This window comes from Rhinatrema bivittatum, chromosome 1, assembly GCF_901001135.1.
Source record: "Rhinatrema bivittatum chromosome 1, aRhiBiv1.1, whole genome shotgun sequence".
Classification (NCBI taxonomy): Eukaryota; Metazoa; Chordata; class Amphibia; order Gymnophiona; family Rhinatrematidae; genus Rhinatrema; species Rhinatrema bivittatum.
In genome coordinates, this window is record NC_042615.1 from 617,412,693 (window position 1) to 617,989,408 (window position 576,716).

General features: G+C 45.4%; 1 protein-coding gene across 3 annotated transcripts; it reads left to right on the top strand.

The window, feature by feature from the left end:
• The first annotated feature begins 43,182 nt into the window (after positions 1-43,182).
• On the top strand, positions 43,183-387,309 carry TRIM36 (tripartite motif containing 36). Of its 3 annotated transcripts, none has more exons than XM_029571457.1 (10): positions 43,183-43,451; positions 136,708-136,954; positions 174,487-174,812; positions 206,561-206,707; positions 214,189-214,284; positions 233,404-233,657; positions 283,010-283,131; positions 299,106-299,396; positions 368,973-369,270; positions 385,168-387,309. In XM_029571457.1, the coding sequence occupies exons 1-10, from the start codon at positions 43,389-43,391 to the stop codon at positions 385,520-385,522; spliced, it is 2,199 nt and encodes a 732-aa protein (XP_029427317.1). In that variant the 5' UTR covers positions 43,183-43,388; the 3' UTR covers positions 385,523-387,309. The 3 variants fall into 3 exon arrangements, with proteins under 3 accessions (XP_029427317.1, XP_029427326.1, XP_029427336.1); XM_029571466.1 differs by lacking the exon at positions 43,183-43,451 and adding an exon at positions 43,540-43,617; XM_029571476.1 differs by lacking the exon at positions 43,183-43,451 and adding an exon at positions 100,844-101,122.
• Positions 387,310-576,716: the final 189,407 nt, after the last annotated feature.

Here is a 576,716-nt window from a genome sequence, read left to right on the forward strand (position 1 = left end):
GCCTCCCCCTAGGCTTCAGATCTGTAGTGGTGTTTTTTTTCCAAAATGACGCTGGCCAGCCAATATCTTGCATTTGTTCCTTAGGGTGGACACTGGGGAAGTCAATTTGGACAGATTGGCCCCTTTAATTGGTGGCAGCTCCTCAGTCCAGGACCACAATTGCATTTACTGATATGTACTGTGTTTTTCATATCTCTGACTGTGCATGTACAACTGGCCCCCTAACCCTAGACCACTACGAAAACTTCACCTAGAGTTACTAGTTAACCCTCCTACAGTGGCATAAATAGTTGACTAATATGAGAGCCTTATAGAGAGTCTCTCTCTCTCTCTCAAAATGTGAGCAGACTACCACAGCCACATAATTTGTACTCTGGTATAGCACTATCCCATTTGTTATCTCTTTCCACCTTGTTCCTGAGATACAATCTAATTCTCCCTTCTGGACTCTTGTCTTACTATTGGAATCTCTCTGTTAGAATGCCCTCTCTCTAATGATTCATTAGTGTCCTTCAAAGATACCTCCTTCTAAACCATGTGCTGCTGAGCACTGTCAGCTTTCCCCTTTGATTTAGTTTAAAAGCTGCTCTATCTCCTTTTTAAAGGTTAGCACCAGCAGCCTGGTTCCACCCTGGTTAAGGTGGAGTCCATCCCTTCGGAAAAGACTCCCCCTTCCCCAAAAAGTTCCCCAGTTCCTTACAAAACCGAATCCCTCTTCCTTGCACCATTGTCTCATCCATGCATTGAAACTGCAGAGATCTGCCTGCCTCTGGGGGCATGCCCCCAGAGGGAATGAAACAACTCCCCTATGAGGAAAGACTAAAGAGGTTAGGACTTTTCAGCTTGGAGAAGAGACGACTGAGGGGGGATATGATAGAGGTGTTTAAAATCATGAGAGGTCTAGAACGGGTAGATGTGAATCGGTTATTTACTCTTTCGGATAGTAGAAAGACTAGGGGGCACTCCATGAAGTTAGCATGGGGCACATTTAAAACTAATCGGAGAAAGTTCTTTTTTACTCAACGCACAATTAAACTCTGGAATTTGTTGCCAGAGGATGTGGTTAGTGCAGTTAGTATAGCTGTGTTTAAAAAAGGATTGGATAGGTTCTTGGAGGAGAGAAGTCCATTACCTGCTATTAAGTTCACTTAGAGAATAGCCACTGGCATTAGCAATGGTAACATGGAATAGACTTAGTTTTTGGGTACTTGCCAGGTTCTTATGGCCTGGATTGGCCACTGTTGGAAACAGGATGCTGGGCTTGATGGACCCTTGGTCTGACCCAGTATGGCATTTTCTTATGTTCTTATGTGCATAGAACAGGGAGCATTTCAGAAAATGCTATCCTGGAAGTTCTGGATTTCAGATTTCTACCTAACAGCCTAAATTTGGCTCCCAGAAAGTCCCTCCCACATTTTCCTATGTCGTTGGTGCCCACATGTACCACGACAGCTGGCTCCTCCCTAGCATTGTCTAAAATCCTATCTAAGTGACTCGTGAGATCCGCCACTTTCGCACCAGGTAGGCATGTTACCAGGCGATCCTCACACCCACCAGCCATCCAGCTGTCTACATTTCATATAATTAAATCACCAACTATGATGGCTGATCTAATCCTTCCCTCCTGGGCAGTAGCCCTGGGAGACATATTCTCAGTGCGAGAGGACAATGCACCACCTGGAGAGCAGGTCCTTGCTACAGGATCATTTCCTGCTGTACCAGGTTGATTATATCTAATCATGAGACCTTCCTCCTCCAAGGCAGCACCAGGGCTGCCAGTCTGGAGTTGGGACTTGGCTATGATGTCCCTGAAGGCCTCATCTATATATCTCTCTGTCTGCCTCATCTCCTCCAGATGTGCCACTCTAGCCTCCAGAGATCGGACTCGTTCTCTGAGAGACAGGAGCTCCTTACATCGATGCACATGTATAATTTCTCACTGGCAGGTAAAGAAAATCATACATGTGACCCTTGATGCAGAAGACTGGGAGACTCCCCTCTTGCAGCTGAACTGCTGCCTTCATCTTAAATTTGTTCAGTTCCTAGTAAAATTTTAGGTTGCTATGGGAGTAGGACTATGTACAGTTAGGGTCCTTTAAATGTATTAATGTATACACTATATATCTGATAGTGGCCTACAAGGAATGATTAAGGTGCAGGGAATTTCTGAATTGAAGTTAAAAGGCTGATTCATTTTTTAATTTAATTTTCTTTTTTTAGTGTGAAAGTGTCACCTGCCTATAAATTAAAGGATGAGCTAGGGGTGGTTGGGAGAAGGATGGGAGGGTTGGGAAATACAAACACAAACTTCTGTTTATTGCCTGCCTTTCTGACTACCTATTTAATACAAACACATAAAACTCCTGGTTTTTGCCTGCCCTTTGACTGCAGACACACAAACACACTAAATAATAATATACCCCAATAGTTTTACTTCTCCCCAATACTTTTAAGTTTTAAAAATTTCCCCAAGCACTACTTAATGATTCTTTTCAGTCAGCAGCATGGTGATCCTCTCCTCTCAGTGCTCCCACTGGATTGTGGGTTACTGAGCTCTTCCCTTGCAATATATCTTGTGCTTCTAAGGTTTAAATAGGTAGTGAGAAAGGCAGGCAATAAACAGAAGTGTGTTTGTATTAAATAGGTAGTCAGAAAGGGGTAGATTTTTAAAAAATGCACGTTCGCGTACTTTTGTTGGCGCACCAGTCGCAAACAAAAGTACGCTGGATTTTAGTAGATACGCGCGTAGCTGCTAAAATCCAGGATCGGCGCACGCAAGGCTGCCGATTTTGGGCAGCCGGCGCGCGCCGAGCCGCGCAGCCTGCCTCCGTTCCCTCCGAGGCCGCTCCGAAATCGGAGCGACCTCGGAGGGAACTCTCTTTCGCCCTCCCCTCAACTTCCCCTCCCTTCCTCTACCTAACCCACCCCCCGGCCCTATCTAAACCCCCCCCCCTACCTTTGTCCAGGGATTTACGCCTCCCGGAGGGAGATGTAAATCCACGCGCGCCAGCGGGCCGCTGGCACGCCGAGACGCAACCCGGGGACGGTTCCGGAGGGCGCGGCCATGTCCCCGCCCCCGGACCGCCCCGGGCCAAAACCACGCCCCCGGGCCCGCCCCAAAACGCTGCGTCGATCGGCCCCGACACACCCCCGACAAAAACATGTGCCAGCATATGCGCGTTCATGTACACCTGTGCAGCTGTTTTAAAGTTACCGTCCTTCTGTATATTACTATAAGATATTACCGTCCTTCTGTATATTACTATAAGATAATAAAGACAAGGTAGGATTCCAAGATGCCAAAAAACACCAAGCGTCATTCTAAATTTAAAGCCTGTGGTATAATCAAAAGTGCATATTTGCGCAATCTGTAATTAATATAATGTCAGCTGGTTACAAAAAGGTTTGACATTCAGTTTCCTTATTAAGAGCCGGAAGATGTAAAGGCTGCTCATCAGGCCTGGATTTGCAAAGAGGCACACTAGGCCTGTGCCTAGGGTGGCAAAAATGGCGCTGGCCGGTCAATGGCACTGGTAGCCCCTGTCACATGGTAAGGGCTAAAGGCCACCGGTGCCCTTTTGGTTAGTGGCAGCCGACGGCCCGGGAGTGGTAGTTCACTCCCGGGCCCCCTGCTGGACCACCAGGTGTTTTCGTGAATCTTGGGGGAGTCGAGAGGGTGAAGGGGTTATTTTATTTAAATTTGAGGGGGCAGGGGAGCGGCAGAATTTGGTCCCCAACCCTGGAGGTAGGAGTCGGGGCTGTGACCGGGGTGAGGGGCGGTGTCGGCGCGACTGGGGGGTACAAGGCAGAATGTGCCTAAGGTACCTACTCCCCTTGCACTGGTCCTGGGTGTATGTGTGCTAGATTGAGCGGTTAGAAAGGAGATGCAAGGCGAAGCAGGACCAGAGCACAGTAGGAAAATCTGCCACCTGTTCAATCCTGCCTTTTCCTCCCCCTCCCTTCCCCCCTGCTTTCCATGTTCTCTCTCCTTTGGGCTTGGATCCTGTCTCCAAGATCCTGGAACCTTCCTTCCTTCCTCTCCCTTCTCTTCACATCCTGAATATATCCTACTCCCTCCTTCCTTTCTGAATTCCAGAACCTCCTTCCTTCCTTTTCTCCCATTCCAGATTCCTGATTTTCCACCTTTCCTTGATCTTTCCCCTCATCACCCATTCTCTCCATCCTCAGTTCTTTCTACCTCTTCTCCCCCATCCCCAGTTCTCTTTTCTTCTCATATTCCTCCCTCTTCACCCCTATTCCTAGTCCTCCTCCTTTTTTCTCTCCATCCCTGGCCCTCTCACCCTCTCATTCTCCTCTGCCCATCCCCACAATCTTGTCCATGTATTGATACTTAACATTCTTTTTCCTCATCTAATAAAAAAATAAATTATAGAGACACAAGTAAGATTGTAAATTTACTTAATTTTTATGACAATGTAAAAGGTGGAAATGTTTGTTAATGTGCTTCAAAATGTTGCCACAGAATCTACCCCAGAGCTGCAGCAGCAGCAATCTGTGGGGCTGTGTCTTAGACCTCCTGCTCTCTGTTTCTGATCTTATCAAGGGAAGGGGGGAGGCACCAGTGCCTAGAGGTGGTAAAATACATTAAATGTAAAACACTTTATTCAGTCCTTCACTGTCTACCAACTGGTCCCTCCATTGTCACATGCAGTGAAAGGAACAGTCCCATTTCAGAAGGCTGTCCTTTCAGAATTCTAAAAGGGGATTGGTCCTTTCACTAACATGTGACAGTGGAGGTACTAATTGGCTGTCAGTGAGGAAACAGCCCTGCTGGAGGCGGTAAGGTCTTCTCTGGCAGGGATTCCAGGTTGGTGGATTTGGAGGGCTGAGGAGTTCTGCCATGTCTTCTTTATAAATGAGAGGGAGGGAGTTCAGCATATTTAGGAGGGAGGACTTGCTGAGCCAACCCAGTCATGCCAAGCAGGAAGGAGGAAGCTCTACTCAGAGTGGATGGGAACCAGTTTTTTTTGGCATGGATTGGCATGCAAATGGACCATGAAATCAATAAAAGTGCTTTTTTTTGTTTTTTCAGTTTAGTGGACTTTTTTTTTTTACTCCTGGTCTATTTGCATGTCATTAACTTCCTGCGTCCCATGGGGACCACAGTTTTGAATACACATCTAACTGCGATTTTAGCGTGGGTTTTATTTCATCAGCCTAACTGATGTAATAAAATCTTAAAATAACAGAAACCCGTAATCTTCACCCCCCTCAATCCCCGTTCACCTACAGAAGAGCTTGCTCTTCTGATGACCTCAGATTCCACCTGGCTAAAGAACTTACACACTTAAACCTTTCAGATCCCAACTCAGCCTTATCATCCTGGAACAATATCACAGAGGAAATAGCAAATAAATTATGTCCTCTTTCAACAAAAATACTCAACCCAAACTCCCCAAAGAGACAACCATGGTTCACAAATGACTTACGGAAACTCAAACAAATCCTCAGAAGAAAGGAAAACCTATGGCGCAAAACCCCTTGCCCCAGCACACCCTCCACCTACAAATCTGCCCTCCTCCACTACAGGAACTCTACCCTAAAGGCAAAAAGAGATTTCCACGCTCACAAGATTCACGACCTTACCTTTGACACAAGAGCCCTCTTCTCCTACGTTTCAGAACTAACACAACCTAACACCCCATCTATCCCCAATGAACAAGCACAATCCAAAGCCAACGAACTAGCCCTATTCTTCCAAAGTAAAATCACCAACCTCTTAACCATCTTGCCACCCAGTCCCACCCCCTGACTAGCTCCTACCAACTACTCAACAAAAGAATCTCACTGGATGCATTTGAACCTACCTCCGCCTTAGAGATCCAATCCCTGTTAAAGAAAATGAAACCGTCCTCCCATCCCTTTGACCTAATACCGTCAAAACTACTTCTACTAATACCAGAAACTATCTCCAAACCACTAGAGGACATTGTAAATTGTTCCTTAACACAGGGAATCTTCCCTGATGCCCTAAAAACTGCCTCTCTGAAACCACTACTAAAGAAGCCAGACTTGGATCCCAAGAATCCAAACAACTTCCGCCCAATCTCCAACCTGCCTTTTGTAGCAAAGATTTTGGAAAAACTGGTCAATTCACAACTCTCTAACTACCTCGAAGATCACGAAATACTTCACCCCACACAATACGGGTTTTGCAAGGCTTTAAGCACTGAAACCCTATTCCTATCGCTAACAGAGCACCTCATCATGGGCTTGGACAAAGGACAATCTTTCCTACTAATTCTACTGGACCTGTCGGCAGCTTTCGATACTGTCAACCATGCCACCCTCCTCAACCATCTCTCAGATATCGGAATAACAGGCTCAGCTAACACATGGTTCAAAACATTCCTTAGTAACAGAGGTTACAAAGTTAAAATCAATAATAATGAATCCCCCTGCTACAATTCCTCACAAGGAGTCCCTCAAGGCTCCTCACTATCCCCAACGCTATTCAACATCTACCTTCTTCCCCTATGCCAACTGTTAACTAACCTACAACTAAAACATTTCTTATACGCTGACGACGATCAAATTCTGATACCCATCAAAGAATCTATCACAAAAACTCTTAAACACTGGGAATACTGCCTCCAAGAGATCAACATACTCCTCGCAAACCTAAATTTGATTCTAAACTCGGCCAAAATGGAACTCCTCCTCATCACACCTGAAAACAGCAACTCCCCACAAATTGCTCCAATGAGCACCATTGTTACACAAGCAAGAGACCTAGGGGTAGTAATGGACAAACACTTGAATCTAAAACCATTTATCAACAATACAACCAAGAACTGCTTCTACAAGCTGCAGGTAATCAAAAGAATGAAACCACTCCTACACTTTTAGGACTTCAGAACAGTCCTACAATCCGTAATATTCTCCAAGATAGATTATTGCAACTCTATCTTACTAGGCCTCCCATCCTCTTCCATTAAACCACTTCAGATGCTCCAGAATGCGGCAGCCAGAATCCTGACAAATTCCAGAAGAAGAGACCACATCTCTCCCATTCTAATAAATCTACACTGGCTGCCAGTACACTACAGAATCCTACACAAGTCCTTCACCATCATCCATAAATCCATCCACTCCCTAGCCCCTCTCAACCTCCAAATCCCCCTCAGACTACACACATCATCCAGACCCATCAGAGAAGCCTACAAAGGATCACTGACTGTTCCCCCAATTAAATCTATTCACCATATTATACTCAGAGACCGGGCCTTCTCTACAGCGGGCCCCGCTCTTTGGAATACCTTACCATCTGATCTCAGACTTGAACCTTGCCTATTAACATTCAGAAAAACGCTTAAGACTTGGCTATTTAAACAAGCCTTTCCCGAAACTAATATTCAAGGAGAGATCCTACAGCAATCAAGCACTCCAGAGTCTATTATCCATTGAGAGACCTTACTGCACAATGTAAATAATATCCATAAAGAGACATTACTGCACAATGTAAATAATCTACCTCTGTAAAGATTTATATTTATTCTTGTCTATTCTTATCTTCTTCCTCCCCCAGTTTCAACAACCTTGTTATATTGTAACTTTTTGCTTCCTCTGCACTGGTTAAAAAGAACAAAGTTATTGCACCCCCTGTTATTTGTAAACCGGCATGATATGATTGTATCATGAATGCCGGTATAGAAAAGCTTTAAATAAATAAATAAATAAATAAATAAATAAATAACTAACTGACAGATAGCTTAGTGCTTCTAATTTACTTATTATTATTATGTATTACTAGGATCCAGGACAAATTTTAACAGTATTTGAATGACTTGGAACTGAAGTAGAAGAGCTAGAGGCAACCTGATACAAACAAGCCTTTCACCCTGAAGGTCTTGCTCAGTGTCTGCTTGCTGGAAAGGAGGTCAGCTCAGTGTCTGGGCTATTAAAGGTGGAATTTCAAGAAACTCAGGAGGCAGGAAATGTTCTCAAGGTCAAGAAAGGACAAGTTATTCCTTTGTAAACTGTGGAATCTTAAAAACAAAAAAGGAATACACTTATGGATGTTTAGAAATTGATGTCATAAGAAAAGAGAGGAAATGATACTGGTCATACCACATGCCCAGATACTGACAGGAAATGGAATTATGCATTTCACGTGTTTTGTTGCATTATAGAGGAAGTAGAAGGGTTGCTAAAATGGCCACCAGTATGAAGCTGAAGTAAATTTGATGCATGAAGGAAACATCTGATACTGTTCAGCTGATTTGCAAGCCCTGGCTTCGTTTACATGGTAATCTTAGATTTCCCCTCAGTCTCTCTTACTATTTGCATATTGTACTTGTCAGACAGTGTATATGTACATGGCTTGAAGTCAGATAGAGGAAAGTGAAACTAAAATTAGTTTCTGTTGCTATCCATTACTGCTTATATGTTCTAAATGCTAATACTGGGTACAGCAAATGAGGAAATCAAGTTTGGCTCTTGGTTACAGTGGGCAAACCTCAAGTGAAAGTACCGTCATTAAGCAATTTCATGAAGTTCAAATAGTAACATTAATGTCGGGTGTGCAGTTATTTCTGTTTGCTACCCGAATTTTGGTTCAGCATGCCCATAATTGAAGAATGTGAGCGTTAAAGTATTTGAGTTGTAGTTTTCAGTGCCTTAAGCATTTAACAGAAGAAAATGCATTTGCTGATAATCACAAAATATTCCCATTTCTATAGATGAAAGCATATAATAGTTATGGAGGTTGGTACAATACTGAAATATGCAGAAATCTCAGAAGGACAATATCTTGTGATTTAAAAAAATTATTCCCTCCAGAAATCTGGGACTTGCTGTGGAGTGGCATGGAAATGGAACGGGACCTCTGGAGTGGGGGAAGACACATATCCGAATACACACATCACACTCTTCCTCCTACTTACCCCAGTGATCCTCCATCACCAGCCCCTAGCAGTGCTCAGCCTCCTGCTGTTTTTCACCCACCGGAACTGACTTGCACCATGGGCTCTGCTCCACTTGCTCAGGTCCTGGGAAACAGGTGGCAGAACACTGATCCAGGTCATGCCTCCAGAAATCAAGGATAACAGACACAAAAAGGGGCTGAATCAGTACAAATTTAGTGTAGTAGCCAGGGTTAAAGTCTCGTTGGTTGGCACTAGTGCTCAAAAGTTTCAGAGTCATGCTAATTTAACCCTTTTTGTGTCTGTACTTTGCAGCTGCAGTATCTGCTTCAGGATCAGACGTCCCACCCCCTCCTGTCCCCTGCAACAGAGGGAGGGGAAGAAGTGGAGCTGAAAGGGAAGGGCTGAATTAGGGACTAGGATGACTGTTCTGTGCTCTATCTGCGCCAGGCTCAACCCCTCCTCTCCTCTTCCCTGCAACCTCCCTGGAGGGGAAGGGCTGGAGCAGAACATCGCTGCAGGTCTACCTCATAAATCTGAAAAGAAGTGGTGGAACTGTGATCCAGACCGTTCCCCCACAAATTAAGCCCTGCTCTCCCAATACCTTCTGGAACAGCAGGAGTGTGCCAGCAAATTGACAAGCGCTGCAGGGATTCAGGGCACCGTCGGGCAGAGGGCAGTATATTCTTGCCATGTGCCAAGGACTGAATTACAAAGAAAATAGCTTCCATTTGTTCCTTTTAATGGTATACACACTAAATTCAGTCTAGGGACCGTGAATTGATGAGGTTGAAATGCTTCCTTCAAGATCTCTCTCTTTCTCTCCATATATACATACACCCTATGGGGATAATTTTCAGTAGCCCATCTAGGTCCAAAATTCAATGAGTATTTTTCTACCCATATATGTTAAAGGCAATTTTAGAAAAACTTCCATGTAATTTTTCTTTGAAAATTAATTTCTGCAGGTACATGGGCATAAAAGTCCCTGTGTGTTTTGCACTTCCTTTTTCTGAAGATAGAGACATGGGGGGTGGGGGGGGGGTATGCACACATACAGATTTAAAAATTCAATTACGAGTGCATTCTTTACTCCCCAACCGAAGCACACCCCTTTATAATGTGGCTAAAAATAAGTATGCAAGTTGTGAACCCCACACATATTTTAGCCACTCTGCGCTGGGCAGTTTTGAACAAGGGCAGTCTACCTAAGTGTATATCTATCTATATATATGTATGTATCCAGCTAAATGCCTTTTAAAACTGTCCACAGTAAGTTAAATTTGGATAAAAGGGGTGAAGGGGTGACTTTCATATTTTTTAAAATATTTTAAAATATTTAGGGGCGGATTTTAAAAGTGTTACGCACGCATGTCTCGGGACTTGAAAAAAGGGGTGGGGAGTGGGCGGGGCAGAGCCTGAGGCCTCCAGCACAGCGTCCGTGCCGGGAGATTACGTGCCGGCACGCGCAACTTATGAAATAAAGGTGGGGAGGGGGATGATTCAGGTAGGGCTGGGGGGGCGGGTTAGGGAGGGGAAGGGGAAGGAAAGATTCCTCCTGAGGCCGCTCCGATTTCGGAGCGGCCTCAGGGAACAGGGAAAGCCATCGGGGCTCAGCATGCACAAGTGTGCACCCCCTTGTGTGCACCGACTCCAGATTTTATAACATGCGCGCGGCTGCGCACGCATGTTATAAATTGGGTGTAGATTTGTGCGCGCCGGGTTGCCCGCACAAAACTACACCCGCACATACCTACTAAAATCTGGCCCTTAGGGTTCACTTTTCAGTTCTTTATGCTATATTTATGCATGATGAGGCCAAAATTCAGAAAAGCAGAGAACAGATAATTTATCCAACTAAAGTTAGCTGGATAAATTATTAAATATATTCAGCAGGATAAATATCTCACTGAATATACATGAATACAATTATCTGAGTAATATTTCCTGGATAACTTTCAAACTTAACCCGCTATGTTTGAATAAAACTGATTAGGTTCAGTTATCCAGATATGTATGCGCAGATAACATTTACCTTAATTATCTATATTCAAATGATATAGCCAGTTAGGTGCCGAAAAAGAAATTTAAAAAAATTAGCTGGCCTGTAGGCCCAATTGCGCTGCCTCACCCCACAAAATGCTATTTATTTATATTCCACTTTTCAGCACTTCAAATAGATTACATTCAGGTGCTGCAGTTATTTTTATGTCCCCAGAGGGCTTACAATCTAAGGCCTGGATTTATCAAAATGCACTAAATATCGCAGGCGATAGGAAAAGGGGCGTGTTTGATGGTAATAGCGCACTTTGTGATAAACAGCGCTCCGCACAGGTATTAGCACAAACTGCGATACGGACCACTTGGCCAGAAATCCCGCCCCAAACTCCTCCCCTTTTCCTAATTTGCATCGCACCATGCATTATGGTGTTTTCACATGCGAAAACGCCGTATAGCACTTTGATAAATCCAGGCCTAAGTTTGCACCTGAGGCAATGGAGGGTAAAGTGACTTGCCCAAGGTCACAAGGAATGGCAGTGGGATTTGAACGCTGGTCTCCCCGGTTCAAAGCCCATTCCTCTAACGACTTGGCTACTCCTCCACTAGGCTGATCAATATTCAAACCTAAACATCTATATAAGTTACCCAGATAAGACTGATTTGGCTAGCTCACATGGAATATCCCCATCAAAATCGTTACTTAGCTAGATACCTGTTATCCAGCTAAGTTTAGACTTATAGCAGGTCTAACGTATCTGTTTAACTTCATCAGATAAATACGAATATCGCTACTTATTCAAATAAGCTACCTGGATAAGTAGCGCCGTCCTCAACTTATCTGGCTATCTATAGCTGGATAAATGACTTATGCAGCTAAGTGGCGACCACTGAGTGTAGCCAGATATTCAGCGGCCGCCATTTAGCCAGCTAAGTCTCTACTTATCTGGCTAAGTAGCTTTGAATATTGGCCTCTTTGAAATAAATGCAGGCTGGCACCCAGCTGACCCCAAATCAGGGGAGTAGGGTGATTGCTGAAGTTGGTGGTACATCAGAAAATGTGCTGCTGCCATGTGATCAGCTCTCTAAGCCACCTCCCCAGTCTGACGTCCCAGGCTGTGGGAGGCGGTTCAGAGTGTGGGCAGCCCAGAGCAGGAGCAGAGCTTTACTTTATTGGTAACTGATGCCAGCAGTTAAGAGCAGCTCATGGCAATCTGCTGCCCGAGGCAAGGGATAGGATAGCATGAGATGCCCTGCCGCCCCTGCTAAGGTACCCAAAAGGGATGCACTCTCCAAGAAACAGCCCACATCAACTCACCATACAAAAGAAAATGAGGTGATACCACAATTTTGAATTAACAGCCAAACACCTTTCACTGCCAGAAACATTTGGAAGTAACACCTGGGAACTTTTGATTTTCACTCACACTGAGATTGTTGTGGATTAGTGGAGAAGAGATGGAGGGGAGCAGGGAACACACAAACTTCCTCCTCTCTCACAAAACCCTTCTATCCTCTCTTCTTCTTATTCCTCTCTTCCACTTTCTCATTCCCTCTCCCCCCCCCCTCTCTCAGGCACTTTCTCCTCCCTCTCACTCCTTCCCTCTCTCACATACACACACACACAGGCTCCTTCCCTTCATTATCAGTCACTTACCCCCTCCCTTCCCTCTCAAGACTCACCCCTCCCTGCCTCTCACCTCATACTTTCCCTCTCAGTCACTCAACCCATCCCTCCTACTTGCTACCATGCAGGGTCTCTTCTCACTGGGGAGGGATAGAAACCTCTCCAGAGCATCACCACAGAGCATTGTTGCGCAGGGCCAGTGCTAGCTTTTTTGCTGCCCTGTGTGAACAATTGCTTATGCTGGCCCCTCCTCTTCCTGTTTTTTTATGTTTAATTTGTATTCTTTTTCTAATCAGGGCCAGTGCAAGGGTATTAGGCATCTTAAGTAAATCTTACAGCTTTGTACCCAGGTCTTCTCCCAACTCAGCCCTCTCCACATACAATTTCAAATTATGCTTTTATAATACAAGATTTTACATGATAAAGGACACTCAAATTCAGTCTTTTGACATAAAAATATCACAACATATATATTATATTTATATGCACTGCTGTGGTGTCAACCAGAGAACCCTGCATAAAAACCAAAAAAACATTCGGAACCTATGATATTAGGAGTTAGGACTATTGTAATGCATATTGGGTGTAGGCTTGGTCTTCAGAAAGTCATGAGAAAGCTAAAAATACAATTACAATATAATAAATCTCCCACTCCAAAATAACACTGACTGCCAGCACTCAAACAGTAACAGCCCTACCTATGAAAAGGCAGTACTGTAAATATTACATCAGGCCTTAAAACACAAAATATATCACTTTTCAGGAAAAGAGAACAAACCAAGCTGCTATAGATACACAAAAACTACACGCTAGCAGAATATCTCACCTCATTCACCCATGCAGAACCCAGACAGACCCTCACTAAATAGAAGTATGCAGACAAAAACGTAACTGGAAATCGCAACAAGTACAAAGGACACAATAGAAAAACAAAAACATCACCATTCCTCAGAAAACATAAAGCAATAAATTCAAGAAATCTAAAGCATCAGTTATAATGGTAAAACCATACTAATGACAAAATTTGAATGGCTAACATCCTCCCTTCATTTCCATACTCCCTCAAGAAATACTAGATCAACGGGTACAGGAATGTTACCCATTCCTTCCCCTAAAATTGCTCATCTAAATGGTGTCTATTGCTGGGTCCCAACTATGGAAATCTATACCAAAAGAACTACGATGGGAACCTGACATCAAATTATTTAAAAAGGGCATCAAAACCTGGCTTTTCAAATCTTGCATAGGCTCGGCGGTGCGCGCGAGCCCCGGGACGTGCGTATGTCCTGGGATTTTGAAAAAGGCCTCCTTCGTTGCGGCTGTGCTGGGGAATGTCGCGCTGGCAGCTGGCCGGCGCGCGCAAGCTATGCCTGCCCAGAGGCAGGCGTAACTTCTGCAACAAAGGTCAGGATGGGGGTTTAGGTAGGGCTGGTGGGCGGGTTAGGTAGGGGAAGGGAGGGGAAGGTGGGGGTGGTGGAAGGAAAGTTCCCTCCGAGGCCGCTCTGATTTCGGAGCGGCCTCGGAGGGAACTGGGAAAGCCATCAGGGCACCCCCTTGCGCGCGCCAACCCCGGATTTTATAACACGCTTGCGGCAGCGTGCGCATGTTATAAAATCAGGCATAGATTTGTTCGCGCTGGGTTGCGTGAACAAATCTACGCCCGCGTGTATCTTTTAAGATCTGGCCCTTAATGTTTTAAGAATACTGGACATAAGGTAATGTATACTTTTAAATTTATTATCTCTGCATTCACTATCCTGCCTCTCTAATAACTTAAACTTTATTAACAATTAGTTTACTATGCTAATTAGTTAGTATTTTAGTCTATTTAATTATATTATGAAACCATGTATTTACTTCCTTTTCCTTTTGGAAATGCAAATATTATTAAATGAATATTTGTTACCTACTGTAAACCAGTTTGATATGTTCGCATGAAAAATTCGGCATATAAAAAATTATAAATAAATAAATAATAAAAATAATTATTTCAAAACAACTGATGAACAGAACATCCAATAATTAAAAATGCATTTTTTTTTACATTTCCCAAATACCAATACAATATTTGATAACATCATGTGGATCAAATAACACCCAATTAATTAAAATCAATAAGAATTAGAAAAATCAATCATTCTCCATACACGGGAACATTTGACTTCCGGTTGCCCTGAGATTGTCATGGATTAGTGGAAGGGGATGGAGGTGCACAAACTTTCTCCTCGCTCATATAAATATGTTCATTCTCATGCTCACACAGACATTCATAAACACGCTTTCAAAACTCACAGATACACACATACATGCGGGGTCCCTCTCTTTTAGAAACACACTGGATTCCTCTCTCAGACACACACACACAGGCTGACTCCCTCTCTCCCAGGCACACAGACGCACACTGGCTCCCTCCATCTTTCTCAGGCACACACATACATGTTGGTTCCCTCTCTCTCAGGCACACACACGCACACAGAAGGCTCCCTCTCTGTCAAGCATGCACGCACACACACACACACACTTTCACTTAGGTCCCCAGGTGAGATAGGATCCCCTGGCATCCATGTTGGAGGTTGGTGGTGCCTGTGCACTCCTGTGCACTCCTGTGCACAATGGATGCTACATCCCAGCCCCCCCTGCCCGTGCCTCCAAATCCCATAACCCAATAAATTTTATTTTAAAAGAAGTGGTCCTAGTGCCTCATAGCAGGGTCCCAGTGCAGGGGTTGGAGAGTGGTGGGTGGAGCATGGGGCAGGAGGGGGCTCATTGATTTCTAGTAAAATGTTGTGGAACGGGAGGATCCCTGCCTCGGACCTACGATGACTACTTCTTTTTTTCTTTTACTTTTGGTAGGGCAGAGGACAGATTGGGCCCTAGCCCACACTTATTTCAAAGTGTTTTGTGGGGTCGGGGGATTAGCAGAACTGGGCCTGTGGATCAGCAAACTATTTTTTTTTTTAATTTACGGCCGCTTCTCCAGCTATAAGTTGAATATAGATTGTTAAGGCTAAAGTTATCCAAATATACATACATGGATAAACTTTAGATCTGCTTTAAACACAATTAGACTTGCTCAGCTAAATTTAGCTAGATTAATGAAAAATGAAGTGGGGAAAAACAGGCAGGGGCTTGATTTTAGAAATGTTTTCCAAGTTAAGCCATGCCTCAGTATAGTAATAAATTGATTGTATGAGAGAAGTAGCGGGATTGTAGAATGACACCCCCCCCCCCCCCCGCCCTCTCCCCAGCCCCATGTCCTGTGGTGGACAGCAAGCCATGAGATAGGGGAAGTAGAGAGAGCAAGAGAGTGTGAGTGTGTATGAGTGTGTGAGTGGGTCTGTATCCATGTTGGGGGGGGGGGGGCGGCTGGACTGGAATCAACATTACAAGAGCACTAACTGCCAGCTCAACCTTCTAGAAATCTATGTTTCAAAGTTTTCCCAAAGTCAAGCCTTTTCATGCTTTCCCTGCTTGTTTCTTTGGTTTTTTTTTTTAATTCTTTCTATATTTATTTATTTATTTATTTATGTTGTGCTTTTCTATACCGGCATTCGCGAAAGGTTTCACATCATGCCGGTTTACAATTAACAAAAGGGGGTGTACGAAGAATAAACAATAACAAACAGGTGTGTAACGAAGAACATTTCAGTTACAATAAATATTGCAGTTACAATAAAACAGGGAGATACACAACTTTCTATACAATCTTTCTATAAAGATTAAAGATAAAGATACAATCTTTCTATAAAGGATGGTATTTGATTAAGTGAATCCTAAGGAAATATGGGTTCTGTAAACCAACCCTCTCCCCTCTAAAAACACATATCAATACATTTTTAGCACAAGAAAAAAAATGTACTTAAATAATAATCCTACTGAAAGACACAACTCATGGCAGAGGATGTTTTTCTGTTTGAAATTCAAGAGTTATGTTTAATGAAGAAAGGGCTAATCTATCAGAGAAGCAGAGAGGTGGCAAAAAAAACCCAAAACACAAACTGAATTTCATCAAGGCAAGGCTATCTACTTCTTATGAATAACCTTCTTCTTTCAATGGACTTCTTACTTTGCATATTTAAATGTGTTGTAAATACACCTGCTAATATTTTCATATTAGAGTTTCTTGGTTCAGCTCATGAAAATTGGCAGCTTTGCATTATTTTGAGCTGCTGGCCAAAACTGCAGCATTAGATTTCAATTTGTTCTGCTAATCTGAGCATAATCTTATCATAATACTAGTGAATCAATTGGTGGGTAGGTTATAAAAGTGGGAAGAATGTGCATCAAACAGCAAATCAGAAAAGTTTTCTAACCTTTTTTTCTAATAAAATTACTCTTCTCCAAGAGGCATTGGATGCTGATCCTGTGTTAGGTAATAGATCCTCAGTGGAATGCATTTGAACCTGTTTCTGGGGAAGAGCTGAGGACTATTTTATTTCACATGAGGCTAAGTTTGTATGTGTCTGACTCATATCTACCCTGGCTACTTAAGTCATCTGGGACTGAGTTGACTAGACCTCTTAATTATTATTATCTCATCCTTAACTCAGGAACATTGCCCAAGAGTCTTTAAGGAGGTGATAGTTAAACCTCTGTTGAAGAAGCCTTCATTGGACTGTAATAATTTGGTAAACTTTTTCCCAGTTTCTAATCTCCCAGCATCTAAATTGTTGGAAAAGTAGTTGCTGGTAAATGCAACTCTTTTTTGGATAAAAATTTGAGTTTGGATAAGTCCCAATATGGGTTTCACAAACCATCATCACAGTACTAGGCACTTTGGGGTACATTTTAAAAAACAGCGCTCGCGCGTACTTTTGTTCGCGCAACCGGTGCGAACAAAAGTACGCTGGATTTTAAAAGATACGCACGTAGCCGCGTGTATCTTTTAAAATCCGGGGTCAGCGCGCGCCAAGCCGCGCAGCCTGCCTCGGAGGGAACTTTTATTTTTGTCCACCCCCACCTTTCCCCACCTTTCCCTCCCTTCCCCTATCTAACCCATCCCCCCTTACCTTGTTCGAGAGAGTTACGCCTGCCGCTGGCAGGCATAACTTGCGCGCGCCAGCTGGCCAGGCCCCGACACAAGCTGCTGTGTCGGGGCACTCGGCCACGCCCCCGGACCACCCATTTTAGCAAGCCCCGGGACTTATGCGCGTCCCGGAGCTTTGCGGGCGCCGGCAGCCTATGCAAAATAGGCGCGCCAGTGCAGGGCTTTTAAAATCTACCCCTTTATTTGTACTATTTGATTCCCAAAATGAAAAAATACCCTTGAAGCAGAGCAAGATGGAGGATGTGCCCTGCTGAGTATCTGATTTACCTGGGTTATTAATTACTTGAGTGTTTTCGCGATGGGGAAAAGGAAGGGTAGCACCTGAACCTTTCCAGCAATTTGTGGCAGAGTTACTCTGCTCAGATCGCTTGAGTGTTTTGTCTCATGGGGAATGGTGACACAACTGACCTCCAGAGAGGTTGAGCAGGAACAGGGATGCCACAAACCTACCTGGCTATGGAGGTATCCTTCAGTCTGGAGGATAGGAGGACACCTGAAGACACAGCTGCTCGAATGCAGAGCTGCAAGATGTTGGAGTGATTGTTGAAACAGCCATAGTGCTTTCTAGCAGAGTATTGCAGGGTTTTATTGTTTCCCTGCAGTCATTGATTCTGGAGCCCAAGTGCAAATTCAGCCATCAGCAATACCAGGAATGGAGGAATTGGACTCTTGGAAATATGTAATGCCTACCAGCGATATTTACTTTAGAGTCTTTATAGTTGGCTATAAAGTGTGTGGGTAATTCCTTGTCTGGGTAGTTCTTACATCTGATTATTCAGATAAATCTTGCTGAAAAGGTTTCCACACAAGAACCTACATTAATAGATTATATTAAGAGATTCGAGACTGTTGAGAAGTGTGTATAAAAACTGTAGTCGGATGAATCCTTTTTGGTAAAAGACAGTACATTCCTACATAATAAGTTTGAGATTATGGAGAACATTATGAAGTGTCAGAATTTACTTCTGATAAATTTTTCTCAGATGGAAAAAAAAAAATCACTCCATGCTAGATATTTTGAAAGTTAGTCCAGAGGCCTTACCTCTAGTCTTTAGAGCTTTCTATCTACTACTGTCTAGGAGAGATTGTAATGCTGTGGATAAAATTGCATTGTCTCCAATCTCCTCAGATAAAGAGGAATTTTAAAAGCGCTATGCCCGCCAAAGCCAGGAGATATGCGAGTATCTTGGGCCGGCAAGTGCCGCGCAGATTTTAAGAAGCGCCTGAGTGTGTGCGTATCTCCCAGTATGCACACAAATGGGAAAGACATCAAATAAATAATTTTTAAAAACCATTAAATTGAGATACATTCCTATTCCTTAATCAGCTTTTAAAACTTCAGCAACTCAATAAAATGAAGATGCAGACAGAAGTCCAGCAGCAAATTGTTCTATCCAGTCTTTTGCACCAAGTGCCACATTTATGAATATCTACCTGATGGTGAGAAGTTGGAAGTGTGCACCCAGTGAGAAGAGCTCCTGGCTCTCAGAGGAAAATGTCTGAACTCTGGAAGCCAGAGTGGAGGGCCTGGAGTAACTGAGGCAGACAGAGAGGTATATAGAGGAGACCATCAGGGATATATATAGTAGAACAGTCCCAACTCCAGTCAGGCAGCTCCCAGAGATAGCCATAGCTTTCCTTCGTCTACCTGGCTAATAATGTGTTATGGACTTTTCCTCTTGAACTTGTCCAAACCTCTTTTAAACCCCACATTGATAGTCACTTTGATCTTGCCCTCTGGCAACAGATTCCACAGCTTGATAGTGTACAGAGTGAAAAAGTACATTCTACGATCTGTTTTGAATCTGCTGGTTTTTCATTTCATGGAGTGTCCCCTTGTTTTAGTATTATTTGAAAGGGTTAATAACCATTCTTTATTTATCCATTCCACCCCACTCAAGTTTATAAAAATATATGTCCTCTCTCAGCCATCTCTTTGTGCAACCGTCTCTTCCCGACGGCTTCACTCCGCCTACCTTTCTTTCTTTGCACCTCCTCTCGCTATGGATGGATGCCTGGCTGCCGCGGCGTCTGCCTGCCGTCCTCTCCGGTGTCCCCGGACCGGCTTGGGCACTGCCTCCCGCCAAGCTCCGCTGGTACCTTAGGGTGCATGCGCCACGCGGCCCTCACTCTTATTTTCTACTTGGTGTGAACCTCAGGGGCATCCCCCTGTGATGATGTCATGCTGCCTGGATATTTAAAGCCTACAATGTTTGCTAGCCTTTGAGTTAGCAAGGGGGAATCTACGGATGGGATTCACTTTCCGTACCCAGCTACTCTGCCTCTCCAATCTTCCATTGGACTCTTAAAGCTAACGGGGTACCCGCTCCTCGGGGGCCTCACATGCTTTTCAGGTCGCTATCAGGAAACCGGTACTCGCTGCTCGAGGGCCCATATTCCCTGACTCACTGCCTGCTCCTACCTTCTCTCCTGCCTGGAAGAATTCGCTATCTTCAACACCAGTGAGCACTACCATCTTCACCTCAGAGCTGTTCCCTGGTACCAGATACTCGCTCCTCGAGGGCCTGCCTCCGTTCCAGCCCTAGTGCCATCTCCTACGTGGAACCGCTGTGTGAGCACATTACCTTCAAGACTCTCAGCTCTCAGGTACTCGCTCCTCGAGGGCCTGCTCTCCCTATCCTGGGGTTCTCCATACTGGGGCTTTGTGCATATTCCACTGTACTCGCTATTCTCAGTTCTTTCCACTACAGCACTGCTACCGGAGGAGTCGCTGTTCCAGCGCCTGAGGGACACTAACCCAGCCGGGCTACTTCTGCTGCGCACCACTGCCATCTCTTGTGGCTTCACCACATTGTCTACTAAAAGATCAATCTCTGTGTTTGTGTGTCCTAAGCAGAGCCTGACCTGTGGCCCCTCACGGGACTTCTCCCTGTGGGCGTGGTCAGCTGCCACAGTGTCCAAGGGTCCACCCAAACCTCACTAATTATAACACTCTTTTCCAAGCTGAAGAACCCTAGCCTGCTTAGCCTTTCATTATAGAGAGATGTTCCATCCCCTTTATCATTTTTGCCACCCTCCTTTGCACCTTTTCTAGTTCTGCTATGACAGTTTCTCAGACTCTCCACCATTAAAGAATGTTTCAGGTGTGGGAATGTTCCCAACATCCTCCTCTGTAAAGGCCAAGGCAAAGAATTCATTCAGTTTTTTTCCTATTTCCTTGTCCTCCCTGAGCATCCCTTTTGCTCCTTGATCATTTAGTGATCCAACTGACTCCCTCACAGGCTTCTTGCTTTGAATATTCTTTAAAAGGTTTTTATTATTAGTTTTTGCCTCACTGGCAAACTTTTTCTCAAACTCTCTCTTGGCCTGCCTAACTACTGTTTTACATCTAACTTGCCAGTACTTATTCTCTTGCCCATTTTTTTAATGATGCTTTTTTTAGCTTTAACTGAATCCTTTACCTCACCATTAAACCATGCTGGCAGTCATTTGTTCTTCCTTTGACCTTTTTAATGCAAGCAATACATTTTATTGAGTGGAGGAGTAGCCTAGTGGTTACAGCAGTGGGCCATGAACCAGGAGACCCCAGGGTTTGATCCCACAGTACCTGAATGTAATCCACTTTGAAGTGCTGAAAAAAGTGCTAACAGCAGAATAGAAATCTAAATAAAAAAAAAATTGGGGTTTCCAAAATGGTATTTTTAAATAATATCCACATCACAGGCAAAGGTTTAATGCTTGCAACCACTCTTTTTTGTTTCTTTCTAATTTCCTCAATCTATCAGTCTTCCTTTTTAAAGTTATATGCTACTCTAGTAGTTTTACTCACAGTAATGTCCCCCTCCAGTGATTATGTCAAATTTTATTGCATTATGCCTGCTATTGCTTAGCAGTCCTACTACAGTAACTCCTTGTACAAGGTCATGCACTGCACTGACAACCGGATCTAAAGTAGCTTCCCCTCTCATCAGTTCTAGGACCAGCTGCTCCATGAAGCAATCATTTATGGCATCTAGAAACTTAGCCCAATGAGACATTGACCCAATCAATACCGGTGTAATTGAAATCTCCCATTATTATTGTTTGGACAAATTTATTAGTTTTTTTTTTTTTTTTTTTAAATCTTTTTATTGTGAAGCAATAAAAATACATGAGAAAACCGTACGATCACAACTGACATTGAACACATGGAAACCAGCGTACATTAAACCACTCATGCGAAGAATAAACTAGTGAGGAAATTGTACATTCAGAGAAAAAACTTCACAGTCTTTTGTTTTTATGCGTCGTAAAGCCCCCCAACCCCCCATAATCAACCTTATATCCCCAGTCTACCCCTCCCATATCCCTCCCCCCCTCCCTTTTATTAGTTTTTTAAATTCCAGCAAGTATTTCACAATCTGTTTCTTCATTTTGACCAGGTGATCAATATACTCTTACCCATCATCACACGTGGGATTTCTATCCATAAGGATTCCAGAGTGCATTTTGTTTCCCGGCACGATTTTTAACATTGGTACTGGGACCTGGAATGTTTAACATATTAATAAATGATCTGGATAAGGGATTGACAAGTGAGGTGATCACATTTACAGATAACACAAAATTATTCAAAGTTGTTAAAACAGAAGCGGATTGTGAGGAAATGCAGAAGCACTTCGTGAGACTAAAAGACTGGGCGACTGAATGGGAGGTGAAATATACAGGCCAACGCAATGTCATGCACGATAAAACAGGCGCTCGTATTGAGAGCCTGTTTTCCTAATGCGTGCAAGTCCACCTCTCCTGGGTGCTCACTGCTGTATTTAAATGAGCAGCCGCGTTGAAAAGGACTTGCTAGGTAGAAATTGTGCATCCCTGGCGCTTAAATCATCAGGCGCCCAGGAGCTGTGGACGTGCACTTGTCTGGAAAACAGGCGCTCAATATGAGTATCGGGTTTTTTGCACCGCAGTTGATTTACATGCACAATATACACACACAATAGTATTGGCCTGGAGCATGTATATTGTGTATGTACATTGTGTGCCCAGAAATCTTTTTTTTTTTTTTTTGTTATTAGCCTATTACATTTTCCTTTAATTTTCATCACTGCAAGCAGTAGATCTTGGTATCGCAACAATACTAAGTAGGAGGAACCAAAGAAAACAATAATTTTGTTTCTTTTCATGTGCCCTTGGCTTGCGGTATGACGATGCTAGCTCCAGGGCAGGCATTAAATTTGCTGCATTAAAAAGGGTGCATTGAGCGACCGGCATTTTTCTTCATCGGAGGCTAATAGCTAATAGCCTCATGTGATGAGAGCTATTAGCTATGTGTTTGTTTGAATGCATCGGGTTTTAGTCTAGTGTATCCAAAACATGAGTTCGACCACATGAGTTTGACCACGCGGCGGCGCGCATCCCGGGGCTTGTGCGCGCCGCTGAGCCTATGCAAAATAGGCTCGGCGCGCGCAGGGGCCTTTTAAGAGGGTTACGCGCATAACTTATGCGCGTAACCCTTTTAAAATCCGGCCCAGAGGGTGAGAGGAGAGTGAAAGGTGTATGCTCAGCAGAGTGAGAGAGAGGGATACTGTGCTAGAGCTCTCACCAATGAGCAGGTGCGCAAGGAAAGAGTGCAAGATTAATAAAGATTTAGCTAGGGCGCCAAATAGCCTTGCCCCAGTCCTGGCCAATTTGGTCTTTAGCTGCCATCATTTACTATGGAACTAGGTCTCTTTAACTTGACTGATATAGGACATCCAGCAGCAGTGTTATATAAAATGCCTCTTTTTCTGAAAGATTGAAACTCTTCCTACAATATTACATAGACCCTGAAAGAAATATTAGGAAAGGCAGCCTGAATAAGAAATAATACAACTATGCCATGAACGTCGGTATAAAAAAGAACTTAATGTTGTACTTCCGAGTGTGAACCCTTGGTCCAGCGAAGAACGGATGTTCAGACGCTGGAAGGCGAGGCCCCGTCAAGGTCTTATGCTGAAACAGAAGAAGAAGATCTGGATGCAGGCGCCTCCTGCAGGTCGTGTAGTCCAGATAGCTGGCGCCTCCAGCAGGTCGTGAGAAGTAGAAGAATACGAGCAGTCCAAAACAAGTGGAATTTCGGAAACGCCGCAGCCAGTCCAGTAGTCGGAAGCCAGAGAACACACCTCAGCCGGTCCAGGGGTCGAGAGCCAGAATACACCTCAGCCGGTCCAGGAGTCGGAGCCAGAGAACACACCTCAGCCGGTCCAGGGGTGGAGAGCCAGAATATACCTCAGCCGGTCCAGGAGTCGGAGCCAGAGAACACACCTCAGCCGGTCCAGGGGTCGAGAGCCAGAATACACCTCAGCCGGTCCAGGAGTCGAGAGCCAGAAAGATACGCCAAAGCCAGTCCAGGAGTCAAGAGCCAGATACCACACCAAAACCAGTCCAAGAGTCGATCACAGGAGAACAGGAAACAAGTACAGGAACCACTGGGAGCCAAGAAGCCAAGGCAAGGTCTGAGGTGCAGACCTTGCCTTACAGGAAGGAGCCACTCAATTTCCTGTAGTGGCTCCTTTAAGAATTCTTCAGCCGCGCGCGCGCGGCTCTAGAGAAACCAGCAGGGGGCGGAGTCAGGCGCACGTTGGAGAGCCGCTGACGCCGCGGCCATGTTGGGGCAGGAGCAAGAACGCCGCGGGACCACAAGGCAAGCGACGGTGGTTACCGCGAGCAGTGCGGTCCACCGCCCCGGTGAGTGGCCGGCCCTGGCCGCGGCTCGCCGCTGTCGGGAAGCATAACACTTAAATAAATAAATAAATAAATAAATAAATATTATATACAAATATGCAAAGTTTCTGCTTAACCACCCCCTACTTTTAAGAGATTGCTGAGCGAGCAGATCTGAGCTTGGGCCACAATACATTTTACTCTTTGCTAAACACAATAAATGTCCTATTTTATTTCTGGTTTTGAACTGACCCTTGTGCATTTCAATTTCATCAGTCATCCTTGGACTCACAGATAAGTCAATCATCCTTGACTGCGAGGCACTGCTGACAAAGATCACTGGTGCTAGTTTATGATGACAGCAATGGCTGCTGTGTTGCAGGCCTCTGGCCCTGCCCCGCCCCCGCCCTGCCCCTTTTGTAAAGCCCCGGGATTTATACGCGTCCCGGGGCTTTACGTGCGTCGCCGGGCCTTTTGAAAATAGGCCTGACGCACGTAACCTTTTGAAAATCCGGCCCATAGAATTTAGCAGTAACTTTTTTTTTTTAATTACAAGCTCTGTAACATGTCCACAGTGCAAAATATATCCTTAAATTGCCTTCTTAATAGTGAAAAACTCATAGTGCTGGCCCAATGGCTCAGCAGCAGTGCTTCAGGCTGCCACGAGGGAGATCTGGCCATTTCTTAATCCTGGCTTCAGCTTCCTGGGTGGACCACAAATATATGGGGCGGAGGGGGTGTGCCTTAGTGAGACCTAGAGGCCAGCCAGTGTGCGGTTCTGTGGAGGCCAATGGTGCATGGCTCCTCACTAAGGACTATTGCTGCAATGCCAGGGTTAGGAATAAGAGGTTGAGGAAGGGATTAAAAATGGGGGAAAGTCCCCAGATAATTGTGTATGGCACACAGTCCCAGAACAGGCCAGTTTCAATTGAACTGGAAGTGGAAAGGAGCAGGAGAATACTGCTGGGAGAGAAAATAAAACACTGCATATGGAATTAAAATGTAATGCTTTTACTCAAGATTGAAGCTGCTTAATTATCGACAGGTTACATAGCCAAACCTCATTGGATTGGCTTTACATGCTATCCTTGTTTTGCTGGTGATGAGGAAAAGTTGGCTAATCTGCTATTTAAAGCAAATGCCCAATAAAAGCAGACTGTCCTGACCTGTTCACATTTATTCAGTTTTAAAAGTTTGGTACCGAAGTTCAACATACATTAAAGAGTGGTCATTCATGGCGTACTGTCTTCAAAGCAGTTAGTTTTATGTATATCATGACACAAATGCATTTGAATTCTTGCATTGTAATATGTACATATCAAGGTGCACATGAAAATTCTTTTTAATCAGGCCAGTGGTGCCCCATTCAATTTGGGACTCTTTCTGTATATTTCTGCCACATTTTCTTAGATTCTGATTGTATCTGTTGGTACCTGAGGATCTTCTCTCTCTCCATAGGTAGTACAGAACAGTCACTTGTGACTGACACTTCTATTAACAATGCCATTCTTGTCCTTTTCTCTTTAATCACAATGTCCAGTTTTCTTGCATCAAGCTTTTCATCTGTTGGGAGGTCAACATAAGTATTCCCAAACTCCCAAAAGCAGTGCAAGTTCATCAAACTCCAGTTGTGAGACAAGAATGAAAGGGAGCCGGCCCTGCGTTTCTTTCATTCAGCAATTGGCAGATAGTCATTGCCTTTCAAATTGCATTCTGGACTGCTTTTGTGTCTATACTACTACTAATATTTATCATTTTTAAATGCTATTAAACATGTGTATTATTGAACAGATACACATGAGACAGCCCTGTTCCATAAAGCTATTAATCAAGTTGACTTAAAAAAATAAGTCACTGCTATTACTGGCATCAGTAGCATGGGATAGACTTAGTTTTTGGGTACTTGCCAGCTTCTTATAGCCTGGATTGGCCACTGTTGGAAACAGGTTGCTGGGCTTCATGGACCCTTGGTCTGACCCAGTATGACATGTTCTTAAGCTTACAATCTAGTCAAGACAGAATACATGTCAAGCAGAAATCTGTAAAAGCAATTTAAAAGGAGTGAGTTATTAAACTGGATTTGAATACAGCCAGAGAGGGAGCTTGGAGGCTGTGAAGACTGAACGCTGAGAGGCATGCGGACAGAGTCAAAATTATGGCATGCATTGATGTGGCTAATTGAATCCCCTTTTCTGTGGGATCTCACTACAAAATTTCACTAGATACTCATCAGATACTTTTGTTCTTACAAATGATGATGTTTTTCAGTCAGAATGAAAAGAATTACAGATGCTCCCTTATAAAGTTAAATTATGTATAGCTGACTGGATAGTTTTTTTTTTAATTGTATTGGACTGATAATAATTCTTTTCCTCACACATTGTTCATTCCGGTGGAAATAAATATCATTAAGCAAATGCTTCCACCAATATTGAAAATGTAAGTGTACCTGGTTGTTGAGATAAATCATTAACAACGGAATAAGTTATAAGATACCTGATATGGTTATATGGTATCTGGTAGCAAACCGGCAGGATATCAGTTCATATGCTCCATTTCCTGACAAAGAGATAGTATGTCACCGTATAACTCCTAAGAAAGAGCTTCAAATACTGCCAGGATAATGTTACTGCAATCTGCGTTACCTGAAAACACACAGCACAACTTGGGGAAGCAGAGAGCAGGCATGTTCCTAAGAAAATACTTTTATTTATTTGTTTTGGTGCAAACAAGGTAGGCTGGTCCAGTGACCCTTTTACTGCTTTCAATCTTACAGGCGTTCAGCACCAGTTTCCTTTTTTTAGTCTGGAATGCTGCTGCCTTACGCAGTGCTGCTGCTGCTGCTACTATTCTAGCAAGAGCATTGGAAACCGGGGCACTTTCTTTGCCATTACTGGGTGGACACATGGTTCCCAGGCTTTGGGCCTGCCACTGGAATCCCTAACGGGCGTGCTGCTGCAGCTGATATGCACGCATGTCACAAGATGAAGCACTGTTCATTATCTTGAGCTACCACAAGAAGGAAAAAAGAGAAAAGCAGATTTTAAACCTAGAGCATTAGCCCTGAGAAACAACCTACACTTTTTGATTTAAGATGATTCTTTTTGTTACCTAGCTCAGGGTGTGGCCAGCTCCTGTCCTTGAGAGGCACACACAGGCCAGGTTTTCAGGATATCCACGATAAATATGCTTGAGATAGATTTGCGTACAAAGGAAGCAGTGCATGCAAATCTATTTCATGCATATTTATCATGAATATCCTGAAAACCGGGCCTGTTTGTGGCCCTCGAGGACTGGACTTGGCCACCCCTGTTCTAGACTGTATTTTTGGCAGGGTGACAATGTATTCTTTTATCTACCTGGTTGAATATTTTGATTTGACTTCTAGAGTGCTCTTAGTTATCTTGGATCCCATTATTATGTTTAATTCTATTGACTGGGAACAGGATGGGGACTAGTAGAGCAAACTGTTAAAAGATATAAGCAGAATATTAAATTCTATGTTTTGGTATTATGCTGCAGAGTTTTCATATCTTAGGCAGGTTTTCCTATCCCTGTCCTAGTTGCACAGTGAGCTACAATAACATGTGTTAGGTCTGTCTTAGAATAAACATGAAAAGCTTCTTTTCCTAAGAGCAGAACCTGAGCTGGTGACTCTCAAAGCCAGATAGTAAGTTAGAATATAGAAACCGGTGCTGCACACAAAAGTCTGCAGCAAATACTCAGAAGGAATAGAGAATGATATTAAGAACTTGTGTTGCTAGAGTACTACAAATATGACCTGACAACATTTTTACAGTGAAAAATGACATCCTTTTTCCTTGTTTCCTCCCCTTCCCCCACTTATTACATACTAATATGTATTTAGTATTGATTGCTGCATCTTGGCTTCCTACACTCATTTCCAATTAATGCATTAAGAGGCCCATTTCTTTTGTCCAGCCAGTATCATTAGAAACTGCACTCTAAGTGTCCTGTACTTACCTACACTTTTACCCAACTATATTATCCTATACTTGTCCGCATTAAATCTCATCACCTACTTCTCTGCCATTGGTATGGGTTGTATTAAAACCAGGGAACAATGATGTTACATGCAAAAATGCAATTTTACTGCTTACTGCTTCTTCCAGATCATTAACAAATATATTAAATAACAGTATATTACTAACAGAATAAATATAAACTATATATGATTTTTTTTTTTAAAAGCAGTAATCCAAGAACCAAATAACCTTTCAGAGGTGAAGAACTAGTAGAGCAGAGGTGAAGAACTAGTAGAGCACTTTCTTCCTGAGGTGTTTAGGCACGATGGTCTTACCAGTGGGCACAGAATGTGTAGTCGCCAAGATGACTTTCTTCGGGTCAATTATGTGCTGAGGTTCTTCAGGCACATCCTCCAAGAGAAAGGAGTGTGATAGGGCATCAGCTTTGGTATGTCTGTCTCCGGGGCGATATTTGAGCACAAAGTCAAAACGATTGAAGAATAAGGACCATCTAACTTGTCTGTGGTTAAGACGTTGTGGATGGCGGAGATACTCTAGATTTTTGTGGTCCGTGAATATGGTTATTTGATGTTGAGCACCTTTGAGCCAAGGCCACCATTCTTCGAATGCAAGCTTTATTGCCAAGAGCTCTTTATCGCTGATCCCATAGTTCTTCTCTGCCGGGGAGAAACGTCGTGAGAAGAAGGAGCAGGGGCGTAAGGCTTTAGAGTCTCCAGTCTGGCTCAATACAGCCCCACCCTGACATCTGAAGCGTCAACTTCTACAATAAAGGGCTAGTTGGGGTCAGGATGCCGCAAGCATGGTTCCGTGGAAAAGGCAGTCTTTAGTTTCTCAAATGCAGAAATGGCCTCCGCAGACCATTTTGAAGCGTTGGCACCCTTGCAGGTCATTGCGGTCAAGGGTACTGTTAAAGAAGAGTACCGTTTTTTCCGGCGTATAAGATGAGTTTTTAACCCCTGAAAATCTTCTCAAAAGTTGGGGGTCTTCTTATACGCCGGATGTCGTCTTATAGGGTGAATAATTACCGTATTTTTCGCTCCATAAGACACACTTTTTTTCCCCCACCCTCCTGACCCCCCCTCAGCCCTGCCAAATTAACTTACTACAACCCCCCACCTCCTGACCCCCCCAAGACCTGCCAAAAGTCCCTGGTGGTCCAGCAGGGGTCCAGGAGCCGTCCGGGAGTGATCTTCTGGACTTGGCCGTCGGCTGCCAGCAATCAAAATGGCGCCGACGGCCCTTTGCCCTTACTATGTCACTGGGATCGACCAATAGCAGCGGTAGCTCCTGTGACATAGTAAGGGCAAAGGGCCGTCGGTGCCATTTTGATTCCTGGCACCCGATGGCACGAGTGCAGAAGATCACTCCCGGACCCCCGCTGGACCCCCAGGGACTTTTGGCCAGCTTGGGGGGGCCTCCTGACCCCCACAAGACTTGCCAAAAGTCCAGCGGGGGTCCGGGAGCGATCTCCTGCACTCGTGCCATCGGGTGCCAGGAATCAAAATGGCGCCGACGGTCTTCCCTTCAGAAAGGGGTAAGTCTACTACAAAGTCCATGGTAAGGTGTGTCCAGGGTTCCACGAGAATTGGTAGAGGTTGGAGGACTGATTTTCAAAGATGGCCCACTTTATTGCCCTGCCCAAACTACCTATGGCTCCAGAAGTGGCTCAGCTCTTCTTGCAACACATCTTCCGAGCCCATGGCCTACTTTCACATATCGTTTCAGATAGCGGTCCACAATTCACCGCAAGATATTGGAGAGCTTTATGCAAGAAGTTCAGGGTCCAGTTAGATCTCACCATGGCGTTTCACCCACAGAGCAATGGACAGGCGGAACGCACTAACCGCTCACTGAAAACCTTCTTATGAACCTTCGCCAATGAGACTCAAAATAACTGGGCGACTCTGCTACCTTGGGCTGAGTTCTCTTATAACAGCCATACTCATTGTGCCACAGGGCAATCTCCATTTATGCAGGTGAATGGGAAACAACCCAAGATATCTTTGCCACTACCAGTAACAGTTCCCTCATCAGCCACCCAAATGACAGCTCAACAACTTCACAAACTCTGGAACATGATCCAGAGGAAACTTCGGCACTCAGCAACAACAGCAAAGCGGTTTGCCGATCGCCATCATCGACCAGCTCCAGTTTTCCTGCCAGGAGACAAGGTTTGGCTAAGCACCAAAAATATTTACTTTCGCTTGCCTTCCAGGTGCCTAGCACCCAAGTACTTCGGACCGTTCAGAATAGTGGAGAGAGTGGGTGCAGTATCTTACCGTCTTCTGTTGCCTTCTACATTAAGGATTCATAATGTATTCCATGTTTCCCTTCACAAACTATTGATTCTCTCCAAGTTTCATTATAACCCACCTGAGTCCTCGGAGATGCCCTCTACGACTGACACGATCTATCAGGTTCGTGAAGTATTGGATGTTCGCTTCTATCATCATAGATGGGAATATCTTCTATCATGGGAAGGATGCAGTCCTGAGGACAATACCTGGGAACCTGCCCGCAACATCCTGGACAAGACACTTCTTTTTCAATTCCATCAGGAGCACCCTGGGAAGCCTGGTCCTCCAAGGAGGGGGCGTAAGAGGGGAGGGGGTACTGTTGCAATCCCGGTCGTGGCTCCCGCGACTGGGTCCTTACCTGCTCCACCAGCCCCGATGGTCTGCCGGTCCCCCCAACGCGATTCTAGGCCGGCACAGGCCTCTCAAAGCTGCAGCGTCTCCACGAGGGAGACGCCGTCGAGTTCCCGGACATGGCTCCGCCCACTGCATACGCACAAAGAGGCAGCTTTTAAGCTGCAGGCTTGGGAAACCTCGGCCAGCCCCCAGAGTGACGTCAGATGCCAGCAGGGTATATATACCCAGGCCCTGCACCAGGAAACTGCCTTGCAACGAGGTTCACTCCTATGTGAGTATCTAGTTGCTGTTCCATTCCTGTTCCAGCCTTGATCCTGCTTCAGTTCCTGCTCCAGCCTTGATCCAGCTTCCATTCCTGATCCAGCTTCCGTTCCTGATCCAGTCTCCGCTCCTGCTCCAGCCTTGATCCAGCCTCCGTTCCAGTTCCAGCCTTGCCTTGCCCTCGGACTGTCTTCCTGGTTCCTGACTCTGGTTCGTCTATTGGTTTCCCTTGTCTGCCGCCAGCCCTGAACTTGGACCGTCCTTCAGGCTGCTGATCCTTCGTTCCAGGAGACCTCTCCTAAGTCCCAGCGGTCCGGGTCCTCACGGGCTCCTCCCGGGGGGACCTTGGGCTTCCAGGGCGAAGCTCCAGTTTGGTCTCCCGGCTCCGTGCTGCCTCCCAGCCATTCCATCTCTGCGGAGTCTCCTTCACACTCCGCCATCACTCCACACGGTCAGCCCAAGGGTCCACTACCCCAGTCATAACAGTTAGTGCAGTTAGTATAACTGTGTAAAGAAGGATTGGATAAGTTCTTGGAGGAGAAGTCCATTACCTGCTATTAATTAAGTTGACTTAGAAAATAGCCACTGCTATTACTAGCAACGGTAACATGGAATAGATTTAGTTTTTGGGTACTTGCCAGGTTCTTATGGCCTGGATTGGCCACTGTTGGAAACAGGATGCTGGGCTTGATGGACCCTTGGTTTGACCCAGTATGGCATGTTCTTATGTAAGTTGATCTCTGACTTTCCTCTCACTTCTTTTGAATCTCTCTACTTGTTCCAAGCTTTCTTGAACTGTTACTGTTTTACCCTTTATCACCTCCACTGGTAGGTCATTCCATACATCCACCACCCTTTCTGTGAATAAATATTTTCTGATGTTATTCCTGAGTCTACCTCTTTTGGAGCCTAATATTTTGATCACTAGTTCTTGAACTTCTTCACTCTGAAAAAGGTTTGTTTTTATCAGTCCAGGGGCTAAGCTATTTTGTAAATGTATTAGGTCTGATTAAATTGTGGACTGAAGTCTATGCATTGAATACTGGAAAGACATAGACAGGCCGATGCAATATCACACATGTAAAAATGGGCATCCAAACTGGGTGCCCATTTTTTCAATGCACGCACATCCACCTCTCTTGGGTGCAAAATGCTATATTTTAATGAGCTGCCACATTAAAAAGGACACACAGCTAAAATTGTGCATCCCTAGCACTCAAAAGCATCAGGCGCCCAGGAGACAGGCTGTGCTTGGGCCAGGAAAAGGGGCGCTCAATGAGAGTGTCTGATTATCCCACCACAGATAATTTACACGTTCAAAATACACGCAGCTAAATCGGCCTGGAGCGTGTAGATTGTGTGTATATATTGTGCTGCCCCCAATTTTTTTTTTTTCAAGCCCTTACTTTTTTCTCACATTTTAATCACTGCAAGTATTGCAAGGATACTAAGTAAGAGGAACCATAGAAGAGAGCAGTATTTTTTGTTTTTTCACGTGCCCTTGACTTGTATGACTTAACGTCTGCCCTGGAACTGGCGTTAAATTTTCTGGGTTAAAAAGGGTGAGTTGGGCGGCCAGTGATTTTTTGCATCACAGGGTAATAGCTAATAGCCTCATCTACATAGAATTTACATGCTAAGCGCTATTAGCTACATGTTTGTTTGGGCGTGCATTTTGGACACGCCAATCCCCTTATTGCACCGGGTGTTCTTTAGTGCATCCAAACGCGTGTCCAACTGAGGGTAAGCCTGTGTGCTAGGCTGGACGCACTTTATTGCGTCGGCCCCCGAGATAGGGTTCAGCTCCTTTTCTTCACTCAGCCTACAGAAGGTAGTAGGGAGGGGGCTTGTGAAGGAGCAAGGCAATTGTTTGCTTTTTTGTTGTGTGCTGTCTAGTTTCACTCTCTCTCCTCATGTTTCCACAGACCCATATCAACACCAACCAGTTTCCTGAATCTGAAGTGGGAGGAAACAAGAGATGAGGGACTGGAGAAGGCAGCCTGAGTGTGTGTGTGGGAGGGTGAGAATGAGGCTGCAGCAGGAAGTTCTGTGATCTCAGGACTGAGGGCAGAGTGGGGAAGGTGGAAGAGCAATGGGATGAGTAGGCCAGTAAGACCAGGCACACGGTAGCAGAAAGATTTACTGGCAGTAGTGCTCACAGAAGCCTAGCAGAGGCTATAGAACAGAAAAATCTCTTCCATTCTTGCTGAGCCAGCACAAATTCTGGCCTACTATCAGGGCAGAGGCAGCTGCCCTGGCACAGAAAGACAGGTCATTCCTGCCACTTCCATTCTGTTCCTATGGTTGGCTGCTGCCAGGTGCTGCTCTTTTAAGTTTGCAATTGACTGCACAGAGACCACAGGGGAAGCCAGCTCCTGTCCTTTGCTCTGCTACCTGTACAGAGGTAGCAGAGTAAACCCCCTCACACTCAGCTCAGGCTCAACTGCTTTATGCTGGGCATATTAAAAATGCAGAGCTAAAATATATCCTGGCTAGGATTGCTCTATTCTGTTTGTTAACATCCTTTACTTTTGCAGATTTGACATGTAAACTGTGGTATATGGCAGTGGATTGTCTGAGAAAGTGTTTTGTAGTGGACAGATTATAAAGGCAGATAGAACTAGAAACCTCAAATTGCACTTCCTGGTATCTAAATGCTTGCTACCTGTGAAATTGAGCAACTATCAAAGCCTTGTTTCTTCTAAATTATTCTGCTCTATTAATAACAACCTTTCCTTTTGCAGGTTTGTCATATAAGCTGTAGATCATTTTATAGGGCAATAGATTGTTTGAGCTTGTATGAGAAAGTTGTTAATAGTTGAAAAAGCTCTTTGAAATTCAAACGTGATCTTTTCTTTCTTTCTTCCTTCCCTCCCCTCACCCATATACCCTATTATTTTACTGTGTCTTATCTGTCTGTCTTGAATAGACTGTAAGTTCCAAAGAGTAGGGACTGTCCATTGTGTGTCTCTGAACAGTGCATTTGATATGTGCTTCTATAAATGACTAATAATAATGAATGGTGAGTCACTTGCAAATGAAGGAAAATAATGGGGTGATATAAAGATGTTAAAAGCAGAATGTTTGTTTCTATAACTCAGAATCACTACTTGGGGAAGCCACAACTCGATGGTTAAGCACCTCACTTCAGGCTGTAAGGAACAGCTGAACCAGTCCTGGTTTTTCAAAGACTTGTTTCAAAGCAAAGCAATCTGCAGAATTCGGCCTGGAGTCGACAGATCAGGGCTCTCTGGGCTATTGAGGATCTGGAGCTGCAAGTGAAAATAAAATGCAGTGCTGCCAGTTCCTGCAAGGAGTTGTTCTGGATTTATAACTTGCATCTTAATGTATTCTGGTTGTTGTAGTCTCTGCTTCTACTATTTTAATTCAGCACTGCAGGTACCAGGATGCATCAGGATAAGGTTTGTCAAAACCAGCACTGGCCTTCTATCTCACTCCAGGAATTGGGTGACTTGGCAGCTATTAACATTCTCTTTCTGTGCATAAAAAATAAAATAAATGATGGCAGATAAGGTCAATTGCCCCATTCACTTTTTGCAGGGGCTGAAGTCAGGGGTGAGGCCAGGACAGTACCAGAAAGAATTAAAATCTCCTTGAATCCCTGCCAGTGCATGCTGAATGTAGGATAGCTATCAAAGCACACACTATATTATATAATTACAGGGGAGGCTTGGATGATAACCTGCAACTGGAGGGCTAAAATCAGGATATTTCCGAACATTTGAGCTTTTCTTCAGTACAGCACTTCAAAAATCTGTCCAGAAAAAAAGATCAGGACAGTTGGCAACCCTTCATGTTGGGATTGAGGAATGTTGATTGTCTTGGGGGTTCTATGAACTTTGGTTGATATATAATGGATTAGTAGTGGGGCAGTTGAGTGGTAGGGGGCTCTTAATATTTGTTTTTTGCTGAGGAGAGGAAGCAAAGGAATGGGTTGTGCTCAGATGCTAATATTTTATGGGGTTATTCAGGCCCCGAGCAATTGGGTATGCAAACCGTGCAATTGCACAGGGCGGCACACTCCAGGGGGAGCGTTGGGAAAAGGGAGAGGCTTGTGCTGCTGCCGGTGGACCCAATCCCTCCGGTGGCGGAAGAAGCAGGAGGCCCATGGTACCGCTGGCGAACCCAATCCCCCTGGCAGCAAAAGAAGCAGGAGACCCTTGGTGCTGCCAGTGACCCAATCCCACATGTGACAGTAGAAGCTGGAAGCCACAGCAGAAGAGGAAGCCCAGCTGACAGCTCCTCCTCATGTGCTGGCCCCATGGTATTCAACATGCACGGTGCTAGCACTTCCCGTAGTCTCATCTCGCGATGCACAATATGAGAATACAAGAAGTGCTAGCACCGAGGGTGTTGAATTACCTCGAGGCCAGCACATGAAGAGGAGCCACAGCACAGCTGCTCTCCACAAAGTAGAAGGTACAGGCTGGCAGCAGCAGCAGAGGAGCAATGACCCGTGGACCCTGGCTGCCTGGTCTGCGTGTGTGCGAGAATGGGAGCCTGCCTGGGATATGTGTGTATGCTTGCATGGATATGCATGGGAGTCTTCCTGGGATGGGCAGGTGTGTGTGTGTGTGTGGGTGTGAGAGAGAGAGAGAATGGGAACTGCCTGGGTTTTGAGAGAGAAAGAAAGAATGGGAGCTGCAGGTGGATTCCAATCTGCCAGCAGCTGAAATGAAGATGAGGGCCTGGCACTGCTGGTAGATCCCAAGCAAAGAAGAGCTGGAGACGCCTGTGGGTTTGTCTGAGAGGGAGCATATGTATGTGTGTGTGTGTGTGTGTGTATATATATATATTTATTTTTTTCTGGACAGATTTTTGAAGTGCTGTACTGAAGAAAAGCTCAAATGTTCGGAAACATCCTGATTTTAGCCCTCCAGTTGCAGGTTATCATCCAAGCCTCCCCTATATATATATATATATATGAGGAGAGAGTTTGTGCATCCCACTCCTACTAATCCATGACAATCTGAGGGTGATTGGAAATCAAAAGTTCCCAGCCATGGAGAGCGAAAATTTTTAAAATCCTTTTTAGTTTTATTTTTCAGGGGTTATTTGATGTGTCTGCTGTTTTGAAATATTTTATTGATGTTTGGTGTTGCGGAAGTGGAGTTGGTGTAACCCACAGGTTGGTGTAACCCACAGAGCTGGCTGGAGCAGAGACCCAATTCAGGCAATGGTCAGAGGCAGGCGGAGGTCAAGCAGCATTGCGGTCCAATCCGAGGACAAGCCAGAAGTCCAATCTGATGAGACGAGGAACGAAGAGGAGGAGGGAGAACTAGGAACCACAGGAGCAAGCTGAGACGCTGAAAACAGATGTAGGGAGAATGACCATGAAGCCAAGAATTCTGACAACAAACCAGACTGCCAAGGAACTAGGAAATAAGGATCAGGAACGTATGGGTGGGGGGGGAGGGGCAGCACAGTAATTGTTTGCTCAGGGCAACAAAAAAACTAGACTGGCCCTGGGGTTATCGATGTATTGTTTTTATTCTGTGAGGAGTGTGGGGCGTTAGGGAAAATTAGGGTAAGGTATTGTTATGATTATTGCAAGCCACACTGAGGTCTCCATTAAAGAGCAGGGACTCAAGTGTAACAAATAAATAATTATTAATAATTTTATATACTTTTCCTTTGCAGTATATGTACTTTTAAGTATTTTTAGGATGGGCAATTTTCAAAAAGTCCTTTCATACAGCTAGATTGGTATTTAACCTCATAAATAGCTTTTAAAAGTTGTCTTCCCTATCTTCAATTATGTCTTTTTCCAGAATTGTTTTTGGAGGGGTGCTGGTGGAGTGATGATGATTGAGTGCTGCTCTGTGCTGTGAGACAAATCATCTCCTCTCTCTCAGGTTCTGCTACTCAGCAATATCTGTGTGAAAGTCATATTACTCCTACTACCTGTCCGAAACTTACACACAGATTAGAAATTAGGGATGTGAATCGTTTTAGGACGATTAAAATTATCGTCCGATAATTTTAATATCGTCTTAAACCGTTATGGAACACAATACAATACAGATTCTAACGATTTATCGTTATAAATCGTTAGAATCGTGAGCCGGCACACTAAAACCCCCTAAAACCCACCCCCGACCCTTTAAATTAAATCCCCCACCCCCAAATAACTTAAATAACCTGCGGGTCCAGCGGCGGTCCGGAACGGCAGCGGTCCGGAACGGGCTCCTGCTCCTGCATCTTGTCGTCTTCGGCCGGCGCCATTTTCCAAAATGGCGCCGAAAAATGGCGGCGGCCATAGACGAAAAAGATTGGACGGCAGGAGGTCCTTCCGGACCCCCGCTGGACTTTTGGCAAGTCTCGTGGGGGTCAGGAGGCCCCCCACAAGCTGGCCAAAAGTTCCTGGAGGTCCAGCGGGGGTCAGGGAGCGATTTCCCGCCGCAAATCGTTTTCGTACGGAAAATGGCGCCGGCAGGAGATCGACTGCAGGAGGTCGTTCAGCGAGGGTTCCGGCGCCTCGCTGAACGACCCTCCTGCAGTCGATCTCCTGCCGGCGCCATTTTCCGTACGAAAACGATTCGCGGCGGGAAATCGCTCCCTGACCCCCGCTGGACCTCCAGGAACTTTTGGCCAGCTTGTGGGGGGCCTCCTGACCCCCACGAGACTTGCCAAAAGTCCAGCGGGGTCCGGAAGGACCTCCTGCCGTCCAATCTTTTTCGTCTATGGCCGCCGCCATTTTTCGGCGCCATTTTGGAAAATGGCGCCGGCCGAAGACGACAAGATGCAGGAGCAGGAGCCCGTTCCGGACCGCTGCCGTTCCGGACCGCCGCTGGACCCGCAGGTTATTTAAGTTATTTGGGGGTGGGGGATTTAATTTAAAGGGTCGGGGGTGGGTTTTAGGGGGTTTTAATGTGCCGGTTTTTTCGATTTTTTTCGATTTTTTAACGATTTTTTCACGATTTTTCACGATATTTTTACCCCCCCCCCAAACGGCAACAATACGATTCCCTCCCCCTCCCAGCCGAAATCGATCGTTAAGACGATCGAGGACACGATTCACATCCCTATTAGAAATGCAAATGCTGGAATATTTCTGACCTGTTTGTAAATAAATAAAATTAGTATTATTAATAGGTCTACACCTTAAAAATCCAGAGCAACATTCGCCAAGGTCTGCCATTGAAACAGGAGAGCAGAACTTTATAAGTTACACTGGGCAACAATGAAAGTGTTACTGACCTAAAAAGGTCCTACTCTGTAGTATCTTGATGTGCTGAACACGAATATGACCATGAAAAGTTTTTATTGGCTCTCGTTTTGAAGATATTTAATATAGTTCACTTTCTATGCTTAGTCATGTAAATTTATCCAGGACTGTAAATAAGCCTAGAATGATGTAATATTGCATCATATTGCATAATACCATCATGCACACATCATCCAGAGTTTATTACATCATTTTCTGATGCAATGCAGTTCTACTGCCATGCTGCTGCTGAGTAAGCTGACATCAGCAGTGTACTATATGAAGCCCAGTCAGAAAGGGTGAGCAATTGAAATATTCATGCTGGCTGACTACTGCTGGACACTCCGCAGAGATGCTCCCGAACAGGTGTACAAGAGACAAGCAAAGAAATCTAAGACGTAGTCTATGACTTCATTTTTCAAACGGTATTAACCGTAGGTCTCCTACTATTGGCATACAATTCAAGATATAATTATATTATTGCATATTACAAAAAAACTAGAGCCAATTTTGCATTTTCACAGTCACATTCATGTTTAGCACATGGAAATGTATAAGAATTGACTAATTTCATTTCCGTAACATGATTTTTGTGAAAATGTGTTGCCCAATGTTATTAGGCCAGGAGTGAGCAAACTATGACCCGTGAGCCACATTCAACCCGAGGGTACTTTTCTTTCAGCCTGGGGTGGCCCCGTGTGTTCTGGTCCACAGCAGTGACATCACTTCCAAGTGTCCCACTGCTTTGACACAGTGCATGGTCTCAGACAGCCTCTTCATGTTTCTCAGCTGACCCTGCAATCTTACATTTCTTTTAATTGCTGTGGGCCCAACTTCTGCGTTCACTGTCATTGTCCCTTTAAGATGAGCACGTGAGCGATTGATCAAACATTTTGGAGCATCGCTCACAGGTTTTACATGGTCACTCACATACATTTTTCTTTGTACTATATACAGAAATGCAATGCTAATACTGGCGCTCAAAAATAGTTGGTTAAAAAAAAAAATTATTGCTCACACGGAAAAAGAATTTGCACACACCTACTCAATCCTAGGAGAGAACATTTGAACCCAGCTGAGGGGGGATTATAATAGGGAGCTATTTATTTATTTATTTAGTGATTCTTATATACCGCGGCACGTAAAAATATACATCACCTCGGTTTACAGTAAACAATAAATTAGCAACAGGCTTTACATACAACAGGCTTTACAGGAAGTAAACAGATGACAGCAACAGGCTTTACATAAATAACGGAACTCCGGAGTGCCTAATATAACTCCTTTAACTATAAAATCACGAGAGGACTAAAACGGGTAAATATGAATCAGTTATTTACTCTTTCAGATAATAGAAGGACTGGGGCACGCCCTGAAGTTGGCAAGTAGCACATTTAAAACAAATCTTAAAACCATTACCCCCCAGGTGTCCTGTGATAAATTCCAGTTCTCTGGCTCCTCACAAAGGAGGAAATGACTTACGTATAAGGGATCCTTTTCTTTATTATTTGGGAATTGGCATGCTAAAACAACATTGCAGAAAATATATATTTTAAATGTAAAGCTATTTTCTTCTTTTAAAGTGTCTGCGTGTACATATGTGATATTAAAAAAAAATGTAGCACACATGATCTGCAGTCCTTGGTGGGGAATATAATTATATATAGATACATAAATAATAAAAAAAAAACCAAACCAAATTATACAACCATCCCAAACTCTAATTTGCCAGAGAATCACAAACCATATATTCTCTTGGGCAATAGTTTTTGAGACAGCTAGGCTGAGGTGACCCTTTAAAGGGCCTCCCCTACCCTCCCTGCCGTTTGAGACTCCCAGCACTGTGTTGAGGCACCTGGAAGAGGAGCTGCAAGTGTGGCTTTGTGAGCAACAGTCTCCCCCAACCCCTCGCTTCCGGCCCCTAGACAGATGGCCACTGCTATGGCCATCTGTCCATTAAAAAAAAAAAAAAAGTTTGCCCACCCCCGTATAAGGCTGAATATGATTCTGTCGGAACCTTCCTGTACTCTGAACATTATGCTGAGCAAAAGGAAGAAGCTGTAGATCACGGGGAGAAAAAAATAATAAGGAAAGACCTGGAAAACCCCACCATAACTTGATTATCACTAGAGCAAGAATCCTTATTTCCTAAAACCGAAAGTGAATGTCTCTGCGGGCAATCATACTTACAAATTAATCTAAATAAGATGCATGTTTACATATCACTATGCCGACCCGCTGTGCCTGTCTTTGGCCTCTGTTCCTCCCGCTGTTAATGCATTGTTGATTCACTTTCCTTTGCATATTCTGTAGCCTTTTTATGTTTGTTTAGCATACGAGATGTGTGCCTTTTATTATGACCACACCCTTGGGTTTTGCATGTCTTCTATGCCCTGGTAATACAATACTTTAAATGTATGAAGGGAAACCAAGCACTGGATCCTAGGAAGGGAAAGAATTGCAATACCGATTCACTTACATTTCTAATTGTGATGCTAGTAAGTAGGAAGAACATTTACAAACGCCTGATATTTCCTTTTTACAAACGCAATTTAAAAAACAAAGGATAGAAAAAGCACTGTGGTTTTTCTTTTCACTAGTTGTTAAATGAAGTAATAAAACGGTGGCTGGGTCTTACCGTTAGTAATATTGTAACTAATCTGGCTAAAAAGCCAAATTTAGAATAAGAATAAGACGAATGAGGTTTAGTTTAGATAACACTTAACTGCCTTTCTAGTAAAAAAATCAAAGCGGTGAACAATAAAGCCACACACAATTTAAAAAAATAAAGCTGACATTGAAATCTCGAAATAAGACAAACATTATGCAATTGATTACTTTTCAATTTTCCCAGTTTTCGTGGTCACCTGCCGATGTTTCACAGCGTGGGCGAGGTGAAGCAGGCATTTGACCTAAAGAAACTGTCTAGCTAGGTGCCAACAGCCGGTGTTTGGTATTATAGCTCTCTGCAGTTTCATTGTGACTTCTCTTGCACGTTTGTGTAAACACCTACCAGCACTGGGTAGGTGTCAACAATTACTTTTAATAAGATTTAAGCGTAAGACTATTTTAACAAATTGTGAATGTATTAACTATTTCACTTCACGATTCAGATTCATTTTCAACTGTCAGGAAAAAAAACAAAAACGAGTCGGAGCGCTGAGATATTGATCCGAAAAGGAGTATGTTTGGCAGTCTGTCGATGACTTTTTCTCCTCTTCACTACTCGTTCCTGCGCTCAAAGGCGTCTCTGCCGCACCTGCACAACTGGCTTCTGATGCAAGAGGCTGCTGTGGACGCCTGCCAAGCCGGCAAACATGTTTGTTTTCTCATAAAGCAACACTTTAACAATCCAGTCAACGCAGCTTCTTTAGTTTATCAACGCAGCTTCTTTAGTTTATCAAGATAAACTAAAGAAGTAAAAAAAATAAAACAAAAAACAAAAAACCCACCGCAACTTAAGTAGCATTAACAGTTGCTTAGAGTTGTAATACATAAAGCAAAACGTAAGTACTTGAGCACTGTTCATGTTTTTTTTTTTCAGTCATGGCTTTAAAACACATACTCCCTTCTTTAAGTTCTATTTTATATTTAGTTCCTGAGGGGATAAGAGTGGTTACACATTTTGAAAGCTCCGGTGTCCTAATCCGTATCAGGAGCTGCTGATGTTATTTACATAACACGGATGCATGTAAAAAAAAAAAAATCCATTCTGAATTAAACCGTAGACCTGGGAAAGCATATTTAAGAAAACCCCAGTGATTTCTGCCAACGTGTCCAATATGGCAAAAAACAAAAACAAACCCGACAGCGTTAAGAAACCAGCGAGTTGAAAATGTGGAGAATCTAGTTGGTACTGTTGCTTTAATATTAAGCAGGTGGCTACAATGTATGTTACGTGAACTCTTACATCCTTGAATATTGAAATTGCACAAAAAGCGCTTTAAACGAGCTTTATTTTAGTGAGCCTCCAAGGGAATCAGAAGCTTACTCTCTGCCTGTATTCCCACCATTTCTGGAGCACGTGTGTGCTGAGCTCCCGGACCCCAAGCGTAGTCAACGTGAGCTGCCTACTGGTGATGGGTGGCAGAACTGTTTTCCAGCAGTTGCACCTTCTACTACTTTGAATTTAGCGACACTTCTTTTCAGCTTGGGAAAATGTGTTAAATACATGGATTGATATCTTGCCCCCTCCTTAGAACATTTCCTCTCTCTCACGACAGGTCACCTTCCAGCCCAAGTTTTCATTCCCGTGCTGGTCCCCCTGCCTTTAGTCCTTTCTTACAGTATAAGTGCTCTCTCCCGCTTCCTCCCCATCTATAAACTCCTGTTAAACATTCATTTCTTCGGGGAAGTTTCCCACCCTTCTAGCCTGAAACGTAGCGCCTGTCTGTGATTGCCCAGTGGGCAAATCTCGCTTTCTTTCCATTCAGACTGCAAGCTCGTAGAAGAAAAAGGAACCCTCCCCCCTTTTTTTTTTTTGCCTGTTGTACCTGGGATTTGTATAAGCATTAATTTCATTTAGATAAACTAATGTACTGGGTAAAGACGCTATCTTATCCTCTGTCTTTGTACATTGCTACTTCTCAGTGCCGATAAAATAATCATCAATTAAATTTGTCCCACAGACACTTCATCCCTTCCCGTTGACAGCAAAAGTCACCGCCCGCCGGCATCGGGCGGTCTTCCCGCAGACGGAGGAGGAGGAGGAGGTCTTCCCGGCGGGAGCGGAGGCCACGCCCCCGGCAGAGCTCTCCGTCCCAGCCATTGGCTGCCATCGCTGAAACGTTCCCCTCCTGGTTTTTGTTTTTTTTTCCCTCCGACAGTCAATCCCTGGGATCAGCTCGCAAGCCCCCGGCAATAAGGATCCAGCGACGCCCCTCTCTCTTTCTCCTTCAGTCCCATTAGCTCCAGGCTGCTCTCTCGCTGAGGTTACAGACTCTGCATAAGAAACGTAGAAGGCAGCTTGGCTGCCTGGGTGTTTTTGATTTTTAAACGGGGATTTTTTTTTTTGTTTTACTTTGAAAAGAATAATCATGAGTGGATCAGACGAAATACACGAATTTGGCTTTATAGTGGAAGCAATCGGAAAGCGTCAGGTAAGAGAGAGAAAGTTCAGGCGCACGTTAATGAGCAGCGGGGAAAGCGTTCTGCCTTGGCGGGCTGGTTCCGAGCATGGACTTCTCGACAGCATGATTTGTGGTTTAATGGTTGGAGTAATTTATGGAAAGTGGCTTTAGAAAGACCGGCGGAGCTGCAGCTCCGGTAATGGTGTCTTTTGCTTTACCAGCTGAACTGATCTTCGCGTCGGAGGCTTTTTCAGCTGACAAGAAGCATAGCTATTAACTAGGGCTATAACATCTGCTGGGCAGAATCTGCGACTGGGGTTAATTCCTTAAGAGGACACGAAGAAGGCTTATAGTTAAGCGTGGGTCAGATCTTTGAAGGGAGCACCATAATAAGTCTATAATGTGCTACAGAATTTTTTTTTTTTTTTGGTAGGAAACAATTATATAGATTACTAATGACTTGCAGCGCGGAACCTGATACTTTTTGATGATATATATAATTTTTTTTCTGTGTGCAAAGTCCGTACGTCCATTTCCATACAACGTTTTGTATGGAAAACACTTAACTTCTGTGCAGAAGTTAATTTGTAATTTATGTGTTGCACGCTATGCTATTGGTCATTTATGCTTGAAACAAAATAAATAAGCAAAAGTATCTTTTGAGAACTAATAGTTAATATTTTAAGAGAGAGCACGGTTGACCCAGATGCATTTTCATGTGGGGTTTCTTCTTGCTGACATATTTGGGGAAAGTTTGGGTCGCATGGTTTGAAGATCTGTGGACTTAATCATCCAATAAGATATGTGATGATGGTGCTATATTTAACAGACATGTTTTTTTCTCTTTTAATCTATTGCAGCATTATATATTATAGTTTTCATTAGCAGTCTAGTAAAATACCTGGGAATGTACCGCACTCACAGATAACAGACATAAAAATGGCTTGAGTTAGCACAAATTTCAGAATGCTTTATTCTGCAAGTGTGAATTGTTTTCTGCTTCAGTGCTCTGTGGCCAATAAATCTTAATCTCTTTGCAACCATGAAAAAGGAAACATCTACAAATATAAGTCATATGACATGAAGTCAAAGATCCTATAATAGTTACCTGAGATAAGTCAGTACAATTCTTTCAGTCCAGTCTGTCCTTCCCATCAGAGTTGCTGTTCATTGTGTTTAGTGTGTGGGTGTCTGGGAATGAAAGGAAGGGATTAGAAAGGCCAGAAGTTCTGAAAGCATTACTTTTTGGAAGTCCAGAGTAATTAATTTCTAAAATGAAATAAAGCTGGGGCTAGGCAGCAAAGCTTGGTTCATTATGAGGACACATTTCAGATAGCCCGCATAGTTTACACTGACTTGCAAAGAAAACGCTCAGGGATGTTCTCTTTGAAAATTATCAAAAAGCAAGAATAATAAAAACAGTTGCATGCATTGCACTTGCTGTTTTATGCAGGCAACCATGAGGGCTAAAATAGCATGCATGCTTGTGAAAATGACCATGTATGCAAGCTATTTATAAACATTTAATATTCTGCTTCTAAGAATGCACTCAAGGTGGATTACAATCACACTTTTAAATTAAATTTACAGGTACACTGGCATTAATTGCAGGGTCACTTGCCATCATAATTGAATCAAAGTGTACAGCTGCAGTAGCATTACAAGTTGTTTTTTTTTCCTCAACCTAGCAATCTATGGAAAGGCCTGGTTGAACAGCCAAGCCTTATTTTTTTTTCCAAAAAGTGAATGTTGCGTGGCTAGAGGTGAATTGGTACCTCATTCCAGATTTGTTGTGCATACTATAGCAGTTGAAAGCAGAAGCCAGAGGAAAAAAGGTCAGTTTGGGGAGGCTTGGTGTTCTCTTTCGGGCTGATACAGTAAAAATCACGGGAGAGCGAGCAAGCGCCCGGCGAGCGCACAGGACACTCTCCTGCGATACAGTAAATTAATTTATTTAAATTAGGGTCCATGGCAAAAAGAGGCGCTAGGAACCCTAGCACGTCCCTAGCGCCTCTTTTTGGACAGGAGCGGCGAATGTCAGCGAGTTTGACAGCCGCTGCTCAATTTTGCCGGCGTCGGTTCTCAAACCTGCTGACAGTCATTGGTTCGGAAACCGGACGCCGGCAAAATTGAGTATCCTGTTTTCAAGCCGCGGGCCCATTTTACCTTTTTTTTTTTTTTTTTTTACTTTTTATAACTTTTGGAGCCTCCGACTTAATATCGCCATGATATTAAGTCAGAGGGTGCACAGAAAAGCAGTTTTTACTGCTTTTCTGTGCACTTCCCTGGCGCCGGCAGAAATTAATACCTACCTTTTGGGTAGGCGCTAATTTCTTAAAGTAAAATGTGCGGCTTGGCTGCACATTTTACTTACTGGATTGCGTGGGAATACCTAATAGCGCCCTCAACATGCATTTGCATGTTGAGGGCGCTATTAGGGGGGGGGTTTGGATGCACATTTTGGATGCGCTATTACCCCTTACTGAATAAGGGGTAAAGCTAGCATGTCAAAAACGTGCGTCCAATCGCCAGAGAACACTGTACTGTATCGGCCTGTTTGAAAGGAGAGATACTTTCATCCCCTGACCTAATTGTGTTTCAAGGACTGCCTCCTCACAGTCTAGCGAGAAATGTGCCTGTTATGGAAACCAGTGTTTAATTGTAGCCAGTCGGAGTAGTACAATTTGCAGCCAAGTCGTTTTACCCAGGTAAATAGTTTTGAACATTGTCCTGCCTGGGGGGAATTCTACAGATTTAAGGTTACCGGAAACCTAAAATTTTCAGGTTTTTTTTTTTTAATTTTTTTCTTCTTTACACCTTAGTATAAGTCATCTCTTGAGGAAGGTAGTTCTAAAAATGGTGGAAGCTACCAGTTTTGATGACTTATTTATAATGTCCCATAACTCGGATGGTAGCACTGATGCTTTTGGTTTGTAAGGACTCAGATTTCAATCATGCCTGTTTGATCCTGATGATCTCATAACTGGTTTTTAAGATAGATTTGCATATAAGGGGGCTCTAATATATGAACATTTGATTTCTAATGCATAATCATCAGGGGCAGCTCAAAGCAATTTGCTGCCTGTGGTGAGGGATGAGATGATGCTCCCCTCCCCCTTCCCCAAGCATGGCAGAGGTCAAATAACAGAGATGGCCGGGGAGGGGGGGGGGGGTGTGCCCCTCTTGGAGTCTGACCCTTTCAATGATTTGAAATGCTGGGGAAGTGGGCAGGCAGGGTTCCCTGGAGGTGTGGCAGATAAGTTTGTCAGTGATGATATTTCTAGAAAGCTGGCAACCCTGCTACCCTTGTGGGAACCCTACCATCTGATTCCCAACCTTCCCCAATATTTACTCCCTGGGGAAGTGGGAGATGGGTGAATGGTGAGGGTCTGTGCATAGCGCACTCTCTCTCAGTGCCAGTGCAAGGATATTAGATGCTCAGTGAAACTTAAAGCCTTGCACCACTACTCTGCCCCCCCAGCTCTTACCACACACAATTAAATATTATGCTTTATTAACTGATTTTACTTTTAAAAAAATGACAATGAATGTACCAAATTGCCATACTGGGTCAGACTAAAAGTTCATCAAGCCTAGCATCCTGTTTCCAACAGTGGCCAATCCAGGCTACAAGTAACTGGCAAGTACCCAAAATATTAAGTAGATCCCATGCTACTAATGTCAGTAATAGCAGTGGCTATTCCCTAAGTCAACTTGATTAATGGCAATTTAATGGACTTCTCCAAGAACTTATCCAAACCTTTTTTTTAAAACTCAGCTAGACTAACTGCACTAACCACATCCTCTGGCAACAAATTCCAGAGCTTAATTGTACGTTGAGTGTGAGAATTTTCTCCAATTAGCTTTAAAAGTGCTACTTGCTAACTTCGTGGAGTGCCCCCTAGCCATTCTATTATCCGAAAGAGTAAATAACCAATTCACATTTACCCATTCTAGACCTCTCATGATTTTAAAGACCTCTATTATTTATTTATTTATTTATTTATTTAAGCATTTTATATATCGTCATTCCAGTAAAGGTCACATTGATTCACAATATACATACATTCATAGATCAAGGATACGCGACTGCTTGAGGAGACTGTCATCATTCAGGGCTGCACATACATACGTTAGTTTCAGTACATTCATAAAACATGTCAACACTTGAAAGGACAATAGTAGAAAAGTCAATGTAATACATTTATAATACAGGTCGATACTAGAAAGATTGATAGTGCACAATATGGGGGGGGGGGGAGCATGAGTAAATGTTCAACACTTTGTTGAGATGATTTGTTAGGGAATTTCTATTCAAGCATTATTTAATCAGTTTTGTTTCGTTTATAGGCTCTTTTTTTTTTTTTTTTTTCTTTCTTATAGAGGTTAGATTAGGTTGTATGTGTTTTTTGAAGAGCCATGTCTTTAGCTATTTTTTAAATTTCTTTTTGTCAGGAATCAATCATAGCCTTCCGGGCAGAAAGTTCTACAGATTTGGTCTGGTAATGGAAAAAGCACGATCCCTTACCTATGTCAGATGTGAGCTTCGTATGTTGCAGATGGACAGTAATCCCTTATTTTGGGATCTTAATGATGGCCTGGGAGTGTAGGGTTGTAATGATATGCCTATCCTATCTGAGTTACTTGAGTGAATGATGTTTAAAAATTAAAGTTAGTACTTTAAATTGGATTCGGTAGTGAACTGGTAACCAGTGTAATGAGATTAGCGATGTAGAAATGTGATCGAATTTCTTGGATCAAAGTAACAGTCTTGCTGAGGCGTTTTGCAGTATTTGTAATGGTTTTAAGAGGTATGCAGGTAGACCTAGAAATAGGGAATTACAATAGTCTAGGTTCGAGAAAATTAAGGTTGCAACACAGTCCGGAAATCTTTAAAGGTCAGTAGGGACTTCAGGCACTGAAGAATCCTTAGCTTTTTGTATCCAAATGTGATTAGCTTGTTGATGTGTTTCTTCATTGTGAGGTTCTCATCCAGTTGTAAGCCTAGATCACGTACTTGTTCAGAGAGCATAATTTTGAAATTACCTAGGTTAAGTGCTGGAGGTTTAATGATCGGGAAGTTTCTGCTTAGTCAGATAATTTCAGTTTTTGTAGGGTTTAGAGAGAGTTTTAGATGTTAGCTCCTGCTGAATTGCTTTCATATGGGTTGACAAAGTTGATTCAGTGTTTTCAAGAGATTTGGAGAATGGGATGTAGAACTGGTTGTCATCCGCATACATATCCCCCGTAGTTGTCTGTCCTCCAAGATGAAAGCCCTAAACGTTTTAGCCTTTCCTCAAGGGGAGCTGATCCATCCCCTTTATCATTTTGGTTGCCCTTCTCTCTACCTTCTCCAGTGCAACTATATCTTTTTTGAGATGTGGTGACTATAGAATTGTACACAGTAGTCAAAGTGTAGTCTAACCATGGAGCGATACAGAGGCATTAAGACATTTTCCGTTTTATTCACCATTCCTTTCCTAATATTCTGTTTGCTTTTTTGACTGCCACAGCACACTGAGCCAATGATTTCAATGTATTATCCACTATGATTCCTAGGTGGTAGCTCCCAATATGGAACCTAACATCGTATAACAATAGCATGAGTTATTTTTCCCTATATGCATCACCTTGCACATGTCCACATTACATTTCTTCTGCCATTTGGATGCCTAATCTTCCAGTCTCGCAAGGTCCTTGTTATGGTTAAGCGGTGTTTGGGTGGATTCTTGGGTACTGTGGCAGATGACCACGCCCACGGGGAGGAGCCACAGTACTGGGCTAGATGCAAGACGCACAAAGTGTTAGTTCTTTTATGGTACAGCTTGAAGTATACCACCAGAGGTGGCAGTAGTGAGGTAGCCTGGCTGTAGCAGTCTCAGGACTCTGGGCAGAGGGGATCCTTCTCACCCTGTCGGTATAGGGGAATTCCGGTGTAGGTCTCCCAACAAAGCAGTACTGTGGATGAGATAGATTACTCACTAGATGGTTGCTGTAGGTATGCGATTCCACCAGGTTGAAGAAGATGGTACAGGCACTGAGGTAGGGAGAGCAGGCCCTCGAGGTGCGAGTACCCAATCCCTGTAAGGCACCTGAAATAAAGCAGAGGGCCCCCGAGGAGCAGGTACCCAGGTTAGCAATTACCCCGAAGGGCAGAGAAAGAGCTTCCAGCGGCAGAGTAGCTTAGACCGGCCGAGACCAATCTGTTGCTAACTCAACGAGCTAGCAAATTAGAACAGGCTATATACCCAGATGGCGTGATGTCAGTAGAGGGGATCGCCCCCGAGGTTCATACTAATGCTGGAATAAAGACATGGGTGGCATGCGCACCCTAGTAGGCCCTAGGGAGGAGCATGGTGGGAGGCAGCACCATAGCCATTCCGGGGACGCCGGAGAGGTCGGCTTGTAGACGCGGCGGTAGCCATTTTCCCAAGGTAAGCGGGAGGAGCTGTGAACAAGGTGAGGCAAACGGGGTGAAGCCGTCTAGCACAGATGGACGCAACAGTCCACCCGCAATTTATCACAATCTGCCTGTGATTTTAACTACTCTGAATAATTTTGTATCATCTGCAAATTTGATTACATCACTTGTCGCTTTCCAGATCATTTATAAATATATTGAAAAAGCACCAGTCCAAGTACAGATCCCTGAGGCACTCCACTGTTTACCCTTTTCCACTGAGAAAATTGACCATTTAATCCTACTCTGTTTCCTGTCTTTTTTTTTTTTTAATATTTTTATTGAAAACAAGAATCATAGAATACAGGTACTGTTTAAACATTAACAGTCAATATGTTATAGCTTTTCATCTTTTCACCCCCCCCCCCCCCCCGCTGCCGCTCCCAAATAAAGATAAGTTCTTGACAAAGTAAAAGGTTGTGTCATTCTGAACCATTAATTAGCCAGAAAGGAGTAGAATGATAGAGTATCAGAAACCTTCATATCAAAACAATTTAGTGGTTAGCACAGTCTCTCCATTGTAGATATGGATTCCAATTAGAGTGGAAAACAGTAGGTCTGTGACATCTTAGCACTGTTAATTTGTACATAGTACAGATTGTGTCCAGTCAGGCCAAGACTCTGGAAAGTGGTGGAGTACAGTCCATTCTCCAGGAATGTGCTGTCTCCATCCTGGTTGCCACACAGATATGATGAATCAAGGGCTGAGAAGATCGCCCCTCATATCCAATCGATGATTTAGGAGTGCTAATTCTTTTGTCAGTTTGATGTTTGCAAGTATTCTGTCCAGAATCTATAATGCTATCTGCTGCCAAAGATGTTGCACTGTTGTACAGTACCACCACATGTGTAAAAATGTACCTTTTAGAAGAAAAACCCCCTCCAGCAGTATTCACTTATTTTACAGTTAAATTTATGTAATTTTGCCATGGTGACATACCACTTTATAACTGTTCTCTATCAACAGTGATGAGAGAGAGATTTTCCTTATTGCCTGAAAGACCCTTAACCAGGTGTCTTCTCCAGGAGGATGACCTAAATCATGTTCCCAGGCTTTTAAGTGGGAGGGTTTGTTCTTCACTTTTCCATTTAACAGTTTGTAAATTTTAGAGATCACCTTTTTCATGAGATGTGCTTGTGAACAGAATACTTCAAATAAAGCTATCTCACTTTGAAATCCATCTTTGTCTTTAATGTTAGATATATAAAATGTTGAATTTCCATATAAGCAAGAAATTCAGAGCTTGGTAAATTATATTTATCCTTCAAAGTTTCAAAAGACATTAATTTCCCATTTTACACATACATCACCTACCAATAAGTATACCCTTTTCTTTCCAATTTTTAAAAGAATGTAATGGAGAGCAGGGAGAGAATGATGTATTGTGAAAAAGATGAGACAAATGAAAGTAGGGCTTCGAGCCCACCAGGCATCTTTTCCAAACCTCCCATATCTTAAGAATTTGTCTTGTGGTGGGTGCCATATCTGGGCACACTCGCCATGTGCATCGAGGTTGCCAAATTATTGCTGTTAAGGGCATGTCCTTTAGCCAAGATTGCTCTATTTGGACCCACTGTTTGCATGTATTTACATTATGCCAGTCAATAAGGGCTTGAAGTTGGGCTACAGCATACTTCAGCATTATGTTAAGGACTCCCAGACCTTCATTTTCTTTGGGTTGGTAAAGGGACCATATGGCCACTCTAGGAGGTCGCCTTCTCCATATAAAGCGGAAAAGTTTTGTTTGCCACTGTTTTAAGCAGGATGCTAGGTATGTGAATTGGTAAAGTTTTAAACAGGTAAAGGAACCGAGGTAGGACATTCATCTTAATTGTGGAAATCCTCCCAAGCCAGGAGAGAAGAATTCCCATTTTGCCAGGTCTAGGCCAATTTTTCTCACTAAAGGGGTGTAATTCAATGTAAAAAGGTCCTTAAGGGATCTACCTATGTACACTCCTAGGTATTTAATTTTTTGATGTAACCATTTGAATGGGTGGTGACTTTTTAAAAAATGTTCCAATTGGAGGTCACATGATACATTTAGAATCTTAGATTTTTCCTAGTTAACTTTAAATCCTGCGACCTTGCTGAACTGAGCCAGGTCAGATTCGATAACCTGTAGGGACGCATGAGGGTTGGTAATCATGAATATAATGTCATCTGCAAACAGACAATTTAAAGGATTGGTCACCTATTTGAAAACCTGTGAATGTATTATTCCTGAAACCTCTGGCCATAACCAAAGAGCAATGGCGAGAGAGGATATCCCTGTCTTGTGCCTCTCTATATGACAAAGGAATCGGAGTAACCTCCATTAATTTTGAGACATGCTTTTGGGGTATCATACAGAGCACGCACCCAATTTTAAGAATTTAGGATCAAAACCCATCTTTTCTAGTGTGGTAAAGAGATATGTCCAGTGGACCATATCAAATGCTTTTTCCGCATCTATAGCCAGGAGAAGAGTGGCTGTATTTTCCTTATCGGCTGCCCAAATTATATTAAGGATTTTCCGGATGTTATCACTTGCCATTCTGTCCGGGATAAAGCCAGCTTGGTCTGAAGAGATAAACTGGCTTATGAAACTATTGAGCCAATCAGATAGTATTTTGGCCAGTAACTTCAAGTCTAAATTAATTAAGGATATGAGTCGGTAGGAACCGCAGAACGTGGGGTCTCTTCCTGGCTTGGGGATGATGGTAATTCCTGTCAAATTAGAGTTAGGAAGTAATGAGCCTCCTGTTTTGTAAATAATTGTAAATTTTCTGCAAGTGAGATACCAGGTAGGGGGCAAATTGTTTGTTTGTAAAATTTAGCAGAAAGTCCATCTGGGCCTGGTGCTTTCCCAGTTTTGAGATTTTTAATAGCTAGTAAAATTTCAGGGCTAGTAATTTCCTTGTCTAGAGTATCCCACATCCCATCAGTTAGGTGGGGGAGAGAGATTTTGTCTAGGTACTCATTGATGGTGACTGAAATGATGGATGTATCTGTGTAGAACTGAAGAAAGCGATGTCAAATATCTTGATTGGTGGATCATATATTACCCTGAAAGTCTTTAATTTTTAGGATAAAGTTTTGAACTGTTAACTTTTTTCAATTTGTGAGCAAGCATTTTGCCAGCTTTATCACCTCCTTCAAAATATTCCTGTTTTGTTAGATCTAGGAGGTGGAACATCATAGAAGATTTCAATCATTTTAGATCTTCTCTAGCTTTCGAAAGAAGGGATAATGTATCTCTTGCTGTGTTCATTTGATGTTTCTGGGATAGAAGTGCGATGGTCTGGCAAAGCTTTAGGCAAGCTTCCTCTCTTTGGTGTTTGAGGAATGTACTCCTGGAGATGAAGATGCCCCTGATAAAGGCCTTAAAGCAGTCCCTTATTACGGGTGATATGACTGAGTTTTTATTGTCTAAAAAGAAATTCTGAATGATCTTAGCGATAGATTTGTTATAATCAGGGTCTTGTAGTAAGGACTCGTTGAGTCTACAAAATCTTATACCTGGGTCATCTTGATCTAATATTATATCTATCTATACTGGGGTGTGGTCTGAGTAATTGATTGCCCCTATATCAGCTGTTCATATATTATTTATAATTGTCTTATCCACCAGGAGGTAGTCCAACCTGGAGAGGGCATTGTGAGGTGTAGATTAATACATGTATACTTTAGAGGTTGGAAAAAGTGACCTCTAGACATAAGATGGAGAGCCTCCATCAATGCCAGAACAGCATTAAGATATGTTTCCACAATCGAAGAGAACCCTTTAGAGGTATCTAAATTGGGTGAGATAGATACATTAAAGTCGCCACCCAGGATTAAATTACCTGACATGGAAGAAAGCAATGTCTTGTGCAATTGTGTATAGAACCTTCCATGCTCTTTATTTGGAGGCTTTACTACAGGGGGAGAAGAATATTTGGGAGAGTTTCTTAGGGCTATGGAGATATGAATATCTTCTAGTTAAGTGCGTTTCTTGAACAAAGATAATGTCAGCCTTTAATATTTCCAGCTCCTGGAAAAGGATCTTTCTTTTATAAGGGGAGTTAAGACCTTTCGCATTGATAGAAAGTATTCTAAAAGGAGGCATCTTAATTATAAGTTTGTATTGCGTAGTAAGAGCCTATAGGTTTAAAACAAACTCACAGGGGGAGAAACAGCATGGTAAGATTCCCCAGATAACCAGCGTGAGGGGAGAGAGTGTCCTAGTAGACCATAGTATATCATCCATTTTACACATATGTTCATAATGGTTCTTTTTCTGACAATATCAATATATATAAGAAAAAAGAGAGGAGAGCAGCTACCCCTACATATATTGCATCCCATCCAAGGCTGACCTGCAATAACCACCTGGCAGGTCATTTCCACTATCAACATTAAGGAGTACTATTGTCAGCAGCGAGATGGTGTCCAATCACCATCCAGCCATGGAATACAGCTTAATTAGCGTGATACATTTTAACATCTCTTAAATCTTTGTCGGCATATTATGTATTTCAGAGAGACATTGACACAATAATAAGACAGAAAAACTGTCAGCATCGGAAGGCTTAATGGTTAACTGAGATTTTGTGGTTGTCCACCAAAATTTGCAGTTCAATAACAGTCAGGTGGTCTCTTTGTCAAGCATGGGTCCTCCTGAGTGACACCGGAGTCTGCTGTTTTGCTTCCCAACTCTTTTTGCCAAGTAAGGAGAGCAGATCTTGTGGTGTTGGATTTTGTAATTTTGGCTGAGTGTGATGAAGAGGTAAACCCTCGAGAGGCTAAGATGGCAATAGCTTCCTCCGTTGCACGTATCATGTGTGTTGTGCCTTCTAGAAAAAAAGAGAGGCCAAATGGGTGTAGCCATCTATATTTAATAATGTCTTTTCTTAAAAAGGGGGTTACTTTCAGCTCTTGCTGGTTTTGAAAAGTGGCCTGGGAGAGATCTGCAAAATCTGAAATGTCTTGGCCCTTCCATTACCATGAAGCTTGTTTACTCGCGGCCTGTGCTACTCTCTCTTTAATGCTATAATTCTGGAAGCAGACCACTACTTTTCTGCTGCGGTTTGGCATAGGAGCTCTTAAAGCACGATGAGCTCTATCAAGATTAATATCGGGTAACTCTGAGCTAGCAATTTCCTCGGACTGAGAGAGCACGTACTTACAGAATCGGGAGACCAAGGCACTGCAATTTTGATTCTCCGGCGATTCTATAAATCCTCTAAATCTGAGGTTGCTTTTTCTCACTCTATTTCCTAGGTCTGCTAGTTTTTCTTTTATGATCATGTTCTCATCTTGTAGTTCAGTGCATGTTTTTTTTACACAATTGGCCATTTCGATCTGTTGGTCGAGTCATGTGTCTAGATCATCTACTCGGTGGCCTAGTGATGCGATGTCTTCTCTTCTCTTATTTCCTGGCGATGGGATTTAATGTCTTTCCTTAGCCCTTGGAACCATTTCCGAAACTCTGCCAGAGTCAGGAGGGCTTTGTCTTGCGTTTGCAGAGTTTCGGAAGTCACAGATTCCTCCTTGGGGCCTGGTTTGTCATCGCCATTTTCTTTGGGTTACAAGTTCTCGTTGTCTTCCTCCATTATAGAGGTTCCCTCTTTTTGGAAAGAGAAGTGCTGAAAGTCAAAATTATTTCATTTGGCCACCATGCTAGTGTTCCAATGTCTCTTCGGTATCGTTCAGAACCCTGATATTTGTAGCTCAAGGCAGCGATGCATTTAGATTAGCTGGATGATGAGGGGTGCGCCGGAGTTAAAACAACATCTTTGCTGGTGACGTCACTCCCCCTCCCCCCCCGGGTTTCCTTTCTTTTAGCCAGTTTGTAATCCACAAAAGGACATCACCTCCTATCCCATGATGTTTTAGTTTTCTTAGAAGCCTCTCATTAGGGACTTTGCCAAACACCTTCTGGAAATCCATATCACATCTACCAGTTCACCTTTATCCACATGTTTATTAACCCCTTCAAAAAAAAGTGTAGCAGGTTTGTGAGGCAAGACTTCCCTTGGGTAGATCCATGCTGACTGTGTTCCATTAAACCATGTCTTTCTATATCCACTGTGATTTTGATCTTTAGAATAGTTTCCACTATTTTTCCTGGCACTGAAGTCAAGCTCACTGGTCTATAGTTTCCTGGATAACCCCGGAGCCCTTTTAAAGTATTGGGGTTACATTGGCCACCCTCCATTCTTCAGGTACAACAGATGATTTTAATGATAGGTTACAAATTTTAGCTAAAAGATCAGAAATTTCACATTTGACTTCCTTCAGAATCCTGGGGTGCATACAAATAGCACTTACAACAACCTGGATATTTTGTTTATATGTACTTCTGTGGTGCCAGGGAGAACATCCTGTGAGAAAGATCCTTGGAGCCCATATGGTATTAGGTCTATTGTAAAGTGTGTTGGATTGCAAACTGGCTAAAAGGAAACAGAGAGTAGGATTAAATGGACAATTTTCTCAGTGGAAGGGAGTGGGCAGTGGAGTGCCTCAGGGATCTGTATTGGGCCCCTTACTTTTCAATATATTTATAAATGATCTGGAAAGAAATACGACGAGTGAGATAATCAAATTTGCAGATGATACAAAATTGTTCAGAGTAGTTAAATCACAAGCAGATTGTGATAAATTGCAGGAAGGCCTTGTGAGACTGGAAAATTGGGCTTCAAAATGGCAGATGAAATTTAATGTGGATAAGTGCAAGGTGATGCATATAGGGAAAAATAACCTATGCTTTAGTTAAACAATGTTAGGTTCTATATTAGGTGCTACAACCCAAGAAAGAGATCTAGGCGTCATAGTGGATAACACATTGAAATTGTCGGTTCAGTGTGCTGCAGCAGTCAAAAAAGCAAACAGAATGTTGGGAATTATTAGGAAGGGAATGGTGAATAAAACGGAAAATGTGATAATGCCTCTGTATCACTCCATGGTGAGACCGCACCTTGAATACTGTGTACAATTCTGGTTGCCGCATCTCAAAAAAGATATAATTGCGATGGAGAAGGTACAGAGAAGGGCTACCAAAATGATAAGGGGAATGGAACAGCTCCCCTATGAGGAAAGACTAAAGAGGTTAGGACTTTTCAGCTTGGAGAAGAGACAGCTGAGGGGGGATATGATAGAGGTGTTTAAAATCATGAGAGGTCTAGAACAGGTAGATGTGAATCAGTTATTTACTCTTTTAGATAATAGATTAGGGGGCACTCCATGAAGTTAGCATGTGGCACATTTAAAACTAATTGGAGAAAGTTCTTTTTCACTCAAAACACAATTCAACTTTTGAAAGAGCCACTAGGCTTTGAAGCCTGATAAAAATGTTCATGTGAAAATATTCCAAGCACTCTACAAATCTGCCCTATATGGTAGGCTGGCAGGAAGAAAGCCATTGCTTAAAAAGAGCCCATCTTGAATTCCGTTTGAATTATGGAAAGGAACACTTAAGGGATACTGTGGCCATATGGTAAAAAGGTTTGTAGTCTAATGCCACTAAACTAGAACGTTTTGCCCTGAATGTAAAGCATTACGTTTGTCACAAACCCAACACAGCCCTTCACATAGAGAACACCATCCCTGCTGTGAAGCATGGTGGTGACCTCTTCCTGTTTTGGGGATGCTTCTCATTGGCAGGGATTGAGGCACTTGTCAGGAGAGAAGGGACAATGAATGAAGAAAAGTAAAGAAATGTCCTTGAGAAAAACCTGCTGCCCTCTTCATGAAAGCCTGAACTGGGACAGGCGTTCTCCTTTCAGCATGTCAACAAACTGAAGCATGCAGCCAAAGCTGACTGGAATGGCTAAGGAGCAAAAGGGCAAATGTCCTAGAGTGGCCCAATCGAAGCCCTGATCTCAATCCAATCAAACATCTGTGGCATGACTTGGAAATTGTAGTTCATCAACACTCCCCAAGGAACGTGATAGAACTAAACAGTTGTGTAAAAAAGAATGGTCTAATATTGATAAATCTATATGTGAAAAGCTGATAGAGACCCTTCCCAACAGACTCGCAGCTGTAATTGCTGTCATATGTGCTTCCACCAAGAACTGACTTGGGAGAGGGGTGGAGACTTATTCAGTTGGATTTCAGTTTAGTTTTTTTGATACATACATACTTTGTCCACCAGTTAAGCATTTTTGGCCCTGAAAGGTGTAGTGTATGCTATGTTGAGTGGGGAAAAAATATCCTCCATATAAATGCATGCAAATTGGGTAAGGAGAAGAAAGTTTGTGTTTGCATATTCTGGGAACTCGTCCCATAAAGCCTGTAGTTTCTTGCTTTGTGTATACATTACTTGTACTGTACTATTGCAATCTGTTTATTTTCTTTATTTAATCAGTTTATTGTATTATGATCCATGGTCCTTTTTTACTCACATTTACTGTTTGGGATATTGGGGTTGAGTCATGTTGTTATGCTTCTCTTTTTGAATAAAAACAATTTTGAAAAAAAAATGCATGCATGTCTGCTGCACTGACCAAAAAAAAAAAAAGATCCACTACAGATATTATACATGAAGGAAGGGTAATTCAAATAGCTTGCAAACTGGATCAGATTCTTATACCGAAAATTTTCTATCATTTTGCCGTTAAGTGAAAAGCATAGTAAAGATCTCCTTTTAATAAATTGTATCTTCTGTGCAAATTAAACCCTTATTTATCCCCTTCTGATTTCCATAGTCCTTGATTCTGTCAGGGTTTAAATTACTGTAACACTGTTTTACAATGGGATCCATGATACTGCCGTTTGAGCCATGCAGCTGCTCGTGTGCTTACGCTGGTCTTGGAATCCCTATATTGGCTCCCAATCTCATGACAGATAAAATTTAAGGTCATTACTATTATATTTAAGGTTCGAAACGATTAAGCACTTCAGTTAGAGTTTACTTGATATACTTGTTTAGTTGAAGCTCAGGTTACAGCCTTTTTTGTGTCTGGCCTTGATTTTTGGAATACACTACTGTAACAATTACTTTACACTCTGTGCTTTAAAACATTTAAGAAACAACTGAAAGCTTACTTTTTTTAAAACAGGCATTCAAATCATATTTGAAGAGAACATGCTACTATTAATCTAATTGATGTTTTTTCTTTATGATATTTTTTTTAATGTATGTTATATAACTTACCTCAAATGGTGGAGAGCACAAGTAATAAAGTTTAATTACAGTATATTTCAGAAATCATGTTATAATGTCTTATTTGTGAATTTTTTTTTTTGGAGGGGCGTGGACTGTAAAAAAGAGGAAAAAAAAGAAATACATAAAACTTTTATAAATTAAAGAAATCTATTCTGCATTCGCTGAAGGCAATCTCTGAAATGGTTAGCTGGGCTAACCTAGTATTTTTCCCTTTCTACTTAACATACAATAAAAATTCAAGATTCTTTTGTCCCCTCAATAACAGTGAAACAGACTCCATCCATTACTAAACACATTGTGAAGCAACACAAAACTCTTTAAAAAAAAAAAAAAAAAAAAAAAAAAAAAAAAAAGATAGTCAGACCCTAGCTATATGGAAAACCTGCCATACTAAAAAAGCACTAATCTTGGAACTTTGCAGCTTTACTATCCATAAAAAGCAATGGAAATATTACATTGGGCCTTAGAACATAGAAACATGGTGGCAGAAAAAGATCATTGTGGCCTATCCAGTTTGCCGCCATCCGTGTTAACTATTCAGTTTTACTATCACTTACAACTCCCTCAGAGATCCTGTGTCTATCCCATGACTTCTTGAACAGCATTACAAGTCTTCCCAGCAGGGAAAAGGAGTGGCCTACTGGTTAAAGCAAGGGGCTAAGAACCAGGGTTCAAATACACCTCCCCCCAATGACACTCCTTGTTACCTGTTGTTTCAGATACTCATTTATATTATAAACTCTTTTGGAAAGAGACAAATTGTACCTGACCACCTTAAGCATCCTTTGAAAAAGCAGGCTGAAAACACACCCTTATTAGCAATACATATCCTTTTGGGAAAACATAAGCTAAACTACACATTAGCAGAATAGCTCAAATTGGTCATACACATATATACAACACAGAAGAACTCTTGCCAAATACAGAATAAATTATCACAAATTTATAAATAGAAATATGAACTCTTATTCACTCCAGTCTCAAACCCTTAGGACACAAGGGGAAGTGATAAACAGGAAAGGAGGGGCTGAATTTTGAAGCAGAGTGGCTATTGGGCAACAACCTGGCCTACAAAAAGGTAGCAATGCAAAGAGAACTGTCCTAGAACACCAATAAACCTCCTATTGGAAGATGCAGATTGGAAAACAGCAAGTGAACTACTACAGATACCTGCATACAAACTACATGCTAGTAGAACACCTTACTTCTGTCACACGTGCAGAACACACAGATCCTCACCAAATATGGAATAAGTGACAACAAATTAGAAATATGCAGAAAAGCTGAACTGGAAACCCCCAAGAAGCCAGACTCTATAAGAACATAAGAACATAAGAAATATATTTATATTTATATTTAAATATATTTATATTTAATATAAAAGCAGAGAAATAGAAACAGAAATGCATTTCCTCATGTACAAGACAAAATACAAAGATCTTTCCAAAAACTGAAAGTCAGACTTCCCACAAAAGAATGAGCAAGCAAAATTCTGTATAATGCGGGGGAAAAATAGGAGAAACAGCAGCAAAATATTGATATCCTATCATCAGGCCAGAAACTTAATCTGATTAGAGAAACGTGGACCAGCATGAGAACCTGGGGCTTGTCCTTGCTATTGTTCCTATAATTTTATCTTGCTGTTATCACTATTTTGTAAATGTTTCCCTTTTATTTTAACCACTTTATTTATTTGGCAACATAAAGAAAGAGATGGCTGAGGGGGGGATATGATAGAGGTGTTTAAAATAATGAGAGGTCTAGAACAGGTAGATGTGAATCTGTTCTTTACTATTTCAGATAATAGACTAGGGGGCACTCCATGAAGTTAGCATGTGGCACATTTAAAACGAATCGGAGAAAGTTATTTTTCACTCAACGCACAATTAAACTCTGGAATTTGTTGCCAGAGGATGTGGTTAGTGCAGTTAGTTTAGCTGTGTTTAAAAAAGGATTGGATAAGTTCTTGGTGGAGAAGTCCATTACCTGCTATTAATTAAGTTGACTTAGAAAATAGCCACTGCTATTACTAGCAACAGTAGCATGGAACAGACTTAGTTTTGGGGTACTTGCAGGTTCTTATGGCCTGGATTGGCCACTGTTGGAAACAGGATGCTGGGCTTGATGGACCCTTGGTCTGACCCAGTATAGCATGTTCTTACAATAATGTAATCTGTATATGCTCTGTCCATTCTAGCTTCACCCCTCCCCTGCTGTTCTTTACACACTCAAAGGGAGAAGGAGGGGAAACAGGAATGGAGTAGTGTGTCTTGCTCTTGTTTTGCATTATCTACTCTAGCCCCACTCCATTCCCCTTCTGTTTCTTGCACAGTACCTCGGGAGGGGTAGGGCTGGAGCCCAAACCAGAGGCCTGTTATCTGCTACCTGAGATTAACTGGGTTTTCATTTTTTATTTCATTTTCCCTGGGAATTTCAATGTTATAACAAAAATTGGTTGAAAATACATTTTTTTCTCTTAATATTATGTCATTTTTCCACTAATTTTATTTTTATTTATAACATTGAAATTCCCAAAGAAAATAAAATACTAACTGAAAACCAAGGTCCCTACCAATAGAGTATTTGTTTTCTTTCTGCTAGACCAGCCTGAACTAGAGGAAATTCCTGTTCCCCAGTTGCTGGAGACAGAGGACACATCTATTTTTCCCTTGTGATCTCATCACGGACTATAAGGAAGGTGTGATGTTAGATAGTGGCTCTGTCTCCAGCAGTTGCGGATATGTTAGGGCTACTACAACAATAAATAAAAATTCTCCCATTGCTAGGGATATGCCCCATCTGGTTGAGCAGTCTGTATGAGATCTATTAGTAAACATTTGTAACCTATCATTACAATCATCCATTGTACCTGAAAACTGGAGGGTGGCCAATGTAACCCCAATATTTAAAAAGGGTTCTAGGGATGATCTGGGAAACTATAGACCGGCGAGCCTGACTTCAGTGCTGGTAAAATAGTGGAAACTATTCTAAAGACCAAAATCACAGAACATACAGAAAGACATGGTTTAATGGAAAACATCTGCATGGATTTACCCAAGGGAAGTCTTGCCTCACAAATATGCTACATTTTTTTGAAGGGGGTTAATAAACGTGGATAAATGTTGCGTCCGGAGTGGTGGACCCCTGGCCCGGCCGTGCGGAGGAATGGATGAAGAGCACGAGAACTCCGCAGGAACGAGAAGGCCAGCAGGTGGCACAGAGCTGAGAGACCGAGACGAGGCTTCACCCTGGAAGCCTGAGGTTCACCTGGGAGGAGTCTGTGAGAACCCGGACCGCTGGGACTTAGGAGGAGGTCTCCCGGAGCAGCAGGATAGTGGCGGCAGCGGATCCAAGTTCAAGGCTGGCGGCGGTCAGGAATTACCAGAACACGGACCGGGGTCAGGAACCAAAGGACAATCTGAAGAAGAGACTGGGACAGGAGAGGAAGACTGAGCAGGAGCGGAGGCTGGGAGCTGGAATCAGAGACAGAAATGGCAACTCGATACTACCCCCCCCCCTCCCCCCAAGGAGTCAGCCTCATTGCAAGGCGAGGTTTCCTAGTCAAAACGCCGGGTTTAAATACTCACCGGCGTCTGACGTCAGCTCCGGGGCCTGGCTGCAATTTCGCGCCAAGGCCCCTTTAAATGGCTCCCCCTCGAGCGTGCGTGTCTAAGAGGGGTGGAGCCAAGATTTGCAGCTCTGTGGCATCTCCCTCGTGGAGAGGCCGAGTAGGCCCAACCAGACGCCGGAGCCCATTGCCTGACTCCGGGGTACCGCAAAGGTAAGGACCCGGTCGCAAACCCTGCGACCAGATAAAGGTGAACCAGTAAATGTAGTGTATTTGACAAAGTCCCTCATGAGAGGCTTCTAAGAAAACTAAAAAGTCATGGGATAGGAGGCGAGGTCCTTTTGTGTTAAAAAGACAGGAAACAGAGAGCAGGATTAAATAGTCAATTTTCTTAATGGAAGAAGATAAATAATGGAGTGCCTCAGAGATCTGTACTTGGACCGGTGCTTTTCAATATATTTTTAAATGATCTGGAAAGGGATATGAGTGAGGTGATCAAATCTGCAGATGACAAAATTATTCAGAGTAGTTAAATCACTTGCAAATTGTGATAAATTACAGGAGGACCTTGTGAGACTGGAAGATTAAATATCATCTGCCATTTGGACACATAATGTGGACAAGTGCAAGGTGATGCATATAGGGAAAAATAACCCATGCTGTAGTTACACGATGCCAGGTTCCATATTAGAAGCTACCACCCGGAACAAAGTTCTAGGGATCAAGGTGGATTGAAATCGTTGGCTCAGTGAGCTGTGGCGATCAAAAAAGCAAACAATGTTAGGAATTATTAGGAAGGGAATGGCAAATAAAATGGAAAATGTCATCATGCCTCTGTATAGCTCCATGATGAGACTGCACCTTGAATACTGTGTGCAGTTCTAGTCACCACATCTCAAAGATATAGTTGCACTGGAGAAGGTACAGAGAAGGGCGACCAAAATGATAAAGAGGCTGGAAAGACTCTCCTATGAGGAAAGGCTAAAGAGGCTACTGCTGTTCAGCTTGGAGAAGAGACGGCTGAGGTGGGATATGTTAAAGGACTAGAATGAGTAAATGTTACTTTTGGATAATAGTACTGGGGGGCACTCCATGAAATTAGCAAGTTAAAACAAATCATAAAAAAAATATTTTTCACTCAATGCACAATAAAGCTCTGGTATTTGTTGCCAGAGGATGTGGTTAGGGCAGTTAGTATAGCTGTGATTTAAAAAAGGTTTGGATAAGTTCCTGGAGGAGAGGTACATATTAACTGCTATTAATCAAGTTGACTTAGGGAATAGCCACTGCTATTACAGGCATTAGCAGCATGGGATCTACTTAGTGTTTGTGTTGCCAGGTGCTTGTAACCTGGATTGGCCACTGTTGTACACAGGAATCTGGGCCTGGTGGACTCTTGGTCTGTCACAGTATGGCAACTTCTTACCTTATTACTCCTGGGACAACAGCCTTGTGGGGCTGATTTCCCCAGTACAGCAGGTCTCAAAGGGCTTTATCCCAGTACTCCAAGCGATCTGGTTGATCATACTTTAGAGGTGGGTTTCCCAGTGGTGCTCAGGCTATTTAGCAGGCACCTTCCGTTACTCCAGGAGGTACTGGAATCTCCCTGAATCCTGCCTTCCCTCTTTTCTACTTCTCTCCTTCCCTCCTGTCTCTTAAAAAAAAATAAAAATAAAAATCGCAAACTGACAAGAGAAGCAACAGCAGCAGGGGCTGGATGCCAAGGCAAAGTGAACTGTGCTTCTAGTTCCAGAGATCGTGAGTATCAGTGGGAGCTTGTTGAAGGAGAGAAGGGAGCCGCAACATTACCTTTTATAGCAGTGCTGAGAGCATAGGCTTCTCCAGGGAAACAGAGGTACACATTTGTGATTTAAAAAAACCAGAAGAGACTAGTTGAATCGGGGCTGCAGGTGTGCAGCCTGTGGAAGCAAAACATCTCCCCAATGCTGTGGGCTCATTTTGCCCAACTTGTGATAGGGAAATGGAGTGAACATCTCTAGGAGCCTCCCCCCTTCTGGAACACTCAGAAGGCCCCGCAATTCAAGGCCCAGGTAAGGCAGGAGCAGCCAGCTCCAAGTCAATATAGGTGCTTCAACCCCTCCTCTAGAGCCTTCTCCTGCCAGGAAACAGGGCACAAAGCCTCTTCCATTAGGGGTCGTGGCTCCAGAGCCACATAAAGCTAGGCCGCTGTGGGCTTGCGGTTTTTCTTCTGATCTCATGCTAATAATGCATCAAGCTTTCTGTACATTGAGGTGCTGGGGAATAGGGAGTTCTCCCCTGATTCCCTGGCCAGGTTACCCCTTGGATTACAGGTAGTTGGCTAAGTGCCTGAGGGCTGGTTTATGGGCTTCAGGCTCCTCTGTTATTGCTACCATTCCAGACTCTAGGGAGAACTCTGAGTCAGGAGAAGATTCTCCCCATGTGTCCACTGGGGACTCCAAGGAGGGAAGGGCCAGATTTGTTTGAGGATGAAGAGTCCAAATTCATAAGGCTGTTTTTGAAGAGAAGAGCTTTCAGTCATGGGATAGGAGGTGATGTCCTTTCGTGGATTACAAACTGGTTAAAAGACAGGAAACAGAGAGTAGGATTAAATGGTCAATTTTCTCAGTGGAAAAGGGTAAACAGTGGAGTGCCTCAGGGATCTGTATTGAGACCCTTACTTTTCAATATATATATAAATGATCTGGAAAGGAATATGATGAGTGAGGTTATCAAATTTGCAGATGATACAAAATTATTCAGAGTAGTTAAATCACAAGCGGATTGTGATTCATTACAGGAGGACCTTGCAAGACTGGAAGATTGGGCATCCAAATGGCAGATGAAATGTAATGTGGACCAAGTGCAAGGTGTTGCATATAGGGAAAAATAACCCTTGCTGTAGTTACACAATGTTAGGCTCCATATTAGGAGCTACCACCCAGGAAAAAAGATCTAGGCATCATAGTGGATAATACTTTAAAATCGTTGGCTTAGTGTGCTGCAGCAGTCAAAAAAGCAAACAGAATGTTAGGAATTATTAGGAAGGGAATGGTTAATAAAACGGAAAATGTAATAATGCCTCTATATCGCTCCACCTGGAATACGGTGTACAATTCTGGTCGCTGCATCTCAAAAAAGATATAGTTGCGATGGAGAAGATACAGTGAAGGGCAACCAAAATGATAAAGGGGATGGAACAGCTCCCCTATGAGGAAAGGCTGAAGAGCTTGGAGAAGAGACAGCTGAGGGGGGGATATGATAACGGTAAGATCAGGAGAGGTCTTGAATGGGTAGATGTGAATCTGTTATTTACACTTTCAAATAATAGAAGGACTAGGGTGCATTCCATGATGTTAGCAAGTAGCACATTTAAGACTAATCGGAGAAAGTTCTTTTTTACTCAACGCACAATTAAACTCTGGAATTTGTTGCCAGAGGATGTGGTTAGTGCAGTTAGTATATCTGTGTTTAAAAAAGGATTGGATAAGTTCTTGGAGGAGAAGTCCATTACCTGCTATTAAGTTCACTTAGAGAATAGCCACTGCCATTAGCAATGATAACATGGAATAGACTTAGTTTTTGGGTACTTGCCAGGTTCTTATGGCTTGGATTGGCCACTGTTGGAAACAGGATGCTGGGCTTGATGGACCCTTGGTCTGACCCAGTATGGCATTTTCTTATGTTCTTATGTTCTAAGTAAGATTAGAGAAGTTCTGGTAGTTCTGCTGAAGGACTTGATTAATAGATCATTGGAGACAGGTATAGTTCCATGGATTGGAAAAGCGCTTGGATTTTAGCAAAGCTTTTGATAATGTCTCACCTAGGAGGCTCATGAATAAACTGACCAGCTTTGGGGTCAGTTCCAAGGTGGTGGACTGGATTAGTACCAGAACAGCTGGAAAGCTATGTGCACAAATGCTCGTAGTTTGAGCAATAAAATCCCAGACCTGCAAGCCCTAATGGTGGAGGTGGACTTGGACATTGCTGCTATCATGGAGACGTGGTTCACGGATTCACATGACTGGGATACTACCATACTGGGATATAACTTAAGAGAGGACAGAAAAGGGGGCAGAGTGGCTCTTTAAATCAAAAACCATATCCAAGCATCCAAGCTGCAGGGAAGATTGGGCAAAGAAGAAGCCTTATGGGCCACCCTAAAAAAAAGGTGATGGGACATCTGTTTTTATTGGTGTGGGTTTACAGGCCTCCAAATCAAATGGAAGTACTAGACAGTGACCTCATTGAAGACATCCAAAAGATGAGTAAGAAGGGAGAAGTGGTGAATGTTGGAGATTTTAATCTACCGGATGTAAACTGGAGAATCCCTTCTGCGGAATCTAACAGTAATAGAGAGATAGTGGATGCTCTGCAATTGGCTCTGTTCAAACAAATGGTAATGGAGCCTACGAGGGAGGGAGCTACCCTTGATTTAGTGCTCACTAATGGAGATAATGTCTCTAATGTCCGGGTGGGTGCCCACCTCAGCACCAGTGATCATCAAACGGTATAGTTTCACATCTCTAATACGATATGGAGAAGTCACACAGACCAGGGTTTTGTGTTTCAAAAACACGGATTTTGTTGAAATGGGGAAGTACCTGGAGGAAGAACTAGAAGGATGGGAGAAAACGAGAGATGTGGAACAGTGGGCCAAACTAAAAGGAGCAATTACTGAAGCGACTAATATATATGTTAGAAAAGTAAAGAAAAGCAAGAAAAGAATGAAATCTATCTGGTTTACAAAGGAGGTGGCTGATAAAATAAAAGAACAGCGTTTTAAGAAATATAAAAGAATCCAAAGGGAGGATCACAAGGAAGAATATCTGGTAAAACTGAGGGAGACAAAGAAAGTAATCAAGAAAGCGAAAAGTCAGGTGGAAGAAAGGATTGCCAAAGAGGTAAAGCGAGGTGACAAAACATTTTTCAGATATATCAGTGAAAGGAGAAAAGTCCACAGTGGTATAGTGAAAATAAAAGGTGAAAAGGATCAATGGGTGGACACAGATGAAGAAATGGCAGAAATATTAAACAAATACTTACTTCAGTTCGGTATTCACTATAGAAGACCCCGGAGAAGGACCGATGCTAGTTAACAAGAAACTAGAGGGGAGTGGAATGGATGAAACTCCATTTATGGAAGAGAATGTATGGGAAGAGCTAGGAAAACTGAAAGTAGACAAAGCCATGGGGCCTGATGAGGTTCATCCCAGGATACTGAAAGAGCTCAGAGATGTGCTGGCGGCTCCGCTGAGTGTCCTGTTCAATAGATCCTGGAAACGGGAGTGGTGCCGAGTGATTGGAGAAGAGCGGTGGTGGTCCCTCTTCACAAGAGTGGGAACAGAGAGGAGGCTGGAAACGACAGGCCGGTTAGCCTCACCTCGGTGGTGGGAAAAGTATTGGAGTCGCTGCTGAAGGAAAGAATAGTGAACTATCTACAAACAGCAGAATTGCTGGACCAGAGGCAGCATGATTTCACCAAGGGAAGGTCCTGTCAGACGAATCTGATATACTTTTTTGATTGGGTGACTAAGGAATTGAATTGTGGAAGAGCGCTAGATGTCATCTACTTGGATTTTAGCAAAGCTTTTGATACGGTCCCGCACAGGAGTCTAGTGAATAAAACGAGGAGCTTGGGAGTTAGTGTCTTCTGTCCTTCAACCAGTTTGCTATCCAGGTCACCACCTTGGCAATGTGTGATGGTAAATGGAACTTACTCGGAAGAGAGAGCGGTGATGAGCGGAGTGCCGCAAGGATCAGTGTTGGGACCGGTCCTGTTCAATATCTTTGTGAGGGACCTAGTGGATGGGATAGAAGGTAAGGTTTGTCTGTTTGCAGATGATACTAAGATCTGCAACAGAGTGGACACGTTGGAAGGAGTGGAGAGAATGAGACGGGATTTAAGGAAGCTGGAAGACTGGTCAAAGATATGGCAGCTGAGATTCAATGCCAAGAAGTGCATAGTCATGCATATGGGGTGTGGAAATCAAAAAGAAATGTATTCAATGGATGGTGAAGGGCTGATGTGCACGGAGCAGGAGAGATACCTTGGGGTGATAGTGTCTAATGATCTGAAGTCGGCGAAACAATGTGACAAGGTGATAGCTAAAGCCAGAAGAATGTTGGGCTGCAAAGAGAGAGGAATATTGAGTAAGAAAAGGGAAGTGATTATCCCCTTGTACAGATCCTTGGTGAGGCCTCACCTGGAGTATTTTGCTCAGTTCTGGAGACCGTATCTCCGAAGGGGACAGACACAGGATGGAGGGCGACCAAAAAGGTGTATGGTCTTCATCGAATGCCTTATGAAGAGAGATTGAAGAATCTAAATATGTGTACCCTGGAGGAAAGGAGGAGCAGGGGGGATATGATACAGACCTTCAGATACTTGAAAGGTTTTAATGATCCAAAGACGACGACAAACCTTTTCTGTTGCAAAAAAATTAGCAGAACCAGGGGTCACAATTTAAAACTCCAGGGAGGAAGACTCAGAACTAATGTCAGGAAGTATTTCTTCACAGAGAGGATGGTGGATACGTGGAATGCCCTTCCGCAGGAAGTGGTGAAGACTAAAACGGTGAAGGATTTCAAAGGGGCATGGGATAAACACTGTGGATCCATAAAGTCTAGAGGATGTGAATGAAGAGAAGAGGCATGGGGTGGCTTGCGGGAATGACTGCTACTACCTGGAGATAATACCTTTATTCAATAAACATACACACTGTTAATGCGACTCCAACATTGCTCTATGCTTCAACGGCAAGAGGAAATGTGGAAAATAGGATTTGCATTCACAAAAAAGCGGGGAGTAGCTTGCTTGTTATGGCGGTTACTACCCCAAACCAAATAATGGTTTGGTTTGGGGAATGAAGAAAAGATGATTTATATTCAGACAAGGACTGAATTGCACAGGCTGGGTAAACAGATAAGCGTGGGAGTAGCTTGCTTATTGCAGCAGTTACTACCCCTAACCAATTAAGCTAGATACTTCACTTAGATGCAGCTCCAGCACTACTCTCTACAGCAATGGCGGGGCGGGGGGGGGTGGAAGTGAAAATAGAACCAAAAAGTTACTAAGGGCCAAGAGTATCAGATAAGTATGAGAAAAAAAAAGTGTGAAAGCTTGCTGGGCAGACTGGATGGGCCGTTTGGTCTTCTGCCGTCATTTCTATGTTTCTATGAAACTGGCTGAGTGATAGATGACAGAAGGTGATGGTAAATGGAATTCACTTAGGGGGGAGAGAGGTGATTAGTGGGGTGTATCAGGGATCAATCCTGGGACCAATTTTTCTTCAGTATTTTTTTGTGAGCAATATTGCAGAAGGGTTAGAAGGAAAAGTTTTTTTGTTTGTCTTTTTGCAATTGACATACAGATATGCAACAGAGTGGACATGCCTGAGGGAGTAGTCAGAATGAGAATTGACCTAAAAAAGCTGGAGGAATGGTCAAAGGCTTTGCAGTTAAAATTTAATGCAAAAAGATGCAGGGTCATGCATTTGGAATGCAAAAATCTAAAGGAGCTGTGCACAGTATGGGGGAGTTGCTGATGTGCACTGATCAGGAGAGAGACCACAGAGTGATAATGTCTGATAATCTCATGATGGTGAAACAGTTTGATAAGGCAGTAGCTAGAGCCAGAGGGATGCTAGGCTGCATAGAGGCATAACAAATATAAAAAAAAAGGAGTTATTAATACCCTGTACAGGTCATTGGTGAGGTCTCACTTAAAGTAATGTATTAAATTCTGGAGGCTGTTTCGAAAAAAGGATAAAGATAGGCTAGAGATGGTCCAGAGAAAAGCAATCAAAATGGCATGGGTACTGCACCAAAAGACAAATGATATGAGACTTGAGGATCTGAACATGTATACCTTAGAAGCGAGGAGAAATGGGGGGGGATATGATACACACACTTAAATCCCTGAAATAGAATGCACAATTAAATCTTTTCCAAAGGAAATGAAACTGTAAAACTAGAGATCACAGTTTGAAGCTACAAGGAGGAAGACTCAGGAACAACATCACAAAATACATTTTAAAGAGATGGTGGCGGATGTATGGCGTGCCCTCCTAGAGGAGGTAGTGAAATCAAAGGCAATAGCACACACAGAGGCTCCCTTATTGCTAAGAAGATGGAAACAAAATACTAAGGTAATATGCATAGAGCAGTACTTAACCCAATTTTTAATAATGAAACCACAATGCCAAGCAGTCACTTTTCATATGGTATATTATGTTGCAGATCATAGTGTCATCTGCAAATACACACATTTTTCCTCTAAATGCCTCCAACATTGCTCACAAAGACATTGAACAAAAACACCCCAGGACTGGCCCTTGAGGTGCTCTATTCATCATATGCCTTTCTTCAGCGTGAATGCAATTTACTGCCATGCTTTGTCTTCTGTCTCACTCAACCAGTTTACAATTCAGTCCATAACCTTAGGTCCTACCCCTAAACTGCTCAGTTTATTTATGAATCTCCTGTACAGGACAATATTAAAAGCTTTGTTGAAATTCAAGTATACCATATTCATTGCCCACTATCAATCTAGTTCTCTGGTCACCCAATTGAAGAAACTGTCTTGCCCTGGCAAAACAATGCTGCCTTGGATTCCACAACCTGATAGATTCAAGATTCTTCACTATCCTTTCTTTTAGAGTCTCCATTAATTTTTCCATCTCAGAAGCCAAACTCAACTGATCTGTAATCTCCAAACTCAACCCTATTACCTATAGACAGTGGAATGAGACGGGCCACTGAGGCCAACCAACTTTTTGTCCCACGTGGCATCAGGAACGATGGAGCTGGGGGCGAGGGGCACTGCAGGAGCAGAGAATGCATTGTTTGGCCCTGCAACCAAAACAGTCTTCCGCTGCCCATGATATTACCACTTTTATTAAAAAAAAAAAAAAAAGACATTTGCCCTTCTTTTCTCACAGAGAAACCTTCCTGTCTCCAAAGATCTATCGAACAAGTTCTTCAGTGGACCCATCTGAAACTGTTTCCATATTATCCAAGGGTGTATCATGTCCAGCTCCATGCCTTTGTCCACTTTCACTTTTTCTAGTTCTCTTACATAAATGGCAAGGCATCTACCTCGCTACCATGCATACTTCCAATGACACACAGGCCATGGCAGTTCACCTCTGATGATGCACTACCTGGGCTGCAGCTGCTTCTTTTGGCATCAAAAGGTGATCTTATTGGGATGTATCCTGCTGCTCCTACTTATGCCATATGATCATGGATGACTTTCTCAGTGAAGGTAGGTGAGCCATAGTTTGGGGGATCCCTGATCTAAAGAGACCATATGGGAAAATGAGAGAGGCGGTTAGAAAATAGATAAAATGATTTAAAAGTAAGTATTAGGATTTAAAATTGAGGATGCCATTGAATAGGAAGCCAGTGCACTCCCTTTTAATTTGGGAGTGATGTGCCCACAGTACCATCATCCTGATTTAATCCGTGCTGCTGAATTTTCGATCAATTCAGTGGTAAACAAACACACAGGGGCAGATTTTAAAAGCCCTGCTTGCGTAAATCCGCCCGGATTTACGCGAGCAGGGCCTTGCGCGCTGGCGGGCGCAGAGCCCCGGGACTCGCGTAAGTCCCGGGGTTTTTCGAGGGGGCGTGTTGGGGGCGGGGCCGATCGGCGCGGCGTTTCGGGGGTGGGCCCGGGGGCGTGGTTTCGGGCCGGGGCGGTCCGGGGGCATGGCCGCGCCCTCCGGAACCGCCCCCGGATCACGTCTCCGCGTGCCAGCAGCCCGCTGGCGCGTGTGGATTTACGTCTCCCTCTGGGAGGCGTAAATCCAGGGATAAAGGTAGGGGGGGGGGGGGTTTAGATAGGGCCGGGGGGGGTGGATTAGGTAGAGGAAGGGAGGGGAAGGTGAGGGGAGGCTGCCCAAAATCGGCAGCCTTGCGCGCGCCAATCCAGGATTTTAGCTGATATGCGCGGCTACGCGCATATCTACTAAAATCTAGCGTACTTTTGTTTGCGCCTGGTGCGCCAACAAAAGTACACGAAGGCGCACTTTTTTAAAATCTACCCCACAGGCTGTACAAAGTGGGCTGTAATAGGTGCTTGTTATCGCCAGCTCTGCCATGTCCAGGTAAGGACATAGATGATATTACAGGAAAGAGAAAAGCTTCTAATCATGTTTGAGGTACCTTTTAAGACTTAACTTATTGTCCAGGTTCTGGACATAATTTTTAACGGGGATGGTTACTCCATCCAAACACAATGAGATCTCTAGATTCATTAAAGGGACCTTGTCCACATAAAGAAACTCAGTCTTAGAAGAGTTCAAAGATAACTTATTAGTCACCATTCATTGATGAGTCTCCCTTAAAACTTAATTCACTATTTTTGTCTTTTCTGCTCTATTTACTGTAAGTCTCAGGTAGTTTGAATTGGAACGTAATTTGCATAGGAAGTTTTTTTAAATCTTGGTTTCTAATTAAATCAGTCAGGGGCTTCAAACAGATGTTAAATAAGAGTGGCAACAAAATTTAATCTTATTGAATCCTGAATTTTAATGGGCATGGGGAGGAATGGCAATTGTGTAAATGTCTGGTGCCACCATTTGTTTAGCATTTCTGTTTTCCTTATTCCCCTTTACACATTTCTCACAATTTTAGAAATCCACCTCTGCCCTGTCATTCATTGACTTATCTGAAAAGCCTTGCCACCTCTTTAACTATCTTTTTTTTTTTTCATTTGTGCCCTTTCCATCCTACTTTCCTCAACTCTTTCAGCTTTAGTAGATATTTTCCCTGTGCCCTCTTTCTGAGATACTTTATTTTGGATGCTAATCTTTTTGTCCTAATTTCTAGAGCCGCCTCTTTTTTTTTTTTTTTTTTTTTTTTTTTAATCATGTCTTCTTTTTTTTTTTTTTTTTAATTCTTTTAGTTAGAGCAACAAATCTTTAAGTTTCAGTAGCTCCTTTCAGTTTGGCCCACTGTTCTTTCAGCACCCCTTTTAAGATACTTCTCCATTTTACCAAAGTTGGCATTTTTAAAACCCAGGACAGGGACTTTTGTGCGACTCCTCCTGTGCCATGGCTGTTATATGAAAGTACAGGATCTAGAGCATGGGTACTCGGGTCACCACCTATCTGAACATCAGAAGCACTTTTTTTTTTTTTTCATTTGCAAGTACCAGGTCCAGTCCAGTATTAATCCTTCCCTCGTTTGCTCCATTACCATTTATCTGAGAGCCCCTTAAAAAAAAAAAAGTCCAGGATCTCTCTGTTTCCATGATAGGATAATCCAATCCATATCTGGCAGGTTAAAATCTCTCAACATCACTTCCACTCCTCCCCCGAACCCTCTCCCTCTGCTTTGTTCCCACCTTTTGGTTGTCTTAAACCGTATCTCTGTCCAGTTCTTCTTCCAAAGCCAGAGGTCTATGAACCTCACCAGTATAGATGGAAGTGTCATTGCTCCTTTCCAAGATGGCCCACAGTGTCTCCTTTTCCCCATAACTCTTGCATTTCAGTTGCTCTGGCATTTTTTGTAGAAAATGCTATTTCTCGTGCTGTTCCGCTGTCTCTGTCATTCCTAAACAGATTATAGTCTGGTTTGACTGTATTCCTTTTATTGGATTAATTGAGCCACGTCTCTGTGATAGTAACAATATTTAGGTCTGTCTTTGCCATTTGGGCATGAAGATCTGAAAGCTTATTGCCTAACCTATGAGAACTTGTTCTATTTTTATATTTATAATTCACCTTTCCTGCAGTAGCCTTCCAGCTATTTTTCCTTGCTTATCTACACTCTGTATAGCTTTATACCTGCTCCATTTGTGTCTTGTTGCTCAAGGGTAGCCTAGAGAGCTCCTCACATTTTTGTTTCTTCATCATCTTTATTTGTTCATCAGAGGTGAAAGCCCAAATCAATCCGCTTTAGTTTGCAACCCTAATCTAGTTTAGACACTTATTTAATGTGTTATCTGAATTTCTAACCTAGGAAGTTTCCTGCTCTCACAGAAAAATGTAGGTCATCGTTACAGAATAGCCTGTGTCTTCACATGGCTATAAAAATCACTTCCCTTACTCAGCTTGTCATTTAAATTGCATCTTTTTTTTTTGGGAGGGCAGTCTTCAAGGATGGTAAGTATCCTATGATAATGTGGACTTTGGCAATACTGCAAACTTCTTAAGTACTATAATCTCATCAAATTAACCCATTACTAACACTGTCTTGGAACAGCAGAAGGGCTTCCTGCAACTGAGCCAATCATGAATTTAGGAGAAGATGAAAACAGATAACAAATAAGCAACATGAGAGTACTTCCAGAACAAAATGATTTTCTTTTTTATGTGGCTACTAAAGGTTTATAAAGGAAAAGTGAAAACATTTTTGTGGTATTTCTCCTGTAAAGGATACTCTGCCTTAAAATCCTGTACTTTTGTATACTCAAAGACTCTTTATGAGGTCTTTACATCAATCTTGGCCCAAAGGTCACATTCATAGCATTATTTATTGGCTGGCTGAGAGGCAGCATTGGTACAAGCTTTGGACAATGCATTGACAATCCTCAGCCTAGTGTGTGGTGGCAGTAAAATTCTCTCCCCCCCCCCCCCCCCCCAAAAAAAAAAAAAAAAAGTTGGTAATTGCTAGGAAAGGAATGGAGAGCAAAAAGCAAGTTTGCTTACCATAAATGTTTTCTACAGATAGCAGGATGAATTAACAATTACATGGGGGTGTTGTCATCGGGCAACACCAAACAAACTTCTCTCCAAGCTGTAGAGCTTTGAGCTGTACTGAGCATGTGTAGAAACTTCCACACAGGTGTTGCTTTATGATCCACCTCAGTTTGTAACTGAGCTGAACCTAGTTATTGGTCAACTCTCCAGGGAGTTGGGCAGGTATTTCAAGGATAATTAATTCTGCTACCTACAGAAAACACTCTTTACGATAAGTAAACTTGCTTTTTCCATCAATAAGGAGGCTGAATTAGCCATTAAATGTGGGGAAATCCCAAGCTGAGGGTTGTAGAAGAGTGATTACTTAGTAAGCAACCCAGACCCACCATGGAGAATGGACAACAGTAAGAATAGATTGCACTAAACTGCTTGCCCAAATCTGTCTGTGAGATGTTATCAAGACAATAATGGGATGTGAATGTGTAGATTGAAGACCATGTTGCAGCTTTACAGATATCTTAAATGGGTACTTCACGGAGATGAGCAACAGAAGAAACCATAGCTTATACTTTGAGCCTTGACTGAGTCTGTAATAAGTCCTGCTAAGTCACAGGAGTGGCCAATGCAGTCAGCTAACCAGTTGCATAAAGTTCATTTTGGCAATCGCTATTCTGTGGTGCTTAGGATAGTATGATCAATGAACTAGTTGGTTTGATGATGAGGCTGAATAAGTTTGTTTTTTTGTAATATGCCAATGCCTATTTGCAGTCCAGAGTGTGGAGTGTAGACTCTTTTTTTTTTTTGGTCCACTGAAGTATGAGGGAGTTAAGGGCCATTTGGATTGACATATAACATAACATTCTTTGTTTGCCTTGGTGTGAGAATTCAATAAAGCCCTTTTAGCATGGTGAAACTGGCCACTTAGGGCCAGAAGGCGGTTGTCCAACATCTTCCGCCGGTGGGCCAAGTAGGAAATAATATCCCCATGCAATACTGCCTTGGAAGTATTACAAAACAAAACAGGATCGTTCACACGTATACTGTTCAAATGCATATAGTCATTCCATTTAGAGTGTAAAAAGTCATGAAAATGAGTGTCAGCTAAAAAATAGGGGAAGCGCCAGACAAAGGAGGGCTGAGTGAGAGAAGACCATGAGAGTTAAATCCAAACAGGTGCATGGTCAGAAATAATAATGTCATCGATACCTGTGCTACTGATTTTAGAGAGCGTGAGAACTTACTAATAGGTAATCTAACCGGGAATAAGTGGAATGAGCCTGAGATAAGTGGGTAAAGTCCCTATCAGAGGGGTGTAGGGTCCTCCAGGTGTCCACCAAGTGCAGGGAGCGTTCAAGAAAAGAGATCCCTTTACTAGACCTGCGCTCTGTCAGATTCATCTGGGACTTGTCCAAATGAAGGGTCTCTGAGAGCAGTGAAGTCACCCCCAACCACAAGAGTTGTGGTTGGGGGTGACCCCCAATACCCCTGTTCATTGTATTTCCTTTCCTCCTTTTTAGTTCCAATGTAAACCGGCATGATGTTTGCATACTAATGCCGGTATATAAAAACCTTAAATAAATAAATAAATAAGAGTATATGCTGCATAAGGCAGAAGAATACTGTAAAGGTCCTGAAAGAAGACCGGATTATAAGTGTTAGGGGCATAGAGATTACAAAGGACAATAGGGATATGGTTGAGATCAGCAATTAAAGCAATATAATGACCAAGGGGGGGGTTTTGATTTCTTTCTGGATGGTAAGAGGTAGATGTTTGTTGATCAGAATGGCTACTCCTGTGGATTTGGTGGATGCGGATGCATAATGGACGGCTTCCACCCAATTTTGACATTTTTTGTATTCATGATCAGTGAGATGTGTTTCTTGTAGGAATACTAAATCTGTATTTCCTCTTTAAAAGAGTGAGGATTTTAGACCGCTTTATGGGTGAGTGTATACCACAAACATTCCAAGAAAAGATACAAGTCCCTCGGTTAGTCATCTATATTTCCTGAAGACAACAAACCATGGGACATACCAGCTAAGGTATAGGGAAAGGATCCTCCCAGTAGGGGTCCCCTCCCATACAGAGTAGCCATAATATATTCTGAAATGGCTTCCATAACAGAAAACTAGAGCAACGACACAGCACAGAGGCAAACAATCATCAACTCTCCCAAATCTTCTCCCCAACTCTGATTCCCCAATTTAATCATACCCCAGTGTATAATCGAGATCACTATCATACAGACTGATCTCAAGCCCGAGACCCAGCCCCAACCACAGAATAAAAAGAAAATATCATCCCCCTCAAACTGTAGCTGTAAAAAATACACAATAGATAGCAAAACAAGCAACAGAGCCATAACAGCACCTAAAAGTCAAACAGTGAAATTACTTGCACACATCTAATTGGCACCGGATAATCAGCGGGTCAGCGCTACACCAGCGAGGCCCAAAAAGAAAAGGTGTGCGTAACTTGCAGTAACATTTGGAAACGAGCAAGGCAAAAAAACCAAACACCAAAAAATCGCTTGTGTCAATGCAAATGGGTTGTCCGAAACCTCCGAAGGTCCGCTTATGCATGGCTTCCCAGGAAGCGGCACACTCAGGAGGGCGAATCGACCATCAACCTGGTGAGGACGCAGAGCAGTCCTGGTAAGCGGCCTGCATATTACAGGGTTCCACCGCCTGTCACCTCCTGTTATTGTGTGTGTTTTAGTGGATCTTTGGGTGCTGTGGAGATGACCACGCCCATGGGGAGGAGCCCCGTGAGGAGCCACAGCACTGGGCTCCTCTATACACAAAACACCAGAATTGAACTCTTTTATTATACAGCTTGAAGATAGCCACCAGGTGGCAGTGGTGAGTTGTTGTCCCAGGGACCTTGGCAGAGGGAGCCCTTCTCTCCTAGGTGACATCAGGAGATTCCGCAGCAAGGCGTTATTGTGGATGAGACAGATGAGATATTAGAGTACTCACTCGGTGTTAGCTGTTATGGATGCGATTCCACCAGATAGTTGTAGGTACAGGCACTGAGGCAGGGAGAGCAGGCCCTCGAGGAGTGAGTATCTATTCCCTGAATGGCACCTGAAAATAGAACAGGGGGCCCCCGAGGAGTGGCTACCCAAGTTAGTAGCAAACCCCGAAGGGTAGAAGGAAAGCTTCCTGCAGGCAGCAGGGAAGCAGCAGAGTAGCGCAGACAGGAGCAGTACGTGTCCACACGAGTCTATTCGAGCCTTTGCCAACTCAATGAGCTAGTAATCTTGAGAAGTAGATATACCCGGATTGGCGTGACGTCAGATGAGGGAACGCCCTCGAGATTCGCACCACTGGGCGTACTTAGACGTGGGTTGCGCACGCGCACCCTAGCAGGTACCTGGGAGGAGCAATGGCGTATGGCTTCACCATAGCCATTCCGGGGACGCCAGAGAAGTCGGCTTGATGATGCTGCGGTAGCCATCTTGCTCAGGTAAGCGGGAGGAGTCGAGATAGGGGTGCAACAAGCGGGGCGAAGCCGTCTAAGACCGGACGCAGCATCACCGTGGGAGCGCCCGATATTGACGCCTCCCCATTACTGAGAAATTGCTAAATTTCGCCAATCTCCAAGAACCAACACCCTCCCTCGGGCGCCTGCACTTGCACCTTGGCAGGGTAGACCATAACAGCGCAGATGCCTGTCGCGAAGAGTTTGGAGCAGTATGGGGTTACGGCTTGACGCTGTGCCGCCAAGGTCGGAGAAAAGTCTTAGAACATGAAGATCTTTTTGTTCTCATAGGCCAAGAGTTTCCCCATGCACAGGATTTGCAAAACTTCGGTTTTGTGGGCAAAATTAAATATTTTCGCGATCACCACACGAGGTCCGTCAGGGACTAACCCTTTAAGCCCTAGCCTGTAGGCCCGCTCCACCCTTAGTGGGCCATGTACGTGCGACAAACTGAGTTTGCGAGAGAGCCATGCTTCAAGGAAAGTAGGTAAATCTTTCTCCTCCAGGGATTCCGGCAGGCCAACAATTCGTAGGTTAGACCGATGCGAGTGATTTTCTAAATCCTCTGCATGCTTGGCCAAAGAGGTTTTCAGTTGGGATATCTCCATCTGGGCTGCATGGAGGCCATCTTGAGTATCGGACTCTCGCCGTTCCACTTCAACAAAACTGTTTTCAAAACCCGCTATAGAAGCAAGAAAGTTCAGTTAATTTAGCAGAAACTTTGTTCTGGCTTCAGGGCTTCCACAATGGCCGTTTTCATTTCAGCTACAGTCACAGCATGCGCTGTTTCGGAGGGCCCAGTGTCATCTTCCATCTGCAGGTCAGCAGGGCGGGCCTTGTCCTTTGTCTTTTTTTTGCCATCGGCGATGCCATTTAGGCACCCAGAGACTGCGGAACCAGTTAGGGAACGGCTGAAGGGTCAGAAAAAGCTAGTTGACAGATGTATATGGGGCTCGATGCATGAGTAGGGATTCGAGAGGGAAGATCACATCCACTTCCCTCAGTGCATCTCATGATCTCCTCCAAAATAAGGACTTTCCTCAGTTGAGAGAGGACACATCGAGACCCCATGGAATAGGAGGCTTCTGTATCGGGGGGTTTGATATGTCAAAGTCCTTTCATAAAACAAGACACAAGCGGATGTGTGGATTGTCTTTTTGGACAAGGTGTGATATACCATGATGGTGCTCAGGTGTACTCTCACTGAGGTAATAGTGAGGCTGAATTGGAGAAGTGAAGCAAGTACTGTAAGAGTTGTGGAGGCTCAGATGAAAAGGGATCAGAATCATGCTGTTAGCACCAGATGGAGAATCCCTTCCCCCCCCCCCCCCCCCCCCCCCATTTGACAGCATACTTTCAGGTTGAAGGCTTTCTAGATTAAACCAATATGTCTTTGCAAATTTTTTTTTTTTTACCATCTGAGATCAACCACTGAGCACTGTGAGGTTGAAGGCTGAATGATTGGGATGAAAGAAGTGTCCTGTCATCCTGAGTTAGAAGAGCATGGTCTGACCCCAAAGGTATGGGAGGACACCTGGAAAGTATGATGACATAAGGATGCCAAATTTTGTCTAGACCACACCAGTGCTATGAAGATCAGGCAGCCATGATCTTTAAGAACTTTCTGTACTAGTTTGGCAATGAGTGGGTGTCTGTGAAAAAGTGTACATGAGGCTTTGTCCCCAATCGAGCAGGAAAGTGTTATGGTTTAGCAGTGTTTGGGTGGATTCTTGGGTACTGTGGCAGATGACCACATCCATGGGGAGGGGCCTCGTGGGGAGTCACAGTACTGGGCTAGACTCAGGACGCACAAACACAGATTTTAGCTCTTTTATTATACAGCTTGATGTGTACCACCAGAGGTGGCAGTAGTGAGTTGATCCAGAGATAGCAGTTCCAGGACCCTCAGCAGAGGGAACCCGTCTCACCACGTTGGTATAGGGGATTTCGGTGTAGATTCCCAGGCAAGGCAATGCTGTAGATGAGACAGACTGAGAGATTACTCACTAGATGGTAGCTGTAGGTTGGCGATTCCACTAGGCTGAAGTAGATGGTACTGGCACCGAGGGTGGGAGAGCACGCCCTCGAGGAGAGAGTACCTGATCCCAGTAAGGCACCTGAAATAAAGCAGAGGGCCCCCAAGGAGTGGGTACCCAGGTTATTCGATACCCCGAAGGGCAGAGAGAGAGCTACAGAGAGCTAAAGAGATGCTTCAACAATTCCACAGAATGCATCCTCAGAAACCAAGACCAGGTAGGAAGCCTGGAGGGCACCCTTTGAAGGGGAGGGGGGGTACTGTTGCATCCGTCGGTCTCAGTCGGCTTTGCCCCGTATGCCTCACCTTGTTCTAGGCTCCTCCCGCTTACCTTGGGAAAATGGCTACTGCCGCGTCTGCAAGCAGTGACATCACACCATCCGTGCGGAAGCGGCAGAGTAGCTTAGACCGGACAAGTCCAATCTTTGCTAACTCAAAGTCAGTCAGCAACTGGGCAGGCTAAATAACCGGATGGTGTGATGTCACTCGAGGGGGATGCCCCCGAGGTTTGCGCCATAGCTGGAATAAAGACATGGGTAGTGCGTGCACCCTAGTAGGGCCTTGGGAGGAACATGGTGGGAGGCTATGCCATAGCCGTTTCGGGGACACCAGAAAGGGCGGCTTGCAGACGCGGCAGTAGCCATTTTCCCAAGGTAAGTGGGAGGAGCCGAGAACAAGGTGAGGCATACGGGGCGAAGCCAACTGAAACCAACGGATGCAACAGTACCCACCCTTCAAAGGGTGCCCTCCAGGCTTCCTACCTGGTCTTGGTTTCTGAGGATGCATTCTGTGAAATTGTTGAAGCATCTCTTTATCCATGATATTAGCCAAAGGTTCCCAAGAGTTTTCTTCAGGTCCATAACCCTCCCATGACAAGAGGTATTCCCATACTCTGCCTCTTTCTTACGTCAAGGATTGCGTCTACCTTGTATTCGATGTCTTCTATTGCATAAATAGGTGTGGGTTCAGGTGTCTTGGTTGAGAATTCACTAAGGACTAATGATTTCAATAGTGAGGCGTGGAACGCATTATGAATCTTCAATGCTAGTGGAAGTTTAAGACTATATGTAAGAGTGCCTAGTTGTCGGAGAATGGGAAAGGGTCCGACGTAGCGAGGAGCAAAACGAGCTGATGGTAGCTTGAGTCTTAAGTGCTTAGTGGATAGCCAGACTTTATCACCAGGCTTGAATTTTGGAGCCTTGTCGTGATAAGCATCATAGCCTTTCTTTGCTTTTAGTCCTGCTTTATTAAGCATCTCTTTGGTTTTAGTCCATAGTTGTTGAATATCTTTGGTAGTAGATTGAGCTACCAGGGATGACACTGAAAGTGGAAGTGGTAATGGTAGTCATCCGTAGACCACTTCAAATGGTGTTGATCCAGTTGATGTTGCTGGATGAGAGTTGATGCTGAATTCAGCCCAGGGCAATAGTTCAGCCTAGTCATTTTGACGAGTGCCCATGTAGGCACGAATGAACTGCTTTAGTGTCCTATTCATTCTCTCCATTTGCCCGTTAGACTGAGGATGGTATGCAGAGGTGAAGTCGAGAGGGATATCAAACTTCTTGCACAATGCCTTCCAGAACTTAGCTGTGAATTGGGCTCCTCTGTCAGAGAAATATGTGCTTTGGCATGCCATGTAGGCGAAAGATATGCGTGATGAAAAGCTTTGTAAGCTCCATGATTGTGGGTAAGCCAGGGAGAGCCATGAAGCGAGCCATCTTCGAGAAATGATCCACTGTTACCCAAATAATGTTTCCTCCTGAGAGTGGTAAGTCCACCACAAAGTCTGTGGCGATGTGTGTCCAGGGCTCTTCTGGCACTGGCAAGGGTTGGAGTAGGCCCCAAGGATGACCAGGCGGCGGTTTCTGTCTGGCACAATTAGAGCAAGAAGGAACGAACATAGAACGTGTCTTCCTTCATGGTGGGCCACCAGTAGTATTTCTGTAGTTTTGCCAGAGTTCTGTGTTGACCAGGGTGTCCAGCCAGTTTAGAGTCGTGAGCCCAAGCTAACAACTTTTTTTCTTAGATTCTTGGGTACAATGGTCTTACCTGCAGGTACTGGGTGAGTAGCTGACAAGATAACTCTTTTCGCATCGATTGATATGTTGGGGTTCATCAGGTATGTCCTCAGAGAGGACTGAGCAAGATAGGGCATCTGATCTGATGTTCTTATCTCCAGGGCGGTATTTCAGCACAAAGTCAAATCTGTTGAAGAACAGGGACCATCTCGCTTGCCTATGGTTTAGGCGCTGTGCGTGACGGAGGTACTCCCGATTTTTATGGTCTGTAAAGACTGTGATCTGATGTTGTGCTCCTTCGAGCCAAGGGCTCCACTCCTCGAATGCCATCTTTATTGCCAGGAGCTCTTTATCTCCTATTCTGTAGTACTTCTCTGCTGGTGAGAAGCGACAGGAGAAAAATGAGCATGGGTGTAAGGCCTTAGAATCACCGGCCTGGCTTAGCACGGCCCCTATACAGACATCTGAGGCATCGACCTCAACAATGAAGGGCTTAGTCGGATCCAGATGTAGGAGGCACGACTTGCTTGAGAAGGCATCTTTCAGTTTCTGGAATGCTGTTACTGCCTCCGTAGACCAATTGGCAACGTTGGCACCTTTCTTAGTCATAGCTGTAAGCGGAACAGTTAGTGAGGTGTAGTTCTTGATGAATGTTCTGTAATAGTTGGTAAAACCCAGAAATCATCTGAGAGCCTTTAGACCAGTGGGTTGTGTCCATTTCTTAGTGCTCTCCAGCTTCTGTGGGTCCATCTGGAAACCTTGGTTGGAAACAATGTTCCCTAACAAAGGCACTGATTCCTTGTGAAACTCGCAGTCAGGCAACTTGGCATATAGGTGATTCTTGCGGAGTCTTTGCAGCACTCTTTTGACATCCTCCAGATGAGTGGCCATGTCTTGGGAAAAGATCAAGATGTCATCTAAGTATACAATGACACATTTGTAGAGAAGGTTCCGCAGAATGTCGTTCATTAAGTTTGGAAGACAGCTGGGGCGTTGCACAGGTCAAAGGGCATCACTAGATATTCAAAGTGACCGTCCTGGGTATTGAAGGCTGTCTTCCATTCATCGCCAGAGTGGATGCAAACTAAGTTGTGGGCTCCCTTGAGATCAAGCTTGGAGAATATCCCTGTAGTCTGTCAAATAGCTCTGAGATGAGTGGTAAGGGATAGCAGTCTTTCACAGTGATCTCGTTTAGACCTCTGTAATCTATACATGGATGCAACGTACCGTCTTTCTTCCCTACAAAGAAGAAGCCTGCACCCACAGGAGACTTGGAGGGTCTTATGAAGCCTTTTTGAAGGTTCTCCTGTATATATTCGGACATGGCTTTATTTTCTACCACGGAGAGAGGGTAGACCTGTCCTTTGGGTGGTTCAGTGTTAGGCTTCAAATTGATGGTGCAATCATAGGGTCTGTGTGGTGGTAGTACGTCTGCAGCTTCTTTGGAAAATACATCTTGAAAAGATGCATATTGAGGCGGCAACCCGGGCATCAATGGGGTAGTTGGCATGAAGGGTATAGGAGCGACCGCCATCAGACATTTACCATGGCAATCTGGATCCCAACGTGAAAGTTCCAGAGTGGTCCAATTGAATTGAGGCATATGCTGCTTCAGCCACAGTAGCCCCCAGTACTATAGGGTGCATGGCCTTCTCTAAAACAAAGGAGGAGATAGTTTCAGAATGAAGAGCTCTGGTCCGTAAGCATACTGGTTCGGTGAGCTGGGTTACTTCGCCCAGTAAGGGCTCTCCATGAATTGAAGATAGGAGTAGTGGAGACGTCATGGTGGTAGTGGGAATCCGTAAGTGCTCCACTAATTGTTGTAAAATGAAATTACCTCCTGCCCCTGAGTCCACCAGGGCAAGAGTCTGATACGCTAAGGGTCCGCAGATCAAGGATACAGAAAGAGAGAGTGGAGGAGAGGGGCGCAGTAAGACCTAAGAAGAGTCCTCCCGCAGGACTTAGATCTGTCAGTTTCCTGGACAGATAGGGCATGTTTAAACAGCATGGCCAGCTTGTCCACAATACATGCAAAGCCCCAACTTCTTCCGCATTCTTTTCTCTTTTGACGTCAGATGGCTGAGGCCCAATTGCATTGGTTCTTCTTCGCCAGCAACTGGACCCGAGGGAACAGGCCTGGGTGTGGACTTAACTCGAGCTTCACCCTGAAAGGGTCTTCTGGGAGTCTTGGTCTCTTGAACCTTGTCACAAAGTCGGCGATCAATCCTTGTTGCCAACTTCACCAGTTCAGCCAAGTTCTCAGGTATCTCACGAGCTGCCAGCTCGTCTTTCAAACGAGAGTTCAGTCCTTCAAAGAAGAGGGCCCTCAGGCATTTAGGGTCCCAATGTAATTCAGACGCCAGGGTCTTGAATTCTATGGCGAAGTCAGCTAAAGGTTTAGTACCTTGCTTCAGGTGAACCAACGAAGATCCTGCAGTGGTATGCTGGGCAGGGTCATCAAACTGATCTGAACAGTTCAAGGAATCCGACAAGATCATGTAGGATAGGCTCATCGTACTCCCACAGCGAAGAGGCCCAAGCCAATGCTCTTCTGTTTAGATAAGACAAGATGTAAGTGGTCTTGGCATAAGCTGTAGGAAAGTGGCTAGGTTGCAGGGAAAAGTGCATGCAACACTGGTTAAGAAAACCTCTACATTTCCAAACTTCCCCCGAGAAGCGTGTTGGAGCAGATAGAGGTACAATTGTCTTGACCGATTGGGCATCCAAATGGCAGATGAAATTTAATGTGGACAAGTGCAAGGTGTTGCACATAGGGAAAAATAACCCTTGCTGTAGTTACACGATGTTAGGTTCCATATTAGGAGCTACCACCCAGGAAAAAGATCTAGGCATCATAGTGGATAATACTTTAAAATCGTCGGCTCAGTGTGCTGCAGCAGTCAAAAAAGCAAATAGAATGTTAGGAATTATTAGGAAGGGAATGGTTAATAGAACGGAAAATGTCATAATGCCTCTGTATCGCTCCATGGTGAAGACCGCACCTTGAATACTGTGTACAATTCTGGTCACCGCATCTTAAAAAAGATATAGTTGCGATGGAGAAGGTACAGAGAAGGGCAACCAAAATGATAAAGGGGATAGAACAGCTCCCCTATGAGGAAAGGCTGAAGAGGTTAGGGCTGTTCAGCTTGGAGAAGAGACGGCTGAGGGGGGATATGATAGAGGTCTTTAAGATCATGAGAGGTCTTGAACGAGTAGATGTGACTCGGTTATTTACACTTTCGAATAATAGAAGGACTAGGGGGCATTCCATGAAGTTAGCAAGTAACACATTTAAGACTAATCGGAGAAAATTCTTTTTCACTCAATGCACAATAAAGCTCTGGAATTTGTTGCCAGAGGATGTGGTTAGTGCAGTTAGTGTAGCTGGGTTCAAAAAAGGTTTGGATAAGTTCTTGGAGGAGAAGTCCATTAATGGCTATTAATCAATTATACTTAGGGAATAGCCACTGCTATTAATTGCATTAGTAGCATGGGTTCTTCTTAGTGTTTGGGTAATAAACACTTGTGGCCTGGTTTTTGGCCTCTGTTGGAAACAGGATGCTGGGCTTGATGGACCCTTGGTCTGTCCCAGCATGGCAATTTCTGATGTTCTTATGACCGTCACTTCTGGCGGTGTAACTTCTTTACCTGTGGTGGTGGGTAAGTTTATCTGTGCATGTAGCTGGTTGAATGCAGCAGTCGAATTCTCCAGCGCATTCTGCCTTTCAGAGGTTTGCTGGGCCAGGCCTGCAATGCCATGAGCTGAGCCGAATCCATGGAGTTAGCAATCTGTTATGGTTTAGCGGTGTTTGGGTAGATTCTTGGGTACTGTGGCAGATGACCATGCCCACGGGGAGGGGCCCCGTGGGGAGCCACAGTACTGGGCTAGACTCAGGACGCACAAACACAGATTTTAGCTCTTTTATTATACAGCTTGATGTATACCACCAGAGGTAGTAGTAATGAGTTGATCCAGAGGTAGCAGTCCCGGGACTCTCGGCAGAGGGAACCCATCTCACCACGTTGATATAGGGGATTCCGGTGTAGATTTCCCAGGCAAAGCAATGCGTAGATGAGACAGACTGAGAGTTAGATAACCTACAGCTACCACCTAGTGAGTAGGTGATTCCACCAGGCTGAGGTAGATGGTACTGGCACTGAGGCTGGGAGAGCAGGCCCTCAAGGAGCGAGTACCTGATCCCAGTAAGGCACCTGAAATAAAATAGAGGGCCCCTGAGGCGCGGGTACCCAGGTTAGTTGATACCCCGAAGGGCAGAGAGAGAGCTTCCAGCGGCAGTATGGAAGCAGCAGAGTAGCTTAAACCGGACGAGTCCAATCCTTGCTAACTCAGTCAGTCAGCAATTGGGCAGGCTAAATATCCGGATGGTGTGACGTCACTCGAGGGCGATGCCCCCGAGGTTCGCGCCATAGCTGGAATAAAGACGTAGGTAGCGCATGCGCACACCCTAGTAGGGTCTTGGGAGGAACATGGCGGGAGGCAATGACATAGCTGTTCTGGGGACGCCGGAGAGGACGGCTTGTAGATGCGGCGGTAGCCATTTTCCCAAGGTAAGCGAGAGGAGCCGAGAACAAGGTGAGGCATACGGGGCGAAGCCATCTGAGACCGGACGCAACAGAAAGCATCTTGAAGCTAGTCTGTGTTTGCTTGGAAAAATGGAGTAAACTGATTATTTTGTGTTTTGTGGGCACAGGCCCACTATTGGTAGACCCCAGAAACTGAACAGTTTGTTTGCTCTTGATTGCTGTAGATACCACTTGTGAGATCAAAACACTCTGCTGAGTTGATTTTCTAGAATGTTGGAAACACCTGGTAGACAAGTGGATTTCAGGGTTGCTTGATGACTCTCCACTGAGTTCCAGATTTTCAGAGCATGCAATATTGCTATTAATTTCAAGAGATTTATTTGGAAAGAGAATCTTGAGGAGGCCAAAGTCCCTAGGTACAGAAGGATCCCACATGGGCTCCCCAACCTCTTGTGGAGGCATTTGTTGTAAGGAGAAGCTGATGGGGAAGCAAGCAAAGTGGCGCTCCATCCCGAAGTATATGGGGATGTAACCACCACTGCAACTCTTTCCATCGGTGGTATGGTTCATATTAGTGAATAAAGAGAGGTTGAGTGAGTTGATCCCACTGAGATCTCAGACCATGCTGTTAGGTAATGGATGCGAAGGCAGATTAGTGGAGCTATGTGGATGGCCACCGCTATATGATCCAATATTATGAGGAGCTTCTTGGCCATAGAATTCAGCATGAATAGCTGTGTTTGGATGAAAGAAATCATGGTTGACATCTGTACGCTAGGCAGGAATGTTTTCTGTCAGAGGAATCTATGCATGCTCGTATGAACTGTAGGTGCTGAATTGGTTCTAGGTTTGATTTCTCAAAGTTGATAAGAAACCCTAAACTCTGCAGAAGATGAATAGTCACATCTAGAAAGTGGAGAAATGCTCTTTGAGACTGTGCTGTGATTAGCGAGGTATGGGAAGACTTGTATCCCTTGGCGATGTAGGTGCACTGCTACTATCGCAAGGCACTTTGTGAAGACTCAAGGAGTAGAAGAGAGGCTGAATGGAAGGACTTTGCATTGGTAGTGGGACAAATCCACTTGGAATAGTAAGTATCATCAATGGGATGGATAATTGGAGTGGAGTATAGGCAACCTTGAGATCCAGGGCACACATCCATTCATGCTGCTGAATGAATGGAAGAATTATTTATTTATTTTATTAGCTTTTATATACCAACATTCGTGGGTACATCATGGAGGAAAATACAAAAAACCAGGGTGGGGGGAGGGGAGCAGCTAGGAAGAGAGAAGGGGCGAGAGAAGAGGGGGAAAAAGAGGAAGAGGAGAATAGGAACAGTACCTGATGGAAAAACAACCAAAGAACATAATATTTATTTTTTTTTTTTAATTTTTATATACCGAGGTTCATGTATGAAATACAAATCACTCCAGTTTACATAAAACAGTGAAATGCCCAAAAAAAGGGGGGGGGGTGTTTCGATAGAACAATCAAACAAAGAGCAAATTGAACTTAGTATTGTATAGTTACAAGAAACGTTTGAACTCAGAATCATAGTACAGTTAAAAAGTCAGAATAGGATAACTTAATGAGGTGGCCCATGATTGAGTTTATCATAGCATCTAGGGCAGCATTAAGTGTCTGGGAAGGCTTGGTGGAAGAGCCAGGTTTTTAGCTTTTTTTTGAACTCCTGATGACTTGGTTCAAGTCTTAGATCTGGGGGGAGTGCGTTCCATTGGTGGGGGCCTGCTGAAGATAGTGCTAGTTTCCTTAGCGATGTTTTTGCCGGCGGGGCATACAGTGTGCCTTTGTATGCGCTTCTGATGGGTCTGGAAGATGTATGAGGTTGAAGTTGTGTGCTTAACATGATGGGAGCGAGTTTGTGTGTCGCTTTGTGAACGATTGTGAGAACTTTAAAGAGGATCCTGTGTTTAATAGGAAGCCAGTGAAGGTTAAGGAGGATTGGAGTGATATGTTCTCTTTTGCTGGAGTTTGTGAGGATTCTGGCAGCGGCATTCTGTACCATCTGTAAGGGTTTGATAATATTTGTGGGGAGTCAGAGTAGAAGGGAGTTGCAATAATCGAGCTTAGTTAGTATGATGGATTGGAGTACTAGCTGGAAGTCATTGAAGTGAAGGAGAGGTTTTAGCTTTCTGAGGACTTGCAATTTGTAAAAGCAGTCCTTTGTGGTAGTGTTTATAAACTCTTTTAGGTTTAGATTGTTGTCTATCCAGGCTCCTAGATCCCTGACGTCAGGAGAGAACTTGCTATTTGAGTTTGTTGATTCAGAGGAGCTTGATGAGATGGTGGTGGGGGGTCATGGGAGATAATGAGCATTGCAATATGTAACATTGCAAATTATACACTCAGAAAGGGACTGTGTATAACCTTATACACTGTGGATAACATTATACATTATATATAAATTATACACTCCAAAAAACACTATATACAACATTATACATTAACTTTAACTAATACATACAGAAGACACTATATATGACATTACAAATTATACGTTCAGAAAGGCAACTATATATAGTCTAGCCGGGGTTGCTAATGGGAAGGAAGGGTTTAAGGACAGGGGAAAGGGGTATATAAAGAGGTATAAAAGGGGGAATATAAGGAGGTGCAGAGATATGAGAGACAAATCGGAGTACAATTAAAGGAATAAAGGGGAAGGCAATAAGTACGGTAATGACAGGGCTCTTTCTCTGAAAGAGTAGAGGGAGCAGGGGGACTACGTAGGATCCGAGTCAGGGTAGGCCATTTTAAAGAACCATGCTTTAACCCCTGTTTTGAATTTCCGAATGCATGGTTCTAGTCGGAGCTCAAGTGGCATAGTGTTCCAGAAGGAGGGGCCTGCAATGGATAGGGCTCTTTCTCTGGAAGTGTGGTGAGCACATTAAAGGGAAGGGGTGTAGAGGGCTCCTGAGAGTGCGATTCTAGTAAGATGATTGGAGGAGCAGAATCGAAGAGCATCCTCAAGCCAGGAGTGATTGTGGTTGTGCAGGGAATTGTGAATAATGGTGAGGATTTTGTATCTGATACGGGAGGAGATGGGAAGCCAATGGAGTTCAATTTTGACTTCTCTCTGAGGATATGTTTGAGAATTCTTAAGTTTAGGATTGGTCCTAATCCCTCCACCGCCAATATTTTGGGGATGAGGAAATATTTGGGGTAGAAACCTTGATTGTATTGTGATGCAGAAATCATCTCCAAACCCTAATACTTGAGAAGAGATTGCACTTCCAGATGGATCTGAGGGAGATGAGATGGATCCAAACAGGGAGGTGAATAGTGTGGAAGGGATGGGAGCTGGGAAAAATGCAACCAGTACCCATATTGCACAATGATGAGGGCCCAGAAGCCCTTGATTATTTGACACCATTTCTTTGGGAAGTATTGAATTTCTCAGTTCCAGAAGAGGATTGGTCAATGGCATCAAAAACTGGGCCCTGGTTTCAGTTGGGCCTGCAGAGTGGTTTTTGGCTGACAGCATTCATGCTGTCTGGGTTTGGTCAGAAGCTGCTGCTGACACTGTGCCAGAAGAGGTGGAAGCTAGTACTATTGAAAAGGCTGATTTGTGAAAATAGGGTTGTTTATATAGGCAATTTGGATGCCACCATGGGGCAGGTTGCTCAGGCGCTAAGGAGAGATTTTACCTTCACATTTTGGTCCTTTATCTGGGAGGCTGTGTGTCTTGGAGCTTCTCTTTGAAGAGGTTGTCTCCTAAGCATGGGAGGTTCACTAATTTTTCGTGGATGTCCTCTCAGATGGAGCTTGCTTGTAGCCATGCCATATGCTGCACTCCAATAGAAGTTGCAGAGACCTATGAAGTAAAGTCGAATGACTCATTTACAGAATGGAGGTGCCATCAAACCACTTCATCCACATCCCAGAATGTTTGAGAGAAGGTATTCTGATTAGAGCAAGATAGGTATAGCTTCAGCTTCTGAAGACCATCGTGAATGTATTACACCATGTACAACTGATGGCTAGTGATGTGAGCACAAAGCATAGCACTCTGGAATATTCTCTTGCCAAAATTATCCAGAAGTTTGTGATCTTTACCCAGTGGGGAATTAGAATGAATATGGGTTTTCTTTGCTTTTTTCATAGTAGATTCCGCTACAACAGACTGGTATGATAAGTGAACCATGCCAAAGCTTGGTGACTACTGAACTCGAAAATGAGGTCTAGTTTTTGAGATGTAGGGAACATAAAATTGTTTCTCAGAATGTCATGACCTGGTAAGGCGGCAGGTTCAGCTGATGTATCCAGAATTTTGAGCAATCCAAGGAACTCTGCACATGGGTTCATATTCTTGCATACATGAATACCCAGTGCTGCTCCTAATTTTTCAGTGAGTTTACAGTAGGTAAGATCTTCCAGAAGAGGAGTGTTCTGGGTCATCTGGCTGAGGATCTGACTGAATTCCAGTGGATTCCTCATCAGATCCCAGGGGTATGGGCTCACTTAACCAGGATTCCAATGACAAAGAAGGGGAAAGAAGAGGAGCAACCTGGTTCATTCTCTCAGATTGAAAAGACTCTGCAGCAGTTGAGTATGTTGATGGGGTTCTGATAAGAGCATACCTAGAGGTGTGAGTTTGGTACTCCCATTTGTGGAACTGCTGAAGCAAGAGTTGTAAAAAGAGGCTGGAGCATTCCATCTGCCTCTTTTGAAAGAGGTAAACTCCTCACAAGGCCGCGGGGGGCCATAAAGCGCCGGCGTCAGGTCCCGGCGTGGAAGCCCTACCATCAAACCCTACCTGCTGCTGTGTTGCCTGATCTCTGCCTCAATTTCCATCGGAGGCCAGGACTTTGAAAGGTATCACTTGCCATCTTTGCTCCGCCGGGTCCGGTGCCTTTAGCAGCGCTTGTTCCCCCCTGCTCCCATAGCTCCGCCTCTGGGTGTTCCTCCAATCAGAGCCGCGGGTGGCCATAAAGTGCCGGCGTCAGGTCCCGGTGTTGCGCGCCGAAGGAGCGCCCTTTCACATTTGCCATCTAATCTCTTATATTTAACTTGAAAAACAAACTCCAGCAGAATATCAAGAAATCATGGTTGAATATATCAATATGTCATCACAACCGATATCCGTCTGCATTAATCATGGAAATTATCAGAACTATCACTGACACAAAGCAACAAAAAGTAAGCAAAAACTTAATTGTACCGTGATTTACAATGGTTCGTCTCTTTCCTTAAACGTACTTTTCAAGTTAAAATAAACAACTCCTTTTCAGAAAAAATCCCTCTTCAAACAGGTGTACCTCAAGGTTCGATGCTTTCAGCAACCCTTTTTAATATTTGTTTGTTACCAGTTTGTCACCTTCTTACTGGATTAGATTTGAAGTTTTATGTTTATGCAGATGATATACAGTTTTTAGTCCCGATAGAAAATGACATAGATTTTACTTATAAGTTAATGACAATTTATCTTGATGCCATAAAAAAACTATTATCTCAAATGAAATTAATATTAAATACTGAAAAAATACTACTAGAAAGAAAATGTTCGCAAGTAAAGATTCCTGCTTTTAGATTTGAAAACATTGATTTGATGCCTTCATCTTCTGCCAGAAATTTGGGAGTAATAATAGATTCAGAGCTTAATATGAAAAAACATATTGCAACCAAGTTAAAAGATGGCTATTTTAAACTTTTAACTTTAAGAAAATTGAAGCCATTACTGGAACCTTCCGATTTTAGATCTGTATTACAGGCTTTACTGTTCGCCAATCTAGATTATTGCAACGCTCTTCTTTTAGGCCTACCTAAATCCACCATCAGACCTCTCCAGGTATTTCAGAATACAGCGGCTCAAATTTTAACAGGAAAAAAGAAGTTTGATCACATTACTCCAACATTAATAACCTTGCATTGGTTACCTATCCATTATAGAATCCTGTATAAGGCTGCATGTATAATTCATAATATAATTTACGGAGAAAGAACAGAATGGTTAAATGCAGCATTGAGACTGCATACTCCACAACGTCACTTGAGATCGGCTGACAAAGGTCTTTTATCAATCCCCACAATAAAGTCAGCACATCTTAGTCAAATTCGAGAAAGAGCGTTATCCATCGCAGGCTCAAAAATGTGGAACTCATTACCAACTCAATTAAGGACACAGCGGGGAAAAATCAAGTTTAAAGCAGAATTGAAAACGTGGTTATTCAATGCAGCATATATTGAAAATTAAGCACAGGCTGCTTTCTATTAATTCGCAGGCAATGTTGCAATGTATATAGTGTTATTGTTTTTATTGTTTTTATCTGTTTAATATTTATAGTTCTTATTTACATTTATATATTTTAACAGCTATGTTTTTTGTAATTTCTTTCCTTTAAATTTAGCTGTTTTTAACTTTTATGACTGAATGTAATTTCTCCACTGTATATTTATTTGTATTGTAAACCGCTGTGAAGGCTCGCTGAGACAACGGTATATAAATAATAATAAACCTTAAACCTGTGTCCTCTTGCCAGGAGTAGGCAGATGGACATCCTCTTCTAATGCTATGACAGACATTTGGATTGTAATAGATGGTCGATTCAAGGCAAACAGAACTATTAGACAGGATCTGCTGTTTCCAGGCAAAGACCATCTGCTACCAACTTAGGGGGCATTAGTGTTCTGATTATTGGAGGAGGTAAGGGTAACCTGTCTTCTCCTCCTGCAGATATTGGACAAGTAGTATATTGCTTTGTAGGCAACACTGCTGGGTAACCAGGAGGAGAATGGATGAAGGAGATGGAATGCTTGTCCATTCTATAGGACTGTCATGTTTCTAGGCTTCTAAGCAGGATTGCCCTGTTACATTGTGGCGTGAAACATATATCAAGTTCATTGTGCATTGGGTGCACTGGTGCATCGTGTTGTGTAAGCATTGCTGCATTGTCAAGACATGATACATCGTAGCTGTGTGCATCTAGTGCACTGGTACCTTGGATATCAGGGATGCATCATGCGTTGGTACATTGTGCGTTTGTGCACCGTGTGGTGCTGTTCTGTGCACCACCAGTGCCAAAGAGGGATACTTTGATGATGCCGATGCACCTCGCTTTGTAGGTTTGTTATTTTAACGCAGGAAGGGACAGCTCCAGGAAATGATGCCATTTTTTTGCTTTAATTCTGCCTAGGCAGCTGAAGGCAATCTTGGCATGAGTGGAGGAGGGAGTTTTTGAAGAACTTTGATTCAAATCTTTTTAAGAACATAAGAAAATGCCATACTGGGTCAGACCAAGGGTCCATCAAGCCCAGCATCCTGTTTCCAACAGTGGCCAATCCAGGCCATAAGAACCTGGCAAGTACCCAAAAACTAAGTCTATTCCATGTTACCATTGCTAATGACAGTGGCTATTCTCTAAGTGAACTTAATAGCAGGTAATGGACTTCTCCTCCAAGAACTTATCCAATCCTTTTTTAAACACAGCTATACTAACTGCACTAACCACATCCTCTGGCAACAAATTCCAGAGTTTAATTGTGCGTTGAATAAAAAAGAACTTTCTCCGATTAGTTTTAAATGTGCCACATGATAACTTCATGGAGCGCCCCCTAGTCTCTAAGGAGACAGATGAAATAGCAGTATGGGAGGAAGATCTACTACGACTCCTTAGAGTTTTACAAAATTCTTCCATATGCAAGTACCTGGTGCATTGTGAGTGCAGGGACATCCATCTACAGACTTCAAAATTTTTCTGGTCATGATTCAGCTTCAGGCAGTGATAGCAGAAGTTGTGGCCATCGGTGAGGGACATAATTTTGCCACATGGGCAGTTCTTAAAACCACTCACTGTAGTAGGCTTTTTCTTCTGGTCCAACAATGTTGTGAAACTGTCTTTTTAATGTTAGCAGCTCATAAGTGCTTTTATGGGGCTGCAGAAGCAGCAAGGAAAGACAGAAAAACGTTTCTCACCAAAAAGGTAATTTGAAGTGAAAAAATAGAGAAAATGAAGTACATATCCTACTTCAGCACGGACAAAAAAAATGACTGAGGAGCTTTATTAAGCTATGCCAATGTGGGAATTCCCGCATATACTCAGTAGAGCTCAAAGCTCTACAGCTTGAAGAGAAGTCCATTTGGTGTTGCCGGATGACAACACACACATGTAATGGCTAATTCAGCCTGCTTATTGATGGAAAATATCATAATTACTTTTGGGCCGATACAGTAAGACGCACGGGAGAGCCGGCGAGCGCCCAGACCACTCCCCTGGGTGCGCAATTCAGTAAAAAAAATATGCAAATGAGGGCCCGCGATAAAAGGAGGCGCTAGGGACACTAGCACATCCCTAGCGCCTCCTTTTTGACAGAAGCGGCGGCTGTCAGCGGGTTTGACAGCTGACGCTCAATTTTACCGGTGTCTGTTCTGGAACCCGTTGACAGCCACAGGTTCGGAAAACGGACGCTGGCAAAATTGAGCATCTGTCTTCCAACCCGCGGGCAGATTTTTAATTTTTGTTTTTAATTTTGGGGCCTCCAACTTAATATCGCTATGATATTAAGTTGGAGGGTGTACAGAAAAGCAGTTTTTTCTGCTTTTCTGTACACTTTATTTTCCCTGTGCTGGCTGAAATTAATTCCTGCCTTTGGGCAGGCGCTAATTTCTGAAAGTAAAATGTGCGGCTTGGCTGCACATTTTACTTTCTGTATCATGCAGGAATAACTAATAGGCCCATCAACATGCATTTGCATGTTGCAGGCGCTATTAGTTTCTGGGGGATTGGTCATGCATTTACTGTATAAGGGGTAAAAATAGCGCGTCAAAAACGCGCGTCCAAACGGGGGTTAATAGTGCGTTCTTTAGCGCACTTTACTATATCGGCCTGTATAAGAGAGAGAATGTTCCTTACACCTCATGGAGCCTCATTGGTTGCCAGTTTCTCAGCACATTTTATTTAGGATTTATATTCTAATTCTAATTTAGAGTTTGATTGTTTTAAAGCTTTGTGTGTGTCATTGTGATCTGTATTGAACTTCATTTTGGATTTTGTGAAATCTATAAGTGATAAATACCTCTGCATTGCTGCATAGTACAACCACACCTAGAGTACTGTATGAATTCTGTTTGCTGCATCTCAAAATGGAAATAGCAGAACTAGAAAAGGTACAGAGAAGGCAATCACAATGCTATAGGGAATGGAGCAGCTCCCCTATGAAGGAAAGGTTCTTTAGGTTAGAGCTCTTCAGCTTGGAGATGGCTGAGGGGTGATATGATAAACCTGGAACTTCTGAGATTGTATTCTTTCAAGTGAGCTGCTTTCTTTTCCCATTGTGTGTGCTCATAGATAAGACTGCCTTTATTTTTAAAAAGTAGATAACATATTTGTATTCTCAGCTTACGATAGTGACCCCGCCCCCTGCATAAAGCAAACCTTATCTGCTAATCTAACACAAAACAATGTGACTTATTGCCAGTGTTAATATCCTGCTATCTAACCCCACTGGGGATACCAAACTATTCAGAACCTGATCAAAGTGGAGCAATTACACCAGTGGTAAAAAAAAAAAATTAGTTTTACTCTAAACATTTTTGTTCTTTTGAATGCATGCAATGATAGGAACACTTTTATATATCTTGTTCCCTTCCATAACCTAATGTTTCATTCTTCCATTCTGATAATCAGCCTGATGTCCTACTGCACAGTAATGAAGCTGAACTCCAGCAATTTAACTCCTTCTCCCTGATACACCCCCTCCTTAGTTAGGCTTTCCATGGACATTGATTGTGTCATCAATATTGCCCTTTATAGAATACTGGCCTCTTTTAGGGAGTTTAAAGCATCTTTTTCATTTACTATTTACAAGATCATTAATATTTTTTAAATAATCAAGGGCTTAGCTTTAGGTTGAAAGGGCATCTCTGATATAAAAACAGAGCTGCTGATGGGGGAAAAAAGCACTGGCTAAGCAACTCTGGCAACTGCGTGTAAAAGTCATGTGGTTTGAAGGACTAGCACAGATTATTATCCTACAGTAACCCAATGTTTCTCAAACATTTGTATATCTGGGACCTACGCGCTACCTATCTTTGGGGCCGATGCTATACAGTGTGCTCAGCCGAGCGCACTGAATAACCCACAGTTGGACACTGGTTAAATAGGCGCTAATCCACCCTCTAATGCAATAGGGGGATTAGTCCCTATTTAATGCGCGTCCCACGCAGAGTGAATGAGTAATACTCATTCACTCCAAATGCAAAAAAAATAAATGTGCGTCTCAGACGTACATTTATCACTTAGCTGTTAACACCTGCCTGGAGCAGGCGTTACTAATTGAGCGCATTGAAAAAAAGTTAAAAAAAAAAAAAAAAAAAAAACAAAACCCTCAGCCGGCCGCATTGAAGAACAATACCGATATGCTCGGCGCCTGTGTTCATAGCTGGCAGACCGCCGGTAACCGCGGGGTCGCGTTAGCAAGGAGGTGCCAAGGTTGCACCCTAGCGCCTCCTTGCTAGCGCAACCCCCTAATTTGCATATAGCATGGCGCCCCCTTGCAAGCGCCATGCGCGCATTAAGAAAGCGGGCGCTGACTTTTCAGTGCCCGCTTTCCGCACTTTTATTTTGCATCGGCCCCTTTAATTGCAGTCCTGATGATTTGGAGAAAGGGAGGTTCCCAGAAAATTAAAGTATGGAGAAAAATATACTCCTCCTTCCACCTGGTGTGTTACATTTTATGGGTCAGCTTTGTAACTGATCTGCCATTTTAAGAAGGTAACTAGCAAGTTGAAGAAAACCCCTTTTTCTAAAATAAAGTTGTTCTTATTAAACAAAATTTTCCCTCTATCTTTCTCTCCTCCCCCTATTTGATCAGCCAGTGAGTGGTCATTTAAAAAAGAGAAAAGAAATCCTCCCTCTTAGACACTACTGAAACTAATCCTCCCCCAGGGCTTTTTTTTTTTTTTCTAGTTGGGGCTGGTTCTGAGGCCTCATATCTGGGAAGGGAGCAACTGCAGCTAAATGGTAAGGAGCCAACATGAGCCTGCACCAGTGGCTGCTCATTCTCAGTCCCTATGGTGCCTTCTCTCCAGCTGGCTTCTAAATGAGTCAGCTTGGACCTGAGAAGAAGAGATGTTGATTCAGTCTCATTAACATGCAGAAGCTGCTGCTCCTCTCCTAGAGATGGGGGTCAGGGATCTCAAGCTCGACCCCAATTGGAAAAAAATAGGTGAGCAGGGTGTGGCGGGTTAGATAAAAAGTCTGCTGGCTGGGGGGTAGGGTACCCAGTCAAGCAGTGCAGTATGCAGCTGCTGACTGAGTCTTGCTTTCTCTTCATTTTCCTCAACAGACCCCACTGGTTGAAAAACACTGCTGTAACCAGCACAGGTTGTGAATTAAAAAAACAGTACTTCTGTTTTAATGTTACTACAATACTTGGAATGTTGTTTCTGATGTCACTGCAGGAATATAGCTTCCCTACAAGCATGGGCAGCCTACACTAAAACAAGAAACAAAATTCCTATTTATTATAAGACAAATATTAAAAACATGGGTTTTTTACATGACAATATTGCATCAGCCTGCATAAAATGATTGTGGATGTTCCTCATATATGCCGTGTTACCAGACCAGCCCTGTGCTAAAAATACCCACCTAACCGTGCACTGAAGGATTATTTCCTTGTTTGTGAGTCTGTGCCTGATCTAGCTGAGCATGCTTGTCAGGATCACATATGAATCATTTCGGTCTCTACTGTGAGAATCTAAAAGGTCACAACACTCTCCTGGGGCAGGGAGGTGGGGCAAAGGACACTAAATATTTTATTAAGCGGTAATTTAATTTCTAAGGGCAAATAATCTTTTTCAGGATAGTTGCTTTAAAAGGGGACTCCAGCCCTTTTCTTCAAAAAGATTACATTTTGGTGTGCAGCAGAAACTGTGCATTCAAACTGGGCGCACAATTCTGAACATGCACACATTCACCTCTCCTGGGCGGTTGATGCAATAGGCAAATGGGCTACCACGCTAAAAGGGATGCTACCGTAGTGCTCTGCATCCGGCACCCAGGAGATGTGCTCACAACAGGCTGCTCTTGATTGGTCCTTTTCACTGTCAGGACAGCCTTCTGAAAGGGGATTGGTCCTTTCACTGACATGTGATAGTGAATGGAGCAATTGGCAGTAAGGGAAGAGTGTGTAAATTTTGTATATGTGGGGTGGGGTGGAATTTGGAGTCTGGCAAAGGCTGTTTTACCATAGGGACCTTAGATGCTCTATTTCAGGTATAGGATACCTGTGTCTGACCTGCACCACTTGGCCAATCTGGTCTGATCCGATTGGCCAAGTGGTGTAAGCAAGCTTTTTTTTTTTTTTTTTTTTGTGAGCCCTTAACACCAGCTGCCCCGGCACGTGTTTAATTTACTGCATTAAAATGGGTGCCTTGGCTGTGTGGCAATTTTTGGCATCGTGGGGTAATAGCTAATACCCTCATCCATATGGAATCTGCATGTGCAGAGCGCTATTAGCAAAACGCTTGATTGGATGTGTGTTTTGGACATGCTAATCCTCATATTGCAGTGGGGGTTATTTTAGCATGTCTAAAATATTAAGTGTGCTAGCCTGAGCGCAGTATATTACATTGCCCTGATCGTGTGGCTGCCTTTCTGGTATCTGGTATGGTAGTACTGTGCAACAAATCATATAAAAAAGGATGTCTGCTAGAAAGAATGAGTGTACAATTGATTTTGTGTTTTATTATTGTGCATTTGGTTTTTGTCTGCTTTTATGATGTAAGTTTTACTATTGTTAACCATTTTAGATAACTTCGTACAGCTCGTATAGAAAACTGGAATAAATAAAAATACTAATAGTGGTCCACATTTTAATTTTCTAGCTATCCCCACCCCCATAAAAACAAGGCATCATCACTATTTTTGCATACTAATGCGATTAGCCAGATCCTATAGAGACTTACTAGCAGATGGATGAGCTGTCTAGACCTGCATGGCCTCTGCACTAAAGTGATAACCATGAAGTATTTTAAGTGATGCTGTTTTATGATTTAATTTTATGAAGTGATAAGTAGTGTTTGACTGTATTAGTTATTACATGATACAATTTTCTCGTGTAAGTAACCTACTTTTGAGGATTTTTTTTGCGGAAAATGAATAATAAGTTAAATACACCAGTAAATGATAAAAGCTGAAATATGAGGGGGAAAAAAAAGGAAATGGTGCTGCTGGACAGCTCCGCCTTGCAGGAGCCCCTCTCAGCTAAAGCCAGCAACGGACACCGACCGGGGCTACACTCCCTCTCTCTCGTTCACTGAGGCAACCCGCCACCCCACACACGCGCCTACTTTGAAATTGTAGAGTTGGGGACACGGAGCAACACTTTTAAAAACAAAGTTCCCCACCTCAGGCACCGTCACCTCGCACATTAAACGTTTTAGGCTATCTCCGCCTCTTTCCCTCCCAAGTCTGCGGCTTCCCTCCCCTGCAGTGTCATCACATTGTGTAGTGGCCGCTGTTTCCATGGCGACGCGGGACCGCCTCCGCCCAGTTCCCCCCCCCCTCCTACCCACCCACCCTGGCCTCTGCTCTATGTCCGCGTTTAAATCCGGGAGTTTGCGCCTCGCGCCGCGAAGGCGAGAACAGGGGCTCGCGGCACCACCCTGTCCTCGTACATGCGCGCGCGAGCTCCGGTAATTACAAACTGCCGTTCCCTGAGGGGGTTCGTGCTCCCCTTCCGTAGCGCGGGGCGAGGTCCTGCTTCTCGCACTCCGGCTCACGTGTGTGTGTAGGAGAAAGAGACAGCGCGCGTGTCCCATCTGCTCTGAGCCATGGAGACGAAGCAGCAGACAGAGAGCTGTACGGTAAGTAATGAGCGACTTTTCTTTCCACTTGCCAGCGTCCGGCTTCTTGATGGGGATTTCGTGAAATGCGATGAGGACTGGCTGGAGGGGAGAGAGCGGAGAAAGCAATTACTGTCGCCTCTGCCCGCTGCTGGGGCCAGTCGCGAATAGTGGTGAGTGCAGCATGCGGTGAATCCCAGGCCGGGGCTCGGCTGCCTGCACGTGCCGGGGACGCATCGGCACCCGCCAGGCGGCGCTGCAACGCGCTGCGGTGCACGCCCTTACTTTTCGGAACAGTTTGAAAACCTCACGTGGCAGTTACTTTGATTTAAAAATGGCAGAATAGGAGGAAAGCAGGCTTTACCTGCTGGTGGGAGAGCAGAACAAGGGGCTAACTAATTATGCTTATATTTTTTTTAATTGGGAGGGTTTTTTTTCCCCCCTCGTTTTCTCTTCCTGTTTCTTTCTGTTCTGTTTAGTGTGTTTATAATTTTAGCTGAGAATTTGATTACTAGTATAGTCCTTGGATTGAAATCTTTGGCATACTCCTCGTGCGTTTCCGCAGAGCGCAAGATAATGTCAGCGCAACCGCAAAGACGTTTTTCCTTTAGGGTGAATCTGGCAGTGAAGAAGAAATTGTCTCGCTGACTATTTACTGAAAAAGAGACCATACTTCTAAATTTAAATGACTGAACGTTTTTTAACTTCCTGAAAATTAAAGTAGCTGTACTAGCTAGAGCTGGATTTTCAGAATATTGGCTTGCGTGTTCTTTACTGCCTTTGTTTCGTTCTAATGTATTTTTATTTTTACACTTATTAGAAATAAAAATTTTAAAACTCCTTCAGTCCATTCTTCAATATTTTATTCCAGGTTCTATGCATCAGTGTCAGGAGTAGCTAGGTAATAGACGTTTCCAGTTTAGGAAATCTGCCACCTGCATCATCTAAAACTTTTTTTTTTTTCTTGTATAGTTTATTAAAATATAGCAGAGTTGAACTTTTTTTTTCTCTGCTGCTCTTTCTTGCTTGTAATTCAGGTGGACTTTGGCATGCAGAAGATCCTGAGGCAGATCAGATTCCCTGTGAAGTCTAGTTTCTCTGGAAAGGCAGGGGGAAGTGTTTGTTATTGAATAAGTTGCGTTTCACTCTGAGTCTCCTGCAGCTGGAAACTTTTTTAAAATAAACCTAAAGCAACTCCTAAAAAGGCTGAGCCTGAAAAGATCTAGTATTGCAGAGCATTTCTCAGTATTCATTGGATTATCCTATAATTTGCTCTGATCTGTAGACTATTTGTTTAGATGACACAGTGTGCTTTCTATTCAATGATTTGTATGAAAAGAATGTGGTCCATTCAACCAATGCTAGAAAAATTAAAGTAAAACAAATGTTTACAGGCATTTTAAATAAATCTTTTTGTCTTAATGTCGGGTTACAGTAACTAATTTTGTTTTCACAATTGTACAATTCAGATGTATGGGATTTATATGTAACCAGTAACAGGGAAACAAGACTTGCAGGTCACTCCTTCCCATCCCCCATACAAGAGCACACATGACAACAGTATGGATTTAAAAAACAAGACTGCAGTTTATTATCAACTTGACCCGAGCCCTTTACATTATTAACATTATAACCAAAATATATGCCCCCTCCCTTTGTCTCCTTCTTCCCCCTCTTCACTTACCACCGCGTCCCAATGGTAAGACTCTGTCGACATTCCCTCTCTCTTACTCCGCCTCGGCCCCCCATGCTCATAGGCTTTCCTGTGTAGGAGCCCCAAGCTACACGGGACTCCCTTCCCCCCCCTCCAATAACCTTTACAATGCAATACAAACATACCACTTAGGGCTCGGGTTTCCACCACAAACAAAGATTACCGTGTGGTTATCTTTGTTTCCCCACTGTGGCCCTAGACATACCGGATTTGTTGCTCCAATCCTTCCTGCAATGCATTATTGAACAAGTCATTCCCTATGTCCGAAAGGTGAACCCCATCTCTTCTGAAAAACCCACCAAGCAACTCTCACGACCAATCGTGCCGTATCCAAAAACCCCCTCTTTTAAGCAGCCATTTACCGATTTGTCGGTTCACTTTTTTCACACCTTTACGCCATAAAGGCTCAGTATGATTCTTCATTCGAATTATATCTGACCACCCAATTTTTGTTCCTGGCATCATATTCAAGATATCTGCCAGGTCCTTCCTCATATGCATTACCGAATCTCAACACGACAACTTCCCAATATCATTACCCCCCCAAATGTATGATCATAATCCTTGGAAAGCTCTGTGTCCCCTTTTAGCTCTTGCAGGAAAGATAGCAACCGCCCCACCACATGCCCCTGCTTCCGAACCACCAGATTATCCATTTGCTAGTATCCAAGTTCAGATTTTCTCCATATGATTGATTTGCTGCCCTCCGCTGTGCCCAATGGACAAAGGAATGGCCCACGACCCAAGCACATACCCGATTGTGAAGAACCCTCTGTTGCTCTGCAAAGAAAAGAACCCAGTTATGCAAATGCCTGTAATTCGCCTCCCTCCCTTGACCCCTGTCTCATCACTTCCGTACGTATGTCCTATAAGCCTCCGATTTCCCCCGCCTGATCGTTTGAATCATCCGAGATGGCAAACCTTATTCGGCTGCTGTGGTTGCTGCCCCAATTCAAAAAGAATGCGGCGTAAAATACTCCGCTTCCAACCCCAAGCCCTCCACAGCCCATTTCAGCACTTCGGAGAATTGAAAGATGGTCAGTGGCAAACCATCCTCATGAATTAAGGCTCCCGGAACCGCCGGCCTCACCCGTGCAAAAGCTTGGGTACTACGCACTGGGCATGCCACCTCATTGCTGGTGGGTACCAAAGAAATCCAATGCCCCTTGCCCTTCTGATCCATCTTGGACTTACAATTGCACAGAGTCACGGACTGCTCCTCAATCCAAACATGTTGGGCCATCAAACCCGACCGCAAGGCATTCCTTTTTGTTTTGGCAACCAATTCACTAACCCGCATAGCTCCAAAAAAAGGCCAGTGAAAATGCTGCTCGAAACACTATTTCATATTGCGACCAGCAAACATACTTCACTTGTCCGGCTAACCGTAACAAATCTGCGTACCTTATAGGACGCCTCCTGTCCCCAACTCTCTCCATTCCCCTCCCCCATCCCCCCAAAATCCTCTTCACCAAAAAACTGCTGGCTGGATGACTCCAGCCCCCCCAATTTTTGAAAGAAGGCAAAACCTGCTAACTGGGAACGCACAGTTGCCAGCGAATAACCAGTCTGCCTGGCCCACAAGATAAACTGCACCACATCGCAGTCACGAACCTTTCCCCCTTGCCACCTCAAACTCTGCAAGAAATGAGTCACTACTCTTCTGTCCTCCACATATGATCGCCAAGTGGCTGGTGCCAGAGGTTGCTGAATCAATCTCCAAGTGCCCGTCTGCCAAGGTTCCATAACTCCACTGGAAAGTTCTCGCCTTCCATGCTCACCTGCAGGGCCAACTCCCTGAAGACATCCCACTTGAAACGAGAGAGAGCATCTGCAGTCAGGTTCAAGTTACCTGGAACATGACTGGCTTTGGTCACATTCCACTTCAGACACAAGAGTATCAGTTCCCTCAACAACTCCGCCACCCGAGGACACCTGGCGGACTGCCTGTTGATCGCTTGCACGACCCCCAAGTTGTCTACCAAAAAACTACTTTTTATTTATTTTATTTTTTTTGAAATATAGTTTTTATTACATATAATGTTGACTTACATCCACCAGAGTTCAGCAACAATCCATACAATCAATGACATATGTATCATAACACACTGTATGCGTGGGTCAATCATAAGAAAGCTTTTATAACTTGTGGAACTCCCAGAAGACACTTGGATCGGTCAGGTTTTATTTTTCCATATATTGGAACCTTCCCCCCCCCCCCTTCCATCCCTCCCTCCCTCCCCTCCCTGGCACTCAACCTTAATGCCGGTCAGTATGGTGACACATGAAGTACAGTAACAACAGTAAAAACATTAATAACGTCTAGATTCAACAAGAGTAACAATAACCTGCAGCACAATGGTATAATAACAGTACAGCATTGGGGAACTGTGTTAGACTTTAGTAGACGGTGAATTCATGGGCTATAGTGTAAAACCGCATGAGATGTTCAGCAGACAGACTCCATGTTTGGAGGCCCAAGGAATATGTAACAGACTGGGGTAAATGTGGTAAGGTGAGTCATAAAAGGTTTTTGATTAAGTCGAGACACTGCAGAGTCTACTATCAAGCGCCATGAGGAAAGCGGCTCACTCTAGCCCATCTTGCCCGGATAAAAGCACTGTCCGGCTTGCAGAGGCTATAACTCACAGACTCACTAGCAGTACTGAGACTGATATCTAGAGTTACTTAAAAATGATATGTATCTAGAGATGTCCCCTTCAAACCAGGCAGTAATTGCGTTTGGAAGTCCGGTGATAAGGTTGTAATATACTCTCCCCATACTTGAAGAAACCGAGCTTTTTGTTTGAAGACGGTAGAAACAGCCGTCAAGTATTCCATATGTAACAGGTTATGTAGTTTCTTGGTCCAAAGAGGCAAAAGGTCAGGCTATGTCTCAGTCCATAAGGCAAGAATGGATGCCTTCGCCATCAAGGCCATCTTGTCTACCAGTAGTGTCTGATGCTGTGAGCTCCAGTCCTTTGAGTCTGCAGAAACTCCCAGCAGCCAAATTTCAGGGGCCAAGGGTATCTGCCGTTGCCATAGACTTGATAGAAGATTCCGCACTTCGGTCCAGAAGGTCTGTATACTAGGACAAAACCAAATACCATGTAGAAAGTCTGGCAAAGGGTTGGAACACCTAAACAAGTAGATGTAGAGACTAAACGCATATAGAAGGCTTGTTGTTGCGCATAGAAGGCAAAATGTAAAAGCTTGTACTGCTTATCCCGGAGAGAAACGTCTTCCACCATCCGTGGAATTTTTTCGAAACATGCTTGAAATTCTTCAGTGGAAATGGATAAATGCAGAGTATCATTCCATTTTGTAACCAATCGAGTATGATACGGGGTAGGTCTCAGATCCAAAAGTGCTCTATAGTAGTCTGCACATCTGTTCCTTTTGCCATTGATGCCTAGAAACAGTTTGCGTAGCGGGAGAACATGTGGCAGAGTTGGGTTTTCGTGTAATAACTCCTGGATAAAATGACACACTTGCAGGAATCCATAATGATCTTTATTGGATAGGGAGTATTGAGTCTTCAGATCTTGAAAACTCAGCAGGTAGGCGGATCCAGTTCCAGAACTGAAAAATTGAGCAAGAGTTGTCGGACCTTTCGCTTGTCAGGTAGAAAAAAGAGAAGAGCCAAGTCCTGGACGGAAAAGAGGACAACCTGTAATTTGCAAGCAAGCAGAGCTATTCGCTGGAATTCCCAGCTGCCCACAAATAAATTTCCATACCTTCCGCAGAGGAGAAATTACTTTACTGTGTAACAGATGTTTAGGTATCAGTTCTGCTTTGACATGTAGTAGGGAACTCAGAGATAGTGGTGCCACCCAGTGTTCATAAAACTCCAATGGTGAGAAATAATGGGACCCAAAAAGCCAATCCCTTATATGGCGGAGTAAACTAGCATAGTTGTAGAAAGCCAAGTTAGGACAGCCAAGACCCCTGTCTCTTTAGCTTGCATAAGCCTTTCCAGCGGGATTCGTGCTCTACGACCTCCCCATATAAATTTCCAAATCGCTTTGTTTATGTCAGAGATATCCCGATGGTTTAGCCATATAGGTAACATTTGGAACAGATAAATCCATTGGGAGATCTCAATCATCTTTAACAATTGGATTTTCCCGGAAAGGGGAAGGTTATGCCATAATTCAAGGTGTTTTAGTAATTTTTGTTTTAATGGGCCCACATTAAGTGCATATAATCTCTGAGGATCGGCTGGAATTTTCACTCCCAAATATTTAAGATCAGAGGAGACCCATTTCAAGGGGAAGGGGCCCGGCCATTGAAGGTTCAGCCTCCCGGTTATATCTAATGCTTCAGACTTCTCTGTGTTAACTTTTAAACCCGCAAATCTGCCAAATTCAGACTGAATTTTCAATACCTCAGGTAAAGCAGAAATCGGGTTTGTTAAGAAAACAAGCATGTCATCTGCAAAAGCAGCAACTGTAAACTGTGTGTAAGAGCTTCCATACCCTTTTATGATCTGTGAATTTCCTATTTTACGTAAAAGGGGGTCCAAGGATAGGATATACAAAATTGGGGACAGAGGGCAGCCCTGCCTCACTCCTCTCTTAATAGGTATGGCATTCGACAGAGAGTCATTAACTAGGAGGAAGGATTCAGGGGATTGATACAGGAGTTGAATCCCCTGCAAGATAGCCCCTTGTAATACAAATCTGCGCAGTACGGAAAACATGTAGTCCCACGAAACTCTATCGAAGCCAATTGCCGTAGAGAGGGAGCCAGAGTTTCTAGTAGCCTCAATGGCCGAAATAAGTTTGATAACATTTGCTCCAGGATTTCTGCCTTTCACAAACCCAGTCTGAAAGGGGGAAATGAGATTGGGGAGAACGGAGCTGAGACGCTGCGCCAAAATGTGCGCATAGATTTTCAAGTCACAATTTAAAAGTGAAATCTGTCTGTAGGAGGCCGCTTGTAAGGGGTCCTTTCCAGGCTTGGGAAGTATCGTTATAAAGGCCTTATTAAACTCAGAAGGAAAGCTTCCTCGTTCTCCCGCCTCTCTATAAAAACGGCAGAGGGGTCCTGCTATTCTATCTCCTAAAATCTTATAGAAATCCGAGGAAAATCCGTCTGGGCCTGGGGTCTTATGGGCTTTACTACTTTTTATAACCTGAAGCACCTCCATTTCCAGAATGGGCTTATTTAAACTGTTTAATTGAGATGTAGTTAGTTTAGGTAGTGCTAAAAGCTTAAAAAAATTAGTTTCATCTACGGAGGAGCCTAACCTGTCTTCTGTGTAGAGCTCTGCGTAAAAGTCTTGAAGAATCTTACATATCTCAGACGTTTTGGTCACTATCTGACCATTTTTGGCTTTGAAGACTACTAATGAAAGTCTTCCTCCGCTTAGTAGCAATCAAACATGCTAGCAGCTTCCCCGCCTTATTCCCATATCTGTGAAAACAATGTTCTGAGGATTTTAGCGCCTTCTGGGCCCTAGCATGTAAAAGTGAATTAAAATGGGTTAAACAAGCCCAATATGCTTCCCTGTTAGATTTTGACGGATTTAGTGCCAAATCGTCCTTTTTACGTCGTAACTCTTGTTCCCAATGTAAGATGGAACTTAATAGCTGTTTGCGTTTTCGGATGGTATAGGCTAATATATCACCGCATATAACAGCTTTACCTGTAGCCCAGAATAGCAATGGTTGCGACAAGTGTTGTTGATTGTTTTTCATAAAGTTATCCCAACATTTTTTTAGATGATTATGGAAGACCTTATCTCCATTTAAATGCCCAGGGAATCTCCAGGTTTTGTATGCACCATCAGCCCCAGAAAGTTGAAGCTCAACCTATACCGGTGCGTGATCTGACACCACAATGGAGCCAAGCTCCGCCTCTCCAATGTTGGAAAACAGTTTGGTATCGACTAAGACATAGTCAATCCTGGATAATGAGTCGTGTGCACGAGACACATGAGTGTAGTCGCGTGTCTCTGGATGCAACACTCTCCAGACATCCAAGAGGCTTAAATTTTTACAGAGAGATTGGATAACCGACTCTTTTGGCACTTTAAAACTGGCGGGAATATCAGACTTGTCCAGCTTGGCATCAGCAACACAGTTAGTCACCTGTGAGAACCAACGAACCTTGCTGGTGCTCAAGGAGGAGTTGCAATAAAGAAGAAAAAAAACCAGTTCCAGAATCATTAGGCGCATAAATGTTACAAATAGTTAAGGGCTTCCCTTCTAAAGTCCCAATAATAATGATATATCTTCCCTCTGAGCCTACAATTTCTCTGGTAACTGAGAGGTGTATTTTGATTAATTAAAATTGCTACCCCATTTTTTCTCCCTACAGCTGGGGTGTAGTGACAGGTAATGACCCATTCTCTGCATATTTTTTACTCTAAGGGATTCAAATGAGTTTCTTGCAAGCATGCAATATTTGTTTTTAAACGGGCTAAGTGCTGGAACACCTTCTTCCTTTTTATAGGATGACCTAGCCCGTCTACATTCCAAGACACTATTTTATAAGGGGCTCCCATTACTGTACAGCAAAACATTTTGAAACAGATATATGAACAATGAAAAAGAAGGAGCAGGAGACTCCCAGCCTCGCCTCCTCTCCATACTGTTAACAATGAATTGCACAATCATAACCCCAGCCAGAACTGCCCCACACACAGGGGCGGATTTTCAGAGCCCTGCTCGCGTAAATCCGCCCAAAACCGGGCGGATTTACAAGAGCAGGGCCCTGCGCGCCGGGAAGCCTATTTTACATAGGCCTCCCGGCGCGCGCAGAGCCCCGGGACTCACGTAAGTCCCGGGGTTCTCGGAGGGGGGCGTGTCGGGGGCGGGCCCGGTCGTCGCGGCGTTTCGGGGGCGTGTCGGCAGCGTTTTGGGGGCGGGTACGGGGGCGTGGCTACGGCCCGGGGGCGTGGCCGCGCCCTCCGTACCCACCCCCAGGTCGCGGCCCGGCGCGCAGGAGGCCTGCTGGCGCGCGGGGATTTACGCCTCCCTCCGGGAGGCGTAAATCCCCCGACAAAGGTAAGGGGGGGGTTTAGACAGGGCCGGGCGGGTGGGTTAGGTAGGGGAAGGGAGGGTAAGGTGAGGGGAGGGCAAAGGAAAGTTCCCTCCGAGGCCGCTCCGATTTCGGAGCGGCCTTGGAGGGAACGGGGGGAGGCAGCGCGGCTCGGCGCGCGCAGGCTATACAAAATCGATAGCCTTGCGCGCGCCGATCCAGGATTTTAGTGGATACGCGCGGCTCCGCGCGTATCTACTAAAATCCAGCGTACTTTTGCTTGAGTCTGATGCGCAAGCAAAAGTAGGCTGATCGCGCTTCTTTTAAAATCTACCCCACAATGTCAGTTAACATTTCCCCTTCGGTCACCATATTTCTAAGATCAACATTTGAGTACCTTGGTCTCCCAGTGCCCTTGCTATCCCATCCCCACCCCAACCCCCCCTCCCCACGAATTCTAGAATGCCCTCTCAGGTCAATGACCTGCTTAGAGATCAAGTTATCAGTGTGATCGGGGATTAGGGCCCCCTTCCAACCCCATCAATAATCTGGTAACATGAGGAGCAGCAAGATTACATGTGACCTTAAGATAGCTCAGCTTGCAATGCTTTAGTAGACTCAGGTGTCTCATATACCTACCATTTACCTTCCTTGAAAACTCTGAGCTTTGCCGGGAATTGCATTTGAAAATGAATATGTTTCTCAACTAGAAGATTGCACACTGGAGAAAAGGCCCTCCGTTGCGCTGAGACCTTTACTGAATAATCGGGTGCCAGGCGAATAGCCGAGCCCTGATATTGTAGGGTAGGTATTTTCGCGCTGCTTGTAAAATACAGTGCTTGTGATGAAAGTTTAGAACTTTGATAATTACAATACGTGGTCTCCCATCCTGGTTCCGGGCTGAATCTCTAGTATCTAGGCGGTGTGTTCTTTCTATTTCAAATGTGGGTTGGAGATCCGAAAGGCCGAGTGCCGTAGGTATCCATTCTTTTAGGGTAGTACGCAGGTTTTGATCTTCCAGCGATTCTGGGATTCCCAGCAAACGAATATTGGAACGTCTGGATCTGTTTTCCAGATCTGTCTTGTCCTGCTGCTCCGCCAAAGCCTTTTCCAGGGAACAAATTCGGGTAGTGAGAGCGAGCACGTCATCCTCTAGTACTCCGGTCCTGCCTTCCACTTGGTCTAAACGTGGCGCAATTTCCGTGAGGGAAGATTGTAGTGAGGTTAGCTGTTCCGAGAGGCCAGTAAATTTACAGTCTAGTGCTGCTACAATTGCTTCTTGTAATTCCTGAGTTGTGGGATGTAGCGGTGAGTTACCCTCGGAGTCTTCACTGCCACTAGGTTTTTGCTGAGTCGCCGCCATCTTGGGGTCAGGGCCGCGAGGTTTGTCCTTGTCTCTTTCGGCGGCATCCCTGACAGCGATTTCTGCATGTAGTTAGTTATCGACATAGACAGCGTCGTCTGGATGATTATGCTGTCCCTGAAAAATGCTTTTGGCAGTGCGGATGGCGAAGGATCGGGGGCCCTATCCTCGGAGCTCAACCAGTAAGCACCCGGCCGCGCTCACCACGTCACATGATCTCTCAAAACTACTTTTTTATTCTGCAACCTATGTCCCCAAATGGCCACGGCTACCACTATCGGGAACAATTCCAAGAACGTGATGTTCCTAGTAAAGCCTTCTACCACCCATTCTGACGGCCACTTTGCTGCACACCATCGCCCCTGAAAATATAGCCCGAAACCCGTGGCACCTGCCGCGTCCGAATATAATTCTGAGTCCTTGTTGGTCACTACCGATTCCTGCATCATACACACTTCGTTAAAGGAGTCCAAGAACCTGTCCCATATTACCAACTCCTCTTTGGCTGCTCGCGTCACCTGAATAAAGTGGCGTCCTGCCTTCACACCTACTGTTCGCAATGAAAGCCGATGAATGAAAGCATGACCCATGGGAATCACACGGCATGCAAAGTTAAGTGAACCAATCAGCCACTTCATCTTTTTTAGCGTCACCTTCCTGGACCCCTTAACGGACCTAACTAATTCCTGAAGCCTACGTACTTTATCCATTGGCAGTCGCGACACCATTTCAACAGAATCAACTCAATGCCTAAAAATGTTAGCCTAGTCACTGGGCCCTCTGTCTTGTCCCACGTGATCAGCACACCTAAAACCCTGGCTACCTCAAGAAAACAGTCCAGCTGTTCCTGACAAACCCTGGTATACCTCGGACCCACAAACAAAAAGTCATTTAAATAATGCAAAATTGCATCGCACCCAGTATGCTGAATTACCGATCACTGTATAAAGGTACTAAAAGCCTCAAAGAAGGCACAAGAAATCGCGCAGCCCATAGGTAAACAGCGATCCATAAAATAACCTTGTTCGAAAACAAAACCGAACAAAGGAAAACTTTCCGGATATATCGGTAACAATCTGAAAGCCGCTTCTATGTCCGCCTTGGCTAATAACGCTCCTTGACCCGCACCTTGCACTAAACTAACTGCATCATCAAAAGAAGCATATTTCACCATATACTGTATGCGGAATGAAATCATTGACTGACGACCCTTCTGGATGGGATAAATTCAAGATCAGCCTGAACTTTCCCACTTCCTTCTTGGGAATAACTGCCAGTGGCGACAAATGCATCCTAGGAAAAGGAGGCCTTTCAAACTGCCCTGCTACCCTCCCCAACTGTATCTCCGAAATGAACTTGTCTCTGGCTACATCAGCCAACCTGTAAGCCGACTTTGCATTTCACGCCCTCCCACCGTAACCTGGCCCCTGATAAGGTATACTAAAACCTCTCCTAAAGCCTAACTCTAAAAACTTTGCTACATCCGCATCAGTATAACCCCGTAACCAATCTCTCAGAACGGGAACAACTATTGGGGAATCTGCTTTCTGCTCCAGAACTTTATGGTTTACCACCCTTATTAAAGGCGGTATTCTGTCCTTGGACACACTTAATTGCTGGGTGTGCCACCCCCGCAGGAGGAGCAGGCGTGTCTAAACTTGCACTCCGGGAATAGACGTGAGCTTGTTAAAGCGCCAACAAATGTCTGAAATCCCCCTGACTCCTTTGGTACTGGTCTCATACTTTCGTCGTATCGCTCGGAGTTCTAATAAATTTATCTGAAGTGTTTGTTCCGATACTGACCATAGGTCTTGTTTCGAACAGGTCTAGATGGGCTCCCCAACCTTTGTGAGACGCATCGGTGGTTAGGACTGCGTTGTGTGGCAGAGGATTGAATAGCACTCCCTTGCTACGATACGCAATGCCCTTCAGACCTTTCAAAACTACCTGCAAGGTCGAAGAGTGATGATCTACACAGACAACCAAGTAGCAATGTTTTATATAAACAAACAAGGAGGGTCCGGTTCCTGGTCCCTCTGCAAGGAAACCCTCCAAATCTTCCATCATATTCATCGTCATTCCATACATCTACAGGCCACGTACCTTCCGGGAATAGCCAACACTAGAGCAGACAGACTGAGTCAAATTTTCCATCCACATGAATGGTCTCTCAATTCACAGATAGCTCAAGAAGTCTTCGCTCAGTGTCGTGTACCGTCCATAGATCTCTTTGCCGTGGAGAGCAACACTCAACTTCCTCGATTCTGCTCAATCCGTCCCGGCAATCTACGGATCGCTCAAGACACGTTTCTCATTCCGTGGAAATCCACTCTCCTATATGTTTTTCCACCGATTCCACTCATCACAAGGATGATTAAAAAATGCTTGGAGGACAGAACTCAACTAATTCTAATTGCTCTAGCTTGGCCCAGGCAGCCATGGTACAGCTACCTTTTACGCCTATCGATCGAGCCTCCAATTCGGCTTCCAAATCGTCCAGATCATCTAATTCAACAACAGGGAGCGTTACTCCACCCACTCCATTCGTCCCTCCATCAGACTGCATGGAGGTTGAGTGGATACTCTTGACTGAACAAGGTGTCTCAGCAACAGCTCAACTGGTTCTTCTAGAATCCAGAAAACCATCAAACAGGTGCAATTATAGTTTCAAATGGAAACATTATTCATCATGGTGTACAGCTAAGGGTATTCCACCGGTAGACTGTTCACCAGAGTTACTCATGGACTATCTTTACTCCCTTTATTTATCTGGCCTAGTAACATCATCCATAAGAGTACACCTTAGTGCCATATCGGCCTACCATAGGCAAGTCCATAATCACCTGATTTCCGTCCATCCTTTGCTATCTCGTTTTATCAAAGGTCTAACTCATCTTCAACCACCAGTACCATGGAACCTAAACATGGTTCTAGAACAACTTATGCTTCCGCAGTTCGAACCTTTTGGATTCGGCTCATATGAAATATCTAACTTGGAAGGTGGTGTTTCTGGTAGCAGTAACATCTGCATGATAAGTTAGTGAACTGCAATCCTTAGTTCACTACGATCCATACCTACAATTTTACCATGATAGAGTAGTACTCAGAACTAATCCATCCTTTCTACCGAAAGTATTTTCACAATTCCTGTTATGGCCGCTGGTTGCGGCGGTCCGTGACCGGGGCCGGCTCCTTACCCGAGGCGGCGAAATGCCTCAAATGCTGCGGCAGTCATGGCTGCCGGCCGCGGTGGTTTGCGACCGGGGCCAGGCACTGGCAGGCCACCGCAGTCCTCTTCCAGGGCTCCTGTGGGTGCAGGCAGCCCTCCCAAGCGATCCCTATGCGGCCGCTGCTGAGCCCGGCCGCATGGTTCTTGCTCTGCCGGGCTGACTCCGCCCACTTCTAAGAGTTAGAGCCGCGCGCGGCTGAAGAATTGATTTAAAGGGGCCACGACAGGAAGTTGTCGTGGCTCCTTCCTGAAGACTCCTCCTTCTCTAGGGTATTTAAGGCAAGGTCTGCTCCTCAGACCTTGCCTTGGTATTGAGGCTTCTGGCTTGGTTAGTTCCAGTGACTTTGTTCCTGGTTCTGTCTCCCTGGTTTCATTCCTGGTTGTCATCCCGCTCCTGCTCTCCTTCCTCGTTGGACAGATTCTTGGCTTCTGATCCTTGGACCGACTTCCGTTCTTCTCTTGGCTTGATCCTGGACCGGCTTCTGACACTTCTCCTGTCTTACTCCTGGACTGGCTTCGGACCATTCTCCTGACTTGTTCCTGGACTGGCTTTCAACCCCCTTCTGGAATTGACCATTGTACCGGCTGCGGACTATTCTCCAGCTCTACTCCTGGACTGTCTATGACCTGCTGGAGGCGCCAGCTGTCTGGAATCCACGACCTGCAGGAGGCGCCTGCTTCCAGATTATCTTCAGTCTTCAGTGAGTCTCCTAAAGTCCCAGCGGCCGGATCTCTACAGGCTCCTCCAGGGGGGATTACGAGCTTCCAGGGCGAAGTCTTCATTCAGCTGCTGATTCACCTGGCCTTGCCCTCCGGTAGATACCTCAGAGAGTTGATTCTCTCTTTGGTAGCACTTAATCTACCTCGGAACAGGGGTCTACTTCCCGATTCGTAACAATTCCACCTCAACCAATCCATAGAACTACCGACTTTCTTTCCAAAGCCTCATTCTACTGACAGAGAGCGCTTTCTGCACACACTGGACTGCAAGCGGGCGTTGGAATACTACAAGAGAAGAACACAAATCGACTCTCGTGCATCACAACTCTTTGTATCTTTTAACCCAAACACCCCTGGCAAGCCAGTAGCTAAACGCACCATCTCCAGCTGTATAGTGCAGTGTATCCAATTCTGCTATGACAAACAAAAGTCTCTCACTTCTGTTCCTCGAGCTCATCAAGTCAGAGCAACAGCAACTTCCATAGCTCATCTTAGAAATGTACAGCCAGTGGACATTTGCAAAGCTGCAACATGGTTCTCTCTTCATACCTTCACGTCCCATTACTGCCTGGACAAACAGTCCACAGCAGATGCGAAGTTAGGACGAGCAGTACTACAAACCTTATTACCTTAACGTACTCGACTACCACATTACTTGATCACGCAAACTAAAAAAAAAAAAAAAAGCGTGATCGGGAGCTTTGGACTCCCATGACAGCATGACTGATTCAGCCCTGCTATCAATGGGAAAAAGCAAGTTTGCTTACCATAAATGGTGTTTCCATAGATAACAGGATGAATTAGCCATGCGTCCCCACCCTCCTCCCTGGTAGTCGACTTTATATTCTATATTTACAAGCTTAATTACAGACTGAGGAGAATCTGTTACTTTCCGGCACGGGAACATACGCACAGCCACAGAGACTCAAAGCTTTAATCTCTGCTTGTTAAAGCTCTGCCCCCTCGGACCTTGATTGGTAGTTCCCATGACAGCATGGCTAATTCATCCTGCTATTACGGAAACACCGTTTACGGTTCGAAAACTTGCTTATGCCTGGCAAGTAGCGATTACTTATTTAAAACAACTTTATTATAAAACTGGCGAACATAAGGTGGTTCGCCAGAAAGTACTGGTAAACCACCTTATGTTGATACAATTTTTCTATTTGTGTTCTCCACCTTTATGATGCCAAAATCTTCATACAATTAAATAGGCATGTATGTGTAATTCCCTCTTTGGCTGTTTTGGAATGCAAGGGTCACACTCATTGTCCTGGATCTCAATTTCCTCTCCTCTCTTGTTCATGCATTGATAGCCACTGGGATGCCAGAGTTCCTTCTCACCTTCTGGGGCCCTAGGCTCTTGGAAGTGGGTAATCTACAGTCTCTTGTTTCTCTAGTCACTCCTTTAGTAGTACTTGCTTGTGCAGTTTTCAGCAGGCTTGATCTCAGGAAAACAGAGACTTGGAATGGTGTTCAACTAAATATTTTCTGTAACTTAACAGAATCCAAGCCAAAACAGCAAAAATCATAAGAATATAGGCCCAGTGAGACCCACTGTGCAAGCCATGCTCTTGCAGAGGATGGTGGCCGAAGAAAGAACCTGTACCTGTTGTGAGTTCTTATCCTGCTCGGCAGCCCAGCTCAAGAGGAAGCCCCACAACCACCTGTGGGGGGGGGGAGGAAATGGGGATCCCGTTCTGTCTGTCCAAGAAGAGGGCCTGCAGCCACTGGAGTCCCATCCCAGCTGGTGGCCCAACTGGAGAAGGCCCTATAGCCACCAGGGGATTGCTTCCTGCCTGCCTGCTAGAGAGGGAGAGTATGCCTATGTGTATGTAAACATGTATGTCTGAAAAAGAGAGGGTATGTTTCTTTCTTTATGTATTTGTTCAGTTTTATATACCGTCATTCGGTGCAGCCATCATAACTGTTTACAGAAATCAAACAAAGAATGTACAATTAAAACATAGTTGCATAAATTAACAGTGGGAGAGATGAAGGGAAGGGGGAGAGGTTGGTGGTGAAAAAGGGAGGACAAGGAAATAAAGGGAAAAGGAGGAAGGTAATAGTCTTGGTATTTATTCATCTTTGGAATGGGCTTCTAGCGTTGTTAAGTATAAGTTCATATTGCTGCTACAATGGCTGATGCCAGATGTTAATTCAGTATCTCTCTTGCATGGGTCTGGTTAGTAGTATTGATTGAAGTTAGATTGTTGAATTTAATCATTAATGTAGACTTTGTGAAAAAGGAAATTCTTAAGATCCTTCTTGAACGTTTTTATATTAGTTTGAGTTCTTAAATAAGGTGGTAGTGAGTTCCATTTTTTAGGACAGGCAATGGAGAATGCTCTATTTCTTGTTGATAGATGGGCATCTTTGGGAGGAATTAATAGATGAGAGGTGTTATTTGATCGAAGATTCCTATTGTTCTGTTGAGTGATTTTCAAGCTTGTTTGTTTATGGTGATCGGAATGTATTAATTTGTGTATAATGGTCAAAGTCTTATATTCAATTTGGGATTTAATAGGAAGCCAGTGTAGTGAATTTAAAATTGGGGTGATGTGATCATTCTTTTTTTTTTTCCAGTTAAAATTCTGGCTGCTGAATTTTGAAGAATCTGCAGAGGCTTGATGTTAATATATGGAAGGCCAATCATGAGGGAATTACAGTAGTCAATGGTTGAGAAAATTATTAGTTGTAAAACTGTTCTGAAATCTACTGAATTTAGAAAAGGTTTTATCCGCATTAGGATTAGGAGTTTGTGATATCCTTCTTTGATTTTGGTAGTTATGTGGTTATTGTAAGATAGGTTATTATCAATTATTGCTCCAAGGTTTCTGGCATGAGTGACGGGATATTGGGTTAATTTGATTGTTTGTTGCGAATGTGTATATGTGTGTGTAAGCATGTGAGAGTATGAGAGAGGAGATGATAGGTGGGGAAGGCAGGTGCACGAACTATGACAATCTCAGGGTGACCATTAGTCAAAAGTTCCCAGTTATGGGGAGGTTTTTTTTCCTTATTGGTTCTGATTAATCTGGTGTTTGTATTCTGTTTTGAAATATTTTATTGGTGTTTGGGGAATTTTATAAAAAAAAAATGTTTTTAATTGGATGTTCTGGTGAGTTAGATATTTTGAAATATTTATTCTTTTTATTAGTATGATTTTACTATTGTGGTTTTATATTTCTTGGTTTTATGAAGAATGGTGATGTTTCTTTTGTTGCACTACATACAGAGTCTTTGTTATGGTTTCCAGTTAGTTTTTGTCTGCACTTTTATACTTTTCCATTTATACTTTAAGACCTGTTGATTCTGTATTTGTCAAGGGTCTTTCAATGTTCTGCTAATGTCTATTCTGTGTAGGGATCTATAGCAGCCTGGCTTGTTCTGTTTCCTTAATAGGAAGTATATTGTTTTAGGGCCTGGTATATTTATAGAGTCGCTCTTTCATAAATAGGGTTGTAACTGAGTGCTGGAAGTTAGTGCTGTTTTGATATGGGAGGTTGACTGTGTTGCAATTATAATTAGTTTTACTCATGGCTTTTTGAGGACCAAGCCCACACCAAAATGCATTACAATAGGACTAATGCCATCTGTGTTGCAAGTGTCTTTTCTTTTCTTCAGGGTTTTCTGGTTTGTGCCACAGCAAGGCATGTAAATACATACATACTGTTGTGATATTTTTATCTCGGCTGTACTTCTATCCTTTCATGTATAATTTTTAAATTTTGTGTAGAGAGGGCTGTGGTGGGAGGAGGGCTGAGCATAAACTGTAATGTTTATGCTCAGCCAGAAATCCCAGAATGAAGAGGGGGAAGCACAGTAACTGTACAGGCCAGCAAGAAAGCTAGTACCGTCCCTGTGAGGATACATAGCAAAACGAAAACTCCAATTGCTACAACCTTCTTCTCCATCCTCAACCTCAGTCAGTGTCCCAAATCCCTTCCTGGTGATAGGCAGGAAAACTCTTCTCAAACAGGTAGATGGTGGGAGGAGTTTTTTGTTTTTTTTTTCCCCCACCACCAACAGGTAAAGAAAATCTCAAAAAACAGTTCACTCTTATGCAACCACAGTCCCCACTGGATTGGATGCTGGGAGCAGGTCAAGAAAACAACCAACTCTCTCTCAAAAGACAAATATCTTCTTACTCTATGGCTACCCATGGGCCACAATACGAAAAAAACCCCAAACCTTTCAAATTGCATTGAATTGTCCTCTTAAGGATTTGTTGGACCCGACCACTGGGGAACTGTATACTTTTGAAATGTGCCAGGATAAATTAGATTTTCAAAAACATTTCTTACTCTATGGCTACCTACAGGCCACAATACGAAACTTGTTGAAAGAGACAGTTGATGTTGATAATTCTACACATGCTGATCTGTTGGAATGTTTTAGAGCTAAGAAGGGCACGTTATCATGTTGGTATGCTTTTTATAGCTCTGTACAATTGTATGGTGTATTTCCAGCTCTGCTATTGAAATGGAGCAGAGATTGTAGGGAAGAATTGTGTCCCAATGCTCAAAAACTGTTATCTCTCTATTTACATGATGACCAGTAATGTGGCACTCTGTGAACTACAACAAAGAATATTTCATCGCATTATCTATTCCCCTGCTCGGGCACATAAGATGGGTCTCATATACTCGCCCACATGCCTCAAATGTTCCCATTCTCCAGCGACCCTCCTTCATTGCCTGTGGGACTGTCCATTGATCCAATCCTTTTGAGAAGTAATTCGATGCAAGGTCTCGACCTTCTTTCATACTGAGGTCAGATGGTCTTGCTCCTTCTGCCTTATACACAACGATGTGGGAGATTGCAGTCTGAATATCGACAATGTCCTGTTTTTTTCTAAGGCCTGTCTAATCGCAAAAAAATGTATACTGCTGAGGTGGATAGGGACCGCTCCGCCTAATGAAGAGATGTGGAGTCAACTTATGCTGGAACTCTTATCAGCTAGAGTATGGTTCTATGTATAAACGTTTTTCCCCTAAACAGAAGCGCTTCTTTCAGGAGATTTGGGGATCTTATTACTCGTTGCTTCCCTCATCTATCAAAAAGTTGGCTATGCTGCCTGACTCTTCTGAGAACGTCATAAGGCTCTGTGAGCCTCATCTAGATCCATGGAGATGACTAGGTTAAGTGGAACTCATGCTTTTCTTTTTCCCCTGTATTTTCCCCATCCCTTTGGATTGGGCATTGGATACAGCTTATTGAAAGTTGGTACGTTAATATTCCTGGAGATTCTCTGTAAGGGGGGGGGGAGGGGGAAACAGAAACCAAACAAAATGGAGGCAATTACAGTTGTTTGTTCTGTACCATTATTGTTTCATATGTTTTGTAACACTACCTTGCCTCAAAGATAATTGAAGAAAAAAAAAAAGACAAATCGCCTCTCCTCTTTGCTTCACAAACTGGACTGTTCTTTTCTAGGTCTGTGAAGGCTACTAGACAGCACAGCAGGACAGTCCTTTTCCCTGAGGTGCAAGACTTGGGGAGTCTGCAGTTGGGGGCCAACAAAAATCACTCCTATCCTTTCCAAAAAGTCTTTGAGGGGGGTGGGGGGCAAGGGTCAAAGGTTTTATTGCCTGAGCTGTATCAATCCCACCCTGGGTGGGGAGAAAACATTTTTAGGGATGGTCTCCAAAGATCATAAAGTTCTCACAGGACAAGCAGGATGGTAGTCCTCACATATGGGTGACATCATCAGGATGGAGCCCAATCACGGAAAACTTCTGTCAAAGTTTCCAGAACTTTGACTGGCCCCTACTGGGCATGCCCAGCATGGCACTAACCTTGCAGCCAGCAGGGGTCCCCCTTCAGTCTTCTTTTTTCCGCGCAGCAGTAGCCTCGCGGTTTAGGAGCACTGAACACATTCCTGACAGGAGTTTTTCCTCACGGACTTAATTAAAATAACTTTGCCCCACAGGGGTCCCTCTAACTTTCTCTGGCCGCGGTACTCCGGTAAGTTTTTTCGCTGTTTTTCGTCGATTACAGTCTAGTTTGGCCCTCGCGGCCTACTGGCCATCGACCGTACCGCGGCTCAATTTTTTCTATGGCCATGGCGTCGGGGGTTTTGTCGGTGCCCGGATTGTACTCGCACCATGTCGATAACAGACCCTCATAGAGTCTATGTAATGTGCTTAGGCCGTGAGCATGATGTCCTGACTTGCACCAAATGTGCCCTCATGACACCAAAAGGTCGCAAAGCCAGTATGGAGAAGATGGGACTCCTCTTCCGTGCTCACACCCTGACGCCGTCCATCGTATCGACGTCATCGGAACCGGCACCGTCTAAGTCGCACCAACTATCGCCCGCTATCGGGCGGTCCGGTGACCGCCCGCTATCGACATCTTCATGGCCATCGACTCCCGTTTCTCCCCCTCAAGATCGAAGGGAGAAACATCGCCATCGTAAGTCTTGGACCGTCGAGGGAGCGAAATCATCGACCTCACCACTGTCCGAGCCACTATCGAAGAAGCACCGACCACTCCTGCGACCGGGACATCGAGGCAACCCTCACCTGATCGGGGTTTGGGAGTCACGATTCAGCTTGTAAAGGTGGTCCCTCCGACTGTGCCTCAGCCTCCCTCTTCCGTCACGGAGCCGGAGATGATTGCGCCATGTCTCCGGGAAGAACTGAACTGGCTGGTCCAGGAGGCCATTGACAAGGCAATGCAACGGCTCCAGGTCCCTCCGGCACCGACATCGGTTCCAAGAGTGGAACCGGTCACCGACCCGATTCCAGCAGCGCTGGTACCGCTGCTATCCCGGATAGAGGCGTTCATGACTGCCCTTCCACCAGTGATTCCCGGGTCTCCGATGGCTCCGGTGCGCTCCCCGATGACAACCTCATCGGGAGGAGAAACACCATTTCGCATCCCTCCTTCGGGAGTTCTGTCTCAGCCATCGATGCCATGTTGCCCCTCACCACCGATTCATTCATCGGGAGCGATACGCACATCGGCGCCTTCGATACCGGCACCGATGCCTTCCAAGCCATCCACGGTGCCCCCGGCGATTTCCTTTGATTTTCTCTGAGCCTCAGCCGGGGCCTTCGGGTATCCAACCCCCTTCTCGTCCTACAGGTCAGCCTACTGATCCTTATGACACCTGGGGTGATGATACTTCCTCAGACACCGATGACTTACTTTCACCTCCCTCTCCTACTGAAAGTAGAAAGCGTTCTCCTCCAGAGGACCTCTCTTTCATTAATTTTGTGAAGGAAATGTCAGAATTGGTCCCTTTCCAGCTTCAGACGGAGCAAGATGATAGGCACCAGATGATGGAGCTTCTCCAATTCCTGGATGCCCCTAAGGTAATCACTTCTATTCCCATTCATCAAGTTCTTCGTGTCCTCCTTAAAAAGAACTGGGAAAATCCTGGATCCATTGCCCCAGTACACAGAAAGGCTGACACTACTTATCTGGTACAGTCTGCCCCTGGCTTTGATGGAATCAGCTCAAAAGAAAGCAAAAAGGACAAAACCATACTCTTCCACCCCTCCTGTCAAAGAACACAAGTTCCTCGACAATGTTGGTCGTCGAGTGTTCCAAGGGGCCATGCTTATCTCCAGGATTGCTTCTTACCAGCTGTATATGACCCAATACAATAGGGTCATTTTCAAGCAAATACAGGACTTCTCTGAAACCTTGCCTGACCAATTACAAGAACATCTTCAAACCCTTGTTCACAAGGGGTTTGAAGCAGGAAAGCATGAGATAAGAACAGCTTACGATATCTTCGACACCTCCACTAGAGTGTCTGCAGCTGCTATTTCAGCAAGATGCTGGGCCTGGCTCACGTCTTCTGACCTTCGTCCAGAAGTACAAGACAGGCTCTCTGACCTGCCCTGTATAGGAGATAATCTTTTCGGTGAACAGATTCAGCAAATAGTGGCTGAATTAAAGGACCATCATGAGACCCTCAAACAGCTCTCATCGATACCTTCTGACTTCCCTTCTAGACGGCCCTTCAAGAAGGACTCTAAGAAGACATTCTTCCGTCCAAGGAAGTACTATCCTCCACCAACAAGGTCCTGAGTTACGAGGCCTTATCAAAAATCTCAGCCCCGCCAGCCCCAGAAGCAAAGCCACAAGCAACTCACCAGCCGGGGCCTCCTTCAGGTTTTTGACGTTCTCTTGGAGAGCAGCAGCCTGATCCCTCTGCCAGCCATACCAGTGGGAGGTCAATTGTGCCATTTTCACGGCATGTGGCAATCAATCACAACCGACCAATGGGTGCTGGCAATCATTGCTCAGGGTTACCACCTGAACTTTCTTGCTCTTCCACCGGATTCACCACCTCTATAAGTGTGGAGAGTAAACGACCACTCTCTCCCTCTGGAGCAGGAGGTTTCCCTTCTCCAGTCAAGAGCAATAGAACCTGTCCCTATCTATCTATTTATCTATTTACTTATTTATTTATTTAGGTTTTTTTATATACCGGCTTTCGTGAAAAAATCACATCATGCCGGTTTACATTCGAACAGGGTGTGCAAAATGTACAAAACTGAATTTAGTGCAGAGGAGTTGCAGTTACAATGAAACAGGGGTACTGGGACAAGAGAAATACAGTAGAAGGTTAGACTCATGAATTAATAATTATTTACAGAACCGGAGAGGCTACATTCTTTGAATAGATGGTTGTGATTCAGATGTGGTCTGGGAAGGCTTGTTTGAAAAGCCAAGTTTTCAATCTTTTTCGGAAAGTTGGCAGGCAAGACTCCTGGCGAAGGTTAGTGGGGATGGCGTTCCAGAGTGATGGACCGGTTGTCGAGAGAGCCCGATCTCTTGAGGTTATGTGTCGTGTGAATTTCGAATTGGGTATCTGGAGGAATCCTCTGTAGGCTTCTCTGGTTGGTCTAAGGGAGTTGTGTAGGCTGAGCGGGTATTGCAGGTCAAGTGAAGTAAGGTGGTGGATGGACTTATATATGATGGTAACGGATTTGTGGATGATTTTGAAGTGAATAGGGAGCCAGTGGAGATCTTTTAAGATAGGTGAGATGTGGTCTCTTCTTCTGGTGTTCGTGAGTATTCTTGCTGCTGCGTTTTGGACCATCTGTAGAGGTTTAGTATATGAGGATGGGAGTCCTAGTAGGATAGCATTGCAGTAATCTAACTTTGCGAAGATTATTGCTTGTAGTATTGTTCTAAAGTCTTGAAAATGGAAAAGCGGTTTTATCCTTTTCAGCATTTGGAGTTTGTGGAAACAGTCCTTTGTAGTGCGGTTGACAAATGCTTTCAAATTCATCTTGTAAGAACATAAGAATATGCCATACTGGGTCAGACCAAGGGTCCATCAAGCCCAGCATCCTGTTTCCAACAGTGGCCAATCCAGGCCATAAGAACCTGGCAAGTACCCAAAAACTAAGTCTATTCCATGTAACCATTGCTAATGGCAGTGGCTATTCTCTAAGTGAACTTCTCCAAGAACTTATCCAATCCTTTTTTAAACACAGCTATACTTGTTATCAATTATAGCTCCTAAGTCTCTCACTTGTGGGGAGAGTGGAATGTTTGGGGGGGGGGGGTGTTTCTGGAATTATTGTTGTTTTCCGGAGAAATTAGCATGAGTTCTGTTTTGGTGGTGTTTAAAATGAGGTTTAGGCTGGCGAGCAGGTCATTGATAGTTGAGTGGCATGATTCCCAGAATTCGAGAGTTTTGATGAGAGATTCTTTTAGAGGGATCACTATCTGGATGTTGTCAGCATAGACAAAGCGTTTGAGTTTTAGGTCGGTTAGAAGCTGGCACAGCGGGAGAAGGTAAATATTGAATAGGGTGGGTGATAGGGAAGATCCCTGTGGGACTCCTACTGGGGCATCATGGCGGGGAGATTCTTTGTTCTGGATTTTCACTTTGTAGCCTCTGTTATTGAGGAACGTTTTGAACCAGGCTAGAGCTTGGTTCAAAACAAGGCCTAGGGTTCTATTATTTATTTCACAACAAGGCCTAGGGTTCTATTTTTTGCTTGTACCTTTTGCTACAAACGAGACTGAAGGGAGACCCCTGTGGCCACAGGGATTATTGCATGCTGGGCATGTTCAGTGTGCCAGTCAAAGTTGTAGAAACAAAAGTATTCTGTGACAGGGCTCCATCTGATGACATCACCCATATGTGAGGACTACATCCTGCTGTCCTGGGAGAACACCTGTTACAGGTAAGCAACTCTGCTTTATTTCCACCACTTCCACTGGGAGACTGTTTCACACATCCACCAACCTCTCTGTAAAGAAATATTTCTTAAGAATACTCAGGACTATACATGGGGTGTGTGATCTCTACGTCGTGGCAAGATAAGTACTATTTAAGTTGGAGTTACTCATGTTATTGGGATTACTAAGAGTGATCACTAGTGCTCACTGGGACTGAACTGTTTATGAAGTTTTTTTGAAAAGTTAGATATAAATGAAAAAGTAAAGTGGACTGTAAACTAAGAGCAGCTTTGGGATATTATAAGCCGTTTGAGTGTCGGTCTCACAGTTATATTATAAAATATATACATTAAAAAATAAAGTATAATCGTGTTGAAATAAATGACCAGTTGACCACTGAGCTCTCTGGTCATCCAAAGGGGGAATTTCTGTTTCTTGACTGCCGTCAGCTGATAGGGGACCTAGGGAGAGGCCACCATCTCACTTTACCCATTTGAAGAAGGCATCGGTTCTATCTCTTCAACTCCTGCATTGAGATCTCATGCCAAGCATAGAGGAAAGCCAAAGAAGCATCAATGCATGATGCGATGATCCAGCGTCTTAAAGAACCCTTGCAAGCAGTCTAGCAAGGTGATCTCATTGACGTGCAACACTTTTTCCATTAGTCCTGGGGTCTGCCACTGATTCACCTCTCTGTTCTGAAGAGAATGTGGTTGTGCCTCCTACCTAGAATTGTTTAAAAAAAAAAATCCAGTAGGCCTTGGTGAAGGTGCTGCAGAGCATCTGGGTCGGGGCATTGACAACACTGAGGCCAGGACTGTTGACCCTTGAAATGCTGTTCGATTCTCTCCAGGTGCTCACTGGCTGTGCCAGTACCTTATCGGTCACTGAAGCCCAGAGGGGCTTTGGGGTTGATGACTGCCTGCCCATTGCTGTTCTCCAACTCTTTGGAAGAGGAATCTGCCCTGAGATGTCAAAGTTCCTCAGGGTGCTGGCCAAGACAGCTATCTTCTCAAGTCTGAGACCCGTTGGCTGTGGACAGAACAGTGAGTCCTCACTGGCACGATGAATTGGACTCAAATATTTGTGGGAGTACAGCTGACTGCGAACGTCTCTAAAGAGGAGGTGTCTATGGGTCTTTCCTCTGCCAGACAGAAAGAAGTCCTTACCTGAGGGCCTTTTCTTCATGGGTTTTGTGAGGAAAATGGTAGAAACCGTTTCATGTTACATTGCAGATGGAGGAAGAGTCCAGGTCCAAGACGATGGACATTCTTCAGTTTGTGGAATTTGAGGAAATCATGGCAGTCCCACTTCATGAGATCCTTCAGGTGGTACAGATGAGGATTTGGGATAATTCCCTCTCTGTGGCTCCTGTGTCTAGGAAGGTGGATGTGGTCTATCTCGTCCAAAACGCTCCTGGATTTGACAAGGGGCAGCTGTCTCACCAATCGGTGGTTGTCTATCTGCTCTCAAAAAGGTCACGAGATCTAGAACCCTCTCCTTGGGGGCTCCTGGGGAGAGATTTTAGAGCTATGGATACTGTTGGGAGAGAGGTTTTTCAGAGTGCTATGCTTATTTTTCCACATACCATCCTATCAGCCCTTCATGGGCCAATACATGTGGGCACATCTTAAAGCAAGTGCACTGGTGACCAAACAGCTTCCTCAGAAGTAGCAAGGCATAGTGGACAAAGGGTTGGGGCACAGAAAACCGTGCAGTCCATTTTGACCTGTGATGTTTTTGAAAAACATATCAAGAGTATCTGCTATGAGGATAGGGGCACGCGGCTCACATGGCTGTGAACCTCTGACCTTCATTGGAAAGTGCAAGAAAGACTAGTTGACATGCTGTGTACAGCAGAGAATCTCTTTGGAGATAGGGTCAAGGATGCGATAGCATAGATCAGAGATAATTGTGCAACACTCTAGCAGCTCTCCACTGGCACTGCAGACTTTCTCTTCTTCCAGGAGGTACCTGAGGCCGGGGCAGAGGAAGCACTTCTACCTGAGGAGGCGCTATCCTCTGCGCCCTTGGTCCTGTTTGCAGCAGGTCTCTTGTACCTGTCCAAAGTAGCAGAGGGCACGTAAGCCCCAGACGGCAACCCAGTCAACACCTGGGAAGTAGTTTTGACTGGCCTGCAGAAAACAGGATCCCAGTACCCATGCCAGATGCCCTCCTGGTCAGGAGAAGGCTTTGGTTTTACATAAACCGGTGGCCTAGTATAACTTCAGATGTGTGGGTCCTCATTGTCATCAAGAAAAGATTATAAATTAAACTTTTGGATCTCATGCCAAATCTGCCCCCAGACCATCTTGGAGGCAGACTTTTAACCAGCATGGTCAAAAGGTGAGGTGAAAGAGGCTATTTTAGTCAAAAAAAACAAAACAAAACAAAACAAAACCCATCCTTTAAAAATTTGACAAAGGATCTACCTGATGAAAATAGGAAAAAGCAAAAGCATTGTCAAGTTAGGTGCAAAACATTGATAAGGTAGGCTAAGAGAGAATTTGAAATAAAGTTGGTTGTAGAGTCAAAAACTAATAATAAAAACTTTATCTGAAGCAAGAAACCTGTGAGGGAGTTAAAGGGGCTCTTAGGGAAGATAATGCTATTGCAGAAAGACTAAATTAATTCTTTGCTTCTGTGCTTACTAATGAGGATGTTGGGGAGATATACTGGTTTTGGAGATGGATTTCAAGGGTGATGAGTCAGATGAACTGAACCAAATCACTGTGAACCTGAAAGATGTAGAAGGCCAGATGGACAAACTAAAGAGTAGCAAATCTCCTGGACTGTATGGTATGCATCCCAGGGTTCTGAAGGAACTAAAAAATGAAAATTCAGATCTATTAGTTAAAATTTGAAACCTATCATTAAAATCATCTATTCTATTGTACCTGAACACTGGGGGGTGGCCGATGTAACCCCAATATTTAAAAAGGGCTTCAGGGGTGTTCCGGAAAACTATAGACCAGTGAGCCTGACTTCAGTGCCGGGAAAAATAGTAGAAACTATTCTAAAGATCAAAATCACAAAGACTATAGAAAGACATGGATTTACCCAAGGCAAGTTTTGCCTCACAAATCTGCTTCATTTTTTGAAGGGGTTAATAAACGTGGAAAAGGTGAACCGGTAGATGTAGTGTATTTGGATTTTCAGAAGGCATTTAACAAAGTCCCTCATTGAGAGGCTTCTAAGAAATCCTATGACTTTAGTTAGGATGTGATGTCCTTTCCTGGACTACAAACTGGTTAAAAGACAGGAAACAGGGTAGGATTAAATGGTCCGTTTTCTCAGTGGAAAAGTATAAACAGTGGAGTGCCTCAGGGATCTGTACTTGGACTGGTGCTTTTACATATATTTATAAATGATCTGGAAAGGAATACATCAAGTGAGGTAATCAAATTTGCAGATACAAAATTATTCAGAGTAGTTAAATCACAAGCAGATTGTGATAAATTGCAGGTGGACCTTGTGAGACTGGAATATTGGGCATCCAAATGACAGATGAAAATTAATGTGGACAGGTGCAAGGTTTTTCATATAGGAAAAAATAACCCGTGCTGTAGTTACACAATGTTAGGTTCCATATTAGGAGCTACTAGCCAGGAAAAAGATCTAGGAGTCATAGTGGATAATACATTGAAATTGTCGTCTTAGTGTGCTATGGCAGTAAAAAAAACAAACAATCAGGTCGATACAGTAAAGTGTGCTCCGTCGGAGCGCACTGTCAGTCTGCTCTGGACGCGTGTTTTCCCTTACCCCTTATTCAGTAAGGGGAGGAAAACACGCGGCCCACCCGCGGCACCTAATAGCGCCCTCAACATGCAAATGCATGTTGATGGCCCTATTAGGTATGCGCGCGGGATCCAGTAAGTAAAATGTGCAGCCAAGCCGCACATTTTACTCTAAGAAATTAGCGCCGACCCAAAGGTTGGCGCTAATTTCTTCCGGCGCCAGGAAAGTGCACAGAAAAGCAGTAAAAACTGCTTTTCTGTGCACCCTCCGACTTAATATCATAGCGATATTAAGTCGGAGGTCCCCAAAAGTAAAAAAAAGTAAAAAAAAATAAAAAAATAAAATTGAATTCGGCCCGCGGCTGTCGGGCCGAAAACCGGACGCTCAATTTTGCCGGCGTCCGGTTTCCGAGCCCGTGGCTGTCAGCGGGCTCGAGAACCGACGCCGGCAAAATTGAGCGTCGGCTGTCAAACCCGCTGACAGCCGCCGCTCCAGGCCAAAAGGAGGCGCTAGGGACGCGCTAGTGTCCCTAGCCCCTCCTTTCCCTCGTTTGCACCGCGTCGCCTAATTTGCATGCTGGAGCATACTGGATAGCTCGCACCGGCAAAGGGCCGGTGCGTGCGCCGGGAGAGCGGGCGTTCGTCCGCTCTCCCGCAGTTTTACAGTATCGGGCTGTGTGTTAGGTATTATTAGGAAAGGAATGGTGAATAAAATGGAAAATGTCATAATGCCTTTGTATCGCTCTATTGTGAGACCGCACCTTGAGTACTGTTTACAATTCTGGTTGCTGTATCTCAAAAATGATATAGTTGTACTGGAGGAGGTTAAGAGAAGGGTGAACAAAATGATAAAGGGGATGGAACAGCTCCCCTATGAGGAAAGACTAAAGAGGTTAGGGCTGTTCAGCTTGAAAAGAGACAGCTGAGGGGGGCATATGATAGAGGTCTTTAAAATCATGAGAGGTCTAGAACGGGTAGATTTGCATTAGTTTTTTACTCTTTCAGATAATAGGACTAGGGGGCACTCCATGAAATTAGTAAGTAGCACATTTAAAACTAATGGGAGAAAACTCTTTTTCACTCAGTGCATAATTAAGCTCTGGAATTTGTTGCCAGAGGATGTGGTTAATGTAGTTGCCTGTAAAAAAAAAAAAAAAAAAAAAAAAAAGATTTGGATAAGTTCTTGGAGGAGAAGTCCATTAACTGCTATTAATCAAGTTTACTTAGGGAATAATCACTGCTATTACCAGCATCAGAAGCATGGGATCTTAGTCCTGGCAAAATCTGGCAAAAAGTACTTGCCAGGTACTTGTACCCTGGATTGGCCACTGTTGGAAACTGGATGCTGGGCTTGATGGACCCTTGGTCAGACACAGTATGGTAATTTCTTATGTTCTTATGTGTCAATTGCTGCATCAGGAAGTGTTTCTAAATTTTATTTTTATTAATTTTTAGCATATACAAGTAAGATATACCTTACCATATGAAAATGACATATCATAAATTACATATATATTAAAGGAAATTCACACGATATACATTTTCTAAATAGGAAAAATGTAGACTGGGACTCAAATTTTATGAGACTCTAATCAAAAACTTAAAAGGAAATCAGCTTAACATGTGACTACAATACCTTCATATTATTTATTTATTTTATTTATTTATTATTTTTATATACCGACATTCATCTCAATTGAGATATCACACCGGTTTACATTCAGGTACTGTAGGTATTTCTCTATCCCCAGAGGGCTTACAATCTAAGTTTTTTTGTACCTGAGGCAATGTAGGGTAAAGTGACTTGCCCAAGGTCACAAGGAGTGACAGCGGGACTTGAACCTTGGTCTCCTGGTTCATAGTCCACTGTTCTAACCACTAGGATATTCCTCCTCCCTATATCCTCTTATATCATGCATCTTTAACTTAGGGATTACTAGGCATTATCATACTAATACTCCTAGAGTTAATCAGAGATTTGAGCTGTTCCGGAAGGAAAAACAGAAAGCATTCATTGGTGGAGCGAATGATATACCTACATGGGTATCTTAACACAAAAGAAAAACCTAATGCTGTAATTTGGGATTTCAATGCTAAGAAATCCCTTCTCCTTTCCTGTGTTGTCCTGGCAAAATCTGGGTATATATGAATCTCTTGATCATGGAAATACTATTAATACTTTTAAAATACCTTTTCATAACTTCACTCATTTCCCTTTCAGAAATGAATGAAACTAATAGAATAGCCCATTCCAGTATTTAATCTTTAGAATTTTCCAAAAATTGGGTTAAATTCTCAAATAACTCAGGGCGATTACCAACGGGTGTCTCTCTAACAGAGATAGGAAGGAAATAAATCTTATTAATACAGGGTATTTTCCCTTCCTCAAACTTTAGAACATCTAAGAAATCCTTTTTCAAAGTAATGTATGAATATTCCCTCCACCACCTTAGGAAAATTTAGGAACCTTAATTTTAAATGTCTGATGTAATTCTCCACATTTTCCAATCTTCGCGCCGTAAATGTAAGGTCTTTAATCATTTTAACTTCTCGCGTTTCGATCGCTGCTACAGAAGACTCCAAAGTCTCTATTTGATTTTTAGCAGTGACATTTTGGGAATCAATCTTAACCTCTAAAAGTTCCACCTTCTTTGTCAGGTTATTTAAATGTGTGTGTTGCTCCTTTAGGGAACATCCAAATCCTGCCACCAAGTCCCAGAGCGCTTCTAGGGTAACCACAGCAGGTTTTATCGGAAGCAGGGTCAACTCACCCCCCCCCCCACATTTGGAGTAAGAGCTGCTTCTGCCATGGTTCCCGCTGGTCTAAACGCTTCACCGCTGCTTACTCCTGCCTTCTCTGTAGGAGTCAATGTAATGGCTGAAGAAACCTGATCCGATAAATCAAAAGTCTCTGAGGAGCCAGGAGAGACTGCCAGCGACCACGTTTTCCCTCTGCTCTGCCCTCCTCCACTTCCGGTCACAGCGTTGACATCAGCCTGCGCCGGGGTCATAAGTGAAGGGTCGACGTTCCCCGGAGGTATCAACCCTCAATGCGGGGGGCTAAGAGTAACTTCCCCTGGCGGTACTGGGGCTCCCTCCCCAGTAACCGCAGCGGGGCTCTGCTCCCCGTAGCAAGTGTTTCCAAAGGAGTTGTCCTCCCTCTTGATGGCCAATGCAGTCAAGCCTGTTCCACTAGGGTAAAGAGGGCAGAGATTTTACTCCAAATATTTCCTGATTCCAAAAAAAATGGGGGGACTCCATCCCTTTCTAGACCTAAGATGTTGAACAAATTTATCAAAAGATAAATGTGGACAAGTGCAAGGTGTTGCATATAGGGAAAAATAACCCTTGCTTTAGTTACATGATGTTAGGTTCCATATTAGGTGCTACCACCCAGGAAAAAGATCTAGGCATCATAGTGGATAATATTTTAAAATCGTCGGCTCAGTGTGCTGCAGCAGTCAAAAAAGCAAACAGAATGTTAGGAATTATTAGGAAGGGAATGGTGAATAAAACGGAAAATGTCATAATGCCTCTGTATTGCTCCATGGTGAGACCGCACCTTGAATACTGTGTACAATTCTGGTCGCTGCATTTCAGAAAAGATATAGTTGCGATGGAGAAGGTACAGAGAAGGGCAACCAAAATGATAATGGGGATGGAACAGGTCCCCTTTGAGGAAAGGCTGAAGAGGTTAGGGCTGTTCAGCTTGGAGAAGAGACGGCTGAGGGGGGATATGATAGAGGTCTTTAAGATCATGAGAGGTCTCGAACGAGTAGATTTGAATTGGCTATTTACGTTTTCGAATAATAGAAGGACTAGGGGGCATTCCATGAAGTTAGCAAGTAGCACATTTAAGACTAATCGGAGAAAATTCTTTCACTCAACACACAATAAAGTTCTGGAATTTGTTGTCAGAGGATGTGGTTAGTGCAGTTAGTGTAGCTGGGTTCAAAAAAGGTTTGGATAAGTTCTTGGAGAAGTCCATTAACAGCTATTAATCAAGTTTACTTAGGGAATAGCCACTGCTATTAATTACATTAGTAGCATGGGATCTTCTTAGTGTTTGGGTAATTGCCAGGTTCTTGTGGCCTGGTTTGGCCTCTGTTGGAAACAGGATGCTGGGCTTGATGGACCCTTGGTCTGACCCAGCATGGCAATTTCTTATGTTCTTATGTAAAAGTTCAAGATTTCCCTGGGCATCTTAATCCTTTTTCTTCAAAAAGGAGATTGGCTATGCTGTCTTAAGGATGCCTATACTCCTCATATTTTCCCTGGTCACATGAAATATCTCTGATTCATAGTAAGAAACCACCACTTCAAGTATCATGTTCTGCCATTTGGGCCTGCATCTGCCCCATATGCCTGACCATGGCTGTGGTGCCCTTATACAAACTAGGGGTGCACGCGAATCCTTTATGGACGATTGTCTGGTAAAGAACCTGTCTTGGGCAGGAGCCTAAGAATCGACACTCATGACTAACCTGGTATAGTTGCTAGAGATAGTTATCAACTACCCCAAGTCTCATCTCTGCCTGTCACCTCAGTTGGAGATTATTAGAGCTCTGCTGTGCATGACTGAGGTGAAACCTTTCAGTTTGCAACAAAAGGCTAATATTTTGATGGCCATGGAGTAAGAGATTTAAATGAGTCAGTAGATAATAAACATGGGATATGCTGAAGCTGTTGGGCCTCATGGCATCAATGGTGCTTGTAATTGACATGGTATGTCTTTACATGAGACGAGTCCAATGACCTTGAGGTATCAGTGGCTGCAGACCACTCAAGATCTACAGGATTGCATCTGGATCATTCAACCACTCAGGGATTCTGACTTGGTGGTGGAACAATTTCAGTTTTGTCAGAGGAATTCTTTCCAAATTTCTCTGATGCAAATTGAACTCACAATTGATGTGTCCACTTTGGGTTTACGGGCTCATGTAGATGGACTCTGCACCCAGGGCTCTTGGTCTACCTAGGAAAAGTTCCATCAGATAAACTTCATGGAGCTCCAGGTGATGCGGTACACTATGGACTTTCAGAGATTAGCTTTCAGCAAAGTTATCCTTATCTAGATGGACAACTAAGTAGTGACTTATTACCTCAACAAGCAGGGAGATATGGGTTCGTACATTCTGTGTCAGGCCATCCTGTTGTGGAGTTGAGCCATCTTTTGGGGTTGGTTCTTAGAGCCACTTATATGGCCAGAGTGTAGAATGAGCCAGTGGACAAACTCTGTCCTTGCAACCACCAAGTGGGTAGCAAACCAGATTTTCTGCTGCTGGGGAATACCTGTGGTAGATCTGTTCACATCTTCTTGTAACAGGAAGATCCCTCTCTTGTAGGGTGTGTAGCAAACTAGCCTTTGATGCTTTTGCCCTGCATTGGGACAAGGGTCTTCCGTACACAAATCCTCAGATGCCACTTGTAGCGAAGGCTTTATTGAAGCTCAGAGAGGACGAGGGGAACATGATCTTCATAATCTCCTTTTGGCCAAAGCAGGTCTAGTTCCTGCTCCTGTGGAAGATGTCCCATCAAGGAACTGATCAGGCTGGGGTTTTTCCCGGATCTCATCACTCTGAATCAAGACAGGTTTCTCCATATCAATCTCAAGCCCCTGTTGCTTACTGTTTGGATGTTTGAAAAGTTAATTCTGCAACTCTTTGAATTGTTTGAAGATGTGCCTCAAGAAAGGGTTCACTAGAAACTTCTATGATTGTAAGTGTAGGAGGTTTGCTATGTGGTGTGAGCAAAAGTTGTAAATCCTTTCTCCTGCTTCACACACAAACTTCTTAATAATTTTCTATATTTGTTAAGTCTGGTCTTAAGACCAACTCTGTATTTTTGTACATTTCATGTGGGGTCTGCTTAATTTGAAGTCTCCCATCAGTCCTCCTGCTGTGTCATGAGATCTCAATGTGGTTTTGTTCTAGCTGATGAAAGCTTCCTTTGAGCCACTGCGCTTCTGTGACATGAAGTACCTTACCTGTAAAGTAGTGTTTTTGGTGGCAATCACGTCAGTGTACATGGTCGGTGAGCTTCAGGCTCTAGTAACGTATCCACCTTATACAATGTTTTTCATTGTAAGGTGGTTCTATGCGCTCATTCTAAATTCTTGCCTAAGGTGATGACTGAATTCCATCTTAACTAGTCAACTGTCCTTCCAACATTTTTTCCCCAGGCTACATGTTCACTGAGGTGAACAATCTCTACACAGTTTGGGACTGCAAGAGAGCCTTGGCATTCTGCCTGGAGCAGATTGCAAGCCCATAAAAATATATTGAACTTTAGTTCTTTTGTTGCAAACAAGCTGGGAATTGCTGTTACCAAATAGATGCCCCCCCACCTCCCCATGGAGTTGGATTCTCCAATATTAATTTCATTCTTTGCTAAATATGGAGACTGAAGGGACCTCTCGTGGATGCATAGATAATGGCCTCCCTTGGGCATGCCCAGTGAGGTTCAGTCCAGAGTTTATTTATATTCTTTTTTATACCGAAATATAGCAGAGTGCCTTCATTCCGGTTTACAGTGTAACAAATTCATACAGTGAACAGTTATAAATTATAAATATATAACACAAAACAGAGAGAATATATATATATATATATATAACATCTCGGCAAAAGCAGATTATCACAAGTTAGAATGAGACAATATAGGTTTAATTTTGTATAAAACTTATTAACTTATTAACTAAGTATTTGGGTTTTAGATGAAGTTGGTAATGGTATATATAGTTCATATCATTCTGTGTATGATTGTCTAAACAACCATGTTTTTAGTTCTTTTTTTGAAGTTTTTGGAATCTTTGATGGAACTTAGGTATCCTGGGATAGAGTTCCATTCTTTTGGTCCAGCTAGAGAAGGCTCTATGTCTAGTAGAGGATAGTTTTGCAGAAGAGAGATGGGGAATGAATAGCTGTAATTTGTCAGAAGATCTTGAAGAGCGGGGTGATTTGTGAATTGTAATCATGTTGTCCAGGGATGAGTTGTTGTCTTTGTAAATTTCGTTATGTAGGATGGTTAAGGATTTGTATCTTATTCTTTGTGAAATAGGTAACCAGTGAAGATTTTTTAGGGTTGGAGAGATGTGATCAAACTTCTTTTTTCCGGTTAGTACTCGTGCAGCAGCATTTTGAAGTAATTGTAGTGGTTTTAGGGAGGATTTAGGTAGTCCTAAGAAAATTGCGTTGCAATAATCTAGACTTGAGAAAATGAGGGTCTGAAGAATTGTTCTGAAGTCATTCGGGTACAGTAATGGTTTGAGATGTTTTAGGATCTGGAGTTTATGAAAGCCTTCTCTCGTTTTTATGGCAATGCAATTCTTAAGGCTCAGGTCATAATCAATCCAAATGCCAAGATCCTTTATTGGATTTTTCATTTGTATTTTGGAGTTGTTGATTTGGATGTATGGAAATTGAGAGGTTTGAGTAGAGAAGTTTCTTTTTATTAATTTTTTGTGCTGTATGTGAGTTTTGTGCTGTGTGTGAGGACTGGCATTCTGCTGTCCTCTGAGAACATCTGTTAATAAGTAAGCAACTCTATAATAGACCTTACAAAACAACTATGGGAACCAAATAACTGTCATAGCATCTCTATAGAAAAATTGTACATATTGTAATTTATAATTTTGCTTCTAATGTTTTAAAATAAAAATCTCTGACTATTATCTTGCTCTTCTGTCTCTTCAAGGTTACAATTAAGAATATAGAACGAGAGCTTATCTGTCCATCCTGCAAAGAACTCTTCATCCATCCATTGATCCTTCCTTGTCAGCACAGTATCTGTCATAAATGTGTGAAAGAACTTCTCTTCCTCTGTCATGAAGATTTCTTCACTGATACATGCTCGGACACATCTGCTCCAGGGAGCCCTCGAACTAAGGTCCTTTCGCCAAATGCTGAAAGACAAGAGAAAATAGACAGACTTGTTAGATCAGGTATGTACCAGAATTTTATTCAGAAGAAAATGTTCAGTTATATGTTCATTGTTAGCAGCCAAGATGTCTTAATTTTGGTGCTTGAGGGTTGAATGCTTTGAATAATTATGTTGAAATCATTTAGCAGGGTTTTTTGAGCTACTTAAAATAAATTTTAATCTAAAATTAAGTGGTGTTTATAAGTGATCTAGTAATAGGGGCCCGTAATAACAGTTCAGTGTTGTGAAACAGAAGTAAAATATATATTTTTAAGAGTTTGTGTGAGGTTACTTTTACATGATCATAATCTAAGATGACATTGATAGTTTTAGCGAATTTGCTTTGAAGGTAATGCATATGAATGTTCATGATTTCTAGCCAGGATGATTAGGAGGAAAGATATGTTTATGAAGTGCATATACGCTCCTATTTCGGTATTGGCTAAACATAGAGTGGAAAACCTCTTTAAACTATCTGATGGAATTGACAAGGCAGAAATGCTATCTATGAGAACATTTGATAGAAAAAAATCAACTATTATAAATATGAAGCTAGGTGGATCACAGAGGATAGAAAATGGTTAACAAGTGAACAAAACATATTTAATGCAAAAGGACTTTGTGGGTTGTAAGAAGTTTCTTAATAGGGACTTAAAACCAAAGAAAAGGCTGGGTAATAGGATATGGAAATGAAACAAACTTGAGTAAAGTTTCATAAAAAAAAAAATACAAACATTTTGATGTGTAGTTCTATAGAAGAATTCAAAATATTGGTTGGAAAGACATGATGAGGTCAGGGAGTAGAAGACCTGGTCAAAAGGAAAATGAAGTTTACTGGTTATTTACTCAGCAAATTCGCTAATTCAGCACTGAAGGACATGATAGAGGAAAACAGAGCAGTTGGAGTAATGACATTTTAACTACTTGCAATTCAGAAACATGAGCAAAATACAGGAAAACTGAGCACCAAGAATTAGTGCACCATAGTTGCCAACATTTGAGTGATAACATGAGCACACCATGCTAAAATGTAGTAGTATACACCTTAAAAATAAGCTTTCAGGTGGAAGTTCATTTTTGTGGCAAACCTCCCCCCCCCCCCCCCCCCCCCCCCCCCCCCCCTGCTCCGTGGCTTGGGGCATCTCTAGGGAGACAACAGATATTCCTGATGCATGCTGATCCAAATAACCAAAACAAATTTCCTCCTGGAGTCATTATTCCGCTATAATGATGAGTCATGAAAAAAAAAAAAGGCAGTGTGACTGCATCGCGGTGGTGTGTTTTTGCCCACCGCACATTATCGTCCACATAGCGCCCCTGCAAAAGTTGTAGTTATTTCAGGTGCTACTGCTGGCGATAATGTGTTAAAAGTTATTGCCTGTAGCGCAACCGGGCCAAAATTGTTTTAAACCCTGCCCTAACCCCTTCCCTTTCCCCCATTTAAATTTAATTGCAAGCGATAACTGCCCTTCACGTTTTGATAAATGACCTTGTCAATTTGCTAATCTAGGATATTTCCAGCCCTCCTCATCCAGGTGCATAAAATTCAGTGCCCATTGCTTGTGGCCTGCTACTAGCCTGAATTGGAGTTGCTGTGGCCAGACGTATAGTTAGAATGCTGCTGCAACTACTGTAGGCCTGAAATGAGGGTGCTGCTGCCAGACTGCAAGAGATGTTTAGGGGCAAGAGCTGGAGGAAAGGAAGGAAGGGGGTTGATAAATTAAAATAAGTAAAATAAAGACAATAAGAAAACAGAAAAAACCCAAGCATGTTTTAAAAAAACCCAAAACAAAACAAAAAAAAAACCCTGCCCATTCAACCATGACTTATGTCGAGGTGGAAAAAAATGTTTGCACACTTAAGTACGAGCCAAACTTTTTAGTAGCAGAATTTATTGCTGTTTTTAAAACTTAATTTTATTTTGTGCTTTAGAGTAATTTTACTCTACTTTCATTCTATATTTTTTATGTAATATCACTAGAAGGATATTGTTTCATTGCATGCAGAACCATAGCTGGCAAATGAGTGAGCTTATGATATCTATAGTAACATCATTTCTCCTAGGACAAGTAGGATGGTAGTCCTCATAATGGGTGACATCATCAGATGTCTCAGCATACCACTATCCACGTGTCTCTTCTTTTCTGGTGCAGCTTTCGCCTCGCGCTTGTGGAACCCTCCTCTCTTCAGTGTGTTTTTCCCGGTTCTTTTTGCAATTTGACTGGATGCGAGGAAGCATAAGCCACGTGACTGTACCCTTGATATCAGTTATAGTTCTTTCAGGACCTCTGGCCAAAGATCACCTCAGACCAGTGGGTCCTGTCCATCATTCGTTGAGTACATCTGTTACCAGATTTGGTCCTGAGCTCAGACCCAGGGCATGTTGCTCCGGGATGGAGAATATGGTGGCGGACCAGCTGAGTCAAGCATTCCAGTCCCACGAGTGGTCCCTGGATCAAGTCATGGCGGATCGCATCTTCCGTCTCTGGAGGATCTTGGACGTGGACCTCTTCGCCCGTCCCCCTCCTGTAACATCAAGGTGAGCCATTTCTGCTTCCTGTACAAGGGGGACGAAAAGCCAGCCTCTGATGCCTTTTCCTGCCATTGGGGCAAAGGCCTTCTGTATGCGTATCCTCCGCTTCCTCTGGGATGAAGACCCTCTTGAAGCTCCGGCAGGCCAGGGGGACCATGATTCTCATTGCCCCCCATTGGCTTAGACAAGTCTGGTTCCAGTTCTTACGGGATCTCTGTCAGAGAACTGATGGATCTGGGTACCTCCCCAACCTGATCTCTCAGGATCAGGGCAGGCTGCACCATCTCAACTTCAGGGCGTTGTCTCTGACTGCCTGGATGTTGAAAGGCTCTTGGCCCTTCTAACGGCCAGGGCAGTGGAACCTGTCCCTCAGGAACAGCAGGGAAGGGGGTTTTACTCCTGTTATTTTCTAATTCCAAAGAAAACAGGAGGCCTCTGTCCTGTCCTTGATCTGTGTGCCTTGAACAGATTTCTTGAGAGAGAGAGAGGTTCGAAATGGTATCCTTGGGCACCTTGATTCCTCTCTTACAAAGAGGAGACTGGCTTTGCTCTCTCGCCCTCAGACGCATATACCCACATCAAGATCCTCCCCAGTCACAAGAGGTATCTCTGCTTTGTGATGGGCGGTCAACATTTTCAGTAACACATGCTCCTGTTCGGCCTGGCCTCTGGGCACGGGGTCTTCACGAAGTGTTTGGCCATGTTGGGTGCCTATTTGTGCCAGCTGGGAATCCAGGTCTTTCCTTATCTGATTGGCTGATCAAGAACGGCACACAAATAGGGGCATTGTGGGCTCTAAGCAGGACCGTTGGGTGTTGAATACCTGTTCTTTTTTTCTTTTTTTTTAAAATCTCTTTATTGGGGTCACACAGAGTAAACCTCAAACAATAGGTAATCAGAGGTGACAAATACTGGTTGATAATTAGTCAAAATATCAGTGATAGCCCTTGGAAACCCACATTGATTTTACATAATACAAAGCAACTCTGATAAATAGGCACACTCCATTGGCGCAATATCTATCATACCACACCCATTCACTCATTCACACTGATCCCGATCCCACACCAGACAGGTGAAATCCCATCAGCCCTACCTTCTCTCACTACTAAAACATGCAAAGCGCTTTTTCCCACAAGCAGAAATAGCCCCTCAACCATCTTAATTGTTTGGGAGACTGTATTTCTTTTTTGCGTAGTAATTCCAATTGTGCTGATTGTCTCAACATGGTCTTTCATTCTCTCACATGAGGTATGATGTCCGAATTCCAGAATAATTGACGTTAGCGAAAAAGTAGGTCCTAAGAGACAATAAGAAATTGCTTCACACCAATAGATAAACAAACCTTCTTTTCGAAAATATGCAAATACAGGAGCACCCCTGACCAGAGGATCTTACAATCTAAGACATTGTCTAAAAACCCACACACTTGTCTCCAATAGTTCTGCATGTTTGCACATCCAGTAAATTGACATGAGGTTCCGATCTGAACATTACATTTTATACAGTGGTCGGAGTCCCAAAGATTCATATTTTTGCCAGCATAATGGATTTGGTACGTTCTGTGTATAAGTTTATATTGTATTTCACGTAAATTAGCAGGATGAAGATGCCTATAAATGCTCAAGAAGGCCATTTTGAGGTCAGACTCCAAAACAGCAAACCCAGATCTTCAGACCACTTATTCACCATGCTTAAGAGATGGCCCTTGGCCAATGTGGTTCGAAGATACATGGTCCATATTGCAACCTTATTAAATTTGGGGGTGGTATCAAAGAACGAGTCCTCCACATCCGTGAGTGTAAGTCCAAATCTCCCTTGGTTAACTGAAGGCAGTAGTGTCTGGCCTACAGATAGGCAAAAAACTGTTCACGTGGGAAACCCCACTCTTCTTGCAACTGTTGAAAGGAAAGCAGGGTCATAGAATCCTCCTCTACCCACTGATGGACCATGCAAAAGCCACGAGACTCCAAATCAGAAAAAACTCTCGAATCCGACCCTGGAGGGAAATCAGGATTCGCCACCATGGTTAGGAAGGGGGATATCATTGGTGAGCGACTTATAATTTTCAGCCACCATAAACATGCCTTTCGCAGTGCTTTTAAACCAGGGGTGGATAGAACCAGAGATGCCAACCTACGACCAGACGTGTAATAGATTTACAGGATAGAATGGCACTAGTACATCTTTCATTAACTCCTCAGTATAAAACTTATTGTTGCCTGTTGAGACACATTCAGGACTGGGTGGTGTGCAAGTGACATTGTAAACCCGTAGATCTGGGACTCCCAGACCTCCTTCCAACTTATCCAAATGAAGATGTCTAGCTTAATATGTGCCCTTTTGCCTCCCCGGATGAAAGAAACCAGAATGGAACGGAAAACTTGCAGGTCTTTATCTTTAATCCAAATGGATAACATTGGTAAATATTATAAGATTTTGGGGAGTATAACCATTTTTATTAGAGCACAGCGCCTCATTAGTGACAGGAAGACCACTCCATTTCTGCAAGAGCAGTTTAACTTTGTCTAGCATCCCTAGAAAGTTGGTTGTATAGAAGTCCCCGTCCCTTCCTCTGATCTTAATGCCAAGTATGTCAGACCATTCAGGGCCCAGGAAAAGGGAAAGGATCCCCGCCAATTTGATGATAAGGAAGGATTTAAGGGGAAAGCCAGTGATTTATCATCATTAATCTTGAGGTCAACGAATGTCCCAAAATCTTCAAAAATATCTAGTATATTGGGGGAGCGTTTGGAGAAGGAGTGGGCTGTCTGCCACCGCTCCCCAGACTTACCGCTGAACGTAAGGATTTTCCCTTTTTACCATCTGTGGGAACTTTGAGTCTTTTTGCTGAGAGGAAGCCCTGAAATTCATTCCATCTGCAGCGGAGACAGGCGTCACTGCTGATGTCGGAAGGGGCGTGGCCTCAGGATTTAAAACCACCTGAGGCGTGGTGCGCCGCCGGCGCGCACGCAGCTTGGTCCGGCTTAGTCCGGATGAGTCTGGGTGTCTGGCCGAGATCTTGTCCATGCTGACTTTGTTTCATCCAGATGGGGAAGAAGAGGAAGGCAAGGACTATGACATCGTCACCAGTGCAACAAGTTAGCACCGGCCCTATGGATCAGCATGTGGTGAGGCAGAGAGCTGATCCAAATGAGGAAGTGATGGGAAGTTCATTGTTAGCTTCCATCAGTCCAGGAGAAGGACCCGTTTCACCACCTCAGCCAATTCAGAGTCCATCCACTGAATTGGCGTCAGAACTGGTAGGATTTAACCCCTTGGAAGTAAGCTTGGTAACCCAAGGAGAAAACCAAAGGGTTGAGAAATCTTTAGTGAATAGTTTACCTGTTACCATTCCAGTTCTTTCTAGTAGCACTGTCATGGAAAGTCCTCCAGACAATGTTACATTATCAGATGTATGGAATATCATTTCGAAACTAGATAATAATATCACTATTATGAACAGATCTCTTTCAACTGTGATAAATGCTAATTCTGATAAATTAAAAGAACAAGAGATAAGAGTTGTTAAGTGTGAGAATTATTAGATCTGAAAAATAAAATGCAACTAGTACAATCTTCTGAAAATACTTTTATGCATGATAGTTTAATTTTGCATAAAGAATTGGAACGAATGGAAAATTTTATGAGATCAAAAAATTTAAGATTGGTTAATTTTCCTATAACTCGCTTGCTCTCTCCTACAGAAATGTTTAAGAAATTTCTTAGAGAAATATTAATGTACAAAGATGAAGAGTTTCCTATTCTATCTAAAATATATTATTTTAGTAAAAAAGGGAGTGACCATCAAAATCAGGGTTTGGAGAATCCTCCCAGTTTAGGTATATCTACCTTCTTGGAGGAATCAATAGACTTGATTGAGAATAGAGCCACTCTCTTTATCGCTTTTACATCAGAAGAGGATAAGGAGAAGCTGTGTTCAGAAAGTTTTTTAATCATAAGGATGTCTCTTTTTGTGGATCCAAAATCCAAATATTCCCAGATGTCGCCAGAGCCACTCAAGCAAGAAGGAGGGCCTTTCTTGCTTTGAAACAGCGTGTAGTGGCCCTAGGGGCACTTTCTTTTTTAAATTTCCCTGTTTATGTTATATAAATTAAAAAGGGAAAAAATTTGGGTTTACGGATCCAGCTCATTTGGAGACATTCCTGTCAGATAAAACAGTTCCAGTAGTAGAAATGTTAGAGGTAAACGGACCTTAAGTAAAATGTAGAAATTCTTTCTCCATTATTGATTGTTAATATCTAATGATAGTCCCATGAGAAATGGGACTATATAGATGTTAGATTACCTGAAAGTATTGTATAATGATCTCCCCCAATTATGTTATGTTTCACAAACTTTAATGTTATGGTTTGAAATAATATTTGCCTTAAGGAATCTGTGATACATATTTGTAAATGTTTTTCATGATATAATCATTGAAAAAATAATAAAGATTAAATTGTAAAAAAAAAAGAAATTAATTTCCTGTGGCGAGGAGTTTGTGATGTTGCTAAGGTATTTTATTTTCCTGCTGACTGTATGAAGTTCTTTACTATGGAAGCCCTGTATAGGGTTAATAAAATCTGGCGTTATTGGAACCATTAAAAAAAAATAAAAAATCTAGTATATTATTCAGACAAACTGTTGGATTATGCACAAAGAGCATCATTTGCGAAGAGTGCCAGCTTTACTCTTGGTACGGATACCAATGCCTTGAAAAATTTCCAGCTGATGCAGTTGCATGGCCAGGGGTTCTAAAGTTAATATAAAAAGTAATGGGGATAGACAGGGATGCCATTTAGTCCCATGCTGTAGGGCAGACCTGGGCAAGGGGCGGCCCGCGGGCTGAATCCGGCCCGCCTACGGTCTGAATCCGGCCCGCCCACTGCTGAGAGCAGACGGGGAATGAGGCACTGCTGCCTTCCCTTGCAGAGGGAAGGCAGCAGATCATTCTCCGCTCCCTCGCTCCTCGATTGGCCGGCCAATCGGGGAGCGAGGGAGCGGAGAATGAACTGGTTTTTTTTTTTACAGCGTCCGGGGGGGGGGGGGGGGGAGAGGAGGGAGTGACTCGAGCGAAGGCACGCTGTCCAATTGGCCGGTGCTGGGCAAGCCTTGCCCAGCACCGGCCAATCGGGCAGCGTGTCTTCGCTCGAGTTTCTTTCCTACATATGTCACGGAGTTTTTTGCCGGTCCGCAGCACGCGCTCCCGGTCTCTCCCGCTGCCATTGCCGCTGGGCTGTCAGCACGTTCAAGCCCAGTGGGAACGGTAGCGGTGTTGGAAGAAGCTGTGGCACCCGCGGCTGGCCTTTTCTTCTTCCCGCGCCTGCCCCCCCCCCCCCTCCCGTGACCTGAAACAGGAAGTGATACACGGAGCGGTGCGCGGGAAGGAGAAAGAGCTGTGCCGCGTCGGCTGCAGCATCGGCCCCCGAGCAATTGAACCAGCTGGCAATCGAGAAGAGTCAGCAGCATGAGCCTCCCGCGGCCGAAGGGATTCTTCTTTCTTGGCCTGCGGGGGCTCATGCTGCTGACTCTTCTCGATTGCCGGCTGGTTCAATTGCTCGGGGGCCGATGCTGCAGCCGACGCGGCACGGCTCTTTCTCCTTCCCGCGCACCGCTCCGTGTATCACTTCCTGTTTCGGGTCACGGGGGAGGGGGGGGGGGGCAGGCGCGGGAAGAAGAAAAGGCCCAGCCGCGGGTGCCACAGCTTCTTCCAACACCGCTGCCGTTCCCACTGGGCTTGAACGTGCTGACAGCCCAGCGGCAACGGCAGCGGGAGAGACCGGGAGCGCGCGCCACGGACCGGCAAAAAACTCCGTGACATATGTAGGGGGAAGAGGAAGTGAGTAAGAGAGAGTGAGAAGCAGCCAGCCAGCCTGTGTGTGATTGAGTGGTCAGAGAGCTGATGTGTGTGTGTGTGTATGTGAGAGACAATGAAAGTGATTGCTCAGGGAGATGACTGATGTGTATGTGAGAGTGTGATGCATTAGTCAGGGAGGTGACTGATGTGTGTGTGTGTGAGAGAAAAAGCATGGAAGTGAGAAGTCTGGGTATGTGGGAAAGCATGAGCATAAGAAGCCTGGAGTTGTGGGAGTGAGAAACCTGGGTGAGTATGCATGAGAGAGAGAGAGACTGCTTGGTAAGGTGACTGTGTGTGAGAGAGAAAAAGACTGGTGTGTGTGAATGTGAAAGAATGTGATTCAGGGAATGAGAAGCCTGTGCACGTGGAGAGTGAGCATGGAAATGAGAGAGACTGGTGTGTGTGTAACAGAGAGAAAGTGATTATGGGAATGAGAAGCCTGTGCATGTGAAGAGAGTGAGCATGAGAGTGAGAAACCTGGGTGTGTGTGACACAGCATGGGAGGGAGAAGCCTGTATATCTGAAAGAGAACTTGGGAGTGGGAAGCCTGTGTGTGTGTGTATGCATGAGTGAGATCAGGTGACTGGTGTGTGTGTGTGTGAGAGAGAGAGAAAAAGTGATTATGGGAATGAGAAGCCTGTGCATGTGAAGAGTGAGCATGGGAGTGAGAAACCCGGGTGTGTGTGAGACACATCATGGGAGGGAGAAGCCGGTATATCTGAAAGAGAACATGGGAGTGAGAGACGTGTGTGTGTGTGTGTGTGTGTGTGTGTGTGTGTGAGAGAGAGAGAAAGAAAGTGATTTTGGGAATGAGAAGCCTGTGCATGTGGAGAGAACAAGCATGGGAGTGAGAGACTGGTGAGTGAGTGTGTGTGTGTGTGAGAGAGAGAGACAGAGAAAGTGATTATGAGAGTGAGAAGACCATATATGCAAGTAGAACACGGGAGTGGGAAGCCTGTGTGTGTATGGCATGAGAGAAACTGTTCAGGAAGGTGACTGGTGTGTGTGTGCCAAAGACTGTTTGGGAGATGATTGGTGTGTGAGAGACAGAAACTGGTCATGGGGGCATGACTGGTATGGTGTGTGTGTGAGAGACATGGGCACTAAGGAAGAGGACCATAAGTATAGAGCTTAGCTTCTACTGCTGCTTCTGGTGTGTGCCATGGCCTGCAGGGAAGGGGAGTAGGAGAGCTGCTGGAGGGGGTAAGTAAAGGTGGCTTTAAGTTTATTTTTCTTGACTGCCATTTTAATTGTGTGATGTCTGCTTTTTTTAAATATTTTATTGGTGTTTGGAGAATGTTTAATAGTTTTTATGAGTTTTTAATTGTTGGATGTTATTCTGTTCATAGCTGTTTAGAAACATTTATTCTGCTTATTAGTATAGTTTTACAATTATTTCTGTTTGGGGATCTATAGCTGCTTGTTAGTTCTGTTTTCCTAATAAGAGGTGTATTGGTGTTTAGGGTCTGATGTAATATTTGTAGTGTTGCCTTTTCATAGATAGGGTTGCTCCTGTTTGAGTGTATTCCATAATACAGGTGTAACTGTGTGCGGATTAGTTTATGTGCATTACTACAGATCCTGGGAGTATGTTAGGTCGGTTCTGTGTCTGTTACCGAGATGAGATATTTTGCTAGCATGTAAGCGTTTGTATCGGTCTTATTTGTTGTGTTTTCTCAGAGGACATACATTGGTGGTAAACTGCTGTCTTTTCATAAGTAGGGCTATTGAGAACTGAGTTAATTATATTAGTCCGGCCCTCTAAAACCATCCCAATTTCTCATGCGGCCCCATCGGAAAATTAATTGCCCACCCCTGCTGTAGGGGGATGGGGGAGGACAATGACCCATTAACCAGCAATTGTGCGTATGGCTGATGATATAACAGGTGAACCCATTGGAGAAATACATGACCAAACCTTATTGCTGTAGAACCCAGAACAGATATGGCCACTCCACGCGATCAAAAGCTTTGGCAGCATCTAAACAGATCAGCATCTGCTCTTGTCCACGAGATCTAGGGGATTGAAGTGCCAAGCTAGCTTTGAATAAGTTATTGTTTGCCAGTCTGCCTTTGACAAACCCAGTTTTTTAATGTCCCAATTTAAAAGAGAGATCAGGCAATAGGCTTCTGGGGAGGTCAAATCCTTGCCCGGCTTGGGTGATAAAATCACAGTGGCTAGGTTTTGACCATTCCCGAAAGAACCACAGGCGTGCGCCATATGGAACATAGAGCATAGGGAAGGTACAACTTTTTCTCCTAAAAGATTGTAGAATTCTGGGCTTAGCCCATCTAGTCTGGGTGCTTTAGCTAGGCAGAGTTATCTGATAAAAGTTAAGCTCCGCATTAGTAAGCGGGGTGTCCAGCATCTCTTTAACATCGTTGGACAATTGGGGTAGATTCAGCCTGTCAAAACAAATGCTGTCTGCAATGGTCACTAGGGGCTCCAGCTTTGTACAGATCCTGAAAATATTGTACTAATGCCTCTAGAATTCCCTCAGTGTCTGAAAACTGACTGGCTTTGTGTACCAATTTCGTGATTAAAGTATGAGGGTCTCTGGCAATTTTAACCAGTCTGGTTAGCAATTCACCGATTTATTCCCCCATTGGTAAAGTTTGTATTTGTAGTAAAATATATTTTGTTGGGCTTTCTGAGTTAAGAGCTTGTTTAATTCCCTACGGGCTGCCAATAATTCTTCTCTGGCTGCTTGAGATCGTTTACATGCTGCTGTTTCGAAGAAGAAGGCGCTTCGTGAAGTCCATCAAGGCTCTATTTTGTTCCTCTCTAATGCCCGTAGAATAAGCTATAATATGGCCTCTCATGACTGCCTTGGCTGCATCCCAGAAGCTATTATCGTTGACACCCAAATTAACATTAAATTCCAAGTATTCATCCCATGTCTGTTGTAAAAAAAACAAAACAAAAAACTGCAAAAGCAATGATCATTATATAGCCAAGGAGCCATTCTCCACTGTGGCCTTCCCTGCAAAGCCTGAACACCAGGGAGTGAAGTAATCACCAAATCATGGTCTGAGAAGGAAACTGGTATTATACTACTGGCTTCGAATCTGGAAACAACGATTCCAACATCAAAATGTAATCTAGCCTAATATTTAAATTGTGGACATGCAAGAAGTGGGTGAAGTCCTCACTATCTGGGTTCTTAGTATGCTAAGTATCTATTAGCTGTAGTTCTTGGCACAAAAGAGCAACTCCAATGATGGTTTGGTTTCGTCTCGGGGTTTTAGCAGGTCAATAGTCAACTCTGGTGTTAGCAGTGATTTTTAAATCATCACCCAAAAGGTTGGCATAGTCCTCCCAGATAGAGATACCAAATTCGTGAAAAATGAGTGGGAGTATTTATTTATTGGGAGCATATATGTTCATCAACAAGATCTTAATACCCTGTAAAACCTTCCTCACTATCTCATAACACCCCTCTGCATCGTAGGTTACCCCTTCACACTGAAAAGAGACAGATTTATTAATCAATATTGCCACCCCCCTTTGATTTGTGGTAAAAGACGAAAAATAACATGCCCCGACCCATTCCCTCTGCAATTTCGATTGCTCTGTATCGTTTAAATGTTTCTTGCAGGAAGGCAACAGTGGTATGCTTTTGTTTTAACTATGTCTAAAGCTTTTTCCTCTTATTAGGGGACTGTATCCCCGTGACGTTGAGGGTATAAAATGTAATGGTAGGCATGGTTTAAACGTCTTAAGTGGGATGAGGCAATGGCATATAATTCTCAACTTTCTGAGGAGAGATTCCCCAGCCCAGATCCTCATCCAGTATCAGCAGATAGCAGCGGATGGGGTTCTCTTCCTTGTATGATTCGTCAGTGGGATCAGTTACACCCTCACACTCACACATACAAACACACTCAACATGAAGAACCAAATAGAACAAAAACTTTCCAATCCATAGTCTTGCTCCGCTCCAAACCCTCTGAGTTCCAGGGTCGGCCATTTCTTCTGTCCGCTTCACACCTCACAGTGAAAAAATGAGACCCAGGGGCTCCTGAGACCCGCAGTGTTATGTGGATCATATAACTGGCTGTAATAAGGTCAAAACTGCAGTTAAAGTTGCACAGTCTGCTATTTAATATATATCTCTGCATCATTTCTGAAAGTCGGCCATTTCATGCTGTGCAGAGCACTGCATCATGGAGGACCAGGCCCAAGTCCGGCGGGAGAGAGAAAAAAGTAAGGGATGTACCTGCCAGAAAAGAAAATATGAAGCAACAATCCTTCTCTTATACTCCCAGAAGAAAGGTTTCCATCTCTTTCTTCATCATGAATGTATGACTCGTGCCCTGATGTGACATGCACCTTAGCAGGGTATTGGAGGGTGAAACAAATGCCTTTATTGTAAAGCTGTGTGCAATAGGGGGTTATCACCTTTCTGGCTGCCAACACGCGAGCTGAGAAATCTGGAAATATCAGAATTCTTTTCCCCTCATTAGAAGCTCCTTCTGTTGCTTATATCTTTGCAAGATTTTTGTTTTATCAAGGAAGTTGAGATATCTTGCGATGGCCTTTTTGGGCCTCTGATTATTCAGTAGTGGCCCCAGCCTATGCGCCTGCTCGACTATGATCGACCTGCCAGCGGTTACCGCCTCCGGTAGCCATGTCGTAAACCAAGCAAGCAACTATTCTCCCTGGAGGGATTCGGGTAAACCCACCACATGTATGTGCCTGCGGCTCCTATTTTTGAGCTCATCTAGCTTATTCAAGTTTGACATTTTGTTTTCGGAGCACCACTAAAGTAGCCTCTGCACCATCTTGCCGAGCCTCTTGTTGCAGAAATCCTGGCTTCCGTAGCTGCTTGTCGCATGGTGGTGTTCCATTTTATTGTGGAGCTCATCTAGAGAGGGTTGCAATTTCTATAACTGGTCATTCAGAGCCGTGGTTACAGCTTTGGTAAGGAATCTGAGGGTTGCCTCTGAAATTCCGTCTGGTGGGGTAGTGGTCCCCACTGCCATTTTGTCTTCCTGTACTGCAGGCTTCTTGGTCATTGACTTCCGTGCTCTGTAAGCCATTAAAGGCGGGAAGGAAAGAGAGAATCCAAACACTGTCAATTGATGCATTAGTTTTAGGGTACTGGTCGAGCGATTAGCTCTGAGTAACACAGTAAAACAGGACATATTGTCGCGAGTCTCTGATGAGCTGAAAGGATTGACCTCCGCTCAGCAGCGCGTCATCACTGGAAGTCCTCGGAATACCTGGTTTTTCTAATCAACTACCCAAAATCCAATCTCTGTCTGTTGTCATGGCTGGATTTCATAGGAGCCGTTGGATGCGACACAGGCGAAGGCCTTTTTGCTCCATGTCAGGGCACACGCACTGCTAACCCTGGCAGAGGAGGTCCAACACTGCTGGCTGGTTTCTGTGTGGTGTATGCTGCAACGTTTGGGGCATATGCCTGTGATGGTCCATATTTCCCCGTTCGCCCGCTTGCATATATGTCTGGCACAGTGGATCCTACGCTCCTAATGGTGGCAGGCCACTCAGGGCTTTCAAGTCCGCATCCAGGTATCACCCTCTCTCAGGGATTCCCTGAATTGGTGGAGGTCCCTATCCAATCTGGAACAGGGGGTACCCTTTCAGGCTCCCCCTCACCAGGTGGTGCTTACCTCAGATGTGTCCCACCTGGGCTGGAGTGCCCATTTGGATGGCCTCCATACCCAAGGCCTTTGGACTGCTCAGGAAGCTCAGTGTCAGATAAACTTTCTGGAGCTGAGGCTGATCCGGTATGTGCTCTGAGCTTTCCGGGATCGGCTGTCCAACAAGGTGATCCTCATTCAGACAGTCAGTTGGCCATGGGGTATATAAACAAGCAATGGGGTACCAGGTCCTACCTCCTTTGTCAGGAGGCAGTTCAGATTGGAGCTGGGCCCTGTCTCAGGCAATGTTGCTCTGGGCCATGTACTTGGCTGGTGTGAAGATCATCCTAGCAGACAGGCTAAGTCGCCCTTGTGGCCCCACAAATGGTCCCTGAAGCAGGAGGTGGACCAAATCTTCTGTCTGGGGAAGCCTGGAACATGGATCTATTTGCCTCCCCCTGCAACAGGGAAGTTCCTCAGTACTGCTCCCTATCCAGGTCAGATGGCCAGCCAGCCACGAATGACTTTGCCCTTCATTTGGGGGCAGGCCTTCTGTATGCCTACTCTTCATTTCCATTGGTGATGAAGACTCTCTTAAAGCTAAGCCAGGACCGGGTGACCATGATTCTCGTTGCCCCCATTGACCGAGACAAGTCTGGTTCCCGCTGCTACGAGATCTCTCCCAGTGGGACCCACTCCGTTTGGGGACTGCCCTAGATCTCCTTACACAGGATCAGGGCAAGTTACGCCACGCCAACCTCCGGGCTCTGACCCTCATGGCCTGGATGTTGAAAGGTTGATCCTGCAGCCTCTGAGTCTCTCTCAAAGAACATGTCTCGGGTCCTGGTAGCCTCAAGAAAGTCTTCCATCAGAAAGTCTTATGCCTTGAAGTGGAGGAGGTTTGCAGTCTGGTGTGAGTAGAAGGGCCTTGATCCCTTCTCCTGTACAACCTGGGAACTCCTGGATTACCTACTGCACCTTTCGGAGATCGGGCTTAAAACCAACTCAGTTCGGGTGCGCCTGAGTGCCATAGGTGCGTACCACCATGTGGTGGATGGCTTGCCCATCTCGGTTCAGCCCCTTGTACGGCGTTTCATGCATGGATTGCTTCAACTGCGGCCTCCCCTACGGGCCCTCACAGTGTCTTGGGACCTAAATTTGATGCTGGCCCAGTTAAACCGCTGTTTGAGCCACTGCACTCCTCTGCTCTTAAGTATTTGACCTGGAAGGTCATATCCCTGATAGTTATCATGTCGGCATGAAACATCAGTGAGCTGTATGCATTGGTGACTTATCAGCCCTATACAAGGTTTTTTCCATGACCTACGAACACACCCTAAGTTCCTGCCGAAGGTGGTTACAGAATTCCACCTTAACAAGTCCATTGTCCTGCTCACTTTTTTTCTCCCAGGCCTCATTCCAATCCAGGGGAAAGGGCGCTGCACACACTCAACTGTAAATGGGCCTTGGCCTTCTACCTGGACCAGACAGCACGCCATAGACAATCTGCCCAGCTGTTTGTCTCTAAATGCTCCAATAGGCTGGGTATGGCTGCTACCAAGCAATCTTTCCCCCTGGCTGACTGAATGCATCGCCTTCTGCTATGACCAGGCGGGGCTGCAACTGGTAGGCCATGGCACAGCTCATTCTGTTAGGGCCATGGCCACTACTGCACCACCTGGGTGCAGTTCCCATGGGGGAGATCTGCAAGGCTGAGATGTGGAGTTCTCTCCACACCTTCGCGGATCATTATTGTTGGACAGGGATGGCCGTCGTGATGATAGATTCGGCCAGTCTGTCCTCTGATATCTTTCAGCTGTAAATCCAACTCTTCCTACCTATGGCCCTATTTTGGCTTCAGGCTGTGCTCGATGTTACAAACAGCATCTCTGTTGTGCCCATTGGCACCTAGTTTGGTGTCTGGTCCCATTGGTCTCAGTCCAGCCTGTAGCTAGGGATTCACCCACATGTGAGGACTACCATCCTGCTTGTCCTAGGAGAAAGTGAAGTTGCTTACCTGTAACAGGTGTTCTCCTAGGACAGCAGGATGTTAGTCCTCAGGAAACCTGCCCGCCACCCCACAGACAGGTCGATATAGTAAAAATCGCGGGAGAGCGGGCGAGCGCCCACTCTCCTGTGCGCGCGATTCAGTAAATTAATTTATTTAAATTAGGGCCCGCAGTAAAAAGAGGCGCTAGGGACACTAGCGCGTCCCTAGCGCCTCTTTTTGGACAGGAGCGGCGGCTGTCAGCGAGTTTGACAGCTGACGCTCAATTTTGCCGGCGTCTGTTCTCAAACCCGCTGACAGCCACGGGTTCGGAAACCGGACGCCGGCAAAATTGAGTATCCGGTTTTCAACCCGCGGGCTCATTTAAAAAAAATTTTTTTTTTTTTTTAATTTTTAACTATTTGTAACTTTTGGGACCTCTGACTTAATATCGCCATGATATTAAGTCGGAGGGTGTACAGAAAAGCAGTTTTTATTGCTTACTGTGCACTTTCCCGGTGCCGAGAGAATTAACGCCTATCTTTGGGTAGGCGCTAATTTCTGAAAGTAAAATGTGCGGCTTGGCTGCACATTTTACTTTCTGAATTGCGCAGGCATAACTAATAGGACCATCAACATGCATTTGCATGTTGCGGGCGCTATTAGTTTTGGGGGGGGGGGGAAGAGATTGGACGCACTTTTTCGGCACGCTTTTACCCCTTACTGAATAAGGGGTAAAGCTAGTGCGTCAAACGCACGTCCAAATACTGTATCGGCCCGAGAGTTGGATTCTCCTGGTTTGTTTTATTGTTTCATGATCTACATAAGAGACTGAAGAGACCCTGTGTGGATAATGGCATGCTGAACATGCTCAGTATGCCCGTCAAAGTTTATAGAAACTTACATAAACTTTCCATGCCGGGCTCCATCTGATGTCATCCATGTGTGAGGACTAACATCCTGCTGTCCTAGGAGAGCACCTATTACAGGTAAGCAACTATGCTAAATAATGGTTGATAAAGACCAAAGTGATCGATTTTAGTCTGCCCAGCAAGGTATTCAGGGTTGCAACTGGTGCTCCGTGTGTATTACTCTCTCGCTGCCTGTTTCAGGGTTGTATATGTTGCTCTGTCTAGATTACACCATACAGTAAAATTGCCACAGAATACCTGTGCTTTAGTTCCATTCTCTTGCCATTAAGGATCCGCCATTTTTATCCCACACCCTTTTAAATCCTATTATCTCCACTTCCTTTGGGAGGGCATTCCAGGCATCCACCACCCTTTCCTTGCAAAACTATTTCCTTCCTTGTCGTTCTGCTATATACCAGTCCAGAACGTTGGGGTTTTGTCCCACTTTCAGCAGAAATAAGGGAAAGAATGATCAAGTAAGTTCTTAATTTTTTCTTATGATCTTAGTCTTCCTCCTCTTCTCTCTCCTCCCCCCCCCTCCCCCAAACTGGAGTTTCATATTGTGAATGCCATTTACTAGGTCACTGATTACAAAGAACCCTAGTTCTATATTTTCCTTCCCATTGCAGCCCTTATTCATTTTAATGGTAACTCTCAAACAACTCTGCACAGCTCCATATATGCACGTATATATGGCTGTATGGAGATTTGACAGCATTTTATAACCTGTGCATTTGAGGAATGTGTAGATTATAAATGACGTGTGTGTATGGTCATGTGTTAATACACACTTTCAATGCATTGTAGGTATTTCAGTGCATTGAAAGTAGGTACTTTTCTAACCTATTTTTAGAAACATACACACATGCATTTTATGCGTGGAAAAAAATTGTGACTTGCGTAAAGCTCTGTTTACGTGTGAAAGTTGGTACATTTTAAAACATACACGCATAATTAAAATCACCTGTTTGGCAATCCTTCTCCAGGACATCGAAACCCTCCTAGTTTTTCACAATGAACTTCCCATCCTCTCACCAACCAATAATAAACAATACAAGTTCCCTGTACGTACCCAGATCAGTCCAGACTCCTGGTTTGGCCCCCTCTCTAGCAGATGGAGACAGAAGTTTACAAACAAAAACTCCGCTTATATCTAGGCTGGTGCCACCTACAGTCCGGCAGTATTCTTCTGTCTCCTAACAGGTGGAGAGGGTGCCAAACCTACAGTCTGTGCTGAGGCCTAGATTTAGGTGCTAGTGTGTAAAAAAAAAAAAAAAAAAAAAAAGGAAGAGAAAGCAGTTTGAGAGTAGGAAGTCGATGGATTGGGGTTCGGACCGCAGAGGCTTGCCTGCTGGTCACCAAGCCTGCCTCCCAGAGGGGTAGTGAGGTCCTGAGGGGACCATCCCCTCTGGTTGAGGCTGCTGTTACGTGGGGGAGCTCCACTGTCAGCATCTATCAGGGCTGGGGGTGACATCGGGGTGCCCGGTTCCCACCCCCCAGCTGGATCCGGACCTGATCTACCAGTAACTGTGTCTGTGTGTTTAAAAAAAAAAAAAAAAAAAAAAAAAAGTACAGCCTGTTTTTCTTCTTTTGTCTGTGCCTCTTCTCTCCTGTCCTGTTCCTGTGAGGGGGGAGGTAGAGGACCACCGTCGCCGGGGAGATCTTTTCTTTTTTGTACTGTGCCTACCCTTTTTTCCTCGTTGGGGCCGCAATGCCGCGGAGAGCTGCATGTCAGGCCTGCGGGTCCGCGGCCACGCGGCTGTCAAGGGACAGCCTGTGTTCATCATGCGTTTCTGGCGGGGAGGGGGGGTCTGCGATGCCGGCAGGGTCCCGGGGCAGCAGGCAGATACGCGCCAGTCCCGAGGTCTGCTGGCCGGCGATTAGTGCGGGGCCGGCTTCGGGGACGCCGGGTCCGGGCGCCATTTTGTTTTCTTCGCCGGCGTTTTCAGCTGGAACGGCAGCCATTTTAGGTCCGAGGGAAGCCGCGGCAGGCACGTTGCCGGTGTGTGAGGGGGAGGACGACCCTCCGCAGAGGTTATCCCCGCAGTGGGGGCAGGGCCGCCATCAGGAATTTTGAGGCCCCATACTGTCTGACGCGGCGGTGACGTCACAGCCGCGTCAGACAGTGAACGCTGGCAGGACAGAGCGCGCGGACGAGTCTCTGTCTGCGGTGCTCTGTAAATCAATGCTATGTGTGTCTAAAAGACACGCATAGCATTGATTCTCTCCCTTCTCTGGGGCCCGCACCCAGGGCCGGCTCCAGGTTTCAGTAGGCCCCTGGGCGACAGACTGTCGGAGAGAGCCTCAGTGGGCCTCTTTGCCATGAACTAATACATCCCCCAAGCGCACCTGCCGCCTGGCGGCTGCGGGCCCCCATATGTGGCAGTAGATCCTGGGGCCCCATACTGCAGGCCCAAGAATACTGCCCTGATGGCGGCCCTGAGTGGGGGTGTCCCAAGGGGGACAGTCGCGCTTCTGCCATGAGGGCTTTCTCTCCACATCCCTCTGAGGGGGAGGGAGAAGAGGCCTCGGACTCGTCCTTTGGGTCCGCGTTTGTTCTGCTTATGCATAAGCTCTTCAAGGCCCGTAGATGGGCCAAGAAGAGGGCATAGGAGACCTCCACTCCGGATTCGGGGCCTCGGGCAGAGAAAAAGTTTTAACCAGGTCCGGGGTCGGAGGGCCAGAGTAGGGCTCGACCACTCCGGTCCTCGGTTCCCAGGGGGGAGCTGGAATCGACCACGGACACGGATGAGCCGGAGGACCCGTCCGGAGATACAGAGCTTCCATCCCAGCCCCCGAGAGGGGTTGATGGGGACGGAGACCAAGGGGCCTCGGGCTACCGAGGGGGATGACCCGAAGGTGATCCGTTTGTTTCGGAAGGAGGAGCTGGGACCTCTTATCCCGGAAATTCTGGGGGAATTAGGGATCCAGGTGCCGCAGGAGGAGTCCCGGCTCGGAGTAACGGATCCGGTCCTTTTGGGTCTCCGGGGGCCTCCTTCAGCCTTCCCTTTGCATTTTTCTGCCTCGGATTTGCTGTTTAAGGAATGGGACACTCCGGATTTGGGGCTGAAGGTGGCGAAGGCGATGGATAAACTCTATCCCTTACCGGAGGATGCCCTGGACATGCTGTGCATGCCGAAGATAGACTCGGCAGTAGCGGTGGTCACAAAGAAAACTACCATTCCGGTCACCGGAGGTACTGCTCTTAAGGATTTGCAAGACAGGAAGCTGGAGGTGCAGCTGAAAAAGATCTTCGAAGTCTCTGCATTGGGAATTTGTGCGGCGATTTGTAGTAATTTTTCCCTTCGGGCAGGTCTCTGCTGGGCACAGCAGCTCTTGGCCAGTGAGTCTCTGTTGCCGGAAGAAGCACGCCAAGCGAGTTGCTTGGAGGCGGTGATCGCTTATAGTGCGGATGCCTTCTATGATCTTCTTCGCACTTCGGCCAGGACGATGGTTTCGGCGGTGGCCGCACGGAGGCTGTTGTGGTTACGACGTTGGTCGGCGGACGTGACTTCTAAAGCACGGCTAGGTTCCTTGCCCTTCAAGGGGAGACTGTTGTTTGGTAAAGAATTGGAAGATTTGATTGGATCCCTGGGGGAGAATAAGGTTCACCGTTTACCGGGGGGCTGGCCCTTCCAGGTCGCGTTTTCGCGGTAGTCGCCGGCCTCGAGGCTCCCGGGGATCCGTTTCTTCTTTTCGTCACAATGCACAGCGTCAACAATCTTATTCGCAGTCCTTTCGCGGGCGCCGTTTCGGTCGTTCGGGCGCCGGTCAGCCTGTGCAGGGGGGGGGGCAAACCTGCACAATGATGGGCGGCCGGTCCCTTCCTCCGTTCCCAGAATTGGGGGGCGTCGCGGCCGTTTTTACGAGGAATGGACCAGGATCACGTCGGACCAGTGGGTCCTAGATGTGATAAGACACGATTACGAGTTAGATTTTTTACACCGGCCGTTTCCGCTTTTTCTGGTATCCCCTTGCGGGTTCTCAGCGAAGCGACGGGCGATACGGGCCACACTAGATAATCTCAGGGAGCTTGGCGCGATTGTTCCCGTTCGGTCAACGAACTTCACAGGGGCCGGTATTCCATTTACTTCGTAGTACCAAAGAAGGAAGGAACGTTTCGGCCCATCCTGGACCTGAAGGGGGTCAACAAATGTCTGTGGGTTCCTCTGTTTCGAATGGAAACTTTACGGTCGGTGATCGCGTCTGTGCGAGTTTCTGGTCTCCCTGGACCTCCTCACGGAGGTGTATCTCCACATCGGCATTCTGGCAGAGCATCAACAGTTCCTTCGGTTTGCAGTGCTGGGGCAGCATTTTCAATTCCAGGCGCTCCCGTTCGGTCTGGCCACAGCGCCTTGAACGTTCACAAAGATTATGGTGGTAGTGGCAGTGCACCTCCGGAGGGAAGGTCTGTTGGTACACCCGTATTTGGACGATTGGCTAATCCGTGCCAAGTCGGAGACGCTCTGCCAAGCAGCGATCCAGCGGGTTCTCCAATTGTTGGACAAGCTCGGTTGGATAGTCAATGTCTCCAAGAGTCAGTTGACGCCATCGCAGTCCCTGGAATTTTTGGGAGTGTTGTTCGACACGCGTCAGGGAACGGTTTCTCTTACACAAGACCGAATGTTCACATTGCAAGGGCGCGTTCGCAGATTGTTATCCAAGCAGGTGCCCATTGTCTGGGACTATTTGCAGGTGTTGGGGTCCATGACGTCAACACTGGAATTGGTACCTTGGGCGTTCGCTCATATGCGGCCCTTACAGTCAGCGTTGCTTTCCCGATGGAACCCGGTCTCGGAAGAATTTAATCTGCCCCTGACTCTGGCAGCCAGGGACAGCTTGGATTGGTGGCTGTGTCCGGCCATCTTGAGTCGCAGGGTTCCTTTAGAGATCCCGTCTTGGACGGTCATTACCACGGATGCCAGTCTGCTCGGCTGGGGAGCGTTGTGCTTACAGCGTTCAATACAGGGGCAGTGGTCGCCTCAGGAAGCATCGTGGTCCATAAATCGTCTGGAAACCAGAGCGGTTCGGCTGGCTCTTCTGGAGTTCCTACCACTCATTCGCGGCAGGGCATTCAGAGTGTTGTCCGACAACGCGACCACGGTGGCGTATATCAACCGACAAGGGGGAACCAAGAGTCAGGCTGTAGCGTCCGAAGCTCGTCTCATGTTCGCCTGGGCGGAGCGTCATCTCAGTTGTCTCGCAGCCTCCCACATAGCCGGGGTAGACAATGTTCAGGTCGATTTCTTGGGCCGAAATTGGCTGGATCCAGGAGAGTGGGAGCTAGCGGAGGATGCCTTCCGGCTCATTTGTGCTTGGTGGGGCACACCTGCGATCGATTTGATGGGAACCTTCCGCAATGCGAAAGCGCCTCTGTTTTTTGCTCTAAGGCGGGAGACGGCAGCAGAGGGAGTAGGTGCTCTGGCTCTTCCATGGCCGACAGACGTACTACTCTGTGTTTCCTCCGTGGCCACTCATAGGAAAGGTGTTGCGGCGGATCGAGGCACACTCGGCGGACGTTGTTTGGTGGCGCCCGAGTGGCCACGGCGCCCGTGGTTCGCAGAACTCCTGAACCTGGCGGTAGAGGAGCCTCTCCGTTTCCCGTATGGTCCGGACCTTCTGCAACAAGGACCTGTGTGTTTCGACCAGGTCGATCGCTTTTGTCTAGCGGCCTGGCTTTTTAGAGGCAAAGGCTGAGATCTAAGGGCTACGCAGAACCGGTGGTCGCTACTCTATTACGCTCCCGGAAGACGTCTACTTCCTTATCTTATGTTAGGGTCTGGAAGTTGTTTGAATCGTGGTGTCTGGACCGGGACGTGGTTCCTACGCGAGCGACTGTGCCGGATATCCTTCTGTTCCTGCAGGACGGTTTGTCTAAGGGTCTTTCATGTAGTTCCTTGCGGTGGCGGCGCTGGGTACCTTACGTGGTTTGATTCAGGGGAAACCAGTGGCGGCTCATCCTGATGTAGCGCGTTTCCTGCAAGGGGCGAAACATCTGCGGCCTCCGATTCGTCAGCCTTGTCTGTCCTGGAATTTGAATCTTGTTCTTTGGGCCTTGTGTGGCGCTCCGTTCGAGCCTATTCGCAAAACCACCTTGAAGGATTTGACACTGAAGGTAGTGTTCTTAGTGGCCATTGTTTCAGCGCGTTGGATTTCCGAGCTTCAAGCTTTGTCGTGCAGGGAGCCCTTTTTGAGGATATCTGAGTCGGGGGGATCCTTGGGTACAGTTCCATCCTTCTTACCCAAGGTGGTTTCTTCTTTCCATGTCAACCAGTCGGTTGAGTTACCATCGTTCTTGTAACTCGATGATTCGGATCCTTTGGCTAAGGACCTCCGTAAATTGAATGTGCGGCGCGTCCTGTTACGTTATCTGGAGGTAACTAATGCATTTCGGGTTTCCGATCATCTGTTCGTGCTCTGGAGTGGTCCTCGAAGGGGCAGTGCGGCGTCCAAGACTACCATTGCGCGATGGTTGAAAGAGGCCATCAATTCGGCGTATATGTTGCAGGGTCGGTCCCTGCCCTTGGGGCTGCGTGCCCATTCTACTCACTCTCAGGCCACTTCTTGGGCGGAATGTCAACATATCTCGGCGGAAGAGATTTGTAGGGCGGCCACGTGGAAATCTTTGCATACTTTTTCCCGGCACTACCGTTTGGATGTCAAGGCTGCCGGTGCGGGAGGGTTTGGAGAAGGTGTGCTTAGAGCGGGCCTCTCCAGATCCCATCCCAGGTGAAGTGCGCTTGGGTACATCCCAGGAGTCTGGACTGATCCGGGTACGTACAGGGAAAAGAAAATTAGGTTCTTACCTTTGATAATTTTCGTTCCTGTAGTACCACGGATCAGTCCAGAGTCCCACCCGGATAAGTGCTACTATGGGGAGAGGCCATAGTGTACGCGCTGCTGTCTGTTTGATATTTTGCTCCTTTTCTGTCTGTTATCGGTATCTCGGGTTCGTTTTCCCAGTTGGGCGTTGAGAACTGGTAATGAGGATTCTGTTGGACTAGTGTTGTTGGTCCTGGTTAGAAGGTTCGTTAGCCAGTTTGATTTGTGATTTTCCTGCTCTGACATTAAGTAATACTGCCGGACTGTAGATGGCACCAGCCTAGATATAGGCGGAGTTTTTGTTTGTAAACTTCTGTCTCCATCTGCTAGAGGGGGGGCCAAACCAGGAGTCTGGACTGATCCGTGGTACTACAGGAACGAAAATTATCAAAGGTAAGAACCTAATTTTCTTTTCTTTCGAGCTTACCCTATTCTGCGCTGTCTTCCATCGCATTCTTCAGTGCACTCTGAGCAAGTTAGTGGTCATGTCATTCTGTGAGCACAACATTTCCAGCCTTTGGACTTAAGATGTTTGTTTCCAATGGATGGCTATCACTAAGAATCAGAAAAATAAAATACATACCGGGGGGGGGGGGGGGGGGTGGTGCAGTACAGCAATCACACTGGCCACAGTGCGGTGGCTACCCACAAGCAAATGACTGACACTCCGGCCATGTCATGGGTCTCAACATCTAGTTGTGGCTTATCAACATAACCAGTAGAAGCTTGGATGTGCCTGCCAACAGCTGCCCCTTTCGAGGCCAGGGTAAACCGCAAAATCAGGGACAAGTGGAGAGTATTGCTTCAGAGGCATGCTGGAGATTTAATAAAGGGGGATGTGCCACACAGAACTGTAAGTACAAGCACATTTGCACCAACTGTGCTGCAGCACACCCAGTTACTAAACTCCCCAGGAAAGGCCCTGGCTCGAGAGGCAAATGAACTTCTTGTTAGAGCCCCATCTTGTGGCTAGTGTTGGAGAGAAGCTTGAAGCTCTACCCGAATCAGTGTGCCATGGCTTTTTATGGGAAGGCTTTAGAGAGGACGTAAAAATTCCTTACCCAGGGCTCTCTGATAACAACCTTTTGTAGAAACGTGCCTTCGGCAGCCTGATTTGCTCCCGTTGTTAGGAATAAGTTGGCAACAGAACTATAAGGTATGATTACAGGCCCATTCCAATGTCCACCTTTTCCAGACATGATTGTGTCACCACTTGCTGTAATGCAGAATTAGAAAAGGTACAGAGAAAGGTGACCAAAGTGATAGAGGATGGAGTAATTCCCCTATGAAGAAAGTCTAAAGAGATTAGGACTCTTCAGCTTGGGGGAGATATGATAGAGGTCTATAAAATGAGTGGAATGGCATGAGTCAAAGTTAATCAGTTGTTTACTCTTTTTTGAAAAGTACAATGACCAGGGGACACACAATAAAGTTACTAGGTAATATATTTACAACAAATAAGAGAAAATGTTTTCTTTACCTCCATGCATAATTAAGCTCTGGGATTCATTGTCAGAGGATGTGGTGAAAGCTATTGATGTAGCTGCATTTAAAAAAGGTTTGGACAAGTTTCTGTGAGGAAAAATCCATAAAGATTATTAAAGGAGAGTTACAGAAATCCACTGCTTATTCTTGGGATAAGCAGCTTAGAAGCTATCTACCCCTTGGGATCCTGACAGGTGCTTGTGACCCGGCTTGGCCAATGCTGGAAACAGGATATTGGGCTTGATGGATCTTTGGTCTGACCCCCCAGTATGTCAAGTTTTTATGTTCTTATGTAGTGCCAAAGAAAGAACCAGGTAAATAGACAGGTTGTGGATCAATCTTACCCATATGGCAGTTACTTTAATGACTTAATCCCTCAGGAGTTATGCACTGTCCAGTATGCGTCATTTGATATTGCATTGGATCTGCTCAAGGAGTATGGAGAGGGGTCATTCATGGCAAAGGCTGACAGTCTTCCTTTCAACTTCTTCCCATACACCCAGATAGCTTCCCTCTGCTTGGCTTTTCATTTGATGATGCATTTTCTTTTGATAAGTACATGCCTATTGGCCCTCCTGTCTCGCATGCTCTAACTCCATGCATGAGCTCCCGGGCCACTCTAGGCAACAGTGGACCTCCAGACCTCAGCCAGTATCCCAACGGAGCCCCGCTATGGGGTTTTGACTGGCTGTGGGGGAGCATAAGCCAATCCGCCATACCCTCAATGCAGGGCCCTCCAATTGGTCAGCTGCAGTCCTCTGCGGACCGCTGGTCCCAGGTAACCTCAGACCAGTGGGTCCTGTCCATTTGTCGAGGGTACTAGTTGAACTTCCTGGATGTCCCTGCAGACTTTCTTCCCCGCACCCATCTTGGGGCCAGTCCTCCCATCAGGAACTTCTCTTGGCTGAGCTCTTCGCCCTTGTAATGGCCAAAGTAGTTGAACCTATACTGCTGCGGCAGCAGGGGTGGGGGTTCTACTCCTGCTATTTCCTGATTCCAAATAGAACAGGGGGACTCTGCCTATCTTGGATCTGAGAGCCTTGAACAAATTTCTACAAAAAGAAAAGTTCAAGATGGTCTCATTGGGCACCCTGATTCTCCTTCTGCAAAAAGGGGATTGGCTTTGCTCCTTTGATCTTAGATGCATACGCCCACATCGAGATCTTCCCTGGTCAAAGGAAGTATCTGTGGTTCCTTGAAGGCGAGAGATACTTCCAGAACAGGGTATTACCGTTTCGCCTTGCTTTGGCCCTGCGGGTCTTCACCAAGTGTCTGGCAGTAGTGGGTATACACCTCTGCCGGCTTGGGGTGCGCATGCTTCTCCACGTGGACGATTGATTGGTCAAGAGCGCCACCCAGTAGGGGGGGCGCTTTGCTCACTACACTTGACCATTTGGGTGCTGGAGTCCCTCAGATTTGTTATCAACTACCCAAAGTCCCATCTCACCCCATCGCCTCAATTAAGCTTCATTGGTGCCTGGCTGCACACAGCCTAGGCCTGGGCCTATCTGCCTCATGATTGGGCACTTGCTGTGGTGAGTCTGGTTCACCGAAGCCAGCAGGTCTCTGCCTGCCTCTTGCTTCACCTTCTAGGCCATATGGCTGCGTGGATCAATGTTACTCCCTTGGCTCGCTTGCATATGCGCAGGGCTCAGTGGACCCTGTGGTCTCAGTAGCCACAGGCCACTCAGGACTTGGTGTACACATCTGGATCACGCTGCCTCTCCAGATTTCCCTTTCTTGGTGGGAGTCTGTCGAAACTGGAGCAGGCGGTTCCTTTTCAGTCTCCCTCCTACCCAGGTCGTGCTTACTACAGATGAATCTACCCTGGGCTGGGTTGTGGATGTGGGTAGCCTCCACACGCAAGGTCCATGGTCTGCTCGGGAAGCTCAGTGCCAAATCAACTTCCTGGAGCTGCTGACGTGCTCTTTTCCGGGATCGCTTATCCAACAAGGCGGTCCTGATCCAGACTGACAATCAGGTAGTGATGTGGTATATTAACAAGTAGGGGAGGTATGGGATTGTTCCCCTGTGTAGGGAGGCTGTTCATATTTGGTTATAGGCACAGTCCTAGGGCATTCTGCTCTGAGCCATGTACTTGCCCGGAACGGAGAATGTGGTGGTAGACTGAGTAGAGTGTTCCGACCCCATGAGTGGTCCCTGGATCAAGCAGTAGCAGATCTCATCTTCCGTCTCTGGGGGATCCCAGACATAGACCTCTTCGCCTCCCCCTGCAACAGCAAAGTGAAACATTTCTGCTCCCTGTTCAGGGGGCATGGCACCAGCCTTGGACACATTTGCCCACCATTGGGGCAAGGTCCTTATGTATACATATCCTCTGCTTCCTCTGAAGACTCTCTTGAAGCTCCAGCAGGACAGAGGTTCTATGATTCTCATTGCCCCTCACTGGCTGAGAAAAGTCTGGTTCCCGCTCCTATGGGATTTCTCTATCAGGGCAGGCTGCGCCATCCAATCTCAGGGTGTTATCTCTGAGTGCCTGGAAGTTGAGAGGCTAGACCTGCAGCCGCTTGACCTCTCTGGCAACATGTCTCTGGTCCAAGTAGCTTCCAGGAAGTCGTATAGCCTGACGTGGAAGATGTTTGTCTGGTGTGCAGGTCATGGCTTGGATCTGCTCTCCTGCACCACTCTGAAGTTGCTTGACTACTTGCTGCACCTTTCGGATGCTGGTTTAAAGACCAACTCAGAGTACACCTGAGTGCTATTGGTGCTTACCACCAGGGTTCTGACTGTTCGTCCATCTCTGTACAGGCCCATAGTGGGGCGGTTTATGCAGGGTTTGCTTCACCTGAAGCCTTCCCTGTGGCCTTCTGTTGTGTTCTGGGACCTCAACATGTTATTGGCTCTGCTCATGCAAGATCCTTTCGAGCGACTACACTCCTTAGTCCTGGGGGAATTCTGCGCTACTGCGGAGTGCAGAATTTGTTCAGAATTCCCCCCCCCGCACAGAACTGCCAAATTCTGTGCAGAAAATGTTAGAGGAGATCCCAGCATGCTGCGAACAGAGCGCGCCATTCGTGGCAAAGATGAAGGCCCCCGCGTGCCTTGGGACCCGCTCCACTTGCGGCAATGATGAAGGCCCTGGTGAGAGTGAATGTGTGTAGAGAGGTGTGTGTGAGAGAGGGGGGGGGGTGCTTGAGTGTGGGTGCCAGAGAGAGGGAGCCTATATGAGGAGATTATGAAGGTGTGTGTGTGAGAGAGAGAGAGAGAGACTGGGAGCTCATATGTATGAAAAAGGGATCCTGTGTATGTGAGGGTGCTAGCCTGTGTGAAGGGATTGTGTATGTGTGAGAGGGAGCTTGTTCGAAAGGGTGTGTGAGAGAGAGAGACATAGCCTGTGTGAGGTTGTGTGCATGAGAGAAAGGGAGCTTGTTGAGGGTGTGTATGCAAGAGAGAGGGACCCTGTATGAGGGGCAGGACTGAGAACTGGGTCAAACTCTGGGAGTGGCGATAGAGTGGAAGGGGTTGAGCCTAAAGATGGAGGTGAGAGATACTGGCAGGTGAAGGAGTTGGGGCCTGAGAGAGCAAAGTGGCCAGGGGAGTAGGGAGAGTGAGTGGAAGGGATACTCTTACAGTGAATTTCTAGGAAAATTCTGCTCAAAATATTTAAAATTCTGCATCTTTAAGTAATAACTCTTTTCTGCATTAATTTAAAATGTAATTACTTAGATTGTTGTGTAAATTGTAATTTTGACCAATATAAAGTTTGCAGAATTTTAAGTTTTTGTGCACAGAACTTTACATCTTTTTGCGCAGAATTCTCCCAGGAGTAACTCCTGTGATCTGAAGTACCTGACGTAGAAGGTTATCTTCTTGGTTGCAGTCACTTCGTCACATAGGGTCAGTGAGCTTCAGGAGTTGGTGACGTATCTGTCCTATACAAAATTCTTTCATGATAGGGTGGTCCTGTGTACTCACCCTAAGTTCTTATATAAGGTGGTGACTAATTTTCATCTTAATCAATCACTCTGAGCACCTTCTATCCCAGGCCTCATTCACACCAGGGTGAACGGGCTCTGCATAGCTTGGATTGCAAGAGGGCCTTAGCCTTCTATCTAGAGCGGACAGCAGTCCACGCAGCTTTTCATCTTCTTAGTCAAGAATAGACTGGGAGTGGCAGTTACGAAGCAAACACTGTTGAACTGGCTGGCGGACTGTATTTCCTTTTGCTATACACAGGTAGGCCTTCAGCTGGGAGGCCATGTCAAGGTTCGCTCTGTCGGGGCTGCTTCGATGACTCACTTGCAAGAGGTTCCCATAGCTGAGATCTGCAAGGCTACGACGTGGAGTTCTTTCCCCACCTTTGCCGCCCATTACTGCTTGTTTTGCCCAGTCTGTCCTTCGGAATCTTTTTTAGCTATAGAACACAACTCTTCCTACCTAGGTCCCTTTTTTCGGGTTCAGGTTGTCTCCTTCTGTTACCAGCAGCACTGGTGGTGGTACACCCTTTGGCACCTGGTTAAGTGTTTGTTGGTCTTGCTTGTTCAGGAACAGCCTGTAGCTATGGATTCACCCATGTGTGAGGACTACCATCCTGCTTGTCCTAGGAGAAAGCAAAGTTGCTTACCTGTAACAGGTGTTCTCCTAGGACAGCAGGATGGTAATCCTCACGAAACCTGCTTACCACCCCATGGAGTTGGGTTTCTCCTATGTTTTATTTTTTCATAATTCTATATTATGAGACTGAAGAGGGACCCTGTGTGGATGCAAGGATAGTGGCATGCTGGGGCATGCTCAATGTGCCAGTTAAAGTTTCTAGTTTTCTGTGCCTGGCTCCATCTGATGTCACCCATGTATGAGGTGTTTGGGTGGCAACGTGTGGGTGGCTTTCACCCCCCAGCTTTGTGATGAGCTATAGTGGCTGCCCAGGTTATCATAAATCTGGCACTTGGTACAAAAGACAGGATTGCCCCTTTGTCCTTGCTAGACTACTGTCTGCATCTTAATTGTGTTCAGTTGTTAGTGATTTAAATTTTCTAAGGGGGTAGGGATGTTCAAACTAATCTAAAGTACATGTAATCTACTTTTATATTATATTTGTCTGTCAGCGATCCTTTAGAGCAGGGGTGGGCAATTCCGGTCCTCGAGGGCTGCAAACTGGTTGGGTTTTCAGGATATCCCTAATGAATATGCATTGAAAAGATTTACATATGACTGAGGCAGAGTGCATGCAAATACCTCTCATACATATTCATTAGGGATATCCTGAAAACCCGACCGGTTTGCGGCCCTCGAGGACTGGAATTGCCCATCCTTGCTTTAGAGACTATAGTTAATCTACTTCTAACTACTCAGTTACATACATTATTGACCTTTGATTTGAACTAATTCCCTGTTGTATCAAATAACAAATCTGTTGAAAATTTTATAGGAAGCATTTTGGTGCATGCATGCTTTCTGATCCTCTGCTCCTGGAAAGAAAGAGGCTGTAGGAACTGAAGCCTAAATGCTCGCACTGTCCTATAGTCTTCTGCTGGGGTTACTGGGAAAAGTATGCATATGAGCCTTCCAGTTCTCTGCTTCAGACACACTATTTCCTCCTAAGCGCCTTATATTTATAGAAGATGTCATCAGTGTACAAAGCATGATTTCTTCTATAATTCTGTAAATCTTATTCCTTGAGAGTACAAGTTTTCATTCTTGAAGTGGTTAAGAATATCTGTCTTCTGATCATATTCACCCATTCTTTCTTAAGCTTGTTAGGCCACAATTTGGAAATGTAACTTTATTAACAGATTGCAGTAGTTTGCACAAACTTGACTGTTGCATCACTTACTACTTTTTTAAAACTCTTTACTTAATTTAGTGGCATGTTAACTTGCTTGTTTGCTTTTGTTTATATGAAGATTTATCTTTGTTTTGTGCATTTTTTTAATAACTGTGTATTATACAAATGCCTGCATGTGCCAGAATAGTAGTGCAATTTATCAATTTGTAGTCAAATTGATAAATTGCTGCATTTTCAGCAACAACAATCAGAAGAAAAATTACCCACAAAAAAGTAGGGAATGTTTTTGAGCAAATGTGTAGTATTTTGTTGTGGAGACCAGAAGATGAATCGGTTGTGTTTTGAGAGACATTACAACTTTGTGGTTTTACAGATGTTTTAAACAGGAAGGAGAATCGGCTGCTTCTAAAAAGTTATCTTGAGTGGATACTGTAGTTTTCATAAGCCTTGTTAAGAGTTAGATTAAACCAAAGGATTGTTTTCTTTGGTGGCATTTAGTTCTTATCCAGTAAAATCCTAACTTGCTATTTTTCTAAAGAGAATTTACATTTTCCTAGCGTGTAGCAGATGGACTCAAAACAAGTGGGTATAGTGTGCTCGTGCTAGCAGTTGGAGACGGATCTGACGTCAGCACGGGTACATATACCCCCACAGGAAGTGTAGCAATTCAGTAATTTCCGTCTCCAAAGCAGTTTGGAGCTACCTCGCGCTCGCTGAGCGTGTTTCCAAATTCTAACGACTAAATTCATAGAAGAAACCTACCTGAAGACGAGCCCCGCACTCCTGCGGTGATACCATTCGGTCCCTCCCCCAGTTGAGTTTCCCGAGCTGACTTCCGTGGTCCCTCGGAGGTAAGAGCCTTGGTCCGGTGGCCGATTCGCGGCAGGGACCTAGCCCCCGAGTGAGAAGGGCTCGGGCACGGCATAGAGGCAGCCTCGGTCCCGGCTAGGACTTGGCCCCCGAGCGAGACGAGTTTGGGCATGGCCTAGAGGCAGCAGGTGCACTTCCTCGAGCGCGGTGGTGACTGTACTTACCCTCTCCCCCCGCAGCCGGAGACTGCCCAGGTCGCAGCCGGGAAGCGCCGAAGACAAGGTAAGGCGTACATCTTTACTTGTGGTCTCCGAGGAAGTGAGGATTAGCGGGGTTTGCCTACGTGGCAGCCTGCCAGAGAGGTCGCCATCTTGCCTGTCTACTCGCCTTCGCCACCTGAGCGCACGTTGCTGAGCGCAGGCGGATAGGCGCACATTGCTGAGCGCAGGCGGATAGGCGCACGTTGTTGAGCGCCCGTTCATAAGACGCCTGTTGGTAGGCGCACGTTCATAAGACGCCAGTTGGTAGGCGCACGTTCATAAGACGCCCGTTCCTAGGCGCATGCTGCTAAGCGCAGGCTGCTAAGCGCGCATTCATAGGCGCACGTTGATAAGCGCACATTGGTAAGCGCATATTAGTAGGCGACACATATTACAAGGCGCATACTCCGTCTGGGAGGAAATAACAGGCGAAATGGAGCATAAGAGAGCCCATGCGTCCGCAGAGCCGGCGCCTCCAGAATCGGGCATTAGAGCCCTAAGCCTCTGCTCAGCATGCAACCTCAGGGCCACACAGAGCGAGGAAGCAGATTCCCTATGTGCCCAATGTGAGGAGGCCATGGGAGTTCCAGGCCAGGACCGGTCCCAGCCTAGCGTACTTGCCAGTTCCTCAGGGAACACTCCGGACTTAGCGGGCCGCGGGGAGCAGCCAGGGAACCCGAGAGACCTGGCTGCTCCCCGCCCCTATGGCCAGATTCGGCTTCGCTTTCCTGGGTGGACTTATTCAAGGGGATTCACGCCTTTGTCCAGATGCAGCCTGCTCCTCGAAGGGGCCTTTCCGTTCCGGATGAGCCGGCCCCTGGACCCTCGAGACCTAGGCACGGCCACTCGCCACCCGAAAGCCCCACTTATGGGGGAGTCTGATTGCTCCGAGGAAGATGAGGAACCCCCCGAGGAAGGAGAACTTCCCTCTGAGATAGAGCCATATCGGACCATGAGACGCTTCTTTCGGAAAGAGGATCTTCCAGGCCTGGTCTCACAATGTCTATCAGAACTGGCTATTCCAGGCCAGGACACCCCAGGGGAACCTAGAATGGAACCCCCCTGCTAGAGGGCCTGTGTCAAATGGCTCACCATTTTCCCCTTCTACAAGCAGCACAGCAGCTAATCGATCTGGAATGGAACGTGCTGGAGGCCTCATTCAAAGGGGGTCGGGCCTTGTCAGGCATGTACCCTCTGGACCCGGCGTCCAAGGAGCTGCTGGCGTGCCCCAAGGTAGACGCCATAGTTAATGCAATTGTGAAGCGCACCACCATTCCAGTTGAGGGGGGAGCGGCCCTCAAGGATACACATAACCGGCGCATGGACACCATTCTGAAACAAGCCTTTGAGGTGGCAGCCATGTCCCTACAAATCGCAACCTGCTGCACCGTGGTAACGCGTTCCTGTTTATCACAAGCTAGAAACAACACCCCGGGAGAAGACATGGAATCAGCTCTCGCGTTCCTTACTGACGCAGCCTCCGACCTAGTCCGTACGGCAGCCAAGGGAGTGTCATCCTCAGTGGCAGCCAGGAGACAGCTCTGGCTATGTAATTGGGCGGCTGACTCTTCCTCCAAGACATGCCTCACAAGAATGCCCTTTAAGGGATCCCTACTGTTCGGCAGCGATCTCGAGAAGCTGGCTAATAAATGGGGTGCCTCTCTATTACCCCGTCTACCAGAAGACAGGTCGAGGAGGAGCCAGCGTTCTTTTTCTAGACCATCCAGAGGTAGAAACTCTCAGCGCTTCAACCCTTACAGGGCTTGCTACCAAGCGCCTCGTTCTCAGGCCAGGAACCAGCCCTTTCGGGCTAAGCACAACAAGAGGAGAACCGGCTCGGGTTCTGGCCCTGGCCGTACACCACAATGACAATCAGCCGACCCATCCGGGGGTAGCAGCCATAGGGCGCAGGCTAACCCTCTTCTACCGCAGGTGGGTCGAGATTACCTCGGACCAGTGGGTCCTCGCCCTCATCCGAGAAGGATATTACCTGGATTTTCTTCGGCTCCCGCCAGCCAAGTTTGTGGAATCTCCTTGTTCATCTCTCAAGAAGGCGGCACTAGAGGTTACCTTGCAGAGGCTCCTGGCCCTAAAAGCCATAATCCCAGTGCCTGCAGGGGAGATAAATTCTGGGCATTATTCCATAGTACCAAAAAAGGAGGGCACTTTCAGGCCTGTCCTGGACCTCAAGTCAGTCAACCGACACCTACCGGTCCCCAGCTTTCGCATGGAAACTCTGCGGTCTGTCAAGAATGCAGTACAGCCAGGGGAGCTTCTCACCTTCCTAGATCTGTCGGAAGCCTATTTGCATATCCCAATCCATCGGGATCACCAGCGCTATTTACGCTTCAAAGTCCTGAATCAGCACTTCCAGTTCCGAGCTTTACCCTTCGGGTTAGCCACCGTGCCGCGGATCTTTACCAAGGTCATAGTAGTAGTGGCGGCGGCACTCAGGAAGGAAGGAATTCTCGTCCATCCCTACCTGGACGATTGGCTGATCAGGGCAAAGTCACCGGAGGAGAGCCACCGGGCAACCAACAGAGTTATAGCTCTTCTGGGAAGCCTAGGATGGGTAGTCAACATAAACAAGAGTTCCCTACAGCCATCCCAGTCGCTGGAATACCTAGGAGTTCAATTCGACACCCAGGAAGACAAGGTCAACCTGACGTCCAAGAGGAAATCAAAACTCCGGAATCATCTGCAGGCCCTGCTGAGCGCTGTCCGGCCCACAGCTCGGGATTACCTACAGGTCCTCGGCCTCATGGCATTCACTCTGGAGATGGTACCATGGGCGCGGGCTCATGAGACCATTGCAACGCGCCCTCCTATCTCTGTGGAGCCCACGAATACAGAACTACACCGTACACCTACCTCTACCAGCCAGAGTGCGGAAGCAGCTACGGTGGTGGTTGCAGCCCGGCCACATGAGCTGGGGGTCAAGAATGTCCTCCCCAACCTGGACCCTGCTTACTACAGATGCCAGCCTGAACGGATGGGGAGCACACTGCAAAGAACTCACTGCCCAAGGGCGGTGGAGCAGAGAAGAGTCGAGGTGGAACATCAACCGACTAGAAGCAAGGGCAGTCAGGCTCGCATCCCTGCGATTTGCCCACAGACTTCGAAACAGAGCGGTCAGAGTGATGTCGGACAATGCCACCACAGTGGCATACATCAAACGACAGGGCGGAACCAGAAGCCAACAGGTGTCCCTAGAAATAACTCCCCTGATGATTTGGGCGGAAGCAAATCTCCAGGACATCTCCGCCGTCCACATCGCCGGGAAGTACAACACCACGGCAGACTTCCTCAGCAGAGAAAGCCTAAACCTGGGGGAGTGGCAGCTGTCGCCCACAGCTTTCCAGATAATTGTGGATCAGTGGGGGACGCCGGGCATGGACCTACTAGCCGACAGGTCCAATGCTCAAGTACCCAGATATTTCAGCCGCAGGCGGGATCCTCTATCCCAGGGGATCGATGCCCTGGTACAGCCATGGCCTCAGGAGATCCTGCTATATGCCTTTCCTCCGTGGCCCCTGCTGGGCGCCATTATACACAAGATTCAGTGACACAGAGGCCTAGTTCTTCTAGTGGCCCCGGACTGGCCAAGAAGACCCTGGTACGCAGACATGAGAAGACTACTGGCAGGGAATCCCCTACTTCTGCCTCCACACAGGGACCTGCTGCAGCAAGGTCCCATCCTCCAAGAGGATCCAGCTCAATTCTCTCTTACGGTCTGGCCATTGAGAGGGCTAGACTGAAGAAAAGAGGATACTCGGAGCCGGTAATAGATACACTCCTCCGAGCACGCAAGTTCTCCACATCTCTAACATATATAAGGATCTGGAGAGTTTTTGAAGCCTGGTGCGACACTCGCAGCACCAATCCACATGCCGCTAAGATCCCTATCATTTTGGATTTCCTACAAGATGGACTTCAGAAGGGTCTATCCCTCAACTCCATCAAGGTTCAGATGGCAGCGCTGTCTTGCTACGGTCACAGGAGGGACGGCAACACCATTGCCACACACCCAGACGTTTCACGTTTCCTGAAAGGAGTCAAACACATTCGCCCGCCACTGAAGTAGCCAGTGCCCCTGTGGAACCTCAACCTAGTGTTGGAATTTCTAGCGGGATCCGCCTTCAGGCCCCTTCGAGGCCTGTCTCTCCGTTTGTTAACCTTGAAGATGGTGTTCTTGCTGGCTGTGTGTTCAGCATGCCGCATCTCAGAGCTACAAGCACTGTCCTGCAGTGATCCGTTTCTCAGAATCACTCCAGAGGCTATCCATCTTCGCATGGTTCCTTCCTTCTTACCCAAAGTAGTCTCACACTTTCACCTCAACCAAACCATATCCTAGCCAACCACGGAAGGTTTGAAGAAGTCGGAAGACGGTCGAATGCTACGCCATCTCGACATCGGCAGACTGCTGTCCAGATACCTGGAAATGTCAGAAGCAGTACGAAAGACGGACCACCTGTTCGTCCTTCACAGCGGGAAGAAGCAAGGGGAAGCGGCCTCACGGCCTACCATTGCCCGCTGGATCAAAGAGATTATCAAGGCGGCCTACTTAGAGGCAGGAAAACCACCGCCTCTACAGGTCAAGGCTCATTCTACCAGAGTGCAAGCAGCCTCTTGGGCAGAAACTAGGATGCTGTCGCCTGCAGAGATATGTAAAGCGGCGACGTGGTCCTCCCTCCATACCTTCTCTAGATTCTACCGTCTGGACGTCCAGGCTAGGGAGGACACAGCATTTGCGAGGGCAATCCTACACAGTCCTTGGGCAGCCTCCCGCCCAATCCGGGAGTAGCTTTTGTACATCCCACTTGTTTTGAGTCCATCTGCTACACACTAGGAAATGTTGAGATTACTTACCTGATAATCTCCTTTTCCTTAGTGTATGCAGATGGACTCAGCATCTCGCCCGGCTGCCGGTATACATGGGGATTCACCGACTCACAGTAAGCCATGTTTTCTTATATAGGGCATCCACCCTGCCGGGTGTCGACGCCTTCCGGTTGAGAACACTGGCGGTCTCCAGCTACCATCAATTGATCAGGGTAATCCTGTTCATTTAATCGATCGGTCAGTCACACATATATCCATAAAGCTTTGCAAGGAAGATTACTGAATTGCTACACTTTTTGTGGGGGTATATGTACCTGTGCTGACTTCAGATCCGTCTCAACTGCTAGCACGAGCACACTATACCCTCTTGTTTTGAGTCCATCTGCATACACTAAGGAAAAGGAAATTATCAGGTAAGTAATCTCTACATTTTTTTTCCTGGAGGCTTTGATAAAATGTGGGATGCTACACATCTTGTTTTTCTTTTGATTGGTTTTGGCAGTATATGCAATCTTAGGTTCATCAGAGGATTTATTCCTATGGATTTCTCAGTGTCTCAATGTGATGGTGGAGAAGGGGAGCTTAGGAAAATGAAAATAAGATCACTCTGTTTTATAAATAAGATGCTGTAATAATTTCTTGTTTCTGTTATATGTTGCTACAGCTAATCTAGAATTTCTTCTGTATACAGGCTCAAAGCGCAACACTCTGAATGCCAAATTCACCACTTTAGCGTGTCCTGGTTGTCAGCATGATATAGATCTTGGAGAACGTGGCATCAATGGTCTATTTCGAAACTTTACATTGGAAACTATTGTAGAGCGATATAGACAAGCAGCTAGGGCTGCAACAGCTATTATGTGTGATCTTTGCAAACCGCCACCTCAAGAATCTACTAAGAGCTGCATGGATTGCAATGCAAACTATTGCAATGAATGTTTTAAAATACATCATCCTTGGGGAACTGTAAAAGCTCAGCATGATTATGTGGGACCAACTATGCATTTCAGACCAAAGGTAAGTATCCTTTGTGTGTTATACAGCATAGTGACTAATAACCAGTATTAACATTAAAAATGTTCTAATTGTAACTCCATCTCCGGGTGCAGGCTACAAACAATGATGGGAGCCATAAAAGAATTTGTTGTGTCTCTTGGGGCTGGATCACACAGGCTAGCTCTTCCAGAGTCTCTATTCCACAGGGTCTGGATCCTTTGTGGGGGGTGGGGAGGAATCTCTCCTCCTAGTCCAGAGTGATAGCGATGCCTTAGGGAACCTCGCTCAGAGAAAGGAGTTACTATCTTTTTCCTACTATGTATGCTGTCAGAGTCAAGGACCATACCAGAGACTTTGGATGAGTGTCCAAAATCCATTTTTTACTGAAGGGTAATCAAGTGGATAAATGGCACAATAAATACAGTTCCCAGCATCACAGATGGGTCTTCCATTTTTACAGCTTTTTCCCTCTATCTGTGCAAGTGTCTCTTATCAGCCCGACCAGGGAAACACACACCCTCCTGGGTTTGGATAGGTAAGATCCCCACTCGAATAAGGTATCCTTAGATGGGCAGGAAAAACCCTTCTAAATCTGGTGTAAAATAGATACTCGCAGTCTGTGCATAGAGAACAGATATCTCTCCCCAGGGCTCAAAGACTCTATTTGGGGGTCCTTAACTAGGTTTCCTGATGGTTTTACTCAGATGTGTTTCTCATTTTCTCACATGTCTTCTCTCTCGAATCCCAAGTTGGAAGGGATTTCCTCTGGAATACACAGCTTGTGATGTTCTTCCACAGGTAGGAAGGGAGCAGCAAAACTCTTCCTCCTAGTTCTAACAAAATGCTGTTTCCCAAAACTTTGTCCAAAAATATCAGAATGTCCTCACATCAAGCATTCACCATACCTCTGATCCCTGGTTAATGTTGCCGAGGGGCAGGTCTCCTTATCCTGGGGCTCCAGGGAAAGGGTTCCCTGTGCCTGTTCCTCAAGTGACACCAAGGAGTCTTGCAAGGCTCGCTACCACAAAAAATGTCCCGACACCCAACTCAACCTTGGATGCAACCGTATCAGCCAGTGACTGGACTACAAGACCAGATCCTTGACCTTTGCTCAGGATCACTAGGCAGGGCTTGCCAGGCTGTTCCACGTATGCCCAAAAAATACAAACAAGGAAAATCTCTCTTCCTCCTAAGTTCCAAAACTTATTCTGTACTGCCCCTGTCTCTCAAGAGAGCTGCTTATAAAACCTCTCAAAATGGGGCAGCCATCCCAGTTTCCTCAATGGAAGGTGCTATACGGAATGGTTCATCCCTACTTTCCTAATCTATACTGTACTAGCTAACAGGGAGTTCACAAAGGCCATAATGGTAATGAACCCAGAGGACCACTACATAATTGCTAAGGTTTCCATTCAGAGGTGACAAATCTGCTTCTGATAGACAGAAATTGTTTCTAAGCTTAAGACAACCTATTTTAAAGTTTACTGACCATAATTGAAGCTCTAGCTAGTTTGCTTTTTATCATACATGTGAGACTTTTTGCCCGTAAGTTTTATGTTCAAGGTGGCAATGTCTGTCATATGAGATGGGTTTACAGTTTCTTCTGGTACAACTAATTAGTGTGTTTCTCTGAAGACGAAGTGAATCACCAAGTTGCACAACTGGGTGACTTGGTAATTCCCCTGTCTTCAGAGAACACCCATTATGGGTAAGCAACTTCATTTTGTGGTGAGTTGCCTTCATGATATTGTTTGTCATAAGATTTTTAAAACATTTTTATCACTTTAGTTTTGTTCCATATCCCTTGTTTTAGAATTTGAGGAGATTGTTTTAACAATGACAATTTTTTTAACACTAATACGTAATCAAAATAACTAACTAAATATATTTTCCTAGCGTGTAGCATATGGACTCAGAACAAATGGGTATAGTGTGCTCGTGCTAGCAGTTGAGACGGATCTGACGTCAGCACGTAGTACATATACCCCTGCAGGAAGTGCAGAAGCTCAGTAATTTCTGTCTCCAAAGCAGTTTGGAGCTACCTTATGCTCGCTGAGCGTTTTTCCAAATTCTAATGTCTAAATTCATAGTAGAATTCTACCTGAAGACGAGCCCCGCACTCCTGCAGTGATACTCTCGGGTCCCTCCCCTAGTTGAGTTTCCCCGAGGCGATTTCCGTGGTCCCTCGGAGGTAAGATCCTCGGTCCGGTGGCCGAATCGCGGCAGGGACCTAGCCCCCAAGTGAGAAGGGCTCGGGCGCGGCTTAGAGGCAGCCTCGGTCCTGATCCGTTCGCTGTGAGGACTTGGCCCCCGAGCGAGACGAGTTTGGGCGCGGCTTAGAGGCAGCGGGTGCACTTCCTCGAGCGCGGCGGTGACTGTAATCGCCCTCTACCCCCGCAGCTGGTGACCGCCCGGGTCGCAGCCGGGAAGCGCCGAAGATCAGGTAAGGCGTACATCTTTACTTTTGCTGGTCTCCGAGGAGCGAGGATTTGCAGGGTCTGCCTGTGTGGAAACCGGCCAAGGAGGTCGTCATTTTGCCTGCCTGCTCGCCGTCGCCATCCGCCCTGGTTTGCCACTTCGATTGAGCGTTCAGATCAGACTAAGCGCACAGGCAACGGGCGCGTATGTTAGGCGCCCGAAAGTAGTTGGGCGTGTATCATAGGCGCCGGTATTTAGGTGCACACTTGATAGGCGCACATTTGATAGGCGCACTCCTTCCGCGCATAAGCCTCTTGCATACTACAAAGCGCATATTGTTGGCTGGGAACGTGACACGATGGAGCGTATGAGAGCCCAGGCGTCCACAGAACTGGCACCTCCAGGATCAGGCATAAAAGCTCTAGGCCTCTGCTCAGCATGCCACCTCAGAGCCACACAGAGTGAGGAAGCAGACTCCCTATGTGCCCAATGTGAGGAGGCCCTGGGAGTTCCAGGCCAGGGCCGGTCCCAGCCCAGATTAATTGCCAGTTCCTCAGGGAACACCCCTGACCTAGCAGGCCGAGGTGAGCAGCCAGGGAACCCCAGAGACCTAGTGCCCCTAAGGCTAGAACCTGCTTCGCTTTCCTGGGTGGAATTATTCAAGGGGATTCATGCCTTTGTCAAGATGCAGTCTGATCCCCGAACGGACGGGGGGGAACATCCATACGTACCAGATGACCCTGCCCCTGGACCCTCAAGACCCAGGCACGGACACCCACCACCTGGAAGTCCCACTTATGGGGATTCAGATTGCTCTGAGGAAGAAGGCGAGCTCCCCGAGGAGGGAGAACTTCCCTCGGGGATAGAGCTGTATCGAACCATGAGACGCTTCTTCCTTAAGGAGGATCTCCCAGTCCTGGTCTCTCAATGCCTGTCGGAGCTGGCTATCCCAGGCCAAGGCACCCCAGGGGAACCGAGAATGAACCCCCTGCTAGAGGGCCTGCGTCAAACAGCCCACCATTTTCCCCTCCTACAAGCAGCACAGCAGCTAATCGATCTGGAGTGGAATGCGCCGGAGGCCTCATTCAGAGGGGGTCGGGCCTTATCTAGCATGTACCCCCTGGACCCGGCAACCAAGGAGCTGCTGGCGTGCCCCAAGGTAGACGCCATAGTTTGCGCAATTGTGAAGCGCACCACCATTCCAGTGGCGGGAGGGGCGGCCCTCAAGGATGCAAATGACCGGCGCCTGGATGCCATTCTGAAACAAGCCTTTGAGGTGGCAGCTATGTCCCTACGAATTGCGACCTGCTGCACCGTGGTGACATGTTCCTGTTTATCACAAGCCAGGAACAACACCCCGGGGGAAGAAATGGAATCAGCTCTATCATTCCTCACTGACTCTGCATCCGACCTAGTCCGTACGGCAGCCAAGGGAGTGTCATCCTCAGTGGCAGCCAGGAGACAGCTCTGGCTACGAAATTGGTCAGCCGACTCCTCCTCCAAGACACGCCTTACAAGAATGCCCTTTAAGGGGTCCCTCCTGTTCGGCAGCGACCTCGAGAACCTGGCTAACAAATGGGGCGCCTCTCCATTACTCCGTCTACCAGAAGACAAGTCAAGGAGGAACCAGCGCCCTTTTCCTAGGCCATCCAGAGGTAGAAGCTCCCAAAGCTTCAATCCCCACAGAAATAGCTACCAAGCACCTCGTTCTCAGACCAGGAATCAGTCCTTTCGGACCAGGCACAACAAGAGGGGAACCGGCTCGGGTCCGGGTCCCGGCCACACCCCACAATGATAATCAGCCGACCCATCCGAGGGAAGAAGCCATAGGGGGCAGGCTAACCCTATTCTACTGCAGATGGGTCGAGATTACTTCAGACCAGTGGGTCCTGGCCGTCATTCGAGAAGGGTATTACCTGGACTTCCTTTTGTATCCCTCTGGACAAGTTTGTGGAATCTCCTTGTCCACCTCTCAAGAGGGCGGCACTGGAAGCTACCCTGCGGAGGCTCCTGTCCCTAAAAGCCATAATCCCAGTGCCTGCATGGGAGATGAATTCGGGGCATTACTCCATTTATTTCATCGTACCCAAGAAGGGGGGCACTTTCAGGCCCGTCCTGGACCTCAAGTCAGCCAACAGACACTTAAGGGTTCCAAGATTTCGCATGGAAACTCTGCGGTCAGTCAGAAGTGCAATACAACCAGGGGAGTATCTCACATCCCTGGATCTGTCGGAGGCCTACTTGCATATCCCAATTCATCGGGATCACCAGCGCTACCTACGCTTCAAAGTCCTGAAACAACACTTTCAGTTCCGGGCTTTACCCTTTGGGTTGGCCACCGCGCCGCGGACCTTTACCAAGGTAATAGTAGTGGTGGCGGCATCACTCAGGAAGGAAGGAATTCTCGTCCATCCCTACCTAGACGATTGGCTGATCAGGGCAATGTCATCGGAGGAGAGCCACCGGGCAACCAACAGAGTTATATCTCTTCTGGAAAGCCTAGGATGGGTAGTCAACACAAACAAGAGTTCCCTACAGCCTTCGCAGTCGCTGGAATACCTGGGAGTCCGATTCGACACCCAGGGAGACAGTCAGCCTGACCCCCAAGAGGAGATCAAAACTCCGGAATCGTTTACAGACTCTGCTGAGCACCAACCGGCTCACAGCTTGGGATTACCTACAGGTCCTCGGCCTAATGGCATCCACTCTGGAAGTGGTACCATGGGCACGGGCTCATATGAGGCCGTTACAACGCGCCCTCCTATCTCGGTGGAGCCCACGGTTTCAGAACTACACTGTGCATCTACCTCTACCGGCCAGAGTGCGGAATCAGCTACGGTGGTGGTTGCAACCCGGCCATACGAGCCGGGGGTCAAAAATGTCCTCCCCAACCTGGACCCTGCTCACCACAGATGCCAGCCTCAGCGGCTGGGGAGCACACTGCGAAGAGCTAACCGCCCAAGGGCGGTGGAACACAGAAGAGTCGGGGTGGAACATCAACCGACTAGAGGCAGGGGCAGTCAGGTTAGCCTGCCTGCGATTTGCCCACAGACTTTGAAACAGAGCAGTCAGAGTGATGTCGGACAATGCCACCACGGTGGCATACATCAACCGACAGGGTGGAACCAGAAGCCAACAGGTATCCTTAGACATAGCCCCCCTGATGGCTTGGCGGAAGCAAATCTCCAGGACATCTCCGCCGTCCACATCGCCGGGAAGGACAAAACCAAGGCAGACTTCCTCAGCAGAGGAAGCCTAAACCCAGGGGGAATGGCAGCTGTCATCCACGGCCTTCCAGATGATTGTGGATCAGTGGGGGACTCCGGGCATGGACCTACTAGCGGACAGGTCCAACGCTCAAGTACCCAGATACTTCAGTCGCAGGCGAGATCCTCTATCCCACGGGATCGACGCCCTGGCACAGCCATGGCCTCAGGGGATCCTGCTATATGCCTTTCCCCCATGGCCCCTGCTGGGCGCCATTATACACAAGATTCAGCAGCACAGAGGCCTAGTTCTTCTGGTGGCCCCGGACTGGCCAAGAAGACCCTGGTACGCAGACATAAGACTACTGGCAGGGGATCCCCTACCCCTGCCCCCTCACAGGGACCTGCTGCGACAAGGTCCCATCCTCCACGAGGATCCAGCTCAATTCTCTCTTATGGTCTGGCCATTGAGAGGGCCCGACTGATGAAGAAAGGATACTCGGGGTCGGTAATAGATACACTCCTCCGAGCACGAAAGTTCTCCACTTCACTAACTTATATAAGTATCTGGAGAGTATTTGAAGCCCGGTGCGAAACTCGTAGCACCAATCCGCATGCCGCTAGAATCCCCATCATTTTGGATTTCCTGCAAGATGGGCTCCGGAAGGGTCTGTCCCTCAATTCAATCAAGGTTCAGGTGGCAGCACTATCCTGCTATGGCCCCAGGAGTGACGGCAACAGCATTGCCACACACCCGGACGTTTCACCTTTCCTGAAAGGAGTCAAACACATTCGCCCGCCACTGAAGTGGCCAGTGCCCCTGTGGAACCTCAACCTAGTTTTGGAATTCCTAGCGGGACCTGCCTTCAGACCCCTCCAAGGCCTGTCCCTCAGTTTATTAACCTTGAAGATGGTGTTCTTGCTGGCCATATGCTCAGCTCGCCGCATCTCAGAGCTACAAGCGCTGTCCTGCAGCGATCCGTTTCTTAGAATCACCCCAGGGTCTATCCATCTTCGCACGGTTCCTTCCTTCTTACCCAAAGTAGTCTCACACTTCCACCTCAACCAAACCATATCCTTGCCAACCATGGACGGTTTGAAGAAATCGGAAGCAGGTTGAATACTGCGTCATCTCGACTTTGGCAGGCTGCTGTCCAGATACCTGGAAATGTCGGAAGCAGTACGAAAGACGGGACCACCTGTTCGTCCTTCACAGTGGGAAGAGGCAGGGAGAAGCAGCCTCACGGGCGACTATTGCTCGCTGGATCAAAGAAGTTATCAAGGCGGCCTACGTAGACGCGGGAAAACCACCACCTCTACGGGTCAAGGCTCACTCTACCAGAGCACAAGCGGCCTCCTGGGCAGAAACTAGGATGCTGTCTGCAGAGATATGTAGAGTGGCAACGTGGTCCTCCATCCATATCTTCTCCAGATTTTACCGACTGGACGTCCAGGCCAGGGAGGACACAGCATTTGCAAGGGCAATCCTAAACGGACCTCGGGCAGCCTCCCACCCAGTCTGGGAGTAGCTTTTGTACATCCCATTTCTTCTGAGTCCATCTGATACACGCTAGGAAATGGAGAGATTACTTACCTGATAATCTCGTTTTCCTTAGTGTAGGCAGATGGACTCAGCATCCCACCCGGCTGCCAATATACATGGGGATTCACCGATTCAAGGTAAGCCATGGTTTTCTTACCTAGGGCATCCACCCTACCGGATGTCGACGCCTTCCGGTTGAGAACACTGGCGGTCTCCAGCTACTGTCAATCGGTCAGGTTAATCATGTTAAGTTGATCAATCGGTCAGTCACACACATATCCATAATACTTTTGCAAGGAAGATTACTGAGCTTCTGCACTTCCTGCAGGGGTATATGTACTACGTGCTGACGTCAGATCAGTCTCCAACTGCTAGCACGAGCACACTATACCCATTTGTTCTGAGTCCATCTGCCTACACTAAGGAAAACGAGATTATCAGGTAAGTAATCTCTCCAATATATATGTGTGTGTGTGTGTGTATATGTGTATATATATATATAAAACTTAATTTTATTTGTGTTTTCTGAGATAATCCAGAACATGTACTAGGATTAGTGAAAGTAAACAGGAAGAAAATTGCATAAATACATATACTTTATGTGCCAATCAAATAAATACTATAGTCTACAAATTGAGGAAAGGAGTCTTACAAAAGCCATGGGGAAAAAATTGTATAAGAAGAAAAAGACAAGACAATGCTGCTATTAATCGCCTGTATGCATGATATCTAGCAGAAATTATTCAGCAGGTGGAGAGGTAACTACTGATGAGGAAGTTGCACCAACCCCACTAAGCACTTGTCTTTCATTAATAAATTGTCAAATGGGATGGTTCATAAAATACATATTTCACAGCAGCTTATTCCAGTACACATTTACAGGGGAAATTTAACCAAAAGAAATCTCCAATCTGCTGAACTCCAGGTCTTAAAGAAGAAACTGCTTCTTCCTAAGTTGTGTAGTTTTGGCTACAACTTGGTACATAGCAATCTTTAAATTAGAAAATAAAATGTTTCTCTTCTGAAAATAAATGGTTTCCTCTCAGATTCAGATACAAACAACATTGAAGATCTCTTCTTTACTTGATTTTTTTTTTTCAAGTATAGCAGTCAAATTAGAAAAATCCAAGGAAGTTTGAATTTCAAACACTTTCACTCCATCTATCTTATTATATGATGACACATATCAATTCCTCTAGTCTCTAGAATATATATTTTCAGGCACATTCTGAATCTCCAAAAGATAACTTTTAAACATTTCCAAGGATGTGTCAAACTTTTTGTTTAGGAAAATTAATCACATGCAAATTCTTATGCCTAAATGAGTTCTCAAACCCTTCAGCCTATATTGGATCTGGGAATGTCCTCTTACTGAAGAATTTCCTAAGTTTTGTACTACAGAAACTGTGCCTCCTAAAGTTCCAACTTTTGTGTTATCGTATATATAGTTCTCTCATTATCCTGTACTTGACCAGAAAGAGACTAATATTGTGAAAGGAAAAGACATTTGAATGGAAATACCATTAATTGCATTCCAAAGCCTTCCAAGGTTACCATCCTAGGTCTTGGCAAAAAAACACCAGCTCAGAAACTAGAGCAGCAAATCTTGAAGCAGCTTCTTCAGTTGCTGGAACAGATGAACTCCCTAAAACATCTCCATTTTGCTTCTCAGCAGTTGGGTATGCCTCCACAGAGCCCTCAAAAACTCTGCCCATTGATTGAAAAGCTCCTCTAACCACTGTGACAGGAAGATTGTTATTCAAGCATGACGACAAACCCCAGATATCTGACAGCATCTTGCAAGCATTGCTGGGCTGATGCGGTGGCTCACACTGCTCTGGAGAGAGCAAAATTTCAGTGTCTGGGGAGATCCCGAGCATCACCTTGCTCGCAGCTCCCAACAGTGGCAATTTAGAGCAAATCTGAGGCGACAGATGCTGACCACAGTACAAAATTGCTCCTTTTCTCACAGATAAGCAGGCTGAATTAGCTACACTGCCTGGAAACGTCCTCTAGGTGGCGGAGCTCCTCAAAGCACACAGAGCTTTGCTCTGTTACCTTTCCCATGCGGCTCCCAGCTTGCCTCAGTCTTGTTCTTCTGCGTTGCAGACTGCATGCGGAGCTCCTACACTGTTGCCATTTTTTGACTACAACTTTGATTACTCTGCTGCAAAACAGCAAGGTGATAATGCCAAGGTTGCCTGGCTTTTAAGTTCTGCCAGTGTGGAAAGGTGATGTCTCTAACATAAGAAATTGCCATGCTGGGTCAGATTAAGGGTCCATCAAGCCCTGCATCCTGTTTCCAACAGATGCCAAACCAGGCCACAAGAACCTGGCAATTACCAAAACACCAAGCAGATCCCATACTACTGATGCAATTAAAAGCAGTGGCTATTCCCTAAGTAAACTTGATTAATAGCAGTTTATGGAGTTCTCCAAGAACTTATCCAAACCTTTTTTGAACCCAGCTACACTAACTGCACTAACCACATCCTCTGGCAACAAATTCCAGAGTTTAATTGTGCATTGAGTGAAAAAGAAATTTCTACGATTAGTCTTAAATGTCTTAAGTGTAAATAACAGATTCACATCTACTCGTTCAAGACCTCTCATGATCTTAAAGACCTCTATCGTATCCCCCCTCAGTTGTCTCTTCTCCAAGCTGAACAGCCCTAACCTCTTCAGCCTTTCCTCATAGGGGAGCTGTTCCATCCCCTTTATCATTTTGGTTGCCCTTCTCTGTACCTTCTCCATCACAACTATATCTTTTTTGAGATGCGGCGACCAGAATCGTACACAGTATTCAAGGTGCAGTCTCACCATGGAGCGATACAGAGTCATGACATTTTCTGTTTTATTAGCCATTCCCTTCCTAATAATTCCTAACATTCTGTTTGCTTTTTTGACTGCTGCAACACACTGAGCCGACAGTTTTAAAGATTTATCCACTATGATGCTTAGCTCTTTTTCTTGGGTGGTAGTTCCTAATATGGAACCTAACATTGTGTAACTACAGCAAGGGTTATTTTTCCCTATGTGCAACACCTTACACTTGTCCACATTAAATTTCATCTGCCATTCGGATGTCCAATCTTCCAGTCTTGCAAGGTCCTCCTGTAATGTATCACAATCCACTTGTGATTTAACTACTCTGAATAATTTTATATCGTCCGCAAATTTGATAACCTCACTCGTTGTATTCCTTTCCAGATCATTTATAATTATATATTGAAAAGCACCAGTCCAAGTACAGATCCCTGAGGCACTCCACTGTTTACCCTTTTCCACTGAGAAAATTGATCATTTAATCCTACTCTCTGTTTCCTGTCTTTTAACCAGTTTGTAATCCACGAGAGGACATCGCCTCCTAACCCATGACTTTTTTTAGAATTCTTAGAAGCCTCTCATGAGGGTCTGTCAAATGCCTTCTGAAAATCCAAATATACTACATCTACCGGTTCACCTTTATCCACATGTTTATTAACCCCTTCAAAAAAATGAAGTAGATTTGTTAGGCAAGAATTCCCTTGGGTAAATCCATGTTGACTGTGTTCCATTAAACCATGTCTTTCTATATGCTGTACGATTTTGATCTTGAGAATAGTTTCCACTATTTTTCCTGGCACTGAAGTCAGGCTCACTGGTCTATAATTACTCTGATCACCCCTGGAGCACTTTTTAAATATTGGGGTTACAGATGGCCATGTGCGCAGTTACATTTGCCTGGGGCCATGACCCATCCAGCTGCAGGGACTGCAGCCGCATGTCCCCAAGAAGCACGTGGGCAGCAGATAGCAAAGATACAGAAGCTACGTGCCAGAGCCATCTTGATCCACTCTGTCCTCTCCAGGACCCAGCCGGGAAACCCCAAGATTAGTTAAAAAAAAAAAAAAAAAAAAAAAAAAAAAAAGGCCCTCCTCAGCAGGCCTCTCAGGCAACCCAAGGGCCCCGCAGAAGCATGTCCATGCCGTCTCAACTCAGGGAGCTCCGGAAGATCTGCAGCTTCCACGGCCCAGGCAAGCCTCGGGTGACGCCGACCCATGATGCCATGCATGGAAACCTGCACGCCTTGATAATGGCAGTACAGTAGGAGTTTCTGACCTCTCTAGATTTGTCCGAGGCATACATGCATAAATGATTTTTTTCAAAATAGTTTTTATTGAAAGCATAAACAACTTTTGCATTTCGCAGGTTTTGGGGTGTCAGTTTCAAGCGCAACCTTTTAGTTTGGCCACTGTGCCCAGAACTTTTTCCAAGGCTATGATGGTGGCAGCAACGGAGTTGAGAGAGGATGGGATCCTGGTACACCCATACTTGGATGACTGGCTGATTCTGGAAGAGAGCCTCTGAGTTTCGTGCAAGGGTGATCTCCTTGTTGCAGGAGCTAGATTGGGTGGTGAACCTGGCTAAGAGCAGTCTTCAGCCATCACAGTCGCTAGAATACCTGTGTTCAGGTTGACTCTAAGCAGGGCAAGGTGTTCCTGCCAGGAGGCAGTATTCAGAAACTAATGGCACAGGTGCATCTATTGACTAGCACAATATGCCCGACTGTGTGGGCCTAAATACAAGTACTCAGATTGGTGGCAACTCTGGAGATGGTGTCGCGGGTGAAAGACGCATATACATCCTCTTCAGCGCACTGTCATGTTGGAGCTCGCAGTCTCAGGACTATTTGATTCGGCTTCAGCTACTGATGGATGTCTGCAGACATCTGCAGTGGTGGTTAAAAGTGGATTATCTAAGAAAGGGGGTTTCCCTAAAATCACTGAACAGGCTATTCACGACAGATACAAACCCTAGGCTTGGGGAACTTACAGTCAGGAGCTGACAGCGCAAGGGCGCTGGAGTTCTTTCTGGAACATCAATCAGCTGGAAGCCCGTGCAGTCCAGTTGGCATGCTTGAGGTTTGGCAACCAGTTTGAGTAGTTTGGATAAGGTTTTCCAGTTAAGAGTGGAGATTACAATCCCAGGTGTGGAAAGGAAAGTAGGAAATCTTAATAAGTTCCTCTATCGACACAGAACGTTGTCAGTATATTTTTCCCATTGGCACCATTGATCGTTTACAATATAAAAGCCTTTCATCTCACAATGAGAAACAATGAATCACTAAGCCCTTGAGGCAGCCACTTCAATAGTGGCGAAACTCGGCCTGAGTCGGGCAATTGTTTTACACGTCTCCAACCTTAATAAAGAATTGAAAAAGACTTTGGCATCTATCACCTTGTTTTCCTAACAGCTTTTTTAGATCGCCTACCTTCTTGTTTCTTGGTTTGGATAATGTTGGACAGCGCAATGACAGTGGCTTACATCAGTTGGCAGGGAGGAACCAAGAGCCAGCAAGTGTCGCAGGAAATATCCCAACTTCTGAAATGAGTGAAAGTGCATCTTTAGGAGATCTCAGCCTCGCACATTGTAGGAAAAGGCAATGTAAGAGCAGACTTTCTCAGCAAATAGTCTGGATCCAAGAGAATGGGAATTGTCAAATGAGGTGTTTCAGCTAATGGTGAATCACTGGGGCCTTCCGTTTCTGGACCTGCTGGTGACTTTTTGCAATGCTAAAGTTCCTTGCTTCTTCGGTCGCAGGAAGTAACCAAAGTCCTTGGGCATCAATGCCCTCGAGCAGGAAAGCCTAGAGGGCAAGCTGCTATATGCTTTTCCCCTATGGACCATGTTGGGCAGAATGATTTGGAAGGTAGAGAATCACAGGGGGATGGTGCTTCTGGTTGCACCATATTGGCCCAGGAGACCATGGTATGTAGATTTGCATTGGCTCTTGGTGGACTCTCCACTCCGGTTTCCGATGCATAGGGATCTGCTATAGCAGGGTCCTGCTTTTCATGAAGATCCAATTCGATTTTGTCTTACGGTATGACCCTTGAGAGGGCTCAGTTGCTGAAGCGTGGATATTCTACTGCGGTGATTGCCACCTTGCTACGAACAAGAAAGCTGTCCACTTCCTTAGCCTATGTGTGGGTTTGGTGAGTGTGTGTTTGAAGCTTGGTGTGAAGATCAAGGGGTTCTTCCTCGTTCGGTTAAGATCCCGCTCATTTTGGAATTTTTGCAGGATGGATTGAGTAAAGGGTTGGTCCTTAATTCATTAAAGGTATCGGTGGCACCTCTTGCCTGTTTCCAAGGTCAGGTGAATGATGAACCCTTGTTGGCTCATCCTGATGTGGCCTGTTTCTTGAAAGGAGTGAAGCATCTTGGTCCTCCCTTGCGGTTACCAGTGCCCTTGTGGAGTCTTAATCCCCTGTTAGAGGGAGGAGGAATAGCCTAGTGGTTAGAGCAGTGGGCTAGGAATCAGGAGACCAGGGTTCAAGTCCTGCTGTCACTCCTTGTGACGTTTACCCTCCATTGCCTCAGGTACAAAACTTAGATTGTAAGCCCTCTGGGGATAGGGAAAATACCTATAGAATGTAAACCGATGTGATATCTCAGATGAATGTCGGTATATTAAAAAATAATAAAAGTTTTGGATTTTTTAGTGGGTCTTACTTTTTGACCAATGTGCAAACTTTCTTTGAGGCTACTGACCTTGAAAACTGTGTTTCTTGTGGTAATTTGTTCTGCATGTCGCATACTTGAATTGCAGGCCTTGTCTTACTGGGAGCTTTTTCTATGAGTGACTCCAGGGGCGATACAGTTGCGTACTGTTCTTTCCTTTTTGCCAAAAGTGGTCTTGGATTTTCACTTGAATTAGTCCATTTTCCTACCATCTCTGGACAGGGAAAGAGATGTGGAGGAATATTGCATATTACGGTCCTTGGATGCTGAGCAGCTGTTGCCTAGACAGGTTAGGACTCATTCCACTAGGGCTCAGGCAGTGTCATGGGCGGAGGTTGGATTGTTGTCTCCCGTTGACATTTACCGAGCTGCAACATGGTCCTCTTATGCACCTTTTTCTGGCATTGCCTGGATGTGCAGGCCCAGGAGGATGCAGTCTTTGCACTTGCGGTTTTGACTGGACCGCGGATAGCATCCCGTCCTGTTTGGGAGTAGCTTTAGTACATTCCACTGGTTCTGGATCCACCTGAATGAATGCTAAGAGAGGAGAAATTACTACTTATCTGATACATTTCCTTTTCTTTAGTATAGACAGGTGAATTCACCTTCCTGCCCTTGGCTGCCAAATGGTTGTGCTGCTATTGTCTTGTGTGGCTGTATGTTTCAGGGAGTACTGTAAGTGTCAATCCGCTCCTTAGACTAGTGTTGCAATCCTTGTCTGATCTATTGCTTTCCTGTTAGCTGAGTACTGGAGTGGTTGTCTGTTAATAATCAAGTGTTAGTTTGTCCACAGTTGGCTTTTGCAGTGCATACTGGCAGGCTGATGTCAGTGCGAGGGTATATGTACCGAGACGTCAGCTTTGCTTCGTCTCTTATCTGCTGGTAGAGGGGCATAACTAATTGGTTTTCGATTCACCTGTCTGTACTAAAGAAAAGGAAATTATCAGGTAAGTAGTCATTTCTCCTTTTGCAGTTTTTCCTTTGCCAGCTTCTCTTCAAATTCTTTTTGCCTGTCTTACATCTAATGAGCCAGTTCTTATGCTTTTTTCTATTTTCTTCAGTTGGACACGTTTTTTCCAATTTTTGAAAAGTTCTTTTGGCTAAAAGTCTTTCATCTCATCTTTTAACTATGTTGACAGTCATGTGGCTTTCCTTCCCCCTTTCTCTTATCATGGAATACATTAGGTCTGTGCTTTCAAGAAAGTATTTTTAAACAATGGTTAATTTTTTTCTTTTCTTTTGTATTTTATCTGTTTATTTTTTTAGAAAAACCTTTTTTATATGTGCTCCACAGATAAGTATATTTAGAATGTTAATCACTAAGGACCGGATTTTCAAAGATCTACGAGCGCCGGGCCTATTTTCAAAAGGCCCGGTGACGCGCATATAGCCCCAGGATGGGCCATTTGCTGTTGTCCTGGGGGTTGCGCGCCTGCAGTTGGCCGGCGCGCAGCCCCAGGGCTGAAGTAAGTTGTGAAACAAAAAAAAAGAAAAAGGTAGGGGGGAAGGGAAGGTGGGGTGGGGGGATAGGGAATAGGGGAAGGCAGCACGGCTTGGTGCGCGCAAGGTGCACAATTGTGCACCCCCTTGCGCGCGCCGACCCCCGATTTTATAACATGCACGTGCCTACGCGCGCATGTTATAAAATTGCATGTCCATAAGTTTAAAATTCTACCTCTAGGATTTTTTAATAACTGCATATTTCCTAGCGTGTAGCAGATGGACTCAAAACAAATGGGTATTGTGTGCTCGTGCTAGCAGTTGGAGACGGATCTGACGTCAGCATGGGTACATATACCCCCACAGGAAGTGAAGCAATTCAGTAATTTCCGTCTCCAAAGCAGTTTGGAGCTACCTCACGCTCGCTGAGCGTGTTTTTCCAAATCTACTTTCTACTTTCCAAATTTCTCAGAAGACGAGCCCCGCACTCCTGCGGTGATACCCTCGGGTCCCTCCCCCAGTTGAGTTTCCCGGGGTGATTTCTGCGATTCCTCGGAGGTCTACGCCTCGATCCGGTGGCCGAATCGCGGCAGGGATCTAGCCCCAGAGCGAGAAGGGCTCGGGCCTGGCTGAGAGGTGCCTCGGTCCCGGCGTGGACTTAGCCCCGAGCGAGACTAGTTCGGCGGCTTAGAGGCAGTGGGTGCATTTCCTCAAGCGCGGTGGTGACGGTATTTCCCCTCTCTCCCCGCAGCCGGAGACCGCCCGGGTTACAGCCGGGAAGCGCCGAGGATCAGGTAAGGCGTATATCTCTTACTTTTTGGTCTCCGAGGGACGAGGATCGGCGGCGTTGCGTGCACGTGGCACGCCGTGGAGGTCACCATTTTGTCTGCCCTGTTCAGGTATTGAGCGCCCAGGATAGGCGCCTGTTGATGGGCGCACAACATAGCATATTATTGAGCGCATATTGCGTACATTGCTGACCGCATATTATTGAGCGCATATTGCTGACCGCATATTATTGAGCGAATATTGTATATTATTGAGCGCATATTGCTGACCGCATATTATTGAGCGCATATTGTATATTATTGAGCGCATATTGCTGACCGCATATTATTGAGCGCATATTGTATATTATTGAGCGCATATTGCTGACCGCATATTATTGAGTGCATATTATTGAAAGCATATTATTATTGAGCGATATTATTGGCAGCATAAGCGCCGGCGCCCTGCATTCGCAAGACACGATGGAACATTTAAACGACCCGGCGTCTCCAGAGGTGGCACCTCCTGATTCCGGCGTGAAAGCTCTCGGCCTCTGCTCAGCATGCCAGCTCAGAGCCACGCAGAGCGAGGAGCCAGACTCCCTTTGTGCTCAATGTGAGGAGGCCGTGGGAGCCTCGGGCCAGGACCAGTCTCAACCGAGGTTTGCCGACAGTTCCCCAGGGGCCACCCCGGACTTAGCAGGCCATCTCGAACAACCAGGAATCCCGGGGGACCTGGTACCCCGACGGCTAGAGACCGCTTCCATTTCCTGGGTGGATTTATTTAAGGGGATCCATGCCTTTGTACAAATGCAGTCAGCTTCCCGTCCAGGCCCTGCTGCTGCTCCGGCTGACCCTGCCCCTTGACCTTCTCGCCCTTATCGCGGGCACCCGTCTCCGGGCAGTCCGGCTCATGCGGACCCTGATGTCTCGGAGGACGAGTCTGAACCCCCTGAGGAGGGGGAACTTCCCTCGGGGATTGAGCCATATCGAACCATGAGGCGGTTCTTTCCCAAGGAAGATCTCTCCAACCTGGTTTCTCAGTGCCTGACTGAGTTGGCTATTCCAGGCCCCAGTACCATGGAGGCATCTACGCAGAACCCCCTGCTGGAGGGTCTTCGTCCCACAGCCCGCCATTTCCCCTTCCTGCAAGCGGCGCAACAGCTGATCGATTTAGAGTGGAATGCGCCGGAGGCCTCATTCAAAGGGGGTCGGGCCCTATCTGGTATGTACCCCCTGGATCCGGCAATCAAGGATATGCTGGCGTGCCCTAAGGTGGACGCCTTGGTTAGCGCTGTGGTCAAGCGCACTACCATTCCAGTGGCGTCCAGGCGTCGGTCATGAGCCTCCTTGAGGGCGGCCCTCAAGGAGGCTCATGACCGACGCCTGGACGCCATCCTGAAACAAACCTTTGAGGTGGCAGCCCTGTCTTTGCGAATCGCAACCTGCTGCACAGTGGTGACGCGTTCCTGTTTGTCACAGGTCAGGAACAATGCTCCGGCAGCGGATATGGAGTCCGCTCTCTCGTTCCTTAAGGATGCCGCCTCCGACCTAGTCCGTACGACAGCTAAGGGGGTCTCATCCTCAGTAGCAGCCAGGAGGCAGCTCTGGATACGGAATTGGTCAGCCGATGCTCCTTCGAAGACACGTCTCACTAGAATGCCGTTCAAGGGTTCTCTCCTGTTTGGCAGTGACCTAGATAAACTGGCCAGCATATGGGGAGCCTCTCCAGTACCTCGACTGCCGGAAGACAGGTCCAAGAGGAACCAGTGCGCCTTTCCGAGGCCCTCCAGAGGTAGAAGCTCCCATCGCTTCACTCCCTATAGGAGTCGCTACCAGGCACCTCGTACTCAGGCCAGGAACCAGTCCTTTCGGACCAATCAGCACAAGAGGGGAGCCGGCTCGGGTTCCGGTCCCGGCCACACCTCCCAATGAGAATCAGCCGATCCATCCGGGGGACGGAGCCTTAGGGGGCAGGTTAACCCTCTTCTACCCCAGATGGGTCGAGATTACGTCGGATCAGTGGGTCCTCGCCATCATCCGAGAGGGGTATTATCTGGACTTCCATCACATCCCTCCAGACAGGTTTGTGGAATCCCCGTGTCCAATCTACAAGAAGGCAGCATTGGAAGCTACCCTGGCGAGGCTCCTGTCCTTGAAAGCCATAATCCCAGTACCTGCAAGGGAAATGGATTCTGGGCACTATTCCATTTATTTCATGGTACCCAAGAAAGAGGGCACTTTCCGACCTGTATTGGTCCTCAAGTCAGTCAACCGATACTTAAGGGTCCAGAGGTTTCGCATGGAAACTCTGCGCTCAGTCAAGACCGCAGTACAGCCAGGGGAGTTCCTCACGGCCTTAGACTTGTCAGAAGCCTACCTGCATATCCCGATCCATCAGGATCATCAGCGCTACCTACGCTTCAAGGTTCTAGAACGACACTTCCAATTCCGGGCTTTGCCCTTCGAGTTAGCCATGGCGCCGCGGAGCCGCGGACCTTCACCAAGGTGATCGTAGTGGTAGCAGCGGTGCTCAGACGGGAAGGAATCCTGGTCCATCCCTACCTAGACGATTGGCTGATCAGGGCGAAATCACAAGAAGAGAGCCATCGGGCAACCGAGTGATCGCTCTTCTGGAAAGCCTGGGATGGGTAGTCAACCTAAACAAGAGTTGCCTACAGCCTTCCCAATCACTGGAATACCTGGGAGTCCGGTTCGACACCCAGGCAGACAGTCAGTCTCACCACCAAGAGAAGGTTAAAACTCCAGACGCGTCTACGGTCCGTGATGGGAGCCAGTTGGCCCATAGCTTGGGATTATCTGCAGGTTCTCGGTCTCAGGGCATCCACCCTGGAAGTGGTACCCTGGGCAAGGGCCCATATGAGAACTCTACAACGCTCCCTCCTCTCTCGATGGAGTCCCCGCTTCCGGAATTACTCCGTGCATCTCCCTCTACCAGTCAGAGTGCGGACCCAGCTATGGTGGTGGTTGCAGTCCAACCACACGAGCAAGGGATCGAAGATGTCCTCCCCCACGTGGACTCTGCTCACCACAGATGCCAGCCTGAGCGGATGGGGAGCATACTGCGAAGAGCTCACCGCCCAAGGGCGGTGGAACAGAGAAGAGTCGGGGTGGAACATCAACCGACTAGAGGCACGGGCAGTCCGGTTGGCCTGCCTGCAATTTTCTCACAGATTGAGGAACAGAGCAGTCAGAGTGATGTCAGACAACGCCACCACGGTGGCATATATCAACCGACAGGGTGGAACCAGAAGCCAACAGGTGTCCCTAGAGATAGCCCCGCTGATGGCTTGAGCAGAGGCGAATCTCCAGGACATCTCCGCCGTCCACATTGCCGGAAGGGACTACACCGCGGCAGACTTCCTCAGCAGGGAAAGCCTAAATCCGGGAGAATGGCAGCTGTCCCCCACAGCCTTCCAGATGATTGTGGATCAGTGGGGGACTCTGGACATGGACCTACTAGTGGACAGGTCCAATGCTTAAGTACCCTGATACTTCAGCCGCAAGCGAGATCCCTTCTCTCACGGGATCGACGCCCTGGTTCAGCCATGGCCTCCAGGGACCCTGCTAAATGCCTTTCTTCAGTGGCCCCTGCTGGGCGCCCTTCTACACAAGATTCAGAGGCACAGGGGCCTAGTTCTTCTAGTGGCACCAGACTGGCCAAGAAGACCCTGGTACGCGGACATGAGAAGACTACTGGCAGGGGAGCCTCTTCCCCTGCCTCCGCTCTGGGACCTGCTACGTCAAGGTCCCATCCTTCACGAGGATCCAGCTCAATTCTTTCTTACGGTCTGGCCATTGAGAGGGCTAGACTGAAGAAAAGAGGTTACTCGGAGCCGGTGATAGATACACTCCTCCGAGCTCGCAAGTTTTCCACATCCCTCACCTACATAAGGATCTGGAGAGTATTTGAAGCCTGGTGCGACACTCATGGCACCGATCCACATGCGACCACAATCCCTATTGTTCTGGATTTCCTGCAGGATGGGCTTCAGATGGGTCTCTCCCTAAGCTCCATCAAGGTTCAGGTGGCTGCGCTGTCTTGCTATGGTCCCAGGAGGGATGGCAAGACCATTGCCACGCACCCAGATATTTCCCGCTTCCTGAAAGGAGTCAAGCACATTCGTCCGCCACTGAAGTGGCTAGTGCCCCTGTGGAACCTCAACATAGTTTTGGATTTCCTTGCGGGATCCACCTTCAGACCCCTCCGGGGCCTGTCTCTCCGTTCTCTAACTTTGAAGATGGTGTTCTTGCTGGCAGTGTGTTCAGCACGCCGCATCTCGGAGCTGCAAGCGCTGTCCTGCCGTGATCCCTTTCTCAGAATCACTCCAGAGGCTATCCATCTTCGCACGGTTCCCTCCTTTTTAACTAAAGTGGTCTCACAATTTCACCTCAACCAAACCATATCCTTGCCAACTACGGCAGGTTTGAAGAAATCAGAAGAAGGGCGTTTGCTACGCCATCTCGACATCGGCAGATTGCTGCCCAGATACCTGGAAATGACAGAAGCAGTACGAAAGACGGACCATCTGTTCGTCCTTCACAGCGGGAAGAGACAAGGGGAAGCGGCCTCTCGGCCCACCATCGCCCGCTGGATCAAAGAAGTTATCAGAGCGGCCACGTAGAGGCCGGGAAGTCACCACCTCTACAGGTCAAGGCTCATTCTACCAGAGCCCAAGCAGCATCTTGGGCAGAATCTAGGATGCTGTCGCCCGCAGAAATATGTAAAGCGGCGACATGGTCCTCCCTCCATACCTTCTCCAGGTTTTATCGTCTGGATGTCCAGGCCAGGGAAGGACACAGCATTTGCGTGGGTAGTCCTACGCGGTCCTCAGGCAGCCTCCCGCCCAGTTCGGGAGTAGCTTTTGTACATCCCACTTGTTCTGAGTCCATCTGGCTACATGCCAGGAAATGTTGAGATTACTTACCTGATAATCTCCTTTTCCATAGTGTAGACAGATGGACTGAGCATCCCGCCCGGCTGCCGGTATACATGGGTTTCACAGATTCAAGGTAAGCCATGTCATTTTCTTACATAAGAGCGTCCACTCTACCAGGTGTCTACGCCTTCCGGTTGGAAGCGCTGGCGGTCTCCAGCTACTATCAATCGGTCAGGGGAATCCTGTTTCACTAATTCATTGAGCGTCAGTACACATATATCCATAACAGCTTTTGCAAGGAAGATTACTGAGTTGCTTCACTTCCTGTGGGGGTATATGTACCCGTGCTGACGTCAGATCAGTCTCCAACTGCTAGCACGAGCACACTATACCCACTTGTTCTTAGTCCATCTGTCTACACTAAGGAAAAGGAGATTATCAGGTAAGTAATCTCAACATTGTGTACTTATAGTTAGGATTATTCTTTGCTATACGCCTCACTTTACCTTTGTCCACACTAAATTTCATTACCATTTAGCTGCTTAATCCCCCAATTTCTTGGAATGCTTTCTTTAACTGTAACTTCTGCCCACAGAATAAGTGAATTACAAGCACTACTCCAATACTCTGCTGAAAATTTGGGTATACAGAATAGTTTTGAAAACTCATTCTAAATTTCTACCAAAAGTGGTCTCTCAAATGCATTTGAATCAATCCATTGTATTACCAACATTTTTTCAAAGACCACACACCAGTAAAAGTGAACAGCTTTTCAGTCCTTGGACTAGAGAAAGAGGTTTATTCTATCTGGAGAAGTCTATTGTTCTTTCTTGATCTTCACAACTATTTTATCTCCTTCAACTGCGTCAAACATGGATTTTCAGTTACAAAGAAAACTCTTTTCAGATCGATTTCTGATTTTAATTTTGTTATAATCACAGGACAATAACTTCAAAGGTAAGGTAAAAGCTTATTAAGTCAGGGCTATGGCAGATTTCTTAGCCGATCTTCACGTTGCTTCCTAGAAAAAATCTGCAGAACTGCCATCTGGGCTTCTAGCCATATCTTCACTGCTCATTACTGCCTAGAAAATGTTTTAATAATGTCATGATAGCAGATTTGGCCAAGCTGTTCTCAATAGCTTAACACATTTCTTCAAATGTCTCTCCAGCCTCTAACAAAATATGGATTGCATGTTCTACTACTGATATAAAAGCATGTCAGGTAGCTTACAAGTAACCTTGAGTCTCCACTTGTGTGGCTGATTACTGTTTTTGTCTACAGAGAAAGCAAAACTGCTTACGATATAACCCCTAGGCTGAGATCCTCATTAGGAGTAAAAAGGCACACAGTAAATCCTGGGGTCCAGCTAGCTTTGCTTCCCATACTGTCCCTTACCTCCACATTCTCCAGGATTCCCTGTGGGGAGGAGGGTGTGTGGGGGGAGATTACTGTCCAAGGCCCCAGGTGTTGTATTTTTTCAGTCTCTACAGCAGATGATAGTAGTCAGCAGGATTCAATAAGGTTCCAACATAACTTTACTGATATCTGTTGCCAAATGGAAAAATATACTGTTTGTTTTCTTCACACAGTCCATAACACAAACAATACTGAGATAAATTTATGACTCTGCAACTCCTTCCATAATGTATTTCCCAACCAGGTTCTCTCCCAGTTTAGGAACAGTTTGAGTTTCCTCATGAGGGATCTGAACACTGATGGATCACATTCAGTTCCCAGTTTACAATACCTCTGATCAGATGTTTTGGTAGCAGAGGGTTACACTCTTCTGGTTCCTTTCACTCCTTATTGTAGATGAAGGGTACTATGGCAGTTCCTTTCCAAAATATCCTTTGGATATCTTGGCTGGATCTACACTAGTGGGGAACAGACCCCACAGTCAGATAATTTTTTTTTTATTTTTTAAGAAAAAGCATTCCAACCAGTGGGGCGTAATGTCATAGCCATATAAAAAAGAAGCAAGGAACGGCAGACTTAGACCTCCTTCCCTAATTCCCCTCCCCACTGTGGTGTGGAGTATATAGCCATACCCAATACACAAAAATATATATATATATTCACCAAAAGTCCGTATTTTCTAACATTCAGAATCTTGCCCAGATTTCAGAAATCTTAATACAGGATTACAAAACACCAGCATATTCATGGTACCCTTAAATTAGAAGTTAAATTAATCTCCATCAAACCACTGACTTCCAATATCCAGGAAGGGAAAAGATGGTTTCTTTCAATGAACTAAAATGGTGCTTGTGGTAGCAGCCATTTATTAAATCAGAATGACCCCCCCTCTCCCCTCCCTGTGAATAAAGGAAAATGGCAATTTCCTAGCGTATAGCAGATGGACTCAGGACCAATGGGTATAGTGTGCTCCTGATAGCAGTTGGAGACGGAGTCAGATTTTAATCTGACGTCAGCACTACATATACCCCTGCAGGAAGCTCTGCTCTCCAGTATTTCTCCATCTCCATAGCAGTTTGGGACTCTACACATGCTTTCACAGTGTTAGAAAATCCAAACCCAAAGAAGAGAGAAAATTCCAAAATCTTACCTCTACAAGACGAGCCCCGCTCTCCTGCCGTGATATCTAAGGGTCCCTCCCCCAGTCTTGAACTCCTGAGGTGATTTCTGAGATCCCTCATAGGTAAGCCTCAGTCAGGCAAACTGTTCCCGGCGTGGACTTAGCCCCCAAGAGGGAGCGGCTGAGAGGCAGCGGGTGCAAAACAGAGCGCGGCGGTGAAGGTATTTCCCTCTCCCCCCGCAGCCGGAGACCGCCTGGCACGAGACCGGGAAGCGCCGAGACAAGGAAAGGTAGAAAACTTTAAGGCTCCGGTCTCCATGGCTCGGAGAGCCGCACAGATCGTCCGTCGGCGTCTGTCCCATCGGGTCAAGCAGCCCCGTCCAGGCTGGTCCCCGATCCAGCTCGACTGTCCTCCCACGTGGAGACTCTCCGGGGGGGGGGGGGGGGGTTCACCATCTTACTTGCGTGGTCGCCGGCACCATTCCACCCCCTTGATTACTGTACAGTCCGCTTAACTGAGCCATGCACACAGTGGCGAGCTGGGCGCTTAACATTCTTGTGCGCACAGTGGTGCGCGCATAGGGGCTGTGCGCACAGCGAAGCACACGAGGGTGCCGGGCGCATAGCGCTGGGCACACAAGTTCGGTTGCATGCACAGCGGCTCGTGCACGTACCGGCTTGCACGCATATCTTTGCAGCCTGCACGCACACCCTCTGCACACCCGGAGCGTATATCTAAGCCCCCCGGTGCGCGCATATAAATGCACAGACAGAGTTTGAACGCCCCTACGTGCACAAACTATGGCACCACCGGCCAAGAAAGCCAAAGCATTAGCCCTCTGCCCAGCCTGCCACATAAGAGCTCCGCAGCATGAAGAGGCTACTGCCCTGTGCCTTCAGTGCGAGACGGCTCTGGGAGAACCAGGACAAGGTCCCCCCCAGCCAGTACAGGAATCCGGATTCACTGATAATACCCCGGACCTCTCTGTCTCCAGCTCTGCCCTCCAGACGGGACCCTCGGGGAATGCCGCTGGGTTCAATAGAGACCCAGGAACCCTTTCATGGGTGGAATTCTTTAAAGGTTTGCAAACCTTCGTCCAGGCACAATTGGCACCACAGACGACACAACCTCCACTAGAGGACCCAAACCCCCCAGGCTCTTCTCGGCCCCCCAGAGTCGTGCCTCCCCTGGACAAAAGCCTAACCTTAGGGGACACAGACTCCTCGGAGGAAGACCAAGACTCCCTGAAGGAAGGGGAAATCCCCCCCAGGAAAGGAACCATATGGAACCATGATGCGTTTCTTCTCCAAAGACGAACTACCAGGCCTCGTGTCCGGAAGCCTGAGGGAGCTGGCCATCCCAGACACAAGGGCCTCAGCGGAGCCAAAGACGAACCCTCAGGCCTCACACCATTTCCCATTGCTGCAAGCCGTACAACAGCTGATCGACCTGGAATGGAATGCCCCGAGGCTAGTTTCAAGGGAGGACGGGCCCTAGAAGCCCTATATCCACTGGAACCCACAGCCAAAGATCTCCTGGTGTTTCCCAAAGTGGACGCCATGGTCTGCGCAGTCACAAAGCGCACCACCATTCCAGTCGAAGGAGGAACGGCACTCAAGGATGTCCAAGACAGATGTCAGGAGTCCATCCTTAAACAGTCATTTGAGGCAGCAGCTATGTCACTGCAGATCACTGCCTGTTGTGCCGTGGTGACATGTGCATGCTTGTCACAGGCCAGGAACTCAACCACGCCTGTCGAAACATTAGAACCAGCTATATCCTTCCTCACGGATGCGACTTCCGACCTGGTGCGCACCTCAGCCGAGGGCGTCTCATCCATCGTAGCAGCCAGAAGGCAACTCTGGCTCTGAAGCTGGTCAGCCGACGCGACTTCCAAGACAAAACTCATGAGAATGCCGTTTAAAGGAACCCTCCTGTTCAGAAGCAAACTGGAGAAGTTAGCCGACAAATGGGGCGAATCTCCAGTACCTCTGCTACCGGAGGACAAGATCAAGAGAAGCCAACGCCCCTCTCCCCGAACATCCAGGGGCAGAGGATCATTGCGTTTCAGACCCGATTCTACCAAAGATGGGTCGAGATAACATCAGACAAGTGGGTTCTAACCATCATTCGAGAGGGATACTTTCTGGACTTCCACGATATCCCTCCAGACAAATTTGTGACATCTCCCTGCCATTCCCCCTCCAAGAGGATGGCAATGGAAACCACACTAACCAAATTGCTCACCTTAAAGGCTTTAACACCGGTGCCCACGCACTAACAGAATACTGGACACTATTCCATTTTATTGTCCCCAAGAAAGAGGGAACATACTGGCCCATCCTGGACCTCAAGTCGGTCAACCATTACCTCAAGGTTCCACACTTCCGCATGGAAACCCTACGCTCGATCATAAGGGTGGAACAGCCGGTAGAATTTCTGACATCCCTGGACCTGTCAGAAGCCTATTTGCACATCCTGGTCCATCACGATCATCAGCTCTTCCTACACTTCACGATCCTGGACCATCACTATCAGTTCCAAGTGCTACCCTTCGGGCTAGCTACAGCCCCTTGGACGTTCACCAAAATCATGGTCGTAGTGGTGGCGACACTGAGGAAAGAAGGAATTTTTGTTCACCAATATCTGGATGATTGGCTGATCAGGGCAAAATCTCCAGAGGAAAGTCATCAGACGACCACCAGAGTCAAGAATCTCCTGGAGAACCTTGGATGGGTCGTCAACACAACCAAGAGCTGTCTGCAGCCCTCCCAATCTCTGGAATACCTGGGAGTCCGGTTCAACACCCAACAGGACAAGGTCATTCTTCCCCCCTACAAGGAGAAGGAAATTGATGGACCGGTTGAGAAAACTGTTGAACAGTGCTCGCCCCACGGTATGGGACTACCTGCAAGTCCTCTGACTCGTGACATCAACCCTAGAAATCGTACCATGGGCAAGGGCCCACATGCGACCACTACAACGTTCCCTACTGTCACGATGGAACTCTATGTCCCAGGACTACACAGTCTGCCTCCAGTTGCCGGCAGAGGTACAGACCCAGTTCCTATGGTGGCTACAAGAAGACCATCTAGCAAGGAAGTAAGACTGTCCCCACCGACCTGGGTCTCGCTCACCACGGATGCAAGGGTGAGGAGCCCACTGTCAGGAACTGACGGCCCAGGGACAATGGGTCAAGGAAGGAATCTCAGCCGCCCACATCACAGGAAAAGACAGCGTCACTGCGGATTACCTCAGCAGATCGCTGACCCAGGGGAATGGAGGCTGTCATCCACGGCCTTCCAGTTGATAATAGACCGTTGGGGAACCCCAGCCATGGATCTTCTGGCAACCTGGTCCAAAGCCCAAGTGCCCAAGTTCTTCAGTCGCAGACGAGACCCTCAATCCCAGGGGAACGATGCCCTCGTCCAAACCTGGCCACAGGAAACCCTGCTATACGCCTTTCCTCCGTGGCCACTACTGGGTGGGATCATCCGCAAGATAGACCACCACAGGAGGCTAGTACTTCTAGTGGCCCCGGACTGGCCGTGAAGACTTCTGGCGGGGAATCCCCCTGTGTCTTACCTCCACAAAGACCAAACTCTATTCTCTATTACGGTCTGGCCATTGAGAGGACTTGCCTGAAGAAGAGCGGATACTCGAAGGCAGTAATTGACAGCTTGCTCCAAGCATGCAAGTTTTCCACCTCTTTAACTTTTATATACGAATATGGAGAATATTCGAAGCCTGGTGTGAAGACCATGACATCCTTCCGCGGACAGTCAAAATTCCCAAGATCCTGGAATTCCTGCAGGACGGCTTGAAGAAGGGGTTGTCTCTCAACTCCATCAAGGTTCAACTGGCCCCGCTGGCCTGCTTCACAGCCAAAGTGGATGGCATCAGTCTAACTTCCCATCCAGACGTCTCCCACTTCTGAGAGGGGTCATGCAAATCAGACCACCACTAGGTGGCCGGTACCCCTATGGAATCTCAATCTAGTACTCGACTTCCTAGCGGGAGCTTCATTCAAACTACACGCGGTCTGTCCCTATGGCTCCTGACCTTGAAGACTGCATTCCTAGTGGCAATATGTTCAGCCCGTTGCATCTCCGAACTTCAAGCGCTATCCTGCTGGGAACCGTTCCTCAGATTCACACCGGGATCCATACAGCTATGCACTGTCCCCTCCTTCCTTCCAAAGATGGTTTCTCATTTCCATGTAAACCAAATCTCGCTGCCAGCTCCAGACTAGAACAAGGACTCTGAAGACTTATGCCGCCTACGCCATCTTAATGTCGGCAGACTCCTAGTCCGCTACCTGGAAAGATTGGAATCCGTACAAAAGACGGACCACCTATTCATCCTTCACAGTGGGAAGAAACAAGGGGAAGCAGCCTCGCAGGCAACCATAGCCCGCTGAAGCAAAAATGTAATCAAGACTGCCTACATAGAGGCAGGCAAGCCTCCACCTCTACAAGTCCAGGCCCATTCCACAAGGGCCCAGGTAGTGTCCTGGGCAGAAACCAAGTTGCTGTCACCTGCCGAGATCTGTCTGGCGGTGATGTATTCCTCCATTCACACCATCTCGAGGTTCTACCGCCTGAATGTTCAGGCCAGGGAGGACATGGAATTCGCTAGGGAAGTACTAAGTGGGCTATGGGCAGCCTCCCACCTGGTTCTGGAGTAGCTTTTGTACATCCCATTGGTCCTGAGTCCATCTGCTACACGCTAGGAAATGGAGAAATTACTTAACTAATAATTTTGTTTTCCTTATTGTAGACAGATGGACTCAGTATCCTGCCGAAGGCTGCCTCAAAATACGGAAACCTCGGGTGACAATCCCCGAGAGCAAGACAAGCACGGGGAAGCCACGCTTTACCTCTAGTTAGGACACCCATAGTTACCGGGTGTCAGCGTTTCTCGATTGAGTGCACTGGCGGTCTCCAGCTAAAATTCACGTCAACCAGTTCAAGTTAACCAAGTTAGATCAAGTTATTCAAACACACATATATCCACAATTGCTTTTCGAGGAGAATACTGAAGAGCAGAGCTTCCTGCAGGGGTATATGTAGTGCTGACGTCAGATTGAAAATCTGACTCTGTCTCCAGTTGTTATCAGGAGCACACTATACCCATTGGTCCTGAGTCCATCTGCCTACACTAAGGAAAATGAAATTATCAGGTAAGTAATTTCTCCAATATACAAAGATGTAGATTTTCATGTCTGCGGGTAAGGATACTTCTGTAATAGTTTGGATGCTCTCATTTATACAAGCCCAACAATTTGAATAGCACAACAAGAGTAAATTGGAATTTAATATCCACCAAAATCATATTGTCTCCAGATGCAGGAGTTAAATGGACAGTCATTAAGATCCTATTCCGACCAATTAGGCTGATGACCATGCTAGGCAAAATGGTGGAAACAGTTAACCATTACTGGGCGTATGGATAAAAATGGCTTAATGAGAAAAAGTCAACTTAGTTTTAGCAAAGGGAAATTGTTTTACTAATCTATTAGAATTCATTGACAATATCCATAAATACATGAATAAGGGTGTCCTGGTTGATATAATGTGCCTGGATTTTCAGAAGGCATTTTGATAAAGTTCCACATGGGATATGCATCAGGAAATTAAAGTCATGTGATTCGATGCAATGTCCTTTTTGTGGAGTAACTGGTTAAAAGATAGGAAACGAAGAGCAGCTCTAAATGGTCTATTTTCCCAGGGGAGAGGAGTGAACAGTGGAGTGCCCCAAGGCTCTGTACTATAGGACTAGTGGTGTTTTGACATATTCATAAATGATCTAGAAAAAAGAGCAATGCGTGAAGTAATCAAATTTTGCAGATGACACACATTTACTCAAAGTAATGTAAAACATGCTGATTGTGAGGAACTGCAGGAAGACATTGCAAGACTGAGGAACTGGTCATGTAAATGACAAATGAAACTTAATATAGGCAATCACAGTAATATACAGAGGCAAAAATGCTAACTGTATAGACAACGCCGGGCTCCATATTAGATGTTACCACCTAGGAAAAGAGCCTTGGGGCCCTTGTGGGCAATACATTGAAATTTTTAGCTTAGTGTGCGGCTGCAGCCATAAAAACAAATAGAATGCTAATTATTCAGAAAGGCAAAGAAAATGAGGAGTATAATAATGCCTCTGTAGCAATCTGTGGTACAGTCGCACCTTGAGTAGCATGTGCAGTTCTGGTCACAGCACCTCAGATATAGCAGAACGGGAAAGTACAGAGAAGGGCACCCCTAAAAGAAGTGTTCCACATCTTTGGCCCTGCTGTAGGAAAAGATCTGTAATCTTTTTATGGGAAGGAAGGGAAAGAAGATGGTAGTATATCCTTGAGAAATGGTGAGCAGGGTTATAATTTTTTAAAACGTATTTTTGAATTACTTGCAGGGCTTCATCATATATGGTCTGAAACTGCATAAAGAGTTTTTTAAAATTCTGTTTCAAGAGTGATAGGTATCCAATGGAGGATTTTCAGTGTGGGAGTGCATTCTGTAAAAAAAAAACAAACTTGGGAGGATCATAGTCATAGAATTTGGATGCCTTAAAAAGATGGAAATTGAAATAGTTGATATCAACACCTGTATAACTGATCTTGGGTTGGAAGGCTTAAGGAAATGCTTCAGTCTCTTTACAAGTCTCCTTTTAGAGGACAGAATGGGACACAGATCTGACATGACATTTCAGAGAAAGCTTAGTCAAAAATGACATCTAGGTTTTACACCTCTGTCTGAAAAGGAAGCATGATTTCCCTTCAAATGTAGTGAATTTGACATATCAAGATCCATAGCAATCCAAAGAATATTCATTTTTTTCAGATTAAGTATGAGTCTATTCTTTCCCACCCAAAAATCAATTGCATTAATGCATTTTGCTAGACAGCAAAAACTTTCAGAATTGGTATAAAAAAGGAAGAACCAACTAGATATCAGCATAAATTCTATAATTAACGCCAGAAGAGGACAGCGATTCTCTAGTGGGTTGCAGGCATATGTAGAACAATTCTGGGGAAAGAGCAGATGTCTGAAGCCAAGTGGTTTACATCTGAAAGTATCTGAGGTAGTTCTCAACTGTTGATGTCAATTTGAAAAGAAGGACCTAAACCAGTCGAGAATCAAATTACCAAAGCCCAAAGCTTTCAATGATGGAGTATAATTGAGTGGTTTAGGGTGTCAAATATTGAAGAGGAAGCCATAATTGTCGTCCCCCCCCCCCCCCGCCCCCCTCGTCTCATGTGCAGATCCCAAAGCACAGAGTCCAGTAGGCAGACCAGATGAGTTTCTGTGCTGTACCTTCTGTGAAAAATTAAGTTTTGATGGTCTATGAACTCCTGTAGTTGCTCAAAGACCACCTATTCAGTTATCTTCCCTTAAAATGGAAGATAAGAAATAGGGCGATAGTTGTTAAAAAGCTGAGGAATCAAGGGAAAGGGCTTTTTTTTTTTTTTTTTTTTTTTTAAATACTGTGTGAACTAGTACCTTTTTATTTATTTTTAACAGAAAGCTAAATCATGTCTACTAGAGAAGCATGGATAGTATTTCATTAAGGTTTCATCCAAGAGATACTGATCACTTCTGTTTCACTTAACTACCTGAGAAGAATACCAAATGCGTTCTGAGAGGACTCAACTTCAGGTTCCAGAGGGCTGGTTATTACTGGGCCAAGGTATTTGTAAAGAGCAGTAGTCTTTGATGCAAAGAAGTTAGCCATATCTTCAGTTTCTGGATCGATTTTTGTACTTTTAATTCTCCTATTTAGATATGAAATCCTAACCTGGGTAACTAAAGGTTAAATAACAAGGGAGATAATGGACTCTCATACCTTGATTCCTATAGTTAATCGGAATGAATCTGAAAGTATACCATTCACTGAAGCTACAGCAATGTTGGGCATTTGTATAAGGATATGACCCACCTCTTAAAGTTTTTATATGTAAACAATGTTACCAGCTTCTGCGTGCCAGGTACACTATAAGCATGCACATAGCAAGGCCGCCTCAGTCATATTTATTTAAAATATTTCTGTTCTGCCTCATTCAATAAAATTGTTAAAGCTAATTACAGCTGTAAAACATAAAACACCAAGATAAAAACAAAAAGAACTTAAGAAAAAATTTTGAAGTCCAAGGGGAGGTGGAGAGGATACATGGGAGTCACTTATTCTGTTGTCCACTGAGAACCCCAGTTATAGGTAAGTGATTCTGCTTTAAAGGAGACTCAGCCTGTATTTTTCTTTGTATTATAGTATTTGATCAAGGTAATGAAATCCTATCATTTTAGTTGTGGAAATAAAACTGCAGCATCACCTAATCACTAGTAGTGATCTTATTAAGGAGGCAGAATTTTACTCTTCTTAATGTCAGTCCCTGGTATATCTATAAAATAAAATTTAAAAAATCACTTTGCTTTCCTTTTCAGATTTTGATGTGCCCAGAGCATGAAATGGAGAGAGTAAACATGTATTGTGAAATATGTAAAAGGCTTGTTTGTCACCTTTGCAAGTTGGGCGGAACACATGCAAACCACAAAGTCACAACCATGAGCACTGCATATAAAACTCTTAAGGTAAATCATATATTAAGATTTTCTTTTATAATTATTTTTGGTTAATTGTTACTCATGGAATGCTTTAAGGCATATATATATATATATATATATATATATATATATTTTAAGTTTGGTTTTATTGGAATAGCTTCATATGTATTACAATACAATCTAAATCTCCATAGTTGGGCATTAAGAATATCTATAATAAGGGCGGGATTGGGGAAGGGTTTGGGTGGGATTAATGAAAATGAGGGGCAGTAACGCACATTTTTAATGCTGGAAATAACTACACCTTTTTTTCTTGGTGTTAAGGTGTGCAATATCCCTGAAATGGCCATAACGCAATTTGCATTAAATATTTCAAATTGCATTTCGGCCATTTTTGGGCTTGGGGCAGGAAGAGAGAGTGTGCCTCTGAGGAAGCCTTCACAATGCTGCTTGTACATCTCACTCTGCATGTAAAACTGGCCCCTAAACCACCACCAAAACCTCACCTCGAGCTATTAACTGGCCCTCCTATAGTGATATAAATAGTTGACTACTATGAAGGCCTTATAAAGAGTCTGATTCGCTTGCTTCCTCCCTCCCTCCCTCAAATAGTATTAGCCTGTCTGGGCACTTCGTGGGGTGCCAAAACTTTACCGCACCCCATGAAACACTACCTATGCGAAGTGCTATGCTGGTGCGGTAATTCAAAAATTACCGTAAACACTCCCCTTTTTCTTACCATGGGCATTATCCATGCAAGGTAAGTTCCCTATTTGCCTATTTTTTCCCCTATTAACTTTTGATCCATTTATCAATTTTCTAAACTTTATTTTCTTAAATACAAGAAATACATCTTCAAGTAGTAATGTTGAGTAGAGATGCCCATATTAAACAAAAGCAAAAAAATAATGTAACATACTTATATTGACTCCATTAAGCCCTTGAAAGAAATATATAAGGAAAAAAGAAGAGAAAAATAAAAGAACTCTTAAAACATAATCTATTCCCTGTACATACCAGGATCATTCCAGACGATGGGTTATGTGCCCTGTCCAGCAGATGGAGTCAGAAACAGATTTCTGGGGGAGGTGCTACACTACGTCACCACCCTCGTCATCATCCCCAGTATCTTTCTGACTCCAGCAGATGCGGTTTGTGGAACTTGGGTTCCTCACAACTTTATCTTCATTATTAATTTTTCTCTCATTTTGCTTTAAGGGATCAAGTAAAAACTTTCTCTTATATTATAGCTAATTTCTTTATTTGGGAAAAGTCTAAAAAAAAAAAAAAAAAAAAAATTTTCTATTGAGGGAAATTGAGCGCAGTAACGGTTTGTTACCTCACCGGGGCTTCCTGACAAGCCTCTTTTCTCTCTCTTTACTACTCTCTCTCCGTTTCTGTTTGGCTGGGGTAAGTGTTGCTTTTTTGAATTTAATTTTCAGGTTACCTCAGCGCTTTTTCGCCGACGTTTTTCGACGGAGGGTGCACGCTGGTGGTCCAGCCTCTCCCCCACTTTCCCCCTCCTCCCCCCACAACGCTATCTAGTCGACCCGCGGTCCCGCGAAGTTCATTCCCCGGGACCGCCGGCTGCCGGGAAGGTGATACCCCGGCGGTTCTTGGGTCGGCAGGGGGGAGTTTTTCTCTTTATTTCCCGCAGTCATCTCAGCGCGAGGCTATACTTGCCGCGCTTATTCGCCCCTCCCCCCTCATTGTTTTTTCAATGCCGCGCCCGGCGGCCTGTGTAATATGCGGCCGACAGGGAGCTAAAATCGTCAGGGAGGGGCGTTGCTCGGGCTGCCTCCCCGATGGGGAAACATGTCCGGCTGAGGGGGACGCCGAGGGAATGGTGGACCGCGATTTGAGAAAAAGACAGGCCCCGTTCCCGCTCAGCACAGAAACGGCAGCCATTTTAATGTCAGACTCGGAAGCGGGGTTATCAGAGGAGGACTCCCCGATTATTTCAGCACTCCCTTCGAGAACTCAGCGGACCTCAGCAGACCCCAGTCACCGAGAGGGTGAGGCCTCAGGGGCCCCCTCCGGAGGATTTTCTGCTTTTTCACCGGAGTTCGTTGTTCTGATGCACAAAGCTTTTTTGCATTTCAAGGATGCTTCTTCAGACTTCTCTGTCCCCCCTCCCCCAAAGTTGGCCCGCCTTTCATCATTGCAGGGGGATTCCCCCTCCCAAGGGATTTCCTCTCCTTCTGGCGCTCCACCTCAGCCTTCCAAGGATCCCTCAGCTGTACCTCCACCCCCGGTTTCGTGCTCAGGGGGGGACCCTCCGGGAGATCCTTCGGGAGATGATCCCACTTTGCTTTCTCATCTGGAGGGAGATGATCCAAGGATTCTACGTATTTTCCAGTCAGAGGAATTGGAGGACCTGATCCCTCATATTTTGACGGAAATGGACATCGACCCCCCTCCTGAGCCTGTTGGACCACAACCAAACGTAAGGAAAGGTGACCCTCTCCTTGCGGGTTTAAGGCCTTTGGCCAAGTCTTTTCCCACTCACCCTTCTTTTCTCCAACTCATTTCCCGTGAGTGGGATACTCCTGAGGCAACCCTCAGAGTTAGTAGAGCTATGGAGAAGCTCTACCCACTCCCACAGGATTTTCTGGACATCCTCAAAGTTCCCGCCGTGGACTCGGCTGTATCAGCAGTGACCAAACACACTACCATACCGGTCACGGGAGGTACGGCTCTGAAAGACACTCAGGATAGAAAATTGGAAGTCTTTCTCAAAAGGATTTTTGAAGTTTCCGCACTAGGCATGCGAGCGTCCATTTGCAGTGCTCTTGCTCAGAGAGCAGGTTTACGCTGGGTACAGCAGTTGCTTACCTCGCAGGAGTTACCAGATGCTGAGGCCCTACAGGCGGATCGGCTGGAAGCCGTGATGGCATATGGGGCGGATGCCTTTTATGACCTACTCAGAGTCCTCGCCCGTTCCATGGTAGCGGCAGTCTCAGCTCGACGCCTTCTCTGGCTGCGAAACTGGTCCGCGGACGCATCCTCTAAAACGCGCCTGGGATCCCTTCCCTTCAAGGGTAAATTCCTTTTTGGGGAAGATTTGGATCAGATCATTAAATCTTTGAATGAGAATTCAGTGCATAAGCTTCCGGAAGATCGTCCACGATCCTCAAGGTTTTCCTACTCTTCTTCCAGATCTCGATACAGGAATCAGCGGAGGACACGAAACACTCGTCAACAAGCTCCTCGGAACCCATCCTCACGTTCAGGTTCCTGGAACAGGCCCTTTCGAGGGCGCCGTCCCGGCAGGGAGGGTCAGGGACGGGGTTCCTCTAATTCCTCCTCCTTCAAGACAAACCAATGATGCCAGTCGGACCCACGACCCGGTTCCCCGGCTGGGGGGCCGGATCTCTCTCTTTTACAGCGAGTGGGTCCAAATTACATCGGACCAGTGGGTCCTGGATATTCTAAAGCACGGCTACGCATTGGATTTTGTCCATCCTCCCAGAGACAGGTTCCTTTTCTCTCCTTGCGGATCCAGTTACAAGCAAGAAGCTGTCGCTTCCACTCTCGACCGACTTTCCGCACTTGGAGCGATTTCACCAGTCCCTCCCTACGATTGGGGTCGAGGTCATTACTCCATCTATTTTGTTGTCCCAAAGAAGGAGGGTACTTTTCGTCCCATCCTGGACCTCAAGATGGTGAACAGGTCTCTACGAATCCCCCGTTTTCGCATGGAGACTCTTCGGTCGGTTCTAGCAGCGGTACATCGAGGAGAATTTCTAGCTTCCTTGGATCTCACCGAGGCCTACTTGCATATTCCTATTCTCAAGGATCATCAGCGCTACCTAAGATTCAAGATCTTAGGTCAACATTTTCAGTTCCGGGCCTTACCTTTCGGTCTAGCGACGGCTCCACGAGTCTTCACGAAAATCATGGTAGTGGTGGCAGCTGCATTGCGCCGGCAGGGCGTTCTGGTACACCCTTACCTGGACGATTGGCTCATACGAGCGAAGTCATGGGACCAGGGTTGCCGGATGGTCAGAATAGTGCTCCGCATGCTCCAGTCTCTCGGGTGGATTGTCAACTATGCCAAGAGTCACCTAGTTCCTTCCCAGTCCCTGGAATTCCTGGGAGCACATTTCGACACGAAACAGGGCATGGTATTCCTCAAGAAAGAAAGGGCTCAGTCCCTTCGCGATCAGGTTCTCCGATTCTTGGATCTTCAAGAACCCACATCATGGGATTACCTTCAGCTCCTGGGCACGATGGCCTCCACTATCGATCTTGTTCCTTGGGCCTTTGCCCACCTCCGCCCTCTTCAAAGGTCTCTGCTCTCCAGATGGAAACCGTCCTCACAAGACTACCAGATGGTACTCCCAATTCCGATGGATACCGTCCACAGTCTCCACTGGTGGCTAGAATACCGAAACCTAGCTCAAGGAGTATCTCTGGACATACCAGAATGGATAGTGGTCACCACGGATGCCAGTCTATCAGGATGGGGGGCGGTCTGTCAGGAGAGCTCTCTACAAGGTCAATGGACGGCGGAACAAGCCCGGTGGCCCATCAATCGTCTGGAGACCAGAGCGGTACGTCTGGCGTTAAAAGGGTTCCTTCCTCGGTTGCTTCACAGAGCTGTCAGGGTCCTTTCCGACAATGCGACCACGGTGTCTTACATCAACAGACAGGGGGGCACACGAAGTCTTCAAGTATCCTTGGAAGCGGACAAATTAATGCTCTGGGCGGAAAGGCATCTGTTGCGTTTGGCAGCCTCCCACATAGCGGGAGTAGACAATATACAGGCAGACTTCTTAAGTCGTCAACGCCTGGATCCCGGAGAATGGGAACTCTCGGGGGAGGCAATGGATTTGATAATCTCCCGATGGGGTCCTCCCCACCTGGATCTCATGGCCACAGCAAGCAATGCAAAGACTCCGCGTTTCTTCAGCCGCAGAAGAGAACACGGCGCAGAAGGAATCGATGCTCTAGCCCTGCCTTGGCCGCGGAACATCCTACTTTATGTCTTTCCACCGTGGCCTCTCGTGGGAAAAGTGATTCGAAGAATCGAGAATCACCACGGTCCAGTGGTCCTAGTGGCGCCGGAATGGCCTCGTCGACCGTGGTTTGCGGATCTTCTTCTCCTAACCATGGAAGGCCCTCTACGTCTCAGCCACATTCCACGCCTACTTCGGCAGGGACCCATATTTTTACAGCAGGCCGATCGCTTCTGTCTAGCGGCCTGGCTTTTGAGAGGCGCAAACTGAGGTACAGAGGCTACCAGGAGGAGGTCATTTCGACTCTATTACTAGCTCGTAAGAGATCTACTTCAGTCACTTATATAAGAGTTTGGAAGGTCTTCGAAAATTGGTGCGGATCTCACGACATCCACCCCACCAATGCTTCCGTATCTCAAATTCTCTCCTTCCTTCAGGAAGGACTAGATCTCGGCCTCTCTTACAACTCACTTCGAGTACAGGTCGCGGCTTTGGGCGCCCTCTTATATAGTAGCGAAGGATCGCGTCTCTCCTCTCATCCGGATGTGGGTCGCTTCCTTAGAGGGGTGCGTCACTTGAAGCCTCCGTTACGTCCTCCTTGTCCGTCCTGGAATCTGAACTTAGTTTTACGAGCACTTAGCGGTTCACCTTTTGAACCCTTAAGATTTTCCTCTCTTAAAGATCTGACTTTTAAAACTATCTTCTTGGTGGCAATCTGTTCAGCGCGACGCATTTCAGAACTACAGGCACTATCCTGTCGAGAACCGTATCTCCGTTTTTCAGATGACGGCGTGTCTCTCCGCACGGTCCCATCTTTTCTTCCTAAAGTGGTTTCGGCCTTCCACCTCAATCAGTCAGTTGAGTTGCCTTCCTTCAAATCAAACGAACCCAGGGATTTACGTCTTTTGGATGTAAAGCGATGTCTGTTGCGTTATTTGGAAGTTACCAATGAATTTCGTCTTTCCGACCATCTCTTCGTTCTCTGGTCGGGCCCCAGGAAGGGTCACATGGCATCCAAAACGTCTATTGCTCGCTGGCTGAAGGGGACAATTGCTTCGGCTTATATTGGGGCCGGTAAGCAACCTCCTTTGAGGGTTAAAGCCCATTCCGTTCGCGCACAGGCAGCATCATGGGCAGAGTCTAGCTCTGTTTCAGTCCAGGAGATTTGCAGAGCGGCGACGTGGAAGTCTCTCCATACTTTCGCAAGGCACTATCGTCTGGATGTTTCCACATCATCAGACGGTTCTTTTGGGGATCGAGTCATCCGAGCAGGGCTATCCACGGCCCGCCCATAAGAGGGAAGCTTGGGTACATCCCATCGTCTGGAATGATCCTGGTATGTACAGGGAAAAGAAAATTATTCCTTACCTGCTAATTTTCGTTCCTGTAATACCATGGATCATTCCAGACACCCTCCCATTACTATTGAAAGTTTTAATTAAGGTGGGCTATCTCTGCTCGACTATGCTCTCCTTATTTTTTCTACTCACTCTAGCACTCAAAGTTGTTTTGTTCAAATATTTATGTGTTAATAAGTTCTCTGTTGAGGTTATCATTCTGTTCTTTAACAGTTTTCAAACATTAAATTTTAGTTAATACATTTACTTGATCCCTCTCTTCCTCTTGGGCTTGGCTTTGCTAGGCTAGATACTGGGGATGATGACGAGGGTGGTGACGTAGTGTAGCACCTCCCCCAGAAATCTGTTTCTGACTCCATCTGCTGGACAGGGCACATAACCCATCGTCTGGAATGATCCATGGTATTACAGGAACGAAAATTAGCAGGTAAGGAATAATTTTCTTATATACAAGATGATCATGTTGCCTGCTATTAGCTACAGGTTGGTTTGCAAAGTACAACCAGGAGAATGATACAGGAGGCACAAATGGATTAACACAGTGAGGCATTATGCCATTTGGTAAAAGCAAGAAATTGCCCCTTACTGTAATGGGATATTTCCTCCCTCAAAAGTTCTTTGTCCAACTTGTAGTTTTAAACACAACTGCTATAGGAAATATTGAAGAAAAGAAACCCTTTTTTTTTTTTGGTAAAGGATACTGCTAGAGTATTTCTAGGCCTGCCTTTCTTCAGAAGAGGAAGAATGGTCTTAAGCATAAAAACCATGATTTTTAAATGGCTGGTTTCTCTGTTGTGCACTTGCTTGTTTTTGTCAATAAATGTCTGTCATGATATTATGTTAGGCCATTTATCAAATATGGAGGGCTACTCCATTATTTGAATGGAATAATTCTGTTAATGATCTTTTATATTAGCCCTTTTATTGTATATGACTCACTGCTTTTAACCTATCTGAAATACTTTGTCTGAAATACTGTCTGTATTAACTTATGTAAAATATTGTATGTGTACTGATTCATTTTAAATATATATGCTAGGAAGTGAATTATATATTATGTGAAATGAAAACAAGAAGCAGTAGGATCGGCTGATATTGGTTTATGAATTATATATATATTGTATGCACAGTGTTGAATGACATGGCATTCTTTCAGTTAATTTGTGTTATGCTATGATTATATCAACAGGAAAAGCTTTCTAAAGGTATTGGTTATCTCATTAGCAAGGAAAGTGAAGTGAAAAATCAGATTTCTGAACTTGAGCATTTGATAAAGCGGACAGAGGTAAGAAATCAACTTGAGAAGGGGGTACAGATGTAATTTTGAACCCATTTCATAAGTAAATATAGTTTCTGTTTTTAAATTTTAAGTGGTTTAAGTGCATAGGAGATGGTTAAGTACCTTAACCACCTCCTATGCAAACAAAATAATAAAATAGGTGCTCCAAAGTGTGTGTTTGTATTTACATTCTGCTTTTCAGTTGACATGGAAAAAATTGGAATCTTTTAGCTCAGGTGAGTTTTTAATTATAGGCATTTGGACTACTTTTCTTATTATTGGAACCTTTCTGTTGAGATGCCCTTACTCTAATGCTTCATTAGAATCTTTTGAAGATACCTCCCTCCAAACCATGCGCTGCTGAGTGACTGTCTGCTTTTCCCTTTTGAACAATCTCCTTTTTAAAGGGTTATGGCAGTATATTTGTTTCCCGTCGACAGCCGGGCTGAATTAGCCATGCTGTCATGGGAATGTCAGTCAGGCGTCTGAGGCGGAGCGTTACCAAGCTGTTACCAAGCTGTTACAGAGCTTCGCTCTGTGTGGCTGCGCATGTGTTCCTGTGCAGGAAGGCAGAATCTCCTCAGTCTGTCTTTTCCGTGAATGGGAATGCATGTGGAGCTGCTGCTCTCCTCAGCCAGACCAATAAAAAAAAAAAAGATTCAAGGCGAATATACTTTTAAAGGACATAGCATCATCTCATCACCGCCGCAGAAGCCACGATGCCCCGGCCGTCTGGCTTCAAGCCGTGTTCATGTGGCAAAATAATGTCCATCATAGATGGACATGAGGTCTGATACCTCTGTTTAGGCCCAGGGCATGACCAGTCGCTGCGGGTGCATGTCGCCATGAGCGCAGTCCAAAGGGCCGCAAAGATTGAAAAATTAAAACTTTCCCTTACGGGCTCTTACACCCCCCTCCCCCTCGGAGGCCCACTCCTCCCCAGGACCGAGGTCTACGCATGCCCCCTCGCACAAGCGGGCGGCGTACCTAGAACCCAGCACCTCTCAGATGGACCTGGAAAAGGCTAAACAACAATAAGGGAAATTAGGCCACAAATCTCGACGCCCCCACTGAGACTCTGAGGAATCTGTAACCACATCGACACCACAACCCGCGACATTTAAGAGCATCTATTCCGCCGCAGCTGCGCCATTGACGTACGTTCGAAGCATCTTTCGCCTTCGACTCAGTCATTGAAAGGGGCTCAGAAGCATTGTTTGAAGCAGTCTCCGCATTGGTCAATGCAACCACCGGCGCACCTCTCGATGCATTCGCCGGTGCATCAGTAGAAGCCTTCCTCGACGCAAACTTTGCATTCGTCTACTCAGGTATCGATGCATCCCAGTCGACACTGACGCAGCCTCCAACTGAGCGTCCTTCGCATACAACGCAGACACAGGACCCCACTTCGCAAAGGGCTCTGCTTCACAGATCGCAACCACAAGTACCATTAGGCCGAGAGAAGCATACTCCACCCTCTGGCTCAGGCACATCCTTACACCTTCCTGACCCTGGCAGACTGGAGTCTCCCCTTGAATCAGAAGATGATTAGGTGGCAGTCTCTTCCTATTCCGCTTCATCTTCCTCTTCACGTCAGGTGTTCTTAGACCTTTCTTCGGTCTCCAGGCGGAAACATGCCTCGCCTCAGTTGCAGGAACCATTGGCGAAGCACCAACGAATTAGGGAAGATGTGGAGATCATAAAAATCGACCTACAGTCCCGGATTCTGATATACACATGGTGGCAATTCCACACCACCCCCAGGGACCCACGCCAATACCCATTCAGCCACAGATACCAGAAGGGGCACAACAGGCCATTGCTCAACTATCGTCAGCTTTCTCTGGCTTCTTAGCCTCTCTGCAATTGAGGTACCTTAACCCACAACAGGTTCCAACCAGCGCTTGTGGGATATCTCCACAGCTACCATAACCTTTACCAGATATATCAACACTTATTGCCACAGCCTACGCCAACAAAGGTACCTTCATTAGTATCGCATCCCTCACCTGAGCATAGGCTTCGTACTCCTATGCCCACTAACTCTCCTCCATTACCTGGACAACCTGACTCAGTACCATTGTCTCCAGGCTCCTCCATGAGATATCCTTCTGACCCACCAGAGGGCCCACAGGAACCTTACTTTCCACCGGAGGACCTTTCATATCCAAAATTTATAGATAAAGTTGGCTCGGCCCTCAAGGTGTAGGTCCACAAATTACCTGACCCCAGATCAGAAATGATGGGAATCTTAAAGATCTTCGATCTTCCATCAGATCCAACAGCGCTCCCATCACATCGAGTTTTGGATACGGTACTTGAAAAATCTTGGGAGACACCATTCTCTATCACCCCAGTATTCAGAAAAACAGACTTTTTTTTTGTGTGTTAATTTTTATATACCGAGGTTCTTGTATGAAATACAAATCACTCCGGTTTACATAAAACAGTGAGATGCCCAAAAAAGGGGAGGGGCTTTACATAGAACAGTTGAACAAAGTACAAATTAATAAACAAAATATAATATAGTATAAATACAAGAAACGATTGAATTCAAAAACATAGTGCAGTTAAAAAATCATAATAGTGCAACTCAATGAAGTTTCGAATGCAGCAATTCACATTCTATTAATCTCCACAACTACCACACATTTCTATCGTGGTGGAATCTGCCATGTAACGAGCCAAGAAAACCAGATTACACTCCAGCAAACCACCTGGCAAAGTTAAGTACCTTGATGACTTTGGGGAAAAAAAATACTTTACAATCATCGATGTTGGGGGCACGGATTCATCAACATCAATTCTATATCGTCCAGTACCTGTATGAGTCGCTACAACAGCTAAAGGGACTCTTTCCAGATACGGATACCACGACTCCACCACCACAACCAATTCAAGACGTGGAGGAAGGCATTAGACACCTCCTTAGAATTGTTTATGAAGGTTTTGAGACGTCTTTCAGAGCCTCGGAGTCGGCTATAGCGGCCAGACGTTTGGCTTGGCTCTGGGCTAGTGCCATAAGAGAGAGATGTCCATGAAAAAGTAGCCAACCTTCCTTGCTGAGGAGACAATCTATTTGGTAACAGTCTCCAAGAAACGGTCGTTCAGCTGAAAGAGCAGAACGTGGCGGTCCAGGCCTGGACAACTTCTAACACACGGTGCCTTCTCTCGCCACTATTTCGCGCCTAATTGTTGTGCACCATACCAAAGACGTCGGTTCAGGGCCAATCCTTCTTTTCGCCCAGCACCCTGTCCACAGCCACCTTGACAGTCGTCAACTCAACATCAACAACGTTGAGGTAGGCCACGAGCACAACGACAGCACGGTCAACCACCCTCCACTAACTTGAAGGCCCCACCCTCTTTTTAACTCCAGCAAGGCTACCACCCCCCACAGCTGTGGGAGGGAGAATCATGGCATTCAGTCAAGCCAGGTCGCAGATCACCACAGATCGCTGGATTTTAGAAATAGTCCATCAGGGCTATCAACTCCACTTTATCTCCAGCCTCCTCTTCCAAATCTCATTCCAAGCAAAAGAGTGGGCTCCAATCATCTTCAGCTAACTGAAGAGATATCAACTTTTCAACATCAACAGGCAATTCATATCCTACCCCTACAGCTCCAGAATACGGGGTTTTATTTCCTTTACTTCTTAGTCCTCAAAAAATCGGGAGGTCTGCGCCCGATTTTGGACTTACGTGAGTTGAACAAACATTTGGTCAAAGAAAAATTCAAGATGGTCTCCCTGAAAACAATCGTCCCCCTTCTTCAGCTCAACGATTGGATGTGGTCACTGGACTTGAGGGATTACTACACTCATATCCCAATGCAATACCTCTGTTTCCACTATGTTAGTGCTCACCCCGCCAGGAGGGCGGAGTGAGCGGTCTGGTAGCGATCAGCTCCTCCCAAGGACAGGTGCTGATCCTTACGATACCTGGACTGATGACTCCTCACCAGACACCGATGATTTGCCATCACCACCTTCACCCACTGAGAGTAGAAAGCGTTCTCCTCCAGAGGACCTTTCTTTCATAAATTTTGTGAAAGAAATGTCTGAATTGGTTCCCTTCCAATTAGACTGAACAGGACGATAGACATCAGATGATGGAGTTGCTCCAATTCCTTGATTCTCCCAAGGAAATAACCTCCATCCCTGTCCACCAAGTTCTTCTGGACCTACTCCAGAAGAACTGGGAACCTCCTGGCTCCATTGCACCAGTCCACAGAAAAGCTGACACTACCTATTTGGTACAGTCAGCTCCAGGTTTTCAAAAACCTCAATTGGATCACCAATCTGTGGTAGTTGAATCTGCACAGAAGAGAGCAAAAAGATCAAAACCTCATACTTCCTTTCCCCCTGGAAAGGAGCAGAAGTTTCTAGATGCCATTGGTCACAGAGTCTTCCAAGGATCAATGCTCATCTCTCGAATAGCCTCTTACCAACTTTATATGATTCAATATAATAGAGTCATTTTTAAGCAGATACAGGACCTGACAGACTCCATGCCTCAGCCACTTCAAGAACAGCTACAAACCCTACTTAATAAGGATTTTGAGGCAGGCAAACATGAGATCAGATCATCTTATGACCTATTTGACACTGCAACCAGGGTATCTGCAGCTGCTATTTCAGCAAGACGATGGGCCTGGCTCAAATCTTCAGACCTTCCACCTGAAGTCCAGGACAGACTGTCCGACCTCCCCTGTGTCAGACAATCTGTTTGGAGAGCAGATTCAAAAGACACTGGCTGAATTAAAGGACCATCACGAGACTTTAAGACAGCTCTCTCTGATACCTTGGGATTACTCTTCCAAACAGCCCTTCCGGAAGGACTCTAAAAAGTCTTTCGTCCGTCCGAAGAAGTCCTACCCGCCACCAACCAGATCCCGTTCTACGAGACCATTTCTGAAAACACAGTCTCGTCAGACCCGGAAACAAGCCACAAACAGCCCCCCAGCCGGGTCCTGCTTCCGGCTTTTGACTCTCGCGTAGAGAGCAGCAGCCAGCTTCCATAACCCCACATACCAGTGGGAGGTCGGTTGTGCCATTTCAACAACAGGTGGCACTCAATCACCTCAGACCAGTGGGTCCTAGCGATAATTGCTCAAGGATATCATCTCAATTTTCTCTCTATCCCATCGGATTCCCCACCTCTAAGGACGTGGAAAACATCCGACCATTCATTGCTCCTGGAACAGGAGGTCTCCCTCCTTCTCCAGTCCAGAGCAATAGAACCAGTACCATCCCCTCAGCAAGGCCTTGGGTTCTATTCCTGGTACTTTCTAATTCCCAAAAGATCGGGAGGCGTTCATCCAATTCTGGATCTACGAGCCCTAAACAAGTACCTCCAGAGAGAAAAGTTCAAGATGGTAAACTTGGGCTCACTTCTTCCTCTTCTACAAAGAAGAGACTGGCTCTGCTCTCTAGACCTGCAGGACGCATACACTCATATTGGCGATAATTCCATCTCACCGCAAATACCTGAGGTTTCTCATAGGCCCCAAGCACTATCAGTACCGAGTGCTTCCATTCGGCCTCGCATCTGCACCACGAGTCTTCACAAAATGCCTCATCGTGGTTGTAGCCTTCCTCAGGACTCAAGGTATTCATGTCTACCCCTATCTGGACGATTGGTTAATCAGGGCTCCAACTCAGCAAGCCGCTCTGTCGTCCCTACATTTCACCTTAAACACTCTAATTTCACTCGGATTTCTCGTCAATTGTTACAAATCCTGCTTAGTCCCATCTCAAACCTTATCGTTCATTGGGGCAGACCTGGACACTTTGCAAGCAAAGGCTTTCCTGCCTTGACAACGAGCTCTCACTCTCGTGTCTCTGGTGAATCAGTTACAGTCTCAACATTCAACCACTGCACATCGTTTTCTCATCCTCCTGGGACACATGGCGTCCTCAGTTCAGGTCGCCCCAATGGCCCACTTGGCCATGAGAGTCATGCAGTGGACTCTAAGGTCACATGGACTCAATCTCTTCAGCCTCTGTCGACCATTGTCCACGTAACCGACTCACTCTGTCTCTCTCTCGCCTGGTGGAAAAATCAGACCAATCTTCTACAGGGCTTGCCCTTTCTGGCGCCAGACCCTCAAATAATTCTCACCACCGATGCTTCCAACTTTGGATGGGGAGCCCACGTGGCTGATCTGCAGACACAGGGTTCTTGTTCTCCAGAGGAAGCCAAACACCAGATAAATTTCCTGGAGCTGCGAGCAATCCAATACGCTCTGAGTATTTCAGGATCGCCTCTTCAATCAAGTCATCCTGATCCAGATGGACAACTAGGTGGCCATGTGGTACATCAACAAGCAGGGAGGAACAGGCTCCTACCTTCTGTGTCAGGAAGCTGCGCAGATATGGGCGGAGGCCCTCTCCCACTCAATGTATCTCAAGGCCACCTACTTGCCAGGAGTGGACAACGTGTTGGCAGACAAGTTGAGTCGCACCTTCCAACCGCACGAGTGGTCTCTAAACCCCTCAGTAGCGCACACCATCTTCCAAAAATGGGGTTATCCTCAAATAGACCTCTTTGCATCACCCCAGAATCGCAAAGTAGGCAATTTCTGCTCTCTCACTCTCAGCCAACATCATCTACCAAGAGACGCGTTCTCCCTATCATGGCTAACCGGTCTCCTATACGCATTCCCTCCACTTCCACTTCTCTCGAAGATTCTCGTGAAGTTACGTCGGGACAAGGGAACCATGATCCTGAAAGCTCCCCACTGGCCCCGCCAGGTGTGGTTTCCAATACTTCAGGATCTCTCCATTCACAGGCACATTCCTTTGGGAACAGACCCGCTTCTAATCACTCAAAACGATGGGTGCCTTCGCCACCCCAATCTTCAAGCCTTGTCCCTGACGGCATGGATGTTGAAAAGTTAATCCTTTGAACTCTTAACCTTTCTGATCCAGTTTCCCGTGTCTTGATTGCTTCGCGGAAGCCTACCACGAGACGATCTTACTCTTACAAATGGAACAGGTTCGCGTCATGGTGCTCTTCTCAGGACCTTGATCCCTTTTCCTGTCCAATCCTGAAGTTTCTAGACTATCTCTAGCACTTGTCAGAGTCACGGCTAAAACTTCCTTCATCAGAATGCATGTTAATGCGGTAGCCGCCTTCCATAAAAGTGTCGGGGATGTCCCTATAACAGTACAACCCCTTGTCACACGATTTCTGAAGGGGTTGCTTCACCTCAAGCCTCCACTGCATCCTCCAGCCCCTTCTTGGGACCTCAACCTGGTTTTGGGTCGGCTCATGAAACCACCATTCGAGCCTATTCATTCCTAGGATGACGTACGAAGAGAGATTGAAGAATCTAAATATGTACACCCTGGAGGAAAGGAGGAGCAGAGGTGATATGATATAGACTTTCAGATACTTGAAAGGTTTTAATGATCCAAAGACAACAACAAACCTTTTCCGTAGGAAAAAAATCAGCAGAACCAGGGGTCACGATTTGAAGCTCCAGGGAGGAAGATTCAGAACCAATGTCAGGAAGTATTTCTTCACGGAGAGGGTGGTGGATGCCTGGAATGCCCTTCCGGAGGATGTGGTGAAGACCAGAACTGTGAAGGACTTCAAAGAGGCGTGGGATAAACACTGTGGATCCATAAAGTCAAGAGACCGCCAATAAAGAGTGGGTGACTCGCCAGAATGATGGCTACTGCCTGGAGACAATACCCTTATTCAATAAACATATACATGCTTACTGTGACTCCAACATCGATCTAAGCTTCAACAGCAAGAGGAAACGTGGAAAAAAGGATTTGCACTCACAAAGAGGGGAGTAGCTGGCTTGTTACGGCGGTTACTACCCCAAACCAAATAAGCCTGATACTTCACTTTCAATGCATATACAGCATAGTTCTCTGCTTCAACGGCAGGGGAGAAGAAAAAACTGATACTTCACACATCCAGCAGAGCTCTCTGCTTCAACGGCGGGGGAGAAGAAAAAAGGGTTCGCACTCACAAAGCGGGGAGTAGCTGGCTTGTTACGGCGGTTACTACCCCAAACCAAATGTGCCTGATACTTCACTTTCGATGCATATCCAGCATGGCTCTCTGCTTCAACTTTCGATGCATATCCAGCATGGCTCTCTTCTTCAACGGCATGGGAGAAAGGCTGATACATCACGCATTTCCAGCATAGCTGTCTGCTTCAACAGCAGGGGAAAAGAAAAACTGATGCTTCACGCATATCCAGCATAGCTTCAATGGCAGGGGAGAAGAAAAAAGGATTCACACTCACAAAGCGGGGAGTAGCTGGCTTGTTACGGCGGTTACTACCCCAAACCAAATGTGCCTGATACTTCACTTTCGATGCATATCCAGCATGGCTCTCTGCTTCAACGGCATGGGAGAAGACTGATACATCACGCATTTCCAGCATAGCTCTCTGCTTCAACGGCAGGAGAGAAGAAAAACTGATACTTCACGCATATCCAGCATAGCTCTCTGCTTCAATGGCAGGGGAGAAGAAAAACAACCAATAAGGGCTGTATAACATAGTCTGGGTAAAACAAATAAGCGTGGGTGTAGCTTGCTTATTGCGGCGGTTACTACCCCTACTACCCCTAACTAATCAAGCTAGATATTTCACTTGGATGCAGCTCCATCACTGCTCTCTACGTTAATGGTGGGGGTGGAAGGGAAATAGAACCAAGAGCTAAGAGAAACAGATAAGTATGAGAGAAAAAATGTGTGAAGCTTGCTGGGCAGACTGGATGGGCCGTTTGGTCTTCTTCTGCCGTCATTTCTATGTTTCTATTCCTGCGATCTTCGCTGTCTAACATGGAAAGTGATTTTCCTCATGGAAATCACTTCCACTCGCAGAGTTAGTGAGTTACAGGCACTAGTTACCTATCCACCTTACACTAAACTTCTGCAGGACCGGGCAGTACTCCGCACTCACCCTAAATTCCTACCTAAGGTAGTTTAGGAGTTTCTTCTCAATCAATCCATCATACTACCTACCTTTTTTTCCCAGGCCCCATTCCAATCCAGGAGAGCAGGCTCTGCATTCCCTTGACTGTAAACGGGCTCTAGCGTTCTACCTAGACCATACAGCTGCCCTCAGGAAGAGCACTCAGTTGTTTGTCTCTTTCTATTCTATCAAATTGGGACAGCCTGTGGGTAAGTAGACTCTCTCCTCCTGGCTAGCGGACTGCATATCCTTTTGCTATCAGCAAGCGGGCATTCCACTTCATGACCGTGATAAAGCACACTCTGAAAGGGCCATGGCGACTTCAGTAGCACACCTAAGATCTGTGCCGCTTCCTGACATTTGCAGGGCTGCGACCTGGAATTCTCTCCATATTTTTACAGCCCACTATTGCTTAGACAAAGCCGGAAGACAAGATTCCATCTTTGGCCAGTCTGTATTGCGTAACCTATTTACGACGTGACGTACCAACACCCTTCCGCCTGCCCAGTGGGGTTCAGGATGCCCTGTCCCAAATTCCACCCCAGTTTTGTGCCTATTGCACGCCTTTGGGGTAGATTTGGTGTATGTTCGGACATCCTCAGCTCTGTACTCACCCATATGTGAGGACTACATTCCTGCTTGTCCTGTGAGAAAGCAAATGTTGCTTACCTGTAACAGGTGTTTACACAGGACAGCAGGATGTTAGTCCTCACGAAACCTGCCTGCCAACCCGCGGTGTTGGGTTTGTTTTCTTATTGTATTTTTCGGCACTGCCTGTAGCTTTTTAACAAGACTGAAGGGGGACTCCTGCTGGCTGCAGGGTTAGTGCCATGCTCGGCATGCCCAGTAGGGGCCAGTCAAAGTTCTGGAAACTTTGACAGAAGTTTTCCGTGATTGTGCTCCATCCTGTGATGTCACCCATATGTGAGGACTAACATTCTGCTGTCCTGTGAGAACACCTGATACAGGTAAGCAACATTTGCTAACCTTGTGGTTTAGGCATATATGTAGCCAGCACTACTTTGCTGTCGATGTAGAACTTGACCATATCTTACCGCATGTCTATTTCAATTAATATTAGCTCTGCTATCTCTATGGCCAGCACCGCTCCACATAATTCAAACTGTATGCATGGTCAGGCTGAGATGCTAATTTATCCTTGCTCAGGATAAACTCTCAGTGAGATCTACCTTCTGCATCTGTCACCATTTATCTCATGGGCCACTGCTGCTATAGCCTTTTTGGAAGCTGCAGTGAGAGATGGAGATATATATCTGAAATCTAGAGCTGCTAAAGATCTCGCAGGGAATCCTTCCACATTTCCCATTCTTGTTTTTTCTCCAGAGGCATTGGGGCATCCCACTTCTTTGTCTCTGAAAATTATCTTAGATTTGTATGGTGGGTGATTGGAGCTACAAATCCAAGTGGATCATGTAATCGGTTTACTGTGGATAGAATGCCAAGGCAGGTATATGGTTTATCCTCACTTGAGACTTGAAACACAAACATGACCATTATTGAATATGTCCTTCATAAAGGTTACAAAGTGGCTCCTTGGCTCTGACTTTCTTTCCAGAATCTGATGTAGTGAGGCAAGTCGTGAGAGGGCCTGCTCTTTGTTGTTGGGAAGTCTATGTCTGGGTGTTTGAATGGGAGGGGAGGCACCCAGCTGTTTGACTCATCCTTGAGGAACTCTTTGTCCATTACCTTCAGATACTCCTTGTCTTACATAGAAAGGGCAGGTTTGTCATCATCCTTCGTAGTTTGGAATACTGCATTGCCCAGGCGATCATACCAATCTTTTGGTGTGAGGGATTCTATGTAGGTCTGAGGATGATGGTTTGGTCTCCATTTATGGACAGGTGTCTCTCTGATGGAGAAATGATTAGGACATGACTTGAGTAAGGATGTGCATCTAACATATCCAGTACATTAGTGGTGATGGTATTAACTCTGTCTGGTTTATGTATTTGGTCAGTGCAGACACTGCCTACTATTACCTAGCCTAGGTTGAGGCGATGAGCATAGGATACTGTTGCATGGACCATTGTGCTGCTGACAAAATTGTATAGCCCCAGGATGTTTCTGCCAAGGAGGAGCAGGAATTAAGCATCTGGATCCAGAGGCAGGAGATTTTTGGCAATAAGCTTCAGTTGGAGATAATGGCTTGTTACTTCTAATGTAGGAATTTCTCTCTTGTTTGGTTTTTGATTGCATACTAAGAGTGATGATCTGATGCTACCATCTATGGCTTCTATCAAAAATCCTTTTGCTCTTTCCTCCTGTTGTCTCTACCACACGTTCACATGTTTGAGCATGTATGGGGAGTAGTTGTAAGAACATAAGAAATTACCATGCTGGGTTAGACAAGGGTCCATCAAGTCAAGCATCCTGCTTCCAACAGAGGCCAAACCAGGCAACAAGAACCTAGCAATTAACCAAACACTAAAGATCCCATGTGTGTTTTTATGTTAAACAGGTCAAAGAACTCTGTCCTTGCAAGGTACCTGTTACTTTGATTGTCCATGATCAAGTACATCTTTATTGACCGCATAGGGTATCCATTGGGGTATACCTTAGCTATGCATATCTTGGAACAAGACCTTCTATCATGGCATTTTTCACACGTCTGTGCATTTGGGAGTGACTTCAGGTACCAACGTCTCAGATGTACTGTTCTCCCTGCTATGTTTCAATATAAGGGCAGCAGATTTCAGGGAGTTTAGGCTCGTAGCATCTCAATGGAGGGCTCTAACATGTCTCACTGTTACACTCTGTACACTTAATGACTGTCTTAGTCTTTAGAGAGGTGACTTGTTGAAGAGTAGCATCTGTAGCAGACTTCATACTCTTTGAGAGAGTTTTTACGCTCTTTTTTTTTTTTTTCTCTAAAGCCATGGTATTTAACTAAAGGCTGAGGTTTGTGTTGGCTGTCTGGATCCTCAATACTCCTGTTTGTTGTGGAGAGGGGAGCAAGAGAGATAGATGTTTTGGGTGACACTTCTGTCTTGTGTACAGGTAGGTTTTTTCATGTTGTCATATCTTTTACTTGATCTTGCATCTCGAGAGTGGTTTGCCTGATCGCATCTGAGGGGGTCATCTGACAACCATACTCAAAACTTGGATCATTTATTGTCAATGTTTGATCCTGAATGAACCTGAGGAAAAATGTGAATGGAAGAAAAGCAACATTATTCTCTACTTTATATCTTGAGCCTAGGAAACCTATTTATCCTGCAGGCTGTGTGGTAGTGTCTAGCTAACAGAGGCCTGGAAGAAATGAATCAGCCTTGCCCATTTCCAATTCTAGAAGTAAATCTCCAAGTTCTTTTAGCTTATGGTTGTCTGAGATTTTCGGAAAGTTCTCAATTTTTCTGAGGGATCATTTTTCACTGAATTCAGGACTGCCAGAGTACTGTTCAGTTCTTTCCCACATCATCATCAGGCCTGAGAGATCTATGTACACTGACATTTAACCTCTTCACATGGTCTGAGTACTCGCTCCTCTGCCACATCACTAACAAATCAGTTTCTTCTCTTGTGGTGGTGTTCGGGTCTTGCAGTGGTTTCAGGATGATCATCAAACTTAGTGAGCCTTGTGTTGACAAGCTCACAATGAGCCATGTACCTGGCTAGCTCTGCCTGACAGGAAGTTGTATTTGTTGGCCCATTCTTTTCATTCATTTATTGGGCATGTGCAAACCTTGTTAATTGTGTGTACCATCCATTCTTACACGCATATCATAATTTGCGAGGTATGCACATACCTATGAAACAAATGGCCCAACAAATGCAAATCCTTACTGCCTGATACTTCCAGTTTTAAGTGATGAAATACTTATGGGATGCTGTTGTGTGACATGTCACTGGGTTCCTTTCCTATTGTTAACACTTGACACTGGGGTGGATTGCGTGCATTTGGTTCTTCTGGAGGACATGTGGCATATGTTCTTGTTGTTGACACACTCTCAGCAATGACTTGAACTCAATTCATATTGATTGCTGGGATATGTTTCTTTGCACATGTGTACCTGGATCATAAGCCAGTTGTAGTGCATCTGTAAGCATTTGAACATGTGGATCACTGGTATCTATTAATATCCATGGTAGAGCAAGCATTGAGTTAATCTCTGTAAGGGACCAGTGCCTGATCGGCCAGTTTCTCGTGGGGTAGAGATAACATCCCCCTCACATCAGGTTGAGAAGAAAAGATCCTGAGATCATTGCCCTTGGTGCAAAAAGAAGAAAGATGTCACACTGAGGATCATGTGGCACTGAGGCTAGTCCATTCAGCGTCAAGAGAACAGTTGGTGCAGATAGGAAATGAGCCAGGATAATCGAGCAGAATGCATTGGCACCAGCAGCGCTCATACAGTCTATGCTGAAAGCTTCCTGTACGGTGTGGTCAGAATCTCTATAATTTTAGTGCTGAAGCATTCAGTTTCCAAGTAACATCAATATAGAAGAATTACGGCACCAATACTAGCTTAATTTCGTTGCCCAGAGACTTCCCTTCTATTTTAATAACCGAATCTGACTTCTTGCTGAACACATTTAGAGCTCCTTCTGCTAGAGTGCCACATTTTGGTCCTGAAATTGTGGACAGACTTTGTAAGCTCTTACATGTCTCATCTTTCATCAGCAGCTAATCAACTCTTCCCTTTGGAGCCAATATTAGAAAATGTATATTCACAAATAAAAGTGGATTCTTCCATGCCACCATATCAAGACTCACAAAACTTCGTCTCCTGCTTCATCAACCTCTTGTATTATGAAGAACTCTCTAATTTAGATTTAGAAGATTCTACTGGATCTCAGCATTCCTATTTATCATTCCTTGGAGTAATCAACTGGTTTACCTACTGAGCCTTTCTCAGAGCCTCCAAGAAGCTCAGCTCCACCTGAGGCTACGTTTTTTTTTTTTTTTTTTTTAATACAAAAGATACCAGAAAATTTCCTTTAAACTTGAAAAGGAATCTCAGCCTTTAGTGGAGCTTCAAAGAAGTATTACTATTTATATAATTATATAAATTAAAGATATGGGAAAACTCCTTACCATATCACCAGTGGCAAAGAATATTGACCTGAAATAGTCAATGACCTGAGCATACAAAGCTACAACTATCACATGAGTCTTTAGTAGTTGAATTAGCTATGAGAAGAGCAAAGAGATCAAAAACTTATTTGAGTATTCCACCAGGAAAGGAATCAAAACTCCTAGAAAGTTTTTCCAGACAGCTGCTCTTCAAATTAAGAATAGAAACACGGTTACAAATGGTTCAGTAGATATATAATACTTTGTAAAAATAAAGGAATCTTCAAATGATAGTCACCATGAACATTCTGCACAGCTTTTTCCACATTGAGACTAGAAAATTGGTTTTGTTGAAAGCTTCAGCTATCAGGGAGGATGTGCATGAAAGTCTAGCAGATGTACCATACTCCAGTGACCATCCTTTTGGAGAGAAGGTGAAAGAAACTATAGATGCTATTAAGTCTCATTGTAATGCCTTGCAGACTGACCATGGCTACTGTATATCTTACTAGGAAAAAGAAAGTATTAGCAGATGCTCTAAGTAGTCCTCTTCAGTCTCACAAATAGTCACTTAATTGCATTATGCTAAAGAGAATATTTAGATTTTGGGGCAGAACCCCAAGCATAGATCTGATGTTTTCAGCAACCTGCATGTAGGCAACAGGCTTATTACACTCAAAGAAAATATTAGCCATATTACTATTACAGATAATGCAATCTTCCTCAATAAATGCAATTTCTATCAAGGGAACAGCCACAGTCTAGACCTAGAAACAGGGACAGAAATCAACAGAGACACTCAGCAGATTCCCCAAAACCTAGTTTGATTACTAGGACTACAGTCATCCTTCACTTTTTTGCTATTTTCCAGTGGGGTGAAGACTTTATTTATTTATTTATTTATTTATTTATTTAAATTCTTTTAATATACCGATGCTCAAGACCAGGTCTTATCGTACCGGTTTACAATAAACTAGGGGGTAAACCAGTTAACACTGAAAGCGAAAGTTACATTACAACAGGGAATGTGGAATAAGGCTGTTAGAAAAAAAGGGATAGATTAACAATTTCTAACTGGAGAGCAGTGCATGTAAGCAGAGAGTAATTGCTTACATGGTAAGAATTATATACAATTTACACAGTGGAGTCGATTAGGCAAGTTATATGAGAGCGCAGTTAGCAGAAAACTGAACATACTTTTGAAGATAATGGTCCAAGATCACAACTGACAAATGAGATCTGCAGATAATATGCAGAGATATCAACCACATTTTCAGTCCTTACTGCCACAGATGCTTTCCAAATTGCATCATCCTTGGACAGATCAACTACAAATTCTCAACCAAAAAGTAAGAATTCCACTATACGCAAGGGCAATCAAACCTGTTTCACAAAAGGAAAAGGGGCAGGATTATATTCCAAATATTTCTTAATTCCAAGAAAATCAGATTGTGTTTGTCTGAATCTGGATCTTGAAAAAATACATTTTATTGCTAAAGCAGAAAAATTTAGGATGAATTCCCTAGGTACTATGTTCCCTGATCTGGAAAGAGATTGGTTAACACTAGATCTCAGTGATGCCTACACTCACTTTTCTATTCACAAAGTACATGGGAAGTTCCTACATTTCTATCTCAATGGCCAACATTACCAGTAGAGTCCTTCCATTCTGCCTGGCAGCAGCTTCAAGAGTATTCACAAAATGCCTAGCAGTAGTTTCCTATACTTTGCTTACATTTTCTATACTGGCTTACATTTAGCACATCCTGCAAACAATCTAGGGTCACTCTCTTTCATCGTGGAAACCTTACAAGTCCTAGGTTTCATTATAAACTGGGAGAAGTCCCAACTCACACCATCTCATCATTTGGGGTTTATAGGAGCAATTCTGAACACAGACAGGAAAAGTATTTCTACCCACATAAAGGCTGAACGCTTTGGTGTTTATAGTCCAAGAACTATTAGCAAAGCAGTGGGTATCAGCAAGATATTTCATGAAAATGTTAGGTCATATGGCAGCTACAGTGTGGCATTTCGTTAGCCCATTTTAAAGATGAGATGAACCTAATGGCATTTAGATTCATTGGAATAAACATTAGGATCAGTTGTTTCACAAGATTCAACTAATAGACAATTGAAAATACTCCTTGAAATGATAGACCTGGCCAAGAAAGCACCTGTGTGGCTTTCCCTTCCATCCACCCCAGATTCAAAAGGTTTTAATGGATGTATCCACTTGAGGATGGAGAGCACATATAGGCACCTTATGTACCCAAGGAGTTTGGATATATTGGGAACAGAACTCCATATCAATGTGTTGCAACTAAGAGCAATATTCAGTGTTGAATCTTTTGAATTATGGCTAAAGAACTTAACAGTCCAGATTCAGACAAAGTAGCAATGTTTTTTTATAAACAAGCAAGGAGGAGCAGATTCAGGCTCTTAAAATGTGGGCTTGGGCCATTCTAAGAAACATAGTTGCCTGCAGTAGCTCTTCCTAGGAGAAACAAATTATTAGCAGATGCTTTAAGTAGTCATCTTCGATGTCGCAAATGGTCACTTAATTACATTATGCTAAAGAGAATATTTAGAACCCCAAGCATAGATCTGTTTGCATCTCCCAACCACAAACTTCTGGTTTACTGTTCAAAGAGGCCAGCACAGGGATCCCTAGCTCCAGATGCTGTTGCAGTATCCTGGAGGGAAATATTCATGTATGTCTTTCCACTGACACCTCTTATTTCAAGAATGTTATTGAAATTGAGAAAAGATAGCTCCCTTATGAGGAAAGGCTAAAGAGGTTAGGACTGTTCAGCCTGGAGAAGATACTGCTGAGAGGGAATATGATAGAGGTCTGTGAATCAGTTGTTTACTCTTTCAAAAATACAAAGACTTGAACTCTCCATGAAGTTAGTAAATAGCACATTTTAAACAAAGCATAGAAAATATTTTTTCACTTGATGCACAATTAAGCTTTGGAACTCATTGCCAGAGGAAATTACTTAGCTGGGTTTAAAAAAGGTTTGGACAAATTCTTGAAGGAAAAATCCATGAACCATTATTAGCCAGGCAGACTTGGGAAAAGTCATTATTTATCCCTGGATGCTAGCATCATGAGATCTAACTACTATTTTGGATCTTGTCAGGTACTTGTGACCTGGATTGGCCACTTGTAAACAGGATACTGTTACAAAATAGCAGGAATTTCTCTTCAACAAAGTGTAAACGCTCATCAGCTGAGGGCAAATGCATCTACAGTAGCATTTTGTTGTTCAGCATCTTTACAGGGCATCTGCAGAAAAGCTACATGGTCCTCCATTGATACATTTACTGTTTACTGTACATAAACATTGTTTATAAGAATATTCTCATAGAGACAGTAGTTTTGGACAGGCTGCACTGCGCAACTTATTCAAATAGCAGCTTCAACTAATCTGATTTCCTTTTAAAGGAGTGTATAGCCGACATTGATTGTTTTTTTTCATATTCTATTAAGCAGTTCTGAGCTTGGGAGTTCCCACTTGTGTGGCTGTTTGTCTGCTCTCAATGGAGAAAGCAAGATTGCTTACCTATAATGGATGTTCTCTGACAACAGAACAAATGAGCTACACAATTCCTCCCTCCCTCCTCCCTGTCTTGTTGAAGCTTAACTAGGAAAGGAACTGTGGAGACTTGTGGAAAATCCTGTGCATACTTAAACTTTTAAAATTTGCTGTAACCTGGTGACGACAGGGAATACCATTTGTGTGACTGATCTGTTTTATCCTCTGAGAACAGCCATTATGGTAAGTAATCTCACTATTTTTCATTATATATGTGTATCTTCTAGTTAAAACGGTTCATTTAAGTTCAGTTATTTGCCAAATGGCACTAAAATATTTTCTTTTGAGAAAGCACCAATGTGTTGAGAATTGATATTTATCTGCCATCTTTGTCTCTCTCAAAGCCTGAAAATTATATGCTTTTTGTCTTATAAATCAGTGGTCCCCAACCTTGTCCTGGGGACCCACCAGCCAGTCGGGTTTTCAGGATATCCACAATGAACATGCATGAGAGAAAATTTGCAAGTTATGGAGGCAGTCCCTGCAAATTTTCTCTCATGCATGTTCATTGTGGATATCCTGAAAACCCGACTGGCTGGTGGGCCCCCAGGCCAGGATTGGGGAGCACTGTTATAAATATATTTTGTGCATTCACAGAAATGGAAAAATTTGAGTTGAGTACTCAAATTTCCCTGATAAACCTGGCATAATCCACCAGAGTTTTCATATATTTTTAGGTGTCAAAATATCAACCGAACTGTAAAGCCAATTATGCTATGTATAATCTCAGATGTATAATAGTTTTTAAAATAGCAGACTGAAATCTTTTTGCATGTTATAATCCTAATTCTAGCATAGTTTTGTAGCAAACCTATTATGGTCTGATCGTCTTTATTATAAAGAGGAATTCCTATACAATATATAGAACTTTTCTAAGGCCAAAACAACTTTCAAAATTAATTATTGTCTCTAATTTTTAAGAAGCTGTAATCTAGCCTCTAGAGAACTGCTGGTCTGTATTTGAGAGCTCAGAGAGCCTGGTGGGTTTCAGCAGTGGATTTAGAGGCTTGCTGGGGAGGAAATGTTCTTAGCCTGACTGAGAATGGAGCAATTATTTACTACTGTAGATCCTTTGCTAGTTTATTTAGTAGTGCTGTACACACATTGCCGAGTATTTCAAGAAGGCCAGCATTTTTTGGAGAATTATAAGTTTGGCTTTGTTGGAAGGCCCATTAAAGATGATGGCACACAGTGAAGTTTTTTTCATTTTTCTACCTCAAATTGAAATATGTGCTAAGAAGAATCCTCTTTGGCTCCTGTCAGTTCTCTTTCAAAATGTTAATGTTTCCTTCTACCAGGTAACTATTACATTGAGGATAAATCTGACATGAACTGAATTCAGGATGTAGATTATTTCCCTACCTCCCAAACAATTGATTCATGTAGTGGTGGTTCTGATATGCTTTAGGTGAACATGAATATTTTAGCTCACTTTAAATTCTGAAAAGACTGGATTCACTGGTTCTCTTCTGTAGAGTGAGGGGTCTTAAATGTTTTTTTGATTCTTGAAAACTATTTCAGATTTTACTGTTTGCATTCCATAGTGTAATGGAGACAAAGCAGAAGAAGAAGCAACTGGCAACTTTGAGAAGCTGTTTAATGTTTTGGAGGAACGGAAGGCTTCAGTTATCAAGTCAATTCGTAATACTAAGGCTGTAAAACTGGACAAACTACAAAATCAAAAGGAGGAATTTCAGGGTCTACTAGAAAACAATGGTCTTGTGGGATATGCACAGGAAGTTCTAAAAGAAACTGATCAGTCCTGCTTTGTTCAAACAGCAAAAATTCTCCATGTCAGGTATATAATCTTAATAGTGAGAGATGATTATAGCTTTTGTTTCTATTATGCAGCTCTGTTTTAATTGAGAAAAATGAGCTCAAGTAGCTAAACTGTAATGCATTTCCTACATGGATGCCTTAATATTTGCTTGTTTCAAACCATCAGTACTATGTTTTAACTAATTTAATTATCTGATTTTTATTGTCTTCATTTTGTTTAGTTTATTCTCACAGGACAAGCAGGATGGTAGTCCTCACAAATGGGTGACATCACAGGATGGAGCCCAATCACGGAAAACTTCTGTCAAAGTTTCCAGAACTTTGACTGGTTCCTACTGGGCATGCCCAGCATGGCACTAACCCTGCAGCCTACAGGGGTCCCCCTTCAGTCTTCTTTTTTCCGCGCAGCAGTAGCCTCGCGGTAAAGGAGCTCTGCAGAGATTCCTGACAGGAATTTTCTTCACAGAATTACTAAAAGTTAATTTGCCCCCACAGGGGTCCCTCCTTTAACTTTTTCCAGACCGCGGTACTCTGGTAAGCTTTTACCCGTTTTCCGTCTATTACCGTCGAGTTTGGCCCTCGCGGCCTACTGGCCGTCGACCGTACCGCGGCTCGATTTTTTGCCATGGCGTCTGGGTTCCTTCGGTGCCCGGACTATACTCGCACCATGTCCATCACAGACCCCCATAAAGTCTGTGTTCTGTGTCTAGGATGCGAGCACGATGTCTTGACTTGCACCAAATGAGCCCTAATGACACCAAAAGGTCGCAAGGCCAGAATGGAGAAGATGGAACTTCTCTTCCGTGCTCAAACCCCGACTCCATCCATTGCATCGACGTCGTCAGAGCCGGCACCGTCAACTTTGCGCCAGCATCGACCACCGGCAGGTGACCGCCCGGCATTGATGACTTCTCGGCCATCGACACCCTCTACTCCCCCTCAAGTCCGAGGGGATCGAAGGGAGAAACATCGGCACCGAAAGACTCAGACCATCGAGGGAGCAAAATCATCGACCTCGCCATCGTCCGAGCCGCTCTCAAAGAAACCCCGTCCAGAAAAGGCACCGACCATTTCTGCGACTGGGTCACTGAGGCAACCCTCACCCGACAGGGGATCGGGAGCTGCGACTCCGCCTTTAATGTTGGTCCCTCCGGCTATGCCTCTGCCTCCTTCTGTTCCGGAGCCGGGGCTGCTTGCTCCAGGTCTCCGAGAAGAACTGGACTGGATGGTTCAGGAGGCCATCGACAAGGCGATGCAATGACTCCAGGTTCCTCCGGCACAGACACCGGTACGGATTGCGGAACCCACCACCGACCCGATTCCGGCAGTGTTGGCATCGCTGCTCTCCAGGATGGAAGCGCTCATTGCCGCTTTTCCACTGGTGGATCCTGGGTCCCCGATGGCGCCGGTGCCCTCCTCGCTTACATTGTCATCGGGAGGAGAAACACCGTTCCGCCTCCCTCCATCGGGAGTTCTGCCTCAGCCATCGATGCCGATACATCCCTCACCACCGATCCAACCATCGGTGCCGGTGCCTTAGATGCCTTCATCGGTACCTCCGATAATTCCTCAGATTCCTTCAGAGCCTAGACCAGGACCTTCAGGTATTCCACCACCCTGTCCCCCTCTGATTCCTAGAGGGATAGGTGCTGATCCCTACGACACTTGGACTGATGATTCCTCTCCAGACACCGATGATTTACCTTCACCACCTTCACCCACTGAAAGTAGGAAGCATTCTCCTCCAGAGGACCTCTCCTTTATACATTTTGTGAAGGAAATGTCTGAATTGGTCCCCTTCCAATTGCAGACTGAACAGGATGATAGGCACCAGATGATGGAGTTACTCCAATTCCTAGATGCCCCCAAGGTAATAACCTTCATTCCTATCCACCAGGTTCTTCTGGATCTCCTGAAGAAGAACTGGGAACATCCAGGCTCCATTCCTCCAGTCCACAGGAAAGCTGACACTACCTATTTGGTGCAGTCAGCTCCAGGCTTTCAGAAATCACAATTGGATCACCACTATATAGTGGTGGAGTCTGCACAGAAGAGAGCAAAGAGATCAAAGCCTCACTCCTCTGTTCCCCCTGGCAGGGAACAAAGGTTCCTAGATGCCATAGGTTGCCGAGTCTTCCAAGGGTCAATGCTCCTCTCTCGGATTGCCGCCTATCAGCTCTATATGACCCAATATAACAGGGTCATTTTTAAGCAGATACAAGACTTCTCAGATACCCTACCTCAACAATTCCAAGATCAGCTTCAAACCCTAGTAAACAAGGGTTTTGAGGCAGGCAAGCATGAGATCAGGACATCTTATGACATCTTTGATACTTCTACTAGAGTATCTGCAGCTGCTATTTCGGGAAGAAGGTGGGCCTGGATCAAGAAGGTCAGAAGACCTTCTCCCGGAAGTACAAGACAGGTTATCCGACCTGCCTTGTGTCGGAGATAATCTGTTTGGCGAACAGATTCAACGGACGGTGGCGGAACTTAAGGACCATCATGAGACCCTAAGACAGCTCTCTCTGATGCCTTCCGACTATTCTTCTAAGCAGCCCTTCAGAAAGGACTCTAAAAAGTCTGTCTTCCACCCAAAGAAGTCCTATCCGCCACCAGCCAGATCCCATGACACTAGACCTTATCAAAAACCACAGTCTAGTCAAACACGTAAACAAAAGCTTCAAGCAGCTCCTCAACCAGGGCCTGCTTCAGGTTTTTGACTTCCACCTAGAGAGCAGCAGCCAGATTCCTCTGCCTCACATACCAGTGGGAGGTCGATTGTGCCACTTCCACAACATATGGCACTCAATCACCTCAGACCAATGGGTACTGGCAATAGTACTGGCAATAATTGCTCAGGGTTACCATCTGAACTTTCTCTCCCTGCCTCCGGACTCCCCACCTCTACTGAGGTGGAGGACATCCGATCACTCCATTCTTCTGGATCAAGAGGTCTCCCTCCTTCTCCAATCCAAAGCAATAGAACCTGTACCATACTCTCAGCAAGGCCTAGGGTTCTATTCCCGGTACTTTCTAATCCCTACGAAATCGGGAGGCGTTCGTCCTATTCTGGACCTACGGGCCCTCAAGTACCTACAGCAAGAGAAGTTCAAGATGGTAACCTTGGGCTCGCTTCTCCCTCTTCTACAAAGAGGAGACTGGCTCTGCTCTCTAGACCTCCATTACGCATATACTCGTATTGCGATAACTCCATCTCATCGCAAATACCTGAGGTTTTTAGTAGGCCCCAAGCACTATCAATACTGAGTGCTTCCATTCAGCCTAGCGTCTGCGCCATGAGCCTTGACAAAATGCCTCGTAGTAGTTGCAGCCTTCCTCAGAACCCAAGGTGTTCACATCTACCCCTACCTAGACGACTGGTTAGTCAGGGCTCCCACTCAGCAAGCTGCTCTGTTGTCCCTCAATCTAACTTTACACACCTTAATTTCATTAGTATTTCTCGTCAACTACAACAAATCTTATTTAGTCCCATCTCAAACCTTGTCATTCATTGGGGCAGACTTGGACACCTTGCAGGCAAAGGCTTTCCTGCCTCGACAGCGAGCACTAACTCTCGTGTCTCTTGCTCACCAGCTGCAGTCTCAGCACTCTTCGACTGCACGCCAATTTCTCATCCTCCTGGGACACATGGTGTCCTCAGTCCACGTCACACCAATGCCCCGCTTGTCCATGAGACTCATGCACTGCACTAAGTTCACAATGGACTCAATCCATTCAGCCCCTGTCGACTGTTGTCCACGTCACCGTCTGTCTCTTGCCTGGTGGAAAAATCAGATCAATCTCCTCCAGGGCTTGCCTTTCCAGGCTCCAGACCCTCAAATAACTCTCACCACCGACGCTTCCAACCTTGGCTGGGGAGCCCATGTGGCCGATCTGCAAACACAAGGATCCTGGTCTCCAGAGGAAGCCAAATACCAAATACATTTCCTGGAGCTTCGAGCAATCAGATATGCTCTCAGGGCTTTCCAGGATCGCCTCTCAAACCAAGTCATCCTGATTCAGACGGACAACCAGGTGGCCATGTGGTACATCAACAAACAGGGAGGCACAGGCTCCTTCCTTCTGTGTCAGGAAGCTGCGCAGATATGGGTGGAAGCTCTCTTCCATTCGATGTACCTCAGGGCCACCTACTTGCTGGGAGTGGACAATGTGTTGGCAGACTAGCTGAGTCGCATCTTTCAACCGCACGAGTGGTCTCTCAACCTCTCGGTAGCAAACTCCATCTTCCAACAATGGGGATATCCTTGGATAGACCTTTTTGAATCTCCTCACAACTGCAGAGTAGAGAACTACTGCTCTCTCATTCGCAGCAAATGCTCTCAGCCCAGAGACGCATTCTCCCTCTCATGGGCAAACGGACTGCTCTATGTATTCCCTCCGCTTCCTCTTCTCTTGAAGACTCTCGTGAAGTTACGTCAGGACAAGGGAACCATGATCCTGATAGCACCTCACTGGCCACGCCAAGTGTGGTTTCCAATACTTCAGGATCTCTCCTTTCACAGGCGCATTCCCTTAAGAACGGACCAGCTTCTGATCACTCAAAACGACGGCTGCCTATGCCATCCCAATCTTCACGCCTTGTCCCTGACGGCATGGATGTTGAAAGGTTAATCCTTCAGCCACTTAACCTTTCTGAACCAATTTCCCGTGTCTTGATTGCTTCACGGAAGCTTTCCACGAGAAAATCTTACTCTTACAAATGGAAAAGGTTCACGTCATGGTGCTCTTCTCAGTCCCTTGACCACTTTTCCTGTCCAATCACGAAGTTTCTGGACTATCTCTGGCATCTATCAGAGTCAGGTCTTAAGACTTCTTCCATCAGAATGCATGTCAGTGCGGTAGCTGCCTTCCATAAAGGTGTTGGGGATGTCCCTATATCAGTACAACCCCTTGTAACACTTTTTTGAAGGGCTTGCTCCACATCAAGCCTCCATTACGTCTTCCGGCCCCTTCTTGGGACCTTAATCTGGTTTGAGGTTGGCTCATGAAACCACCATTCGAGCCTCTTCACTCTTGTGAACTTCGACATCTCACATGGAAAGTGATTTTCCTTATGGCTATCACTTCAGCTCTGAGTTAGTGAATTACAGGCCCTAGTTACCTATCCGCCGTACACTACTTCTGCAGGACCGGGCGGTACTCTGCACTCACCCTAAATTCTTACCTAAGGTTGTTTCGGATTTTCATCTCAATCAATCCATCGTACTACCTACCTTTTTTCCCAGGCCCCATGCCAATCCAGGAGAACAGGCTCTGCATACCCTTGACTGTAAACGGGCTCTAGCGTTCTACCTACACCGTACAGCTGCCCACACGGAAAGCACTCGTTTGTTTCTTTCCACCTTAACAAGTTAGGGAAGCCTCTGGGTAAGCAGACTCTCTCCTCCTGGTTGGCGGACTGCATATCATTTTGCTATCAGCAAGCGGGTATTCCATTTCAAGACCGTGTTAAAGCACACTCTGTGAGGGCCATGGCGACTTCAGTAGCACACCTGCAATCGGTGCCGCTTCCTGACATTTGCAGGGCTGCCACCTGGAGTTCTCTCCACACCTTTGCAGCCTACTATTTCTTGGACAAAGCCGGAAGACTAGATTCCATCTTTGGCCAGTCTGTCCTTCATAACCTATTTACAACGTGACGTACCAACACCCTTCTGCCTGCCCAGTGGGGTTCAGGATGCGCTCTACCAAATTCCACCCCAGTCGTTATGCCTGTTGCACGCCTTTGGGTACATTTGGTGTATGTTCGGACATCCTCAGCTTGGTACTCACCCATATGTGAGGACTACCATCCTGCTTGTCCTGTGGAAAGCAAATGTTGCTTACCTGTAACAGGTGTTCTCACAGGACAGCAGGATGTTAGTCCTCACGAAACCCGCCCGCCGTACCCCGGTGTTGGGTTCGTAACGTTTTATTTTATTTTTCGGCACTGCCTGTAGCTTTTAAATAAGACTGAAGGGGGACCCCAGCTGGCTGCAGGGTTAGTGACATGCTGGGCATGCCCAGTAGGGGCCAGTCAAAGTTCTGGAAACTTTGACAGAAGTTTTCTGTGATTGGGCTCCATCCTGTGATGTCACCCATATGTGAAGACTAACATCCTGCTGTCCTGTGAGAACACCTGTTACAGGTAAGGAACATTTGCTTTATAGTTCTTTCAAAATGGATCAGAGCAGAGGTAAATTGCATAGGCTAACGGCTATCTTTTGAGGAGATACTGGTATTTGAAGTATTTTAGAAAATTTAGTGCAATGCAGATCTTCATCAGACCACATTGATATATCTACAGTTGTAAATATTGTACAAACTCCTTAACATTGGACTCTGGGAAGGCCTTTTAAAAAAATTTTTGTCACAATAGAGTGGCACATTTTGTTCCCCAAAAAAGTAACTATAACGAATATAGCAAGAAAAGAATAAATGGAACCAAGAATCAGATAAGCTATTTTGAAGAATCTGGAAAGTACTGCTGCTTTAAACTAGCATTTTGTAATCAAATTATTTTCCATTCTCTTATTTGTCTCCTTGGCATGTGTGATCTATTTTTCCCGATTTGCAGCTGGTGGTTCCCTTCCATTACTATTGATGGTTGAGATTGGGAATAGCAAAGATCACCTAAGATATGAAAATATGCTTCCAGTGAGTCTCTGAGTTGAGGTGTCTAACAGATCTTGGAGGTTCTGTACTGTCTGTCACAATAGTATAGTATTTATCTAAAAAACGTATGTTACACATATAAGAAATTGCCATGCTGGGTCAGACCAAGGTTCCATCAAGCCCAGCATCCTGTTTCCAAGAGAGGCCAAACCAGGCCACAAGAACTTGGCAATTACCCAAACACTAAGAAGATCCCATGCTACTGATGCAATTAATAGCAGTGGCTATTCCCTAAGTTAATTTGATTAATAGCCATTAATGGACTTCTCCTCCAAGAACTTATCCAATGTTCATGGTGGAGAAAGGAAACTGCTGCAAATGTATTGTCTTTTTATGTATTTGAATGAGGTTGTAGCATAAAAGCCAAGACAAAAGGAGGCCTAAGGAGAATGAAAGGGCACAAATAAGTGATTCTGCAACAACTGAATTTTATTATAAAGTGGATTAGGTAGAGCTGTTTGTGGAACAATATTTATTCAAACAATGGTCACACAGTAAACCAAAACACGACTGACACACAGTGGAGTGCAATTGAAAATACAAGCACATTAAACAGAGAAACAATCAGTTATTGCATGATTATAACATCAATGGGATGATATACTCATCAAAATCAATAAAAACAGAACATTTGACAATGTATACAGAGTAATAGAAGAAGAATTAAACATCCCAGTTTTATTTGTATCTTTTGCAAGCACTTGAGTTTTGTTGTCTTTTAAGCATAACACTTTACCTAAGAGACATTTTTGAGCCACTTTGCTAGCAGCACATCTTTGGCAAGTTCTTTCTTATGATTTGCTTCTCCAGTGCTAGGATTTTGCTTATAGCTATTAGCATTCCTGCTTGCTTATTTTATTTCACATTTCATTTGTTTCTAAAGCAAAGTGAGCCCCTTTGTATTTGTGTCTATTTCTAACAGCACTTTTATGCTTTTGCTTAGTGCTCTTTAAATTGGCTCTTTAATTCCATCCTTGGGGTTCTATATGTTTTCTACAAGCCTCCTTTTAAGTTTTGAAATGTACCTTCTGATTCTAATATTTCTTATGTATTAACTCTGCATAGAGTTTGTCTGACATCTTCTGATTAATTATTGATTTTTGTATATACTAGCCCCATCCTTGTTATAATTGTGTAGCTGCTGATCATTTCTACTTCTTGGACAAGCAGCATGAAGTCCGTCCCATATGTATGTGACCTAATCCAGTGTCCAGGACAGAACATATGCTAACTAGAGCTTAAAAAATGAAGCCTTAGAAGGCTTTTCTGCTGGATGTACAACTGGGCCCCATACAACTATGTTCTGCAAGGCCCCCTTAATAGTCTTTCATAGAAGAAGGCAGATGTATTTCTGCGTCAGGAAACCATTTTGGTCACAAGCTCCCTCTGTTTGCTTTTTTTTGCTTAAAATCTTTTTTCCTACTTCATCCTCAATTACAGAGGTTTTTGAGGTATTTGTTTTGGCTACTTTTTTTTGTTTTTTTTAATTCTTACCAAGTTAGTTTTCCCCACAGTGGATGACTAGAACCACAGGGTTCAAATAGTTTCCTATCTATAACAGAAAGATGTCTATCATTGACCACCATACTGAATATATCAGTTACCCAGGAATTGAACATATTAACTATTGTTTAATTTTGTTCCACTATGTCTCCTAGGGCCATAAAGCATCCTATCTCTCAAACTATCCTAGTCCTGATATTGACATCAAAACCTTTCGGATTATTGGCCCCTAGATTGGTGATATTGAGGCCATCAGAATCAACTGCTTCATGTGACAGCATACTCTGCTGCCACATGAGGATATGACCTCAGAGTCAGGGGGATGCTGTGTGCAAATGAGATTGTCAGGTTGTAACTGGAAAGGAACAGGGGTGTTTCTTGCCTGTGATGGCCACCTTCCTCTCAAGTTCCTGAGTGCTAACAGGGCTTGGTCTACAAGAAACACAAGGACTACACGGACAAGGATGAACTAAAAAATGGAGACCTGAAGGTGTCCACAGAAGCGCAGTGCAGGACCACTGCAGAAGCCAGAAGACAGGAAGGCACCCCCAGAAGCTACACTGCAGGACAAGTTCCTAAAGGAAAGGCCCAAGAACAATTAGCAGCCAGATAAAGATTTGGAAAAGCCATCTCTGTTCTCTGAGAGTGAGGTACAAGTAATAGAGCAACTATTTGGGATTTGAAGGGTACTTTTGACCCGGACTGGCCACTGTCAGGATACTGGGCTCAATGAGCCTTGGTCTGACCTAGCATAGCACTTATGATGTTAGGAACAAGAAACGAAGGCTGGCGAGTAGGACCAAGTGTAAGACCATAAATTAGAGCCAAACAGAATCTAAGATCATGAAGTAGGACCAAGCTCTGGCAAAGTGCAGACTGTGAGGCTGGAATATAACTGAATCCAAACAGGAACAAGATGACTGCCAGCAGGATGTACAGGCTATAAGAGCTGGGAGGACTAAAAAGATAGTCCAAGAGACCCACAGAAACCCTCTGCTGGCAGGAGACAAGAACTGCCAAAAGATATTCACACTTCAAAGAAACTTTGCCTTTCAGGTTTGCTATTGTTGCCTTAGAGTTAAGTTTAAAATAGGATCACAGTACCTTCAAAGATAACTGTCACTCACTCTGCTGGATAAGTAGGCAGGTTTGACTGAAAGTGAGAGCTTTTAAGGTCAAGTACTGGACTCTGGCATCAAAGCTTTAACATCAATCTAGTCCTTTATTGTTGTCATCCTTGGGCTAAGCCAGTGTTGAGAAGGTTTGTCTTCCTTAAAGACTCAAGGAAAAGAAGGCATCTTTGCTGTAGACTACATTGATGTTTATGCCAAGTGCATTGATACCATCAATATTACCTCTAAACTTACTATTTCATTCCCTGGTGACATGAACTTTCTTCTCACATTGATAACACAGGAGGATATCCTATCTTATGCAACCATGCAGGAACCATTATAGGGAGTATTTTATGAAAAAGGTCTAGACAAGATGGTGGTAGACTACTTTATTGCATCTGGAAATGCTTCAAACAGACGCAATATTGAGTACTTAAATGTTCTCCAGTGTCATGCAAAGTATGTCATTCATGAGGAACCTACACTAAAATCTCCATTTTGAGACTGGTGCAGACAGCTCTGCCTTGTTCTGTATTAATGCTGACATTATTTTGAAGTCATTCAACTTCTGAGAGAGAAGTATCCCTTTTATTACTCCTAGGGTCAATCGAAAGAATAGGTCCCATAGGAAGCATACAGTATTCCAGTCTCAAGTGCAGATGTGTCCTCCCTTACTTGAATCTGATGATGTCAAAACATTCCTGGGAGATTGAGTACAATTTTATGGAGTTAGATTCAGGTAGTCTTGCCACATCTGTATCTGACCCTTCACTGCCTTCAGCTAGGAGCACGTTCCCTCTGGAAGACTTCTCCTTCCTGGATTTTATCAAAAGAATGTTGCAAGCAATTTCTTTTACTTATGATGCAGAATCGAGATTTCCAATCTTAGGAATTCTAAAATATCTGATTTCCCAAGAATGCTTTTCCAGTCCATCAAATTCTAAGAGATTATCAAATAGAAATCTGGGAGACCCCTCTTACTATACCTGCAGTAGGTAGAAATTAGGATATTTATTTAAAACATAGCCTACATTTATCCAGCGTTCTAAGTGGGATACCGTCTTCCATTCATAAAACTTTAAAATAACACTTCTTAACACACACAGTACTGGGTGCAGGCAACTCCCAGGTTTGAGATGATCCAATTACCCCCACTGTTTCAGTAGTAGGAGTCAGTCCTAAAGGAATCAAGGTCTCTTTTTCTTCATTTCTTTCTGGAAAAGATCCACGAAACATTGGATCTATTCTGCAGGATATTGTTCCAAAACATTATGCTCTCTTCCACGCATTTCTATATACCAACTTCTTATGGTACATTATTTGCACTCTGTCATGGAGAAACTGCAACAATATTTAATTTCCTACTTACATATAGATATAAAATTAATTTCTTAGCTTATGATCTAAAGGGGATGAATGTAGAGATCTGAATACAATGCTTTAGAATGCTGCAGTGAGAGATTCAGCCCTATCATATGGGCACATAGAATAATCTGACTTCAGGCCTCCACTTTCTAGAAAGATGACCATAACAGATTGGTAGGGACTTTAGTTTGCTTTATTTCCTGGGATATTCCATGTTTAAAAAAAAAAGAAGTCTGTGAAAAATGACTGATATGCCACCTTTTCAGTGATTATTTTTTTTTTGTTATAACATTGATTTCCTAGCATGTAGCAGATGGACTCAGAACCAATGGGTATAGTGATCAGATTTCAATCTGACGTCAGCCCCTAGTACATATACCCTTGCAGGAAGTGCAGATCCCCAGTATTTTCCGTCTCCAAAGCAGTTAGGAGCAATCTCACGCTCGCTGAGCGTTCTACCAAATTTTAAAGAAAATTCCTACCTGAAGATGAGCCCTGCACTCCTGCGGTGATACCCTCGGGTCCCTCCCCCAGTTGAGTTTCCCGAGGTGATTTCCGTGGTCCCTTGGAGGTAAGAGCCTCGGTCCGGTGGCCGAATCGCGGCAGGGACCTAGCCCCCGAGTGAGAAGGGCTCGGGCGCGGCATAGAGGCAGCATCGGTCCGGAGCCGTTCGCGGCGAGGACTTAGCCCCCGAGCGAGACGAGTTCGGGCACGGCTTAGAGGCAGCGGGTGCACCCTCAAAAGCGGCGGTGAAGGTAGTTGCCCGCACCCCCTGCAGCCGGAGACTGGGAAGCGCCGAAGATAAGGTAAGGTAGAAATCTTTACTTGTGCCGGTCTCTGAGGATTGAGGAAGAGCGCAGGCCATCGGCCGAAGCCAGTGCCACCGGGTTGATTCGCCCTAGCAGGGCCAGACCCTGGCATTTCCAAGGGCCTTCCCACGTGGAGACCCTCCGAGGTAGTCGCCATCTTGCCCGCATGGTCGCCGTCGCCATCTTGGCTTATTCTCGCTGTTCACATCGCAGCCCGGCCGAGCGCACAAAATTTACCTGTGCGCACAAACCTACTTCTACGCATAAGTTATATGCACAAGAACCCTTGGACGCATAAGCGGCGCGCACAAGTCCCGGTCGCACGGACTACGCGCACTCAACTACCCGCACGCACATCCCAGGTTAAGCGCTCAGATACGCGCACAAACCCCGGCTAAGCGCACAGATACGCGGCGAAACATGTACGCGCAGGCAACCTCGACACCTCCAATAACGGAAGTAAAATCCCTAGGCCTCTGCTCAGCATGCCACCTCAGGGCCGCCCAGAGCCAGGAAGCCGATGCCTTATGCGCCCAATGCAAGGAGGCCATGGGAGATCCACCACAGGCTCAGTCTCGCCCAGGGCCGGGGACTAGCTCTTCAGGGGGATCCCTGGAGCTAGCAACCCCCAGCGGGACTCCCTCTCAGCCGGAGGCTCCCAGGGAAGCAGCGCCACTCAATGTGGACCCCTCATCTATTTCTTGGGTGGAACTCAAGGGGATTCTCGCCTTTGTCCGAATGTAAACGGATTCCCGGGCGGACCAACCACATACGTTGCAGGAGGACCCCTATGCTCCAGGCCCCTCAAGACCTAGGCATAGGCTGTTACCACCAAGTAGTCCCACCTTCGGGGCTAAGGACATCTCAGAAGAAGAAGTCGAACCCCTAGAAGAAGGAGAACTCCCCCCGGGGACAGAACCCCACCGAACCATGAGACGGTTCTTCACAAGGGAGGAGCTCCCGGATCTGGTCTCCCAATGCCTGGCGGAACTGGCGATTCCGGATTCCGAAACCCAAGGGGATCCAGAGGAGAACCCATTTCTGGAAGGCCTTCGACAGACCTCCCGTCATTTCCCGCTCTTGCGAGCCGCTCAACAGCTAATTGACCTGGAATGGAACACCTCAGAGTCTGCCTTTAAAGGGGGGCGGGCCTTGGCCAGCTTGTACCCCCTGGATCCAGCAACCGAAGACATGCTCGCTTGCCCTAGAGTGGATGCCATGGTCTGCGCAGTCTCCAAGCGCACCACCATTCCGGTAGAGGGAGGAGCAGCACTCAAGGCCACGCATGACCGGCGGCTAGAAGCCATGCTTAAACAGTCATTTGACGTGGTCGCTATGTCTCTTCAGATTACGGCCTGCTGCACCGTGGTGACACGTGCCTGCTTATCACAGGCCAGGAACGGCACCCCGGGAGATATCCTGGACCCAGCGCTATCCTTTCTAACGGACGCAGCCTCAGACCTAGTACGCACAGCGGCCAGAGGAGTATCATTGGCGGTGGCGGCCAGGAGACAGCTCTGGCTCAGAAGCTGGTCGGCCGACCCATCTTCCAAAACACGCCTCACAAGGATGCCCTTCAAAGGAACACTTCTGTTCAGCAGCGATATAGAAAAGATGGCGGGCAAATGGGGTGAATCCCCAGTACCCGCGCCTTCCGGAAGACAAGTCAAGGAGAGCCCAGCGACAGCCTTCCAGGGCCTCCAGGGGCAGAAGCTCGCAGCGCTTCAACCCATACAGGAGCAGCTACCAGGCGCCACGCCCTCCGGGCAGGAACCAGTCCTTTCGGAACAAGCACAACAAGAGGGGAAACAGCTCGGGCTCAGGGCCCGGCCGCGCTCCGCAATGGGAATCAGCCAACCCATCCAAGGGAAAGCCATAGGGGGCAGACTGGCCCTATTCTACCAAAGATGGGTCGAGATAACTTCGGACAAGTGGGTCCTAGCCATCATCCGGGAAGGGTACTACCTGGACTTCATACGCATCCCCCCAGACAAGTTTGTGGAGTCCCCCTGTCACGACCCCACCAAAAAGGCAGCAGTGGAAGTTACACTGGCCAGGCTACTGAACCTCGAGGCCATAACTCCGGTACCTCCTCAGGAGATAAACTCTGGTCATTATTCCACATATTTTCTCGTTCCCAAGAAAGATGGAACGTTCCGACCAATCCTGGACATCAAATCCGTAAACCGATACCTGAAGGTCCCCCACTTCCGCATGGAAACCCTGAGATCCGTAATAAAGGCAATACAGCTGGGAGAGTTCCTCACCTCCCTGGACCTGTCAGAGGCGTACCTGCACATCCCAATTCATCAGGAACACCAGCGTTACCTACGTTTCAAGATCCTGGGCCATCACTACCAGTTCCGGGCCCTACCCTTCGGGCTAGCCACAGCACCATGGACGTTCACCAAGGTGATAGTGGTAGTGGCGGCAATACTGCGGAAGGAAGGAGTCCTCGTACATCCTTACTTGGACGACTGGCTGATCAGGGCAAAGTCACCAGAGGAAAGCATCCAATCAACCAACAGAGTCAAGTATCTTCTGGAGAGCCTCGGATGGGTGGTCAACAAGAACAAGAGTTCCCTGCAGCCCTCACAATCTTTGGAGTACCTGGGGGTCCACTTCGACACCAAGGAAGACAAAGTCAGCCTGACTCCCACAAGGAGATCAAAACTGTGGAACCGGTTGCAATCCTTGATGAGCGACCCTCGCCCCACGGCATGGGATTACCTGCAGGCCCTAGGGCTGATGGCATCCACACTGGAAGTGGTCCCCTGGGCGAGGGCCCACATGAGACCTCTACAACACTCACTGCTGTCCCGTTGGAACCCACGGTCGCACAACTACACCGTACGCTTAGCCCTCCCGGGCACAGTTCGGACCAAACTACACTGGTGGCTGCAGCCCAGCCACATGAACAGAGGCTCAAGACTATCATCCCCAACCTGGACTCTGCTAACTACAGATGCCAGCCTATGGGGATGGGGAGCACACTGCGAGGAATTAACCGCCCAAGGGCAGTGGAACACAGAAGAGGCAGGATGGAACATCAATCGCCTAGAAGCGCGGGCAGCCAGTCTCGCCTGCCTGCGGTTCGCCCAAAGACTCCGAGGCAAAGCGGTCAGGGTGATGTCCAACAACGCCACAACTGTTGCCTACATCAACAGACAAGGGGGAACCAGAAGCCAACAGGTGTCACTGGCGATAAACCCCACTGATGGCATGGGCGGAAGCAAATCTACAGGAGATCTCCGCCGCCCACATCGCCGGGAAGGACAACATCATGGCGGACTTCCTCAGCAGAGAAAGTCTAGACCCAGGAGAACGGAAGCTGTCTCCCGCAGCCTTCCGGATGATAGTAAACCGGTGGGGAACACCGGTTATGGACCTTCTGGCGAACAGAACCAACGCCCAAGTACCTAGATATTTCAGCCGCAGGCGGGATCTACAATCCCAAGGGATCGATGCCCTGGTGCAGGCCTGGCCACGGGGGACCCTACTATACGCCTTCCCGCTGTGGCCCCTCTTGGGCACAATCATTCACAAGATACAGCTTCACAAGGGACTAGTTCTTCTGGTGGCCCCGGATTGGCCAAGAAGACCGTGGTATGCAGACATGAGAAGACTGCTGGCAGGGAATCCTCTACCCCTGCCCCCTCTCGGGGACCTGCTACAACAGGGTCCGATCCTCCAAGAGGACCCAGCTCAATTCTCTCTTACGGTCTGGCCATTGAGAGGGCTCGCCTGAAGAAGAGCGGATACTCGGGGGCGGTAATAGACACCCTCCTCCGAGCACGCAAGTTCTCCACATCGTTAACATACATAAGAATCTGGAGAATCTTTGAAGCCTGGTGCGAAGATCACGACATCAAAACATGTTCACTTAAAGTTCCCGTGATGCTGGAGTTCCTACAGAGCGGACTCCAAAAAGGACTGTCCCTCAACTCCATCAAGGTACAGGTGGCAGCACTGGCATGCTTCGGCACCAGGGGCGAGAGCGATAGCCTAGCCTCTTACCCGGATGTGTCACGTTTCCTGAAAGGAGTCAAACACATTCGTCCACCTCTGAAGTGGCCGGTACCTCTATGGAATCTCAACCTCGTCTTGGACTTCCTATCGGGAACCACCTTCAGACCTTTGAGGGTTATCACTCCATCAGCTGACCCTGAAGATTGTCTTCCTACTGGCAGTTTGTTCAGCGCGACGCATATCTGAACTACAAGCGCTGTCTTGCCGTGAACCCTTCCTTAGGTTCACTCCGGGATCCATCCAGCTGCGCACGGTACAGTCATTCCTTCCCAAAGTGGTTTCCCACTTCCATCTGAACCAGACCATCTCGCTCCCGTCGGCGGGAGCCCTGAAGAATTGGGAAGAAGCCCGTAGTCTACGTCACCTCAACGTTGGCAGAATCCTTTCCAGATACCTGGAAATGTCAGAACCCGTACGGAAGACGGACCACCTTTTCGTCCTTCACAGCGGGAAAAGACTAGGGGAAGCAGCCTTGCGGGCAACCATAGCCCGATGGATCAAGGAAGTCATCAAGGCGGCCTACGTAGAAGCAGGGAAACCTCCACCTCTACAGATCAAGGCCCATTCGACCAGAGCCCAGGCAGCATCCTGGGCAGAAACAAGAATGATGTCACCCGCCGAGATTTGCAGGGCGGCGACATGGTCCTCCATCCATACCTTCTCCAGATTCTACCGTCTGGATGTTCAGGCCCGGGAGGACACGGCATTTGCAAGGGCAATACTGAGTGGGTCACAGGCAGCCTCCCACCCGGTTCAGAAGTAGCTTTTATACATCCCATTGGTTCTGAGTCCATCTGCTACACGCTAGGAAATGGAGAAATTACTTACCTGATAATTTCGTTTTCCTTAGTGTAGACAGATGGACTCAGCAGCCCGCCCTTGGCTGCCGTCACGCATGGTATTGCAAATGATTCAAGGGTAAGCCTCCTTTTCGTTTACCTAGGTCTCCACCCGGCTGGGTGTCGACGCTTTCCGGTTGAGCTCCCTGGCGGTCTCCAGCTATACTCAATCGACCAGTTCAAATTAATCCAGTTAATCAAGTTATAACGTTTATATAGTTACGAAGTTATACAAGTTAATCAAATTAACCAATCGGTCAGTCAAACATATATCCACAATGCTTTGCAAGGAAGAATACTGAGGATCTGCACTTCCTGCAGGGGTATATGTACTAGGGGCCTGACGTCAGATTGAAATCTGATCCGTCTCCAACTGCTAGCACGAGTACACTATACCCATTGGTTCTGAGTCCATCTGTCTACACTAAAGAAAACGAAATTATCAGGTAAGTAATTTCTCCATTCTCACAGGACAAGCAGGATGGTAGTCCTCACATATGGGTGACATCACAGGATGGAGCCCAATCGCAGAACATTTCTGTCAAAGTTTCCAGAAGTTTGACTGGCCCCTACTGGGCATGCCCAGCATGGCACTAACCCTGCAGCCAGCAGGGGTCCCCCTTCAGTCTTCTTTTTTTCCGCGCAGCAGTAGCCACGCGGTTAAGGAGCTCTGCAGAGAAAAATAAATTTACCCCACAGGTCCCTCCTTCAACTTTTTCAAGCCGCGGTACTCCGTTAAGTTTTGGGTTTTTTTACCCGTTTTCCGTCGATTACAGTCGCGTTTGGCCCTTGCGGCTTACTGGCCGTCGACTGTACCGTGGCTGAATTTTTTCACGGCCATGGCGTCTTGGTTCCGCCGGTGCCCGGACTGTAATCGCACCATGTCCATCACAGACCCTCACAAAGTCTGTGTAATGTGTCTTGGAAGTGAGCACAATGTCCTAATCTCTACCAAATGTGCCCTTATGACACCAAAAGTTCGCAAGGCTAGAATGGAGAAGATGGAGCTTCTCTTCGGTGCTCAAACCACGAAGCCGTCGATTGCATGGACGTCATCAGAACCGGCACAGTCAACTTCTCGCCAGCATCTACCTCCGGCCAGTGACCGTCCAGCATCGATGACTTTTCGGTCTCTGTCACCCTCTACTCCCCTTCAGGATCGAGGAGATCGTAGAGATAAACATCGCCACCGGCATCGAAAGTCTCGGACCATCGAAGGAGCGAAATCATCGATCTCGCCATCGTCCGAGCCACTGTCTAAGAAACCCCGTCCAGAAAAGGCACAGACCTTTTCAGCGACCGGGTCACCGAGACAACCTTCACCCGACAGGGTATCTGGAGCCACGACTCCGCCTTTAACGGTGGTCCCTCCGGCTATGCCTCTGCCTCCTTCTTCTGTTCTGGAGCCGGGGCTGCTTGCTCCAGGTCTCCGAGAAGAACTGGACTGGATGGTTCAGGAGGCCATCGACAAGGCGATGCATCGACTCCAGATTCCTCCAGCACAGACACTGGTACCGATTGCGGAACTGACCACTGACCCGATTCCATCAGCGTTGCCACCGCTGCTCTCGAGGATGGAAGCGCTTATGGCCGATTTTCCACCGATGGACCCTGGGTCACCGATGGCTCTGGTGCCCTCCCCGCTTGCGTTGTCATCGGGAGGAGAAACACCGTTCCGCATCCCTCCTTCAAGAGTTCTACCGATGCCTCAGCTGTCTGTGCCACCGATCCACCCATTGGTGCCGACACGTCCATCGGCACCATCGAGCCATCCCTCAATGCCTGCACCAGTGCCTTCAATGCCTTCATCGGTTCCTCCAGTTATTCCTTCGAGTCCTTCGGAGCCTCGACCAGGACTTTCTGGGATACTACAGCCCCATCCTCCCCTAGTCTTTAGAGGAGCAGGTGCTGATTCCTACAATACCTGGACTGATGATTCTTCACCAGACACAGATGATTTGCCTTCACCACCTTCACTTATTGAAAGTAGATGGCGTTCAACTCCAGAAGACCTTTCCTTCATAAATTTTGTGAAGGAGATGTCTGAATTGGTACCCTTCCATTTGCAGACTGAACAAGATGACAGGCATCAAATGATGGAGCTGTTTCAATTACTGGATGCTCCCAAGGAAATAACTTCCATCCCTATCCACCAGGTTCTTCTCGATCTCCTCAAAAAAAAAAAAAACTGGGAACATCCCGGCTCCGTGGCTCCAGTCCACAGGAAAGCTGACACCACCGATCTCGTTCAGTCAGCTCCAGGCTTTTGCAAACCTCAATTGGATCACCAATCTGTGGTTGTTGAATCTGCCCAGAAAAGAGCAAGTAGAGCAAAACCTCACACTTCCTTTCCCCCAGGCAAGGAACAGAAATTTCTAGATGCCATTAGTTGCCGTGTCTTCCAGGGAGCCATGCTCATCTCTAGAATTGCCTCTTATCAGCTTTATAAGGCCCAATATAATAGGATCTTATTTAAGCAGATACAAGACTTAACAGACTCCCTGCCTCAGCAATTTCAAGAGCAACTCCAAACCCTAGTCAACAAGGGTTTTGAGGCAGACAATCATGAGTTCCCTGTACATACCAGGATCATTCCAGACGGTGGGTTATGTTCCATGTCCAGCAGATGGAGTCAGAACACAAAATTCCCAGGGGAGGAACCATATAACCACGCCTCCCCTGTAACAGCTCTCAGTAACGTTCTGATTCCAGCAGATGTGAGCAGGGGACTTGTGGTCCCCAGCTTGTTAGCTTAGGGCTACCTCCTCAGGGGGATCAAGTTTAAAAAAAAAAAAAAATAGGAAGTTTTAAATTTACAGTTTAGGTCACTTTGCTAAGGCTCCTCTTACAGCAGGGGGAGAGTTCTCCGCTGGTGCTGGCTCATCGCTCTCTAGCCTGGTGACTTGCTGACAGGCTGTTGCCTGTTTTCTTTTTTTTTTTTCTCATTTTCCTCACTGAGGGCTCAGTTGGGGTAAGTGTATTTTTGTTTCATCTTCTTTTTCAGCAGAAGACTGCAATTTTTTGGACTCTGTTCGGCTCTCTGATGTGAAAGTCGGTAGCGCCGGCCTCTCCCTCCTGACCCAGGTTTTCCCCCCTCCCTTTTGGGGAGCGACCGACGTCCTGACCTGCGGCCCCGCAAAGCACCATTCCCCGGGGCCGCCTGCTGTTGGGAGGGTAATTCCCCGTCGTTCTTCTTCAGGTCGGTGGGGGACCGCGGCAAGCGTCTGTTGCCGGGTCGGCGCCCATTTTAGGCGCGAGCCACCTGTAGAGCTTCCCCCCCCCCCCCTCTCTCTCCCTGCGGCGATGCAGTCCGCTGTGCCTTGTGAGGGTTCCGACAGGGCCGGATTATTTTCTGAAGAGGGTCTGTGCTCAGGCTGTTTCCCCGAGGGGGAATGTACGCCAGCTACTAACAAGGATGTTCGAGCTGCAGACCGCATGGGAAGGAAGCGCCAGGCCCCGTTCCCTCTCAACGCGGGAACGGCGGCCATTTTGTTGCAAGATTCTGATGCCACGCTCTCTGAGGAGGACACGGATAATCCGTTCCCCACTTCTAGGCCCGTTTTGGACCCTTACTCAGAGTCTAATCCTGGTTGGCAGAGGGGGGATCCCCCCGGTGGGTGACCCCTCAGTTTGCCAGGCCTTTTCCCCTGAATTCATAGTCCTGATGCACAGGGCTTTTCTTCAGAGCAGAGACACGACCTTCGGGACCTGGGGACCCTCTTCCCCCAAGATACCATGTTCTACCCCCCTCCTGGGTGGGACCCTCCCTCAGGCTCGCCCCCCTTTAGTAGGCGGGGGAGCGGGGACATCTTGTGGCCCTACCGGGACACCATCGATAATACAGACTTCGTCGGGGGAAGGACAATCCCAGGACCCTGACGTGGACGACCCCACCTTGGCGGCCCAGGTGGAGGGCGACGACCCTAGGGTCCTCCGCATCTTCCAAACCGGCGGAGTTAGATGACCTCATTCCCTACATCCTCCAGGAAATGAATATTGATCCCCCTCCGGAACCGGTGGGGCCAGACCCGGCTCTCAAGAAGGGGGGGACCCCCTCCTAGCAGGACTGCGGCCTCTAGCCAAGTCTTTTCCCACTCATCACAAGATCTTGCAGTTGATCACTCGGGAATGGGATTCCCCGGAGGCCAACCTTAGGGTCGGTAGAGCCATGGAAAAATTGTATCCTCTGCTAGCCGATTTTTTGGAAATTCTCAAAGTTCCCGCCGTAGATTCTGCGGTATCAGCGGTCACAAAGCATACCACTATTCCTGTCACTGGAGGGACAGCGTTGAAGGATATGCAGGATCGGAAGCTGGAGGTTTACCTCAAGCGTATCTTTGAGGTCTCAGCCTTAGGGATGCGGGCGGCTATCTGCAGTTCCCTCGCACAGCGAGCGGGTCTTCGGTGGGTGCAGCAGCTTCTCTCCTCCCAGTCCTTACCAGACGCTGAGGCTCACCAGGCGGACAGACTGGAAGCCGTGGGTGCCTATGGAGCGGATGCTTTATAGCCCGAACCATGGTGGCGGCGGTCTCAGCGCGTCAGCTCCTTTGGCTTCGCAATTGGTCGGCTGATGCCTCTTCCAAGACACGTTTGGGGTCCCTTCCTTTTAAGGGTAGGTATCTTTTTGGTGAAGACTTGGATCAGATCATCAACGCCCTTAATGAGAATGTGGTGCACAAGTTGCCCGAAGATCGACCCCGTTCGTCAAGATCATATAATTACTCCAGAAACCGTTATCGTAACCAGCGGAGAGCGCGTCCTCCGAGGCAACAGCCACCTCGGGCTCCCTCTTCTCATTCGCACTCCTGGAACCGGCCCTTTCGTGGGCGCCGCCAGGGTAAGGAAGTGCAGGGTGCTGGTACATCCGCTAAATCTACCCAATGATGCCAGACGGACCCGCGAAGTGGTCCCTCGACTGGGGGGTCGTCTTGCTCTCTTCTACGAAGAGTGGGTCCAAATCACATCGGATCAATAGGTTCTGGATATTCTAAGACGCGGTTATGCTTTGGATTTTGTTTGCGCTCCTCGGGACCGGTTCCTGTTTTCCCCTTGCGGGTCCTTAATCAAACAGGGGAGCCGTGCGGCAGACCCTCGATCGTCTCCTTCAATTGGGGGCCATAGTGCCGGTGCCAGCTGCCGAACTGGGCCGGGGGCATTATTCAATCTACTTTGTGGTTCCCAAGAAGGAAGGTACTTTCGTCCTATCCTGGACCTCAAGCAGGTCAACCGGTCCCTCAGAGTCCCTCGTTTCCGCATGGAGACACTCCGTTCAGTGTTAGCGGCAGTTCATCCGGGAGAATTCTTGGCTTCGTTGGATCTCACGGAGGCGTATCTCCAAATACCAATTTGTCAAGCTCATCAGCGTTACCTACGCTTCAAAATTTTGGGTCAACACTTCCAATTTCACGCTCTTCCCTTTGGCCTGGCCACAGCTCCACGGGTTTTCACGAAGATCATGGTGGTAGTGGCGGCAACCTTGCACAAGGAAGGCATCCTTGTGCATCCTTACCTAGACGATTGGCTCATCCGTGCAAAGTCACGCGCGCAGTGTATCCTCGCAGTCGACAGAGTGGTACAACTTTTCCAATCTCTGGATGGATTGTCAACTTCACCAAGAGCAGCCTGGTCCCGTCCCAGTCGTTGGATTTTCTGGGAGCTCATTTCGACACCAAGAATGCCAGGATTTTTCTGCATCCGGACAGAGCTCATTCTCTGCGTCAGCAGATTCAAGGATTTATGGCGCTCGAGACGCCGACTGCCTGGGACTACCTGCAGGTACTGGGGACCATGGCCTCGACCATCGATCTGGTTCCTTGGGCATTTGCGCATCTGAGGCCTCTGCAGAGATCCCTACTCTCCCGGTGGTAGCCGGTGTCGAGAGATTTCCAGGCAATTCTTTCGATTCTGAAAGGAACCTTCATCAGTCTCCATTGGTGGCTGGAACCGCGGCACCTAGCTCAGGGGGTGTCGCTGGAGGACCCGGATTGGGTGATTATCACCACGGACGCCAGCCTCACAGGCTGGGGAGCGGTCTGTCGGGACAGCTCAATCCAGGGTCGATGGACGGAGGAACAGTCGAAGTGGCCCATCAACCGCTTGGAGACCAGGGCGGTCCGTCTGGCGTTACAGGGTTTCTTCCCCTTAGTACGCCATCAAGCAGTCAGGGTGCTATCGGACAATGCGACTACAGTGGCGTACATCAATCGCCAGGGAGGCACGAGAAGTCGGTTGGTCTCTCTGGAAACCGACAAATTGATGGAGTGGGCAGAGCTTCACCTCCAACGACTAGCGGCCTCGCATATAGTGGGAGTGGACAACATACAGGTGGACTTTCTCAGCTGACAAAACTTGGATCCCGGAGAGTGGGAGCTCTCGCAGCAGGCGATGCGGATAATAGTACGGCGATGGGGGACACCGCACGTAGACCTAATGGCAACCACCGGAAATGCAAAGGCCGCCCGCTTCTTCAGCCGCAGGCGGGAGCGTGGCACCGAGGGCGTGGACGCGCTGGTCCTGCCCTGGCCGCGCCACTGTCTCCTATATGTTTTCCCACCGTGGCCCCTCGTGGGCAAGGTCATCCGCAGGATAGAGGCACACCAAGGGCCGGTGATCCTTGTGGCGCCAGAGTGGCCCCGACAACCGTGGTTTGCGGATCTGCGCAATTTGACGGTGGAGGGTCCCCTTTGTCTCGGTCAGCTGCCATGTCTTCTACGCCAGGGACCAATATTTTTCAAGGAGGCAGATCGCTTCTGTCTTGCGGCCTGGCTTTTGAGAGGCGTCAGTTGAGGAGGCGCAGTTATCCGGAGCCGGTTATTTCAACGCTACTGAAAGCACGTAAGATGTCCACCTCTGTTACCCTGTTCGAGTCTGGAAGGTCTTTGAGGATTGGTGTGGAGCGAATGACATTCTTCCCATGCAGGCCTCAGTGCCACAAGTCCTTTCCTTCTTGCAGGCAGGTTTGGATTTGGGTCTTGCTTACAATTCTCTTTGGGTTCAGGTGGCGGCCTTGGGGGCTTTTCTTCGCAGTGGAAATAAGGAGTTTCTGTCCTCGCATCCGAACGTCTCCCGTTTCCTTAAAGGAGTGAAACACTTGAAGCCTCCGATTCGCCCACCTTGTCCATCTGGAATCTGAATCTGGTGCTCAGAGTCCTCTGTGGTTTGCTGTTCGAACCTCTAAGCTCGGCTACCATCAAGGACGTCACTCTCAAGACCATTTTTCTCGTGGCAATCAGTTCAGCAAGACGTATTTCCGAGCTGCAGGCCCTATCCTGTCGTGAACCATACCTTCGTTTCACGCCTGAAGGGGTTTCGCTGAGGACGGTTCCTTCTTTTCTCCCTAAAGTGGTTTCGGCATTCCACCTCAACCAATCGGTGGAATTACCATCTTTTGCCTCTTCTGAGTCTGGAGACTTGCGTAGACTGGATGTACGGCGGTCTTTGATACGCTATCTGGAGGTGACTAATGATGTTCGGCTCTCCGATCATCTGTTTATCCTCTGGTCCGGACCCCGGAAGGGTTGCATGGCCTCCAAACAATCTATAGCGCGGTGGTTGAAGGGAGTGATCATAGCGGCATACCTTGGCGGAGGTAAGTCCCCTCCGCTGGTTGTCAAAGCTCATTCTCTTCGAGCCCAGGCGACATCTTGGGTGGAGAGCTCCTCCGTCTCCACTCAGGAGATTTGTAGGGCGGCCACCTGGAAGTCGATCCATACTTTTGCGAGACATTATCGCCTGGATGTCGGTGCTTCGTCGGGCGGTCAGCTTGGAGACAAGGTAATACGAGCAGGGCTGTCTGCGGCCCACCCATGATGAGAGAGCTTTGGTACATCCCACCGTCTGGAATGATCCTGGTATGTACAGGGAAATGAAAATTATTCCTTACCTGCTAATTTTCGTTCCTGTAATACCATGGATCATTCCAGACACCCTCCCTTGGTTTGAGGGTTTGCTTGTGGGACATCCCTGCCTACCTATCTTAACAATCTTTTACTCTGTATTTCGAATACTGCGTGTCTTTTTTGTTCATGCACTGCTGTTCGCAAGTTCACTGTTCAGAATTTAGTTGCTGTTTATTTGGACAGTGGTTATTTCAATTCCTTCTTTGATTACTTGATCCCTCTGTTTTTAGTCTCTCTCTTTTGGGCTTTGTTAGTCTAGTTACTGAGAGCTGTTACAGGGGAGGCGTGGTTATATGGTTCCTCCCCTGGGAATTTTGTGTTCTGACTCCATCTGCTGGACATGGAACATAACCCACCGTCTGGAATGATCCATGGTATTACAGGAACGAAAATTAGCAGGTAAGGAATAATTTTCTTATACGATCATCTTATGACATCTTTGACTCTGCAACCAGGGTATCTGCAACTGCTATCTTGGCAAGACGATGGGCCTGGCTCAAGTTTTCCGACCTTCACCCTGACGTTCAGGACAGATTGTCCGACCTCCCCCGTGTAGGAGACAATCTGTTTGGCGAGCAGATTCAACGGACGGTGGCGGAACTAAAGAACTATCATGAGAACCTGAGACAGCTGTCTCTCATGCCTTCCGAATACTCTTCAACACAGCCTTTTAGGAAAGACTCTAAGAAGTCATTCTTCCGCCCGAAGAAGTCCTACCCGCCACCAGCCAGAACCCGTTCTACAAGACAGTTTCAAAAAGCCCAGTCTCGTCAGACACTGAAACAAAAACCGCAAACAGCCCCTCAGCCGGGCCCTGCTTCCGGTTTTTGACTCTTACATAGAGAGCAGCTGCCAGCTTCCATTGCCCCACATACCAGTGGGCGGTTGAGTGCCACCTGTTGTTGAAATGGCACAATCACCTTAGACCAATGGGTCCTAGCGATAATTGCTCAAGGTTATTGTATGAACTTTCTCTCCATTCCACCGGACTCCCCACTTCTACTGACGTGGAGAACATCCGACCACTCACTGCTCCTGGAGCAGGAGGTCTATCATCTCCTCCAGTCCAGAGCAATAGAACCAGTGCCCTACTCTCAGCACGGCCTAGGGTTCTATTCCCGGTACTTTTTAATCCCCCAAAAATCGGGAGGCGTTCATCCAATTCTGGATCTACGTGCCCTCAATAAGTACCTCCAGCGAGAGAAGTTCAAAATGGTAACCTTGGGCTCTCTTCTTCCTCTTCTACAAAGAGGAGACTGGCTCTGCTCTCTAGACCTCCAGGACGCATACACTCATATTGCGATAATTCCATCTCATTGCAAATACCTGAGGTTCTTAGTAGGCCCCAAACACTATCAGTACAGAGTGCTTCCATTCGGTCTTGTGTCTGCACCACGAGTCTTCACAAAATACCTCATTCTAGTTGCAGCCTTCCTCAGAACTCAAGGTGTTCACGTCTACCCCTATCTAGACGATTGGTTAATCAGGGCTCCAACTCAGCAAGCTGCTCTGTCGTCCCTATGTCTTACTTTATACACTCTAATTTCACTCTGATTTCTCGTCAACTACAAGAAATCCTTAGTCCCATCTCAAACCTTATCGTTCATTGGGGCAGACTTGGATACCTTGCAGGCAAAGGCTTTCCTGCCTCGACAGCGAGCTCTCACTCTCGTGTCTCTTGCACACCAGCTGCAGTCTCAACACCCCACGACTGCACGCAGCTTTTCTCATCCTCCTGGGACACATGGCGTCCTCAGTACAGGTTACCCCAATGGCCCGCTTGGCCATTGGGTAACCTGTACTGAGGCCATTTGTACTTCTTACAATCCATTCAGCCCCTGTCGACCATTGTCCACGTAACTGACTCACTCCGTCAGTCTCTCGCCTGGTGGAGTAATCAGGTCAATCTCCTCCAAGGCTTGCCCTTCCAGGCTCCAGACCCTCAAATAACTCTAACCACCGATGCTTCCAACCTCAGCTGGCGAGCCCACGTGGCCGATCTGCAGACAGAAGTATCTTGGTCTCCAGAAGAAGCCAAACACCAAATACATTTCCTGGAGCTGCGAGCAATCAGATATGCTCTCAAGTTATTTCAGGATCACCTCTCCAATCACATCATCCTGATCCAGACGGACAACCAGGTGGCCATGTGGTACATCAAAAACAGGGAGGAACGGGCTCCTACCTTTTGTGTCAGGAAGCTGCGCAGATATGGGCGGAGGCCCTCTCCCACTCGATGTACCTCCGGGCCACCTACTTGCCGGGAGTGGACAATGTGTTGGCAGACTAGCTGAGTCGCATCTTTCAACCGCACGAGTGGTCTCTCAACCTCTCGGTAGCAAACTCCATCTTCCAACAATGGGGATATCCTCGGATAGACCTTTTTGCATCTCTTCACAACCGCAGAGTAGAGAACTACTGCTCTCTCATTCACAGCAAATGCTCTCATCCCAGAGACGCATTCTCCCTATCATGGGCAACCGGTCTCCTATATGCATTCCCTCCACTTCCACTTCTCTCGAAGATTCTCGTGAAGTTATGTCAGGACAAGAGAACCATGATCCTGATAGCACCTCACTAGCCGTGCCAAGTGTGGTTTTCAATATTTCAGGATCTCTCTATTCGCAGGCACATTCCCTTGGGAAAGGACCCGCTTCTAATCACTCAAAACAACAGGTGCCTACGCCACCCCAAACTTTGCCTTGTCCCTGATGGCATGGATGTTGAAAGGTTAGTCCTTCAGCCATTTAACCTTTCTGAACCAGTTCCCCTGTCCTGATTGCTTCATGGAAGCCTTCCATGAGAAAATCGTATTCTTACAAATGGAACAGGTTTATGTCATGGTGCTCTTCTCAATCCCTTGAACCCCTTTACCTGTCCAATCATGAAGTTTTTGGACTATCTCTGGCACTTGCCAGAGTCAGGTCTAAAAACTTCCTCCATCAGAATGCATGTCAGTGCGGTAGCCGCCTTCCATAAAGGTGTTGGGGATGTTCCTATTTCAGTATAACTCCTTGTAATACATTTTTTGAAGGGCTTGCTTCACCTCAAGCCTCCTCTGCATCCTCCGGCCCCTTCTTGGGGGCTCAACCTAGCTTTGGGTCAGCTCATGAAACCACCATTCGAGCCTCTTCAATCCTGTGACCTTCGATATCTAACATGGAAAGTGATTTTCCTTTTGGCAATCACTTCCGCTCGCAGAGTTAGTGAATTACAGGCCCTAGTTACTTACCCGCCTTACACTAAACTTCTTCAGGACCAGGCAGTACTCCACACTCACCCTAAATTCGTACCTAAGGTAGTTTCAGAGTTTCATCTCAATCAATCCATTATACTACCTACCTTTTTTCCCAGACCCCATTCCAATCCAGGAGAGCAGGCTCTGCATACCCTTGACTGCAAAAGGGCTCTAGCGTTCTACCTAGACCGTACAGCTGCCCACAGGAAGAGCACTCAATTGTTTGTCTCTTTCCATCCTATCAAATTGGGGTAGCCTATGGGTAAGCAGACTCTCTCCTCCTGGTTAGCGGACTGCATAATCCTTTTGCTATCAGCAAGCAGGCATTCCACTTCAAGACCGTGTTAAAGCACACTCTGTGAGGGCCATGGCGACTTCAGTAGTACACCTACGATTGGTGCCGCTTCCTGACATTTGCAGGGCTGCCACCTGGAGTTCTCTCCATACTTTTACAGCCCGTTATTGCTTAGACAATACCGGAACACAAGATTCCATCTTCGGCCAGTCTGTCTTGTGCAACCTATTTACAACGTGACGTACCAACACCCTTCCGCCTGTCTGGTGGGGTTCAGGATGTCCTGGGACAAAATTCATCCCAGGCCTAGTGCCTTGCACGCCTGCGTCCATTTGGTGCATGTTCGGACATTCTCAGCTCGGTACTCACCCATATACGAGGACTACCATCCTGCTTGTCCTGTGAGAAAGCAAATGTTGCTTACCCGTAACATGTGTTCTCAGAGGACAGCAGGATGTTGGTCCTCACGAAACCCGCCCGCCGTCCCCCGGTGTTGGGTTTGTAACGTTTGCTTCTCACAGGACAAGCAGGATGGTAGTCCTCACATATGGGTGACATCATCGGATGGAGCCCAATCACGGAAAACTTCTATCAAAGTTTCCAGAACTTTGACTGGCCCCTACTGGGCATGCCCAGCATGGCACTAACCCTGCAGCCAGCAGGGGTCCCCCTTCAGTCTTCTTTTTTCCGCTCTGCAGTAGCCTTGCGGTTTAGGAGCTCTGTGGAGATTCCTGACAGGAATTTTCCTCACGGAATTAACTAACTTTAAATTGCCCACAGGGGTCCCTCCTCTAACTTCTCTCTAGCCGCGGTACTCCTGTAAGTTTTTGACAGTTTTCCGTCGATTACCGTTGAGTTTGGCCCTCGCAGCCTGCTGGCCATCGTCCATCCCGCAGCTTGATTTTTTTCTATGGCCATGGCGTCGGGGTTCCGCCGGTGCCTGGACTGTACTTGCACCATGTCTCACAGACACTCATGGTGTTTGTGTAATGTGTTTAGGATAGAAGCATGATGTCCTAACTTGCACCAAATGTGCCCTTATGACACCCAAACATCGCAAGGCAAGGATGGAGAAGATGGGACTCCTCTTCCGTGCTCACACCCCAACGCCGTCCATCGCATCGATGTCATTGGAACCGGCACCGTTGCACTAGCATCGACCACTGTCCGGTGACCGTCCGCCATCGACGTCTTCATGACCTTCGGCGCCCTTTACTCCCCCTCAGGATCGAGGGGATCGTAGGGAGAAACATCGCCATCGACATCGTACGATTCGGACTGTCAAGGGAGCGAAATAATCGACCGAGCCACCGTCGAAGAAGCCCTGTCCGGGAAAGGCACCGACCATTCCTGCGACCGAGTCATCGAGGCCACCCTCACCTGATCGGGGTTTGGGAACCGCGATTCTGCCTGTAAAGGTGGTCCCTCCGGCTATGCCTCTGCCTCCCTCTTCTGTTCTGGAGCAGGGGCTGCTTGCTCCAGGTCTCCGAGAAGAACTGGACCGGCTAGTCCAGGAGGCCATCGACAAGGCGATGCAACGACTCCAGGTCCCTTCGGCACCGATTGTGGGAACCGGTCATCGACCCGATTCCAACAGCGCTGGCATTGCTGCTCTCCCGGATGGAGGCACTCATAACTGCCCTTCCACTGGTGATTCTGGGGTCTCCAATGGCTCCGGTGTGCTCCCCGTTGACAGCTTCATCGGGAGGAGAAACACCGTTCCACATCCCTCCTTCGAGAGTATTGCCTCAGCCATCGATGCCAATTCGTCCCTCGCCACCGATTCATTCATCGGAGGCGATACGTAAGTCGGCGCCATCGATGCCTTCGATACCGGCACCAATGCCCTCCAGGACTCAGGACCAATAGGTATAGTGTACTCCTGATAGCAGTTGAAGACGGATCAGATTTCAATCTGACGCCAGCCCCTAGCACATACACCCCTGCTGGAAGTGCAGCTCTTCAGTATTTTCAGTCTCCATAGCAGTTAGGCACTATCTGCAAGCTGTCACAGCGTTAGAACGAATTCAACGGAGAAAACCCAAATTCGGAAGAAAACTACTCTGAAGACGAGCCCCGCTCTCCTACGGTGATACCCTCGGGTCCCTCCCCCAGTTGAGAATTCCTGAGGTGATTTCCGTGGTCCCTCGGAGGTAAGCTTCGGTCCGGTGGCCGATTCGCGGCGAGGACCTAGCCCCCTATCTCAGGCGTGGCTGAGAGGCAGCGGGTGTACCCTTGAGCGCGGCGGTGAAGGTATTTGCCCTCTCTCCCGGGCGGTCTCCGGCTGGGGGAACGAAAACAGGAAGCGCCAAAGCAAGGTAAGGTAGAAATCTTCAGCATAGACTCCGAGGTTCGAGGACTCGCACAAGTTGCCGCCCGGGACCAGTGCCGCCGGGTTGATCCGCCCTACCGGGGCCAGGCCCCGGCTAGTTCAAAGGGTCTTCCCACGTGGAGACCCTCCGAGGTGGTCTCCATATTGCCCGCGTGGTCGCCGTCACAATCTTGGCCCTATTCGCCGCCCTGTCCGCTGTCTCGATCCGGCCGCATAAAGTTACACGCACAAGGGCCATGCACATAAAGTTACACGCACAAGGGCTGTGTGCATAAGATATACGCGCATCGCGCGCCTACCGGGCTGAGCACATACCTGCGATTTGGGCGCACAACTACGCGCACAACCCTCATGCACATCTTAGACGCGCCGGAGCGCATAAGGGTTTACGCGCCTATAGCCATGGCACCACCGGAAACGGAGATCAAGGCTCAAGGCCTCTGCCCAGCATGCCATATCAGAGGAGCACAAAGTGAAGATGCCAATGCACTGTGCGCTTAGTGCGAGGAGGCCCTGGGAGATCCAGTCCAGGACCAGTCCCACCCAGGGCCAAGTTCTAGCTCCTCAGTGAGTGCCCCGGACCTAGCAAATCCCAGCGGGACACCTTCTCAGACGGGGACCCCCAGGGACTCAATGCCCCTTAGCTTGGACCAAGTGTCTATCTCATGGGTGGAATTCTTCAAAGGGCTACACACCTTCGTCCACATGCAGTCGGAGCCTCCGGCCAAACAGCCACAGCCTCCACCAGAGGACCTTTATGCCCCAGGCCCCTCCAGGCCTAGACAAATGTTTCCACCGCCCAGAAGCCCCCCTATGGGGACACGGACAACTCTGAAGAGGAAACAGAGCCCCTAGAAGAGGGGGAACTCCCCCTGGGGACAGAGCCTCACCGAACCATGAGGCGCTCCTTCACAAAGGACGAACTCCCTGACCTGGTCACCCACAGCCTGAAGGAACTCGCTATCCCGGGCGCAAGTGCTTCAGGGGAGCCTAAGACGAATCCCCTGCTAGATGGCTTCAGCCAGACCTCCCGCCATTTCCCTCTGTTACAAGCCGTCCAGCAGCTGATCAACCTGGAATGGAGTGCCCCAGAGTCCACATTCAAAGGGGGACGAGCTATGGCAGCCATGTACCCCCTGGACCCGTCGGCCGACACATCTTCCAAAACGCGTCTCACAAGGATGCCCTTCAAAGGATCCCTCCTGTTCGGCAGCGAACTAGAGAAACTGGCCAACAAATGGGGCGAGTCCCCATTGCCGCGCCTACCAGAGGACAAGAATAAGAGAAACCAGTGACTCTTCCCCCGGTCCTCCATGGGCAGAGGTTCACAGAGCTTCAATCCATACAGAAGCAACTTTGAAGCGCCCCGCCCTACAGGCGTGAACCAGTCCTTTCGGAACAAGCACAACAAGAGGGGAACCAGCTCGGGTCTAGGTCCCAGCCGCATTCCACAATGAGATTCAGCCGACCCATCCAATGGAAGAAGCCATAGGGGGCAGACTAGCCCTATTCTACCACAGATGGGTCGAGATAACTTCGGACAAGTGGGTCCTAGCCATCATTCGAGAGTGGTACTACCTGGATTTCTTACGTACCCCTCCAGACAAGTTCGTGGAATCCCCCTGCTACGACCTCTCCTAGAGGGTGGCAGTGGAAGCTACACTGACCAGACTACTGGCCCTCGAGGCCATAACCCCAGTGCCTCCACAAGAAATAAATACTGGGCATTCCATTTATTTTATCGTCCGATGTTCAGGCCTATCCTGGACCTCAAGTCTGTCAACCGCCACCTGAGGATTCCCCGCTTCCGCATGGAAACCCTACGCTCAGTAATGAGGGCAATACAACCGGGAGAGTTTCTCACATCCCTGGATCTTTCGAAGGCCTACCTACACATCCCAATTCATCAGGAACACCAGCGCTTCCTACGCTTCAAAATCCTGGACCGTCACTACCAGTTCCGGGCACTACCCTTCGGGTTAGCCACAGCACCCCAGACATTCACCAAGATCATAATGGTGATGGCAGCAACACTGAGGAAGGAAGGAATCCTCGTACACCCTTACCTAGATGATTGGCTGATCAGGGCGAAATCCCCAGAGGAAAGCCACCAAGCAACCAACAGAGTCAAAGCTCTACTGGAGAGCCTAGTCAACACAAACAGAAGTTGTCTGCAGCCCTCACAGTCTCTAGAATACCTAGGAGTCTGATTCGACACCAAAGAAGACAAGGTCAGCCTGACTTCCACGAGGAGATCAAAACTGAGGAACCGTTAAGAAATCGTGCTGAGCGAACCCCGCCCTACAGCATGGGATTACCTGCAAGTCCTCGGTCTGATGGCATCCACACTGGAAGTAGTGCCATGGGCGCAAGCTCACATGAGACCCCTACAGTGCTCGCTTCTATCGCGATGGAATCCCCTGTTTCAGAACTACGCAGTATGTCTACCACTCCTGGGCAGAGTCCGGACCCAGCTATGATGGTGGCTGCAGGCCAGCCACCTGAGCCAGGGAACAACCTGGACCCTACATACCACACACGCCAGCCTACAGGGATGGGGAGCACACTGCGAGGAGTTAACCGCCCAAGGGCAGTGGAACACAGAAGAGTTGGGATGGAACATCAACCGCCTAGAAGCGCGGGCGGTCAGACTAGCCTGCCTGCGATTCGATCACAGACTCAGAGACAAAGCTGTCAGTGTAATGTCGGACATCGCCATGACAGTGGCCTACATTAACCATCAGGGTGGAACCAGAAGCCAACAGGTGTCTCTGGAAATTGACCCTCTAATGTCGTGAGCGGAAGTAAATCTCCAGGAGATCTCTGCTGTTCACATCGCCGGGAAAGACAACATCACGACGGACTACCTCAGCAGAGAAAGTCTAGACCCAGGAGAATGGAAGCTGTCGCCCGCAGCGTTCCAAATGATAGTGAACTGGTGGGGGACACCAGACATGGACCTTCTGGCAAACCGGTCCAACGCCCAAGTACCCAGGTACTTCAGCTGCAGGCGGGAACCTCAGCCCCAGGGGATCGATGCCCTGGTACAGACCTGGCCACAGGGGACCCTATTATACGCTTTCCCGCCGTGGCTCCTTTTGGGCGTAATCATCCACAAGATTCAGCTACATAGGGGACTAGTACTTCTAGTGGCCCCGGACTGGACAAGAAAACTGTGGTACGCAGACATGAGAAGACTCCTAGCAGGGATCCCCCTGCCACTACCTCCACACAGAGACCTGCTACAACTTCTCCACGAGGATCCAGCTCAATTCTCTCTTGCGGCCTGGCCATTGAGGGCTCGCCTGAGAGAGAGCGGATACTCGGGGGCTGTAATCGACACCCTACTCCGAGCACGCAAGTTCTCCACATCTTTTAACATACATAAGGATTTGGCGAGTAATCGAAGCCTGGTGCGAAGACCACGACATCATATCACGCTCAATTAAAAGTTCCCGTGATCCTGGAATTCCTGCAGAACGGGCTACAGAAGGGTCTGTCCCTCAACTCCATCAAGGTACAGGTAGCCGCCGCATTGTCATGCTACAGCTCCAAGAGCGAGGGTGACAGCATAGCCTCTCACCCGGACGTTTCACGCTTCCTGAAAGGAGTCAAACACATCCGCCCACCACTAAAGTGGCCGGTACCTCTTTGGAATCTCAACCTGGTCCTGGATTTTCTAGCAGGAACCTCTTTCAGACCCCTCAGAGGTCTGTCCCTCTGCCTGTTAACTGTAAAGACAGCATTGCTTCTGGCAGTCTGTTCAGCCCGCCGCATTTCAGAACTACAAGCACTGTCCTGCTGTGAGCCGTTCCTCAGGCTCATCCCAGGAACCATCCAGCTATGCACGGTCTCTTCGTTTTTTCCCAAAGTGGTGTCACACATCCATCTTAACCAAACCATCTCGCTACCATCGCCGGATGAGTCGAAGAATTTGGAAGAAGCTCGTAGTCTACGCCACCTCAACATCGGCAGACTCCTATCCAGATACCTGGAAATGTCGGAACCCGTACGAAAAACGGACCACCTATTCATCCTCCTCAGCGGGAAGAGACAAGGGGAAGCGGCCTCACGGGCAACCATAGCCCGCTGGATCAAGGAAGTCATCATGGTGGCCTACTTAGAAGCAGGCAAGCTACTGCCTCTACAGATCAAGGCCCATTCTACTAGAGCCCAGGCAGTGTCCTGGGCAGAAACCAGAATGCTGTCACCCACCGAGATTTGCAGGGCAGCTCCATGGTCCTCTATCCACACCTTCTTCAGATTCTACTGGCTGGATGTTCAGGTTCAGGAGGAGACTGCATTTGCAAGGGCAGTACTAAGTGGGTCACGGGCAGCCTCCCACCCGGTTCGGGAGTAGCTTTTATACATCTCATTGGTCCTGAGTCCATCTGCTACACGCTAGGAAATGGAGAAATTACTTACGTGATAATTTTGTTTTCCTTAATGTGGACAGATGGATTCAGCATCCCACCCTTGGCTGCTGTTACGCATGGAATTTCAAATGATTCAAGGGTAAGCCATGTTTTCATCCACTTAGAACACCCACCCTACCAGGTGTCGACGCTTTCCGGTTGAGTACACTGGCGGTCTCCAGCTATAGCCAATTCAACCAGTCAAGTTAATCAAGTTAATCGAGTTATAAAGTTTAACCAGGTTATGAAGTTACTCAAGTTGATCAAATTAGTCAGTCACACATATATCCACAATGCTTTTCGAGGAGAATACTGAAGAGCTGCACTTCCTGCAGGGGTATATGTACTAGGGGCTGACGTCAGATTGAAATCTGATCCCTCTCCAACTGCTATCAGGAGTACACTATACCCATTGGTCCTGAGTCCATCTGTCTACATTAAGGAAAACTAAATTATCAGGTAAGTAATTTCTCCATTATATGGTTGCTATGGCAGCCATTCTTGAATTCCATACTGCCTGAGACCCAAGCTGCTATTACTCATCTTTATTGCACTTGAAGGCCTTTCACATTTCTGGATTCAAAACGTTAACACTACACCCCCTCACCCTAAATCTCCATATCTGCAAATTTCGCTTTCTTAACTGTATCACTGTTTTTATAAGCCCCAAACACCTAGCTCTTGAGTAACTTACTTTTCTATGTACGTTTCATAGGTAACAGTTTTACTGTATCTAGTTAGAGCAAACTGGGGGAAGGGAGGGTATTTGAGTTATGTTAATTACTAGAGGTTTTATGTTTAAATTTCTCTATCTCTGTTCATTACAATGTGCTGTATTGTTGTTAATTCTGGAAAAACTCAATAAAAATGAAATATATAAAAAGAGGATTGGTAACGAGAGGTGACAAAACATTTTTCAGATACATCAGAGATAGGTCTAAAGTGGTATAGTGAAACCAAAAGGTGAAAAGGATCAATGTGTGGAAGGAGATGATAAAACGGTGGAAATATTAAACAAATACTTCAGTTTGGTGTTCACTAAGGAAAGACCCCAGAGAAAGATCATTGCTGGTTAACAAGGCGGTGGATGGGGGTGGATTTGACGAAACCTCGTTTACCGAAGAGAATGTATGAGAAGAGCTAGGAAAACTGAAAGTGGACAAAGCCTTGGGGCCTGATGAGATTCATCTGAGGATACTGAGGGAGCTCAGAGATGTGCTGGGGGGGGTCCACTGAGTGACCTGTTCAATAGATCCCTGGAAACGGGAGCAGTGCCGAGTGACTGGAGAAGAGCAGTGGTGGTCTTCCTTTCTGCTCCCATAAGAGTGGGAGCAGAGAGGAGGTTGGAAATTACAGACCAGTTAGCCTGACCTCAGTGGTGGGGAAAATTAAGAACATGCCATACTGGGTCAGACCAAGGGTCCATCAAGCCCAGCATCCTGTTTCCAACAGTGGCCAATCCAGGCCATAAGAACCTGGCAAGTACCCAAAAACTGTCTATTCCATGTTACTGTTGCTAGTAATAGCAGTGGCTGTTTTCTAAGTCAACTTCCTTAATAGCAGGTAATGGACTTCTCCTCCAAGAACTTATCCAATCCTTTTTTAAGCACAGCTACACTAATTGCACTAACCACATCCTCTGGCAACAAATTCCAGAGTTTAATTGTGTGTTGAGTGAAAAAGAACTTTCTCCGATTAGTTTTAAATGTGCCACATGCTAACTTCATGGAGTGCCCCCTAGTCTTTCTATTATCCGAAAGAATAAATAACCAATTCACATTAACCCGTTCTAGACCTCTCATGATTTTAAATACCTCTATCATATCCCCCCTCAGCCGTCTCTTCTCCAAGCTGAAAAGTCCTAACCTCTTCAGTCTTTCCTCATAGGGGAGCTGTTCCATTCCTTTTATCATTTTGGTCGCCCTTCTCTGTACCTTCTCCATCGCAACTATATCTTTTTTGAGATGCGGCGACCAGAATTGTACACAGTATTCAAGGTGCGGTCTCACCATGGAGCGATACAGAGGCATTATGATGTTTTCCGTTTTATTCACCATTCCCTTTCTAATAATTCCCAACATTCTGCTTTTTTGACTGCTGTAGCACACTGAACCGATGATTTCAATGTGTTATCCACTATGACGCCTAGATCTCTTTCTTGGGTGGTAGCTCCTAATATGGAACCTAACATTGTGTAACTATAGCATATGTTGTTTTCCCTATATGCATCGCCTTGCACTTAACCAAATTAAATTTCATCTGCCATTTTGATGCCCAATTTTCCAGTCTCAGAAGGTCTTCCTGCAATTTATCACAATCTGCTTGTGATTTAACTACTCTGAACAATGTTGTATCATCTGCAAATTTGATTACCTCACTTGTCGTATTTCTTTCCAGATCATTTATAAATATACAAGCCGTTAAGCCCGTTAAAACGGGCTACATCCCTCTGTCTCTCACCTCCCCCTCATTCTCTCTCCCCTACCTCCCTCCCACCCACTCACCCACTCCTCCCCAGCCTCCCTCTCCTCTCACTCAGTCCCTCCCTCCCACTCTCTCCCTCTCACTCACACTCAGTCCCACTCACTCCCCCTCAGTCCCACTCCCTCCCTCCCTCTCCCTCAGTCCCACTCACTCCCCCTCAGTCCCACTCCCTCCCTCCCTCTCCCTCAGTCCCGCTCACTCCCCCTCACTCAGTCCCTCCCCCTCACTCAATCCCTCCCTCTCACTCAGTCACTCCCTCCCACTCTCTCTCTTCGTCCCTCCCACTTAGTCCGTCCCTCCCTCCCTCTCTCTCTCTCCTCCCTCCCTCGCTACTGGCCGCTACCGCTGCCCGCTACCGCCGCTACCGCCTCCGCTGCCGCCCGCTACCGCCACCGCCCGCTACCGCCGCCGCTGCCGCCCGCTACCGCCGCCGCTACCACCACCGCTGCCGCCATGTTTTTTGGTTTTTTTTTGACGCTGCCTAAGACTGACGTGCTCGCCCGCACATGCGCAGTAGAGCTGCTCTCTACTGCGCATTTGTGGGCACGTCGGTCAAGCTTCATTTATCTAGTTAGATTGAAAAGTAAGGGTCCCAGTACAGATCCCTGAAGCACTCCACTGCCCACTCCCTTCCACTGAGAAAATTGTTCATTTAATCCTGCTCTCTGTTTCCTGTCTTTTATCCAGTTTGTAATCCATGAAAGGACATCACCACCTATCCCATGACTTTTTACTTTGCCTAGAAGCCTCTCTTGAGGAACTTTGTCAAACGCCTTCTGAAAAACCAAATACACTACATCTGCCGGTTCACCTTTATCTACATGTTTATTAACTCCTTCAAAAAAGTGAAGCAGATTTGTGAGAGAAGACTTGCCTTAGGTAAAGCCATGCTGACTTTGTTCCATTAAACCATGTCTTTCTATATGTTCTGTGATTTTGATGTTTAGAACACTTTCCACTATTTTTCCTGGCACTGAAGTCAGGCTAACTGGTCTGTAGTTTCCTGGATCGCCGCTGGAGCCTTTTTTAAATATGGGGGTTACATTAGCCACCCTCCAGTCTTCAAGTACAATGGATGATTTTAATGATAGGTTACAAATTTTTACTAATAGGTCTGAAATTTCTTTTTTGAGCTCCTTCAGAACCCTGGGGTGTATACCATCTGGTCCAGGTAATTTATTACTCTTCAGTTTGTCAATCAGACCTATCACATCTTCTTGGTTCACCGTGATTTGGTTCAGTCCATCTGAATCATTATCCATGAAAACCTTCTCCGGTACGGGGACCCTCCCCAACATCCTCTTCAGTAAACACTGAAGCAAAGAAATCATTTAATCTTTCCGCGATGGCCTTATCTTCTCTAATTGCCCCTTTAACCGCTCTATCATCTAACTGTCCAGCTGACCCCCTCACAGGCTTTTCTGCTTCAGATATATTTTAAAAAGTTTTTACTGTGAGTTTGCCTCTACGGCCACCTTCTTTTCAAATTCTCTCTTAGCCTGTCTTATCAATGTCTTACAATTAACTTGCCAATGCTTATGCATTATCCTATTTTCTTCTGTTGGATCCTTCTTCCAATTTTTGAATGAAGATCTTTTGGCTAAAATAGCTTCTTTCACCTCCTTTTTAATCATGCCAGTAATCGTTTTGCCTTCTTTCCACCTTTCTTAATGTGTGGAATACATCTAGACTGTGCTTCTAGGATAGTATTTTTTAACAATGACCACACCTCTTGCACACTTTTTACCTTTGTAGCTGCTTCTTTCAGTTTTTTTTAAACTATTTTTCTCATTTGATCACAGTTTCCCTTTTGAAAGTTTAGCACGAGAGCCGTGAATTTTCTTACTGTCCCCCCTTCCAGTCATGAATTCAAATTTGATCATATTACGATCGATTTTTTTGATTCGATCATAATATGATCAAATTTGATCATATTATGGCTAGCCGGCTAAAGTTGTTCTCCTTGTATTCACCATGTTAACATTGTTACTGAACCCAAGTTTGACTTCCTTGTATAATGTAATGCCTTCTTTGCGCAGGTTTTATGGTTTAATGTAAACCGAATTGATTTGTAACTTGTTACAAGAATATCGGTATATAAGAGCCCCTAAATAAATAAATAAATATTATGATCACTATTGCCAAGCAGCCCCACCACAGTTACCTCTCTCACCAAATCCTGTGCTCCACTGAGAATTAGATCTAAAATTTCTCCCTCTCTTGTCTGTTCCTGAACCAATTGCTCCATAAAATTGTCATTTATTCCATCCAGGAACTTTATCTCTCTAGCATGTCCCGATGATACATTTACCGTGTCAGTATTGGGGTAATTGAAATCTGTCAAAAAGAGAGTCAAAACAATTACCCACACTAGTAAACTGTAGTATCAAATGGGAACCAAAAACTTTTAACAAAAAAGCCTAAAGGAAGGTGTCAGCAAGCCCGACGTCTCTCCAAAGGAAACCAACTGGTCTTTTTATCATTCACCTTCAAAAAACATTTTATTTATATTCAAAAATTCACCTTTCTTCTATTTTTCTTTTTAATATTCATGTAAAATTAGTCAAATCAAGATATTTAAATGTCCAAATATTTAAGTGTCCCCATTCCTCAGAGTATGTAAAAGGCAGACTCTAATGTTACTTGAAAAGACAGAAGGGCTACCAAAATGATGGGAGGTCTCCATCAAATGACTTATGAGGAGAGGTTGAAGGACCTAAATATTTATACCCTGGAGGAGAGGAGGAGCAGATGAGATATGATATAGACCTTCAGATACTTGAAAGGCTTGTAATGATGCATGGTCAATAACAAACCTTTTCCGCTGGAAAGAATCCAATAGAACTAGGAGTCACGAAATGAAACTCTGAGGAGGACGAATCAGAATCAATGTCAGGAAATATTTCTTCATAGAGAGGGTGGTGGATGTCTGGAATGCCCTGCCGGAGGAGGTGGGGAAGACAAAAACGGTGCAAGATTTCAAAAAGACATGGGATAAACGCCATGGATCCCTAAAGGCAAGGGAGAGGGGAATGAAGTAAGAGGCATGGGGCTAACTTGCTGGTGCGGCGGATACTACCCTTAACAAATAAGCCTTCATAATGTGATGCAACTCCATCATTGCTTGCTGCTTCAACAGCAGGGGGAAAAGAGGAAAGATGAATTAGATTCAGACAACAACTAACCAGGTCATTGAACTGTACAGTCTGGGAAAACAAATAAGCAAGGAGTTAACTTGCTTGATGTGGCAGTTACTACCCTTAACCAAAAGGCCGGATACTACACTTCTGGTGCAACTCCAACACTGCTCTCTGCTTCAACAGTGGGGTGGGGGGGGGGGGGGACGGAAATTGGACTCAAACAGTAACCAACAAGAGCCCTGACCTTGACGGTCTGAGTAACTGATAAGTATGGGAAACTGATAACTATGGGAGCTTGCTGGGCAGACTGGATGGGCCATAAGGACCTTTTCTGCCATCACTTCTATGTTTCTAAGAAAAGGGTAATGGATGCCTGGAATGCCCTTCTTGAGGAAATGGGGAATACAAAACAGTCAAAGAATTCAAAGAGTGTGGAATAAACAGTATGGATCCCTAAAGGCTGAAGGACGAAAATGAAGAAAAGGGTGCATGGAGGGAAACTTGCTTTTTGGTGGTTACTATCCTTAACGATATCCATGGGGATTACTACCCTTGACCAATAAGCCTTGATGCTTTTAATGCAACAGCTCGCCATTTTGACATTGCTCTCTGCTTTGACAGCATGTGGGGAGGGGAAAGGGGAATTGAATTCAGAGGACAACCAACAGGGGACCCAGCTTTTACAGTCAGGGGTACTGATTCGCAGACACAAGTCAAAAAGCACAGGACTGCTTCTTTGGCTAAGTTCAAAAGCAAAGCACGTCAAGCAGCATTGTCTGAATTTTCATGAAGGCTCCGTACCCAGTAAAAATGTTGCTTTGTTAATATATAAGGCTTGGGGATAACCTGCATGGAGCAGCAGTTGCTACCATAGGAGACTTGCTGGGCAGACTAGATGGACCATTTGGTCTTTTTCTGCTGTGAATACTATGTAAATTCACAGCTGTGTGCTTTAGTTAATGCAATCCTGACATAGATCCATGTTTTGAATCACCATTTTCAGGTGCTATGGTTTACCATCTAACACTGATAAAACTCACAATCAAATGACTGAGATACCGGCCAAGCCAATCAGATCCCACAAGATGATGACATTAAAGCAGAGAATACTAATCAATTTCTGTCTTATTTCCCAATGGTGTAACTGATTGCAAATTGAATATCCAAAATTATTCTCTTATTTAATAAAGCATCTAGCTCTTCATAGGGATGGAAAAACCTGCTCAATTAGTCCATCTCAAATCAGCAGAGGTGACATCCTTTATTATGAGATCAATTGTAGATATTCAGTTTGCAATCAGTTTACACCATTGTGAATGAATGCAGAAATTGATTGATATTCTGTGCTTTAATGAAGTAATCTTGAAGGATTTATCTGATTAGCTTAGTCTGAATCATTTGACTGGCCATGTTTGCATGTACCAGGATTTTGAAATATCCACTGTTTCTGTGCTTTCAGAAAACATCTTGGTGTCTTATCAGTGTTAGATAGTAAACTGTAGTTCCTGAAGCTTGTGATTCCAGAACATGGATCTGTCGGACTAGCATAAACTAAAGCACATTGTTGGTAAATATTCAATATATGTTGTCATTACCAAAAAAAGACAGTTCTATCAGACCAGTTCTGGATTTAAAAGAGGTGAACAAAAGTCTAAATGGCCCATATTTTTTAATGGAGATTCTTTGGTCATAGTCTGGAAAGGCGAGACCTATCAAAGGTATATTTTCATATTCCAATAAGAGAATGCCATCAGAGATGTCTTCATTTCTGTATATCTGGGAAACATTTTTAGTTCAGAGCACTCCCCTTTGCTTCACTTTGTGCTTCTGTCACAATGGAAGCCTCCAACTCAAGATTGAGAACATTGTCTTCCCCTACCCATTTCAGTAAGAAAAGGTGGTCAAAAAAGCAAACCTAGAGAAAGGGGATTATGATAGAACCTCCGTTATGAATAATGGTGACCACAGATGCAAGCTTAATTGCTTGTGGAGTGCACAGTCAGAATCTGTTTCTTTTAAGGGTTGTGAACTCGGGCAGAAGCCTTATGATCAAACTGACTAGAGACTGGAGCAACAAGGTTAGCATTACTTTGCTTTCTTCCACTTCTGAAAGGAAAGGCTGCGAGGATACTCTGCAACAATGCAATAGCTGTGGCACACATAAACAAGGAGGAACTGACTCAAGGGATATTTGAGACAAATGTTTTCCCATGGGTGGAAAAAATCTAAATCAAATATCTGCCTTTCATATTGCAAGGTAGGAGACCATAGAGGCCAATTTTCTTAAGCAGAAATTTTCTGGAGCCAGGCCAATGAGAACTCTGTCAAGAGGCTTGTTGGAAAGTAGTAAATTTTGGGGCAACCCACCAATAGATCTGACGGCAACTTGCAAGCATGCCAAAGTGAAAAGATTCTACGGCAGATGAAAAGAATTTGGCAGTGAGGGTATAGATGCTCTGTGGACGAAGGTGATATTAATGTATGTCTTCCCACCATGGCCCTTGATAGGACACACATTAAGAAAAATAGATCAAGATTGACCAAGGAGAATGTGGTATGCGATCTAATGGGATTATCAGTTGACCAACTCCTACAGTTATTAGACGTTCAAGGACTCCTTCAATAAGGTCCCATGTTATCTTACAGCATGACTTTTGAGAGGTCAAAACAAGTTAAAAGGTTACTTTCCTTCTCTAATTTCTATTCTATTAAAGGCCAGAAAAGATTCCACATAGTTGGCATACGTACAGATTTGGTGATATTGAAGCCAATTGTAAACATTTAGGGGTCAATTTTAAAACCCATGCACTCGTGTCCATGTGCGTGCGGTTCCTGGCACGCGCACATGGACGCAGCTATTTTATAACGTGCACGCGTCGGTGTGCATATGTTATAAAATATGATTCCTGCACCAGATTTTAATGTCTATGCGGGCAGGTTGGGACTCGCGTGTGTGTGTCGGGGGGGGGGGGGGGGGGTTTTAAAAACAAACTTGGATTACGTAGGCCTTCCCAGTTCCCTCCAAGTCCGGGAACCTCCCTATACCTCTAACTAGCCTCCCCGACCCCTAACTCCCATCTAGCTAGTCTAATTTTTTTTGTTTTAATACTTACTGCTCCTTTGGAGCAGAAGTAACTTCTGCGCACGAGCCGGCTGCCAGAGTGCGCTTCTCCGGGACAGAATCTAATGGCTGCTGTCCCATCCGGCCCCCACCCAGATCACGCCACCCTGGCCTGCCCCTTTGAGACAGGCTGGCACTTCTGCACGAACCAGGGGATCTGCGCATGGCTGGGTCGTTTTTAAAAATGCACTAAGCGCGCACGGCCCGGCCACTTGCATATTCTTTGGTTTTAGTGCGTGCAGTGCTTTGAAAATTTGGGCATTATTCAGTATCACCATGTTGTGCAAAGATCATGGATATTTTAACTTTTTATAGAAGTGTTTAGAGAGGTTTTATTATAAATTCCTTAAAGATGCAAGTGGCAACAGTTTTGTTAGTGGTAGAATCAAAGGGATCTCCATTGCTTCTCGTGCGGATGTTGCACAATTTTAAAGGCTGTAAAGAGATTATGCCCTCTCTTTAGAGCAGTATTACACAATGAAATTGAAACCTAATATTAAAAGCATAGGCTTCAGCTCCTTTTGAAGCTATAAAACAGATTTCACTTAGATTTAATGTTAGTCTTTCTATCATCAATTACATCAGCAAGACATATATTAAATTCAAGCTTTATCTTATAGAGATGTTTTTTAACTGCAGATTCCTTAACAATCTAGTAGTTCATTTTTAACCAATAATAATCTCTGCCTATTATCTAAATCAATCAGTTCTACTAGCTAAATCATTAAAATATTTAGAATTTACAAATCCTTTTTGAAAAACATTGTTTATATTTGGAACATGCAAGGGTGAGGCTGCAACCAAACCTATTGTAGCAAGATGGATAAAGAAGACTATTTCTTCGGTATATATGTGGAAATAATCAGAGACCATTTAACAAGGGCACAGTCTTCTTCTTGGGCAGATGTTGGTGCTTTAAACCCTACAGATACTTGTAGAGCAGCCACGAAGTAAACATTGCATTCATTTACTAAACGTTACAGAATGGATGTTTTTACAAAGGCAGACACTGCTTTTGGAGCAAATATCCCTAAAGCAGGTTTAATATCCTCATTCCCAAAATAGTTGGGCTTTGGTACTTCCCAATCCTTCTGGACTGGTGTAGCAGATTAAATTTCATCTTCCTTTTCTTATCTGATAATTTACTTTTATTTCTGCTACACTTGTCTAGAAACCTAGGAAGTTAAATCTGTATTTTTAAAAAAAAAAAAGTGTTTTGGTATTGTTAATTTTATTGGGATATCAATTTTTTCCAAGAAGGATCTTTTTTGATGTGTAAGATCAATTTAATTACATTATAAAGTTTTTGAAGTGCTTCGTCAGAAAAATATGGGCTTTATTGGCAGTGTATAGCACATGTAGTAGTGATGTCATAACTTAAAAAAAAAGCTCTTCTTCATGAGCTGGAAGAGGGAATTCAACCTAATCATTCTGAATAATTGTAGCAGAAATAAGAGAGAAAATTCAGGTAAGATTGTTTCTCATTCTCTCATACATTCTCCTAATCTACTTCCTCTTCTCACCATCTTATCCTCTTTCTCCTTCTCTCCTTATTCCCTTTTCTCTTTAATTCTCACTTGCCTGCATGGGCATACTTTCTCTTATATTTGGGGGAAGGGGGGCTTAATACACTTCAGCTTGCTCTACTCTATCCCTTTAGCCTGCTCTGCTCCCCATTTCCTCTTGACCTGTTCTTTCTTCCTCTCCCAGCTTCTTTTTCTCATCCTTCCACTCCCCAACAGGTCCCTCCTTAGCCAGCTTCCATCCAATGAAGGTTAATTCACCCATCCCTTCACTGTTCTCCCCTTCAAATGCTCACCCCTCCTCAGCATGTTAAGCATCCCTTCATTTGCAGGCTTAGGTCACCTCTCAATTTGGGATTCCCCCTCTTCCACAGACTTAAATCACTTTCTTGCTCTGTCCTCCCCAAGTCAAGGCACATCTTTTTTTTTTCTGGAACTGCTTCTACTTCCTCGTTCCCTGAAGAACCTTTGGCACTCAGATTCCATTCCAGAACCATTCCCATGCCTGCAGAGTTCACATAAGATACTTGGCCACCTGCAATCCCTGAATTCTGCAGCTCAGAATGTCCCCAGTTCTGTTGCACCTCAAAAAGCTTGCCAGCCCTGCACTGGTGCTGCTCTCTGATCCCCTGCAGTCCACTGATCAGACCTTCCACAGCCAGCCAGAGTGCTGCAGTGAGAGAGGAGAGTAATAGTAGTAGTAGTAGTAAAACAAAAAAAACCCCACTTCCCTCCTGCCCTTCAGCTTGGAGCTCTGAACTCTTGAGTCACAGGTGACAGGAGAGAATATTGGTGCTCAAGCACTCATAGAGCTGGTGCCTGTGTTGAGAGAATAGTATTGAATTCCCTTAACCTCTCTGAAGATCTCTCAAATTTTTCTGAATTCCAAGAAAAAGATTCCAAAAGGAATCTTTTTCTTACCTCGCCTCAACCTTTCAGACGCAGACGTAGCCATCACATCATGGTTTAACGCTATCTCAAAAGTCGCTGAGCAAACATGCCCCACTTCCACCAAAGTCCTGCGCTACCCGTCGCAAAGTAGGAAACCATGGTTCACACCTTCACTTAAGGCTCTCAAACAAGACCTTAGAAAGAAAGAACAGTGCTGGAGGAAAACACCGTCCACGGCAACATTAGCAGCCTACAAAACTCTACTTAACTCCTACAGAACCTCCATCCTAAAATCAAAAAGAGACTTCTTCGCCAAGAAAATTCACCACTTCATCTTTGACTCTAAAGCCCTATTCTCTTATGTCTCTGCACTCACCAAACCTTCGCCCCCCATCATCCCCGATAACCTGGCCCTCGACAAAGCTACTGAACTTTCAATCTACTTCGAGAAAAAAATCTGCGACCTTACTGTCACACTCACCGCTCTCCCCACTCCCCCCTCTCCCCCCCCCCCCCCCCCCATCACCCTCCCTCCTCATCAAAACTCAACGCTAGAATGCTTTGAACCTACATCAGCGATGGAAATTGAAAACATTATCAAAAAGCTGAAACCAGTGACTCACCCTGCCGATCCTATTCCCACCAACCTTCTCTTCAACATCCCAAACACAATCTCTAAACCTATCGCTGACATTATTAACCTCTCATTAACCCAAGGCCTAGTTCCTGACCAACTAAAGTTTGCAATCCTCAAACCTATACTAAAAAAACCTAACCTGTCCCCCACTGACCCAGCCAACTTCCGCCCAATAGCCAATCTCCCTATGATGGCTAAAATTATGGAGAAAATCGTCAACAAACAGCTATCAGACTACCTTGAGGAAAATCACATTCTGTCCCCCTCACAATATGGATTTCGGAAGGCGTTCAGCACAGAAACCCTTCTGATTTCCCTGTCCGACAACATCCTTATAAACATGGAAAAAGGTCAATCTTACCTTCTGATACTTCTCGATCTATCCGCTGCTTTCGATACGGTGAACCATGCTATTCTCCTAGAATGACTAACAGATATTGGCATCAAGGGATCAGCACTCAATTGGTTCACCTCCTTCTTGTCCAACAGACGCTATAAAGTCAAGATTAACAACAAAGAATCCCCTGCTGTCCACTCCAACATGGGTGTCCCTCAGGGATCCTCCCTATCACCAACCCTCTTCAATATCTATCTACTTCCGCTATGCCACCTTCTTTCTAAACTTAATCTCTCCCATTACCTTTACGCAGATGACGTCCAGATAATCATTCCCATCACAGAATCACTGCAAAAATCCATTAATCACTGGAACAACTGTCTAAAAGCAATTAACCACCTTCTCACTTCTCTCAACTTAGTTTTGAACACCAACAAGACGGAGATCCTCATCCTCTCCCAAGACAACATTGACACCCACCTTACCTTACCAACCATCTCACATCCAACCATACCAACGCTCAATCATTCCCCTTATGTCAGAGACTTAGGTGTCACTCTAGACAACCAGCTCAACCTTAGAAAGTTCGTGAACGCCACTACTAAGGAGTGCTTCTTCAAACTTCAAGTCCTCAGAAACCTAAAACCTCTCCTTCACTTCCAAGACTTCAGACTGGTACTTCAATCAATCATACTCTCAAAACTGGACTATTGCAACTCCCTGCTTCTCGGGCTACCAGCTAACCACACTAAACCCCTTCAGATGGCTCAGAATTCTGCAGCCAGGCTCCTCACCAACACCAAAAAAAGGGAACACATCACCCCTACCCTTCAGAGCTTACACTGGCTCCCCATTAAATTCAGAATCCTCTTCAAGGTACTCACAATCATCCACAAAGCTATTCACAACCTCACCACTCTCCACACTGCCTCCCAACTAAAACACATACTTCGTCCAGACCTATCAGAACTGCCTACCAAGACACCTTGTACTCCCCACAAGCCAAAACTTCACTTAGAAAACGCACCATCTCAACAGCTGGTCCACACCAATGGAATGCATTACCCCCCGACCTGAGACGAGAACCCTGCCCCACTGTCTTCAAAAAGAGACTGAAAACATGGCTTTTTAGCCAAGCCTTTCAAGACACCTAACCACCCTTGCCTTCAACCTATCTCTCACTAGCAAATCCTACCTCTAGTCACCCTCTCTCCTCCCCCTTCGCCTTACTCCCATCTCTCCCATCCCCTCCCTCTGGCCAGACACTGCATTCCTCTTTATTGCCTTCTCTTTCCCACCTTCTACCTTCTCCTCCTCCCTCTACCTTCCCACCTTCTACCTTCTCCTTCCTCCTTCCCCTGAGCTTATTTATGCCATATTGATGTTTTTATATTGTCTAATGTATTCTGTTATTATGAGTTTCATGTGCTTTTAGATATTAAAATGAGTCTCTAGAGTTTTAGGTTTTGTTTGGTATTTCTACTGTTAACTGGCCTCATTGTTCCATGTACCGCCTCAGAGCGAAGTTAAAGTTTCATTGTAAACCGATATGATTTGTACTTTTACAGGAATGTCGGTATAGAAAAAATAAAAATAAATAAATAAATGTTTTGATTTTAGAGGAGATTTTCCTGTTGGCGTGAGGGAAAGGTCCTAGGCATTCTCCTGTCCCATACAAAATTGCTTTAATACTTCCTACATCTTGATAGAAGACAAACTCCATTAGGTTTCATTTTATTGCAACTGGCATTTATCACCACCATGTAGAACAAGGATAGGCAACTCTCATCCTGGAGTGCCGAAAACAAGTCAGGTTTTCAGGATATCCTATATGAATATTCATGCAATATATTTGCATGCAGTGGAAGGCAGTGCATGCAAGTATACCTTATATGTATTCATTTTGGATATCCTGAACACGACCTGTTTATGGCTCTCTAGGACTGGAATTGTCTACCCCTGATATAGAAGGTAAATGCATCTTTATAGCCTTTGGTTGTCAGATTCATGCGAGGCTTGCTTCAGCTGAAGTCTCCTATCAAGCCTCCACTATGTCTTGGGACCTCAACGTGGTACTTGGCCTGTTGATGAAACCCACTTTGAACCATTAGATTCCCGTGAGCTGAAGTACCCGAAGGTCATATTTTTGGTGGTGGCACACAGTCTGTGAGCTCAGTGACTTAATGCTAAGATTTATCATAATAGGATGGTTTCCATGCACATCCTAAATTCTTGCCTAAGACAGTGTCCGATTTCCACCTTAACCAGTCAAGTCATTCTACCACCATTTTTCCCCAGGCTGTATATCCACAAAGGTAAACAAGCCCTGCACAGTTTATATTGCGAAAGAGCCTTAGCCTTTTAAATGGAGCAGATTGAAGCCCTTAGAAAGTTTACCCAGCTTTTTGTTTGTTTTCGTCCCTAATAAACCTGGAACTGCCACTGTCAAGCCTACCCTTTCTACTGGATAGATTGCATCTTTTTGTTATGCCCAGGCATATCAAGCTCATATTGTTAGGGCTATGGTGGTATCGATGGGAATGATTCAATGATAATCCTTGTTTCAATGCACATATTGATAATGACTAGTACATTCTTATATGTACCATCTATTCAAATATATCTATTTTTTAATGTTCACATGTTTTAAAAATGTGATATCTTATTCTTTTAATAAATCCTTCATAATGCTTTAATGCAATTACATTAAATATTCTTTTAGAATTCAGAAAGCTGCTGAATCTCTGAAATGTTTTCGACCAGCAGCTCTTTCCTCTTTTGAAGAATTTGTTCTTGATGTATCCAAGGAAAAAGAGATCCTGGAAAATGTATCATTTTCTAGAGGTAAGTGTTTGATTATGTCAAAAGATCTCTTTTTTTTTTTTTCTTACAGCATGTTGGCTTTGTCATGATTTCATGCCAATATCTGCATCACAATAAGTAAACATTTCCTAGCATGTAGCAGATGGACTCAGGACCAATAGGTATAGTGTACTCCTGTTAGCAGTTGGAGATGGATCAGATTTCAATCTGACGTCAGCCCCTAGTACATATTTATTTTATTTATTTTGAGTTTTTCTATACCGGCATTCGCGATGGGAATCGCATCATGCCGGTTTACAATGTAACAAGGTGTGACAAAGGGAAATATAATAAGAACATAAACAGGTGCTGAACGAAAAAATAGTAGTTACAATAAAACAGGGGAATAACACAACTTGGAGTAGTGGAAAGGCGATAGTAATTTAACAAAGAGAACAAACATGCCAATAAGTGGTAATAATTTAACAAAGAGAACAAACTTGCCAATAAGTGGCAATTGCAGGGTTATGGAATTGGTAAAGTTGTTGATTATCATGTTAAGAAAATAAGAGTTGTTTAAGGTGAATTATGGTTCAGTCTGGAAAGGCTTTCATAAATAACCAAGTTTTGAGTCTTTTCCTAAATGTTGGAAGGCAGGGTTCCTGTCTCAGATCTGGAGGGATGGAGTTCCATAGTGTAGGTCCAGCAGTGGAGAAAGCCCTGTCTCTGAAGGCTATGTGCTGAGAAATTTTGGAGTGTGGAACCTGTAGAGATTCTCTGTAGGACTCTCTGGGTCTGGCGGATGTGTGTTTTTTGAATGGGATTTGAAGGTTGAGCGGAAAGAGTTGATGGATAGTTTTGTAGATAGTGGTAATGGACTTATATAAGATTCTATAGTGAACTGGGAGCCAGTGTAAGTCTTTGAGGATGGGCGAAATGTGGTCTCTTCTTCTAGTGTTTGTCAAAAATCTGGCCGCCGTGTTTTGAACCATCTGAAAGGGTTTAATGTGAGGAGACGGGAGACCTAACAGAATGGCGTTACAATAATCCAACTTAGAGAAGATTATTGATTGCAGGACTGTTCTGCACTCATGTGAGTGGAAAAGTGGTTTTATTCTTTTTAAGACGTGAAGTTTGTGAAAGCAGTCCTTGGTAGTTTGACTGATAAATGCTTTTAGGTTTAGCCGGTTATCAATGATAGCTCCTAGGTCTCTTACTTGTGATGTTTGAAAGCCAGTTGGTGGATTTGTGGAGAAGTCACTGTTTTCAGGGGAAATTAGAAGGAGTTCGCTTTTTGATGAATTTAGGATTAGGTTTAGACTGGAGAGGAGGCTGTCAATTTTTTGACGATCCCAGAACTACACCGTACATCTACCACTTCCGGGCAGAGTCCGGACCCAGCTACGGTGGTGGCTGCAGAACTGCCACACGAGCCGGGGATCAAGACTATCCTCCCCAACCTGGAACCTGCTCACCACAGATGCCAGTCTACACGGGTGTGGAGCACACTGCGAAGAGTTAACTGCCCAAGGGCAATGGAATGCAAAAGAAACGGGATGGAACATCAGCCGCCTAGAAGCGCGGGCAGTCAGATTAGCCTGCCTGCGGTTCGCCCACACATTTCAGGACCCAGCATTGTCAGAGTGATGTCAGACAATGCCACGACGGTGGCCTACATCAACCGACATCCCTAGAAATAGACCCCCTGATGGCGTGGGCGGCAGCAAATCTCCAGGAGATCTCCGCCGTTCACATCGCCGGGGAAAGAAAACATCACGACAGACTCCCTCATCAGGGAAAGTCTAAACCCAGGAGAATGGAAGCTGTCGTCCACAGCCCTCAAGATGATAGTGAATCGATGGGAGACCGCAGACATGGACCTTCTAGCAAACAGATCCAACGCTCAAATACCAGATACTTCAGCCGCAGGCAGGATCTGCAGTCCCAGGGGATCAAGGCCCTGGTATAGACCTGGCCACCGGGAACCCTGCTATACGCCTTCCCACCGGGGCCCTTGATGGGCGCAATCATTCACAAGATACAGCTACACCGTGGGCTAGTTCTTCTGGTGGCTCCGGATTGGCCAAGAAGACCCTTGTACGCAGACATGAGAAGGCTGCTGGCAGGGAACCCCCTACCCCTGCCTCCACACAGGGACCTGCTACAACAAGGTCCGATCCTCCACGAGGACCCAGCTCAATTCTCTCTTATGGTCTGGCCCTTGAGAGGGCCTGCCTGAGAAAGAGCAGATACTCGGGGGCTGTAATCGACACCCTTCGAGCACGCAAGTTCTCCACATCGTTAACGTACATAAGGATTTGGAGAGTATTTGAAGCCTGGTGCGAAGACCACAACATCAAGCCACTCTCATTTAAAGTTTCTGTGATCCTGGAATTCCTACAGTACGGACTACGGAAGGGTTTGTCCCTCAACTCCATCAAGGTACAGGTGGCCGCACTGTCATGCTATGGCTCCAGGAGCGAAGGCGACAGCATAGCCTCGCACCCTTATGTTTCACGCTTCCTGAAAGGAATCAAACATATTCGCCCGCCACTAAAGTGGCCAGTACCTCTGTGGAACCTCAACCTCGCCTTGGAGTTCCTAGCGAGATCCGCCTTCAGACCCCTCCAAGGCCTGTCCCTCCGTCTGTTAACCTTAAAGACGGTGTTCTTACTGGCCGTGGGTTCGGCCAGATGCATCTCGGAACTACAAGCACTGTCCTGCCGTGAGCCGTTCCTCAGGCTCACCCCGGGGCCCATCCAACTACGCACGGTCCCCTCCTTCCTCCCCAAAGTGGTCTCACACTTCCACCTTAACCAAACCATCTCACTACAAACGATGGATGACTCGAAGAATTCGGAAGAAGCCCGTAGTCTATGCCACCTCAATATCGGCAGACTCCTATCCAGATACTGGAAATGTCAGAACCTGTACAAAAAACGGACCACCTTTTCATCCTTCACAGCGAAAAAAGATAAGAGGAAGCGGCCTTGCGGGCAAGCATTGCCCACTGGATCAAGGAAGTCATCAAGGCGGCCTACGTAGAAGCGGGAAAGCCACCACCTCTACAGGTCAAGGCCCATTCTACCAGAGCCCAGGCGGTGTCCTGGGCAGAAACTAGAATGCTGTCACCTGCCGAGATCTGCAGGGCAGCAACATGGTCCTCCATCCATACCTTCCCCAGATTCTACCGGCTGGATGCGCAGGCTCAGGAGGACACGGCATTTGTGAGGTCAATTCTAAGTGGGTCACGGGCAGCCTCCCATCCGGTTCGGGAGTAGCTTTTATACATCCCATTGCTCCTGAGTCCATCTGCTACACGCTAGGAAATGGAGAAATTACTTACCTGATAATTTCGTTTTCCTTAGTGTAGACAGATGGACTCAGCATCCCACCCTTGGCTGCCATTACGCATGGTCTTTCAAATGATCCAAGGGTAAGCCACGTTGTCATTTACCTAGGGCATCCACCCTGCCGGGTGTCGACGCTTTCTGGTTGAGTGCACTGGCGGTCTCCAGCTATAGTCAATCAACCAGTTCAAGTTAATCAAGTTTTAACGTTTAAGTTATGAAGTTATTCAAGTTAATCAAATTATTAAGTTAATCAATCAGTCAGTCACACATATATCCACAATGCTTTTCGAGCAGAATACTGAAGAGCTGCACTTCCTGCAGGGGTATATGTACCAGGGGCTGACGTCAGATTGAAATCTGATCCGTCTCCAACTGCTAGCAGGAGTACACTATACCCATTGGTCCTGAGTCCATCTGTCTACACTAAGGAAAACAAAATTATCAGGTAAGTAATTTCTCCAATTTATTTTCTTTATTTAACAGTTTGTATATACCGAGGAACGTTCGGAAAATCTCCTTGGTTAACAGGAAACAAGTAGCAACAGGCTTTAGAAAGAACTGATGAGGTATAGAGAGGGAGGGAAGGTGGGAAGGGGTGGGGCGGAACTGGGAGAGGGGGAAAAGGGGAGGGTAGATACAAACGCTTAAATTTAGGCATCAAAGTATTTACAACATCGTACATATGATCAATAAATTTTACACAGGGGGAATTATTTACAGATTGTTACCATAAAATATGAGGGATATGATGAGGTGTCATTCTTCTATTTAGTTGCAAAGACGATGATTTACAACAGAGAAAATGGTACAATAACAGAGGTTACCCATAGGGGGGGTGGTGGGACAGAAGAGAGGGAGACGAGAGCTAGGGGGGTTGAGGGTGGGTACTTAGGAGTATGCCTGCTTGAAGAGCCAGGTCTTCAAGCTGTTTGAATTTTTTCGGGCATGATTCTTGGCAGATGGATGAGGGTAGTTTGTTCCAAAGGGTGGGCCCGGCCAAGGAAAAGGCTCGGTCTTTGGTGGAGCGGAGTTTGGTGGCTTTGGGTGATGGGGTATGTAGGGTTGCTAGATGTTGTTTTCTGGTGGGACGGTCAGTTTCGAAAGGTGAGATGTTCGTTGAATCATTGCATGTTCTGGTTGTGAAGAGATTTGTGAATGAGGGTGAGGGATTTGTATGTGATTCTTGATGGAATGGGTAGCCAGTGCAGGTGTTTAAGGACGGGTAATGTGGTCATTTTTGTGGGTGTTGGTGAGGATACGAGCTGCTGCATTTTGGAGTAATTGTAGGGGTTGGATCACGCTTCTGGGGAGTCCCAAGAGTAGAGCATTGCAGTAATTGATTTTCGATAGGATGAAAGCTTGAAGTATTGTCTGGAAGTCAGTGAGGTGTAGTAAGGGTTTGAGTTTTTTTTAAGGTGTGTAATTTGAGAAACAGTCTCTGAGAGTAGTGTTGATGAATTTTTTGAGGTTAAAATGGTATCTATGGTAATGCCAAGGCTGTGCATGTATTGAGGGGACAGTAATGCTGGTGAGTGGTGTGTTGCCAAGCGGTAGAGGAGGTTTGATGTTGTGGGGTGCAATGAGGAGGAGCTCTGTTTTGGCAGTATTGAGCGTGAGGAAGTTGTTAGAAAGCAGAGTGCTGATGTTAGCGAGGGCGGATTGCCAGGTCTCGTTGGCTTTATGTAAGGTGTCAGTCACTGGTATCAGGATCTGAACATCATCCGCATATATAAAATGTGGAAGGCCTAGCTTGGAGTGGAGATGGCAGAGGAGGGGAGGAGGTATATGTTGAACAGTGTGGAGGAGAGGGAAGAGCCTTGTGGAACACCTTGAGCTAGGGTGGTGGGTTTTGAACCCAGGTTCCTGCCTCCTCGAGCTTGTGTGTTGGAGTCTTAGAATTTAGACTGAGTTGCATCTGGATCTGAGTGATGTGTTTTGGACCTGTCAAAAAGGTTTTCAACCCTGCAGAGATTGCAAGCCACTGCAGCCAAGGTGAAGGAATATAAAATACATCAAAAACCCATGTGCTCTCCTGAGAATGACACATGTTATGCAAGAACCAGCATCCAGCACTCAGTCAGGCTGATACAGTACAGTGCGCTCCGCGTTTTCGACACGCTATTTGTACCCCTTATACAGTAAGGGGTAATAGCGAATCAAAAACGCGCGGCCAACCCCCCACCCCACCCCCGAAGCGAATAGCGTCCGCAACATGCAAATGCATGTTGATGGGCCTATTAGTTATTCCCACCAAGCTGCACATTTTAATTTCGGCTGGCACCAGGGAAGTGTACAGAGAAGCAGAAAAATCTGCTTTTCTGTACATCCTCTGACTTAATATTATAGCACTATTAAGTCGGAGGCGCCTGGTGCGCGAACAAAAGTACGCGATCGCCCAAATTTTTAAAATCTACCCCTTTGGAAATAGAGACACAGTTGTTCTTGATTCATAGCTGAGCTACATGTAAAATCCCAAAAAGGGACAGTGGAACCAGGAGCTTAGGCACACTTCTTTTCCAGAGATGTATCCAGGCCCAGGAGCACATGGCTGGATAACCCTCCTAAGAGACTGAGTTATGTAATCTAAACTTTGCACAGAGGGAGAAGGTTTATTGCCTTGCCTTTTGTCGCAAATTCAGTACCGTATTTTTCGCTCCATAAGACGCACTTTTTTTCCCCCAAAGGTGGGGGGAAAATGTATGTGCGTCTTATGGAGCGAATATAAAAAAAAAACCAAACAAAAATCTAACAAACACCCCCCCCCCCCCGCCTCCCCCAAGACCTGCCGACTTAATTTCCTACGACCCCCCCCCCAAGACCTGACAAATTAATTTCCTGCAACCCCCCACCCTCCTGACCCCCCCAAGACCTGCCAAACGTCCCTGGTGGTCCAGCGGGGGGTCCGGGAATGATCTCCTGGGCGTGGGCCGTCGGCTGCCAGTAAACAAAATGGCGCCGACGGCCCTATGCCCCTCACTATGTCACTGAGACCGACCGCTGCTATTGGTCGGTCTCAGTGACATAGTGAGGGCATAGGGCCGTCGGCGCCATTTTGTTTACTGGCAGCAGACGGCCCTATGCCCTCACTATGTCACTGAGACCGATCGCTGCTATTGGTCGGTCTCAGTGACATAGTGAGGGCATAGGGCCGTCGGCTGCCAGTAAACAAAATGGCGCCGACGGCCCTATGCCCTCACTATGTCACTGAGACCGACCAATAGCAGCGGTCGGTCTCAGTGACATAGTGAGGGCATAGGGCCGTCGGCGCCATTTTGTTTACTGGCAGCCGACGGCTCACGCCCAGGAGATCGTTCCCGGACCGCTCCTGGACCCCCGCTGGACCACCAGGGACGTTTGGCAGGTCTTGGGGGGGGTCAGGAGGGTGGGGGGTCAGGGGGGTGGAGGTTGTTAATTTAAAGGGTTGGGATGGGGGGATGTTTTGGGGGTTCCCACAGAAAGAAAAGTTTTCTGATCTGGGGAGTGGACCGAAATGGCCCTCCCCAGACCCGAAAACAAAATGGGGAGAAAAAAAAAAACTATGCACTCCCCTAATTTGCTCCATAAGACGCCCAGACGCAGAGCCGGTTTAGCACAATTTTTTTTTTTTTAAATTTTCCCCCTCTGAATCCTAGGTGCGTCTTATGGTCAGGTGCGTCTTATGGAGCGAAAAATACAGTATATCATCTTAATTGCTTCAGCCTTTCAGCCGAAGTCAAGCAAAAACCCTTGCCACAGCTGCACGAGAGACCACGGTTCATAAGCTTCTCTTTCCCCACCCTATCTTTAAGTGACTGAAACTAGGCCCACTTTCTGTTTAGTACCAAGTAAACCATTTGGGGAAGCTCCCCAGGAGAGAGACACTTTCCACACACTGCAGTGCTCATTTATTTAGTTTATCATCTAGTCAGCTCAACCATCAAGAGGGACTTTTTCATTTTCTTGAGCTTTTTTCCCCACACAATTTTGTGTTTGGGACAGGGTTTCACCCTTTACAAACTGGCAACATTGGGGTGGATCTGTTCCCCCCCCCCTCCTTTTTTTTTTTTTAGTACCCAGGGGAAAAGAAACATTTTGAAAGCTGTGTTATCCCAGGACAAGCAGGATGCTAGTCCTCACATATGGGTGAAATCATTGATGGAGCCCTAGGCGGGAAAACTTCTGTCAAAGTTTCTGGAAAGCTTTGACTGGCACCCGGAGTGCCTACTGAGCATGCCCAGCATGCTATGATATTCTCTGCCACAGGTGGCTCTCTTCAGTCTTCGTTTTTCCGCGCTGCTATAGGCATCGCGGGATAGGAGCCGTTGAGATTTCTCTCAACACATTTCTGACTGAAAAGTCAAACTATTTTGATATTCTCTCTCGCAAGTCTCTCGAGGTACCTTTTTACACCGGCTGGTGAGTACCTCTGTCTCAGTTTTCCTTTTTTTGTGGAAATATATTTCTCACATATTTCCAATTCCTTTTCGGCGGATGTCAACGGGAAGCATGGCTACGGGTTTTAAAAAATGCCCGGTTTGCGGCCGCAAAATGTCTATCACCGATCCGCACGTCGAATGTGTGCTATGCCTCGGAGAAAAACATGAGGTAAATACTTGCCCGCAATGTGCTGAGATGACGCCGAAAAGTCGCAAGACTCGACTGGAGAAAATGGAACATCTGTTCCAATTACAACTTATACCGTCTGCTTCGACGTCATCGAGATCATCTCCGGCTGGAACGACTCAGTGCCTTTTGCTTAAAAAACCATGTCCAGGACAGTCGGGGGATTGTTCCTCACAGTCTGTGTCTTCGACAAAATCCGTCAATTCCCAGAAGTCCAAGCATAAACATCGACATCGAAGGTTATCGACGTCCGAAACCGTGGCCCAGGAACCATCGACGACGAAGCGGCCGCGTACGGAGGAAACATCGGCGCCTGGGCCTAATCCTCCGTCCTCGATGCCAGATCCTCTGCAGGGCTCTGCACTGGATCTTACACCTCAGCCTCCGCCACTGCTTACAACTGTTCTGCCACAGACAGTTGTAACGCCGGAATTGTCTGAAGTTATCAGACAAGCGGTATTACAGGCTTTCAAAGAGCAGTACGTACTGACAGGCTCGCCGATGCTTCCAGCATCGATGCCGGTGGGCTCACCGATGCCGGTGTCCATAATGACACAGACGACAAGAGACACATCGATGTCGACACCAATTGTAACAACTACGTCAACATCGATACATGTGCACCCGCCATCGACGTCCTCGATGCCGACTGCCGGATTACCATCGACAGTGGTTCCATCTCCAAGGCTCCCACTTTCGGCGTCGATGCCTATCGATATTCCATCGAGACAAGCATCAAGGGAAGAGCCAGAAATACAAGATCTGGCTTTCTACCAACGTCTCATCCAAAATTATCAAAATGTCATAGACACTTTGCCGAGAAAAACAGCAGATCAAATACCTACCTCACGGCCTATCGATGACCCTTTACCAGGCCCATCAGGACTGCATTTACAATCAAGAACCTCCACAAAATCCCCTTATAGGGATGATGAAGAGGATTCTTGGGATCATCATGATACAGACACGTCTTCTGAGGACTTCATGTCGGACCCCTCTCCACCAGAACCGAGGAAAAAGTCCCCTCCAGAAGACCTATCATTTTCCAATTTTCTTCAGGATATGGCAGACACCATTTCTTTTAAGTTAACAGCTGAACAGGACACTAGGCAACATACCCTAGAAGTTCTACAATTTGTGGATCCCCCCCAAACAAGTTTTAGCCATCCCAATTCATGAGGTACTCAAAATTATGTACAGACCTCCAGCATAGGATATGGGAGCATCCATCTACAGTGGCAGCAGTAAACAGACGGGTGGATTCCACCTATCTAGTGCAACCAGCACCTGGTTTTCAAAAGGCACAGCTACCACACCACTCGGTGGTAGTTGAATCTGCCCAGAAGAAATCAAAGCGTTCACGCCCTCACTCCTCAATTCCACCTGGCAAGGACCACCGCTTCCTCGATTCCTTAGGAAGGAAAGTCTATCAGGCTGCAATTTTAAACTCCAGAATCTCTGCATACCAACTGTACATGACACAGTATCAGAGAGATTTATGGAAGCAGATGGAAGAACTTACACATTCTTTACCTCCACAGCTTCAAGAACAGGCACAGGCCATCATTAATAAAGGCCTAGAAGCAGGAAAGCATGAAGTGAGGGCGGCTTACGATAACTTTCACTGCCTCCAGGACTGCAGCTGCAGGAATTACAGCACGCAGGTATGCATGGCTAAAAGCATTGGATCTCAGGCCTGAGGTCCAAGAAAAATTGGTAGATAATTTGTTCGTAGATAAAGTCCAAGAGGCAGTTCAACAACTAAAGGACCACACTGAGACATTACGTCAGCTGTCCCAGATGCCTCAAGATACTTCTGCTCAACCACAACGACGCCTACCCCGGAGGGAACCTAGGCGTCCTTACTACAGGCCTCGAAGATACTACGCACAAGCTTCCAGGAGTAGATCTACTAGGCCTCAACAGCAACGCTCCCAAACAAGACAACCTAGAGCTCCTCGCACGCAACCTCCACCTACGACAGGCCCAGCGGCGGGGTTTGGAGATCTCAACCAGAGAATAAATTCAATCCCACAACCCTCTACCAAATCTACCGGTAGGAAGACGAGTATCCCAATTTCATACAAATTGCCTCAAGATTACATCAGACCAATGGGTACTCTCCATAGTGTCTCGAGGTTACAAACTAAATTTCCTCTCAATTCCACCAGAATCTCCACCGAGTTTCTTCCCACAACAGAGTTCTCATCTAATTCAATTACAAACAGAATTATCCACCCTTCTGAGAGCCAGGGCCGTTCAACCAGTGCCCCGGACTCAGCAGGGCAGAGGATTCTACTCTCGATATTTCCTCATTCCAAAGAAAGCAGGAGGCCTACGTCCCATCTTAGACCTCAGAAATCTCAACAAATTTCTGAGAAAAGAAAAGTTCAGGATGGTTTCTCTAGGCACCATGCTTCCACTTCTTCGTAAAGGGGATTGGCTTTGTTCTCTGGATCTTCAAGACGCTTACGCTCACATTCCAATATTTCCTCCTCATCGCAAGTATTTGCGCTTCATAGTGGGCCATCAACATTATCAATACAAGGTGCTGCCATTTGGACTAGCCTCTGCTCCCAGAGTATTCACCAAATGTCTGGCAGTAATAGCAGCACACTTGCACAAAGAAAGAGTCCATGTCTTTCCATATCTAGACGACTGGCTCATCAGAAGTCAATCTCAGCAAGGAGCTCTGACTTCCCTCAACCGAACAATTGCTCTACTTCACTCCATGGGATTTCTCATCAATTATCAAAAATCCCATCTCACACCGTCTCACCTGCTTCAATTCATATGAGCAGAATTGAACACCATACCCTCAAAGGCCGTTCTACCCAAAGATCGAGCGGAAACACTTTCCTTACTGGCACATTCAATCCACTCAAAGGAACAAACAGCTCATCAGTTTCTAACCATACTAGGCCACATGGCCTCTACAGTTCATGTCACTCCTATGGCAAGACTCGCCATGAGAGTAACTCAATGGACACTGAGATCTCAATGGATCCAAGCCATTCGACCACTACATTCTCCAATTCAGGTAACCCACCAGCTACGTTCATCTCTACTATGGTGGGCGAACAAGGACAATTTGTGCAAGGGCCTATCCTTCCAGCAACCGGTCCCACAGATAACGTTGACTACAGATGCATCCACCTCGGGTTGGGGAGCTCACATAGACATTCTCCAGACCCAAGGTACTTGGACAAAACTCGAAGCAACATTTCAAATCAATTTCCTGGAACTTCGAGCTATACGTTATGCTTTAAATGCATTCAAGGACTGCCTTTCACACAAGACTGTTCTAATCCAAACGGACAGCACAGTAGCCATGTGGTATATCAACAAACAGGGAGGTACGGGCTCATATCTCCTCTGTCAAGAAGCTGCACAGATTTGGGCCTGGGCCCTGAAACACTCAATGTTCCTCTGGGCCACTTATCTGCCAGTCATTCACAATGTAGTGGCGGATCGCTTCAGTCGTCAATTCCAACCACACGAATGGTCCCTGGATCCCTCAGTAGCGACCAGGATTTTCCAACGTTGGGGTCAACCAACAATAGACCTCTTTGCATCTCATCTGAATCGCAAACTGGACAAATTCTGTTCTCTACACAAACACAGGATCCAGCCAGCCAAGGACGCCTTTGCTCGCCCTTGGAACTCAGGCCTACTATACGCATATCCTCCAATACCGCTCATAACCAAAACACTAGTGAAGCTACAACAGGACAAAGGGTCCATGATACTCATAGCCCCTTATTGGCCTCGTCAAGTATGGTTTCCCACACTTCTAGACCTCTCAATCAGGGATCCAATTCGCCTGGGCATAGATCCGACTCTCATAACTCAGGATCAGGGACGGTTGCGACATCCCAACCTCCAATCCCTATCCTTGACAGCATGGGTGTTGAAAGCTTGATCTTACAACCACTCAATCTTTCATCCAACATATCTCAAGTTCTTATAGCTTCACGTAAACTCTCCACACGAAGAAACTATGCTTCAGAATGGAAAAGGTTTACTTTGTGGTGTAGATAAAAGAGCATTGACCCCTTTTCTTGCCCCCACGGTTTCTCTATTAGACTACCTATATCATCTTTCAGACTCTGGTCTTCAGACTTCATCTGTTAGAGTACACTTAAGTGCAATTTCAGCTTACCATAACAAGCTGGGAGATGCACCTATTTCCACGCAGCCTCTCATCAATAGATTTATGAGAGGTCTAATTCACCTCAAACCACCAATTCGGCCACCAGTCACAGAATGGGACCTGAACCTGGTGTTAACCAGACTCACGCGTTCTCCCTTCGAACCCATAGATTCCTGTGACCTTAAATTTCTCACACGGAAGACTATCTTCCTCATAGCCATTACATCGGCTAGAAGGGTTAGTGAGTTACAAGCACTTATTTATTTATTTATTTATTTATTTATTTAAAAGTCTTCTATACCGATGTTAGTCGAAACATCACCTCGGTTTACATGGAACAAAAGCAACGGAAATTACAAGTAACAGGGGAAGGGTAAGGGGTACAAAAAACCATAAGGAAAGCAGAGAAGCATAGGAACAAACAACAAGTGAACTATAATGTCATAAGAACAAAGTTATAGTCAAATTCAGGTAATGATCCATCACAATTCAATATTCATCAAGGGTGTTGGGGAAAGGCTTGTTTGAATAGCCAGGTTTTGAGCTGGGCTCTGAATTTGGTGATGCAAGGTTCAAGTCTGAGGTGGGTTGGGAGTGAGTTCCAGTGCATAGGTCCAGCAATGGACAGCGCCCGATCCCTTGTAGCTGTGAGGTGTGCTTTCTTGTCACGTACGAACCCTACACAAAGTTCCTACACGACAGAGTGGTTCTCCGTACACATCCAAAATTCCTCCCCAAGGTAGTTACGGAATTCCACTTGAACCAATCCATAGTTTTACCCACATTCTTTCCAAGGCCTCACTCTCACCCAGGAGAAATAGCCTTACATACCTTAGACTGCAAGCGTGCTTTAGCATTTTATATCAAACGCACAGCAGTCCACAGGAAATCCACTCAACTTTTTGTTTCTTATGATCCAAACAAACCAGGGAAAGCAGTGGGTAAACATACTTTGTCCAATTGGCTAGCAGATTGCATACAGTTTTGCTATGAAAAAAGCAGGCCTTCCTCTCCAAGGGTGAGTAAAGGCACATGCAGTAAGAGTGATGTCAATGTCAGTAGCACACTATCGTTCAGTGCCCATAATTGACATTTGTAAAGCAGCAACATGGAGTTCTCTTCACACCTTTGCAGCTCACTACTGTTTAGACCAAGCAGGAAGACTAGATTCAGCCTATGGACAATCTGTCTTAAAGAACTTGTTTCCAGTTTAAACCCAACTCCTTCTACATCCATCCTGCTGTGATCTTCGGCTGACTCATTTTCAACAATCCATCCCTGTTGCTTCAATTCAATATGACTCCGCCTCTAGCTTGCTAATCACCCATATGTGAGGACTAGCATCCTGCTTGTCCTGGGATAAAGCAAAATTGCTTACCTTGTAAATAGGTGTTATCCCAGGACAGCAGGATGTAGTCCTCACAGAACCCACCCGCCTTCCCCGTGGAGTTGGGTATTTTACAATTTATTATTTTTTGCTAAAGCTTAATGCTACATACGAGACTGAAGAGAGCCACCTGTGGCAGAGAATATCATAGCATGCTGGGCATGCTCATTAGGCACTCCGGGTGCCAGTCAAAGCTTTACAGAAACTTTGACAGAAGTTTTCCCGCCTAGGGCTCCATCAATGACGTCACCCATATGTGAGGACTACATCCTGCTGTCCTGGGATAACACCTATTACAAGGTAAGCAATTTTGCTTTCTTTACTGCTTTTCCCCCCCAACCATGTTCTATTAGTGTTTGTTTATTTATTTTTACTATCCATATGTGTATGTTGTTTGTCCTGGCTAATAGGCCTTACCCAGTGTTTTTGCACTGCTTGATTTAAAATAAAACTGCAAGTATATATTATACTTCACTACTGTACTTTTTCCATTTAATGTTCTGGTTGGTTTTAGTAAAAAAGTTAATTAGTTTTATTCTGATGTTTTTATCTGGTCTGTGGGTGCCACAAGTGAGAAGTTGTTTGGGAAGGGCACAGGCTAAGAACCTAAAGATAAATCCTATTAGACCCTAAAGACCCCGCTAACTTCCGCCCTATCTCTAACCTGCCCTTCCTATCCAAAATTATGGAAAAGATTGTAAACATCCAACTTACAGAATATCTAGAAAGCAACAACATTCTGCATCCAGCCCAATACGGCTTCCGTAAATACCTCAATACAGAAACCCTCCTGCTCTCCCTCACGGACCACTTACTCATAGGCATGGACCGAGGCAACTGTTACCTCCTTGCCCTACTCGACATCTCAGCTGCCTTTGATACCATCAACCATAACCTCCTCATCAACCAGCTATCCGAAATAGGCATCTCAGGCCTAGCCCTACTATGGTTTAAATCCTACTTATCTAACAGAAAGTTCTCCGTCAAGATAGGAAACGCCAACTCCACACTCTATCCCTTGTCTCAAGGTGTCCCACAAGGCTCCTCCCTCTCCTCCACCCTTTTCAACATTTATCTCACACCTCTATGTCAGCTCCTCACAGACCTCGGCCTCAAATTCTACCTCTATGCAGATGACGTTCAAATCGTCATTCCCATTCACAACTCTCTCTCAGATGCCCTTGCCTTCTGGAACACATGTCTTGCCAACATCAATGACTTCCTCACCAACATCCACCTCGCTCTAAACTCCTCCAAAACAGAGCTGCTCCTTATCTCTCCTCACCTCCCTCCCAAACCACCGATCTCCAACGATCCAGCTTTCAACGTCATAACACCCCAACCCACAGTAAGAGACCTTGGGGTTATCATAGATCAACAACTCAATCTCAAAAAACAGATCAACTCCATCCTCAAAGAAGGTTTCTTCAAGCTTCACATCCTGAAGAAACTCAGACCCCTCCTCCACTATCATGACTTCCGCACCGTCGTCCAAGCCACCCTTTCCTCAAAGCTGGACTACTGTAATGCCCTCTTCCTTGGCCTACCCTCCTCCACCACCAAGCCCTTACAAATGCTCCAGAATGCCATCGCCAGGGTCATCACCAACTCAAGGAAAGCTGATCACATTACCCCAATACTCAAAGAACTCCACTGGCTCCCCATCGCATCCCGAATTCTCTTCAAAATTCTAACCATAGTGCACAAGTCCATCCACTCGCACAATTCCAATTGGTTGGATGAACCCTTTCGTCCTATACGCACTGAACGACCCACTCGCACTGTCAACAAAGGCACCCTCTCCATTCCCCCTTTGAAAAAAGCCCACCTCTCCTCTACTAGGGACCGTGCACTATCCATTGCAGGCCCTAAACAATGGAACGCCCTCCCTACCACTCTCAGGCTAGAGCCATGTTACGCCAAGTTCAGAAAAAAACTTAAAACATGGCTCTTCCGACAAGCCTACCCTGATTAAGTACACAGACTTCTGCAAGTATCTTGCCTACGCCTTGTATATTCCTGTAAATAGTCCGTTGCAGTTTTTTATTTATTGCTTTAATTCCTCCACCTCCTGCTCTTTGTATACTCCTCCTTGTTCGCCCTCCCTGTTCATTGTAATTTCTACCTTTAAAGTTACATTGTAAACCGGTATGATGTATGCATACTAATACCGGTATATAAAAGTTTTTAAATAAATAAATAAATATGATACCCCCATCCCAAGCATAAGGGGTAATTCATAGTCTGGACTAAGGGGAGCCACAGTTAAATTGTGCCATTTGCTGTTCATTTTCTGTAAATTGCTATGAATGAGAATACCAGCCTCTGCCACTTGTAGTGAAGCTCCAGCCATTCCCTAAAACAGAGGAGGACCGTGCCTAAATGTATTGATAATGCAAGTGTTTTCACTGAAATGTTTGTTACATTTTAATTTGTTGGGTTTAGAAATCAGTTTATAACAATTGCAGCATTTCAGATCTATATTGTGAATGCATTTCACTGCATTTCCTTAATATTACAGCTCTTGATGTACCAGAGATCAACGAAGAGCTGAGTAGAATTTATAACAAAGCACTGATTTGTTGGCAACAGCGTGCGGACACACTTGCAGCAGATACTTATATCCTTGAATACCGAAAACTGGGTAAAGAGGATGATTTCACCTGGAAGGAGATAGAGGTCTCTGGCACCAGTCAAGTAATCTCTGGTCTTGAAATCAACAGTGCATATGCCTTCAGAGTTCGAGGATTTAGAGGGTCTGCTTGCAGTCCTTATAGTAAAGATGTGATTTTTCATACACCTCCAGCTCCAGGTAAATAATAATCTGTGTATAGAATGGCACCCATTCAGAGCATAACTTTGACTAATTTCTGAGTTTTTAGCATCAAGAAAATTTTCTTTTGTAGGTATTTTTTATTGCTTGCTTTTATGTCTGTAATACACAACAACTTAACATATTAGTGGGTGTCACGTGAATGGACACGGAGTCTGATATTCAGCAGAGTCACTGTCTAAAGTAGGTGCCTAAGATGGGTAGTTTCAGCGCCTTAACTTTGGGTTGAATATAGGTGACTAAACTTGATAGTCCTAAATTTAGGTTACCTACATTAGGTGCCCAATGCTGGAATTCAGTGGAGAGTTATTAATTTCATGCCCCTGACCTGGCCTCTCTCCTAGCCCCACCTACTTTTAAGGCACCTGGGTGCCTTGTGAATTAAGGAGCCTAAATTTAGGCACTTTGTAGGAGATAATAAAAGGCTATTTAGATATTATAGTTTACCCATTTTTACATGCATTTACATATATAACCAATCTGAGTAATTTGCATACATACTGCATATGGATACAGATGTATTAACTTTCTATCTGGAAAAGTTTTAGTTCATAAAGATATCCATTTCCTGGCGTGTAGCCAGATGGACTCAGAACGAATGGGTATAGTATCCGTGTGCTAGCAGTTGGAGACGGATCTGACGTCAGCACGGGGTATATATACCCCCACAGGAAGCGTAGCAACTTAGTAATTTCTGTCTCCAAAGCAGTTTGGAGAGCCTGCACGCTTGCTGAGCGTGTTTTCCAAATCTACTTTCTATTTTTCTACTTTCTACTTACTACAACTTCTACAGCATCGAGCCCCGCACTCCTGCGGTGATACCCTAAGATCCCTCCCCCAGTAGAGTTTCCCGGGGTGATTTCCGTGATCCCCCGGAGGTTTAAGTCCTCTGTCCGGTGGCCGAATCGCGGCAGGGACACAGCCCCCGGGCGAGGTTCGGGTGAGGCTTACGAGGCGCCTCGGTCCCGGCGTGGACGAGGCAGCGGGTGCATATCCTCAAACGCGGCAGTGAAGGTACTTGCCCTCTCCCCCCGCAGCCGGAGACCACCCGGGTTCCAGCCGGGAAGCGCAGAGGATCAGGTAAGGCGTACATCTCTTATTTCTGGTCTCCGAGGAACAGAGGATTGGCGGCGTGGCACACCGTGGAGGGCGCCATTTTGTGGGCCTAGTTCAGGTATTGAGCGCCCGTAATAGGCGCAGCTCTGTTCCTCCTTGTGCGTATATTGCTTTATTGCTGAGAGCATATTGAATGCCATTAAGCGTGTATTGCTAACCGCCTATCGCTGAGCGCATAATGAATGCCATTGAGCGTGTGTTGCTAACCGCATATTGCTGAGTGCCTATTGAATGCCATTGAGCATGTATTGCTAACCGCATATTGCTGGCTGTCTTTTGAATGCCATTGAGCGTGTATTACTAACCGCTTCCTGCTAAGAGCCTATTGCATACCATTGAGCGTGTATTGCTAACTGCATATTGCTGGCTGCCTATTGAATGCCATTGAGCGTGTATTACTAACCGCTTCCTACTAAGAGCCTATTGCATACCATTGAGCGTGTATTGCTAGACGCTTCTTGCTGAGAGCGTATTACCTGCCATTGAGCGTATATTGCTACCTGCATATTGCTGAGAGCATATTGCATCCAATTGAGCGGCTTTCATGGCCGCCTATTGCTAAGATAGTCTTGCATACTATTATTATTGTGCGCCTGTGGTACTAAGCGTAGATTGCTGCCGCATGTTGTTATTATTGTGCGCCTATTGGATTCAGCGCATATTGCTGCCGCATATTATTATTTTTATGCGCCTATTGTATTAAGCGCATATTGCTGCCGCATACTATTATTTTTGTGTGCCTGTTGTATTAAGCGCATGTTGCTGCCGTATATTGTTATTATTGTGCGCCTGTTCTATTAAGCATATATTATTGCCGCTTCCCATTCAGCGCATACTTTTCTATGGAACAGAACGCCTCAGCGTCTTCAGCAGCGGCGCCACCTGCCTCAAGCATTAAAGCCCTTGGCCTCTGCTCTGCCTGCCAGCTTAGAGCTACGCACAGTGAAGAGCCAGACGCCCTATGTGCCCAATGTGAGGAGGCCGTGGGACCCTCGGGCCGGGACCAGTCTCAGCCAAGATTTGCTGACAGTTCCCCAGGGGCTACCCAGGATTTAGCAGTCAGTCTCGACCAGTCGGGAATCCCGGGGGATCTTGTACCCCGGCGATTAGAGGCTGCTTCCATTTCCTGGGTGGATCTCTTTAAGGGGATTCATGCCTTTGTACAGATGCAGACGGCTTCCCGTCCAGGCCCTACGGTTCCTGCTGTCCCTGTTGTTCCTGCGGTGGCTGCGACTGCGGCGGCTGCTGCGGCTGCCGCTGCGGTGGCGGCTCCTGCGGATCCTGTTCCTGGACCCTCACGTCCTTATCATGAGCGGGTCCTCCCACCGCTGGACAGTCCAGATCAGTCAGACGAGGAGGTTTCACCGGACGAGTCCGAACTCCCGGACGAGGGGGAACTTCCCCCAGGGATTGAGCCATATAGAACCATGAGGCGGTTCTTCCCTAAGGAGGATCTCTCCGACCTAGTGTCTCAGTGTCTGGCTGAATTGGATATTACAGGTCCCAGTGCTACGGTGCCCTCTGCGCAGAACACCCTGCTGGAAGGTCTTCGTCCTACAGCCCGTCATTTTCCATTCTTGCAAGCGGCACAACAACTGATAGATTTAGAATGGGCGGCGCCAGCGGCTTCCTTTAAAGGGGGCCAGGCCCTGACGGGCATGTACCTATTGGCACCGGCTATTCAGGACCTGCTGGCGTGCCCTCAGGTGGACGCCTTGATTAGCGCTGTGGTCAAGCGCACTACCATTCCAGTTGAAGGGGGGACGGCCCTCAAGGAGCCTCATGACCGGCGACTGGACGCCATTCTGAAACAGACCTTTGAGGTGGCAGCACTATCTTTGCGGATCGCGACCTGCTGCACAGTGGTGACGCGTGCCTGTTTGTCACAGGTTAGGAACAACGCTCCAGCAGCTGACATGGAGTCCGCTCTCTCGTTCCTCACGGATGCTGCATCAGACCTGGTCCGGACAACAGCTAAGGGGATCTCATCCTCCGTAGCCGCCAGGAGGCAGCTCTGGATCCGGAGATGGTCAGCTGATGCGCCTTCAAAGACACGCCTCACCAGATTGCCCTTTAAGGGCTCTTTTCTATTTGGCAGTGACCTTGATAAACTGGCCAGTACATGGGGTGCCTCTCCAGTGCCTAGACTGCTGGAAGATCGGTTCAGAAGGGGCCAGCGCGCCTTTCCAAGGCCCTCCAGGGGCAGGAGTTCACAGCGCTTTGTTCCTTACAGGAGTCGCTACCAGGCACCACGTCCTCACGCCAGGAATCAGTCCTTTCGGACCAAGCAGCGCAAGAGGGGAGCAGGCCCGGGCTCGGGTCCCGGCCACGCCTCCCAATGAGAGTCCGCCGATTCATCTGGGGGACGGAGCCATAGGGGGCAGGTTAACCCTCTTCTACCCCAGATGGGTCGAGATTACGTCGGACCAGTGGGTCCTCGCCATTATCCGGGAGAGATATTATCTGGACTTTCATCATCTCCCTCCGGACAAGTTTTTGGAATCTTCATGTCCCATACACAAGAAGGCAGCATTGGAAGCTACCCTGGCGAGGCTCCTGTCCTTGAAAGCCATCATCCCAGTACCTGCCTGGGAAGTGAATTCTGGACACTATTCCATTTATTTCATGGTACCCAAGAAAGGGGGCACCTTTCGGCCTGTGCTGGACCTCAAGTCCGTCAATTGATACTTACGGGTTCCGAGGTTTCGCATGGAGACTCTGCGCTCCGTCAAGGCCGCAGTACAGCCAGGAGAATTCCTCACGGCATTAGACCTGTCAGAGGCATACCTGCATATCCCGAACCATCCGGATCATCAGCGCTACCTACGCTTCAAGGTTCTGGGTTGCCACTTCCAATTCCGGGCTCTGCCGTTCGGGTTGGCCACGTCACCGCAGACCTTCACCAAGGTGGTCGTAGTGGTAGCAGCGGCACTCACGTGGGAAGGAATTCTGGTCCAACCCTACCTAGACGACTGGCTGATCAGGGCGAAATCTCGAGAGGAGAGCTATCGGACAACAGACAGAGTGATCGCCCTTCTAGAGAGCTTGGGCTGGGTAATCAACCTCAGCAAGAGTTGCCTACAGCCTTCCCAGTCACTGGAATACCTGGGAGTACAGTTCGACACCCAGGCAGACACAGTTAGTCTCACTACCAAGAGAAGGTTAAAACTCCAGACGCGTATCCAGTACTTGATGGGAGCCAGTCGGCCCATAGCTTGGGATTACCTGCAGGTTCTCGGCCTCATGGCATCCACCCTGGAAGTGGTACCTTGGGCGAGGGCCCATATGAGACCGTTGCAACACTCCCTACTCTCTCGCTGGATCCCCCGCTTGTGGAACTATTCCACGCACCTTCCTCTGCCAGCCAGAGTTCGGACCCAGTTGCGGTGGTGGTTGCAGTCCAACCACATGAGCAGGGGGTCGAAGATGTCATCACCCACGTGGACTCTGCTCACCACAGATGCCAGCCTGAGCGGCTGGGGAGCACACTGCGAAGAACTCGCCGCACAAGGGCGGTGGAACAGAGAAGAATCAGCGTGGAACATCAACCGTCTAGAGGCCCGGGCAGTCCGATTGGCATGCCTTCGATTTGCTCACAGACTGAAGAACAGAGCAGTCAGAGTGATGTCTGACAACGCCACCACGGTGGCATACATCAACCGTCAGGGCGGAACCAGAAGCCGTCAGGTATCTCTGGAGATCGCCCCACTGATGGCTTGGGCAGAGGCGAATCTTCGGGACATCTCCGCCGTCCACATTGCCGGGAAGGACAACATCACGGCAGACTTCCTCAGCAGAGAAAGCCTAAATCCAGGAGAGTGGCAGCTGTCACCCACAGCCTTCCAGATGATTGTGGATCACTGGGGGATTCCGGACATGGATTTACTGGCGGACAAGTCCAATGCTCAAGTACCCAGATACTTCAGCCGCAAGCGAGATCCGTTCTCCCACGGAATCGATGCCCTGGTGCAGCCATGGCCTCCAGGGACTCTGCTATACGCCTTTCCTCCGTGGCCTCTGCTGGGCGCCATCATCCACAAGATTCGGAACACCAGGCATAGTTCTTCTAGTGGCACCAGACTGGCCAAGAAGACCCTGGTACGCGGACATGAGATGACTACTGGCAGGGGAGCCTCTTCCCCTGCCTCCTCTCCGGGACCTTCTACGTCAAGGTCCCATCCTCCACGAGGATCCAGCTCAATTCTCTCTTACAGTCTGGCCATTGAGAGGGCTAGACTGAAGAAAAGAGGTTACTCGGAGCCCGTGATAGATACACTCCTCCGAGCTCGCAAGTTTTCCACATCCCTCACCTACGTCAGGATCTGGAGAGTATTTGAAGCATGGTGCGACACCCATGGCACCAATCCACATGCGACTACAATCCCTATTGTGCTGGATTTCCTGCAAGATGGACTTCAGAACGGTCTCTCCCTCAGCTCCATCAAGGTTCAGGTGGCTGCGCTGTCTTGCTATGGCCCCAGGAGGGATGGCAAGACCATCGCCAAGCACCCAGATGTTTCTCACTTCCTGCAAGGAGTCAAGCATATTCGTCCGCCACTGAAGTGGCCTGTGCCCTTATGGAATCTCAACCTTGTTTTGGATTTCCTCGCGGAATCCACCTTCAGACCCCTTCGGGGCCTGTCTCTCCGTTCTCTAACCTTGAAGATGGTGTTCTTGCTGGCTGTATGTTCAGCACGCCGCATATCAGAGCTACAGGCACAATCCTGTCGGGATCCGTTTCTCCGAATCACTCCTGAGGCTATCCATCTTCGCACGGTTCCCTCCTTTCTACCGAAAGTGGTTTCACAGTTTCATCTTAACCAAACTATATCCTTGCCTACTACGGCGGGTTTGAAGAAATCTGAAGAAGGGCGTTTATTGCGCCATCTCGACATTGACAGATTACTGCCCAGATATCTGGAAGTGACACAAGAACTACGTCCTGCACAGCGGGAAGAAGCAAGGTGAAGCGGCCTCGCGGCCCACCATCGCCCGCTGGATTAAAGAAGTTATCAGAGCAGCTTATGTGGAGGCTGGGAAGGCTCCGCCTCTACAAGTCAAGGCTCATTCTACCAGAGCACAAGCGGCATCCTGGGCGGAATCCAGGATGCTGTCGCCTGCAGAAATATGTAAAGCAGCGACATGGTCCTCCCTCCATACCTTCTCCAGGTTCTACCGTCTGGATGTCCAGGCTAGGGAGGACTCAGCATTTGCGAGGGCGGTACTACATGGTCCTCAGGCAGCCTCCCGCCCAGGCTGGGAGTAAGCTTTTGTACATCCCATTCGTTCTGAGTCCATCTGGCTACACGCCAGGAAATGTTGAGATTACTTACCTGATAATCTCCTTTTCCTTAGTGTAGACAGATGGACTCAGCATCCCGCCCAGCTGCCTGTGTACATGGGTTTCACCGATTCAAGGTAAGCCATGTCATCTGTTTCCATAAGAGCGTACACTCTACCAGGTGTCAACGCCTTCCGGTTGGGAATGCTGGTGGTCTCCAGCTACTATCAATCGGTCAGGGGAATCCTGTTTCACTTTTCACTGAGCGTCAGTACACACATCCATAACAGCTTTTGCAAGGAAGATTACTAAGTTGCCTCGCTTCCTGTGGGGGTATATATACCCCGTGCTGACGTCAGATCCGTCTCCAACTGCTGGCACGCGGATACTATACCCATTCGTTCTGAGTCCATCTGTCTACACTAAGGAAAAGGAGATTATCAGGTAAGTAATCTCAACAATACTTTATATTTTGTCTTGAATTGTGTTTGTTACATTTCTTACCAAAGGGGTCAAGTCAGCTGCAGTCGGCATATAGCAGGTGCAGGAGGTGGCTAAACAGCTACCTCAACAGCAGCAAGACATTCTCGTGTTGCTGGTGCACAAGGGTCTGGAGTACAGAAAACACAAGGTCCGTGCGACCTATGATGTTTTCAAAATGGCATGGAGAGACTCTGCAGTGGGAATAGTCACCCGCAGAATGGCATGGCTGCGAGCTCAGATCTCCGACCGGAGGTACAGGAATGACTTGCTGATGTGCCATGTACTTGAGAGGATCTCTTCAGAGATAAGGTGAAGGGATGCTGTGGCCAACTTCGGGACCACCATGAGACCCTCCAACAACTCTTCACCAGTGCTCTGGATCCATCGTCCTCATTCAGGAGGCTGTTGAGGCCAGGGCCAAGGAAGGTCCCTCTTGCCAGAGGAAGTGCTATCCTTCGCCTCCTCTCTCCCATCAGCACCATCGGGGCTCCCGTGGCTGTCTCATGCAGTAAAGAGCCCTCAAACCCCAGTCAGCTCCTCAGTCAACTCCGGGGATGGGGTTTTGACTGGGCCGTAGGCAGTGTAAGCCAGTTGCCTGTACTCGGGACAATGGACCCTCCAATTGGGGGCAGGCTGCAGTTTTTTGTGAACCAGTAATTCAGTGTAACCAGATCTCATCATGCAAGACCAAGGCAGGCTGTGGCATCCCAGCCTCTACTGCCAGTCTCTCTGTCTGGATGTTGAGAGGTTAATCCTGCAGCTGCTTGATTTTTCAGAGGATGTATGTCTGGTACTGGTGGTTTCTAGAAAGCCTTCCACTAGAAAGCCCTATTGACTGAAGTGGAGGAGATTTTCTGTGTGTTGTGAGCAGAAGGTCCCAGATCTGTTCTCCTGTCCCACACAAAAACTGCTTGATTAAGTTCTACACCTGTCGGAGGCTGGCTTAAAACCCAACTCTGCTTGAGTTCATCTTAGTGCGATTGGTGCATACCACCACGGTGTAGATGGTACACCCATCTCTGTACAGTGTATAGCTGTACATTTCATGCGGGGCCTACTTCAGTTGAAGCCTTCCCTAAGGCCACCTGCTTTGTTTTGGGACCTCAGTGAGGTGTTAGCTCAGCTGATTAAAGCTCCTTTTGAGCCACTGCACACTTGTAACCTGACAGGTCATATTTTTGGTGGCCGTCACTTCAGCACGCAGGGTCAGTAAGCTCCAGGCCTTAATGACTTATCCACTTTATACTAAGTTCTGTCATGACAGAGTGGTCTTGCGAACGCACCCTAAGTTCCTGCGAAAGGTGGCAACGGATTTCCATCTTAGCCAGTCAGTCTTCCTGCCAATATTCTTTCTCAGGCCCCATTTGCACCAAGGCGAACGAGCACTGAAACAGTTTGGACTGCAAGCGAGCCTTAGCCTTCTATCTGGAGTGGACAGAAGCTCTTAGACAGTCTATCCAACTTTTATTTCTTTTGATAAGAATAGGTTGGGCATTGCAGTTGCCAAACACACTATCCATTTGGCTAGCAGATTGCTTCTCCTTCTGTTATGCCCAGGCGGGACTGCATCTTGGGGTGTCATGTCAAAGCTCAATCTGTCAGAGCCATGGCAGTGATGGTGGCCCACTTGCAAGCAGTTCCCGTGGAGGCGATCTGCAAGGCCGTGATGTGGCGTTCTCACCACACATTCACATCACATTATTGTCTGGATAGGGATGGCGGCTGTGACACTAGGTTCGGCCAGTCTGTCCTTCAGAACCAGTTTGATGTGTAGAACCCAATTCTCCCTATCTAGGGCTCATTGTTTGGGTTCCATCTATCTCCCCCTCTGTTACGAACAGCATCAGTGGTGTTGTGCCAGTTGGTATCTGATTAGGTGTTTTGTTGGTTCCTTTTTTTGTGTTGGGGAGCAGCCTGTAGCTAGGGATTTACCCATGTGTGAGGACTACCATCCTGCTTGTCCTTTGAGAAAGCAGAGTTGCATACCTGAAACAGGTGTTCTCTGAGGACAGCAGGATGTTAATCCACTCAAAACCTGCCCTCCACTCCATGGAGTTGGTTTCTTCTATTTTTTTTTATCTTAATTCTGTTACAAGATTGCAGAGGGACCCTGTGTTGACGCATGGAATAGGGCATACTGGGCATGCTCAGTGTGCCTAGTCAAAGTTTTAAAAAATTTGTCATACGTTTTCCACATCGGGGCTCCATCTAATGATGTCATCTGTGTGAGGACTAACTTCCTGCTATCCTCTGAGAACACCTGTTACAGGTAAGCAACACTGCTATACTAAGAAGCTTAGAGACTCAGGAAAAGGAGAAAAGTTGCTGTTTTCAGATAAATGTACCACCCTGAGAAAGAAACCCAGAAGGCAGAGACTCGTTTCTGTGAGGGTTTTCCTGTTTCTTTCCTGAGAGAAGCCTAGAAGGTCAAAGACTTTATTCCTGTGGAGTTTTTCCTCCTGTCTTCCTTAACTACTTTAGACTGGAAGTGAGTGGAAGCAAGAGGCTTTGCCCACCTACCTATCATCCTGGCTTGGTCCTGCTTTAAAATCTGCACCATTGTAAACCAGTTTCCAGCTTCAATTCTCTGAGAGAATTGTTGGCTATTCTGGGTAAAAAAAATGTGCTGCTTCTGTAATTTCCTCCAAGTTTTGGAATGGCCTGATCTGGAATTATCTTCCAGGAAGAACATAAAAGCTTGGTTATTTAGGAAATTCAATTCCTGAATCTTTATTCCAATTGAATTGGCTTCTCTTTCCTTAAATTACAGTGGTGGTATATGCGTGGCAGTATTTTTTTTTGTTGGATAATATGGAGAGGAGAAAATGGAAATGCTCTTGTATGAAAGAGGCAAGGGGGCTGCAGTTTGGGGTGGGGATTATGGGGTTTTTTTTTTAATTTGGTTGATGATGGGGAAGTTGATAGCAGGAGGGGAGGTTATATGTTTTAAGGATGTTTTTATTGTATGTATTTTTATTCTCCTGTCCTAGGAGAATGCTTGTTACAGGTAAGCAACTCTGCTTACTGTAAATCACCTTGAGTTGTATACTATAAGACAAATGTAAATAGAATTCAAATTCAAAGTTGGGAAGACTTTGTAAAGTTATTTCTCAGAGGACAAGCAGGATGGCAGCCATCACATGGCATATAACTTTGATTTCAAAGTTTCTAGAAGTTTTGAGCATGCCCTACTGGGCATGTGAAGCCCTAGCCATATCCCTACCTCCCAGGCAGGGTTCCTCATGTCCTCACTTTTTTTTTTTTACAGAGCCTGCAGGTCATGGTTCTTTGTTCTCTATCACAACTACTCCAGTGAAAGATTCTGGAGTTGATGGAGCTTTTTTTTTTCTTGCAGAACCTCTTAAGTTTATTCTCTCTAGTACCTTTAGGTAGATTGCCTTTTTTTCTTGTTTCTTCCCCTTTATTTCTGTCAACTACATGGTTTGCTTGCCTGGTGCCCAATGCAGCCTGGTTGATTTTTTTTTTCCCAGCCTTTGTCTCATGTTTTGCCTTAGTCAAATGCCTCATGGGGCCAGCAGTTTTCAGGGCCCCCCTGCATGGTTTGGCTCATTCAAAGACTTGCCTGCATACAGACACTGGTGTCTCTGGCATCCCTTTCCTGTGAGGCTCCTGCCATTATTAGACTAACTTTTCAGGCAGGAGCTTTGGGAGATTCTGACTGAGTGTTGAGAGGCCTCAACATCAACAGAATCAAGAGGGCGCTGCCAGTGCATTGATGTCGTCTATTTCTCCTGGATCTATGCACTGGGTTTGGGACTGGATCTGTGCCTGATAGCGCATTCTTGTGGGAAGGGGAGCTCATCCTTCCCACAATCCTGAGAACTGCACTAGATTCATAGTCCCAAGCTATCACCTCTGGTGCTGTGGATGATGTGGCTTCCACTCTTGCCTGCCAGCTTGTCCTGGTAGAACAGTCTTCAAGAGAGCCTGAGCATGGGAGAAATTGGCAATGCTGATGCACCAATGGTGCCATGCCCTGAAGACATTTGTTGCCCATGCACAATCAAGTGCCAGTATTCCAGTGGCATTGACACTGTGCACCATTGATATGGTGCACCATCGGCTACTGAGGAAATCTGTGCTAGGTGAAATAAACATCTGGTGCTGCTATGATGTGGGCAGTATGATGTGTTAATGTACCCGGCTGCGCCAAGGAGTGGTGCCAGCGCATCAGCGTCTGGTTCTGGGGGCATTGACATTGGGCGCAGCTACGACGATGGAAAACAATACCAGGTACTACATTGACGTCGAGTGCTGATGTGCCACTATAAATGATTGTTGGGTGCTGAGAACTGAGTGAGAATGGGTATCGCGTGCGAATCAAAGCTGTATGAGCATCTTTTGCAAAGCTCACTCCTCCGCCATATAAACCTTTCCTAGATCCCACAGGCTCTAATACACCCCAGTTTTAATTGCTAAAATTCACTCTACACTGGCTTACCTCATTCGCCTCTGCAACTGAAAAATGCAGCTGCCTGCCTGATCTCTGGGACACGGCTTCATAATCACATATCCCAGTACTACAGAAACTCCATTGGCTTCCTATACAGTAACGCATACAATACAAACTGGCTGTTATAATACATAACCTGCTCAATAATGCATTCCGGGATCAGCTCTACCCTGAGAATACACGCCCAGATACAAACTCTTCGATCCTGTTTTCAATCTCTGTTAGAAGTTCCCTTCCCTCCTGTAACTCTGTTGACAGTAACCCGCAAAATAACCTTTCCATAGCAGGACCTCTACTTTGGAACTCCCTCCCTGTATCAATATGTACTCTGAGGACTCCAAGGAATTTAAAAAAAGCTTTAAAAACACTTATATAAGCAGTGTTCTCAGCAGATATGTAATGACATCCTCATATTTCACTGTCAATTATAGATCTTCAACAGAATGCTGATGTGAATATAAACATCTATGTATTGATTTGTGACTTTTGCATTCTTCATGTTCTAAGTTGTTTTTTTTTATTTTACTGAGTATGTATTATGTACCCCGCCACAAACTTTGGAGGGTGCAGGAAACATACTTTTCAATAAACAAAAATAGGTGCACCAATATGGCTTAGACATTTTGGAAGAGGTCCAGCTGAGCACCTTAGAACAGTGAGATCCCGCAGACTTCTGATTGGATGTTCCATTTTGGACGGGTTATCGGGAGAGTAGGGCCATGGATGAGATCTCTGATTGATCTTTTCCACAAGGAGTGGAAAAGCTTCTAGAGGGATCCCTCCTCTGTTTTAGGATAAAATAAACACTTAATACAGACAAGATAACAGAAGAAAACAATCTTTAATAAGATGATATTAGGAGACCTGCAGATTACTGTAGCAAGGCAAGTGCAGATAGGGTTCAAATGATACAATGTGTTATATGTCAATGCCTTCAAATTACACACTAATATGTTAGTTACTTCGTGAACATAATATTTTCAACTGGTTAGTGCACAGTTCTTACCTGTAATATGCTAAGTACTATCTTTTTGTAAAATATGCCTGGAGCAGGGATGGCATGCAAGCCCTGATCTTTAATAAAGCTCAGCATTCCACAGTGCCTACAGATCTAATCTGTTTGAGCTTTATTATACTGCTTTTGGGGCTGATACAATATTTGTGCGCAGAAAACGGGCACTCAGTTTTGAGTGCCCGTTTTCCTAATGCTCGTCCAGCCACCTTTCCTGAGCATGATGCAATATTTAAATTAAGGATTGCGCTAAAAAGGAGGCACTAGGAAAAATTGTGCCTCCCTAGTGCTTCCTCGGCATTGGGCGCACAGGAGAGATGGCTGTCAGTGTGGGTTGGAAAAATGGATGCTTAATCTACACGTGTCCGTTTTCTCCCACTACCAGCATATACACACACAAGACACATGGCCTGGACCGTGTATCATGTGTGTGTGTATATTGGATGTCCAGAAATTTTTTTTTTTCAAATGTTTTTTTTTTAACCTCAGCACCTGATATTGCATCAGCTCCTCTTTTTCTTTGGTGGGTTAAGCTAGGACTCTTTACTGCCATAGGGATGGAGACTCTGGGCACAAGGTTAGGCCTACAGCTTACTTTTGAGGCCTATCTGCATGAGGAGGTAGTCTTGTATCCTGTGGGAGTGACAGTTGCTGGTGTTCGGGAGAGGTGGTTGTGGCCAGGAAGGTGTGCCTCATTTACGGTCCTCATTGATTATTTGTCTGCTTCTCTTTTCTTATACTCTGCTTGCTATTTACCACAATAGTGATAATAGCCACTCTGGCAGTTGTCACCAGCCCTCTGCCTCTTCCCTCAGCTGCTGTTGGGGGGGGGGGGGGGGGAGGAGGTGCAGCACTGAGACCTGAGGTGCTACAAAAGATGCAACTGATCTCACTAGTAGCTTTTTCTGCATCAACTACTATACACACAAAATCTTCCCAGTTTGAGGTGCAACATATAATTATAGCAAGATCAAAAGCTGACTTAATTTTTAGCTTAATCCCAAACACATTGTGAAATCATAAATTCCACAGACTTAGTACCCATAGAAGAATTAAATTTAAACCCTTCAAAAAAGAAATTATAAGCTATCTCCTCTTTCTTTTTCACGGTAGCTCTAATAACATTCCAGTCTATGCGGGTGGGGTAGGAAACAGCCAAACCTTTTAAGGGCTTGCTTAATTTTTAACTCTTAAATGTATTTTCCTTTCCCATTGTGGTAGCCCTCAGAAGTAAAACAGTGGTACATATAATCGACCTTTTTCCCCTAAATCTGCCTGCTTCACCCAATTATAATAGTTTGTTTATTTAAATTTATATCCTGCCCCATCAAAATATATTGTAACCTGCTCAGATGTAACATTCAGATTTCTTACCTAAAACAAAACACAGAATTATAAAACAAACCATAAAACTGTGCTCAGGGTCATAAAACAATACTCATAAACCAGAAAACATGAAAAAACAATAATAAAGAAAAAACCCAAGGAGCTTTAACATCAATCATAAGACAGTGGTTGCTTAAAACTGAATCAGTTAAAGGCTGGCCTTTCAGGGTATAGCAAACTGACATAGTGCTAAAACCCTTAGTGTAACCTGATACAGCAGATAGACTAAAACCACTTAAATAGCGAACATAAACTCATAAATCACTGAAAGTCAAGGAAAAAAGGTATAGTTTTAATAACTTACAAAAAGAAGAGAAGGAAGATTCTACTAAGGCTAGCAGGAACATATTCCAGATGTCAGAGCCAGCTACATAAAAAATGTATTCTCTAGATGCATCCAATCATATTAGTGTAAAAGAAGGAACATTTAGTCAATTCCGATTAGTAGATCTCTGTGATCGTACAGGCTGGTAAATGTTTGATAGAACTAAAGAACTAGAAACTAGCCCATGCAAAGCTTTAAAACAAACTTTACTCTCCATGCTATAGGCAACTATTGTAGTTCAAATAAAATGAGTAATATGCCCAGGCACCTGAAAATACTCGGGCTGCAGCATTCTGCACAAACTGAAGAGGAAAAATAGTAGATTGAGGTAAAGACTCATATCTATCTGACCTTGTGGAAAGATAAGTTGAATTTTATTTTGTTAGCCATAATATAGATTGCTTTCTTGCTGACACTTATTCTTTGCATTATCTGAGTTTTGCATGGTTTGAAATCTTTTTTTTTTTCCAAGCTATATATAAATTTTAAAATCCATCCTAGTCTGTATATAAGTGACTGACTGTTTATTAAATTAGAATAAGGCTGTTTTTTTCAAGTTTGTTCCCACCCACCCTTATGGTTTTTCTTTTTAAATTGTTCTTTCAAAGGCTTAAGTGAATAGGCCTTAAGTGCCAATCTAACAATTTGTATATTAGTCACTATTGGCAGAATATCTTTGATTCAGTGTAACAATTGTGGTGCTTATGTTACATGGTCTGCCAGCAGGTCTACTGAAAGATCTTTCAATAAATCTCTGGAATTGGGAGTGGGGTCGCATGATTGGAGAAGAGCGGTGGTAGTCCTGCTTCACAAGAATAGTAGTAGAGAGAAGGCTGGAAAATACAGGCCGGTTAGCCTCATCTTTGTTTTGGGGAAATTAATGGGGAGACTGCTGAAGGGATAGGATAGCGAATTATCTACAATCCAGTGGGTTGCTGGACCTGAGGCAACATGGATTCACCAGGAAGAGGTCCTGTCAGACAAATCTGATTTTTTTTGATTGAGTGATTAGAGAATTGGATCTAGGAAGAGCACTCAATGTGATTTACATAGCTAAAAATGTTGGTTAGGCTTAAAATGGTAAAACCATTCAGAACATTACTTTCTCACAGGACAAGCAGGATGGTAGTCCTCACATATGGGTGACATCACAGGATGGAGCCCAATCACGGAACACTTCTGTCAAAGTTTCCAGAAGTTTGACTGGCCCTTACTGGCCATGCCCAGCATGGCACTAACTCTGCAGCCAGCAGGGGTCCCCCTTCAGTCTTCTTTTTTCCGTGCAGCAGTAGCCATGCGGTTAAGGAGCTCTGCAAAGATTCCTGACAGGAATTTTCCTCACGGAATTACTAAAATTTAATTTACCCCATAGGGGTCCCTCCAACTTTTTCAAGCCGCGGTACTCCGGTAAGTTTTTTACCCGTTTTCGTCGATTACCGTCGAGTTTGGCCCTCGCGGCCTACTGGCCGTCGACCGTACCGCGGCTCAATTTTTTCATGTCCATGGCGTCTGGGTTCCGCTGGTGCCCGGACTGTAATCGCACCATGTCCATCACAGACCCCCACAAAGTCTGTGTAATGTGTCTCAGATGTGAGCACGATGTCCTAACCTGAATCATATGTACCCTAATGACACCAAAAGGTCGCAAGGCTAGAATGGAGAAAATGGAACTTCTCTTCTGTGCTCAAACCTCAACGCCATCAATTGCATCAACGTCGTCAGAACCGGCACTGTCAACTTCGCACCAGTATCGACCTCTGGCTGGTGACCGTCCGGCATCGACGACCTCTCGGCCTTTAACACCCTCTACTCCCCCTCAGGACCGTGGGGAGCATAGAAATAAACATGGCCACCAGTATCGAAAGTCTCGGACCATCGAGGAAGCAAAATCATCGACCTCGCCATCGTCCAAGCCGCCGTCGAACAAACCCCGTCCAGAAAAGGCACTGACCTTTTCGGCGACCGGGTCACCGAGGCAACCCTCACCCAACAGGGTATCAGGAGCTGAGACTCCGCCTTTAACAGTGGTCCCTCCGGCTATGCCTCGGCCCTCCTTCTTCTGTTCCGGAGCCGGGGCTGCTTGCTTCAGGTCTCCGAGAAGAACTGGACCGGATGGTTCAGAAGGCCATCGACAAGGCGATGCATCGACTCCAAATTCCTCCGGCACCGACACTGGTACCGATAGCAGAACCGACCACCGACCCGATTCCAGCAGCGTTGGCACCGCTGTTGTCAAGGATGGAAGCGCTCATGGCCGCTTTTCCACCGATGGACCCTGGGTCACCGATGGCTCTGGTGCCCTCCCCGCTTACTTTGTCATCGGGAGGAGAAACACTGTTCCGCATTCCTCCATCGGGAGTTCTGCTGATGCCTCAGCCATCGGTGTCAATACGGCTGTCGGTGCCACCGATCCATCCATTGGTGTCGATATGGCCGGCGCCACCAAACCATCCATCGATGCCCTCGATGCCTGCACCAGTGCCTCCAGTTATTCCTTCAAGTCCTTCGGAGCCTAGACCAGGACCTTCAGGAATCCCACCGCCCCGTCCTCTTCTAGTCCCTAGAGGAGCAGATGCTGATCCGTATGATACACCTGGACTGATGATTCTTCACCAGACACAGATGATTTGCCTTAACCACCTTCACCTACTGAAAGCAGAAGGCGTTCTCCTCCAGAGGACTTTTCCTTTATAAATGTTGTGAAGGAGATGTCTGAATTGGTTCCCTTCCAATTATAGACTGAACAGGATGATAGGCATCAAATGATGGATTTGCTACAATTCCTGGATGCTCCCAAGGAAATAACCTCCATCCCTATCCACCTGGTTCTTCTGGATCTCCTCAAAAGAACTGGGAACATCCTGGCTCTGTCGCTCCAGTCAGCAGGAAAGCTGACATTACCTATCTCGTACAGTCAGCTCCAGGTTTTCACAAACCTCAATTGGATCACCAATCTGTGGTTGTAGAATCTGCCCAGAAAAGAGCAAGGAGATCAAAACCTCACACTTCCTTTCCCCCAGGCAAGGAACAGAAATTTCTAGATGCCAGTGGTCGCCATGTCTTCCAGGGATCAATGCTCATCTCCAGAATTGCCTCTTATCAGCTCTATATGACCCAATATAATAGGGTTTTATTTAAGCAGATACAAGACTTCAAAGACTCCCTGCCTCAGCAATTTCCAGATCAGCTCCAAACCCTAGTAAACAAGGGTTTTGAGGCAGGCAAGCATGAGATCAGATCATCTTATGATATTTTTGACACTGCTACCAGGATATCTGCAGCTGCTATCTCGGCAGGACGATGGGCTTGGCTCAAGTCTTCCGACCTTCGCCCTGAAGCACAAGACAGATTATCCGACCTGCCTTGAGTAGGAGATAATCTGTTTGGCGAGCAGATTCAATGAACAGTGGCGGAACTCAAGGACCATCATGAGACCCTAAGACAGCTGTCTCTGATGCCTTATGAGTACTCTTCAAAACAGCCCTTCCGAAAGAACTCTAAGAAGTCATTCTTTCGCCCGAAGAAGTCCTACCCGCCACCAGCTAGAACCCGTTCTATGAGACCGTTTCAAAAAACCCAATCTAGTCAGACACGAAAACAAAAACCGCAAGCACCTCCTCAACCAGGTTCTGCTTCTGGTTTTTGACTCCTGCATAGAGAGCATCGGCCAGCTTCCATTGCCCCACATACCAGTGGGAGGCAATTGTGCCATTTCAACAACAGGTGGCACTCAATCACCTCAGACCAGTGGGTTCTGGCGATAATTGTGCAGGGTTATCATCTGAACTTTCTCTCCATTCCACTGGACTCCCCACCTCTACCGACGTGGAGAACATCCAATCATTCCATCCTTCTGGAACAGGAGGTCTCCCTCCTCCTCCAGTCCAAGGCAATAGAACCAGTACTATACTCTCAGCATGGCCTAGGGTTCTATTCCCGGTACTTTCTAATCCCCCATAAAATCGGAAGGTGTTCGTCCAATCCTGGACCTACGTGCCCTCAACAAGTACCTCCAGCTAGAAAAGTTCAAAATGGTAACCTTGGGCTCTCTTCTTCCTCTTCTACAAAGAGGAGACTGGCTCTGCTCTCTAGACCTCCAGGATGCATACACTCATATCGCGATAATTCCATCTCATCGCAAATACCTGAGGTTTCTAGTAGGCCCCAAGCACTATCAGTACCGAGTGCTTCCATTCAGCCTCACGTCTGCACCACGAGTCTTCACAAAATGCCTCGTCGTGGTTGCAGCTTTCCTCAGGACTCAAGATGTTCATGTCTACCCCTATCTAGACAATTGGTTAATCAGGGCTCCCACTCAGCAAGCTGCTCTGTCATCCCTACGTCTTACCTTACACACTCAAATTTCGCTAGGATTTCTCGTCAACTACGACAAATCCTACTTAGTCCCATCTCGAACCTTATCATTCATTGGGGCAGACTTGGACACCTTGCAGGCAAAGGCTTTTCTGCCTCAACAGCGAGCTCTCACTCTCGTGTCTCTTGCACACCAGCTGCAGTCTCAGCCCTCCACAACTGCACACCACTTTCTCATCCTCCTGGGACACAAGGCGTCCTCAGTTCAGGTCACCCCAATGGCCCACTTGGCCATGAGAGTCATGCAGTGGACTCTCAGGTCACAATGGACTCAATCCATTCAGCCCCTGTCAAACATTGTCCATGTAACAATCTCACTCCGTCAGTCTCTCGCCTGGTGGAGGAATCAAGTCAACCTCCTCCAAGGCTGGCCCTTCCAGGCTCCAGACCCTCAAATAACTCTCACCACCGATGCTTCCAACCTCGGCTGGGGAGCCCACGTGGCCGATCTGCAGACACAAGGCTCTTGGTCTCCAGAGGCAGCCAAACACCAAATAAATTTCCTGGAGCTCCGAGCAATCAGATATGCTCTCAGGGTATTTCAGGATCGCCTCTCCAATCGAGTCATCCTGATCCAGATGGACAACCAGGTGGCCATGTGGTACATCAACAAACAGGGAGGGACGGGCTCCTTCCTTCTGTGTCAGGAAGCTGCACAGAATTGGGTGGAGGCCCTCTCTCACGTCGATTACCTCAGGGCCACCTACTTGCCGGGAGTGGACAATGTGTTGGCACTACAAGCTGAGTCGCACCTTTCAAACGCACGAGTGGTCTCTCAACCACTCAGTAGCAAACTCGATCTTCCAACATCCTCAAATAGACCTCTTTGCATCTCCTCAAAATCGCAAAGTAAACAACTTCTGCTCTCTCACTCGCAGCCAACACTATCAGCCAAGAGACGCGTTCTCCCTATCATGGGCAACCGGTCTCCTATATGCATTCCCTCCACTTCCACTTCTCTCGAAGACTCTCGTGAAGTTACGTCAGGACAAGGGAACCATGATCCTGATAGCACCTCACTGGCTGCGCCAAGTGTGGTTTCCAATACTTCAGGATCTCTCCATTTGCAAACACATTCCCTTGGGAAAGGACCCGCTTCTAATCACTCAAAACGACGGGTGCCTCCGCCATCCCAATCTTCAAGCCTTGTCCCTGACAGCATGGATTTTGAAAGGCTAATCCTTCAGCCACTTAACCTTTCTGAACCAGTTTCCCGTGTCCTGATTGCTTCACGCAAGCCTTCCATGAGAAAATCGTATTCTTACAAATGGACCAGGTTTACGTCATGATGCTCTTCCAAGTCCCTTGACCCCTTTACCTGTCCAATCACGAAGTTTCTGGACTATCTCTGGCACTTGTCAGAGTCAGGTCTAAAAACCTCCTCCATCAGGATGCATGTCAGTGCGGTAGCCACCTTCCATAAAGGTGTCTGATGTCCCTATATCAGCACAACCCCTTGTAACACGTTTTTTGAAGGGCTTGCTCAACATCAAGCCTCCACTACGTCCTCCGGCCCCTTCTTGGGACCTTAATCTGGTTTTGGGTCGGCTCATGGAAACCACCATTTGAGCTTCTTCAATCCTGTGACCTTCGATATCTCACATGGAAAGTGAATTTCCTTTTGGCTATTACTTCAGCTCGCAGAGTTAGTGAATTACAGGCCCTAGTTACCTATGCGCTTTACTCTAAACATCTGCAAGACCGGACGGTTCTCTGCACTCACCCTAAATTCTTACCAAAGGTAGTATCGGAGTTTCATCTCAATCAATCCATCATACTACCTACCTTTTTTCCCAGGCCCCATGCCAATCCAGGAGAACAGGCTCTGCATACCCTTGACTGTAAACGGGCTCTAGCATTCTACCTAGACCGTACAGCTGCCCACAGGGAAAGCACTCAATTGTTTGTCTCTTTCCACCCTAACAAGTTAGAGAAGCCTCTGGGTAAGCAGACTCTCTCCTCCTGGTTGGTGGAGTGCATATCCTTTTGCTATCAGCAAGCGGGCATTCCATTTCAAGACTGTGTTAAAGCATACTCTTTGAGGGCCATGGTGACTTCAGTAGCATACCTACGATCGGTGCCGCTTCCTGACATTTGAAGGGCTGCCACCTGGAGTTCTCTCCACACCTTTGCAGCCCACTATTGCTTGGACAAAGCTGGAAGACAAGATTCCATCTTCAGCCAATCTGTCCTGCGTAACCTATTTCCAACGTGACGTACCAACACCCTTCCGCCTCCCCGGTGGGTTTGACGATGCCCTCTACCAAATTCCACCCCAGTTGTTGTGCCTGTTGCACGCCTTAGGGTACATTTGGTGCATGTTCGGACATCCTCAGCTCTGTATTCACCCATATTTGAGGACTACTATCCTGCTTGTCCTGTGAGAAAGCAAATGTTGCTTACCTGTAACAGGTGTTCTCACAGAACAGTAGGATGTTAGTCCTCACAAAACCCACCCACCGCCCCACGGTGTAGGGTTCGTAACGTTTATTATTTTATTTTTCGGCACTGCCTGTAGCTTTTAAATAAGACTGAAGGGGGACCCCTGCTGGCTGCAGGGTTAGTGCCATGCTGGGCATGCCCAGTAGGGGCCAGTCAAGGTTCTGGAAACTTTGACAGAGTTTTTCAGGGATTGGGCTCCATCCTGTGATGTCACCCATATGTGAGGACTAACATCCTGCTGTCCTGTGAGAACACCTGTTACAGGTAAGCAACATTTGCTAATCTAAAGTGTGTCCCAATTTGTGGGTTGGTGAATGAATTAAATGAGCCAAATCCAGTGCTGATGTATTCACAAAATCTTCACAACTTAGGGGCCAACGAACAACATAGATGTGTAAATTAGTCATCCAGAATAATTAAATCCTTTTTGTTCACCTTTAGAATAAGTAATAAATCAGTGAACATCGCATGGTAAGTATTTAAGAAGCCTGGAGGAGAATAAATTAAATGAATACTCCCATTAGTAGTAGAAAATCAGTATTTCAAGATGGGGAACCAGTGGTGGACTATCATCAGTGATAGTCCTAATATTTCCTTAGCTAAAATTAATAAACCCCCACCCCTTTGATCGGGTTGGTAGCAGGAAAAAGTGTATATGGAACAATGCATAATTGATTCATCAGAACATGATCTGTATTTAAAAACCATGTTTCAGTTCAGGGGACAGGTGTGACTAAGTATGCGAACTATAAATGTAAGGTCACCCACATATACTTCCTTAAGCAGTGCCTCCCCCAAAGGCAAATCCTCCTGTACTCCCAAACTTGGCAATCTTTCCCTAATAATTTCAGCCCTTCAGGGATTAAAGATTATCTGGCATCATGAGCAACAGTCAACTAGGGGTTTCAAGATCTGGTTGGGTCTTAATCCGTGAAGGAGCCAGTGAAATCTTTGTATAACACTAGGGTAGTGTGAACTAAGGAAGGGAGATGGTGGAGAAAGGAGTCTATGGGAGGGGGCATTAGGGAAAACAGTTATGAGCATGGTCTTTTGAGTTAATTGTTATGCAGTACAGATGTAACAACCTTTTCAGGTGGGGCTGTTGGCATAAGGGAAGAGGGTGACATAGGTTCAGAGCCGCTCTTCAAAAATTCCCTCAAGTTGTTAGGAGAAAGAACATGTCATACTGGGTCAGACCAAGGATCCATCAAGCCCAGCATGCTGTTTCCAGTACTGGCCAATCCAGGCCATAAGTCTTGGCAAGTACCCAAAAACTAAGTCTATCCCATGCTACTGTTGCTAGTAATAGCAGTGGCTATTTTCTAAGGATTAATAGCAGGTAATAGACTTCTCCTCCAAGAACTTATCCAATCCTTTTTTAAACCTAGCTACACTAACTGCACTAACCACATCCCCTGGCAACAAATTCCAGAGTTTAATTGTGCATTGAGTGAAAAAGAACTTTCTCTGATTAGTTTTAAATGTGCCACATGCTAACTTCATGGAGTGCCCCCTAGTTCTTCTATTATCCGAAAGAGTAAATAACAGATTCACATTTACCCGTTCTAGGCCTCTCATGATTTTAAAACACCTCTATCATATCCCCCCTCAGCCATCTCTTCTCCAAGCTGAGCAGTCCTAACCTCTTTCTTTATCATTTTGGTTGCCCTTCTCTGTACCTTCTCCATTGCAACTATATCTTTTTTGAGATGTGGCGACCAGAATTGTACACAGTATTCAAGGTGCGGTCTTACCATGGAGCGATACAGAGGCATTATGACATTTTCCGTTTTATTCACCATTCCCTCTCTAAAATTTCCCAACATTCTGTTTGCTTTTTTGACTGCTGCAGCACACTGAACCGACTATTTCAATGTGTTATCCACTATGACTCCTAGATCTCTTTCACTATGATGCCTAGATCTTTCTTGGGTGGTAATGTTTCCCTTTTTGCCCTCCTTTAAGTTTTCCCAATTTTAAACATCTTCCTTCGCACGCAGCTACGCTCAGCACACTTCTCGCTATTCATGTATAACTACAAAGAGCAAAGCAAATCCTCTGACAGCTTGTGACTTGAATTCCTTGTTACTGGAAAGTTCCTAGGAATTATACTGTCCCAAACTCTCTGAGGTGTAACCTCTTGCTGGGGGCTGTCAAATGATGGCACAGCTTTCGGTCAGTGAGGGTTTTGTTGGAGCAGCTCATTCCAGGCCTCCTGATACAGAGCTGGGAAGCAGAATTGCATGGTCTATTAGACCCCCTAGCAATTTTTCCTTCCTGATGCTAGTAAATTTGTTAAGTGTTAAGATCAAAAATATCACTGAAGGTATATACTAATTCCCTACCAATTTATATCCAAAAATCATAAAAGAGAAATTGTTATATATTTATAATCATTTAGGAGGCAATTTTCAAAAGCTCACTCACTCAAGAAAAGTACATGTACTTGAGTAAAACCTGATTTTACTCCAGTAAAAGCTTTTTAAAATCAGGTCCTAATTATTTATAAATACCCAATTTCAAACACATGTACATCAACCTCACAAGACATCAAATGCATAAATATCAATTCCATGAATACTGGGCCGGATTTTCAAAAGGCTACGCGCGCTGGGCCTATTTTCAAAAGGCTCAGCGACGCGCGTGTTAGTCCCGAGGCTTGCAAAAAGGGGGCGGGGTTGTCCAGGGGGCGGGGTCAGAGGCTCCCAGCACAGCGGCCATTTGCGGCTGTGCTGTGGATCACGCGCCGGCCAACGTGCATGCAACTTCAGCCCCAGGGCTGAAGTAAGTTTTGAAGTAAAAGAAAAAGATAGGGGGGAAAGGGCGGGGGAGGTAAGGGAAGGTGGGGTGGGGGGGTAGGGAAGTTCCCTTCGAGGCCGCTCATGTTATAAAATCGGGCGTACGTGTGTGCGCCCTGGGTGGCACGAGCACATGTACACCCGCGCGTACCTCTGAAAATCTACCCCACTGTTTACAAAATACACAAAATCTGCATGTTTACACTTTAAAAATATATATGTCCAATCATACATTCATACAATACCATGTGTATCACATTCACAATTACATATATATTATAAAAACCTATACATTTTTCAATACACACAACTTTGACATTTTTACAATAGATGTACATTTTTTCAATGAATTCACAAAAAATCCCCAAATCCCAACATTAGGGTCCCATATGTTTAACCAAAATATGTCTTCCTCAAGGTAAATCTTCCATTGTTAGGTAAACATTGCTGAACATGCTTTTCTCTCAATGTGCCGACAATAACAAACAGATTTTGTGTGTTCTGTAAACAATAGTATTCATGGATTTCTGCGTTTGATGTCTTGTAAGGTTGATGTACATGGGTTTGAAATTGAGTATTTATAGATAAATTATGATAAATCTATAACAAATGCTCTTGTGATTTTTCGATATAAATTGGTAGGGAATTAATATATACCTTCAGTGATATTTTTTTAACCTGTTGGTTTACCTATATTTGAAGGGTACCCAATCAAATATTAGATTCTGTTTTAGTTACCACCTGTTACTGTGAGATCGTATTGAACCTTGGAGTTATTCAGAACAAGAAGCTACAAATATCAGGATTTGTTGTATTTGATAAAGGAGAATAACAAACCATATATGACTGGGATAGTTTTATGAAGAAAAAGTTAATAAGAATGGAAATGCATGCTTCCAGTTTATGGAGTATTGTAGAGCCAAAAGGATCTCTAAAGGTCTTAACATATTTAAAGAACCTCTGTTTGCAGATCAGGATTATTTTGTGTTTAAGTGGAACTCCATTTTAAACAAGTGTTTACGACCTTATGGTATTGGTTATAGAAACTGTTACCTCATTGGTTCCATTGAAAGAACATCTTGAAATTCAGATTGATGCAATACAAAAAGATACTATAAAAGAGGATTTTGATAAACAATTGGATTCATTTTGGACACAGACATTTAAATCTGATATTAAATGTGTAAAAATAAAAAAAAATTTCAGAGAGATCAGTGGACTGTACGAAAGGATATGTATTCCCTGGATGAATGCAGATAAAAAATTTAAAGGGAAGACTTTCTCTTCATCTTTGGGTGAGTTGTCTGAAGAAGAAATAGAGGGTAAAAGTATTTTAAAAAAAAAAATCTATCTTTGCACAACTTCAGCTAATAGTCAATTAGATGAAGCTACACATTTTTTAAGGTCCCAAACAAGAGGACCACACAGATCAGGTCGACCATATCAGTTAAATATGCTTTGCAACAGAGGAAATCGGTGTCAATTAGTTGTGCCTCAAATGAATTCAGTATTTAATTTATCATCACGTGTTGTCAATTGAAGAATCTAATGTAGTAAACAAAGGATTGTCATTCCTAGTACACATTATGATTCGTTTCTCATGTTTCCTTGTTTAAATTTTTTTGTAGATTAAAAATCACAACATTTTTTTTTTGCAACTAGTGAGGTTACACAAGAACCATCCCGATTCATAAAACAATCTAAATACCTGCCCCCAGAGCCAGAGTATCCTTTTTTCAGGTTTGAACAACTAGTGATAAAAGATATTAGAGTGATGGAATTGTATCATTTCTCTTTGAAAAATAACAAAGGCAGAACAAATAGCCATTAAAGAATTGAGTAGGGATGACACCATTATCAAATCGGCAGATAAGAGTGATTATTATAGATTATTATTATAGATAGGCATAAGTATATAGAGGAGGCAAACCAGCAACGTCAAGATAACATTTTTATACCTTATTGGACAAGGATCCTACAGCTGAAATTCAAATGATTTTGCATACCATTTTGAAAGAAGCATTAGACTATTAGTTTAGCAATGAAAAATGTTTCCCTTTTTTTTGTATCAATTACATCCGATTATTCCTGTTTCCAGCAGGGGATCCCTATTTGAACTAGTAGCTCAATATTTGGATAGTTTGTTGCAATCTCATGTTCTTAACATGCAATCATATGTTAGAGATTTTGCACATTTTATTGTGCAGTTGAAACAGAGTAATCAAGTTTTAGAGAATTGTGATACATGTTGGTTGGTGACAGCTGATGTCACCACATTATATACCAATATACCTCAAGAAGCAGGGGTTAATATTGTAGAAGACGTCCTGAAGCAATCTTCATTCAAGCGAGGGATGCCAGCAGTTGTGGATACAAATTGCTAAAGTAGTGCTTACATGAGGATATTTCAAATTTCTAGCTGGAATATATCAAGTAAAGGTGATTCCTATGAGGTCACTGATGGCTCCTTCGGTAGCATGTTTGTATATGGATTGTTTTGAAGTTGAATATATTTGTTTCTACTTGTGCCACATATGTAGTTATGTGGAGATGGTTTATTGATGTTTTCTTTGGTTGGGATCGATACAACTTTCACCAGAAGTTAACATGGATTAACACATTGAAATTTATATACAGCGTTGCGCTCTGCTTCAACGGCAGGGAGAAATGTGGAAAAGAGGATTTACATTCAGACAACATCCAACAGGGCATTGATCTGTGCAGTCTGGGTAAACAAGAATCGGGGTAAATTGCTTAATGCGGCGGTTACTACTCTTGACCATTAAGCCTTATGATTTACTTTTGCAACTCCATTACTCTCTCCATCAACGGCAGGGGGTGGCAGGACATTCAAATCAAACAGTTACCAACAAGGGCCCTGAACTTGGTGGTCAGTGAAACAGATAAGTGTGGGAGCTTGCTGGGCAGACTGGATGGGCCATGTGGCCTTTTTCTGCCGTCATTTCTATGTATGTATGTATCAGTAACTTGAAGTTTGAGTATCAAGTCAATATTATTTCATTTTTGGATATTAGGAATAGTAAACAGGATGATCATTTTTTTTATGTCCATTTACCGCAAACTCACAGACAGGAACACCATGTTACATAATACTAGCTTTCATCTGCAACACCTCAAGGATAAAATACCAGTGAGGCAGTTTCTTCTTTTAAGGAGACTCAGCTCTACAACAGTTGAATATAGAAATCTGGGTAACGAACTGTCTGAATGTTTTTTTTGAACGAGGTTACACACATCGGGTGGTATGTAGAGCATTCAAACAAGCATTATATGCAAATAGAGAAAATCTCTTGATTATAAGAAAGAAACAGAAATTGACCCATCATGTTTGTGTGATTCCTCTTTCAAATTGTATGTCTCACCTTAAAGTTATTATATATAAACATTGGTCTGTTTTGGTAAATGAAGTGTTTAAGGATTTCCCTATTTTTGCGACTCAGAAAAACAAATCCCTTAGGGACAGGTTTTTTTTTTCCTAACTTAAGGGAATTAAAACTTCAAGACATACAAGTACAGGGCCAATTTGCATGGTGTTCATGTTCAATATGTAAGTATGTTTTGGTTCATTAAGAAAGGATTTCAGATTGCAAGGATGTTTTTACTGTAAGTCAGTCCAAGTTGTGTATTTTAATTTATATTGGACAAACCAAGAGATCAGTTGGTATTTGTATAAAAGAACATTTGTCATGCATAAGTACCAAACAAATCCAAGCTTCATTAGTAGAACATTGGATTGAGGCAGTACCTAGTGAAGAGTATGTAGTTTTTTTGTGGTTAATCAAGTTGTAAATTTTCGTGGAAGTCATTATATCATGTATTCTTATTTGGAGAGAACAATGAATAATTTTTGAGTGGGATACTGTGATATGAAAGGGATTAAACAGAGAAATAGAATGGATGGCATTTCTATGAATGTATTATGATATACGGTATAGTGATTGGCTCAAGCAGATATTGTAAATGAGAGCAGTGATTGGTTCAATAGAGGTGTAAAAGTATGTGTAGTGCAAAGCCGCTGCATTCTGAGACTTATGGTGGCAATGTCATAGAAGCAGTAAATACTGGTGAGTAGATTTTTGTTTGGATAGTTTCTTGATGGGTTTTAAAATTACAGTGAGATTTATAATAGTTTATATTTGTATTTTGATTTGTAGAACATGTGTAAAGTGACACGGACAAATGAGTAATGAACACTAAATCGGTGAAAGGAAAATAGCGAGATGTGGTTTATTGCGGTATCAAGGAAGGCCGACAGCGTTAAGAGTAATTGTGATTACTTGGTAGGTAATATTGGTAATGATAGTTATTATTGTAAAAGAGGTTTTGAATAATATATGTATGTTGTGGTTTTGTTAGTGAACTACTGCTATTAACTCAAGCCTAACTGATTGAAATTCTGTATTTTCATGATATACGTAGTGAAGATTTATGAAGAGGAACCATTACATTTTGGTCATCAGGATTTTAAATATTACTGAATATATTAGTATATTGTCAGCACATTGAGAGAAGAACATGTTCAGCAATGTTTATCTAACAATGGAAGATTTCCTCTGAGGAAGCCATATTTTGGAAAAACATATAGGACCCTAAAGTCGGGATTTGGGGATTTTTTTGTGGGGAATTCATTGAAAAAATTGTCATAAATCTATTGTAAAAGTTTCTAAGTTATCTACTGAAATATTTATAGGATTTTATAATATATAATGTGATGTATGACTGTGATAAGCATTGTTTTGTATGGATGTATGATTGGACATATATTTTTAAAGTGTGAATAACATGCAAATTTTGTGTCCTGTAAACATAGTATTCTTGGATTTATTTATGCATTTGATATCTTGTGAGGTCAATGTACATGGGTTTGAAATAGGGTATTTATAGATAATAAATGATTATAAATATATTCCCTTCTGTGATTTTTGCAGTGGTAAGATCACCATCTGCCTGCTCCGTTACTATAGCTCCACTATCCACAGACGAGGCTTAGGCGTAGGGTACTATAGTTAGAAGGGTCTTGCTTTGATCTCTCCGCCTGTCAGCAGCTCATTCCTCTCTTGACAGAGTGGACGGCCTAAGAAATATAGTGTAACCTAACCAGGATTCGGTTTGGGGCTTTGACTGGATCACGGCCAGATCATAGTGTCGCTGCTGTAATACTTCCTGGTCAAAGGAAGAATGAGATTTTCAGCCAAAATTAGAGTATGTTGGATACTTAGGTTATCAAGTGGAGAGTATACCTATTCTGTACTCCCCAAATTGCTATCTGAGAAATGCTTTTTGCAGTTTTCACTATCAGGGACTATCTTTTCTTTCCTATCAGAAGTCTATGGGGCCTAGCCAACCTAAATCACATGGAGGGAGATGAGGTCTGGTTGCAATCGTGTCTGGTCCTGAAAGATTTGATGACTTGGTCCCATCGTGAATGTGAGAGCATAATACAAGACCTGCTAAGGGAGATCTTGAGATGTTTTTCCTTCAGCACCTTTCTTCTCAGAGAAGGGGCATTTTTATACTCCCTTGTCATGGAGAGGTTACGTCTGAGTAATTGCCTTCTACCTGAACTATCTTTCCTTTTGGGACAATGTCCTATGACTGATTCAGGAAAAGAGTCACTTGCACCACTAGTTCATTCTGGTGTCAAAGCGGATGTTGCAAGATGTGCGGGGTGCTACCAGAAGGTGAAGGCAGCACACAGTGTTAGAAGTGGATTTCCTCTAATCTGTTCCCTAGGAGCTGTAAAGTTTATTCTCACAGGACAAGCAGGATGGTAGTCCTCACAAATGGGTGACATCACAGGATGGAGCCCTGTACAGAAAACTTTTCTGTCAAAGTTTCCACAAAGCTTTGACTGACACTGGCACACTAAGTGCACTGAGCATGCTCAGCCTGCTATTATCCCTGTGAGCCACAGGTGTCTCCCTCGGTCTTCTTTTTTCCACTCTGCAGTAAGCATAGCGGTTGGAGCTCTGTTAGGAAATTTTAACTTTTTTCCTCATGGAAACACTTTACTTTTTACTTCAATATACACTTTTCCCTGCACGGGTCTCCCTCCGCGTACGTTTTTACGACGCTCGGTGAGTACTTTGACTTATTTTTTCAGTCAGTTCCTGTCACCTTCTGGCCTGCTGTTTCTCTGCGGACTGCAACATCATTCACTCTTTTCCTTGCATGGACAACTGCACAACCACAGTCAGTCCATGCAAGGAGCTCTAACTTCTTCATGACTCACTATACATGGGGTTTTTTCACTATGCACTTTCCTCATAGAAAACTGCTATGGGTTACATTCAGTGACATTCCAATATTAGTGGGTCTAAGCTGTGCAACCGCTTCATTCCTCATCCATATTGCAGATCTAGAACCAAAACCTAGTCTGATTCTGCTCATGCTCGCATTTATTTAGGGTTGTAAAGTTTGGCCTAAAAGCTTCCCAACCCTATATGCGTCTATCCACTCCAGGCACAGTTTTCTCATAAACTTCCTGAAGCTTATAGTCATGAGTTATACCCTTATGCCTTCCAATACTGCCTCTGCAACAAACCTTTGTGCATACAGACAGCATAGGGACAATGTGCTTTCTAACACACAAGCACGCATTACCTTAGCTGCCCTGCTGAGAAGCTGCACAGCTCTATCCTTGGCCCTTGCTCATTTCATGCATCCTCGGGCCAATCATCTAAGAGATTTTCTGAACGCACTAGCAGACCTTCTCCATGTAGGTTTTTATCCCCTCGAATGGTCTGACTACATGTGTACAGAGAAAAATCTTCTAACGCTGAGGTCAACCGAACTTGCCCTCTGCGTCTGAATCGAACCATACGGTGCACAGATTCTACTCCCTACACATGTTTCCAATGCGTTCCCATACATGCCTTTCTTCCTTCAAGGGCCTCTTAAATATATCTCTTCTGCTGCCTCTCATAGCCAGCACTCTTCTAATGTTGAACACAGGTAAGCAACATTTGCTTTCTCCTGCATAAGGAGGTTGTGTATTGAATATCTGCTGAGTATAAAAGTCACTTGACATTCAAGACAGATTATCGTCACACTCAAGATGTACTCTGACCCTTAAAGTGTGACTGGCTCCATTTACTGTGCATGTCAGGCAACATCCACAGCATTCATCCAAAAGAGAGAGACTGTCCTGGTGGCTGATTCATTCTGAAATTGTCTAGTACAACTTTCCCTGACTATGGGTATGTCTAACCTTGGTTTGGGAGCTCACAATAAGGGGCTCCACACCCAGGTTCTTGGCAATCACTTAGAGATTTTCATTGTCCTCCTTCAGTGAAAAACAATAATTATTAACTTTGAGAGTTAATTCGGCTGACAAATTTTCCTTGTCTGAACATGAATTTTGCCTCTTACAACAGGAGGTGTTATGTTGAAGAATGAGGCCATTTTTAACAGTAGGGCTCAAAGCCTACTGGAGGCAGTACATGCAAATCTTTCTCATGCATATTCATTGTGGATATCCTGAAAACCTGGCCTGTTTGTGGCACTCGAGGACTGGAGTTTGCCATCAATGTCCTAGTGTTTAAAAAAAAAAAGAATAAAAAAAATGTTTCTGACCACCCAACGTAAATGCACAAGGTTCACGGTCCAGGCCATGTGTCTTGTGCGTGTATATTGTGCCGGTAGCGGGAAAAAACAGATGCTCATATTGAGTGTCCGTTTTCCCAACCCGTACTGACAGCCACCTTTCCTGTGTGCCCAATGCCGAGGAGGTGTTAGGGATGCACATATTTCCCTAGTGCCTCCTTTCTAGCGCAAGCTCTCATTTAAATATTGCATCACGTGCCCAGGAGAGGGGGCTAGACGCACATTAGGGAAACAGGCGCTCAACACAAATATTGCATCTGCCCCAAAGATTTTAAAATTTTATTTAAAATTTTTTGGGCCTCAAGTGGCTTTAATTACTGAGCATTCCGAAGAGAGTGGGGAAGACTAATTTGGATGGCTTATGACCTAAAAAATGCAGTGGAGAGACAAGTAAGGCAGCAACCTTTGAAAATAGTGCCCTGCCATCACCAGAGGCTTCTAGGTCAAAGGTAACAGATGTGGCAGCAGCAGTAGCTGCAGTGTTGGAAACTAAATGTGAGAGTATATTCCAAATTCAGTGAAGTAAACACGCTGCTTACCAAATGTAAAAAAAACAAATGCAAAAGGTGGAATTGCATGTCTCTGGATTATATGAGAGTGCTCATCTTGGAGGCTGAGATTGCGGTGTTAAACTGATAGGGACCAACATGCCGTAAAGCTAGATGACCTGGAGAACAGATTGAAATGGGGAAACCTTAGATTCATTAGTATGGTGAATCTTTCATGATGATCTGGCAGGTGTGCTGGAGAATTGGCTGGCTCATGTGCTGGCAATCGATAAAAGGCATGGCGACCTCCATATTGAATGGGCACACTGTTTCGGATAAAATTCCATGAATTGCAGTAAAATGTGTCCTGTTTTTGCTAAATTTCTAAACTTGGCACATAAAACAGACGTAATCAAAACATCGAAAAAACAGGAATAAAGAGTATGAAGGTGAGCTGATCTTGATTTTTCAAGACTATTCAGCCGTCATCGCAACCCAGAGAAAAGCGTTCATGCCAATATGTGCACAGTTGGTAGATAAATGCATTCAATTCATTCTGCAATTTCCAGCTAAACTGCGGGTTACTCATGAGAACAAAACAATGGTGTATGAGTCTGTGGTGGATGCCTCCGTTTTTCTGCGCTTAGATCCAGATCAGGTTCACTGAATTTCATATTAGGAGCCAGAGATGCTGGAAGTATGTTAGTCTGTTTCTTTTATGTTTAAAACAGAGTGGGACAGCTATATAAATAAAACTGAGCGATTGCTTTGGAGCTAATTTTTGCTCAGTAAGACAATGGCTTGCATATTAGTGGTCAGGAGGCCACAAGAAAACTTTGTTTTAAACGTGTTTTGGCTCAGGGAGAGTACATATTTGGTTCACAAAGCAACTTGATACCTTCAGCAATGGAAGTTGCAATAACTTTGTGGGACAGCTCTTATTCTTCTTTTGGATGGATACTGAAGGAAATAAGAGTACAGTTATGTGATTGCAGAGGGGTCCAATTTTGTTTTAAGTTTATCGATGGTACTAATACCTGGAGGGACATGTACAATTAACAACTTGTTCTGTTCAAGAGAGCATAATTTTATAAAGTATGAACTGCTGAGAAGGTGAACTCCAAGAATAAAGAATTTTATTGGTTCTTTGACTAATAATCTGAACATTTTTTATTTTGAGTTTCTGGTTATTTAAGCATACAGGATGGGAGGTGGGGTTCCTGCACATGGAACACAGACTCTTGCCCCTCACTGAAGGGGTGCAATGATCTTGGCAATGGAGGTACCGGAAGAAGAGATGAGGGAGGAGAATGAAAGAAAGAGGGAGGATAGAGGGTGGCAAGGGCAAAGAGGGGAATGAGAGGGCAAGAGATGGGGGGAGTGGGGAAACGAGGTTCTTACTGTTGGTTCCAAGTTGGGAAGTGTTTGTTTAAAATTTATTGACAAACTGACCTGAGCTTAGGCTGGGAGGCTCGGGTTTTTAAGGAAGTTGATAGTATAAAGCCTTGTCCTTTTACATGTTTTGAGCTGATAACATGACACACTCAAGTATTAGATACGCTATGTGGAATGTGTAAGTATAGGATCTGTATTTAAGCGCTATAAAATCCTGCAGTCTTTGAGGTGTCGTCAGGTCCAAATAGCATTATTGCAAGAGACCCAGTTAGATGAAAAGGAGCACCAGAAACTGCGACAGGCATGGGTAGGGGAGGTCTGCTTCACTCAGTCTTACAATAGAACAGCAAGCGTGACCATACTGATAGGGAAACAAGTCTCCTTTCAGGCCACTAAGATTGTAACCAACTCGGAAGGGAGATGTCTATTAGTAGAAATAACTTTGTATGGCCAATTAGTAATGATATATAATGTATATGGGCCTAATTCTTACCAACATTCCTTCTTCACCCAAGTGGTACGGAAATTGGCCACTAACCTTCAAGGCTTCCTCCTATTAGGAGACTTTAACTGTGACATGAGCCTGTATTGGACAGATCCTCCAGTAATAGTTTGCCAGGGGATCAGTCCATAAAAGGGGTATTGTATGTGTGCAATAGTTTGGACTTGGTTGATGCCTGGAGGATAGTATATACACTAGATAAGGAATATACACTTAGCATATAGCTAGGGCACATGGAACGCATTTACGTATAAACTACTTATTAGTGAGGAGCAACGAATTCTTGAGAATTAAAAAAAAAAAAATAATAGGTCCATTGGAGATCTCAGACCATTCACTGATGTGACTAGATTTGGAAGGGTTTTGCTCACCTGAATCCAGAATTCCATGGTGATTTCCTAGATCTTTATATAAAGATCAAGAGCTCCGGAAATTTTTGTTTAAAAAAAAAAAAAGGAAGAATATTGTACTTTTAATTTAAAAAGGCACACAGCCAAGAGTGTGATGCTGGGCAAAATAATTTCCATTCTTACTGCTAAGAGAAAAGTGATGGCAAAAGAAATTTTGCACCTTGAACAGTTAATCACCACTAGAATGGATTATGAAAAACATTCAACGACAGTAGGGCTAAATTTGCAGAGCTCCGGGTAGCGCTTAACTCTGTTACATAAGAGAGCTCAGAAGTCTCTTATAAAGGGTGATTTTTTCATCTAGTTAACAAACCAGATATGATTGTGAATTTAACTAAGACCTGGGGGTGGATTGAGGTATATAAAGGCACTGAGAGATGAGTCAGGGCAAATTAAAAACACTACTAAAACTATCTATGCGATACTTAGAATGCTTTACCAGAAACTTTATGGGGCTTCAGACGTAGATAGGCTATTCAGGCACTTTTCATATGCTCCCAACATAGATTATATTAACTGTAATACCTAAAAAGGATCAGGACCCTTTGATATTTGGGTCTTACAGACCCATCTCTCTTTTGAATTTCGAGATGAAGCTGTTAACCAAGAAAATGGCAGACAGATTAGTTCACTGCTTACCAGAATTGATAAGGGATGAACAAGTGGGATTTGTGAAGGGGAAATGCTCCACTTTAATGTCCGTAAAATACTGGTCTCCATGGAAATAACTATACAAAAGAAATTTCCCTATCCTTCATTTTGATGCTGAAAAAGCATTTGATCGCGTAGACTGGACATTTATGCATGTTGTGCTTAATGAGGTATGTATAGAGGGTTACTTTCGTAATGTGATTGAGCTCTTATATAGTTAACCACTGGCCTTAGTTTTAGCAAATAGGGTTCAATCAGATAGTAGAGCTTCAATTGGGAGCCCATCAGGTATGCCTTCTTTCCCCTTTATTGTTCTTTCTCTCCCTGGAGCCACTTCTAAAAAGGGTGAAGGAGCAAAAGATTATTCAGGAGATTCCTTTAGGGAAGCCAGAGGTGCCCTCCTGTAATCTTTCAGCTGTCGCGGATGGTATTAGTCCGTATTACAGACTTATCTACTTCAATCCCCGCCCTCCTGGAGGAATTTTCTAGATTCGGAGCATTGGCAGGATTTAAGCTTATTCTCACAGGACAAGCAGGATGGTAGTCCTCACATATGGGTGACATCATCAGGATGGAGCCCAAACATGGAACACTTTTGTCAAAGTTTCTAGAACTTTGACTGGCGCCTACTGGGCATGCCCAGCATGGCACTAACCCTGCATCCAGCAGGGGTCCCCTTTCAGTCTCTTTTTTTTCTGCGCAGCAGTAGCCACGCTAGTTAAGGAGCTCTCTAGAGATTCCCATCGAGTTTTTCTTCGGGGCCTACCGGCCATTGACCGCACCACAGCTAAATTTTTGTCGAAGCCATGGCGTCGGGTTTTCGTCGGTGCCCCGATTGTCCTTTGACAATGTCCATCACAGACCCACATAGAGTTTGTGTATTGTGCTTGGGGTCCGACCATGACATCCTAACTTGCACCAAATGTGCCCAAATGACACCAAAGGGCCGGTAAAGCCCAATTAGAGAAGATGGAGTTTCTTTTTCGTTCAAAACCCCCGACTACATCAACCGCTTCGACTTCGTCTGAGCCGGTGCCATCGACCTCTCACCAGCGGCGGGACATCTGTGCTGCCCGACTGGCATAGACTACTCCAAAGTTGTCGACTTCTTCCTCATCGCCTCAGGAGAAGGACCAAGGAGAACATCGTGAAAAGTGTCTACATCGGCATCAGTATGCTCAGTCCGCTGATCCAGGCAAACCCTCTGCATTGGCGTCGACAGAGCCACCGCCAAAGAAATCCCATCCAGAGAAGGCCCCATCCTCCTCTGCAACCGGGTCACCAAGGTGTTCCTCCACCTTCATTGGTGCAGGGAGCCGTGACTCCACTTTCACCGGTGGACCCTCCAGCTATGCCAGTACTGCCTCCTACTCCAGTGCCGGGGTTCCACGCCCCAGGCTTCCGTGACGAATTGGATCGGATGATCCAAGAGGCCATTGGTAAAGCACTGCAGGGCTTCCTGCCTCCATCGACGCCGATACCGGTGCCTGCACCTGTCACCAATCCGATTCCCATGGCGCTTGCACTGCTACTGGGTAGAGTGGATACCTTGATCGGTGCCCTTCCACCGCTGTAATCGAGAACACCAGTATGTCCTCTTCCTTCGATGCCGATACCTTTGTCATTGGAAGACGAAGAATTCTGCCACAGACTCATCCATCGATGTCACTGGCTCCATCGGTGCCTACATCAATGCCGTCGGTGCCGCCGTCGATGCCTAGGCCTGGCCCTTCGGGAATAACGCCATTTCTCCCCTCTGAAGATACTCAGGGAGCTGGTGATCAACCTTATGATCCTTGGACTGATTATTCTTCCCAGGATACAGATGATCTGACTTCAGAGCCCTCTCCTGAAGAGAGAAGGCGTTCTCACAGGACAAGCAGGATGGTAGTCCTCACAAATGGGTGACATCGAGGATGGAGCCCACCACGGAAAACTTCTGTCAAAGTTTAAACAGAACTTTGACTGGCCCCTACTGGGCATGCCCAGCAAGGCACTGACCCTGCAGCCAGCAGGGGTCTCCCTTCAGTCTTCTTTTTTCCGCGCAGCAGTTGCCACGCGGTGAAAGGAGCTCTCTAACCACGTTCCTGACAGGAATTTGGAAATTAATTTCCTAAGAAAATTTGCCCCTCAGGGGTCTCCCTTCGACAAATTTTTAGTCATCTTACGGAACCCGGTAAGTTTTTTGCCTTTTCCATCGACTACCGTCGATTTTGGCCCTCGAGGCCTGTTGGCACTTACCGATCCCCAGCCTAAATTTTGGCTTCCAGCCATGGCAACGGGGTTCCGTCGTTGTCCGGATTGTACCCGGACTATGTCCATCACAGACCCCCACAGGGTTTGTGTAATGTGTTTGGGTAGTGAGCATGATGTCCTGACTTGCACCAAATGTGCCTTAATGACACCCAAAGGTCGCAAAGCCAGAATGGAGAAGATGGGGCTCCTCTTCCATGCACCCACCCCAACGCCATCGATAGCATCGACGTCCTCGGAACCGGCACCGTCGAAGTTGTACCATCATCGTCAACCCTCCGGTGACCGTCCGCCATCGATCGCTTCTCGGCCGTCGACTCCTGTCCCTTCCCCGGATGGGCGAGGGGATCGGAAAGAAAAGCATCGCCATCGACGGCACAAGTCTCGGCCTGTCGAGGATCCACAGCCATCGACCTCCGCTCAAGCCGAGCCACCGACAAAGAAGCCGCGAACAGACCGGACACCCTCCACGTCTCGTTCGCCGGCATCGAGGAAACCCTCACCCTCTCGGGGTGTGGGGGCCGTGATCCCACCGGTTACGGTGGTCCCTCCGGCCCTGCCTCAGCCTCCCTCTCCCGTCGAGCCGGGTATGGTTACCCCTGGTCTCCGGGCAGAACTGGACCGGCTGGTCCAGGAGGCCATCGAGAAAGCGATGAAGAAATTACAACCTCCATCGGCACCGTCTCCGGCACCGGTTCCAGTGCCGCCCCCGGCACCGATGCCGGCACCGGCTTCGCCACCGAGGAGGGAACCGTCCACCGAGCCGTTGGTGCAAGCGCTAGCACCGCTACTGAGCCGCATGGAGGCACTCATGACGGCCCTTCCATCTGTGATTCCAGTACAATCGACAACACCACCGTCTCCGACTGGTTTCTCATTGGCAGGAGAAACACCGTTTCGACTTCCCCCTTCCGGGGTAGTTCCATCGGTACCTTCTGGTATTTCTCCACCGATTTATCCTTTGGTTCCATCGATTCCGCGCCAGGCACCGATTCCATCGGCAGCACCGAAGCCATCGATGCCATTTCTGGTTCCACCTACCGCACCGATTCCACCTCTGTTTCCATCGATGCCTTCAGAGCCTCAGCCAGGTCCATCAGGGCTACAAGCCCCACATGATCCCTACGATACCTGGGGTGATGATGATGATACTTCTTCTGACACAGATTTGCCTTCGCCACCTTCTCCTACAGAGAGTAGAAAAAAATCTCCTCCTGAGGATCTATCTTTCATTAATTTTGTGAAAGAGATGTCAGAAGTTGTACCTTTTCAACTACAATCTGAAGCTGATGACAGACACCAGATGATGGAACTGCTTCAATTTCTGGATGCTCCAAAAATCATCGCTTCTATTCCTATTCACCAGGTGTTTTTGGATCTGCTCAAGAAAAACTGGGAATCTCCTTCCTCTGTTTCCCCAGTCAACAAGAAGGCTGACTCCACATACCTTGTCCAGTCAGCACCAGGTTTTCAAAAGCCTCAACTGGATCATCGCTCTGTTGTGGTTGAGTCCGCACAAAAGAAGGCCAAGCGTCTGAAACCACATTCTTCTACTCCACCTACCAAGGACAATAAATTCCTGGATAGTGTGGGACGAAAGGTATATCATGGAGCTATGTTGATCTCACGCATAGCTTCATATCAACTTTACATTACTCAGTACAACAGAGCCATCCTTAAGCAGATGCAAGACTATGCCCACACATTACCAGACCAATACCAACCGCAGCTTCAAGCCCTTCTTCACAAAGGATTTGAGGCAGGGAAGCACGACATCAGAACTGCCTATGACATATTCGATGCTTCCACGAAGGTTTCAGCCACAGCCATCTCAGCCAGACGTTGGGCTTGGTTAAAATCCTCCAACCTTCGTCCAGAGGTCCAAGATCGTCTTGCTGATTTACCCTGCTTAGGCGACAATTTGTTTGGAGAGCAAATTCAACAGATTGTGGCGGAGTTAAAAGACCACCATGAGACGTTGAAACAACTCTCATCTGTCCCGCCTGAGGTGTCCTCCAAGCAACCACCAAAGAAGGACTCTTAAGAAGTCGTTCTTTCGACCACGTCGCTACTTTCCTCCATCGGCTAGGGCTCGTCCTGCACGGTCCTCCAGCAGACCTCAGCCTTGTCAGCCGAGAAAGCAAAGACCTACTGTAGCCCCACCTCCTGGGCCTACGGCGGGCCTTTGACTTCCCTGTACTGAGCACATGCCAAATCCCTCTTCCACCCATCCCTATGGGAGGTCGTCTGTACCACTTTTTACACCGTTGGAAACAGATCACCTCAGATCAGTGGGTGCTAGCAATTATTGCACAGGGTTACCACCTCAACTTCATAACTCTTCCGCCAGACTCCCCGCCCCTTCAGGCATGGAGTCTAACCAGCCATTTGACTCAATTACAACAAGAAGTATCCCTTCTTCTACAATCAAATGCTATAGAACCCGTCCCTCCTTGTCAACAAGGGAAAGGATTCTATTCCAGATACTTCCTCATACCAAAGAAATCAGGGGGACTACGTCCAATTCTGGACCTTCGAGCCCTCAACAAGTATCTGCAAAAAGAAAAGTTCAAGATGGTAACCCTGGGCGCCTTGCTCCCTCTCTTACGAAAGGGGGATTGGCTGTGCTCTCTCGACCTCAAGGACGCTTATACCCACATTGCGATAACACAATCTCATCGCAAGTATCTGCGTTTTCTGATAGGCCACGACCATTATCAATACCGGGTACTACCTTTTGGGCTGGCATCTGCTCCACGGGTCTTTACCAAATGTCTCGTAGTGGTAGCAGCATTCCTCAGGAAGGAAGGTGTCCACGTCTACCCCTATCTGGACGATTGGCTAATCAGGGCCTCCACCCCTCAACTTGCTCAATCCTCCCTGAAGTTGACAATTCACACACTCCTTTCCTTGGGGTTTCTTGTCAATTACGAGAAATCTTGCTTAGTCCCATCTCAAACCTTATCCTTCATTGGAGCAGACTTGGACACCTTACAGGCAAAAGCCTACCTTCCACTTCAACGAGTTCAAACGCTCATGTCCCTAGCTCGCCAGCTCCAGTCTCAACACACTGCCACAGCTCGCCAATTCCTCATCCTCCTAGGACACATGGCATCTTCGGTTCAAGTCACTCCCTTCACCCGACTAGCCATGAGAGTAACACAATGGACTCTACGACACCAATGGATTCAGGCTTTTCAGCCTCTGTCCTCCATTGTCACAGTTACACAAGCGCTACGCCTGTCTTTAACCTGGTGGACAACTCAAGTCAACCTCCTTCAAGGCTTACCCTTTCTCCTACCAGATCCACAGGTAATCCTAACCACCGATGCTTCCCACATCGGTTGGGGGGCCCATGTGGACGAATTGCAAACCCAAGGGTTATGGTCACCAGAGGAAGCCGAACACCAGATAAATTTCTTGGAACTTCGAGCAATCCGCTACGCGCTCAGAACTTTCAAAGATCATCTATCGAATCAGATAATCTTAATCCAGACAGACAACCAAGTGGCCATGTGGTACATAAACAAGCAGGGAGGCACAGGCTCCTTCCTTCTGTGTCAGGAAGCTGCGCAGATTTGGGCAGAAGCCCTCTCCCATTCCATGTACCTCAAGGCCACTTACTTGCCGGGAGTAGACAATGTATTGGCAGACCGGCTGAGCCGTGTCTTCAAACCACACGAGTGGTCACTCGATCCTCTGGTAGTGACCTCTCTGTTCCACAAGTGGGGTTTTCCCCGCATAGACCTCTTTGCGTCCCCTCAGAACCACAAAGTGGACGATTACTGCTCTCTCAGTCGGAGCCAGCACTCTCAGCCCAGGGATGCCTTCTCCCTCAAGTGGACGACAGGTCTGCTTTATGCATTCCCTCCACTTCCTCTTCTGTCAAGGACTCTCGTGAAGCTTCGCCAGGACGGAGGAACCATGATCCTGATAGCACCCCACTGGCTACGCCAAGTGTGGTTTCCCATACTCCAGGATCTCTCCATCCGCAGGCACATCCCTCTGGGAACGGATCAGCATCTGCTCACTCAAAACGACGGATGCCTCCTCCATCCCAACCTCCAAGCCTTGTCCCTGACGGCATGGATGTTGAAAGGTTAGTCCTTCAGCCTTTTAACCTTTCGGATTCGGTTTCTCGTGTCCTGATAGCTTCACGAAAGCCCTCCACCAGAAGATCCTATTCATATAAATGGAAAAGGTACACATCATGGTGCACTTCTCAGTCCCTTGGTCCCCTTTCCTGTCCAATCTCTAAGTTCTTGGACTATTTATGGCACCTATCAGAATCCGGTCTAAAGACCTCTTCCATTAGGATGCATGTCAGTGCGGTAGCCGCCTTCCATAAAGGTATAGAGGGTGTCCCTATTTCAGTACAACCCCTGGTGACACGCTTTCTTAAAGGCTTGCTCCATCTGAAACCACCCTTACGTCCTCCGGCCCCATCTTGGGACCTTAATCTGGTTCTTGGTCGTCTAATGAAACCACCTTTCGAACCTCTGCACTCCTGTGAATTGAAGTATCTCACATGGAAAGTATTATTCCTGTTGGCCATTACTTCAGCTCGCAGGGTTAGTGAGTTACAGGCCTTAGTCACCTATCCGCCTTACACTAAACTCCTGCAAGACAGGGCGGTACTCCGCACTCACCCTAAATTTTTATCTAAGGTAGTTTCTGAATTTCATATCAATCAATCCATCATACTACCTATCTTTTTTCCCAGGCCCCATTCCAACTCTGGGGAACAGACTCTGCATACCCTAGACTGTAAACGGGCTCTAGCTTTTTATCTAGACCGTACAGTTGCTCACAGGAAGAGCACTCAACTGTTTGTCTCCTTCCATCCTAACAACTTAGGACAACCTGTGGGTAAGCAGGCTCTTTCCTCCTGGTTGGCGGACTGCATTTCTTTTTGCTATCAGCAAGCTGGCATTCCTTTTCAAGACCGTGTAAAAGCACACTCTGTGAGGGCCATGGCGACTTCGGTAGCACACCTTCGATCGGTGCCGCTTCCTGACATCTGTAAAGCTGCAACCTGGAGTTCCCTCCATACCTTTGCAGCCCACTATTGTTTGGACAAAGCGGGAAGACAAGACTCCATCTTCGGCCAATCTGTCTTGCGTAACCTTTTTCCAACATGATGTACCAACACCCTTCCACCTTCCCGGTAGGGTGCGGATGCCCTTTACCAAATTCCACCCCAGTTGTTGTGCCTGTTGCACGCCGTTGGGTGCATTTGGTGCCAGTCAGGACATCCTCAGCTCGGTACTCACCCATTTGTGAGGACTACCATCCTGCTTGTCCTGTGAGAAAGCAAATGTTGCTTACCTGATGTAACAGGTGTTCTCACAGGACAGCAGGATGTTAGTCCTCACGAAACCCGCCCGCCACCCCGCGGTGTTGGGTTCGTTTTATTTTTACTTTTTAGGCACTGCCTGTAGCTTTGAAATCAGACTGAAGGGAGACCCCTGCTGGCTGCAGGGTCAGTGCCTTGCTGGGCATGCCCAGTAGGGGCCAGTCAAAGTTCTGTTTAAACTTTGACAGAAGTTTTCCGTGGTGGGCTCCATCCTCGATGTCACCCATTTGTGAGGACTAACATCCTGCTGTCCTGTGAGAACACCTGTTACATTAGGTAAGCAACATTTGCTTTCTCCTCCAGAGGATCTGTCCTTTATTAACTTCATTAAATAAATGTCTGAGAATTCCTTTTCAGCTTCAGACGGAAGAAGATTCAAGGCACAAGATGCTGGAAGTACTCCAGTTTCTTGATGCTCCTAGGGAAATCATGTCTATTCCTATTCATGAAATCCTAATTGATCTTCTAAAGAGGAATTGGGAGCACCCAGGTTCGGTTCCGCCTCTCAACCGTAAAACAGATGCCACCTATCTTGTGCAGTCAGCTCCTGGATTTCAACGATCACAACTGGTCATCACTCTGTGGTTGTGGAATCAGCCCAGAAAAAGGCACGACGTTCCAAACCTCATTCTTCCATACCTCCAGGGAAGGAACAGAAATCCCTAGATGCTTTTGGCAGACGGGTCTTTCATGGCTCAATGCTTATATCTCGCATTGCTTCCTACCAGTTATACATAACCCAGTATAACAGAAACCTTTTTAAGAAGATACAGGATTTCTCTGAATCTTTACCTGAACAATTCCAGGATGAACTTAATGGCTCTGGCTCAGAAAGGCCTGGATGCGGGCAAGCAATGAGGTCCGTGCTGCATACAACATATTTGACACTGCCTCTAGGGTGTCTGCAGCGAGAATTAGTGCAAGAAGGTAGGCCTGGTTGAAATCCTCCGATCTCAGACCAGAGGTACAGGACAGGTTGGCTGACCTGCCCTGTGCTGGTGATAATCTCTTTAGAGACAAGATCCAGGAGACTGTGGCACAGCTAAAGGACCACCTTGAAACGCTGTGTCAACTTTCTTCAGTGCCTGCTGACTTCTCATCCACCTTCAAGAGGACATTCAGACGAGACTCTTAAGTGGCCGGCCTATAAACCAAGAAGGTATTATCCTCCGGCTTCCCGAAGTCGCCCTTCCAAGCCTTATCAAAAAGGTCAGTCCAGGCAATCCCGACCTCAGAAGACCCAGCCTGCTCCTCATCCGGGACCAGCATCAGGCTTTTGACTCCTCCCTGGAGAGCATATGCCAACCTCCTCTACCGTCCGTACCAGTTGGCGGTCGACTGTGCCACTTCAACCTTTGGCACAGTCACCACCAATGAGTGGGTACTTGCAGTAGTCACTCAGGGTTACCACCTCAACTTCCTGACTGTACCAGCGGACTCCCCACCTCGGCTGACATGGAGATCGTCCGACCACTCTCCCCTTCTGGAACAGGTGGTTTCCACCCTCCTCCAGTTCCGGGCAATAGAACCAGTGCCCCTTTCCCAAAAAGGGTAGGGGTTCTATTCCCAGTATTTCCTCATCCCAAAAATGTCAGGTGGCGTTCGTCCAATTCTGGACCTTCGTGCCCTAAACAAGTATCTACAAAGGGAAAAGTTCAAGATGGCAACCTTGGGTTCCCTACTTCCTCTTCTACAAAAAGGAGATTGGCTGTGCTCTCTGGATCTCCAAGATGCAGACACACACATCTCGATTATTCCATCTCATTGCAAATTCCTGCAATTCCTAGTCGGCCCTCGTCACTTCCAGTACCGTGTACTACCATTCGGCCTAGCGTCCGCTCCACGAGTCTTCACCAAGTGCCTCGTGGTAGTCTAAGCCTTCCTCAGGAGTCAGGATTCCATGTCTACCCTTATCTCGATGATTGGTTGTTAAGGGCTCCGACTCAACAAGCCGCATTGGTGTCCTTGCGTCTCACGCTCTCCATACCCTGATCTCCCTAGGGTTTCTAATTAACTATCCCAAATCCAAAATAGTTCCATCTCAAATCCTGTCCCTTCATAGGGGCCGACCTAAACACTATACAGGCGAAAGCCTTCCTCCCTCAGGATCGGGCTTTCAACCTGGCCTCTCTAGCGCATCATCTACAGATACAGTATGTTAACTATTGGCATGTACTGACCCATACTACCAATATATGGCAAACTTGAATGGAATTTCCTTTGTCCCTAGCAAGCTGAGTAAGTTTATACCAGGTAATGATTCTTCCCAAGTGGTTTATATTTGCTGCAGATTATACTATATACTTGACAAAAAGGAAAGTAATGGGCATTGAGAGGCAAATTTGGAGTTTTGTTTTATAAGAAATCTAAACCAAGGCTAGCACTTTCTACATTAATGCAAATGTGACAGCAAGGGAGTATGGGGTTATCCAATATAAAACTGTATAACATGGCCTGTAATTTTGAGACATTTAGGTGATTAGATAATGAATACTAGCTTTTCTCCTAGGATAAGCAGGATGGTGGTCCTTGCACATGGGTGACATATGATGGAGCCTGGCACGGAAAACTTACGTCAGTTTCTACAAACTTTGGCACACCGAGCATGCCCATCATGCCACTATCCACGTGTCCATGCAAGGTCCCTCTTCAGTCTTTTTACATGTAGCTGTCGTCTCACATTTGTGGAGCTTGTGCTTTTTTCTTTTGGAAAACTGTTCCACGGTTGTTTTTCAGCTTTTCCTGCACCGGGTCCCTCTTCTCCCTGGCTTCAGTTAGTCTTGTGGTGCGGTAAGTTCTTCATTCAGTGCAGTCTGTTCCTGGTTGCAGAGTCCTTTGGGGTCTGCCGGTCATCGACCACTTGCCTGCTATTTTTTCATCATGGCATCATCTGGTTTTTGTCGGTTCCTCTAGTGTCCTCGGACTGTGTCCCTTACGATTCGCACAATGTGTGTATCCTGTGCCTGGGGTCATTGCACAACATTCTGTGACCAGATGACCCCCAAGGGCCGGCGTGCCCGCCTGGATAAGATGGAGAAGCATTTCGGATCAAAGAGGTATGAGCCCTCGACATCAGCGTCGGGGACATAGACTCCAAAGGGCCATGGGGAACCAATGGACAATGGATCCCTTGGTGTCCACCCCTCCAGTGGAGAAGGGGGCTGGAGACCAGCCTTCACCGGTCTCCTCTCGCTTGAGGACTTCTGGATCATCTCCTCCTTCCTTGCCTCCGGGGAAAGACCAGGCCAAGCACCATGTGAAACCTAGAAAAATCACCACCGGTCTCCATCCTCGCATGGTACTGGGCTCGGGTTGGCACCAGCTTCTGCTGTGATGCTTCTGAAGCAATCCCACAACAAGATAGTGAAATCCCTGAAAGCTCAGGTAATGATTCTTTGAACTCCCTGAGTAACGCAGCACTCAGGTAATGAACACAAGGAGGTAACACACTCCATCAATGCCGGGCTCCCAGGCATTCCCTACCGATACCAGTGCCAGGCACCGATCTTCCTCGGGGTTCTGGGGGAGATCTGGCTATGTTTCCACCTCCTCAGCCCGTCCTGTCGGCAGCAGCCTTTGAGGAGAAACTGGAGCTCAGGGTGCAATTGGTTGTTGTTCAAACCCTGTGAGGCATTGAGCCGCTGGCCCTGTCTGTGCCTCCACCGGTGTCAGAGCCTGTGCCCTCCATGTTTGTGTTGCTGCTAGAGTGCCTCAATGCCCTTCTCAGCTTTCTCCCCATGCAGCTGATACTGGCGCCCAGGGTGCCATCAATTCCCCGATGGACACCATTGCCTCCTCTTCTTGGTGCCATCCGCATTGCAGGTTCCTCTGAGGAAGAAGACCCTTCAATGCCAGAGGCACCGTCTCAAGGCCTTTCGTTCTACGGCATTCCAGGTCTTTCGGAGCCATCAGTGCCCTTGGTGCCCGGGCAGCAGGACCTGGGAAGGGCCCAACCATGGCGTCTCTGGGCAATCTTAGTGATGATGATGCCCCTTATGACCTGTGGGGGATGATACCTCAGTCTTCCTCTTATGACTCTGGTGGCCTTCCCTCGGACCAATCTCCTCCGGAGGAACGACGCCAGTCCCCGCCTGAGGACTTGACCTTTGCTGGTTTCGTGCGGGCCATCGCAGAAGCCATTCTGTTTCAACTTCTGATGAAAGAGGATGCCAAACACGAGATGCTGGAGGTTCTCAAATTTGTGGACACCCCAAAGGAGGTCATGGCTGTTCCTGTCCTTGAGGTATTCAAGGAGTTGCTCCTTAGAATTTGTAACACCCATTACTGTATCTCCAGCGAACAAGAAAGCTGATGGGGTATACTTGGTCCAGCACTCTATGGATTTCGAGAAGCATCAACTCCCACACCAGTCTGTTGTGGTGGAGTCCACCCTTAAAAGGTCCAAGCGTTCTTGCTCCTATGCATCTGCTTCTCTGGGATGGGAACACAGGGCATTGGATGTGCTGGGAAGGAAGGTTTTTCAGGGCTCCGTGCTGATTGTCCATATCGCCTCCTAACAGCTATATATAATGTAGTATTCTCGTAACCTCTGAAAACAGATCCAGGACATGGCTGAGCATCTGCCCCAACACAGGACACTTACTGGATTGTCGTCTTGACAGGATCTTGAATGTGGCAAGTATGAGGTGAGTTCCACCTATGACTTCAAGACGGTGGCAAGGGTAGTGGCCATGGACATTGGTGCCTACTGGATGGCCTGGCTCCATGCCTTGGATATCCGCCCGGAGTTGCGGAAGAGGCTCGCAGACCTGCCATGTACTGGTGAGAATCTTTGGTGACAAGGTGAGGGATGCTCTGGCTCAGTTAAAGGATCATCATTTCTTCGGACGCCACGAGGGAAGGCCTGCGCAATCGGCGCCGCAGACCCGCCAGGGTAAGGCCCTTTAAATTTAACTCTTACCCTCGGTGGCTCCACAGACTATCGCGAGGCATCAGCGCCGTCCCGCCGTCCTTCAGACCCGAGCCAGCCCTTTCTGGGACCAACCAATAGGAGTAGCCGCTCCCATCAGCCAATCCAGAGAGGCCTCAGAGGCCCTTTAACTTGGAACCCGACCGGCGCCGAGCGTTGCGCACCGAAGGAGCGCGATAAAGGGGCCTGCCCCTTTGTGCAGCCCCGCCGGGCTGCCCCCAAGCCTTCCTTTTGAATCCACAGAGCTCAAGTCATTCGATATCCTCGTCCAAATCTTGAGAGCCTTAGCCTCCTGCTCCCTCCTACCCGGGGTCGGCCTCCTCCTGCTACCTGCTACACAGCAGCTCTGCTTCCTCCCTAGAGATCCCCACCTATTCAGTCACCAAGATGGGAACCTTCACCATCCCCTCGATCAAATATCACCCAAGAACCTGCAAAAACCTCTCCAGAATCCCTTCATCTCTCCTCAAACACCAATAATGATCTCTCCTATCACACAGTTGCTTGGTCTCTCTCTCTCTCTTCACGCTCTCTCTTTTTAATGCCCAATCGCTCACCAAAAAATCTCACATCCTTAATGACTACCTCTTAGAAGTCAATCCAGACATCTGTGCCATCACTGAAACATGGCTGAATCCCACGGACACAGTGATCACAAACCAACTTCCCACACATCTTTACGATCGCTTCTCAATACCCAGACTTAAGAAAAGTGGAGGAGGACTTCTTCTAGCGGCAAAAAAAGGTTTAGGTCTCACCCTTCAACTGACCAACACTTCTTACAACATAGAAGCTGCCCTCTTTAAGTCAAATCACCTTCAAATCTGCTTAATCTACGCCCCACCTGGAACCCTGGATTCCAACCCATCTCCCATCATCGAACTCAACCAAATACATAAATGCGGACAAACCTGCTATCATACTTGGAGATTTTAACCTGCACATAGACGTCTCCCCACAATCTCACAACTGCGAAATTCTACTCTCTTCACTCAGTCACTCAGGCTTCTCTCAAATAGTAAACAGCCCGACCCACATAGCTGGTCACACATTAGACCTCATTTTCATCAACGAAGGTATCTCTCTCTCCTCCAAGCCTGATAGCTCACCGGTCCCATGGTCTGACCACAGGATCATCTCTACCGCCCTTGAGATTAAAGATCATCCACCCATTCCTTCCCTTCAACCACAATACAACTCAGAAAACCATGCTCCTCTGATCACCTCGACAGACATCTCTCCAAGGAACTAACTCATCTCGACCTCTCGGACGCTGATGCAGCCGTCACATCCTGGATTAACATCACCACTAAAGTCGCAGATCAAGCCTGTCCCACCTCTACCAAAGTCCTACGCCCCTCTTCTATAACAGAAAACCATGGTTCACCAGAGGAAGCCGAACACCAGATAAATTTCTTGGAACTTCGAGCAATCCGCTACGCGCTCAGAACTTTCAAAGATCATCTATCGAATCAGATAATCTTAATCCAGACAGACAACCAAGTGGCCATGTGGTACATAAACAAGCAGGGAGGCACAGGCTCCTTCCTTCTGTGTCAGGAAGCTGCGCAGATTTGGGCAGAAGCCCTCTCCCATTCCATGTACCTCAAGGCCACTTACTTGCCGGGAGTAGACAATGTATTGGCAGACCAGCTGAGCCGTGTCTTCAAGCCACACGAGTGGTCACTCGATCCTCTGGTAGTGACCTCTCTGTTTCACAAGTGGGGTTTTCCCCGCATAGACCTCTTTGCGTCCCCTCAGAACCACAAAGTGGACAATTATTGCTCTCTCATTCGGAGCCAACACTCTCAGCCGAGGGATGCCTTCTTCCTCAAGTGGACGACAGGTCTGCTTTATGCATTCCCTCCACTTCCTCTTCTGTCAAGGACTCTCGTGAAGCTACGCCAGGACAGGGGAACCATGATCCTGATAGCTCCCCACTGGCCACGCCAAGTGTGGTTTCCCATACTCCAGGATCTCTCCATCTGCAGGCACATCCCTCTGGGAACGGATCCGCATCTGCTCACTCAAAACGACGGATGCCTCCTCCATCCCAACCTCCAAGCCTTGTCCCTGACGGCATGGATGTTGAAAGGTTAGTCCTTCAGCCTTTTAACCTTTCGGATTCGGTTTCTCGTGTCCTGATAGCTTCACGAAAGCCCTCCACCAGAAGATCCTATTCATATAAATGGAAAAGGTACACATCATGGTGCACTTCTCAGTCCCTTGATCCCCTTTCCTGTCCAATCTCTAAGTTCTTGGACTATTTATGGCACCTATCAGAATCCGGTCTAAAGACCTCTTCCATTAGGATGCATGTCAGTGCGGTAGCCGCCTTCCATAAAGGTATAGCAGGTGTCCCTATTTCAGTACAACCCCTGGTGACACGCTTTCCTAAAGGCTTGCTCCATCTGAAGCCACCCTTACGTCCTCCGGCCCCATCTTGGGACCTTAATCTGGTTCTTGGTCGTCTAATGAAACCACCTTTCGAACCTCTGCACTCCTGTGAATTGAAGTATCTCACATGGAAAGTATTATTCCTATTGGCTATCACTTCAGCTCGCAGGGTTAGTGAGTTACAGGCCTTAGTCACCTATCCGCCTTACACTAAACTCCTACAAGACAGGGCGGTGCTCCGCACTCACCCTAAATTTTTACCTAAGGTAGTTTCGGAGTTTCATATCAATCAATCCATCATACTACCTATCTTTTTTCCCAGGCCCCATTCCAACTCTGGGGAACAGACTCTGCATACCCTAGACTGTAAACGAGCTCTAGCGTTTTATCTAGACCGTACAGTTGCTCACAGGAAGAGCACTCAATTGTTTGTCTCCTTCCATTCTAACAAGTTGGGACAACCTGTGGGTAAGCAGGCTCTTTCCTCCTGGTTGGCGGACTGCATTTCTTTTTGCTATCAGCAAGCTGGCATTCCTTTTCAAGACCGTGTAAAAGCACACTCTGTGAGGGCCATGGCGACTTCAGTAGCACACCTTCGATCGGTGCCGCTTCCTGACATCTGCAGGGCTGCAACCTGGAGTACTCTCCATACCTTTGCAGCCCACTATTGTTTGGACAAAGCTGGAAGACAGGACTCCATCTTCGGCCAATCTGTCTTGCGTAACCTTTTTCCAACATGATGTACCAACACCCTTCCACCTTCCCAGTAGGGTGCGGATGCCCTTTCCCAAATTCCACCCCAGTTGTTGTGCCTGTTGCACGTCGATGGGTGCATTTGGTGCAAGCCAGGACATCCTCAGCTCGGTACTCACCCATTTGTGAGGACATCCATCCTGCTTGTCCTGTGAGAAAGCAAATGTTGCTTACCTGACGTAACAGGTGTTCTCACAGGACAGCAGAATGTTAGTCCTCACGAAACCCGCCCGCCACCCCGCGGTGTTGGGTTCGTTTTAGTTTTTACTTTTTTAGGCACTGCCTGTAGCTTTGAAAATCAGACTGAAGGGAGACCCCTGCTGGCTGCAGGGTCAGTGCCTTGCTGGGCATGCCCAGTAGGGGCCAGTCAAAGTTCTATTAAACTTTGACAGAAGTTTTCCGTGGTGGGCTCCATCCTCGATGTCACCCATTTGTGAGGACTAACATCCTGCTGTCCTGTGAGAACACCTGTTACATCAGGTAAGCAACATTTGCTTTCTCTCCCCCTCTCAATATGGATTCCGTAAAACCTTTAGCACAGAAACACTTCTTCTATCCCTAGCGGACACCATCCTAATAAACTTGGAAAAAGGACAAACCTACCTTCTTGCGCTCCTCGACCTATCGGCCGCATTCCATACGGTGAACCATGCTATCCTCTTAGAACGACTAACAGACATAGGCATCAAGGGTCCTGCTCTCTGCTGGTTCAGATCCTTCCTGTCCAACAGGTGCTTCAAAGTCAGGATTAACAATAAAAAATCTCCACCCATCTGCTCCAACCTAGGTGTCCCCCAAGGATCTTCCCTCTCACCTACACTCTTCAACATCTACCTTCTACCACTCTGCCACCTCCTTACGAAGCTAAAACTATCCCATTACTGGTATGCGGACTACATCCAAATACTCATCCCGATCACAGAATCTCTACAAAAAACTCTTAACCACTGGAACTACTGTCTTCGAGCAATTAACCACCTTCTTTCTACCCTCAACCTGGTACTGAACACAGACAAGACTGAGATTCTTATCTCTCAAGAAGACCCCATTATGCCTCATATCTCACTATCTTCCTCCCAATCAGCTAATTCAATTATTAAACACTCTCCATTCGTTCGAGACTTAGGCGTGATCCTGGATAACCAGCTGAACCTGAAGAAGTTTGTGAACACCACCACTAAGGAGTGCTTCTTCAAACTGAAAGTCCTCAAACTTAAAACCTCTCCTACACTTCCAAGACTTCAGATTGGTGCTGCAATCCATCATCCTTTCAAAATTGGACTATTGCAATTCCCTTCTTCTCGGTCTCCCAGCCAACTATATCAAACCTCTCCAAATGGTCCAGAACTCAGCAGCCAGGATTCTCACCAAGACCAAACAAAGGGACCATATCACCCCCACCCTTCAGCATCTCCACTGGCTTCCCATCAAATCCAGAATTCTCTTCAAAGTCCTCACGATCATATATAAAGTGAAACACAACCTCACATCTCTCAACACTTCTATACAACTTAGACCACATACCTCACTTATACCAATCAGAAGCACCTACAAAGACACTCTTTTCGCCCCACAAGCGAAAATATCATTAAGAAAGTGTGCCATATCGACAGCTGGTCCCCATCAATGGAACGCGTTGCCTCCGGACCTCAGGCAAGAGTCGTGCCCATCAACTTAAAAAAAAAAAAAAAAAACTTGGCTATTCAGCCAAGCCTTCCCAGATACTTAATCCTCACTCCCCCCCGCCCGGCTCATTCTAACGGACACTTTAGCAAGACTCCACAGTTTAGTACATTGTCTCTTTTGTTTCTCAATTATCATCTCATCTGTTTTTAGATGGCTTGATAGGTTGTTATGCCTTGTTTTGCTTTATGGACCCGTTCCATTGTTAATTGTCTCCCTTGTTCTCTGTATCGCCTATGAGCGAATTTTGCCGTTACATTGTAAACCGATGTGATTTGTATCTTTTACAGGAACGTCGGTATAGAAAAGTTAAAAATAAATAAATCACGAGACCCTTCAGCATCTCTTGGCCAGTACATCAGACCTGCCGTCCTCGGCCAGGTTGTCTTCCTGACAGGGTCCAAGGAGGTCCTTATACCACCAGAGGAAATACTATGCTCCTGCTTCTTGCACCCAATCACAGCGGTTGTGCTCTAGAGGCCACCCCAGGCAGCATCGAACCCCCAAATCTCAGCTGCCCCCCCCCCCCAGCCAAGCCCTACCATGGTGTTTTGACTGGTTGCGATGGAGCAAAGCCAGCCACCCATACCCTTGACACAAGATCCTCCAGTCTGAGGCCGGCTACTGTTCTTCGCGGTCATTGGCCCAGGGTCACCTCGGACCAGTGCGGTCTGTCCATCGTTTCGGGGTAGAAGCTGAACTTTCTGGGTGTCCCTCCAGAACCCATGCCCCTCCTGGGGTATAACGATGCATCAGGACATGCTTTTGGAAGAGCTCTGTGCCCTTGTAATGGTCAGGGCCATTGAGCCCGTTCTGCTGAAGCAACGGGGCCGGGGGTTCTACTCCCATTTCCTGATTCCAAAGAGAACTGGGGGACTCTGTCCTTTTCTAGTCCTGAGAGCCTTGAACAAATTTCTAAGAGAAAAGTTCAAGATGGTCTCTCTGAGCACCCTAATTCCCCTCTGCAAAGAGGGGACTGGCTCTGCTCCCTCAATCTAAAGGACATCTATACTGACATTGAAATCTTCCATGGCCACAGGAAGTATCTACGGTTTGTGGTTGGCAGGCAACACTTCTAGTACAGGGTCTTGCTGTTCATGCTAGCCCTCAGCCCCACACGTCTTTACCAAGTGTCCTGGTCATGATGGGTGTGCACCTCTGCAGACTGGGAGTGCAAATACGCCAAGAGCACTACCCAGGCGGGAGCAAATACGATCTTTGAGCTTGACTGTTCGGGTGTTGGACTTCCTGGGGTTTATCATCAACTACCCGAAGTTGGCACCCTGTTGGACACGGCTCGGGCCAAAGTCTTTCTTCCCCGTGATCGGGCGCTTATGCTGGTGTCCATGGCGGGAGTGGTCCAACAGAGCCAGCAGGTTTTGGCTCGTCACATGATTCAACTCCTGGGACACATGGCCGTGACCGTCCATGTTTACTCCCTTCTCTTGCTTACATATGTGCAGAGCTCAGTGGACCTTGCAGTCCCAGTGGCAGCAAGCCACCCAGGACCTCCATGTGCGCATCAAAATTATTCCGCCTCTCCAGGACTCTTTGTCTTGGTGGGGGAGTCTTTCCAGTGTGGAGCAGGGGGTGCCCTTTCAAAATCCTCTGCCCAAATTGTACTCGCCATGGATGCATCCCACCCGGGATGAGGTGTCCATGTGGAAGGGCTATGCACTCAGAGCCTGTGGTCCGCCCAGGAAGCTCAGTGTCAAATCAACTTCCTGGAGCTCCACGTGATCAGGTATGCCCTCTAGGCATTCAGAGATCGGCTAGCCAAAAGGCAATCCTGATCCATACATACAACCAGGTGGCAATATAATACATCGACAAGCAGGGAGGTTAGAGGTAGTTACTCCTGTGCTAGGAGGCGGTGCAGATTTGGTAATGGGCTGTGTCCCAGGATATGGTGCTCTGAGCCATGTATCTGGCCAGGATGGAGAATGTGTTGGCGGACAGGCTGAGTCGTGTCTTCTGGCCCCACAAGTGGTCTCTAAACCAGGCAGTGGTGGATTGGATCTTCTGTCTCTGGAGAGCCCCAGACATGAATCTGTTTGCATCCCCCTGCAACAGGAAGGTGGATCAGTTCTGCTCCCAAACCAGCCTCGGTCGCCTTTGCCCACCGTTGGGGCTAGAGCCTTCTGCATGCGAATCCTCAGATTCCTCTGACAAAGACTCTCTTGAAGCTTCGACAGGACAGGGGGAGTATGATTCTCATAGCCCCTCACTGGCCGAGACTGATCTGGTTCCTGCTTCTTCAGGATCTCTCCTTCCAGGAGCCAATCAGTCTGGGGACTTCCCCAGACCTCCTTATGCAGGATCGGGCAGACTGCACCCCCGAACCTCCAGGCCTTGTCCCTGACAGCCTGGATGTTGAGAGGTTAATTAGCTCCTTGACCTATCTGATGAGGTGTCTTCCAGGAAGCCTTCCACTAGGAAGTATTATGTCCTGAAATGGAGGTGGTTTTCTGTGTGGTGTAGGCCCCCACGGCCTGGATCCGTTCGCCTGCTGCACACGGAAACTGCTTGATTACCTCTTGCACCTCTTGGATGCTGATTTGAAAACCAACTCAGGATACTCCTGAGTGCTTTTGGTGCCTAGGAACAAGGTGTGGATGGCTTGCCCATTTCTGTGCGGCTTCTGGTGGAACACTTCATGCGGGGTCTGCTTCAGTTGAAGCCTCCCCTCTGGCCTCCCGCTGTGTCTTGGAACCTCAGTGTGGTGTTGGCTTAGCTCATGAGGGCTCCTTTTGAACAGCTGTGCTCCTGTGACCTCAAGTACCTGACCTGGAAAGTCATGTTTTTGGTGGCGGTGGCTTCACGCAGAGTCAGCGAGTTTCAGGCCTTGGTGACGTATACAAAGTTCTTTCATGATCAGAGTGGATTAACGCCCGCACCCTAAGTTTCTGCCTAAGGTGGTGACCGATTTCCTTCTTAAGCAGTCAATCGTCCTGCCCGCCGTTTTTCCCCAAATCTCATTCGCACCAGGGCATGCGGGCTCTGAATAGTTTGGATTGCAAGAGAGCCTTAGCCTTCTACCTGGAGCAGACAGCAGGCCATAGGCAGTCTATGCAACTCTTTATCTGTTTTGACAGGAATAGATTGGGTGTTGCTATTACTAAGCAGACACTGTCCAACTGGTTGGCAGATTGCATCTCCTTCTGCTGTTCTCAGGCGGGACTGAAGTTTGGAGGCCATGTCAAGGCTCATTCTATCAGAGCCTTGGCAACTTCGGTGGCCCACTTGCGAGCGGTCCCCATGGACAAGATCTGCAAGGCTGCAACGTGGCGTTCTCTCCACACTTTCACCTCTCACTACTGTCTGGACAGGGATGGCCGACGCCATAGCAGTTTCGGCCAGTCTGTCTTCAGAATCTTTCAGCTGTAGAATCCATCTCTTCCTGCCTAGGGCCCATTGTTCGTGTTCAGACTGTCTCCCTCTGTTACCAACAGCACCATTGTTGTGCCCATTGGCACCTGGTTAGTTATCTGTTGGTCTTGTTGTTCGGGAGTAGCGTGTAGATAAGGATTCACCCATGTGCGAGGGCTACCATCCTGCTTGTTCTAGGAGAAAGAGTTGCTTACCTATAACAGGGGTTCTCCCTACGAAACCCACCCACCACCCCACAGAGTTGCGTTTTCTCCTGATTTTAATTTTATTTTTATCGTAATTCTATGTTTCAAGACTGAAGAAGGGACTCCGTGTGGACACATGGGGATAGTGGCATGCTGGGCATGCTCAGTTTGTCAATCAAAGTTTCTAGAAGCTTTGACATAAGTTTTCCATGCTGGACTCCATCCGATGATGTCACCCATGTGTGAGGACTAACTTCTTGCTGTCCTAGGAGAGCACAGGTAAGCAACTCTGCTTTACACTCCTCTGATACTGGGAATGGGCCATGATGGCACCTATAGACAAGATATGCCATTCACAGATCTCCCCAAGGGCTACCAAAACCTCTTCAACATAGTGTAATTATAATGCCTATTTTAAGAACCTGGAAGTGGTTTTGTCAGAGGATTCAATTAGACTGTCGGATTTCTTGTTTCTTACCTATCCTAGGAAATGCAGATTTTGTTCTGGGATTACAATCGCCGAAATTTCAAGAATGGCATGATAAGGGTCTGCAGTTAACACGTGCCTTAATGGAAGATGGGAAAATACAAACCTTCTAAATGCTATGTTAGAATTTTAATATTCCCCAAACACAGATATATCCCTATTTACAAATACGACATTATTTGTAATCGCTGGATCTCTTGCCTCTGCAGGGGGAGCAGAGGGAGTAACTTTTAGATTTATTTGACTTTGAAGACCCCGATTGTCACAACAATATCCATTTTTAAAAAAAATAAAATATTAAAATTGCAGCTGGAACTCAAATATAGTTTTGAATGGCTAGAATTGGGAATGGAAATAGATCTTTCATATATTTTGAGATGCTTCTCGAGAATTTGCACCCTCACAATTAACATGCCTCTGCAGGAAACTCAATTTAAATATCTTAAGAGGATTTATTGCTTCCAAAAGCGACATAGTTGAATCCAATCTATGTATGAAATCCAGGTGGGGGTATAGGCACTCTGGGACATATTTTTTGGACATGTCCCCATGTCCAGAAGTACTGGAAGAAAGTGCTTCGGTTTATATCTGAAATAACTGGAGTGACAATTTTTGGCAGCATGGAATGTACTTTTTGCTGACTTAAGGGGATATGCTTTTAACATGGGTTACACCAAGTTGTGGAATAGAAAAGTTCTATTAATAAAGAAATCATATTGCAAATTGGCTGAAAGAGGTGGCACCCACTTTAAATACAGCTAAAATAAAACATAGTGCATCATACTTGTGTAATGGAAAGTTATGTGGAGCAAGTAGACATAATTAAGATACTGGGTATTTCTGAAGATTTGGAACTCTTATCTACAATCCTTAACACCTAGAGCAAGGAGTTTAATTGTGAATGACATCTCTGTGTGAAGTAGTGGAGTAAGGTCATACAAATATTTTTAAATGTTTTGTATGTTTGACACTTCTCAACAATAAAGATTGGAATATTGTTCTTGGGAGAAGGGGGAGGGGGTTCTGAAAATTTAGGTATTTTTACTTAGATGTCTGAGGTGGAGCAGGAAAAACCAATCAGGCAATTTTCTTGTCATGGTAGTTTAATTCAATAAAAATATTGAAACATAAAATTTCTAGATGTAAGTCTAATAAATATTTGGAAGCTAACATTTCTTTTCAAAAAAATAGATAGGATGTTTGTTTTTGGAGGACAATGCAAAAGAGAAACAGCATCCAAACCAATAACAGCAAGATGGCTAAAAAAAACTATTTCATCAACATACTTGTTAAAAGGAAAAGAGATTATAGAATAATAAAAGCACATTCATAAAGAACACATTCATGGTCCTCTGCTGTAAATCCAGCAGAGTTTTGTAAAGCAGCTACTTGATCGTCTTTACATACATTTTCAAAACATTATAGATTGGGGGTCCGTTTTCTGCTATGCTGAAGTTAGATCTTTGACAGAGGCAATGGTAGTGCTGCTGAATATGCCCAGCTATCTGAAAGCTGAATAAGTTTATCTGGCTAGCTTTAAGACAGGTCTGTGGCCTGAGAGTAAGCCAGATCAGTTATCCAGCTAATGCTAAATAGTGTTGTTAGCTGGATAACGTTCTCGCCTAATACTTCTCCTACCTGGAATGCCTCCTGCCCGCCCCCGGAACGCCTCCCTCTGCTTATCCAGCTGGATAGCTATTTATCTTGCTAGAATTTAGCTGGATAAGTGGCTGAATATGCCGGTTTTGCCATTTAGATGGATAAATTTTAAGGCTGAATGGTTTTTGAATATCAACCTCTGGATATTTTTGCAAAAGCAGATGCTTATGGAGCGAGCATCCTCCCATCAAAAGTAGTTGGACTTTGGTACTTCCCAAGTGTTCTGGGCTGGTGTAACAGAAAGACAAGGAAAATAAGCTTACCTGATCATTTCTTTCCTTTATTTCTGCTACACCAGTCTAGAAACCAACTTAAAAAAAAAAAAGTTCTGTTATAAAGGAAAGTTCATAAGAAACTTCTTTATAAACACTTCATTAAAAAAAAGTTAATAACCTATTCAAAAGTTTAAAATATAAGCTTTGACAGTGGAACACTGGCTTAACTAGTTCCACACATAGCATATGTAGTAGTGGTGATGTCATAAAATAAAAAAAAGGCTGGTTCTGTCTCCATCAGCTGGAAGATGGACAAACCCCAGCATTCTGGACTAGTGTAGCAGAAATAAAGAAAATTATCAAGTAAGTTTTTTTCACATTTCTGCTGTTTCGAATTTCATCATATTCATTTAGTAAAGTTGTATTATATTCTTAAATTTCTTTTTAAACATCTGTGTGAGAGAGGGGAAGTTCAGAGCATATCCAGAGAGAATCCAGGGTCTGTGCAATCAGCCAGTACTCCTGTTGGGTGGTGAAAGATAGTTTGGTGTGTAATTTACCAATTATTGGAACAAATAGTCTTGAAACTGTATTTTGTTCCCCTAACCCCCAAAATAACTTGCAATATCATAGTAACATAAATCTGATATTATAAACTATTTTTCTCTATAATGATCCCCTCTCCAGAACTGGCTAAATAACTAGAGTTGGGGTTATATATCTGCATCAAAAGTGGACCCAAAAAACAAACCGGAAGCTGATCCAAGATGGCTATATAGCAAACAGAAGAAACGAGATTGGTAGGGGTTGAAATTGAAGGGTTTGATTCCCATTCTGTGTGTTGAGCTATATAATTGTAGTGTTAGTATTCAGTCTGCTAGCAAATGAACTTCTTGTCTGCATCTCGACAGTTTTCTCTATGTAGTCTGGTTAATCGCGATAGTGACTATCCTGGTGTGAAAGTTTATTTGTGATTAAGATATTCCAGCCAGAGAATCAACTCTATGGTCCGGATTACATAAGCAGCTTCATGCTGAGGATTCAGACTGAATATTAACACTACAATTATGTAGCTCGACACACAGAGCAGGAATCAAACCTTTCAATTTCAACCCTGCTGACATGCATAGCCCCTGAGGCAGCTCTTTAGAAAAGAGCGGAACTCGGCCAGAGACTGGCTCGATTATTGTCAGAATAAAAAGGTTTCCATATACCGATCTCATTTCTTCTACGGCATCAAAAGTGGTACAGAAGGGTTAGCATCACAGCTTACTAACTGCCATCCTTATCTATCAACTTTTTATATCAATGTTTCAACATTGCAAACAATGGTGGCAAACTCAAGGACTTGTGTTGACTTGGCACTGCCTTTGCTACCCTTTAAAATGAAAAAAGAAGCATATGGAGACAAGTGGACTTGGTTAATTTTAGATATTTCTTTGAAAATTGATATAAATGAAATTAAAAAAAAAAGTGAAAAGGGTGGTGGCAGGTAATAAGGTGTGTTTTTTAATACTTTTATATCACTTTTGCTGCCAACATATATATAAAACTGTTTCATTGAAATGAAGCAAGTGGGATTTTTTTGTAGCCTGAAAAATGTTAAGAGTTTTGGTTATTCATATGAAAGTTTCGTGGAAGCCGTGCTTTGTTTTTATCTGTTAATATTTTTTGGAAGCGACCACTTAGGCCATCATGCATACTTTTGTAACATATTGGGCTGTTTGTCGCCTTCCAGTGCAGCTTTTAGAAAATGTTTCTGTAGTAACTGGTAAATAATTTGCCTCCCTTTTCAGCTCTGCAAAATACCGCATTTGTGGTTCCCTGTGGTCTAGGCTATTTTCCTGGTGCAATATAAAAGAAAGCTTTTCTACTTGTTAGTTGGGGTTTCTCAAAATTTCATGAGAATATTCCAGATAGTTTTCTTTAGGCCTGTTTAAAAAAAATAAAATAAAATTAAATGGTTTTATTTAGGATACATTGGAAGTTGGAGACTTCCAATGCATCCTATTTAAAAACCCAGATAAGTTAACTTATCCAGCTAACTTTAGCTAGATATCAGGCATATTCAGTGGGCTAAATGTCCTACTGAATATCTGTGAATAGTTAACAGGCTATATGTACCTGAATAATTTTGAAAACCTAACCAGCAATATTCAAACCTAACAAGTTACATTTAATAAAATGGAAAGTGTTATATAGCCAGACAAAATATTTTCTATTGACAGTATGTATGAGATTGACAAGCAGGAAATGACTAATTTTGGATTAATTATAATTTTTAATAATCATTTTATTGATATTTTTGTATGTTACATTTTTAACTCTGAATAATAAAACTCCTTACCATTGTCTAGGAGCAAGTAAAAGTTCAGGGGTAGGCAACTCCAGTCCTGGTGTGCCAGATGTCCCCAGTTAATATTCAGGTAATATATTTGCATACAATGGAAGCTGTACATGCCAGTATACCTCATATGTATTTATTGTGGATATCCTGAAAACCAGACCTGTTTATGGCATTCCAGGACCAGGGTTGCAAACCCCTTACTAATTGTTCAATTGTCCTTACGTGTTTAAAACTTGATGTATGAGCTATACAGGTTCTGTCTGTACCCTACTCTGATTATCAGACATGCTTAATTTTCTAGATCATTTCTTATGCTCTTGGTTACAACTCATTAGAATTTTAATGCTTAGCCTGGTATAAGGATGTGGATTTGAATGATTCAGATGTAAAATATGATTCATGTGAGTTGATGTTTGGTTTGTCATCCAAACTAAATGGGCGCAGTCCCTGGAAAAATCCATATTTTTTTCAGTTCATTATCTGGTTTGTCTGTGAAGGAAGCAAAGCCAGACAGTGGAGCCATTAGGGATGGATCAAGGAAGGAGCAGGACCAATGATTCTTCAGCATTTTCAACCAGCCTGTTGCAGGTGGCAACTGCATAGATAACTTCATAATTTCTTGTTTAGATGAGAAAGCAAGGTGTCCTTCCTGTCGCTTGTCCTAGCTATACTGCTAGAGAAATTGTAATCTTTCAGAAGGTTAATGTACTATATCACAGGGTAAAATTGCACTTTTGTTATGCAGTAGATAGGTGGTGTGTATTATTGTCTAAGAAGCATACAGAGAGATTTTTCTCAGAGAACAAGTAGGATGGCAGTCCTCACAGATGGATAATATCATCTGATAGAACCTGGCACGGAAAACTTGCATTAAAGTTTCTAGAACTTTGACTGAGCCTCATTGAGCCTGACCACAGCATGCAGTATACCACGCATCCATGCTGGTCCCTTTAGTCTCTCTTTCCACAGATCCTGATGGTCATGGTTGGAGCCTTGGAGAGTTTTTTCTCTTTTAGCAGGCTTTTAGCTTTACAAGGTTTTTTGTTTGTTTTTCATTTTATTTCTCTCCCTTCATGATCAGTGGGGTTTCCCCGCCATCTTCATAGTTATCCATAGGTAAGTTTTTCGGTGTTTCTGTAAGTTTTGGTTCACAGGCTGCAAGCCATCAACCCTTCGCTACCATAAAGTTCTATTTTGCATTCCTTTTGTTTCACGATGCCATGTCTTCAGGGTTCCATTGGTGCCCTCAGTGCAAAGGAATGTCTATCACGGATCCCCATGATAGATGTGTCCTTTACTTTGGGCATTGCATGATGTCTAGGGTTGCTGCAGGTGCATAGAAATGACTCCAAAAGGTTGCCAGTCCTGTCTGGATTTGATGGAACGTCTGTTCAGGCACCAAAAGACCGATCCATCTGAATCAGAAGCTTCGGCATCTATGGATCAAGGAGTCGCAATGGTGGAGGTGAAATCATCTGCATCGGGGGGGGGGGGGGGTGTTACCTCGCTGTCTATGGCGGATAAGGAAGCTGAAGGCAGGCTATCATCCAAGTCCTCCCAGTCGAAGAAGACCTCTGTTTTGACCTCAGCACCAAGGAAGACCCATGCCAAAGATTGGGGGAAACCAAAGGAGCATTGGCATCTGTCCCCCTCAATGCATAGTGCCAAGCATGTAGATGTTCAGTGGCTGCTGAAAACTCCCAAAGCAGCCCTGGGGACTCTCCATGGTTTTCACTGGTCCTGGTGTCCACCATTGACTCTCCCTTCAGTTCCAAAGAATATATGTCAGCCACTCCTACCTCTACCAGTGTTGTCATTGGTGATCTTCGAAAAAGAATTGGAGAGGTGTATTTAGGCTGTGGAAAAGGTGCTGCAGGGTCTTGGTGCTGGGCACTGAGGTTGGCACCATCTATTTTCGGGCCGCTGCTATATTCCTTGCAAGTGCTCTTTAGCAGTGTACAGACATTTGTACCGGTGCTCCACCCGTCACCGAGACCCAGAAGAGCATTGGCATCGGCAGCTGTCCTCGTTATCCCTGACTCCTTGGGAGAGGAAAAGCCCCTCCCCCCCCCCCAAGAGAATGGGGTCTTCTGAGTCTGGGGCTCATCTTCCAGCTATACCAATCATCAACCTGCTAACCAAGGACAGAGTGCCCAGATATCCCTCCCCTGCGAGCTGCAGTTGGTCAGAATCTTCTTACTTCTGAGTGTAATGGCTTGGGCGATGGGTCAGAAAATGTCGATGGGCCTCCCCTCCAACTCTGCATCTTCCCCAGACAGAAGGAAGTCTCTACCTGAGGATCTCACCTTTGCAGGTTTTATGCAGTTGATAGCAGAGGTCCATCTTGTTTGTTGCAAACAGAGGAGGAATCCAGGAACTAGATGCTGGATATCCTTCAATACAAAGAGCCTCCTAAGGAAATCATGGCAGTTCCAGTGCATGAGATTCTGTAGGAGATACTGTTGAGGGTGTGGGAAAACCTCCTTTGTGGCTCATGTCAACAAGAGGTAGATGTGATTTATCTCGTCCAAAAGGCTCCTGGATTCTACACACACCAGCTACATCAGCCTGTGGTGGTCAAATCTCTCAAGAAGACCAAGCATTCTAGGCCCCCCTCTTCAGTGCCCCTGGAGAATGATCCTCAAGTCATGGATTCTCTTGTGAGGAAAGTGTTTCAGGGCACCATGTTCATTGTTCTCATAGTGGCCTACTAGCTCTTTGAGTGAATACATGATGTGGGACATCCGCTTGATGGCCAGCCAGCTTCCTCAGCAACATTACAACACACTTCAGTTATTGACCAATGGTCTGGAGTATGGAAAACACTGGTTTCAATCGACTTATATTTTTGAGGTGTGCATGCAGATTCATCTGGCTTGCACGTCTTTGACCTCCATCAAGAGGTTCAGGAAAGACTGTCTGACGTGCCATGTATTGGAGAGAATCTCTTCGGAGATTGTGTTAAGAACACAGTAGGACAAATCCATGATCATTGTGCAGCACTCCAGCAATTCTCCACGCCTACTCCAGATCCATCCTCTTCCTGTAGGAGGTATTCGAGTTAAGGACAGAGGAAGCATTTTTTCCACCTGATGAACCATTATCCTCTATCCCCTCGGTCCTGTGTTCAGAAGCCCCTCCAACTGTCCTAGACACCAGAGTGTGCCTAAGCCACAAACTGTGTCCCAGCCAACACCTGGGACAGAGTTTTGACTGAGCCACAGAGAGCATAGCGAGGATCCCAGTACTCATGCCAGAGGACCTTCTGGTTGGGTGAAGCCAGAGAGCATAGCGAGCATCCTAGTACTCATGCCAGAGGACCTGCTGGTTGGGTGAATACAGTTCTATGCAAATTGGTGGACCAGTATAACCTCAGATGAGTGGGTCCTCTACATTATCCGGAAAGGGTACAAATTAAACCTATTGGGTAACCCACCAAATCGCCCTCCAAATCAGTCTTGGAGTTGAACATCGCATCAGGAACATCTGCTCACAGACCTCTCCTTCCTTTTAATGGCCAGAGCAATCAAGTCCATCCCACCAGGGCAGAAAGGGCGGGGATTCCACTCAAAGTACTTCCTGATTCCAGAGAAAACAGGGGGACTCTGCCCCATCCAAGAGCTCAGGGCTTGAATAATTTCATTAAGAAAGAAAAGTCCAAGATGTTTTCCCTGAATATCTTGATCCCTTTTCTGTAAAAAGAGGACTGGCTGTGTTCTCTTGATCTCAAGGATGCGTACACTCTTATTCAGATCTTCCCCAATCACAGGAAGTATTTCAGATTCAGTGCTCTGCTGTTTGGGCTTGCGTCCACCCCACACCACATGTCTTCACAAAATGCGTGGTGGTGGTGCATCTGCACAGGCTTGGGGGTGCTTGTGTTTCCCTGTCTGGATTATTGGCTAGTCAAGAGCACATGGGCAGGAGCCAAGGAGACCATGCACATGACCTTCTGGGTATTAGGGTAGTTTCTGACGAACCCTAGTAACTAAATCTCTTCTCAGCCTGCACCTCAATTGGAGTTTATTGGAATTCTGCAGGTCTCCACGCCTGCTCCAGATCCATCCTCTTCCTGTAGGAGGTATTAGAGTTCAGGGCAGAGGAAGCACTGCCACAATAACAGGCCTTCACTCTGTTAATGAAAGAGATCCAGAAGAGTCAGCAGACAGCTTGGCAGATGTTGAGTTATTAAGCCACATGTTCGCAATTGTGCACATTACTCCTATGGCACATTTGTACATGAGAAGAGCAAATTGGAACTTGAGGTTGCAGTGGCTCCAGGCCATTCAGGACCTCCGGGATTGTATTCTTGTCACTCCACCACTACGGGACTCCTTGTCCTGGTAATGGGATAATTCCAGTCTGATTTGGGGAGTTCCTTTTGAAATTCCTCAGATTCAAATTATCTTAACCATGGATGTGTCCAACCCCAGTTGGGAAGCTCATGGGTTCTTGGTCAGCCAAGGAACTTAGTCAGATGAACGTCTTGGAGCTCCAGATGATTAGATGCGGTCTGTGGGTGATACTATAAGCCACTTATATGGCCAGTGTGGCAAATGCGTTGGTGGATAAACTGAGTTGGTCCTTTAAGACCCCATGAATGGTCCCTAGACCAAGGAGAGGCGAATAATCTTCTGCCTCTGGGGCATCCTTGAAACAGCAAAGTCTCTCTCTCTTCTGCTGCACACACAGGCTGTACAGCAAGCTAACTTCTGATGCCTTAGCCCTTCTTTGGGGCCAGGGACTTCTGTATGAGTATCATCCAGTTCTTCTAGTCACAGAAACTTGAAGCTCTGGGAGGATGGGGGAATAATGATCCTCATAATCCCCAGTTGGCCAAGTCAGATCTGGTTTCCGCTCCTGCAGGAGACGTCCATTCAGGATCATATCAGACTGGGATTTCTCTGGATCTTATCATTCAGGCTCAAGGCAGATTGTGCCATCCCAACCTCTGGTCCCTCTTGCTCACTGCTTGGGTGTTGAGAGACTGATTCTGCAACCTCCTGACCTTTCTGAGTATGTCTCATGTCCTCTTGGCTTCCAGAAAGCCTTCCATGAGGAAGTCCTAATGGACTGACGTGGAAGAGGTTTGCGCTGTCGTGTAAGCATGAAGCCTTAAGTCCTTTCTCTTGCTGTATGTAAAAACATCTTGACTATATTGTACATCTCTCTTAAGACCAACTCTTAAGAGAGTTGGTCTTAAGAGACCAACTCTCTTAAGAGTTGGTCTCTTAAGAGTATATTTGGTGCCACTGGTGCATGTCATCGCCATGGAGAAGTGTTATGCTTGGGTGGGCACCACTGATACCGCCAGAGCTCACTCAGTCCAAGCCATGGCAGTGTCAGTGGTACACTTGAGATCAGTCCTGATGGAGGACAACTGCAAGGGTGCAATGTGGCGTTCTTTCCACTCATTCATATCACATTGGAGTTTGGATAGGGGTGGCCGATGCAACAGCAGGTTTGGCCAGTTTGTCCTCTGGAACTTGTTTGAGGTGTAGAACCTAACTCTTTTCCCTCCTAGGGCCCTTTGTATTTTGTTCCAGGCTGCCCCCACCTTCAGGGTATATACATAAAAAAAGCTTGTTGCTAACCAAAATATATTGCTGTTTTGCCTGTTAGCACTATTTTTGTTTCCCCCTTTTCTGTTGGGGGGGGGGGCACCTGTAATGAAGGATCACGTGTGTGAAGACTGCCATCCTGTTTGTCCTATGAGAAAGCAGAGTTGCTTACCTGTAACTGGTGCTCCCTGAGGACAGCAGAATTTCAGCCCTTAAGATTCCCATCAATCTCCCCGTAGAGTTGGGTCTCTACTTATTTTTTGTAGCTATATTTATAAGACTGAAGTGACTCTGTGTGAATGCATGGTATAATGTCATGGACATGCTCAGTCAAGGTTCTAGAAACTTGGGCATAAGTTTTATGTGCTAGGCTCCATGGGATGATCTCACCCATGTGTGAGGACTGATACCCTGCTGTCCTCTGAAAACTCCTGTTACAAATAAGCAAATCTGCTTTCTCTTGCAGCATGATCAGTGACTGTGAATAGAGGGCAGCTTTTTTTTCTGGGTTTGTCAGTGACACTGACACTGTACTACTTTTTTTGTAAGTGACTCTTGTACAAAGTTCTTAGTGTACATAGCAAGCATGCCTTGGGGTCTTCTTGCCACTGTGCTTGCTGCCATATCTCTCACTTAGTGTTTTGGGATGTTGATGCCACTTTTGACTTTGTTCCTCTTTTGGTGCAGTGGGATGTTCTTGGTGTCTTAAGTTGACTCTGCTGCTGATGCCTACAAGTTTCATAAAACTTGAATGGAAAACCCCAATGCTAATATAAAAAATAAAATGCACTGCTTCCCCCTTTAATGGAAATAAATGACCCAAATGAAACACATGAACTTGTGATCCAAACTAAATGAAACAACCAATGAAAGCAACCACTTTTTTTTCAGTGCACCCACCTAGTCTAGTGTTATCTGAGGGGTTTTCTGCTCATGAAATCAGTAAGCATTACTTATCCATTACCTTGTGTTACGAGGAGGAAAAATACAGCTTGAAATGAGTAATCTGCAGGTCCAGATTTCTAATCAGATAGAGTAGGTATCTACTTAAGGGTGTTGTGCTGGGAGGAGGTGTTGTCTTCTCTGCCTCCATTTTCTTCTCTCCCAAGCATCGCATAGCCAGAGCCACAGTTTCCTATTTTATTTATTTATTTATTTTATTTAACATTTTTATATACCAACCTTCATGAAAAAAAATTCATATCAGATCGGTTTACAAGTAACAAGGGGTAAAAACTTAATCAACCATATAACAAGAGGCGAAAGATACATATAACAAGGAGGTATTAACTTGGAGGGCTAGGATAGCCGGAGATATAGGACAGCATAACTGAATAAATTAGATAAAGCAATAATATAAAGAAGGGAGGCATAAATATAATGCCTAAACTTGGAGGGGCGTTTAGTTAGGAGTCAGTGTCCGGTCTGGTGGAGAAAATTGTTGGATATGCCAGTTAGGGGAAGGCTTGGAGGAAGAGCCATGTCTTGAGTTTTTTTCGGAAGGTTAGAGGGCATGGTTCTAGTCTGAGGTCTGTGGGCATGTTGTTCCAGATGGCTGGGCCAGCTGTAGAAAAAGCTCGTTCTTTGGTGGATGATAGGCGAGTGGATTTCGTTGGGGGGGTTTGCAGGGTGCCTTTATATGCTTCTCTGATAGGTCTAGAAGATGAGTATAGTTTGAGAGGAATCTGGAGGTCTAGTTGTTGCTGATTATGAATGGTTTTGTGAATTATGGTGAGGGCCTTGTGTAATATTCTGTATTTTATTGGCAGCCAGTGAAGGTTCCGAAGTATGGGGGTGATGTGTGCGCCTCTGTTGGTATTGGTCAGGATTCTAGCCGCAGCGTTTTGAAGCATCTGTAATAGTTAGATAGATGAGCTGGGAGCCCAAGAAGGAGAGAGTTGCAGTAATCTGTTTTGGAGAAGAGCGTGGTTTGGAGCACGGTCCTGAAATCCTGGAAGTGAAGGAGGGGTTTGAGCCTTTTCATGACTTGTAATTTATAAAAGCAATCCTTGGTAGTGTTATTGATGGATTTTTTGAGATTCAGATGGTTATCGATGATTACTCCTAGATCCCTTACTTGCGTGATCTGGGTGTTGTAAGTTGGTGGATTGATTAAGGCCGAGTGGTTGGGGGAGATGAGTAGGAGTTCTGTCTTGGTTGCATTGAGAACTAGATTCAAGCTGGTGAGCAGGCAGTTAATAGATTGGAGGCAGCTTTCCCAAGAGGCGAGGGACTTAGGGAGGGATTCTGTTATGGGAATCAGAATCTGCACGTCGTCTGCATAGAGGTAGTGTGTTAATTTTAGGTTAGTGAGCAATTGACAGAGGGGCAGGAGGTATATATTGAAAAGGGTGGGTGACAAGGAAGAGCCTTGTGGTACGCCTAATGTTGATTTGATGTCTGGGGATTCATTGTTATTGATTTTTACTTTGAAGCTTCTGTTACTGAGGAAGGAGTTAAACCAACTGTGGGCAGATCCTGTTAATCCAATTTCTGAAAGGCGATTTAGTAGGATGGAGTGGTTCACGGTGTCAAAGGCTGATGAGATGTCAAGGAGGACTAGGATGAAAGAGAGTCCTTTGTCAAGGCCCATGAGGATGTGGTCGGAAAGGGAGATGAGTAGGGTTTCTGTACTTGATGATTTACGAAAGCCATATTGGGATGGGTAGAGGATATTGTGTTCTTCCAGGTAAACCGAGAGTTGTGTATTTACCACTTTCTCCATGATTTTTGCCAGCAAAGGGAGGTTGGATATGGGGCAGAAATTTGAGGGTTCTCTTGTGTCCAGATCGGGTTTCTTCAGGAGGGGTTTGAGTGACGCCGTTTTTAGCCTGTCCGGGTAGATACATTGGGCGAGTGAGCAATTTATGATATTGGCCAAAGGTCTAGAGATAGCATCCGGGATGAGAAGCAGTAGTTTAGTTGGGATGTGGTCTGCTGGGTGGTTAGATGGTTTCAGCCTCTTAAGTATAGATTCGATCTCCAGTGGGGTTGTGGATTCGAAGGAGTCAAGGATGGCACTGGTATGAGGAATGGAATTGGAGAATAGGGAGGGGGAGGTTGCATTAGTGGGGAGGCGCGCTAATGTGTCTGCAGTTTTTTTTCTGAAAGAAGAGTGCTAGGTCGTTTGCTTTGGATTGAGCTTGGTCGTCTGGTATGGTGGGGGTGTAGAGGATTTTGTGAGTTGGGAGACATAGGAGATGTACCATTGAGTGAGTTGGGAGACATAGGAGATGTACCTATTGTACCCACCCTCTTAAACTTGCTGGGGCTTTTGGGCCAGTGGCATTTAGAGCACTGTAAAACAGAATCACTGCTGGGCTGCCCCTGCACCTATAAGGGGGTATATTTGATGAGGCTCTGCCATTTTGGCTAAGTGGTACTGATTAGAAATCAATTACTCATCCTTTGAGATTTAGAATTATGTGGGTATTGCTTCTGTTTTGATTCCCTTACTGTTACAGAAATGTTATTTTGTGTATTTGTCTGCTTAAGTTGTAAAGAATTGTGGCCGTAATCATTTTGTGTGTTGAAAATGATTGTATATATTTTATTTTAATTATTTTACATTTTTAGTTTTTAGTTTCCTTTTTGATGATAAATGTGGCTACAACAAAGAGCACCTTGTACTGAACAGCAAGAGAGATTCTGTGGAGAGCATGGCTGGATTTCCTCTACTTCTTGGGGCTGAACGTATCCAAGTGGGATGTTACACATGCCTGGACTATCTAATTGGAGACACTGGGATCACAAAAGGGAAGCATTTCTGGGCATTCCATGTGGAACCTTACTCTTATCTTGTAAAAGTGGGAGTAGCATCAGACACAAAACTGCAAGAATGGCTGCAGAGTCCGCGCAATGTAAGCAGTCCAAGGTAAATGACATGGCTCCATTATTATAGAACAAGTAAAACCATATATTGCAGTAGTCCAGTTTATAATGGCTTAAGATTTCTGCCTTTGGGGTCAGGCCTCTTTTATTTTGGAGTTTGTTGACCTGCTTATACAGCAGTATGGTATTGCCGATCTATGCTATTGCATGTAACCAAGGTAAACCATGGAACTAAGTTATTGCACCTCGATAGGTAGATAGGAGAAACTAATGAAGTTTATGGACAGTTTGCTGATCTGTCTTCTGCTACAATTATTCTAGCACAGCTAGATTAAAAGCATTTTGGTAGCCTGAAAGGAAACTGCAATATAATATACAGACAGTCCTAGAAAGCCAGTACAAGAGAAGGCTAGGGAATAGTAGAAAACTTCCAGAGAGGAACACAAGAGTTACAAATCGATGGGAGAAAAGAACTTTTTTATGTGTAACCTTTTACAGCTTAATTTTTACATAGTTCACCACTTTTTGTTATGGATTAGTACTTTGTTGCTTTTTGGGCTCATGGTAAAGAAATTGCCATCCAGCAATTTTTGCCATTCAATCCCTGTATAATCCTTCATATTTTTATGTTAGTCTTATATAAATGAAAATTACTACTAAGTAACACTTTACAATCATTTAGTATCTGTGTGCTTTCAAATTTCTGTAGAAATATGCTTGCAGTCATTTTACATGTGGGTATGGTCTTGCACTTCATTGCTGGTATGCAAATTTATATGAAAGGGAGATTGAAGAACAACGTTCTTTCAGTTATCCAGTTGAAGCTGCATAAAGTGAGGCAATGAAGCAACTTGACCAGATTTATAAAGTCAGTTACAGCAGGGAGTCTCAACTCCCGTCAAGTTCCAAGCAGAAGATTACACCTCTTAATGTCTTAACATTTTTAAGTAAATTGTATGACAGTCATAGTGTTTATACTCTATAATTATTTTAATAGGACAGTTATTTCTTTATTGGAATATTCTAACTATAGCAGCAATACGATAAAATGTGTAGCTCCACCAGCCATCAGTTTTTGAAAAAAAGACTGGGGAATTTTAACAAATGAACAGTTTGTTTTATTAAACATATGTATTCTCTAGGACAAGCAGGATGGTAGTTCTCACATGTGGGTGACATCATCGATGGAGCCCGGCACGGAAAACTTTTGTCAAAGTTTCTAGAAGCTTTGACCAGCAGACTGAGCATGCCCAGCCTGCTACCATCCGTGTATCCAAGCGAGGTTCCCCTTCAGCCTCTTCTTTTCCGCAGTGCCTTGCGGTCTGTGGAGCCCCAACCTTTTCCTCAATTTCTTCGAGTTTTTCAGGTCCTCTGGGGTCCCCCTTCATGGTTGGTGCCTCCTTGGTATGTAGGTCCTTTTTCGGTCCTTTTTTTTTTGGTCCTTTTTTTTTTTTTCCAACTTGCAGTCAATTCCCGACTCTCCACCCTACAGTGCCAGTCTGTCATCGACCGCAAGCTGGATGTTTTTCATGGCATCGACCAGTTTTCGTCGGTGCCCACAGACCATGTCCATCATCGATTCGCACGAGGTTTGTATCCTCTGCCTGGAGGCCTCGCACGATGTCCGGGGGTGCCATCTGTGCGACCAGATGACACGCAAAGGGTGTCAGGCGCGCCTTGATAAAATGGGGAAACTTTTCGGGACCCCGAAGTCCTCTACACCTGCATCAGTCTCTTCGACGCCCAAAGATCTTGGGGAACTGTCTGACCTGCTTCCCCTCGTGGTCCCCATACCTAGTATCTCCAAGGATCTAGGGGGAGGAGAACTGATCTTCGATGATCTTCCCACTCTCCTGGACTTCGGGATCATCAGCCTCCATAGCGCCAGGGCAAGACCAGGCCAAGCACTGGAAGTGATCTCTCAAGCATCACCACTAGACACCGGCGACGCACTATTCCAGTTCCGGAGCAGCATCGGCGGCTGCAGAGCTGCCATTGAAGCGGCACTGGCCATCAGAAGCCCCATCCTCTGGTGCTCCCAATACAGTAAGGCATTCCCCACAGACACTGGTGCTGAGCACTGTGCCACCTCGGAAACCCGAGGAAGAGCCTGTGACACCTCGTCCCCCTCCATCAGTCCTGGGCATCCCGGATTTCCAGGAGTTGTTGGACTGCAGGGTGCACTGGCCCCCATACCAGTGCCTGAGCCTCCGCCATTGATGTTAGTACCACTGCTGGAACGTCTGGACATCCTTCTGGGCACCCTACCGATGCAGCTGGTGCCTAAGGGGCTCTCTATGCCCCATTGGCCACCGATGCCCTCCACTGGAGTGATCCCGATTCTCTGATCCGAGGAGGAGGAAGATATGGCTGGTACAGTGTTTCCTTGCCCACGGTTCCCCAAGCCTTTGCCGGATCTCTCCAGCTTACCACGGCCGTTGATCCCCTCCATGCTGGGGGAGCCATCGATGCCGCTGGTGCCCTCTAGGCCTCCGAAGCCTTTGGAGCCCGGGGCTGATGCCCCTCACGGACCTCACCTGTGACATGCTGGTCCCAGTGAGGGACGTGGAATCATCACGGGTGTGGAATCATCACCCCTGGGGTGGTGATTCCACAGACTCTTCTTCGACTATTCCAACCCCCCCTCCCCCTTTCAGAGCCCTTCCCTCGGAGGAGCAGCACTGGTCGCCACCCGAGGACTTATCTTTTGCAGGGTTTATCAGGGCCATTCCTTTCAGCTCCTTATGGAGGAGGATGTGTGTCATAAGATGCTGGAGGTTCTCCAGTTCATAGACGTTCCCAAGGAAATCATAGTGGTTCCGATCCATGACATTTTCAGAGGCCACCTCCTCCGCATGTGGGAGCACCCCATTTCTGTCTTCCCTGTAAACAGGAAGGCTGCTGCCACCTACCTGGTGCAGCAGGCCGTGGGATTGCCATTTGGTGGTAGTGGAGTCTGCCTTGAAAAAGGCCCAGCGCTTTCGTACCCATGCCTCCGCCCCTCTGGGTTGTGAACATAGGGAGCTGGATTCCCTAGGTAGCATGATCTTCCAAGGCTCCTTGCTGGTTGCCCGCATCGCCACTTACCAACTGTATATGACAGAGTACAACCGCAATCCCTGGAAACGAATCCAAGATTTAGCGGAGGGTCTTCCCCAGCAACAGCAGGAAGCCCTTTCTGCCATTGCCTCGCTGGATCTGGAGGCGGGTAAACACGAGGTGCGTTCCACCTATGATGTTTTTTAAACAGCCCATTTGGCCACTCTGGGCATCTGCACCAGGCGAATGGCTTGGCTCCAGGCTACTGATCTCCGGCCAGAGGTCCAGGACAGGCTTGCTGATCTCCCCTGTGCAGGTGAGAATCGGTTTGGAGATAAGGTCCAGGATGCAGTGGCGCAGCTGAAGGTCCAACATGATGCACTTCAGCAGCTGTCTGCTAGTGCCTCAGAAGGACCTTCCTCAGCCAGGAAATCCTCCAGGCAAGGTTCTCGGAAACCCTTTTATTGGCAGAGGAAATATTATCCTCCAGCCGCTGGATCCGTCTACCTCACACCAGCTCCAGGGGTTGTCCCCGCCAACAGCGGGCACCTAGACCCCAACCGGCCTCCCCAGCAAACCCCGGCCAAGGGCTTTTGACTGGCGGTGAGGGAGCGTAAGTCAACTGGCTGTAACCCTGATGCCAGATCCCCCAGTCGCCGGAGGGCTCCTCTGCTTTGCCTCGCGCTGGGCAGAGATAACATTGGACCGCTGGGTCCTCTCCATCGTTTGTCAGGGGTATCGCCTGCACTTCAGCCAGCTCCCAGAGACCTCTCCCCCTTGTCCATCATGGGATTCATCTGCCCATTTGATCATCCTTCAATCGGAACACTCTGCCCTCCTTGCAGCAGACGCGGTAGAACGGTCCCCCACTATCAGCAGGATCAAGGGTTGTATTTGAGGTATTTCTCACAGGACAAGCAGGATGGTAGTCCTCACATATGGTTGACATCACAGGATGGAGCCCAATCACGGAACACTTCTGTCAAAGTTTCCAGAACTTTGACTGGCCCCTACTGGGCATGCCCAGCATGGCACTAACCCTGCAGCCAGCAGGGGGCCCCCTTCAGTCTTCTTTTTTCCGCGCAGCAGTAGCAACGCGAAGGAGCTCTGCAGACATTACTGACAGGAATTTTCCTCACGGAATTACTAAAAATTAATTTACCCCACAGGGGTCCCTCCAACATTTTCAAGCCGCGGTACTCCGGTAAGTTTTTTTTACCAGTTTTCCATCAATTACCGTCGAGTTTGGCCTTCGCGACCTACTGGCCATCGACCGTACCACGGCTCAATATTTTCATAGCTATGGCGTCGGGGTTCCGTCGGTGCCCGGTCTGTAATCGCACCATGTTGCTGCAAAACGCAGCAGCCAGGATCCTCAGAAATACCCGTCGCAGAGACCACATCACTCCGATTCTAAAATCTCTACACTGGCTACCCATCCACTATAGAATATTCTTCAAGACACTGACCATCATTCACAAAACCATATATCAGCAATCATCTCTACAACTTACCATTCCTCTCGCTTTCCACGCTTCATCAAGACCAATCAGATCCGCTTACAGAGACTCCCTCCAGGTCCCCCCTAGCAAATCCTCTATACACAACTCTATTAAAAAATGAGCTCTTTCCACGGCAGGACCGCATCTCTGGAACTCCCCCCCCCCCCCCCCCCCCCCCGATCTACACCAGGAAAAATGCCAGTTCTCCTTCAGAAAAAAACTGAAAACCTGGCTATTCACTCAAGCATCCCGCTGAAGATACTGTCTTCTTCCAGCACCGTCCATTTCCCCTCTCCCTAGTGCTTCCCTTCCTTGCCCCCCACCCCTTCCTGCCCACCTGACCTCCCAGTCTCACCCTCAGTCCCCCTAAATATGGAACTGTTTGGCCAAGAAAGCTGTTTTTACAATTCTCTTATTATGCCAGTAACTGATCACTCAATTAACTTTTGATATCTGAACCACTGAAATGTATGTACAAACTTTATTATTTAATCAACAGTTCTCTACTCATTATTTTTTACTGTTTAATCTATCCCTCTTTTTCTAATGACCAAGTTACTCATTCCCTGTTTATTGTAACTTTTCTACACCTGCTCTGTTAATTGGTTCTCCCCTTGTTCATTGTAAACCGGTTCGATAAGACTTGTCTTGAGCATCGGTATATTAAAAGAACTTAAATAAATAAATGTCCATCACAGACCCTCACAAGCAGGCCGATACAGTACAGCGCACTGTTAACCCGCAATTGGACGCGCGTTTGACATGCTAGCGTTACCCTTATTCAGTAAGGGGTCGAAAACGCGTGTCCAACCCCCCCCCCCCCCCCGAACCTAATAGTGCCCGCAACATGCAAATGCATGTTGATGGCTCTATTAGGTATTCCTGATTCCCAAGCCGCACATTTTATTTTCAGAAATTAGCGCCTACCCAAAGGTAGGCGCTAATTTCTCCAGGCACCGGGAAAGTGGACAGAAAAGCAGTAAAAACCGCTTTTAAAAATAAATAAATATAAATAAATTTGAAGTCGGCTCGCGGGTTGAAAACCGGACGCTCAATTTTGCGTCCAGTTTCCGAACCCGTGGCTGTCAGAGGGTTTGAGAACAGATGCCGGAAAAATTGAGCGTCAGCTGTCAAACTCGCTGACAGCCGCCGCTGCTGTTCAAAAAGAAGCACTAGGGACGCGCTAGTGTCCCTAGCGCCTCTTTTTACCTATTTTTACCGCCGACCCTAATTTGAATACTGAATCGCGCGCACAACCCGCGGACTTTACTGTATCAGCCTGAAAGTCTGTGTAATGTGTCTCGGATGTGAGCGCAATGTCCTAACCAGCACCAAATGTGCCCTTATGACACCAAAAGGTCGCAAGGCTAGAATCGAGAAAATGAAACTTCTCTTCCATGCTCAAACCCCGACGCTGTCAATTTCATCGATGTCGTCAGAACCGGCACCGTTGACTTTGCGCCAGCATCGACCTCTGGCCGGTGACCGTCCGGCATTGATGACTTCTCGGCCTTCGACACCCTCTACTCCCCCTCAGGACCGAGGGGATCGTAGAGATAAATATCGCCACCGGCATCGAAAGTCTCAGACCATCGAGGAAGTGAAATCAACGATCGTCCGAGCCACCATCTAAGAAACCCCATCCAGAAAAGGCACCGACCTTTTCGGCGACCGGGTCACCGAGGCAACCCTCACGCCTTTAACGGTGGTCCCTCTGGCTATGCCTCTGCCTCCTTCTGTTCCGGAGCCAAGGCTGCTTGCTCCAGGTCTTCGAGAAGAACTGGACCGGATGGTTCTGGAGGCCATCGACAAGGCGATGCATCAACTCCAGGTTCCTGCGGAACCTACCACCGACCCGATTCCAGCAGCGTTGGCACTGCTTCTGTCGAGGATGGAAGCGCTTATGGCTGCTTTTCCACCGATGGACCCCTGGTCACCGATGGCTCCTATCTTGATCAGTCAGCTCCAGGCTTTTGCAAACCTCAATTGGATCACCAATCTGTGGTTGTCGAATCTGCCCAGAAAAGAGCAAGGAGATCAAAACCTCATACTTCCTTTCCCCCAGGCAAGGAACAGAAATTTCTAGATGCCATTGGTCTCTGGGACTTCCAGGGATCAGTGCTCCAGAATTGCCTCTTATCAGCTTTATATGACCCAATATAATAGGGTCTTATTTAAGCAGATGCAAGACTTAAGACTCCCTGCCTCAACAATTTCAAGAGCAACTCCAAACCCTAGTAAACAAGGGTTTTGAGGCAGGCAAGCATGAGATCAGATCATTTTACGATATCTTTAACTCTGCTATCAGGGTATCTGCAGCTGCTGTCTCGGCAAGACGATGGGCCTGGCTCAAGTCTTCCGACCTTCGCCCTGAAGTTCAAGACAGATTGTCCGACCTGCCCTGGTTAGGAGACAATCTGTTTGGCGAGCAGATTCAACGGACAGTGACTGAACTCAAGGGGCCATCATGAGACCCTGAGACAGCTCTCTCTCTGGTGCCTTCTGAGTACTCTTCAAAACAGCCCTTTCGGAAGGACTCTTAAGAATTCATTCTTCCGCCCGAAGAAGTCTTACCCGCCACCAACTAGAACCCGTTCTACGAGACTGTTTCAAAAAGCCCAGTCTAGTCAGACACGAAAGCAAAAACCGCAAGCAGCTCCTCAGCTGGGCCCTGCTTCCGGTTTTTGACTCCTGCATAGAGAGCAGCAGCCAGCTTCCATTGCCCCACATACGAGTGGGAGGTCGATTGTGCCATTTCAACAACAGGTGGCGCTCAGTCACCTCAGACCAGTGGGTCCTAGCGATAATTGCTCAAGGTTATCGTCTGAACTTTCTCTCCATTCCACCGGACTCCCCACCTCTACCGACATGGAGAACATCCGATCACTCTATCCTTCTGGAATAGGAGATCTTCCCTCCATCTCCAGTCCAAAGCAAAAGAACCAGTACCCTACTCTCAGCATGGCCTAGGGTTCTATTCCCGGTACTTTCTAATCCCCAAAAAATCGAGACGCATTCGTCCAATTTTGGATCTATGTGCCCTCAAGTACCTCCAGCGAGAGAAGTTCAAAATGGTAACCTTGGTCTCTCTTCTTCCTCTTCTACAAAGAGGAGACTGGCTCTGCTCTCTAGACTTCCAGGACGCATACACACATATCGCGATAATTCCATCTCATCGCAAATACCTGAGGTTTCTAGCAGGCCCCAAGCACTATCAGTATCGAGTGCTTCCATTCGGCCTCGTGTCTGCACCACGAGTCTTCACAAAATGCCTCGTCGTAGTTGCAGCCTTCCTCAGGATTCAGAGTGTCCACGTCTACCCCTATCTAGACGATTGGTTAATCAGGGCTCCCACTCAGCAAGCTGCTCTGTCATCCCTACATCTTACTTTACACACTCTAATTTCACTCTGATTTCTTGTCAACTACAACAAATCCTACTTAGTCCCATCTCAAACCTTATTGTTTATTGGGGCAGACTTGGACACCTTGCAGGCAAAGGCTTTTCTGCCTCGACAGCGAGCTCTCACTGTCATGTCTCTTGCACACCAGCTGCAGTCTCAGCACTCCATGACTGCACACCGCTTTCTCATCCTCCTAAGACACATGGCGTCCTCAGTTCAGGTCACCCCAATGGCCCGTTTGACTTTGAGAGTCATGCAGTGGACTCTAAGATCACAATGGACTCAATCCATTCAGCCCCTGTCGACCATTGTCCACGTAACCGACTCACTCCGTCAGTCTCTCACCTGGTGGAGAAATCAGGTCAATCTCCTCCAAGGCTTGCCCTTCCAGGCTCCAAACCCTCAAATAACTCTCACCACTGATGCTTCCAACCTCGGCTGGGGAGCCCACGTGGCCGATCTGCAGACACAAGGATCTTGGTCTCCAGAGGAAGCCAAACAGCAAATAAATTTCCTGGAGCTGCGAGCAATCAGATATGCTCTCAGGGTATTTCAGGATTGCCTCTCCAATCGAGTCATCCTGATCCAGACAGACAACCAGGTGGCCAAGTGGGTACATCAACAAACAGGGAGGGACGGGCTCCTACCTTCTGTGTCAGGAAGCTGCGCAGATATGGGCGGAGGCCCTCTCCCACTCGATGTACCTCAGGGCCACCTACTTGCCGGGAGTGGACAATGTGTTGGCAGACAAGCTGAGTCGCACCTTTCAACCGCACGAGTGGTCTTTCAACCCCTCAGTAGCGAACTTGATCTTCCACCAATGGGGTTATCCTCAAATAAGCCTCTTTACGTCATCTCAAAATCGCAAAGTAGACAACTTCTGCTCTCTCACTCGCAGCCAACACTGTCAGCCAAGAGACGGGTTCTCCCTATCATGGGCAACCGGTCTCCTATATGCATTCTCTCCACTTCCACTTCTCTTGAAGACTCTCGTAAAGTTACGTCAGGACAAGGGAACCATGATCCTGATAGCACCCCACTGCCTGCGCCAAGTGTGGTTTCCAATACTTCAGGATCTCTCCATTCGCAGGCACATTCCCTTGGGAAAGGACACGCTTCTAATCACTCAAAATGACGGGTGCCTCCGCCATCCCAATCTTCAAGCCTTGTCCCTGACAGCATGGATGTTGAAAGGTTAATCCTTCAGCCACTTAACTTTTCTGAACCAGTTTCCCGTCTCCTGATTGCTTCACAGAAGCCTTCCACTAGAAAATCATATTCTTACAAATGGGCCAGGTTTATGTCATAGTGCTCTTCTCAGTCACTTGACCCCTTTACCTGTCCATTCACGAAGTTTCTGGACTATCTCTTGCACTTGTCAGTTAGGTCTAAAAACTTCCTCCATCAGGATGCATGTCAGTGCGGTAGCCGCCTTCCATAAAGGTGTCGGGGATGTTCCCTTATCAGTACAACCCCTTGTTACCCGTTTTTTGAAGGGCTTGCTTCACCTCAAGCCTCCTCTGCGTCTTCCGGCCCCTTCTTGGGACCTCAAACTAGTTTTGGGTCGGCTCATGAAACCACCATTTGAGCTTCTTCAATCCTGTGACCTTCGATATCTCACATGGAAAGTGATTTTCCTTTTGGCAATCACTTCCGCTCGCAGAGTTAGGGAATTACAGGCTCTAGTTACTTACCTGCCTTACACTAAACTTCTGAAGGACCGAGCAGTTCTCCGCACTCACCCTAAATTCTTAACTAAGGTAGTTTCGGAGTTTCATCTCAATCAATCCATCATACTACCTACCTTTTTTCCCAGGCCCCATTCCAATCCAGGAGAACAGGCTCTGCATACCCTTGACTGCAAACGGGCACTAGCATTCTACCTAGACCGTACAGCTGTCTATAGGAAAAGCTCTCAATTGTTTGTCTTTTTCCATCCTATCAAATTGGGGCAGCCTGTGGGTAAACAGACTCTCTCCTCCTGGTTGGCGGACTGCATATCCTTTTGCTATCAGCAAGCGGGCATTCCATTTCAAGACCGTGTTAAAGCACACTCTGTGAGGCCCATAGCAACTTCAGTAGCACACCTACGATCGGCGCTGCTTCCTCACATTTGCAGGGCTGCCACCTGGAGTTCTCTCCATACTTTTACAGCCCACTATTGCTTGGACAAAGCCGGAAGACAAGATTCCATCTTTGCCCAGTCTGCCTTGCGCAACCTATTTACAACGTGACGTACCAACACCCTTCCACCTTCCCGGTGGGGTTCAGGATGCCCTCAGCCAAATTTCATCCCAGGCCTAGTGCCTTGCATGCCTGAGTACATTTGGTGCATACTCTGACATCCTCAGCTCGGTACTCACCCATATGTGAGGACTACCATCCTGCTTGTCCTGTGAGAAGGCAAATGTTGCTTACCTGTAACAGGTGTTCTCACAGGACAGCAGGATGTTAGTCCTCACGAAACCCGCCCGCAGTCCCGCGGTGTTGGGTTCGTAACGTTTTCTTATTTTATTTTCGGCACTAACTGTAGCTTTTTAACAAGACTGAAGGGGGGACCCCTGCTGGCTGCAGGGTTAGTGCCATGCTGGGCATGCCCAGTTGGGGCCAGTCAAAGTTCTGGTAACTTTGACAGAAGTATTCCTTGATTGGGCTCAATCCTGTGATGTCACCCATATGTGAGGACTAACATCCTGCTGTCCTGTGAGAACACCTGTTACAGGTAAGCAACATTTGCTTTCCTCATTCTGAAAAGGAATGGCAGCTTGCGCCCTATTCTCAACCTCAGGGCATTGATCTCGTAAGAGAAAAGTTCACGATGGTCTCTTTGGGCATGCTGATCCTGCTCCTCCGAAGAGGAGACTGACTTTGCTTCCTCAATCTCAAGGAGGTGAGCGTACACATTGCGTTTGTCCCCAACCACCAGAAGTACCTCCCCTTCGTGGTGGGGAGTGCACATTGCCAGTACAAAGTGCTGCTCTTCGGGCTGGCATCGGCCTCCTGCAGCTTCACCAAATGCTTAGTAGTGGTGGTTGCCTACCCCAGGCGTCGCTTGATCCATGTATTTCCATACCTGGATTACTGGCTGGTCAGGAGCGACACTCACTCCGGGGCCTTGCAAGCTCTGGCCTTGACTGTGCAGACCGTGCAGACAGTGGGGTTAATCATCAGCTTCCCCAAGTTGCATCTCTCTCCGTCCCCTCAGCTGGACTTTCATCTGTGCCAGGCTGGATACGGCACAAGTGAAAGCTTTCCTGCCCAGGGACCGGGCGATTGCACTTGCCTTGCTGGCTACCCTTGTCCGCAACAGCCGTAGGGTGCCATCCCGCCTTCTGCTCCACCTACTGGGCCATATGGCGGCCTCTGTCCATGTGACTCCTTTGGCCCGCCTCCGCATGAGGATCCTGCAGTGGGTCTTGCAGTCCCAGTGGCGGCAGGAATCTCAGGATCTAGAGCAGTGGTTCTCAACCCTGTCCTGGGGACCCCCCAGCCAGTCGGGTTTGCAGGATATCCACAATGAATATGCATGAGAGAAAATTTGCATACACTGCCTCCATAACATGCAAATTGTCTCTCATGCATATTCATTGTGGATATCCTGAAAACCCGACTGGCTGGGGGGTCCCCAGGACAGGGTTGAGAACCACTGATCTAGAGGCTCCGGTCACTATAATAGACCCTCTGCAAAAATCTCTGGCCTGCTGGGAGGACCTTTCCGTTATGGAACGAGGGCTTCCCTTCCAGCCCGTTCTGCCCCAGGTGACGCTTACCACCGATGCTCCCCCCCCCCCCCCCCCCCCCCCCCCCAGGGATGGGAACCCGCGCGAACGGCCTCCACCCGCAGGGCCTTTGGACTGCTGCCGAAGCCTGCTGTCGGATGAATTTTCTAGAGCTTCGGGCAATTCAGTACGCCTTGTGGGCGTTCGAAGATCAGTTGTCATCCAAGGAAGTTTTGATCCGGACAGACAACCAGCTTGCAATGTATATCAGCAAACAGGGCGGCAAGGGTTCATTCCTCTTCTGCCAAGAAGCGGTGCAGGTGTGAAACTCGGCCCTATCTCAGGGGATGTCTCTGCAGGCAACCTACCTGCCAGGCCACCTCAACGTGCTGGCGGATGGCCTAAGCCAATCCTTCCAACCACATGAGTGGTCCCTTAACCCAGCGGTAGTAGCCGAGCTGCTCTGCCGAAGGGGCACGACGATGGTGGATCTGTTCTCCTCCCCTCTCAACCACAAGGTGAGCAAGTTCTGCTCCCTAGTAGTGGGAACTGACCATCTGGCCTGTGATACCGTCTCCCTTCACTGGGGGAAGGGCCTCCTGTACCCGTACCCCCCTCTACCGCTCCTGTCGAAACCTCAGCAAGACAGGGGGACCATGATTCTCGTGACACCTTCTTGGTTCCCACTTCTGCAGTCCCTGTCGTTGTGGCCGCCTATCTGGCTGGGGACGTCGCCTGACCTTGTATCGCAGAATCAGGGCACCCTGCGCAACGCAATCCTCTGGGCACTGGCCCTCACAGCTTGGTTGTTGAGCGCATAGTCCTCCAGCCGTTGCAGCTCTCAGAATGTGTTTCCCAGGTCCTGGTTGAGTCCTGGAAACCTTCAACCAGGAGGTCCTACAGCTCAAAATGGAAGCATTTTTCCATCTGGGACGGGGCTTATGGATTGGACCCTTTCTCATGCCACTCCCCCAGCTGCTGGACTACCTGTGGCACCTGTCTGAGACTGGGCTCCAAACCAGTTCCGTCGGGGTGCACCTCAGCGCTGACTGCGCCTATCATCGAGGTGTCGCTGGCATACCCGTTTCGGTCGAACCCTTAGACAGTTTCATGCGGGGTCTTCTCCAGCTGAAGCCCTCTCTTCAGCCACTGGTAGCGACCTGGGACCTCAGCGTTGTCCTGGCAAGACTCAAGTGGCCTCCGAGCCGCTGCGATCCTGCGCCCTAAAGTTCCTTACTTGGAAAGCCATGTTCCTGGTGGCGATCATTTCAGCTCGTAGGGTCAGTTAGCTTCAGGCTCTGGTTACGTGTATACAGTACATGAGGTTCTTCCATGACGTGTAGTGTTGCGTATGTATCCTAAGTTTCTGCTCAAGGTTGTAACTGTTTTCCACATCAATCAGTGAATCATTCTTCCCACCTTTTTTCAGACTCCTGCTTCATACTCTGGACTGTAAAAGGGCACTAACATTCTACCTGGATTGCACAGTGAGCCACAGGCAGTCCACCCAGCTCTTCATGTCCTTCGACTCTAATAGGCTGGGAGTGGCAGTGGGAAAGCAGACCTTATCCACCTGGCTAGTAGATTGCATTACATTCTGCTACACGCAGGCAGGCCTTCAGCTAGCCGGTAGAGTAAAGGCTCATTCTGTCCAGGCTATGGCAACGTCGCTGGACCATTTGCGTGCAGTCCCTGTCGTTGAAATTTGCCGAGTCGCAACCTGGAGCTCTCTCCACACGTTTGCGGCTCATTTCTGCCTAGACAGGGATGGCTGGCAGGACAGTGCCTTTGGTCAGTCTGTCCTGCGCATCCTGTTCCAGACTTGAACACATCTCTCCCTGTTTCGTGCTTCTTGTGGGACCTAGACTGCCCCCCCCCCCCTGTTTACCTACAGCGCCGCAGTTGTGTTGTGCCCATTGGAACCTTGTTCGGCCACTGTTGGTCTTTTCGATTGAGTGGAGCTTTCTGGAGCTTTGTACTCACCTACATTTGAGGACTACTATCCTGCTTGTCCTAGGAGAAAGTGCAGTTGCTTACCTGTAACAGGTGTTCTCCTAGGACAGCAGGATGTTAGTCCTCAGGAATCCCATCCGCCTCCCCACAATGTTGGGTTCACCTTCGGTTTGTTTTATTTTTTCACTCATCTTTTGATGTGTCCGGAGACTGAAGGGGGGACCTCACGTGGACGCGCGCATAGCAGCAGGCTGGTCAAAGCTTCTAGAAACTTTGACAAAAGTTTTCCATGCCGGGCTCCATCAGATGATGTCACCCATGTGTTGAGGACTAACATCATGCTGTCCTAGTAAACCTGTTACAAGTAAGCAACTGTGCTTTATCTTTGAGGTGACTATAGTAGATCAGGAGTACAGTAGATGTGGTTTATCTGGATTTCATTAGACTTTGAAGAAAAATTATAAACTGAATGAGAAGATGGATGAGAAGTCTGATTCAGAGCCATTGGTCATTGTGGTTCATGCTGGTGAAGAGAGAGAGCATCCTGAAATAGGGCCTAGCACCAATCTCTATTGCACCCTATCTTCAGCATCTTAAGTGATGTTTTAGGACTGACTAGAAGGGAAAGTGTGCTTGTTTGCAGTTGATATGGAAATCTGCAACAGAGTAGACAAGGTCATAGGTAAGATCAAATGTAACTTTAAAAATGCAGAATAGTTAAGGGTTTGGCAGCTGTGTTTTAATACTGAAAATGCTAAATCATGTATTTGGAGATACAGAAATCAAAGGAGGGGAAGAACTAAGTCACAAAACAAGATACCTAGGCTTATCTCTAACCGCAGTTTCTCATCAGTGTGACAGGGAAAACATAGTATATTTGAATGCAAAAGAGTGGTATTCCCTAGTAGAAAGGGGAAAGTATTACCTCCGTAAGTCTGAGACCCCATCTTGAATTATTCTAGAAGGGAAAGAGGAGAAAGAGAAAAGGAGGTTCTAAAATTGAAGAGTCATGAGATGAGGTTAAAAGGGGGTAGTCTTGGGAGTAATCTTATGAAATATTTCTTTACAGAGAGGGTGGTGGATTTGTGGAACAGCCTCCTTAGTGGAAGTGGTGGTGACAAAAACAGTATCTGACTTCAAGAAAGCATGGGATAAATACAGGGGATCTCTAAGGAAGTGATGAGAATTATAGTGCTAAATTAATTGGAAGGATCAGCAGACTGAATGAGCCATATGGTCCTTCTCCTTTGAAATCAAAACTACACTGCCACACACTAGTCTAGTCTAACCTCACCCCCCTTATGCAACAGGGGCTCTCCAATTGCAGACATCCTCTCAGGGAAGTACTGTATTGAATGGTATGCCCCTCTGCAGATGTCTACCCTAGGGCTGGAAACTAAGACCATCTAGTGGAGACAATATAGTCTCTATACATTGGATAAACACAAAGGGGCAGATTTTCAAAAGGCCCGGCAGCGCACGTAAAGCCCCGGGACGCGTGTAAGTCCTGGGGCTTGAAAAAAGGGGCGGGGCAGGGCCGAAGCCTCCAGGCATAGCGGCCATTTGCCACTGTGCCCGGGATCGCGGGCTGGCCGTTGGCCGGCGCGTGCAACCTACGCCTGTCCAGAGGCAGGCGCAACTTATAAAATAAAGGTTGGGGGGGGGGTAGGTTGGGCTAGGGGGCAGGTTAGGGAGGGGAAGGTTGGGGGGGGAGGGCAGAGGGAACGGAGAAAGCCAGCAGGGCTGCGCGTGCATGTTGTAAAATCGGGTGTATATTTATGCGCACTGGGTTGCACGCACAAATGTACGCCTGTTTGTAGGTATTAAAATACAGCCCTATGGGATCATGTTGACAGAAGGGAGCGGGAGACTATACCCAGGTCAAGCAAGACCTGTGACTGCATAGTAAGCAGGCACAAATGGGCAGACTTGGTAGCTCCAAGTAGTTGTCATATGTGGATATTTTTTATGTTTCTCTTAAGCTAATTTATTATTCTTTCTGCGGTCAATATTCAGTTGGTCATTTAGTTGACAAGTTGTCCGGCTAAAGTTAGTTGGATAACTTGCCCTGGATATTCAATGGGGTAAACATCCCACTGATTATCCCTTATTAAAGTAATCTGACTAACCATAGCTGGATAACTTTAAACATAACCAGGTACTCTCTTGAATATTGAAAGTTACATACAAAGTTATTCGACTATGATTAGTAACTTTAATCTGGGATATTCAGTGGGACTTCTAAATGGCTTTTGAATATGGACTTCTCTGTTTACCTATGTTCTATGTTGTAATTTTATTACCTGTAAAATTTTGTCTTCTAGGTATGATCAAGATAGTGGCCATGACAGTGGGAGTGAAGATGCCTGCTTTGACACATCACAGCCTTTCACTTTGGTCACTATAGGAATGAGGAAATTCTTCATCCCAAAGATATCTAATACTAGCAGTGAATTGTTTAACAGAGTTCTTTCTATGCCATCACGTATCGGTGTTTGTCTTGACTATGACAAAGGCAACATTGAATTCTATGATGCAGACAGCATGAAATGCCTTTATGAGAGACAAGTAGAATGCTCTGGCACAATGTATCCAGCCTTTGCATTAATGGGTGGTGGTGGAGTTCATCTTGATGACTTCCTTTCAGTGGAGCATTTGGAATATCCAGAGGACATGTAATAGAAATATCTATTGATGCTGTTTTATTATGAGAAGATTTAATCCAGATTGATTGCATTGTATGTCCTTAATGCATTTAATGAACTTTATTTAAAAAAAAAATCAATCTTATCTGTACCATTTTTGCTTATCCATCAGCTTTGGCTGCTATGATTTATTTTTCAGTTCCATGTTTTGTGTATGTGTGGAAATGTTCACTTCCTCAGGTTGAACAATGTTTCATTAGCTACCTAGTTAACTTTTATGAATGTCTTATTAAGAGCTGGAAATTGCTTTCTATATAGTAATTTTAAGCTCTTAACTGCCTTTACTGGTATTGACCTCCAATGTAAATAACTATAAAGACGATCAGTTTAGTGTATTGTGACACTTTATTTTACCACTGTGTGCTTTTCATACTTTTGTTTAAAAAAAAAAAAAAAAAAAGTTTAAAATGTATTGAATTCATAGCTGTTCTTTAATTCATTCCAAGAGTTTACGTCAGGATTTTGTTTGTGTTGAATGGCCAGGGCATTCATATAAATATTGACCTCTTGACAGTGGGTGGTTGGAATTTACTGATATTAGGAAATGGTTAATAACACACTAAACTGGTTAATATTTACAAAAGCACTGGAAAATGCTAACTGGATTATACACATTCATTTTGAGTGTACATTCAAATTATGACTTTTAAAACTGGTCTGTATTTAAATTGCTAAATGTTTCTATAAAACTTGATGTTTACGTATTTTTTTTTCTAATGCAGAACTTGTAAGACCAATTTAAAATGCAAAATTTCTTGCTGTGCACTGGTTCAAAGCAAACCGAGGAAAAGTTAGCTATACTGTTGGCTTATTAAATAATAATTAAAAAAAAAAGTGAACCAATTAAGATGTTGGATTTAGATCTGACATCCTTTGCAAAACTGTTTAAATTTATTTGTGTGCTTCATTGTTGGGATAAACATTTGCTTAACATTGAAAAGTTCTATAGTTGCACATAATGGTTTTAGTGGTATTCTTTGGATGTCTAGTTTCCTATGAAAATTTGATAATACATATCTGATTTTCATTATACTTTTATAAGCTTTTTCTTTTGCCATAACTCATTCAGCACCAGTTCTCTAATTTTTGCATGTTTTCTACACTTTATGCCACCAAGCAACTTGCAGACACATTTTTGGTGTTTTATATAATGTGTATCCAATTCAGACACTTATAGCCAATGCATTTCTTCTTCAGAAAAGAGCTAAAAACCTGTAAAAGGCTGTTTGATCAAATTGGTGAATGAAACATTTTATAGTGCTTACATTTCTTCTGTGTGATTCATACTGGCCTTGTACATCATATTCTGTGTGTATTTTTAAGCACAGCAAACAGATATTGTCATTGTTAGCTAGATGCTTTGGTCACATTAAACGTGTGGTACTTCTGAATCTTTATAATGTGAAATCTTCATGGTTTTTATAGTGTAAAAGTTTTGACATTACAAGGAGGAGAAACTGTTCTGTTGTAGAAATAAAATACAGTGGCATGAGATTCTTTTAAGTTGGTCATTTTCTTATAAAACAGCACTTTACAACCTAGTTTAAGCTAAACACTATGCAGTTTATGTGGATTATTGTGCAATATAACTGCTAAACTAATAAACCTGATAGGTACTTTCCTTATCTGAAAGCTCTGTGCAAATGTAAATCATGTAGAATTTTACATGTCTAAACCTTTAACAAGTAAGTCTTGTTAAATTATTGTAAATATGACTTTGTTCACTTGGTTTCAATTTTAAAATAAATATTGATAATTTAATGAGGTTTTGACTATTCATGTTAGCATATTAGCATATTTTAGAAGTGATTTTTTTCTAGAGCCCATGTTTTCTTGCCATTTTACTTCTGACTTATTTTATCTGTTTTTGTAATGAGTTTCTTTTTAGTCTAGTTTCCTGAAGAAAAACTGACCTTATAAGATCATCATGTGTCTCTATCCTCCTTTTTCCCTCCCCTAATATCTTTTGAGCCCTTCTTTTTATTTCCATGTGGACACAGTCTAGTTTAATTTAGTTGAAATTTCAGGGAGGTCAGAGTACATTGTGATCATGCTGAGATTTTAAAAGTTACCCTGTCATTGGCTGATAAGATTTTTAAAAATTTGGATTAGCAGTTTTCTCTTGTTCCTTTATGCTTTCAGCTGAGTCTAACCTGGCCACCATTGGACTACACCAAACAGAGGGAAGTGCAGGTAATTCAATAAGTCCCCTCAACTTCAGATTCTATTCATCAAAGGTTTCTTTTTATTTTTACATTGGCAGCTCCATTGCTTAGACAAGCACAGAATTTAAGGCGGGTCCCCAGACACGGACCCGTGTTTCGCCAAACCTGGCTGCATCGGGAGGGACAAGCATTTAGAAACAGGGATTCTTCAACTTTTAATCGCTGTGCTATTTGCTTTGCTTTGGACTACAACATTACGAGTCTTGTTCATAACTTCCTAAGGTTTTCCTCTTTTTTTTTTTTCTTTAAACCCACCTCGTCCAGCAATTCATTTCAGTCCTTGGCCAGAGGTCACAGGACAGCAGCTCACTGTGGAACCTGATGCTTATGTGCACTCAGGTCCAGCCAGGAGATGTCACAGTTTATATAATGTCTGAGGCTCTATTTCATAAAGTACTTATTACACAGAAGTTCACATAGTTTTCAAACCTTTCCTGATCAAACAAAACATCAAGATAAGATCACTGTTTCCTTAACAAGCAGGAAGGGTACAAGAAAGAGCACTGATGACAATTTCTTTAAAATTTTGGAGTAGAAAAACAAACATAACTGCTATTCCCATAGCTAGAAAATAGTATGTTAGGCAAGTTAGCTAAACTGTTTCCATCTTCCTACAGGAGAATGGGAGCTTAAAATGGAAATATTAAATCTAATATGTCAAAGATGAAATTCCTGTTTTGGATCTTATGAACACCTTCCAGAACAAGGAGGTAGACAGACCAGCAAAAATGCTGAGCTATAGCAACAGATGCTCTTAACATATATAGGATAACAAACATTTATATATTCCTCTTCATCCAGTCAGACCAGTCTGGACAAGTGGGGTTATGCATGCCAACTAGCAGATGAAAATAGAGAACAAACTCGCTGAAGTCACTCTTTATATTCCTCTGTGCTCACACCAGCCTGTTAATATTATCTATCTCCAGCAGATGGTGAACAGGCTTTCTGTGCTGGAAGTAATGGTTTGATTAGGCCAGGTAAACACAATTCTGGTGTGCAGCTCTTGAGGTGTCAGGTGAATGCTCCCTCCCTCAGTTGAGAGTGAACCTAAACTGAGGGACATGAGGGATCCTGCAATCCTTCGTAGGCTTCTGTGACAGCAGCAACAGTAGTGTAGGATTCCTCTGTGAATGATAATGCCTTCTGATACTACAAAGTATTTCAAAGTTTTCTTTTTGTCAAAGGTCTACAAGTATTTTATAAGGGACAGGATACAGTTTCAGAAACTTTTGCAATTTCCCAGTATCATTGTCCTCAATTGGAACCCAAGATGGCAAAGGTATTTTCAGGGGATTCCAGACTGACACAAGGGATCAGTGAAGAGCAGGGAGAGTGCCTTCATGAGAATATGTAATTTATCTTCTGTAGAGGAGAGCTGGCTGCCTGCTCTCCCAGTCCCTATGTTATTTCGGTGTTGCAGAGGAATGCAAGAGAGAATCTCCAGCACCACAGATGTATTTCTCACAGCCATTCCAATTGCTGAGTCAATAATAGCCGTCCTTGATGTGGCTGTCTACACAGAATATCACTCCATAAAGTGCAGTCCTTACTTCTGAGTCAGCCACATCCCTGGCAAATTTTCTAAGGCTTCTCTGGCTAGTTTCAGCATATTCCTAGAAGCGGGAAAGGATGTTCCCAGCAAGATGTAGATATTGCTACCATGGTCTTCCATCTTTAATTTTCAGCCATTGCATGCTTGTTGAAGTCTGACAGCAGGTGCCGGAATCTCCTTTGTTCCCAGTAGACGCCATTAGGTTTGTGAAGGACCTGCTTGCATCCGCAGGAGATTGAGGAATTTCATTTTCCTAGGGTGGACATCTTGGTGGCACTTAGGGCAGTGTGCATGGTTTTCTGATCGCAGCATGTGGATGTATTGTGGCAGATCTGATGCAGAATGCCCAGGAAGACTTGAGGCAGTATTTCCCACTATTAGATCCAGGGACTGTGTGTCTAGCTGGGATCAGAAACTCTCTGGTGTGCTTCTTGGTCATAGAAATAACATTCATGATGGTTCAGTGGTTTCTCTGGAGGCTCCTCTGATTGCCAGTCTTTATCTGTATCTGATTTAGTTAGGCAGTCCTTTCAGGGTCAACTCTTTTTGGATGAAGAGCTGGAGAGGTTGACAGAGGCATGGGACAACTTTTAAGGCGCTGTGTGTCATGGAGAATTGAAGTAAGGTTCTGCTGTGGAATCATATTCCTTTACATCTATGAAAGGAGATAAGGGCAGTAAGGCAGGCTCTAGGTCCTCTGAAGCAATGTGATGAGTGTTTCAGGGTCCTAGCTCATACTACAGAGAGAGGTAGTTGTTGGCTCTGTTCTTTCAGAGATGGACCCAAATTACACTGGTCCAATGGGTCCAGGAATTGGGGACCTTTTGGGGAAGGGGGAGTCTTTTTTTTTTTTTTTTTCCAAAGGAATGGGCTCCACCTAAACCAGGGTGGAACCAGGCTGCTGGCACAAACCTTTGAAAAAGAGAGAGAACAGCTTTTAAACTAGAGCAAAGGGAAAAGCAGACAGTCGCTCAGCAGCACATGGTTCGGAGGGAGGTATCTTCAAAGGATACTAATGACGCATTAGTATTAGGGCATCCCAACAGTGAGGTTCCAATAATAAGAAAAGTAGTCCAAGTGCCTGTAATTAAAAACTCACCTGAGCTAAAAGATTCCAATTTATCCCTATCAATTAAAAAGAATGAAAATACAAACAAAAAAGCACACTTTGAAATGTTTGTATATTAATGCCAGACGTCTAAGTAGTAAGATGGGAGAATTAGAATGTATAGCAGTGAATGATGACTTAGACTGGGCATCTCAAAGACATGGAAGGAAGATAACAATAGGACAGTACTATACTAGGGTACAAATGATATTGCAATGACAGAGGAACATCTGGGAGGTGGGGTGGCACTTTATGTCCGGGATGGCATAGAGTCCAATAGGATAAACATCCTGTATGAGACTAAATACACAATCAAATATGGGTAGAAATCCCTTGTGTGTTGGGGAAGAGTATAGTGGTAGGAGTATACGACCATCCACCTGGCCAAGATGGTGAGACGGACCGTGAAATGCTAAGAGAAATTCGGGAAGCTAACCAAATTGGTAGTGCACTAATGTTGGGAGACTTCAATTACCCCAATATTGACTGGGTAAATGTAACATCAGGACAGGCTAGAGAGATAAAGTTCTTGGATGTAATAAATTACAGTTTTATGAAGCAATTGGTTTAGGAACAGATGAGAGATGGAGCAATTTTAGATCTAATTCTCAGTGGAGCACAGGATTTGGTGACAGAAGTAACTGATTGGGCCGCTTGGCAATAGTGATCATAATATGATCTAATTTGAATTAATGACTGGAAGGGAGAAAGTAAGCAAATCCAAGGCTCTAGTACTAAACTTTCAAAAGGGAAACTTTGATAAAATGAGAAAAATAGTTAGAAAAACACTGAAAGGAGTAGCTCCAAAGATAGTGTCCAAGAGGCGTGGACATTGTTTAAAAAACAAACAAAAAAAAATCCTAGAAGCACAGTCCAGATGTATTCCACAAATTAAGAAAGGTGGAAGGAAGGCAAAACAATTACCAGCATGGTTAAAAGGTGATGTGAATGAGGCTATTTTAGCCAAAAGATCTTCATTCAAAATTTGGAAGAAGGATCCAACAGAAGAAATTAGGATAAAGCATAAGCGTTGGCAAGTTAAATGTAAGACATTGATAAGGCAGCCTAAGAGAGAATTTGAAAACAAGTTGGCTGTAGAGGCAAAAACTCACAGTAAAAACTTTTTAAAATATATCTGAAGCAGAAAGCCTGCGAGGGAGTCAGTTGGACAGTTAGATGATTGAAGAGTTAAAGGGGCATTTAGAGCCTCCTGGTGGACCCATGTGGACTTCCTTAATGACAGAATTATATCAGCTGGAATATGGATCCTTATATTCTTCCTTTACTCAGAAGAAGAAACTTTTTTCTTCAGAAATATTTGGTACAAGTTCCATCAGTCTACCACCATCTGTACAAGCTTTGTTTCCCTTGAACTGTGACTTCTGATAGTAATTTAGAGATCTTTACAACTACAATTTGTCTTAAATTTATAATTGTTTTTAAGTACCATGGCTTCATGTAGAATAAGTTTATATCAGCTCCAATAAGGGGGGGAGGTAGGGGAGAGGTTGCTGGGTAAAAACAAATGGGAAGGGCTACTACCATGTTTTGTAAAAGATTTTATTTTATATTCAATCTGTGTGATTGTATTGCAGTATTCCTTAATAAAAATGTTATGGAAAAAAAAGGGGCACTTAGAGAAGATAAGACCATCGCTGAAAGATTAAACTATTTCTTTGCTTCAGTGTTTATTGAAGAGGATATTGGGGAGATACCTATACTGGAGAATGTTTTCATGGGTAATGATTCAGATGGACTGAACCAAATCACGGTGAACCTAGAAGATGTGGTAGGCCTGCTTGACAAACTGAAGAGTCGTAAATCACCTGGACGGGATGGTATACACCCCAGGGTTCTGAGGGAACTAAAAAATGAAATTTCAGATCTATTAGTTAAAATTTATAACCTATCATTAAAATCATCCATTGTACCTGAAGACTGGAGGGTGGCTAATGTAACCCCAATATTTAAAAAGGGCTCCAATGGGGATCTGGGAAACTACAGACCAGTTAATCTGACTTTAGAAGACTTTCCACTATTTTTCCTGGCACTGAAGATCAAAATCAAAGAACATATAAAAAGACATGGTTTAATGGAGCAAAGTCAGCATGGCTTTAGCCGAGGAAGTGTTGCCTCACAAACCTTCACTTTTTTGAAGGGGTTAATAAACATGTAGATAAAGGTGAACCAGTAGAAGGTAGTATATTAGGATTTTCAGAAGGCATTTGACAAAATTCCTCATGAGAGGCTTCTAAGAAAAGTAAAAAGTCATGGGATAGGTGGCGAAGTCCTTTCGTGGATTACAAACTGGTTAAAAGACAGGAAACAGTGTAGGCTTAAATGGACAATCTTCTTATTGGAGGGGGGTGGGCAGTGGAGTGCCTCAGGGTTCTGTATTGGGACCCGTGCTTTTCAATACATTTAAACATGATCTGGAAAGGAATATGATGAGTGAGGTAATCAGATTTGCAGATGATACAAAATTGTTCAGAGTAGTTAAATCACAAGCAAATTGTGATAAATTGCAGGAAGACCTTCTGAGACTGGAAAATTGGGCATCCAAATGGTAGATGAAATTTAATGTGGATAAGTGCAAGGTGATGCATATAGGGAAAAATAACCCAGGCTATAATTACACAATGTTTAGTTACACAATGTTAGGTTCCATATTAGGAGCTGCAACCCAAGAAAGAGATCTTGGCGTCATAGTGGCAGTCAAAAAAGCAAACAGAATGTTGGGAATTATTAGAAAGGAATGGAACAACTCCCCTATGAGGAAAGACTAAAGAGGTTAGGACTTTTCAGCTTGGAGAAGAGACGGCTGAGGGGGGATATGATAGAGGTGTTTAAAATCATGAGAAGTCTAGAACGGGTTAATGTGCATCAGTTTACTCTTTCGGATAATAGAAAGACTAGGGGACACTCCATGAAGTTAGCATGTGGCACATTTAAAACTCTGAGAAATTTCTTTTTCACTCAACAGACAATTAAACTCTGGAATTTGTTGTCAGAGGAGGTGGTTAGGGCAATTAGTGTAGCTGTGTTTAAAAAAGAATTGGATAAGTTCTTGGAGGAGTAGTCCATTACCTGCCATTAATTAAGTTGACTTAGAAAATAGCCACTGCTATTACTAGCAACAGTAGCATGGAATAGACTTAGTTTTTGGGTACTTGCCAGGTTCTTATGGCCTGGATTGGCTACTGTTGGAAACAGGATGCTGGGCTTGATGGACCCTTGGCCTGACCCAGTATGGCATGTTCTTAATTTAAAGCTTTTCAGCAGCTCCAACTGCCTCATATGCTCCAGATAATATCAGCACATGTACCTGACCTCAACCGCTGTGCCTGTCTATCCGGCCTTCCCTCGCTACAAGGGCCTGACCTCAACCGATGTGCCTGTCTGAGGGAATCCTGGTTAGTTTCTTTTCCTCCGCTTAGTAATATGCTAAAATTCAGCGGGTCGCCACGTCTGATCTGAGGTCGTAGTTCGAGAGGAAAAGGAGATGGCGCCGGCTCCCTTTCCGCGTTCTGTCTGGGGAGGGCATCGAGGCCTTGAAAGCTGCTTTCTTCATCAATGCAAGAGCCGAGTGATCCACTGCTGAGTCGTAGGTCCATCCGTTTCTCACCCCGCCTTGCACAGTATGGCAACCGTAATAAACTGAATGACGAAGAGCTGGAACAAGTCCATCTTCCTCGTGGTGCCCTTCCGTCAATTCCTTTACGTTTCAGTTTTGCAACCATACTCCCCCCAGAACCCAAAGACTTTGGTTTCCCACAAAATGCTTAGTAGGTAATGGGAATAATGCTGCCAGATCGCTAGCTGAAGTATTCAGGCGACCGGCCTGGTTTCAACACTCTAATTTTTTCAAAGTAAATGCTTTGATACCACGTTATACTGACAGACTGTAGGTGGCACCTGAGGATACAGGACAGAGTCAGTCAAAACTTCTGTCTCCATCTACTGGTGGGGAGGCAGACTCCTTGTTCCATGCTTCAAGACGGGTTGGGTGGACAGTACTCTCCGGTTCACAGTTGCACCAGGAGCAGGGGGCCCCGTCCCCCTCATGAAGGGGAGGGGGGTTCCGGAGGAGGGCGCAGTGGCGAACATCTCCCTTGGCTCCGCGGGAAACGGCAAAGCTGTGGCCAGGGGGGGCTATAACATGTTCTGCCGGAGCAGCGAGCCACCTGCCCCCACCAGAGGCCTTCCCAGCTGAGCTAGAGCTTTAAAGTTCTTTTCAACTTTCCCTTATGGTACTTGTTGACTATCGGTCTTGTGTCGGTATTTAGCCTTAGATGGAGTTTACCACCCATTTTCGGCTGCATTCCCAATCAACCCGACTCCGAGAAGACCTGGTCCTGGCACACTGGGGGCCACTACCGGCCTAACACAGTCCGCGGGCTAAGCCTTATCTTGTCTTGCCTCCTTGTCTTTCCCCTATCAACACCAGAGGGATCTGACTACCTCCGCTGTGCCATCCTGTCTTGCACCTATCAACACCACAGGGTCTAGACTACCTCCACTCTGCCAGCCTGTCTTGCACCTATCAACATAAGAACATAAGAAATTGCCATGCTGGGTCAGACCAAGGGTCCATCAAGCCCAGCATCCTGTTTCCAACAGAGGCCAAAACCAGGCCACAAGAACCTGGCAATTACCCAAACACTAAGAAGAACCCATGCTACTGATGCAATTAATAGCAGTGGCTATTCCCTAAGTATAATTGATTAATAGCCATTAATGGACTTCTCCTCCAAGAACTTATCCAAACCTTTTTGAACCCAGCTACACTAACTGCACTAACCACATCCCCTGGCAACAAATTCTAGAGCTTTATTGTGCGTTGAGTGAAAAAGAATTTTCTCCGATTAGTCTTAAATGTGCTATTTGCTAACTTCATGGAATGCCCCCTAGTCCTTCTATTATTCGAAAGTGTAAATAACCGAGTCACATCTACTCGTTCAAGACCTCTCATGATCTTAAAGACCTCTATCATATCCCCCCTCAGCCGTCTCTTCTCCAAGCTGAACAGCGACTGACTACTTCCACTCTCCCAGCCTGTCTTACCCCTATCAACACCAGAGGGACCTGACTATACCTCTACTGTGCCAGCCTGTCTTGTCCCTATCAACACCACAGGGACCTGACTACCTCCGTTCTGCCAGCCTGTCTTGCCCCTATCAACACCACAGGGACCTGACTACCTCCGCTCTGCCAGCCTGTCTTGCACCCATCATCACCACAGGGATTAGACTACCTCCACTCTGCCAGCCTGTCTTGCACCCATCATCACCACAGGGATTAGACTACCTCCACTCTGCCAGCCTGTCTTACCCCTATCAACAATGAGACAAGGTTTTGGGTTAATTATTCAAAATTCAATACGCCATATACCAATGCTATAAGAGCAAATTATGTAGGACCACTACCAACGGGATCTGTATAGCAATCAGACCCAACATAGGAGAGGTCACATTACTTTATTAATAATATAGAAGTCTCTCAAAAATTATTTTGCCACGGGAAGATAAACCTATAAAGTTCAAAACAAAGCCACGGAAAAGCTTTTGTTTAAATAAAAAATCATATGCAAAAAATTGCAGTACTTAGCTTCAAACCGGGATCAAAGATGAAATCCCAACGTGATCACGTTTCGGACCACCGAGGTCCTGCTTCAAGGGTCGAGTCTTCTAAATCCTTCGGAATAGAGCTTCTGAAATTCCCACATCGGCAAACAAACTGGCGTACAAACTGGCGTTTTTTTGTGTCACAAACATTCTTTGGCTGTCCGTTTTCGGACCCGCTTAATTTAAAATGGCAGAAATGCAGGGTATATATCTATTTCCTGCGGATATGACGTCAACAATACGTCAATCGTTATTGGGGGCGGGTAGAGAGTCTTCTGACAGGTCGTCTACTTCACGTTAAAATCCTCCATTTTATGTTTGAAGTCTTCTATCAGGTCGACTATATGTCCTCTGCCAGGTCATAATCCTCCATTTTGTATTCGAAGTCCTCTATCAGGTCGACTTTATAGCGGGAAATTATGAAAATTCAATCTCACAATCTCTTACTTAGGCACATGATATTGCTTTCAGATATTCACTATTGTGTAAGGAATATTGTATAAGAAATTTGACCTTAAGCCACCGATATCTTATACATAGTCCAAGGGAATATTCCTTTGTTGAAAAATTCAACATGCCTCAGCGTCTTAACCAATCCATCACATATAATCCCCCATATTGTATTTGAAGTCTTCTATCAGGTCGACTATATGTCCTCTGCTTCTGGTATTTGAAATTCTCTAACAGGTCTGCTAAATGGCGGAACATTATGAAAATTCAATCACACTCTCTCTCACATAGGCACATGTTCTTGTTTTCAAATATTCAATCATTATATGAGAAATTAACATTCCTCAGGGTCGTTTACAGACCATCCACTATGTTAAAGTGTACCAGTTGATTTTCTTGTTAAGTCCCCCCGGATCAACTGTTTGTAAAGTGAAAATCCAGTATTGTTCACGTTGATTGAGACGTTGAACATCACCCCCCCCCCCCCCCCCCCCCCCCCCCCGCCCGTATACATGGATAAAGTTTCTCAATGATGGACCATTTTAGATCCACAAAATCATGTTTGGCTGCCATGCAATGTTGCACTAGGGGAGCTGTGACCTTACAATTCTTGATGCAGCTGCATCAACAATACGGATTGACGTATTGTTGACGTCATATCCGCAGGAAATAGATATAAACCCTGCATTTCTGCCATTTTAAATTAAGCGGGTCTGAAAATGGACCGCCAAAGAATGTTTGTGACACAAAAAAATGCCAGTTTGTACACCAGTTTGTTTGCCGTTGTGGGAATTTCAGAAGCTCTATTCCGAAGGATTTAGAAGACTCGACCCCTGAAGCAGGACCTCGGTGGTCCGAAACGTGATCACGTCGGGATTTCATCTTTGATCCCGGTTTGAAGCTAAGTACTGCAATTTTTTGCGTTTGATTTTTTATTTAAACAAAAGCTTTTCCGTGGCTTTGTTTTGAACTTTATAGGTTTATCTTCCCGTGGCAAAATAATTTTTAAGAGACTTCTATATTATTAATAAAGTAATGTGACCTCTCCTATGTTGGGTTTGATTGCTAAACAGATCCCGTTGGTAGTGGTCCTACATAATTTGCTCTTATAGCATTGGTATATGGCGTATTGAATTTTGAATAATTAACCCGAAACCTTGTCTCATTGTTTTTGTACGTGTACTTCTGGTTTCTGGATAGTAGGGCTTATTGTTTGTGATTTTTACCCCTATCAACACCAGAGGGACCTGACTATACCTCTACTGAGCCAGCCTGTCTTGCCCCTATCAAAACCACAGGGACCTGACTCTACCTCCACTGTGCCTGCCTGTCTTGCCCCTATCAACTTTCTGCCACTCTGCCTTGCTACCAGACATCAGACAACTCGACTCTGTGATGTTCTTGCCACTATCATGGTTCCTCAGTGTGTTGATGCTAGTCTTTCTGCTGCTTGTCTCTATCAGCACCTTGGTTTTTTTCTGACACCTTTTCTGCTTGCTATGTTCCCCCTTCATTGTGCTGTAGGATGTTGATGCCACTTGTGCCACTTTGCCTCTCGGGCTGCCTTTGAGGGTTCATGCAACTGTTATTGATGCCCTCTTTTGAAGCTGTGGGGTGTTTTTGACACTCACTGCTGCTTTGTACCTCTGTTAAAGTACTCTTGCCACTCCTGGTACCCCTTTGCCCCTTTAAGTTGCCTTAGGCTATTCATGCCACTTTGGTGCCACTTTGCCACAGTCTAAGTACCTTGGAGCTCTTTTGCCCTTCTGATGATTGCTTCCCAGAAGTTTCGTCCAAATTGATAAGAAAACCCCAATACTGCAGGCAAAAATAGGCTGCAATACTTCCCCCATTGACTTTAATGGCAAACGAAAAATGAATCAAACTAATAAACGAATACTTTTTTTTGCTTTGAAACTAATGAAACAAATTGGGGTCCCAACAAAACGAATAAACGAACCGAAACAAATTTTCTTCTGCACATTATTTTAGATCCCAGGAAATGAGCCCAGATTTCCCACATAACAGTGCACAGCACTGTTATTAAGCTGTCTGGCTGACCCTTGGTTAAAATAATTAAAAAGTCTTTCAAACCATGGAGTGTTTGGTTTGCACTATTACCAACAAATTTCTGTGGCGTTTTCTGTAGTTTGTTCTGAATAAAATTATAGTTTTTCCACAGCATTTTTGGAAGTGTATTACTTGATGCAAATAACACAAGAACATAGTCTTCATTTCTGAAATAAACTTTGCTTCCCTGGAAATAAACAATGCCCTATATATAGTTCTTGTCTTTTCATTTAGACATTTCAGGGCATTACCATAAGTGCTACAATTAGACTGCCCTTAAACGCTGGTCTTCTTTCCTGTGTCTGAGCTAGACTGACACTGATTCATCTGTGGATTCAAAATAGTGTTTATGTATGCAGATGTCTGCCATGCCTGGATGGATTTAAGATTTTGGTGCACACAGGCACTAAATTTAGAAATGCCGAGAGTGTGTGTGTGTATGGGGGGGGGGGGGGGGTCCCTCTTATTCCCAAACACCAAAGATCAGAAAGTGGGAGGTGAGAGGAACTCTCCAGGACATTGTACAGCCCTAAAGTATAACCCTGCCATCACCACCTAGCAGCATCCATCCATTTTCCATTTCTCTCTCTTTTCCTATCTCCTCCTTAGTATCCTTGTCTTGTTCTCTTATACAACCCCCCCCCCCCCTTCCCCAGACGGTATCAGCTCCTTTTTCTTTCTCCCTGTCCTACCAGTTGCGGATTCAGGCTCAGGCACAGAATACACAGTCGCAGTGCTCTTACCTCTCTCTGTCTACTCTGAAACTGTCTGATGATTTTGGCACTTCAGTGCCTGAGCCACAGAATAGCTGCCTATGAGGGCCATATGAAGATGAGGGTAAGAGAGAGCGCAATTCCCTCCCGCCCCGCTGCAATCTACCTAAAAAAAAAATGGCACCAGCTGACATCTCTCCTGAATTCCCCACATCTATCATCTCTCTCCCTCTCCCCATACTATATCCCCTATCTTTATTTCTCTATCCCTCTACCCCTTGCCATAGAAACATGATGGCAGAAAAAGATCATATGGCCTATCTAGTCTGCCCATCCACACCAACTGTTTAACTCTACAATCCCTACCACTTTCTTATAGCTTCCCTGTGCTTATCCCATGCTTTCTTGAATTCAGATACTGTCCTTCCTCTACCAACTCCAGTGGGAAACTTTTCCATGAATCCACCACCCTTTCTGTAGAGAAGTTTCTCACAGGACAAGCAGGATGGTAGTCTTCACAAATGGGTGACATCAGGATGGAGCCCAATCACGGAAAACTTCTGTCAAAGTTTCCAGAATTTTGACTGCCCCTACTGGGCATGCCCAGCATGGCACTAACCCTGCAGCCAGCAGGGGTCCCCTTTCAGTCTTCTTTTTTCAGCGCAACAGTAGCCTCGCGGTTTAGGAGCTCTGAACACATTCCTGATAGGAATTCTCCTCACGGACTTATTTAAAATAACTTTGCCCCACAAGGGTCCCTCCTCTAACTTTTCTCTGGCTGCAGTACTCCGGTAAGTATTTTCACCATTTTTCGTCGATTACCGTCGAGATTGGCCCTCGCGGCCTACTGACTGTCGACCGTACCACGGCTCAATTTTTCTATGGCCATGGCGTCGGGTTTTCGTCGGTGCCCGGATTGTACTCGCACCATGTCCATCACAGACCCTCATAGAGTCTGTGTAATGTGTTTCGGCCGTAAGCATGATGTCCTGACTTGCACCAAATGTGCCCTCATGACACCAAAAGGTCGCAAAGCCAAAATGGAGAAGATGGGACTCCTTTTCCGTGCTCACACCCCAACGCTGTCCATCGCATCGACGTAATCAGAACCGGCACCATCTAAGTCGCACCAACATCGACAACCGTCCGGTGACCACCTGCCATAGACGTCTTCATGGTCATCGACTCCCGTTTCTCCCCCTCAAGATCGAAGGTAGAAACATCGGCATCGTAAGTCTCTGACCATCAAGGGAGCGAAATTATCGACCGAGCCACCGTCCGAGCCACCATCAAAGAAGCCCTGTCCAGGAACGGCACTGACCACTCCTGCGACCGGGACATCGAGGCCACCCTCACCCGATCGGGGTTTGGGAGTCGCGATTCCGCCTGTAAAGGTGGTCCCTCTGACTGTGCCTCAGCCTCCCTCTTCCATCACAGAACCGGAGCTGATTGCCCCAGGTTTCTGGGAAGAACTGGACCGGCTGGTCCAGGAGGCCATCGACAAGGCGATGCAACGGCTCCAGGTCCCTCCGGCACCGACATCTGCACCGAGAGTGGAACCGGTCACGACCCGATTCCAGCAGCGCTGCTATCCCGGATGGAGGTGCTCATGACTGCCCTTCCACCGGTGATTCCCGGGTCCCCGATGGCCCCGGTGCGCTCCCCGATGACAGCCTCATCGGGAGGAGAAACACCGTTTTGCATCCCTCCTTCGGGAGTTCTGCCTCAGCCATCGATGCCATGTCGTCCCTCACCACCGATTCATTCATCGGGAGCAATACACACATCAGCGCCATCGATGCCTTTGATACCGGCACCGATGCCTTCCAGGCTGTCCATGGTGCCCCCGGTGATTCCTTCGATTTTCTTGGAGCCTCAGCCGGGGCCTTCGGGTATCCAACTCCCTTCTCGTCCTACAGGTCAGCCTACTGATCCTTATGACACCTGGGGTGATGATACTTCCACAGCCACCGATGACTTACCTTCACCTCCCTCTCCTACTGAAAGTAGAAAGTGTTCTCCTCCAGAGGACCTCTCTTTCATTAATTTTGTGAAGGAAATGTCAGAATTGGTCCCTTTCCAGCTTCAGACGGAGCAAGATGATAGGCACCAGATGATGGAGCTTCTCCAATTCCTGGATGCCCCTAAGGTGATCACTTCTATTCCCATTCATCAAGTTCTTCTTGACCTCCTCAAAAAGAACTGGGAAAACCCTGGATCCATTGCCCCAGTACACAGAAAGGCTGACACTACTTATCTGGTACAGTCAGCCCCTGGCTTTCAAAAATCTCAGCTTGACCACCACTCAGTTGTGGTGGAATCTGCTCAAAAGGAAGCAAAAAGGACAAAACCATACTCTTCCACCCCTCCTGACAAAGAACACAAGTTCCTCGACAATATTGGTCGCCGAGTGTTCCAAGGGGTCATGCTTATCTCCAGGATTGCTTCTTACCAGCTGTATATGACCCAGTACAACAGGGTCATTTTCAAGCAAATACAGGACTTCTCTGAAACCCTGCCTGCCCACAAGGGGTTTGAGGCAGGAAAGCATGAGATAAGACACCTCCACTAGAGTGTCTGCAACTGCCATTTCGGCAAGAGGCTGGGCCTGGCTCAGGTCTTCTGACCTTCGCCCAGAAGTACAAGACAGGCTCTCTGACCTGCCCTGTATAGGAGATAATCTGTTCGGTGAACAGATTCAGCAAATAGTGGCTGAATTAAAGGACCATCATGAGACCCTCAAACAGCTCTCATCGATACCTTCTGACTTCCCTTCTAGACAGCCCTTCAAGAAGGACTCTAAGAAGTCATTCTTCTGCCCAAGGAAGTACTATCCTCCACCAACAAGGTCCCGAGTTATAAGGCCTTATCAGAAATCTCAGCCCCGGAAGCAAAAGCCACAAGCAGCTCCCCAGCCGGGGCCTGCTTCAGGTTTTTGACGTTCCCTTGGAGAGCAGCAGCCTGATCCCTCTGCCAGCCATACCAGTGGGAGGTCGATTGTGCCACTTTCACTGCATGTGGCAATCAATCACAACCGACCAATTGATGCTATCAATCATTGCTCAGGGTTACCACCTGAACTCTCTTGCTCTTCCACCGGATTCACCACCTCTACAAGCGTGGAGAGTAACCGACCACTCTGTCCCTCTGGAGCAGGAGGTTTCCCTTCTTCTCCAGTTAAGAGCAATAGAACCTGTCCCTCTTTCACAACAAGGCCTAGGGTTCTATTCCCGGTACTTTTTGATCCCCAAAAAATACGGGGGGGCTTCGTCCAATTCTGGACCTACGTGCCCTCAACAAGTACCTCCAGCGGGAAAAGTTCAAGATGGTAACCCTGGGCTCGCTTCTACCTCTTCTACAAAGAGGAGACTGGCTCTGCTCTTTGGACCTCCAGGACGCGTACACCCACATTGCGATAGCTTCAGCTCATCGCAAGTATCTCAGGTTTTTAGTAGGCCAAAGCACTATCGATACAGAGTGCTTCCATTCGGCCTAGCATTGGCACCACGAGTCTTTACCAAATGTCTCGTGGTTGTCGCAGCTTTTCTCAGGTAAGAAGGTGTTCACGTCTACCCCTATCTAGACGACTGGTTAATCAGGGCCCCAACCCAGCAAGCCGCTCGATTGTCCCTGAATTTGACCCTACACACTCTAATTTCTCTAGGATTTCTCGTCAATTACGAGAAATCCTATTTAGCCCCATCTCAAACCTTGTCGTTCATTGGGGCAGACTTGGACACCTTACAGGCAAAAGCCTTTCTACCTCAACAACGAGTGCAAACCCTCGTATCTCTCGCTCACCAGTTGCAGTCTCAGTATACAGCAACAGCTCGACAATTCCTTGTCCTTCTCGGACACATGGCATCCTCAGTCCATCTCATACCAATGGCCCGCCTGGCCATGAGAGTCACGCATTGGACTCTGAGGTCACAATGGATTCAAGCGACTCAGCCTCTGTCAACCATTGTCCACATCACTGACGCACTCCGTCTGTCTCTCACCTGGTGGAAAGATCAGACCAATCTCCTCTAGGGACTGCCTTTTCACCTGCTAGATCCTCAACTCATTCTCACCACCGATGCTTCCAACCTCGGCTGGGGAGCTCATGTGAACGATCTGCAGTCACAAGGATTTTGGTCTCCAGAGGAAGCCAAACACCAGATAAATTTCCTGGAGCTTCGAGCGATGCGATATGCTCTCAGAGCTTTTCAGGATTCTCTATCAAATCACGTTATCCTAATTCAGACGGACAACCAGGTGGCCATGTGGTACATCAACAAGCAGGGAGGCACAGGCTCCTTCCTTCTGTGTCAGGAAGCTGCGCAGATTTGGGCGGAAGGCTCTCCCGCTCGATGTACCTCAGGGCCACCTACTTGCCGGGAGTACACAATATCTTGGCAGACAAACTTGAGTCGTGTCTTCCAACCATACGAGTGGTTGCTCAACCCCTCGGTAGCGACCTCTCTTTTCCAGCAATGGGGTTATCCCCAAATAGACCTCTTTGCGTCCCCTCAGAACCACAAAGTGGACAATTACTGCTCCCTCATTCGGAGCGAGCGCTCTCAGCCCAGAGATGCATTCTCCCTCTCGTGGGCAACCGGTCTGCTTTATGCATTCCCCCCACTTTCTCTTCTCTCGAAGACTCTCATGAAGCTCCGTCAGGACAAGGGAACCATTATCCTGATAGCACCTCACTGGCCACGCCAAGTGTGGTTTCCCATACTCCAGGATCTCTCCATCCGCAGGCACATTCCCTTGGGAACGCACCCGCTTCTGATCACTCAGAATGACGGATGTCTACGCCATCCCAATCTTCAGGCCTTGTCCCTGACGGCATGGATGTTGAAAGGTTAATTCTTCAACCACTTAACCTTTCAGATTCGGTTTCTCGTGTCCTGATTGCTTCACGGAAGCCTTCCACAAGAAAGTCTTATTCCTATAAATGGAAAAGGTATACATCATGGTGTTCTTCGCAATCCCTTGATCCTTTTTCCTGTCCAATCCCAAGGTTTTTGGACTATCTCTGGCATTTATCGGAATCAGGTCTAAAGACCTCTTCCATCAGAATGCATGTCAGTGCAGTAGCCGCCTTCCATAAAGGTGTCGGGGATGTCCCTATATCAGTACAACCCCTCGTAACTCGTTTTCTTAAAGGCTTACTCCATATTAAGCCTCCTTTACGTTCTCCGGCCCCTTCTTGGGACCTTAATCTGGTTTTCGGGCGGCTCATGAAACCACCATTCGAACCTCTTCACTCCTGTGACCTAAAATATCTCACATGGAAAGTGATTTTCCTTTTGGCTATCACTTCAGCTCGCAGGGTTAGTGAATTACAGGCCCTAGTTACCTATCCGCCTTACACTAAACTCCTGCAGGACCGGGCGGTACTCCACACTCACCCTAAGTTTTTGCCTAAGGTAGTTTCGGAGTTTCACATTAATCAATCCATCATACTACCTATCTTCTTTCCCAGGCCCCACTCCAACCCAGGGGAACAGTCTCTGCATACCCTTGACTATAAACGGGCTCTAGCGTTCAACCTAGACCATACAGTTGCCCACAGGAAGAGCACTCAGTTATTCATCTCTTTCCATCCCAACAAACTAGGGCAACCTGTGGGTAAGCAGACTCTCTCCTCCTGGTTGGCGGACTGCATATCTTTTTGCTATCAGCAAGCAGGCATTCCTTTCCAAGACTGTGTTAAAGCACACTCTGTGAAGGCCATGGCGACTTCAGTAGCACACCTACGATCGGTGCCGCTTCCTGACATTTGTAGGGCTGCCACCTGGAGTTCTCTCCACACTTTCGCAGCCCACTATTGCCTAGACCAGAGCTTTCCAAAGTGTGTGTCGCGACACTTTGGTGTGTCGCCTGAGGTGTGCCGGTGTGTCGCGCAAGCCCGGTGCACGTGACACACCGGCAAGTGGGAGCCAATGCAGCCGCCGGTGGACCTCATCCCACTAGCAGCTGAGCAGTAAAGAATCGCTGTGCTGTGTGCCGCGGACACCCAGCAGGAAGATCGGCATGGCCGTGGTGGAGCTCACCTCACCACGGCCCGAAGAAGAAAAAGGTCACGTCGAAACGTGCAGGTGCTCCTCCTCCTTCCTGCCCATGCGGCCCCGGAAGAAAAATGTTGCCGGAGCCACACGGGCAGAAAGGGGGAGGAGCGTCAGCCGCGTGCAGAAGAGGAGCAGCAGCGTTGTTGCAGCAGGGAGAGAAGAGGAGGCCCGGTAGCAGGGTCCCCACTGCAGATCGGCCCCAGAAGATCAGGGCCGCTGCAGAGCCCATCCTGCAGCGACCCGTGAAGAGGAGGCCCAGAGGTAAGAGAGAGGCTGAGGGCCCGTAGAGTGCGTGTGTGAGGTGAGTTGAGCGATTGTGTGCGTCTGTGAGCTGAGTTGAGCGATTGTGTGCGTGAATGAGGTGAGTTGAGCGATTGTGTGTGGGAGTGAGGACCTGAATGTTTGCAGAGACAGCATGTGAGAGAGCCTGTGTGTGTGTGAGAGACAGCATGTGACAGTGAGAGCCTGTGTGTATGAATGATTGTATGAGAGAGAGCATGTGACAGTGAGAGTCTGTGCTTGAGCAAGACAGCATGTGGGAGTGAGAGAGAGCCTGGGTGTGTGAGAGTCAGACAGCATGTGCAAGAGAGAGACTGTATGAATGATTGTATGAGAGAGAGCCTGTGAGTGTGTGAGAGAGAGAAAGCATGTGAGAATGAGAACCTGACTGAATGTTTGAGGGAAGAAGATAGATGGAGAGAAAAGAAATAGAAAAAAAGACAATATGAAAGGAATTGGCAAAAAAATAAGAAAGGGGAGGTGGAACAAAAAAGCCTGTGACCAACCGATTAGAAAACTAAGATCAGACAGCAAAGGTAAAAAAAAAAAGAAATAAATTACTTTTTACTGGTTGGCACATGTAATCTTTGGTAATGTGCAAGAGTAGCACTTTCTCTATGCTGATTTCACAATGTACGAGATCAACATGGAGGAAGTGGAAACCCATGGGACCTGCACAGAGGAGGCAGCAGAATGGGCTTCAGTGCCAATAGCAGCAATCAGCGCCTCCCCAATAGCCATGCGGCAGCAGTGACAGTGGCAGCAGAGGAATGAGAGAGGCTCCGAGGTTGCTGGCAAAGGAAAGAGAGGGGGTTTGCCTTTAGTGTGTGCCTGCCTGTCTGTGTGTGCCTGCCTGTCTGTGTGTGTGCCTCTGTGTGTGTGCCTGTCTGTGTGTGCCTGCCTGTCTGTGTATGAGAATGTATGGGTGTCTTCCTGGGGTTTGTATGTGTGAGAATAGGTGCCGGCCTGTGTGTGGTGTATGTGTGTGTGAGAATGAATGTGTGCATGCCTGAGGGAGTGGTGTGAAATTGAATGGAAGCCTGCCTGGGGGTCAGTTTCAGTGTGTGAGAATGACTGGGAGCTTGCCTGGGTGTGTGTGTTTGTGTGTATGTGAGGGAGCCAGACAGAGTATGTATGAGAAAATCCAGGGGAGTAAGAGTTTGTGTGGGGGTGTGTGTGTGGAGGGAGAAAGAGTGTCTTAGAGCTTGAGAGTGTGTCAGTGTCTGTGAGAGCGAGAGGTTATGGTGGGTATAAGAGCATGAATGTGTATGTATGTGACAGTATATGTGTGAGAGAGAATGGAAATGTGAGTATGTGTGAGAGAGAGAGGATAACCTCCTAATCCTTGACAATATCAGGGTGACTGGAAATCAAGAGCTCCCACGTATGGACAGCAGGGGCTTTTTAAAATCCTTATTAGTTTTAATTATTGGGTGTTATTTGATATATGTGCTGTTTTGAAATATTTTATTGGTGTTTAGGAAATTGTAAAAAATGTATATGATTTTAATGAATAGAAATTCTATTTATCAGTAGTTTTAAAATATTCTTTTATTAGTATGGTTTACTATTATAACTGATGCTTTATGTTTCTTGATTGTATTTGTTTTATGAGGAATGGTGGTTCTGTTTTTCCATTATTAATACACAGAGTCTGGCTTCTTGGGGTTTCCATTTCAGGTTTTGTCTAATTTGTGCTCCTTTATTTTGTATTTGGTGAGGGTCTGTCTCTGCTCTGTGTGTGTGACCATGATGAGAAATTCACTAGCATAGGGATCTATAGCAATCGGGTTTGTTTTGTTTCCTCAGTAGGTGGTGTATTGGTATTGTAGGACCCAGTATAATATTTACCCTTGCTTTTTCACAGGTAGGGTTATTGTTGTTTGAGTCCTTGGTGTTATTACTGTTATGTTATGATGGGATTGCAGTATAGATTTTGAGTGTCTTTTTTTTTTTTTGCGAGGTTTTATTTTCGTTCACAATGTGCCTGGCAGTGGAAGGTGTTTGTGCTGCTGTTACTGTGAGGTGACACCAGAATTTGAAAACATCTTTAGTATGATGAGCTGTAAGGGAAACATTCAAGCTCCATTGTTTGGGGGAATTTCAGTGGATGCACAGAGTTACAGAACTGGAGGTGCAGGATTTATATTGACATTCTGCCCCTTCCTATAAATTCCAGTCTTCACTCTCATAGCCATATAGAATTAGTTGAATGAGGCTATCAAATAATTTTATAGTGTGAAACTGGCCAGCTTTTTAAAATTACGCAGAAGACCCTTTGGACTTTCTTATTAACACCAAATATTCAAAAGCTGTGCTCATCCCATCAAGCTCATATATCTCATTAAAGAGGTAAATTGAATAACACAATAACTTTGTTTTATTATTGTTACTCATAAATTATAACAATAACATTAATCTTGGAATATTATATATTTTTAATATAAATGAAAGATTTTCACAAGATAGGTTGTGTCGTGAAACATTTTATTATGTATATATTTAAGGAAACATACATAAATTGTCGAAATACATTTTGTTCGTTTAACCTTTAACCTCTGGTTTGCTAGTAGACTGAATTACTGTGTCCCGAAATTATGTTTGTCTAAAAAGTGTGTCACCAACATGAAAAGTTTGGAAAGCTCTGCACTAAGGAAAAGGAGATTATCAGGTAAGTAATCTCTACAATGCTGAGGTCAACCGAACTTGCCCTCTGCGTCCGAATCGAACCATATGGTGCACAGATTCTACTCCCTACACATGTTTCCAATGCGTTCCCATAGACGCCTTTCTTCCATCAAGGGCCTCTTAAATGTGTCTCTTCTGCTGCCTCTCATAGCCAGCACTCTTCTAATGTTGAACCGGGATGGGGTTCACTGTTCCTCAGACCCACGTCCTGGCCGAGACCAGTATGCTTTCCATACTTCTCAATCTATCACACCAGTAACCAATTCGCCTTCTCACAAGTCAGTCTCAAATAGTAGACTCACTGATGTTCTCAGGTACTGGTAGCGTCACAAAACCTTCCACACATAAATCCTACCATACAAAATGGCATGATTTACCACATGACGCATACAAAAGGGTATTTTTCTTTTTCTACACCACTCTTTTCTCTTGCTCCCTCAGATTCTGCTCCCCAGACATCCTCCGCATAGGTACACCTCTGTTCTAATTGGTGTATTGTTTGGGAGTGGGGATACCCGATTAACGGTAAACCCCTTCTGAGTCAGCTTACCATGGATTATCCACTGATCAAGCCGCCTCTATTTTCACTAGTCACGGAATGGAACCTATATCTTATCCTTATAAGTCTCATACGTTCTCTGTTTGAGCCTTTCCATTCCTCTCATTTCACAGTTTGACATGGGAAATTCTTTCCCTCATAAATGTCATTTCTGCCAACAGGGTCAGTGAGTTACACACCTTGTTACATACTCATCCGACCCTGTGTTCCTCCATGACCGAGTGGTTTTACGTGTTCAACTTCATATCTTTAAATTAGACATTGCATCTCACCTTACTCAGAATATACTCTGCCCATTTTTCCCAAGACCTCTCTCTCACCAAAGCGAGAGGGTTTTTACACTTCTTGGACAGTAATAGTGCACTTGCATTCTAGCTAGATCGCACTCATTCCATAGGAATTCCACCTAACTCTTTCCTTCTGTGGGAAGAGTCAAGCTGCGACTTCCAGTGGGCAAACAGACCTATTCCTCCTAATTGACGGTCTGTATTTCTTTTCCTACTGACAAGCAGGCATTTCACTACAACACTGTGTGTAACCACACTCTGTTGCGTCCGTCCCAGCCTTCATAGCTTCCCCTCGGTCGCTGCTGCTTGTACAAATTTATCAGGCTGCAACCTGGAGTGCTCTCCATACCTTCATAGCCCATTATTGCTTAGATATGACTAGCCGGCATACTCCATGTTTGGTCAGTCCATCTACGCTTATTCTTTTCGGCTTAACTACCCAACATCCTTCCACCAACCCATTAAGGGTTTCAGGATGCCCTCCGTTCCAAATTCCACCCCCGTCATTGCGCCTTTCGCTCGTCTTTGGTGCATTTGCCGCACTCTCGGGCATCCTCAGCTCGGTACTCACCCATATGTGAGGACTACCATCCTGCTTGTCCTGTGAGAGAGCAAATATTGCTTACCTGTAACAGGTGTTCTCACAGGACAGCAGGATGTTAGTCCTCATGAAACCCACCCGCCACTCTGCGGAGTTGGATGTGTGTACGTTTTTACTTTTATTTTAGTTTTGCTTGCACTTTTAGCTATAAGTCGAGACTGAGGGAGACACCTGTGGCTCACAGGGATAATTGCAGGCTGAGCAGGCTCAGTGCACTCAGTGTGCCAGTGTCAGTCAAAGCTTTGTAGAAACTTTGACAGAAAGGTTTTCTGTACAGGGCTCCATCCTGTGATGTCACCCATATGTGAGGACTAACATCCTGCTGTCCTGTGAGAACACCTGTTACAGGTAAGCAACACTTGCTATTTCATTGCTGTACTTTATTGATCACCTTGTATAGAATTATTTCATTGCAATTGTATATCCTGATTATGTATTATGGTTCTTTTCTGTTGACCAATAAACATTTAATTACAAAAAAAAAAAAAGAATCAGTCCAAAAACCAATCCCTGTAGCATACCACTAATAATGTCTCTTTGGAAAAAGCAAGACAGGTGATTACTGAGCACTCAATATCCAAGCCTTTAAGTTGAGAGATGGACGATTTGGATGATATAGTGTTCCTTCATTTTGAGTAAACAAGTCCGGATTTGACCACAAATATATGGGAGGGGAGGGCAGGTCAAAGGTTGTACAAGATATGCAAACTATATCTGGACTACATTGGAGATATGAGGATTAACTGAGTGTGGTCTTGCAATAGCTTGTGCACTGTCTTTACATTCAACGGTATCTGTGGAAAAGCATGCATGAGACCTGAGCTCCAATCAAACAGGAAAACATCCTGCACCAACCTGTGACAGCTGGGTAGAACTGAGCAAAATTTTTCTAGTTTTCTGTTCTTTTCCTATGTGAAAAGGTCAATCTACAGTAGACCCATAAGTCAAATTGTTTGGCTGCTGATTGTTGCAGAGATCATGAGTGTGGACAGAAAACTTTGCTGAGGCGATCCTCTAGTGTATTGGAGATTCCTGAAAGATAGGTGGCTTGAAGAACTGCACAATTCCTGGCTGTCCACTGCCAAATCTTCAGTGCTACCTGGAAGGGAGTCCATAACCCTGTGACTCCCTGTTTGTTGACATAAAACATGACAACCTGGTTGTTGGTGTGAATCAAGATGTTTTTCCCTTGAACAAGATGAGTGAAGGTTACCAGATCATACCTGATCAATCTTGGTTCTAACAGATTGATCTGAAATAGACTTTTCTCGAGAGACCAAGTATTATGGATTCAAAAGGATCCCATACAGGTGCCCTATTCTTTTGTGAAGGCGTCTGTCACCAGGGTTACTTGATGGGGAAGAGCTCAAAGCAGGGCTCCTTCCTGAAGTATATGGGGGCTTAACCACCAGCGTAGCTCCCACTTCATGTCCCTGGAAAACTGTACAAGGGTTGATATTGGTTGAGTTAGTTGATCCCATTGACAGCACAGACCCCACTGCAGGTAACTGATATGTAAGCAGGTCAGAAGGGACTACATGAATGAATGCCACCATGTGACCTAAAACAAGAAGAATTGCTTTGGCTGTCAAGTGTGGCAAGGCGAGCAACTTGCAAATGAGCAATCTCATCTTGTTCACTCATTGTGCAAAAGAAAAGCTTTCTCATGCTGGGAGTTTATCCATACCCCAAAGAATTTGATTTTCTCAGTGGGCTCAAGATTTGACTTCTCGAAGTTCACCAGAAATCTCAAGGCCTGTAGAAGGTGAAACATCCTGAGCATGGACAGCGGTACTTCTTCCAGGGAGCTTGCTGTGTCTAGCCAGTTGTCCAGGTAAAGGAAGATTTGAATCTCCTGGTAACGCAGATATGCTATTACCATGAGGCATTTGTTAAAGATTCTCAGAGTTCCTGTCAGGATAAAATGGAGCATTGATAATGGGAGGAATCCACTTTGAAGCAGAGATAGCACCAGTGGGAGGAATAGATGTGAATATGAGCACATGTATCCTTCAGATCAAGCATGCACATCCATTCCCCTTTCTGGATGTAGGGGAGAATCATGCTGAGGGAATTCATTTTGAATTTCTCCTAGAGTAGATGTTTGTTCAATCTTCTCAAAACCAGAATGGGCCTCAATCTACCAGATTTCTGGGGGATGAAGAAATATCAGAAGTAGAACCTCTATCCATGCTGGGATGCAGGGATTGGTTCTATAGCCCAAAGAAGAGATTGCACTTCCAGACAGTGTCATATCAGATGAGGTGAATTTGGATTGAGAATTGAGCAATGAGGAAGAGATAGTAGCCAGGAGAAATGCAAATGGTATACAGATTCCATGATCTTGAGGACCCAGAGGTCCTTGGTTATTTGGCACCATTTCTCCAGGAATGCTTGAATTCTGCTCCCCAATGGAAGGAAGGACTGCTAATTGTTTGGAAGGATCAAAAACTCAGCTTAGGCTTTGGTTGGGCCTCTTACAATGTTTTGAGCTGTCAGTACTCCCATTTTTTAGATCTGGTTGGAAGTGGTTGCTGATGCTGGGTGAGAGGCAGTACTGTTGAAAAGGCCTGCATGAGTGTCTCTGAAAGTTTGAATTCTTGTAACTATATAAAGAGCATTTTGATGAAGAGGGCTGTTGTGGTTCCTCTGATTGGGGAATGGACTGCTACATTCTGCTCTTTTATCTGAGCGAGGTTTCCCTTAGATTTTTTTTTTTTAATCATCAAGGTTGTTTCCTAGACAAGGGACATCCACCAATTTTTCATGGACACAGTCGCAAATGCTGCTGGCCCTAAGCCATGCCATGTGGTGAGCTCTGATCAATGCAAAAAAGGTATGTAAAACAGAACAGGATGAGTCATAGAATGGAAAAGATATTATTTGCATTTTTCCACATCTAACACTTAAGGGTAGTAAGTACCGCTGTCTGCAGGTTGCAGGAAGGGTTTACATTTTTAAATGCAGTCGTGAAGGTATTAAACAATTTAAAACAATGAATTGAGATGCGAGCAGTCAGCATGGAGCTCTGAAATACTTTATTTACAAAATTATCTAGTAGCCTATGGTCCTTTCCTGGGAGCAAATTTGAATTGATTGTCTTTTTTGCCTTTTTCAGGGCAGATCCAATGACTACAGACTGATGAGATAATTAGATAACTTGCAAGCCCTAACAATTTTTGAACTCTGTACTGTAGGTCTAATTTTCTAGCTATAGAAACATAAGAGATCAAGATTTCCCATATTCTCATCTGCAAAAGGTTCAGCATGTTGTAGGCTGGAAGAACTACTGGTTCAGATGCAGCATCTGTCTGGGGATCTTTGTCTTTGAGCACATTCATGCCAAGAGTCATTCTCATTTTTTATATAAACTTAGAATAGGTAAGATTTTCCAGAGATTGATGTATGGTCTAGAGTATCTAGAAGAGGTCAGACTGTATTCCTGTAGAACTTTCTTCAGAGCCTAGGTATGTTAGGAGCACTAATCCAGAATGTGTCAACTGCATTGGTACTGGTTGCATTGAGGATGCAACGATGCCATAGGTCCATGCACTATGCATTGAAGGGATTATGCATCGAAGATGTCTGGGCTCCATGCTTCATGGATATCGATGCATTGTGTGTTGAATGTATCAATGTTCCATGTGTCAAGTGTACCAATGTTCTGTGCCTTGAGTGCATCAGGCCATTGTGCGTTTTTGCACCATATATCAGTTTTACCAGTGGACTGTGTGTTGAGAATTTGGATGCATTATCCACCAAATGCACAGATGCACTGTAGTTGCCAATGCAACTTGTGCCAGTGCTGTGTCGACCGCACTGATGTATTCTGTGGTGTCAAATGCATCTCGCTCGTGCCTTTAGAGTGCTGGTTGCTCTGATGGCTCTATAAAGTAATGCCATGTCTTCTTTGACAGAATTAACACAGGGTCACCAGCAGTATTCAACCCCGAGGCTTTGGCCTGGACTGACTGTGGAGTTTTTGCAGAGCTCCTGTTCAACTCTTCCAGCCTAAAAAATTGATGTTTCAGTTGTACAGCCTAAGTCTACGTGGATTCTGGAAGGACCAATTGATCCAGTTATTAAAATCTTTATGGAGCTGGTATTAAAAGATCTTGGTCAATTAGAACAAAAGAAATCTCAAATATATTATATTATCATAAATATTGAAAGGGAAGCCATTCAACAGTTTTTGAACAATGATGATTTGATGATAAAACCAGCAGACAAAGGTGGTGGGATTGTCATGCAGAATCATATAGGGTCTGAAGCAGAAATCATTAATCAATTATCAGATTCTATATATTATGAAAGATTGCAGAAGGATCCTTCTGAGGAAATTGCACGGTTAATACAATCTGAACTAGAGACTGCTAAGGAACTTGATTTTTTGACACTGTGAATTAATTTTTTTTATAGCAAAAGCATCCAAGGATTCCAGTTCTATATACAGTACCAAAAACACATAAAAGACTGCACAATCCAATAGGTTGTCATATTGTCTCTTTCATAGACTCTATATTAGAGCCTCTATCCATTTTTGTAGACTCTTTTCTAAACGAGACAGTTCAATCATCAAAATCCTACATCTGAGACACTAAACTTATGATGACAAAATTGGCATCACTACAAGAGAATATTACTTCCTGCTACTTGGTATCCCTAGACAAACAGCCATTATATACCAATGTGCCACAAATAGAATCATTATCTAAAATAGAATCTGTCATGGAAAAAAGACTGAGACCTCATCAAATTCGACAACATTTATTTTACAGCTAGTTCAGATCGCGTTGACAAAAAAATGTTTTCTAGTTAAAGAGGTATTCTATTTACAAAAATATGTCATTGCAATGGGGGCTCAATATGTTTACTGTGCATACATAGAAGTGGTGGCATATATCTGCTGTAGAATCTAGGGGACAGGTTTAGTTTAAAACATTTGACACTTCACTTGTCCACTAAACAACCTTTCCATTTGGCACCGCTGTTTACTTGCTGTCTGCTGTGTGACAATTGGGGAGGAGGAGTGAGGGAGCTGTGTCATGTAGAGAATGCCCACAGGCTGAGAGCAGAGGGCATAGAGGGCTGCTGCTGCTTGGAACAAGGCAGACTTCCACAGACCTGATGGCACCCCTGTAGTGGCCTGGCTTCAGGTTACTCCCTCCTCCTCCTCAGTTGTCACACAGCAGATGACAGCCTGTTCCTGCAGCCTGCAAGTAGATGACATATTTTGTTTAGTGTGAAACCTAAAAAGGGTTGGGTACAGATAGCCTTTTAAGTTGAGTAAGGGGGCCCCAAGGTAAAGTCTTGTGTGGTGATGACTGTAACTTCCCCTTAACACCACACAAGCTTTACATGTACACAATGTACTCTCTGGGCCAGACAGCTGCATATTTCAGCTTCCTACAGTTGAACCACACCTTGGACATGAGTTACTTTTCAAGTAGGCATCCGACAAAAGAGTGATATCATGACAGCATTCAATGCCATAGCCAGACAGAAAGGCCATTGTATGATCATAGGTGATATATCTTCACTATGGAAGAGGCCAATGGATTGTTATTGCTCCACTATGATTGGTGAATAGCTCTCCAACCCATTGGGCCCCCACAGAGTGAAGACATAGCTACTGTACCTATAGCCAAGCATTTCGGCACCTATTGTACCGGACAGTATAGGGAGCTGAACACTAGCTAGCTAGTGTCCATCTCACATACAGGCCTATATGCTCAAAATGTAGCTAACACTATGATGTCTGAAGAAGGTAACAACTATGTGATGGCAAGAAAAAGGTCTCACACAGTCCATGTAGAAAGGGGGCACTCAAAAGGGGACAGGCTAAGGGCCAAGGCAGCAGAGTTCACCAAGAAGGCAGCAGGACCAGAAATAGTGCAGCAGGGAGGCTGCGGACCAGGAGAAGACAGATAGCATGGAGACAGCAGCAGGATGAGATGAAATGAGACACCAGCATCAGGAGCAGGAAATGAGACATGATGAGAAGAGAAAGCAGCTGGACCATGACTGAAGATGGCCTCGAAGAGGCTGGAGTATAGGCAGAGCTTTGAGGAGGGCATTGGAAGTAAACTGCAGGACAGCAGTGACACACAGACACCATCCCGATCATCAAAAGTCAATTATACAAAATTGTTTTGTACATCAGAAGTAAATCATTTCTCATTGAAAATATTGAAACAATGGAAATGTTTATTTTGTTCAATAATTACGCTTGTTTCTAGACTTGAAGAACCTGAAAAATTATCCATTTGCCAGCAAAATAAAAACATTAATTTGATTATAGAAGTGCCTTTGAGATCATTTTTCTATTTTGATTTATTTCATGGTGAAAATACTCTGAGCATGCAAACTAGTTCCATAATATCTTTTAAAGCAGAAACACCAATAGCCTTACCATCTGGCTATCCACGTTCACAGTGCCCAAAATAGTTTTGTGCCCAAAGATGTTTACAAATGTTCTACATAGCTTTGATTTCGGTCCCTCCCAACATGAGACTTTGCAAAACATGGATTCCATGTCCGGGGACTCTAAACTGTGGCAAGTTTTAAGTGAAAACCTTGTTTGGATTCTATGACAAAGTCTAGTATAGTACATCAGTAACAGCAAAAATCACTCTCAGTTCTTGCAGTTTAGATAAAGGAGACTTATATGAGGCAGATTGTTCCTTCTGTTGTCTCCATGATTCTCACAGGGGCTCTTCCAAAAAGAAGCTATGCCTTAAGCCTAGGAATAGAGTAACTGATTTACTCCCTCCATGAGAAAATATTGCCTTCACTGGTTTCTGTATGAGGGAACAAAGCAACAGCAAACAGCTCAAGAACAGTTACTTCTTAATGAGAACAACATAATCAATAAACACACCATTTGAAATGTTACATTTTTATTTGCAATAAAATATTAAAATATGTACAAATATAAACAAAAAAAAAAAAGGTTGGGGAGGGAAGCACTAGTGACCAAAAACATTTATAAATAAAAAAAAAACCCCAGGGAGTTAGGGATGAAGGAGGATGCTCAGGATTGTTGGCATGCGATTTCCCAGGATCCTTACAGCTGTGTGACCCTGAGAATCACATCTGTGGTCCTCAGCATCCTCCCTTAGAAGGCATGCATAGCTCCAGCTCCTATTGCACCCCGCCCCCTCATGCAAGCTCCAAATTCCCTCCTAAATTCACCCCTGGTTAGAGGTCTATCATTGGGAGAACGTGCTTGCGATAATGAGCCTTTGGGCTGCTTGCGGGGGAAGGGGGGGGGGCAGAGGAACGAAAGGGCCATGGATGCCTGCCTTGGCCATCCCAAGCTTGCCCTTTTTGTGTCCCACATTCCTAACTCCCTGGGCAAAACAGGGAGGAGGCCCTACTTTATGGGGACGGGGAAGAGGCCCGGGGTGCGCCTCTTCTGCTGGAAGTGGCTCATTGTCTGCCACCTCCATGGCTGGGGAGGAACATCCTGCCCCTCCCCAGTAGTGGTGATTGCTGCACGTGCAGGGACTGGGGCTTGTCCTTCCTCCATATCTTCTGCTTCTGCAGCACCTTAAAACAAAAGCATGGGTCATGCGTGCTAATGAGTAAGGGACATAGTCAGCTGGGCATGGCAGAGTGTCTCATGCACGGCAATTGTGACTACCCAGAAAAGCTGACTATCTAGGTGCAAGCCATTCCTGAGGGTACAACGTATTGATGAGCATGATATAGGAAACCATTTTATATTCCATGGGAAAGTAACAACCATCTCTTCCTTACAGCATTTACAATACTCATAGCAGAAACGCCTCAACCATTCCATGTAAATTTGGCCTAATGTCTTTGTTACCTAGTATGACCTTATTGTAGCTATGATCATCCATGCAAACAATCTTAGGTCTTAACATTACAGTCTCCATCCATATCCATATACTATAACACTCTATGGTGCCCACTAGCATCCCCCCCAGGCATAAACTGACCTTCACCACCCCCCCCCCCCCCAGGGTCCCCATATGATGCAGTAGCTTACATAACTGTAAACACTGTCAACTTACACCATGGCAGTGGGAAGCACTCTGGTTAAATTACAGCTGGAGCTGTTTCCAGGACCTCCTCGGCAGGTGGAAATTAGTGTGCCGCCCTCGTACCGGGAAGAGATATCTCTCCTTTGCCACCACCAGGGACGTTAGAAGAGCAACGTCCCTGGTGGTGAAGTTGGGTTGTCTCCACCTCCTGGCCATTTTGCACACAGTGAAAAGGAACAGGAAGTCCTGCCCTCGCATTTCCGTGTGCACGAGAACATAGGCACTCCATTGCTGCGCGTGCGCAGGAGTGCATGCAAAACCACACGCTGCACACAAGGGACACGCACAACTTGCGGCTGAAACATGCACGTATTTTGAGTAGCTCATGCGCATTTGCGTGAACATTGCAAAATACATGCCGCCTGCGGCACAACGCACCATATGCGCGTTTATGACTGCATGTATGCATGTTTTAAACTGTACCTTACTGTGTTTAAGAATTAGAGTGAAAGTCAATTATACAAAATTGTTTTGTACATCAGAAGTAAATCATTTCTTATTGAAAATATTGAAACAATTGAAATGTTTATTTTGTTCAATAATTACGCTTGTTTCTAGACTTGAAGAACCTGAAAAATTATCCATTTGCCAGCAAAATAAAAACATTAATTTGATTATAGAAGTGCCTTTGAGATCATTTTTCTATTTTGATTTATTTCATGGAGAAAATACTCTGGGCATGTAAACTATTTCCATAATATCTTTTAAAGTAGAAACACCAATAGCCTTACCATCTGGCTATCCACGTTAACAGTGCCCAAAATAGTTTTGTGCCCAAAGATGTTTACAAATGTTCTACATAGCTTTGATTTCGGTCCCTCCCATAATGAGACTTTGCAAAACATGGATTCCATGTCGGGGGACTCTAACCTGTGGCAGGTTTTAAGTGAAAACCTTGTTTGGATTCTACGACAAAGTCTAGAATAGTGCATCAGTAACAGCAAAAAATCATTCTCAGTTCCTGCAGTTTAGATAAAGGAGACTTATTTAGGCAGATTGTTCCTTCTGTTGTCTCCATGATTCTCTCAGGGGCTCTTCCAAAAAGAAGCTATGCCTTAAGCTAGGAATAGAGTAACTAATTTACTCCCTCCATATGAAAATGTTGCCTTCACTGGTTTGAGTATGAGGGAACAAAGCAACAGCAAACAGCTCAAGAATAAGCTGAGAAAAAACACAGGCACTAAGGACTCCTCACTTGCTGCAAGCCTCACCCTTTATACCTAATAGCTGTCATGGGATAGGCAACAATGTCCTATTGTGGACTGGTAACTGGCTAAAGGATAGGAAACAGAGATGGTCATTTCTCTCAATGGAGAAAGGTAACTAGTGGAGTGCCACAGGGGTCCATACTGGGACTGCTATTTTTTAATACATTTATAAATGATCTGGAAAAGGGAGTGGTGAGTGAGGTCATCAAATCTGCAGATGAGACAAAATTATTCAAAGTTGTTATATCATGAGACAATTGTGATTAATTACAAGAAGACCTTGCAAGATTGGGAGACTGGGCATGTAAATGATATATGAAATTAAATATGATAAGAGGCAAAGTGATGCACATGGTGAAAAGTATCCCACAGTGTAGTTATATAATGTTAGGGTCCATATTAGGAATTACCACCTAGGAAAAGGATCGGGGCATCATAGTGGACAATATTTTGAAATCCTCAACTCTGTGTGCAGTGACCGTCAAAAAAACATAATCAAACCTAAACTATTGTTCTGTCTAAGTAGAGGTTAAGTATTGGTAAGTAGGTTTCACTGTCACATTAATCTATAAAAATGATGTAATTGACCTTTCTAATTGCAATATATTTAATGCTGCAAAAATTATTGCTAGTGTAAAATTTTAATTTATATCAAAGTTTTTCTTTTATTTAAACATTTTTGAGACATTCGTAAAACCAAAAGGCACATAAAACAATCTAATATACATTACAACTTTTTTTTTTTAATCTCAGCAAATTGTTTTGACATAAGAACATTAATGTGGGGAGCATGAATTAATTTACTCAAAGGCAAGCTGCATGCCATCTTTGTTTTATTGAATTCAGGATTAATATTGCATGTGAATGATGCTGCTGCCCTCGTGTGTTGAAACACAAAATTATAAAATACTGGAACAAATACAGAATACACCATGCCAGGATGATGATATAAGGATGATTTCTTCAGATTTGCAGGATGTCACAACAAAATACAGAACTTAACAGGAGATACTTGCAGGTATGAAAAAAAATGATACTCATATACTTACAAAATAAGTTATCAAATCAAAACACCATGCTATATGTGTGACCTAGAGGACAAGAGTGCAAAAAGAAAATGTGATTGCTAAACTTGAAAAATATGTCAAACAACCTTAAAACCCTCATTTTAAAACAGTGCTCCAAAACCTGTCCTAGAGGACCCCCAACTATTCAGGTTTTCAGGATATCCACAATGAATATGCATGAGATAAAATCTGAATGCTTTGGAGACAGTGCATGCAAATTTATCTCTTGTATAGTCACTGTGGATATCCTGAAAACCTGATTGGCTGGGGGGTCTCCCAGAACAGGTTTGGGTACCTCTGTTTTATAAAATATATTGATGCAGGATATATTAGTACCTTTTTATGTGTTCCAATATATGGAATGTTGGAAACAATTATAAAAAAGGGTTCAGTGTCTGTCCATCCATCCATTTGTTCACACAATAATTCTCTGAGAGGGCCAAAAATGCATGCAATTTTGTATGCAAGAAGAAAATATGAACATTTCAAATGAATTAGAAAACCAGAAACATCCAGTGAGTATTTTCGAAGAAGCAAACCTTCCAAGAATTCACCACTGCTTTCTATATGGAAAGCAGAGACTGCAGAATATTGGATCAGGGTTCTATTCCAAATGCCGCACTCAATCCCTCCCCCAGCCCTTTCATTCTTCTAGCACTTTGGCACAGAGTTACATTGGAAGAGAGAGCCAGGGAATAATAAATGAAGAAAGTGGTGAAAGATGTCACCAAAAGGTGACTCCAAAGCCACTTCTCCCCATACTTGCAAAGTCAACACACACACATCCCATACCCTCCACACAATCAGACATCAAGAAACGCCTGCTCACACCCCCCACGCACGCACACACACACACAAACACACACACATCACACCTACGCACACTTACACCAATACCCCCATTTACACTGCCTCCACAGAGACAAAAACAGAGACAATATCTAACATAACTGGTATAGGATAACGCTAAAAGGTACTGCATAAACCATGTACCTCCACATTTCTCAACTCAGCCCTGCACACACACACACACACACACACACCAGACATCCACCAAATGCACACAGCCCATCAGAGATACCCGCTCCGACCATACTTCCACCCCAGCACCCGACTCCATCCCCTAAACCATACCTCATCCTATATCCACATCCACTCTCCCAAAATACTTGTGGCTTATAGAGCACCGAGAAATCAATCAGACTCTTTGTTGGACCTGGTTGACCTTATAGCAAGACCTATTTAAACATTTGGAATCTCATTATCATGAGGGATTACAATCCATAAATTGACGCTTCACTTTCTAGACCTGCTGATGAATTCTTGAACTTACTCTCTCTTATGGGATTCTCACAGTTGGTAAAACATCAAGCACATACTGCTGGTCATGCCCTGGATTTAGTCTTCTCTCGTAAACATGAATTGGGTAGCAGAGAAATTGAAGATACAGTTACCTCACAGGCAGGGTGATCCAGTACCGAGCGGTAGGAAGAGCTGCGTTAGTGCCTACGGCACCCGTGGTTACCGCCCGCACAGTGCAGCTCACCTACCGCTCGATCCTGAAGCCTAATTATATGTAAATGTAAGCCGCGTCCGAAAAGCCTTAGGCCCGCGCAACCAGGATACTGGATAGAGCGCCTATACAGGATCCTGGGTGCGCGGGCCTAAGGCTTCACGCCACGCTGGTATCTGTCATTTCAAATGTCATTTGAAATGACAGATACCAGGAAGCAACGGCAGCGACAGCGCAGAAGCAACGGCGAAACGACTTGTCAGTGTCCCCCCTCCTCTCGGAGCAGGGCGCGAAAAGCCGCCTTGCTCTGGGAGGAGGGGGGACACTGACAGCGACGAAGCTTTCCCCCAGCCCGGACACCGGCGAAGCCAGAAGACAGCGGCGGAGAAATGGCGAAACGACTTTTCAGTGTCCCCCCTCCTCTCGGAGCAGGGCGGAAAAGCCGCCTTGCTCCGAGAGGAGGGGGGACACTGACAACGGCGAAGACAGCGGCGAAGCGACTTTTCAGTGTCCCCCCTCCTCTCGGAGCAGGGCGCGAAAAGCCGCCTTGCTCCGAGAGGAGGGGGGACACTGACAACGGCGAAGACAGCGGCGAAGCGACTTTTCAGTGTCCCCCCTCCTCTCGGAGCAGGGCGCGAAAACCCGCCTTGCTCCGAGAGGAGGGGGGACACTGACAGCGGCGAAGCAACTTACTTTTCTGAAGCCATCATCAGGAACACATGCGATCGTAGCTCCTCCCGATGAAGACAAAGATGGCCGCCTGTACGGGGAAAGCGTGCAATTGGCCGCTGAAGACGTGACGTCATGACATCACGTCTTCAGCGGCCAATTGCACGCTTTCCCCGTGCAGGCGGCCATCTTTGTCTTCATCGGGAGGAGCTACGATCGCATGTGTTCCTGATGATGGCTTCAGAAAAGTAAGTTGCTTCGCCGCTGTCAGTGTCCCCCCTCCTCTCGGAGCAAGGCGGCTTTTCGCGCCCTGCTCCGAGAGGAGGGGGGACACTGAAAAGTCGCTTTGCCGTTGCAGTCTCCGTGGCAGCCCCAGTCCGGACATCGGAGGGGGGCTGCAACGTTTTTTTCGCTTTTTTTTTTTTTTTTTTGGCTTCGGGAGCAGGGGGAGGCCTGGGGCTGCCACGGAGACCGGCACCCATGATCGCGGCGGGGGCAGGTGAGCGGGGGCTGGGGGAAAGCTTTCCACCTACCCTTACCCATGCCTCTACCGCCTGGGTCAGGGTAGGCGGTAAGTTTGCAGGTTAAACGCGCGACAAAACGGCAGGGAAAGGTAGCGTTAGTCGGGGCGCGGGTTACGGGATGCTAGGTGAATAGCTAATTCGCTCGTTTGCATGCAATATCGTGCTAATTCGCTCGTTTGCATGCAATATGCATGCCGCGGGCGGAAGGGGTTGCCCAGGGAATTTAGGCCGCGGTAGGAGTAGGTTAAAGGGGATTCGGGATCGCAGGAAGGGCTAACGCGGCCGAAAACGAAGTTAAAAACGGCTTAGGAGCAGGGTAAACGCGGCCGCACTTTACAGGATAGGCCTGAGGATTTTTAGACAGACCATTGTTTTTGTAATGTAATCTTTATTATGCTTTTACAATGTAAACAATACTAAAAAAAAAATTGTGATTACAGAAAACTGATGGGCAATTACAGAAGAAAACAAACCAAAAAACAAAAACATAGTATCATATAACTGCTACAGTCAACCATTTTAGGCCATCATGGGGGGAGCAAATTAGGAATTTAACATAAAAAAAAGAAGTAAAGAAAAAGAATGTAATATTTTATAGCAGGAATCAGAGTGTTCTTCTTAGTTAGTCACTCAATCAGGCCGATGCAGAAAGGTGCGCTCACCCAAACGCACAGGTTTACCTACTCTTGAACGCACATTTTGTTAGCGTAAACCAGTCATTCCCAGGCTTTTTTTGTGTCGTTGCACACTTGGCGTAGGGTTCATTTCATCGTGGCACAGCACCACCTTCACAATCATCATCTTCTCTTCCCTGTCACCTCCCTCTCAGGCATCATCACCTTCTCTCTCCCTCAACCCCTTGCTATCATTGCTCTCCCATTCCTTTTCCCCCACCCCTTCAACTCCCTAACAGCATCATCACTTTATCCTCCCTTCCTTCTTCTCTCTTCTCTGCCACCCTGGCATCATCACTTTCTTTTTCTTTCCCCTAACATCACTTTCTCTTCCCTTCTCTCTCCTCCACACCCTGGCATCATTACCTTCCCTCTCCCTCCACCCATATGGCATCCCCACCACCTCCTCTTCCCTCTCCCTTCACCCTTCCTGCATCCCCACCACCTCCTCTTCCCTCTTCCCTCTCCCTTCACCCTTCCTCCATCATCACCACCTCCTCTTCCCTCTCCCTTCACCCTTCCTGCATCACCACCACTTCCTCTTCCCTCTCCCCTTACCCTTCCTCCATCATCACCACCTCCTCTTCCCTCTCCCATTACCCTTCCTCCATCATCACCACCTCCTCTTCCCTCTCCCTTTACCCTTCCTGCATCACCACCACTTCCTCTTCCCTCTCCCCTTACCCTTCCTGCATCATCACCACCTCCTCTTCCCTCTCCCTTCACCCTTCCTGCATCACCACCACCTCCTCTTCCCTTTCCCCTGACATCATCTTGTTTCCTTCCCTCTCCCCCTACCCCTCTGTCTCCACCTACTGGCATTATCACCACTTTTTCTTCTTTCTCTCTTTACTCTCTGGCAACATCATCACCTTCTCTTCCCTCTCCACTGGCATCATTACCACCTTCCCTCTCCCCCAACCCCTCTCCCTCCACTCACCTGACATCACCACCATTTTCTCTTCCCTCACTCTCCACCCTTCTGGCATCATCACCACCTTAACGTCCCTCTCCCCTGGCTCCATCACTTTCTTCCCATATCTTCCCTCCACCCCTTGCTTCATCACTTTCTCCATCAACTCCCTGAAATCATCCCCACTTTCTTTTCCCTCAAGCCCTCTGGCACCATCATCATCTTAATCTTCTCTCTTTCCTGGAATTATCACCTTCTTTCCTTCCCTCTTCTTCTACCCTCTGGTATATCATCACCAAAGTGCTAGAAGAATGAAGGCCAGGTCCTGACTACTGGGTCTCAGACTAGGCCAGAGTCCAGACCCAAACCTGACACTGTGACCCAGCCCAAAGGCTGGGTCCTAACGCCAGGGCCTCAGCTCGGACCCAGGCAATTGTAGGCAATTGTATGTGCAATGCCATACATCAAAATGGTGCCATCCAGTGAGGTGAATGTGCAAGAGTACATTAACTCTTGCACAACCCTAGTGAACAGCATCAGAAGAAAGAAGAGGATGACGAGGAAGCAGCGCAAGGTCTGGCTCCAATATCAGGCCTAGATCCAGGCCAAGGTCCCGGCATTGGGACCCATCCTCTGGCTGGGTTGTGGCGTCAGGCTTCAGTTCAGCTTCCTGCCTAGGCCCCAGCATCAGGATCTGGTTTCCAGGCCAGGTCCTGGCATTAGGCTTGGGTCTGGGCCGAGGACCCAGCCTCTATACTGGATAGCAGTGTCAGGCCTAGGTCCGGGCCAAGGCACTAGCATTGGGACCTGGCCTCTGGGCCGGGTTAAGACGGCGGGCCTGGGTATGGGTTCCGGTCTAGGTTGAGGCCCCGGTGTTGGGACCTGGTCTCTGGGACGGGCCTAGGTTCAGCGGAGGTGTCAGCCTTGCATAGGCCAAGGACATGGTAGGTCACTATGACCTTGGTCAATGCAAGGCTGAGGCTTCGGTCTGGTCCTAGGCCTCGCCGGCAGATCTTCTCTGAACTGGGTAAGTGAAGGCCGGGGGGGATCCTGGCCCCAGCATTTTTCTTGGCAGGCAGATGAGAGCCTCCATTTTCAATTTTTGGTTGTTTTTTGGGATTTCTTTTTTTTTTTTATTGCTTGATTCGTTTTTTTCTCACGAATTAAACAAATCAAGCGATCCACGAACCAAAATTTGTAGGAAAAAAAACATTCTGAAAATGAACCAAAAATGAAAACAACTTGACCCAGCTTTCCTTTAAGTTTCTTAATTTGCTGGGAGTGAGCACTAGTTGTAACATTCAAAACATTTACTGAAGATAATATACTATCCATTTTAGAGGTTGAAGACTTCTCTAAATCTGCAATTGCTGCCAAAGAGTCTCTAAAGTTATAATTGCAGGTCTCATTAATGCAGTCTGCTCCAATGGTTTTGAGGCGCCCTGCTGATCCCCTTCTGCATGTCTCTTGCAAGATCCTCTGCATCGCGGGCTGGAGAATTTGAAGGGTCATTGCCCAAAACTTTCCAGCCCTAGGTCTTGCAGGGACCTCCTCATTCAATGGAACTAGAACCTTATATATGGGGTTTAAAGAGACTGATGTCTCACCTATAGCCACAGATAAATTACCTAGATCTAGGGCCCCCAATACAGTACTTTGTATTTGGATAAAACTAAAGTCTTCAAGAGTTGGCTGGAGAGGAGTAGAAGAGATTACCAGCTCTGATGGAAAAATATAGGTTATTCCTTTCCTCTTCTTACCCATCTTCAAGAGGGCCCAAAACTGTGCAGAGAGAAAACCACAGTAAAATTGATCCTAGGAGCGTGCCCCTTAGGCATGTGTCTTCAGTTTGTCAGTGGTGGTGACCACCAAGGCCCATAATTTAAAGGGAACCAACGCGATAGAGTGACTTCACCAGGAGAAATTCCACAGCTATCAGGAGCCCAAGGGTTGGTAAGACAGGGCTTCGCTGTTTGCCTTCTTGCGCTCTCCTCCAGACCATTTTCTTTTAAATACATGTTGTTTATCTCTATAACCCAACAGCTGAATAAGAAATTAGCAGTTAGATTCCACTCAAAAAGGTTCGTGACCCCAGAATACTTGTAAAGGCTCTTGGTGATGTTTTCTCTTAGTTTATGGAAGGTAATGGATTTATGGATAGGTAACATAGGCACATGCCTTAGGCGCCAAATTCTGAAGATGCCAAAAATCAGGGACTCCCTCTGCTGCTGTCTGATTTCTGCTGTCTCCCATCGTTTTCAATACGTACTTGAATCCGGCATGACTTTTTAAAAGGATTGGTTATGAATTACTTTACATTGTTGCTCATATCAGGAGGCAGACCTGATGTTAAAATTTTTTTATCCAAAGTAAACGAATGAATCCTGAGTAATCCACTGAAAATGAATCCTCTCTGCACTTGGCCAGTTCTCCAGACGTCTCTTCTCAGCTAGTTCCAGAGCTGGATGGTGAACTGCTAGGCTGTAGCCCCAAAGTAAAGACCTTGGGTGTCGTCATAATTTCTGAACTCTCCATGCAGTCACAAATTTCTCTGTTAATAAGGGATGTTTCCTTCACCTTAAACGTATTCCGCTTCGAAAGTGCCAAAAAGCCGAATAAATAAATAGATATTAAGCCAGCTAAAGCCTTTTTTTTCTCCCCGTGACATGGTCTTATAGATTTGAGGATTGACATCATCGCTTGATTGTTGCAATTCAGTTCTGGTAGGACCTCCTCAAATACAATTACAGAGGCTTCAGGTGATCCAGGATGCTGCTGCCTCTCTTCTTGTGGGGAGGGAGGGAAGGTCGAGGCACTTGGGGGTGGGGGAGCACTTTTCAATTTTGTGATGGCGCAGGCAGGAGGGAAGGAGGGATGAAGAAAGAGGGCTGCAGCACCCAGTAACCTTTTCTTTTCTTTTTTTTCATTTTGCCATCAAGAGGTGTGGGTAGGCGGGAAGGAGGAAGGGAAGGGTTGACACTTTGTAGGGGGGGAGGGTGTTGCTTTTTAGTTTTAAGATTGGGTGGATGGAAGAAAGGTAATTTTGAGATTCGGAGGGAGGAAGACTTGGAACCCCAGATTGTTGTTGTTTGTTTTTTTTTTTAAAGAGGATTTAGTGCCTGATTTTCAGCACGAGCTGGTTAAAGCTAGCCAGGGAAGCAAGCTGCACTAACTCTAGCTGCCCAAATTTTGACAGATTTAAGAGAATTTTCAGCTGAAAACTTAGCTGGTTAGGTCCAGCTGAAATTTTTCCTAAAGATAACTGGCTAAAATTAGTAGATCTTTGAAAATTAACCCCAGTGACTTTTTTTTTTTTAAAAACAAACTGTTTTCAGATTCATATGCAGTAGTTGAATCCCTGAGGTTTGTTTTAAGTATGAGCTGGCATATACTATAAAGGAGGCTTGAGATTAGTTTACTCCTTTCACGCCTGTGAAATGAGTCTGTTATTGGGAAGTTCTCCTAGGGACTTTTATTATATATTTGTTGGAGCTGAAGCTGCTTAAAAGCCAGAGGTCAGCTGGGATAATTTTTTTCCTTTTGGCATGTCAGCTAAAGAGTAGACTGAAGGAAAAGAGCCTTGAAAAATAGAGGGCATAACCCTAATAAAAGGCAGAGGAGCACGCCTTTTATTGCAAAGCATGTAAAACTGTAAACATGTAGGTAATAGAAAAAAAAAGGAGAATTTCGAAATGAGATGAAAAGAGGAAACAGTAGTGTTCGGTAAATCTCACACCAATATTTTGAAGACCGCAGAAAATGCTGTTATTGCCTTAACATAGCTTTCACACGTAGTTAATTCTGGTTCAAGTGTAGCTTCAGGCCGGACTACTTACTGCATCCTTGCATTAATATAGCAAAGAGAACAGGAAGTAAATATTAATGCCTCGTTAACCATTCATTCTCAAAGAGATAGTCTTGTTCCTGGAATAGTTATTTCGGAGGGGGGAGACAAGTGATGCTGGATTGCCTGTTTGTGAATGCAGTTTTGTAGTCAGTTCCAGAGTTAAGTTCAAACAGAAGCAGATACTATTTCATATTCAGTCCTGGAGTAGCATAGAAACATAGTACATGACGGTAGAAAAAGACCAACTGATCCATCCGGTCTACCCCGTTATTCTGTCCACATTGAAAAGGATACATCTCGGTTGCCTGCTACAGACTGCGACCACCTGCAGGATATCTTTCCTAATCCAGGATAGTATTTTAGGCCTTCTTCTTTTGGTACACCACCTTCTTGGGTAGATGAGCAAACAAGATGCCCTCTTAGTTCCCTCCCTCACATCGTTTTTCTCATTAACGCTAGCAGCCGCGACTATGTCGCCGCACCGACTGTGCTCACTCCCCCACTCCCCTATACATTTAAAGTAGCACAAAAAAAATTAATTATCATACACATTGGCAAACTACACAAGCAAACTACATAAGCATTAGGTGGGTGAAAAGGCCACAGCTTTATTGAACAGCAGATACAAACTTTAAACACCTGTACCTGGGCGAACTACAAATAGCCAACTGGGCTACCCCCTGCTGCCCACCGTGAACCAAGCAAGGTGGCAATCTTATTGGGCCCCCCACCTTAGCTCCAAGCAAGGGGGCTGCACTCCTGAAACACACCGACTCCTCGCCATTAGCCGTAAGGTGCCAGCCTGATGCTGTCTTCATCCACCCCTGCACTATGTCTGAAACCCCCAAAACTAGCTTGGATACCCTCCCCTCCCCCAAGCTGCAAAAACATAGCATGTACATACATATATATCTGTTCGCTAACTGCATAACATTTGCTGTTGACTGCGCTATATGCATGTAACAAGGACGACTCGGGAGCGGCAGATCGCTCCGGGCTCCCCGCTGGATCAAGTGTTTTGTGAGGTTGTCAACGCGCTATTACCCCTTATTGAATAAGGGGTAAAGCTAGCGTTGTGTTGAAAATGCACGTCCAAATGCCGGTTAACAGTGCGCTCCACTAGATACTTAACCACTAAGCATCTAGATATTCCCATGTCCTTCGCAGCAGAAATGTAGCAGACAAGCAAGTTCTCTGGCCAGGGCCGGTGCAAGGGGATTCAGCGCCCTAGGCACCTTCAGCCTTGCGCTGCCCCCAGCCCGCCCCTGGTCGCAGCCCCGACTCCAGGGGCAGGGACCACATGTCTCCACCCTCCCAACCTCCCCCTCCATCCCAAAAAAAACCTCACAAAACACCTGGTCCAGCGGGGAGCCCGGGAGCGATCTGCCGCTCCCGAGTCATCAGCTGCCACTAACCAAAATGGTGCTGGTGGCCTTCAGCCCCTACTATGTGACAGGGGCTACCGGTGCCAATGGTTGGCCTCTGTCACATGGTAGAGGCTAAAGGCCACTGGCGCCATTTTGGTTAGTGGCAGCCGAGGCTCCAGGAGTGGCAGATTGCTCCTGGGCTCTCCGCTGGACCACCAGGGGAGTGTCGGGAGGATGGCACGGGGGGGGGGGGGGAGGGGAAGCAGGGTGAGGCGGGGGCTGGGCAGGATTTTGAAGGGGCACTTTTTTCCCTTTCAAAATTCTGCTGCCTGAAGTGGCCGCGAGCAGCAGCGGCGCCCCCTAAGTCTCAGCACCCTAGGCACAAGCCTAGCTCGCCTAGTGGTTCCTCCGGCCCTGTCTCTGGCACAGGCTCAGTGACCCTGTTGTGCTGACACAGGAATCCTCTCATGTGCTGATAACCTTTACAATAGACTCTCAGGTGGCTGGCTCCAATGCTCCCTGCAGTAGGTCCCAGGTTGTCTGAGACCAATCACCCTTAGGCAGTCCGGTACTGAGGCTCCTATTCTGTTGGCCAAGGGCACCTGCTTATAAAACACATCCCATTTAGCACGTGATAAATTATCAGCAATCGTTGATACATGTTGTGCTTTGATTGTGGTGTTAATGTGCTGGCTTGCTAGAACCACCTTCCTCAATAGCTCGACAACCCTGGGGCATTTTGCCGACTGCCTATTCAGAACTTGGACTACAACCTGGTTATTGTCCCAAAATATTATATGCTTGTTCTGCAGCTTCTCACTCCAGAGCACCAATCTTACTAATATAGGGAACAGTTCCAGGAAGGTCATATACCAAGTGCTCTATTAGAATACCCCAAAACCCCATCTGCTGGAAGCATTTGAATGTATGGCCAGGTCCCAACTGGCGAGTGGAGGATCCTGCCACATGGACACACCATTGAAATCATTCAGAAAGGATAACTAAACCTAGATGTTGGCACGGATGTCTCTTGATACTCTGATGAAATGATGTGACTCCTTGTGACCCACTGTGTTGGGGCAAACCTTCTTAGGAAAACCTGTCACATGTGAATCCCTCTGCAGGCAAAGTTTAATGAGCTCAGGATGGCTTACACCATGCCTGGTGTAGGAAGACTCTCAGTGCTGTGATTTTGTCCTCTGGCAAACAGGAGACCATGCTGACAAAATCCAATTCGATCCCCAGGAAATGGATAATCATCAATAGGTCCTCTTTCTTCTCATGTGTAAGGAGAACACCAAACTCCTTGGTGATAGATTGGAATTTGCACAGTGAGTGGGTGCATGCACCGGACCCTCCTGGGCCAATAAATAAAAAGTCATCAAGGTAGTGGATGATGATGCTCATCTTGGCTTGCTCTGCAGTCACCCAGTATAGGAAGGAGCTGAAGAGTTTGAAGCAAGCACTTGACACCGAACAACCCATTGGCATGCATTTATCAAAGTAATACTAGTCTCGAAAACGAAATCCTAACAGCCGAAAATTGTCCGGGTGCACTGGAAGCAGCCTGAATGCTGACTCTATGTTCATCTTGGTCATCAGAGCTCCCTAAACCCACTTCTGCAGTAGGTCTTGATAAATGTGCCTGAGCCTGAAAACCAACATTGAGAAGGCGACCAACCCAGAATCCTTTGCTATCTTAGCCTATATGACCTCAATGTGACTTGCTGAGCCTGACCTGCAGCAATTCCCAGGACACCTGGACAGGCAGTCCAAGCTGGTGCCATACTGTGATGCCTAATTATAGGGTCATACAAAGCTTTAGGCAATGGTTGGAAACTTCAGGCTATACTGTCACGATGGAGGCACTCTTTCTATAAACACAGCCTCAGATGTGTTAATTGTCCTGACCAGCAAGATTCTAACAGAACAAAGGACTATCTAAAAAGTGATGGTAAATGGGCCCCACCTTGGAGAAATACTCAGGGTTAGTTTAGGGATGATCTTATCATTCTGTTGACATGACAACCTATGTAAATTATTCTCTGTGTAGTCACGCACGTCAAGAATTTTCTAACCTAGTACTATATTGTATAAAAGAAGGATCACTTCATGTATACAATGAGATGCTGGTAGTCAGTTTGTCAGAGAAATGGCATCAGCATCTCCAAAGAATACTTATATTAATCAATAAAAAATTATGCTTTCTACAAAATCTAAGTGTTCTTATATCCCTGGATATTTAAGCATCATAAAGAATGGCTTGGCGCTTAACAGTCTATGGTGGAGTCGAAGGATGCATATTGCACCATGCACTCCTCTGAAGGTAGATGATCATTTACTGATGAACCTTGAGGGTATGAGAGATTTTGTATAAGTCGGACTTTGCCAGGCTCCTTTGGTATCACAGTCAATGATGAAAGAAACATTTTCTGAAAAGGGGGGACAGAAAACGGGCCCACCATCCATCCCAATGCTAGCTCAGAGTACAATTTTTGCTGCATGATGTCTGAGTGTCTTACTGTGGAAGGTGCATTTGCCATGCTTGCTCACTCACCTGGCCCATAAAGGGGATACAAAAACCTTGCATAATCCACAATGTTTCTTTTTGTCTAGGGTAATGGTCCAACTATGGACCCATAGCGGGCAAAATTATAGGGGAAGGTGCTTTGCTGAAGATGAGACTCTCATTTTGGTCTGCCGCCACTCCCTCCAGCAGGTTTCTTAATATATTTGCTCGCTAGATGGGGAGCGGCATAGATGGAGCAAACATTGCAGTTCTGAAAGATGCAAGAGGATCTATTATAAAATCAGAAAACCTTGGTAGATGTTATAACTCTGATGGAAATGTGGACCCTTGGCCTGTGTTGAGATTGACACTACCTGGGAGGTGAGGATGATGGAGGACAGGGGCCAGCTTCACTAATACCAATCCCGTTCCCAGTGGGTTGAGCCTTTGGGTGCCGGGACCTGCTGGACTTAGGTGGACCACTGGGATGATGGAAGGCGAGAAGGAGATGAAGATAGCTGGTCCAAAGTCAGAAAGCCAGAAGAAGACTCGATCAATGGTCCGAGGTCAGGAAGCCAGGAGAAGACATGATAGCCAGTCCAAGGTCAGGAAGCCAGAAGGAGAGAATAATAGCTGGTCCAAGGTCAGGAAGCCAGAAGATCTGTCGGAGGGTAGGAAGCTGGGAAGAAGGAACAGCCAGGGAGGATCCGGAACAGGGAGGCAGGAGCAGCAAGGGTGGAGCAGAAGGCTGGAACAGGAGCGGAACGCTGTAATACTGGAACGCAGAATGAAGGAAGACTTGTAGCCAAGACGCCTGCTGCAGGGGTTGGAGAGGTTTAAATACCTGCAGCAATGATGTCATCAGGAGGGTCTGACTGCAATTTCCCGCCATGGGCCCCTTAAGAAGCCCTGGGTGGCATGCGCACACGCCTAGGAGGAAGGCTGGGAGGACCTGAGTCGGCGGCGTCCTGCAGCAGGGAGGCCGAGACATCCCCAGCAGAGCACAGGACTAGCTATCCATGTTTGGCGGGACCCGGGAGGCGCGGCCCGCACCAGGAGAGAGCTGGCACACTGGGTAGCTGACGGGGACAGCCAAGACAGGCCGCGTCTGAGGGCGGTAAGCTTAACAGTAGGTGACAGGGTTGTCCCACTGATCTGCATACTTGGCGAGAGAGGTTTCCTAGATATCCGCACTCGTGCACCCACAACACTTGCCTTGATAGTCATCTGTCTTAGCAATAGGCTGACATCCTGTGTTCCCCAAGACATGAAATGGTTCTCCATTTTTTCCTGAAAACGCTCATTGTAGTTTAACCAGGACCAGCTGTCATATTCTTTGTAGGCTTTGAGTATGGTGTCCGCATAACTCAGCATAGAGCCATACTGCAAAGGGCCATCTTGCTCAATGATGCTCATCATCAGGAGAAATACCTAAGTCCAATTGATAATGTTCCTCAGGACCTTCCTATCCACGTTGGGTGGAATGTCCCCATTCTTTTCCTTCTTCCGCGTTGATCACCTAGGCCTTCCTTCCATGATCCTGAATATATCGATGTATGAGCGTTTTCTGATCTTCTTACGTAGAGCCTTTTGCATACTTTCCCATAGCCAGGTTAAGGTAGTCAGGGATGGAGGTCCCCTAAAGGCCTCGCTGACCTCAGCTGATGGGTGGTGTGGCATTATTCTAGTTTTACAACGTCTAAGAGAGAATCATCTCTATGCTAAGATTGAAAAATGTATCTTTGAACAAGAGTCTCTTCTGTTTCCGGGATATATCATCTCCAAACATGGTTTTCAGATGGATCCCTCCAAATTAAAATGCATTCAAGTATGGCATTCAACCTAATGGATTACGTGCTCTTCAGCGATTACTGGGTTTTGCCAACTACTATCGTAGTTTTATCCAGAATTTTTTGAAGTTAGCTGCACCTCTCACGGCTCTTACTTGAAAAGGGGAAAACATTAAGTCCTGGCCTGTAGAAGCTGAAGAGGCGTTCAGAGCGCTAAAGGACTCGTTCCTTAAAAAACCTTGCCTTCGGCATCCGGATCCCAGATGCCAGTTTGTAGTCGAGGTGGACGCATCAGCTGAAGGAGTAGGAGCTGTCTTAAGCCACAGGAACTGCCCATCCTTGTTCTTATTTTTCCAGGAAGTTTTCATCGGCGGAAAGTAATTGCGCTATCGGCGACAAAGAGCTACTTGCTATAAAATTAGCATTTGAAGAATGGCGTCAATGGCTGGAGGGCGCCCAACATCGTATTACAGTCTACACGGACCATAAGAATTTGGTGTACCTAAAGCAAGTCCAATGCTTGAACCCACGGCAAGCTCGGTGGGTGCTGTTTTTTACTCGCTTCAACTTTGAATTGCGATATCGACCAGCTAATAAGAATATTAAGGCAGATGCCTTATCCAGGTCTTTTTCTACAGAAGATATTGATGAGCCTATTCAACACATTATAGACCTAGCATATATCACCCTTTCTGTAACATTTACCGTTCCAGCTGGTAAAACCGTTGTACCTAAAAGACTGCGTAATAAGGTACTGGCTTGGGGGCACGATTCAGTTTGCTGGACACCTGGGAAGAGCTCGGACGCAAACACGCCTTCAACAATACTATTGGTGGCCTGAGATGCGCAAGGATATTCGAGCATATGTGGATTCTTGCCCAACTTGTGTGCAACACAAGATCCCTGTTGGGAAAACCTGGGAACTTTTACAGCCATTACCTATACCCAAGAAACCATGGACACATATATCCACTGATTTTATTGTGGAGCTTCCGCCTTCAGAGGGTAATACCGTGATATGGTTGTAGTGGATCGTTTTTCTAAAATGGCCCATTTTGTTCCGCTACCCTCCCTCCCATCTGCTCCTCGCTTAGCTCAACTATTTATGCTTCATATCTTTCGTCTCCATGGCCTTCCTCAACACATTGCATCAGATCATGGACCACAGTTTACGTCTCGTTACCTGCTTAATCTTTGTAAAACGTTTAGCATTTCTCTGGACTACACTACTGCATTTCATCCACAAGGAAACAGTCAGGCAGAACGTACTAACCGTACTTTGAAACAATTTCCTAGGCTGTATGTCAACTTCAGTCAAGATGATTGGGCGACACTCCTCTCGTGGGCTGAGTTCTCTCATAATTCTCATGCTTGTACCTCCAAGGGGGCATCCCCGTTCCAGATTGTGTTTGGACGACAACCCAGGCCACCATTGCTATTGCCCTTGGCAGTGCCTTCACCAGCAGCTCAACTCACGGCGGTACAGTTGCTGCAGCTCTGGATTCAGACCCAACACCGGCTCCGAAAAGCGGCCCATGCTGCCAAGACGTTTGCAGACAAGCATTGGTGGCCTGCTCCACGGTTCCGTCCATGAGAGAAGGTGTGGCTTAGTACCAGACACATCCGGTTGAGAGTTCCTTCCATGTGCCTGGCACCACGTTATATTGAACTGTTTCCGGTACTACGACAACTTGGACCTGTGACTTACCAACTTCGGTTGCCGGCCACATTGTGTATCCATAACTCCTTCCACACGTCCCTTTTGAAGCCTCTGGTTCTCTCTTGGCCTCATCGGAAGGTTCCTGATGTTCCTCAACCCAGGGCAGAAGAGGAGACTATATATCAAGTGCGTGAAGTACTAGATGTCCGGAAACAAGCAACATATGGGAGTACCTCCTAGCGTGGGAAGGATTCAGACCTGAGGAGAATTCTTGGGAGCCTGCTAAGAACATCCTGGATAAGACTCTTCTCAAGAACTTTCACAATGAACATCCAGGTAAACCCAAGCCTTCTAGAGGGAGGCCTAAAGGAGGGGGTACTGTTATGGCTGCCGGCTGCGGAGGGCCGCAACTGGGGCCAACTGTCATGGCCGCTGGCCGCGGTGGTCTGCGGCCGGGACCAAGTACTCACCCACAGTGTTGGGTTGGTCCCGAGGCTCCTGCAGGAGCAGGCAGCCTTCTTCGATGCTCTCCTCGCAGCCATGGCCACTGCTGAGGCTGGTCGCAGGGCCCTGCATGGCCGGGATGACTCTGCCCCCTTCTGGCTGAAGATAAGATTTAAAGGGGCCACGACAGGAGGTTGTCGTGGCTCCTTCCCGGGACTCCTCCCTCTTTTTGGATATTTAAGGCAAGGTCTGCTCCTCAGACCTTGCCTTGTTATTGAGGCTCTGTGCTTAGTTTCCGGTGCTCCGTGTTCCTGGACTTGCTCTGTTCTTCATCCTGCTTCTGCTCCTCCTCTCTATTGGATTGATTCTTTGGCTCCAGACCTTTGGACCGGCTGTGGTGATTCTCTGGCATTGACTCGGATCGGCTTTGGACCCTTCTCCTGTGTTGCCCCTGGACTGGCTTCGGACTACTCTCCCATCTGTTCCTGGACCGGCTCTTGACCTCTCTCTGGACTTTGACCCTTGGACCGGCTTTGGACTATCCTTCGACTTCTACTCCCGGACTATCTACAACCAGCTGGAGGCGCCAGTCGTCTGGAATCCACGACCTGCAGGAGGCGCCTGCATCCAGACCTTCATTAGTCTTCAGGGAGTTTCTTAAGTCCCAGCGGCCGGATCCCTACGGGCTCCTCCCGGAGGGATCTCGAGCTTCCATGGTGAAGTCTTCATACTACGCTTATCGCATCAAGTCTTGCCCTCCGACGGTAGAGATCTATAGGGTTATCTGTCCGTTTGGGTAACGCCTACTCTACCTCGGAACAGGGGTCCACCTTCTGATATGCAACAATTGGCGCAGTTGCCTCATTTCCCTGTTGTCCTCCTAGATTGTCCACTGGCACTGCCTGCTTTTGGGCGGTTGAGGTAGCTGTGTCACCTCCATTGCTGATTCCCTGTTGCTTGCAGGCCTTACTGATTACTGAACCAGGCTGAGCCTTGGGCATCTGAACTGGCCAGTACCTCCAAGGATGCAGGAGGTAAGGGTAAGCACTAGCATAAGTGGGAAATGAAGACAAATTCCAACAATTGGCCCCTTTAGGTGGACAGGGACTGGCCTCCCAGCCTATGGGGGATGAGGATCATGGGTCCAGCTTACTACTGCTGCCACTTTGCTCCCTGCTACCAAAATGAGTGATCTGGCATACCTCTCGGCAGTCCATGCAACCCCACTTGGTTACCTCAGGTATTGGCCTCGCTCGGGGTGCCCCCATATCCCGGGATGTGCCCTGAGGGCTGCTGTGCCATCAAACTAGGGACAAGGACTTCAAGCAGCTGTGTCGATGTGTCCTGAATGATTTGTGACTGTTCACCCCCGCAAGGGCTCAGGTGTGAGCTCACCTGAGCTGGAGCCCTCCCAGGGGGGATCCTGTTGCTGGTCACACACTGCCTCACTCTCACGGTGTACCGGTGGTCTTTGTCAGTCAGCAGAAACATTGTTCAACTGCATTGCACAAATAGAAAGGTTGCCGGGTGTTGTCCCTTCCTGTGGGCTGCTAGATTCCCTCATCTGCTGCTTGATCTTCCTTACATGTGTGTTTTTTCTTCTTCCCCACCCCTTCCTTCTTGCTGTGTGGCTCCACAAGAATCAACTGCCCTTTTTGCTCTGGTCTGTCCCTACAAGGTGGATTGAGGGTCATCTCGGGCTCAAGTTCAACTGATTCCAGTATCTCGTCGGAGGGCAGGTAGCAGGATGTCTTAGTCATTTCAGCTGTGACCCCTTCGATTCACTGCTTTCATTTGCCTAAATGAGTCACAATCTTATAACTGTCTTGATTCTAGCCTGCCCAGGAAGTTGGGGGCAACACTCATCTCTAAACTCCCAAACTGAAAGCACATGGCCTCCCAGCAGACCTAGGATCATTTGCATGATGCTCCTGCTTCTCAAGGGGAAACTGTCCTGTGCACACCAGTTGTGAAGAGAATAGGCTGATGCAGGAATCAAACCCACAGCCTCAGCATTGCAGGGGAGCCTTATTTCAAATGTGCCAAAAGGCAGGTGCAGTGATAGTAATGCTGCATGGTGCTATTAAAGCGTTACTTGTTCTTTCCTTTCAATTTAAAGGTCCTGGCTAGTGCCAACCGCAGAGCTCCATCAGAAGTGGTCAGCCTCAAGCATGCTTTTTTTTTTTTTAAATTTAATTGAAGGGTCGAGGGATAGCCCACCCCACCATCCTGGTTCAGGCCTCAAACTGAGGCAGGATGATCGAGCTACGTGGGAAGTCCCTGACTATCTCTGCTGGCTGAGCTATCCAAGCACCAACTGAATTGAAAAAGGGCGGCTACTTTATATATATATATATATATATGGCACCCTGACTTCATCACCATGCACCCACTGCTCATCCTCAAGCCCCCCCTCCCCTCGCCTCATCATTGCCGTGCAATGCTACATGGCTAGTACGGCTGAGGGGAGGAGGGAAGGCATGGATGCACTATGCCGTCACTCCCTCCATTGGAGCTCCGAGCCGCGTTGGATTGCAACGTGTGGTGCCCGGTTACTGATGGGCTCCGTGCGAGCTCGGGCCCACCTATTTCTAACTTCAAAACTCTATAACTTGGCCATAGGAGCAATTCTGTGCTTTTTCCCTTATGGCTGCATATCAGTACCCCAGACCGTAAAAGTCGGGTCCCATGTTGATACTCTTTCACCTCCCCATCACCATCTTTGGCTTTCTTTCACACACACCCTCCCCCTCTGGCTTTCTTGCATCTTTTTTCTGCTTTTCCCCAGTTCTTTCAAAGCCCTTCTACTCCCTTTCCTAGCTAAATCATGTCCCCTCCACTCTTTTCACACTATTTCATGCACAATCCCACTCCCACATGCTCATGCAACTCTCTATCTTGGCCCTCTCTCTATACCTCCATTTTCCCCATCCTAGCCCCAGTCTACTCCCATGCTTTTAATGGGTTAGCACTACTGTGAACATCAGCTCCTCTTTGGGAGTTTTCTCCTCCCAGTTAGCACCCAGCTTTATCCATATTCTTCAATCACAATGTGCACTTCATAATTTTTGTAAAACTTTTTTTTAGTGTGAAATTCTGGGAGTTGGATAACTAGTAAAATTTGCCATGCAAAACTTTATGACATCTTTGGTGTCATCTGCTAAATGTTGCCTTTTATGTGAAACCAGATATATTTGCACATTGCTAACTGCAAGTTCCAAATCACTGGGGGAATATTTTAAGGTCTTATTTTCTCCAGAATTAAGTTGTATTTTTCCAAATTTAAGGGCCATATCCCCTTATTAGAAGCAGCAGTACCACAAGTCAGTAAGAAATAAAAAAAATGACCACTTTACTGCAGTAAGTTCTGTTGCTCGCCAACACATTTCAATCAAAGACTGAGTCATGATCCTCATGTCACTCCTTTACAAATGCACCTAATCACAGATTGCACTTGTTCTTTCAGCTAATAGAATTTGAAGGCCAGTTAATCTTAATTATGCTCAGTTTGGAACACTACTGTGACACCTAGTGCCTATTTTGAACAGTTTGTTTTTTTTTTTTTGCAGCCCAGATGTAGTATTTTATTGCTATTTGTTCCACACCTGCATACATAATTTCTTTTTTCTTTAGTTAGAAATTCATAAATAATGCACTTGCTTGCTACCAGAGAATTTATTTGCATGCACAGTCCCTCAGCATCCATGCAGTCTTTTGCTTTTAAAGCCCAGTTTTCTCTAGTGAATATTAAACAAAGAAAGTACATTTGAACAAAAGAACAGCATAGGCGTAGCCATACAGTAATGAAATAATGGCACTATGTGATAACCGAGGTGAATATAAGAAAGCATATGAAGAAATTATAGATTTAAATAATGATGCATTGGACAGCTGAAGTTTCATAGCTATGCACCATACACGCACTGCTCCACCAATAATGAATTACCAATAATCCACTATTTTTCCAGCATCCATAGATTCAGATTTTTTGCAAATGCAAAGCTGTCCGTTCCAGAAAGATCTGATGATGGATGCTTTAGAAAGGGCTAAAGAATATACTTTGAATTTCCATTGAAATGTACCAGAGTAGTAAGATTTTAGAATGATAGTAACGTAGTAAATGATGGCAGATAAAGACCAAATGATCCATCCAGTTTGTCCAGCAAGGTGTTCAGGGAACTGCCAATCTATGCAGATTACTTCCTCACCTTTTAGTTCAAGGTTGCAACTGCAACTCTGTGCAGGTTACCGCTTCGCCTTCTTGCTCAGAGATGTAACTGCCACTCTGTGCAGGTCACCCACATTCAGGTCAGCATATTTTACCTCACTGCTTCATTTGTATCCTCTTGCCACTAGGGATGCTCTGTGTTTAGACCACATCCTTGTGAATTCCATCACCAATTTTGTCTTCACCACCTCCTCTGGGAGGGCATTCCAGACATCTACCAGTCCTTTATGAAAAAACATTTCCTGAGTCTACCCACCTGAGTCTACCCGCCTGGAGTATAGGACAAGGTTTGTCTTGATAAATCAAAAAAGTTTTTATTGTTCTAATTCAGTTGTCAGGCAGGCTGGTCTTGCTTTAACTTGCACAAGACCAGCCTGCCTGACAAATGAATTAGAACAATAAAACCTTTTTTGATTTATCAAGACAATCCTTGTCCTGTAGATGGTTCAGAACTGTTTGAACACACCTCTTCCCTAGTGGGTTCACTCTTGAGTGTGTTCCTGTCCTCCACTTATTTGTTGGACGACCCCTTGTTCTACAACATTCTTTCCATTTGAAAAGGTTTGCAGGAGGAGGACTTTTAAATATCTTTCAGATATTTAAAAGTCTCCTCTCCTCTAGGGTTAAATATATTTATTTAGGTCCTCCTTTTATAAGTCTTTCTCTAGACCACTGCTATCCTGCCTCTATTCTTTTTGAGATACGGCCTCCAGAACTGAACACAACACTCCAGGTGATGCCTCATGAGTGACTTGTACAGTAGCATTATCACCTCTTTTTTTTAATGCTAGTTATAAATGAAAAGAATAGGTCATTTTTTTTAATCCAAAAGGAAAGTCTATTCTTCCCATTGAGAAACAGTAGTATTATACTCTACTACATATAACCTTTTCACCAGAGATACCTAGGATAATCCTCCCTGCATGTTTAAAGACCCCATCAATGGGGCCATCAATATTGCTTCACAGGAGGAATTGATGCAGACTAAATCAAAATAGATTGTGTGGAAGTCAGATGTATCAGGTGCATGTGCCAACTGGGATTTCACAAAAGATCTTTTCAGACCTTACAGACCCTGAATAGAATAACCAATATATGACATCATCATGGAACAAGCATATAGGGATGCAGTAAAGGGAGATTCAGAGGGGACCCCTATTATGGGGCCAATGTAATACAATGCGCTCAGCCATGTGCACTGTATAACCTGCAGTTGGATGAGGGTTGTATAGGCGCTAACTATTCCCCTTATGCAATAAGGGGCAGATTTTTAAAAAATACAGGAGCGCGTACTTTTGTTCGCGCACAAGGCGCGAACAAAAGTACGCTGGATTTTATAAGATACGCGCGTAGCTTATAAAATCCGGGGTCGGCGCGCGCAAGGGGGTGCACATTTGTGCAACCTGCGCGCGCCGAGCCCAGCGCGAGCTGCATGTTCCCTTCGAGGCCGCTCCGATTTCGGAGCGGCCTCGGAGGGAACTTTTCTTCGCCCTCCCCCCACCTTCCCCTCCCTTCCCCTACCTAACCCACCCCCCCGGCCCTATCTAACCCCCCCCCCCCCTTACTTTTGTCGGCAAAGTTACGCCTGCTGAAAGCAGGCGTAACTTTGTGCGCGTTGCCGGCAGCCCCGCTCCGTCCTCCGGTCCCAGGGGCTGGTCCGGAGGCCTCGACCATGCCCCCGGGCCGGTGCCACGCCCCCGGGCCTACCCCCGAAACTCCGGGGCATGCCCCCGAAACGCGTCGTTTCGGGAACGCCCCCGGACATGTCCCCTCCCGCCCCTTTTTGAAAGCCCCAGGACTTACGCGCGCCGGCGGCCTATGCAAAATAGGCCGCCGGCGCACGCGGGCCTTTTAAAATCCGCCCCTAAGGGGATTAGCACCTCCACAACGCGCGTCCAGTGCGGAGTGAAACTAATAGGGCTCGTCACATGCAAATGCATGTGAATGAGGCTATTAGCTATTCACTCCATGCCCGGAGCAGGCACTAATTGCTGAGCATTCCTAAAACTAGAACAGAAAAGCAGAAAAAAAATGCTTTTCATTACAGCCTCCTACTTAATATTGCTGCGATATTAAATAGGAGGAAAAATCTTTCATAAACTAATAAAAAAAAAAGTTAAAAAAAAGGCCAGCAGTCGGGTGCAGGAAACAGACACTCAATTGACAAGCGTCCATTTCCTGAACCCCTGGCTGTGTGCTGTTTAGGAAAACCGGCACTGATAAATTCAGCGTTGGTTTGCCTAACCAGCAGACAGCCGACGCTCTCTGGCTCCCGTTATCAAGGAGGTGCTAGGGGTACGCACGCGTCCCTAGCGCCTCTTTCAAAATGTGAACCCTAATTTAAATATTGCATGGCGCCCCCAGGAGGGGCAACTGGGGTCGTGTTAGGAAAGCAGGCACTGACGTTTCAGCGCCCACTTTCTGCGCACAAATATTACATCGGCCCCTATGGTGTATTTCTCTATTTATTTATTTTGCAAGGGTTTTTGTTGCTGTAGTCTTTAAATGTCAGATTTAGTTAAAATAGAGTTGTAATAGCAAATGTGATAGCTGCTGATTATAAACAGAGAGAGTGGAAAATTCAATACACGCATACACAACAGCTGGAATATGTCCTGTCGCTAAGCCCATCACAACTGCTGACTCATCTAATGCCTACATCTCTAGGATCTCTGTCATCTGATGCTTCAAGCTGAGGGAGGTTCAGTGTGGACTTGCTCCTTATTGTTGGTTCAGTGCTGGGGAAGGGTGGTGGACACCACCTCCAGAATGGCACAGGATGGCATGAAGGGCAGGGAATAGATTTGGGCAGTCCAGTGAGGCTGGAGCAAGGGTCGATGTGAAAAGATGTACCACGAGAGGGAAGATTTTGAGGCGACCAAATGTTGATAACGCTGAATTTAAAGATAATTGGCTAGCGAAGGTAGTGGATGTAAAGTGGGATCAGCTATCATTGGATGATAAGGCAGAGAATTGGCAATATTCTCTCTCACAAACATATGACTTTAGTTGCTCCTCCTTATGAGGTTAAAGCACGGGAAAAGGGTAAATGTGTTGCAGAGATGAAGAGATCTGTTCGGAAGGTTGAAAAGCAACGGAGGAAGAAGAAGGATAGTGAATCCTTATCTTTATATAAGGAAGCAATGAAAAAGTACCAAGAATGTTGTGTTAAGGTAAAACAATCTTTTTTTTAAGTCTAAAATGGAAAAATCTTTTAATAAGCCATTGGAGCTATTTAAGATAGTGAGAAATCTTACTCAGGGAGTGAGTAATGACTGTTTAGAAGTCCCAGATTGTGAGTTGTTAGCTGATTACTTGATGAAAAGATCATGAAACCTCAGAAGCAAATTGGTCCTTTCCCCTCTGATTCTTTGAGATTCAGCCATTGTGTTCCAAAATTTCAATGGTGTCATTTTGAAGTAGTTACAATAAAGGAAATCAAAGCTAAAGTAACAGCCTTGAACTCAACTGGGTCAATCTTAGACCTGTGTCCATTTCAGATTGTAAAAAGTCTGAAGGAATTACTGTTTGAGGTTATAAAAATTGTGATTAACAAATCTTTAGCCAAAGGAATTATACCAGATATTTGGAAACAGGCCACAGTAAGGCCAGTATTGAAAGATGTTAAAATGTAAACTCTAGAGTTAGCAAATTACTGTCCCATCTCTAACCTTCAAACTGTAGCAAAAATCTTGGAAAAGGTTGTGTTGGACCAGTTAGAAAATTATATGGAGGATAATCAGTTACTGGATAGTTATCAGTTTGGTTTTCAGAAGGACCACTTGACAGAATTGTTGCTTTTGTCATTGACTGATACTTTTTTAGGTTGCTTAGGTCAGGGTCAAACAGGTATCTTGGTTCAGCTTGACCTATCTGCTGCCTTTGACACCCTCCACCATGACATTTTGATAAGAATCTTGTCTCTTATGGGGTGGGGAGTATAGTATTAAACTAGTTTCAGTCTTTCCTGACAAATAGAGGGCAAAGGGTTCAGATTGGTTCTACAAATTCTTCTAGTCTTCAATTAAATGAGGTGTACCACAGGGTTCGGCGCAGTCTCCTGTGCTTCTCAATTTATATTTGGCGCCAACTGGAGTCATTTTTTGTTCATTGAACTTTCAATATTTTATATATGCAGACGACATCCAATTTTATCTTCCCTGTGGTCCTGGAGAGGATATTCCTGAGAAATTGGTTGAAGAAGTTATGAAGCGTGTGCAAAACTGGTTGATTGAGCACCGTGTTAGGTGCTCAATCAACCAATTAGTTATTTCTGAACATGAATAAGACAAAAGTTCTTTGGGTTGGAAAATGTACCAAAGAGAGGAGAGGGAAAGATGTAAGGCTGTCAGAGACTCATTCAGTCCCAATTTTATCTGAGATAAAGTGTTTGGGAGACTTTTTAGACTCAGAGTTATCAATGAAACCCCAGATTTGTCACATAATGAAAACTGCTTTTTACAAACTAAAACTTGTTCGACCATTGCATATGTTTTTCCATCTAACTATGCTAGAATTATAGTACAATCATTGATGCTTAGTCACGAAGACTATTGCAGTATAGGGGTAGATTTTAAAAGGGTGCGAGCAGGCGTACATGTGCGCGCACTACCCCGCGCACGCACATGTACACCTGATTTTATAATTTGTGCGCGCAGGCGCGCGCAAGTTATAAAATCCAGGGTTGGTGTGTGCAAGGGGGTGCACAATTGTGCACCTTGCGAGCGCTGAGCTGTGCAGCCTTCCCCGTTCCCTCCCGGGCCACTCCGAAATCTGAGTGGCCTGTGATGGAACTTCCCTTCCCCCTAAACTGACCTTCCCACCCCTTCCCCTAACCTTTCCCCCCCCTAGCCCTACTCTAACCCCCTCAAAATTTTTGTTGTACCTTTTACGCCTGCTGGACGATTGCCGACATGCGATCTCTGATACAGCGGCAAAAGGCCGCTTTGCCAGGAGTCGCTGACCCCACCCCCAATCGCCCTGGACTACCCACGCCTTGCCCCCTCCCCCACCTCTTTTTGCAAGCCCCAGGATCTTTGCGCATCCTGGGGCTTTATGCGCGCCACTGAGCCTTTTGAAAATAGGCCCAATGCGCGCAACCTTTTGAAAATCTGGCCCATAATGTTTATTGGTTTGCCTAAATCATTGCTGCGAGTGTTACAGTTGGTGCAGAATACAGCTGCGCGGGTAATAGGTGGAATATCAAAAAGAGATCATGTCTCTCCGGTACTTAAGGAATTACATTGGTTGCCAGTCGAATGGAGATGCAGATTTCATCTTATGACATTTGTTTTTAAATTATTAAATTGTTCATCTTGTGTTCTGAAAGATAATATTGTACCCTATAATCCAAGTCGAGCTTTAAGGTCAGAAGGAACTCAATTATTAGTGGTTCCCCCGGTCAATAGTATAAGAAGGTCTTGACTAGAGGGCATGTGTTTTCTTAGCTCCTACTGAATGGAAAAAACTCCCAGTTGATCTGAGGTTGCAGCAAGATTACAAGGTATTTAGGAAACATTTAAAGGCAGTCTATTTTCTGGAAGCTTTCGGGGGTAGTGAGCAGATTCAATGATGTCAGTCAGGGGATTATATAATAGGATGCTTTTAATGTGTGTTGTGTGGCATTGAATGTAAAAGTTCAATTTGTATTATTTTATGAATGTATCTATTGTAATCCGCGCCGAACTGATCTTTGGAGGTAGTGGAATATAAGAAATTTTAAATAAATAAATAAATACGCTTAGGAATGGACTGGAGCTGCATGGAGGTAAGAATGAACTGAAACACAGGAAGAGAGTACAGGTAAGTGGGGAACTCTGGAACACTGGAGCACAGACTAGGGCATGGACAGACTAAGACAGGACAGGACTGGACAGGACAAGGACAACACAGAACATGGAATAGGAAAGCCCTGAGGGGCAAAACAGAAAGAGGCCTAGAGTTTAGAAGAAGCTAAGGAAAGCCTCAGGGCTAGGCTGGGCCTGAGTGGGCCACTGGTCAGGAAGACAGACAGAGGCCTAGAGTCTGGAAGAGACCTAGGGAGGCCTCAGGGCTAGGCCAGAGGTCAGGAGACAGAGGCCCAAATAAGGAAGGGTACAAAGCCCCAGAGGCCACAAGGAAAAAACAAGGAAGGCTGAGGACAGAAGGCCCAAAGGTCAAAAGACAAGAGAAGGCAAAACGGAGATCAGAAGGCTCAGACACCACGAGGGAAAACAAGGAAAGACCTTAGAAGGCCGTAAGGCAGAAGTGGCTGGAGCAAGGGTATAGAGGAATTTGATGCCAAAAGCATTTAGGCAGAGGCTAGACAGGGTTAAATAGGACTGGGGTCTGGGCATGCTGCAGGCAGGCCAGAGAAGCTTGGCCAGTCCGGGGAGTGAGATAGTGGAGGTCCCCTAGTGGCATAGAGGCTGTAAGACTGACTGAGGCAAGAAACCAGGGATGTGCTGGAGAGTACTGTTCAGAGTCGGGCTCTCCGGAGTCCTCTGGTGGAGGGGAGGCCGCACAGTGGCCGGAAGCATAATGCTTCTGAACTGAGCTGGAGTAAATATATTCTGGGTTAAGGGCTCTAGAAAGTGAATAATCCTTTTTGGACCACTCTATCAGCAATATAGAGGAGTTAATGAAGTATTGATGGTGACTCCACCTCTGCATCCTCCAAATATAATTTTTAGAACCATGCCAAATATTCTGTTTTTGTCAACCTTGAATAACTCCCGAATAAAGCAATTTTATAACATTTGCTATTCAATGAAACATCAGGCCTTTGATTTGTGGTGTACCAGAATTACTCTTCCTTTGCATATAGAGAAGCATTCTGTTTGATGTTTTAATAGCTGTCTTTTATTATGATTGTATTATGTATGTTACTGTTGTTAGCTGTCTAGGGCTATGAGTAGGTGGCTTATAAATTCCTAAAAAAATTAATAGTAATTCATACTTGGTAAAAGGAGGAAAAACATCATTTAGTTCATGGCCATAATATATTACAAAGCCATATTACCACTTATTCTCCTCCTTTCAGCACACATTGGACCCATCAACAATATATGAGACCCACATATGCACTGATATGGAGGAAATCTGTTTACTTATCAGAGCAGGCAGGAGAATCTTCCAGGGGTAATCATTTGTGTCCCAACACCAGTATGCCCGCACTTGGTGAGAGCGTCCTTACACTAGTTAGGTCGAGCAGATGTTGTAATGGTTGTCAAGTAGCTATAGAACAATAAAATGCATTCTTTTCTGCAAATGCTGTTAGGTTTCAATGGTGATGTTCTTAACTGTTCTGTATTTAGAAAACGGTTTATAACAGGACTCACTTCACACAATAAATAAAGTACTTTTCATGCTTTTCTATAGAGTAACCGTTGAAACTGTAGTACAATATTCACTGTTGCTTTTAGAGCAATCTGATAGATTCACTGCTTACAGGTGAATTTCAAGATTACTGTTATCCTTTCAATATCTCACATGGCGAGCACCAGTGGAGATGTCCAGGGTCTGTTTCAGTGCTTGCCTGACTGCTTCCATCTCCTTGACTCTTGCTGGGTTCTTAGTTCTTATCCTGATCACAATCAGGTTGGGCCACTTGTGTATTCACAAAATTTCAGAGGCTCTCATCTCTCATATTTTCTGCTTGTAGAATTGTGAGATACTTTCCAAGCCAGAGTTACTTTATTATTATTATTATTATTATTATTAGTGGCTTCAGAGAAGCTCAGTATATTTGTCAAAAAGGCTAATGCCCTCCATTTTCACTAATCATGGGCCTTGATAAAGGTCAATCTTTCTTACTAATTCTCCTGGACTTCTCGGCAGCATTTGACACTGTTAACCACTCCATCCTCCTAAACCAGCTGTCGAACATCGGAATAACAGGAACTGCTTTTGCATGGTTCAAAACTTTCCTCAGCAACAGAGGCTACAAGGTTAGAATTCACAATAAAGAATCACCCCGCTATAACTCCTCCGAGGAGTTCCCCAGGGTTCTTCCTTATCCCCCACGCTCTTCAACATTTACCTTCTTCCACCATGCCAGCTGCTAACCAAACTGAATCTAAAACACTTTCTATACGCTGACGATGTCCAGATCTCGATCCCCCTTAAAGAATCCATTACTAAAACACTTGAATATTGGGAAAATTGCCTCCAAGAAATCAACTGCCTCCTCGCTAGCTTAAACCTGATTCTAAATACATCTAAGACAGAACTCCTCATCTCTCCGGAAAACAGTAATACCACTTCAAGTCCTCCAGCCAACCTACACACCATCCAAGCTAGAGACTGAGGAGTAATAATCGACAATCGTCTGAATTTAAAATCATTTATCAACCAAACAACCAAGGACTGTTTCAGGTACTGAAAAGAATAAAACCACTCTTTCACTTTCAAGATTTCAGAACAGTCCTGCAAGCAATAATCTTTTCCTAGTTAGACTACTGTAATTCTATCTTACTAGGTCTCCCTTCATCCTACACCAAACCGCTTCAGATGGTCCAAAACACGGCAGCCAGAATACTGACAAACACCAGGAGAAGAGACCACATATCCCCATCCTTAAAAACTTACAATGGCTGCCAATTCATTTCAGAATTATTCACAAGTCCATCACCATTATCTATAAAGCCATCCATCACCATGCTCCACTACACCTACAAATCCCGCTCAGACAACATACCTCTTCCAGACCCATTAGAGAAGCATACAGAGGATCTCTACAGGTACCACATACCAAAACCACTCAGCATTAGGGAAGTGAATCGGGCTTCGGACGATTGAAAATATCGTCGATATTTTCAAAATCGTCAGAAATCGGCGGCTCCCCCAAAACAATAGGAAACCCCCACGATATTGATTGTGGGGGTTCTCATCGTTTTGGGGGAGGGCGGGAAAAACGGCACACAAAAATAACCCCTAAACCCACCCCAACCCTTTAAAACTAATCCCTTTGCTTCCCCCACCCTCCCGACTCCCCCCAAAAAAAACATTTTACAGGTACCTGGTGGTCCAGTGGGGGTCCCGGGAGCGATCTCCCGCTCTCGGGCCGTCAGCTGCCACTAATAAAAATGGTGCCGATGGCCTTTGCCTTTACCATGTGACAGGGTATCCGTGCCATTGGCCGACCCCTGTCACATGGAGGGAGCACTGGATGGCCCCCCCTGCCCACAGTAAGAACTCCCCCACTGGGTCCTGCAATGAGAGGAAATAGGATGGACAGAATAGCCCCAATGAAAAAATTACTTTTATGGCCCTAGCGGAAATAGTAATCCTCCCGGCAAAGGATTACACCCACGTAGGCCGATGCAATAAGACGCACGGTAAAATGGGCACTCATATTGAGCACCTCTCCTGGGTGCCCGATGCTATATTTAAATGAGATGCCACATTAAAAAGGACATGCTAGGTAAAAATTGTGTGTCCCTAGCACTGAAAAGCATCAGGCACCTAGGAGATGTGGCTGTGCACCCCCAACATCATTGGGCAGCCAGAGCAGCATCAGCTGTTCACCTGACCAAAGCTCCCTCCCCAGCCTAAAAGTCTGGCCCGATGGGTCACGTGGTCTGGGTCAGACCCGGGGGGGTCCTCTACCTGAAATGGTGCGTTCTGAGGTCCATGGCTTAAAACAGCACTTGCCAGACCCCAAATCCACCCTCCAGGTCAGGAGCCCTTGCCAGAGACCCTCCTCCACTAGGGCTGTTCAAGACAGCCTTCTGAAAGGGGATTGGCCTTGTCACTGATATGTGATAGTGAATGGGCCAGTCAGCAGTAAGTGAAGAAGTGAATAAATGAATATTAAGTGCCCAACACTTGTCAGTGAAAGGACCAATTCCCTTTCAGCACAGCCTTCTGAAAGGAGATTGGTCCTTTTCACTGACAATGGCAGTGAAAAGGACCAATCAGGAACAGCCCTGCCAGAGGAGGAGGATCTCTGGCAAGGGTTCCTGGCCTGGAGGGGGGCATTTGGGGTCTGGCAAGGGCTGTTTTAAGACGTGGACCTCAGAATGCACTATTTCAGGTAGGGGACCCCTGGGACTGACCCGCACTGCTTAGCTCATCAGGCCAGACCTTAGGGGGGGGGGGAGGGGGGAGCTTTGGTCAGGACAGCCGCGTGAAGTTTAATGCCTGCCTCTGAGCAGGCATTAAATTTCTTACAGTAGTAGGAGACGCGCTAGGCAGTCTCTTGCTTAGCATGCCTCCTTGCATTACAGGGTAATAGCTAATTAGGTTATTACCATGAAATTTGCATGTACCATACGCTAAACTTGCCACAGATTTTTTTAGTTCTTTTTTTTTTTTTGCGCTAAAGCACTTTTTACATACCAGGACTATATTAGCACTAAAAAACCTGTGCTAAAATGTGAGTAAAAACCTGCATCAAGTTTAGCACACCTTATTGCATCAGCTCCAGAATGTTTTTCAGAAAACAAAAAAATATTATTCAGATGTTCTTCATGTATGCAAGTCCTGGAACCAGCAATAGTTTCCCAAGTTTTATTGTACACAAATAATAAAACAAAAAAACAAAACTGCTGGAGTGCTCTGTAGAATCCTGCAAAAGATTTATTCCAATAGTTAAACCTATGTTACTTCAAACGTTAATTCTTAAACTCGAATTATTTCAGATGATATTGCAGGCATTAATCTTGGGACATCTTGACTATTGTGGAAGCCTGTTAATTGGATTGCCTGCTGCTTCCATGAGGGCCTTACAGCTGGTACAACATGCTGCAGCTCAATTAATTAGTGAGGTTGGATGATAGATTTAGAGATTTCTTCTTTAAAAACTATTCATTATAAGGAAACTTGAAGTCAGGCTTTTTCTGCAACAGGGCCAGTAGTGTGGAATAGGTAACCAGCTGCTCTGCAGGCTATCACTGACATTACCATTTTTAGGAAAAAAATTGAAGGCCATGTTATTCCAAGAGGCATTTGAGGAAGTGCCTAGTAATTAGTTTTCTGTGCAACATGCTTTATATTTATGATTCAGGCCTATGTTTTTATTGTATGCTATTTTATGGATTGATTTTATTATTATTATTATATTTTTGTATTTTTTCTGTGTTGCAGTCCGCTTAGCTCACTTGTGCTATAAGAGGGCTAAAAATGTTGTAAAATAAATACATATGAGCATATTGCACTAATTTTGTGAGGACTGCATTAGCTTCCAGTGAGATTTAGGTCATAGTCCAGTTTATTGGTCATACTACATAAATTAATGTACTTAGACATCCCTTGAATAGTAACAGTTAAACTTAATTGGTACATACCAACTCAGACATTGTGATCTTCTTATACTAATCTTTTAGAACTACCATCATCTAACTGGTACAGATTAATGGTTGCACATTCAGAAGTTCTCTGTTTTGTGGGCCCTCCAATGTGGAGTACATTACTGCTAGATCTGAGGAGTGAGAAGAATTTGAAGATGTTTAGAAAAAAGTGAAAAACCTTTACTGTTTAAACAAGCTTATGAACCCCTCATGAATTACTTATTTTAATGTAATTTTATTTTATTTTTTTGTTTTATTGTATAAGATGTTTATGTGATTGTTCTGTCATGTGAAACAAATATTATGACTGCTCCTCTTGGTATCTGCACTGAACGAAGAGGTAGAATAGAAGCTGTTTAAAAGAATTAAAAAAAAAAAAATAGTCAACAGATCTTCCAATCCAGAAACTAATCTCCTCCCTTTAAGAGCCAATAAATGTGTGCCAGGACTCACAGATCAAAATTATTGCTTGAAAACAGAGTATTTCTATCTATTAAAGCTGAGGTACAAGAGCCGTTGGAACTTATCAAAACTCAGGGCTATGTTTGCCTCCAAAGAAGCTCTGGGCTGCTGGATTTCTCTGCAGTACAGAGACTTGCTCCTCAGCTCCTTATACAGCTCAAGCAGTACACTTGTTTCCTCCTGATGGCTGACAGAAACATTTTTTTTTTTTTTATTTCCTACAAACCTAAACAGCTCTATCTCTTTCTCTCTCTCTCTTTCTCCAAAAACTCCATAACTTTTCTTTTTCCATGCACCTCTCTGTAGCTCTTCAGTTTCAGCCACCCGGGGAAACAGAATCAGGAGCTACTAATCTCATTAGTCCTAAAGAGTCAGCAGTCTTCTTGCACCCAGGGAAGCCAGTCTCCATCATGTAGGTCATCTTTCAGTCTCCTGAGTTAACCCTGTGAGTACTGTTTTTTTTTTTTCTTTCTCCATTCACAGACAGCCAATGCAGGCAGAAAACATAACGCTGGCAAGCTGTAAGTTTCTGTCTTTAGTGGCATAAGGTAATAAAAACAGTCTGAGGCCAGGCTCCTCTTCTGTTGTAGGAACAAATACTTTTTTTTCCAGTCCATCAGGGCACACCAGCAGGAGTTCTTGTAAGCGCAGGGGAGGTTGAGGTCTTTTGTAGGTGTTAAGTGCCGTGCAGGATTCGCACCCCCCTCCCCTCGCACCTTCTACAGTGGTTTCTAGAACATCAAGAATGTATCTTTTGGTTCATTCTCCAGTTTTATCGAGGGTGCATTACTATAACATCCTGTACCTTGGTTTGCCTATGATTCAGCTAAGGTGATTGCAGGGTGCCAGGGTGATCTTTGGCTTGGGGAAATCGATCACCTATCCCTGACCTTGCAGAAGCTACCCTAGTTGCCTATGCTCTATAGGAACATGTTCAAAATCTTGTTGCTTGGTCTTTCAGGCTTATCTCAGGGGCTACCCAGCTTACTTGGCTGACCTGTTTGTCCCCTACTTTCCAGTAAGTACTCTAAGCTCTTCTCAGCAGGAATTATTTAAAAATTCATCCCCTTCCATGCTGACTCTTAAAGGAACATTTCATGTTCAAGCCTCTGTTCTTTGCAATTCCCTGCCTTCAGATATTCATGCTGAGCTTAATGAACTGAAATTTAGGAAGCTGCTCAAATAATACTTGACCAAGCTTTCAGTTGCTTATGAATTCTAGGCAACATGAATCACGGCTTCTAGTTTATCACCTAAATGTAAAAAATTTAAAATCTCTCCTGTAATATATTTTTTAAAAATAACTTTGTATGTTGTTAAATTTTAGCTGGTTATGTTTTGTTATCTGTGCTTTGGATTTATGTTTTTTTATGTATATTACCAGTGAAAAATGCCCGGCATTGCTGGTTATCTAGTCTATAACAGCTTAACATTTTAAAATTGAACAAAAGTGAAAATGATAAATATTTTTATTTTGTAAAGTAATTAACAGAAAGCATATAGACAGTTTGGACATTTTACAAACTACATTGACAGTATATTAGATGTCGCTTGTTGCCCAAATGTAGAGAGCACTAAATAGCAATTATTACAGAGGAAGATTAAAATGCATCAGTTCCAGTCTAGATCCCTGGGGCACTGCGCTATTTATTGTCCTCCATTGAGAGAATTGACCAGTTAGTTTTATTCTCTGTTTCTTATCTTTTAACCAGTTCACAATCCACAACTGTGGCATAGCCACAGGTGGGCCTGGGTGGGCCATGGCCCACCCACATAGGGCTCAGGCTCATTCAATCAGGGTTGCCTGACACCAGAGGAAGAGGCCTGAAAGATGACATCACAATTCCCATCCCATGGCGGCCACAGCGGGAGGAAGGTGCTGTGGGACCACATCCCATCCCATGGCAGCCACAAAAGGAGAGGATGCCGGCGACCCCCATCCTGTGAAGGCTGAAGAAGGGGGGTCTGGCGATGCCTGAAGAAGATGCCTTGGGTGGGTGTCTATGTGTGTGTGTGAGAAGGAGCCTGTGTGCTTGTGTGTGAGTGGGAACCTGTGTGTGTGTGTGTGTGTGTGTGCCTAAATGGGAGCCTTTGTGTGTGTGTGTATGTGTGTTTGGGGGAACCTGTGTGCACGTGCATGTGTGTGTACCTAAATGTGTGTGTATATGCCTGTGCCTGTGTGTGGGAGCCTTAAAGACATGGCTTTACAGACGGAGCATATTAGCAAAATGTACTCAGCGTTGTTCAGGTTGACTGGTTGACAACTGATTATACATTTTCAAAACAAAAGTGGAAAAAATAAATATATTTTTAATGTATAAGCAAATTAAGAGAAGTGCCCTGTATGTGTCGGTGGCTGAGAGGCAGAGCCTTTGTAGTACAGGGCACCTTCTAATTTTCAGGGCATCACTTGGTGGCCACAGAGAAACATGAAAATGTGACTGATACTAACCTTTTATCTCTCTCTCTCTCTATATATATTGATTTTCTTTGTGAGCCACTTGGTTTCTTTGGATTACTTGTGGTATATTAAATATATGAATAATTACAATTATGATAACAACTATTCTGTCCTTGCTGGGCATTTCCTATGCACAGCTTAAACAGAAAGCTTAACTTGATCCAGGCAGAGGAGAGGATACGTCTTCAACTCCAAATTTTATTAACAGGCAAAACAAATAACAGAATCTTACTGTGTATAAACAAGTAGTAATCATCAGCGCAGTCTGGGCCTCATCCATTGCATGCCTAAAGCAACATTTAATGCAGGAATGGAGACGCCATCCTAACCCAGCATTCCTGCTGCCTTTATCTTCATACAGAATGGCAGATCAGGTAAAGCCTTTAACTAGGGGATAGACCAACAAGAAAGTGAAGCTTCATTTGTAGAAGTATTGACTCTATTTATTCTTTTTGCATGGATATACTATTTGAATTAAGGCCTGTTCTTTCTTTAGGTGGACTTGCTTAATATATACGAGCTGTTAAACATTTTCAGTCAGACTATCAACTCTTGTTTTTCTGTGATTTTATTACCTCTGGAAACCACCTCAGCCAGCACTCTATCCACTAGCAGAATGCAGCAGATAAAGCAGGAGAAAGCCTGAATAGATAATTCCAGGAGATAATCAATAGGGCAGTAAAAGTGTTAGGTATGAATAAGTTATAGTGCTTTTAATGCTGATTCAACATAGCAAGAGGAATGGGATCATTTAATAAAAATATACTAAATAGCAGTGGCTAGGGGAGAGGTGCGGGAATTGATGGGTACTGCCCTGATGGGGATATTAGATACATTATAGCTTATACAAACTGCATCTTCCTTTCAAAATATTGCTTTCTTCTTCTTAATAACTGTGGAGAAATCTTGCTTAGTCCTTCCTTTGCTTACTGGGGGGAGGCTGGGGCTGAAGCAAAAAATGAAGGGTCCAATAGTTCTGTGCATAGTTGCTGAAATAAACTTTAGCTTCATGTGCTCATTAGATAACAAACCAAGACCTAGATTCATCATTTTGCTATAAATATAGTGAAAATAGCACCCGTGATAAAAAAAAAGGGGTGTGTGTTTAGGCAAGAGAGAGAGAGACCCTCTGTAGAGGCTCACAAAAATGTTAACTATTTATACCACTGTAAGAGGGGGGACTAGTAACTCGGGGTGAGGTTGGTGGGGCAGTTTTACATGCACAGTCATACATGCTAGAGTGCATCAAGCTAGGTAGAGAGAACATGGTACAAATCTACTCTTCTTTCACCTTTTATCAGATTCAGATTAAATCTTCACTGATGGTAGCTAACTGTGCTGTTCGAACGTATGACTGTGTATGTAAAACTGCCCCCCAAAACCTACCCCACCCACCAACATCACCCGAGTTCATAATGCCCCCTCTTTCAGTGGTATAAAAAGTTCAAATATAAATGAGCCTCCACAGAGGCACGCTCTCTGTCTCTCTCTCCCCCCTCCCACTCTCCTCTCTCCCTCCCGAAGTGGCATTTGGTACCATTTTGTCTGGTAATGCACAACTAAAGCAGGCATAATGCACTTTAAATTTGCATACAGTTTTCGCAAGACGGTATTTATTGCATGCGTTATGGCATTATAAGAGCCCTAAGGAATTTTGTTAAATGACACTGCAAATGGCATATAGCGAAACCCTAATTTTATTGGTTCAGAAACCATCGAACCTCCCCATCTGACAGGGCATATCTATTGTAGGTGGAGCAAGTGAGCATGATTTGTTTTTCTTCAAAACTGAATGAAAAATATAATGGGGCCGAAACAGTGTGCACCTGCTCTCTTTTCCTTAAGATATGATGGCATCTTGCAAATAAAAGTCCAAGATTGTGTCTTGGATATTTTTTTTTATAAGGTTAAAAAGCTCAATAATTTTACTGAGACAACTGAGGCATAATATTCCAACATTGCATTATTTTAATGATCTTGTGGATTTGCCTGGGTCTTTAGTTAAGTTATAACATTCCTGTTTTTCTTATTAATGCCCCAGTTTTAGCAGATCCCTTTCATTGGATATCTGATCGCAGTGCGCTAAACTGCAAACGATGAGAAGTATTTAGAGATGAGCTTTGGATCGCCAATGCTGATCACCATTATTCAGTTTATCTCTTTTATTAGGTCCTGTGCCATTGCTGGGTCAAAACTGAGGGATTATGGGCAGGGATGTGCTCTTGTGGGCTTTTGGGAGCCCTTTATTGAACTATTTTTATGCCTTTCACCTCGGAGCAGATGAAAGCCTGCTGAGAAGAAATTGGCAGCGCTTCACTGATTCTGGGCCTAATTTACCAATAATTTTCCCTATAGGTACAGTGTGGAAGAAAACCCTTGATAAAATCAGGAAGTATATTCATTTACACATGTAATAAAGTATGAAATACAAATCAAATTCTACCAAATTCTGCTATCTGCACTGTGCCAGAAACAGCTTGTATTTGTTGTGCAGGAAGGACAGTGGGGGATGGATCCTGGATTCTGTGTCCCAGAGAATGGTGAAGGGAAGCTTCCACTGAAAGCAGATGCAGAGGTGTATCTATAATTGTGGCGTAGCCAGAAATGATTTTTTGTGCGGGCCCAAGTCTAACATGGGTGGGCAGTAGACATACAGCTCCAAGCCCTACTAGTTGTACTCTTACTGATGGGTTTCTAAGTAGTCTACACAGCCGTTAATGATCATGAGTGAAACTTTTAAAAATATTTTAACACAATTATTTCAAGCACTTACCAAAATTAAAAATTCCTTCTAAATCTGTATGCATTTATTTTATACTAGCTGTACCCGGCCACGCGTTGCTGTGGCTCAGTCTGGTTAAATGGAAAAGAAAGAAAAGAGAAAGCGCACGTGTCTAATATGTTTAAGCGAGCTGTTCTCTGTTCAGCTCTTTGCGCTTTGGCTGCTGCAGGCTGCAGCTGCTTGTGATCTCTTCACAGCCACTTTCTACTGCATTTGCTCTGCTCCGGCCGTCCCAACTCCCTCCCCCCCCCTTCCCCAGTGTTGGACGGACTGGCTCGGCGACTCTTCTACCCTTTCCTCCTCCTGTGTGTAACTGTCTGGCAGTCCCTACTCCCTCCTCCCCTTCCCCAGCGGCAGAGGAACGGGCTGAGCCATTTCTCGGAGCGGCGAATCGTCTGCCTTTTCCTCCTCCCCTCTGTGACACAGAGGGGAGGAGGAAAAGGCGCGGTAGAGCTGCTCTCTACTGCGCATTTGCGGTCTGTCGGTCAGAGCCCATTTATATTGTAGATAGCATGTGTTGGTTTTACGTCTAACAGATGGCGCTGTTTTTTCAAAAAAGCATGTTTTTACCTGTCACAGGTGTGACATCTATATAATATAGGTATATAAAAACATAAAAACACATGCATATTCGAATGCAACGTTGTGTCAAAATTTCAAAACAATCGGTGAAGAACTTTCAGAGATTTAAGATTTTGAACAAACGAACATTTACATTTTTATTTATATAGATTTATTGCAGTTTATAAATAAGAATATCAGGTCCAAAGCAAAGAACACATAAACATCAGATCCAATCAATTTTGTCATAAAACAAATACCAATGTATTCTTTCATGAATCCTCTTTCCAGAAAGGCAGAGATCATCATACTACAATAAAATATCAATAATCTTAAGAATGGGTGCAGAGCAGAACCACAACAGTTCAAATTTGCAACTTAAAATGAAAAAAAAATATATTCAAATTCCGCAACTTAAAATGAAAAAAAAAAATATTCAAATTCCGGTGTCACCTCAACAAAATGACTCCCTCCACTGCTAAACATTTTGTGAAGTTACACAAAACCCTTCAAAAAAAGATACCTAGATACTTGCCATACCATGCAATCACAGATTGACTGTCAGGATTCAAATAAGCAGCAATGCAAATAATACACTAGGCCCTAGAACATTAAGACACCACCTATTGGGACAACAGAACAAGGCAGACTGCTACAAATCTGTACAGAGAAACTACACGCAGAGCAGAAATCCTGCACCTCAGTTACACACAGGAAGAACACAAACCAACTCTTACCTAATAGAGAAATAAGGGACTACAAATTAAAAATAGAAACATGCAAACAAAATCAAAATAGAAACTTTGAGAAACCAGATTCTGAACAGTGGAATTCTAAAGAGCAAAATACAAAAATATAAGAAATGCACATACCCAAAGATGGCATATTTCAATCACTAAAAACTTAAATTTTTTTATTTTTATTTTTTTACCTTTGTGGTCTGATCTTTTTATTTTTCTAATCAGTTGGTTCTGGTCTCTTTTATCCATTTTCCCCTTGTCAGTCTTTTCCTAATTCCTTCTTCAGAGTTATTTTTCTTTTTGTGTTTCTTCTCTCTTCTCTCTACTTTCCTTGCTTCCTCACACACACATATACAGGCTCTTGCTTTATCTCACAGACTTCAGTACACCCACAAGCTCTCATTCTCACATGCTCTACTACACATACAAGCTCACTCTTGTCTCCCATACAACCAGGCTTCCATTCTCAAACACACACAAAACACCCAGGCTCCCATTCTCTCTCTCTTTTTCTTTCTCACACACACACACACACACACACACACTTGGGCTCCCATACACACACTCAGGGTCCCATTCTCACACTTAAACACCCAAACTCAGGCTCTCATTCTTACACAAAAGAACCCATATTCAGGCTCCCATTCTAACATACACATGACCCTGGCTCCTATTCTTATCCTCACATACCAACACTCAGGTTCCCATTCTCACATACAAACACCCACACTTGGGCTCCCATCCCCCCCGTCCCTCCCACACATACACACACTCAGACTCCCATTCTCACATATACACCCCCCCTCCCCCAGGCTCCCATTCTCACACACAAACATCCAAACTCAGGCTTCCATTCTTTCTCTCTCACACACACACACACACACACACAACCAAGGCTCCCATTCTCACACACACACACACACACACATGCATGCTGAGGCTCCCATTCTCTCTCTCTCTCTCTCACTCACACACACACACACACACACAGAGGATCCCATTCTCAAATACACACATTCCGAGGCTCCCATTCTCTCTGTCTCTCTCTCTCACACACACACACACACACAGAGGATCCCATTCTCAAATACACACACACACACACAAAACCCATGCTCCCATTCTTACTTTCACACATACACACTCACACATACACAGCCACACTCAGGCTCCCATTCTTATACTTACTCTCACCCACACACCCAGGCTCCTGTTATCTCATATAAACATTCACATTCAGGCTCCCATTCTCACATACAAACACCCAAATTCAGGCTCCCATTCTCACAAACACCCAAATCCAGGCTCCCATTCTCTCTCAAACATACACATACACATTCAGTCTTCCATTCTCAAACTCACACTCACACTTACACATACACACCTACACTCAGGCTCCCGTTCTCATACACACATACACACACACACATACAGACAGACTCCCATTCTCTCACACAAACAACCACATTCAGGCTCACATTCTTACACCCAAACTTGGCTCCCATTCTCTCTCACACACACACACACAAAACCCGGGTTCCCATTTTTACACACATGCACAGCCACGGGGATGGAATCTCTTGGTTGCCTTGCTCCAGTGGGTGCTCTTTTCGTCACTGCGTGGATGGGCTCCATTGTGGCCTTACTACAGAGTTCGGTGGTCGTCTTCATTGCCGCCACAGGGATGGGCTTCGATAGCGGCCTTGCATTGGTGGGCCTTCTTTTTCGCCACCATGAGGATGGGTTCCTGTGATGGGCTTGCTTTGGTGGGCTTTCTTCTTTGCCATCAGAGGGATGGGTTCCTGTTTCCCCTTACTTTGATTGGCTTTTCCTTCTTCAGCCACCGAGATGATAGTATTCTCCCCACCAGTCTCTCTCTTTCTCAATACCTCATCTTCTCTCTACTTGCCTCTCTTTCAGCAGTCCCAGTATAACATTCCTCACCCCTACAAGAACAATGAAAGGGGCTCGGCAGCACCAATTCTTGCAATAATTTGCCTCCCTTTTCTCCCCACTCTCTGCCCAGCACCAGTATCCCGACACCTTCTTTATTCCCCTGCCGCATTCCCTCTCTCTCCTTCTGCCTCCCCCCTGCCATATGACCAATACCAGCATCTCCTTGCCCCCACCTGTCCCTCTCTCTCCCCTCCTTTCCAGTATCTCTCTGGTCCTCTCATTTACACTCTCTGCCGTCACCCCTTCTGACTCTCAACTCTCTCCAATCAACCCTGTCTGTGTATGTTTCAAACTCTTCCCCACTCCCGATCATCATCTCTGGCTCTGATTCACTCTCTATCCCATCATACCTCTTTCTCTTAATTCTCTCCCCCTCCATCACCACTTCTGACTACCATTCTTTCCCCCACTACCTATGGCTCTCTGTCACCCATCCTGACCTCCTTTCCACCAACTCTGACTGTCACTTTTCCTCCCCATTCACCACCTCTGGCTCCCTCACACACACTTATCACCAACTTTGGCCCACCATCACCCTGTCACCATTTTGGTTCTTTTACCCTCAGGCCCTATAACCACCTCCTGGCTTTCTCTCACAGATACCCTCTCCCTTTGGCTTTCTTTCATCTATCTACTGCCTTTTCCCTAGCTCTTTCAAAACCCTTCTACCCCAATCTATTATGTCCCCGCCATTGTCCCCACACTATTTCACATACAATCCTACTCTCATGCAATCTATCCTGCCCTCTCTCCCTCCCTTCATTCCCCCCACCCCCCACCAGTCCCCTCACACTTGCTGCATAATACATGGCAGCGTGGCTATTGGTGGAGGAATAGACTAGTGAGTAGAGCACCAAGCTGAGAATCAAAAAGGTTAGGGTCAAATCCTGCTGACTTTGGGCAAGTCTTTTCACTCTTCATTACCTCAGGTATAAAGTTAGGACTTCATTTACTAAGCACTTTTCCGATAGTCACAGAATGGGAGAAAAGCCCCACAGGTGAATTTTCAAAGGAGTTATGCATGTAAACACAATGGGGCGGATTTTCAGACTCCGCGAATAGGCCTACTTTTGTTTGCGCTCCAGGCGCAAACAAAAGTACGCTGGATTTTAGTAGATACGCGCGGAGCCGCGCATATCTGCTAAAAACCTGGATCGGCGCGCGCAAGGCTATGGATTTTGTATAGCCGGCGCGCGCCGAGCCACGCAGCCTACCCCCGTTCCCTCCAAGGCCGCTCCGAAATCGGAGCGGCCTTGGAGGGAATCCTCTAACGCCCTCCCCTCACCTTCCCCTCCCTTCCTCTACCTAACCCACCCCGCCCGGCCCTGTCTACACCCTCCCTTACCTTTCTCCGGGGATTTACGTCTCCCGGAGGGAGAAGTAAATCCCCGCGCGCGAGCGGGCCTCCTGCGCGCCGGGCCGCGACCTGGGGGCGGGTACGGAGGGCGCGGCCACGCCCCCGGACCGCCCTGGGCCGTAGCCACGCCCCCGTACCCGCCCCCAAAACGCTGCCGACACGCCCCCGAAACGCCGCGACGACCGGGCCCGCCCCCCGACACGCCCCCCTCGGAGAACTCCGGGACTTACACGAGTCCCGGGGCTCTGCGCGCACCGGTAGGCCTATGTAAAATAGGCTCACCGGCGCGCAGGGCCCTGCTCGCCTAAATCCGCCCGGTTTTGGGCGGATTTAGGCGAGCAGGGCTCTGAAAATTTGCCCCATAATGCTATCATAGCAATTTTCAAAAGCCATTTGCCTGTGCTAATATAGGCAAAACCTATTGACAATTCAATCGTATGTATTGTAGCAATTTTCAAAAGTCTATTTATTTATTTATTGATTGATTGTGTTTCTCTACCGTCATTATGTGACCAATCATAATGGTTTACAAAGAAATAAATAACAGCAAATAAAAAAACAATAAAACACCAGTGTAAATAAATATTAATACGTTAATAGATAAAATGGTTCTAATACAAAATGCGTAAATGCCTGTGAAAATCAGGCTGTGTATATCAGGCCCTTAGGCGGTCATTTACTAAAGGTTTGCTCCCATTTTGTGTCTGTGGGGAAAATACGTATATAACTCACGCTTCCTCACTTCTCTCCCCTCTATATCAATCCCCTTCCCTCTTACTGTCATTCCCCTCCTTTCCCTTTCACTTATTCAGCTCAGCTCCCCTTTCCTCCTCTCCCTTCTCAGTAGGAAGGAAGGGGAAGGGGAGCTGAGCTAGTGAGGCAGAAAATAGGGAAGAGCTGGGGAGAGGAGACAAGGTGAGAGAATGAGACATTCTCACTCCCTTCCCTTTCACTGCCTGCTTCCCTCACCTCCTGCTGGACATGTTTATTTATTTATTTATTTGTTTGTTTGTTTGTTTGTTTGTTTGTTGATTTTTATATACCGACATTGGTGGGAACATCATGCCGGTTTGCATTGTAACAAAATAACAAGAGAGAGAAATACAATAAACAGGGATGGGGAAGGGGGGAGCAGTAATGAAAGAGGAAAGAGGACAGCAGTAGGAAGGATAGGGAAAGAGAGAAATTTGATAGGAACATTTGAAGAAAATAAATTAACAATAGACAATATGTATAGGTGGACTGGTAGGTACCAGACCAGTGATGGCAGTGACAGGGAGAGGTGGGTGGTGGGGGGGGGGGGGGGGGAATGGTAGGGTAGGCTTAAAGGAGGGTGAGGGGAAACTAATAACAGAAATCAGGCGTCATTGCTTAGGTGGAGAAACACTATATTTTGGAGTCTTTGTTTGGGGTGAAGAAGGGGAGAAAAGGAGAGGCAGAGAGGAGGAGGGGGGAAAGGGTGGGCTGCGGGGTTAGAGTGCAAGCTAAGTTTGGTCAACATCTGGGTATGCTAATGTAAAGAGCCAGGTTTTGAGCCCTTTTTTAAAATTTAGACAGGTTAGGTTCTAGACGGAGGGCCGTGGGCAGGGTGTTCCATAGGGAAGGGCCGGCAATGGAGAAAGTCCTTTCTCTGGTTGAGGTGTGGTGAGCAGTTTTTAGGGAGGGGGTGTATAGGGTACCAGCAAGGTTGGATCTGGAGGGGCGGGTAGATGATCGGAAAAGAGGTGCATTCTCGAGCCAAGTGTGATTATGATTGTTCAATAAATTGTGGAGGATGGTGAGTGTTTTGTATTTTATGTATTTTTTGTATTTTATGTACAGTCCTATGCACCTCTGTGGCCTTCTTCAGCCCGTGGGAAGCTGAGACCTTTGTGGGTGTGTCATCACTGTGCCACTGCAGTCCTCTTCAGCCCACAAGTGGGAGAGAAGACCCCCTTGTGCACATCATCACTGTGCTGCTGCAGGCTTGGCTCGTGTGCCTGCAGGGTGTGGGAACTTCACAGGCGTGCCATCACTGCATCGCCGCTCTTCTGTTCTTGTGCCATGGGGGATGGGATCCCGCCTGGGCCTATTATTATTGCACTGCTGAAGCATTATAGGCAGCCCTGATTGGATGAGCCTGAGCCCAAAGTGGGTGAGCCACAGCCCACCCACAGCTACGTCACTGTGGCTACGTTATCTGGCTAAGTCTGAATATTGTAGTTAGCCGTTTAACTTAGCTGGCTAACTCAATTCCTCCCAGTTATGCCTCCAGAATGCCCCTGACTTATCCAGCTAAATTCTAGCCTGCTAACTTATTAGCTGGCTGGACCTTAGCTGGATAAGTGCCAAAATCTTCAATTAGCCGGATAACTCAGAAGTTATCCAGCTAAATGCTTTAGAATATGGACCTTCTTGAGGTTTTTGATTTAGAAAATTCTGAGATTTCTCAGCCCCCTGCAAGCTAAGATCCTCCCGGGTTAAGGAGAACAGAATATGTGTTGACATAGAGTTCTATAAATGTCTAATATCCTCCTCCGGTTTTCTTTTGTTTCTTTCAGGATTGTGTATACAATTAATCCTGTGAACCTCCTCTAATTTAGAGTATTTGATGAGGCATTGGTAGTATTTATTTTTTGTTAGTCATGGGAGTCTTTGATTGGGTTACCATCGCAATCATTTTTTTATTTCAAATATTTTTAAAATTAATTTTATCTAATATAAAATTAGCTTCTATTTTTCTATAATTTGAGAAAAATTATCTTGTATCATAGCAAACAGACCAGAGTTTAATATATCTGATGGATATAACATGTTTACTAGCTTACAAAAAAAATGCTTTGGGTCAATATGAGGTCCTTATTCAGTATGCCAGCAAGTGAACAAGTTATCCGGCTAAAGTTAGTGGGATAAATGTTCTGCTGAATATACTGGCTTAAAATTATCTGGCTACATGTAGCTAGATAACTTAAAACCTTACTGGCCAGATTTTGAATATGTCCAGTTAGGTCAAGTTATCTGGTCTTGTGTGCCACTTAACCGATATCAAAAGTTATGTGGTTAAGTGGCACTCCTTTAGTTAAAAAAACAACCCTCTAAACCGCAGGCCTCCTGGCCCAATTTCCCCCCCCCCCCCCCCCCCCACCATTAATCATTTAAACACCTGCTGACAGAACCCCTTCAAACCCACCAAAATGAAAGGACCCTCTAATAATGATGCTCGTCTTGCCCCCGTTCTTCCTCCCGCCCTATAGAATTAAAAGAAATGTGTTCCTTATACCCCTCACCCCCCAATGCTACCCACCCCCTCCTGCCCCCCAAGTATTCTCACTCTCCCAGTACCTTAATCTTGGCTCCGTTCCCAGGCCCAGGATCTGAGTAGGATATGATATTGAGCACTGCAGGCATGCTGCAAGCGTAATCTATCAGCATTATCTGTTCATCCCTATTATAATACAGTATATGCAAGGAAACTTTGTACATTGAATTGGTCTCTAAATGAACTGAAATAAAAAAAAATATGAAAATTACCACCATGTCACTGATCTGCTCTCTTTGAATGCAAGTCTAGAATTTCAGTTTTTGGAGGACAGAGAGTAATGTCTCGTTTCTTATGCCACCAGTAGATGGCAATCATTCTATAGAAAATAAAGAGTAAAGAACTTATTGCAGTATTATATTGCTCCTCTGCTATACAGTACTCCCAGGGCTGGGGTTTTTTTTCCTATTCTGTTTAACCATGTGTTTCAGTGAGGACTTCCCTAAGGGAAAAAACCTTCTGAGAGTTAAAAGGAGTAACACAGAGGAGGAGGCTGGGAGGATGCACACTCTAACAGCACGAGAGCTTTCCAAGTGACAGATATTTCTTACACTCTTTAAGCTGTCTGCAAACCTGCGTATCTGCTCCTGTATGTCCATGGTGACCAGGGAGGATCCACACATTGGGATAATTTGTTCCAATCTGATTTCCATCTTTTGCTGGTATTTATGGCACTGACTTATTTCTCCGCAGTTAGAAAAACAGCAGCACAAATGTGTCTGATTTTGCTTTGTTGGTAGTTTCAGTGACATAGGGCCTATGCTATAAATTTTAGCGTGCACATTAAGATCCTTGTGTGCATGCTAAAAATAGAAAATCTGTAAAGGAAAGAGATCTAGGCGTCCTACTGGATAATACATTGAAATCGTTGGCCCAGTGTGCTGTGACAATCAAAAAAGCAAACAGAATGTTAGGAATTATTAGGAAGGGAATGGCAAATAAACAGAGGATGTCATAATGCCTCTGTATCGCTCCATGGTGAGACCGCATCTTGAATACTGTGTACAGTTCTGGTCACTGGATCTCAAAAAGGATATAACTGCTCTGGAGAAAGTGCAGAGAAGGGCGACCAAAATGATATGGGGCATGGAATGGCTGCTCTATGAGGAAAGGGTAAATAAGTTAGGGCTGTTCAGTTTGGAGAAGAGACGACTGAGGTGGGATATGATAGAGGACTACAAAATCATGAAAGGACTTGAACAGGTTAATGTAAATCGGTTATTTACTCTCTCAGGTAATGGTAGGACCAGGGGGCACTCCATGAAGTTAGCAAGTAGCTCATTTAAAACAAATCTAAGAAAATTATTTTTCACTCTGGATGTGGTTTCAGCAATTAGTGTTACTGGGTTTAAAAAAGGTTTGGATAAATTCCTAGAGGTTAAATCCATAAACTGCTATGACGGTAATTAATAAGCAATAGTAGCTTGTGATCTATCTAATGTTTGGGTTCTTGCCAGATATTTGTGACTTGGATTGGCCATTGTTGGAAACATTGTTGGAAACAGGCTTGATGGACCCTTGGTCTGACCCAGTACGGCATATCTTATGTTCTTATGTTTAAGACCTTAACATGCACATTAAAGTGGTCCTACAAGATGTGAACACGTGTAGTCCCTGTGCCATTCTGGTCCTGGGCAGGAGCCAGGGGATTCTCACACAGGGGGTAAAACAAAAAATGTTTTCAAAGATCTTAGGGTTTTCTCGCTCACAAGAGCTCATCTTGCACACCAACTAGATAATCCAATGAGTACTCTTCACTCTCAAGGCTGTTCAAATTAAAGTTTTTACTGAAGAAAAAACAGGTGGCAAAACACAAAATCCAAAATTGTACACTTAGGATAGTGCACCAATATTGCAGCAAAATGCCACAGCACAAAACAAAAATCAGTCTCTTTCCATCTCTCTTTCAAACAGGCCAGCGAATTGGGGCAGGTATTCTCTTCCACCCTTGGCCCCTCCAGTGCCTGTTTGGTAATTGTAATCTCTTTCTCTAGAGTCCTGTTCTCGTTCTTTCTCAACTGGGAGTCTTCTGGTCAAGGATGTTTGTATCAGATTTAGACTCTGGTGACCTTCCCAGGCAGTTTGCCCTTTTCCTTGGCACCTCCCAGCAAACTGGTCAGCCGGACTCTGCAAGAACCTTCTTCTCTCTCTCGCTCTCTCTTCAGTAACTCCTTGGAATAAGCAGTATGGAACCTATTGACCTTTGGGATCCTGCCAGGTACTTGTGACCTGGATTGGCCACTGTTGGAAACAGAATGCTGGGCTTGATGATCCTTTGGTTTGACTCAGCAGAGCAAAACTTATATTCTTATGTTATGCTCTTAAATCTCTACTAGAACTCTCTCAGTGGGAGATAGGCCCTATGGAGCCCTTCAATGGGTGAGGGCTCTAGATACCACATAGGTCTCTAAAACTTAGAATCCTGCTCCTTAATTCATTCTCACAAATCACTCTATATGACTCTCTTACTCATGTGGGAGCAGGGATTTTTTATACCACTATTTTAACCCTCTCAATAGGAAGTTGTGTTCCTCCTTACCACACTATCACTCTCTGACATCACCAAAGGGCGGAGTCTGTTGAGATCTCTCCAGAGCAGAGCTCTTAGACTCCCTGAGTCCAGCAGGGATTGTATGGGGAAGTCCTCCACTTCCATTGGAATCACAAACTCGCTCAGTGTAGGTTGCAAGCCTTACATCAGGTTACAACTGGGGGCCTCTGTTAATCTACGCTCCCACACCTCATCTTCCTGCCAGGGACAGTCTTGGACTACGTGTGCCTTCTCCCCACAATATGAGCATATCTGTGGGTTTAACTCCAGGGCCGGGCCTTCCTTGGGACAGGCTACTTTGTTCTTGTGAACTCGAGCCCATTCCATGGGCCAAGCCACTGGGTTGATGTCCAATGACCTACAAAGAAGAAGAAGTTGCCATTTTAGATCAGACCAAGGGTCCATCAAGCCCAGCATCCTGTTTCCAACAGTGGCCAGTCCAGGTTACAGGTACCTGTTAAGTATCCAAAAATAAATTATGACCTGAAAGGGGACACCTGGATTTGAACTAGGGACCTCGTGTTTTGTAGTCAAATGCTCTACCACAGAGCTATGCCCCCTCCTATTTTGGGGGAGATATTCTGGATGTTGCAAGATAAGGGAGGATTTTTGAAACCTGAACAATTCTTCTTTCAAATGAGTTATCTGCTTTTTCATTGCAGACAGCTGAAAGCAAATTGGACAACCCTTAATCTCCAAATGGTAGGGCTTGGAACCTAAGTAAATGTTACATTGAATAAAAGACATTCTGCCAATAGTGACTAATATACAAGTTGTTAGATTGGTATTTAGGTTTGATTTTATTCACTTAACCTAGGTCCTTGGAAGAGCAATTTAAGAAGAAACTATCCTAGGGGTGGGTGGGTGTGGGGTAGGGTTGGAGGGAATAAACACCTTTTGTAGATACCAGCTTTTTTTTTAAATTAACATATACAGTAGATTAAATACACACTAGCAAGGATTCAAAAGACACTATCAAGCTAGGAAAAATACATAAAAATTTCAAACCATGTAAAAACACAGAAATGCAGAAGAAAAAAGAACAATGTTAGCAAGAAATCAATGTATATTATGGCTGACAAATTAAAATTCAACTTATCTGGCCACAAGCTCAGTGGATATGTTTGTCTCTGATTAGTAGTGATGGTACATGCATGTAACTGTGCACTTATATGTGTAAATGCTAACTCCACCCTGACTTTACCCCCATCAACACCTTCTTTCTTTGCACGTAAAAGTTTGAAGGTACTGGCACAATGTGCATCCTATTATGCACAGAGAAGGAGCCTATTTCCCTACGTCGAACACTTTTTTATCTGTGGAAATGCCTTTGAAAATTGCCCTCCCTATTTTCTAAGCATTTCCTCTATAGATGCAAAACAGGAGAAACACATTAGTACACCTGGTCTCTAGTCTGGGGAAGTTAGCAATATTATTGCCCATTATGAAGGATATGTATAAATGGAAGAAAACTTGGCAGACTGAATGGGCCATTTTGGTCTTTATCTGTTGTGGCAGTAGTCTCTTGAGCTGAGGGGGAGTTGACACAACTTTGCAGGGTGGAGCCCTGCAGGTTCCCACCATCAGCAGGCGGAGCAGGCTGAAGCAGAGACCCAATTGGAGCTTAAGAATAGCTTCCAGAGGCCTCATTGCCCACATTGAAAACACTCCTGTGGGTCTAGACCCGATGCTCATCCCCTCTCTGGATGCTTAGCTTTCCCCGTGTGGTCATTTTTCTTGCATAACAGGATGCTCTGCTGTAAGCTGTGCTTGGTAAAAGGCATCAGCCATCTCCACAGGGGGTTCCAAGGTAACCTTGGAGTGTTGACATACCCAGTGTCACATCGCTAGGTGTAGGACTTCTACAAATTGCTCGAGGAGGAAGATATTCATTACTTTGAGGCCCAATTTCCCATCCAGCTCTTTCCGCTCAGAGTCCTTGAGCTAGTGCATAATGTTTTGGGAACTTTCCCTGGGTGGAGGGTCCCTCTCCAGAACCAGAGTCAATATGCCTCTGGGGTACAGCCTGCTCTCTCCAGTATGGCGGCCTTCATATCTACATGTGGCATCCCCCCCCCCCCCCCATGTTGGCCACCAGTTGTCTCTGTCCCTGTATAGAATATACTATTAAGGAGCCATCCATTCCCCTCAGTCCTTCCCACCTGAAGGGCTGTGGTTGGAAGCCTTAACACTATTTAGCCCAGCCTTTTTAGAACACTTTGAGATCAGTTTGAGAAAGCATTGGAAGGGTAAAGATGTCTATGTTTTACAGTCTGATGAGGTCTCACAACTTCACCCAAATGGAGTTTCAGTTAGAAGTAACACCTCACTGTGCACTCCCTCCCAGAGGGTCCTTCTCCCACTAATTTACAGAAAAGACAGATTTTTACATCTGAAACCTTTTTGGAGCAAAAGGCTCTCACAGGAGGATTTCAGACACCGCTCTAATCCCTAACAGGTAGATTTTAAAAGCGTTGGTCACACAAAACATCCCCATACACGTGTAGATAATAGAAAGACTAGGGGGCACTCCATGAAGTTAGCAAGTAGCACATTTAAAACTAATCAGAGAAAGTTCTTTTTCACTCAACGCACAATTAGACTCTGGAATTTGTTGCCAGAGGATGTGGTTACTGCAGTTAGTATAGCTGTGTTTAAAAAAGGATTGGATAAGTTCTTGGAAGAGAAGTCCATTACCTGCTATTAATTAAGTTGACTCAGAAAATAGCCACTGCTATTACTAGCAACGGTAACATGAAATAGGTTTTGGGTACTTGCCAGGTTCTTATGTCCTGGATTGGCCACTGTTGGAAACAGGATGCTGGGCTTGATGGACCCTTGGTCTGACCCAGTATGGCATGTTCTTATGCACTTGAGTTACATACCCATGTGCGCGTCAAGAACAAGGGGCGGGGCCAGAAGTTCTGAGTGTAACTCCAAATTTTAGAAAAGCTGACCATGGCATGCATCGGCATAACTTTACTGCTAGTCCTGATGAGAGCAAGTCTGGCGTTCTTGAGTTTTAGGGATTTCAGCACAGCGTGAGAGTTCAGGGTCAACTGGCTGGCTTACAGGATGAAGAACCAGAGGGGTCTTCAAGACTGCTGAACTACCATATGAGAGAGAGAGAGAACAGTAAGAGAGACAATTTGACACTATATATATATATATCTACCACTGTAAGAGGGGCATTTTCAGCCCAGGATGGGTTTGAATCATAAGAACCTTATCCAAATCTTTTTTTAATCCAGTTACACTAACTGCTTTAATCACATCCTCTGGCAATGAATTCCAGAGCTTAATTATGCATTCAGTGAAAAATAATTTTTCTGATTTGTTTTAAACGAACTACTTGCTAACTTCATGGAGTGCCCTCTAGTCTTATTGTCTGAGAGAGTAAACAACCAATTTACATTTACTTGTTCAAGTCCTTCATTTCTTCCCCATGGCCAGTGTGCAAGGGTCTGTAGTGCATCAATGTAACACCGCACCCCCTCCCTGAACCCACCCTAAGTTGAAAGCGCCCCTCTTACAGTGATAGATATGTATGGTATCATATTGCCTCTCTTACAGTTCTCTTTCTCTCCCCCCTCCGTATGGACTTAAAAATACTTTGTTTTCCCCTTGTGTGTGTGTAAAACCTGCTAAAGCCCTTGTGGCAATATACACGGGTCATTTACTCAAGTCACCTCTTAAGATCACCTTTATAAAATTGCAGTGTATCTCTGTGCATGTGCTGATTTGCGTGTTTATGGGTGCCTGCTCATTCTTTTTAAAATTAGCCAGTAAGTGGGAAAGCACCAGTCATGGATCCTGCTGCAAGAGACAGTGAGGGCAGAAGACATATCCAGTTTTAACTTTAGAAGTAGTTTTTGGACCTTAACAGCTTGGGGAGATTTTTGCTTCCCCTCTCCCCATGCTGAGGTAGCCTTTTTCCCCACGAGAAGTCCCCACAGAAATATCAACTAAGGATGAAAGAACAAGATCGGGAGACCCCAACTAGATCTCCACCCATGGGACCAGGACGGGCTGGGTGTCTGAAGTGAAGATAACCTAAGGTAGAACTTTTTGCTGTGAAATCGGGAACCCCTCCAATAGGATTCCTGCAGTAAATTTCACCATGGGAGCTCTACCCAGATGCCTAAACAAAGGACATCTACCTACAGAGAAAATCACTCATGTATCACAGTCAGATGTAACTTCAATATTATGGACAAATGGACTTTAATTTAATTATTAGCTAATCAGTAATCTTTAATTTAACACCCAGAGCCTGGGATTTATCACAGCCTCTCACTTCAAGAGATGCACCTACAGTCTACACACACACTGGAAGCAAGACACCATGGTCAGGGCCACAAGCTGTTGCATGTGCCGGCCGCGGCAGGCCCATGGCCGGGCCCTCTTACCCCCTTCTCCTGCTCCAGCGCCTGGTTCTGCTTCTCTTGTGGCTGTGGGCAGCCGCCTCAGTCTCCGGGCCGCTCCCCATGCTCCCAGCTCCACAGCGGAAGTCTCAGCTCCGCGGCAGGCCTCCCCACCGCCGTCTCTTGCCGCGCCCCTCCTTAGGCACGAGCGCATCAGTTCTACCTTTAAAGGGGCCACAGCAGGAAACCATCCCATGGCCCCGGATGATGACGTCACTGGGTCCCGGTACTTAAGGCTGGGCCCAGCCAGTGCTTCCCTGCCTTGGCAACAAGTCTCCATGCTAGTCGTGTACTTAGTTGCTTGATCTTGCGTTTCTTCCATGTTCCTGGTTCCTGACTTGTTCCTGCTTCATCTGCTTTCCTGTCCCTGTTCCTGGTATCCGTTCCTGCTCCTGTGTCCCGTGTCTACCCTGCTTGTCACTACTGGCTTTGACCTCTGCTTTGTCTGACCATGCTACTGATTGACTCCTGGCTTTGACATCTGCTTCATCTGATCACGCTACTGATTGTCTCCTGGCTTTGACCCCTGCTACGTCTGACTACATTCCTGCCCGTCTCCTGATTGACCTTTGCTTTGCCTGACCATTCTCCAGCTGACTCTTGGTTTTGATCTATGCTTGTCTTGCCACTCTTCCTTGCCTGCCACCTGTCCTGACTCCAGCCTGCTCTTTGACGCTCTTGCTGAACTCACTCTGGACTTGACCTCTCAGGCTTTGGCCTGTTCTTACTCGGGTGCCCCCTGTCTGCTTCCTGTTCTCATTGGCGCCCGGGTCTCCGGGACTCCGCCTCGTCCAGATCAGACCACCTACTTCTACTGCCTCTACTGGCCTCTGGCTGACCTCCTCATCGTCCCTCCGAAGACCTCGGACGGAGGCCCACCTAAGTCCAGCCAGGCACCAGAACCCAAGGGCTCAACCTGCAGGGAACAAGGGCTGGTATTGGCGAAGCTCCAGCCAGCCTCCATCAGTCAGCCAGCTCCGCTTGCCGACGGTGGGGACCCGTAGGGTAGCGCCAACCCCACCTCGGCCCAAGGGCTCACCTCCTGCGCAACACAAGCAAGAGCTTTCCCCCATAAAAAGAATCCCCCCAGGACTGAAAGTTAGACAGGGGAGGAAATTGTTAGCTGGAGCAGCCTCGAAGAAATAATTATGTGTGTCTTTGGGATTAAAACCCCACTAAGGGTTACATGCATAACTAGCCATTCCATCTGGATTTGCTACCTGAAAGGCAGTCTCGTTGCTGCCTGTCAGCAGGTTCCCCAAATAAGTGGCCCAAGAAGCTTCTGGCCACTCCACCAATCAGGCAGTTTATTCAAAGTTTATTAAGAAAGGTTCTGGGTCTTCCCCTTGGCCTATCTTTGGTAACACTGGAGGCAAGGCCTGTGGTTTGGTTATGATGGTCTGCACTGCTGTGCTTCCTGAGTTAGCAGAGTACTTTGCTGCATAACTTGCTCTCATAGTGCTTGCTGCTGGTTAATTTGTGTTTGTAGGGTAGTCTGCAGTTGCTGCTGCCCTGTAGTGAGAATCTGGATCACTTGTTCCATCTTCCTTGCTTTCACAGATGCCTCCAAACTGTGTCTCTCTCTGGCAAGATGCCCCACCCCTGCCACTATATGTGGTACCGTGGCCAGTTTCTGGCTGTTTCCTTAAGTGCAATTTTATTTACAGTGCAAAACACAATACAGAAGAAAAGCTGCTCACCTTCCCACAGTCTGCCTTTCCGCCTTCTCCCCGGGGCCTGTCTAACCCTTCTGGGCCCTGACTCCTTATAGTATGGTGAGGAACGTCCCTTCACCCAGAATCTCTTGCCGGGCTGAACCTTAAGGAGGATCAGTTTAGATAGCTGTAGCTGGTCCCTTAAGGTAGTTTGAGGGAGTTTCCTGAACACTCCCTCACCCTACCTGGCAACTCTCCAGATTTCACACAGAGACTCAAGGTTTAGAGACCCAGCTCCGGGTCTCCGGGAGAGCACCCAGGATATCTGGGTCTTAAACATCCTCCCCGCTCTCCCCATTCTTTGTAGCTTTTTATGTAGCAAAGGGTAAAGAAATGGCAGCATTAGGACACAGGGGAGGCAGGCAGGAAGCCAGCAGGAGGAATGGAAGATCGAGCATGGGAGAAAGAGGAGGTGAAATGGTAAGAGGAGAGAAGGTAAGAAGAATAAAAAGAGGAAAAGGGGACCAATAGGAAAAGAGGCTAGAAAAGAGAAAGTATTAAAAGATTTGCAGCTGAAGGAAAGAGACAAAGAAGAAAGAGAAAGAACTGAAATAGAATAGAAAAGTAGAGAGGACACTAGGGAGAAAAAGAAAACAAAAAACAGAGAGACATGGGCAGAAAATGAGAAGAGGGAGGCTGAGCCTGAAACACCGAGGTTGGAAACTATTTTATTATCTGCTAGAGAATATTATTTATTTATTTGATTTATATTCTGCTTTTTGACACTTCAAAGTGGATTATATTCAAGAAAGGAGTTCCCTAGGGAGTGGGGAAAAAAACAAAAAGTCTTTATTGCAAACATCATTTTTACACCTCCCCCCCACCCCGCACTAATCTCAGGGTGAGCCTAACTCAAAAGTTCCCAGGTATGACCCTCACAGATGTCCTTGAGTCCTTCTTTAGTGAGCTCTTCCCTTATGGAAGGCACCCCAGCACGGATGTGTGGGCACCGGGAATAACCAGGCACCTGCTGCATTTGTGAGAGCGCCGCCACCACAGCTCTGGGGCCGGGTTTACCGGACATGTGTGGAGGAAAGGGGAGCCCTGCTCCCTCCCTTCTGGCGGCAGCTGGCTGTAATGGTCCCTTTAGCATCCGGCCAGTGGGTGACATCGCTCCCCCCAGTTGGTCCAGCATCAGGCGTGGCGACATCATCAGAACACGTCCCAACGCCGGGCCACATGATGTTGGTTGCCCGGGGGTGGGAGGAGAAGTTGCTTGTTCCTCGGGTTTCCTCCTGAACGTGATGCCACCCCTGCAGGGGACTCCACCTGGGCTCGAGCTCCCCCTGCCTTCTGCCCAGTATGTGCCGATCATGGTCCGCCACGAGAGAGGGTGCAGAGGGAGGCACACTTGGCAACGTAAGTGTAGGGCACCAATGGCAGCTGGGTGGCGATGGACTCCCTGCCAGGTTCCGGGGGAGGCTACCAGCCCATTGCAGGGTCTGTGCAGTGGAGCTGAGAGGCCCATGGTTTCTGGGCGCGTAGTGGGGGGCCCTATATTCGGTGCACCCATGTTAGGCGACGCATTGTAACCGCACGCTTTCCTATGCGCACAGGTATCACGTGCTTAAGTTTACTGTGCACTTCAATTTGGCCACTTAGGTGATCACCACGTGTGGGTGCTTAAGTGTTGTACACATAATTTGGCACCTAGTTGAGCACCTATCCCAAAATGTTGGTGCCTAGTTGGGCACCTATCCCAAAAAAAAATAAAATTAAAAAAACCCCAGCTAGTCGCACACCTCCGGCCGCCGCTCAGCGCATTGTCAGCCATCATGGTGCCGGTGTCATTTGAGACCCGGCGTAAATTGTCCTCTAACTTCACTAAGCCTGATATTTCCCAGTCAGATGTGGTCTGAGTGAAAATGATTTAGGCGGGGCACCTCACTGGTTCCTTAGCGAGTACACCTCTGGTACATCCCAGTCTGGATGCTTCTACTTTTGGGTTTCTAGGAGGGGTAATCCTCTCTTTAGGCGCAGTCCTCAACCTAGTCCCATGCTCCTAGAGCAGTTGCACAAGGGAAACCTTGCCTGGATATTTGGGGGTGGAAGGACACTGTGGGCTATATGTTCTTTCCAGGGGCATTACAGCTGCATACAGTCTCATCATTCTTGCATTAGGTGGTCTTGAGTTTCATTTGAATCAGTCCATTTCCTTGCTATCCCTGGATAAGGGCAGGGATGCGGAGGAGTATCGCCTCCTGCATCCCTTGGATGTTGAAAAGCTTGTCGTGCGGTAACTGGAGGTTTTCGAAACTTTACAGAAGGCGGATTGCTTGTTTGTTCTTCAGGGTAGAAGGAAGCAGGGTGAACCAACTTTGCTGGCTACAATAGCTTGCGTAGGCGGATTTTCCAGCAGCTGGGATCATTGCAGAAGCAAATGCACGGTGACATCTGTTAGCCCTGTCTCCATCTGCAGGCAGTGTGTTGGGATCCACATGGAACGGGACGAATCTGGGTCCATCCTCTCATGGAGTGCGTTTGGTGCCTGGGTCGACCATCGGCCTTATCCTGGACATGGCCCATGGTCAGCTTGGGAATCGGGAGTGCACGGCAGAAGGGATTATTAACCGGGTGTATAAGTTTGCTTAAATGACTTTGGTGGCTGGGTGGGCAGCCCCTGTTCACACACTTGGACACTATCTTGGGCTCTATGGCCAGTGAGTATGCTGCGTCTTGAGGAAGACAGGATGTCAGCCTCTGGCTCACAGGAATGATGGCACAGGCATTTGATTCCAAGGCAAGCTCACGGTCTTTTCACAGAGAGCAGGCGCAAGGCAGACTAGCCAAGTGCACGCAATTCCTTAGCGGCTTTTGTTGGGATACAACTGGGGAGCCTGTGCCACTGCTGATTGCAAATATAGACACTTTGCAATCGGCGCTCTGCACCTCACCCAGAAAACAAATGCTCACGAAAGGAGACATAAAGGATACAGTTGGGTGGTCACCCCGATCCCGGGGAAGTGGTGGGCGATGCTTCCTGGTCGGCATGCTACTTTAGTAGGGTGGGGGTGAATAATCCTTTGTGAGGTGTTGCGACAGATGTCAGCCAATGCAATGCTGGATTTCGTGCACCTGTTTGGAAACATTCAGTGCTTTCTTACATGGGGCAACCATAGAGGTGGTGTTTGGGCCATGGGCGCTATTGTCAGCTTGTCACATGCTGCCATACAGCAGATGAGCCTATGGAGGTCCTGGGCATTTATGCCAGGCATCAGCGGGATGACAGCTACCTGGAGCTTGCAATTGGCCAGGTGCATCCTGTCCCATTTCCTTTCACTCATGGCTATCATCCGTCGTCGTTCAGTGCCAAGTGCATCCCGTCACTTAATTTTCTTTCATTTGCAGTTGTCATCCATCACCATTCAGTGTGGATCGTGGGCCATTTTTCCATCATCCATGCATGTAGAAGGGCCACGAGGGAGGGGGGGGGGGAGGGAATTAGGGCTTGATCTGGGGCTGGCTAAATGAGGCTTGACCATTAATTGGCTGGGTCAGAGGAGTATGTGTGGGTGCTAACTTTGGCCTGTTCTGCAGTCTGAGAGAGTCCATCTTACAATGCTGGACCTTGCTATCATACATCTTTGTGGCAATGACCTGGGGTAGAGCACTGGCCTCGCGCTGCTCAACAGGTGACCTCCCCAGGACCCTCAATCTCGCTTGGGTGGAAAGAATCAGAGAAATCCTGTTTGGGTGGAGAGAATCCAGAGAGAATCAGAGAAATCCTGCAGGGCGGAGAGAATCCAGAGAGAATCAGAGAAATCCTCCTTGGGCGGAGAGAATCTGGTATGGGGGCTCGCAGGGAGCTTAGACCCTCAATTCCGCTTGGGCAAAGAGAATCCGGAAAGAAATGGAGAAATCCCGCTTGGGTGGAGAGAATCTGAGATAATGTCATGCCTGGGGATTGGGCCTTGATGGATCGATGGCTGGAGGAGCTCTAGAGGGGCCTGCTGCCTGGCAACTTACCCAGGACCCCTCTGGTGAAGGCGACTGCGACACCTGTAATGGGGTTCGCAGGAAGCGAGACCCTCAATCCCGCTTGGGTGGGGGAATCTAAGAAATCCCGCTTGGGAGTAGAAATAGGTCCCAGTACACCCATGATCCTGTGGAACCTGAAGGCTCGTGAGATACTGCGAGGATCATTCGCTCTATTCCTCTTGAAGTTGAAAATGGACCTCTCAGAGCAGCATCTCACCATCAAGGGGGTGCCAGGGAATTCCTACCTCTGCACAACATACAGACACCACTGACCTATGACCTCCTGATACTGTCTGGGTGCGTCCTGACCCACAACCTCTTGTTACTGCTTTGGTGTGTTCTGCCCGTGGTAGTAGCAGACAAGTTCGAGACTATATTTAAAGGTTGCCTTCATGCCTGCATTCTTTGGAGGTTTGCTATGAGAGGATGTCAGTGTCTCCTAGATTGAAACAGTCCTGGACTGATCGAGGGGCACGCGGTACAGCCACCCCTCAGCGTTTGGGCTATGAGTGCTAATGTCAAGTCCGAGGCTTGGGCCTTGATGGATCGATGGCTGGACTTGTCAGTGAGGGGCTCTGGGGGGCCTGCTGCGTGGTGGCCCCCCCAGACCTCCTCTGGAGAAGGCGGTCACAATGTCTGTAGGGGGGCTTGTGGGGAAAGAGACCCTCAATCCTGCTTGGGTGGAAAGAATCTGAGAAATCCCAATTGGGTGGAGGAAATCTGAGAAGTCCCACGGAGGGAATCTGAGAAGTCCTGCTGGGGCGGAAAGAATCTGAGAAGCTCCATGGGGAAGAAAGAATAAGAATCTGAGAAGTCCCATGGTGGAGGAAAGAATAAGAATCTGAGAAGTCCCACAGGGGCAGAAAGAATCTGAGAAGTCCTGCGGGGGCGAGTGAATCTGAAAATCCCGCTGGGGCGGAGAGAATCTGAGAAATTCCACTGGGGTGGAGAGAATTTGAGAAATCCCGACTGGGCGGAGGAAATTTGAGAAGTCCCACGGAGGGAATCTGAGAAGTCCCGCTGGAGCAGAAAGAATCTGAGAAGTCCCATGGGGGAGGAAAGAATAAGAATCTGAGAAGTCCCACAGGGGAAGAAAGAATCTGAGAAGTCCCACGGGGGCGAGTGAATCTGAAAGTCCTGTTGGGGCGGAGAGAATCTGAGAAATTCTGCTGGGGTGGAGAGAATCTGAGAAATCCAACTGGGACAGAAAGAATCTGAGAAGTCCCACAGGGGAGGAAAGAATAAGAACCTGAGAAGTTCTGCAGGGGCGGAAAGAATCTGAGAAGTCCCGTGGGGGTGGAGTGAATCTGCTGCTTGAGGTTTCCTATTAGCCTCGCCCCATGGTTACACTTGTTAAAGATATGGAAAATGTCCGGCCACGGCCGACCGTGACTCTGCACAAGGCCTAATTCCGAAAAGGGAGTGGCCGTGACTCAGTGCTTGACCTTATGCCCAGAAGGTGACTCGGTTTGATCCTACGTGGCTCAACATGCATACTCTGGCGAAAAATGTTGGGCATTGACTAGTGGGGAAGATACAGAACCAATTCCATCGAGAGATAGCCAAGGCCATTCAATGCTTTGGCGGATAACACCCGAGGCATGTGTAGTTTGACACATGTCATCCAGAATTGTATGCTCCAGACGGAGTGCATTTGTCAAATACGGGAAATGATGGGACATGACTTGTTTCTGCAGGCTTTGCAGAGGATATGCACTGGTTTGATGCAGGAGCCGAAGTCATTTGGTATGGGGGGATCCTGTCCCGTATTGGCGGAAGGGTAGTTCCCTGCCCATGCATGATGGGATCTCTGTGGTGGCTGCATCTGAGTCCTGGAAAAACTATTGTAACACTGGAGGCTGTGAAACGAAATAGGGAGGTGCCGGTTAGGAAGACACCTGCCCTGTGTTTGAGATTAGGCAGTGGTTGCAGGACTCAGCGCCTAAATTAGATTCCCTTGTTAGGGTACTCTAATAAACATCTGCGGCCATTTGCATCTCACTTATAACTCAGGTTTTTCCTTGTATGTGTGTAATGTTGGGTGTCCGGCCCAAATGGGCGGGAGCAGGACAGAAGCATGGGTGCCCGGGCTGCCGGTTAATTTGTGACAAGGAGGCAAACTATTTGATTGGAACTCAGTAGCCTATAGCAGCACTTTCTGTGCTGGTGAGCCTGGTCAATTGGGGCTGTAAGGGAGGGAAAGTTGCTTCCGCTTTGTCTTTCTGGAGGGTCAGTTCAATAGGTAGGATCACAATTCCAAAATTCCTCAGCAAGGATCCTGATTCACTTCTGTTGATCTAGTGCTAAAGAATTAAAACTCCTTGAATTTGCTTCAGCCTCAAAAGACCTTTATCAGTGTTAATCACCTTGCATTGTTAGATAGGCTTGGGAGTGAATTCTCGGAGACTGTGCTAATTGCCTGGGAATCTCTGCACTCTCCATGCATTGTTTTGTTAAAACACCCTAGAAGGATTTAAGACCCATTGAACTACCTGCAGTTTAACTACCTACTGACTTTAGTCAGCATTTAATTAAACTGGTGTCTGCCGGTGCCAAATGGAGTCACAGCAAGCAGCATCGCAGGATTCAAGAGAAGTTTCTGGATGCATTTCTGGAAGACAAGGACATTAATGGATTTTAGAGACTGGGTTGAGGCCAAGAGGCTTCATATTTTTATATATCTACAGGGAGCAGTTAAATAAACTCTGTTGGATGCTGGGCTAGATGGACCATTGGTTTAAACCAGTTTGGCCATTCTTATGTTCTTAACTCTATAACAGCTCGATCCAGTATCGTCCGCTCGAGGATTGCCCATCTGTAACGTGCTCGTAGCGCACAATTCGGGCGCGCAAGGCAGTTCGGCGATACAGTGTCCAGTTTCACGCGTCCGTATCGCTTCTGAAAACAGACGCATAACCCTTTCCGCACCCGGCATGTAAATGAACGAAAAAGCTGTATAATGAAGGAATTAGCTATTCCCCTGCGATACTGTAACGGGCGCTGATATTATCTCCTCCGTAACCCGCTGTTCTGCCGCGGCCTTAACCTGCTAGTTTACCGCCTCCCCCTAGTAGGAGTTAGTGTAGTGTAGTGTAGGGTAAAAACATTGCTTACCCGCCCTGGTCCCGTCCGGTCTCCTGCAGCCCCGTCCGGACCGGACGGGGCTGCAGGAGACCGGACGGGACCAGGGCAAAAAAAAACAAACGAAAAAGTAGCAAGGCTCGGGCCTGCTATGGTAAGTGTAAAAAGTGTAAAAAACAAAAAACCTGTGTGTTATATAAAAAAATAAAACAATTTTAAATACCTGTCGGAGGGCCGTGGGTCCAGGCGGCCGGTGGGCGGCGGGCAGCCATCAGCGGCATCCGGTAGTCCCTTCTCCCTTCCTCCCTCCCTCCCCTGCCTGGATGAGCGCCAAAATCGCACGGGCGGGTCGGCAGCGGGGGGGGGCGGGTAGGCAGCAGCGGGGTCCGGGGGGTCTGGGGCAGCGGCAGCGAGGGGGGGGGGGCGGCAGCGGGGGGGCGGCAGCAGGATCCGGGGGCGGCGGGGAGGCAGCAGCGGGGTCCGGGGGTGGCAGCGAGATCCGGGGAGCCAGCAGCGGCAGCATGTTCGATCGCGCAGGCAGGTAGGTGGCAAAGTAAAGATGGCCGCCTGCACGGGAAAATCGTGCAATTGGCCGCTGAAGACGTGACGTCACGACGTTTGGCGTCACGGGGTGTGACGTCACGTCTTCAGCGGCCAATTGCACGATTTTCCCGTTCTGGCGGCCATCTTTACTTTGCCACCTACCTGCCTGCGCGATCGAACATGCTGCCGCTGCTGGCTCCCCGGATCTCGCTGCCACCCCCGGACCCCGCTGCTGCCTACCCGCCGCTCCCGGATCCTGCTGCCGCCCCCCCGCTGCCGCTGCCCCGGACCCCCCGGACCCCGCTGCTGCCTACCCGCCGCTCCCGGATCCTGCTGCCGCCCCCCCCCCCCGCTGCCGACCCGCCCGTGCGATTTTGGTGCTCATCCAGGCAGGGGAGGGAGGGAGGAAGGGAGAAGGGACTACCGGATGCCGCTGATGGCTGCCCGCCGCCCACCGGCCGCCTGGACCCACGGCCCTCCGACAGGTATTTAAAATTGTTTTATTTTTTTATATAACACACAGGTTTTTTGTTTTTTACACTTTTTAAACTTTTTTACACTTCCTGGTGCCTGTCATTTCAAATGTCATTTGAAATGACAGGTACCAGCGCACCCAGGTTACTGTATAGGCGCTGTTACAGCGCCTATACAGTAAAATGGGTTGCGCGGGCATAACCCTTCCCTAACGCTTCACAGCCGCGGCATGCATTTGCATGCGATTAGAGGAGAGTATCGGGGAGTTAGTGAAGAGAACTGTGCGTGCGGGGAGGAAGGGTGCGCCTGACACTACCTCACTGTTTTTACCGCGGCCTTACTGGATCGAGCCGTAAGTGGGTTGTAGGAGGCTACTGTCCATGGATGAAACTGAAGAATATTAAGGGGACGTTTATGTCAGCAGTATGCTGCAACTGCATTTGGGCCCGAAGATATTTTTCCCCCTCTACAGAAATTGTATCATGAGATTTTTCCCCTATTTTTCTTCTGTTAGGTATTTTTCCAGGTCTGAACTAGTGGGTTATTTAAGCACCTGTCTTCCTAAAGACCTGATTTACTAAGCCTTTATCCCATTCTGTGTCTGTAGAAAGAAACCTTAGTAAATCAGGCTCTAATTAGGTGCCAAAACCCTTTGAAAATTGACACCATAGGCAGAAGGAGAATGCCATGTAACCCCACCCCGGTGTACCTCTCCTGCATGGGTGAGTACACAAACTTGTTACTCTTTGGGGCTGGAACCTTTGCCTGGCTAGCTGTTCTGTCTCCCTCACTTCCCCAGGTGTGGCTCCGTTGGACTGGGGGAAGGAATCCTTTCAGGTCCCGATGTGACAGAGGTGGTTTCTTTACACATTCCTATATGTTTCTCCTGGGGAGGATGTCGGGTCCTTTATGTGGATACAGTGAGTGCAGAAGAAATACTCTGGAGTCACTTTGGTAGTGTCCAAAATAAAAGTCTTTACTGTTAACACTGATGATAAATGGCAAAAAACTCAAACTGCAGCACCACAGAATTATCTTCTCAATTTCTTTACAGTCTCTTTCCTCTATCTGTGCAGGAATCCCTTGTATCGGGAACCAGGGAAACCGCTCACTCTCTAGGATTAATTGTGGAGCTCCCAGATGGGCAGAGTCTTTTAAGTTGGGCAAAACCCCTTCCAAAACCAATAACTTGCAAAAATAGTCTATGGCACAGAGAGTTTATCCCAGGGTGGTGATCTCTGGATGGGTCCCCAATGATGTTGTTTCCTTTACTCATGGTTAGGAGATCTTCTGGATCTTCTTGAATTTTACACAGTCTCTTTAGTACTCTCTCGCAGGATACTTGATGGTAAGGAATCCTCTTGGAAACAAGATGTTCTCTTGCTTCAAACAGGAAGGAAGAGGCAGCCAAAATTGCTCCTGGATCTTGTAACAAAAAGTGTTCTTTCCTTCAAAAGGAACAGAATCAAAATATCGGAGTCCCCTTCTCGTAGCAGGTCACCACCACTTCAGGGGTGTATCTTCCCTATCTCTGGGACGCCGACACATGGTGTTCCCCAATCTCTGTGGGCAGGAAAAGTCCAAGTGTCCAGTGAGTGTTAGGCGCCCCGAGCCTTGGGGAGTCGGGCTGGATCTTCTCACCTGCGCGGACAGGAAGCCCTCTCCAGCATCCTCCGCTGCTGCTGCGTCCCAGCACAGTTCGCTGCCATTGTGGCCTGCTCGTGGCACTCCCTTTGCCACCAATGCTACTGTGATCCCTGGGCCCCCTAGGCGCACGCGTGTACACTTCTGGGCTCAATTTAAAGGGCCAATGGCAGGAAAGTTCCCCGCGGCCTGGGATGATGATGTCAGGTAAGGCCGGTATAAATACTCTGCTTTGCCACTTCCTCCTTGCCTCGGCAACAGGTCCAGCTCCTGGTGAGTGCGTGCATCCTGATCCCGCGTTCCTGTGATTCTTCTGTCTCCTGCTCCGGATCCTGCTCCTGCTCAGTCCTAGACCTGTTCCAGCTCCTCCTAGTTCCTGCTCCCTTGGATTGATCTTCTGGCTCCGACCCTGCAAGTCTCCTGGTTTCTGCTTGTCCGCTGCCTGCCCTGATCTTCAGCCTGGTTCATTGTTCCTGCTTGTCTGCTGCCTGCCCAGACTTTGGCCTGACCTCCATCTCGTGTAGCCTGCTGCCTCTCTCAACCCTCGGTACTTCTGACCTGTCTACCACCTGCCGTCTGAGAGACCCCCGCCTAAGTCCTGCTGGCCCTGGCACCCAAGGGCTCAACCCACGGGGAACGTGGGCTGGTATAGGTGAAGGTCCTGTTGGGTTCTCTCTCTCTGAACCACCTCCCAATGACGAGGACCACCAGGGGCCTCCCCTTGGTGGTGGCAACAACCTCGTCTTGGCTCAAGGGTCCACCTTCCTTACAGTGAGGTTCCTAATAAAAATCTCAAAAATCCCTCAAAGTAGATCCAGAGAGAAAACTCCACCAGACAAGTTGTGTACTGGAAGGAGAATACTCTCCCGACCCTGGTGAGGACTCACAGGCTGGGCTAGCCTGCTTTTGCTGACTGGGCCTGCAAAAACAACAAAAGTTAAACTTCTCTGCACCTCTGCACTCTTTGAAAACCTAAAGTGACTGTCTCCCGAGCTCAGTTTGGAGAGTTCCTAAATAGACTTTCAGGGGTATGGCCATTCCAGACTCCACAAGAGGAGGAGCTGCATTTGAATGGAACCTCTCACTACTCTAACCTTCTCTCTGTAGATAAACGTAGGGTTCACCCAGGTCTTATTGGTGGCAGGGCTGGTGTCCTGGTCACAGCCACATTAAGTAAGACCTGGGACAGCACAATAGGCTGGCATAAATGAGCAGACGAGAGTGGAACAAGTGCTCCTTTTCTGCTAATATATTCTATGTAACTGTGTTTCTACCTGGAATTTGAAAATCTTGAACAAAGAAATTAACAAACTGAGGGATTATAGAATTTATGGTTAAAAGCAAGTATATTCTATGAGTTAAGACACTATGGCTAGTTCCAAATTTCTCAAAACCCCTCAGAAATTAGAAATTTAAAAATAAAAAAACCAAAAAAGAACACCTAAGTTAGGATAAACACTTTTAGGGGTATGAAATTTGATTTTAAATTTCAGTGTGGCTCTTTTCGAACAAGAGGAGCACACGAAAACCTGAAAATGGTTTCCCTGCCCCCCTAAAATTAGTTGCATTGACAGTGTAGTCAGGGCCGGTGGAAACATACTAGGTGCCTGCCTAGATCTCCGGAGGTTTGGGGGCGGCAACCCAGTGCCTATACTGGTTTTGACTAGGGCCCCGGGGATGTGCGCAGTGGGATCCTGGTTGTAGTTGGTGCATTGGTGGCGTAGTCTGGGGGTTGGAAGGAATTCAGCGAGCGTCGTAGCACGAGGAGGTAATGTGATTTGTAGGGGTCTGGGGGAGAAAGAGAGAGATGTGCATGCATCAATTTGTCTGCCTAGGGTACCAATGACTCTTGCACCGGCCCTGAGTGTAGTACAAGTTTTGCAATCCTTCCTCTAAACAGAAAACAGTGGAGCCCTAAAAGGTTACCCATGCTTGTGGTCAAAATAACTGTCGTCAATCAAAGTACCACCAATTCTGCTTTTATTCAATGGTTGTTGCTAGGAGCAGACCTTCACTCCGTCAGAAGTTGGCCTTTAAATTAATGCCGTTACTCTCAGGGTAAGCTAGTTTTAAAATACCACTTGGTCTGCTTGCAGTGTTGTTTCTATGTGTGGCATAATACACTGTCATATCAGCAGAAAGACAGATTCTCATTGCTCATTTGTTAATAGAAATCTTTGCCGTTTCTTGACATTTATTGCCTACAAAAACCTTGAGTTTACTCTGGCATTATAAACTGTAACAGGTAATATTTATCCTGCTACAGCCTGCAGTTTTGTGGATATTATACAAATAAACACAACATGTAGCAGGCATCTCTGTTTGGAAGTGATATGGTCTAGCTTGTTGTATTTAACAGAAGTATTTCTTTCTTTCTTTTATTTTTCAAAGGCTGTCCTCCAAGTTTGGTTTGCTCTAACACATAGGTCATGACCTTTATTTTTTCTGTCCCAACTACTAAGATACATTGCGGGGGACAGTTTTGAATGTCCTGTGCTATTTGTAATGTGTGCAGGCACTTTTTAGCCTGTGTCTGTCATAGTCAGTTTCGCCTTGAAAGTCAGCAACCCGCAAAGTGCTGTACATAAGTTAAAAGCGGCTGCATTCTTCGCACCTGTAATTCTCGCATGCAGTGGGTAGAAGAGCTTTGGCAATCTTGAAAATGACAAGCCCATGCACTGTTTCACGTCTCCTGACCTAAATATGCCCAAGGGATCGCCTCTTTTTGGCCCACCTACAAGCAGGCACACAATGAAAGAAAATTAAGGTTTTTTTTAGCCAGGAAGAGGCGGGATGCTATCTACTGAGTCATTTTAACCAGGCAGATCACTGTTTACTGGAATAAAGTGCTGTGAAAATCATCTTCCAACCATGACCTTTCCCGGGAGTTGTTAGATATTTTTGTAAGAATTATGTTCACTAAATGTCACAGATCCAGTAGGAAGAGAAGCCAACCCAAACATAGGAAACAAAACGAAGAGTAAAATTGGATTTAACATAAAAAATATCCTCTTTTTTTTTTTTTTATTAAAAACAGATTTTACTAATGTTAGAAAAACACAATACAGTACCAATGATAGAAACAATTCAGACCCAATTACCCTTGACCTCAACATGGCCAAAAGAATAACACATATTGCAAAAATGCAATAAACCAAAACCCACTGTAGTAATATGATATTTCTTCAAATGAACATAAATTCTGCTGGAGAATGTTATGAGCTTTTAAAGACAGACTCTCTTAGGGGAACATAATTTTTTTCAGTTCATTTTGTAGGGCATCTCTATTAATTTAATTAGTTACAAACAAACAAAATTTATTTGTTTTATTTGTTGATTTGTTTCCAACTATAGTCAATGGGGGAAAGCAATGTAGCCTATTTTTGGCACCCAAATTGGGATTTTCTAATCATTTTTAATGAAACTGGTAAGTAAACATGAACAGAAGGGTCAGCAAAAACAGACTGTCAATGTGGCACCAAAAGAGGCATGAAGAGCACAAGGACCCACAATTGGGCAAACCTTTACCAGCAGAGTCAGGAGTTCTCCAAGGCACCATCAGAGAAGCAAAACAGCAGCAAAACTGGTCAGATCACCCCAAGCTTACAAATCTGGGGCAAAGGGCACCAACAATAGTGGTATTAATTTCTAAGACTATACAAGAGGGGCAAAGTGGCACCAAATGTTGCATGAATAGCTCAAGGCATTATTAAGGCAGAACAAATCACCAAAAGAGGTAGAACCCCCCCCCCCCCCAGGCAATGATAGAAGGTGAAAGCAACTGAAAGAGTGGTATGAAAACCCCAAAGCATCATGAGAGGCACAAAATAGCCAACCAGAATGGCAAGAACATCCCAAGACTCCAAATGAAGGACCAAGGGCACCAACCAAATTTGTAGAAAGCCCTGGGTGGGGATAAGCCAGAGAAAATCCCTGGAGGAGGTCTGCTGTCATTTCTGAAGGAGCTAGGTTTTTGGGCATGGAGTTGGTCTTCACTGTAGGCTAAGGTGCTACTGGCTAGAGGCACCAAATGCTTTTTAGTCACTAGCTATTTCATATCCTGTGACTCAGGGAATCCATTCTTCTTCTGAATCAGTTTTTGCAAATACTTCCTCCATTACCTCACAAACAGTAATTGTGGAAGAGCATGTCCTGGTTCTGGATGCTGTATTTCTTCAGTCCTTGTCTTTTGCTGTGGTATAATCCATTGAAGACTGGGTATCAGATAAGATCAATAATAGCAAGAACCATAAGGGAATGGAGTTTGAAGAAAATGTCAAAGAAGGCATGAAACCATTAAAGATAACAGAGTATGTCAGGCCTATGAAAAACATTGGATGGCCATGGTAGGACAAAGAGTCAGCAAGTACCATAAGGGAAGGGGATTTGTACAGAAACTAGAAGAAAGCCAGAGTGTGGAATGCCTGTCTCAGTAGGAGGAATGTGGGTTTCTACCAGTAGTATATGCTTCTGTTAAACTGCAAAGATTGAGTGGTACATGGAGTGGCATGAAGGGCCCAAGGAGTATCAGCAGGCATGCAAAGCAATGGATGGCCAGGGCAAGACCAGGAGTCAGCAAGTACCACAAGGAAGGGGATTTGGACAGGAGCTCTAAGACAGCTGGAGTGGGAAATGCTTCTCTCAGTAGGTGGAATGTGGTAGATCCTACCAGTAAACTAGCATATGCTTCTGTCAAACTGTAAATATCAAGCCCTGCACATGTTTATGTATACATGGCTGATACAGTGAAACTGCTAATGGCTCAATAAAGCAGTTATGGTTCCATCTATTACTTGTCTGACTTTGGTGATTGAATGTACAGCTAAAACAGACCGATGAGCACTGACTTGCAAGGCATAATTTGGTGAATTTAAAATAAAACAAAGATATCTAAACCTCCAAGGTGTGAAGTGTGGTGAATTGCAAATAGCACAAAGTTGTGTAAACTACCAAGGCGTGGAATGCAATCCATTGAGTATCAGAACTCCTAAGACCTTCAAGATGATTTCAGTCTTCTTCCATTTGCGTGGAAATTCTGGAAACTGAAGCAAAGGCATATTAATTTTCAAAAAGATATCATACAGACCTTTAGATACATGCAAGGTTTTAATGATGTACAAGATTTGAACCTTTTACATTGCAAAGAAGATAGTAGAGCTGGGGCTGAGAATGAATATGTTAAATGAATTAAAAGTGGCATGGGATAAACACTGTGAATCCCTAAAGACCAGAGCATGGAAATGAAGGAAATGGTGCATGGGAGTAACCTGCACAAAGTGGCAGTTACTACCCTTAACCAATTAGCTTTCATGTTTTTGATGCAATTGCAACATTGTTCTCCACTTCAGTGGCAGGGGTAAAAGAAGAATTGGAGTCAGATGACAGCCAGCACTAGGCTCTGACTTTTACAATCTGGGATACTGATATACAGATATTAAGGGAAAAAGCATAGGATTGCTTCTATGGCCAAGTCCAAAAGCAAAGCACGTTCAAGCAACATTGTCTGAATTATCAAGGCTGCTCTCCCTGTACAAATGTCGCTAGCAGTAATTTTGCTATTAATTTGACAGTTGCTTAGTTTTGATTGTAAATATTACTACCCTTAACATCCAACTTGTGGTAACCTGCACCAATTAGCAGTTACTGTCATAAGAAACTTGCTGGGTAGACCTGATGGACCGTTTGGATTGGAAGGCAAAATTTGTCTTTTAGCAGATGACACTGTTATGATTCTGCTTGTGGGATAGGCCCACAAGCAGCCTCTCACCTTTTTTCCAGCCAGTGGTTCTGAAGCCACTGCCATGTTCCATGGCAGGCCAGCTGCTTTCGCTTTTCCTCCTCGCAGTCAGGAGACCGCCCATGCCATTCACCTGCATGGCAGACCATGCTGCCATGTTCCGATGCAGTCAGGAGGCCACTGTCGCTGTCTTCATGTGGCAGGAGCCGCCGCCGTGTTCCGCAACGGGCCCACCGCCATTGCTTCTCTGCCTGAAGGCCTAAAGGCCGCTGCCGGTGTTTCCCCGTGGCCCGGAAGCCACCCACATTTACCTTCTGCATGGCGGGCCTTGCCACCTTGCTTCTATGGCCTGGAGGCTGCTGCTTACCTTTTTCCATGGCCAGGAGGCCGTCACTGAAGCTACCACCCCATGGCGGACTGAGCCACTGCTGTTGGACCTTCCCATGGTAGGGAATGCTGCCATTGTTCCTCCTTTTCAGTGGCCTGGAGGCCACCCTGGAACTTTTCCTGCACAGCAGGAAGCTGCCTTTACAGCTGGGCCTTGCTTCTTAGCCTAGTGCCGCTTCGGCTCCATCTTCTCTGCATATGACTGCTGTCCCTGGTTCTTCCTCCTTAGATGCGGGGCTGAACCTCTCCTCAGGATGTAAAGGGCCAGGCCCTCTGGCTCCTCATCGTGATGTCATCCTGGGTGTTCCTCTTCAGCCCTACAAAAGGGCTCAGTCTTCAGTTCCTCTTCGCCTTAGCAAGGAGTCAGTCCTGGAGTTGGACTGCTCCTGAATCCTCCGTTCCAGCTCTTCAGTCCAGGAGTCTCCGATGATGTACTCCTCTGCTTCTTCAAGGCACCCTGTTCTTCATGGGAATTCCCTTGTCTTCCTTTGTGGTTCCTGATCTTTCATCTTCATGTTCGTTCCATGTTTGGTCTCTTGTTGGATGCTAAGTCCTTGTCTTCAGGTGTCTTCATCGTCTGACCCTCCTGATGTCTTCACCTTCAGATCTTCCTGATGTCCTGTTCTTCCTGAAGTCCATCGTCCAGTTGTTCTGCCTCTCGGAGCCTCCTTGATGCTCTTGGTTGAGTGACCTGTGGTCTGAAGTCCAGATGTCCAGATGTCTCAGATGTCTTGTTCTCCAGTTCACTCGACACCTCCTGCATGCCCTTGACTGAGTGTCTTGGGAGTTGAAGTCCAGATATCCTGACATCCAGACATCTTCATGTACAGATGTTCTCATCTTCAAACTCCTTTGATGTCCTCTTCTTCAGTCCTTTCACTGTCAAGCATTCAGACCCTGTTGGCTCCTTCATCAAGGAAGCCTTCAGACTCTTTGGCTCCCTCGTCAGGGTAGCTTTCTTCTTGGATGTCTTGGTTCCAGATCTACCTCCTAGTGGACCGCAGTCCTTTGTCCAACTTCGGGATGACCCTCAGATGCTTCTTCCATGCTGGGTCTGAAGCCATCGCTTCTTCAGGTTGGCCTGCGCCAATCACGCCGGGTCCCCGAAGCTCAGTCCAGGATGGTTTCTGCTATGAGTCTTGGCCAGATTCCTTCATACTGAGTTTTAACTCTTCTGTCATCTATCCACTCAGCAAATGTTTTCATCACTGTATATATACTTGTGACAGCTGATGTTTTTTGGGGAGACCATAGTTTCTAGATAATCATCTTTTAGATTTGTACTAATGCCTCAGAAGTTGTTCTTAATGGTAGAATGTTCAAAGGTGAGCTTTATGGAAGTGTGGAAGTTGTTGAGGTCCTTGAGGAATTTTTTAAAGCAAGCATTAACTTTCATTCCAGATGCAAAATATGACATCTGTGTTACTAAGGTATGCAAGGGTTTTGTACGATTTATATTTAATACAGAATAAATAGGGATCCTTTAGTGATCAGGATTTAATGTTCTGCCTGCTGGGCATATACACCTGGTAGAACAATAAGCCTTTATGCATCATAACGTTTTGCCTAGGCTGGAAAAGTTCCATTTAACCATGCAACATTCAAATACACAAAATAATAATAATAATTAGGATTTAAATACATTTCTTTGTGAATATCTGTACATTTAGTTGAACAGTCAATATCAATAAAAGCATTCCATGTCATTAAAAGGGTGATTATATTATTTTCTGTAACAAGTTTCTTTCTTTCTTTCTTTCTTGGCAGTTAACTACCCTGCATTTAGTGGGACAGTGTATCATTTTGATTTTTTTTAAAATGGTTGTTTTTCCATTCTGTCTTGCTAATAAATTCCTAAATAAATAAATAATCTAGTCCAATGCATTCAATGGGTCTTTCATACCATGCATTTTACAAAATCTCCCTCATAGTAGATTCTGAAAGTTGTCCAGATGAGTGCAGAATTAAAAACTGCCCTGTTCACAGCCAAAAGGCACATTCTTTTAACTACCTCTTTACCAGAAGACAAACATCACCTGCCTCCACAAGCTGGTCAGAAGGCTGGCAGTACATTCCCAGCAGCCTTCAGCGTTTGTATTAAAGATGTTTTCAGCAGGAGATAACAGGTTAACACTGAAAGGATCCTGGTAAGCCGAACGGGGCTAGGCAAGAGACAAGAAGGTGCAAGAAACCTATCTGTTGAATAAGCCAATAAACAGTTAGATTTAGTAGTATATGAGGTGCCACTCACTGAAAGGACCAGGTCTTTAAAGTTTTCTAGCAAAGAGAAAACAGATGATTCGCTGTAAAAGCCTAAATGACCAGGGGTCATTTTTATTAGTACTGTATAACTCCACTCTTCACATGGTGTTAGTGCTAACTGTGAGTATTAAGGGAATGAATATGGATAGGAAGTTATCATAATGAACACTTCCTGAAGATACATTTTACACCAAACATATAATAGTTTACCTTTAGCCCCTATCTCCAAAGCTCCCAGTTTCTTGCAGCAGTTCAATGGTAAATTCTGCAGCAAAGTATCTGAAATTTAGTTCCATAAATTAGAATCTTTTTTCTTATTTTATAATTTATATTTTATTTTAAGTTATAAACAGAATTTAGTTTGCCAACCTTGCTTGTGTGTCTGTAAAACGTATGCATTATTTTTGGATAGGGAAAAGGGATCTTAGATATCAGTGTGGTGAACAGGAGGAGATCTGATTTGGAGGAGGAGTGGCGAGTGTGGGTTTCTTGGGGACAGAGAGAGGGAAAGGAAGAGAGATTTCAAGGACAGGGAAAGAAGACCAGAATTGGAGGAGGAGAGGGAGAGATGACTAGAGATGAGGAGAAGGAGGGAGATGTGGAGATAGGGAAAGAAGAGGGAGAGGGAGGATCCAGATGGAGGGTGAGAGATGGGGAGTGGGGATCTAGAGGAAGAAGGAAGATTCAGGTTTAGGAGAGGAAAAAGGAGGGAGAAGGAAGAAGGTTCTGGTATTGACAGGGCGTAGGGGAACAAACAGAAGGAAGTAGATTCTGGGATTTGTGGTTGGAGAAAGGAGGAAGGAAAATGAGGAACAATGTGAGGGGAGGACGAATAGAGAAGAGAGATGAGGGTGGAGATGGAGAGAAAACCTACATGTGGGCGAGAAGGAAAGTTTGAATAGGGTGGGGGAGAGAAGGAAGAGAAAAATATCCTTTTGCTGGTTCAAGACCTGATTCTCTTTGCATTCCCAGCTCTCCAGTTCTCCTCTTCTCCCTTACCACTGGTCCTGTCTCTCTCCTCTAGTTGTCATTCCCTGGTGCCGATCTCCTCTCTCTATCACACCCCTCACTTACTCCTTATACCACCTCTCACATCCACCCAGTTGACCTCTTCTCCCTCTTAGATCCTCTCTCCCATCTGATTCCCCTCCAATACCTTGTCCCTCCATTTCACTCCCCAACCAATCTCATTTTTCACCTCCCATTTTTTTCTCAGTTACCAGCCACTCTTTCCTCAATAATCCCCTCCTCCATTATGATGCCTCCCCCTCTGTTATTCCCTTCTCCCCATGCCAATCCAGCCAACTGGCAGGAATAGGAGGAGGATAACATTGGTCCCTAGGGCCAATTCTTGCTGCTGGGGGTTCAAGTTGTGCTTTGCGCACTATAGTGTCCTTTGCGCTCCTTCTCATATTGCTGGCTGACTGGAACAGCACAAGAAGGAATGGGGTTTAGAAGGGTATTAGTGGCAGACGGGTAGGCAGATGAAAGAGGGGACTGGATGGGGAAGGAATGAGAGGGGGAATTGATGAAGGGAGGGGAAGTGGGGAGAATTGGGAGAGAGAGGTGCATCTCTCAACCCAGCTTTTGGTTTCCATGGTTGCATGAGGACAATGCAGGTACATGGAAATGGAATGGTAGAATTGCAGCAGATCAGGCAATCTCTCTCTGTGTAGCTGAACATATTTAGTACAGGAGAACAAGTCTTACTATAAACGAAGTCTAAATGAGTCTATAATGTTTTAGTTCTTTCCTTTCAAGTAACATTAAAAGCCTTGAAGGTTTTAAGGGTTGCTAATGTGAATTAATGATAGCTCAGCATCCCTTACTACTAAAAAGCTGACAACCAACTTAGATTAATTGATAAATTTCTCAGAGAACATTATGAACTGTGACATCTCTTGATATATTCTAATAAAACAACTTAAATCCTGGATAAGTGAGCAGCAGGGCACTGCTGAATAGGATACATTACTAACTTCATAAATAAATGGATAAATTATCCAGCTTTGACAACCTTTAGATGCTTCTGATAAGGTGCAAAGCTCAACACATGTTTTGCCCATTAATTTAGCACCATGTACCACATTTGCAAATATTTTAGGAGTTCACTATAAGTATAGAAACCCATGTACGTGTAGAGAGCTCTATCGAGTCTCTACTAAAGGACTATACCAATTAACTAAGTAGGTAGAGAGCAGAATAGATTTATTTGGGTTATAGTTTCCCCATGTGGGAGAATTTAATGGTGGAGTCCTTCCTATAAAAACTCAAGGCATCAATTTGTAGATGTGGATTTTAAGTTGCTCTTTCCAGAGGCAGCATGCTACTATGCCTGCTCCTCTGATTGTTTTGGGGGGAAAGACCTTTGATTTTTTTGGAAAAAAAACTTGGATTTGGAATAGATGACAAGTTACCTTTTGCCCTCTTAGATAATCCAGCTTTTAACCCTTCTTTCTTCATTTTGGAACCTGGTTTTATTTTTCCATTCATTTGAGTTCCCTTTGAACCCAGAAACTCAGTGAATATCATCCTAAGAGAGAGTAGGAGTTTATCGTTGAAAAAGACTCAATAACCTTCTAGAGGTTACTGAGGAATTACCCTCATTCATCCATTGGAGGAGGAGAAATTGGACTTCAAAGAGGACCAGTGGCACCCATCCAGTGTTAACCACTATGCTATCACCTGGGTAGTGAAGAAAGGAGTGGAGAGTGGTATCAACAAGGATAGTAAGGAGACTGGACTCGGAAGTAAGGAGAACATTTTATTCATCTGGACAAAGGTATTCCTTATGGGACATTAAAGTGTATCAACTGAACTGCATTAGAGAACCTAAAGCCTGAAATTTGGAAGGGACCTTCTAAATTACCTTTACAATTGGCCAAAGATCAGGAAAGGACTAAAAGGTGCATTAAAAATGACAAAGTCACAAATTTATTGAAGAACTAAACATGTAAATGGATTGGATTGCATAAGGAGTTGTAAATCGTCATTTGTATATTCCATCATTAATTGTCAGCATGATTATTACTGCTGTATTGAAAGTCTGTCTGGATAGCACTCAGGGCCTAGAAGAGAAGTCTCTCCCCTGACAGAAAATCTTGGAATTTAGAGAAGGGACATAAGAACTGTATGGGAAGTTTGAATATTTAAGCCCATGGAATTGAGGGTGTCTGCACAGGGACCCTGTGGCAATGAAAATGTGACTTTATAAGACGGGGCTGTGTTTTGAACCGTTAAAGACATTTTTGCTGCAATTGAAGTTGAAATTTTGTTTTAGAAGAATAAGGAATAAGACTCATCAAGAAGAGAGAAGTATGGTGTTTGAAGATCTTATAATTAACCTAACTTCTTTTCTATTCTAGGATATGGATGTTGGGAGCAGTATGACTGTACTGAGTTCTCAATTTCTTTTTGTAGAACTAGAGCCAAGATATATTTGTATATGTGAAAAATATATTCACTGGAATTCATTAAGCTGTGAGAGAGCTCTTACCTAACCTCGTAGTGAGAATATATGTAATCTTTTTGGCTGGCTGCAGGATGTCCCACGACCGGCCGCACTCACCACCCAATGCCATCAGACGCTCGTCGCAAGAACCCTGCCATGTCACCTCCCTCACTGCTCCCTCTAGGCATGTGCGTGCAGTTCACACTGACTCTTCAAGGCCCCACAGTGGGAAAGATCCTGGAGGCACTCCAAGATGTCGTCAGCACAGCATGGTTTTTAAACGCCAGACACACTTCAAGCACTTGTCTCAGCAACAGGTATTCTGTCTAGCCTTCAGTGCTTATTGCTATTCATGTGTGCTATCTCCCTAATCCTGCTCCTATGTCTCCGTACCTTGCCTTGCGCCTTGCCTCCCTGTCTTTCGTCTATATTGTTCTCGTCTGCCCTAGGGTTAATTCTCTGTGTCCATCCTTGCCTTGGTCCCCTGTGTCCGTCCTGTACCACTTTCCTGCTTGCCACCTGGTATCGTGCTCGGCTACGGACCCAGACCACTCTCTTGCCTGCTGCCAGCTAATGACCTCAGCCTTGAACCCTGACTATGACTTGCTTGCTGCCTGCCTGCATCCTCGGCCTGAACATGGTAACTCTCTGATCACTGCCTCTCCTGACCTCAGCCTGCCTTTAGATATTATCTCTCTGACTGTCCACAAGGACAAACGCCTAAGTCCTGCTGCCCCTGGAACCCAAGAACTCAACCTGCAGGGAACGGGGCTGGTATACAGTAGGTGAAGGTCCAGCTCAATCCCAGCGTAGAGCGTGTCTGCCAGCTGTTGGCTCGGGCCTAATAGGTTTGTCTACCTACCATTGATGGTCAATGTATGACCAATGATTGTAAGTTCCTTCACGAAGTACAAGTGAACAGATCTTTTAGAATTTGCTTTGAAAGGATCTCATCGAGATGGACTTAAAATGGATTGTTAACGTGAATATTTTCACATGTATAATGTACAATGTGGTAATATGTCAGTTATACTTAACTGTTTTTCTTGTCCAGGTTGGAGAAAAGCTTGAAATTTAGAATACATGTACCAGCTGCAGATCCTAATTGGTTTGAAGCACTGAACCAAAACAGGAATGGGGTTTTAATTGCTCTCTTAGAATGTTATGTGTGTCTTTGTACTATATTGTTTTATAGTTACTTATTGTGAGGTAAAGTTGAGACGGTGTCCCAAATTTAATTAGCAGGGAAAGAATGTAGAGAGCTCTACCAAGTCGCTACTAAAGGACCATGCCAGTGAACTAAGTAGGTAGAGAGAAGAGTATGCTTAGTCGGGTTATAGCTCCCCCATGTGGAAGGATTTAATGGTGGAATTCTTGCTTATAAAAACCCAAGGCACTATTTTGTAGATGTGGATTTTGAGTTTGCCTTTCTAGAGGCATCATGCTACCATGCTTCCTCCTCTGTTTGTTTTTTTTTTTTGGGAAAAGGACCTCGAGGTTTCTTGGAAAGAAACTTAGGTATGGAATAGAAGACTAGAAGCCTTTTGCCCTTATAAGGAATCCAGCTTTTAACCCTTCTTTCCTCATTTTGGGTTATTTTTGGAAACTGGTTTAATTTTTACCATTCATTCATTTGAGTTCCCTTTAGGACACAGGAACTCAGATAATGTCATCCTAAGAGATAAGTGTATGTTGTGTGGAAAGTGTATAGTTGTGGGGGGTTGTGCATGCAGGCATGAGTGTGAGAGAATGTATGAGTGTATTGGAATGGATGTAATATGTGTGTATGGGATTGTAAGTAGAGATGTGGGGTGTGTCTGGGTGTGCAGTTTGTGAGGTAATGTGGTTGTGAGATATAGGCATATGGTGTGGGTGTGGTAGGATGTGTGTGTGTGTGTGTGTTGAGATTGTGGGATTGTATGTGTGCATGGGGGGAGGGGTGTAAAGGTGTTCGAGTTTATTTATTTATTTAAAATATTTATTATACACTTAAATGAATATGCTCCAAGCAAGGTAAAACCCCCAATAAAGGAATAATAAAAATCATAACATCAAATACATATAAAATAAAAATAAAACATATCAAAATAACAATAGATTTAGCAAAATATGAAAATTATAATCAATATAAAAATAAAATTACAATAAAACACCCATTCAAGTACAAAACAAGCCCAACTCATATCACAAAATGGGGCAGATTTTAAAAGCCCTGCGTGCCGGTGCGCCTATGTTGCATAGGCCGCTGGCTCGCGCAAAGCTTCAGGACGTGCGTAAGTCCCGGGGCTTTGCTTGGGGGGGTGTCAGGGGCGGCGCAGCATTTGGGGGTGTTCCGAGGGCAGGGCTGTGGGCATGGCTGAGGCCTCCAAACCAGTCCCCGGGCCGGGGAATGGCGCGTTGGCAGCCTGTCAGTGCGCGCAAGTTATGCTTGCCTTGGGTAGGCGTAACTTTCTTAACAAAAGTAGGGAGGGGATTTAGTTAGGGCTGGGGTGGGTTAGGTAGGGGAAGGGAGGGGAAGGTGGGGGGGGGGGCTGGAAAAAAGTTCCCTCCGATTTTGGAGCGGCCTCGGAGGGAACGGAGGCAGGCTGCTCGGCTTGGCGCGTGCAGGTTGTACAATTGTGCACCCCCTGTGCGCGCCGACCCTGGATTTTATAAGATGCGCGTGGTAGCGTTCGCATGTTATAAAATCGGGCGTAGATTTGTTCGCGCTGGGTTGCGCGAACAAATCTACGCCCGCTCATAACTTTAAAAATCTACCCCAAAGTGCCTCCCAGTTACCAACACAGTGTTTTATTAGAATATGCTGCCTGCCATAAGAACATTAGACTGAAGCAATATTTTGCCCCAAATTTAACTTAACTGCCTTAAAAATGATGCCCAAAACTGCAAATTGTAACCATCACATAGAACCAGCCAGCCAAATTAATACCTAATTCTCTAATATAGCGTCCTTCATCTGATAGATCATTTTTATGGCTAAGTAAAAAGCCTGCATGAAAAGCTATGATTTCGATCTTTCATGAAACACCAGCAAATCCCGAATAGAAGTTAACATCTGAACTGAGGAAGATACTAAATTGTCAACATTATCGAGTGTACGATAAATAGTGCCTGGAAGAGAGCATACTACATTAATTTCTGTTCATGTGTTAAAATCCCATTTGTAAAAGACATTCCTTCATTTACAAATATGGAGACAGTAATGGTATTGTGCTCCCACTAATGTTTCTTCAGACTGTTGGAACATGCAGAACAAGAGCTCAATGTAGAACATACCAATTTTAGCGTATGCAAAATGACTTTAATGTGCATGCTTAACTTTATTACTAAGCATCCCCAAGGATACAAAAATACTCTAAATTGATGTTTCCATTTTGGGTCAATTTTTAAACAGCTTGCCTAGGTGCAAAGTTAGTGCTTGCATCTAATTTCTAAAGGCAAAGTACACACATACTTTACCTTCAAAAATTATCCACAGATAGAAAATATCTGCCATGGACTTTGTGCCTGCTTTTTTTGCAGGTAGACTTTGCTTAGGAAATATTGTGTGCAGGTGGGAAAATCAAATCTAAGCACATTGTTTCCCAGTCCTGCCCAAAACATGCCTCTGGGAATTTTATCTCTGCAGAAAGCTACTGTAAACTTTCCACTCAGTATTATGCAACTTGACTGACTGCCTTCATTTGTCTTAACGTCCCTGAAATATAATGATTAAATCTAACATGACAAAAGGTAAAGAATGTTGCTTTTTCTTATGCCGTACAGCCTCAAGGACATTTCCTATCCATCTTATAGATTATCTTTAACTTTTTACAACTCAAAGTTGGCATTTACCCTTGAATTTTTCTATTTTTCTGGCTATGCACATATAAATTACTACACTGTAACTTTATCATTTTCTATATGCAAAGAGATTCTTTTCTAATATTACAGCTTTGTCCTTGATCTTCATTTTCTAAGAACACAATAATGACTTGGGTAATATATTGACAACCTTCACAATCAGTTATGGAGTGGATTGGTGACGGGGTTCATTATTTATTTTTCACAAGTTTACTAAATGATTCCCCTACGGCACAGAGCCACTAGGTCAAAGTGTGGTGTGCTAGGGTAATGACTATGGCAGTGCGTCACTGACCTGGTCTTGATGACCCTCAACAAGGTCTGATTTTCAGAGTATTTACAATTGACTATTCATGAACAGGGATTCTACAATTTCTCCAGCACTTATATGCCAGAAATACAATGTACTAGTCATGTATTACTGCCTTGAGCTTCCCCTACCCCCAAATTTGTTATGAGGGGTGGTGATAGTGGGAGTACATGACAAATGCATTTCTCCTCTGGCATGGGCTTCACCCACCTCACATCTCACTGATTTCCTCTTCTCTGCCTCTCATTTTTTTACTCCATCCCACCCCAGTGCTGTCTTCTCACTCTACTTCTCCATACACCTTACCTATCCCAACCCACCAAGAAGCAGTCTTCTCGCTTCTTCTCCATCCTCCACGGCAGCCCTTCCTTCCCACAACTCTCACTCTCCTCTGTCTTCTCCTCCTCCTCCCACCCCCTTATTCTCCTCCCTCCTTCCCTGTTTACTTTCTCTTCCTCTTATTCTCTTTCCATTCTCAGTCTCTGTCCCCACAGCTTTCTCACTCTCTTGTTCCTCTTCTCTCCTCCTCCACTCTCTCCCTCCTCCCCTTTTTCCACATTTGCAAGTCTACCATAATCTCTTCTATTCTTCTCTTCTTCTCCTCTCCCTCCTCATGAGCCTTTTCACTTTCCTCCCAGTCTTTGGTGTTTCCTCCTCTTCCCTCCCCAGTGTGATAGAGGGGTTCCCCCAAGAATCAGCATTATTCGCTGCCCTTATTTTAATATATTTATTAGCCCTCTAGGGGAGCTATTAACTGATGTGGGAGCTGTGCACAAAATTTACACAGACAATGTGCAATTTTTGTTTTATAGCAAGTGAGATTCAGGGAGAATTGTATCTGGACCGGTTTAATTTTTGTTTTAAACAAATTCAAAACTGGCTAAATAATATGAATGGGTTATTTCTTAATAGTGGAAAGACTTTTGTGCTTTGGATTGGTAAGATTCCTTTGGGAATGCCTGTCAATATTTTGCCTGATGGTTATTCTGTGCAAATTAAAGAGAAAGAATGTAATTTGCGGGAAATCATAGACAATAAGTTATCTTTAAAAGAACAAGTTACTAAAGTGGCCGGGATTTCCTTTTATAAAGACAGTTAGACATCTTAGGAATTTATTGCCTGTAGATGATTTTGAGCTTATATGGTGCATAATGTAGTACTAAGTCAACTGGACTATTGTAATGTTGTTTATGTAGGTCTACCAGCTTATCTAATGAAAGTATTACAGTTGGATCAAAACGCTGCAGTTCAAATTATATTCAGTTTGCATTGGAGGGAAAGTGTGACCCCTTTCATGAAACAACATCATTGGTTGCCAGTCCCGCAAAGAATACAGTTTAAATTGCTTACTTTAGTTTATAAAACCATTTAAATGAAATCACATTCTTTATCAGGAAAACTGCAATGGTACTTAACAGCTTGCCCATTGCGTTCGACTAGACAGATGCTTTTACATGTGCCATCTTTTCATGTCTTCAGTTGACCAGAACCAGAGTTTTTCCAATTATTGGACCAATTCTTTGGAATGCTTTAGCACTAGAATTAAGGCAGATACAGGATTATTTAGTGTTCTGTAAACAAATAAAAGCAATATTATTTGACACAGCATTTGCAGGTATGCTGCTTTGATTCAGAGTGCAAAAATACGATATGCTGATTATGTTCTTTTACACTATTTATTTTTATATGTTTAATAGTTTATATTTTATCACTAGGTTATTTTAATGTTTTAACTGTATTGTTGATTTAATATTTTATGTGCTAATGGTTTTTTAATGTATTTTTGGTGTGATCTGCGCTGAACAAAATGGATTCGTGGAATATAAAATATGTAGTTAGAGCAGGAGGCTAAGAACCAGGGAAGCCAGGGTACAAATCCCACTGCTGATCTTTGTGACCTTGGGCAAGTCACTTTACTTTCTGTTGTCTTAGGTACAAACGTAGGCCTAGGTTTATCATTTTGCTATAATTTTCATGAAAATAGTGCCCATGATAAAAAAGGAGCATGGTAAGACTACTGCAATTAAAGGTGGGAGGGAGAGTGCGAGAGAGAGAGAAAGCACCTCCTTATAAGGCTCTCATATAAATAAACTATACCACTATAAGAGGGGCAACTAGTAATTCGAAGTGAGGTTTTGATGGTGGGCTAGGTTTTGGGGGAAATTAATTTTTAATTATTCATTATGGTAACTGTGCCTTTCAGTAGATTTGTTTAAAAATATGTATACTGACAAAGAATGAATTAGTAATTGTACATAGACCATTGCTTTGTATTACGTCTCGTTGTGACAGTGCCGGTGGAACTACAAAGCAATGCTATTGTAACAATGTTAATTAAAGATTATATGACTTAGGGCCTCATTTTCCAAGCACTTTACCGCGTGCGATAACTTCGCAAATCGCGTTAACAGCTGTTAACGCGATTTGCGAATGCAAATTAGTAATTTGGTATTCAGGGGGCGGAGCATATGTAAAGCAGGAACCTGTGTGGCGAAACAGCCGCAGTGTTAGCGCGGCTGCTATCGCGGCTAATAACTACAACCCTAAAATATGCGTTATGGACTGCGCTACGGGCCAGAAAAGGATTATTGCCATCCACAATAGTTCCGGACAGCCTGTTTCAGGCTCCGGAGAGAGAGACTTACTATAGTGCCTATGCCCTACATAGGTATTTGAATCCCTATGGGAGGGCTACCTACTAACTCGGGGTGGGGATTAGGTATGAGCGTCGGGGGTTGGGGGCCACTTTCGCATTCCACATGAGACCTACGGACAGAACAGTGGTCTCTAGTGCAGATTTGCTGGCCGTCGGAGTGAGGACGCTCACTCCAAGAAGTGGTTTGGGCAACGTTCTCTCCACCTAGCTTGATGGACACTCTACCTGGGCAACAACATGCTAGGTGGAGAGAATGTTGCCCAAATCTCTTCTTGGAGTGAGCGTCCTCACTCCGACGGCCAGCAAATCTGCACTAGAGACCACTGTTCTGTCCGTAGGTCTCATGTGGAATGCGAAAGTGGCCCCCAACCCCCGACGCTCATACCTAATCCCCACCCCGAGTTAGTAGGTAGCCCTCCCATAGGGATTCAAATACCTATGTAGGGCATAGGCACTATAGTAAGTCTCTCTCTCTCTCTCTCCCCCTCCCTCTCCCTCTCCCTCCCTCCCTCCTGAAACAGGCTGTCTGGGACTATCGTGTGGTGCAAATGGCAAAAACATTGCCGCACGCGATGTTTCCCCACTGCACGACAGAAGCCTGGTTTGCATTGGTAATGCCCCCTAATGCGTTATTGGAAAATGAGGCCCTTAATCACATATATACTGATTTTTAGAATTGACTTCAAAAAGATGAGAGAGTTTAATCACAATAGTTTAACATAACAATGGCTAACTTCTCAGTACAGTGTTTTATTAACAAACCAGTCACTCATATAATGTTACACTATTTTATTAGATAAAGGAATCCACACTCTCAAGAGGATTTTACAATAAAGTGTTCGATGAGTTAATTATTAATTATTCTTTACCACTAGTAAGTAATTAATTTTGTTTTACCATTTTGTTGTGATCATTATGGCACCTAATACAATACCATTGTACAAAAATGATTACCTTATTATTTTATAATTATTTCTACACTTTTTCTATATAATCTGATAAATGTTATTATAATATATCACACTTTAATAAATTATATAAGAATCCTAATTATAAAACTATGGCCTGGATTTATCAAAATGCATTAAATATTGCATGTGTGTTTTATGATAATAGGCAGTTTATCACAATTTGCACTAATACCTATGTGAAGAGCTAAGTTACTGCAAATTGCAATAAGTTTTTTGTACTTTGAGATAAGTGCCAGAATTGTGGTATTTCCTACATACAACCACTGGGGTACCATGTTTACTATCAGAGCCACAGAGAGAGAGAAAGAGAGAGAACCTAACCTTAATGCCCTTACCCTGGATAGGTATTTATATCTCTATGGGAGGCCCACCTAGTAACTGGAGGTGAGGTTTACGTATTAGTGTAGGGAGTTAGGGGCCACTTTGACATTCAAAGTGAGACATACGAACAGAACAGTGCTCTCTTGTGAAGATTTGATGACCTTCGGAGTGAGGAAACTCACCCAAAGATGAGATTTGTGCAATGTTCTCTCCACCTAGCTTGATGGACTCTCTACCTGGGTAACATCAAGCTAGGTAGAGAGAACATTGCTCAAATCTCATCTTTGGGTGAGTTTCCTCACTCCGAAGGTCATCAAATCTTCACAAGAGAGTACTGTCCTATTCGTATGTCTCACTTTGAATGTCAATGTGGCCCCTAACCCCCTACACTAATACCTAAACCTCACCTCGAGTTACTAGGTGGTAGAGATATAAATACTAGGGATGTGAATCGGGCTTCGGACAATTGAAAATATCATACGATATTTTCAAAATCGTCAGAAATCGGGGGCTCCCCCAAAACGATAGGAAAACCCCACAAAATTGTTCGTCGGGGTTCTCTTATCATTTTGGGGGAGGGCGGGAAAAACGGCACATAAAAATAACCCCTAAACCCACCCCGACCCTTTAAAACTAATCCCTTAGCTTCCCCCACCCTCCCGACCCCCCAAAAAACTTTTTACAGGTACCTGGTGGTCCAGTGGGGGTCCCGGGAGCGCACAAATGTATGCCCGATTTTATAGCATGCGCGCGCAAGGGGTTGCACACTAGTGCACCTTGCACGTGCCGAGTCCTAGGGGAGATCTGATGGCTTTCCCCGTTCCCTTCGAGGCTGCTCTGAAATCAGAGCGGCCTTGGAGGGAACTTTCCTTCCGCCCCCCCCCCCCCCCCACCTTCCCCTCCCTTCCCCTATCTAACCTGCCGCCCAGCCCTACCTAAATTCCCCCTACCTTTATTTTGTTATTTACGCCTGCCTCTGGCAGGTGTAATTTGTGCATGCCGGCCAGCAGCCGGCGCGCGATCCCTTGGCATGGCTGCTGTGCCAAAGGCCTCGGTCCCTCCCTTGCCCCACCCCCTCCCAGCCCCTTTCACAAAGCCCCGGGACATACGCGTGTCCCGGGGCTTGCGCGCATCACCACGTCTATGCAAAATAGGCTCGGCGCGCGCAGGAGCGGTTATGCGTGTAAATCCTCCCTTTTAAAATCCACCCCTATATCAATCAAATAAATAAATAAATAAATAAATCCCATTAGGTTTAAAGTTTACTCCGATAATTTTAAACCCGTTCTCCAGCATGATGAGACTTACCCAACTAAATTTAAGAGTAGCACGGATTATAAGCCCTGCCTGGCTAAATTTAATCCCTGCCTCTTTTTTATCCAGGTAAGTTTGTACCTGTACTCATGTACCTGCAGCCCCACTTGTCCACTGATTTTTCAAAAGCAAATTCTGCAGGGAGTTTCCCTTTGGAAATTGTCTTCCAGGCCGACAGATACAAAGGCTAAACATTAGTCTCCAAATAAATAATGATGCCGCTATTCTTGAAAGGGAAAAATAGGTTGGGGTATTTTTTTTAATTTAATTCATTGTTTACATTATTGTATACATTAATGCATGGTGGATTATCAAGATGTTATAATCCTGTATATATATGTACATTGTTCTTTGTTAAACTATGATCAATAAACATTAAATAACAAAAAACAAAAAAAAAAAGAAAAGAAAAGTTTTATAAGTAAAAGTTCTAATGTCCTCAAATTTTAGATTTGTTGCATGATACAAGGTGCAGTTCCTTTGATTGCCCTCTTGCTAAACAGAGCATCATCATGAAAGGAACAAGAGCTATCTTGGCACAAGCTAAACCTTACATCATTGAGAAGATGTACATATACAGCATTTATAAAAGGTATATTTTAGCTTTCATCTGTACTGGGTAGCATTGCAGATAGGCTGAATTGCCTCTTCTTAGGCAAATTCTCAACAGGAAAGGAGACAAAAAATATGGCAAGTGTAATCCTAGTAACAATATTTTTCCATATAAATTTAGCTGTTCATTGTTAATATTTCCAGTTGTCTTTTGAAGCCTGTATGTACAGTACAAAAGGTCATGCAGACACACTGAATTTTTATATGCTGAAGTGTATGTTCTCACTTAAGCAGAAACAGCAGTCTAAAAATGAAAAACAGCAAACCTTGAAACACCAATTCAGAATCTGAAAGGTCATAGCTAAAAGTAATGCCTTTATACAATTAATTTAGTAAAAGGAACAAAAAATATTGCTTCCAGAAATAACATGAAGGACAGTACTAGACTTTTTAATTGCACTTCACTCATTTTGCATCCGTGGCAGTACAAGCATGACTAAGTTTACCTTTTAAGCACCCTAGGTAGAGGAGCAGTAAGAGGATGGTTTGCCTCCAAGAATGCAGGGGTTTGTGTACTGGGAGGAATGGTGGGGGTGGGGATCTTGTTTTCCTCTGAGCATAGGCTGCATTAAAAGTAGTGCCTCCTCTTCTGTCTGAATGGCACTGTCTCTCAAGCAGTGCTCAGCCTAAGAGCAGCACCTTCATCACACCCACACCCTTAAAGGCACAGAGGAGGGCTGATGCTGATTCTAGGTTACTGTGCTCTGAATGCTGCTGGCCTGCAAGTTCCTGTGTCTTTAAGGGCTGGTCTGATGGGCCCACTGCTGCTCAGGTTGAGCAGTGCTTGTGAGAAAGTGTCACTGGGACAGAGAAGGAAGAGGTGCCACATTAAGGCTTGCACCATTAGGGAGCTGCCTCCCTCTAGTGGGGAAACCCACTTGTGGGCTGCATTGAAGGATTCTGTTCATTCTCCTCTCCAGTTTTATTCTAGCACTGCAGAACTTTGCTAATGGTTGGTTGTATAATATACTTTAACTTCACCCATTGCAGGAGTTCTTTCTAATTGAATGGCAGTACTTTCTGATCTTATAACTGGTTACATGTATGGCAGCATTTAATAATTGCTGGCTTCCTAAAGAAAATTCAAAATAGTTTTCATTGTGCTGAACTTATTTTTTGCTCTTAGGAAATCTTCTATTTTGAAATTGATCAATGGAAATCAGAAATATTATCTATTTTGCATCCTGTTAGTTTGAGGCTTTTCATTCCAACCAAGGAGTTCTTAAAGCAGGGCTTCCCAAACCTGTCCTGGGGACCCCACAGCCAGCCAGGTTTTCAGGATATCCACAATGAATATGCATGAGATACATTTGCATACCATGGAGACTCAGTAAACGCAAATTAATCTCATGCATATTTATTGTGCATATCCTGAAAACCCGACTGGCTGTGGGGTCCCCAGGACATGTTTGGGAAGCCCTGTTTTAAAGTTTTCAAATTAAATACAGATCATAATGGTTATGATCAAATAGAAATTAACTATGCTCACCAATACTAAAATAAGCTTGGTGGTAGGACATGGTGGTGGTACTGATGGTGGTGGTGGATTTAGTGGGTTTTGGATTATGTATGTATATATATATATATATATATATATTTTTTTTTTTTTTTTTTAAATTTATTTATGTAAAAAGATTTATATTATGCAAAGTCCACTCCTTGTAGTCAAAATAATACATACAAAGACCAACAATTACTAAGTAAGATGGTATAATCAGGGACATTGCAGATAGGCAGAGGCAGCAAAATCTTCAATATGTTCTCAGTCATCTTCCCACTCACATGGAAATTCCAAAAGCCCAGCAAAGGCAAATTGATTTTCAATAACACTAACTTTTCCATCAAGTCTGGTGGAAGTCTGGAACGATTAGGGTTCACGATGTCCCCTGTCATTGAGAAGACACATTCACTAGGCATGCTGGTTGGTGGTTAGGAAAGATAGTGCTGATCCACCTTGGTTAGGTCTGGCCAGACTGCCAACTCATATGCCCATAATGCCTGTGCATCTGTGTCCATGTCCTCAATGGGCTCTGTGAGATAGCTTGTCACAAAAAGAAAATGGCGGTGTGCCGTTGATGAATTTCATTGCGTTTGGTCTTCTCTCGTGTCTGAGAAAGTATTCCATGGTGAGCAATTGAAGAGACTGAAGGACAGCGTTGCTCTTGGGTCATCTGTTACTCTTTGGAGAAAGCCTATTTGGGTATTTGTTCTGATAATGTGATTTGAGAAGAAGAAGATTATATTCACCATTTATGAAGGGATTGAATACTATTGTTAATTATTGTGAGACATGAGAAGAGTGATAATTTATCTCAGAAACATTTTTTTTGGGAAGGATTGTTGATTATGTGAATTTTAAGTTCCACCTTGGAACTTTTTTGAATGTATTCACCTGATTGGAGAAGTGAATAACTTGTCACATTGGATTTTTCCTGCACAGATCCATTATGTTCTGTACTCCTGAAGATGCTCTTGTATAGCCAAACATGTTGGGAATGTTTTTGATGTTATTTTAATACATATGATTTGTGATGTATATGTATGAGATTGAAGGTATGAGTGTCTGTGTTGGTGGTATCTGTGATTGAATGTGTTGCGACTGTGAGGCCTATGGCTGGCGTTGAGAGCGCGGAGGCACTGTCGCTAGCTCATGGGAGAGCATGAGCCCCTTAACCAAGGCACAACTCAGGGAGGAGCCCCAAGGCACACTGTGGGAGGTGAGAGCATGCAAGCACGGGCAGAACAGAAACAAGACAGGACTGGAACTAAGGCAAGGAACTCAGAACAAGAACAAGGCAGGATCAGCCCTCCGCTGGACCTACATGCACCAATGAGACCCAGCAATGCAATGCTGGTCTCAGGAGTAGCCCTCTGGCCACTCAGAAGCCCTTCCGGACCCGCCGCTTGGGAACGATGAGTGCGTGAGGCCAGAAGGAGGCTGAGGACTTGGAACTTGGAAGACTCAGACGAGGACCTGGAAGCTATAGGTAGGCACTATCCCTCAGGGCACCCTACACAGCCGCCCATGGGCTGGTCACGGACCACCCTGTCCACTTGCGTGCCCTACACAACCTGGGAAGGCTGGTCGCAGACCATGCAGGAGCAAGACAAGCGCCGGAAGGGGATCCAACCAAATGAGGCTCCAATGACCGGAAACAGGAACCGGATCTACCCTCGGAGTGGCCATCTGGAGGACTCGAAGAGCTGGCAGACTTGGAACTTTGAAGACTCGGAACTTGGAAGACTCGGAATATCGGGACTTCAGGAACATCAGGACATCAGGAACATCAGGACAAGGCAATGAAGGAGCTCCAATGAGGAACGAGACCAGGAACATCGAAGACAGAGAATGAAAAACCATCTTAGACAACTGAAGACCACAGAGGACCTTGACCGGCGAAGAAGAACATGGACAACCATGAGATCTGATCGAAGGCCCTGAGGAACAGGAACTGAGCCCTTTTATAGGGCTGAAACAGGAGAGACGACCCATTCGAAAATGGCGCACGTCATCACAGATAGTATGATGAATAATCCGAAATTGCAGGTCATGTAACCCGCAGTCCTTCAGCCGTTTATGTAGAGAAGTGAAGCAGGAAGTAAGGAAGGGAACTGTGACATCCTTTGCACAAAATGGCGTCCAATAGCGGGCCAGAAGATCAAGATGCTGAGTCAACAGCATATTTGAAATCATTCTACTCCATCCTTGTATAGAGTTATGTAAGTGCGCACATTTGAAAAGTGTTTTAGCAAAAGCAGCTTCGCGTGCAAACTCCTCTGGGTGTCTTTAAAACAATAGGAACTTTTATTTCCCTTTCTGGGGTTTCCAGCAATCAATAGAAAAAATAAAATAAAACAACCACAACAGTGTATCCACGAGATTTTCACAGCAGAGATGAACAGCACAGCAAAAGCAACATATGCAGAGTCATGCATCTGGGATGCAGTAATCCAGAAGAACTGAATATGATTGGGGGGGGGGGGGGGGGGGTTTGAAAAACCAATGTGCACTGACTGAGAGGGATCTAGGGGGCTGGCGATCTGAAGATGGTGAAGCAATGTGACATGGCGATAGCTAAAGTCAGAAGAATGCTGGATTGCATTGAGAGAGAAATAACCAGTAAGAAAAAGGAGGTGATGATGATGCCCCTGTACAGGTCCTTGTTGAGGCCTCACCTGGAGTATTGCGTTGAATTCTGAAACCCATATCTCAAAAAGGATAGAGACAGGATGGAGGTGATCTAGAGAAGGGCGACCAAAATGGTGTGGAGTCAGTATCGGAAGACTTATGAGGAGAGGCTGAAGGATCTGAATCTGTATACCCTGGAAGAGAGGAGGTGCAGGGGAGTTATGATACAGACCTTCAGATACCTGAAAGGTTTTAAAGATGCATGAACTTCAAACCTTTTCCGTTGGAAAGAAATCAATAGAACTATGGGTCATGAAATGAAACTCCAGGGGGGGAGGATCACTCAGAACCAACGTCAGGAAATATTTCTTCATGGAGAAAGTGGTGGATGCCTGGAATGCTCTTCCAGCGGAGGTGCTGAAGAGGAAAACAGTGAAAGAATTCAAAAGGGCATGGGACAAACACTGTGGATCCCTAAAGGCTAGAGGATGGAAATGAAGAAAAAAGTATATAGGGGTAACTTGCTGCTGCAGAGGTTACTATCATTAACATAAGGTATAGGGATTACTACCCTTAACAAATAAGCCTTGAAGCAAATACAACATTTCTCTCTTAAGAACATAAGAACATGCCAAACTGGGTCAGACCAAGGGTCCATCAAGCCAAACATCCTGTTTCCAACAGTGGCCAATCCAGGCCATAAGAACCTGGCAAGTACCCAAAAACTAAGTCTATTCCATGTTACCGTTGTTAGTAATAGCAGTGGCTATTTTCTAAGTCAACTTAATAAATAACAGGTAATGGACTTCTCCTCCAAGAACTTATCCAATCCTTTTTTTAAACACAGCTATACTAACTGCACTAACCACATCCTCTGGCAACAAATTCCAGAGTTTAATTGTGCATTGAGTAAAAAAGAACTTTCTCCGATTAGTTTTAAATGTGCCCCATGCTAACTTCATGGAGTGCCCCCTAGTCTTTCTATTATCCGAAAGAGTAAATAACCGATTCACTTCTACCTGTTCTAGACCTCTCTTGATTTTAAACACCTCTATCATATCCCCCCTCAGCCGTCTCTTCTCCAAGCTGAAAAGTCCTAACCTCTTCAGCCTTTCCTCATAGGGGAGCTGTTCCATTCCCATTACCATTTTGGTCGCCCTTCTCTGTACCTTCTCCATCGCAACTATATCTTTTTTTAGATGTGGCAACCAAAATTGTACACAGTATTCAAGGTGCAGTCTCACCATGGAGCGATAAAGAGGCATTATGACATTTTCCGTTTTATTAACCATTCCCTTCCTAATAATTCCCAACATTCTGTCTTCTTCTACAGCAACCAACGAGGGCCCCGACTTTTATGGTCTGGGGGACTGATAAGCATGGGGATAACCTGCATGGAGTGGCAGTTACCACCCTTATCGTAAGGCATGGGATTACTACTCTTAACCAATAAGACTTGATTCCCTTGACACGACTGCAACATCACTGTCCACTTTGATGAATGGAGGGGGTAGGGTGGAAAGAGGTATGGGATTGAAATGACAACCAACAGGGACCCTGACTTTTACGGTCTAAGGTACTAAAACACAGACATAAGAGAAAACGCACAGCACTGCTTCTACGGCCAAGTCCATGAGCAAAGCATGGCAAGCAGCACTATTTGAAATTTCAAGAAGGCTCATTACCCAGTAAAAGAGAAACATGAGGGGTTACCTGCACAGCACGGCAGATACTACAAAAAAGAAGCTTGCTGAGCAGACTGGATGGACCATTTTGGTTCTTTTCTGTCATCATTACTATGCTACCATGTTACATGAAAGTTTCTCTTCTTCTATTGGTTCTTCAGGATGTTAATCTTCTGGTATACATTTTGGAAGCTTAGTCTCTTCCTCTGCAGATGATATTTGTGCCTACTTCTCCACACAGAATTCTTCTCAGTGAGTGTTCTGGACCTAGTAGTGTGCTGACTCAGGATGGCCTTGGTCTCCATGGCTTCCCTTAGATGGTCAGGTGGCACTTCCCAAGACTCTAAAAGCGTCCAACTGAAGGCAAGGCCTTGCTGATCCTCCTCTAAAATGGACTGCAAAAAAGGATATAGATTTTCCCCCTCTGGCTCTATGCCTTCCAGGGCACAGAACAACATTCACCAGCTTAAATTGAACCAAAGAACACTCCTCCTAGAGGCCTTTACCCAAACACTTCCTTAAAGAGATAGACAAATCTTCATCATAGATCTATGCAATAGTGCATTTCACCATTAACCCAAAAGTAGAGGTAAAGGGAAGAAATGCAAAGCAATGTAAAGAGCACATTTCTAATGGTAGGCACCTGATGTAGGGCCTGAGCCACATGGAAGAAGTGGATTTTTGATCTCCTTTCACAGGGTTCAGCAGGTTTGTTAGGTCTAAGCTAGGACTCAGGTTGGTTACCAGTAACCATTCCCATCACCTTGCTTTTTAAAGACAAAAAGAAAATTAAATCATAGGATAATAAGCAATTACTTTTTATACATACCATTTCATAACATATGTACATCTTTTACTTATTTTTACTTGAAAACATTCAATTTTGCTTTCTTTGAGAAAAATGCAGCAGTGAATAATTTTGGTAAGCATGGGACCAGTGGCCCTTTTATTTTTACTCATGTCTAGCTTTATAATGGGCAGGCGTGATATCCTTAAATCAAGATCTGCTTTAACTGCCTTCTGTTCCTAGAAGCTGGGAATCTCGATGTTGATTGATGAGCGATGACCTTCATGATATTCCTGAATGGTTATTTTAAACAATAGCAAAGTGCCTTGGCACAGTCTAAACATTTACTTTGAAATGACATCTATGCAATCAATGCTATCTCCAAAACAATTTGCTTTACTTGACATGCCTATAATTAAATACAGGTACACTTAAGGGAATAAAAAGAGATTCTGAAGTCAGGCATTGTTAGTTTAAATTATATAGAAGACACCAAAAAATACTAAATAAAGAGTCCATAGATTTCACAGTAAATTGCAATTCACAGCTGAAAACCATAATATATATTTAGAGCATTCTGTAAGATGCAAAAAGTACTATAATTTGAATTTTAAAATGATACCTGTTGGATGCTCTAGTCTTAATGGGAAACAACCTATTACAGCAAAGCATATTTTCTGTCTTGTGGAACATTGTGCAGCAGGTGCATAGCTGAAATACAACATTAGTATATTTTGTTTAAATTTTTGGTTGTTATTTTTTAAATTATATATGTAGAATTGATTAGATTCTAATATCGATTTAACTGAGGAACTTTCTTGAGATGGGAGGTTCAGGAAGCTCCATCACCTATATGGTGGGTCAGTGTGGCATCAGTATACAGGATGATTCAGTGTGTGACTAGAGGGTGTTCTAAGGAGTTGAAGTCAATGTCCAGAGGAGCTACTTGGAGGAAGCCATGGGTTGTGTGGCTCTCCAGGACTCCTGAAAGGGAGAGGGAAGTTTCAAGTTTCCTCTCTTTTCTATCCAAAGGTTGGAATGGGTTCTGTGGGGATCTAGCTCAATCCAGAACCAAGAGGATTTCTTTTCCCAGGGTTGACGGGATAGAGGAATTCACCCAAAGAACTGGGTTAAACAACCAGGTAGAGTGCCACCATTCATTGTTGGCAGGAGGGAATTTCCAAGGGTTTCTAGAGGAGAAGACAAATTTGGGAAAACTAGGAGGGATCCTGCTCCAGTACTCAAGTGGTTTGAGGACTTATTTTTTGTCTGTTGTGACTATCTGGTCTATTTTTATATTAACTAGTGACGTGCATTCATTTGAAACAAATGGGCAAAACATAGGGGCCAATGTAATAAGCCATGCTGAAACTACTGAGGGCTTTTACTCCAGTTTTAGCACATTTTTGGAGATAACCTTACCCAGACATGTAATATGGGTTGTAGCACCGGAAAAACTTCTGTTATGAAACCCGCAGTATGCTTAGTGTGGGCGCAAGCAAATTGCATGTAAAAGAGGATATTGGCTATTACAGGGCAATATAGAATGATGCGTTAATGAGACATTTCAGTGCTTGTTTTTTAACGTGGGAAATTTAACGCCTTCGTCAGAGCAGGACTAAATTCAAGTCAAGTTTCTGGTGGCCATTTTAGTCCATTGTTGTGCCACAGATGCTTCTCTGAGCTTTTCTGTGGCAAACATGGATTATGTGCCTTTTTTTTTATGCTTTGATACATTTTGTGGGTGGGCTGAAGAATTAGAGTGGCAGATGTGTTAGAGCAAAGAAGACGATTTATCGCCAAAGAGAAAAGAGAAGCAGGCTATCCTGGCTCAAGCTTAGTGTCCAAAATAATAACTTTAGTGCAGGGAATGATGGATTGATGGCACAATAAATTTATTTATTTATTTACCAGATTTTCTATACCATCGTTAAGACGAGCCATCACAATGGTTTACAAATTTTTAAAAGTGCAATCTCATTTTCCAGCCATATACACCTTTTCAAACAGCCAAGTTTTTAGATCCTGTTTGAACTTCTTAAAATCAGCTTGCAATCTCAAATTCATCGGTAGCGCATTCCATAATTTTGGCCCTGCAAGCAACACAGCTCTTTCTTTCACTTGGCTAAGATGTGCGGAGTGTACTGTCGGTATTGAAAGTAGGCCTTTGTTTATTTATTTAAAAACTTTTCTATACCATCGTTAAGTTAATTAACCATCACAACGGTTTACAAAAAGGCACAAAATATGGTTAAAAGTTGATTGGTATAGATAACATATTATAGGTGTGCCATTAGGAAACGGTAACATTTTTTAATATCAAAGCTATATGTTGAGTTTGCTTGTATTTTGGTTGGGATAAAAACTTCTTAACAGTTCCTATATAAAGTTAACTTTCTAATATGTAAAGGAGATAGGAGAAAGACATTTTAATAAAGTTGAATGCTTGGTGCTTACTTACATATGTGCTTATTTGTTCTCATCATTCCGCTTTGTTGGCGGACCTTAGATTTCTTTTGGGGCACATGAAACCTAATTGATGTGTTAAGCCAGTCCATTTGCTCACCATATATTAGTTTGTGTAGTGTACAAAGTGTTTTGAATTGGATGCGGGATTCAATGGGTAGCCAATGCAGGGCTACAAGAATAGGAGTAATATGATCTCTTTTTCTTCTGACTGTTAAGATTCTTGCAGCCGCATTCTGCAAGACCTGAATTGGTCGAATAGTAGGTGCCGGGAGGCCCAGGAGTAATGAGTTACAATAGTCTGTACTCGCAAAAATCAAGGATTGCAGGACTGTTCTAAAATCGTTATGTGATAGTAAAGGTTTTAGTCATTTAAGCAGCATTCAGTTTGCATAACCCTCGCATACTTTAGTCGTGATGTGTTTCTTAAGGCACAATTCTGGATCAATGATAACTCCTAGCTCATGTATATATTCAGCTAATGTGAATGTGATGTTATCCTGCAGTGTTATTGTTCTTTGATCCTTGATTAAGGCTTTTCTCTCTAAGAGAATAATTTCTGTCTTGTCGATATTTTGGACCAGCTTCATTTGCATGAGAAGTTGTTTAATGACTTTCAGATACATCGCAGTGAGTTCATACATTTTTTCAATTGTATCGTGTACTGGCAGAATTATCTGAATATATCGTCAGCATATAGATAATGAGTCAGACCTAATTCAGCTAATAAGAGACAAAGGGGCAACATATATATATTAAATAGTGTGGCTGAGAGGGCCGATCCCTGAGGGACTCCTGTGTTAAGCTCTATTTTATCTGATAGTATATAATTAATTTGCACTTGATAAGATCTGTTGTTTAAGTAGGATGCAAACCATTGCAGTATGTTTTCAATTAAGCCTATTTCCGAAAGTCTATGAAGTAATATATTATGGTTTACAGTATCAAAAGCTGCCGAGAGATCTAATAGAATTAAGAGATATGTTTGGCCGCTGTCAAATCCTCTTAGTACTGTGTCTTTCAACGAAAGTAGAAATGTTTCCGTGCTAAAATGTTTCCTAAAGCCGAACTGTGATGGATAGAGAATGTTGTTTATTTCAAGATGTTCTGTTAACTGTTTTTGTACTACTTTTTCAATTAGTTTGGAACGAAAGGATAAATTCGATATTGGTCTGTAATTGTTTAGCACAGATGGGTGCAATTTTTTTTCTTTTAGAATGGGTCTATGTGCCTTAATGTAAACCGTTGTGATGGTTCCCACCAAACGACGGTTTAGAAAAATGTTAAATAAATAAATAAATAAATAATAATAGCACCTTTTAATATATCTGGGAGATGACCTTCATTTAATGATTTATTGATAATGAATACGATGCTTGGGGCGATTGTCTGTGCAATGGGTTTCAAAGCTGTAATGGGAATGGAATCTAATGGATGTGTTGTGCTCGGGGGTGGACCCTTGGCCTGGGGCAAGGGTGGAATAACTCCTGAAAGGGAACAGGAGGTATCTGCCCCCAGGGGGCGGAGCACTGAAGGAGACAGAGGCTAGGTAGAGCTTCACCACTGGAAGCCCAAGGTCCCCCCGGGAGGAGCCCGTAGGGACCCAGGACTTAGGTGGGCCTCGCAGGGTCTCCTGGGAGAATGATAGTCCGGCATGCCCACAGACACAGAAGGAGTGTGGTCAGGTTTGAGCTGGAGCAGGGAGAACCAGAACAGAGTTGGTGACGACAAGGCGAGGAACAGAGCCAGAATCTGGAGGCGTGGTCAGACAGACAAAAGGTCAATGTCCATAGATCAGTCCAAGGAATGGTCACCGAAGCAAGGGTCAGATGCCTAGTGTTGCGACCATCGCTGCCCGACATCTCCACTCCGCCCACCTTACCTCTTTGGCTACTCTCTCTTTTGTTCATGGAAGTATGGCTGCCGTGGCATCATTTTGCCAACCTCCTCCAGCATTCCTGGACTGGCTAGATGCTGCCTTCTGCCATGTTCTCCTGAGGCCTAAGGGCGCGTGTGCGGCGCAGCCCCGACTCAAGTATCAGCTGTGGCACGAACCTCAGGGGTGTCCCCCTGAGATGACATCATCATCACCAGATATTTAAGTTCTCTTGTTTTGCTAGCTAATAGAGTTAGCAAAGGGTTTCCTATCTAGCTGCCTCCAGGTATCGCTGCGGATGGGATTCGCTCTCCGCTTACCTTGCTACTCTGCCTCCTCGGACTTTACCAAGGGTACCCGCTTCTTGGGGGCCTCGCTCTCTCTCTTGCTTTTCAGGTCGCAGTCTGGAACCGGTACTCACTCCTCGAGGGCCCACGTTCCCAGACCTGATACTGAATATAACTTCTGCCAGGAAGTCACTGCTGCCTACAACACCAGTGAGTTACCATCTCTCTCTCAGAGCTTTTCCTGGAACCAGGTACTTGCTCCTCAAGGGTCTACTTCATTCCAGCTCCTGGGCTGTTCCAAGGGACTATTGTGTGAATGTTACCATCAAGGTTCTGTTCCTGAACTCTGCATACTCTGCCTACTCACTATCTCAGTTTCTCTACAGCTCAGCCATCCTGGGATCGCTGTTCCAGTGCCTGAGGGACTACAGCCCAGCCGGGCTCTTCCAGCTCACTACTGCCATCTCTGGTGGTTCCCCAAAACAGTTTAATAAAAGAACTAGTGTGTGTCTGTCTCCCAACTCTGAGCCTGACCGGTGGTCCCTCTCAGGATCTTCCCCCGTGGGCGTGGTCATCTGCCACCGGCCCAAGGATCCACCCACAATTATCACAAATAATAACTGATTGCTAACTCCATGGATCCGGCACAGCTCAATGCCTTGCAGGCCATACCAGGCCTGGCCCTGTGCATTTCGGAGCAGCAAGATGCCTTGGAGAAATTTACTTCAGCGTTCCATCAGCTACACACACAGAAGCTTCAAGGCACAGCTACCATGAAGGTCAGTTACAGGAGGTAACTTTAAAGACTGCTGTACCACTGGCGGCTCCAACCCATTTTTCCGGAGAAATCCAGAAGACCTGGGGCTTTTTAAACCAGTGCTGCATGCATTTTACCTTGCAGCCATCTTTATTTCCTATGGCTCTCTCCAAGACTACCTACATCCTTTCCTACCGGGATGGAGGGCCTTGTCTTGGGCATCTACCTTGTGGGAATGCAAGGATCCCATTTTGCAGGCCATAGAAGGATTTATGGACTTATTTAAATCCGTTTTTGATGACCATGCCCAAACTGCTGTCGCCGGTTCTGCTTTGATTGACTTGAAACAAGGCAACAGATCATTGGCTGAATTTGCCATAGAGTTCAAAACTCTTGCGGCGGAACTCTGCTGGGACCCCAAATGTCTCAAGACTCTCTTCTTCAGAGGCCTGGATAACCTTTTAAAGGACGAGCTGGCTACTCGCAAAACACCTAACTCGCTGGACGAATTAGTAGCCTTGGCCACTCGGATTGATCACCGGATCCGGGACAAGGTGAAGGAACTCCGGCCTAAGGTGTTACCTGGGTTGAAACAGGCTAGTGCTATATCTGCACCTCAGATGGTTCCAGTAATCCCTGCTGCTGATAAAGATGAACCGATGCAACTTGGTCATGGACGTTTGACTTCCAAAGAGAGAAGACTTCGGAAGAGGCGCGGCCTTTGCATGTACTGTGGTCAGCCCGGCCACGACGTCTCTACATGCTCCATTTGTCTGGAAAAAGGACGGGCCTAAGTCCTGCAGGAGGACAGTTCTTAGACCTCACTATGCCCTCTCCTCCGCTCTCTCTCCCAGTCTCCTTGATCTACGGACCAGTCATGGTTCAGACTCCTGCCCTGGTGGATTCAGGGGCAGGAGGCAACTTCATTCTCAGATGTCTAGTGGAATACTTGAGGATTTCCCTCATCAAGTTGAAAGATCCACTACTGTTATCCTCCATTCATGGAAAGCCCTTACCAGGCAACGTGACTTGCCAAACCGTACCAATTACGCTCCGCACCGGAGCTCTCCATAAGGAATCGCTCTTCTTCTTTGTACTGGAAAGGGCCATGCACCCTATCGTCCTGGGGTTACCCTGGTTGCAAGTGCACAAACCCCAATTTGACTGGGCATCCTTGGATCTCTCCCGCTGGGGCCCAGAATGTCACGGGAGGTCCTTAAGGAAATCTCACCTATCATTTGCATGCCTACGACTCCAGTGATTCCAGGACTGCTGGCCCAATATGCTTCCTTTGGTGATGTATTTTCCAAAGAAGCAGCTGATATTCTTCCTCCACATGGGCCCTATGACTGTGCCATAAGACTGAAGCCCAATGCTGAGCCACCGAAAGGACGGGTGTACCCTCTCTCAGCCTTTGAGAATAAAGCAATGTCAGAATACATTGAAGAAAATCTCCAGAAGGGCTTTATCCGACCATCAAAATCTCCAGCCGGCGCAGGCTTTTTCTTTGTGGGGAAGAAGGATGGTACCCTACGTCCATGTATCAATTACCGAGGTCTAAATGAAATCACGATCAAAGACCCCTTGCCATTAATCTCGGAGCTGTTTCACCGGCTGCAAGGGGCCAAGATATTTTCAAAGCTTGAACTGAAGGGGGGCTACAACCTCATTCGCATTCGGAGTGGCAATGAATGGAGAACGGCCGTCAACACGCGAGATGGCCACTTCGAGTATCTAGTAATGCCGTTTGGGTTGTGCAATGCACCCGCCATTTCCCAAAATATGATGAACAACATCTTGCGGGGCCTGCTGTACAAGAATGTTGTGGTCTACCTGGATGACATACTAATCTTCTCCCAGGATTTGGACACCCACATTGCAGATGTCAAGCAAGTACTCCACCGTCTTCGCGAACACCGGCTGTACGCCAAACTCTCTAAGTGTGAATTTCACAAAGACTCAGTGCCTTTTCTAGGCTACATTGTGTCAAAAGAAGGCTTCCAAATGGACCCTCACAAAATTGAAAGTATCAAGAACTGGGCCCAACCTACCAGCCTGAAGGCTTTAAGGAGATTCTTGGGGTTCACCAACTCTATCGAAGCTTTATGAACTATTCTTCTTTAACCGTACCCTTGACTGCAATGACCCGCAAGGGTGCCAACGCTTCAAAATGGTCAGCGGAGGCCATTTCTGCGTTCGAGAAATTGAAGACTGCCTTCTCCACAGAACCGTGCTTGTGGCATCCAGATCCAAACAAGACTTTTATCGTCGAAGTTGATGCTTCAGATGTGGGTGTAGGGGCTGTGTTGAGCCAAACAGGAGACTTGAAAGCCTTACGTCCCTGTTCTTTCTTCTCAAGAAGATTTTCTCCAGCCGAAAAAAACTATGGGATCGGCGATAAAGAACTCTTGGCAATAAAGCTTGCATTCAAGGAATGGCGGCTTTGGCTCGAAGGCGCTCAACATCAAATAACCGTATTCACGGATCATAAAAATCTAGAGTATCTCCACCACACACAACATCTGAATTACAGACAGGCCAGATGGTCCTTATTTTTTACTCATTTCGATTTTGTGTTGAAGTACCGCCCTGGAGATAGAAACACCAGAGCAGTCTGTTTTCGCTCTCCTCCTCCAGAGGGCACTGTCATCTGCTATTGGCCCAGGGATTCACCATTTCCTCCAAGTGGTCATTCTTTACACTACTATCACTCTGTGGGAGCCAACCACTACTGACCACTAACACCGCTTACGGAAGTATTATATAGATAGCTACCTTCTCTTTCTATGGGACTTGCTAGCAGCCTATATATAACAGATTGCTACTCCGTAGCAGAGACATGATAGATTGCTATCTCAGTAGCGAAGTACAATATACCTATCGTTAGCTCCTCTCCTCAGAAGAGTATCATTGAACAAACTGCCAACTCCTCTTCCCTGGGGAGTTGATACTAGGGGTGTGCATTCGGATTGACCGCATTAGTAAAACGCAACTCATATTTTTTTTTTACTTAAAAAATTGATTCGACATAAACGATCGGATTTCCCACATATCGAACATAGATATGTTCGATATGTGGGAAATCACGATTGTTGAGCCAAAATAAAAATATAAACCCCCTCACCCTCCTTAATCCCCCCCCCCCCCCGACTTACCACAATTCCCTGGTGATGGAGCGAGGAGTGAGGACGCCATTTCTGCAATCCTTGGCGAGAAGCATGTGACGTCGGCGGCACGTCGAGTGACGCCGGCGTCACGTGATTCCCGGCTCGTTCGCGCCGGACGGCTCGTTCGGCCCAAAAAGAACTTTTGGCCAGCTTGGGGGGGCCTCCTGACCCCCCCAAGCTGGCCAAAAGTTCTTTTTGGGCCGAACGAGCTGTCCGGCGCGAACTTGCCGGGAATCACGTGACGTCGCGTCTGAGTGACGCGGCGCCACGTGATTCCCGGCTCGTTCGCGCCGGACGGCTCGTTCGGCCCAAAAAGAACTTTTGGCCAGCTTGGGGGGGTCAGGAGGCCCCCCCAAGCTGGCCAAAAGTTCTTTTTGGGCCGAACGAGCCGTCCGGCGCGAACGAGCCGGGAATCACGTGACGCCGCGTCACTCGACGTGCCACCGACGTCACATGCTTCTCGCCAAGGATTGCAGAAATGACGTCCTCACTCCTCGCTCGATCACCAGGGAGTTGTGGTAAGTCTGGGGGGGGGATTAAGGAGGGTGAGGGGGTTTAAATTTTTTTTTTGCACATATGTACATATACCCAACTCATTGGATTTTTTTTATGTCCATATTGGCCGCAAGTGGGACCCCCTTTCGGACATAAAAAATATGAACATAAAATTTTGCTCTGCACATCCCTAGTTGATACATAACAGATTGCTACTTCCTTCCCTTACAGGAGCATCTACAGCAATTCGCTAACAGATTACTATCACCGCCCTCCTGGCGGGATAAGCACTACAGATAGCTAACTCCTCCCCTCTGGAGGAGCAGATCACGACAGATTGCTACTCCTCTCCCTTTCAGGAGGAAAGCAGAACAGATTGCTAACTCCGCCCTCCTGGCGGGGTGAGCGATAACAGTTTGCTAACTCCTCCCCTCTGGAGGAGGAGAGTAGAACAGATTGCTAACTCCAGTGAATCCGGCTGAAAATATGAAACCCTAACTTCAGTGAATCTGGCTTAGGTTTGTTACCTTTAACTCCAGTGAATTCTGCTTTCAAGAAAAGAATTAGAGAAACCTAAACTTGAAGCCAGCTTTCAAGAAAGAATTGGAGAAGCAGAACTCCTGAGGATTCAGCTCAAGGTATTGGAGATTTGTAGCCCATGGACCTGGCTCACCTTTCTGCCTTGCAGGCTATACCGGGCCTGGCTCAATGCCTTTCAGAACAGCAAGAAACCCTGGAGAAACTTACTACAGCCTTTCACCAGCTTCATACACAGAAGGCACAAAGCACAGCTTCTATACAAGAAAACCAGTTACCAGAGATAACTTTAAAATCATATGTTCCACCGGCGGCGCCTGTTCGATTCTCTGGAGAACTTCAGAAGACTCGAGGCTTCCTGAACCAGTGCAGCTTACATTTCACTCTACAACCTTCATTGTTTCCCAAAGGTCTCTCCAAGACCAGCTACATTCTGTCTTATTTGGATGGGAGAGCCTTGTCGTGGGCTTCTACCTTGTGGGAACACAAAGACCCTATCTTGCAGGACATAGAAGGATTTATGGACTTGTTTAAATCCGTCTTTGATGACCCTGCTCGTATGTCTGTTGCTGGATTTGCTTTGGTGGACTTAAAGCAAGGCAACAGATCCCTGGCGGAATTTGCCATTGAATTTAAAACTCTAGCAGCAGAACTGCACTGGGACCCCAAATGTCTGAAGACACTCTTTTGCAGAGGCCTGGACACTCACATAAAGGATGAGTTGGCTGCTTGTCAGACACCTGACTCGCTGGAAGAATTGATATCCTTAGCCACTCGGATTGACTGGCGGCTCCGAGACAAGGTGAAGGAACACGGGCCTAAGGTGTTACCTGGGTTAAAACCAACCAGTGCTCCTACACTAACAAGGGGAACAGCACCTCCTGCTGTGGAGAAGAAGGAACCAAAAGAATCTGGTCATGGTCACTTGATGTCTAAAGAGAGAAGATATAGAAGGAAGAACGGCCTGGGCATGTACTGTGGTCAGCCAGGCCATGATGTTTCTGTTTGCCCTAGTCGTCCAGAAAACGGACAAACCTGAGTCCCGCGGGAGGACTGTTCTTGGGCTATACAGCAATATCTCCTACACTCTCTCGTCCAGTCTCGATGAACCCTGAACCAGTGACGGTTCGAACCTCTGCCCTGAAGGACTCAGGGGCAAAAGACAACTAACATCTCAGATGTTTTGGAGATACCTGAGGAGTCCATGTGGTAAATCTGAAGATCCAATTTTGTATTACACTATGAAGTGGGCCTTGGACGATTCTTTTCACCACCACTTCTTTTGAGGATCTTATCAACATCACCAGCAATTTTTCTAATCCTGCTGGTAGTCATAGCGGTTGCTATGCACGCCATAGCTAGGTGGCGCTCTTCATCTATTTTGTCTTCTTGGATTACAAATTGAGAATATTACTACATTCTACCTACTTGGAAGTCGTGCTGAAGGACTACAACACTGTTGATTCCGAAGTAGAAGTCATCTCTACCTCTCAATTTTGTGTTGGTCCACTCGGAGGTCGTGCTGGAGGTTTACAGCACTGCTGATTCTGGAGAAAGAAAACATCCCTAGCTACCAGTATTGCGATTGGCCTATTTGGAAGTCATGCTGGGGTTACAGCACTGTTTGATTCCGAAGAAGAAGATATCTCTATTCATCAACTTACTTAAGGATTACTTGGAAGTCGTGCCCATAACCTATGGCACTGGTTGATTCCGAAGAAAGAAGAAGATGTCTCTACTCATCAACTTTGTTGGATCATTCAGAAGTCGTGCTGAGGGTTTACAGCACTGTTTGATTCTGAAGATGAAGATTATCCATCCATCATCCTGTTCGTTTTGCTGGTATTATCAACATCTCTCTTCCAGCACCTGTGGAAGAGCTACATCAGAAGTGGATAATGGACCAATTTCTACATCACCACTTCCACTGACACCTCAGTGATGTCCACGGCAGCCCTCTCATTGCTGCTGACATCATTATTCATTCTACTAGATTCTTCAAATCTATATCTATCTGTGTTATACGAACTTGAACTCAAGACTTTGAGACCTTGGATGTTTGAACAGAGACTGAACTTTGTTTGCCTGAAAAGGCTTCAACCCCAAAACCATCTTTGGGATCCTTAGAACTATTGGATAAGAGATGCTCATCAGTTCCACCTCGCACATCTCTGGTATTTAATCTGGTACCCGAAGAGGAGATCGCCCTTTGAAGGGGGGTACTGTTGCGTTCGTGCCTCTTCTCACCCCTCGCTCCACCCTCTCTACCTTGGGAGCGACTCCCTTTGGCTCTGACGGACAGATGCAGCCGCAGCTTCTCCCTGCCTCTTGGTCCCGGTGTCCCCGGGCTGGCTTGATGCTACGGATCCGCCATGTTCCTGATGACATAAGGGCGCGCGCGCACGCCTGCTCCAGACTTTGTACCAGCAAGGGCATGAACCTCGGGGGCGTCCCCCGTAGTGACGTCATCCATTTTCACTTTAAAAGTCTTTGTTTGCTAACCTCTAATGAGTTAGCAAGGAACTCCAGCAGGACTTGCTTCGGCAGTCCACGATACTTGCAACAACGATCCGAGTCAGCAAGGGGAATCCTTCTCCACTGCTCGGCCTTTTCAAACTTACCAGGAGTACCCGCTCCACGGGGGTTCCGCTCTCTCTTCTTGATTTCAGATTGCCAGAATGAGATCCGGTACTCGCTCCTCAAGGGCCTACGTCCCTGAATACTCAGAAGACTCCTCATTGCCTGGAAGCGATCGCAGACGTGAACACAGTGAGTTCTATTGTAGATAGGAATCGATACTCGCTCCACGAGGGCCTACATTCCTATAGCTCTGGAGACTCCCTTCCATCCAAGACGTTATCGCAGGTACGGAGATCAAGAGTTATATTGCAAGGTTGCAGATAGGAACCAGTACTCGCTCCATGAGGGCCCATGTTCCTAGAATCCTTTACAGACTCTCTTCTACTCTAGAAGCCATTTCATATACAGCTATTGTGAGTTCTTATTACAGACTGTTAGAGGAACCAGTGCTCGCCTACGGCTCCTGTTCTTGAATATACTGAAGACTCTCTGTGGCATAGAAACCATTGCAGATATCTACTATTGTGAGTGTACCATCTTGTATCCAGTATACCCTGTCTACTCACTACTTCTAGTCTCTCTCTACAGTTCAGCGACCCAGAGATTATATTCTAGTATCAGAAGGACTTCAGCCCTACCGGACACATCGACTCACTACTGCCATCACTGGTGGTTCAGGTTCCAGCCTAATAAAGAACTATTGTGTTCATTTCATATTCTAGCCTAGCTGGTGGTTCCTCTCAGGATCTCCTCCTGTGGGCGCTGTCATCTGCCATCGGCCCAGGGATTCACCATTTCCTCCAAGTGGTCATTCCTTACACAACTATCATTCTGTGGGAGCCAACCACTACCGGCCACTAACACTGCTTTCGGAAGTATTATATAGATAGCTACCTTCTCTTTCTATGGGACTTGCTAGCAGTCTATATATAACAGATTGCTACTCCGTAGCAGAGACATGATAGATTGCTATCTCAGTAGCGAAGTACATTATACCTATTGTTAGCTCCTCTCCTCAGAAGAGTATCATTGAACAGACTGCCAACTCCTTTTCCCTGGTATTATGACTACCAGCCGCGGCAAACCGCGACCGGGGCCGGTCACTCACCTAAACACCGGGGCCAAACGCCGACGCTGAGGCCAGCGTCTGCGGTTTTCTCTCTAGCAGCCGCTGCTGCTTCAACATGGCCGCAGCGTCTTCCCCGCGTGGCCAAGCTCCGCCCCCTGAGGTTCCCTAGGGCCACGCAGGCAGCCTTTGCCTGGATTTAAAGGAACCCATACCGGATGTAGGACGGTTCCTCCCTGCCTGCCCTCATCTTCTGGGACCTATTTAAGGCAAGGTCTGAGCCTTCAGACCTTGCCTTGGCTTCTTGGCTCCTGAGTTGTTCCTGATCTTGGTTCCTGCTTGCTTCCTCTGTGCTTGATTCCTGGACTGGCTGCTGTATCTTCTGGATCTCGACCCCTGGATTGGCTGCGGAACTCTCTGGTTCTCGGACCCTGGACTGGCTGCGGAACTCTCTGGCTCTTGACCCTTTGGACTGGCTGCGGAACTCTCTGGCTCTCGGTCCCTGGACTGGCTGCGGAACTCTCTGATTCTTGATCCCTGGACTGTCTGCAGTACTCTCTTGCTCTTGGTTCCTGGCTGGGCTACTGAGGAATCCTTGGTTCTGGCTCTTCGACCTGCTGAAGGCATCAGCAACTGCTTTCTCGACCTGCTGAAGGCATCAGCAACTGCTTTCTCGACCCGCTGGAGGCGCCAGCTATCTGGAGAACACGACCTGCAGGAGGCGCCTGCATCCAGATCTTCCTCAACCCTACCAGCAACTCCGAGAACCAGCCTCGCCTACCAACGGTGGCCTAACGGACATCGCCGGACCAAGGGTCCACGCCTCTGATCATAACACCTGGGGAGTTGATCCATAACAGATTGCTACTTCCTTCCCTTACAGGAGCATCTACAGCAATTCGCTAAAAGATTACTATCTCCGCCCTCCTGGCGGGGTAAGCACTACAGATAGCTAACTCCTCCCCTCTGGAGGAGCAGATCATGACAGATTGCTACTCCTTCCCCTTTCAGGAGGAAAGCAGAACAGATTGCTAACTCCGCCCTCCAAGTGGGGTGAGCGATAAAGGTTTGCTAACAGCACCACAGTCTTTCTGACTCTTTAGTACAAATCTTTGTCATCTATCCATGCAAGAGTCTTTTGATCTGTCAGGGAATTTATCCATCCTCCTGGATTTGGCTAAATGGTGATCCCTTCCCTTGGTCAGGGCAACCTTTTAATGGATGGGAAAACCCTTCCCAGATGGCAAAAATTGTCTCTACACAGAGAGCAATTTTCTCTCTCTCCCCAGTGGCTGTGAAGACTCTGGATGGGTGTCCTCTGTCCTCTACCTATAGATGAGTTTTTACTCACAGTTAGATGTCCTTTGTCTTGATGGGGCTCTCTGATGGGAGGGATCCTAGCTGGAACTGCAGATCTCACAGGTCGATGGATGGCTAGGAAGAGGGGCAGAAAACATTTCCTCCCAGATCTTCAAAAATAATTTATTCTGGTTCCCAAAATGGAAATAACACCAGAGCTGCCTCTTGCAATGGGTCACCACCACTTCTAGGGCAGGTCGTCCCTAACCATGAGCATCCTGAACACAGGATTTCCCAGTCCCTGAGTGCCGGAAAGGCCCAGAAGCCCAGCAAGGCTCCTACCAACTAAAGCGCAAAATGCCAAAATAGTCCCCGGACAACTACTCTGCACCTCTGGAGGAGAGTACAGCAGTGGAGCCCTGACGTACCCTGAAGGATCCCAAGCAGAATGGAGCCCAGGCCACAGATAGGCCAAAAATGTAACTCAGGCAAAAATCTCCAACAATCCCCTTAAACTACCAACTTAGACTGCCCCCCAGAGCCCTTAGTGGAGCTCTGCTATAAAACTTCTGCATGGGATATCCATTACAGCATCCTGAATGGGAGGGGCTGCCCCTTTCATCACCACAGGGGCTTTACTGTTGCTACTCTGCCTGCCTGCCATGCCCCTTACACCATGTTACTGTTCTACCTGCCCTACTCACTTAGGGTTCCTGATGCTAGTGCTTTTCCTAAGTGCCATGCTCTGCACACCACCACAAGAGTCTTACTGTTACTGCTTTCCCTGCCTGCCAATCCTTTTACTAAACAACAGGGGTTTTAGTGCTACTGATCTGCCGACCTGCCATGTCCCATATACCACCACAGGGGTCTTAATGTTATCTTTATACTCACCTGCCAATCCCCTCATACCACCACATGGGTCTTGCTGTTACTGCTCTATTTGCCTGCCATACCCTTATACCACCGAAAGGCTCTTATTGTTGCCACTCTCCCTGCCTGCCAATCCCTTTACACCACCACTGGGATCTTACTGTTACTGCTCTGCTTGCCTGCCATATCTCATACACCCCTTTAGGGGTCCTGTATCTATTGCTATGCCTACCTGCCAGGCCTCTTATACCACCACAGGGGTTTTGATGCTACTGACCTGCCTACCGACCATACCCCTTATATCACCACAATGGTCTTCCTGTTTCTGCTCTGCCTGCCTGCCAATCTTCTTATACCAGCACATGGAGTCTTACTGTTACTGCTTTACCTACCTGTCAGACCCCTTCTACAACTTCAGGGGTCTTACTGTTACCACTCTGCCTACCTCCCAATCCCCTTATACTACCTTAGGGGTCTTGCTGCTGTCACTCTTCCTGTCTGCTATGCCCCTTTTACTACCTCAGAGTCTCTATGGTTACTGCTCTGCCTGCCTTGTCCCTTATACCACCTTAGAGGTCTTGATGCTACCATTCTACCTAACTGATATGCCCCTTTTATCACCTTAGATTTCTTACTATTATTGCTCTTTCTGCCTACCATGCCCCTTATACCACCACAAGTATCTTACTGTTACCGGTTTGCCTGCCTGCTATTTCCCTTACACCACCGAAAGAGTCTTACTATTACAACTTTGCCTGTCTGCCATACCTCATAACCACCTTAGGTGCCTTGCTGTTCCTGCTCTGCCTACCTGCCATGCCTATTATGTATGAGCTTGGGAGTTTTTGTGCTTCCATGTTTGCTGTTATTAGTTTGTTGGTTTATTTATCCCCAGAAAAAAATGTGAAAAATTAAAAAAATACAATGTCCTCTTTCATACTCCACCCATTTTATGCTTCTTCATTTTGTCCTAGCCCTCTACAATCCCAGTCTGGTTCTCCCACCCTGTTTGTTTGTTAATTATACTGTGGTGTTTTGTCCCCAGAAACAAAATTGTGAAGAAAGACAAAAAATATAAGTTTCTCCCCTCACCCTCCTCCTCTTTTATGGTTCTTCATTTTGTTCTACTTCTCTACAATCCCAGCCTGGTTCTCCCACTGTTTGTTGGTTAGACTGGGGTGATTTGTCAACAAAAACCCTCAGTCAAAAGGAAGACATTCAGACAGAGCAGAAAACATGCACACCAGAGACCTTTTCCATGCTCTAAATGTGGTAAAAGTTTCAGAAGGAAGAGAGGTCATGTAAATCCTGAAAATCAAGACATGGAAGAGACTGTGTTTAGCTATAGCATATGGGAAACGCTTGCTTAATAAAGAAAACCTCACAAATTAGTAGAAAGCCACACTGAGGGGAGATCATTTTCATGTTCTTATTGTGACTAAATTTTCAATTGGAAGGCAAATTTCACAAGAAACCCAAAATACCATTCAGCAGCAAGATCACATTCAAGTAGGGAATGAAATATAAGCTTATGTCACAAAAAGGATAGTGATGAGACAGTATTCTCATGTACTAAATCTGACATGTAGTAAGTGCTTCTACAGGAAGATAGACATCCCCCATGCCACTCTGCTTTGCTGCTTTACCCCTTATCATTCACTTTATGAGTTTTTCTTTCTCTCTGCATCATTTGCTGCTACCATTCTGCCTACCTGCCAGCTCCTGATATATCACCTTGGAGGTCATGCTGTTGTGGTTCCTTGGTGTGTTGATGTCACTCTTTATGCTGCTTTATCCCTTTATCAGTGCCTTGGGGGGGGGGGGGGTTCCTGCCACCTTTTCTGCTTCAAGCCCCCTTCATTGTGCTATAGGATGTTGATGCCACACTTGGTGCTACTTCGCCTTTCATGATGTCTTCAAGGACTCATGCCACTGTTATTGGTGTCCTCTTTTGAAGCCTTGGGTGGTTCTTACCTCTCATGCTACTTCTTTTCTCCTCTGACGGTGCCTTTTAGTACTCCTGCCACTGTCGGTACCCCTGACGGTGCCTTTTAGTACTCCTGCCACTGTCGGTACCCCTGCCACTGTCGGTACCCCTTTGCCTCTTTACAATGGGACACTGCTATACCGGGGTACACATTATATCGCAATGACAGAGAAGAGCACTCGGGAGGAGGTGTGGCACTTTATGTCCGGGATGGCATAGAGTCCAACAGGATAAACATCCTGCATGAGACTAAATACAAAATTGAATCTTTATGGGTAGAAATCCCTTGTGTGTCAGGGAAGACTATAGTGATAGGGGTATACTACCGTCCACCTGGTCAAGATGGTGAGACGGACAGTGAAATGCTAAGAGAAATTAGGGAAGCTAACCAAACTGGTAGTGCAGTAATAATGGGAGACTTCAATTACCACTGAAAAGACGTCATGTAATTGTATTTTCTTGTATTTTAATGTGCTATTACTGTTGTTTATAGAGCCATCATAACACCTGCAGGCATACCAGCATATTTTGCTTGAAGGTTTTGCCACTTCAGGTCGTGTTTAATCATTGGCTCCAGTCCTTTATTCTTCAACGTATTTTTGTTAATTTTTGTTTTTATAAAATTCTGTATCGGGGTAAATGTATTCCTTAAAGTGACTCGAAGTGTCAAGGAAATTTAAAGCCCAGTCTGACGCGCGTTTCGCACTGCTTCATCAGGGACTGAAACACATATCCTCCGCTTTTATTATTATCAACGGAGATGAATTGCCCCGTTACTCAGTTGCTTATTGGCTTGCTTCTAGCCTTCTGTAAGGACAGACATCTATTATTTAAAAACACTACAGCACATATATAAGTAAAAGAATTTGGCACATACCTGGGTAGAACTGAATTGATAACAACAATGAACTCACCCAACCTTGCTGCCATGTTACTCTTGCTGGCGTCTGAGCAAGGTTGCCGCGGGAATCTCGTTGATTTTAAGTGATTTTACATTCGGCAGCTGTGTAAAATCAGGCCGATTCAGCTGGGTGTGTGACGTGTCACACTTACCCAACCTTGCCGCCGTGTTACTCTTGCTGGCGTCTGGGCAAGGTTACCGCGAGAATCTCGTTGATTTTAAGTGATTTTACATTCGGCAGCTGTGTGAAGATCCTGCTGGTTCAGCTGGGTGTATGATGTTTACATAAAATGGACCCATTCTATTTCTTTGTTGAGTCCAGTAGGATGCACTGTATTTAATGTAAAGATCCATCGTTGTTCACTTTGGCGTAGACGTAATATCCTATCACCTCGCCTCCAGTGTGGTGATATTATCTCCAGGATGGTCCATTGAATGTCAGCGAAAGTATGTTTATGTTCCATGAAGTGTGTGACCAATGGCTCCTCAATTCTTCTTGTTTTTAGACAACACTTGTGTTCTGTTAGACGAGTGTGAAAAGGACGCTTAGTCATGCCCACGTAAATAAGTGAGCAAGGGCAAAATATTGCGTAAACAACATATGATGTTCTGCACGAAGATTGTGGTAATGATATTGTTCGTCCTGTTGCTGTGCTTATTGTGGTTTTTGGTGATTTGAGGCTGCAGAACGTGCAATTTGCACAATCATTAGCTGTGATATGAGGGGTTGATGGCTCACGTAAACAAGAATGTGCAATTTGGTCCTTAATGTTCCTTCCTCTGGAATAAGCTATGCGTATAGGCTCTTTGAACATAGGATGAAGATCCTGCAAAATTGACCAATGTGCTCTGATGGCTCTGCTGATGGAAGGGGACGCAAGTGAGTGTCTCATAACCAGAGTCTGTGGTACTAGAACCAATTTCCATCTTCCTAGACAAACGTTTACAGCCGTTCGTTTCCCAAGCAGATTCATACATTAAAGACACTTCTGAAATGCTGAAATTTCTTTCTACAGTAACATTAACTAATGACAGCATACTTGTCACTATGGACATCGAATCTCTTTATACAGTGATTCCACAAGAAGAATTGTTGACAGTAATTTCCACAGTCTTAAAGACTCGGGTGCCTCCACAACGCATTCCCACATCTTTTACATTTGGCATTAAGTAAGAATTACTTTAAGTTTCAGAATAAATTTTATTTACAAATTTTTGGCACCGCTATGGGCGCAGCTATGGCCCCGGATGTGGCTAATTTATTTGTCACCGCTTTTGAATCTCAGTACATCAATCAAAATCAGTGGTCGGCCCAGATTAAACACTGGAAACGATACATAGATGACGTGTTCATAATATGGCAAGGATCTGTTGCGTCCCTTCTGGAGTTTCACTCATGGTTAAACAATTTGAACTCTTGTTTGAAATTCACCATCAATTATGATCAGCATCAAGTAGCATATTTAGACATTCTTGTCACTAGAAGCGATGATACCATCATTACCACCCTTTACCGGAAGCAGAATGAGCGCAATAACTTTCTCAGATTTGACAGCTTTCATCCGCATACTTTTAAGTCCAACCTTCCAGTGGGGCAATTAATGCGCATCCGACGCGTGTGTACAGAAGAGGAAGAATTTAAATCACAGGCAGAGCAACTGGCAAAATGATTTTTGCAAAGAGTGAAGAGGGCATATCGCAGAGCATTGTATTTAAATCGCAACTATTTGTTCCTTCCGAAGAGTTTGCGGGATTCAAACCCACAGACTCTGGTTATGAGACACTCACTTGCGTCCCCTTCCATCAACAGAGCCATCAGAGCACATTGGTCAATTTTGCAAGATCTTCATCCTATGTTCAAAGAGCCTATACGCATAGCTTATTCCAGAGGAAGGAACATTAAGGACCAAATCGTACATTCTTGTTTACGTGAGCCATCAACCCCTCATATCACAGCTAATGATTGTGCAAATTGCACGTTCTGCAGCCTCAAATCACCAAAAACCACAATAAGCACAGCAACAGGACGAACAATCTCATTACCACAATCTTCGTGCAGAACATCATATGTTGTTTACGCAATATTTTGCCCTTGCTCACTTATTTACGTGGGCATGACTAAGCGTCCTTTTCGCACTCGTCTAACAGAACACAAGTGTTGTCTAAAAACAAGAAGAATTGAGGAGCCATTGGTCACACACTTCATGGAACATAAACATACTTTCGCTGACATTCAATGGACCATCCTGGAGATAATATCACCACACTGGAGGCGAGGTGATAGGATATTACGTCTACGCCAAAGTGAACAATGATGGATCTTTACATTAAATACAGTGCATCCTACTGGACTCAACAAAGAAATAGAATGGGTCCATTTTATGTAAACATCATACACCCAGCTGAACCAGCCGGATCTTCACACAGCTGCCGAATGTAAAATCACTTAAAATCAACGAGATTCTCGCGGTAACCTTGCCCAGACGCCAGCAAGAGTAACACGGCGGCAAGGTTGGGTAAGTGTGACACGTCACACACCCAGCTGAATCGGCCTGATTTTACACAGCTGCCGAATGTAAAATCACTTAAAATCAACGAGATTCCCGCGGCAACCTTGCTCAGACGCCAGCAAGAGTAACATGGCGGCAAGGTTGGGTGAGTTCATTGTTGTTATCAATTCAGTTCTACCCAGGTATGTGCCAAATTCTTTTACTTATATATGTGCTGTACAGTTTTTAAATAATAGATGTCTGTCCTTACAGAAGGCTAGAAGCAAGCCAATAAGCAACTGAGTAACGGGGCAATTCATCTCCGTTGATAATAATAAAAGCGGAGGATATGTGTTTCAGTCATTGATAAGACAGACTAAGAGAGAATTTGAAAAGAAGTTGGCTGTAGAGGCAAAAACTCACAGTAAAAACTTTTTTAAATATATCCGAAGCAGAAAGCCTGTGAGGGAGTCAGTTGGACCGTTAGATGATCGAGGGGTTAAAGGGGCACTTAGAGAAGATAAGGCCATCGCGGAAAGATTAAATGATTTCTTTGCTTTGGTGTTTACTGAAGAGGATGTTGGGGAGGTAACCGTAATGGAGAAGGTTTTCATGGACAATGATTCAGATGGACTGAATCAAATCACGGTGAACCTAGAAGATGTGGTAGGCCTGATTGACAAACTGAAGAGTAGTAAATCACCTGGGCCAGATGGTATACACCCCAGAGTTCTGAAGGAACTAAAAAATGAAATTTCAGACCTATTAGTAAAAATTTGTAACTTATCATTAAAATCATCCATTGTACCTGAAGACTGGAGAATAGCAAATGTAACTCCAATATTTAAAAAGGGCTCCAGGGGTGATCCGGGAAACTACAGACCGGTTAGCCTGACTTCAGTGCCAGGAAAAATAGTGGAAAGTGTTCTAAACATCAAAATCTCAGAACATATAGAAAGACATGGTTTAATGGAACAAAGTCAGCATGGCTTTACCCAGGGCAAGTCTTGCCTCACAAATCTGCTTCACTTTTTTGAAGGAGTTAATAAACACGTGGATAAAGGTGAACCGGTAGATATAGTATACTTGGATTTTCAGAAGGCGTTTGACAAAGTTCCTCATGAGAGGCTTCTAGGAAAAGTAAAAAGTCATGGGATAGGTGGCGATGTCCTTTCATGGATTGCAAACTGGCTAAAAGACAGGAAACAGAGAGTAGGATTAAATGGGTAATTCTCAGTGGAAGGGAGTGGACAGTGGAGTGCCTCAGGGATCTGTATTGGGACCCTTACTTTTCAATATATTTATAAATGATCTGGAAAGAAATTCGACGAGTAAGATAATCAAATTTGCAGATGACACAAAATTGTTCAGAGTAGTTAAATCACAAGCAGATTGTGATAAATTGCAGGAAGACCTTGCGAGACTGGAAAATTGGGCATCCAAATGGCAGATGAAATTTAATGTGGATAAGTGCAAGGTGATGCATACAGGGAAAAATAACCCATGCTATAATTACACAATGTTGGGTTCCATATTAGGTGCTACAACCCAAGAAAGAGATCTAGGTGTCATAGTGGATAACACATTGAAATCGTCAGTACAGTGTGCTGCGACAGTCAAAAAAGCAAACATAATGTTGGGAATTATTAGAAAGGGAATGGTGAATAAAAGGAAAATGTCATAATGCCTCTATATCGCTCCATGGTGAGACCGCACCTTGAATACTGTGTATAATTCTGGTCGCCGCATCTCAAAAAAGATATAATTGCGATGGAGAAGGTACAGAGTAGGGCTACCAAAATGATAAGGGGAATGGAACAGCCCCCTATGAGGAAAGACTAAAGAGGTTAGGACTTTTCAGCTTGGAGAAGAGACGACTGAGGGGGGATATGATAGAGGTGTTTAAAATCATGAGAGGTCTAGAACGGGTAGATGTGAATCGGTTATTTACTCTTTCAGATAGTAGAAAGACTAGGGGGCACTCCATGAAGTTAGCATGGGGCACATTTAAAACTAATCGGAGAAAGTTCTTTTTTACTCAACGCACAATTAAACTCTGGAATTTGTTGCCAGAGGATGTGGTTAGTGCAGTTTGTATAGCTGTGTTTAAAAAAGGATTGGATAAGTTCGTGGAGGAGAAGTCCATTACCTGCTATTAAGTTCACTTAGAGAATAGCCACTGCCATTAGCAATGGTAACATGGAATAGACTTAGTTTTTGGGTAATTGCCAGGTTCTTATGGCCTGGATTGGCCACTGTTGGAAACAGGATGCTGGGCTTGATGGACCCTTGGTCTGACCCAGTATGGCATTTTCTTATGTTCTTATCTTCTTTTGATGCCACTTTGCCTCAGTCTAGGTACTTTGGAGTTGGTTCCCCCTTCTGCTGATTTCTTCCCACAAATTTCATGAGAATTGATTACAAAATCCCAATTCTGGAGCCCAAAATGTGCTGCAGTGCTTCCCCTATTGACTTTAATGGCAAACAAATGAATGAATAAAATGAATAGATTTATATATATATATTTGTTTTGAACCTAAAGAAACAAATTTAGGTGCCCATGAAACGAATGAATGAACCAAAACAATTTTTCCCCTCTGCACATCCTTAATAAGTAGAGGTATCATCATGAGGAAAAGAAAGTAATGCTGCCCTTATATATAGGTTACTAGCGAGACCCTACATTGAGGACTGTAATAATTTCTGAAGGCCATATCTTCGTAAGAAAGTTGTTCTGTAAGTTCTGTGGTTTTGTTTATTTGGTTTACATGTTATTATGTCTTGAATTTGTAAGCTGCTTTTATTGCATCTACTGGTTATATGGTATATAAACTGTTGAAAGAAAGAAAGAAATAGATCAACTATTGAAGATCTGCTGAGCACTTGTGACCCAGTCTGGCCATTGTCAGAGACAGGATGATGATCTTGATGAATCTTGTTCTGGCACAGCACGGCACTTCTTATGTTCTTTTGGAACCCTAACCAAATTGTGGACTGTTCCATCTGAGCCGAAGGCTTGAAGGAGCAGAGGAAACTGCTGGGCTAAAAAAAGAAAAAAATTAAACATATTAATTTCAGCGAAACTCAGACACCAGATCTAATAGGCTACAGAGTCAACAAGTGTGTAATCTCCTCTCAGAAGCATTTATTTGCACTACAGCTTTCTTAGCGTATACACAGCTGCCGCAGATTATCAATAGACCTGAAGTGCTGTGCAGGATTGCCTCAGTCTCAGGCAATCATAGTGATAAAACGGAACCAATATTATCTGCAGTGAATCTGTCAAACAGAGAGGAGACCTTAGATGCAGAGCTAAAAGGAGACAACACTGTGGGTTATATTAAAAAGCAACAGTCAGCGAATTGGATACAGTTCAACAAGAATAACAACACAAAGTTCTGCAAGCTTCTGATAAGCCCTTTTCACTAAGCTGAAGAAGCGCGAGGCATCTCTATGTTATCAAATTCCAATCTCTAAAAAAAAGTCATTAAGCGTGGCATTACAGAGCCAGATGCACTAAGCATTTTTTCCCAGAGACACAAAATGAGAAGAACCCAGTGATGGATTTAGGATTTTGCTGCCCCTAGGCACTGTTGGTTCTGTGGCCTCTACCCTTATGCTCCCCCCTCCAACAAGGGGAAGCATAAGGTTTAAAGCACAAACCTACAGTTTCCTGTAGCAGCTCAGGGGGCAGATTCTGTGACAAAAATGAGAATTCTTAAACACACTGGCAAACATTTTCGTCTTTTACTTTAAATAGTGTACACTGATTTGAGGTTTTTGAAAACTGATTTATTAAAATTATCATTACGATGACAAAATAGCGAGGGGGTCATTTTCAAAGATAAACGAGTCAATTTTCAATCGCTGGCGCATGTGGCCCGGCCACACGCGTGTCTCGCGGTTTTCACACGCACTGGCGATCGAAAATTGACTTGCTTGTCTATGAAAATTATCCTCCCTATTTTGTGATGGTAATGATAATAAAAAAAACCCAACAATTTTAGAACACCCGTGGCCACGTGCGTTTCTCGCAGTATGCGCGGAAGAGCCGGCTGTGCAAAAATGGGAGGGCCGGGGCGGGGGTCTGGGCAGGGCAGGAGCAGGACAGGGGCCGGCCAGGACAGCGCCATTCGGCACTGTCCCGATGAAGCGTGCACCAGTTCTAGGATCTGGGTAGAAGGGAGAGGTAGGAGAAAGGGAGATTCCAGGATCTGAGGGATAGAATCTAAGAGAGGATCTTAATTGTTGTGAGGGTGGGGGTGGGAGAGAGTTGATGTCCCTAAAGTGCTTTGATCCTGCTCGCCCTTGTAACCCCTCTCTAATCTCGAAACCAAACTGGCATCACATATCCTGGCACCAATCTCTTCTTTCTCACTCACACAAACACTGGCCCCACTCCATATTCCCTCTCTCTCTCTCACACACACAGACCCATTCCCCCCTCTCCCAGCCTATCCTTTCTCATTCCTCAGTGTGGGATAAACATGTTCTGGTTAAACAGGTTGTGCAGCTCAGCTTTCTGGCTCCCTGTCAGGACTAAGGTGGTCTGATCAATCGCCTACATGCCAGGGACAGGACGAGTCCGAGTGGGCAGTAGCAACTGTTGACACATAACATGGGGGGATAGTGATCAATGATTTCTCTCTCGCACGCACACTTGTTTACGGCACGGTATAAAAGAGCAGGACTTTCCAGTGTCCGGCGGGAGTAGGAGATATTGCCTCTATAGATGTATAGAGTGCTGGACACTGAAAACCCCCTTCTCACCTTTGCTGACCTGACGACTCCTCGATACAAGGCTGATGACATGAAGGGTGCTGGATGGCATATGCAATCATGTGGTATGTAAATAACTTTATGTAAATAACGTATATTACCATGATGTCACATTAATAAATGATGTCATAGATATTGTGTCAGAGTACCTTACTCTCTCATTCCCAACACTCAGCCTCTGGATATAATGAATATAGGAAATTTAGGGTAGGGTCCTTGTATGCAGCAAACATATTTGTAAAATTTGGAGATAATAAATTGTTGAAAATAAAAGATAATATTGGCATGATTAATTGCCTTAGACCCTCTGATTTTGGGTATAGTGTAACAAAGAAGAAGCAGTGAGCATATATGCTTCCAACAAGCAATCCTGTGCGTTTACTCTTTAGGATGGAAGCTACAGGTATGGTAATGTGTAGGTAGGGAGAAAATGGCCTCATGCATTGTAACTAACATTCTACCTTGGCCTGACACTGTTTATTCATTCAGCAGAGAGGGGGTTGAGAACACTGGCAGTGTAAGAGCTCAGATATCTAGTACCACTTTTCTGGATGAGTTGATATCTGACTATAGCTGGCACTATGTAGCCACATCTTGACAACTCCCACAATGTGGCTTGGCCACTGTGCCACACAGACAGAGACCTACAAAGCAAGAAGGGAGATGATCTATAAAAGCCGTAATGGTGTCAAAAAACAAGATAGATGCCGGATGACCTTTAAAAGTGTTTATTACAGTGGAGACATATAAAAATGCCCGACTCAGGCTGAGTTTTGCCACTCCTCAAGTGGCTGCCTCAGGGGCTTGCTTGTTCAGGATTCGAACATAAAATGTTTATACATCAGTCTGATTTGTAGCATCAACAGTCAGTGTGTGTCATTTATGCCCTATTCCGATGTACTGTCTCCACTCTTATTGTTAAAACTGAGTCAGCTCGCTTCATTTATGCCCTATTCCGATGTACTGTCTCCACTCTTATTGACTGTTGACAAAGACAGAGACCTACATACTTATGAGACAAAGTGACAGCTGAGTGGGTACTGAAATGGTCTTGGAAGTTATCAGTGGCCATATAGCTGTGCCACCAAAGTGAACTACACATTGCTCCCATATCTGTCTTCTGAGGCCAAATAACCCTAGTTTCACTTGTTCAATGCAAGCATACAGGTCATGGAAACAAGTGTTTATTGCTACGTTAAATAGTTATACTTCTTATATATAAAATATTATATTTCTTTATTTATTTCCAATTAAACTATTATCACTTTATTTAGTATTATGTTAAATTGTCAACCAGTTATACTGTTCCATATGTTCTACGGTTCCATGTAAAGCTCCGCTCTCTGTTGAGCAGTTCTTCGTTTTATGTAAACCGGAGTGATTTGTAGTCCCTACAAGAACTTCGGTATATAAAAATTAAAAATAAATAAAATAAATAAATAATGTATGCCAATAAGGGTCTTTAACAACAGAGAGATCAGACTTTACCACCTATGCTCTGCCAACAAAGGCCTCTTAACAACCCCTTCTGTTTGTTCTGAGCAACTCACTTCAGTCCGAGAACATGCAATCTCACTCTCCAGCCCCAAACTCTGGAACACACTCCCAATCAAATTAAAATTACAAACAAGCTTGAAAACATTTAAGAACGAGTTAAAAATCTGGCTGTTCACCAAAGCCTATCAAGACGCACAATAACGTTTATACTTCCCCTCCTCTCTACTCTTATACTGTATGACCTTTCTTAATATTTATCCCTCTTAGCACTTATTAATTTTTAATATTTATTCTCATTTAATATGTATTTTTACCTTAATTTTATATGCATTGAATTTTACTGTAATTTGTACTTTACTTTTATTTTGAATTATATTGTACTTTATCTTTATTAAGTTTTATTTCACTTGTATTTAAAATTTGTAAAACCTTTATGATGGCAACACCGAATGACGGTATATAAAATCTGACAAATAAATAAATAAATAATAGTGATCTACAGATCAACAACCAAAGGCAATGCCGGGATGATAGGGAGTGTAGGGAGTGTGAGGTCCCAAGCAACAGCAGACCTCATTACTTTCTGTTCTTAGTAGTGGGAATTCTCTATACTCCACACCTCTGTGACTCCTCAGTTGGCCCATAGCAGGTTCTATGAGCTTTACATTGTGGCTACTTTCCAGGATGACACTGTTCTAGCAGGCTGTAAGTAGATTACATATATTTGAAATTGTCCTACGTAAAAAAGCTAATGCATTTCCTGCCTTTTAGGTGGATTGAAGACAAATGTAAGGGCCCCAGTGTTATCTCTTGTGGTGTCATTTCTGTTACTCCACCTAAGACCAGACAAGAGTTACATGTACACTATCTACTCTCTGGGCCTGGCACCTGCAGCTGCAAAAATCTGCTCATTATAGATGAAGAAGACCAAATGGTTAACATCCTTTTCAAGTAGGCTTCTGACTAAAGAATTATGTTATAACGGCATTAGATGCCAGACCCAGAGGAAGGCCCATTGTTTGGTCAGAGGTGATATATTTTCATAATGGAAGAGGCCAATGGTTTTTATCGCTACACTATGATATGAGCATAGCTATACAACCCATTGGTCACCAACAGAGTGAAGACATTACTACATCACTTCTAGAGAAGCTTTTCTACATCTAGTACACTTGACTACGTACAGATGTGAACCCTAGCTAGAAAGTGCCCATTTCACATACATGCCCCATGTATCTAATAGTTAGCAAAGAGTATGTCTCTGGATAAGGCAACATGATCCACTTGTGAAGCTCCACAGTAAGGAGTTTCATGTTTGGCTCTTGCTGCTCTTCCTTGGGAGCATACAATTAGCTTTCCTTTCTAAGGCCTAGGCCACATGGTCTTGTATATAATACATTTGTCTAGTTGGAATGGCCAGTGGCACTATTGTATGCAAGGTCATGTGGGTCCCAAACCTCTAACCTAGTGAAACCTTAAGACAAGAACCACACAATGAAAAGACACAAACAGAAAGTAAAGTTTCAAAATATGTGACCACTTTATTAAAAAAACATTTGTAGTCACAACATTCACAGCAATTCAACATCTTTGGTAATAACATTTTGCAAGGACAAGATCTCACATGACATTGTAACTGAAAGAACCAGCACATGGCATCACTACATATAGAGAAAAATGATCTGATCCTTTGGCAAAATGAAGATTAAACAAAGAACCTAGGAAGTGGAAGTGGCAACACAATTTCTATAGTACAAATCTAATGTCAGAGCTGATGCCAGCACAACAATGTGATGGCAAAAAAAAAGGCCCCAACAGTCCATGTTGAAAGAGTGCACTCAAAAGGGACTGCAAAAGGCCACGGCAGCAAAGTTGACATAGCAGGCAGCAAGGCCAGGGCTGGAGAGCACAGCATGGAGGCAGCAGGTTCAGGACTGAAGAGTGCAGCATGGAGACAGCAGCCCCAGAAGATGAGACAGCAGCATGGAGGCAGCAGCAGGATGAGATGAGACAGGATCGTGACTGGAGACTGCAGCAAGGAGGCAGAATTATGGGCAGAGCATAGAGGAGGTCATAAGAAGAAAGCAGCAGAACAACACTAGCAGTCAATAGACCATCCACATCAGCAAGCTGGCACAGGAACTCTGTAGACAGGACAGACCCAGCAGTCTTCTTCCATTTAGCTGGCACAGGAACTCTATATCCAGGACAGGCCCAGCAGTCTTCTTCCATCCAGCTGGCACAGGAATTCTGTAGACAGGATGGGCTCATAAGTCTTCTTTCATCTAGCTGCCATATAAACTCTGTACAGAGGACAAGCCTGGCATGGATGGAACTGGCATCTTTGAGAACAATTGTTAAGGGTTGGTTGGCACCAGTCAACTTCAAGGGCCTTTTCCTCCCTTGGGCTTTTTGCTGGCTGAGGGTGGCATTTCTTTAGCTGGCCTATCCCGGTGCTATCCTGAGAGCCAAGGGCTGCTTCTCAGAGTGGACTCCTGCGAGGAGGGTGATGGCATGGGTGCAGGCTGTGGAAAATGCTGAATTAATTGTAGGATGGCTGTGGTCAAATTATTGAATGAGGTTGAGATGGTGGTTAAGCCCTGTGTAAGAGCTGCTTTCTGCTGCTGCACAGCTTGGTTGTGGGCGACCTGAGCCCTTCTCAAGCAGACCATCTCTGCCTGTATATGATGAAGTTGCAGCCCATGCCTTATCTCAATGCGGTCTACTGTGGCCTGCACTGTTGGATCCAGTGCTGGTGCTGCTGGTGCTGCAGGTAGTGAGGTTGGTGGTTGCTGAGGTGCTGTCTGTGGCTCCAATGCTGGCATCACTGGGCTCATGGAATGAGCTGGCTGGCTCTCTTGTACATCCTGCTGGTCACATGGCATGCTGGAGACAGGTGATGGTTAGGCTGGTTTCTCCCATGGAGGGAAATTCCCTCCATAAAGCTGGAGAGATTTAGGCTGGCATCAAGGGGAAAGGGCAACCCAAGGGGTTGAAAATGCTACTGCTGCTACTCCTCCTCGTCCTCGCTCTAGTGCATCTCTGCATCCACTCAGAAGCCAGAGTGCGGAATTCGGCCCCTTGACATAAGTGCAAGAACTCTGTAGCCGCAGTGGAGTGTCGTCCTGGCTCATCAAAGGTCTGCTTGAAAGTGGAGGCAAACCGCTGCATGTCTCCAAGCAGGGGGTCACTGCGCTCCCACATGGGTGATGCCCAGGCGAGGGCTCGGCCATCCAACAAAGACAAAATGTAGGTTGTCTTCACCTGATCCGTCAGGAACTGGGAGGGTTGCAGGGCTAATCGCATGAAGCAGTGGTTGAGGAAGCGGCAGCATTGTTTGGGATCCCCTGTAAAGCGTAGTGGCACTGGCAAGTGTACTAATGCAGCGGAACCCAGAACTGGAACCGGAGCTGGAGGTGGAGTTGCTGCTGGGGGGGGGGGGGTTTGCCTCTATGCGGTTGGCTAGTCTCTCCACGGTGGCTGCCAATAGGTCCAGGCAATGCTGTTGCTGCTGCTGCAGTCGTTGGGCCAACCCTGGAATGGCCTGAAGACCAGTGAGGTCCGCTGGGTCCATGGCCTTAGCAAACTGTTGCAATGTGGACCCTTGAGCTGGCTAGAGGATGAAGAGGATCCGCTGAGGAAAGGCCCACAGCGGAACTCGTAGCCAGGAGGCGGAACAGGGCTAGGAGACCAATGAACTGTCCGAGTCGAGGCAGGCGGAAATGAAGCAGAGCGGGGGTAGTCCAGAGGTCTTGGCAGGCAGCAGTGGTGCAGGATGAGATGAACCAGCGGTCAGGGAAGGTGGCAGAGCAGCGGAGACCGGAAACAAGCTAAGGATCAGGACGGGCAGCAGACGAGGGATACCAGAAGTCAAGCCGAAGTCAGGAACCAGGAAGACAAGCCGAGGTGGGAGCAGGAACTGGAATTCGGAGGCAGGAGCAGAGCAAGGATTGGATCAGGAACGGAGCAAGACCAGGATCAGGAACACGAAGGCAGGAACAAGCAGAATCAGGAACATGAACAGCAACTAGTTACTTCACGAGTGAGACCTGTTGCTAAGGCAAGGAGTGAATGTTAGAATTGGTCTATTTATAGGCCTCTGCTGATGACATCATGTTGGGGGCCGGGCCGAGGTTTCGTGCCACAGAACCTTTAAATTCTGATCTTCGGCACGTGCGCGCGCCTAGAGAAGCAGAGGTAGAGGCCGAGTTCGGCGGCGTCTCCCTCGTGGGGAGAATGCCATGGGAAGACTGCCGTCGTGGCCCAGCGCGGAGGAGAGAAGTCACTGGAGAGTCCCCGGCGTCCCTGGTAAGGGAAGGGGAGCCTGGTCGTGGCTGTCCGCGGCCAGGTTTCCCAACATAATCCAAGCTGTAGTTACACGATGTTAGGTTCCATATTAGGAGCTACCACCCAGGAAAAAGATCTAGGAGTCATAGTGGATAATATATTGAAATCATCGGCACAGTGTGCTGCGGCAGTCAAAAAAAGCGAACAGAATGTTAGGAATTAATATGAAGGGAATGGTGAATAAAATGGAAAATGTCATAATGCCTCTGTATCACTCCATGGTGAGACCGCACCTTGAGTACTGTGTACAATTCTGGTCGCCACATCTCAAAAAAGATATATTGCGATGGAGAAGGTACAGAGGAGGGCAACCAAAATGATAAAGGGGATGGAACAGATCCCTTATGAGGAAAGGCTAAAGAGCTTAGGGCTGTTCAGCTTGGAGAAGAGGCGGCTGAGGGGGGATATGATAGAGGTCTTTAAAATCATGAGAGGTCTAGAAAGGGTAAATGTGAATCGGTTATTTACTCTTTCAGATAACAGAAGGACTAGGGGGCACTCCATGAAGTTAGCATGTAGCACATTTAAAACTAATCAGAGAAAATTCATTTTTACTCAATGCATAATTAAGCTCTGAAATTTGTTGCCAGAGGATGTGGTTAGTGCAGTTAATGTAGCTGGGTTTAAAAATGGTTTGGATAAGTTCTTGGAAGAGAAGTCCGTTAACTGCTATTAATCAAGTTGACTTAGGGAATGGCCTCTGCTATTACTAGAATCAATAGCATGGGATCTACTTAGTGTTTGGGTACTTGCCAGGTACCTGTAGCCTGGATTGGCCACTGTTGGAAACAGGATGCAAGGTTTGATGGACTTGGTCTGACCCAGTTTGGTAATTTCTTATGTTCTTATGTAACTCCTGATACACCCTCAAAGAGGCAGTGGCAGGAAGCTCGTATATATATATATATATAAACAAAGAAAATAATGCACTGTTTGCAAAATGACACGCGACGCATAAAATGATGCGTGATGCATAAAATGACATGCAGAGCTATAATGCATCACGCAACATGAAAGAGTATTGTGCTTCACAATAATTACATATGCGATTCAGTAGTTCATTAATTACCCTAACCATGTCCATCTTTTTATCATGGGACGTGAACTCGCCATATTTCTGCTATATTTACCATGATTTGATGAATCTAGACCTAAGTAAAATAGCCATATAAGACTTATCTGGCTAGCTCAGCCGGGATATTCAGTGGTGATGCTGTGCCGCTGAATATACCTGGATAAGTTTAAAGTTAGCTGGATTGGATAATCTGCTAACTTTAGACCTGCTCAATAGCAAGTCTAAAATTAGTTTGATATCTTAGCTGGATAAGTTTGAATATCACTATTTATTTGACTAAGGCAGCCAGATAAGTAGCTTCTCCCAATTATGCCCCCAGAATGCCTATTTAAGTTATCCATCTAAATGGCTTTTGAATATCTACCTCAGAGCTTTTAGCACATGCCTAGTCCTTTCAATGGGAAGACGTTATTATCATTTGATCCAGATAGCAGGTAAAGTCTAACAAATAAAATACTGCACCATGATATGTCCTCTGTCTGAGCTCCTTGCCAACTTGTCCTGCCTTGGTTCAGATAAGGCTGTGATGTCACAAAGGCAAGAGGTGGTAGCTATAGTTACCTTTTTTTTGTTTGTTTTTTTTGCTCAGCAGTACATAACCATAGACTTGAATTTGCCATAGACATGTCTGGGAAACAAAAACAAATGAGATGGAAATTGTCATTTTATTTGTGGGTCCCTTCCATTTGTTTTGGGCATCCCACAAATGAAAAAAAAAAAAAAAGATTAATTTGTCCCATCTTTCCTATTTGTTTTAAACAAATACACATCTCTAATATTTTCAAATGTTACTTCTTAGTCTTGAACCTCCTTTAAATCTCATATACTTTCCTTAGAGAAATGTTTTCTTCTTGTGTATATTTTATCCACAGAAGGCCCATATTCAAAAGGATTTAGCCGGCTAATTCAGAAGTTAGCCAGCTAAATGAATATTTAGGCTTAGCCAGTTTCTTATATAAGTTATTTTATTGCTCGTTCTCTTTGATTTTATGTTACGGTTTCTCTTCTCTTGAATTTTTTAAGTTCCTAACTCCTTTGTTAACCCTGAACCAGTTCAATGTAACTCATTTTTTCCAGTTATCAATGTTATAAATAAACCGGCATGATGTGCACATAAATGTCGGTATATAAAAGACTTAAATAAATAAATATCTGGCTAAATTCTAGCTGGCTAATAAGTTAGGGGGATAGAATTTAGCCAGACAATTTAAGGGTGTGCTGGAGGTGTAACTGGGAGGAGATTAGTCAACCGGCTAAGATTACCAACACACAGGTCGATACTGTAACGTGCGGTTGAAGATTTCCCATCTGTAACGTGCTGGGAGCGCACAATTCGGATGCGTAAGGCGATCCAGCGATACAGTCTCCAGTTTCACGCGTCCTTAGCACTTCTTAAAACAGACGCATAACCCTTTCCGCACGCAGCATGTATATGATATGTAAATGAACGAATTAGCTGTATAATGAAGGAATTAGCTATTCCCCTCCGATACTGTGACGCGCGCTCAGATTATCTCCTTTGTAACCCGCTATTTTGCCGCGTCCTTAACCTGTTAGTTTACCGCCTACCCTCTACTTGGTGTTAGTGTGGTGTTAGTGTGGTGTTCGAAAATTAAAACGGGAATAAAGTGTAAAAAATGGGGGTAAAACCAAAGGGAGTAAAGTGTAAAAAACATTGCAGCGTAAGTTGTTTATATATATGTATAAATACCTGTCACTTTCCGAATCCCCCAGGCGTGCGGTCATCGAGGCAGCGGCGGGAGCCGGGCGGATGGGTGCCCGTTCATCCAGGCGGCAGCGGCGGCGGGAGCCGGCGAGCGGGTGGGCACGCGATGGATCCAGGTGGCGGTGGGAGCCAGCGGGCGGGTGGGCGCGTGTTCGATCCAGGCCGCGGCCGGGTGGCCGTGCATTCATCCAGGCAGAGGGAGCCGGCGGCGAAAGCAGCCTCCGGCTCCCTCTGCCTGGATGAATGCATGGCCCCCGCCGGCAGTGAATGAATGCCCGTGCGATTTCGGCGCTCAAGGCTGCTGGGTGGGCGTGCATTCATCCAGGCAGAGGGAGCCGGCGGCGAAAGCGGCCTCCGGCTCCCTCTGCCTGGATGAATGCACGGCCCCCGCCGGCAGTGAATGAATGCCCGTGCGATTTCGGCACTCAAGGCTGCTGGGTGGGCGTGCATTCATCCAGGCAGAGGGAGCCAGCGGCGAAAGCGGCCTCCGGCTCCCTCTGCCTGGATGAATGCACGGCCCCCGCCGGCAGTGAATGAATGCCCGTGCGATTTCGGCGCTCAAGGCAGTCTTTCGCCGCCGGCTCCCTCTGCCTGGATGAATGCACACCCACCTGGCCGCGACCTGGATCGAACACGCGCCCACCCGCCCGCCGGCTCCCACCGCCGCCTGGATCCAACGCGCACTCACCTGCTCGCCGGCTCCCGCCGCCGCCTCGATGACCGCACGCCTGGGGGATTCGGAAAGTGACAGGTATTTATACATATATATAAACAACTTACGCTGCAATGTTTTTTACACTTTACTCCCTTTGGTTTTACCCCCATTTTTTACACTTTATTCCCGTTTTAATTTTCGAACACCACACTAACACCAAGTAGAGGGTAGGCGGTAAACTAACAGGTTAAGGACGCGGCAAAATAGCGGGTTACAAAGGAGATAATCTGAGAGCGCGTCACAGTATCGGAAGGGAATAGCTAATTCCTTCATTATACAGCTAATTCGTTCATTTACATATCATATACATGCTGCGTGCGGAAAGGGTTATGCGTCTGTTTTAAGAAGCGCTAAGGACGCGTGAAACTGGAGACTGTATCGCTGGATCGCCTTACGCGTCCGAATTGTGCGCTCCCAGCACGTTACAGATGGGAAATTTTCAACCGCACGTTACAGTATCGACCTATAAGTCATCCAGCTAACTCTGAATATTGGAGTTACAAATCGATACTCTAAGGCCGCGGTAGAAACAGTGCGGCACTGCCGAGCGCACGCTCGTTCCCCGCACGCACAGTTCTCTTCACCTACCGCTCGATACTCTCTTCAAATTGCATGCAAATGCATGCTGCGGCTGCGAAGCGTTAGGCAAGCGTTAGGCCCACGCAACCCATTTTACTGTATAGAGCGCCTATACAGTATCCTGAGTTCGCGGGCCTAACGCTTCACGGCCACACTGGTATCTGTCATTTCAAATGTCATTTCAAATGACATTTGAAATGACATTTGAAATGACAGGTACCAGGAAGTGGACAGTTATGTTCTCCGATGCTCGGCAAACTTTCTCCCAGCCCCCGCTCACCTGCCCTGGCCGCGTCCGGTCTCCGGTGCAGCCCCAGTCCTGTCCCCTCCTCCCGAAGCAAAAAAAAAAACCCGAAAAAGTAGCAAGAGAGCGAGGGGAGAGACGGGCAATCCTAGGCTCGGGCCTGCTACGGTAGTCCCTTCTCCTCTCCTCCCGATTTCGGCGCTCAAGGCGGCCGGGTGGGCGTGCATTCATCCAGGCAGAGGGAGCCGGAGGCCGCTTTCGCCGCCGGCTCCCTTTGCCTGGATGAATGCATGGCCCCCGCCGGCAGTGAATGAATGCCCGTGCGATTTCGGCGCTCAAGGCAGTCACATGCCGTGACGTCAAGCGTCGTGACGTCACGCCTTGAGCGCCGAAATCGCATGGGCATTCATTCACTGCCGGCGGGGGCCGTGCATTCATCCAGGCAGAGGGAGCCGGCGACGAAAGCGGCCTCTGGCTCCCTCTGCCTGGATGAATGCACGCCCACCCGGCCGCCTTGAGCGCCGAAATCGCACGGGCATTCATTCACTGCCGGCAGGGGCCTGGATGAATGCACGCCCACCCGCCCGCTCCGGCCGTGGCCTGGCTCGAACACGCGCCCACCCGCCCGCCGGCTCCCACCACCGCCGCCGCCTGGATGAACGGGCGCCCATCCGCCCGGCTCCTGCTGCTGCCTCGATGACCGCACGCCTGGGGGATTCGGAAAGTGACAGGTATTTATACATATATATAAAAAACTTACGGTCGTCCTTGGTTTTTTACACTTTACTCCCTTTGGTTTTACCCCCATTTTTTACACTTTATTCCCGTTGCCCCTTGCGCACGCGAACATAAAATTGACACATCCATGTGTGCATGCCGGGAACTGCGTGCACGTGGACACCCACACGGTTGTTTTAAAATGTACCTTTTGGGGAATAGCCACTGCTTATTACTGGCATCAGTAGCATTCATGTTTGGGTACTTGCCAGGTTCTTGTGGCCTGGTTTGGCCTCTATTGGAAACAGGATGCTGGGCTTGATGGACCCTTGGTCTGACCCAGTATGGCAATTTCTTATGTTCTTATGTTCATAGACCTCATGGTATTTGAATGTCTCATCGCTTCTTTTCTTGCTCTCTTCTTCTCTCCTCTAGGGTATAATAAATATCAATCTTCATCTCATTTCAGAGATCTTTTGATACAGAGTTGGCCAGCTTGGGGGGGTCAGGAGGCCCCCCCAAGCTGGCCAAAAGTTCCGGTTGGGTCCAACGAGGGTCCCGGAGCGGACGCGCGGTGAATCACGTGACGTCCGCGTCACTCCGACGTGACGCTGACGTCACGTGCTCCTCGCAAAGGAATACAGGAATGGCGTCCTGACTCCCCGCTGGACCACCTGGGAGTTTTGGTAAGTCTTGGGGGGGATTAAGGAGGGTGAGGGGTTTAAATTTTTATTTAGGGAATCGGTGCACGTATGGACATAGACTCAACTTATGGAATTCTCCATATGTCCATATTGACCGAAATTGACCCTCACCTTCGACTTATGGACTTATGAACATAAACTTTTTCTCTGCACATCCCTAGAGGAAACTTCATTTACCACTAGTCTCTGTTTTCTGTCTCTCAGTTTCTAATTTAAATATCTTGAGGTCTACTCATAGACTGCTCAATTTATTTATTAATCTCCTATGTGGGCCAAGACCAAAACCTTTGCTGAAATCCAAGTAGAGAATGAAAAGTGATTTAAGAAAGCTTGAAGAGTGGTCGAGGATTTGGCAGCTTGGAATGAATGCCAAGAAGTGCAAAATCATGCATCTGGGATGTGGTAATCCAAAAGAGCTATATATGATGGGGAGTGAAACACTGATGTGCATGGACCAAGATCAAAACCTTGGGGTAATAGTATCTGGTGATCTGAAGCCGGCAAAGCAATGTGAAAAAGCGATAGCTAAAGCTAGAAGAATGCCAGGCTGCATAGAAAAAAGAATAACCAGCAGGAAAAAAGAGGTGATAATGCCCTTGTACAAGTCCTTGCTGAGGCCTCACCTGGAGTACCGTGTTCAGTTCTGGAGACCATATCTCAAAAAGGATAGAGACAGGATGCAGGCAGTCCAGAGAAGGGCGACCAAAATGTTGTGAGTTCTGTATTGGAAGTCATATGAGAAGAGGCTGGAGGGGAGATTTGATATAGACCTCCAGATACCTGAAAGGTTTTAATGATGCATAATCTTCGTACCATTTTCTTTCAGAAAGGAAACAGTAGATCTAGAGGTCATGAAATGAAACTTTTGGGTGGGTCAACTCAGAATCAATGTCAAGAAATATTTCTTCATGAAGAGAGTGGTGGATTCTTGGAATACTCTTCTGGAGGAAAGTGGTGAAGAAGAAAACAGCAATCAAATTCAAAGGGGCATGGGATAATCACTATGGATCCCTAAAGGCTAGTGAATGGAAATGAAGAAGAGGGTGCATGGGTGTAGCCTGCATGCAGCAGCAGTTACTACCTTTAACAGAAGGCATGGGGATTACTACCCTCAATCAATAGCCTTGATGCTTTTGACGCAACTGCAACATCACTCCCCACTTTTACGGCGGGGGATGGAAAGGGGAACTGGATACAGACAACAACCAACATGGGCCCTGACTTTTATGGTGTGGGGAACGGACATGCAGACCTAAGAGAAAAAGCATAGGATGGCTTCTACAGCCAAGTCCCAAAGCAAAGAACATCAAGCAGCATTGTCTGAATTATCAGGAAGGCTCATCAACAAGTAAAAATGTTGCTAGCAATAATTTATGGGTTTGACAGATGCTTAGTTTTGATTGATTGTAAATATTACTACCCTTATCTTAAGGCTTGGGAGTAGCTGCACAGAATGGCAGATCCTACCATAAGAAGCATGCTGGGCAGACTGGATGGGCCATCTGATCCTTTTCTGCCATCATTATTCATTACTATGTTACCATGTAACTATGTATGTTAAGTATATCACATCTAACACATACCCCATACCCACTTTTCTGGTCACCCAATCAAAGAAATTGCACAACTTTGTGTGACACAATCTTTCTCTAGAAGGATTTACAGTACTGGCCAGCTGCTGTGAAATCTTAGCTATCCTCAGCAATTTCACTGTTATGGCGTAGTTTGAGGATGGTGATGCCAAGATGCTTCAAATTGCTGGCAATTCATGACTGGCACTTCAGATTTTTAATTGCCATCCTGGGCAAAAATGAGGAAAGTACTATTAAAGGTAAGATATATATATATATATATATATATATATATATATATATATATTTATCAAAAAACCCCAACGTGATACCATTGGAGACAACTAGCACTTTTTACATATACTCAACCAACTTATAAAACCCCACAATATTTTTTAAAAAAATTATTAATTTTTATTAGTGTATTAACACTCACTTTACATATATATTAATACAAAATTACAAAATTATATCAAATACATGATTATTACACACATTAAAAAATCCTATGAGTCCACCAATTATTAACCCTCAATTTTCTCCTAACTTCTAAACTCAATCTCACCCTCAGTGGACTTACATATACTCTATGATGTTGTACTTGGTCTTCTGTAACAAATCAACCACTAAACTATTGAACATTTTATCTGCATAGCTCAATTGCTATGCCCATCAATCTTAACACAATTTAGTGGTATGTTCTATTTTGAAGATTCCATCTTCCATCCCGACAAGGGCCTTGTTTCGCCAATGCTGGCTTCTTCAGGGGACTACTTGTATAGAGACCAAACATCAACAAAACCAATGTCTTCTATTTCATATATCTGAAAATCACACAACTATGTTAAAACAAATCTATTACCCACAATAATCCTCCCACCCCTCCATAATCATATAATTACCCAATCCTCAACAATATTCAAACATCTTCTTTACCCCTATTTTATCAACATTCAAAAATACTTCGTGATGTTTCATTAATAATTACAATAGAAACCATGATATTTAAAAATTCTAACCTGATACCCACTCCTGCCTAAACTGAAAGGAGTGGATTCAGACCAACACATCCAATTCACTCCGGCTGAATAGCTCCAGATTTTAATTATGAAACTCCCGAATATGAATGTGATCCTACAAAGTATTTTCAAAGGAATATTCTTTTATTCAATTAGATCCTCATCTTTAAAACCATCTTCAAAAATAAATAATTTCTAAAAATTATCTCGATGTTTCTTTTAATCTGGCATCGTCTTCTGATGTTCCCCCAAAAAGACTAATAGAACCTTACCTTTATCTCTTCACCAACTCCTCTCTACCGGCGTCTACCAAGGATACAAACTTTCAAAGAGTGTTAACTGGTTCTCATCACCTATAGACATTACAAAATACAATTTTCTATTAATGTAACACCTGTGAGGCAAGACCAATAACGCTCCCTCACATTATTCTTATGTCTATTTAAATTGTAAAAATTACCTTTTCCTCCACAGTGAAACTACTATTCACAATAGTGTTGCAGTTTCAAACTCTTCTCTCAATTTTCGAAATATTTCCGAAACAACTACACGCCACCGCTGTTCAAGCTCTTCTCTCAATTTTCAAAATATTTCCAAAGCAACTGCACGCTACCGCTGTTCAGTTCATTCTCATTTGACTTCAAAGTTATTCCCGGTAATTCTCAACCACCTTCAATTTCTATAAATTTAAAATCAAGACAATAACAACCCCAAACCGTTCTTAGTCAACTTCCTCCTTTACAATGATTCATCACACTCACCTTCCTCAGCATGTAGCCGTGCGTCAGCTGCAAAGATTTTTCCACAATGAGGATCCTCCTTTCAAAACCACCCTTATATACTTCTCCACGTTTTCTATAACATCCAATCCCAACTCACATCCGAATCTCTCTCCAATCCATGCTCTTCTCGAAAGCATATGTTATACGCAATGAGTTCCCACCCGCCAAACGTACTATCTGTGCCTTACCCCGTTTGTCACGCTTTATTTTACACAAAGGCTTCCCATTCTATAGCGGCATTAAGCCCCTTAGGTGCCGTAGTCTGCCAGTAATATATAAATCTTTGCTCTGTTTGCCGCAAATCCTGAGAAATATTTCCTCCCCTTCTATTTAAACGTCGCTGTAAAATACAAAATTTGAGCTGATCTTCTGTGTGACCATAATCCTGCCAGTGTTTAACCAGGGGGGATTCTGTTTTGGCTGTATGTATACAGCTCCTATGTTGTATAATTCTAGTCCGTATTGGTAATTTCGTTTGTCCAATATATAATTTCTGGCATGGACATAAAATGACATATACCACCTTGTCTGTACCACAGTCAAAATGATGGCTCAATACTTGTTTATAAGACATGGTAGGATGTTGAAAACTTCGTGTCTCAATGACATGCTTGCATACTGAGCAGCCTTGGCACTTATATTGCCCAGGAATTTGTCCTGTATTTTCTGTCTGTGAATCCGAATGTACTAATAAGTCTCGTAAATTACGCCCTCTAGTTTTAGCGAATACCGGTCTATTTTTTAAAGAATCATGAAGTGTTAAGACATGCCAATATTGTGATATGATATCTTGAATCTTATGAGTTTTTTGTGAATAAGGAAGTACACATACTAATCTTTCTTCTTCCGTACGTTGTCGTGTTTGAAGTAATAAAGCTCGATCTGCATATAATGCTCTCTTGTATGCTTTCCTGATGGTCCTATTTGGATATCCTCTTGCTGCAAATTTATCCCGCATTGACTCTGCTTGCCTTTTGTATTCATCCGTACCACTACATAACCGTCTCAATCTCAAAAATTGTCCTGCCGGAATGTTTGTTCGGAGATTCTGCGGATGGAAACTGCTGAAATGCAACAAATTGTTGCAGTCTGTCTTTTTTATATGTATAGACGTTAACAATCGTCGAGTTTGCTTATAAATCTGTAAATCTAGGAACGAGATGGTATATGCATGTGATGAAAAAGTAAACTGTAAATTAACGTCCAAAGAGTTCATCCACAATTTAAACTCAAAAAAAGCCTGTAAGGACCCCGTCCAAATAAAGAAAATATCATCAATAAAGCGTACCCAACTCAAAATTTTGGACCAATAAGATGACACATAAATATACCGTTCCTCAAATTCTGCGACGTACAGGCACGCCACTGAGGGTGCCATAGTGGCACCCATGGCCGTCCCCTGTATTTGTTGGTAATAGTCATCTTTATATCGGAAGAAATTCCTCGTTAGAGCTATACTGGCTACCTTTGTTATAAATGTACTCTTCCTTTCCGAAAATTCATTAGTTCTTAATGCTTCCTGAATTACCTTTAGAGAATCCACTTGGGGGATATTAGTGTACAAAGACACTATATCCGCCGTAACCAATAACCATCCCTCCTCAATATTAATCAAAGATTGAATCCGGGAAATAAACTCCGAAGAGTCCCGAATATATGAGCGGCTCTTTTTTACCAATGGGTTCAAAAAAGAATCCACATATTTTGAAAGCGGCTCTAACACTGAGTGTATACCAGAGACTATTGGTCGTCCCGGGGGCGCTGTCAAAGTTTTATGTATCTTGGGAACTATATAGAAAATCGGTGTATTCGGATAGGGTTCCCATAAAAAATGTTTCTCTTTCTTTGTTAATAGTTTTTGTACTTCCCCTTCCTCCAATAAATCATGAATCATTTCTTGGAGCTCAGATGTCGGATCACATGGCAAAAGTGTATAACATTTGTGATCTGCCAATTGACGCATCACCTCTCTATCATAGTCCACCGTGTTTAAAATCACTATGCCGCCCCCCTTATCAGCTGGGCGTATCGTGATAGTATCATCAGTCTGAAGGGCTATGCAAGCTGTTCTTTCTTCTCTAGTGAGATTATGTAATGTTTGTGTGGACGTCATTTCTAAAGTCTCCAAATCACGTAATACAAGTTTTTCAAAGATGGCTATAGCTGGATCCGCCACTCCCGGTGGATTCCATTTCGTTGGTCTCCATAATCCCTTAGTTACTAATCGAGGTTGGTCAGTAAAGTATCGTGCAATTTTTAATTTTCTAAAAAATTTTTGTAATGAAATACGTATAGCAAATGAATCATATTTGGTACTTGGGACAAACGATAAACCTTTTTGTAACAATGACATTTCCACATTGGAAATCCTTCGATCGGATAAGTTAAATACCAAGGAGGCGTCTATTGCTGCGATCGTGTTTTGCGTTTGTCTGTCATCCTGTTGTACGTTTTGTGTTGTAAAATGCCCATCTTTTTCTTGGTATTGACTGGTTGTTGCGACAAAAAATTCGAGGATGTCTGTGCCTGTATTAATTCTCCTTGATGTGAACTTTGAAATTTCACCCTTCTACCAGAATCATTTTGACCATTATTCATAGAGCGGTCTTCATCGGATGACTCACTCGATGACGTATCAAAAGATCTTGATTTCTTGTGTACCCTATTTTTGTTCATCCAAGGGTACACATACCCTCGGGTATAATCTGACTCATCCCTTTGGAATTTTTCTATTTTAGCTGTTTTCAAATCATCCCAATATTTGTCCATACTTTCCTTAAATTCCGTCAATTGACTAGCAAAAGTATCTAACGTTACAACCGCTTTAATATCAGCAATATGAGACTCCACCTGCGCCTTTAACTCTATCACCGACTCATTAGATGTCTCTATTATCAATAACATGAGATCGTAAGAGCACTTATTTAGAATCGAGTTCCATCGACCAATAAACTTCTCATTCTGCGCATGTAAGAACGGTTCCTTGTAAATCCTCAAACCTCGAGGTATTCGCTTCATTCTACAATACTCATTCAACAGGGCTGAGTGTAATTCTGTCCTTGTTAATCGTTTCTTTAAATTAATGACGCTATCCCAATCCGGGGGTGCCACCTGTATTTCTGAGGAAGCATCAAATAAACCAGATAATACCTCCGCTGCTGCGGTATCAGTATAACTAAACATTTCTGGTTCTACTTTATCTTCCATGGCCAAAATAAAGTACCTAATATAGCAAACAAAAAAATTTTTTGGCACTATCGTCTCCTCCAGTGCTATCTGCTTATCTATTTATCAAAAAACCCCAACGTGATACCATTGGAGACAACTAGCACTTTTTACATATACTCAACCAACTTATAAAACCCCACAATATTTTTTAAAAAAATTATTAATTTTTTATTAGTGTATTAACACTCACTTTACATATATATTAATACAAAATTACAAAATTATATCAAATACATGATTATTACACACATTAAAAAATCCTATGAGTCCACCAATTATTAACCCTCAATTTTCTCCTAACTTCTAAACTCAATCTCACCCTCAGTGGACTTACATATACTCTATGATGTTGTACTTGGTCTTCTGTAACAAATCAACCACACAGAAGATCAGCTCAAATTTTGTATTTTACAGCGACGTTTAAATAGAAGGGGAGGAAATATTTCTCAGGATTTGCGGCAAACAGAGCAAAGATTTATATATTACTGGCAGACTACGGCACCTAAGGGGCTTAATGCCGCTATAGAATGGGAAGCCTTTGTGTAAAATAAAGCGTGACAAACGGGGTAAGGCACAGATAGTACGTTTGGCGGGTGGGAACTCATTGCGTATAACATATGCTTTCGAGAAGAGCATGGATTGGAGAGAGATTCGGACGTGAGTTGGGATTGGATGTTATAGAAAACGTGGAGAAGTATATAAGGGTGGTTTTGAAAGGAGGATCCTCATTGTGGAAAAATCTTTGCAGCTGACGCACGGCTACATGCTGAGGAAGGTGAGTGTGATGAATCATTGTAAAGGAGGAAGTTGACTAAGAACGGTTTGGGGTTGTTATTGTCTTGATTTTAAATTTATAGAAATTGAAGGTGGTTGAGAATTACCGGGAATAACTTTGAAGTCAAATGAGAATGAACTGAACAGCGGTAGCGTGCAGTTGCTTTGGAAATATTTTGAAAATTGAGAGAAGAGCTTGAACAGCGGTGGCGTGTAGTTGTTTCGGAAATATTTCGAAAATTGAGAGAAGAGTTTGAAACTGCAACACTATTGTGAATAGTAGTTTCACTGTGGAGGAAAAGGTAATTTTTACAATTTAAATAGACATAAGAATAATGTGAGGGAGCGTTATTGGTCTTGCCTCACAGGTGTTACATTAATAGAAAATTGTATTTTGTAATGTCTATAGGTGATGAGAACCAGTTAACACTCTTTGAAAGTTTGTATCCTTGGTAGACGCCGGTAGAGAGGAGTTGGTGAAGAGATAAAGGTAAGGTTCTATTAGTCTTTTTGGGGGAACATCAGAAGACGATGCCAGATTAAAAGAAACATCGAGATAATTTTTAGAAATTATTTATTTTTGAAGATGGTTTTAAAGATGAGGATCTAATTGAATAAAAGAATATTCCTTTGAAAATACTTTGTAGGATCACATTCATATTCGGGAGTTTCATAATTAAAATCTGGAGCTATTCAGCCGGAGTGAATTGGATGTGTTGGTCTGAATCCACTCCTTTCAGTTTAGGCAGGAGTGGGTATCAGGTTAGAATTTTTAAATATCATGGTTTCTATTGTAATTATTAATGAAACATCACGAAGTATTTTTGAATGTTGATAAAATAGGGGTAAAGAAGATGTTTGAATATTGTTGAGGATTGGGTAATTATATGATTATGGAGGGGTGGGAGGATTATTGTGGGTAATAGATTTGTTTTAACATAGTTGTGTGATTTTCAGATATATGAAATAGAAGACATTGGTTTTGTTGATGTTTGGTCTCTATACAAGTAGTCCCCTGAAGAAGCCAGCATTGGCGAAACAAGGCCCTTGTCGGGATGGAAGATGGAATCTTCAAAATAGAACATACCACTAAATTGTGTTAAGATTGATGGGCATAGCAATTGAGCTATGCAGATAAAATGTTCAATAGTTTAGTGGTTGATTTGTTACAGAAGACCAAGTACAACATCATAGAGTATATGTAAGTCCACTGAGGGTGAGATTGAGTTTAGAAGTTAGGAGAAAATTGAGGGTTAATAATTGGTGGACTCATAGGATTTTTTAATGTGTGTAATAATCATGTATTTGATATAATTTTGTAATTTTGTATTAATATATATGTAAAGTGAGTGTTAATACACTAATAAAAATTAATAATTTTTTAAAAAAATATTGTGGGGTTTTATAAGTTGGTTGAGTATATGTAAAAAGTGCTAGTTGTCTCCAATGGTATCACGTTGGGGTTTTTTGATAAATAGATAAGCAGATAGCACTGGAGGAGACGATAGTGCCAAAAATTTTTTTTGTTTGCTATATATATATATATATATATATATATATATATATATATATATATATATATATATATATATATATATATATAATGGAGCTTATTATTTGTGGAATGCCAAGGAAAAAAGTGTATGACATAGAAACCACATGTACAAAAAAATATTCTTGTTGTACCTTATCCTCTGAAAATCCTTCAGCAGGAAATGAAGAAATACAGGAACATCATCAGAAGTATTTCAGCCATACTATTCTATCAGAGTGTGAAAAGGCAAGGTTTTCCAGCTATTTACTAGAGATGTGAATCGTGTCATCGATCGTCTTAACGATCGATTTCGGCTGGGAGGGGGAGGGAATCGTATTGTCGCCATTTGGGTTTTTAAAATATCGTGAAAATCATTAAAATCGTGAACTGGCACACTAAAACACCCTAAAACCCACCCCGACCCTTTAAAATAAATCCCCCACCCTCCCGAACCCCCCCAAAATGCCTTAAATTACCTGGGGGTCCAGCGGGGGTCCGGAACGACCTCCTGCAATCGAATCGTGTTGTCTTCAGCCGGCGCCATTTTGTGCCGCCATTTTGCAAAATGGTGGTGCAAAATGGTGCCGGCCGTAGACAACACGATTCGACTGCAGGAGGTCGTTCTGGACCCCCGTTGGACTTTTGGCAAGTCTTGTGGGGGTCAGGAGGCCCCCCCAAGCTGGCCAAAAGTCCCTGGGGGTCCAGCGGGGGTCCGGGAGCGATCTCCTGCCGCGAATCGTTTTTCCGTACGGAAAATGGCGCCGGCAGGAGATCGACTGCAGGAGGTCGTTCCGGACCTCTGCTGGACTTTTGGCAAGTCTTGTGGGGGTCAGGAGGCCCCCCCCGAAGCTGGCCAAAAGTCCCTGGGGGTCCGGGAGCGATCTGCTACCGCGAATCGATTCTACCGCGAATCGATTTTCGATTCGCGGTAGCAGATCGCTCCCAGACCCCCAGGGACTTTTGGCCAGCTTGGGGGGGGGGGCCTCCTGACCCCCACAAGACTTGCCAAAAGTCCAGCGGAGGTCTGGAACGACCTCCTGCAGTCGATCTCCTGCCGGCGCCATTTTCCGTACGGAAAAACGATTCGCGGCAGGAGATCGCTCCCGGACCCCCGCTGGACCCCCAGGGACTTTTGGCCAGCTTGGGGGGGCCTCCTGACCCCCACAAGACTTGCCAAAAGTCCAGCAGGGGTCCAGAACGACCTCCTGCAGTCGAATCGTGTTGTCTACGGCCGGCGCCATTTTGCGCCGCCATTTTGCAAAATGGTGGCGCAAAATGGCGCCGGCTGAAGACAACACGATTCGATTGCAGGAGGTCGTTCTGGACCCCCGCTGGACCCCCAGGTAATTTAAGGCATTTTGGGGGGGTTCGGGAGTGTGGGGGATTTATTTTAAAGGATCGGGGTGGGTTTTAGGGTGTTTTAGTGTGCCGGTTTTCCCGCCCTCCCCCTTCCCCTCCCCCTTCCCCCGATTTACGATTTTTTGACGATAAATCGGGGGAATTGGTATTGTATCGTGGCTCTAACGATTTTTGACGATTTAAAATATATCGGACGATATTTTAAATCGTCAAAAAACGATTCACATCCCAACTATTTACTTATTTTGTAGGCTAATTTATCTTATTTTGGTGACTCATGAATCTCCCCTGTTCCTTAGTTTGTGAGCACAATCTCCTTAGTATCTCCTAAATGCTGAATTGGGGCCATCTGAGCCTACTGTATACTTTTTTTTCTCTATGTACAGCAGATAAGATCTAGCTCAACACACCAAACCCACACTTGAAGCATGCTCAGTGATCTGTGTTATGACATGAATTGGACTGAGGAAAGCTTCTTGCCGGTTACAAGTTACATTTGCCTTCATTGGTGTATAAGCAGTTTATAGCTAATTCTTTTCACATACAAACCAATTAGTGGCATTAACTGAATTCATTTATCAAATCATTAGGAAAGCCCTGGCACTAAATTACTATTGCTTTCTTGATTAGACATGCCACATGTTCAATTTCAGGTAGGGTTGCTATCTGTGATGTCACAGCGTTGCCATGGAGAGGATAAAGGGGGAGGCCCGTAGGCAACATGAAATTCTGATTGAGACACTGTTTTACCTGTTGGAGTGTGCTTGCTGCTATTAGCAATCTCTGCTTTTGTTTCAGGTGCGTTTTGTGCCTTTCTGACTATTCTTTCCTGATATGTCACTGGCTGGCCTGAGGCAATGCTGTGAAAAGAATACAGAGGGTGAGCCTCTGAAGGCAGGATATCGCCAAAGGTCCTGCCACTTGGTGAGCCCTTTTGTGAGACTTTTGAGAGACAAGTGAACAAAGTTATTTGTTTCATAGGTTCTGTTTATGGCTCTAAAGGATTAAGACCTTATGGCAAACTTGGAATCATGAGAGTAATCCTATTTATACTTTGTTGGTTAGCAATGATTCTGGTGTTGAGTGGGAGGGGAAAATATTCAGGTATTACTTCTTCTAGTCATGGGGTACAGTTTCTGTGCATCTGACATGTAAGAGACAAGAATGTTGTAATTCTAACAAGATTGAAGATACGGATGTGCATTTTTTACAAAAGAATTTAAAAAATACAGCAAATAATGGCAATTTGTTTCATTCGGGGGCCACCAAAACGAATTGGGAGCCTCTCTGATTGAAACAAACCTTATTCATTACATTCATTTGAAATGAATGCATCAGGCCTCTTCTAGGCCTGAGGCCGGGGCCTCGCCTAGGGCATAGGCCGAGGCCCAAACAAGGGGCTGCAGCCTTGGCCAGAGCGTGATGCAGGGGCATCATCTGAGTCCTGAACAAGTTCTTACCTGATCTGGCAGGTATCTGAAGGCAAGGCTGGGCCTTGGGTCCCAAAGTCTGGGCCTCAGCCTAGGTCAGAACCCAGGCACAGACCCAACACCACAAACCGGTCTGGAGGACGGGTCCCGATGCTGGGGTCTTGACCTGGAGCCAGGCCCAATGCTATAACCCGACCCAGAGGCTGGGTTCTGATACCAGGGCCTCAGCCTAGAGTGGAGCCCAGATGCAGGTCCAACACTGCAACCTGACTCAGAAGCCAGGTCCTGATGCCTGGGTCAGAGCCAGGACCTAGTCCTGATACTGTGACCTGACCTGGAGGCTAGGTCTCGATGCTGAGGCCTTGGCCTAGACCCATGCCTGATGCCAGGCCTGATATGGAGGCTGGGTCTTGATGCCTGGGCCTTGGCCTCGGGTCAGGGCCAGGCCCTGAGCCCAAGCCTCGTGGCTCCTCCCATGTCATCCTTTTCTTTCTTCTGACACCATGCACTGGGTTCTGGCAGAGCTAATTAACTCTGGTGCATTTACCCGGATGGACAGCACCATTTTGATGTACGTGAATTGTACGGCAATGCCGTACATCAAAATGGTGCCCTCTGCAGGAGTAAATGCGCTGGAGTTAATTAACTCCAGTTAATTAACTCCAGCACAACCCTAGCACATGACATCAGAAGAAAGAAGAGGATGACATGGAAGGAGCTCAAAACCTGGGCTCCAGACCTGGGCCTGACCATAGGCTGATACTCAGGCATCAGGACTCAGCCTTCAGGCCAGGTACCAGTGTGAGGCATAGGTCTGGGTCGAGGCCCAGGTATTGGGACCCGGCCTCCGAGTTGGGTCATGGCATCGGGACTGAGGTCCCAGTGTGAACTGGCCTATGGGTCAGGTCACAGCATTGGGCCTGAGTCTAGGCTCCGGCCTAGGCCGAGATCCAGGCTTCGGGACCCGGCCACCGATCAGGTTGCGGTTTTGGGCCTGGGTCCAGGTCAAGGTCCTGGCATCAGGATCTGGCCTCCGGGCCAGATCACAGCATCGGGTCTGGGTTCAGGTTCTGGCCTGGACCAAGGCCCAGGCATCAGAACCCAGCCTCCAGGCCAGGCCCCAGCATCGAGCCTGGTCAAGCCTAGGTATTGGCCTTGAGTAGGCTGAGGGTGTGGTGACCTACCGCACCCTCAGCCTATGCAAGGCTTCGGCTTCGGCTTGGGTCTAGACCTCACTGGCGGATCCCCACTGGACTGAATAACTGGGGGCAAGGGGGATCCTGGCCCTGGCATTTTTCAGATGGATGGGAGGCCCCGGGAGGCCTTGTTTTCATTTTTTGGCTGGTTTTTTTTTTTAATTGTTTGATTTGTTTCATTCATAAGAAACAAATGAATCAAACAATTCACAAACCGAAATTCGTGGGAAAAAACTTCCTGAAAACAAACCAAAATTGAAAACAAATTTTTTTCTCCTGCACATCCCTAATAGTCTATATAAATGCTAGAACTATTAAGGAAAGGAAGATTGTATTATTAATATCATTCAACATTATGCTCTGCATAGTAGAAACATAGCATTATCCCTATGATTTACTGCTTTTGAATGCCTAATGTCCTGTAGGTTACACATTTAAGTAGTGGGCTTGCTCAAACAAGTTGGAGGTGGATTAATGATTATTTATAAGCAATGTTTACAGTCTATGCAACTGAAAAAAGTGTGCCCTCAGCCATTTGATTCTCTGATTAAAAAAATGTGTCATTGGATGCTTTGTGTCTTACACTTCCCACCAGGTTATACCCAGCTGGATTTGTCTTTGTTGAATGAATTTGTATATTCATTATACAATGAATATACATTGTATACATTATCAGCTGAATATGAGAAGTTAATAAGAATAGGTCATTTAAATATTCATTTTGATAATCCACTGGTACCTGCAACACAGAATATATTAACATAATTAGGGAATGCTTAATTGGTACAATTGATTGCTCAGTCTGCACATATAGCAGGGCATAACCTGGTATAGTAAATGGTAACACCCAATGGATTAGGTGTGTGAGGTTTGAGACAATTGAGGATGTTGATTGGTCAGCTGACTCTCTTGTTCACTTCCAGCTTTCTATCATGCAGAATAAGAGTCAGGGAAACAGCAACAGGATTAAGTCATTAAGATTGCCAATGATGTATTTAGACCAGTTTAGAGATGAACGGTCAAAAGTAAGAGGTGAATTTAGTTGGGAGTTAATGACCAGTGATGAGCAAGTTACTAACTGGTCTCCTGAGTTGACCAAGATATATAACTCTTTAGCCCCAGCAGGAGAAGTATGGGCCATAGAAAAGAGGAGAGGTGCGAACTGATTTAACCCTGAGCTGATGAAGTATTGTTGTCACTTCATAAGGCAGAAAGGTGTTGGCGTAAAAGTAGAAATGAAGCCCATAGACCACTGTACAAGAATCTATTGCAGGGTTATAGATCAGATTGTTGGAGAGCCAAGCAGAAGTACTTTGTATAGAAAAGAAAGGCAGCCATTAGCAAACCACAAGAGCTGTTCTCAGTAATGAAGTATTTGACAAGGCAACCTCTTGCTTTGGAAGATAACTTACTTGATTGTGATACATTTGCTGATGGCTTTGAGAATAAAATTCTCAATGTGCAAAAGCTGTTGGGAGGAATTTCTGATGCTCCCATTCACACAGGCTTAGACATAAGAAAAGATAAATGGAATGACTTTGAACTAGCTACACAAAATTGAAGTTAGAGAAGTTATTTCAAAGTTAAATGTTGCTTCATTTTCTTTAGATCCAGGTCCATTTGCTTTCATTACAGAAATCCTCAACCATAATTAGCTATAAAACATCAATTGGTGAATAAGTCCCTGACAGCAGGTACCATCCCACTGCAATTAGAAAAAGCAACAGTGAGACCGATAGTAAAAGATAAGCATAAGCCATTGACAGATTCGTCTACCTGTAGGCCAATGTAAAATCTGCCTACACTAGCTAATATTCTAGAAAATTGTGTCCTTGGTCAGCGTGAGGAGTACATAAGTTCAGAAAAATGTTTTACATGATAATCAGTAAGGTTTTAGAAAAGGGAAGAACACAGGATTACTGCTATCTTTGATGGATACACTGCTAAGTAGTATGGAGAGAGATAAGACTGGGATCTTGGTACAGTTTGATATATCTTCAGCTTTTGACTCAGTAAGACACAACATTTTGGTTTCTCGCCTGGAACATCTTGATATCTCCAGAAAAGTGCTAAATTGGTTTGGCTCATAGTTGAATTCCAGACAGTTTAGGGTACAAATGGATTTGGAAAATTCTAGCTGGCAACAAATAGAGTATGGAGCGCACCCCAAGGATTTCTCTAGCCTCTGTACTTTTTAATGTTTATATGGCCCATTAGGGTTTGAACTGCAAAAAACTGAATGTGTGGGGGTTTTTTTTTGAATACGCAGGCAATGTACAGGTTTATTTACCCAATGAAGTCCCAGGGGAAATATCATTTCTGTCTTTTAATAGATATGTCTCATTTAGTAAAAAATGGTTGGGATCAAATGGTTTATTATTTAATACTGAGAAAATGAAGGTCTTATGGATAAGCAAACCACCAGTTACCCAGGTCAACTCCAGTTTACTAATTGAGGGTAACCAGATCCAAATTTTGTCTGAAATTTGCAGCCTTTGTCAGTGAAGCCACACGTTAGCTGTGTATCACGTGCCTATTGAAACTGGTATGCCCTTTTTTGTCCAAGGGGCTATTTAGAAGTTAGAACTATACTTCAATCTTAGGTCTTGAGTCTAGACTATTGTGCAACATTTCTGGTGGGTCTGCCAGACAACTTGCTGAGAACATTGTAGTTAGTTATTGCCGAATGCTGCAGCATAGATTTGTTTGGGTTTGCCTAAACTTGAGCATGTATCATCCGTGCTCCAGCATCTAGACTGGTGACCAGTAAAGTTTCAGGCAAGGTTTTGTCTGATGGTTATGGTACATAAGTTGCTGTACACAGGAGAAGACAGTGACTTGAAGAAAATGTTGTCATACTGTACCCTAAGTAGAACTTTGCTTTCAAAATACATGGGTTTATTGAACATGCCATCAGTGAAAGAGGATAGGTTATCTCAAACTCGATCCAGAGCTTTTTCATTTGTCAGTCGAGCATAGTGGAATAATTTCCCAGTTGAGATGAGAGGAATGCAGGATATGAAAGACTTTAGGAAAGAGGTAAAAGCACATTTTTTTTAAGACGCATATGATATTAATGAGATTGATTAATTTTATGTAATTTTTATGTAATTATATGGGTGTTATTTATTATATTTCTGGATACTTACAAATTATCAGGCCGCACATTTTCGACACGCTATTTTTACCCCTTATACAGTAAGGGGTAATAGCGCGTCGAAAGTGAGCGGCCAACCCCCCTGAAACTAATAGAGCCCGCAAATTGCAAATGCATGTTGATGGCTCTATTAGTTATTCCCTTTTCTGTACACCCTCCGACTTAATATCATAGCAATATTAAGTCGGAGGCCCCAAAAATTAAAAAAAATTAAAAATTAAAAAAAAAATTTTTTAAATGTGCCCATGTCCCACGGGTCGGAAGACGGACGCTCAATTATGCCGGCATCCATTTTCTGAACCCGTGGCTGTCAGTGGGCTCGAGAACAGACGCCGGAAAAATTGAGCGTCGGCTGTCAAACCCGCTGACAGCCGCCGCTCCTGTCCAAAAAGAGGCGCTAGGGACGCGCTAGTGTCCCTAGCGTCTCTTTTTACCATGGGCTCTCATTTAAATACTTGAACGTGCGCCCAGGAGAGTGGCCTGGGCGCGCGTTGGGAGAGCGGGCGCTCGCCTAGGAGCGTCAGCTCTCCTGTGGGATTTACTGTATTGGCCCGTATGTGTGCACTTATGTGATTCTCCCTGGACTAATTTTAAATATGGAAGTTGCAGAATATTAAGTATTTTAAAATAAATAAATAAATAATAGTATATATCGTAAACAATTTATACCACTCATATATCGCAGCAGTGCTGCCAGAAATCTTTCTATTAATTATTATGATAGCAGATCTTTTTTTTTTTTAAAGTTGGCAGTAGAAAGTGCTTAAATTTAGAACATGCTAACAATCAGGACAAAGAAGGTTTTAGCTTTATTTGATGAAGCAGAGTTACCCTACAAGCTGATGTGATTTACTGCAGATGCTTTGTGATGCTACTTGAGGGTATTTTATGAACACTGGATGTAGTGGAAAGGTATTTCAGTAGCATAGTCCCATTATACAGTTTTCTTTCAATGCTGACTCTTACAAATCATCAATACGATTTGTACGAACCCACATGAGATCAGACATTATTTGCAATATTCATAACCCCTTTCAACAAACTTCTGAAGAGTGCTTCTCCTTGCTCTGTCTCTTATCATACTCTAAGCAGCTTCAACCCAGGGGCCTATTTAATTAACAAACAACCACTTATAATTTTAGGTGACATTACAAAGCAATCAATACCTGCCAAGACTTTTAAAGGCTAATTAAATGCATTTCTAGGGCATTAATCACAGAAGAGTTCACAAGCAATTTCCAGATTACTTCCTTTTGAGGTCAAGATATTGATGTACTCCTCTGAGCCAATTGGTTTGTGAGGAAACCATAGTTAGAAACAAGATCAATAGAAATCTACTTAGTTGAAATACCCGGTAGATGTTTCACATGATATAAATATGAATTAATCACAAGCTTCAGAGCTTTAGCTTAATATAGTCTATGATCTCAGTTTTTTTATTTTTGTTATAAGATGAAAGGTGTTACTATGCACATAGGGCCAGATTTTTAAACTTATGCACGGGCGTAGATTTGTTCGCGCAACCTGGCGCAAACAAATCTACGCCCGATTTTATAACATGCGTGCGCTGCCGCGCGCATGTTATAAAATCCAGGGTCGGCGCATGCAAGGGGGTGCACACATGTGCACCTTGCGCGCGCCGAGCCCGAGGGGAGCCCCCATGGCTTTTCTCCGGCCCCCCACCTTTCCCTCCCTTCCCCTATCTAACCCACCCCCCAGCCCTAATTAAATCCCCCCCTTACCTTTGTTGAAAAAGTTACACCTGCCTGAGGCAGGCGTAACTTGAGTGCACCGGCTCACCATCCCCTGGCACAGGCCGCTGTGCCGGAGGATTCGGCACTGCCCCCAAATCGCCACCCCATCCCCCACCCCCAGTCCGCTCCCGAACTGCCCCCGCCCCTGGCCCCACCCTTAGCCCGCCCATTTTTTAAAGCCCCGGGACATACGCGCGTCCCAGGGCTTGCGCGAGCTGCCGTCGGCGTGCGCAGGGGCAGCTTTTCGGGGGTTATGCGCGTATGTTACGCTCGTAACCCTTTCAAAATCTGCCCCAAAATATAGGTAATATCATACCATGTGATCAATAAATACTCAGGACCTGATTTTCAAAAGTATTTACATGCTATCAGCTGAATTTTAAAAGGAGTTACACTTGTAAATGTAACACTTTATTGGTGCAATTTTCCAAAGCCATTTACCTGTATCAAGTGCACTTAATGCGGGCAAAACCTATTGACAATTCAATGGCATATATTGTAGCAATTTTCAAAAGCCCACTTACATAGATATCGTGCATTTACACATTTAAAAACCAGTTTTAAATGTGTAAATCCTTTTGAAAATCAGGACCTTAAAACTGGATTTTATATGAGTAAATGCACTTTACCCATGTCAGTGAGCTTTTGAAAATTGCCACAATATATGCCATTGAATTGTCTAAAGGGTTTACCCGCATTAAGTGCATTTAGCGGAAATAAATTACTTTTGAAAATTGCTATGAAAGTATGTTACATTTATATGTTTAACTCCTTTAAAACTTTACCTGAATGTTTCTTTTTTAAGAATTTGTATGCCTCCTGTTTAGTTCAGTTTAAAATATCAATCATTGAATCAAGGATAGCAGCAATCTTGCTTAATGTAAATTTTATTTTCTACTTTTTGAGGTTTATACAGCATTTGATAGGTGCTATAAGGTGGAGGACCCTTCTTTACTTAAGCACACATTCTGAGCCCTTTTTAAAAATAAAATATCATCAAGAGAGGTGTCACATGATACATCAAGTTGCAGTATATGTGTAGCTTTCTAGCTCTGAGTGCCAATCCTGGAATTTTGCAACTAGCTCTTTGAAAAATGGATCTTGAACATTATAAATACTAATACAAAACTATGAGACTGTACCATGATTGAAATTGGGGTGAAATACTGCTAAGATGTTCTCAAAACAGACTAGAAAAATAAAGAAAAACTATGCCACATAAATCCCAAAATGGTGAATCCGAAAACAGAAGATGGCACTGCTACAGCATCAGATGACTTCTTAATACAAAAGGCAACCTGCTTAGTAGTTGCTGCATTAAGAAGGGACTGTGATAAGAGTTACACACACCTCAGTATTCTAAATGTAGCATTAGCAGATGTTGGCAAGAGAGTTGATATGGTAGTCCAAAGAGTCTCCATGGGAGACGATGACATTAATGAGCTTAAAACACAGCTTCAGATTCTGCAGACACAAAATGCGGAACTGGATGATAAGTTGGAGGACCTTGAAAACAGGTCACGATGTAATAACTTATGATTTGTGGGAACTGATACATCCATTTCGGATTCTGAGTTGGCCTCCATCTTAGAGAACTGGTTGCCAGTTCAAATGCAGCTCCCAAAAATGGAGGAGAAATTGCTATTTGAATGTGTACATAGACTGGGAACCAAATCAACAGTGGAAAAGAGACCCAGAGTGGCAATTGCCCATCAGCTGAATTATGCTCAGAAATCTATAACTCTGCCAGCCTAAAGGAAGACAAGCTTGTGCTTACATGAGAGGTAAATATAGCTTTTCAGGACTTTTCTAATAAAGTCTTACTGAAGCATCAGGAGTTCTTCCCAATCTACTCCGATCTGCATAACAAAAAGATCAAGTTTGTGCTACACTATCCTGCATGCTTGAATATCTGGTATGATGGGCAAATTAAATTCTTTGACACAGATGTATCATAGCTAAGCACATCTTACAATCTATACGGAGAAATACTGAATGAATATCCCTCATGTTTTTCTATGCTTGGTAAAACTGAGATAAACGGTGTTTAAGTACATTTGCTTGCAGATTTAAACTGATGGGGTTAATTCAGTCCCTAATTTTAAGGCAGCCAATGAGATAAGATCTAGCGGCGCTTTAAATTTCTATCCCTGCCGGCGCCGTGCGCCGAAGGAGCGCGTCAAAGGGGCAGGCCCCTTTGTGCGCCCTTTCGTGCAGCCCCGGAGTGCTGCCCCTGTAATTTCTCTCTCGGCTTCTGCCTCCTTGTAATTATGTACCTTTGCTTAAGTCCTTGTCATTAGGGTTCTACATTCCCCTTCAAGTTTCACTCCTTTGCCTACAGCTTCCTCTTCGTCTGTGATAAAAAAAAAAAAAAAAAATCCTATTTTTGCCACTGACTCCTGGCTCTGCAAGAACACCTTATCCTGCAGTTCACTCATTACCACTCAGCATCTTACTTCTTACTCCTTTCACATCTCATCGTTCCATCTCAATATGTGCACATTTACTATACCTATTTCCTATAATCAAAGATTCAACAGGCCTCATGCTATAGGCCTACGGCAACAAAGGCTAATCCCAATCATGATTACTCCAGTCACTCAACTTCTTGGATTCTCTCTCTTCACGCTCACTCTATTTAATGCTCAATCCATTTCCAAAAAAACCCACCTACTCAATGATTACCTTTTAGACTCTAAACCAGATATCTGTGCAATTACAGAGACGTGGTTGAAACCAACAGATACAGTTCTTCTGAATCAGCTCCCTAATCAACTATACGACATCCATTCAATTCCAAGACTTAAAAAAAGAGGAGGAGGACTACTTACTGCTCGCAGCAAAAAAAGGTCTAAACCTCTCTCTGCATCTATCCACCACAATTAATAACATCGAACTATCCCTTTTCAAATCAGGTCATCTACAACTAGGCCTCATCTATGCACCCCCAGGCATTCTTGAATCTGACCCCTCTCCACTGATCGAATGGACAATCAAACATTTCAATTTAGATAAACCATCCTTCTTGATGGGAGAGTTTAATCTTCATGTGGATGCTTCACTGCTTTCCCCCAACTGTGAAATACTTCTTTCTACTCTTAGTCACCTGGGTTTTAGACAAATTATTACAAGCCCTACACACAAAGCAGGTCATACCCTAGACCTGATTTTCATTAATGAAGGCATTATTTCTGCTAACATCCCAACATGAACTGCAGTCCCTTGGTCAGACCATCAGGTTATTTCATCAGAGCTACAAATTAAAGATCACCCCCAGCCTGTCTTCCCTAACACTACCATTCAGTTCAGGAAAACGTGTTCCACAGACGATCTAAGTAATTTGCTTACAAAGGATCTAGCTCAACTTGATCTTTCTGATGCCTTCACTGCGACTTCCTCCTGGCTTAAGATAACCAACAAAGTGGCAGAACAAGTTTGTCCAACATTCACCAAATCGCTACACCCTCATCAGGATAACAGGAAACCTTGGTTCACTCCAAATCTAAAGGCCCTTAAACAAGAACTATGGAGCAAGGAGCATAGTTGGTGCAAGAACCCATCTACATCGACTCTATCAGCCTACAAATCACTGCTGAATACCTACAGGAACGCTATTCTTATAGCCAAGAAAGATTTCTTCTCCAAAAAAATCCATCATTTCTTCTTCGATTCGAAAGCCTTCTTCTCTTATGTCTCATCACTTACCAAACCTTCCCCTCCAACTATTCCAGATGTCCTTGCACTCAACAAAGCTACAGAGTTGGCTTTCTTCTTTGAGAGAAAAATAGCAAACCTCATAAAGCCTCTCACCTTTTCCAAAGTAGGTACTCACCCATCCATACTTTTTACTCCTAATAATAAAGCCACTCTAGAAGCCTTCGAGACATCCTCCTCCCTGGAAATCGAAAACATCCTTAGAAAGCTCAAACCTTCGGCTCACCCTCTGGACGCAATACCCTCAAACCTCCTGCTTTCCATACCGAACACTATTTCAAAAGCCTTAGCAGACATAATCAATTGTTCCTTATTACAAGGTATGGTTCCTGACCAACTTAAACTAGCCATACTTAAACCCCTGCTAAAAAAAACCCCAACCTTCCCACAACAGATCCTGCCAACTTCCGACCTATTGCTAACTTACCACTGATCTCCAAAATTATGGAAAAAATAGTAAATAAACAACTTTCAGAATACCTGGAGGTGAGCAACATCCTCTCCCCTTTCCAATTTGGATTTCGTAAAACTCGAAATACTGACTCTCTTCTAACATCACTAGCGGATACCATTCTCCTAAACCTTGAAAAGAAACAACCTTACCTACTTGTATTACTGGACTTATCTGCGGCATTTGACACGGTAAATCATTCCATTCTTCTCCAGCGTCTAGCCGACATAGGTATTAAAGGAGTGGCTCACAATTGGTTTAAATCCTTTCTTGATAACAGATTTTACAAAGTGAAGATTAACAATAAAGTTTCTCACCCCATCAGTTCAAACCTAGGAGTTCCGCAAGGTTCAGCCCTCTCTCCTACACTGTTTAATATCTACCTGCTTCCCCTCTGCCAATTACTTTCCAACTTAAAATTAACTTTCTACCTTTATGCCGATGTCCAGATTCTTCTTCCGATCACAGACTCTCTTCACAAAACCTGGTCCCACTGGAACACCTGTCTTCAATCAATTAACAATCTACTTACTAGTCTTAACTTGATCCTTAATACAAATAAGACAGAGATTCTCATTATCTCTGCTGATGAAAACCAGGTTCTCTCCAACCCCTTAAATGCAACTCAATCTCTCACAACTGATATTAACCACTCCTCCTATGTCAGAGATTTAGGAGTTCAACTAGACAACCAATTCAATCTTAAATCATTTGTCCAAAACACTTCAAAAGAATGTTTCTTTAAATTACAAGTATTAAAAAAACTTAAACCTCTCCTTCTCTTTCGAGATTTCCGACTTGTGCTGCAGTCCATAATACTTACCAGATTAGACTATTGTAATTCCCTCTTGTTTGGTCTCCCTGCGATTACAATAAAACCTTTGCAGATGGTACAGAATACCGCGGCGAGACTACTTACCAACTCAAACAAAAGAGATCATATCTCTCCCATACTGCAATCTCTGCACTGGTTACCTATCAAAGCTAGGATTTCGTTCAAAGTACTCATGATGATTCATAAAGACATTCATAACACCGCCCCTCTCAACCCGTGCTATCAATTCCGTGCTCATTCCTCTGACAGACCAATCAGAAGAGCTTACAAAGGCTCTCTGCAAGTTCCCCCTACTAAATCCTCTCTAAGCAAAAGAGCGTTATCTACATCTGGGCCGACTCTTTGGAACACTCTCCCTCCTGACCTCCGTCAAAAACAATGTCTTCTAACCTTCAAGAAAGAATTACAAACTTGGCTGTTCAATCAAACTTTCCATGAAAAGCCTGGTTCTCTTTGATGCAAGTCCCAAAACATGAATGCAAGTCCTATGACTAACATTCGTGGACTTTCTGATCTTTCTCTTTTCAGCCCTGCAAGGACACATTCTAGTTTTAAATAATGTACTATATTTATTATCACTTTATTCATTTTATTTTATTCTTATTTTATTTTACTATTTATTCACCATTTATTTATTTTTTGCTCTCGGTTCTCTATTGTTCGTTGATTCTAACTGTTTTAAATGTTCAATGGTTAATGTTCATGTTCAATGTATCGCCTCCCAGCGAATGTTCTGTTCCATTGTAAACCGGTGTGATCTATATTCTTTATAGGAATATCAATATATAAAAATAAAAAATAAATAAATAAATAAATAATTGAGGGTAGCTCACTATAAGGTCATATGATCCAACTGGAGGGATATAAATTATATCCACCTGTAAATTGGTTTGATTGGTGTTGGATGGTAATACAATGTGCTTATATCTAGTTTGGGAGTCATGGTGGGGGGAGGAATGTGGGGAATGTTTAACAATTTCTGGGAGAGGGTGTTAGTGCCGCTGGCACTAACGGGCTGCGGGCGCCGTGCCTTACCCATGGTCCGGTCGCTCGGGCCTCCTGCGTGCCACGCAACGACAGCAGGCTGCTGTCATCGCTCCCTGGGCCGTCCTGTACTCAGGAGGAGCTGGGATGCTGCCGGCTCCGACTTCCCCTGGTCTTCCCTAGCTCGCGCACGCGCCGAGGCCCCGCCTCTTAAAGGGGCCACAGCGGGAAAACTCGGCCTGGCCCCTAGCTGATGTCAGGCCTCACCAGCTATTTAAGGAGGCTTCCCTAGACATCCAACCACTTGCAAACGAGTCTGCTTCGCTTCGGTGAAGTCCTTCTGGCTCCGGTGGCATCCTGTGTTCTGTTCCTGTTTCCTGTTTCTGATTCCTGCGTCCGTTCCTGTCTCCAGAGTCCTGCTCCTGGTTCCTGGGTCCGGTCCTGCCTTCTGTGCCTTCCTCCTGCTCCAGCTCCCATTCTTGGTTGCTTGCATATGGCTTTCCCGACTTCAACCTCGGACTGGCTATCGGCGACTCTCTGTCTTCTGACTCTGGACTGGCTATCAGCGAGCCTCTGGCTTCTGACTCTGGACTGGCTATCGGCGACCCTTGGACTTCTGGTCTTGGACTGATCTTGGATGATCCTGCTGACGCTTACCACTCTCTTCATAAGGGCCCACCTAAGACCAGCCTGCCCTCGAAGCCATAGAATGGGGTTGGTATTGGTGAAGCTCCAGCCGGCCATCTGCATAATCCCAGCCTTGCCTTCCGATGGTGGGGACTTGCGGGGGTTCGTCCTCTCAGGTTGTGCCAACCTCACCTCGGGCAAGGGGTCCATGCTCTCGTCCAGTGCCGTAATGGATTGCCAAGTCTATGGACCCGGCAGAGGCCTCAGCGCTCCAAGCCATTCTGGGCTTAGCTCAAAGGATTCTTGAGCAACAGAAGGCCCTGGAGACGCTTGCCTCAGTGGTGGAGAATTGAAACCGACGGTTGGATGTCGCAGCTCCTACAATCTCCGCCACACCACCGAACACTCCACCAATGCCCGCCGTCTCACCTCTGGTACTGGGTGGTCATGCGGTGATTCCCCTTCCTACTCCTCCCCGCTTCACTGGTGACCCACTGTCCTGTACGGGTTTCATTAATCAGTGCAGCATGCACTTCTGTTTACAACCAGTCCTTCTTCCAGAGGACATTATGAAGACCACATATATATTATCTCTTCTTGATGGGAAGGCCCTGGCTTGGGCATCCCCCCTGTGGGAACGGGCCGATCCAATTCTGCGGGACTTGAATGACTTCCTGAACCTCTTCTGCACCGTCTTCGAGGATCCTACCCGGCAAGCAGCTTCCGGGGCGACTCTGCTTCACCTGCACCAAGGTTCTCGAACCTTATCTGAGTACATGATTGAATTTTGCACCTTGGCTTCCGAGCTCAAGTGGGATGCTAGTTGTCTGAGGGCCATCTTTCTGGAGGGGGTGAGTCCCAGAACCAAGGATGAACTCGCAGCCCGCGAGCTACCAGGATCTTTTGATACATTGATCGACATGACCGGGCGAATCGACTGGCGCCTCCAGAAATGCTCCCAAGAAGTCCAACTCTCCAGAAGGTCTACCGCCAGCTTCAGACGCCCTCGCCGTTCACCCTCGCCTGTTGAGACTTCTGCTGCCCCTGGAACGTCCAGCGAGGAGCCCATGCACCTGGGCCGTGGGAAACTTACGGCTAAAGAACGTCTCAGACATTGACAGTCTGGCCTTTGCCTTTACTGTGGGAAGGCAGGCCATCTCCTAGCCACCTGCCCAGTGAGGCCGGGAAACTCCCAGACCTAGGCCCAGTAGGAGGATTCATCCTAGTTCTCACCTCTCCTGCTCCTCTGCTCACCTTGCCTATATCCCTCGCCATGGGCAGCCAGAAATTCCACACCCTAGCCCTGGTGGACTCTGGGGCTGGTGGCAACTTTATCATTTATTTTATTTATTTTTTTATTTAACGGTTTTATATACCGACATTCATCAATGATATCACATCGGTTCACAGCGTAACATGAAACTAGTGCCTGTGGCGGCGCTTTACATCAAACCAAAATTTAGCAACAATTCTCAACTTTTGGCTTTGAATAAAATCAGTAACTGCCATCCCTCAAAACTAAATATTGATGGTTTATCTCTTGATGGTGTTTTTTCCAGAATCAGTACCTTGTTTTTATCAACATTTAACAACACTTTAATATGGAAAAGCTGCCGTACAGCAGGCAGGTAGATTTATTTTAATTTCTGGAACACTATATGGTAAACAAATTATCTTGGCTTCCATCTATGCCTCTAATAATTACTCAAGATTTTTTTGCTGACTAACTTATGGTTATCACATCATTTGGTTAGTCTCCTATTATTATGGTGGGGAGAGGGGGAATTGTAATTTTGTTGTAAGATCAGAGTTTAGAGAAGTCTCCTAGTTCTCTGCAAAAGCCTATGGAGCTGGACTAGGGTGATCTTTTTCTCTGCAGACGGTTGCAAATGGTAGATGTTTGGAGATTTTTGAATCTTACAAATTGAGATTTCACTTATCTTTCCAGAGCACATGAAACAGCATAGAATAGATTATATTCTGGTTTATGAGAGATTATTCTCCAAAATCTGCCCTGGAACAATTGAGGCTCTTGTTATTTCAGATCATGCTACAGCTGTATGTTGAGCAGAAATTGTGTTTTCTTGGAACAGACTCTAGAGAATGCCTTTATAGCTTCATAATAATAAGCATATTAAAAAATGTATTCAAGAAAAATAGGATTGTTATATCAGATATAACTCTCAACATAAAAATACTCCAATCCTGTACTGGGAACAGTGAAAGCTGTGCTCAGGGGAGATATTATTAGTTTTATTATTGCTAATAATAAAAAATTGTCTAAAGCTAACATGTCTAGAGACTAAATTCAGCCAAGCAACCCTTTACCAAACCTAGTTCACATTCCACAACAAAAGCTTTTCTTGAGACACAACGCTTAATACATAATTTAATACATCAAAAGGTACCATTTCTTTGCAAACATTGAAACATAGGTTTTTCTCATATGGTAACAAGTCAGGGAAGTTGTTGGCCCAATTAGTCAAGGCATCATGTAGTTCCAAATTTATTCCCATCATTAAAGGTCCCAGAGGGGACTTTTTTCTCATCCCTGATGCAAATTTGTGAAGTATTTCAGAAATGTTATCAACAGTTATGTTCCTCTGAAGTGGATGATGTACATTTAAGAGACGCTTTTATGAAGGGATTGGAATTGTCACAATTGTGTGTCTCTCTCAATTACAACATTTAAATGCCCCTGTTAAATGTCAATAAATCTTGCAAGCTATTGGAAAGCTCCCCCCTTTGAAATCTCCAGGCCCAGATGTCTTGAAATCTGACATATCAAATTATCAGGTAGTGGACTCTTCATTTTGACTTTATCTGGAAATGACAATGTAAAAATGAATGCCAAATTCATTACAGGAAGTTATAATTACTATTATATCAAAATAAAATGAGATGTGAGTAACCTAGCCTCTTACAGATCAATATCTTTGCTAAACCAGGATATAATTTTTGAAAAAATTATAGCCAATAGACTGAAACTTATACTTTCCAAATCACAGGTAGGCTTTGTGATAGGTAGTCATTGTAGTATTAATATTAAGAAATTAATTGTGGCTCTAGAGAGTAGCACCAAGAAATCTCTGATACTGTCAAATCCTTTGATTGCCAGTTTTGACAAC

Excerpts from the sequence above, each read along its gene's own strand:
- TRIM36 (XM_029571457.1), top strand. The coding sequence starts at position 43,389 with ATGAGTGGATCAGACGAAATACACGAATTTGGCTTTATAGTGGAAGCA. Across the intron at positions 206,708-214,188 it reads CTGCATATAAAACTCTTAAG|GAAAAGCTTTCTAAAGGTAT; the intron begins GTAAATCATATA and ends TTATATCAACAG. Across the intron at positions 214,285-233,403 it reads ATTTGATAAAGCGGACAGAG|TGTAATGGAGACAAAGCAGA; the intron begins GTAAGAAATCAA and ends TGCATTCCATAG.